This window comes from Hyla sarda, chromosome 3, assembly GCF_029499605.1.
Source record: "Hyla sarda isolate aHylSar1 chromosome 3, aHylSar1.hap1, whole genome shotgun sequence".
Taxonomy (NCBI): Eukaryota; Metazoa; Chordata; class Amphibia; order Anura; family Hylidae; genus Hyla; species Hyla sarda.
Window position 1 is genome coordinate 281,793,659 of NC_079191.1, and position 576,716 is coordinate 282,370,374.

General features: G+C 42.4%; 2 protein-coding genes and 3 long non-coding RNA genes across 12 annotated transcripts in view; 1 reads left to right on the plus strand and 4 right to left on the minus strand.

Annotated features, from left to right (window-relative positions):
* Positions 1–18,707: 18,707 nt before the first annotated feature.
* UST (uronyl 2-sulfotransferase) lies at positions 18,708–423,721 on the plus strand. 2 transcript variants are annotated; one of them, XM_056566761.1, is made up of 8 exons: positions 18,710–19,311; positions 247,637–247,680; positions 301,546–301,701; positions 324,793–324,872; positions 356,964–357,117; positions 402,833–402,930; positions 407,852–408,009; positions 418,037–423,721. In XM_056566761.1, the coding sequence occupies exons 1-8, from the start codon at positions 19,083–19,085 to the stop codon at positions 418,318–418,320; spliced, it is 1,203 nt and encodes a 400-aa protein (XP_056422736.1). In that variant the 5' UTR covers positions 18,710–19,082; the 3' UTR covers positions 418,321–423,721. The 2 variants fall into 2 exon arrangements, with proteins under 2 accessions (XP_056422737.1, XP_056422736.1); XM_056566762.1 differs by lacking the exon at positions 301,546–301,701 and having other exon boundaries at positions 18,708–19,311.
* On the minus strand, positions 74,549–88,759 carry LOC130362385 (uncharacterized). The gene is made up of 2 exons (XR_008891389.1): positions 88,582–88,759; positions 74,549–74,823 (listed from the first exon to the last, which is right to left on the minus strand). It is a non-coding gene; the product is annotated as an uncharacterized LOC130362385 (long non-coding RNA).
* LOC130362386 (uncharacterized) lies at positions 90,602–134,312 on the minus strand. Of its 2 annotated transcripts, none has more exons than XR_008891390.1 (3): positions 134,212–134,312; positions 132,653–132,779; positions 90,602–90,741 (listed from the first exon to the last, which is right to left on the minus strand). It is a non-coding gene; the product is annotated as an uncharacterized LOC130362386 (long non-coding RNA). The 2 variants fall into 2 exon arrangements; XR_008891391.1 differs by lacking the exon at positions 90,602–90,741 and adding an exon at positions 117,070–117,300.
* LOC130362387 (uncharacterized) lies at positions 326,059–334,341 on the minus strand. 3 transcript variants are annotated; one of them, XR_008891395.1, is made up of 3 exons: positions 334,208–334,341; positions 331,775–332,336; positions 326,059–327,337 (listed from the first exon to the last, which is right to left on the minus strand). It is a non-coding gene; the product is annotated as an uncharacterized LOC130362387 (long non-coding RNA). The 3 variants fall into 3 exon arrangements; XR_008891392.1 differs by having other exon boundaries at positions 331,775–331,916; positions 334,124–334,321; XR_008891394.1 differs by having other exon boundaries at positions 334,124–334,321.
* Positions 423,722–546,024: 122,303 nt separating the features above from the next.
* The window catches only part of TAB2 (TGF-beta activated kinase 1 (MAP3K7) binding protein 2), a 115,830-nt gene continuing 85,138 nt past the window's right edge, over positions 546,025–576,716 (minus strand). For 2 of the 4 annotated variants that reach the window (XM_056566763.1, XM_056566764.1), the window contains 6 exons: positions 573,756–573,942; positions 569,244–570,681; positions 561,660–561,820; positions 556,624–556,717; positions 549,524–549,619; positions 546,026–548,553 (listed from right to left, as the gene is read on the minus strand). In XM_056566763.1, coding sequence (XP_056422738.1) covers positions 548,408–548,553; positions 549,524–549,619; positions 556,624–556,717; positions 561,660–561,820; positions 569,244–570,681; positions 573,756–573,857 — 2,037 coding nt within the window. In that variant the 5' untranslated portion in view covers positions 573,858–573,942 and the 3' untranslated portion in view covers positions 546,026–548,407. Of the gene's footprint in view, positions 548,554–549,523; positions 549,620–556,623; positions 556,718–561,659; positions 561,821–569,243; positions 570,682–573,755; positions 573,943–576,716 lie in introns of all 4 variants that reach the window. The other 2 variants (XM_056566765.1, XM_056566766.1) reach the window with 2 other exon arrangements.

A 576,716-nucleotide genomic window follows, 5' to 3' on the forward strand; every position in this document is an offset into this window, starting at 1 on the left:
CCAGGCTTGAGCAATCAACCGCTGATAACACTGATCCATACAAAGCTATAGCTTTGCTTTGCAGTGATCTGTGTAAAAGATCAGTGTGTGCAGTGTTATAGCCCCCTATGGGAGCTATAACACTGCAAAAAAAAAAAAAAGGGAACAAAAAAAAGTTAGTAAAGATCATTTAACCCCTTCCCTAATTAAAATGTAAATCACCCCCCTATTCCCATAAAAAAAAAATAACTGTGGTATCGCCGCGTGCGTAAATGTCCGAACTATAAAAATATATTGTTAATTAAACTGCACGGTCAATGGCGTACGAGCAAAAAAAACGTCCCCGTACATGGAACAATAAAAAAAAGTTATAGGGGTCAGAAGAGGACAATTTTAAACGTATAATTTTTCCTGCATGTAGTTATAGAGAGAAGGTATGTAGAATAAAGATAAGGTGTAATTTTTAATGAAAAGTGTACTGCGTAGAAACAGAGGCCCCTAAAATTTACTAAATGGTGTTTTTTCTTATGTCTGATGTCATTAAAAAGTAGAATTGGTGGTGCAAATAATGAGCCATCATATAGATTTTTAGGTGCAAAATTGAAAGGCTTCTGATTTTTAAAAGGTAAGGAGGAAAAAATGAAAGTGCAAAAATGGAAAAACGCTATGTCCTTAAGGGGTTAAAAAAAGGGAATGAAATATGAAGAGAAAAAAAGGGGAGAAAAATTAGATCATAGTACAGTGAGAAAATGATGTAAAAGAATAGGAAATAGAAAGCAAAAAGATAAAATCGGATAAAGTGAGATGGACGACATGATCCAGGAAAGGGGAACATATATAAGTAGAAATGTGGAACAACAGAATAGTGATGGGGGGGAAGGGTTTGGGGTATTAAGTGAGGGCGGGCAATAAGTAATTAGAGTGCCTTAACTATAACGGAGAAAAAGTGATGGTGGGGATAAGAATATATATTTGGATAAAGGATTGGGATCCTGTTCGAGCACCATTAATCTACAAAGAGAGTGCAATATTTTATTTGCATTGGATTATCCCCTATATGGGCACCTCTTGAGGTATGACCAGCAATACCTTTTTCTATAACGCTGAAGATGCAGCGGACATAGTATTCAGAACCACAATATTGAGTGATTTTCTATCTGTTCCTGCATATGAGTACTGGACACGTGACTTTGAATGAGAAACCAGACATCTCACAAGTCTAGAACTCCACTGTACAACACTAACTGAATATCTCCTGGTCCAGCGGATACCATGAGCTCTGAGAGTCCACCTCTGCCCTACGAATTTCCATAAATATGCAGAATATTGTGAGATTTTCGAAAAAATTTGAAATAAATGTTCTATGGACATCATTACACTTACAGTACAATTCCTACAAAAAGAGATTGAATCCCTCAACACAAAGATTACCACAATCGAAACCCAGTTGGCTGACGGACTCAACCAGGAAGAACTATCCACCCTCAAAGACAAGATTAATACATCACTATCCATCCATCGCAAAGAGTCTCAAAAAATGAAGAGAAAAATTTGTCAGGGACATGGAAGACTACATTAACAAACGCGTTTACAGATGGCAGGACCCATACTACAATCAATCTGGCCAATATGGTGGCAGACCCATGTCACAGGACTCAGCCTCTTCAGGTTCAGAAAGGAGCTACCCTTCCCAAACTGGAGGTCATTTTTTAGGACAAAGACGCAACAGACGAAGAAGACAAGGTGGGGGGGGGGGGGGGAGGGGTTGTTAATGGAGGAGACATCAACAGGGCCACATTGACAACCAGATCCCAGGTAAGGAGAACCCAGCCACACCCCCTCTTGTTGTAAACATTTCCTCCCGCAGTCTTGGTCCAACTGAAATGAATGTCCTACAAAAAGGGTTATCCTTTTGTCCATCACGCTAATAAGACCTCTTTCAGTTGGGCCTTGATCTGCAGAAATTCTTTAGGAACCTTCGTCTGAAAGCATTCTTTGACACACACATTTCAGGAATCCATGATCCATGTCCCATTAGCATCAACAAACTAGGCCTCAAGATTCCAAGCAGATTCTCACCACCCAGAGGTTCCCCGACTCTAGAAACCTTCATTAAAGGGGTATTCCAGGCCAAAACTTTTTTTTTTAAATATATATATATATATATATATATATATATATCAACTGGCTCCGGAAAGTTAAACAGATTTGTAAATTACTTCTATTAAAAAATCTTAAACCTTCCAATAGTTATTAGCTTCTGAAGTTGAGTTGCTGTTTTCTGTCTAACTGCTTTCTGATGACTCACATCCCAGGAGCTGTGCAGCTCCTATGGGGATATTTTCCCATCATGCACAGCTCCCGGGACGTGACATCATCATTGAGCAGTTAGACGGAAAACTTCAGAAGCTAATAACTATTGGAAGGATTAAGATTTTTTAATAGAAGTAATTTACAAATCTGTTTAACGTTCCGATGCCAGTTGATATATAAAAAAGTTTTTGCCTGGAATACCCCTTTAATCTTGTTCACCAGGATGTCACCAAAATTAGGAAGGACATTGAAAAGGGCCATCTCCATTTTCCCAACAATCTCAATGCCACAGACTTCCAAGCACTACAATCCCTGCGAAATGGCAGCACAATTGTCATCAAACCGCTGACAATGGGGGAGCAATAGTCATATAAGATAAACAAGATTATGTCAGGGAAATCATGTCAAACTGAATAGAGACCCCATTAATCATTTCACAGAGAAAATTACCACCACTGTCAATAGATTCTTGGAATCTGGTGCTATAGATCCTAAAACAATTATCAACAATAACCCCATCACCCCAGTTCTTTACACCTTACCAAAAATACACAAAAACCTACATAAACCACCAGGGAGTCCAAAAGTTGCATTTACTGACTCCATTCTATCCCCATTGTCCATCTGTCTTGTATAAATTCTTACCCCTTTGGTCAGAAATACATCATCATTCCTATTGGACACAGGTACATTCCTTCAGCTCATCAGAGATACCCACCAAGTACTCCCCAACACAATTCTAAACCCCTTTGATGTGAACAGTCTGTATACTTCCATCAAACATAATAAAGGTTTTTCCGCTGTCACCCGTTTACTACACAAATCCAACCTCAGCACTGCACATGTTGACTTTTGCAACTCACTATTGGAAATGGTGCTACATAACAATTACTTCATGTTTCAGGATTCATTCTATCTTCATATACAGGGGACCGCTATGGGAATGAATGTGCCCCCCCCCCCCCCGCAAATGCATACACGGCAGACTTTGAGGATCGTTCATCTACACAAACTCCACCTTCAGTGAACATGCAAAAATGTTGATATCTTCTGCATATGGGGAGGACCCATAGAATCCCTATTAGAATTCCATCAATACATCAATCACATATGGCCAGAACTACAATTCACCATGCACCATAGTCAGAGTTCCATTAGTTTTCTAGATACCACCGTCCACATTGACAACCAGGGCCTTCTATCTACCGATCTCTATACTAAACCCACAGACAGGAACAACCTACTTCATTACACCAGCTAACACCCCAAAGCTACACTTAAATCTCTACCCACCTCACAATTTGAAAGAGTCAAAAGAATAGTCACAGATTAAACCAATAAGACCAATAGACAGGTAGAGATGTCCAATAAATTCAAAGAGAGAGGATACCCTGATCACATTCTTAAATCCTGCTCCGAGGAGAGGGGGAGACCCCCTAAAAAAATCTAATTCCAACCGTATTCCGTTCGTACATACTTTCCATCCTTATGCATACAAAGTCCAGGGGGTCATCCGCAGACACTGGCCTTTACTTCAGAGCTTACCCTAACGTTCCTGAATTCAAAGAGCCATTTTTGCCATGTTTCAAAAGACCCCCCCCAATCTCCAAGACCATCTGGTTAAAGCTGACATTGGCAGTACCCGTGCCCCTAGGCAAACTACATTCACATCTCCCAAACAAGGTACCTTCCCATGTCTCCATTGTGTACAATGTAACAGTATCACTAAAGGCAGTAAAGTATACCACCCACTAACAAGCAAACCACATTCCATCAGGGGTTTTTTCACATGTGAGTCAGCATTTGTTGTTTACATTATTAAATGTCCTTGCGGTCTCGGATATGTTGGTGAGACCACATTTCTCAACATAAATCCACAATTAGGAGGAAAAATACACTACTGCCAATTCCCTACCACTTCATCACGGCAGGACACACTATTGCACAACTATGGTTCCAGGTCCTCCAACATATCCCAAAACCACATTGAGTACCCTCAAGAAAAGAGAGGGATACACACTTTACAAACTTTGGAACCTCTGGGTCTCAACAGGGAATACGAGATCACACATATAATGTAGTCTTGTGTTATGTAAACCCTTTTTTTTACCACACTTAATTTTATTATTTCTTCTAGGCCACTTCAGATGCTGTGGAGGCCATCACCACTTTCTGACCACCATATCCTTTGTATTTCCCTATAGTCATTATTTTTCCCACCTCTATTCTCATCCCCACCATCACTTTTTCTCTGTTATAGTTAGGGCACTCTAATTACTTATTGCCCGCCCTCTCTTAATACCCCCAACCCTTTCCCCTCCCCCTACCCCCCATCACTATTCTGTTGTTTCCCATTTCTACTTATATGTTCCCCTTTCCTGGATCATGTTGTCCATCTCCCTTTCTCTGATTTTATCTTCTTGCTTTCTATTTCCTGTTCTATTACATAATTTTCTCACTGTACTATCTAATTTTTCTTCCCTTTTATTCTCTTCATATTTCATTCCCCCTTTTTTTAACATACACATTGTTCCTCCGGCCCTCTCCCCGAATGCAGAGCGCGGGCATACCGGAAGTGGGTCCCCGTTACATCTGGCCGGGACGTTCTTTTAAGACGGACCTCTGTATCTCCTGCCTCACACCACGCGATCATCTTATCACAACACCAGCCTCCTATTCTCCTGGCTATAGGCCATACTGCACCTGCCTCTGCAGCAATCTATGGGTGAGTACTGTTATGTAGACTTTGCTATGACCTCGTATTCCTGTTCACTAAGTGTTACAGATGCCTCCATTTTGTTTCAACATGTCCCACTTGTGGCTGGGTCTCCATGGATAGTCATGTGCATGAGTCTTTTTGTTTTTTCATTGTCATTTTTTGCCAAGTACTATGCCTTACAACATATGGTTCCACTGGCAATGCATACTAATATAGACAATATTCCTCTACCAGTTTCCCTTGTAAATCTGTCTCGTTGTTGAATTTGCCCTATTTCCACACTGTGATCCCAAACTATGATTCTGCTACACACTTTCAGCTTGTTTTACAAATGCATAGCCGATATTACTTTTACTCTATTCAGTCACCTGGCATATTTCATTTAGTACAGATTGTACATATATTATGTTACTACCTCGCATTTGTGTACTATGTTACCAACATTAGGGTAATATATTTTTGACATGATCCCACTGTTCTGCTTACATTTATTATAATATATACTGATAATTATACCTTATGATACCTTACTTTCACATTGTTCCTTGATCCTGACCTTACCCTGGCATATATACATTTATTTCTTTGTTGAATACATTTTTGTCTTGTTCTCATGACCCTATATTGATGGATTACAGATATCTGATGAAGATCCATTGGTCAGATCGAAACGTCATATATTAACTGTTAGATTGCCATAATTGCGGAATAAACTTAAAATTCTGAATTACGAGTGCCGAATTTACTTCTATATTTGGATAAAGGATTGGGATCCTATTCGAGCACCATTAATCTACAGAGAGAGTGACATATTTTATTTGCATAACAAATTTACAAATCACTTTTCATAAATGATAAAACGTCTTTAAACAAAGTCTGCAAACTACAAGGCTCTTATAACAGCGATCTTATAAGTGCTAAACATTGTTACATGATGTGCATTACAGACAGAACTATAGCCAGCTCTTTTTGCTCCTGAGGCGAGAACAGAAAATTGTGCGCTCCCCCCCCCCCCCCCCCCCCATTTAGGCTCGGGACACCCTTACCGAACAATCAGTCATTCTCCTTTTTTTTTGTTCCCCATCTGGCACAGGACATCATGGAACCTGTAAGACAAATATATTAAGATTAGACTCTGCACTTTCCCAGCATTATCCTCCCCTTTTCCCTAGAAATGAATCCAGCCTCCTCCAAACACAATGCCACCAGCCTTCCCACAATGCACAAGGTGGGAGATTTATCAAAATCTGTGCAGAGGAAAAGTTGCCCATAGCAACCAATCGGCTTGCTCCTTTAATTTTTAACAAGGCCTTTGCAAAATGAAATAAGAAATCTGATTGGCTTCAATGGGCAACTAGGCAACTTTTCCTTGGCACAGGTTTTGATAAATTTCCCCCAATGTTTCCAGCCTCGCTCAAATGCCTCCAGACCCCCCCCCCCCCCACACACACACACACACAAGCACACACAATGCCTCCTGCATTAACCCACACAGTGACAGAGGGGTGTACATGGGATACAGGGGTGTAGAGGGGTGTACATGGGTGACAGAGGGGCATACAGGGGTGACAGAAGGGTGTACAGGATAACAGAGAGGTTACGAGGGGTGACAGAGAGGTGCAGAGGAGTGAAAGAAGTGTGGGGGTGCACTACCTGAAGCTGATTAGGCCTATGTCTGTGCTGCCCCTGCTCCTTCCCTCCATCCACATAATTCTGCTGAGGGACCAGGGAGAATTCAGAGTACAGAGCTTCTCCACAGGAGAGGGAGGATGCACGAGGATTGGAGCTGCAGCATCACCCGTCCTGGCACTGCACATAGACTTCCCTCCTGCCTTGCCTGCATGCCTGTGACTTACAGGTGCGCAGGCATGGCCAGAAAAATCAAAAACATGTTAGCGCCACATTTCCCCCCAGAGTGTCCTGGCACCCTAGTTAGGAATCAGTGCCTCAGTGTAATGTGTGCTGGACCCCCCTTGCAACAGCGCACCTGAGGTGATCGCCTTACTTGCCTCATCAGAGCTACAGCCCAGAACATACAAGTGCAAAAAACACAAACTTCAAAAAACACTAAAATCTGTGATAAAAAAAGAGGTAGTATTATATGTGACAAGGTCATGAAGGGTGGATTTAAAAGGGGGACAGTTTAAGTTGTAGAAATTTCTGCAACAATCTGTTCCATAAATCTGAGTGAGGGGAACACTGAGGACAATGCGCTCTAGTACGCTTAAAAAAGTATTTGTGTACAGCACCAGCAGTACACACCAGTGCTGCAGCACACAGTCGCTGTGTACCACACCCAAAATTGCACTCTCTCTCTCTCTCTCTTTCTCAATCTCACTCCCTTCCCTATCAGCGCTTCTAGGCAGGATTCTAGCGCTGCTGTTCTGTGCAACACACTGCTCTCTGTCCCTCTCTGTAATAGAACGCTGTAGTGACTGGGAGGTGAATCGCTGCTGTAAAAATGCTTTTCTGTGCAACACACAATGCTGTCTGTCCCTGTTTCTCTGCAATAAAAGGGTGAAGTGACTGACCACAAGATGGCTGCCGATTATATAGGGCTGTGACATCACAGGGGTGACTGGCTGTTGATAGGCTGCATGCTGCATGTGATTCAGGGTCATCCCGCCTACCCTTGTTCACGCCTTCCCAGGATTCCTTGCCCCATGTCCTCACATGTGGATCTGCAATTTTAGATGCCCTGGTGCCTGGACCTCACTAAATGGAGTTTAATGAAGTGATTTGCAGCGATATTCGCATTTGTTGCCAACAGAATTTTTCCTGAAATTCGTAACAAATTCAGATTTGTCAGATTCAATTCACTCATCCCTAGTTGGCGCCTGTTTTCTTGCCAATTCACTTTTTTGGGGCAGGCTGGAAACAGTTTTGTGTTATGTAGGAGCCCTTATTCTTTATATTTCTGTCCTCAGGTTAGTGGCCCATTGGTGTTTAACCCCTTGACATAATCAGTTATTTATTCAAAATTCAGAAAAGGTTGGCACCTGATTTTTTGCTAATTTACTTTTTGGGCCAGGCTGGATCAGTTGGGTATTATGCAGGGGCCCTAACTCTTTCAATTCTCCCCCTTAGGTTAGTGGCCCAATGTTGTTTAACCCCTTAAATTCCTCATTACTTATTTAACCCCTTAAGGACACATGACGTACTGGAACGTCATGTGTCCACTCCCGATCTATAACGCGTTGTTAGAGGCCGGGACCCGTGGCTAATAGCGCGCGGCATTGATCGCTGTGCCGCGCGCTATTAACCCTTTAGACGCGGCGTTCAAAGTTGAACGCCGCGTCTAAAGTGAAACCGAAACCATGCCGGCTAGCTCAGTGGGCTGTTCGGGATAGCCGCGGTGAAATCGCGGCATCCCGAACAGCTGACAGGACAGCGGGAGGGCCCCTACCTGCCTCCTCGCTGTCCGATCGCCGAATGACTGCTCAGTGCCTGAGATCCAGGCATGAGCAGTCATGCGGCAGAATCATCGATCACTGGTTTCTTATGAGAAACCAGTGATCAATGTAAAAGATCAGTGTGTGCAGTGTTATAGGTCCCTATGGGACCTATAACACTGCAAAAAAAAAGTGCAAAAAAAAAGTGAATAAACATCATTTAACCCCTTCCCTATTAAAAGTTTGAATCACCCCCCTTTTCCCATAAAAGAAAAAACACAGTGTAAATAAAAATAAAAATAAACATAAATGGTATCGCCGCGTGCGGAAATGTCCGAATTATAAAAATATATCATTAATTAAACCGCACGGTCAATGGCGTGCGCGCAAAAAAATTCCAAAGTCCAAAATAGTGCATTTTTGGTCACTTTCTATATCATGAAAAAATGAATAAAAAGCGATCAATAAGTCTGTCACGATGCCGGCTGGCAGGTAGTGGATCCTCTGTGCCAGAGAGGGATTGGCGTGGACCGTGCTAGTGGACCGGTTCTAAGTCACTACTGGTTTTCACCAGAGCCCGCCGCAAAGCGGGATGGACTTGCTGCGGCGGTAGTGACCAGGTCGTATCCACTAGCAACGGCTCAACCTCTCTGGCTGCTGAAGATAGGCGCGGTACAAGGGAGTAGACAGAAGCAAGGTCGGACGTAGCAGAAGGTCGGGGGCAGGCGGCAAGGTTCGTAGTCAGGGTGAATAGCAGAAGTACTGGTACACAGGCTTAGGACACACAAAACGCTTTCACTGGCACAAGGCAACAAGATCCGGCCAGGGAGTGCATGGGAGGAGGTCAGATATAGTCAGGGACCAGGTGGAAGCCAATTAAGCTAATTGGGCCAGGCACCAATCATTGGTGCACTGGCCCTTTAAGTCTCAGGGAGCTGGCGCGCGCGCGCCCTAGAGAGCGGAGCCGCGCGCGCCAGCACATGACAGCAGGGGACGGGAACGGGTAAGTGACCTGGGATGCGATTCGCGAGCGGGCGCGTCCCGCTGTGCGAATCGCATCCCCGACGGCCATGACAGTGCAGCGCTCCCGGTCAGCGGGACCGACCGGGGCGCTGCGGAGAGAGAGACGCCGTACGCGCTCCGGGGAGGAGCGGGGACCCGGAGCGCTAGGCGTAACAAAGTCCTATCAATGCAAAAATCATACCGTTAAAAACTTCAGATCACGGCGCAAAAAATGAGCCCTCATACCGCCCCATACACGGAAAAATAAAAAAGTTATAGGGGTCAGAAGATGACAATTTTAAACGTATAAATTTTTCTGCATGAAGTTATGATTTTTTCCAGAAGTGCGACAAATTCAAACCTGTATAAGTAGGGGATCATTTTAATCATATGGACCTACAGAATAAAGGTAAGGTGTCATTTTTACCGAAAAATGTACTACGTAGAAACGGAAGCCCCCAAAAGTTACAAAATGGCGTTTTTTTTTTCAATTTTGTCTCACAATGATTTTTTTTCCCGTTTCACCGTAGATTTTTGGGCACAATGACTGACGTCATTACAAAGTAGAATTGGTGGCGCAAAAAATAAGCCATCATATGGATTTTTAGGTGCAAAATTGAAAGAGTTATGATTTTTTAAAGGCAAGGAGCAAAAAACGAAAATGCAAAAACGGAAAAACCCCCGGTCCTTAAGGGGTTAAAATGCAGAAAATGCAAGTAGTTAGTAAGGTTGGCACCTGATTTCCTGTTAATTCCCTTTTTGTCCCAGGCTGGAAACAGTTGGATATTATGTTTTTTTTTTTTTTTTTACTCTTTCAATTCCTTTGGATAGGGGATAAGATGTCTAAGCACCGGAGAACCCCTTTAACCCCTTCAAATCATCAGTTACTTATTTGAAATGTATCTAAATTCATTGTTTACTATTGTTTTTTTCTGCAAAAACATAAACAATCTAGATAGGGTTTTCTGAATATGATTGTTCCCACATAATGTTCAACATTTATGTATAAAAAAAAACTGGTTTACTGCAGTTGAGTAAAAGTAGAAAATGTTGTATTTGCCATAGTAATATACACTGCTCAAAAAAAATAAAGGGAACCCTTAAACAACACAACGTAACGCCAAGTCAATCACACTTCTGTGAAATCAGACTGTCCACTCAGGAAGCAACACTGATTGACAATCAATTTCACATGCTGTTGTGTAAATGGAACAGACAACAGTTGGAAATCATAGGCAATTAGCAAGACACCACCAATAAAGGAGTGATTCTGCAGGTGGTGACCACAGACTTCTCAGTTCCTAAGCTTCCTGGCTGATGTAATGGTCACTATTGAATGCTAGTAGTGCTTTCACTCTAGTGGTAGTATGAGATGCAGTCTACAACCCACACAAGTGGCTCAGGTAGTGCAGCTCATCCAGGATGGCACATCAATGCGAGCTGTGGCAAAAAGGCTTGCTGTGTCTGTCAGCGTAGTGTCCAGAGCATGGAGGTGCTACCAGGAGACAGGCCAATACATCAGGAGATGTGGAAGAGGCTGAAGGAGGGCAACAACCCTGCAGCAGGACCGCTACCTCCGCCTTTGTGCAAGGAGGAGCAGGAGGAGCACTGCCAGAGCCCTGCATAATGACCTCCAGCAGGCCACAAATGTGCATGTGTCCACTCAAACGGTCAGAAACAAACTCCATGACGTCCACAGGTGGGGGTTGTGCTTTCAGCTCAACACCATGCAGGACATTTGACATTTGCCAGAGAACACCAAGATTGGCAAATTCACCACTGGCGCCCTATGCTTTTCACAGATGAAAGCAGGTTAACACTGAGCACATGTGAAAGACATTACTGAGTCTGGAGACGCCATGGAGAACGTTCGGCTGCCTGCAACATCCTCCAACATGACCGCTTTGGTGGTGGGTCAGTATTGGTGTGGGGTGGCATTTCTTTGGGGGGCCGCACAGCCCTCCATGTGCTTGCCAGAGGTAGCTTTGATTTACATTAGGCACCAAGATGAGATCCTCAGACCCCTTGTGAGACCATATGCTGGTGCAGTTGGCTCTGGGTTCCTCCTAATGCAAGACAATGCCAGACCTCATGTGGCTGGAGTGTGTAAGCAGTTCCTGCAAGAGGAAGGCATTGATGCTATGGACTGGCCGTTCCCCAGACCTGAATCCGATTGAGCACATCTGGGACATCATGTCTCGCTCCATCCACCAACGTCACTGTTACGCCGAGCGCTCCGGGTCCCCGCTCCTCCCCGGAGCGCTCGCCTCTCTCTCGCTACCGCAGCGCTCCGGGCAGCTCCACTGACCCGGTGCGCTGCGATACCGTCTCCAGCCGGGATGCGATTCGCGATGCGGGTAGCGCCCGCTCGCGATGCGCATCCCGGCTCCCGTACCTGACTCGCTCTCCGTCTGTCCTGTCCCGGCGCGCGCGGCCCCGCTCCCTAGGGCGCGCGCGCGCCGGGTCTCTGCGATTTAAAGGGCCACTGCGCCGCTGATTGGCGCAGTGGTTCCAATTAGTGTGTTCACCTGTGCACTCCCTATTTATACCTCACTTCCCCTTCACTCCCTCGCCGGATCTTGTTGCCATTGTGCCAGTGAAAGCATTTCCTTGTGTGTTCCTAGCCTGTGTTCCAGACCTCCTGCCGTTGCCCCCGACTACGATCCTTGCTGCCTGCCCCGACCTTCTGCTACGTCCGACCTTGCTTCTGTCTACTCCCTTGTACCGCGCCTATCTTCAGCAGTCAGAGAGGTTGAGCCGTTGCTAGTGGATACGACCTGGTCACTACCGCCGCAGCAAGACCATCCCGCTTTGCGGCGGGCTCTGGTGAAAACCAGTAGTGACTTAGAACCGATCCACTAGCACGGTCCACGCCAATCCCTCTCTGGCACAGAGGATCCACTACCTGCCAGCCGGCATCGTGACAGTAGATCCGGCCATGGATCCCGCTGAAGTTCCTCTGCCAGTTGTCGCCGACCTCACCACGGTGGTCGCCCAGCAGTCACAACAGATAGCGCAACAAGGCCAACAGCTGTCTCAACTGACCGTGATGCTACAGCAGCTACTACCACAGCTTCAGCAATCATCTCCTCCGCCAGCTCCTGCACCTCCTCCGCAGCGAGTGGCCGCTTCTGGTCTACGACTATCCTTGCCGGATAAATTTGATGGGGACTCTAAATTCTGCCGTGGCTTTCTTTCCCAATGTTCCCTGCACTTGGAGATGATGTCGGACCAGTTCCCTACTGAAAGGTCTAAGGTGGCTTTCGTAGTCAGCCTTCTGTCTGGAAAAGCTCTGTCATGGGCCACACCGCTCTGGGACCGCAATGACCCCGTCACTGCCTCTATACACTCCTTCTTCTCAGAAATTCGAAGTGTCTTTGAGGAACCTGCCCGAGCCTCTTCTGCTGAGACTGCCCTGTTGAACCTGGTCCAGGGTAATTCTTCCGTTGGCGAGTACGCCGTACAATTCCGTACTCTTGCTTCAGAATTATCCTGGAATAATGAGGCCCTCTGCGCGACCTTTAAAAAAGGCCTATCCAGCAACATTAAAGATGTTCTGGCCGCACGAGAAATCCCTGCTAACCTACATGAACTCATCCATCTTGCCACTCGCATTGACATGCGTTTTTCCGAAAGGCGTCAGGAGCTCCGCCAGGATATGGACTTTGTTCGCACAAGACGTTTTTTCTCCCCGGCTCCTCTCTCCTCTGGTCCCCTGCAATCCGTTCCTGTGCCTCCCGCCGTGGAGGCTATGCAGGTCGACCGGTCTCGCCTGACACCTCAAGAGAGGACACGACGCCGCATGGAGAATCTCTGTCTGTACTGTGCCAGTACCGAACACTTCCTGAAGGATTGTCCTATCCGTCCTCCCCGCCTGGAAAGACGTACGCTGACTCCGCACAAAGGTGAGACAGTCCTTGATGTCTACTCTGCTTCTCCACGTCTTACTGTGCCTGTGCGGATATCTGCCTCTGCCTTCTCCTTCTCTACTATGGCCTTCTTGGATTCCGGATCTGCAGGAAATTTTATTTTGGCCTCTCTCGTCAACAGGTTCAACATCCCAGTGACCAGTCTCGCCAGACCCCTCTACATCAATTGTGTAAACAATGAAAGATTGGATTGTACCATACGTTTCCGCACGGAGCCCCTTCTAATGTGCATCGGACCTCATCACGAGAAGATTGAATTTTTGGTCCTCCCCAATTGCACTTCCGAAATCCTCCTTGGACTACCCTGGCTTCAACTCCATTCCCCAACCCTGGATTGGTCCACTGGGGAGATCAAGAGTTGGGGGCCCTCTTGTTTCAAGGACTGCCTAAAACTGGTTCCCAGTACCCCTTGCCGTGACTCTGTGGTTCCCCCTGTAACCGGTCTCCCTCAGGCCTATATGGACTTTGCGGATGTTTTTTTGCAAAAAACAAGCTGAGACTCTACCTCCTCACAGGCCTTATGATTGTCCTATTGACCTCCTCCCGGGCACTACTCCACCCCGGGGCAGAATCTATCCTCTGTCCGCCCCAGAGACTCTTGCTATGTCGGAGTACATCCAGGAAAATTTAAAAAAAGGCTTTATCCGTAAATCCTCCTCTCCTGCCGGAGCCGGATTTTTCTTTGTGTCCAAAAAAGATGGCTCTCTACGCCCTTGCATTGACTACCGCGGTCTTAATAAAATCACGATAAAGAACCGCTACCCCCTACCCCTCATCTCTGAACTCTTTGATCGCCTCCAAGGTGCCCACATCTTTACCAAACTGGACTTAAGAGGTGCTTATAATCTCATCCGCATCAGAGAGGGGGATGAATGGAAAACGGCATTTAACACTAGAGATGGACACTTTGAGTATCTGGTCATGCCCTTTGGCCTGTGCAACGCCCCTGCCGTCTTCCAAGACTTTGTTAATGAAATTTTTCGTGATCTCTTATACTCCTGTGTTGTTGTATATCTGGACGATATCCTGATTTTTTCTGCCAATCTAGAAGAACACCGCCAGCATGTCCGTATGGTTCTTCAGAGACTTCGTGACAATCAACTTTATGCCAAGATAGAGAAATGTCTGTTTGAATGCCAATCTCTTCCTTTCCTAGGATACTTGGTCTCTGGCCAGGGACTACAAATGGATCCAGACAAACTCTCTGCCGTCTTAGATTGGCCACGCCCCTCCGGACTCCGTGCTATCCAACGTTTTTTGGGGTTCGCCAATTATTACAGGCAATTTATTCCACATTTTTCTACCGTTGTGGCCCCTATCGTGGCTTTAACCAAAAAAAATGCCAATCCCAAGTCTTGGCCTCCTCAAGCGGAAGACGCCTTTAAACGGCTCAAGTCTGCCTTTTCTTCGGCTCCCGTGCTCTCCAGACCTGACCCATCTAAACCCTTCCTATTGGAGGTTGATGCCTCCTCTGTAGGAGCTGGAGCGGTCCTTCTACAAAAAAATTCTTCCGGGCATGCTGTTACTTGTGGTTTTTTTTCTAGGACCTTCTCTCCGGCGGAGAGGAACTACTCCATCGGGGATCGAGAGCTTCTAGCCATTAAATTAGCACTTGAGGAATGGAGGCATCTGCTGGAGGGATCAAGATTTCCTGTTATTATTTACACCGATCACAAGAACCTCTCCTATCTCCAGTCTGCCCAACGGCTGAATCCTCGCCAGGCCAGGTGGTCTCTGTTCTTTGCCCGATTTGATTTTGAAATTCACTTTCGGCCTGCCGATAAGAACATTAGGGCCGATGCTCTCTCTCGTTCCTCGGATGCCTCAGAAGTTGAACTCTCTCCGCAACACATCATTCCTCCTGACTGCCTGATCTCCACTTCTCCAGCCTCCATCAGGCAAACTCCTCCAGGAAAGACCTTCGTCTCTCCACGCCAACGCCTCGGAATCCTCAAATGGGGTCACTCCTCCCATCTCGCAGGTCATACAGGCATCAAGAAATCTGTGCAACTCATCTCTCGCTTCTATTGGTGGCCGACTCTGGAGACGGATGTCGTGGACTTTGTGCGAGCCTGCACTGTCTGTGCTCGGGATAAGACTCCTCGCCAGAAGCCCGCTGGTTTTCTTCATCCTCTGCCTGTCCCCGAACAGCCTTGGTCTCTGATTGGTATGGATTTTATTACAGACCTACCCCCATCCCGTGGCAACACTGTTGTTTGGGTGGTCGTTGATCGATTCTCCAAGATGGCACATTTCATCCCTCTTCCTGGTCTTCCTTCAGCGCCTCAGTTGGCTAAACAATTTTTTGTACACATTTTTCGTCTTCACGGGTTGCCCACACAAATAGTCTCGGATAGAGGCGTCCAATTCGTGTCAAAATTCTGGAGGGCTCTCTGTAAACAACTCAAGATTAAATTAAACTTTTCTTCTGCATATCATCCTCAATCCAATGGACAAGTAGAAAGAATTAACCAGGTCTTGGGTGATTATTTACGACATTTTGTTTCCTCCCGCCAGGATGATTGGGCAGATCTTCTACCATGGGCCGAATTCTCGTATAACTTTAGAGTCTCTGAATCTTCCTCCAAATCCCCATTTTTCGTGGTGTACGGCCGTCACCCTCTTCCCCCCCTCCCTACTCCCTTGCCCTCTGGTTTGCCCGCTGTAGATGAAGTGACTCGTGATCTTTCCACCATATGGAGAGAGACCCAAGTTTCTCTTTTTCAGGCTTCATCTCGCATGAAAAAGTTTGCCGATAAGAAAAGAAGAGCTCCCCCCATTTTTGCTCCCGGAGACAAGGTATGGCTCTCCGCTAAATATGTCCGCTTTCGTGTCCCCAGTTACAAACTGGGTCCACGCTATCTTGGTCCCTTCAAAGTCTTGTGCCAAATTAATCCTGTCTCTTACAAACTTCTTCTTCCTCCTTCTCTCCGTATTCCTAATGCCTTTCATGTCTCTCTTCTTAAACCACTCATCATCAACCGTTTCTCTCCCAAATTAGTTTCTCCCACTCCTGTCTCCGGTTCTTCTGACGTCTTCTCAGTGAAAGAGATACTGGCCTCCAAGACGGTCAGAGGAAAAAAGTTCTTTTTGGTGGATTGGGAGGGCTGTGGACCTGAAGAGAGATCCTGGGAACCTGAGGACAACATCCTAGACAAAAGTCTGCTCCTCAGGTTCTCAGGCTCTAAGAAGAGGGGGAGACCCAAGGGGGGGGGTACTGTTACGCCGAGCGCTCCGGGTCCCCGCTCCTCCCCGGAGCGCTCGCCTCTCTCTCGCTACCGCAGCGCTCCGGGCAGCTCCACTGACCCGGTGCGCTGCGATACCGTCTCCAGCCGGGATGCGATTCGCGATGCGGGTAGCGCCCGCTCGCGATGCGCATCCCGGCTCCCGTATCTGACTCGCTCTCCGTCTGTCCTGTCCCGGCGCGCGCGGCCCCGCTCCCTAGGGCGCGCGCGCGCCGGGTCTCTGCGATTTAAAGGGCCACTGCGCCGCTGATTGGCGCAGTGGTTCCAATTAGTGTGTTCACCTGTGCACTCCCTATTTATACCTCACTTCCCCTTCACTCCCTCGCCGGATCTTGTTGCCATTGTGCCAGTGAAAGCGTTTCCTTGTGTGTTCCTAGCCTGTGTTCCAGACCTCCTGCCGTTGCCCCCGACTACGATCCTTGCTGCCTGCCCCGACCTTCTGCTACGTCCGACCTTGCTTCTGTCTACTCCCTTGTACCGCGCCTATCTTCAGCAGTCAGAGAGGTTGAGCCGTTGCTAGTGGATACGACCTGGTCACTACCGCCGCAGCAAGACCATCCCGCTTTGCGGCGGGCTCTGGTGAAAACCAGTAGTGACTTAGAACCGATCCACTAGCACGGTCCACGCCAATCCCTCTCTGGCACAGAGGATCCACTACCTGCCAGCCGGCATCGTGACAGTCACGTTGTACCACAGATTGTCCAGGAGTTGGTGACCATCTGCCACCTCTTCAGAAGCATGCCCAGGCGTTGTAGGGAGGTCATACGGGCACATGGAGGCCACATACACTACTGAGACTAATTTTGACTTGTTTTAACCCCTTAAGGACGCAGGGTTTTTCAGTTTTTGCATTTTCGTTTTTTCCTCCATACCTTTTAAAAATCATAACCCTTTCAATTTTCCACCTAAAAATCTGGGGGCTTCTGTTTCTACGTAGTGCATATTTCGGTAAAAATTACACCTCATCATTATTCTGTAGGTCCATACTGGTAAAATGGTGCCCTACTTATATAGGTTTAATTTTGTCGTACTTCTGTAAAAAATCATAACTACATGCAGGAAAATTTATACGTTTAAAAATGTCCTCTTCTGACCGCTAATTTTTTGCGCTGTGATTTGAACTCTATATCGGTACCATTTTTGTTTTGATCTGACTTTTTGATCACTTTTTAATGGTATAAAAAGTGACCAAAAATAAGCTTTTTTCGACTTTGGAATTTTTTTTACGTATACGCCATTGACCGTGCGGTTTAATTAACAATATATTTTTATAGTTCGGACATTTACGCATGCGGCGATATCACATGTTTATTTTTATTTACAGTTTAATTTTTTTTTATGGGAAAAGGGCACCCCCTTGCAAACTTTTATTAGGGAAGGGGTTAAATGATCTTTATTAACACTTTTTTTTGCAATGTTATAGCCCCCATAGGGACCTATAACACTGCACACACTGATCTTTTACACAGATCACTGGCATGTATTAACACGCCTGTGATCAGTGTTATCGGCGCTTGACTGCTCCTGCCTGGATCTCAGGCACGGTGCATTCATTCGCCGATCGGACACCGAGGAGGCAGGTAAGGGCCCTCCCGGTGTCCTGTAAGCTGTTCGGGACGCTGCGATTTCACCGGCCGGGATAGTTTCACTTTCGCTTCAGACACGGCAGTCAGCTTTGATTGCCACGTTTGAAGGGTTAATACAAGGCATCATTGCGATCGGTGATGTCCTGTATTAGCCACGGGTCCTGGCCGTTGATGACCGCCGGGACCGACCCGATACGAAGCGGGGTCATCACGTGACCCTGCGGCATATCACGGGAGCCGGCGGAGGACGTAAATATACGTTCTTCGTCATTAAGGACATTACATGAAAGTTGGATCAGCCTGTAGTTTGGTTTTCCACTTTGATTTTGAGTGTGACTCCATATCCAGACCTCCATGGGTTGATAAATTTGATTTCCATTGATAATTCCTGTGTGATTTTGTTGTCAGCACATTCAACTATGTAAAGACGAAAGTATTTCATCCGATTAGTCCATTCATTCAGATCTAGGATGTGTTATCTTAGTGTTCCCTTTATTTTTTGAGCAGTGTATAAGAAAATGCTCGAATAGGAAACCAAGTTGAGTGAATAAGAAGCTGGCTGAATAAGAAACAACTTCAGCCTGGTTGAGGAGGGGGAGGAGGAGGGGCGAGGAGCTGGGCTGCACTGGAAGTCACAGGCACACAGCACAGATAGCAGAGGCGGAGAAGGCTCAGTGCAGCCGTAGACATCACAAGAGGTCACCGCAGCCTGAGGGAAGAAGCCCGGGAGGACGACGAGTCAGCGAGCGGCCCCAGCATTCTGCAGGCTCCGGCCAATGGAAGCCACACAGCAACTAACTTAAGAGGCTTCTCCCAAACTCTGCCGCCAACTTCTCCAATGAGCCAGAAGGCAGCGGCTCTTGTCTTCTTCAGGCGGATGGGTGAGCTCTTCCTGCCGGGCTGTGTAAGGAGGAGATATGATGAAGAAGACCACTAACAAGAACCACATCAGCCACCATGCCCCCAATAACAACGTGCACGGCTCCCCTAATAACAGGGGCTGGCTCCCCAGGTTGTCTCCCCGCTGTTCCCTACGAGACTATGGCTTCTGCATGGCAACTCTGCTGCTCTTCTGCCTGGGCTCCCTGTTCTACCAGCTGAACGGAGGACCCCCCCAAATCCTGCTGGATCTGCGCCTCTACCTGGGTAAGCTGCCTCTTGTGCTGTGAATGCAGGTGCCTTGTCAGGACCCAGAACATGTGCAGGGGGCTGTCCCCTCCCTGGGCTCCTTCACCTGCGGTTCACAAACTTTCCCCATTCTGCTCCATTGTATATATGGGATACACTGTGCTCCTTATCACGTGTTCCCTCCATCTGGTCTGGATTGGGAGCCAGCCTGAGGTAGATCATGGGTGAAGTATGTGAGATGCTCTGTTTCCTGTGCACTGCTTCATATGTGGCAGTGTTATGGAGGGAAGTGGCCAGTGTGTGCTGCATTACATGTACATGTCAGTGGTTGTCACTGAGCAGCATTTTCCTATAGAATCATCACATCTGGCCTGTGCTTCTTCTGGTTCCATAGAAATGAACATATGTGGCTTACTGGATACCACTGCTCTAGCTCATGAAATGGCCATACAAGGCTCGAAATAGCTGTCATCTAGATTTATTTTTTTAAAATGTGTTTGTTATAATGTGAAAGTAGACTTGGCTTATCCCTATTCACTACCACAAACCTTAAGAACAATTTCAAGTAGTGGTTTTAAATTGTGTCCCTCCAGATGTTGCAAAACTTCAAATCCCAGCATGCCCGGACAGCCGTTGGCTGTCCGGGCATGCTGGGAGTTGAAGTTTTGCAACATCTGGAGGGCCACAGTTTGAGACCATTGCTTTTTGCCGAACGGTAGCGAGCGGAGATTCAGCTTGGAAGCTGGTGGCAGCGGTAGGACCGCGCGGCACCGCGCTGTCACCCTTGCAACATCTGGAGGGCCACAGTTTGAGACCATCGCTTTTGAAGGTAATAGGGTATGTTCACAGTGCGGAACGTTGCCCCGTTGTTCCTCTTGACAAAGCTGCGGTAGGAGTGAAACATGTTGAGGGGGGCCGAGGTGTAGCGGTTTTTAACACAGTGACGCATCTACCCAGTTAGAAGCCCAGCAACTGCAGTGCATGAGGCGTTCATATTCTGTGACCAGTGCGGTACAATGATTGGCTGGGAGCAGATGTGCACTTAGTTTTTAAATCTATCATTATGTGCCATTGTGAATAAAGCACTTTTATTGGGTATATGGGAAAAAGGATTTTGTTGGATCACTGTGGTGATCTATAGGTTAAAAATTCACATTGTGGAACAGTAGCGAGCGGAGATTCAGCCTGGCAGCCGGCGGCGGTAGGACTGCGCTGTCACCATTGACGGCTATGCAGTGCTCGCGGACTTCCGCGCAAAGAATGAACATGTTCTTTCTCTGCGCGGAACAATTTCAGTGGCGGAATTGTCCGCCGCTGAAATTCCGCAGTGTGAACTTGTCTCGCGGAAGACCCATTCACACAGATGCTAACGTTCACTGTGCAGAATTTTACTTGCAGAATTCCGCGGGTATTCTGCAGTGTGAACGTACCCATAAACAGAATAAATTGACCATACAACCTATACATCACATGCATCTATTAAAAAAAAACAAAAACAAAAAAACAGCACCATGCAAAGGTTACACTATTATATTACAGTAGGTGTTTTTCAGGGATCAAGTCCTGGGGAAAAAAATGTGTGGGAACTCACCCAAGATTTCCACTTAAAGGGGTACTCCGCCCATAGACATCTTATCCCCTATCCAAAGGATAGGGGATAAGATGTCTGATTGCGGTAATCCTGCCGCTGGGGACCCCCGCAATTCGTATACAGCGTTCGGTGCAGCGCCGGAGGCTCGTGACGTCACGGCCACAGCCCCTCAATGCAAGTCAATCTGAGGGGGCATGACGGCCATCACGCCCCCTCCCATAGACTTGAATTGAGGGGGCATGGCCGTGATGTCACGAGCCTCTGCCCCCCTTCGCCAGTCATTCGGCACGGAGGGAAGTTCACTCCATGCACCGGATGTCTGGGGTGTCACAGCTGAGCTTGCGGGGGTCCCCAGCGGCGGGACCCCCGCGTTCAGACATCTTATCCCCTTCCGATGTTAATGTCTAGGGGCAGAGTACCCCTTTAAGGGCTGGTCCTGCTGGACTCCTGCTAATTCCTGCTGTGGAAAAAGTGCAGGAACTCCGGTTCCATGAGTTCCTGAAGGACTTGAGCCCTGGTGTTTTTCTTTATTAGGAATGCGTGATCCTAACCTAGTGGTTAAATAGATGGCAAAAGGTAAACTGTATGGGGGAGATTTATCAAAACCTGTCCAGAGGAAAAGTGGCCCAGTTGCCCATAGCAACCAATCATATCGCTTTTTTTCATTTTTCAGAGACCTTTTCAAAAATGAAAGAAGTGATCTGATTGGTTGCTATGGGAAACTCAGCAACTTTCCTCTGGACAGGTTTTGATAAATCTCCTATAGGTGTTCTCTAAAATCTTGTTCATGTAGCTGTTGTGCCCCAGAGATGGGACAGACCTCTTTCAAGCCAATAGCATTCGTTGGGACCCAAATTTTTTAGCGAGTTTGTAGTGAACTCTGAGTGCATACGCAGTTTACTAGCAATGTCGCAGCAGCTTTCTGCTCCCTGATACACTGGGCCGCACACACGTCCCGCACACCCTCTTGGCCCAGCTCAGGGGGCAGCGTATTGTAGCGGGAGCAAAGTAGTTGGCATAGGGAGACAAGCGTAGTTTCCGTGGCTAGCTTAGTTTATAGTGTAGTTAGCGTAGTTTGTTTTTACAGTGAACGGACTACAACTCCCAGCATACCAGAGCAGCCAAAGGCTGTCCAGGCAGGATAGAGTTGTAGTTAGCGTAGCTAGCTTAGTTTGTAGCATAGTTAGCGTAGCTTGCTTTAACAGTGAAGGGACTACAACTCCCAGCATTCCCAGACAGAGGCTGTCCAGGCAGGATAGGAGATGTAGTTTTGGAAGAGGAGACAAGTGTAGTTAGCGCAGCGCAGGGTTAGCGTAGTTTCACACAAGTGTAGCGTAGTTAGCTTAGTTTAACAGGCAGATGGAGTGTAGTTTAGGGAGCATAGCGTAGGCTGTAGCCATGGGTAGGGTAGCTTAGTTCTACAGTGAAGTGACTACAACTCCCAGCATGCCTTTGGCTGTCAAGGCAGGATGGGAATTGTAGTTTTGTAACAGTAGCAGAGGAAATTGTGATAGGTTTATGTAGTTGTGCTCTTCTAAGTTAATGTAGCAGAGGCGAGTGTGCTCTTCTAAGTTAATGTAGCTGAGACAATTCAGCTCTGCTATGTTAATGCAGCAGAGGCCATTGTGCTCTGATATGTTAATGTAACAGAGATGACTGTTAGAGATGAGCGAACTTACAGTAAATTTGATTCGTCACGAACTTGTCGGCTCGGCAGTTGATGGCTTTTCCTGCATAAATTAGTTCAGCTTTCAGGTGCTCCCGTGGGCTGGAAAAGGTGGATACAGTCCTAGGAGACCCTTTCCTAGGACTGTATCCACCTTTTCCAGCCCACCGGAGCACCTGAAGGCTGAACTAATTTATGCAGGAAAAGTCAGCAACCGCCGAGCCGAGAAGTTCGTGACGAATTGAATTTACTGTAAGTTCGCTCATCTCTAATGACTGTGCTCTGCTACCGTAATGTAGCAGATGCAAATGCCCTCCGAGCTTTGCTAGTTAATTCATTAGGGGTATACAGCCATCTATATAGATTACTGTATACAATGATTAGAAGGCCACTTACCTACCTTCGTTCCCGCTCCGTCACTAGATGTGGAGATACACAGGAAGATGACAGAGCTGGAACATGGGTGGTAATTTAGGCTTTCCAGCGGAAGAACACCCAAAATATACTAACCCATTTTTTGTGTTTTCCTTCTCTTCTTGTTTAAGATGCGTGAATGCAGAGGACTTAAAAAAATAAAAAATATGTAAGGTTTCCCGCATTTTCATTCTCAGCCAGATACCATCCAAGCAACTACAACCTGACGTTACCAGGGTGGGCGAAGACAATTGTTAATGGCCCTTCCCAGCCTTAATAATGCCAGCTTGTTGTATCATATTTGACGCTCTGGGCCTGTTGGTATTGGCTCTTTCCAGTACCCCTGTGGTGGTGGTAATAATTGGGGGTTAGCATTAGCCATTTTTGGTACTAATGCTAAGCCCTGGCTTAGTAATGGACTTCCACTACTGAGCCTGAAGAAAAGAAAAAACACAAGTTCTGATCACCGTATACAGCCATCTATATAGATGGCTGAAGGCAAGTGAAGAAGCGGCACTCCAGAATGAATTAATGGCTGTGTTTATTCACCCATCTTGTGCAAAATGCGACGTTTCAGCCTCACAATGAGGCTGAAACGTCGCATTTTGCACAAGATAGGTGAATAAACACAGCCATTAATTCATTCTGGAGTGCCGCTTCTTCACTTGTCTTTGGATTTCGTGGTTTGGGGTCAAAACCAGAGGAGCAGAGCACCCACCTGAGAGCTAGAAGCTCATTTTGTACAGTGCCGATTTTCCACCTTGGATGACTGGATATATAGATGGCTGTATACCCCGAATGAAATAACTAGCGCATCTCAGAGTGCAGTTGCCTCTGCTACATTTACGTAGTAGAGCGCAATGGCCTCTCCTGCATTAACATAGCAAAGTGCAGTCTTCTCTGCTAAATAAGCATAGCAGACCATACTCTCCTCTGCTACATTAACATAGCAGAGCTCAATGGTTTCTTCAACATTAACATAGAAAAGTGCAACGGCCTCTGGTACATTACCTAGCAGAGCATACTCGCCTCTGCTACATTAACGTAGCAAAGAACTCTGCTACATTAACAAAGCAGAGTGCAACTACCACTGCTACATTAACATAGCAGTAAAAACTCCGGGGCCGAAGCCCGTAGTAACTAACACCTCTACAATGTGCCCTCCCTAAAAAGTAACTGTTATTATATACTCAGATAAAACCCTCTAGTAATGGTTAAAATGGTACTGTGATGGTGTTTGTATTAGGTATCAGTATGCAGCAGAATCAGTTGTGCCCTGCTATGTTAATGTAGCAGAGGCCATTGTGCTCTGGTATGTTAATATACCTACAAATGACATTAAGTAAGGGGTATATATATATATATATATATATATATATATATATATATATATATATATACACACCAAAAACTCTGGGGCCGAAGCCGGAGTAGCGAACACCTCTACAATGTGCCCTCCCTAAAAAGTAACTTTTATTATATAATCAAATAAAACCCTCTAGTAATGGTTAAAATGGTACTGTGATGGTGTTTGTATTAGGTATCACATACGAATCACAGGGACTTTCCCTGCTGTAAAGATGAGAATGGCGCTGCAGTCCACCGATTATTACACCATCATAGTGTGCTGTGTAAAATGCAATCACTTTGCCACCCTCAACATGTTTCGCCGTTACAACGGCGTTGCCAAGAGGCTAGAACATGGCAAATGGCTGCCTACAATGAGCTGCGCTCATATTTATAATGCTTGGTGATGACCTCATCCATCATCACCCACATCACACACACCAATGTCTGTTATCCTAACAATGAAAGGGGTTTACACGCCAATCAGACAATCTGCTCATAAATTACTTCCGGGTAAACGTGTAGCAATCTGTCAATCATTCCTTAGTTAACTCACCATGTCACTCCAAGATTCCCCAGCACGTCATCTCCGGGAGATCATGACATAATCCTGCTGCGCTACACATGCGTCTCCCTTCCGCTCACTGCATGTATTGACATCCGCTCACATGCGCAGTGAGCGGAAGGGTTCCGACGCGAGCAACAAGTGGAGACACGTGTAGCGCAGCAGGATTATGTCATGATCTCCCGGAGATGACGTGCTGGGGAATCTTGGAGTGACATGGTGAGTTAACTAAGGAATGATTGACAGATTGCTACACGTTTACCCGGAAGTAATTTATGAGCAGATTGTCTGATTGGCGTGTAAACCCCTTTCATTGTTAGGATAACAGACATTGGTGTGTGTGATGTGGGTGATGATGGATGAGGTCATCACCAAGCATTATAAATATGAGCGCAGCTCATTGTAGGCAGCCATTTGCCATGTTCTAGCCTCTTGACAACGCCGTTGTAACGGCGAAACATGTTGAGGGTGGCAAAGTGATTGCATTTTACACAGCACACTATGATGGTGTAATAATCGGTGGACTGCAGCGCCATTCTCATCTTTACAGCAGGGAAAGTCCCTGTGATTCGTATGTGATACCTAATACAAACACCATCACAGTACCATTTTAACCATTACTAGAGGGTTTTATTTGATTATATAATAAAAGTTACTTTTTAGGGAGGGCACATTGTAGAGGTGTTCGCTACTCCGGCTTCGGCCCCAGAGTTTTTGGTGTGTGTGTGTGTGTGTGTATATATATCCCTTACTTAATGTCATTTGTAGGTATATTAACATACCAGAGCACAATGGCCTCTGCTACATTAGCATAGCAGGGCACAACTGATTCTGCTGCATATACGGAGCAGAGTGCAGTCATCTCTGCTACATTACATAGCACAGCATACTCTCCTCTGCTACATTACATAGCACAGCATACTCTCCTCTGCTACATTACATAGCACAGCATACTCTCCTCTGCTACATTAATGTAGCAGAACACAATTTCATCTGCTACATTAACATAACAGAGTGCGACTGCCTCGAATATGACTGGCGAATACAGCTGCCACTCCCCCTCCATTTAGGTCTATGGGAGGAGGCATGACGGCTGTATACTAGCCATTACGCCCCCACCCATAGACATGAATGGCGGGGGTATGACGTCACGATCACGAAAACCCCAGGCTTTCATGACCGTAGCGCCGCAGCGCTGACCCGGAGATCATGGTGGTCCCCACGTGCAAAACCTTGCAATCAGACATGTTATCCTCTATCCTTTGAATAGGGGATGACATGTCTAGGGGCAGAGTACCCCTTTAAATCATAGTAGAGTGACAATTCTGTATTAGTTGCCAGCATGACAAACTGATTCAGAGTGGGTTGAGCTTATTACCAGAGCAATAATAAGGCTGTCATAGAAGTGTATGAGCCCTCCGCTGTACCTTAGTATGCCTCTGGTTGTTTAAGAACAGAGTCTAAGGGGGACATGTATCAAAGATTTTACCCCTGTTTTGTGCGTATTTTTTTGCGCAAAATTTTGCGCAAGCCCTTTTTTTTGCGTATTTTTTTGCGCACGTTTTGGTAGAGCATGTCCTCCAGATGTGGCTGAATCAGGGTACCTTGGAGTGACATATATAGTACACATGGATTTATTACCTGCGTACTTTTCCTTTGTACCAAAAATTTTGACACAAGTGCGTCTTTTTCCCAGCAAATATAAGCCAACTTTAACTGCACATAGCAATCCTTTCTATTTCTGAAGGAAAGTTCTAGAACCACCAGAATGTTTTTACTTTCCTATCTCAATTCCTGATTTGGTTTGCTTTATATTTTTACTCCTTGGTTATTCCAAAGCACTTTTAAAGTAATTTGCATATAGAATATTTGTTTACAGTTCAGTTATTCACTAGATCACTTGTATATTGGTATTGTTATTTTATGATCCAACAATTTACATAGGAAATGTTTGATATCTTACTTATCATTGAACAAGAACCGTCACAGTAAAATAGCTTTGTAATCCACTTAACACTGTAGATCATTCTCCTTTTTATTTTTACAATTTACTGCTTTCCGTTATACTTTTCCCCAGCGCCCGGTAAGATGGAGGCTATCACTGATAGCCAGCCATTTTACCATGTGACCACGGGGGGTTTCATCTCTACATACCGTATTTATCGGGGTATACCACGCACCGGCCTATAACACGCACCCTCATTTTACCAAGGATATTTGGGTAAAAAAAGTTTTTTACCCAAATATCCATGGTAAAATGAGGGTGCGTGTGTGCGCGTGTATACCCCGATACACCCCCAGGAAAGACAGGGGGAGAGAGGCCGTCGCTGCCCGCTTCTCTCCCCCTGCCTTTCCTGGGGTCTAGAGCGCTGCTGTCAGCCCTTCTCACCCCCTGGCTATCGGCGCCGCTGTCCGTTCTGTCCCCCTGACTATCGGCCGACAGCCAGGGGGAGAGAAGGGGCAGCGGCACCCATTGCCGGCGCCGCTGCCCCGTTGCCTCCCCCATGCCCGGTGGCATAATTACCTGAGTCGGGTCCGCGCTGCTGCAGGCCTCCGGCGTGCGTCCCCTGCGTCGTTGCTATGCACGGCGCAGCGCACTGACGTCATGCGCCGTGCCGTTCAGCGCATAGCAACGACGCCGGGGACGCATGCCCCTTCTCTCCCCCTGGCTGTCGGCGCCGCTTCTCTCCCCCTGGCTATCGGCGCCGGCACCGATAGTCAGGGGGACAGAACGGGCAGCGGCGCCGATAACCAGGGGGTGAGAAGGGCCGACAGCAGCGCTCTAGACCCCAGGAAAGGCAGGGGGAGAGAAGCGGGCAGCGATGGCCTCACTCGCCCTGCCTTTCCTGGGGGTGTATCGGCGTATAACACGCACACAGACTTTAGGCTAAAAATTTTAGCCTAAAAAGTGCGTGTTATATGCCGATAAATACGGTAATGAAGAAAAAAAATTCTAAAACTAATAACGAGGACACACTTAATGTTTAGGTGCAGATACGCTGCAGACAAAGCTCCTACTAAATAGAGCTGCGGTGTAAATTTATGCTCTGAGGAGAATTCTAAATTTAAACGCAATTCAAGAAAGTAGCTGCGCAAGAATGATAAATTTAATGCAGCTGCGCCAAATTTAGACAACAGGCAGAGGGGTAAAAAAAACTATTATACACTGGAAATGATACATGTCCCCCTAAGAGTAAAAACATTGTTGTATTTATGCCCCATTTTCTTCTGTTATACCCTCGGATAGCTAGTTTACAACCCCATTATAGCATCCTTATTGCAGCTGGTTTACAGGTTTTTGGTCATGTCATGTACTCAAGGCTATATGACCTCACTTTGAAGCTGTGTGCAAGACTCTTTACTCAAGATCTAGTAATATATGTACATGTTATAGTCTGCCTATTTTATGGCACTTTTCACACTTACACTGTTGTGCAATAAACCTTGTCTAGTCATCTGCATAAAGAAATACTCTAAGGCTAGGTTCACACTACAGAATTTCCGCCTGCAATTCCGCTTTGAAATTGCAGACAGAAATTCCACTTACTAAAACGCACTCGGAATCTCAGGGCGGAAATTCTCTGCCCGGAGATTTTGCAGTGTGAACCTAGCCTAAGGCTATTTTCACACCTGAATTTCTGCTGAATTCAACGGGATTCTGCTGCACTTTGCAAACAGCGGAAATTCCGATTTCTGTGTCCACAGAAAGAATGAACCTGTCCTTTCTTTCTGCGCACTCTGCACCAGATGCATTGCCGTCTATGAGACTGCGCATTCCTGTACCTAGCACACTTAGGGTATGTTCACACAGACTGATTTTTTTTGCGGGTTTTCTGCTGCGTATTTGAAAGGGGGCAGGCTCTTCTCGACTGTCCACAGCAGATTTTTCGTGGCGGAATTTACGCTGTGGAAAATCCGCCGCAAGCCCCATTGAGGTCACTTTCAAATACGCAGTGGAAAACCCGCAAAAAAATCCGCCCGTGTGAACGTACCCTTAGGCTAATTTAACACCTTGTAATGTCCACATGGAAAATCTCAATTAGAGATGAGCGAACTTACAGTAAATTTGATTTGTCACGAACTTCTCAGCTCGGCAGTTGATGACTTATCCTGCATGAATTAGTTCCGCTTTCAGGTGCTCCCGTGGGCTGGAAAAGGTGGATACAGTCCTAGGAGACTCTTTCCTAGGACTGTATCCACCTTTTCCAGACCACCGGAGCACCTGAAAGCTGAACTAATTTATGCAGGATAAGTCATCAACTCCCGAGTCGAGAAGTTCGTGACGAATCGAATTTACTGTAAGTTCGCTCCTCTCTAATCTCCATGTAGACATTCCGAAGACTGCAGGCGCCGGCATGTTATGCCGGCGCCTGCAGTCTTCAGAATGTCTACATGCAGATTTTCTGTGCGGACATTCCAAGGTGTGAACATAGCCCAAGTGTGCTAGGTACTATAGCATTTCTTTATAGATGGGCCAAATGGCTCATGATATTACTGCTGCTTGAATGAGTTGTCAAGTACCAAGGTTCATAAGCTCATATTTGTTTCATGTGCTGGTTGGCAGAATTTGTCTCTCATTGCATAGAATGAAACCTTTCTCTACAGTTCTCCTATTATGGTGGTTATTCAGGTTATCTTTAATCTGTACATAAAAGGTATACATGGCCTGCTTTCCTGCTCTTTATGTCTTCCTAGAGTGATTTTTATTTTTTTGCTGTTTATGTTCATGGTCGTTGTGTGAACGCAGAGCAGGTCAGTGCAGCCAGAACTACAGGCTCACAGAATCGGTATTGCTGAGTTTACATTCTAGTTTTGATGTCTCACAGACGGCGTTACTTACCCATTGCCACAAGAATTTGTACTCGGCTTGTGACCATATCCATTGAGCTGGAGAATATTTCAAGGTTTAGTCTGGGCAGCTCATATTCACAAAACTGTATTTGAATTGAGCTTTTAAATCATGTGTGGAATGCACCATTCCAGTAACACGTTGGTAAATAAAAATGTATGAATATGGAAATGCGGCTTCATATTCTTAACTGCATAATTAAACTGTGCGTTTAGCAACCAGGCATGAAAGCCAACCCTATAAAGAACTATTAAGAGAAAATGAAATAGGACAGCGCCTCGTGTATTACCTAAGGCACCAGTGTCCCAGCAAGGACAGGGCAGAGTTGGCTCTTCAAGATGGCCGCTAACCTGGTTACAGAAGAATTGTGAATGTCACCCCAATGGTGTACCAGTAGTCATGTGGAAGCAAACTGCCAAGCCCAAAGGTCAAAAGGGAGAGAAGGAGGAAACCTTCTCCCATGAAGAAAATAACAGGAAAAACAACCTTGTCTGTGGGCGCTGTTCCTGGTTCCAAAAATTTTCAAGCCAGATGCTGAAGGGTGGTTGAAGGGCTATGCAGCACTATGTTTATTGAGAATAAAAACCAATGACATGTTTTGGAGGTACAGTCCTCCTGCCAATCTGAGGAAGGAGGACTGTACCTCCGAAACACGTAATTGGTTTTTATTATCTTTAAACCTAGTGCTGCATAGCCCTTCAACCAACCTTCAGCATCTGGCTTGAAAATTTTTGGAACTAGGAACAGCGCCCACAGACAAGGTTTTTTTCCTGTTATTTTCTTCAGACGCTATAAAGAAGCTGAAACGCTCTCTTGGTTCCATGTTTGACCTCTACAGAACAGCTGAGATTCATTACCAGCTGCGTTCTTGTTTTAGTACCAAGTATGTCAGCAGTCTGAAGATGCTGCTGTGACATTGCTCATTAGAGCAAGTTTATTCATCTTACTTACAGCAAATCAAGATTTTACTAAATGCTCCTGTATTCCTGGAATACGTATGTATCCTACCAGAAGCTATATAGCTACCTGTTATAAATTCTGTTATAAAGTTTCCCTTTTCAATCTTTATAACAAGGGGGTAACAGATAGCAAGGACTCTTTAGATAGGTGTGTTACAGGTTATAAGTCTAGTTTATATTTCTTCAGGGCATCTTCCCCCTTCTGATCCCAGGTTCACTGTACAAGGTCGGCGGCTACCTCTTGGGCTGAGAGGAGGGGGATCCTCTGTGGATCAGGTTTACATGGCAGCCACTTGGTTGTCTTCTCATGGTTTTTTCCATCACTATAGGGTGGACATTGGGAATTATTGTTCTCTGTACTTTGTTCATAAATTCTTACAGGTCGTAATCCTACCCTAAGTCTATCTCTGATATTTCTCTCGTGGTGCTGGAATGGCAAAAGTAAAAACCAGTAATTTCTGAAAATTCTGTTTTCCCAAGCCACCCCAACCCTCATTTTTACTGGTGTAAAATAAATATATATCATTTTTCCCCCCCATAAAACTGGTGGGGGTTCCCCTCTTTGATGTTTTATTTACCTTGCTTTGTTTTGTAAAGCATATAGAAGGCTGGAGAGGAGGGTACTTCCTTATATCCTCCAGGTTTCCTGTCCCTAGGGGCGGAATCCCTCTCATTATAGAGGTTTGGTTATTACTGGAGAGCAGTGTAGAGGTTTTTGTGTATACCTATTTAAGTTGATGTGGCATGCATGGGTTGTCTGCCATCTTTCTGTTTTCCCGTCTGGTAGGGATCTAGTGTAGCTTACATTTCCCATGGTATATTTGGCATTGCAGTAATAGAGGGGGTAGATACTCATCACTGCGTTGCCTTAGTGTTACTCTTCCCCTCGGAGATCCGTGTCAGGCTTTATCACACAGGACACAGTACCAAATCTGCACACAGAAGAGGCAGTCAATGTCATCAGGGGAGGTGTATAACTCTAATAACTGGATGAACTCCAATATATGACTGCATCCCTTGTCTCGTCGTGCCAATGTAAGCTCTTCAGCAGCAGTCCACACATGAAATAAATGTAGAAATGGAACAAGGTGGGTGGAGCTAGGATCTAATAGGTGGTGATGTCAGTTTACAGGAAGTCAGACCCACAGGACAGATTGAGATCCTATCGACACATTTAGAGTGTGTAATATTCTGGTTGTCACACTGGGAATCACATGAGTGTGGTAATGAAATTTATGGATGCAGCTGAGCTACGATGAACAGATGATACTGCAGCAATACTGGTAGTGCCACAAGGCTGTAACACTGATACCTTGTTGTGTTTCCCTATGATTTTATGGTTTGTCTGACAAAAGTAAATTTTCTATTTCAATGGCTGCTGCAAGCAGGGAAGCTATTGGTACTTTCCATTTATAATATGTCTGCACTATCTATGTGGAAGTCAGACTATAGCAGCATTTCCCAACCTTTTTAATCTCTGGGCACCCCTCGGAATTGTTTTTCACAGAGGGTCACCCCCTAACAAATATATAGGGGACCCCTGAAGATAACTTGCCCCTAGAGAGAAGACCCCCCCCCTGTAGGTGGTTACCCCTATATATAGTCCCCCATAGGTGGTTACTCCCTATATGTAGGCCCCTCTTTGGATGGTAAGACCCTACTGTAGGGACAACCCTGAAAATTAACCACATACTTGCCATTGTGACTCTCCTACAGTCACCAGTGACCTCTCTCTCTTCTACTTCATGCAGCAACTAGAGGAGCTGCTCTACCTATGGGTTGTACACAATTGTATCACACGTGCGCTTCCAAGAAGTGATGTTACCTAAGGACTACAAGCACAGCAAACCTTACAGCCTAGGACTCGCTAGAACCCCTGTGGCAGTACCATCCAGTTGTCACCTTTCCCACTGGACTGCCACAGGCACTCTTGGTACCTCATTTGGGAATCACTGGGCTATAGTTTTACTTGCTGTAATTTACTGAAAGATGGATTGCACTCAGTTTGTACCGTAAGCTGAATTTGTTTTTCATTAAATTCTTCCATTTACTGGCAAATGTTCTAATATGGTTTAAATATCGTTTTGGACGTTCAGTTCAGCCTGTTAAAAATGGAATTTCAGTTCAATATGTAAAATATTCACAGTAAAATACCTTTTATAATAAAAATAAAATGTACTCTCCTCTCCCTAACCTAGTGCTGTACAGTGGAGCAAGAGGATAGACTCCGATAACTAAGGTCCTTATTCCTCTACTTATAACAATATATTGTCCCACCTCCCTTAGAGAGCTGTGTACCACTTGGAGCATACACAATATTAATCTAAAAAGAAGGGGGCTGATTCCTCCAAGCTTTCTAAGCTGTCTAAAAAAACACCTATAAGTAAATACTGTAGTACAATGAAATGTATAAAATTAGTACTGGGCCTCGTTTATGTTCTGTCATGTAGTAAAGGTCTACAGGTAGTTGTGATTCATATAAGCAATGTGTTGTAGTTTGAGTTATACCTACATACATAATAATATGTGGTAGTACCTTGTCATATGCTACATTTATACAATAATATAAAATGCACTCTGAGCCAAATATATAGTTTAAGTCAAGATTAATGTTTTCCCAGCTGCATGGCTACCAATTATAGTGTTATATATACCATAGGTCTTTGTCATGACAGTGTTGCCATTGATTTAATTCATGTAAAAATGTTGCTTAGTCTTAGGGTGCATTCACACCACGTTTTTGCAATACAGTTCCCGTCTGTGTTTTCATTTTGAAAACCGTACGGTACCGTATTGAAAACCGTATGCATTGACTCTCCATTGAAAACCGTATTCCAAACGATGCATCCGTTTCCTTTAGTTTTGCGTCTTGTACGGTTTTGTCAGTTTTTTTTCCCGTACCCAAAACTGTAGCCTACAACGGTTTTTGGTCCGAGACAAAAACCGTATGCGTTTTTTTTTTTACATGGGAGTGAAACTTTATTCACAATGGAGTGAAAGGTTATAAACGTATGTTTTTTTTTTTTTTTTTTTTTTCTTCTTAAAAAACGTATGCAACTGGACATCATTTTAAAAACCGTTTATGGGTTTTTACCCTATACTGGTTAAAAATTGTACACACTTTTTGATACAGTATAGTCCGATTTTGAGGAATCCGTTTTTATCAAAAACCTGATACAGGAACTGTATTGCAAAAGTGTGGTGTGAATGCACCCTTACATGTATTGACCACAATCTCCCAAAGTAAAGTATCCTGCAGGCTTACTTGGCAACACGCTGGGGGACGCACATCTCACTCTAAGGATTGTGTCTGGCTGTTTTTTTTCTTATGAGTCATAGAAGTGGAGTGGGACGAGGGCGTACAGGTACGCCCTTCGTCCTTAACCCCTTAAGGACCAAGCCCATTTTAACCTTAAGGACCAGAGCATTTTTTGCACATCTGACTACTGTCACTTTAAGCATTAATAACTCTGGGATGCTTTTACTTATGAATTTGATTCCATAATTGTTTTTTCGTGAAATAGTGGTACATTTTCGTCAATGCTTGCATCATTTCTTGGTGAAAAATTAAAAGATTTCTTGAAAAAATTGAAAATTTAGCATTTTTCTAACTTTGAAGCTCTCTGCTTATAAGGAAAATAGACACTGACAGACTGTGCATGCTGGGAGTTGTACTTTTGCAACAGCTGGAGGCACACTGGTTGGAAAACCTTCAGTTAGGTTCTGTTACCTAACTCAGTATTTTTCAACCAGTGTGCATCCAGCTGTTGCAAAACTACAACTCCCAGCATGTACTGATTACCGAAGGGCATGCTGGGAGATGTAGTTATGCAATAGCTGGAGGTACGCAACTACAACTCCCAGCATGCCGAGACAGCTGTTTGCTATTTGGGCATGCTGGGAGTTGTAGTTTTGCAAGATCTGAAGGGCCACAGTTTAGGGACCACTGCACAGTGACCTCCATACTGTCTTCAGATGTTGCAAAACTACATATCTCAGCATGCCCAGACAGCAAACTGCTTTGTGGGCATGCTGGGAGTTGTAGTTTTGCAAGATCTAGAGGGCCACAGTTTAGAGACCACTGCACAGTGATCTCCAAACTGTAGCCCTCCAGCTGTTGAAAAAAATGCAAATTCCAGCATGCCCAAACAGCAAACAGCTGTCTGGGCATGCTGGGAGTTGTAGTTTTGCAACATCTGGAGGGCTACAGTTTTATAGACCACTGTATAATGGTCTCCAAACTGTAGCCCTCCAGATGTTGCTAGCCCTCTCCGGCTTCCATAGGATCGCAGCACCAGGGAGCCGCATCGTCGTCCTCTGCCACCCGCCACCAGTAAGTGACCTTCGGCCCCGGTCACATCACAGTTCCCCTGCTCTGCCCGGACTACAATGGGTGGGCAAAGCGGGGAACTGAACTTAAACCCCCGGCGCCCGATCTGCTATTGGTAGGTCGCTTCTGACTGACCAATAGCAGGGATAGAAGGGGTGGACCCCTGCCACCTCACTCCCATCCCTTCAGGGGGATTGTGGGCGTCTTGGAAAGCCCCGATCCCCCTTATTTATCAGGTCACCGGAGACCCGTATGACCCGGAATTGCCGCAGATCGCCGGTCTGAATTGACTGGCAATTTGCAGCGATCGCGGACATGGGGGGTCTCGATAGCCCCCCACCCCCCAGGGGTTTGCATGGGGTGCCTGCTGAATGACTTCAGCAGGCATCCCGGTCAGGTCCCTGCCCGGTGAGCGGCGGGGACCGGAATTCCCATGGGTGTACAGATACGCCATTGGTCCTTAAGTACCAGGGAGCCAGGGTGTACCTGTATGCCCTTGGTCCCTAAGTGGTTAAGGAGCTAGGGCACCATCAGCGTACATTGGGGATATTTATCATTGTGTGTATTTTCAGGCTCTATACAGTTGTTGTTTTTTTATTGTATATTTGGCATATTTGGGTCAAATGTATAAAAAGTCACATGAATTTAGCACGAAAAAAAAAAAAGAACCTCAAAAGCACCTCAGCCACCAGATCTGAAGTCATTTTATAAGTGGAAGTGCTGTTTAGAGTTTATTGTTTCCACATGTTTTGGCCATCATTTTAACTTTTAAGTGAGATATTAACCGCCGTATGAATTTAGTTATAAAAAACAAAAAAAAAAACATTTATATAGAAATATCAAACATTTCTTCACAAAAACATCTATGTTGACATTTAAACAAAGGTAGCTTTATTCAACATTACCCTTACAAACCTTGACCTTGAAAGTATGAACGTGTGTTGGCGTACACTGCTGGAAATTTTTATATATTTTTTTTTTGACAGAAAGTTAAACAGATTTGTAAATTTCTACTATTCAAAAATCTTAACCCCTACAGGACCCATGACGTAACGGTACGTCCCGACACCCTGGGTCTTAAGGACCAGGGACGTACATTTACGTCATGGGCAGTTTTAGTCCCTGCCGTGCGCCGGGCGGGGATCGGAGCGGGATGCCTGCTGAAATCATTCAGCAGGCATCCCGTGCAAATGCCCAGGGGGGTCATCAGACCCCGCCATGTCGGCGATCGCGGCAAATCGCAAGTGAATTCACACTTGCGATTTGCGCAATTCCGGGTCATTACGGGTCTATGGTGACCCGGAATAGAAGGGGGATCGCGGGTGTCTAAGACACCCACGATCCCCCTGAAGCGATAGGAGTGAGGTGGCACGGGTGCCACCCCTCCTATCCCTGCTATTGGTGGTCTAGACGCGACCACCAATAGCAGATCGGGGGCGGGGAGGTTTACTTTCGTTTTCCCCGTCCTGCCCTCCCACAATAGGCGGGGCAGGACGGGGAAATGACGGGGACCGGCGCCGAAGATCCACTTACCGATCCGGGCGGGCGTCGGAGGCTGCAGGCGACGGAGATCGGCGGGCGGCGATGACGTGCGGCTGGATCCGACGGAAGCCGGTGAGTTGCCTAGCAACATCTGGAGGGTACAGTTTAGGGACCATTATACAGTGGTCTCTAACTGTAGCCCTCCAGATGTTGCAAAACTATAACTCCCAGCATGCCCAGACAGCTGTTTGGGCATGCTGGAATATGTAGTTTTGCAACAGCTGGAGGGCTACAGTTTGAGACCACTATATAGTGGTCCCTAAACTGTAGCCCTCCAGATCTTGCAAAACTACAACTCCTAGCATGCTCAAACAACTGTTTGCTGTCAGGGCATGCTGGGAATTGTAGTTTTGCAACAGCTGGAGGACCACAGTTTGGAGATCACTTTGCAGTGGTCTCTAAAACTGTAGCCCTCCAGATGCAAAACTGCAAATCCCAGCATGTCCAAACAGCAATCAGCTGTCTCGGCATGCTGGGAGTTGTAGTTGCGTACCTCCAGCTATTGCATGACTACATCTCCCAGCATGCCCTTCGGCGATCAGTACATGCTGGGAGTTGTAGTTTTGCAACAGCTGGAGGCACACTGGTTAGAAAATACTGAGTTAGGTAACAGAACCTAACTGAAGGTTTTCCAACCAGTGTGCCTCCAGCTGTTGCAAAAGTACAACTCCCAGCATGCACGGTCTGTCAGTACATGCTGGGAGTTGTAGTTTTGAAACAGCTGGAGGTTTGCCCCCCCATGTGAACGTACAGGGTACATTCACACGGGCAGGCTTACAGTAAGTTTCCTGCTTCAAGTTTGGGCTGCGGCAAATTTTTCGCCGTAGCTCAAACTTCTAGCGAGAAACTTACCGTAACCCGCCAGTGTGAATGTACCCTAAAAACACTACACTACCACATAATAAAGGGTAAAACACTACATATACACCCCCTTACACTGTCCCCCCAATAAAAATGAAAAACGTATTGTATGGCAGTGTTTCCAAAACGGAGCCTCCAGCTGTTGCAAAACAACAACTCCCAGCATTTCCGGACAGCCACTGACTGTCCAGGCATGCTGGGAATTTAGCAACAGCTGGAGGCACCCTGTTTGGGAATCAGTGGCATAGAATACCCCTATGTCCACCCCTGTGCAATCCCTAATTTAGTCCTCAAATGCGCATGGCGCTCTCTCACTTCGGAGCCCTGTCGTATTTCAAGGCAACAGTTTAGGGCCACATATGGGGTATCTCCGTACTCGGGAGAAATTGCACTACAAATTTTGGGGGGCTTTTTCTCCTTTTACCCCTTAGGAAAAGGAAAAGTTGGGGCTACACCAGCTTGTTAGTGTAAAAAAAAAAAAATTACTCTAACATGCCGGTGTTGCCCTTTACTTTTTATTTTCACAAGCGTTAAAAGGAAAAAAAGACCCCCAAAATTTGTAACGCAATTTCTCCTGAATACAGAAATACCCCATATGTGGGTGTAAAATGCTCTGTGGGCACATAACAAGGCTCAGGAGTGAGAGTGCACCATGTACATTTGAGGTCTAAATTGGTGATTTGCACAGGGGTGGCTGATTTTACAGCGGTTCTGACATAACCCCCCCAAAAAAAATACCCACATGTGACCCCATTTTGCAAACTACACCCCTCACGGAATGTAATAAGGGGTACAGTGAGCATTTACGCCCCACAGGTGTCTGACAGATTTTTGGAACAGTGGTCTGTGAAAATGAAAAATTTTATTTTTCATTTGCACAGCCCACTGTTCCAAAGATCTGTCAAACGCCAGTGGGGTGTAAATACTCACTGCACCCCTTATTAATTTCTGTGAGGGGTGTAGTTTCCAAAATAGGGTCACATGTGGGGGGTTCCACTGTTCTGGCACCACGGGGGGCTTTGTAAACGCACATGGCCCCTGACTTCCATTACAAAACATTTTTTTGCCAAAAGCTCAATGGCGCTCCTTCTCTTCTGAGCATTGTAGTGCGCCAGCAGAGCACTTGACGTCCACACATGGGGTATTTCCATACTCAGAAGAGATGGGGTTACAAATTTTGGGGGGTCTTTTCTGCTATTAACCCTTACAAAAATGTGAAATTTGGGGGGAAACACACATTTTAGTGAAATTATTATAATTTTTTTTTACATATGCAAAAGTCGTGAAACCCCTGTGGGGTATTAAGGCTCGCTTTATTCCTTGTTACGTTCCTCAAGGGGTCTAGTTTCCAAAATGGTATGCCATGTGTTTTTTTTTTGCTGTTCTGGCACCATAGGGGCTTCCTAAATGCGACATGCCCCCCGAGCAAAATTTGCTCTCAAAAAGCCAAATATGACTCCTTCTCTTCTGAGCATTGTAGTTCACCCGTAGTGCACTTCAGGTCAACTTATGGGGTACCTCCATACTCAGAAGAGATGGGGTTACAAATTTTGGGGGGTCTTTTCTGCTATTAACCCTTGCAAAAATGTGAAATTTGGGGGGAAACACACATTTTAGTGAAAAAAAAATAATTTTTTTTTACATATGCAAAAGTCGTGAAACACCTTTGGGGTATTAAGGCTCACTTAATTCCTTGTTACGTTCCTCAAGGGGTCTAGTTTCCAAAATGGTATGCCATGTGTTTTTTTTTTGCTGTTCTGGCACCATAGGGGCTTCCTAAATGCAACATGCCCCCCAAAAACCATTTCAGAAAAACGTACTCTCCAAAATCCCCTTGTCGCTCCTTCGCTTCTGAGCCCTCTACTGCGCCCGCCGAACAATTTACATAGACATATGAGGTATGTGCTTACTCGAGAGAAATTGGGCTACAAATACAAGTATACATTTTCTCCTTTTACCCCTTGTAAAAATAAAAACATTGGGTCTACAAGAACATGCGAGTGTAAAAAGTGAAGATTGTGAATTTTCTCCTTCACTTTGTTGCTATTCCTGTGAAACACCTAAAGGGTTAAAACGCTGACTGAATGCCATTTTGAATACTTTGGGGGGTGCAGATTTTATAATGGGGTCATTTATGGGGTATTTCTAATATGAAGACCCTTCAAATCCACTTCAAACCTGAACTGGTCCCTGAAAAATAGTGAGTTTGAAAATTTTGTGAAAAATTGGAAAATTGCTGCTGAACTTTGAACCCCTCTGGTGTCTTCCAAAAGTAAAAACACGTCAATTTTATGATGCAAACATAAAGTAGACATATTGTATATGTGAATCAAAATTTTTTTTATTTGGAATATCCATTTTCCTTACAAGCAGAGAGCTTCAAAGTTTGAAAAATGCAAATTTTTCAAATTTTTCATCAAATTTGGGGATTTTTCACCAAGAAAGGATGCAAGTTACCATAAAATTTTACCGCTATGTTAAAGTAGAATATGTCACGAAAAAACAATCTCTGAATCAGAATGATAACTAAAAGCATTCCAGAGTTATTAATGTTTAAAGTGACAGTGGTCAGATGTGCAAAAAACGCTCTGGTCCTGAGGTGTAAAATGGCCTGGTCCTTAAGGGGTTAAAGCGTACCCGTCAGATCCAACAAAAAACATTTTTTTAAATACATCACTCAGTACCTAATGCTGACCATGTACATCTAATTTCTAGGTGTCTAGCATCTTTATTTTTTATTACACTTTTAATTTATCTCACTAGTCTGAATTCCTCTCAAAGGGAGGGGCGTGGCCTCACTGTGCAGGTCTCCGCCCCCTCCCTCAGTATGCTGTCTGCTCACATCTCCCCTAGCATTAGCAAAACTACAACTCTCAGCTTGTCCTTACTGACAGTATAGGGACAAAAGCTGACAGAGGGAGGATTTTTCCTCCAGCTGTGAGCCCTGCCCTCAAAGCTGTCAATCAAGGAAGTGTGTCCATGACATAGGTGATAATGCATGGACACAGCAGGACTAGTATGTGTCCAAGCAGGCAGGGGGTGCAGTTGTTTGACTGGCTTTTTCAGTATGAAATACTGAAAATGTTCTAATAAAAGCAATTGCAAAACCTATTGGTTTTGCATGTTTTACAACATATAAATTTTTTTTGTATCTGACAGTGCCCATTTAATCCTTCCAGTACTCATCAGCTGCTGTATGCTCCGCAGGAAGTTATTTTCCCTTTGAATTTCCTTTTTGTCTGACCACAGTGCTCTCTGCTGACACCTCTGCCCATTTTAGGAACTCTAAAAGAATATGTATGTGTGTTTTTTCATTACAACCCATATACAGAGTTTCACCTAACGCCTCAAAGCACACTCTTTATGTTGTATGGGTATTTGTGTAGGCTCAGTGGCATTCTTTAACATATTTATACAGAAGCACTTACGATTAAATGATACATTTCTTAATCTTTAGGGTGCGTTCACACGCTATTTGTTTTTGCGGGTCTTCCGCTGCGTATTTGAAAGGGGGCGGGCTCTTCTCGGTTGTCCGCAGCAGATTTTCCACGGTGGAAATTACGATACGGAAAATCCGACGCAAGCCCCATTGAAGTCAGTAACGACTGCGGCGGATTTTCCGTAGCGTAAATTCCACCTCGTAAAATCTGCTACGGACAGCTGAGAAGAGCCGTCCCACTTTCAAATACGCAGCGGAAAACCCGCAAGAACAAATAGCGTGTGAACGCACCCTGAATCAAAATTTTTCGTCTGTTTCTCACTGAATTATTCAGAATTAAATGCATCAGTAGATTCAACATTTACATGAGCTGGCAGAGATCTTACACACCAAAAGATCACCAGAAGTCTAATGCAAGGTTACGGGGTACGCATGCGTAAAGGGGCGTACTCCGAAACAGCTGGCCATGAATCAGCTTATCCCATTATTTTTAGTCCCTTAACAAGTGGGAGGCACATATGCAAACTGTTGTCGATGTCCCAATATTTATGAACCTATGTCTGACTATTTAATCCCTTTTTATTACATTTTTTTAAATGTGATGTGACAAAAAAGCAGCATTTTGGATTTTTTTAAATTTAATTTATTTTCATAAAATTTTTTTATTTTACGCCGTTCACCATACGGGATCATTGATATATTTTGTAAGTTCGGACATTTCGGGTGTTTGGACAGTGCGGGTGGTTTTATACTGTCTTTATAACCTGCTGTTTTGTCTTTTATTGCTGATGGTTATAGTCTCTATTTTCACTAGCATTTGTACCCTAAAGATTTGTTACACTGTGACATGTTTATATGATTCTTCTTATTTTCCTTTAGTTGCCCTTCGCAGAAAGCAGAACAGTCTATGGAAGCAAACTTTATAGATGTTAGTTAAATTTAGTATTGACAACTTGCTGAATATGAGAAATTTTAGAATTAGTTTACATACCAAGGAATTCACTGGCCCAATCTGCCATTTCCTTTTAATATAAAGTAAAAGTAATAATTGCCATTACTTATTGTGATCTCTTTCTAGTCTGAAATTCTTTCCTAGGATTATGCTGGTAATTACTTACATTTGTGCAAAAGGAAAGTTTGTACTGTTCAGGGTTTTTCACTTTTAGTTCTTTTTATGTTTGTGTGCCATTTAACTTACATTTTCAGTTATACCGGTAGTCATGTTATGATGGTAGGCATGATGGTGGTATCCAGTAATGTTATGGTAGTACTATCTTGTTACGGTATGATAATGCTATTCAGTCACACTAGAGTCATGTTATCCATTATGGTGATAATTTTTAGTCACTTTATTATAGTTTAAGAACAGCACTATTATCGACAGAATCTAGATTCAGGTATGGTATTTTCTGCTTTTCACATGTCTTGGAGAACACTGGCCACACTACTGGGCAATAGCTGTGTGCTAGCAAAAATAATGTTATTGTGAATGACATTTACCAAGCAAGAAACAGTTAGCAAATCAGAACAATGGGAATTTGGAGAGGTTTGCTGACAGTTTAAAAAAACAAACAAACAGTAAGTGGTAATCATGGGACATATGACCACTGGGTCAATATTGCTGCCAGTTATTTGCTGCAGCAGTCACATGTCCTGAAAGGACCAGGAAGTTGAGACTGAAAGTGGACAACATATATGTCAGAAGGGGAGCAGGGGGGGGATCGGTAAGGCAGTACTTTACTTTACAATATCGACATAAATTAAGACTAGTATAGGGTGCAGTTATGATTGTTGATATGCATAAATATACACACACCCTGGAGTCCTTCCACTCCTCTATGACCTTGTCACGGAGCTGGTGAATGTTAAAGACCTTGCGCTATAGATGATTGTCATTTTGGAGGTGTGTTTGGGGTCATTATCATGTTGGAATACTGCCCTGGGGCTGTTCTCTGAAGGGGGGGGGGGGGTCATACTCTGCTTCAATTTGTCACAGTACATGTTGGCACTCACATTTCCTTCAATAGCTGTAGCTTCCTAGTGTCAGCAGTGCTCATGCAGCCCCAGACCATGACTTTTCCACCACCATGCTTGACTGTAGGAAAGACATACTTGGCTTTGTACTCCTTACCTGGTAGCTGCCACACACACTTTACACCATCTAAACCAAATAAGTTTATTTTGGCCTCGTCTAGTAATCCATGCCCTTGGTCTGTTTGTCTCCAGCAAACTGTTTGCTTTCTAGTGCATCATCTATAGAAAAGGCTTTCTGACCCCCTCACCCTTTAAACCTCTGCAGCAATGCTGGCAGCACTCATAGGTTTATTTCTTAAAGGGGTATTCCAGGCAAAAACATCTTATCCCCTATCAAAACGGTAGGGGATAAGATGTCTGATCCCGGGGGGGCGTGACATCATGCCACGCCCCCTCCATTCATTTCTATGGGAGAGGGCGTAACAGCCGCAACGTCCCCTCCCATAGACATGAATGGAGGGGGCGTGGCGTGATGTCACGTCCCCGTCTCGGAAGCCCAGAGGTTTCTGAAACTTCAGATGCAGCTACGCATAGAATGCAGGCTGCTGCAGGGAGATCGCGGGGGTTCCCAGCGTCGGGCCCTTTCGATAGGGGATAAGATGTTTTTGGCCTAGGACATATTTATGTAGAGCAACAATTCTTTTCTTTAGATCCTCTGAGAGTTCGTCACTGTGAAGGGTCTTGTTGTACTTCTAGTGACCAGTAATAAAGAATGTGAGAGTGCTAATACCAAAGACACGACCGGTTCCCCATTCAGACCTTAGACCTTGAAACAGTAACAAGTCACATGACACTGGATTTCCACTTAGAGGTGGACCCACATTTGTTGCCAAGGATTAGACATTTATAGGAGAAGCCTTGTGCAGAAATATGTTCCATTATCTCCGTTTGGCAGGCTATAAAATAACGGGATGAGAACGGGCTGCCACTCCCTTGGCTTTCCCAACGTCGCTGCTCCAAACCTCTGCTGCAGTCATCTTCATGCAGTGTGGCAGCGTGATGCATTGAGACCAGGCGACCAATGCTGGGGCGCAATGCATCACACTGCCACATCACACAGTGACGTGACGACCATGGGAACCAGGAAGAAGACTGCAGCGGAGGTCTGGAGTGGTGATACTGGGACACCCGGGGAGCGGCATCAGGTACCATTTGTTGTTTTATATTCTGGCAGCCTGAGCACAATGGCTGCACATATTTCTGCATGAGACTTTTCCTTTATTGTCTGTATGTTGTTATTTTGAGGGGAAAGCAACATTAAACACTGGTATATGTTGCCACAGGTCATATATTATAGTTACAAGGGTTGAGGGTTCTCTCTCTTATGCGAGATACTGTGTACTAGGGATATTCCAATACCATTTTTTTAAGACAGAGTACGAGTGCCGATATTTTAATTCTAGTACTCGCCGATACCAAGTACCAGTACTTTTTATTTTAAAGGAAATTTGACACCAGGATGACCCGGTTTCTGGTGCTGCTTACCGTGCTGATATGTGGGTTCCTTGTTGTGTATAATGGAGGCGGCTGCTGTAGAATGAGCCAAGATTTCTTCCCCCTTGTAGATAGCAGGACCCCCCCCTTGTAGATAGCAGGACCCCCCCCTTGTAGATAGCAGGACCCCCCCCCTTGTAGATAGCAGGACCCCCCCCTTGTAGATAGCAGGACCCCCCCCTTGTAGATAGCAGGACCCCCCCCTTGTAGATTGCAGGACCCCCCCCTTGTAGATTGCAGGACCCCCCCCTTGTAGATTGCAGGACCCCCCCCTTGTAGATTGCAGGACCCCCCCCTTGTAGATTGCAGGACCCCCCCCTTGTAGATTGCAGGACCCCCCCCTTGTAGATTGCAGGACCCCCCCCCTTGTAGATTGCAGGACCCCCCCCCTTGTAGATTGCAGGACCCCCCCCTTGTAGATTGCAGGACCCCCCCCTTGTAGATTGCAGGACCCCCCCCTTGTAGATAGCAGGACCCCCCCCTTGTAGATAGCAGGACCCCCCTTTGTAGATAGCACCCCCCCACCCCTTGTAGATAGCAGGCCTCCTCCTTGTAGCCAGCAGGATCCCCCTTGTAGTTTCTCACTTGCACCTGTCCGGTGTCGCCGCTCTGCAGCCCTGTACTCATCACTGATGCATCATGTCGTCTTATGGAGGAGCATGTGACATACACGTCACTCTGCTTCTTCCATAGTGTTACGCTGGGCGCAGTGGAGTGATGTGTGTGTCACATGCTCCTTCATAAGACTCCATGATGCGGACGGAAGAATGGGGCAGCGGCAGTGATGCGGAGCACTTCACCAGGTATCTGATTTGGTATTGGGGACATTAGACAAGTCCTCGATACCATGCAAATACCTGGTATCGGCCCCGATACTGATAATAGTATTGGGACATCCCTACTGTGTATGAATCTGCAACTTCTTTTCTGATTACCTAAAATGGACCATCCATCTGACTAATCACAAAATCCGGAAGAGGCAGCAGTACAAGGCTTAAGGAAGAGTTAAGAGTACAAATCTTAGAGTTTTTATTTTTATTTTATTACAACATTAAACTCAACTATGTATGTGTTTTATTTCCGCAGCCTTAACATTTATTTGGCTTCTTAATATTCCATCTCGGGCAATTTTTTTTAGGTTTGGAGACATGTTTTATATAGTGAGTTGCCTCATAGGGGGCATTCACAAATGTGCAGAAGAATTCATTTTACCAGGCATATGTGTACGTGGCTTGTAAACCAGCTGCATCACATGCAAAAGCAATCAAGTCAGATCATGGCAAAAACCTGGACGCTGTGCTGAATTGTTACTTTATATGTAAACATAAGAAGCGCTGAACTAATGGGGTTAAGAATATAAAAAGTTAGTTAAAAACCCATGTTAATTAGCATTTGGTCATTCAAGCTTACAGTTTTATAGATTTTAGATTCAGAATATTTTAGCAGTGAGTGTCAAAGTGGGGGGGGGGGGTGTATGGTTATTGATATATTTACATTCATATTTTGAACCTGTTGTTCAGCAGCAGGGAGGAGAACTCCAGATACCTTTTCCTTATTTACAGGGCCAGCCATAGAGAAGGTGCAGGATGGAACCTGCACTGATTGTGAGATGATATTTGGGGAGAGTATGATAAAATCACTTAACGTATGCCCTCATTCTTGTGTCAGGGACAGACCGGGGGACAGGGAGAGTGAGCCCTAAACTGACCGAACACCATCTCTCCCTGCTTACTTGCCCATGCACCCTAAACAGTGAATCGACAACTGGGCCCCAGTCCCTCCCTAAACTAAAGTTCTGGGGCCTAATAAAAACACACACTAATAAATAGTTGGTCACCAACCAGAAAACTGACAGGAAAATACAACTCTATAGTATATAAGTTCAGAGGACACCATCAGCGGACATGAAAAGAGGACACTAAAGATCGTCAGACATGAACAGAGGACTCTGTGGTCATGAACAGAGGACTCTATAGATCTGTGGTCATGAACAGAGTACTCTAGATAAGTAGACATGTACAAAACTCTAGAGATCAGAATACAAGAACTAATAAATAGAGTTCAAAACACCAGACAGGAAAACGGATAAGTCAACAGACTTCAGGAACATACAGGAATATAGCATAATTCCCCAGAACGTCCAATAGACTTCAAGTCTATGGACCAGAAACAGGGATCTATAGCTAAACAGGAATTATCGCAATCCCCCAGATAACCTCCAGTAGAAACAGGAATGTCTTGATACTAGAAGGAAATCTCCCAGAGTCCACCTTGGAGCATGAAGATATCTTGTACTAATTCTCAATTCCCCGGATTCCCCATGGACAGGTAACAGGGATATCTAGATACACAGGATATAATTATAGAACACTGTTCATACACAAGACAGGAAACCACAATCCCTCAGGAACGTCCAGTAGACTCCAAGTCCCCATGGACCAGAAACAGGGATGCCAGATGGGACACTTTTCTCACTGAACAGGTAAAAGTACAAAGGACTAAGATCAGATCAACCAAACAGAATATAAATATAGGACGCTGTACACACTGGAACACAGAACCAAAATACCGAACCGGGATAACATACAGAGCATAGGTAACAAGTAAGAGTCAGACATAGTGTGAACAGATACATAACAGAAAGGATAATAAATCCTAAAACAGACTAAACAAACATAGCTTAAAATCTACTAAGAGCATGCCATAACATGGCTAAAACCTGAAACTATATTATGCATGCCAAAACAGATATAGTATATATAAAAGCTCAAACAAGAAGAGTTTCACCCAGTCTCCATTAACTGCATGGCAGCAGCAAGCTAGCAGCCTGTCAGGATATAATGTGGATAATCACCAGCAACCAGAGGCTAGCCTGGGCTGACATTAAATAGACACACACGAAAGGCTATTGGCTAACAGAGGCCTGGGCTAAAAAGGCCAGAAACATTTAACCGTTCCCTGCCCAGGAAACATAAAACTGTTCACACACAAGCAATGGAATAGCTGTGTGTGAACACAGACCAATACAGACATGACATCTTGTTATTAAAATAGGAGACAACTTTACAGGGACAGAAGTCTGCACCAGGTGCTTATGTTATAGGATCAAGAAGGAATTTATATGTTTCAGGTACTGTAATGCTTGTGATCATTGAGCCAAAAGAAATTTTAAATTATTGACATATATGTGTTTAGGATGAATGAGGTCAAGATTGTAAAAAGCAAATCATGAATTTATATTGAAGCAAGCGAGCGAGACACCCTCCACTGGTGTGCAGCAGACCAAGAGACACTCTTCCCCGATGCTCAGCAGACCTAGAGCAGTGTTGCAAGTGGGCTATGTGCTAAAGTTTATTGCTATATAACGTGAGGTATGGACAGTGGTTGGCACAAAAAGATTTAATGTACATTCTGTTAAATGTAATTGTGGACTGTGGCCTGGCTTAACCCCTTAAGGACACATGACGTACTAGAACGTCATGTGTCCACTCCCGATCTATAAAGCAGGGCCACGGAGTCATGCCCGGCCTCTGACAACGGCCGGGACCCGTGACTAATAGCGCGCGGCATTGATCGCTGTGCCACGCGCTATTAACCCTTTAGACGTGGCGTTCAAAGTTGAACGTCGCGTCTAAAGTGAAACTGAAACCATGCCGGTTAGCTCAGTGGGCTGTTCGGGATAGCCGCGGCGAAATCGCTGCATCCCGAACAGCTTACAGGACAGCAGGAGGGCTCCTACCTGCCTCCTCGCTGTCCGATCGCCGAATGACTGCTCAGTGCCTGAGATCCAGGCATGAGCAGTCAAGCGGCAGAATCATCGATCACTGGTTTCTTATGAGAAACCAGTGATCAATGTGAAAGATCAGTGTGTGCAGTGTTATAGGTCCCTATGGGAGCTATAACATTGCAAAAAAAAAGTGGAAAAAAAAAGTGAATAAATATCATTTAACCCCTTCCCTATTAAAAGTTTGAATCGCCCCCCTTTTCCCATTAAAAAAAACCACCGTGTAAATAAAAATAAACATATATGGTATCACCGCGTGCGGAAATGTCCGTATTATAAAAATATATCGTAAATTAAACCACACGGTGAATGGCGTGCGCGCAAAAAAATTCCAAAGTCCAAAATAGTGCATTTTTGGTCACTTTTTATATCATGAAAAAGTGAATAAAAAGCAATCAATAAGTCCTATCAATGCAAAAATTGTACCAGATCACCAGAACTTCAGATCACGGCGCAAAAAATGAGCCCTCATACCGCCCCATACACGGAAAAATAAAAAAGTTCTAGGGGTCAGAAATGACAATTTTAAACGTATTAATTTTACTGCATGAAGTTATGAAGTACGACAAAATCAAACCTATATAAGTAGGGCATAATTTTAACCGTATGGACCTACAGAATAAATATCAGGTGTCATTTTTACCGAAAAATGTACTACGTAGAAACGGAAGCCCCCAAAAGTTACAAAACAGCGTTTTGTTTTTTTTTCAATTTTGTCTCACAATGATTTTTTTTTTTCCGTTTCACCGTAGATTTTTGGGCACAATGACTGAAGTTATTACAAAGTAGAATTGGTTGCGCAAAAAATGAGCCATCATATGGATTTATAGGTGCAAAATTGAAAGAGTTATGATTTTTTAAAGGCAAGGAGCAAAAAACGAAAATGCAAAAACTGAAAAACCCCCGGTAAGCAAAAGACCGAGAAGATGAGCGGGATAAGGTATTTGTAACAGGGTCCAATACAGTGGCATATATATATATATATATATATATATATATATATATATATATATATATATATATTTTTTTTTTTATTACTGGTGTTGGTGGAAAGTTTTTGTAAAATAACAATGGCTGCTAAAAGACTGGGAAAGGTAATTCATAGAAATCAGTAAAAGAACATACTTAATAGGGAGTTAGTGAACTGGTAAAATCTTAGGGCTACAGTCATGGCTGTAATTGTTGGCACCCCTGAAATTGAAGTATTTCTCAAAGAAAAGGATTGCAGTAACACATGTTTTGCTATACACATGTTTATTCCCTTTGTGTGTATTGGAACTAAACCAAAAAAGGCAGGAAAAAAAGCTAATTGGAAATCATGTCACACCAAACTCCCAAAATGGGCTGGATAAAATTATTGGCACCCTTTCAAAATTGTGGTAAAATAAGATTGTTTCAAGCATGTGATTCTCCTTTAAACTCACCTGGGGCAAGTAACAGGTGTGGGCAATATAAAAATCACACCTGAAAGCAGATAAAAATGAAAGAAGTTCACTTAGTCTTTGCATTGTGTGTAACCATGGACAACATAAAGAGGAGAAGAGAACTGTCTGAGGACCTGAGAACCAAAATTGTGGAAAAATATCAACAATCTCAAGGTTACAAGTCCATCTCCAGAGATCTAGATTTGCCTTTGTCCACAGTGCGCAACATTATCAAGAAGTTGACAACTCATGGCACTGTAGCTAATCTTCCTGGGCGTGGACGGAAGAGAAAAATTGATGAAAGGTGTCAATGCAGTATAGTCCAGATGATGGATAAGCAGCCCCAAACAAGTTCCAAAGATATTCAAGCCGTTCTGCAGGCTCAGGGAGCATCAGTGTCAGTGCAAACTATCAGTCAACATTTAAATGAAATGAAACGCTATGGCAGGAGACCCAGGAGGACCCCACTGCTGACACAGAGACATAAAAAAGCAAGACTACATTTTGCCAAAATGAACTTGAGTAAGCCAAATTCCTTCTGGGAAATAGTCTTGTGGACAGATGAGACCAAGATAGAGCTTTTTGGTAAAGCACATCATTCTACTGTTTACCGAAAACGGAATGAGGCCTACAAAGAAAAGAACACAGTACCTACAGTGAAATATGGTGGAGGTTCAATTATGTTTTGGGGTTGTTTTGCTGCATCCGGCACTGGGTGCCTTGAATGTGTTAAAGGCATCATGAAATCTGGATTACCAATGGATTTTGGGTCACATTGTACAGCCAAGTGTCAGAAAGCTGGGCTTGCGTCTGAGATCGTAGGTCTTCCAGCAGGACAATGACCCCAAACATACGTCAAAAAGCACTGAGAAATGGATGGCAGCAAAGCGCTGAGAGTTCTGAAGTGGCCAGCAATGAGTCCAGATCTAAATAAATTGAATACCTGTGGAGAGATCTTAAAATTGCTGTTGGGAAAAGGCGCCCTTCCAATAAGAGAGACCTGGAGCAGTTTGCAAAGGAAGAGTGGTCCAACATTCCGGCTGAGAGGTGCAAGAAGCTTTTTGATGGTTATAGGAAGCGGCTGATTTCAGTTATTTCTTCCAAATAGTGTGCAACCAAGTATTAAGGGTGCCAAAAATGTTGTCAAGCCCATTTTTGGAGATTGGTGTGACATTATGTCCAAATAGCTTTTTTTCCTCCCTTTTTTTTGTTTTATTTCCAATACACACGAGGGGAATAAACATGTGTATAGCAAAACATGTGTTACTGCAATCCTTTTCTGTGAGAAATACTTCATTTTCTTGAAAAATGTCAGGGGTGCCAACAATTACGGCTATGACTGCACATACCTGGCAGTGGAACTTGCCCCTTTTGCAGGACATCTGCCAACTTGCCGATGCCCGGCATTAAAGGACATCTGCAGCGTGATTAACACTTATCCCCTATCCACAGGATGGGGGATAAGTGTTTAACCGTGGGGGGTCCGACCGCTGGGATCCCCTGTGATCTCCTGTACGGGGCCGCGGCTGTCCCGTGCAGGGGGCGTGCTGGCCGCAGCATGACGTTGCAGCCGGCACGCCTCCCCCATACATCTCCATGGGAGAGTCGGGGAGGCAGCGTTCGTGCCTCCCCGTCTCCCCCATAGAACTGTATGGGGACGGGGAGGAGACGTGGCGTCACCGTCGACTTCTAAGTAGACGCTACGTGCCTTAGCGCTCACCATGAGCGCTAATGGCAGCGCCCCGTTAGGGAGATCGCGGTCGGACCCCCTGCAATCAAACACTTATCCCCTATCCTGTGGATAGGGGATAAGTGTCATACCGCTGCAGTTGTCCTTTAAAGGGGTTCTCCGGTGCTTACACATCTTATCCCCTATCCAAAGGAGAGGGGATAAGATGCCTGATCGCGGGAGTCCTGCCGCTGGGTACCCCCGGGATCATGCACGCGGCACCCCGTTTGTAATCAGTCCCCAGAGCGTGTTCGCTCCGGGACTGATTACAAGTGACCACCGGGCCGGCGGCGTGTGACGTCACGCCTCCGCCCCCGTGTGACGTCGCCCATCAATGCAAGCCTACGGGAGGGGGCGTGACAGCTATCACGCCCCCTCCCTTAGGCTTGCATTGAGGGGCGGAGCGTGACGTCACTCCGCCGGCCCGGTGGTCGCCTGTAATCAGTCCCGGAGTGAATACGCTCCGGGGACTGATTATAAACTGGGTGCCGCGTGCATGATCCCGGTGGTCCCCAGCAGAGGGACTCCCGCGATCAGGCATCTTATCCCCTATCCTTTGGATAGGGGATAAGATGTCTAAGCACCGGAGAACCCCTTTAACTTTTCAGATGCTGCCATCAAAGATGATTGTGGCATCGAAAATCATTTGAAATGTATCACTGGTCCCTTTTATGGTGGGTAATTGGGACTTCTGCAGGACAATGGTGGGGTTTCGATTAGCCTGCATGACAGCTGGAGGGTCTCTACCTGCCTCTGTGCTGTCCTGATGGTGCTCTAATTCTCCAGCCTGCTTTGGCAGGCTAGAGAAGCAGAGGACTGATCAATGTTGCGTTATAAATGTGAAAAAGCCCCTACCTTAATAAGTTAAAATCACCCTACATTTATTTATTTTTTTCAAATAAAATAATGTAAGCAAAAATAAACAGATTTGGTATAGCTGTGGAAATGTTTGAACTATTTAAAATAGGACGTAACTGAAACCACATGGTGCCTGGTGTAAACTAAAAGGGGGGAGATTTTTCAAAAATTGCCCATGGCAACCAATCCGATTACTTCTTTTATTTTAAGAGACATGGGAAAAAGGAAAGAAGTCCAGAGTTACAAATTTTTGGTAGTGCCCAGGTGAGGCTTTTTTTTTTACTGTCCACTTTGCCATAAATCCCAGATTGGTTGCACCAATTGGTGCAATTGGAGTATTGCAGTGATTGTTGACCTTATGGACACTTCTCCTATCTGCACACATGCAATACATGTAAGTTAAAGATAGAAGAATAGAAAAAACAATAAAGTGAAGGGAATATGATGAAAATAGGCAAGGAGTTATGTTTGGTTATATGAAGAGAAAAAAATATATAGAAAGAAAGGTATGCAAGCAACCTTAGTGATAGGCAGTCTTGTTGACAACAGAACAGTGCAAATTGACAATGTTTTATGTTTGGATGCAAGTTCCAGCCCAACGGAGGGTCAAATAAGCAAAACTAAAATTATAAAGATCTATAATGCTTTTTGTTTGCCCATCAGACCCATGGTTGGCCTGGGACTTGTATCTGTGTTATGCTCGTAGAAAACTGAAAACATCTGTAGAGCTGGACAAATCATAGGTGCCACATAGAATCAGTCAACACACATTGCAGAAACTTAGGTCATAAAAGGCAGTGTCCTGTGCGTGATGCATTTCTGGGAAATTATTGTATCATTCATCATCTACCGTATATAATCTAGTATAAGCCGGCCCGAATATAAGCCGAGGCCCCTAATTTCACCCCCCAAAAAACAGGAAAAGTTATAGACTCGACTATAAGTCTAGGGTGGGAAATACATCATCCCCCCCCCCCTGTCATCATCCAGACCCCCTTCATCATCACCCCCATCATCCCCCCCATCATCATCCCCCCCCCCTTCATCATCACCGCCTGTCAGTCAGTGGTCTTCAACCTGCGGACCTCGAGATGTTGCAAAACTACAACTCCCAGCATGCCCGGAGAGCCATCGGCAGGTTTAAGACCACTGTGGCCTTCGTCATCATCCAGACCCCCTTTTGTTTTCTACTCACCTCCCCTCGGTGGGAAGGAAGGGTGAGCTGGTCCGGGACGTCCATCTTTGGCCATCTATGCTGCAGGGACCGTCCGGTGGGGAGGGTTAGTCGTTCAAGGCTGGCCATCTTCACCGGGAGGCCCTCTTCTCCGCTCCAGGCCGGCCTTGGACTAGTGACTCTGCCTTGACGCCACCGCACAGGGATGTCACGGACGTCTGCTGCGTATGGACTTCCCTGCGCGTCGTCGTCAAGGCAACGTCACTGGGCCGGAGCGGAGAAGAGGGCCTCGTGGTGACGATGGACAGCCCGGAACGACTAACCCTCCCCACCGGACGGTCCCTGCAGCATAGGAGGTCGAATATGGACGGCCCGGACCAGCTCTCGCTTCCTTCCCTCCAAGGGGAGATGAGTAGAAAACAAAAGGGGGGTCTGGATGATGACGAAGGCCGCAGTGGTCTTCAACCTACGGACCTCCAGATGTTTCAAAACTACAACTCCCAACATGCCCGGACAGCCATGGGCTGTCCGGGCATGCTGGGAGTTGTAGTTTTGAAACATCTGGAGGTCCGCAGGTTGAAGACCACTGAAAGGAATTGACAGGCGGAGATAGACGGCCGGGACCATCCCCTCACAGCTAAAGCCAGAAATGTTTTTTTTGTTCACTCGAGTATAGGCTGAGGGGGGCGTTATCAGCACGAAAAATCGTGCTGAAAAACTTGGCTTATACTCGAGTATATACGGTACTTGCAGCTAAAAGACACGATGCAATGTATTACAACCAGTGGGGTTGTATGGCATTCTGCTAGCATGTTAGCATGGCCCCCATCGCTTCCTGTGGACAAAGTCCAGAAATGCACCGCAGTGTAAGCAATGTACCTCCAAATGTCACATATATTTGTTTGCAGCTGTGCTGCTTTTTTATTTATTGGGTTCCATTAGAGTTATTTTGTATATTCCATCATATTTGCTACAGAAATACTGCTGCATGTTACACTATTCATTGTAATTGCAAATGTGAAGATATCCTTCATTTTCCCATTATACCTTTTTCTGTGCTTAGCTTTTTACTTCTGTTTCTTAGCTGAAATATACTGATACAAATGATTCAGAATACTGCAGAGTGAAAGTATGAGATAAAGTCTGTGTTTTGTTAAAGAATTATGAGGCAGAAATTCCAAATATTAGAAACATTTATAATATGAGCATTCTTGAGACTCTTGTTTATGAGGAGCATTACCAGGGTTCTGCACTTCTTGTGCCCTTAAGCATGTATCCGGAATACTTCTGATTATAGCATATGTATTAGCTTTATTGTCATTCTACAATAAATGACATATCCCATATCTAAACAGGGGTGTGGAAATAAAAAAATAAAAAAAACTACTTGTCCAAGAGACTAAAGGGGAACACAATCTACTTGTCCTGGTAGATAAAACAATTTCAACCAAAATAGTACGATTCCCCCCACTAGACCACCAGGGATGGATATAAGATCCCTTTAGACACTGGTGTCAACTTAGACAGCGGTGATCTAATGGTTTAATAGCGGCCACGGCTATTAGCGGCGGGAGGGCTGTAACTAGCGCCTTTTATACCCGAGGCAACCACAGAAAAGTCTAGATGTAACTTTTTGATCACCTTATAAACAATTTCTCATATGAAGTGACCAAAAATGAGCAATTCTGGACTATTTTTTACATTTACACCGTTCACCGTACAGTTTAATTAACATTATATTTTAATAGTCTGGACATTTCCACATGCAGCGATACCACTTATGTTTATTTTTGTAGATTATTTTTATTTAAAGAAAATTGGAAACTTTTATTAGGAAAGGGGCTTATTCACATATATACGCACTTTCGAAAATATTTTAGTCACTATTTTTCAGTCTTCATAGGGACTTGTATATGGAGTCTTTTGGGGGGGGGGGGGGGGGGGACCTGCTTCTCCAGTTCATGTGGTGCATTTTATTTACTCTTATTTATGTGTCAGAAAATGCTGGATGTTGCATTTAGTTACTAGATAACTACAACTCCCAGCATGCCCTGATACAGCCTATGGTTGTGTGGGTGTTGCAGCATGTTGCACTGTATAGTAGTACAGTTAAGGTTATTGTTTAACATGCTGGGAATTGTAGTTCTGGTTTGTGTCAGCTGCAGAGCCATAGGCTGTGTCAAGGAATACTGGGAATTACAGTTAGTAACTACAACACCCAGCATGCCCTGATGCAGCCTATGGCTCTGCAGCTGGCCCGAACCAAAACTACAACTCCCAGCATGTTGCACTTTATAGTTCTACAGTTTAGGTTATGGTGCTACATGCTGGGAGTTGTAGTTTAGGTTCGGGCGTGTTTGCGTGCATCCGTGGGGCTCTTGGTCGGCAGGCAATTATGAAGGGGCGGGATTCTGGGGGTGCAATTTAGTACGAGTGGCCAGAAACCACTAAAAATAAATAAAATTAGATAGCACAACTGGCGGCAGCACCGACCCCCCCCCCTAATGCCGGACGTGTCAGTCCGCCCCTATACAAAGCATTCATGCATACACACATCATATCATACATGCACCGGCCACTGCCCCATATCATACATTACATACACACATCACAGATACATCATACACACACATCACAGATACATCATACACACACACACACACACACACTCACACCATACATATGCACACATCATACATACACCCGCCACTGCCCACCTCACATCATACATTAAATACACACATCACACATAGACAAACATCATACGCACATCACACATACACAGACATCATACACACATCACACATACACACACACCATACATATGCACACATCATACATACACCCGCCGCTGCCCCCATCATACATTACATACACACATCCACTCACACCATACATATACAACCACCCTTCCTGCTGCCATCGCTCCCGCATTCTCGGCCTCCTCACCTGAGCCGGCCATGAGTGGACATCAGAGCTGTAGTCCCGGTGCCATAGCAGCTAGGCCGCATGAACTCTCTTTTCATCCACAATAAAGATCCGCTGGCCGGTGTGAGGTTGCATGGGTTTGAAAATCTCACCTCACACCGGACATCCTCTCCCAACCCCCCCCCCCCCCCCCCCCGCTCTGTGTTTTCTCTGTGCAAAGTTGCAACCTCCCCGTGGTAGATAAGGTCCTGTGGAGACAGAGCAGGGGGAGGGGGGAGCTGCGTACTGAGCTGTGTACATCCTTTCTCTCCCCCTGCTGTGTCTTCTTATGTAATGTAGAGCTGCGTCCTCCATCCTCCGGGAGGGGTAGATAAGGGGGCGTGGCTTAATTATGTCATGCAAACGTGCAACCTCGGGCTCTGTGGTCAGCTGGGGGCCGCCGCCCCCTCCATACACTCTGAGCGCCGGTGTGAGGTGCAGACTTGCATCGGCTCCTGCGCCTCACACTGGCATTAAAGAAAAATAAGGGGGAAGTTGGTCTGTCCCTGCTAGCTCGATACAGGGCTAAATCCAGGGGTCAAGTCCTGGGAAAAAAAAGTGCAGGAACTCACCCAAGATTTCCACTCAAGGGCTGGTCCTGCAGGACTCCTGCTAATGGGAACTGTATTCCTGCTGTGGAAAAAGTGCAGGAACTCAGTTCTTGAGCCCTGGCTAAGTCTATGAACAATTCACCTGCCCGGTGCCCGGAACTACATGTTCCGGGCGTCGGGCGATAGGATTTCCACATCCCTGTCTAAAGAAAGATACACTAATGGCACTCGCCAGATCAAATACCTTTTATTGAGTTGTCGGTCATAGGGTACAGCAGATAAGGAGACTGCCCACTGCCTCTTCATGATACCCCTTATGATGTTGTTGTAACTTAAAGGGGTACTCCGGGGAACTAAACCCATAGCCCATCCTTTCCCTCTCACCAACCAATGCATTTGTCTAAATATCATTCATTAGCTATATTGATCAGTTTTCCTCTTTCAGCTGTCACTTACATGCAGGGAGTGAGTGAAAGACTTCATTACACGTTTCTCTCAATGCTATAGTATGAAGAGTCAACGTTATCAAAAAATTGTTCTACAAAGTTCAAAATGGATGTCTGACATGTTGGGGATGGTTTATGGAATGACCAGACTACATTTTTTCAAAGTTTGAGCCATGTCTACAACTGTAACTCGAACATGGTGGAGGAACAGTGGAGGATGAAGTTTGAGGTTATATAATGGTATATTTGAGTTGGGGTCACTATAACTTAATCTAGTTTCAGTTCCGTTCTGTAAGAGAAACAGTTGCTCTAGAATAAGCGCCTGAAAATGGGGAAGTGGCCTGAAAACAGCTGTATTCTCAGTATACATATGCCCTGAATGAAGCATGTATGTCCTACTAAATCACAAGATGAAGCTCAGATTCATTGGCTATGTTTGTTTTTATGCATTAAGAAAAAGTCAAAGGCAGGTAAAATTATATTTCCTTAGGACTCTATTATAATAACCTGCCATTCCACCATTTTAGTGCAGTAACTTTGCAGGTGTCCCATGTTCTGAGAACTGCCAATTTCCATTTCTGCAGACAGAATATTCCGGGCAGAAATTCAGCAGTAGCCACATTTAACGGGGGGGTGTTATAGGGTTTCCGATTATGCCAAGTCTAGGTTGGTTGAGGTCTAGGCAAGTTAGATATTGCAGCCCAGCAATTTATTTAAAGTGTACCTGTCATTTGCAAAAAAAAATTAATATAATGTAAATAATAACAGTATATGTATATTTGTAATATAAATTGGTAAAAAAAAAAAAGTGTATATTTTTGGGTGAAAAAAATGATGTCCCTGCAGCTATTGCCTGTGTGTCCCTGTGCAGAGTCAAAATACAGGAAGTGAGGGCAGGACAAGCAGGGATCTGTTTAGGCTCCTGGCTTGTCAATCATCCTGCTGTGTGAGTCGGGGCTGTCACAGAGCCTCATTGCACAGAGCCCTGCATGTCCTCGGTGTACAGAGCCCTGCTTGTCCTCGGTGTACAGAGCCCTGCTTGTCCTCGGTGTACAGAGCCCTGCTTGTCCTCGGTGTACAGAGCCCTGCTTGTCCTCGGTGTACAGAGCCCTGCTTGTCCTCGGTGTACAGAGCCCTGCTTGTCCTCGGTGTACAGAGCCCTGCTTGTCCTCGGTGTACAGACAGAGCCCTGCCTGTCCTCGGTGTACAGACAGAGCCCTGCCTGTCCTCGGTGTACAGACAGAGCCCTGCCTGTCCTCGGTGTACAGACAGAGCCCTGCCTGTCCTCGGTGTACAGACAGAGCCCTGCCTGTCCTCGGTGTACAGACAGAGCCCTGCCTGTCCTCGGTGTACAGACAGAGCCCTGCCTGTCCTCGGTGTACAGACAGAGCCCTGCCTGTCCTCGGTGTACAGACAGAGCCCTGCCTGTCCTCGGTGTACAGACAGAGCCCTGCCTGTCCTCGGTGTACAGACAGAGCCCTGCCTGTCCTCGGTGTACAGACAGAGCCCTGCCTGTCCTCGGTGTACAGACAGAGCCCTGCCTGTCCTCGGTGTACAGACAGAGCCCTGCCTGTCCTCGGTGTACAGACAGAGCCCTGCCTGTCCTCGGTGTACAGACAGAGCCCTGCCTGTCCTCGGTGTACAGACAGAGCCCTGCCTGTCCTCGGTGTACAGACAGAGCCCTGCTTGTCCAGCCACACTTTCTGTATTTTGTTTCTGCACACAGGCAATAGCTGCAGTGGCAAGACAGCATTTTTTTTCACCCAAAAATAAATACTTTTTAACCAATATACATAAATATACATAGATAATCTTATCTACATTATGACAGATTCTTTTTAACATGAACAATTCTAAACTTGTCAGTTTTTGGTTTATGACTTTATAGAGCTAAATCAGTGTAATCCATTTGTTTCCTGTTTTCTGCAGCGCTGGTTCTGTTGGTGCACCCAGTTCTGCTCTCCCTAACGAATATGATGCAATTTGTGATGACCCTCTAAATCGTTTTTTTTTTTTTTAAACTGTGTATCTTCGGCTGTTGCAAAACTACAACTCCCAGCATGCCCGGACAGTCAAAGGCTGTGTGGGCATGCTCGGACACAGTGTGGAAAACACGGCTCTAAATGGAGCCTACAACACAAATGTGAGCAGAATGTTGACTGCTGGATGCATTTTCTGCTTCTCATAATCCAATAAACAGAATTGTGCAAATATATTAAACAGATTACTGAAATTGGGAAAACAGAAAATATCCAGGAAACATTAAAAACCAGTTTAATGATTGGAGACAGGATATGTCAGGATGTAATATTGAATCCGCTGTTACCCTGATGTTTTACAACAGATCTGTTACAGCTCATGATCAGTGCATTGATTTCCATCTCTCAGCTAAATAGATGCTTTGCTGTCCAGTTTGGATAGAAAATAATGTGAGATGCAGAAAACAATCCACATAGTAGTTGAGGTCAAGCCTGTTAGCGTATATTTAAAAGGGACTTTGTTGCAGTGCAGATTTTAAGGTGCATTCTTCCCTGGCTTCTGGCTCTGTATATTGTTATTGCATTTAACCTCTAAAAGAATTCTTGGTATATGTTGTTTTAATTGTCGGTTCAATCTTCTAATTACCTTCATGGCTGATTAATCTCTTAGTAACAACTATTGACTCTATTCCTTACCAGTTTAAGAACCGTAACCTTTATTTTTCCATCCACATGGGCATAGGATGGTTTGTTTTTTTTATTTTTTGCGTGACCAATTGTACTTTGCAATTACACCTTTCCCTTTATCATAAAATGCATGATGCACCATTAAAATATGTTTTTGTTTCAGGAGAGGCATAAGAGAACCCTAATTTTGTCCCTTTTTTGGTTTTTTGGTTTTACACAGTACACTTCACAGTAAAACTGACATGTTCTCTTTATTCTGTGGGGCACTACAATTAAAACAATACCCATTTGTACATGGTTTTCTATTGTACTGCTTTTAAAATGTTGTTTTATTTTTTTTTAAACAAAATAAGTGTGTTTAAAATTGCCCTATTCTAACCCCCTATTTTTCCATACGCGACTGTATGGGGGCTTATTTTTTGCAATGTGATCTTTACCATCTGCGTGTACATGTGACTTTTTGCTCACTTTTTATTCCTTTTTTCTTGGATTTGATGTGAAAGCCACCAGGCCCCCTCCCACAGACTTGCATTAAGGGGCAGGCCGTGACGTCACGGCTCCGGCCCCTGTATCGCCTGTCATTACGCACAGAGCGAGTTTGCTCTCTGTAGTGATGACAGCGGGGTGCCGCAGCCGAGATCACGTGGGACCCCTGCGATCAGACATCTTATCTCCTTTCCTTTGGATAGAGGATAAGATGTCTAGGGGCAGAGTACCCCTTTAACTGCTTTGGGGGTTAACATACAGTAAAGGAGTGCTCTCTTTAGATCTATAAATCTATAGATTTACTGTAACCCCTTGGTGGGCTGAGCACTCTACTTGGGCCCAACAAGGTAAGAGTTAACTAACAGATGTATAGCTTCTGGCACAGCTCTGCCCCGCTAGGAGCAGGGACTCCTGTCAGTGTAGTGACAGGAGTTCGGGCTTTGGTACAGTATATAGGGGTTCTCTATACACTACTGTATACCGTATAGCCGGTGGAGGTAAAAAGTGATGCTATGCATTACCACTTACTTACTTTTTTTCACCCTTATAGACTTCTTTAGGAGAGAGATGCCAAGATTTCTTGACAAAAACGCCATAGTCTCACCACGATGAGATTTGGGAAACTGCCAGTGAGCCCAAAAATGCCCAAAAGCCGTGAATGTATCCTGCCTTATTCTGTTCATTTATGAGCCTATCCATTGAAGAAGCGCCCGGTACTGGTCAAAGTTTTTATGCACTTTGCAGTGCATTTCTGTCCATTGTTTGGCCTGCAGGCAGATGATCATCTTTTAATTGACTATGTGCTTTCTCAGGTGTTACACCCTCAGGGCAACACAATCCGGTAAGGTGCTCTTTTACGTTTAGCTTTACCACTGGAGAGTACTACAGAAGGACGCTGAAGGACCAGGCAAGTTTTAGGACAACAATACGTTTATTCCCAGTATGCAACGCGTTTCGCGCATATGTGCTTCATCAGGCATGCTGTTTTTTTTTCTTGTGCTGATTTTGTGGAGCGGCAGCAGTGGGTCACCATTACACACCCTTATCCATGTTGTGCTGGCCTATTCACAACCTGCTTTGGTAAGCGCTACTTTACATTGAGCGTTTTGTATGATCTGGCGTTATTACACTATGGAGCGCTCCTTCTTTGTCTTTTTCTAACATTTAGGTGTGGCATAGCTATTATAAGCAAACATTGAAACATTGCGTATATATATATATATATAATATATATATAATATAAAATATATATGCAATGTGTATATATATGTATGTGTTACGCCGAGCGCTCCGGGTCCCCGCTCCTCCCCGGAGCGCTCGCTACACTCTCGCTACTGCAGCGCTCCGGTCAGATCCACTGACCTGGGGCGCTGCGATACCACCTCCAGCCGGGATGCGATTCGCGATGCGGGTGGCGCCCGCTCGCGATGCGCACCCCGGCTCCCGTACCTGACTCGATCTCCGTCGGTCCTGTCCCGGCGCGCGCGGCCCCGCTCCCTAGGGCGCGCGCGAGCCGGGTCTCTGCGATTTAAAGGGCCACTGCGCCGCTGATTGGCGCAGTGGTTCTAATTAGTGTGTTCACCTGTGCACTCCCTATTTATCCTCACTTCCCCTGCACTCCCTCGCCGGATCTTGTTGCCATTGTGCCAGTGAAAGCGTTTCCTTGTGTGTTCCTAGCCTGTGTTCCAGACCTCCTGCCGTTGCCCCTGACTACGATCCTTGCTGCCTGCCCCGACCTTCTGCTACGTCCGACCTTGCTTCTGTCTACTCCCTTGTACCGCGCCTATCTTCAGCAGCCAGAGAGGTTGAGCCGTTGCTAGTGGATACGACCTGGTCACTACCGCCGCAGCAAGACCATCCCGCTTTGCGGCGGGCTCTGGTGAAAACCAGTAGTGACTTAGAACCGATCCACTAGCACGGTCCACGCCAATCCCTCTCTGGCACAGAGGATCCACCTCCTGCCAGCCGGCATCGTGACAGTATGTATACACAGTGGGGAAAAAAAGTATTTGGTCAGCCACCAACTGTGCACGTTCTCTCAGTTAAAAAGATGAGAGGCCTGTAATTTTCATCATAGATATACGTCAACTATGAGGGACAAAAGGAGAAAAAAATCAATAAAATCACAGTCTGATTTTTAAAGAATTTATTTGCAAGATATGGTGGAATATAGGGATGTCCCGATACCATTTTTTTAAGACCGAGTACGAGTACCGATACTTTAATTCTAGTACTCGCCGATACCAAGTACAAGTACTTATATTTTAAAGGGAATCTGACAACAGGGTGACCCGGTTTCTGGAGTGGAGTGACGTGTGTGTCACATGCTCCTCCATAGGACAACATGATACGGACCAGAGGACGGGAGAATGGGACAGCAGAGCAGCAGCAGGTATCGAGCATGGTATTGGGGACATTAAACGAGTCCCCGATACCATGCAAATGGCAAGTATCGGCCCCGATACCGATACCAGTATCGGTATCGGGACATCCCTAGTGGAATATAAGTATTTGGTCAATAACAAAAGTTAATCTCAATACTTTGTTATATACCCTTTGTTGGCAATGACAGAGGTCAAACATTTTCTGTAAGTCCTCATAAGGTTTTCACACACTGTTGCTGGTATTTTGGCCCATTCCTCCATGCAGATCTCCTCTAGAGCAGTAATGTTTTGGGGTTGTCGCCGGGCAACACAGAATTTCAACTCCCTCCAAATTTTTTCTATGGGTTTGAGATCTGGAGACTGGCTAGGCCACTCCAGGACATTGAAATGCTTCTTACGGGCGGTGTGTTTGGGATCATGGTCATGCTGAAAGACCCAGCCACGTTTCATCTTGAATGCCCTTGCTGATGGAAGGAGGTTTTCCCTCAAAATCTCACGATACATAGCCCCATTCATTCTTTCCTTTACACGGATCGGTCCTGGTTCCTTAGCAGAAACACAGCCCTAAAGTATGATGTTTCCACCTCCATGCTTCACAGTAGGTATGGTGTTCTTTGGATGAAACACAGCATTCTTTCTCCTCCAAAACATAACCAGTTGAGTTTTTACCACAGAGCTCTACTTTGGTTTCATCTGACCATATGACATTCTCCCAATACTCTTCTGGATCATCCAAATGCTCTCTAGCAAACTTCAGACATGTACTGGCTTAAGCAGGGAACACGTCTGGCACTGCATCATTTGAGTCCCTGGCGGCGTAGTGTGTTACTGATGGTAGCCTTTGTTACTTTAGTCTCAGCCCTCTTCAGGTCATTCACTAGGTCCCCCTGTGTGGTTCTGGTATTTTTGCTCACTGTTTTTGTGATAATTTTGATACCACGGGGTAAGATCTTGCATGGAGCCCCAAGGGAGATTATCAGTGGTCTTGTATGTCTTCCATTTTCTAATAATTGCTCCCACAGCCTATTGCAGATTCAGTCTTCCCAGCAGGTCTACAATTTTGCTTCTGGTGTCCTTCGACAGCTCTTTGGTCTTGGCCATAGTGGAGTTTGGAGTGTGACTGTTTGAGATTGTGGACAGGTGTCTTTTTTTTTTTTTATACTGATAGGTGCCATAAATACAGGCAATGAGTGGAGGACAGAGGAGACTCTCTTAAAGAAGAAGTTACGGGTCTGTGAGAGCCAGAAATCTTGCTTGTTTGTAGGTGACCAAATACTTATTTTCCACCAGAATTTGCAAATAAATTCTTTAAAAATCAGACAATGTTATTTTATGGATTTTTTTTTTCTCATTATGTCTCCCATAGTTGAGGTATACTTATGATGAAAATTACAGGCCTCTCATCGTTTTAAGTGGGAGACTAAATAATTTTTTGCTCCACTGTATATATTGAAGAAATTACAGAAATGACATGCTGCAGAAAGGACATGCTGCAACCCAACCGCAATCTCCTGCACCACGCCCCAGCTCTACTTGTGCACGAAGCGATGGTCTATAAACACCATCTCCATGCATTTCTATAGGAAAGCTGGTGATACACAAGCACACCTGTGTTCACTCCAGCGATCAGCCACTTTTCCCCTATTGTGGTGGGAGTGCGGGTGGCACTGGGGAGTTACAGATCATTTAGGCTCCACTTACGAAGAAAGATACGGAGGCACTCGGGTCTGCTGCGGTGAGTTTATTCAAAGACCGGTATTACAACAGCCTGGTCGACGAATCGTTTCACGCACTTGCGCTTAATCAATTATCTCTAACTACCTTTCACTCCTATTTATACGATACAAATAACTTTATTAACAAGTGAATGACACACACATGTAAAACTTTTAAAATTGTATGGGAATATACACATAACCATACAATAATGCATATCAGAGAGTCACTTTCACTTCATACTTGTTTCTTATATTTATAATACTAATGGCACATCACATTACAAGGGGTAACCTGCTTCACAGTCAGTTATTGCTGGATAGCGAAGAGACAAGTTACTCATGGGGGAATACACTTAAATCGCTCCGTGTGTTCAGGCCCAATGGACCTAGTGCGTCTTTACGGAGAAATAATTCTGTTTCCTTTTGTAACAATAATTTTTGTTTATCACCCCCTCTTGGTGGTAAGTGTTGTACAAATAAACCTATGAATTTCAACTGTTCTTTTTTTATTCTCTGCAACTGTATTTATGGACCTAAAATGTTTTTATTCTGATATGTAAGGGTCTTATTGTCTTCCCGATGTAATATTTTTTGCAACTGCATATCAAAGCATTAACGACAAAACTCTTTTTACAAGTAATAAAATTGTTGATTTTTATAATATATGTACCTAGTTGGATTTCTTTTTGATTACATAACATGTGACTTATATTGCATTGTCCGCAATAAAAATGACCTGACGGCCGTTGTTTTGTAACCAGTTTGATTTTAGACTCTCATCTTCTTTTTCTAATCTATTTTTTACCAGATGTAACACTAACGCTTCAGAAGACAGGAACACCGGTGGATGTGGATCCGCTGGGCCTGTGTGGCAGGTGACTCGGATTGTACCAGGGAGCGGAGTCTAAGGTGCCACTGGTTTTCACCAGAGCCCGCCACAAAGCGGGATGGACTTGCTGCGGCAGGCGGCACCCAGGTCACCAGAGCCCGCCACAAAGTGGGATGGACTTGCTGTGGCAGGCGGCATCCAGGTCGCTACCCCTGGCATAGCTCGACCACACAGGCGGCTGAGTAGATGCGTGGCACAGGAGGCATACGGCAGCTCATAGTCTGGATAGCAGAAGGTCAGGGCAGGCGGCACAGTAGTGTAGTCAAGACGTAGCAGGAGTTCAATAGGAAAGCGCAGAGGAGCAAGGTCAAAGTCAGAAAGCAAGGGATCAGATACATGGCAAGGCAATACTGAGGAACGCTTTCTCTAAGGCACAAGGCAACAAAGTTCCGGCAGGGGAGTGGGGAGGAATTTATAAATGAGCCACAGGTGAATTACACTAATGAGCGTACTGACCCTTTAAATCTTAAAGCTCCGGTGCGCGCGCGCTCTAGGGGATGGGGACACGCGCGCCAGAGTAGAGAGGCAGAGGAGGAGGCAGGAGAAACACCTGGAGAGTGACGGACTGGAGCTCACATGTGGACGCGTCCCGCGATGCGAGTCCCAGCCCCGTCAGCAGCAGGTAAGGGGACCATGCACTCACGGCGTGTGCGGCCAGAGCGCATAACGTAACACCAGAATGCCCTTTTTAAGTTTTTAGTTCTTCTGAATGATACTAATGGTTTTGTGTGTGTGTATATAGTGTCTTTTAGTAGCTCATCAGTGTGTAAAATATGCCAATTTATAAAAATTGTGGTCCGAATAAATTTCTCCATGGGACTAAATTCGAACGAGAACGAAAAAATCTTTTGGTTATTGGTGCCGGTTTTCTTGCGTTGTTTTGTGTAGCATTTGATAGCATCGGATGGCTAGTGCTCTATCATAAGCCTCTTTTAGTAATTGTGGTGGATAACCTCTGTCTTTTAGTCTCTGACAATTCTTTGGCCTGTTGTTTGAATGTACTTTCACTAGTGTTAATCCTACGTAACTGCACCATCTGGCCGTAGGGTAAAGATTTTTTCACATGATAAGGATGAATAACAGAGAATTGGTTGTGGAAGGTTTGCCCCTCAATGTTTAGTTGGTCATCCGGTATTTAGAGTTTTACATCTAAAAATTCAATGCTGGTTTCACTGTATACGCTGGTGAAGTGCATATTAGCTGTGTTATTCATGTATTGCACATAACTCATTGAACCTATCTTGTGTTTTTGACCAAAATACCAAAATATCGTCTACATAATGTACATATAAGGCCAGATGTTGCTTAAAGGGGTTGGACATAGAAAAAAATTATATCATCTTCCAGGGACCCCAAAAATTATTTAGCAAAAGTGGGGACAACATTGGTCCCCATCGTAGTCCCATCTGTCTGCATGTACCAGTCCCCGAAAAATTGGAACACATTGTGACCCAGCACAAACTGAAACAATTAACATATATACTCAATGAAATGCTCTTCATAAGTCTGTAGCATTACCCTTAGATTGAGGGTCAGGGTATATAAGTCATTTTACATCACGCTGTACACATTCCAAAAATGTATGAATACTTGATCCCGCGGACAAAGGGGGGTTAAATATAGATGGCACTCCCCCCAATAAAGGAGAACATTCCTCTATACCCTGTGCATTGCTGTCAGGGATAACCAGCAATTATTGTAGCAACTCCCTATCACTCTCACTGAAATTGGGGTTTAAGCAAAAACCTAAGGCTCCCGTGGTGATCTGTTTTTCACCCAATAATTTATCCTATACTCCCCTGTTAGACTTCTCATTCGAATTTAGTCCCATGGAGAAAGTTATTCGGACGTCAATTTAAAAAAATTGGCATATTTTACACAATGATGAGCTACTAAAAGACATTATACACACAAAACCGTTAGTATCATTCAGAAGAACTAAAAACTTAAGGGACATTCTGGTAAAAATAGATTTGAAAAAAAAAAGATGAGTCTAAAATCAAACTGGTTACCAAAACAACTGCCATCAGGTTATTTTAAATGCGGACAATGCAATATATGTCACATGTAATCAAAAAGAAATCCAACTAGGTACATATATTATAAAAATCAACAATTTTATTACTTCTAAAAAGAGTTTTATCGTTTATGCTTTGATATGCAGTTGCAAAAAATATATTACATCGGAAAGACAATAAGACCCTTACATATCAGAATAAAAGAACACTTTAGGTCCATGATTACAGGTGCGGGATGTCCTAGATTATTAGAACACATGAACAGCGCCCATGAGAATAAAAAAGAACACTTGAAATTCATAGGTTTATTTGTACAACACTTACCACCAAGAGGAGGTGATAAACAAAAATTATTGTTACAAAAGGAAACAGAATTCATTCTCCGTACAGACACACTAGGTCCATTGGGCCTGAACACACGGAGCGATTTAAATGTATTTCCCCCCTGAGTAACTTGTCTCTTCGCTATCCAGCAATAACTGACTGTGAAGCAGGTTACCCCTTGTAATGTGATGTGCCATTAGTATTATAAATATAAGAAACAAGTATGAAGTGAAAGTGACTCTCTGATATGCATTATTGTATGGTTATGTGTATATTCCCATACAATTTTAAAAGTTTTACATGTGTGTCATTCACTTGTTAATAAAGTTATTTGTATCGTATAAATAGGAAGGGGAGTGAAAGGTAGTTAGATCATTGATTAAGCTCTGGTGTGTGAAACGATTCGTCGACCAGGCTGTTGTAATACCTGCATTTTGTTTTTTTTGTTTATTTCTCCTGACCCTGGCGTACGCCACAAGGCGTTTACCTGTGCTGCTTAGCAGTGTGTGTTTCCTTGCTGGCTTGGGGAGTTTAGTTTTTTCTACCTATAGAAGTCTATGGGAAGAAAAACACTACCATTTTTTTTTCAAAGCCACACACAGATCATTCTGCAATATAGAAGATCTTCCACTGAGCCTACAAATTCTACTAATAAAAGAGAAAAGAGTGAGAAAAGGTAAAAGAAAGAGTCGTGTGTATTTCAGTTTTCCCTACTGACTCCTAGTATAGGTTTTTAGCCCCCCCCACCACAAAAAACAAAACACCAAGCGGTGAGTGTCTGTTTTCATCCTTATATATACTTTACAAATAATTGCATAATCTGTAGGGATTTGAAGAGCGGTGTCGATCTATCATTATACATTTGACGTGAACAGAGTACACATCACTCAGCCAGCAGTAATTACTCTGTTGAGGGACTCGGCTGGCCACAGTACATGGTGGAGTCTTACTGTGTATGCTCCCTCAATAAACTAGACTTCCTTAGCTTGATGGACCTGATGTCAGCAATGATGTCTCGTTTGTTGATACTTCCAGCAGCTCAACTACATGTCATTGGAAGAACATGAAATGCATTCGGCCAGGGACACTTATCCGGCTCAGCAATTAAAAAATAAACTCACTGTACATAATGAAAGAGCATGGCATATAAGACCAGTCAACCCTTTTTAGGCTCAGTATCAGGGTATATTTATTTGACTTCACACCTCAAGCCTGAGTCAATAGAATTGTCAATTGCAATTTAGAGAATCCATATTCTGGCCTTAAAAATATATTTTCCCCAATGTGTTTTTAAAAGTCTCCCATATAGTGTCTGCACTCTTGTTTTTTAGGATATTTTCCCAATTTACAGCATAAAGGACCTAGAGGACCTCTCTGAGTTGATCCTAAAGTTCATTGTTTTTGTGGCTCCTCTGAGTTTACTTTATTGAAGGTCAAATTATAATTTATTATCACAAAGTTCAGAGAATCAATGGACGCACTCACATGAAGTTCTTGCTAGCAGAAATCTTTATTCACATGCAGTAAAATGTACAGTGGGTAGATGCAGAGGAGCAGCCTCCCCCACTGTGAGGCTGCTCCTCTGCATCTACCCGCTGTACATTTTACTGCATGTGAATAAAGGTTTCTGCTAGCAAGAACTTCATGTGAGTGCGTCCATTCATTCTCTGAACTTTGTGCTATTGCTTATCTCTTATTTTTTGTGCCATGAGCTGTGCCACTTTTGCATATATATGACTTTATGATCACTTTTAATTTTTTCAAGTTTTTTCTGGGACGGGATGTGACCAAAAAATCAACAATTTTGGCGTTTGGATTTTTTTTTGCATTTACACCTTTTACGGCGCAGCATCAGGTACATCATAATTTAATGGTTCGGACAATTACGCATGTGGCAATACCAAATATGCTCATTATTTTAAGAAAAGAAAAATGAGAAAGGGGGGGGGGGTGCTTTGAACTTTCATTACTTTTTGTTTCTTTACACTTTTTTTGCCCCCCATGGGGGCTATCATTAGATGGCTTACATGATGGCTATTGCATTACATTGATCTATGTTTTTGGCGCTCGATTGCTAAGCGCTACTCCGCCCCTAGACATCTTATCACCTATCCAAAGGATAGGGGATAAGATGTCAGATCGCCGCGGTCCCGCTGCTGGGGACCCCTGGGATTCGCTCTGCACGTAATGATGGGCAGTACAGGGGCCGGAGCATCGTTACATCACGGCTCCGCCCCTCGTGACGTCACAGCCCGCCCCTTTCAATACAAGTCTATGGGAGGGGGCGTGGCGGTCGCCACGCCCCCTCCCATAGACTTGCATTAAGGGGACGGGCCGTGATGTCACAAGGGGCGGCACCATGACGTCACGCTGCTCCGTCCCCCGTATCGCCCGTCATTACGCACAGAGCGAACTCGCTCTGTGCTGTAATGATAGCGCGGTGCCGCAGCGGGGATCCCGGGGGTCCCCAGCAGCGGGACCGCGGCGATCTGACATCTTATCCCCTATCCTTTGGATAGGGGATAAGATGTCTAGGGGTGGAGTACCCCTTTAAGGCTACCTTCGGCAGCCCTTAGCAACCGAGCGCCGAAAACGTAGATCAATGTAATGCAATAGCCATCATGTAAGCCATCTAATGATAGCCCCCTATGGTCCTCTTTACCATGGCTCCAAGGGATCATGCTGTATCAGTACCATCATCTCTCTCCTGATGATCTTGGTCAGAAGAAATGCATCGAGATAATTTTCATTATGATGCATCTTAAACTTGAGTCTCTGTTTTCTGTCTGGTGGCTTCATTATCACTACATATTAATTACCCTTAGGGTGGGTTCACACTACCTTTTCTCCCATATGGGAGCGCATACGGCAGGGGGGAGCTAAAACCTCGTGCTCCCGTATGCCTTCGTATGCGCTCCCGTATGTCATTCATTTCAATGAGCCGACCGGAGTGAAACGTTCGGTCCGGTCGGCTCATTTTTGCGCCGTATGTGCTTTTACAACCGGACCTAAAACTGTGGTCAACCACGGTTTGCGCAAAAATGAGCCGACCGGACCGAACGTTTCACTCCGGTCGGCTCATTGAAATGAATGACATACGGGAGCACATACGAAGGCATACGGGAGCGCGAGGTTTTAGCTCCCCCCTGCCGTATGCGCTCCCGTATGGGAGAAAACGTAGTGTGAACCCAGCCTTATCTTGGTTTCTGTCCCTCTGTATTCTGTTTGTCCCCTATTAGTTACCAGTATAATTGCAGACCCCCTATACTGTTATATAGCTACCAATGGTGCTTAGCCACATATCTGCAGTATATTTGTAACTATGTTTGTAAATAATGTTATAACTAGCATCAGTGTCAAGAAGTGAGGCATGCTTATTTAATTCCGGGATATAGTGTCACAGCTGGTACATAGTATTACTGATATATGTTTACATTTTTGCATCATATGACACTTGATCACCCATTTTGTACTATTGTATCAACATATTTTATCCTAATGTGGGGTCACTGTATTTATTACTATAGTGCATACATACCTGCCATTCTGTTGTGTTGGGGGTTAATCTATCTATTTATCCATTGGTTAACCTAGACTTTGGTTATTTAGTAGCTATTATCTCTGGGCATCCTGTCTATTAATTTTAGGTCTTCCAAGTGTATGTAGTATAGGGGTTTGGACAAGTAGGGAGGTAGTATATCTTACTAGTTAGTGAGTTAGCCTATTATAGGGCTAGAATAGTAGTGTAGGATAGGTTCCTGTGCAAGACCATCCTTATTAGAATTACTATTCCGCCTAGGTTTAGGGCCTAGAGTAGTCTCTATCCTAGGGACTAATAGTTTCACATCCCTCCCCCAATTGTCCCTTTCTGTGACACCAATCAATCACTGGATAGGGCAGACTAGTTATCACCAGATATCTGAGTTGTGTTAGTATGATATATTACTGTGTAATTTTCTTATCAGTGGTAATATCTTGGTTTTTGGAAGTGTTCTTCCTCTGGTGTTGATCTTTTGTGTGCACTGCTCCGTTTGAGCATGTTTTATTTTTTTAAGTGCATGCTTCTTTTAATAGGCTTTAATAAAAGTTATGTTTTAGTCTACCCTCTGTGACCTGTCTACTCCAGCCCCTCCTAGTAATCTGTCCACCCAATCCGTCATGTGCCGAACATGAGCGCCAGGAAGACAACACACTGTTCGACAATCCTGGTCTTTGTGACAGATCGTCCTGTCTGTCCCCCTAATAATAGAGTCCCCCAATACCAGCACCTGTCTGGAGTGCCCTGCGCTCCTCCTTCCTTACTGGAGCAGACCATTCCCCTGGTGGTCAGAGGCAGAGGCAGTATCGTGCTTCAGTACTGCTTGCTATGAAATGGCATCACCCTCATCTGCCAACCGGGCAAACTTGTTGGGTTGTGCCAGTTAAGGACTATCCTTCCTGACACATTTCCCCCTGACACTTTTTCTAACTGTAACCCAGCTAGCTGCCTGACTGTCCTGCACCTCCATTCCGCTATCCGCCCCCACCTCAGTTTTTCTTTTTTTATGGCTATAGAAATAGGGGGGGGGGGGGGGGAAGCTACCACAGCACATTTGCCCAGATTTATTGGTCTGCCTGAAACCAAAACCAGACCGTTTAGGTTTCAGGCAGACCAATAAATCTGGGCAAATGTGTAGCCATTAAAAAAAATAAAAAAAAGCGCATTGGCATCTTGGCTACAGGGATTTGTTCAGCCCTGTCTGTGTAAACCCAGTCAATGGGCTCATGCATGCAGGACTTAGTATGAAGCTGCAGGGCCTCCATGTGATGTTATTGTAGCTTTGTGTATTCTCCAATAGAAGCAATGCTTTTAGGATACAATATCTTTAACATGGAGTCAGATGGCACCTGGCTCAACACAGAGGAAAAAGCTCTTTGTTCTTTAGACCTATACTGTTGTGGTTTAGTGATTGGCCATGTGACTTAACCCCTTAAAGGGAACCCGTCATTAAGTTTTACCATATATAACGAGTGGCAACACGTAATAGAGGTTAATATAATGTGTCCTACCATGTTTGGATGTCTGCTGGCACGTCTGTAAATGTGGCAAAAACAACTTTAATAACTGTCACATGCAGTATGTAAATGAGACTTAAGTAGTCACCAGGCATGCTCAAGTAGTCACCAGGCATGCGGCCTGCTGAAGAAGTCACGGCTTCCCACGCTGTACTCATGCTGATTCAGGCTCTAATCACTCCTATTTAGACATGATTGACAGCCTACCTCTGAGAAATGACAGCAGACCCTGACTGAGCTGCTCAATCATACCTAGATAGGTATCATTTGAGCCTGAATAGACATGATTACTGCTCCGGTAGCCATGACTACTTTAGCAGCCGCACGACCGATTGAGCCTCATTTACATACAGCATGTGACCTTTTATAAAAGTTGTTTACTTCACATTTATAGATGTACCAGCAGACATCCAGACATGGCAGAACACGTGATATTAACCTCTATTATGTGTTGCCACTGATTATATAAGGTAAAACTAGTGATTGGTTCCCTTTAAGGACATTGTGGTGCCCTGGTACTTAACGCTCTAGGACATACATTTATGGTCTGAGCGACATTCCCACCATTTAGCGTGCACCATAGGTGTTCCTGCTTCATAGACAGGAAGTGACTGCTGCCATCTGTCATTAACACTTTAAAGGCCGCAATAACTGCCCCCCCCCCCCCCCCGATCACACCACACTAGATTAAATCCAGTCAATTTAAACACCCGCCAGAGGTATGCTCACCTTCTCTGTGCAGATACCAGGTCTGATCTGCTGATAGAGCCTGACTCAGCAAGCTAACGATTGCATGTAGATGTCCCCTATGGTAACTTAAAAACTGTACATAAAATAATCATGTTTTTTTAAAATACAAATAAGCCCCTTTTCTAATAAAAATTAAAAGATTTTGTGAAAGAGGCAACAAAGCTCATACTATGCTTTCCCGAACTTTGGAAATTCTCTGCTGCTCAGTCTCCCTCAGCATTGGAAGATGGTATTGGTTCTACTTCAGTACCACCCGAAAGACATCATAAACATTTTTCTTGACTACTATTTCAAGCTGTATTTCCTACCTTCTCAACTCCTGTCGGATCTGGGGAACATGACTGGGCCTTGCAATTGTTTTTGCCTAGTTGTACCTTGCTGATTATAGAGATTCCCGAACCATCACTGACAAACACCCAAATTACTTCTGAGGATGTTTTGGAAACAATTAAATCATTGCCATCGAGGAGCTCCCCCATGCCCTATGGGTTCTCTTACTTATATTACAAAATGTTTGTTTACCAACTGCTCTCTAGACTTTATCCTTTGTTAATCTCCTTTTATAGACTATTCCACAATCCCACAATCCTTTCTCCACTCTTACATTACTCATCCCTAAACAAGATAAGGACCCACATGATTGTGCAAACTATAGACCTTTTGCCCTTCTCAACTTGGATCTGAAATGACTTGCCAAGATTTTAGCGACTGAGCTGTGTTTCCATCTCCCAACCCTCATGCATAAGGATCAGGTGGGCTTTGTCCCCTGCCGGGACAATATGAGATGGTTAATAGACCAGATAGATATGGTGAAATGCCGGTCAGAACATGCCCTGATGCTTAGTTTAGATGCCGAAAAGGCTATCGATAGGCTGGAATGGCTCTTTAAATAACGCTAGGTTACGGGAGTTTTGAGCCGTATGGATGACATGGAGAACCACTTGAGGGGCAATAATATTCGTGTTGTGGGCCTTCCTGAAAAGGTGGAAGGGTATAATCATGTTATTCTTTGAAACATGGCTGAAGGAGATTCTTCCGGCGGACACCTTCTCTCCTTATTTCTCCATTGAGCGGGCTCATAGAGTCCCAGCTAGGCCTCCTCCCCCTGGGGGTCCTCCTAGTCTCTTTCTGGCCAAACTTCTACACTTCAAGGCTTGTTTTTTGCAGGGAAGTATACTTTGTAATGACACCTTTTCATTTTTCCATAACTTATGCTCTGAAACAAAAAAATAATTATTTGTCAGGTGAAATTGAAAAACAATGCACATTTTGAGGTTTTCTTTTTTTCGCCATTCACCTTGTGGTCAAACTTGCATATTATTTTGATACTTTATGTCGGCCTCATTACACCGATACCAAATTTTAGTTTCTGTCACGTTTTAATAATTTTTTAATTTAAAAAAGAAAATCCCTGACCCCTATAATATTTTATTTTTCCGTATACTGGGCTGTATGAGGGCAAATTTTTTGGGCTGTAATATACTGTTTGTATCGATACCATTTTGGCATTGATCAGAATTTTTGAACACTTTTTTTTACTTCATTTTTTTCTGGTATATGAAGTTATAAACATAAAAAAGCAATTCTGTGATTTGGTATTCTTTTTTACGTTAACACCATTTACCGTACGGGATATAAAATTTTATTTTTTAATAGTTCAGTCAATTATGCGTGTGCCAATACCAAATATGTTTATTTTTATTATGTTTACATATTTTTATATGGAAAAGGGGGGTGATATGAACTTTTAGGGTACGTTTACACGGGTGGATTTATTTGCTGGTTTCCGGCTGCATATTTGAAAGGGGGCAGGCTCTTCTCAGCTGTCCGCAGCAGATTTTCTGAGGCGGAATTTACGCTGTGGAAAATCCGCCGCAAGCCCCATTGAAGTCAGAAGGGTCTGTGGCGGATTTTCCACAGCGGAAATTCAGCCGCGGAAAATCTGCTGTGGACAGCAGTGAAGAGACCGTCCCCTTTCAAATACGCAGCGGGAAACCTGCAAATCCGCCCGTGTGAACGTACCTCTAATATGGAAGGGGTTAATGGGTGTTTTTAAACTTTTATTAAACTTTTGTTTTTGACACTTTTTTTAGGAGGAATCATTTAGATTCCTCATACAGATAAATGCGGTTCTATTGAACTCCATTTGATCTGTGTTCATTTGGTTGAGCCTGCTCAAGTCAGGCTCAATCAAATGCAGATCTATGGGGGCAGCCACGGATGCAGAGGTAAGCCCTCCGGCTACCTCCACAAGGGATCGCCCCCAAGCCCCCCGCGATCGGGCTGCAGGGGGGGCGATCCACCCCACTAGACCACCAGGGATGGGTAAAAGATCCCTTTAGACACCGATGTCAACTTTGACAGCAGTGATCTAAAGGGTTAATAGCCGGCCACGGCGATCGCCGCATGCCGGGCTATTAGCGGTGGCCCCTGCTACTTAAATCAGCCGGGGGCTGCCGAGTATGGAACGGGTTCGAGTCAGGAGTCCGCTCTGTACACCCTTAGCGCCGGTGTGAGGTACAGACTTGCGTCCCATGCAAGTCTGCATCCGCTCCCGCACCGCACACCAGCATAAAAAAAAGGAGGAAGTCACTCTGGCCCTGCTTGCCTGACACAGGGCTAAAGCTATGAAAAATTCAGCTGCCCGGAACTACATGTCCCGGCGTCGGGCGATAGGATTTCCACATCCCTGGATCATTCTGCAGTATTGGTAGTTCTCAACCTGGGTCCTAGTCCCCTTTCCGTCTTTGGCGCATGCACCCTGGCTGGTTACAGACCGAAGCTGTTGTGGAGGACTGGGAGTATAACGCTTATCCTGACCCGTTAGTTCAATGGTATGCGTACAAGGCCACGATCAGGGGTACCTTAATAGCGGGTGTAGCGGGCCAACAGAAAATTAGGTCAGCTATGGAGCGTAAGTTGTTGCAGGATGTGAGCGTTTTGGAGGCAGCATATATTAGGGATCCCTCTCCTGATAATGAAAGGGCGTGGGCCAGGGCTCAGCAATCTTTGTTGGTAGTTCAGAAGGATAGAGTCCAGTTGAGGTTGGTGGTCAGGGAAGCTGCTCTTTTTGAGTTTGGGGACAAGAATGGGGAGCTGTTGGCCTATTTAGCGAGGGCTAGTCGTCCTGTGGCCTCTATCCCTTACATTAGGGATGGGGATGGTTCTGTGGGATCTGACCCCCAGTTGATTAATGATGTCTTTACGGACTTCTGCTCTTCTACTCGTGAGCTTCCCCATGGGAAAACCCTGGGTCTAGATGGGATGATTGGCGATTTGGTATAGGATGAATGAGGAGTGCCTGGCCCCTGTATTATTAAATTATTCCATTCAATGGCTGTTGAAGAGTCTCTCCCAGATTCAATGAGGGAGGCGTTGATCGTGGTACTTCCCAAGCCTGAAAAAGACCTGTTGCTACCTGACTCTTATAGACCTATCTCCCTTTTAAATGTTGATATTAAAATCTTGGCTAGAGTACTGGCTACTCGCCTACGTGGGGTCATATCCTCTATCATTCATCCTGAACAAACAGGTTTTATGCCGGGTAGAGCTACTGATGTGAATGTGAAGAGCCTCCAACTCAATATTGCAGCGGTGGGCATTTCTAGTGGAGTAGTTGTTAGTCTAGATGTCTATAAGGCATTTGATTCGGGGGGTGGCCATTTTTTTGGGAGGTCTTAGGTGCATTTGGGTTTGGCCCCCGATTCTGTGCTTGGGTTTGGTTGTTATACGATAGCCCTAGGGCCCTTATTCGCACTAACTTAGATATTTCTGCTCCCTTCTTTCTGGGTTGTGGGACGAGTAAGGGGTGCCCACTTTCTCCATTCCTTTTTGCACTTGCGGTGGAGCCTTTGGCGGCGGCCATCCGTAAAGACCCCACTATCTGTGGCATACCCAGGGGTTCTATTGTAGAGAAGGTTTGTCTTTATGTGGATAATACACTAGTGTATTTGGCGGATGCGGAAGGTTCTCTCCTGTCTTTAATTGACCTACTGGACCAGTTGGGTTTAATTTCGGGCTTATGGATAAACTGGGCTAAGTCCTCTTTAATGGCGCTTTTACCCGGGGTTCTTCTCCCTTCCAGGTACCCCACCTGGAAGGGGAGAAGGGAGAAGAACCCCGGGTAAAAGCGCCATTAAAGAGGACTTAACTGGTTTCCCGTTTCAGATATCTGGGGGTGGAGGTTACTCTTTCCCTGACGGACTATCTTTCCCTGAATTTTGGATCAGCTCTTATGCTCAACTGTTCAGAGGTTAACTGCTTGGTCCTCGCTCCCTCTGTCACTAGCTGGTAAGATCAATATCTTCAAAATGATTTAGCTTCCTAAATTTCTGTACCTTTTTCATTTAGCCCTCTGATTCCCCCCAAGAAATATTTTAGTGTTCTATGTGGTGCTCTATGATCCTTCTATTGGCAGGGAAAACCTCCCAGACTTGGTCAGGCTCTACTCCAGGCTCCCAAACGACATGGCGGCTTGGCCGCCCCTGATGTATATAACTATTTTCTTGCCTCCCAACTGGTCTATGCAGCATGGTGGATCGACCTAGATCTGTCGAACTCAGCAACTGCCCTGGCTGGAGCGCTTATGGGGTTCCTAAGAAGCTCTCACTAACTCACGCTACAGGTACCACTTTCACTCCTTTTTTTTCTTCCCCTGTAAACTAAAGCTAAAGTGTAGTCTGTGGTGTCGAACAAATTTCCACAACCTCTGGTATCTCCTAGAGCACCCTTGTGGGAGAAAGTACATTTACCTCACCTACATGGATTTATCTCAGTCAAATTTGTGATCCACTTGTTAGCAGAGGATCAGGTTTTCTTATCATTTTCAGACATGAAGGAGCATTATAGCATCCCTGGGAATGCCTTTTATAGGTATCTTCAGCTTCGGCATGCGGTTTAGGCGCAGTTTGGCTCCCTGACGTTTACCCCTGCTTTTTCTGAAGTGGAGCTTCTCCTGGGCACCACGTTTCTATTTAAACCCCTTAGTCTTATGCTCTCCTCCAGTCGTTGGGGCCTAGCTCTTTCTCACAAGCCTTTCATAAATGGGTGGCTGATGTCCCGGATTTGGCGGAATGCCAGTGTAAGGAGGTTGAAGGTTCCTATTACTCTTCTATAGTTAGTAGCAGAGATATGTTGATCAAATCTAGATATATTTTGAGGTTGTATTATACCCATGTAAACTGAAGCGCATAGGTGTTTCCCAGTCTGATCTGTGTTTTTGTTGTTCCTCAGAGGTTGGTTCTTTTTTACATGCTGTTTGGGAGTGTCCCGTCATCGCCTCCTTTTGGAGGGAGGTGATGGGGTTTCTGTCAGACAATTTGGACTTCCCCTTTCTAGTTATCAATGAAGTTGTCTCTGGTTCACATAGACATCTGCTGATTCGCTTTCTTCTATTCTGTGCCCGTAAGGTGGTAGTGATGTCCTGGAAGGATACTTCTCCTCCCCCTCTGTCTAGATGGCTGAATCTGGTAAACCGATATGTCCCGTTGTACCAGGCATTGTATGTGAGTCACAAGTGTCCTAGGAAATTTTACAGGATGTGGATCCCCGGCTAGATTGACCCAGTAGGTCTCCTACAGTTGTGCTACTGTTCTCTCAGGGAAGGGGGGGGGGGGGGGGGGTTGGGGACACCGGGAAGTGTGCATGAGTCAGTGTGTGTGTGTTTGTTGTACTGGGCTTCCTCCGGATGGGTCTCAGACGCAATTTCATTAGTTGTTTTGGACAACTGGGCAACTTTTCCTCTACACTGGTTTTGATAAATCTCCCCCCCCCCCCCCCCCATAATCTCTCATGAGGTACTTGGTACTTCTCTTGCTACAGTTTTCTCACAATAGGGGGTGGCAGTTTTGCCTTTGCCCCCTCCTACTTCAAAAATATAGTATGTAGAATGATTTTGCAGACCTACAAGGGGTCATATCATCTCCCAGCATCAGAAATGCACAAGAACTTTTCAAAAAAAGTGTGAGGGGAGTGCTACTAAAATATAACTTTTAATATATTAAATTAAAATACACCACTATAGTGATAGTGAACCAACACCATCTAAAAAAAACTAATACACAGGATCCACTCAAGGTTACCACCCGTATGGTGGATTGACATATAAATATATAACGTTCTCTACGCGTTTCTGCCCTAATCTAGAGCGTCATCAGGAGAACTTCATACATATAAAAAGTCTCAACAATGTGGAAATGTGTGAGATAAAGAGATAACAATAGCGTCACTCAATATATTAACATAAGTAAATGCGTGTAGCACCCCGATACTAGGTGCCACTATGCGGGTGTAATTAATCACAGCGGATCCAGAAGGGATAACAGCCCGTGGTCCGACTCCCAGTACAGTCCGCTGATGTAACCGCCAATTACAGGATCCCGGTAGGTGCGCAAACCCGCAATGGCGGGGAGCCAGTAACAGTCCGACCGGCTTCTGTGCGCTACCTCCTACTTCTTTTTTACTTTTACTTTTTACTTCTACTATTTAGGGTAAAATAAAAGATGTCATTAGAAAGTACAACTGGACACACAAAAAACAAGCCCTCATATGTGTCTGTAGAAAAATAAGAAAAATAAGAGTTATAGCTCTCAAAAGGCGAGAAGGAAAAAACACAAAAACTTGCGATTATCTGCTCGGGACGGCTCCCATGTGCTGCTGGGGGGGGGGGGGGTAGCCAGCAGGTAAAAAAAAATTTAAATACTAGAAGTCAGTGTTTCCCAACCAGGGTGCCTCCAGTTGTTGCAAAGGGAGGTGAGGTGAATGTGAGGGGGGAGGGGGGATAATGTGACTGGGGAGGCTGGAATGTGACAGGTAGGGGGGAATGTGGGGGGGGGGAATATGACAGGGGGAGGAAGAATGTGACAGGGGGAGATGTGATATGGGGGAGAATGTGACAGGAGAGGGGGAATGATGTGACGGGGGGAATGTGACAAGGGGGGGGGGATGTGACAAGGTGGGGAGAATGTGACAAGGTTGGGAGAATGTGACAGGTGGAGGGGGAATGTGACGGGGGAAGGTGAGATGTTATATGGGGGAGAATGTGGCATGGGAGGGGGGGGATGTGAAAGGGGGCTAGAATGTGACAGGGGGAGGGAAGAATGTGACATAGGGGGAAAGTGTGATGGGAAAAGATGTGACCATGAGGGGAGATAGAAATTAAATGGGGAGATGTGAAATGGGCGGTGGGCATAAAATGAGTGGATAGTTGTAAAATGGAGGAGATTGAACATGAAATTGCGGGATTTCACCATTTATTTATTATATAGCATCGCATATTGAAATCGCAATATTTAGGGCCATAATCGCAATCGCAATCGCACATTTTCCCCATATTGTGCAGCTTTAGTGAAAATGGAACACTATCTAATCTAGGAGCATATGGTGTCATGTTAGATATTTGTCTAAGAGAAAGCAAGGATTGACATTTACTGCTCCTAAGAATAGTTTGTATGTGCTACAATTCTCAGATAAGTTTGATAACAAAGGTGATAATGAATTTCATTGCACACTCTACTCCTGTCACAAGTCAGGCCCTGTTTCCACTAAGCAAATGGTTGTCTGAGATAATTTACCTGCCTTTTAATTTGATATGTTTTTATGACAAAATGTATAGGTTATATTGCTGAATGACATAAAACATTGTTTATCCTACTACATGGCCACTTTAAAATGATAGAAGGAATGTCTTAAGAATCTGTCAAATGCTGCTGAACATACGCCATATGGTAATTGCCAGTGTTACATAGTCTCCTTATGAATCATACTGTATAGGTGGTCTGGACTGTGATTGGAAAGGACTGTGTGATGATCTCATGATGGTAATTAATGCCATGCTGAGGTACTGGGCATAGCCGCAAGGCTTCAGAGTTCTTCAGTCACAATACCAGCAGGTGGACAGGCTTCAGTATACTAACATGATGAAAGCTAATGGATTGAACAGTTAAACAAAAAAATAAATAAATAATGGAACCATCCATGAAATTTCCATGTGAAATGTAAAAGGAAGCTATGAAAGGCCACAACAGCTATGAGTGATTCGTTTTCCAGCTAATACTATTAAATCCTAAAGGACCACCTTGACATTAAAAGGGTAACTGTGCTTCTATAGTAATAACATTAGGTCCATTAATAGGAGTTTGGTAGTTATATTAACCCCTTAAGGACTCATGACTTACCGGTACATCATGAGTCCGCTCCCGATCTCTAACGCGGGGCCACGGCCGGGACCCGTGGCTAATAGCGCGCGGCATTGATCGCGGTGCCGCGCGCTATTAACCTTTAAGACGTGGCGTTCAAAGCTGAACGCCGCGTCTAAAGTGAAAGTGAAAGCATGCCGGTTAGCTCAGGGAGCTGTTCGTGATAGCTGCGGTGAAATCGCGGCATCCCGAACAGCTTACAAGACAGCTGGAGGGTCCCTACCTGCCTCCTCACTGTCCGATCGCCGAATGACTGCTCAGTGCCTGAGATCCAGGCATGAGCAGTCAAGCGGCAGAATAATCGATCACTGGTTTCCTATGAGAAACCAGTGATCAATGTGAAAGATCAGTGTGTGCAGTGCTATAGGTCCCTATGGGAGCTATTACACTGCAAAAAAAAAAAAAAATCATTTAACCCCTCCCCTATTAAAAGTTTGAATCACCCCCCCTTTTCCCATAAAAAAAAACCAGTGTAAAAAAAAATATATGTTGTATCGCCGCGTGCGTAAATGTCCGAATTATAAAAATATATCATTAATTAAACCGCACGGTCAATGGCGTGTGCGCAAAAAAATTCCAAAGTCCAAAATAGTGCATTTTTGGTCACTTTTTATATCAAGAAAAAATGAATAAAAAGCGATCAATAAGTCGTCTTAAACTTCAGATCACGGCGCAAAAAATGAGCCCTCATACCACCCCATACGCAGAGAAATAAAAAAGTTATAGGGGTCAGAAGATGACAATTTTAAACGTATACATTTTCCTGCATGTAGTTATGATTTTTTCCAGAAGTACGACAAAATCAAACCTATATAAGTAGGGTATCATTTTAATCGTATGGACCTACAGAATAAAGATACAGTGTCATTTTTACCCAAAAATGTACTGTGTAGAAACGGAAGCCCCCAAAATTTACAAAATGGCGTATTTTTTTTCAATTTTGTCTCACAATAATTTTCTTTTCCGTTTCGCCATAGATTTTTGGGTAAAATGACTGATGTAATTACAAAGTAGAATTGGTGGTGCAAAAAATAAGCCAGAATATGGATTTTTAGGTGCAAAATTGAAAGAGTTATGATTTTTTTAAAGGTAAGGAGGAAAAAACGAAAATGCAAAAACGGAAAAACGCTGAGTCCTTAAGCGGTTAACCTGGACATATTACAGTAATTGTATAGTGAAATATATATGATTGGTATGAGATCCCCTTCCCCATGTACTTAAAGCAGATGCACTGTTGGTACCTATATTCATTTTTAGGTTTTGTCACTTATGGGAGGACAGTTACAGCAGAGTTGCATTTAAAGTGGTACTCCGGAGGCAAAAATATATTTTTAAATCAACTTGTGCCAGTGATACAGATTTGTGATTTTTTTTAAAAATACTTTTCACCAATAAAGCAATACAAATAAGTCAGTGAAAAAATGAGCAAATACAAAGAACAACGTGGGAAATTTAATAAAAACCAGTGGAGAGAAAGAGAGGTGCAGTTGCCAATAGCAACCAATCAGATTGCTTCTTTAATTTTTCACAGGCCTCATTGAAAATGAAAGAGGCGATCTTGGTTGCTATTGGCAGGTCAGCAACTTTTTCTCTGGAAAGTTTTTGATAAATTGCCCCCAATATCCTTGATTAGCTGACAATGCCCAGGAGAAACAGTGGTACATTTTCAGTAAACAAACATAATGGGTGTAAATCCCAACAAACACCCCCCTACCCCTGGCATTTGTAAAACCAAACAGAAATTAGAAGGACTCCCCTTCAAGAAAAAGGAATAGGAGAACTGCCCATAAGCAACTCATTCATGTTCAAGTTGGCGCATTGGAAGCAATTATGAAGGGCTGATTAATATCTAGGCAGAGGGAGATGATTATCATTGGTTCATGTGGTGAAGAATCTCTTAGTTTCTATTCATCCATGAGGGTTTCAATCCAGTCAATTTGAGAATAGTAAAGTTGTCCTTTTGATTAAAAAAAAAAAAAAAAAAAAGGGAAAAAATGTAATTCTGTGCCCATAATAGGCAGAATACTCTCCTGTGTGGCTGTCATCCATACACGGAAAATACATTTAGTAGGAAGAGACAGTAAATTAAAACTCAAATCCCCAAATATATGAAAAAAGGACCACTTCAGAGTCTTGGGTAAATGCACTTCATAAGAGATGCAATGCAAGCATAACCCCTATGCCACAAATACAGGGGCAATCGCAAAGACATCGAAAAATATCAGTTTATGACAGAACATTTAGGACAACAGGGGTTACTAGATAAGAAAAAAATGGGCTATCAGTTTAGAAGAAAAATATGCCCTATGAATGATTATAAGGGCTATTGATTTGCAACTATCATAAGGCAGTAGATTATTTATTTAGTTTAACCTTGGATGTCAGCAGGTCATGTACTGAATAGACAGGTACTTGGGATGTCCATCTACCTGGACCATGAAATTAGTTGTCCCAATTAAGTCAGGGTTTAAGTAAATTAAAGAGGAAACTTGAAGAAAATTGATTGTGTTTAGCCATGACTGCCAGAATATAGTAGTGAATCTACATGGTGTCGAAGTCATATATAATAAAAAATGATGACAATCTAGCGGAGAAAACATACAAGAGGCATCAGCAAAAGAAAGTGTAGTAAACCTATTAAACAAGGTTGCACACATAAGCACAATTATTGAGTTCTATAGACCTATAGAAAGAGGATAGCGTACCATTAAAGGGGTACTGGAGGGAACTAAACCAATGCTCATCTTTTCCCATTAAACAACCTATTTTATTGTCTAAATATCATTCATTGGCTATATAGAGTTGTTTCCCCTCATTCAGGTGGCACATACATGCAGAGAGTGAGGAAAAGATGTTTTCTAGCTATGCTCTGTGTCTGTCCAAATCCCTCTCTGAAAGCAGCCCCTACACTCATGAGAGACCTAGTCCAAGTGGTTTCTGCCCTGCACTGATGAGTGCACACTGGTTTCTTCTGCTCACAGAGCAGAAAGGTGGGGGCTGCTCTCAGGGAGCTGTGAAGATCTGGACAACAATGAGAACAGAGCTGCAACAGTTCCTGGGACATATAGTAGTCATGCTGAAGAGGAGAAAAGAATGTCAGTCAGAGAAGACAACAGTGACCACAGGAGCAATGCATATTATCAAGATCATTTACAGGGAATGTATCCAGGTAGTGTGGTGGCTTTGGAATTTTTTTGTTTTTACTTCCCTGGAGCACTTTTTTAAGGAATGAAGGATTTCCCTGAAAAGGAAGTAATAACCAAGTATGTGGATCACGTTTACAAAGTACAGGAGAAAGGCTCTAGCTCTGAATGATGCAAATGAATGGGTAATCTTTGAGAATGGTAGAAGTACCATAGGGAAGGCAATGCTAAGGAAGAAGCAAGAGCACTGTAAAGAGAAAAATTGGCAAATCAGTTCCTCCCACCTATCCAGTCCATAGCAAAGAGAAGATTCGCTGTAGTGTTGTAAAGATTTACATCGGGCAATTCAATATCAACCAAAAATTGTGTCTGTTGTAATTTTAAAGAGGCTGATGTGATTTCCTTAGTTACTGAGTTATAATGATTATGTGGATTAGAAAGAAGGTTGACTCTCAGATAAGTAAGAGTGTCAAACTGCCACTCAAACGGTAACCTTGTGATCCATCTCCTCTGGGCCTATTTATTAAGAGAAAGGGCATGACACTTAGCTTAATTATAAGGAACCCTGAAATTCTATAGAATATATTTATCACAACGAGTATAAACTTCCATGGGTGGGCCATTAAGAATAAAATGTTGTACGCAAAAGTGAGAGTATGAGAATGGTCAACTTTAATGTCCTTGAATGCCGGTAAACTGTCTACTACTCATAGAAGGGGATCTAGGGACAGGTTACATAATAACAGAGACAGAAGACAACCCTGCCTCATAACCCGACTAAGCCCCATTCATCCAGATGGTGGAGTGAGCATTTGCATAAATTGTACGGACTAGCTTGAAGGGAAAGCCAAGAAGGTGCTAATCATGGGTTTGAATGGCCCCAAAAGATATGATCCTTGACCTTACTTAGTCAGCTTTGAAGCATGCCTCCCAAAGCCGTACGAATGTTATAAGTAAAAGTACCACCCCATAAAAATCCTGCTTGATATCCAATCCATTATATTACCTCTCAGAACGGCCTCAGCAGATGCCTAGAAGAGATTGTTATCTAGATGGATAATGTTATCCTCCACAAAAGTCTCCCACTTGTTGATCAGGAATTTTTTTTAATTCATCTGAGGCATATAGGCAGGAAAGTGCCATTTGAACCACATCGATCCTGCTCAAATTATCCAGTGTAACTTACATCGGACAATGATCTTAAATTTCTGAGGGAAGCATGTCTAGAGAAGAAAGAGGAAGAGTGAGAGGACCGCCATCGGAGGGCTTGAGGAAGGTAAGGACCTTTTTAGGAAGGGGTCGTGTACTGTATTAAGGTCACCACCGAAAATAATGTTAGCAGATTGCCAGGAATTAATAACATCTAAAAATTTAGAACAGAAGGTAAGCTTAGGAGCATTAGAATTCAGGGATGTGGAAATCCTATAGCCCGACGCCCGGGACTAGTAGTTTTGGGTGCCGGGCAGGTGAATTGTTTATAGATTTAGCCCTGTATCGGGCTAGCAGGGAGAGACAGACTTCCCCCTTATTTTTCTTTAATGTCGGTGTGAGGCGCAGGAGCCGATGGAAGTCTACACCTCACACCAGCTCTGAGTGTATGGAGGGGGCGGCGGCCTCCAGCTGACTGCAGAGCCCCCTTATCTCCCCTCCCGGAGGATTGAGGACGCAGCTCAGAAGACACAGCAGGGTGAGAGAAAGGATGTTGACAGCTCCGTGCACAGCTCCATCCCCCGCACACAGCTCTATCCCTCCCCTGCTCTGTCTAGACAGGACCTAATCCACCACGGGGCGGTTGCTTGTTTGCACGGGGAAGAGCAGGGGGGAGGGGGAGGACGGAAATCTCACCTCACACCGGCCGGGACTACAGCTCTGATGTCCACTCATGGCGGCTCAGGTGAGGAGGCAGAGAATACGGGCGGCGGCAGGAAGGGTGGTTGTATATGTAGGGTGTGAGTGTATGTGTGATGTGTGTATGTAATGTATGATGGGGGGGCAGCGGCAGGTGTATGTATGATGTGTGCATATGTATGGTGTATGTCAGTGTTTCCCAACCAGGGTGCCTCCAGCTGTTGCAAAACTACAACTCCCAGCATGCTCTGGGCATGCTGGGAGTTGTAGTTTTGCAACAGCTGGATGCACCCTGGTTGGGAAACACTGGTGGATATGTATGGTGTGAGTGTATGTGTGTATGATGTCTATGTGTGATGTGTATGTAATGTATGATGTGTGTATAATGTCTGTGTGATGTGTATGTATGTGATGTATGATGTGGGGGGGGGCAGCGGCAGGTGTATGTATGGTGTGAGTGTATGTGTGTATGTAATGTATGATGTGGGGGGCAGTGGCGTGTGTGTGTGTGTGTGTGTGTGTGTGTGTGTGTGTATATGTATATGGGGGCAGTGGCTGGTGCATGTATGATATGTGTATGCATGAATGTTTTGTATAGGAGCGGACTGTCACATCGGGCATTAGGGCAGTTGTGCCATCTAATTTTATTTATTTTTAGTGGCACCCGCACTAAATTACACCCCCAGAATCCTGCCCCCTTCATACTTACCCGCCAACCAAGAGCCCCACGGATGCAGACAAACACGCCCGAACCAAAACTACAACTCCCAGCATGTTGGACCATAACCTAAACTGTAGAACTATAAAGTGCAACATGCTGGGAGTTGTAGTTTTGGTTCGGGTCAGCTGCAGAGCTATATACTGCATCAGGGCATGCTGGGTGTTGTAGTTACTAACTGCAATTCCCAGTATTCCTTGACATAGACTATGGCTCTGCAGCTGACACAAACCAAAACTACAACTCCCAGCATGTTACACAATAACCTTAACTGTACTACTATACAGTGCAACATGCTGCAACACCCACACAACCATAGGCTGTATCAGGGCATGCTGGGAGTTGTAGTTATCTAGTAACTAAATGCAACTTCCTGCATTTTCTGACACAGAATGCAGCACATAAACTGGAGAAGCAGAACCCCCCCCCCCCCAGTAACACATAAGTCCCTATTGAGACTGAAAAATAGTGATTAAAATATTTTAAAAAGTGCGTATACATGTGAATAAGCCCCTTTCCTAATAAAAGTTTCCAATTTTCTTTAAATAAAAATAATGTACAAAAATAAACATAAGTGATATCGCTACATGTGGAAATGTCCAGACTATTAAAATATGATGTTAATTAAACCGTACGGTGAACGGTATAAATGTAAATAATAGTCCAGAATTGCTCATTTTTGGTCACTTCATATTAGAAATTTTTTATAAGGTGATCAAAAAGTTATATCTAGACTTTTCTGGGCTTGGGTATAAGAGGAGCTACAGCTCTCCCGCCGCTAATATCCTGGCATGCTGCGATCACCTATTAAACCATTTGATCACCGCTGTCAGCAGCGTCTAAAGGAATCTTATATCCATCCCTGGTGGTCTAGTGGGGGGGGATCAGACTATTTTGGTTGAAATTATTTTATCTACCAGGACAAGTGGATTTCCTTGAGGGACAAGTAGATTGTGTTCCGCTTTAGTCCCTTGGACAAGTAGTTTTTTTTTTTATTTCCACACCCCTGTTTAGATGCATAAACATTAATCAAACAATAAGAACAGTCCTCAGTAACAGTCTTTACTTACAAATATCTGCCCGTAATGTCACAAACCTCCTCCTGCACTGAGTAATTTAGAGCTTTATACAACCATCTTGGCCACTCCCCTCTTCTTGCTACATAGGAAGCTTCAAAGCATAATGGGGGAGATTAATCGAAACTTGTCCAGAAGAATAGTTGCTGAGTTGCCCATGGCAACCAATTAGATCACTTCTTTCATTTTCAGGCCTCAGCGATCTGATTGGTTGCTATGGGCAACTTAGCAACTGTCCTCTGGCAGGTTTTGATAAATCTCCCCCAATGTCTGTTGTGATGAGTAGGGTGGTCACACTGCCGCCAATGCATTTATTTCTTTATTTTTTTCGTTTATTTTTTTTTAGGGGGGATTGATCAAAAACTGTGCAGAGGAAAATTGCCCAGTTGCCCATAGCAACCAATCGGATTGCTTCTTTCCCTGTTCAGAGGTCTCTTTAAAAATGAAAGAAACAAGCTGATTGGTTGCTATGGGCAACTTGGCAAGTTTTCTCTGCAAAGGTTTTTATCAATCTCCCCCTTAGTACTTTTCAGATGCTATATGCCCTAGAGGAAGTTGTGTAATTCTTTCCAATCTGACTTGGGTGATCTCTGCAGCCACTTCTGTCTGTCATGAACTGTCTAGAGCAGAAACAAGCCAATGGAGCAAAGCTCTCTGTTTTCCTCCGGTGGAATAGTTTTTTTTTAAATCAACTGTGCCAGAAAGTTAAGCAGATTTGTAAATGCCTTCTATTAAAAAATATTTACCCTTTAAAATTCTTTTCTTTTTGAATTTCTTTTTGGTCTTGTCCACAGTGCTCTCTGCTGACACCTTATGCCAGTATCAGGAACTGTCCAGAGCAGGAGAAAATCCCCATAGCAAACCTATGCTGCTCTGGACAGTTCCTGACACGGACAGAGGTGTCAGCAGAGAGCACTGTGGACAAGACAAAAAAGAAATTCAAAAAGAAAATAATTTCCTCTGTAGCATACAGCTGCTAAAATGTACTGGAAGGGTAAAGATTTTTTTAATGGTAGTCATTTACAAATCTGTTTAACTTTCTGGCACCAGTTGATTTAAAAAAAAAATGTTTTCCACCGGAGTACCCCTTTAATTGTTCTTGACTTGGACAGAAATGGCAGCAGGGAGCACATGGCTTCCTTTAGGGCATACAGAAGCTGATATGGTTTGGAAAGCTTGACGTTTTTGAATAGAAGTGATTTACTAATCTGTATAACTTTCTGGCAAAAGTTAATTTAAAAATATTTTCCTCCTGGAATACTCCTTTAACTGTTTATTTAGCTTCATGTTTTGGGGAGAAGCTTTCCCCTGCTTTAGACTATTTTACAGATCAAATAATTTAAAACTAAAACCCTAACACCCTAAACCTGCATTGTAACATCTTCTACTGTCACACACTGCTAAAGGCCCATATGGTCCATATTTTACTGGATACAAATTTTAGCTCAACCATGGAATTACATTTTGGATTATGTCTATTTTAAACTGCTTTTTATTTTTTATTTTTTTTAAGATCTTTTAACACTTGATTCTGAATCTGCAAAGCTTTATGTTGAAATTTGAAACAAAGATTTCTTTCCCTTGAGGGAATCGGCAATTAATATGTTTAAACACTTTATAGTAAACATGACTTAACACGTATATACGGATGTGTTCTCATTCTGCCTATCTGTTACTTCAAATAGGATCATATTGCTGACCTTAGAAGACTCTGGAAAGCTTCCAGCATTACCAAGTTAGGACTTTAATTTAAAATGCTGTTCATTTTTCATAACATTTGTGTCTATTTTCTCTGTGTTTGATGATAAAAATGCAGAAAATAGTTCCAGCAATCCCCGTTTTTTTCTAAGTTTGATCTATTCACTTTATCATTGTAAATTATGACTCAGAAACCTTATAAAACCATTTTCTTTTATTCCAGCACAGAAGCCAGTCATGACATTAAACTTCTGTATAACAAAGTAAAGCTGCATGAAATGAGCAAGAAAAAGAAGGTAGTTGATTTTCAAAGTCTTTGCTTCCCTAAGGCTTTAAAAGTGAAATCCCTACTTCTTATTAACAGGATGAAACTGTCCTCCAAGCCCTTAGGTTCTTGACATATTTGTGGTCATGTTCTCATATGTATACGCAGCAGTCAAGAGCTTCCCAGAAACCCTGTACAATAATAATAAAAAAAATGTTTTTTGGCGTTCAAGCTAGTTATCCTCTATTATATTTGAAATATTAAAAAGTAATGTTATTTTAGCTCTTTAGACCCACTGAAAAGCAATGTTGAGAGCATAAAACATTATGAGGGAGATTTATTTAAACCTGTCTAGAGGGAAAGTTGCTAAGTTGCCCATAGCAACCAATCAGATCGCTTCTTTCATTTCTGAAAAGGCCTATAAAAATGATAGAAGCAATCTGATTGGTTGCTATGGGCAACTCAGCAACTTTTCTCTCCACAGGTTTTGATAAATATCACCCTATATTTTTTATATTGATGTCTAGACTAGTATTCAGGATAATTTTCAGCTTTCAGTCTTTTCAAAGACTTTTCTTTTTTTTTATTAAACACGTTGTGAAAAAATCAAAACAAAAAGACCTTGAGTATAGTGTAGATGCGATAGTTTGTTTATGTACCATCTGATGTATTGCAGAATTTTTGGTTTTGAAACCGTTCCTTTTGGGAAATAATGCTGGATATTCACCTAAATATAGAGAGCGCCCTTCTGAACACATAAAGATAGATCCTGCTAGATTCAAGTTAATCCCTTTGAATGAAATTTTCACACACAAAAAATAGTGAATCTTGTTTCTGGTTGGTGTGCCCCAGTATTCACCAATTTTATATACAAGTTTGTCTTTTATGTGCTAGTGCATCTAGTCTTAAAAAATCTAGGCATTTTCTTGTTTGCAGTGAAAATATTAACAGTTTAGATCTACAAATATTGAAAAGTAAAATCAAATGTAAATAAAAAGAAGGCATACTCACCCACCCTAATCCCATGCTACTCTGTTTGTTCTTAGTTCCTGTAATGTTTATGCTCATTCATGAAATGCCTCCTCAGCCAGTGATTGGATAAGGGGATAAGATGTCTAGGGGCGGAGTACCCCTTTAACTTTTACTTGCTAGTCTCATATATATATATATATATATATATATATATATATATATATATATATATTTATGTTCTCTTACCAAAATAGGTCCTATGTTGACAACTGAAAACAATTTGGCTTATTCCAGGTTTAAATCTAGCAGGCGAACCCGCAGATTGCGCTGCTACGGAGACTAGACCCGGTGTATTATACCGGTATATCGCACAGTGTTAGAAGTGCATATTAAAACTGATTAAAGTCCCTTTCACACTGCCGGTATGCCCTGTCAAATTCGTCCGTCAAACTCCTTTTTTTTTTTTTTTTGCAGTTTGAAAGCTGGAGAAAAAGATGGTGCAAGCACTATTTTTTTTTCCCGGCTTTTCTCGATCCTAAAATAAAAGGCTTCACACTGCCGGAGACAACCAACAGTGTGAATGTAGCCTTAGACTGCTACTTCCTACATGTTTCGCCACTGTATATGTGACGTTATCAAGGAAAACAATAGAATACTCAGTATATAATAAACGTACATTTTATGTCCTCTGTCTCTGACATCATAGACTCTAACCAGCCAATCATTAAAATCTTGGTGCAGGTTAATGTGTCACACCTATCTCACCTAGCCTAACATCTTAGCCCAGAATAAAGAACCAATAGATAAACTTGTTTCATACCTGGTGTCAGGATAACCCAACATTCTGTAAAACCTGGTCAATCCCCGGACCGCGATCCAAACTGCACAATCTCTGCAGGAACCGGTCAACAGCAGACTCGAATGTCAGCGATCACCATGGCACCAGGTACAGGAATAAATCATCCTGCGCATGTGTCCAGTGTCTACTACTGAATATCTCAGCCTCATTATGCGTATGCGCGTTGCGCGCATCAGTGCTAATATGAAATGACTGTGCATGCGTTCCGGGCATTTCAATACCGATACTTGATTTAGCTGAGATGCTTTACATGTCTCACATTAAACAGTTTGCTAAATGATTATCCTTCTACATTTAGCTAATGGATTCTAAGTATCCTATTCCAGATATACCAAAATAGTATTAGATACATATGACAATGGTAAAGAAAATATAAAAAAAAAATCTGGCTTTTACAGTTAATGATAAATAATTAAATTTTATCAGATACATTTTTGAGACATTATATACAGTCATGGCCGTAAATGTTGGCACCCCTGAAATTTTTCTGGAAAATGAAGTATTCTTCACAGAAAAGGTTTGCAGTAACACATGTTTTGCTATACACATGTTTATTCCTTTTGTGTGTATTGGAACTAAACCAAAAAAGGGAGGACAAAAGCAAATTGGACATAATGTTACACCAAACTCCAAAAATGGGCTGGACAAAATTAATGGCACTCTTTCTAAATTGTGGAAAAATAAGATTGTTTCAAGCATGTGATGCTCCTTTAACCCCTTAAGGACGCAGGACGTAAATGTACGTCCTGGTGAGGTGGTACTTAACGCACCAGGACGTACATTTACGTCCTAAGCATAACCGCGGGCATCGGAGCGATGCCCGTGTCATGCGCGGCTGATCCCGGCTGCTAATCGCAGCCAGGGACCCGCCGGCAATGGCCGACGCCCGCGATCTCGCGGGCGTCCGCCATTAACCCCTCAGGTGCCGGGATCAATACAGATCCCGGCATCTGCGGGAGTTCGCGATTAAAATGAACGATCGGATCGCCCGCAGCGCTGCTGCGGGGATCCGATCATTCATAACGCCGCACGGAGGTCCCCTCTCCTGCCTCCGTGCGGCTCCCGGCGTCTCCTGCTCTGGTCTGTGATCGAGCAGACCAGAGCAGGAGATGACCGATAATACTGATCTGTTCTATGTCCTATACATAGAACAGATCAGTATTAGCAATCATGGTATTGCTATGAATAGTCCCCTATGGGGACTATTCAAGTGTAAAAAAAAATGTAAAAAAATGTAAAAGTAAAAGTAAAAAAAAAGTGAAAAATCCCCTCCCCCAATAAAAAAGTAAAACGTCCGTTTTTCCTATTTTACCACCAAAAAGCGTAAAAAACATTTTTTATAGACATATTTGGTATCGCCGCGTGCGTAAATGTCCGAACTATTAAAATAAAATGTTAATGATCCCGTACGGTGAACGGCGTGAACGAAAAAATTTTTAAAAAGTCCAAAATTCCTACTTTTTTTTAATACATTTTATTAAAAAAAAAATTATAAAAAATGTATTAAAAGTTTTTTATATACAAATGTGGTATCAAAAAAAAGTACAGATCATGGCGCAAAAAATGAGCCCCCATACCGCCGCTTATACGGAAAAATAAAAAAGTTATAGGTCATCAAAATAAAGGGATTATAAACGTACTAATTTGGTTAAAAAGTTTGTGATTTTTTTTAAGCGCAACAATAATATAAAAGTATATAATAATGGGTATCATTTTAATCGTATTGACCCTCAAAATAAAGAACACATGTCATTTTTACCAGAAATTGTACGGCGTGAAAACAAAACCTTCCAAAATTAGCAAAATTGCGTTTTTCGTTTTAATTTCCCCACAAAAATAGTGTTTTTTGGTTGCGCCATACATTTTATGATATAATGAGTGATGTCATTACAAAGGACAACTGGTCACGCAAAAAATAAGCCCTCATACTAGTCTGTGGATGAAAATATAAAAGAGTTATGATTTTTAGAAGGCGAGGAGGAAAAAATGAAAACGTAAAAATTAAATTGGCTGAGTCCTTAAGGCCAAAATGGGCTGAGTCCTTAAGGGGTTAAACTCACCTGGGGCAAGTAACAGATGTGGGCAACATAAAAATCACACCTGAAAGCAGATAAAAAGGAGAGAAGATCACTTAGTCTTTGCATTGTGTGTGCCACACTAAGCATGGACAACAGAAAGAGAAGAGGACTTGAGAACCAAAATTGTGGAAAAATATCAACAATCTCAAGGTTACAAGTCCATCTCCAGAAATTTAGATCTGCCTTTGTCCACAGTGCGCAACATTATCAAGAAGTTTGCAACCCATGGCACTGTAGCTAATCTCCCTGGGAGTGGACAGAAGAGAAAAATTGATGAAAGGTGTCCCGGATAGCCCGGATGGTAGATAAGCAGCCCCAAACAAGTTCCAAAAATATTCAAGCTGTCCTGCACGCTCAGGGAGCATCAGTGTAAGCGCGAACTATCCATCGACATTTAAATGAAATGAAACGCTATGGCAGGAGACCCAGAAGGACCCCTCTGCTGACAAAGAGATCTAAAAAAGCAAGACTACATTTTGCCAAAATGAACTTGAGCTAGCTAAAATCCTTCTGGGAAACTCCTTGTGGACAGATGAGACCAAGATAGAACTTTTTGGTAAAACATATAATTCTACTGTTTACCGGAAACAGAATGAGGCCTACAAAGAAAAAAAACACAGTACCTACAGTGAAATATGGTGGAGGCTCAATGATGTTTTGGGGTTGTTTTGCTGCCTCTGGCACTGGGTGCTTTGAATGTGTGCAAGGCATCATGAAATCTGAGGATTACCAATGGATTTTGGGTGGCACTGTACAGCCCAGTGTCAGAAAGCTGGGTTTGCGTCCGAGATCTTGGGTCTTCCAGCAGGACGATGACCCCAAACATACATCAAAAAGCACCCAGAAATGGATGTCAACAAAGCACTGGAGAGTTCTGAAGTGGCCAGCAATGAGTCCAGATCTTAATCCCATTGAACACCTTTGGAGATCTTTAAAATTTCTGTTCGGAAAAGGCCCCCTGAAATAAGAGATACCTGGAGCAGTTTGCAAAGGAAGAGGGGGTCCAACATTCCAGCTCAGAGATGTAAGAAGCTTATTGATGGTTATAGGAAGAGACTGATTTCAGTAATTTTTCCCCCAAAGGATTTGCAACCCAATATTAAGTTAAAGGGGTATTCCGGGCAAAAACATATTATCCCCTATCGAAAGGATAGGGGATAAGATGTCTGATCGCGCCGGGCTTCCAAGGTGGGGACGTGACGTCACGCCACTCCCCCTCCATTCATGTCTGTGGGAGGGGGCGTTGCAGCCGTTACGCCCCCTCCCATAGAAATGAATGGAGGGGGCGTGGCGTGACGTCACGTCTCCGTTTCGGAAGCCCATCGATTTCCGAAACTGCAGACACAGCTACGCATAGAATGCGGGCTGCTGCAGGGAGATCGCAGGAGTCCCAGCGGTGGGCCCCCTGCGATCAGACATCTTATCCCCTATCCTTTCGATAGGGGATAAGATGTTTTTGCCCAGAATACCCCTTTAAGGGTGCCAATAATTTTTTCCAGACCATTTTTGGGTGTGACATTATGTCCAATGTGTTTTTTTTCCTCCCTTTTTCGTTTAGTTCCAATACACACAAAGGGAATAAAAATGTGTATAGCAAAACGTGTGTTACTGCAATCCTTTTCTGTGAGAAATACTTAATTTTCTTGAAAAATTTCAGGGGTGCCACCATTTACGGCCATGACTGCATGTATATCATAAGCCTCCTCTGGATAACAGTAAGGCCAAAACAGATTATAATATGTAAAATATTAAAGCTATCTTGCAAGCTGCCAGCACTGGTAAGAAATAGCCTGTGAAGGACACTGACAGAAAATCCTCCATGAACGTAATTGAAAGGGTTGCGGATAAGTGACTCTAGAAGACATTTGGAAGTGATTAGATTTTAAGTGTAATCAATCGGCGTGTACTGGAAACACTACCATGATTTAAAGCTGCTGTTTGTATTTGTGCTTCCCCCCCAAATACCAAACTAAAATAAAATATAGGCCATTAAAAAGAATGTTTTCTTAAGCAGAGGCATTGCGATGGGGAGGGGGACCGCACCAGGTTACACCCTCCCAGTGTGGTGACACCACCAAGCGGGAAGTAATCCCCCCCAATGATGTCACCCCAGCAACGCTAGAATGGTGGAGCAGCAGCTGTCTGCTCCCGCTCCACCATACCCTCTTACACGTGGTATGCACTGTATGCTTGCAGCATGTGAGCCGCAAGGATGCGATCCCAGGCAGGCCGGCGTGACATCATCGCGCCTGCTCGAGACGAGGTGAGTATAATTGTTGTTTTTTTTTTTTTTTACTATGTTTGGGGCACTGGGGCATTGTGTGTGAGGAGCACTAGGGGATTTTATGTGAGGGGGCACAGGTGCAATACATGTTAGGTGGCACAGGGGCATTATATATGAGGGGCACTGGGGGATTATATGAGCAGGCATATGACGGGGAGCATAATGTGAGGGGCACATGACGGGACATTATATGTGAGGGGCACAGGACGGCCATTATTATGTGGTGCGAACATGACGGTATTATTATGTGGGGTGCACAGGGCAGGGCATAATTATATGTGGGAGCACAGGACAGTGGGCATTATTATGTGGGGGCACAGGACAGGGGGCACTATTATGTTGCGGCATAGGATGGGGAGAATTATTATATTTTATATGTGGGGCACAGGATGGGAGTGTTTTGCATTTCAGAGGTATGGTGTATATTAAAAGGAATTTCTGGGGGGGGGGGGCATGGTTTTTATGATCTACAATATGTTGTGGTATTGTATTCAGAGGGTGCCCTGTATGGCTAGGTTATATTCAGAGGGCACAGTGTATGGTAGTATATTCAGAGGGTACAGTGTGTGGTAGTATTATATTCAGAGAGCTCAGTGTATGATAGTATTATGTACAGAGGATACAATGTGTGGCAGTATTATATTCAGAGGGTGCACTGTACGGCAAGGTTATATTCAGAGGGCATAGTGTGTGGTAGAATTAAATTTAGAGGGTATGGTGTGTGGCAGGTTTATATTTAGAGAGTTCAGTGTGTGTTCGTATTCAGAATGTACAGTGTGTGGTAATATTATATTCAGAGGGTACAGTGTGTTGTAGTATTCAGAGGGTACAGTTGGTGATAGTGTTATATTTAGAAGGTATAGTAAGTTGCAGATTTATATTCCAAATGTACCGTATGTGGCAGATTTATATTCAGAGGGTATGGTGTGCTTTCCTATTCTGTGGCAATTGGTATATTTGATTATTATAATGGAATTTTTCACAATGCGCTACACCAGTGGCGTCTGTCACAGCAGGCTAAAAAAACTTACTTTGGGGTGACCGCACCAGGTGACACCAACCCTAGCAATGCCACTGGTCTTAAGATTTTTTTTTTTGTATATACTTTCTATTTTTCATTTTAAATTTGTTGCACCATAAATCTATAAGGTATAATTCCTGTACCTATAACAGAAAGTATTCCTGATGCCAATGTGCTTATATTCTAAAGGGTTGGACATTTTATATTGTTCAATCCAGAAATTAGAACTTCATATATCAATTTCATACAGGTTTTAGCAAAGTGCACCTAAACTCTTGAAATTTTGTCTAGGACTGTATCAATACCACAAATTATTTACGTACAACGGATTAGCCATTCAAGTGGTTTCATGCAGGCACTGTTGTGACATCCCTAAACTCACTGAAGTGCTAGTCTTAATCTTTGTTTTACATGCATGGTATAGTGACACCCAGTGACAGCAGCACTCATGCAGGCCCATGACACTGCCACACCATGCTTGTCCATAGTTAAGACACACTTGCCTTTGTTCTTTTCTCCTGGTTGCTGCCACACATCCTTGACACCACCTGAACTGAATGCACTTATCTTGGTCTCATCAGACTACAGGACATGGGTCCAATAATCGATGTCCATAATCGGCTTGTCCTCAGCAAACTGTTGGTAGGCTTGGTGGATTATCCTTAGCACAGTTTCATTCTGGGATGACAGCCTTGCACATGGTTTAATGATGTGTGCAGCATATGGTCTGAGCATCGATAGGCTGACCCCCCCCCCCCCCACCACCACCACCACCACCACCACATCAACCTCTGCAGCAATGCTGGAAGCAGTCATACATCTATTTCCCAAAGACAGCCTAATGATGCTGAGCATGTGTACTCAACTTCTTTGGTTGACCATGACAAGACCTGTTATAAGTGGAACCTGTCCTGAGAAGCCGCTATATGGTCTTGCCCACCAAGCTTAAACTCTGTTTCAGGGTCTTGGACCTCTTTATGTAGAGCAACAATCCTCAGAGTTTACCATGAGATGCTATGAGGTGCCATGTTCCAGTGACCAGTATTGAAGAGTGTGAGAGTGATAAAACCAAATTTAACATATTGGTTCCCCACTCACACCAGAAACCTTGTAATACTAATGAGTTACATGACATAGGGGAGGGAGAATGGCTAATTGGCCCAATGTGGACATTTCCAATTAGGGGTGTACTCGCGTTTGTTGCCAATGTTTAGACATTAATAGTTGTGTGTTTTATCCTCCATCATCAGGGAGTGCCAGACTACTATTTGCTGCAGCTTTGTTGTATGTATGTTTCTCAACATTAAGATAAAATTTAAGGTTGGTAGAAAACTTTAACCAAAACTGTCCACAAGCTGTATGTGATCTTGCAATTAAGCCCCATTCATGTCAGTGGATCTAAAATCAAATGCTTGACACACCCAATGGACAGTTATGATGTTTTTGTATGAAAGCAGATAATTTTCTTAAATTCTGGACAACCCCTTTTAGGGGCTATTTATATGCACAGTATCTTGCGCATATTTGATGCGCAGGATTTGAAGCTGCAGATTTCAGTGTAAACTAATTGACTGAACATAGAATCAAATTTGCAGCTTCAAATCCAGTACAGGATGCTGTATGTGTAAATAGCATGCCACTGGAGAAATACCACATCATAGACAGAAGATTCAAGCTAACTAAAGGAAATGTGTCACCTATTTTTCAGATTAGTGACAAATTCTGAAACATTCTTTTTTTCTAATCTGTTTCTATTTTCTGATTGTAATTTTTTATTTATTTTTTGTGCATTATTATGGGGGCTACCACCTTTAGAGATGTACTTTACGGCAGGACCAATGGACATAGACAACATTGGACAGGACCTGTCCAATTCAAATGAATTGCAGACCTTTACACAGGTCATTCTAAAGGGATGGGTAGGCTGTTTTCTGAGCAAAAGCTATTGTGTGTATCTATCTATGGGTGTCACCTTTCACTGTACTCCTTCTTTGTGCTGTGAAGAAGGGCAACTGGGATAATCAACTGTATAGTAATTATATAGCAACATAGAACAAGTAGGCAGATAAGAACCATTCGGCCCATCTAGTCTGCCTAATATTCTGTATAATTATCCCTATAAGGACAGCTGTAGTGGTACAGTTTTATATATGCCCGGGCCTCAAAAATAAACAAAATAAACTCATACATACCTTCCTACGAGCCCCCGTTGGTCCGGCACAGGGCCAGAGCTTCTTACATGACAGTCGGCTCAGCCTATCACCAGCCGGGGCGGGACATACCTACGGCCGGTGATACACCGACGGCTCTGCGGCGTCCCCGTCCCCAGGAAGTGGAATGACATCAGCGCTGTCGGACCAATGGGGGCTCGTAGGAAGGTATGTATTAATTTATTTTGTTAATTTATGAGGCCTGGGCACGGGCATATATAAAACTGTACCATTACAGTTGTCCTTTGAGTATAGCCCTATGCCTATCTCTATCTTAAATGAAGGATAGTCTTGTGTCTATCCCATGAATGCTTAAACTCCTTCACTGTATTTGCAGCTACCGCTTCTGCAGGAAGGCTATTCCATGCATTCACTACTCTCTCAGTAAAGTAATACTTCCTGATATCACTTTTATATATCCTGATATCACTTTGCCCCTCTAATTTAACCTCTTAAGGACTCAGGGCGTACCTGTACGCCCTGAGCCCCGTCCCGTTGTGAATCACACCGGGTCTGTCCCAGCTGCTAACAATAGCCGGGACCCTGGGCTAACAGCGTGCGGCATCGATCGTTTTGTTGCGCACTGTTAACCCTTCAGACGCGGCGATCAAAGTTGATCGCCTCATCTGAAAATGAAAGTAAATGCTTCCCGGCAGCTCAGTCGGCCTGATCGGGCCATCGCGATCAGCTGGAACGCAGGCGGAGGTCTCCTTACCGCTCTCCGCAGCGTCCGATCAGGGTTTGATTGCTCCAAGCCTGAACTACAGGCTTGAGCAATCGAGCCCCTATCTCGCTGATCCGTGCAAAGCTATGGATTTGCAGGGATCAGCATAAGAGATCAGTGTGTGCAGTGTTATAGCTCCCTAAAAGTTAACAAAGGTCATTTAACCCCTTCCCTAATAAAAATTTGAATCACCCCCCTTTTCCCATAAAAAAACTGTGTAAATAAAAATAAAAATTTACATATGTGGTATCACTGCATGCGTAAATGTCCGAACTATAAAATCATTTATCATTAATTAAACTGCACGGTCAATGGCGTACGCGCCAAAAAAAAATTCAAAAGTCCAAAATGGCGTATTTTTGGTCACTTTTTATATCATAAAGAAATGAATAAAAAGCGATCAAAAAGTCCGATGAACACAATAATGGTTCCGATAAAAACTTCAGAACACGGCGCAAAAAATGAGCCCTCATACCGGCCCGTACACTGAAAAATAAAAAAGTTATAGGGGTCAGAAGATGACAATTTTAAACATATAAATTTTCCAGCATGTAGTTGTGATTTTTTCCGAAGTACGACAATATCCAACCTATATAAGTAGGGTATCATTTTAACCGTATGGACCTACAGAATAAAGAGAAGGTGTCATTTTGACCAAAAAATGCACTGCGTGGAAACGGAAGCCCCCAAAATGTACAAAATTAATTTTTCTCTTCAATTTTGTCGCACAATGATTTTTTTTTTTTCAGTTTCGCCGTGGATTTTTTGGTAAAATGACTGATGTCATTACAAAGTAGAATTTGTGGCGCAAAAAATAAGCCATCATATGGATTTTTAGGTGCAAAATTGAAAGCGTTATGATTTTTGAAGGTGAAAAAATGAAAATGCAAAACGGAAATCCAAGGATAGGGGATAAGATGCCTGATCACAGGGGTCCTGCCACTGGGGAACCCCCGTGATCTTGCACGCGGCGCCCCATTTGTAATCAGTCCACAGCTATCACGCCCCCTCCCATAGGCTTGCATTGAGAGGTGGAGCGTGACGTCACACGCCGTCAGCCCTGTGGTCGCCGGTAATCAGCGAACACGCTCCGGGGACTGATTATAAACGGGGTGCCGCGTGCAAGATTCCGGAGGTCCCCAGCGGCGGGACTCCCGCGATCAGGCATCTTATCCCCTATCCTTTGGATAGGGAATTAGATGTCTAAGCACCGGAGAACCCCTTTAAGGTCCTTTTAAAGTGGGAACTCCAGTGGGAAAAATAAAATTTCAGATCAACTGGTGCCAGATAGTTAAACAGATTTGTAATTTACTTCTATTTAAAATCTTAATCCTTCCAGTACTTATCAGCTGCTGTATACTACAGATAAACTACAGAGAAATGTGTGAAGTTATTTTCAGTCTGACCACAGTGCTCTCTGCTGACACCTCTATCCATGTCAGGAACTGTTCAGAGCAGGAGAGGTTTTCTATGGGAATATTCTTCTAATCTGGAAAATTCCTGACACAGACAGAGGTGTCAGCAGAGAGCACTGTTGTCAGACTGGAAAGAACTGCACAATTTTCTCTGTAGTTTATCTTTATTATACAGCAGCTGAGAAGTACTGGAAGGATTAAGATTTTGAATAGAAGTAATTTACTTTCTGGCACCAGATGATTTGAAAACATTTGTTTTTGCTGTACTTTAGAAATACTACTTAATTTACTTTTAAGCAATAGTATCAAACAGTGACGTTGCTACACTAATCAGCTAAGTAAAAAAAAAACTCAGCCAAACAGTTTGTTGCACATTGGATGCCACTGGATCCTAACGGATCTCATTGACTTTTAATGGGGTCTGTCTGGTGTCTGTTTTTACTAGCTGGATTTGAGGGGAGAAAAAATGACTTCTTACAATATTTTTTTTTTCTCTGCTCATGTCCCATTATTTTGATGCATTCTTCAACGGAGCTCCCTGAACGGTTCCTATAAGGGCTGCTGTGTTTTTAAGAAGTTACATGCATCCTTTATACTTCTGTACTTAGCTGCCATGTAACTTGTCATTTCATGCTGGAACATGTGCTGCACATAAATAGACCAAAGAGAAAAGGAATGTTATCCTATCAGTGTAGAAAAGTGCTCCTTTGTTGACCTTGATGTCAGTTAGCTTTTACTATTCTTGCACAGAAAATATAGACATTTCTTTTTGTTGTATAACAATGTTCTTAAACATCAATATTATTTTTTTTTTCTTAACAAGACCTCAAAATAATCTAATAATGTTAATAAGGAATGTTGGCATAGTTATACTTGAACATTTCTTTAGGGTGTAGAAAGTACCATGTACCTAGGGCGACCCCCTTTTCATTTACAATAAGTTGATTGTAGGGGTTCAGCTGCTGATACTTCTGCAAGTAGGTGTTATTACTGAAAGAATCTCAGCACAGATACATACCTGCCAGCATAGATAGGTGCATCATAAGACCTTCTTCTAATAATATAATAGAGCCCTACTGTAGCTCCTTAGGGTATCTTAGTGTTTGCAGCTACTGCTATAGGTAAAGCCCAAATCTGCCATAATTATGAGGGCTGGCTTGATTTTTTGCACAACCAATTGTAGTGGAATATTTTGTAATGACACCTTTAATTTTACCATGAAATGTACAGCACAATGAAAAAATGATCTATGGTGGGAAATTGAAAAGAAATCCGCAATTTAGCAACTTTTGCGCAATGCATTGTATGTTAAAACTAACATATTATTCTGTGGGTCAGTAGGATTAAAACAATAGCCATATTTACATATTTGGAAAGAAAGCAGAGGAAACCTGAGGAAACGCCTGTGGGCGTGAAACTGCGTGGTCGTCCAGGGGCATAGATTCTGCTGCCCCAGCTCTGCTTGGTCTCGGGGTGTCGGGATATTGGAACCTGTTGGTTTTCGCTGAATAAATCTTCACAAGCAAGATATCCAGGTGTGTGCTTTCTTTCCATTGAAGTCTGCATTACCTTTCTGGACATGAGCACCACTCAGCACCTTTCTCTACATCACATCCCACCCCCACTACTACAGAGACATTTCTTTGCTTTTTTCCATTTATTTTTCCCACTTGCAGTGCACGTTTTTCTGCTCCTTTTTTATTCACATATTTACATATTTGTCTGTTATGGTACAACTTTTAACCCCTTAAATGGGCACTGTCAGATACGCAAACTCCTAGCGGGAAACTCACTGTAAAGTGTGAATGTACCCTAGAAACACCACACTACATTAACACAAAATAAAGGGTAAAGCACTACATAACATTGCATATACACACCCTTACACTGTCTCCCCCTTCCCTCCCAATAAAAATGAAAAACCTCTCGTACGGCAGTGTTTCCAAAACTGATCCTACAGCTGTTGCAAAAAAACAACTCCCAGCATTGCCAGACAGCCACTGACTGTCCAGGCATGCTGGGAGTATAGAAACAGTGCATCCAAATCCCTAATTCAGGCCTCAAATGCTCATGGCGCTCTCTCACTTCGGAGCCCTGTCGGATTTCAAGGCAACAATTTAGGGAGACATACGGGGTATTTCCGTACTCGGGAGAAATTGTACGTCATGGTGCTCTAAGTTCCTAATGGCATACATTTTCGTCTTAGATCCTCTAGGGGTTAATGAAAATATCCCTTTGTAGAATAGAGTCTGCTGTGCAATACACTGGCACATCTTAAAGGGGTTATCCAGGATAAAACTTTTTTTTTTAATATATATCAACTGTCTCCAGAAAGTTAAACAGATTTGTAAATTACTTCTATTAAAAAATCTTAATCCTTTCAGTACTTATGAGCTTCTGAAGTTAAGGTTGTTCTTTTCTGTCTAAGTGCTCTCTGATGACACGTGTCTTGGGAACCGCCCAGTTTATAAGAGGTTTGCTATAGGGATTTGCTTCTAAACTGGGCGGTTCCCAAGACACGTGTCATCAGAGAGCACTTAGACAGAAAAGAACAACCTTAACTTCAGAAGCTCATAAGTACTGAAAGGATTAAGATTTTTTAATAGAAGTAATTTACGAATCTGTTTAACTTTCTTAAGCCAGTTGATATATATATAAAAAAGTTTTATCCTGGAATACCCCTTTAAATATTTACTCACTGATGTGCTTGAATTTGTGATTGCTTTTGCCTGTCTCTTTGCAAGTGGAAGGATTCTTTTATTCAAGGGCACCTGCTATTTGCATGTTTTGGAATTGCTTAACAATATTTCTATGTATCAAGAGTAAGGAGTAAGTAGGTAACCCTGTGAATATCAGAGTTTTGTAGCATGCAATAAATTGTGTCTTTTAGACCAAAAGCAAGCAGGCCCTAGCAATATTAACTCCTTAAGCACGTAGGGCGTACATGTACGGCCTACGCCCGGTCCCAGTGTTTAAAACGGAGTCACGCCGTGACCCTGCATCACACCGGGTCGGTCCTGTCTGCTAATCATAGCCGGGACCCTGGGCTAACAGCGCGGCATCGATCGTTGTGCTGCACGCTGTTAACCCTTCAGACGCGGCGATCAAAGTTGACCGCCGCGTCTGAAAACGAAAGTAAACGCTTTCCGGCAGCTCAGTCGGGCTGATCGGGACATCGCGATAAAATCGCGATTTTCCGATCAGCTGGGACGCAGGCAGAGGTCTCCTTACCTTACTCCGCGGCCTCCGATCGTCGATTGATTGCTCCAAGCCTGAGCTACAGGCTTGAGCAATCAAGCCCCTATCTGACTGATCCGTGCAAAGCTATGGCTTTGCAGGGATCAGCATAGGAGATCAGTGTGTGCAGTGTTATAGCTCCCTATGGGAGCTATAGCAGTGGAAAAAAAAAGTTAACAAAGGTCATTTAACCCCTTCCCTAATAAGTTTTTTCCCATAAAAAAACCTGTTTAAATAAAAATAAACATATGTGGTATCGCCGCGTGCGTAAATGTCCAAACCATAAAAATATATCATTAATTAAATCGCACGGTCAATGGCGTGCGCGCAAAAAAACTCCAAAGTCCAAAAGAGTGTATTTTTGGCCACTTTTTATATCATGAAAAAATGAATAAAAAGCGATCAAAAAGTCCGATCAATACAAAAATTGTACCGATAAAAACTTCATAACACGGCGCAAAAAATGAGCCCTCATACCGGCCCATACGCGGAAAAATAAAAAAGTTATAGGGGTTAGAAGATGAGAATTTTTAACATATAAATTTTCCTGCATGTAGTTATGATTTTTTTCCGAAGTGCGACAATATCCAACCTATATAAGTAGGGGATCATTTTAACAGTATGGACCTACAGAATAAAGATAAGGTGTTACTTTTACCGAAACATGCAATTTTTTTTCCGTTTCGCCGTGGATTTTTGGGTAAAATGTCTAATGTCACTGCAAAGTTGGATTGGTGGCACAAAAAATAAGCCATAATATGGAATTTTATGTGCAAAATTGAAAGCGTTATGATTTTTAGAAGGTGATGAGGAAAAAATGAAAATGCAAAAACGGAAAAACCCTGCGTCCTTAAGGAGTTAAAAGGGGTTTCCTTCCAAAAAGTATGACCTATCCACAGAATATGAATAGTTGTTTGTCGGTGGCTGACTACCATCTGATTAGCATAGACAAACTAGTGTATGGAAGTTGCAAGCCTCTTCTCCGTACATTGTAATGGTGATGCTGGTTTTCCATTTAATTCAATGGATAGGCAATGGTTGGCTTTTGTAGGAAAACACCTTTAAGTAACCAAGACACCAACAAGGTATAAAAGCATGTAGTGTGGATAAAAAAAAATGTGTGTGTTGGCTGTTATACTGTTAAAAGGAAATGGGAGTAGAGGACTCCTGGCTTTTGGAGCCAGTGATTTAAAGATGCAAGTTCCAAATGCTTCCACAGAGCTGATAGGCGGCTTTTATGACATTACATACAGGTATCTCAGGATGGAGATCTGGGATAATTTCATGAAATCTACAATGAAATGAAATCTACATGAAATGAAATCTACAATGAGGCTAAAAGAAGTTGTGATGATTGAAAAGGAGTGGTCAGTAAAAGTAGATGGGACTCGCCAAACCTTCCTCCATTAGGCTTGTAGAGCTGGACAATCTCAGAAGATATGGAGAAACATTACCCTTAGCTTTGTCAATGCCAACAGTAATGGATTTTGGATATTATGCCGTTTATTATATAAATATAATCCAAATATCTGAATTGTAGAAAAGGACAGAAAATACCCTTTTCATGTTTTGCAGTTAAATAGGAAGCTTTGTAGCATATACTAAGGACAACCATTACAGAATCATTCTAGAAGTATACATAGGCAAAGTTCTTTAGTTTGCTAAATACATTTTGACTGTGCATAACCTTGACTGCTGCTTTGGTTGAGCTCAGCTATTTCTTAATTATAAAGAATCCATGATCTTAGATGCTCGCCCTATACAGGTGACAAATCTACTGATGACATTACTTCCCAGCAAAACCAAAATACCAACTCAGATTTATTATGAAGTATTTAGAAAATTTAACAGATAATGCTACAATAATAAGCTAATTCATATAGCATTATGTCTCGCAAGTGTTCAAACAACCCTTAACCCCTTGGGGACGGAGCCCATTATAACCCTAAGGACTGGAGCATTTCTTGCACATCTGACCACTGTCACTTTATGTATTAATAACTCTGGGATGTTTTAACTTTATAAATTTGATTCCGAGATTTTTTCGTGACATACTCTACTTTGTTAGTGGTAAATTTACGTAATTTCTTGGTGAAAAATTCCAAGCACTCTGCTTGTAAGGAAAAGGGACATGTCAATTAAATTACATATTGATTCACATATAGAATATGTATACTTTGTTTGCATCAGAAAGTTGACATGTTTTTACTTTTTGAAGACATCAGAGGGCTTCAAAGTATAGCAGCAATTTTCCAATTTTTACAGAATATTTCAAAATCTGAGTTTTTCCGGGACCAGTTAAGTTTAGAAGTGAATTTGAGGATCTTTATGTTGGAATTCCCCTATAATGGACCCCATTATGAAAGCTGCACCCCTCAAAATATTCAAAATGACATTCAAAAAGTTTGTTAACCCTTTAGGTGTTTCACAGGAATAGCAGGAAAATGGAGGAGAAAAATCTAAATCTCCATTTTTTTTTTTACACTAAAATGTTATTACGATAACAAAAATAGGGCTATGTAAATACAAATCACCACCTGGTTTGTAATTGATTTAGATAAATACCCATAAACACACCAGGACAATAACTACGAATAAATATGATCTTTATTGAACATACATGTTTAAAAACATTTAAAAAGGGACAGCAACAGAACAGACAAATATTGACTACAACACAGATAAGTATGTGAGAATGTGCAGGGGTGTGGAAATGTAAAAAAAAAACTACTTGTCCAAGGGACTAAAGCGGAACACAATCTACTTGTCCCTCAAGAAAATCCACTTGTCCTGGTAGATAAAATAATTTCAACCAAAATAGCATGTTCCCCCCCCCCCCCCCCCCCCCCACACTAGACCACCAGGGATGGATATAAGATCCCTTTAGACACTGCTGTCATCTTTAACAGTGGTGATCTAATGGTTTAATAGCGGCCACGGCGATTGCGGCATGCCAGGCTATTAGCGGCGGGAGAGCTGTAGCTACCCCCCCCCCATCTGACCCCTGTAACGCCAATTTTTCCATATACAGGGATGAGGGTAATCTTATGTGCCGTGATCTGTAGTTTTTATCAGAACCATTTATTATCGGAACTTTTATTAGGAAACGGGCTTATTCACATATATATGCACTTCTTAAAATATTTTAATCACTATTTTTCAGTCTTCATAGGGACTTATGTGTTACTGGGGTGTTCTGCTTCTCCAGTTTATGTGGTGCATTTTGTGTCAGAAAATGCTGGAAGTTGCATTTAGTTACTAGATAACACACATCACACGTACACTCAAACCATACATATACACACATCATACATACACCCGCAGCTGCCCCCCATCATACATTACATACACAGACATCATACACACATCATATATACACAGACAGACATCATACACACATCATGTATACACACAGACCTCATACAGACATCATACACACATCACACACAGACATCATACACACATCATATATACACAGACATCATACACATACAAACATTATACACAGACATCATACACACAGACATACACACATCATATATACACACACACATCACACACAGACATACACACATCATATATACACACACATCATACACATACAGACATCATACACTCACATCATACATATACACCATACATATGCACACATCATACATACACCCGCCACTGATACACCCCCCTAATTGTACATTACATACATATACAACCACCCTTCCCGCCACCTGCATGCTCGGCCTCCTCACCTGAGCTTCACACCCCCCGCTCTACATTACACAAGAAGCAGGGGGAGAGCGAGGACGAACACAGCTCGGTACACAGCTCCTCCCCTCCCCCGCACACAGCTCGGTTCACAGCTCAATCTCCTCCCTGCACACAGCTCCTCCCATTTAGGAAGCCTCCATGATGCCAGGACAGTAAAAAAAAAAAAAACACATGGTATACAATTTTGGAAACTAAACCCCTCAAGGAATGTAGAAAGGGGTATAGTGAGCCTAAACACCCCACAGGTGATTGACGAACTTTCGTTAAAGTGGGATGTGAAAATGAAAAATTAGATTTTTAACCCCTTCCCGCAGAATGGCATATATAAACGCCGGGTTGTGCAGTGCGTTCGCGCATCCCGACGTTTATAAATGACATTCAGTTAACCCGGCGATGCGCAGCATCGCACGGGTTAACTGGCAGAAGTCCCGCTGTTTCCAGCAGGGGACAACTTCTGCTTCACCCCCCAGGACCATCCATTGATGGTCCTGGTCAGCGATCACTGTGGACCAATCACAGTGATCTGGGGTGAAAGTTCAGATCCCCGCACTGCCCGCCCCTGGAAGTCGGGCAGAACGGGGGACGATGGCTGCAGGGGCTCGCGGGGACCTGCGGCATAGGGGGGGAACACGAGGGGACCGGCGGCCTTACCTGGAGCAGCGGCGGGACCGAGGAGCAGCGGCAGGACCGGCCACGTGGACGAGCAGCGACGGAACCGGCAGGTAAGTATGTGGTCCTCAGAGGCAGTAGTGAAGATCTTCACTGCTGCTTCTAGGAGTCTGAAAACTGCAACTCCCAGCATGCCTAGACAGCCTTTGGCTGTCTGGGCATGCTGAGAGTTGTAGTTTTGCAACATCTGGAGGGCCCCAGTTTGGAGACGATTGTATAATGGTCTCCAATCTGTGCTCTTCCAGCTGTTGCAAAACTACAACTCCCAGTATGCACTGACTGTCCAGGCATGCTGTGAGTTTTAGTTCAGCAACATCTGGCCCTTCAGATGTTGCTGAACTACAACTCCCAGCATGCCCTTCAGCTGTCTGGGCATGCTGGGAGTTGTAGTTTTGCAACAACTGGAGACACACTGGTTGGGAAACATTGTCTGTTTCTAACTCAGTGTTTCCTAACCTGCGTGCCTCCAGCTGTTGCAAAACTATAACTCCCAGCATGCACTAACAGACCATACATGCCGGGAGTTGTGGTTTTGCAACAGCTGGTGCACCCCTCCCCCCCCCCCCCCCCCCCCTGTGAATGTACAGGGTACATTCACATGGGCGAGGCTTTTACAGTGGGTTTCTCGCATCTTGAGATGCAGCAAATTTTGCGCTGGGAAACTCGCTGTAATCCCCTGCCCATGTGACTGTACCCTAAAAACACTACACTACACCTACACAAAATAAAAAGTTAAAAACACTACATATACACATACCCCTACACAGCCCCCCTCCCCCAATAAGAATGTCCGGTACACCACTGTTTCCAAAGCAGAGCCTCCAGCTGTTGAAAAACAACAACTCCCAGTATTGCCGGACAGCCGTTGACTGACCACGCATGCTGGGAGTTTTGCAACAGCTGGAGGCACCCTGTTTGGGAATCACTGGCGTAGAATACCCCTAAGTCCACCCCTATGCAAATCCCTAATTTAGGCCTCAAATGCACATGGCGCTTTCACTTTGGAGCCCTGTCTTATTTCAAGGTAACAGTTTAGGGCCACATATGGGGTATCACTGTACTCGGGAGAAATTGCGTTACAAGGTTTGGGGGGCTTTTTCTTCTTTAACCCTTCATGAAAAGGAAATGTTGGGGTCTACACCAGAATGTTAGTGTAAAAAAATTTAATTTTTTACACTAACATGCTGATGTTGCCCTATACTTTACATTTTCACAAGAGGTAAAAGGGAAAAAAGACCCCCAAAATTTGTAACGCAATGTCTCCCAACTACAGAGATACCCCATATGTGAGCGCAAAGTGCTCTGGGGGCGCACAACAAGGCCCAGAAGGGAGAGCGCACCATGTACATTTGAGGTGATTTGCACAGGGGTGGCTGATTGTTACAGCGGTTTTGACAAACGCAAAAAAAACAAAACCCCACATGTGACCCATTTCGGAAACGACACACCTCACGGAATGTAATGAGGGGTGCAGTGAGAATTTACCCCCCACAGGTGTCTGACGGATCTTAAGAACAGTGGTCCGTGAAAATGAAAACTTGTACAGCCCACTGTTCCAAAGATCTGTCAGACACCAGTGGGGGGCAAATGCTCACTGTACCCCTTGTTACGTTCCTCAAGGGGTCTAGTTTCCAAAATGGTATGCCATGTTTTTTTTTTTCTTTTCTTTTGCTGTTCTGGCACCTTAGGGGCTTCCTAAATGCGACATGCCCCCCGAGCAAAATTTGCTCTCAAAAAGCCAAATATGACTCCTTCTCTTCTGAGCATTGTAGTTCGCCCATAGTGCACTTCAGGTCAACTTATGGGGTACCTCCATACTCAGAAGAGATGGGGTTACAAATTTTGGGGGGGTATTTTCTGCTATTAACCCTTGCAAAAATGTGAAATTTGGGAGGAAACACATTTTAGTGGAAATTTTTTTTTTTTTTTTTACATATGCAAAAGTCGTGAAACACCTGTGGGGTAATAAGGCTCACTTTATTCCTTATTACATTCCTCAAGGGGTCTAGTTTCCAAAATGGAATGCCATGTGTTTTTTTTTTTTGCTGTTCTGGCACCATAGGGGCTTCCTAAATGCGACATGCCCCCGAGCAAAATTTGCTCTCAAAAAGCCAAATATGACTCCTTCTCTTCTGAGCATTGTAGTTCGCCCATAGTGCACTTCAGGTCAACTTATGGGGTACCTCCATACTCAGAAGAGAAGGGGTTACAAATATTGGGGGGTATTTCCTGCTATTAACCCTTGGAAAAATGTGAAATTTGGGGGGAAACACACATTTTAGTGAAAAAATATATATTTTTTTTTACATATGCAAAAGTCGTGAAACACCTGTGGGGTATTAAGGCTCACTTTATTCCTTGTTATGTTCCTCAAGGGGTCTAGTTTCCAAAATGGTATGCCATGTGAGGGTTTTTTGCTGTTCTGGCACCATAGGGGCTTCCTAAATGCAACATGCCCCCCAAAAACCATTTCCGAAAAACGTACTCTCCAAAATCCCCTTATCGCTCTTTCCCTTCTGAGCCCTCTACTGCGCCCGCCAAACACTTTACATAGACATATGAGGTATGTGCTTACTCAAGAGAAATTGGGCTACAAATATAAGTATACATTTTCTCCTTTTACCCCTTGTAAAAATTCAAAAATTGGGTCTACAAGGACATGCGAGTGTAAAAAATGAAGATCGTGAATTTTCTCCTTCACTTTGCTTCTATTCCTGTGAAACACCTAAAGGGTTAAAATGATGACTCAATGTCATTTTGAATACTTTGGGGAGTGCAGTTTTTATAATGGGGTCTTTTGTGGGGTATTTCTAATATGAAGACCCTTCAAATCCACTTCAAACCTGAACTGGTCCCTGAAAAATAGTGAGTTTGAAAATTTTGTGAAAAATTGGAAAATTGCTGCTGAACTTTGAAGCCCTCTGGTGTCTTCCAAAAGTAAAAACTTGTCAATTTTATGATGCAAACATAAAGTAGACATATTGTATATGTGAATAAAAATTTTTTTTATTTGTAATATACATTTTCCTTACAAGCAGAGAGCTTCAAAGTTAGAAAAATGCAAAATTTTCTAATTTTTCATCAAATTTTAGGATTTTTCACCAAGAAAGGATGCAAGTTACCACAAAAATTTACCACCATGTTAAAGTAGAATATGTCACGAAAAAACAATCTCTGAATCAGAATGATAACTAAAAGCATCCCAGAGTTATTAATGTTTAAAGTGACAGTGGTCAGATGTGCAAAAAACGCTCTGGTCCTTAAGGCCAAAATGGGCTTGGTCCTGAAGGGGTTAAAGGGGTACTCCGGTGAAAAACTATTTTTTTTTTTTTTTTTTTTTTTAAATCAACTGGTGCCAGAAAGTTAAACAGATTTGTAAATTACTTGTATTAAAAAATCTTAATGTAAAATGTAATTTTTTATTTTTGAGGACGATGTGGGTGTTTGTTTTTTTTGCATTTATGTTAGAACTGCTGCAACGATCAGCCACCTCTGTGCAAATCCCCAATTTAGGCCTCAAATGTACATGGCGCTCTCTCACTCCTGAGCCATGTATTTAATCTGCAGAGCATTTTACGCCAACATATGGGGTATTTCCTTTTACCTCTTGTGAAAATGAAAAGTATTGGGCAACACCTCCATGTTAGTGTAATTTTTTTTTTTTTTTTTTTACAATAACATGCTGGTGTAGCCCCCAACTTTACCTTTTCATAAGGGGTAAAAGGATAAAAAGCCCTCCCAAATTTGTAACGCAATTTCTCCTGAGTACGGAAACACCCCTTATGTGGCCCTAAACTGTTGCCTTGAAATACGACAGGGCTCTGAAGTGAGAGAGCGCCATGTGCATTTGAAGCCTAAATGAGGAATTTGCAATAGGGGCAGACCCAGATACAAGGATGGCGCTTGAAGGTCTCCAAACTGTGCCACTCCAGATGTTGCAAAACTGCAACTCCCAGCATGCCCAGACAGTCAGAACATGATGAAAGTTGTAGTTTTTCAACATCCTGAGGACCACAGTTTGGAGACCACTATAGCCTTTGGCTGTCTGGGTGTGTTGGGAGTTGTAGTTATGCAACTTTTAGAAGGCCACAGTGAAGATCACGATTTTAACTGCAGCCGCCTCCTGCTGCCGCCGCTGATCAGATGCTGCCTGCCATGTCCCCCCTGCTCTGCCAAGACTTCGGTGGGCAGAGCGGGGGAAATTAACTTTAATTCCCCCCGCCCCCAACTGCCATTGGTCAGTCAGTCCTGATCGACCAATGGCAGGGGATAGGAGGAGGTGGCACCTCTGCCACCTCGCTCCTATCTTTTAGAATGGTCAGAGCTGTCTGTTACCAGTGACCCAATTGGCCCGGAATCGCCGCAAATCGCCGGTCTGAATTGACTGACATGGGGGGGGGGGGGGGGGCGCGGTCCGACATGAGCAGTCATCCAAGTCCGATCACCGCCCGGCGAACTGTGGTGATCGGAAATATGGAGGGCGTACAGGTATGCCCTCCGTCCTTAAGTACCAGGACACGAGGGTGTACCTGTATGCCTTCCGTCCCCAACAGGTTAAAGGTATACTCCGATGGAAAACTATTTTTTTTTATATCAACTGGCTTCAAAAAGTTAAACAGATTTGTAATTTACTTCTATTAAAAAATCTCAAACCTTCCAGTACTTATCAGCTGCTGTATACTACAGAGGAAGTGGAGTTGCTCTTTTCAGTCTGACCACAGTGCTCTCTGCTGTCACCTCTTTCCATGTCAGGAACTGTCCAGAGTAGGAGCAAATCCCCATAGCAAACCTAACCTGCTCCTGCTCCAGTTCCTGACATGGACAGAGGTGTCAGCAGAGAGCACTGTGGTCAGACTGAAAAGAACAACTCAACTTCCTCTGTAGTATACAGCAGCTGATAAGTACTGTAGGGTAAAGAATGTTTAATAGAAGTAATTTATAAATCTGTTCAACTTCCTGGCACCAGTTTATTTGAAAAAAAAAATAAAAATGATTTCCACCGGAGTTTCCCTTAAAGATTTAGACCCCTTTTACATGGGAAGATAATTGCCCGTTATGAGCACAGATTGACAATATATCATGTTGAATGGCACTTGTTTAAAGGTGCAGTCAACATACATTTATTTGTTTCCATTATTGTCGGAAGCACATTCCCTGTTTACTCAGAGAGATGTGCTGTTGACAAATTACCGTTTTTACTGCCACATAAAAGATGCGATCAGCCTGGGAACAAGCGTTTGCTTGTTTTTCATCCGATCATAGAGCCTTTTACAGGGGAAATCATCAGGAATGATTCCTATGAATGCTCATTCAGTCGCTAATAGGCTATAAATTCACGTGTTGCTCTTATGTAACTGTGACCCTTTTATTTAACATGTTTAGCATTAAAAAAAAAGAGAGAGGCTATGTGAGCAAACACTGGCACCTCTTCAGAGTAGGACCCTTTGTGAAGGTTACAGTAGTAGGAGAAATAGGGTTGTGGTGTGTGTGTATGTATGTATGTGTAATATATATATATATTTCACATACATACACACACCACAACCCTATTTCTCCTACTACTGTAACCTTCACAAAGGGTCCTACTCTGAAGAGGTGCCAGTGTTTGCTCGAAAAGCCTCTCTTTTTTTATATATAATATATATATATATATATATATATATATATATAATTTTTTTTTCCATTTTTTTTTCAATATAGATAATTTTTTTTTTTAATATATGTAACTTATGGCATCCCCTGCTATAATACACATCAAATGATCTTCTCTCTCAACTACTTGTTCTATTTCTTTAGTATATTTCAGCTACAGCTTTGTGGAGATTGTCATTGTGTGAGACTTTGTTTAAAAGTATATACTACCGTATTTTCCAGAGATGAAAATTAACGAATAAATAAAAATATAGTGTTACTGTCATTTTAAATTAAAGGGGTACTCCACTGGAAAACAATTTTTTAATCAACTGGTGCCAGAAAGTTAAACAGATTTGTAAATTACTTATATTTAAAAATCTTAATCCCTCCAGTACTTATCAGCTGCTGTTTTTTCGAGAGGAAGTTCTTTTTCTTTTTGAATTTCCTTTCTGTCTGACCACAGGGCTCTCTGCTGACACATCTGTCCATTTTAGGAACTATCCAGAGTAGGAGCAAATCCCCATAGGAAACCTAGGCTTCTCCGGACAGTTCCTAAAATGGACAGAGGTGTCAGCAGAGAGCACTGTGGTCAGACAGAAAGGAAATTCAAAAATAAAAGAACTTCCTGTGGAAAATACAACAGCTGATAAGTACTGGAAGGGTTAGGATTTTTAAATAGAAGTAATTTACAAATCTGTTTAACTTTCTGGCACCAGTTGATAAAAAAATAAAAAAAAATGTTTTTCAGGGAAGTACCCGATTAAATTTTGATATGTCGCACAGACATATCAAAAGCTAAAGGGGTTATCCACTGTATTTTCTTATGTTTCCATTCTGCCAGGGATGCAAAACAAAAAATAACAAACTTTAACTTACCTTCCGCTGCTCCCCCGGTGTGCTGATATCATCCTCCCATTTTCTGGGCCTTGGTCTTCTGCATTCTGTTTCTCGTTCATTACACTGCTGCTCAGCCTATCACTGACCAGAACATTGATAAGGCCGGCGATAAGCTCAGTGCAGTCTGTGTCAGCCCCCTCCCCCCCCAGAATGCAGAACATAACCAGGGCCCAGAAAACAGGAGAGCGATATGTGCATCAGGGGAGCGGCAAAAAGTTAGTCTGTTTTTTTTTTTTTTTTTTTTTTTTTTTTTTGCAGCTTTGGCAAAATAGAAACAAAAAATCTGGATCCTTGCTGTTGAATTTCTTTGGAAACCCTTTTCTGTGTCCTTCATTCTGATCCCAGCATGGCAAGGGTCACTGTGGGGTCCTCCACAATCAAATCCGATTTATTTGTGGAATGGTCTGTGTGAATGGTATACCTTTCCATTGTTTCGAGTATTGTTGGACCTCACCAGGAGTATTCACTGTATGTCTTGATCATACCGGAATGTTCCCATAGACATCTTCTATTATCTATAAAGTACCTTGGTATTCATATTAGGTGTACCCATAGTTCCATTTATGCTTTACACATACCTTCCACTTCTCAGGAAAATAATTGCGGAATTGCAGATGATGGACTAATCTGCCTCTACCTTTCTTTTCTCTCTGCCACCTTCTTAAAAGGATGAGCTTTACCCAGACCTAACAACTTTACGCATTGCAAACCATACCACTGCTATTGAAACACCAGGAGATTTCTCCGACCAATCACTTTAGTTAAGGCAGAGTTAATCTAACAAATGCCCCAGGATAGCTCTTCGGAAATTGATGCTCCCTAGGGACAGGGGGAGAAATAATTTTCTGGATCTTTAACATGTTTGCTGTGCCACAGTGTTGACTGGGTTAAAAACTCCAGTACCTATTCCAACTTTGAACAAGAATCAGGGAATGTTCTCCCCTGGTCGTTGTCGGCTCTGCTCCATACCCGTTACTCAGAATTTCTGAAACAAGTGAATTGTAGCTCGTTAATACATAATATAGTAGCTTCCTTTGCTTTACATGTTTATGATTCTTGTTTTCCTGTGAGCTTTGGGGGGTGGGCGCATTATGTAGCATTCTTGGAAAATGTTATATAATATGTAACCTGTGTGTTACTCCACTTATTCATCCCTTGGCATATAACATACTCTTTTGCTTGTCAAATCTCTTTTTTTTATTTTTTTATTATTATTTTAATAGAATTTTTTTTTTTTTTTTTTTTTGTTATATTCTGTGGATAACCCCTTTAAGATCGCTCAGGTTCTTAGTGCTGAAAGCCCCTCTGATTGTTAGAGTTAAGTGAATGTATCACCTATATTTTATTTTTTATTTTAATAACTAGAGGTATACTAGGATACTGAAACATATTTTTTTTCTAATTTGTTTCTAAATTTCGTAGATGTTATTTTTTTGGACATTATTATGGGGTTGGCCATCTTGTCTAATGGTAAAATAGAAAATTATAAACAACCATTTTTAAGTGGTCCCCTCCCCATCTCTGTTCATTCCCTCCAGCCTGCTAACCTCCCAAGTAATATGGTTAGGCCATTACCCATGTGCAACTGACCTTAAAGGGGTACTCCGCTGGAAAACATAAATTTTTTTTTTTTAAATCTACTGATGCCAGAAAGTTAAAAAGATTTGTAAATTACTTATATTTAAAAATCTTAATCCTTCCAGTACTTATCAGCTGCTATACTACAGAAAAATTTATTTTTTAATTTATTTTCTGTTTGACCACAGTGCTCTCTGCTGACACCTCTGTCCATGTCAGGAACTGTCCAGAGCAGTATAGGCTTGCTATGAGGATTTGCTCCTACTCTGGACAGTTCCAGACATGGACAGAGGTGTCAGCAGAGAACACTGTGGTCAGAAAAAAAACAACTCCACTTCCTCTGGAGCACACAGCAACTGATAATTACTGGAAGGATTAATATTTTTAAATATTAGTAATTTACAACACTGCTTAATTTTCTGGCACCGGTTTTTTCCAGTCTGACAACAGTGCTCTCTACTGACACCTCTGTCTGTGTCAGGAATTGTCCAGAGCAGGAGAGATTTCCTATGGGGATATGCTTCTAATCTGGGCAGTACCTGACATGGACAGAGATGTCAGCAGAGAGCACTGTTGTCAGATAGAAAAGATCCTCACAAAGTTCTCTGTAGTATACAGCAGCTGATAAGTATTGGAAGGGTTAAGATTTTTAAATAGAAGTAATTTACAAATCTGTTTATCTTTCTGAAGCCAGTTGATTTGGGGGGAAAAAAAAACCTTTAAGCAAATTCACTGCATGCAGACATCATTTATTGATTTTTAAAAATTAAAATTTATTATGAACCTCTACATAAATAGATAAACAAACCACACAGAATTAAAAGTAAACAAATGAGTCTGTTTAAAAGCACAATCCCTTTAATTCATTCTATTTAGGAATAAGGCAAAAGAGAAATAAAGTTAAAGGATACTCCGCTGGATTTCTGGTGCCAGAAAATTAAACAGATTTGTAAATTACTTCTTTTTAAAAATAATTTTTGTAAATTACTTCTATTTAAAAAAAATATATATTTTTTTCCAAATGAACTGGTGCCAGGAAGTTGAACAAATTTATAAATTACTTCTATTAAACAATCTTTATCCTTGCAGTACTTATCAGCTGCTGTATGCTCCAGAGGAATGTGAGTTGTTCATTTCTGTCTGACCACAGTGCTCTCTGCTGACACCTCTGTCCATGTCAAGAACTGTCCAGAGTAGGAGCAAATCCTCATAGCAAACCTCTCCTGCTCTGGACAGTTCCTGACACGGACAGAGGTGTCAGCAGAGAGCACTGTGGTCAGACAGAAATGAACAACTCAACTTCTTCTGGAGCACACAGTAGCTGATAAGTACTGGAAGGATTAAGATTTTTAAATATAAGTAATTTACAAATCTGTTTAACTTTCTGTCATCAGTTGATTTGAAAACATTTGTTTTCCACTTGTTTCCACCGGAGTTCCCCTTTAACTCCTTATTAGCGCAGGACATAGATTTACGTCCTGTGCTGGCCCCCGCGATATAACGCGGGGCCACGGGGTTGCCACCATGTCATATGGGATCAGTCCCGGCAGCTAAAACCGGACATCACCTATAAGGGGTTATCCACCATAAGGTGATTTTAGTACGTACCTACCAGACAGTAATGGACATGGTTAGAAAGGATCTGTGCTTGTCTTGGGGCTAAATTGCTATGTTGTGAGATTATAACACTGTGGATAGCTTTTTGTGAACTGGTATTTCCTTTTTGAGTTTTCTTCATTGCCTACAAATGCCATAATTCCAGTTTCCTCCCTCCAACACATCAGCAGCATTCAAAAGGCCTGTGGTTTACAATCAGGGTGCCTACAGCTGTTGCATTAGTTGTAGATTGATCTCTTTCCCACCAAGCGATCACTCCACCCATTGAAGCAGACAGGCTCCCTGTCATCGGCTGACTAGTGAGTCAGGTCTCGGCCGCATTGCAACCTGGGAAAAATCTGAGACAACAGTAATTTTGTATGCTGTTAAAAATACATAATAAGAATTGTGAGAAAACCGTCCCACACAGGTACAGACACTATATTATGAACTACACTAACTTTACAGCCCCTGTAGCATAGTCAAATAAAAAAAAATCCTGTAATACCCCTTTAACCCTTCAAACGTGGCGATCAACTTTGATCGCCGTGGCTAAAGTGGAAGTAAAACCTTCCCCCAAGCTCAGTCGGGTGTCCTGATCAGCTGTACAGACACGAGGAGGGTCCCTACCTGCCTCCTCTTTGTCCGATCGTCGACACTGCTCCGTGCCTGAGTTCCAGGCAGGAGCAGTGGAGCGCCGATAACACTGATCAATGCAATGCTATTGCATAGCATTGATCAGTGTATCCAATCAAGGTACAGCAAGGACATGTTATAGTCCCCTATAAGTGTAAAAACAGTTAATAGATTTAACCCCTTTCCTAATAAAAGTTTGAATCACCCTACTTTTCCCATTTAAAAAAAAAAACCTATATAAATAGAAATAAATGTAAAAATTTCAGATCACAGCGCAAAAAATGAGCCCTCATACCGCCCTGTACGCAGAAAAATAAAAAAGTTATAGGGATCAGAAGATGACATTTTTAAACTTATTAATTTTCCTGCATGTAGTTATGATTTTTTCCAGAAGTACGACAAAATGAAACCTATATAAATAGTGTATCGTTTTAATTGTATGGACCTACAGAATAAACATAAGGTGTCCTTTTTACTTAAAAATGTACTACGTAGAAACGGAAGCCCACAAAATTTACAAAATGGCGTTCTTCTATTTTGTCGCACAATGATTTTTTTTTTTTGTTTCACTGTAGATTTTGGGGTAAAATAACTGATGTCATTACAAAGTACAATTGGTGGTGCAAAAAAAAAAAAAAAAAAGCCATCATAGGAGTCTGTAGGTTATGATTTTTTAAAGGTGAGGAGGAAAAAACGAAACTGCAAATACGGAATAACCCTGAGTCCTTAAGGGGTTAAGTGGGTTTTATACTGCATAGTCTGAAGACCGTGGTTAACATATACAAGTAGTGGGATTCACCAAAAGACAGATTGTGTTAATGAAATAGGTTAAAATTGTCTTTTTGCTGCTATACGATGAATCATTACTACTACTTCAGTGTGTGATTGTAAGCCCTCTAACCAATGTGCATCTTTGCTCTCTCTGGACATAAAAGTGCTATTTTAACAAGGCATTTATATACGGATTATGCAAAGATTAAGCTTAATGTTTTTCTATGTATTTGAAATATAGCTGCGTGAAACTATCCAGGTTTAATTTACATAGGACGACTTGCAGGAGAACCACATGTGTGCACCACCTAGTAAGTGTGGTTTTTACATACCATAGAATATGTTGTCAAATTGACAAAAAAATCTAAATCTATTTATCTATCTATCTAAATATATTTAATTTTTTTTTTTTTTTTATATATATATATACACCCATATACTTATACCACACACACACACACACACACACACACACTACTTTTTAGAACCATAAAGGCTTTGAGGTGTGCATTCCTCATTGCTCATTGTGTGCATTGCTCACATTTTGGATTATTATTTTTTTTTTTGCCAATCAGATTTTGGCAGGTTTTAAAGCCATTCCTCTATATAAAAATAAACTTTAGAATTTCAACCCAACTGCTATGACAAACTATTCTTCAAAGCCAAAATATATCCCTTAGCTAGTGTAAACAGTGTAATAGGAAAATGAGGCATCGACAGTACAAGGGCTTTCCTTTTAAAACTTGGCAAACTTCCTTTAGCCATAGTAACAGCTTGAACTATTTTCTGTTTTCAATTAAATATGGCTTATTGGCCAGAGCATCTTCTGAAGATTCAGATCAGGAGCACCACATGTGGGATATGACTGAATGTGGCAAGCTGCTGTGAAAATGTTTTTAAGCAGTACCGCTAGTGGCTAGCTTGAAATATGAAGGTCATTTTGTACCTGAGAAATCACTGTCATCAACCACTAATACACAGTTAATGTAAATACCAGTGGTACAAGTACATCACCGTTTTACCAGGTAACACCTATATTATACGAACACCTATAAATGATATGATATATGTATATAATATACACTGCTCAAAAAAATTAAGGGAATAATAAGATAACACATCCTAGATCTGATTGAATGAACTAATCGTATGAAATACTTACGTCTTTACATAGTTGAATGTGCTGACAACAAAATTACACAAAAAAATATGAAAATCAAATTTATCAACCCATGGAGGTCTGGATATGTAGTCACACTCAAAATCAAAGTGGAAAACCACACTACAGGCTGATCAAACTTTGATGTAATGTCCTTAAAACAAGTCAAAATGAGGCTCAGTAGAGTGTGTGGCCTCCACATGCCCGTATGACCTCCCTACAATGCCTGGGCATGCTCCTGATGAGGTGGCGGATGCTCTCCTGAGGGATATCCTCCCAGACCTGGACTAAAGCATCCGCCAACTCCTGGACAGTCTGTGGTGCAACGTGGTGTTGGTGGATGGAGCAAAACATGATGTCGCAGATGTGCTCAATCGGATTCAGGTCTGGGAAATAGCATCAATGCCTTCCTCTTGCAGGAACTGCTGAAACACTCCAGCCACATAAGGTCTAGCATGGTCTTGCATTAGGTGGAACCCAGGGCCAACCGCACCAGCATATGGCCTCACAAGGGGTCTGAGGATCTCATCTCAGTACCTAATGGCAGTCAGGCAACCTCTGGCAAGCACGTGGAGGGCTGTGCGGCCCCCACAAAGAAATGCCACCCTTACTGACCCACCACCAAACCGGTCATGCTGGAGGATGTTGCAGGCAGCATAACGTTCTCCACGGCATCTCCAGACTCTGTCACATCTATCACATGTGCTCTGTGTGAACCTGCTTTCATCTGTGAAGAGCACAGGGCGCCAGTGGCAAATTTGCCAATCTTGGTTTTCTCTGGCAAATGCCAAAGGTCCTGCACGGTATTGGGCTGTAAGCACAACCCCCACATGTGGATGTCGGGCCCTCAAACCACCCTCATGGAGTCTGTTTCTGACCGTTTGAGTGGACACATGCACATTTGTGGCCTACTGGAGGTAATTTTGCAGGGCTCTGGCAGTGCTCCTCCTGCTCCTCCTTGCACAAGGGTAGAGGTAGCGGTCCTGCTGCTGGGTTGTTACCCTCCTACGGCCTCCTGCACGTCTCCTGATGTACTGGCTTGCCTCCTGGTAGCAACTCCATGCTCTGGACACTACGCTGACAGACACAGCAAACCTTCTTGCCACAGCTCGCATTGATGTGCCATCCTGGATGAGCTGCACTACCTGAGCCACTTGTGTGGGTTGTAGATTCTGTCTCATCTAGCTACCACTAGAGTGAAAGCACCGCCGGCATTCAAAGTGACCAAAACATCAGCCAGGATGCATAGGAACTGAAAAGTTGTCTGGGGTCACTACCTGCAGAACCACTCCTTTATTGGGGGTGTCTTGCTAATTGCCTATAATTTCCACCTGTTGTCTGTTCCATTTACACAACAGCATGTGAAATTGATTGTCAATCACTGTTGCTTCCTGAGTGGACAGTGTGATTTCACAGAAGTGTGATTGACTTGGAGTTACATTGTGTTGTTTAAGTGTTCCCTTTATTTTTTGAGCAGTGTATAAATGCAATGTTTATGATAATGGAAACATTATAGTAACAGGGACTGTTCCTCAGAACTGGTGCATGGCAAATGTGGTGCCAATATTTAAAGGGGACAAAAGGTGACCCCGGAAATTATAGACCTGTTAGTTTAACCTGTGTTGTATGTAAATTGTTTGAGGGTTTTCTAAGGGATGCTATTTTTTAATATCTTAATAAAAATAAATGTATGACACCATATCAGCATGGCTTTATGAGGGATCGGTCCTGTCAAAATAACCTGATCAGCTTTCATGAGGAGGTGAGCTCCAGACTGGACCAGGGGGAAACGCTGGATGTCGTATATCTGGATTTTTCCAAAGCATTTGATACGGTGCCGCATAAAAGGTTTGTGCATAAAATGAGAAGGATTGGGCTGGGGGAGAATGTGTGTAAGTGGGTAAGTAACTGTCTCAATGATAGGAAACAGAGGGTGGTTATTAATGGTACTTATTCTGATTGGGTGACTGTTACTAGTGGGGTACCACAGGGGTCTTGGGTCCTGTCCTATTTAATATATTTATTAATGACCTTGTAGAGGGGTTGAATAGTAAAGTAGTAATCTTTGCAGATGATGCTAAACTCTGTAAAGCGATAAACACTATAGAGGACAGTGCACTATTACAAATGGATCTGGATAGGTTGGAGGTTTGGGCTGGTAAGTGGCAGATGAGGTTCAACACTGATAAATGTAAGGTAATGCACATGGGGAGGAAAAATCCGGGCTGGGATTATGTATTAAATGGGAGCACACTTGGGACGACTTATGTGGAAAAGGACTTCGGTGTCTTAGTTAACAGTAAATGAAGCTGTAGTGACCAGTGTCGGGCAGCTTTGGCCAAGGCAAATAAAATCATGGGGTGAATCAATAGGGGCATAGATGCCCACAACAAGGAAATAATTCTAACGTTGTACAAATCACTAGTCAGACCACACATGGAATACTGTGTACAGTACTGGGCACCAGTGTACAAGAAAGATATAGTGGAGCTGGAGAGGGTTCAAAGAAGGGCAACCAGGGTAATACAGGGAATGGGAGGACTACAGTACCCAGAAAGATTATCAGAATTAGGGTTATTTAGTTTAGAAAAAAGAAGGCTTAGGGGCGACCTAATAACTATGTATAAATATATCAGGGGACAGTACAGAGATCTCTCCCATGATCTATTTATACCCAGGACTGTATCTATAACAAGGGGGCATCCTCTCCGTTTAGAGGAAAGAAGGTTTCTGCACCACCACAGATGGGGGTTCTTTACTGTAAGAGCAGTGAGACTGTGGAATTCTCTGCCTGAGGAGGTGGTCATGGGGAACTCTGTAAAAGAGTTCAAAAGGGGTCTGGATGCATTTTTGGAGAATAATAACATCACTGGTCATGTATACTAGATTTATAGGGACAGAAGGTTGATCCAGGGATTTATTCTGACTGCCATATTTGGAGTCGGGAAGGAATTTTTACCTCTAGTATGAGGGTTTGTTGCCTTCCTCTAGATCAACTGAGTAGGGACTCATTAGGGTTATAGGTTGAACTTGATTTTTTTCAACCTTATGAACTATGTTATTATGGACATAGCTTTTGGATAGTTGCCAATTTGCCGCAATGGAATCTGCAAGGGTAACCAAGGAATCGCTAAGGGCACCCCACCCTTCTTTTTTGCAGGACTGGCCAACTGTCTAATGTGTATGGATGTGTCCTGATAAGCTTAAAGGGGTACTCCGGTGGAAAACCTTTTTTTTTTTTTTTTTTTTTTTTTTTATCAACTGGTGCTAGAAAGTTAAACAGATTTGTTAATTACTTCTATTAAAAAATATTTGTCCCTCAAGTACTTATTAGCAGCTGTATGCTACAGAGGAAATTATTTTCTTTTTTTAATTTCTTTTTTGTCTTTTATTTTTGAATTTCTTTTCTGTCTTGTCCACAGTGCTCTCTGCTGACACCTGATGCCCATGTCAGGAACTGTCGAGAGCAGGAGAAAATCCCCATAGCAAACCTATGCTTCTCTGGACAGTTCCTGACATGGACAGGGGTGTCAGCAGAGAGCACTGTGGACAAGACAGAAAAGAAATTCAAAAATAAAAGAATTTCCTCTGTAGTGTACAGCTGCTAATAAGTACTAGAAGGATTAAGATTTTTAAATATGAGTAATTTACAAATCTGTTTAACTTTCTGGCACCAGTTCATAAAAAAAAAAAAAAATTCCACCGGAGTTCCCCTTTAACCCCTTAAGGACCAGGCCATTTTACACGTTAGGACCAGAGCGTTTTTTTAACATCTGACCACTGTCACTTTAAGCATTAATAACTAAGACGCTTTTACCTATCATTCTGATTCCGAGATAGTTTTTTCGTGACATATTCTACTTTGTTATTGGTAAAATTTTGTCGATACTTGCATCATTTCTTGGCGAAAAATTCCAAAATTTGATGAAAAAATTGAAAATTTTGCATTTTTCGAACTTTGAAGCTCTCTGCTTGTAAGGAAAATTTTTATTCACATATACAATATGTCCACTTTATGTTTGCATCATAAAATTTTTGAGTTTTTACTTTTGGAAGACACCAGAGGGCTTCAAAGTTCAGCATCAATTTTCCAATTTTTCACAAAATTTCCAAAATCACAATTTTTCAGGGACCAGTTCAGGTTTGAAGTGGATTTGAAGGGTCTTCATCTTAGAAATACCCATAAATGACCCCATTATAAAAACTGCACCCCCCAAAGTATTCAAAATGACATTCATTCAGCGTTTTAACCCTTTAGGTGTTTCACAGGAATAGCAGCAAAGTGAAGGAGAAAATTCACAATCTTCATTTTTTACACTTGCATGTTCTTGCAGACCCAATTTTTGAATTTTTACAAGGGGTAAAAGGAGAAAATGTATAACTATATTTGTAGCCCAATTTCTCTCGAGTAAGCACATACCTCATATGTCTATGTAAATTGTTCGGCGGGCGCAGTAGAGGGCTCAGAAGCGAAGGAGCGACGAGAGTAGGATTTTGGAGAGTACGTTTTTCTGAAATGGTTTTTGGGGGGCATGTTGCATTTAGGAAGCCCCTATGGTGCCAGAACAGGAAAAATACCCACATGGCATACCATTTTGGAAACTAGACCCCTTGAGGAACATAACAAGGAATAAAGTGAGCCTTAATACCCCACAGGTGTTTCACGACTTTTGCATATGTAAAAAAATGTTTATAAAATGTCACTAAAATGTGTGTTTCCCCCCAAATTTCACATTTATTCAAGGGTTTATAGCAGAAAATACCCCCCAAAATTTGTATTCCCATCTCTTCTGAGTATGGAGGTACCCCATAAGTTGACCTGAAGTGCACTACGGGCGAACTACAATGCTCAGAAGAGAAGTAGTCATATTTGGCTTTTTGAGAGCAAATTTTGCTCGGGGGCATGTCGCATTTAGGAAGCCCCTATGGTGCCAGGACAGCAAAAAATACCCACATGGCATACCATTTTGGAAACTAGACCCCTTGAGGAACGTAACAAGGAATAAAGTGAGCCTTAATACCCCACAGGGGTTTCACGACTTTTGCATACGTAAAAAAAAAATTATAATTTTCACTAAAATGTGTGTTTCCCCCCCAAATGTCACATTTTTGCAAGGGTTAATAGCAGAAAATACCCCCCAAAATTTGTAACCCCATCTCTTCTGAGTATGGAGGTACCCCATAAGTTGACCTGAAGCGCACTACGGGCGAACTACAATGCTCAGAAGAGAAGGAGTCATATTTGGCTTTTTGAGAGCAAATTTTGCTCGGGGGGCATGTCGCATTTAGGAAGCCCCTATGGTGCCAGGACAGCAAAATAACCCCCACATGGCATACCATTTTGGAAACTAGACCCCTTGAGGAACGTAACAAGGGGTACAGTGAGCATTTACCCCCCACTGGTGTCTGTCAGATCTTTGGAACAGTGGGCTGTACAAAATTTTTAATTTGCACAGCACACTGTTCCTAAGATCTGTCAGACACCAGTGGGGGGTAAATTCTCACTGCACCCCTCATTACATTCCGTGAGGGGTGTAGTTTCCGAAATGGGGTCACATGTGGGGTTTTGTTTTTTTTGCGTTTGTCAAAACCGCTGTAACAATCAGCCAGCCCTGTGCAAATCACCTCAAATGTACATGGCGCACTCTCCCTTCTGGGCCTTGTTGTGCGCCCCCAGAGCACTTTGCGCCCACATATGGGGTATCTCTGTAGTCGGGAAAAATTGCATTACAAATTTTGGGGGGCGTTTTTCCCTTTTACCTCTTGTCAAAATGAAAAGTATGGGGCAACACCAGCATGTTAGTGTAAAAAATTTTTTCTTTTACACTAACATGCTGGTGTAGACCCCAACTTCACCTTTTCATAAGGGGTGAAAGGAGAAAAAGCCCCCCAAAATTTGTTAGGCAATTTCTCCCGAGTACGGCGATACGCCATATGTGACCCTAAACTGTTGCCTTGAAATACGACAGGGCTCCAAAGTGAGAGCGCCATGCGCATTTGAGGCCTGAATTAGGGATTTGCATAGGGGTAGACATAGGGGTATTCTACACCAGTGATTCCCAAACAGGGTGCCTCCAGCTGTTGCAAAACTCCCAGCATGCCTGGACAGTCAACGGCTGTCCGGCAATACTGGGAGTTGTTGTTTTGCAACAGCTGGAGGCTCCATTTTGAAACGGTGGCGTATCAGACGCTTTCATTTTTATTGGGGAGGGGAGGAGGGCTGTGTAGGGGTATGTGTATATGTAGTGTTTTTTTACTTTTTATTTTATTTTGTGGTAGTGTAGTGTTTTTAGGGTACAGTCACACGGGCGGGGGGTTACAGCAAGTTTTAGCTGCCGCGCAAAATTTGCTGCATCGCAAACTTGCAGCCTTATACTCACTGTAAGCCCCCTGCCCATGTGAATGTACCCTGTACATTCACAGGGGGGGGGGACCTCCAGCTGTTGCAAAACCACAACTCCCAGCATGCACAGTCCATCAGTGCATGCTGGTAGTTCTAGTTTTGCAACAGCTGGAGGCACACGGGTTGGAAAACACTGAGTTAGGAAACAGACAATGTTTCCCAACCAGTGTTCCTCCAGATGTTGCAAAACCACAACTCCCAAACATTCTCAGGCATGCTGGGAGTAGTAGTTCGGCAACATCTTTAGAGCCAGATGTTGCCAAACTACAACTCCCAGCATGCTTGGAGTTGTAGTTTTGCAACATCTGGAGGACTACAGTTTGCAGACCACTAACACAGTGGTTCCCAATCTGTGCCCTTCCAGATGTTGCAAAACTACAACTCCCAGTATGCCAAAACTGTCCAGGCATGCTGGGAGTTGTAGTTCTGCAACATCTGAAGGGCCAGATGTTACAGAACTACAACTCCCAGCATACCTGGACAGTAAGGGCATGCTGAGGATGTGTAGTTTTGCAACATCTGGAAGGGCACAGTGGTCTCCAAACTGTGGACCTCCAGATGTTGCAAAACTACAACTCCCAGCATGCCCAGACGCGGAGGGCTGTCTGGGCATGCTGGGAGTTGTAGTATACAGGGTCCCATTACAGCAATGCATGTCGCTTTACGGCGACGTGCATTGCTGTAAAGGGCCCGACCGCGGCTGAAGATCAACTCACCTGTCGCCGCTGCCGCCGTCTGGATCCGGGTCTTCAGGGACGAGGTAAGTACCGGGGCCGGTCCCCAGCACTCCCCCGTCCCCCACCGCGTCATCCGGTCTTCCTCCCGTCCTCTCCGGACTTCAAGGGGCCGGGCAGGACGGGAGGAAGTAACCGCCCCCCCTCCTGCGATTGGTCGGTTAGTTAACCGACGGATCGCAGGGGATCGGAGGAGGTGGCAGGCTTGCCACCTCGCTCCTAGGCTCCAGCATGGTCCTGGCTGTCTGTGACAGCCGGGATCACGCAAAATTACCGGGCGGTCGGGTCCCAGAGACCCGATCAGCCCGGTATCGCCGCAGATCGCAAGGGCGATTTCCCTTGCGATTTGCGGCGATCGCTGACATGGGGGGGCCTACATGGCCCCCCTCTGCGTTTGCCCTGGATGCCTGCTGAAGGATTTCAGCAGGCACCCGGTTCCGATCTCTGCCCGGCGAGCGGCAGAGACCGGAAAAGGCCATGACGTTGTGGAACGTCATTGGTCCTTAAAGCCCAGGGTGCCATGACGTTCCACAACGTCATTGGTCCTTAAGAGGTTAAAGTAGGTTGTCTGGCAGGAATTTTTATCTGAGAAATAGGGCAAAGTAGTTTTAAAGAAAAATGAGTTACTCACTGATGTCACCACCACCATTCTCCCCTTCACCAGGTCCACACTTTTCTCCCTTTACCCATCATATCTGTTACGGAGCCTGTTTAACCTGTGTGGCTGATGACTCGGACCGTATCGGGGAGCGGAGTCTAAGGTGCTGCTGGTCTTCACCAGAGCCCGCCGCAAGGCAGGATGGGCTTGCTGCGGCAGGTGACACCAAGGTCGCTATCGCCGACATGGCTCGGCCACACAGGTAGCTGGGCAAGGCGAGGTACCGAAGGATAAGGCAGTAGCATAGTCAAACAAAGCAGAAGGTCAAGGCATTGAGCAAAGATTCAAAGTCAAATACCGTAGTGGGAAGGTCTGGATACACGGGTAAGGCAAACAGGCAATATGGAACCCTTAATCTCAGGCTAGAGGCACTGAAGATCCAGCAGGGATGTAGTGTCAGGTGCAACAACTAATTATGGGCGCACTGGCCCTTTAAATTTCAGAGCTCTGGCACGCGCGTCCCCGTCTCCTAGGAGTCGGAGCTGAGACACAGAGGGGGAGGTGGCAGCGGAGCTTGGTGAGTGACGGGTTGGGATTCGCATGTGGGCGCGTCCCACGATGCGAATCCCAGCCCCGCTGGCAGACTGGGACACAGGGACACTGCGCTCGCAGCCGGAGCGCAGAGTGTAGCCACATCTTTACGCACAGGATATGCCTGCTAAGCCAAATACTGACTGAGGTGGATAACCCATGTAGCCAGTGAAAAACTGAGCTGACATTTCTTGTTTGTTGAGACAAGACCAATAAGTAAAGAGCTGTGGCCATCTATTGTCAACTGCTTCAGTGGAGGATTGCTGAAGTAACTAACACCTATTATTTGTTTGTTTGTCTCTTTTTCTTTTTTTATTTAACTACATAAGGACTAAGCCCATTTTGGCCTTAGGGACCAGGCCAATTTTTGTTTTTGCCCTTTAGTTTTTTTTCTCCTCCCCTTCTAAAAATCATAACTCTTTAAATTTTGCACCTACAGACCCATATAAGGGCTTGTTTTTACGTCACCAATTGTACTTTATAATTACATCAGTCATTTTATAACAAAATCTACGGCGAAAAAAAAGAATATTTGTGGGGTCAAATTGAAAAAAAAAAAAGCCATTTTGTAACATTGGGGGCTTCCATTTATACGCAGTGCTCTTTTTGGTAAAAATTACACCTTCACTATATTCTGTAGTTCCATACGGTTACAAGGATACCCAATTTTTTAGGTTTTATATTATTTTACTACTTAAAAAATACATAACTAAATGCACCAAAATTAGTATGTTTAAAGTTATCTTATGACCCCTATAACTTTTTTTATTTTTTTATTTCTTGGCTATATGAAGGCGCATTTTTTGGGCCGTGATCTGTAGTTTTTATCGGCACCATTTTTGTTTTGATTTGACTTTATCACTTTTTTCATTATTTTTTTTATGATGTATGAAGTGATCAAAAATACGCAGTTTTGGACTTTGGTGTTTTTTTAAGTGTACGCCAATAATCGTGCGGTTTAATTAATCTTATACTTTAATAGTTCAGACATTTTCGCATGCTGCAGTACCACATATGAATGTTTATTTTGGATTACATTATTTGATTTAAAAAATGGGGAAAAAGGGGGATTCAAACTTTTAATAAGAAGGGGTTAATTCACTTTTTTATAAATTTTTTGTTTTTGTTTGTTTTAGTCTCCATAGGGGGCTAAAACATGCAATCTTATGATTGCATACACTGTTCAATGCCCGCATTTTTAGAAGCTGCAATCAACTTTGATTGCTGCATCTAAAGAGTTAATGCTGGGCATCAGCAATTAACCGTGGGTCCTGGCTGCTGGTAGGAACCAAGACTCTCCGGGTATGAAGCGTGCTCAGCTCGTGAGCCCGGTTCAATCCCCGGTAATGGGACCAGGGCGTATAGGTACGCACTCTGTCCTTAAGTACCAGAACGCAAGGGCGTACCTGTATGCCCTGTGTCCTAAAGGGGTTAAACTCCTTAACCCCTTAAGAACCCAGCTAGATAGGCCTGCACACCCATATCCCTCAAAAGATGCAAAATTGCAGGTTCTTAATCAATCCCCCCCCCACACACACACACACGCAAATATTATTTTTTGCTTCGTTGTAATTTTTATGTTAAAATTATTGATGTCATTACAAAGTACAATTGGTTGTGCAGAAAAGCAAGTTTTTAAATGGGACTGTGGATGGTAAAAATAGGACTTACCGTATATCTCCTAAAAGGTGAGAAAGACCAAAACAAATTAGCAAAAAAGAAAATGAGCTCTGTGTCCTCAATGGCTGTGTTCTTAACCCTTAGAGGACACGTGACATACATTTACGTTGCTGTGCCCTGGTACTCTGGGTACAACGATGCACATGTTAGTTGCAGGGCCAGACACAGCTGGCTTCTATTATCTTTACAATGTAGAAGTGTAGTCTTTGCTGAGCACATACCAGTGGTGTTGCTAGAGTTGGTGTTACCTGTAGCAGTAGAAAATTGTGTCACCCAAATTACCTGCACAACCCGAAGCAATTTTCTAAACTGTTGTGATGAATGCCTATAGTGTAGTGTGTAAGGGGTGGGGGTGGGGGGGGGGGGGGGGGGGGGGAAGAGGAGATACCAATTGCCAAGTAAGTAAACAGTGCTAAAAAAAAGTTTTTAACATGCAGAACTAAAGCTCCCAGCATGACCTAAGCAGTGGTTTTGGTATGCTGGGAGTTTTTTTTTTTTTTTTTTACCTATCATCACTGCAGAACTTACTACAGTAACTACAGGTCTGAAGGGCCACAGTCAGGTATAATGCACAATGATGTCATTACTCACGGGTGACTTCTTCTCTGCGGTCTTTTCTTTTTTAATTCCTGTAATACATAGTGCCGTGACTCTTCTTTGTGTAGAACTTGATGCCCAGATGGCATTGCTACTCACTTGGTCAGTGGATTCTGATCCTCTATATAAAAACAATAATTAATATTACACTGCCAGACACTGTACCCTTGAATATAATACTACCACACAATGCTAAATGCAAAACGAACTGTGTCCCATGAATACATTATAGGCAGTGAAAAAACAGGAAGAAGAAAATAGAGAGTAGTGTTCTATGTGCTGTTACTCCAAAATGCTCATGTATGCAGTGAAAGTATGGTGAAAATGGCATAGTTGCACTGTGGGCACGACACCATTGATATCTTTGACACAACTAACTGGTGTTTCCGCAGGATCACAAAAATCAGCCCAGCGTCCAACTACAATCTCACGGAAGCCAGCGGTGTCCTGCAATATCAAGGATATCCAAGTCAAAACCTCTGGTCCATCCTCCACTTGTGAGATGAGCTCTGGGGGATGATTGGAAGTTAAAAATGACGCATGTAGCAGTCCTTATGTAAAGGACATCAGCGCAGCTCCATCACACTCCTCTCACATGCCGACATCATGGACCCTCATTCTGCAGAGATGCGTTTGATTGTCCTTGTCACTCGCTGTTACTATGAGATCAATCTGCACTGAAGATCGAGCTCACAGAAACGGAGTAACACGTACAGTCGGACGCATCTGGGCCAGGGTGTCACTCCACGAAAGCTACTGCCATGCCCTGTAACACATGATTAAACTTTGTGCATGTACTGCTTCTATAGAATAGTGATCTGCAATATGTGGCTCTGCAGCTGGTACACTACTACAACTTCCAGCATGCCCTAACAGCCTTTGCAGAACCACAGGTTGCAGATCACTGTGGATGAAGAAAGAAGACAAAATGATCCAGCACTTGACGAAATCCACAGCTTTATTCAATCCTCCATAAAAGCAGCATGGCAATACACAATTCACAAGGTATGTGCAATCTACCTTGTACATACCTTGTGAATTGTGTGTTGCCATGCTGCTTTTATGGAGGATTGAATAAAGCTGTGGATATCGTCAAGTGCCGGATCATTTTGTCTTCTTTCTTCATTGTTGGACACACGGAGCCTGGGTGAGGACCCGCGCACGACATTAGGAGGGTGAGCTGGATTTTCCCTACTTTCTTGCAGATCATTGTGGATGCCTTAGTTATGCTTTGGGTTAAACGGAGTAAGACCCCTGTATGTCTACCTACTAGCCACAGCAGGGAGGGGGTGGTAATGAGCTGGAGATCCTCTTCAGAAACAGTGGTGAATCTAGCCCTGTCTCCAGTCCCTGGGGAGCAAATGAGACCCTCAAGTGAGCTGCCAGGCTGAGGATGTACTTCCGGGGCCTCCTGCTTCCTAGTCTCCGCATACAGGATGAGTGCAGCTGCTGTTTCTTACAAACCCCACCCCTCCTATTTTTGCCATTTTTCTTTTTGAAGAAGCTTTTGCTTCTGACTGGGGATGTCAGTGCAGCTCAGACCAAACACTGACCTCGTGTACCACTGACATGAGATGCAACCCAGCACTGCTGTAGTGAAGAAAACTGGGAAACTGTCTTCATTACACCTCTGCAGAGATGCGTCCAACTGTCGATATCAGCCACTGACAGAAACAGCGAGTGACATGGATAGTTGGATGCATATCTGCAGAACGAGGGCCGGTGTAATGACGAAAACTGTTTCTAAGACACACCTGGGTGCACCCTACGCCCCACCCCTAAAACATCATAACCCCCCCCCCCCCATGCACATGGCACATACCACATACCATGTTTCTCTCAACTATCTCCTCCAGACAGGAAGACCAGTAGTTCTAAGCATACATGATGACTGATGGCCACCACTTTACTTTGGAAAGTCACACCCCTTTCTCCTCAGCGCAGAGAGCAGTTCAGTGAGCAGTGTGTGCTTGTCTGTGATTGGCTAAAGCTGCACACACCTCCCTCATCTATATTCACTGTTCTCTAACCATGTGACCTGCTCAGATCTTCTGCCAAGGCTGCCATTGAATCAAACACAGGGGCTGATGGTTTGTTTACTTTTTTTGCAGCTGGATTTTGCAAAGCTTTTTATGTGGGCTATGGGGTCAGATTCCATGTTAGCAGTCAGATTATTACAGTGCAGTAGCAGAACTCTTCATCTAAGAAAGCACCATGGCTTGAGTATATATGTGCTCAGTGTTCTTTCTGCTCATTTTCTACATTAATATTTATTGAGCAATATAACATTCCTCTTTGGGACAGTGTTTTGGCATAAATTTCTTACATAGTGACAACATAAACAAAACAACAAAAAATATGTATGAAAAAAAAATCAATTAAAGGAGTACTCCGAAGCTAAACCTTTAGGGGGCAAAATAAGTATTAAACAAAGTTATATAACATTGCAATATATTTTTCCATATGGTCCTTTTACCGTCGCTCTCTGCACTTTTTCCTCCGACCGGAAGCTGTAAGCCTTTCCCTCTTCTGATGACGCTCGACCGCATATTCTCCTCAATCCGGCGCCATCTTCGCCCGGTGACTCATCGCTCCCATGAGTCTTCGCGGGCTCTGCTGGCCTCCCTGGTCGAAGTCGTCTACTCCCCCTTTTCTGAGTAAATATGTGCAAACACCCCTGGCCAATTACAGTCTTCCGTCCGCGCCTGCGCACTCCCCACAGAGCCGGGACCGGACATGTGACTTTAGCAGGCCAATTATATCCCTGCTAGTAACGCTGCCATAACTAACAGGGATATTCTTGAAGCCATTTAGTAAATACAGAGCAGTTAGAGCAGTGTTTCCCAGCCAATGTGCCTCCAGCTGTTGCCAAACTACAACACCCAGCATGCCCAGACAGCCTTCAGCTGTCTGAGCATGCTTGGAGTAGTAGTCTTGCAACAGCTGGAGGCACCGCTGCAACTCCCAGCATGACCTGACAGCACATAGCTTTCTGGGCATGCTGGGAGTTGTAGTGTTACAATAATTGGACAGGGGATAACCACAAAGGAAGGAGCTGTGGGCGTCACTTTATTATAATTTCCTAGGGGGGAGGGCAGCAGCTTACAGGAAGCAGGGTGCAGGGAGTTATGGGAAATGTAGTCTCTATGACATGGCTGCTTCGGTTTGGACAAATGAGGTATCGTTAGGTCTTTCAAAGGTCTTTCATCAGATTAGCAAAATTTTTTTTTAAGTACCAGCGCTTCGGAGTACTTCTTTAAAAAGTAAAATCACCTCCATAATGGCCCTCATTTACTATTGTAAACCCGACTTGTTTTGTCGGGTTTTTTTGGCGCATCTTTGTCTGCGCCATGTCGCAGACATCGTGCGGCAGTCTGCGACACGATGCAACATTTTTTCCCGACTGACCCGATGTGGATTTTCCCAAACCCGAAAAAGGGGCGTAACCCGACATTTCTGAGCTTTCCCACGTATTTATTAAGGTTTCCAACCCGAATTTGTTGAATTGTTGTGGATTTTTTCCCGACAACTAAGAGGAGTTGGAAACCAAAACCTACAAAACCCACGTGCGACAAACAGGATGCGACATAATAATAAATACCAGGGGAAAAAAGCAGTCGGGTAAGAAAGCAACATAGACTTACAACCCGATTTTCTAAGTAAATGAGGGCCAATGGGATACAAATGTTGTCTAGTAAGTGTACTGACTAGAGATGAGCGAATTTACAGTAAATTCGATTCGTCACGAACTTCTCGGCTTGGCTGTTGATGGCTTTTCCTGCATAAATTAGTTAAGCTTTCAGGTGCTCCCGTGGGCTGGAAAAGGTGGATACAGTCCTAGAAGACTCTTTCCTAGGACTGTATCCACCTTTTCCAGCCCACCGGAACACCTGAAAGCTGAACTAATTCATACAGGATAAGTCATCAACTGCCGAGCCGAGAAGTTCGTGACAAATCGAATTTACTGTAAATTCACTCATCTCTAGTACTGACCCATAGAAAAAAACTACCATGTCAGTTTTACTGTACAGTGAACTCTGAAAAAACTATAGCCTCCCAAAATATGCAGTTAGCAAATAGTGCGGTATCATCGGCCCAGTTGCAATCCTGACCCCTACACACTGTTCTAGATGTCTCTATATGGATCCATTAAGTGTTTTTTTTGACCGCTGACTAGTATAATGAAAAGAAGCCCCCAATTACACAATATCACTTTGAAATGATAGATTATATAAATGTACTTTTAGTATCTCTTTGATAGCAATATCCCTGGAGGTTAATGCCAGCAAGCATGATCAGTGGGTTACTCCACTTTCCAGGCTCCAGTGCAGTCTGTGTTTCAGGTTGACTTTATTCAGTGCAGTAGATAGAGGACTGTGTGTCATTAGAAGCTGCACAGATCTCTCTGTGATCAGGCTCAGTTTACATACCTGGAATGTTTTCGTTGCTAATGTCATCTTGCTTGCTTCGGGGGATCTCATACTGGATAACTTTTTTTTTTTTTTTTTTTTTTTTTTAAACTGTTTTTATTGCAATGTAAGTGCTCAACACAATAAATACAGACGGAGAGTATCAAAAGCTGGCGGTGAGAAATACAGGTATCATCCGACACCGTGCCGGAAAAAGGATGATCATTCATCAGCATGACACGAGCAGATACATCAGCAATGAATCAACTGAAACACAGAAAACATTAAAACCAACCACCGTTTGGTGGGAACGCAAGAACTATGGAAAGGGAAACAAAGACAAACACAAAGACGAGACACTACAAACGCAAAAACACCACACAAATCCGTCCAGGTCAGGGAGGAAGGGGGAAGAGGAAGAGGGAGATGAGAAGGAGAGAGAGAGAAAAAAAAAAGGGGGGGGGGGAAAGAGAAAGTAAGGGGGAAAGGAAGAGAGAGATTGAAAAAGGAGAAAGAGAAACAAAGAAGGGGGGAAATATCAGCCTAGGTCAGACGAGAAAAGAGAAATCAAGTAGCCGGGGAAGAAGACTGTGATAGAATGAGGTCTCTTGCTGCCAAGAACCTGGATACCGTGTATTGAGCATGGGGGGAGGCACACCAGGACGCCCATATTTTATAGAACTTGGCAGGGTTCTTACGATGTTTGTAAACCAGATACTCATAGTTCACTGAGGTGTTCACGAGGGCCTTCCAACCAGCAACCGTGGGTGTCCTAGAGTCCATCCAACGCAATGCTATGGCCTTGCGTGCAAGGAAGAGAACCTCCCTGAGGAAGATGATCTCAGCTGGCGACCACAGTTCCTCATCAAAAAGACCCAAAAGGCAGTGCCTCGGGAGCATCGGCACTGGTCGCCGAGTTAAGGAATTAAGAAACTGTATCACCTCGGACCAGAATGATGCTATATAATGGCAGGACCACATCATGTGCATAAAGTCAGTCAGGATGTCCACAATGGTGGCAAGATGAGTCTGGGCACCTACCCATTTTAGTCAAGCGTATCGGGGTGAGGTACGACTGGTGGAACATGTACAGCTGAATCAGTCTGTTGTTGATAGGTGAGACGTACAGATGTGAGGAGAGGGCATCATCCCACTCCTCATCAGTCATGTCAGCTACACAGCTCCTCCAGCGCGCCTCGACCGACAGCGGCTCCCCCCCCATCTTAGCATTCAAAAGGGCAGTATATAGAGCCGATATAAGTCCCCGGGGCCCCTGAGTGGTGAACACCCCAATAACCGGGAAGTGAGAGAATGGAGCACTAGACCTAGGGAATTGTACTTGAAAGGCGTGTCTGAGCTGAAGGTATCGGTAAAATGATCGTCTGGGGACAGATTTAACGTCAATAAAGTACTGGAAGTCCCTAAAGGCACTACCATCATAGACATCACCAACGGAGATCACACCATAGGACCTCCAAAAGTGCGGATCCAGTTGGTCAGAGAAGTGCGGCAACGTAGGATCATGCCACAGTTGTCTATCCAACAGGTTGTCCGTAAAGACAAATAAACGTTTAGCATAGGTCCAGAGTTTCAGGGCCAGTCTATGCAAAGGAAGCCAAGGGCCCCCCAGGCCAACCCTACCCTCCAAGACGGGCCACAGGTGAGAGGTGTAGACTGTGGGCAAGGTGATGCTCACTATTGGGGAGGGGCTGCAAGGAGACCCAGTGTCTAAGATACCTGAGCTGACCAGCCATGTAGTATAACTGTAGATCGGGTAGTGACATACCTCCCTGAGTTCTAGGTCGTTGCAATGTGGTCAGTTTCAGCTTGGATCTATTACAGCCCCAAATAAACGGGGGAAAGAGAGAATGCAGCTGCCTAAAAGGAGACTGGTACTATGGCTGACGCATGTTCTAACAGATAAAGACACTTGGGGAGGACCACCATTTTGATGAGATTAATGCGGCCCGCAACAGAAAGGGGCAGGGCAGCCCAGGTCCGGAATTTGGCACGGACATAGGATAGAAGAGGTAGAATGTTCGTCTGGTGATCCTCCCCAAACCGCCTGTTGATAATGATGCCTAAATATTTGAACTGATCTACAACCCGTAGGCCATGTAAACAATTCCCTACCGGAGAATCTCTGATAGGCATATACACCGACTTGCTCCAATTGATCCTAAGACCCGAGTAAACCCCAAAGTTGTCAATGAGGTCAATCCCCAAAGCCAGAGTGCACGCAGGATCAGACATGAATAAGATCATGTCGTCAGCATACAGGCCTACCCTATCCTCCCTCGAGCCAATGCTTATACCAGCGTATCCCGGATGCTGACGGATCCGGAGGGCCAAAGGTTCAATAGCAATAGCAAATAATAGGGGAGAGATAGGGCACCCCTGTCGCGTGCCCCTGCCCAGGGAAAAATAAGGAGAAAGAGCACCGTTGATGGACATACGTGCCCTCGGGGATCTATATAAAAGGGAAATCCATTTTATAAAGTTAGGTCCGAAGCCAAATCTCCGAAGAGTTTCCAGCAGGAAGGACCACTCAACGGAGTCGAAAGCCTTAGCCGTGTCTAAAGAGGCCAGCGCCCAATCCCTCCCCCCAGTAGCACCTATTTGGGTGAATGTCTGGACCCTCCTGATGTTATCAGATGTGGACCTCCCAGGCATAAAGCCTGATTGATCTGCATGAATGATTTCCAAAATAACTCGATTCAGCCGAAGGGAGAGTATTTTAGCGAGCAACTTATAATCTAAATTGAGGAGGGAAATGGGCCTGTACGAAGAACATTCTAAGGGGTCCTTATCCGGCTTCAAAATGACCACTATAGTAGCATCATAAAAGGACTCGGGCAACACGTCAGAGGCAAACGCATAGTTATACATGGCCAGCAACACCGGAGCCAGCTGCTCCTTGTATTGCTGGTAAACTTCCACTGGAATGCCATCGGGCCCGGCGACTTACCTCTCGCCAGGGCACCCAAGGCATCCTCCAATTCTTCTATAGTCAGCTCCGACTCCAGAGAGGAGGCACTGACAGCAGACAGTCGAGGGAATGTGATGTCATCCAGGTAGTCAGACAGTTCCCGTGAGGAGTAGGTGGCCTGAGAGGTGTATAAATCAGAGTAGAAAGAGACAAATGTGTCAGATATCTGGGAAGTAGTGGTCAACACAGTCCCATCCACCGAACGGACCTGTAGTACCGTCGGAGACTGGGCGTTCTGGTGTATAAGGTGGGCTAGTAATCTACTGGACTGATTTCCCATCTCAAAGGCCTTCTGTTGGGTAAAAAAAAGCTTACGAGCCGCTTTCTCCTGCAAACAATGTAAGTACTGTCGCCCCGCATGCAGCCATACAGTTTTATTGTCATCGGTCGGGTCAGTGATATAAGTCCTCTCCAGGTCAGCACAACGGTCCCCCAGCTCAGACTCCTCCCTCATCGCCTCCCTTTTAATATAAGATATGGCCGATTGTAAACACCCCCGTAGGAATGCTTTAGTGGTTTCCCATACTAAGATGAGGTCGTCAACCCCATTATGATCTACAAAGAACATGGATAGTTGTACAGGTATACCATCATGAGGGCCAAATAAGGACAACCAATAAAGATTTAATTTCCAGCTTCGGATATTAGAAGGGCCAGGGGTCTGTAGGGTCAGTAGGAGAGGGGAGTGATCGGAGACCCCCCAGTAACATACGCCACAGCCTGGACCATAGGGAGTACAAGTGGGTTACCCAACATCATATCTATGCGCGAAAGGGAGTTGCCGCTAGCGGCCTGACAAGAATATACACGGGCATGGGGATGTAAATGCCGAAAGGTGTCCCTCCAACCTAGTTCCTGAACCAGGGCGCTTAGCGGAGTCGGGGAAGAGGAAGGAACAATGCCAACCCCTCTCCTATCCAAAGCTGGGTCCAACACATTATTGAAGTCACCCATGCAGAGAACTCTAGCCCCTGGAAAAGAGGCAGCGAAAACTGCGGCTTGGTGGAGAACCTCCAGGGCACCAGGAGGAGGGACATAAATACCCAAGAGGACATAGGGGGAATTGTCAATAAGTGAAAAAATAAACACATACCTGCCCTCAGAGTCAACCCGAGTGTGCCTCGCCTCCCACCTCAGGGATTTGTGTATCATAAAAGAGTCTCCCCTGGAATGTGAGGTGTGGCAAGAGTGTAGCGTCCATTTCACCCAGGGCCTAGACAACCACCGAGTGTTAGGGGCAATTAAGTGCGTCTCCTGCAAACAAACCACAGTTGGTTGGTACTTACGTATAGTGGCATACACCAGAGATCGCTTACGAGGACAGCCAAGACCCCTCACATTCCACGAAAGATACCTAACATTCGCCATGTGGAGAGAGTGAAGCTGAAATGAAAGGAATGGTGAGAGAAGAGGAACAGGGGTAAAACGAGTACCCGACGTGAAAGTAGAAGAGGGGCAGGTAGGGGGATGACAGAAGGGAGTGGAAGAGCAGGGAAACCACAGAGAAGGAGCGCAGGGAAGAGGGAAAAAGGGCAGGCAGCCCGACCGGGACGTACACAAAACGAAACAGACACAAAACACTAGACAAAGACAAAACAAGAGGGTCATAAACAGATGCAACATGCATAAGGCCAATGGCCTAAGGCCCAGAGAAGATGTATAATACGGGGGGAACCGTGTTAATCAAGGTCGCAGGGAAACGAGACCTCACAATCTGCCATCAGGGACAAACAGCAGCACCATCAATTAACTAGGGTACATAAACAAGGGGAAATACGGGTGGGCCATAATCCGGGCAATATGCCGCACAGTGTAGAGAGTATGAGTAGTTCAGAGTAACATGCAGTCCTGAGGTATCAACCGGGCTTCAAGTCCCATCAGCAGAGTGGTAGCGGGTCATCAGAACTGTTGCAGTCACGGGTGTATGGCAACATTCACCAGTGTAGTACCAGGTCCCCTGCGGGGAAGTCCAGCATAGGGGAAAGGGTTAAACGGTACAGGGAGGATGCAGGGTCCGTTGGGCACAGGGCAGCATGAGGAAGGGGTCTGCATGGGTCCGGCAGGAGAGGGAGCATACAGTTACTGAGGGGCAGTCCACGGGGGGGGGGTAGGACAGCAAGGTCGGGTGGGGTATCCAGGTGGGGTATGCAGGTACGGAGAGTGGAAGTCCATGGGTGAAGGTGGCAGTTGGGTGCATCCCAGAGTGTATATGCTCAAGGGGGAGTAGGCCATGAGGGGACCGGGAGATGGGTACAGGGGCACACCAGGGGACCCAGAAGCAAGTCACTGTAGACAGCAGTACTCACTCACGCCCAGATGGCGTTCAGGACCTCAGCGCCTCACATTGCGCCTCCTTGAGGCCCACTCGTCAGCCTCCTGCGGGGTAATGAAGAAGATGGCCCTCTCACCGTCCACGACCCTCAGTCGGGCTGGGTACACCATAGAATAAGGTATCGCCATGTCCCTCAGCTTCCGCTTCACCGCTTGGAAGGTGGCACGCTTCTTCTGCAGGTCCTGGGAGAAGTCAGGGAATATCGACACCGGAGATCCATTGAAGGTGAGCTCTGGCAGGCGACGGAGCAGTCGTAAGGCGATGTCCCGGTCATTGCAGTTCAGCATTCTGGCTAGAAGCGGCCTCGGCGGGGCCCCTGGCGGGAGGGGGCGAGTCGGGACCCGGTGTGCCCTCTCCACCGCGAAGGTGGTAGTGAACGGGGCATCAGGCAACAGCTCACGCAGCCATTTTTCAACGAAGGAGCCGGGGTCCTGTCCCTCAGAGTGCTCCGGCAGGCCAACAATCCGGAGGTTGTTCCTCCGCAGCCGGTTCTCCAGATCGTCTGCCTTCTCTTTCCATTGCGACGCAGTGCGCTCAAGGTCTGAAATTGCTGCAGGTAAGGGCGCCACCGAGTCCTCGACTGAGGAGATACGAGCTTCAGCCTGTCTCACCCTGTCTCGGAGGTTGTGCAGGTCCTGCCTGATTAGGCCAATATCAATCTTCACCTCCTCCAGCATACTCGTCAGGGAAGTTTTGCACATGGTAATGGCAGCTAGAAGTTGCGCAGACACCTCACTTAGGGTCATCTCCCCCGGGGCAGCGGCCAGTGTAGAGGGGGTCTCCGGGCAGGAGTCAGCGACCGGCTCAGCAGGAGCGGAGGAAGAAGGCCCGGCGCCATCTTGGTCTTGGCCGCGCGCGAAACCCTGCAACTTCGCGGCTGCCGCCACACCGCTCTTATTAGCTGGCATGATGGACCCCACCGATCCACTGCGGTTCCGAAGTCTCTGAGGCAAAGTTCTGAGGTCCAGGATGAAGACAGGATGCTAAACAACACGGTTCAGAGCGGAGCTAGTTCAGCATGCGTCCGTTCGGCTCAGCGTCTAGGCCACGCCCCCATACTGGATAACATTTGGTCCTCAGAATCCATTTTTTATTGTAGTGCAAATTAGTATGAAATGAATTCATGATATATCCTGGCAATGTTCACACAGCGTGTTTATCATGAGAGGGAAAAATGCTGTGTACTGTGTGCAGAAATTAGAAAGGTAAATTTGTTCAAATATCATCCATTTTGCTGTTATTAGATTCCACTGTGGATTTTACATCTGCAATTTTTTCCTTATTACCATTTAAAAGCCATACCTCTTTCAGTGTACCATCTACAGGGCCATATGAGGGACCAATTGCACTTTCTAATGGCATCACTCATTTTGCAACAATATCTATAGCTAAACAAAGAAATAAATATTTAAGGGGTGAAATAAGTTGCAAAGTTGTATTTTTTTTAGGGGTTTTGTTGCTACACAGTGCACTTTTTGATGTACGTTACATGTTCTTTTTATTCTGTAGGTCAATACAATTACAACAATATCAAATGTATGCAGGTTTTGCTTTTTTTTACTACTTTAAAAAAGTTTAAAATTTTTTTTTTTAAAGAAAATGAATATACCGGTACTTAAACTTGCCCTATTCTGACTCCTGTAACTTTTTATTTATGCAGGGCTGTATGGGACCATTTTTTTGTGCCATTATCTGTAGTTTTTATCAGTATTATTTTTGTTTTGATTGGACTTTTTGAGTGTTTTTTTATTTGTTTCCTGGTATATGAAGTGACCAATAATCAGCAGTTTTGGTATTTTTTTTTTAAAACTCTGTTCACCATGCAGGATCATAGTTACATCGTTTATAGGGTTGAAGAAAGTGTGTTGATGTAGAGGAAAGCAAGAAACCCCTGTGAGGCAGATACCAATTGCCCAATAACACTGTACAAATTATTTCCCGACTCCAATATGGCATCAGAATAAATCCTTGGATCAGCAATCTATTCTTGTAAATCTAATGTCCGTAACTTGTAAAATGTTATATTTTTCAAAAAAAGAAAAATGGTAAAACCTTCTTTCCTCTAATTGTGAAGGATGCCCCCTTGTCATAGTTACTGTCCCAGGTATAAAAAGATCACTAGAAAGATCTCTGTACTGTCCTTTCATATATTTGTACATTGTGATCAAATCTCCCCTAAGATTTTTCCCCAAACTAAATAAGCTTGATAAGCTGTATTGGCATTACAAGCAATTATTTGATTTATACTACAGTAGTCCCTCAAGTTACAATATTAATTGGTTCCAGGATGACCATTGTATGTTGAAACCATTGTATGTTGAGACCATAACTATATGGAAACCTGGTAATTGGTTCTGAAGCCCCAAAATGTCATCCAAAAAAATAGGAAAAAGTGAGGATTAAAGAAAAATAAGTAGATAACTAATACAGATAAAGCAAATCCTTACATATAAGAAAGATCTGCTGGAAGCTGTAAATAACTGTCTATTTCAGCGTTCCCCGACCAGGGTGCCTCCAGATGTTGCAAAACTACAACTCCCAGCATGCCTGGACAGCCGAAGGCTGTCCGGGCATGCTGGGAGTTGTAGTTTTGCAACAGCTGGAGGCACACTCTTTGGGAAACACTGGTCTATGTAGATGACAGAAACTTCTTCAGGGTCCTGTACAGAACACGTAATGTCCTAAAAAAAAATAAATAAAATAAAAATAAAAAAAGGAAAATAGAGCCTCCCTCAACTGACGTACAAAGGAGCAGCTAACCCTGGCAGAGGTAAAGTGTACAGAACATGTAATACCTCCCTGTACTGTTGGGGGCGCTACCAGACACCAGTCAGTGCATGCACTTCAGTAATACAGGGTTTTACCAGTGAACTATCCATTCTGATTGGTCGGTTCTTCCAGCCATTGACGCGTTTCGCAGATTTCATAGCATTGTATGTTGAGTCTGGTTTCAAGTTACGATGGTCCAGAAAAGACTATTGTATGTTGAGGCCATTGTAAGTTGAGGGATCACTGTACTTTTCAGTGTTATGCAATGGGATCATGCCGATGTCCGGCATGAGTGGTGATAGCAGTCAGTATTCACTATGTATGAAATGAGCTCAGTTCGTGTGCTCGCTTCAAAGCCCCTAAGCGCTTACAGAAAGTACAGGTTAATCCTTTGTCATTAAGGGTTTTTTGTTCTTTGATATTTAATAAATTTGGGACTTGTTTTTGGTGTTTTTTATTTTGTGTGTGGCCCAATAATACTTTTCTGGTTTCGTCATACATGAAATGGTGAAATGAACAGTGTCATTTAAAATCACAACTTAACCCACAAAAAAGAAGCGCACTTACAACTAAAAATAAAATATTATGGGTTTTAGAAGGGGAGAGCAAAGAAAATGTAAGCTAAAATTTTAAGGGGTAAATAGTGAGACCCCTAGGATGTTCTGTACATCCAGTTGACATTTGTCATAGATATCAGTGTCTATGGCAGCACTAAAATAAAAATGTCACTTTAAGAAAATTGCAACACACAGTTTTTAGAAGATGACCTCCTTTATTTCTAAGCTGGTTTTCAGCTGAAACTTCTACATTATGTTTTAAAGGGGTACTCTGGCCCTAAGACATCTTATCCTGTTGCATGCAGCACCCCACTATCATCAGCCTCCGTAGTGAACATCGCTCTGGGTCTAATGAATCACAATCACGGGGCCGGAATATCTTTTATTTTTTTTTTAAAGTTTTCTTCAATACAAGAGTAGGGGGGGCCCAACCTCAATATATACTAACATGGGGGCTGCTAACAGCAACAAAAAAAAAATTGCTGCTACACCAAAAGAAAGTAATCACTGTATAAAGCACACACCTAGATTCATATGTAAATCTTTATTTAAATATTCCCATATATACAATACTAAAAGTAAAAAAAGCCATTAAAAACAATTAAAATCGCTCATAAAGAGCAAAGACACAACATGTGAAGAGGCCATGAACCCCCTCTCTCCACTGACCCCGTCCTCCAATGAAACAATAACCTATTGCTATGTTCCCGATTACATGCAGATATATTACAAAAATGACAGTTGTACTTACTATAACAATTGCACTGTAGCATACCAAATGGTGCTGTTACCGCACCATACAATTGATCATCAGCATTGAACTATAATAAACAGATCATGGTTACCACAGACAGGAGAACAGCAAGGTATGATGGAATATCGGACAGGATCAACAAGAAACCCCACACGTTCCGTCACTACTAGTGACTTCCTCAGGAGTGTTGTCTTTTTTTGCTCTTTATGAGCGATTTTAATTGTTTTTAATGCCCTTTTTTTGTCATCGTATTGTATTTATGTGAATGTTTAAATAAAGATTTGTATATGAATCTAGGTGTGCACTTTATACAGTGATAACTTTCTTTTGGAGGCTGATGATAGCGGGGTGCTGCATGAAAGATTGTGGGGGTCCCCAGCGGCGGAGTACCCCTTTAAAGGGTACCTTTCATCAAATAAACTTTTGATATATTTTAGATTAATGAATGTTGAATAACTTTCCAATAGCATGTTAATGAAAAATATGCTTCTTTCTATTGTATTTTTCCCGATCAGTCCTGGCAGCAAGCATTTCTGACTCATGCTGGAGTCCTAAACACTCAGAGCTGCCAGCCTGCTTTGTTCACAGCCAAACAGGCTGTGAACAAAGCAGGCTGGCAGCTCTGAGTGTTCTCCTCTGTGAACAAAGCAGACTGGCAGCTCTGAGTGTTCTCCTTTGTGAACAAAGCAGACTGGCAGCTCGTAGTGTTTAGGACTCCAGCATGAGTCTGAAATGCTTGCTGCCAGGACTGGTAGGGAGACCCCTAGTGGTCATTTCTTCAAAGTGGAAAATTAAATAGAGAGAAGCATATTTTTTAATAACATGCAATTGTAAAGTTATTCTGCATATATTAATCTATAATATATCAAAAGTTTTTTTGATGAGAGGTACACTTTAAGTTTACAGGAGAACATTTTTGTCTGACATTGACAGTTATGTAGTTTATGGATATTTATGGAGCAATTTTTCCAAGTTGTAATTTGCCTTAATCTTGAATCATCTGACAGATAATTTAAAGTTTGCAGTGTGGAAACTATCTGTATAGTTGTAAATAAGGGCTAGAGTAGTAGTAATTGCTAAATTGCTCAAGGGTGGAAAAAGCTGTGTTTATTTTTAGTGAGCATGTAATATCCAAGCTTGTTGGTGTAGTAGAAATTTTTATAATTTCATATTTAGCATAAACTCAAAAACATTTTATTCACAGTTGGATTATTATTAGACTGTATTGACAGAAAGCTAAAGCGGGATCTAAAAATTTGTTTTTGAAAATAATTTTTTAATGATAGTTATTTATAACATTCTTTATATTGCTCTTATAATGTTCTCCTTCCAGTTCCAAAGGGCATTATTAAACCACTTGATGGCCCATTCAAAGTACATTTAACACAACTTTCCCATCTTGTTTTTGTAACAGAAGATGTGCATGATTTCACTGTTTGTCATGATTAAGCCATCAATGTATTTGCTTTTGCTAAGGTATGCAAGGGTAAGTTCACATGCAATAGATTTGTTGCAGAAGTTTCTGATTGAAAATCAGGTCCATACATCTGAATGGGGTAGTTTCCGGAACATTGAGTTTTGCAAGTCTTGAAAAAGATTCTGCAGCAAATTTACTGCATGTGAAGATCTCCTTTGGGCAAGTAAAAAAAAAAAAAAAGGTAAAAAAAAAAAAGCCATGTATGTACTGTTGTAGGAATCCAGACTTGTAATAATTCAGGCTCAGTGTGGTCTTCCAGGATAGCGAATTCGCCATAGTTGAAGAAGCACAAACAACATATTGTGATCCAACAACGCGTTTCTCCCACAAGCATCAGGAAGAATCCCCCTTGCTAGTGTGGGTTATGTTTATTTATACCTAACAAATGGGAGGGTTTACAAAGCCACTCCCACATACAGTACAAAGCCACGCCCATACATACAGTCAGCATTAGGTTACAAGGTAATGATTCAGCCTACAGAAGATATGACACAACTCCATGTGCCATCAATAACCACCACATCTGCAGCTATGGTGACCAGTAAACAACACATGAATATACGCCATATCCCACAACATGAAGGCAATGTGACAACTTAATATTTCCACGACAGTACTAAAGGCAGTTACTGATTTTAGACCCCCAAAACATCACGTATTAACCCCCTTTACTGTAAAAAGCCCTAATAAAGATCTGGTGAACCAATTGCCTTCACATAATTAGTATATAGGGTCCCCCTGTCTGCAATATAATATCAGCACAAACACACGTGTACTGGGACAGCCTCAGAGTTTGTTAGAACATACTAAACATACAGCAGCATAAAGACCAAAAAGCTCACCAAACAGGCCAAGGGTAAAGTTTTCAAGAAGTACAAAGCTAGATTAGGTTATTTAGAAAGAAGAAGAAAAAAAAGGAAACATGAAAAGAATATGGCAAAATTACCAAGACAAGGCTGTCTACCCAAACCGACCGTTTGTAACAGTAGCAAGATGGGCAAAGAGGGGGGTGAATAATTATTCAAGGTGCTGTATTTTTAATTATCACTTATAAACCAAATAAAGAGTGTGACCAAAAAAAAACCTGAAGTACCGTACTTTCCACTCTTATTTATGGTTATAAATTCTGATGTGAAATACTGACCAAAATGGAGCCTTGGAAGAATAGGCCTTAGGCTGCTTTCACGCCTGCATATTTTAGATTTTATGAATATTTTTTTGTATGTATGTTTTTTTTTTTTTTTTAATACTCCAACATGTTGTAGCCTTTAGAGGCTTTTACCATTTATTGGTTGACTGTACTTTCCTACACAAGTCTGAATGAGCATTACATTGGCCCCTCATGCAGGTTGTTTAGTAATTCTGTAGCAATAGTGCTGCACAGGTTTCTTAACTCATTCTGGTAAGCTCTAAATACCTTGCACTAATGGTTTTTAAAGTTAATGAAAATGTAATGGCTTTTAGCTTCTTTAACCCATTAAGGACACAGCCCATTATGACCTTAAGGACCAGAGCATTTTTTTGCACATCTGAACACTGTCACTTTAACCCCTTAAGGACTCAGCCCATTTTGGCCTTAAGTACTCAGACAATTAAATTTTTACGTTTTCATTTTTTCCTCCTCGCCTTCTAAAAATCATAACTCTTTTATATTTTCATCCACAGACTAGTATGAGGGCTTGTTTTTTGCGCGACCAGTTGTTCTTTGTAATGACATAACTCATTATATCATAAAATGTATGGCGCAACCAAAAAACACTTTTTGTGGGGAAATTAAAAAGAAAAACGTAATTTTGCTAATTTTGGAAGGTTTCGTTTTCACGCCGTACAATTTATGGTAAAAATGATGTGTGTTCTTTATTTTGAGGGTCAATACGATTAAAATGATACCCATTATTACATACTTTTATATTATTGTTGTGCTTAAAAAAAAATCACAAACTTTTTAACCAAATTAGTACGTTTATAATCCCTTTATTTTGATGACCTATAACTTTTTTATTTTTGCGTATAAGCGGCGGTGTGAGGGCTAATTTTTTTGCTCCATGATCTGTACTTTTTTTTTGATACCACATTTGCATATAAAAAACTTTTAATAATTTTTTAATATTTTTTTTAAATAAAATGTATTAAAAAACTAGCAATTTTGGACTTTTTTTTTTTTTTACGTTCACGCCGTTCACCGTACGGGATCATTAACATTTTATTTTAATAGTTCGGACATTTACGCACGCGGCGATACCAAATATGTCTATAAAATAATTTTATTACGCTTTTTGGGGGTAAAATAGGAAAAAACGGACGTTTTACTTTTTTATTGGGGGAGGGGATTTTTCACATTTTTTTTTACTTTTACTTTTTTTTTTTTACACTTCAATAGTCCCCATAGGGGACTATTCATAGCAATACCATGATTGCTAATACTGATCTGTTCTATGTATAGAACAGATCAGTGTTATCGGTCATCTTCTGCTCTGGTCTGCTCGATCACAGACCAGAGCAGAAGACGCCGGGAGCCGGAAGCAGGAAGGTGAGGGGACCTCCGTGCGGCGTTCTGAATGATCGGATCCCCGCAGCAGCGCTGCGGGCGATCCGATCGTTCATTTAAATCGCGCACTGCCGCAGATGCCGTAATCTGTATTGATCCCGGCATCTGAGGGGTTAATGGCGGACGCCCGCGAGATCGCGGGCGTCGGCCATTGCCGGCGGTCCCTGGCTGCGATCAGCAGCCGGGATCAGCCGCGCATGACACGGGCATCGCTCCGATGCCCGCGGTTATGCACAGGACGTAAATGTACGTCCTGGTGCGTTAAGTACCACCGCACCAGGACGTACATTTACGTCCTGCGTCCTTAAGGGGTTAAGGACCTAGGACGTATGGATACGCCCTGGCTTCCTGGTACTTAAGGACCCAGGACGTATCCATACACCCGTGGGAATTTCAGGGTGACTGCTGGTATCTATCAGCAGGCACCCTGCGCAAATGCCCGGGGGGGGGTCATCCGACCCCCAATGTCGGCGATCGACTTAAATCGCCGGTGAATTCACATCGGCGATTTGCGCCAATTCCGGGTCATTACGGGTCTATGGTGATCCGATGATCCGGAATATAAGGGGATCGCGGTTGTCCAAGACACCCACGATCCCCCTGAAGGGATAGGAGGGAGGTGGCAGGGGTGCCACACCTCCTATCCTGGCTATTGGTCGTCAAGGAGCGACGACCAATAGCAGATTGAGTGGGGGGGTTAACTTTTGGTTTCCCTGTTCTGCCTACCCACAATAGGCGGGGCAGAACAGGGAAACCAACGGGGAAACCGGCGAGGACCGGCGGCAGAAGATCCACTTACCCATCCGGAGGCTGCAGGCGACGGTGATCGGCGGGCGGCAATGTCGTGCGGCTGGCTCCCTGGATTCTATGGAAACTGGTGAGTTGCCTAGCAACATCTGGAGGTCTACAGTTTGAGACCACTATACAGTGGTCTCTAAACTGTAGCCCTCTAGATGTTGCAAAACTACAACTCCCAGCATGCCCAGACAGCTGTTTGCTGTGTGGGCATGCTGGGATTTGTAGTTTTGCAACAGCTGGAGGGCTGCAGTTTAGAGATCCCTTTGCAGTGATCTCTAAACTGTGGCCCTCTAGATCTTGCAAAAGTGACAACTCCCAGCATGCCCACACAGCAGTTTGCTGTCTGGGCATGCTGGGATTTGTAGTTTTGCAACATCTGGAGGGCCACAGTTTGGAGATCACTGTGCAGTGGTCTCTAAACTGTAGCCCTCCAGATGTTGCAAAACTGCATATCCCAGCATGCCCAGACAGCAAACAGCTGTCTCGGCATGCTGGGAGTTGTAGTTGCGTACCTCCAGCTGTTGCATAACTACATCTCCCAGCATGCCCTTCGGCGATCAGTACATGCTGGGAATTGTAGCTTTGCAACAGCTGGAGGCACACTGTTTGGAAAATACTGAGTTAGGCAATAGAACCGAACTGAAGGTTTTCCAACCAGTGTGCCTCCAGCTGTTGCAAAAGTAACAACTCCCAGCATGCACGGTCTGTCAGTACATGCTGGGAGTTGTAGTTTTGAAACAGCTGGAGGTACGCCCCCCCCCCCCCCCCCCCCATGTGAATGTACAGGTTACATTCACACAAATGAGTTTACAGTGAGTTTTTCTTCAAATCTGGGCTGCGGCAAATTTTTTGCCGCAGCGCAAACTCCTAGCGGGAAACTCACCATAACCTGCCAGTGCAAATGTACCCTAAAAACACTACACTAACACAAAATAAAGGGTAAAACACAACATATACACATCCTTACCCTGTCCTACCCCCCCCCCCCCCCCAAATAAAAATGAAAAACTTATTGTACGGCAGTGTTTCCAAAACGGAGCCTCGAGCTGTTGCAAAACAACAACTCCCAGCATTTCTGGACAGCCACTGACTGTCCAGGCATGCTGGCAGTTTAGCAACAGCTGGAGGCACCCTGTTTGGGAATCACTGGCCTAGAATACCCCTATGTCCACCCCTATGCATTCCCTAATGTAGTCCTCAAATGCGCATGGCACTCTCTCACTTCGGAGCCCTGTCGTATTTCAAGACAACAGTTTAGGGAGACATACGGAGTGTTTCCGTACTCGGGAGAAATTTCACTACAAATTTTGGGGGCTTTTTCTCCTTTTACCCCTTATGAAAGGGAAAAGTTGGGGGCTACACCAGCCTGTTGGTGTAAAAAAAATAAAAATGTTTACACTAACCATGCTGGTGTTGCCCCATACTTTTTATTTTCACACGACGTAAAAGCAAAAAAAAGACCCCCAAGGATTGTAATGCAATTTCTCCTGAGTACGGAAATACCCCATCTGTGGATGTAAACTGCTCTGCTCAGGCTCAGGAGTGAGTGCACCATGTACGTTTGAGGCCTAAATTGGTGATTTTCACAGGAGTTTCTGATTTTACAGCGTTTCTGACATAAACGCAAAAAAATAAATAACCACATGTGAGCCCATTTTGCAAACTACACCCCTCACGGAACATAACAAGGGGTATAGTGAGCCTTAACTCCTCACAGATGTTTGAAGAATTTTCATTAAAGTTGGATGGGAAAATGAAAAAAAAACTTTTTCCACTAAAATGCTGGTGTTACCCTAAATTTTTCATTTTCACAAGGGAAAATAAGAAAAAAGCCCCCCAAAATTTGTAACCCCATTTCTTCTGAGTAAGAAAATACCCCATAAGTGGATGTAAAGTGCTCGGCGGGTGCACTACAATGCTCAGAAGAGAAGGAGCGCCATTGGGATTTTGAAGAGAAAATTTGTCCGGAATTGAAGTCCACGTGTGTTTACAAAGCCCCCATAGTGCCAGAACAATGACCCCATCCCACATGTGACCCCATTTTGGAAACTACACCCCTCACGTAATGTAATAAGGGGTGCAGTAAGCATTCACCTCCCACAGATTTTTGGAACAGTGGTCCATGAAAATGAAAAATTTTATTTTTTATTTGCACAGCCCACTGTTCCAAAGATCTGTCAAACGCCAGTGTGGTGTAAATACTTACTGCACCCCTTATTAAATTCTGTGAGGGGTGTAGTTTCCAAAATTGGGTCACATATGGGGGGGTCCAATGTTCTGGCACCACGGGGGGCTTTGTAAACGCACATGGCCCCTGACTTCTATTCCAAACAAATTCACTCTCCAAAAGTTCAACGGCGCTCCTTCTCTTCTGAGCATTGTAGTGCGCCAGCAGAGCACTTGACGTCCACACATACTCAGAAGAAATGGGGTTACAATTTTTGTGGGTCACTTTCTCCTATTACCCCTTGTAAAAATGTAAAATTTGGGGGAAAAACTGCATTTGTGTGAAAAATCATTTACACATCCAACTTTAACAAAAAGTCGTCAAACTGTATCCCTTGTTACGTTCCTTAAGGGGTGTAGTTTCCTAAATAGTACCCCATGTGTTTTTTTTTTTCTTGCTGGTCTGGCACCACAGGGGCTTCCTAAATGCGACATTCCCCCCAAAAACCATTTCAGCAAAATTAGCTTTCCTAAAGCCAAATGTGGCTCCTTCTCTTCTGAGCTTACAACATACAATGGTCTTCCTGGAACCAATTAATATTGTAACTTGAGGGACCACTGTACAATATGTCTACTTTATGTTTGCATCATAAAGTTGGCATGTTTTACTTTTTGAAGACATCGGAGGGCTTCAAAGTTTAGCAGCAATTTTCCAATTTTTCACGAAAATTTCAAACTCTAAAATTCCCCATAATGGACCCCATTTTGAAAACTGCACCCCTCAAAGTATTCAAAATGACATTCAGAAAGTTTAACCCTTTAGGTGTTTCACAGGAATAGCAGCAAAGTGAAGGAGAAAATTCAAACTCATTTTTTACACTAACATGTTCTTGTAGACCAATTTTTTTTTCATTTTTACAAGGGTTAAATGGAGAAAATGCCCCCCAAAAAATCGTAAAAATGTATCTCGAGTAAGGAAATGCCCCATATATGGATATAAAGTGCTCTGTGGGTGCACTAGAGGGCTCAGAAGGGAATGATTTTGGAGAGCGAATTTTACTGAAATAGTTTTTTGGGGGCATGTCACATTTAGGAAGCCCCCATGGTGCCAGAACAGCAACAAAAACATATGGCACACTATTTGGGAAACTACACCCCTCAAGGAACGTAACAAGGGGTACAGTGAGCCTTTACACCCCACAGGTGTTTGACGAATTCAACTTTAAAAATAAAAATTTGATTTTTTTTTCAATAAAATGCTGGTGTTACCCCAAATTTTTCATTTTCACAAGAAGTAATAGGAGAAAAAGCTCCCAAAATGTGTAACCCCATTTCTTCTGGAAATACTACATAGGTCGATGTAAAGTGCTCTGCGGGCACACAATAGGTCTCAGAAGAGAATTAGTACAGTTGGGCTTTTGGAGAGAGAATTTGGTTGGAATGGAAGTCGGGGGCAATGTGCGTTTACAAAACCACCCATGGTGCCAGAACAGTGGACCCCCCACATGTGACCCCATTTTGGAAACTAAACCCCTCATGGAATGTAATAGGGGTTGCAGTGAACATTTACATAATAACATTTTTCATTTGCACGGACCACTGTTCAAAAAATCTGTCAGACAGCTGTGGGGTGTAAATGCTCATGGCACCCCTTGTTACATTCCGTTAGGGGTGACGTTTCCAAAATGGGGTCACATGTGGGGGGTTCCACTGTTATGGCAGCATGGGGGCTTTGTAAACGAGCATGGTGTTCAATTTCAGCCAAATTCTCCAAAAGTCCAATGGCACCCCTTCTCTTCTGAGCCCTGTAGTGTGCCAGCAGAGCACTTTATATCCACATATGGGGTATTCCCATACTCAGAAGAAATGGGGTTACACATTTTGGGGGGGCTTTTTTTCCTATTTTCCCTTGTAAAAATGAAAAATTTGGGGCAACACCAGCATTTTAGTGAAAATAATCAAATTTTTCATTTTCATGTTCAACTTTAGCCAAAGGGCATACTGGGAGTTGCAGTTGTGCCTCCAGCTTTTGCAAAACTACAATTCCCAGCATGCCCTTTGGCTGTGCATGCTAGGCATTGTTGCTAAGCAACAGCAGGAAGCAAACAGCGCTTACCTCCGGCTGTTGAATCCCTCCATGACAGACCGCTGGGACTGCCGCTCAGGATACCACCGCCGCCGCTCGGGACAGCCGCCACACCGGACCCTGTGTGAGCCTCCCCACACACCCTACCGCTGATCACCCGCTGATGCCACCTCACTCCAGCTGGGCTAGGGTGATTGGTGCGGTCTCGGACTGCACCAATCGCCCTTTTTTTTTCGGTTCACTGGTCGATAATGGGGGGGGGGGTCCTCGGGACGTTGTCACGGGATGCCTGCTGAATGATTTCAGCAGCCATCCCGGTCCGGTCTCCGCCCGACGAGCCGCGGGGACCGGAATTCCCACGGGCGTACAAGTACGCCCTGGGCCCTTAAGTCCCAGGACGTACCTGTACGCCATGTGTCATAGATGGGTTAATACATATATAGCTTGCCACATAGAAATCTTATAATATCTGTGTGGTCTCTTATATAGAAGTATTAAAATTATTATTATTGCAAGTAATTTTATATTGGCCCAATAAATATTACTGTTGAAAATAAAATTAGGTTTTTCTCATTTTAGTCATGTTCAGTACAGTATACTGCATCATTAACCCCTTCCCGCAGAATGTCATATATAAACGCCGGGTTGTTCTGTGCGTTCGCGCAACCCGGCGTTTATAAATAACATTCAGTTAACCCGGCGATGCGCAGCATCGCACGGGTTAACTGGCAGAAGTCCCGCTGTTTCCAGCAGGGGACAACTTCTGCTTCACCCCCAGGACCATCAATTGATGGTCCTGGTCAGCGATCACTGTGGACCAATCACAGTGATCTGGGGTGAAAGTTCAGATCCCCCGCACTGCCCGCCCCTGGAAGTCGGGCAGAACGGGGGACGAAGGCTGCAGGGGCTCGCGGGGACCTGCGGCATTCGGGGGGAACACGTGGGGACCGGCGGACTTACCTGATCCAGCGGCGGGACCGAGGAGCAGCGCGGGACCGGCCACGTGGACGAGCAGCGACGGGTAAGTATGTAGTCCTCAGAGGCAGCAGTGAAGATCTTCACTGCTGCTTCTAGGAGTCTGAAAACTACAACTCCCAGCATGCCTAGACAGCCCTTTGGCTGTCTGGGCATGCTGGGAGTTGTAGTTTTGCAACATCTGGAGGGCCTCAGTTTGGAGACCATTGTATAATGGTCTCCAATCTGTGCTCTTCCAGCTGTTGCAAAACTACAACTCCCAGCATGCACTGACTGTCCAGGCATGCTGGGAGTTTTAGTTAAGCAACATCTGGCCCTTCAGATGTTGCCGAACTTCAACTCCCAGCATGCCCTTCAGCTGTCTGGGCATGCTGGGAGTTGTAGTTTTGCAACAGCTGGAGACACACTGGTTGGGAAACATTGTTTCTAACTCAGTGTTTCCTAACCTGTGTGCCTCCAGCTGTTGCAAAACTATAACTCCCAGCATGCACTAAAAGACCATGCATGCTGGGAGTTGTAGTTTTGCAACATCTGGAGGGCCCCAGTTTGGAGACCATTGTATAATGGTCTCCAATCTGTGCTCTTCCAGCTGTTGCAAAACTACAACTCCCAGTATGCACTGACTGTCCAGGCATGCTGGGAGTTTTAGTTCAGCAACATCTGGCCCTTCAGATGTTGCCGTACTACAACTCCCAGCATGCCCTTCAGCTGTCTGGGCATGCTGGGAGTTGTAGTTTTGCAACAACTGGAGACACACTGGTTGGGAAACATTGTCTGTTTCTAACTCAGTGTTTCCTAACCTGTGTGCCTCCAGCTGTTGCAAAACTATGACTCCCAGCATGCACTAACAGACCATGCATGCTGGGAGTTGTGGTTTTGCAACAGCTGATGCAAGCCCCCCCCCCCCCCGCCACCCCCGTGAATGTACAGGGTACATTCACATGGGCGAGGCTTTTACAGTGGGTTTCTCGCATCTTGAGATGCAGCAAATTTTGCGCTGGGAAACTCGCTGTAATCCCCCGCCCATGTGACTGTACCCTAAAAAACACTACACTAACACAAAATAAAATAAAAAGTTAAAAACACTACATATACACATACCCTTACACAGCCCCCCTCCCCCAATAAGAACGTCCGGTACACCACTGTTTCCAAAGCAGAGCCTCCAGCTGTTGAAAAACAACAACTCCCAGTATTGTCGGACAGCCGTTGACTGTCCAGGCATGCTGGGAGTTTTGCAACAGCTGGAGGCACCCTGTTTGGGAATCACTGGCGTAGAATACCCCTATGTCCACCCCTATGCAAATCCCTAATTTAGGCCTCAAATGCACATGGCGCTCTCACTTTGGAGCCCTGTCGTATTTCAGGGCAACAGTTTAGGGCGACATATGGGGTATCGCTGTACTCGGGAGAAATTGCGTTACAAGGTTTGGGGGGCTTTTTCTTCTTTAACCCTTCATGAAAAGGAAATGTTGGGGTCTACACCAGAATGTTAGTGTAAAAATTTTTTATTTTTTACACTAACATGCTGATGTTGCCCTATACTTTACATTTTCACAAGAGGTAAAAGGGAAAAAAGCCCCCCAAAATTTGTAACGCAATTTCTCCCGACTACAGAGATACCCCATATGTGAGCGTAAAGTGCTCTGGGGGCGCACAACAAGGCCCAGAAGGGAGAGCGCACCATGTACATTTGAGGTGATTTGCGCAGGGGTGGCTGATTGTTACAGCGGTTTTGACAAACGCAAAAAAAACAAAACCCCACAAGTGACCCCATTTCGGAAACGACACCCCTCACGGAATGTAATGAGGGGTGCAGTGAGAATTTACCCCCCACAGGTGTCTGACTGATCTTTGGAACAGTGGTCCATGAAAATGAAAACTTGTACAGCCCACTGTTCCAAAGATCTGTCAGACACCAGTGGGGGGCAAATGCTCACTGTACCCCTTGTTACGTTCCTCAAGGGGTCTAGTTTCCAAAATGGTATGCCATGTGTGTTTTTTTTTGCTGTTCTGGCACCTTAGGGGCTTCCTAAATGCGACATGCTCCCCGAGCAAAATTTGCTCTCAAAAAGCCAAATATGACTCCTTCTCTTCTGAGCATTGTAGTTCGCCCATAGTGCACTTCAGGTCAACTTATGGGGTACCTCCATACTCAGAAGAGATGGGGTTACAAATTTTGGGGAGTATTTTCTGCTATTAACCCTTGAAAAAAGGTGAAATTAGGGGGAAAACACACATTTTAGTGGAAATTATTATTTTTTTTTTTTACATATGCAAAAGTCATGAAACACCTGTGGGGTAATAAGGCTCACTTTATTCCTTATTACATTCCTCAAGGGGTCTAGTTTCCAAAATGGTATGCCATGTGGGTATTTTTTGCTGTTCTGGCACCATAGGGGCTTCCTAAATGCGACATGCCCCCCGAGCAAAATTTGCTCTCAAAAAGCCAAATATGACTCCTTCTCTTCTGAGCATTGTAGTTCACCCATAGTGCACTTCAGGTCAACTTATGGGGTACCTCCATACTCAGAAGAGAAGGGGTTACAAATATTGGGGGGTATTTCCTGCTATTAACCCTTGGAAAAATGTGAAATTTGGGGGGAAACACACATTTTAGTGAAAAAAAATAATTTTTTTTTACATATGCAAAAGTCGTGAAACACCTGTGGGGTATTAAGGCTCACTTTATTCCTTGTTATGTACCTCAAGGGGTCTAGTTTCCAAAATGGTATGCCATGTGAGGGTTTTTTGCTGTTCTGGCACCATAAGGGCTTCCTAAATGCAACATGCCCCCAAAAACCATTTCAGAAAAACGTACTCTCCAAAATCCCCTTATCGCTCTTTCCCTTCTGAGCCCTCTACTGCGCCCGCCGAACACTTTACATAGACATATGAGGTATGTGCTTACTCAAGAGAAATTGGGCTACAAATATAAGTATACATTTTCTCCTTTTACCCCTTGTAAAAATTTAAAAATTGGGTCTACAAGAACATGCGAGTGTAAAAAATGAAGATTGTGAATTTTCTCCTTCACTTTGCTTCTATTCCTGTGAAACACCTAAAGGGTTAAAATGATGACTGAATGTCATTTTGAATACTTTGGGGGGTGCAGTTTTTATAATGGGGTCTTTTGTGGGGTATTTCTAATAAGAAGACCCTTCAAATCCACTTCAAACCTGAACTGGTCCCTGAAAAATAGTGAGTTTGAAAATTTTGTGAAAAATTGGAAAATTGCTGCTGAACTTTGAAGCCCTCTGGTGTCTTCCAAAAGTAAAAACTCGTCACTTTTATGATGCAGACATAAAGTAGACATATTGTATATGTGAATAAATTTTTTTTTTATTTGTAATATACATTTTCCTTACAAGCAGAGAGCTTCAAAGTTAGAAAAATGCTAAATTTTCTAATTTTTCATCAAATTTTAGGATTTTTCACAAGGAAAGGATGCAAGTTACCACAAAAATTTACCACCATGTTAAAGTAGAATATGTCACGAAAAAACAATCTCGGAATCAGAATGATAACTAAAAGCATTCCAGAGTTATTAATGTTTAAAGTGACAGTGGTCAGATGTGCAAAAAACGCTCTGGTCCTTAAGGCCAAAATGGGCTTGGTCCTGAAGGGGTTAGAGGGGTATTCTGGAACAGTTCAATAATGTATTATATTTGGCCTTCTTATTTCTATGTGCAATAGGAATATATTATCTTTATTATTTCATAGCTATGATCTCAGTGCAGGCCATTTGACCTGCTGCCTTAGATTTTAGTGCTTCCTGTGACATCACCTTTGCCGGAACGGATAGTCTCAGACGTTGTTACTGGTAAGGGCAGGAGCAGAGAGAGCAAGCCCTTCCTCTTGTACAGTAATTGTGCTGATACAGCAGTCACTTAGTGTATGTACATGTAGTGTATTCACTGAGCCCAAGGGAACAAAGCTCTAATTGGAAAAATTACATATATATATTATATGCTAGTAGTAAAAATGTTTAAAAAAAATAAAAATTGAGAAAGCTGACAATAAAGAAGATAGGGCAAGAAGTGAATGTGAGATCTGCAACCTACACACCCATTATCCTACCCACCGAGCTATAGAGCATTACTGGTTAGCAAGGCATACTCAAATCTAAATAGTAAATATTCTCTGTATATGATAAATAGAAATGGTAACAAAAACGTAGTGATGTGAGTTCCCAGTTAATACAGTTTTATATTTGTCATCAACTGTTATAGAACCAGCTTTAAATGTCTATCTTGTATATTTCAGTCTGTGAGTTCACTCCCTGTACATAAAATTGTATGTCTACTCTGTCACTTGTATGTCTTCTGTGTCAATTGTATGTCTTTTTCATGCATTACCTGTATTTTTGCTGTCCTTATTTTAATCTAAAGGACACCGAAAATTTTTATTTTTGCGTTTTCGTTTTTCCTCTTGGCCTTCTAAAAGCCATACATTTTTTTTTTATTTTTCCATCCACAGACCCACATAAGTGCTTGTGTTTTGCACAACCAATGGTACTTTGTAATGACAACTTTGTGTACAATAAATCATTGGTATTTTATTTATGACTACAATGACAAGTGTTTCACCCTGACAATTTTCTTGTCACTGTACTCCAGGAGGGCTGTACCGCGAGATATCTCCTATATGTGATTACAAGTTGTTGAGTCCTTCCACACAACACTACAAGGTGAGAAGTACCCCCACTAGGGGTAAATCTCTTCTTTATATGTACATCCTCTCTGGGAAGCCCTACTGCATTTTTTATCTACTAGATTAAACATTGAAGTTACAACACTGTTATAACAATACACTGGCAGCAATTTTTCCATACACTGTCTATTATTGTGCACATTAGTAGATAGAAAATACACCCGTATATTTCCATTTTACGGCCATATTTTGCAATTGGTTTTACTATGTGCTAACATAGCCATAGGCTTTATTGTAACATGAAAACCAATTGAGAAGACAGAAACAAGTGGCACTGCTAGCAACCACAGGGTCTAATTATAAAGGATACACATCGGAGGTTTACAACAGATAGGTACTTGTACAAGGGGTCCCATCGGCGGTGCTAGGTGAAACAGATAGTAGTCAATAGTAGAACAAACAAAGAACAAAATCACACCTGCACTACAGATAGGTACTTGTACAAGGGGTCCCATCGGCGGTGCTAGGTGAAACAGATAGTAGTCAATAGTAGAACAAACAAAGAACAAAATCACACCTGCACTCACCGCAAGGGTACCGCAACTCCGGCCTCACTCGAACGGTGTTTATTGTAACATATGTTCACTCGAGAAAAAAATGCTAAAGTTGAAAAACTGTAAAAACTGTGCAAAAAAACTGTATATAATACTTGCATAACAGATTAGACCTAAAAAGTGAAAATATAATGTTTTGGAAATATGAAATTCTTCATTACGTCATGTGTTTGTGTAAGGCAAACCAAAGTGACATCAGATGTTATGTTACAAGAAAGTCCTGCAGCATTAACCTGACATTCAATGAATGAACAAGTTGTTTAATGTGCTAATGTGTGGTATCATTACTGCTCTGTGCGAGTACCATCTGGTTGTAGGGTGTGAGAGCCAAAGTGACCTGTAATGTATGCAGAAGGAAGTGGTCGATGCATGCAAAACAGCTCTGTCATTTAGAAATTCTGTTGCTGATTGATGGAAAGTATATTAATTATTTAGCTTTTAATTATGTTATAATCATATGGTGCTTTATCCACAAAAATCATTGGGGGAGATTTATCAAAACCTGTCCAGAAGAAAATTTGCTGAGTTGCCCATAGCAACCAATTAGATCGCTTCTTTCATTTTTGAAAATGTCTCTGAAAAATGAAAGAAGCGATATGATTGGTTGCTATGGGCAACTCAGAATCTTTTCCTCTGGACAGGTTTTGATAAATCTCCCCCATTGTGTATTGTGTTAATAGTTACCAATTTTTCCCTGTGTCTTCAGTGAAACAAAATTATTAACCTTAGAAAAACAAGTCACCATCAGAGATGAGAAAGCCGAGCCCTCCTGAACCCACAGAACTTTAGAACAGTGGCATATTCACACTTAGCCCAGCACGGAGTTAAGGCTACAGTATTAAAAAAAAATACATTATTGACATGACAATCAGACATGTCAAAACTTGTTGATCGCTGTGGATATAAGTCCTGAGACCCACTGAGACGGGAACCAATCATAAAGCGTTATATAGGGTAAAATCTTTATTTTCACCATTCCCGGGGGGCGCTCCTGCCCCCAGGGATGGTGAAGATATGAAGTTATAAACTAGTCACCGCCGCCGCCGTAAGTAGTCACCTGGGCGGGGAGCTCTTCTCATCTACTCATCTAGGTGAGAAGAGCTCCCTGCCCAGGTGACTACTTACGGCGGCGGCGGTGGCTAGTTTATAACTTCATATCTTCACCATCCCTGGGGGCAGGAGCGTCCCCCGGGGATGGTGAAAATAAAGATTTTACCCTATATAACGCTTTGCCAAGCGTTATATAGGGTAAAATCTGATGATTGGTTCCCTTTAATGGCAGGCTGGGGAGGTGTGTCACTCATCTCCCTGGCCGTCAGATCTCTCTGCTTCCCCGACTTGTCATTAACAATCGCAGTGGGTCTCAGGATTGACATGTCTGATCCCAGCAGAGTGCGCCTGCATGGTACTCAAACCAGCAAGAAACAACTTTTGCATGTTGTGGTAGCTTGGTGGTGTAGGGTATATGGGGTGTAGCTGTGTGGTAACTAAATGGTGCTTGTTTAACCCTTTCTACTCGTGACACCAGGGTGAGGGTTTTCTCTGTATGCTTGTCCTACCGCCACCCGTCCCAAGAGCGATAGGGAGATAGTAAATAAATGATTGGCCACAACCAGAGATTTTCAGAAAACTGTCGGAACTTTTACTGCAGCTTTTATGCAGACTTAACCCCTTAAGGACCTAGGACGTACTGGTACGTCCTTGGTCCTGCTCCCGTGATATAACGCGGGGTTACACGGTAACCCTGCATCATATCACGGCGGGTCCGGCATCATAGTGAAGCCGGGACCCGCCGCTAATAGCGCACAGCGCCGCACGCGGCACCGCTCGCTATTAACCCTTTAGCCGCGCACTCAGAGCTGAGCCGCGCGGCTAAAAGCGAAAGTGAAACCATGCCACGTGGAGAAATCACGGCATCCCGAACAGCTTACAGGACAGCGGGAGGGCCCCTACCTGCCTCCTCGCTGTCCGATCGCCAAATAACTGCTCAGTGTCCGAGATCGAGGCATGAGCAGTCATGCGGCAGAATCATCGATCACTGGTTTCCTATGAGAAACCAGTGATCAATGATAAAGATCAGTGTGTGCAGTGTTATAGGTCCCTATGGGAGCTATAACACTGCAAAAAAAAGAGGAAAAAAAAGTGAATGAATATCATTTAACCCCTCCCCTATTAAAAGTTTGAATCACCCCCCTTTTCCCATAAAAAAAAACACAGTGTAAATAAAAATAAACATATATGGTATCACCGCGTGCAGAAATGTCCGAATTATAAAAATATATCATTAATTAAACTGCTCGGTCAATGGCGTGCGTGCAAAAAAATTCCAAAGTCCAAAATAGTGAATTTTTGGTCACTTTTTTATCATTTAAAAATGTAATCATATCACAAGTGGAGTATCCCCTTGTACGCATCTTTGGCACAGTTTACATGTAGCTTTGGTGAAGCTGGAAGATCAGAAACCTGAAGAAAAATGCAGGTCTATTGACATATGTGCAAAGCTGCATCAAAACCAGATGTAATTCTGATGTAAACTGTGCCAAAGCAGCATGTAAGATGCATGCAAACTACAGGTGGATAGGTGGGAGTAGGTGCTTAGTTAGGTGATGCACCACCAACCACCAGTGTGTTTTCTTGACTAGAATTGATGTTTTTTCAATAAAAAAAAACAAGTTTGGATCATTGAACTCTGTTGTTGTGTTCTTCTTTTAAAACAAAAGATGTTAAAGGAGTACTCTGGTGCAGAGTAATCCTGCTCCGCCCTGCCCGGGCTGCAAAAAAAATGAAAATGAACCATCCCTCACCTTCCTGGGTTCCCGCGGAGCGCCACTACAGCAGATCGGTCCTCCGGTCCATCTTCTTCATACTTCTGTGTGAACGAAGCGCCCATAATAGGCTGAGCGCCATGTGACGCTTCGATCACACGGAAGTATGAAGAAGATGGACCGGAGGACCGATCAGCTGTAGTGGCGCTCCGCGGGAACCCAGGAAGGTGAGGGATGGTCCATTTTCATTTTTTTTGCAGCCCGGGCAGGACAGAGCAGGATTACTCTGCATCAGAGTACTCCTTTAATTAGTTATGGCAACTGTATGAGTTGTTTTTTCTAAACTTAAACCTCAGTATTCTGATTTAATTGCTGTGCTGGCACTTTGATGGAAAAGAAGTTGGCGTGCATTACGGTTTGGGCACTCGGGCTCAAAAAGTTTGGCCATCACTGGAATAGACCCTTAATGATTTAAAGCTTTCCTAAACTTTAGCTTGATCCTATTGCTGGTCATTAGCTTAGTCCTATTGCTGGTCATTAGCTTGGTCCTATTGCTGGTCATTAGCTTGTTCCTAGTGCTGGTCATTAGCTTGGTCCTATTGCTGGCCATTAACTTGGTCCTATTGCTGGCCATTAACTTGGTTCTATTGCTGGCCATTAGCTTGGTCCTATTGCTGGCCATTAGCTTGGTCCTATTGCTGGCCATTAGCTTGGTCCTATTGCTGGCCATTAGCTTGGTCCTATTGCTGGCCATTAGCTTGGTCCTATTGCTGGCAATTAGCTTGGTCCTATTGCTGGCAATTAGCTTGGTCCTAGTGCTGGCCATTAGCTTGGTCCTAGTGCTGGCCATTAGCTTGGTCCTAGTGCTGGCCATTAGCTTGGTCCTAGTGCTGGCCATTAGCTTGGTCCTAGTGCTGGCCATTAGCTTGGTCCTAGTGCTGGCCATTAGCTTGGTCCTAGTGCTGGCCATTAGCTTGGTCCTAGTGCTGGCCATTAGCTCGGTCCTAGTGCTGGCCATTAGCTGGGTCCTAGTGCTGGCCATTAGCTCGGTCCTAGTGCTGGCCATTAGCTCGGTCCTAGTGCTGGCCATTAGCTTGGTCCTAGTGCTGGCCATTAGCTTGGTCCTAGTGCTGGCCATTAGCTTGGTCCTAGTGCTGGCCATTAGCTTGGTCCTAGTGCTGGCCATTAGCTTGGTCCTAGTGCTGGCCATTAGCTTGGTCCTAGTGCTGGCCATTAGCTTGGTCCTAGTGCTGGTCATTAGCTTGGTCCTCTTGCTGGCCATTAGCTTGGTCCTCTTGCTGGCCATTAGCTTGGTCCTCTTGCTGGCCATTAGCTTGGTAGTATTGCTGGTCATTAGCTTGGTCCTCTTGCTGGCCATTAGCTTGGTCCTCTTGCTGGCCATTAGCTTGGTCCTCTTGCTGGCCATTAGCTTGGTCCCCTTGCTGGCCATTAGCTTGGTCCTCTTGCTGGCCATTAGCTTGGTCCTCTTACTGGCCATTAGCTTGGTAGTATTGCTGGTCATTAGCTTGGTCCTCTTGCTGGCCATTAGCTTGGTCCTCTTGCTGGCCATTAGCTTGGTCCTCTTGCTGGCCATTAGCTTGGTCCTCTTGCTGGCCATTAGCTTGGTAGTATTGCTGGTCATTAGCTTGGTCCTCTTGCTGGCCATTAGCTTGGTCCTCTTGCTGGCCATTAGCTTGGTAGTATTGCTGGTCATTAGCTTGGTCCTCTTGCTGGCCATAAGCTTGGTAGTATTGCCTGTCATTAGACACTTCAAAAGTTTTGATCATCAGGGTCAGTGTTCAGCCCCTGTATGGACAATTCTGTACATGGCGATACCAAATATGTTTAGGTATTTTATTTGAAAAATAATGGGTAAAGGGGGGTGGGGGTGAATTTCATTAATATTATTTGTGTGTGTATGTTGGAAATGGTTATACACTGCTCAAAAACATAAAGGCCGACATTTATCAATGAGTTTACACCTTTTTTTTTTTCTCCGTACAAAAGGTGCTATTTTGGCACACTGTGTGTTATTTTGAGCCTTTTGGTGGTACAATATTTTAGTCATACCAGATGTTTTGGAGTAGCAGTACACGCTTTTCAATTCAGCGTATGCCGTGGACTGAAATTTATGAACTGCGCCTTTTTGTAAAAAGGCGCAAAGTAACTGAAAAGTGTCTAAAACTACACCATCCCAGACCTGGCGTAGCTTTATGGTGTATGTGAAGAGAGAAATTTCAGAAAATTTTTGCCTGCACAAAATTTATCATATGCTCTGCGACCATTTAATACATTTAGTGTTCCTACACATTATCAGCGCACAAGAAAAGGTGTAAAAAAAAAATGCTTCACTTACACCTACAATGATAAATGTGGGCCAAAGGGAACACAAACAGCACAATGTAACTCCAAGTCAATCACACTTCTGTGAAATTACACTGTCCACTCAGGAAGCAACACTGATTGACAATTAATTTCACATGCTGTTGTGTGAATGGAACAGACAACAGGTGGAAATTATAGGCAATTAGCAAGACACCCCCAATAAAGGAGTGGTTCTGCAAGGGGTGAGCACAGACCACTTCTCAGTTCCTATGCTTCCTGGCTGATGTTTTGGTCACTTTTGAATGCTGGCGGTGCTTTCACTCTAGTGATAGCATGATACAGAGTCCACAACCCACACAAGTGGCTCAGGTAGTGCACCTCATCCAGGATGGCACATCAATGCGAGCTGCAGCAGGAAGGTTTGCTGTGTCTGTCAGCTTAGTGTCCAGAGCATGGAGGCGCTACCAGGAGACAGGCCAGTATATCAGGAGACGTGCAGGAGGGCAACAACCCAGCAACAGGACAGCTATCTCTGCCTTTGTGCAAGGAGGAGCAGGAGGAGCACTGACAGAGCCCTGCAAAATGAGGGCTCCAGCAGGCCACAAATGTGCATGTGTCCACTCAAACGGTCAGAAACAGACTCCATGAGGATGGTATGAGGGCCGGCGTCCACAGGTGGGGTTGTGCTTACAGCCCAATACAGTGCAGGACTTTTGGCATCTGCCAGAGAACACAAAGATTGGCAAATTTGCCACTGGCGCCCTGTGCTCTTCACAGATGAAAGCAGATTCACACTGAGCACAGTTCCTGATTCTAGCTTCTCACACCAGCACCACTGGAGGTTAATAATTTTTATATAAGAGACAGGAAAAAAAACTGAAGATTAAAAAACTGAGAAGCTGCTGTGAAACTGGTTCATTACAGTGGCTTTTGAAGCTCCTCATGGCCGAAGATTCAAAAGAAGCACACTTACTCCTTTGACAATCCCTTTACAAGTGAAGGCATGGAAGAAGGAGTTGTATATTCTTGGCCACTCATGAACACTGTGGTGCATTCAAAAGCTTAAAGGAGATCTGCCGCTATAGACTCTTATGCCCTATCCGCAGGATCGGGGATAAGTGTCTGTCTGATCGCAGGGGGTCCCGAACGCTAATAGCCACCGCAATCTCCTGTACGGGCTTCAGCTCTGCCACGGCTCTCATGCACGAGGCGTGGGGGGCACAGCATGATACCATGGCTGACTCTCCCCCTCCATGTATCTCTATGTGAGAGGTGTAAATGCCTCTACCATAGAGCTGTATAGAGGGGACGTGTCATTGACCTCAGTGAAGTTGACGACACGCGTATTAGCTGTGGTAATGCGGGGTCCCCATACGGGAGATCGCTGGGATAAGGGAGAAGTGTCTTAGACTGCAGTACACCTTTAAGCAAAGTAGAAAGTACCTCATGAACTCTCCTGGCCGAGTCGGGACTTCACTGCGGCTGGTGATTGGCAGAGCGCAGTAAGACTCTCCGACCACCGGCAACCAGGAAGAGGATCGTGGCGGAGACCGGAGCCGGTTACTGGAGGCCCTGTGGGAGTGGAGGAAGGTATGTACATCTTTATTTTTTTACTGCCGGCAGTATGGGGGACAATTTTTATACTCCGGAGTTCTCCTTTAAGTGTTCAACTAGTCCTCTGGCAGCACTGACAGCTCTTTCAATGCCTGGATTCCTCAATGCAGTATTAATAACCAGCTGCAAAGTGTGACCAATGCAGTGGATACTGGCCCATCCATGCTTCTCCTCCAGGATGTTTGCAGCAGCCACCATATTTGCAGCATTGTCATGCACAAGGGCAATAATTTTTTTTAGCTGGAATGTCACATTTTATTGCAACCTCCGCCAACCATTCTGCAAAGTATGCAAGTTGTGTGTCTCTCCTCCAGTGGCATGGTTGTGAAACAGATAGAAGTCTGTGGAAGCAGTGAAGAGGACACGGAGGGACAACATTTGGAGGAGGATATACTCAACTACGGAATAAGTCCAGACCTTTTTTGTTATTTTGCATATAAATCCATTTAGTCCATAATCGGTCAACTAATGAGTTTAACAAAAAAAAAATCTCACTGCCTCTTCTGTCTTGCCTGTGAAGGCAGGCTCCATTGTGAGTGTATGGAGTCATTTTCCTTCAATGAGGTGTGCACTTTTCCCAGCTCTATCTATCGATTGGTTGGGGTCTCAATACCCAGAACTCAACCCTTCAACACTTTTACAAATTAACATGAATTTTCGCATAAAGTATAGTTGTTAAACATTCCTGGTTTGAAATTCGCAATTTATTTTCGGTTTTAGTATGATGCTACTATGTGAGAAATAATTTTTTCTTTGTAACTAGGCATCTATGCTATGTATATATTTGTATATATAAGAATGCAAACAGTTATACATTTGTTTATCTTGTTCTCCTCCATGTGGATACTGAAATTGCAAACATCCTCAGTAGGTCAAATAAAGTCAAATATAAAGACATTAAGTGAAAAGCCAAATGCTAATAAATGAAATATTGATTTGTATTGCTACTACTGTGGTGGACCACCGGTGTATGGCAGGACCACTGGTGTAGCGGTGTACCGGAACCATGCGAATGGTATCTCCGCTATTCCAATGGCTAGTTAAGTAAAGGAGAGTCCACAACCAGTTATGGTTTAACAGAGGCTTTACTGAGACAGATGGTATTATCTTCACAGCTAGGCCAGATTCTCAGACAGGTGGCCAGGACCTCGCAGCTTGCTGGTACCAATTATACTTGTAAGAGACTCAATTATCTTGAGGCTTGACTATATGCAGGACTTGACTACTTGTAGTTAGGGATCAACCAATATTGATTTTTTTAGAGCCGATACGGATAACCTGTGAACTTTCAGGCCGATAGCCGATAACTTATACCGATATTCTGTGCATTAAAATTTTTGGGAAAAAGAAAATTTCTAAACAAATCTGCTGTTAAATGAACATGTTTATTGTTAAAGTTTAGCTTTTTTTGTAAATCTTTTTTTCAGTGGTAAATAAACATAAATAATAAAGACACATACCAGTCAGATTGCAGCAAAAAAAATGGTGATATGGTCAAATACAACAAATACACTGAGGACAAGCGGGGCTCTGTACACTGAGGACAAGCGGGGCTCTGTACACTGAGGACAAGCGGGGCTCTGTACACTGAGGACAAGCGGGGCTCTGTACACTGAGGACAAGCGGGGCTCTGTACACTGAGGACAAGCGGGGCTCTGTACACCGAGGACAAGCGGGGCTCTGTACACCGAGGACAAGCGGGGCTCTGTACACCGAGGACAAGCGGGGCTCTGTACACCGAGGACAAGCGGGGCTCTGTACACCGAGGACAAGCGGGGCCCTGTACAAGAGAGAGAGAGCAGGGCGGCGGGCGCACTGATCGGTGGCACAGCGTACTCCGACGTGGCGCTACTGCGCTTAGACGTGAGGTCACGTCACCCCCACGGTGACATGACCTCACATCCAAGTGCAACAGCGCCATGCCGGCGTTCAAAGCTCCTCTCCCAGGCAGTCACTGTGGTTCTACTGCGGTACAGGGCTACCGTGGCTGTGTGGGAGATGTAAAACAGCAACCAGCAGCACCGTTCTCCAGGCCCGGGTGTCGTGGGCAATTAAAAAATAATAATTTTGATTTAATGTGACAGGCGGCGGATAGCATGCCCTTTTCCCGGCCGGGCCTTCGGACGACAGCCGAATGGACCGGCCGGTCAGTCTGCCCCTGGATCCAACTGGGCTGGCACACAAGTGGCAGGGCAGACTTGGTCGGCACATGGAACTGACTGAAGCCACTCCTCCAGACAGCACTACTTCAGGGCTGGGACTTCAGCTCCTCTCCAGAAGTCGCATTATCGGCATGGTTAGATGTAGATACCGCTAACTTACAAAATTATGAATATCGGCCAATCCGATAATCGGTCGATCCCTACTTGTAGTGACAGCAGACATAGACTTTTGACTTACTGGAATGACTGTAGCTTTGCGGCCTTCCAGGTAGCTGGTCACTTGCACTGAGATCTCTGTTGTTAACTGTTCCTCAGCAAAGATCATAAGAAAAATTGTAATGGCCGCCCCTTTATATAATGGGGGGCTGGACTAAGGCCCATAGGTCAAGCTGCAGGTCATAGGTTAAGCTGGTGCTCTCTGGGAGAACATGTGACAACATATCATGTAACTGCATAACATAACGTGTTACAGATCCTTGAGACAACCTCTCACAGGTCCTCTGCTCTATCTATACATTAGGATCCTGTCTATACATTAAAGCAGTATACACAACATTCTGGAAACAGGGGGAGACCCTGCAGGGGAGCCCCCAGTTCACTGAAGGTCTCAACCTGACAGGGCTTAAAGGAGTACTCCGGTGCACACTTTTTTCATGATATCCCGTCCGAGCTGCAAAATAAAAGAAAACGCACTTTATCTTACCTGCCAACGAGCCCCCGGAGCTCCGGTACAGGTGTTCGGTCCCCCGGGCTGTATTCTTCTTACTTCCGGTTAGCCCGGCACGTCACACGGAGCTTCAGCCTATCACTGGCCGAGGCGGGACATCGCTGCGGCCAGTGATAGGCTGAAGCTCCGTGTGACGTGCCGGGCTAACCGGAAGTAAGAAGAATACAGCCCGGGGACCGAACACCTGTACCGGAGCTCCGGGGGCTCGTTGGCAGGTAAGATAAAGTGCGTTTTCTTTTATTTTGCAGCCCGGACGGGATAACATGAAAAAAGTGTGCACCGGAGTACTCCTTTAAGGGTAGTACAGGACCATGTTCTGTACTGGGACATTACACTACCAAGAAAAATATCTGTAAAGTTTTCCTGATTTGTTTCAAATGAACAGACTATGTATTATTCTTTTGGATTGCTACCCTTACGTGTGAACTTACATTTAAAGGGAATGTGATTTTTTTTTTTTTACTTATTATAGCCAAATGTGAGACATGATCTATTTTTTCCTAATCTGTATTTTTTTCTGATTGCACATTTTATTTATTTCTGTGCTTTCTGTACAGCATTCAGAGATTTGCTTTACAGCTCATGGACATAGAAAATAATAGGCTTGGGGGGGCTATTGACTTCTATGGGAGTTTTTTAGGCATGCCCTGTAACTTATACAGAGGTTATTGTGTATAGAGGGGGGGGAGTGGGGGGGGGGGGAGGCAGAGCTCTCACCAACACTTTTTGCGAATGGCCAGACCTGGCTTTTACTGGTGTCACACTTCACTGTTTTCCAGTCTGAGATGATAGTGAGTACACTACTGATAAGGGATGAAATGGAATGAAAAATAAAAAACATTAGAAATATCTCGTATAAAAACTTGATTTCAAGGGGTACTCCGCCCCTAGACACCTTATCCCCTATTCAAAGGATAGAAGGCAAGATGTCTGATCGCGGGAGTCCCGTTGCTGGGACCACATGCAATCTCCCTGCAGCACCCGGAGTTTGTTTAGAATGCCGGTTGTGGCATCGGAGGTTCATGACATCACGGTCACGCCCCCTTGTGACATCATGCCATTCCCCCTCAATGCAAGTCTATGGTACACCACGCCCCCTCCCATAGACTTGCATTGAGAGGTAGGGCGTGACGTCATGAGGGGGCAAGGCCCCACTAGTCATCAGGCACAAAGCGAAGTTCGCTCCATGCACGGCATGACTGCAGAGCCGCAACAGAGATCGCAGGGGGCCCCAGCAGCGGGATCCCCATGATCAGACATCTTCGCCCCTAGACATCTTATCCCCCATCCAGAGGATAGGGGATGAGTACCCTTTTTAGGCAAAAGATCATTTCTTTTTAACACATTTTTCTAATCAACAGACACATAACACATTACTTCTGTGTGCTTCACCCCATCTTTAAGGTTAGCTCCTAGATAACAGCAGCAACTACACATGTGAACTTTGCCATTTTCACAGAGAGTATATAAAGCTCCATAACATAAAAATACCTTTACCATTGCAAACGGCTGTAAAAAGATCCCATTGATCTAAGTGGTATTTTTTTTTTACAGTCCTTTATCATGTGTTTGCATACGTTTTCTTTGTAATCCGTTATTTTTGACGGCCAAAATAATCTTAAATTTAACTTTGAAGTCTATGGCAAACGGATGAACCTTTAATGTCATCCGTTTGCCCACCGGTTTATACTATCCATTATTACTTCTGAGCATGCTCAGAAGAGGTGAAATCAACAGACTCCTGCAGTGTTGTGGGACTATTACTACTCCCATCATGGAACAACTTGTTTCCATGATGGAAGTAGTAGTTCCCCCAGCTGCAAGAGTCTGCGGGTGGCTGGGAAGACTACATTAGTGCTTGTACTACTACCTTCTTCATGAAACAGAGTCTGTTCCATGATGGGGGTTGTAGTACAGGCGCTGAGGGATTGATCGCACAGGGTCTCACTTCTGAAACTCAATGCGATCAGAAGGTATAAAGCAGCAGAACGGGCGGCATGCTCCACTCTTCTGCGATGTATCGTGTGTTTCTACTTTCATTTTTAAATCTCCCGCCGAGAGCCCTGATTGGCCGGTACCAAGGAGCCATTCAGGGCTCCCATCGAGGTTTTTAAAATGAACATTGTGAGTGGCAGCAGGGGCCATATGTATATTAAAAGCACTGTGGGGGGCAAGCTATATATAACTATAATATATATATATATATATATATATATATATATATATATATAAATATCAACCCCCTGCAACATATTTATACATAGTGCTGTGGTGACATATGTATATAGATGCACTTGGGGGGCAGACACATAGCGTTATTTGCCCTCACAGCGCTTCTATATACATATGCAACTGGCCGGCTGCAGGCTCGATGCGCTGCTGATCGAATACTTTTCACATATAGCGCTGCGGTGGCATATTCTGACAAATGCACTGCGGGGAGCACTTTATAAATACGCTGTGGGGGGTATATGTTTATAAATGCGCCGGCGGAGGTCATATCTTTATTAATGCGCTGCGGAGGCATATTATAAATGCTCTGGGTGGCTAGATTTATAGGCTATATGTCTGCCCCCCCCCCCCCCAACGCTATATATCTTGCCCCCCACAGCCCTTTTAATATAGATATGTCCCCTGCTGCCACTCACAATGTTCATTTTAAAAACCTCGCCGGGAGCCCTGAATTGCTCCTCTGTACCGGCCATTCAGAGCTCCCGGCTGGGGGTTTAAAAATGAAAGTTAAAACACACGATACATCGCAGAAGAATGGAGCATGCTGCCCGCTCCCCTGCTTTATAACTTCTGATTGCATCGGGTCTCAGAAGTGAGACCCTGTGCGATCAATCCCTCAGCCCCTGTACTACAACCCCCATCATGGAACAGACTCTGTTCCATGAGAGGGTAGTAATAGAAGCACTAATATAGCCTCCCCAGTCACCTGCAGACTCCTGCAGCCAGGAACTACTACTCCCATCATGGAAACAAGTCTGTTCCATGATGGGAGTAGTAGTAGTCCTGGCTGTGGGAGTCTGTTGGTTTCTAACTTTTAATACTAACGGATGAAAAACTGATGAAAAAGGATGCCACAGAATGTAGTATGTTAGTATGTAGAATAGTAGTATGGTCCGTTTAGGAGGCAGTGACAGGAGAAAAGCGGGACGGAAGTAAATGGGCGTGTGAACGTAGCCTTAGTTCACATTTTAGTATAGTATAAAAAGCTTCTTCTAGAGATCATTCATGTGGGCCACATTTATACTCCATAATCCATTCTATATTTATTGCAAAAAGCGATTAAATGCTATCCAAGGAAGAAAACATAACCTTACCACTCTTGCTAGGCTGCCATCCAAACCTGTTTAGACACTGCCGAGCAATTGTAACACTTGCAAAAATGATTGAGAAACGAATTAGTAACTTTGCTTTTCTCTAATGGCTGCCTATATTTTTACAATAACTATAAGGATTATGTAGACAATGGACACTCAGTGACACAACAGTTTTTTTACTGTAGGAAATCCTTGGGGAGGACATTGATAAATGAGCAGGAAGAGTAAACTTTGCATGGTCATTGAACTGCCTCATAAGAGTTCAGTGACTTACCCTGCACCCAAGAGGACTGTGAGAAATTAGAACTGTATATATATTTGACGCATTAATTAATGTCTTTAACAGTAAAAGTAAAAGACTGCAGCATTTTTTCTGGTTGTCAGAACAGTGGAGCTTACATTTGTATTAGAAAGAACTTCAGACCACTGGGGTAGAGAAAACACAGACGCTATCTTTGTCTTGTTTACAAATCACAGTGTGCATGGGTTAATTTTTATAATTTAATTGCTTTCTTTTGTATGGCTAATTACATTTTTATTTTATTACTATAGTACAGTTACTTTCTGTTCCCAAAGAAAAAAAGGCTTTTCTCTTGTCAAGACAAAAGTTATATTGAAGACTAATACTTCACGAACGCATTCGGTCTGATCCAGATGCCAAAAGATCTTGAAAGGATTACAAATCTCCAAACATGTGTAAACAAGATTTGCACATTTTTTTTATCAGTTGCAATCCAGGGTATTGTCATGATCCTAAAAATGGATTTGAAGGGGGAGGTAGAATTTTAAGTTCAGCAGAACCCTATTATGCTAGGCTATGTTCACACTATGGAATGTCCACACGGAAAATGTCCATGCAGACATTCCGCAAACTGCTAGCGCCGGCATGCTAGGACCGACTATGCATTCTGTGCGAGGTCCACAGAAAGAATGAACGTGTGCAGACACAGAAAGCAAATTACTACCACAGCAAAAAAGAAAGAGCACTTTATAATGATAATAAATATCAATATCAGCATGTGCATGCCATTATAATGACCTAATGTGTACTCCTACACAAAATTAATAATTAAGAAATGAGATTGGAGACACTTGTTACAAGAATAAAATATATCATTTTATTGATGTATGTTAAAATGTTTTTAAAAGTATATATGTATACATAGGGAAAACAAACACTTCCACTGAGTGGAGAGTGAGTGGATGTCACTCCAATACAGACCCACATAAAGTTAGTGCAAAAGATCAAGGTGATTATCCATATTATACATGCTCTATATACAATGGGGACCATGGATTTTTCCCATCATCAATATACAATAAAGTTAGCACCTGGATACACATACATACCGAGTACACGGAACAGTGAATGAAATGAGGGTCTGCTGGAGTGACGCCAATCTTCCAGCAGACCCTCATTTCATTCACTGTTCCGTGTACTCTGTATGTATGTGTATCCAGGTGCTAACTTTATTGTATATTGATGATGGGAAAAATCCATGGTCCCCATTGTATATAGAGCATGTATAATATGGATAATCACCTTGATCTTTTGCACTAACTTTATGTGGGTCTGTATTGGAGTGACGTCCACTCACTCTCCACTCAGTGGAAGTGTTTGTTTTCCCTATGTATACATATATACTTTTAAAAACATTTTAACCTATATCAATAAAATTATATCTTTTATTCTTGTAACAAGTGTCTCCAATCTCATTTCTTAATTGTTAGACACAGAAAGCAGAATGTCAGTGCTGAAAACATCTGGCACGAAAATTCTGCTGTGTACAGGGGAATTTCCGTGTGTACATTCCAAGCAGAATTCCGCACAGAAATTCTGACATATGAACATGGCCTTAGGGAGGTAGTAAACTTTGGTCATTGTCTCACAGTACCCCCCTTGATCCTTCCATCTTGAACAGTTCAAACTACTAATAACAGAAAGAAATCTTTTTGTGTTTTGTAGTTGTCCTTTTTTGTGGTGTGATTTAATCAAGAATGTGAGCTGGCCTTGCTGTGTAATCTACAGTAGTTACTGTTTTGAAATCAGGCCTGCAAGTACTGTGGTGTTTTATAACCCCCTTACTGTGCCTTGTTGTCACTGCTTATTGGCAATCCCTTTTGAACAAAAATGTAACATCATCAGACTGGAATTCAATGAATTAGTCATCTGATTTCAATTTGCTGTTTTCTGAATGGAAAGGGACTTGGTTTTCCACTTTGTAGTTACAAAAGTGATGTATACATGTCATTCATAACACATTATTCAGTGAGGGACAGTTCACGTGTGTATTTTCTGCTGCGGATTTGCTGTAACAGATTTTGCTAACCATTGAAGTGAATAGGCAGAAAAATCTGCAGCACTAAATCTGTAGCAAAAATATGCAAGTTTAAACATACCCTTAAAGAGTACTAAATCATCAACTAAACTTTCGGGAGCTTGCATACATGCTGAGCACTCATACAGGCTGAGTACAGGGCAGGGATGGCAGTCTCCTCCTCTCTGGCTATACACGTGCCATACAGAGAGGAAGAACGTTGGAGTACAGAGCTGCTGTGCCCTGCAGGGATGCGCGCACAGCGCTCGCTCCCGTCTGTCTGACAGGCAGGGTGCTGCGCTTAGTATGCGATTTCCGACTCAGCCGCCAGGCCGGCGTGAGTCCGAAATTACTGAAACAGGGACTTCTAAAGAGAGCCCTAGTGTCCAAAATGTCAATCATAAAAACACATGAAAGGAATTAAATAAATAAAAAATAGAATCCAATGACAAAATTTATATATATATATATATTTATATATATATATATATATATATATATATATAACACTATAAAATATAAAAAAAAAACTTTTGATGAGGTACTCTTTAAACTTATTAATTCCATAATCCAAAGGTAAATAAAAATGCCCTAGTTTTAAGGGCAGTTTTACACACACACACATGGAAACATATCACCTCAGTTTTTCATGCAGTTTCTGAGCCAAAGCCAAAAGTGGATCCAAACAGAAAGTATTCCTTTTATTACTTATTACTTGAGACTCCGTAACTGGAGCTAAAGCTGATGTCCAGGGAAAATGATGAGATGCTTTGCATGTGTGTGTGTGTGTGTGTATATACATATATATTAGCAGAGTACCAGGTGTTGCCTAGTCTTCCTGCATAAACCTTGCAGCAATGATGCTCTTGTCAACCTCATATCCCATCCTTATATCCTGACCTCCTATCTGTCCTCATATTCCTTCCTCTACTCTATTCCCTGCACCTGCCTGCTGGACAAGTCAGCAGGATGTAAAAAAATCCCAGGCAAACCGCCACTTGCTTATCCCTGCTACGGTGATCCTGATGGGGAACAGGACCAAGAAAGCTTAAAAGAAGGTGGCAGAGACACCCCAGGACCCCAAGATGTCCAACCTGGATGCATATTTTACACGGTCCCAGCACCAGCACCCCGAGACCGCGCGCTCCCAAGTGCCGCTGGGCGCCATCTTGCCGCGGCCTTCACCGGAACCGCTGCCTCCTCCGGCCCGCGCTCCTACGGTGGTGAGCGAGTCCCCCCTTCCTCTGCCTCCTACCTCATGCAGGGGGGATACGCCGGAGCTGCCCGCTCCTCGGTCGGAGGCCTCACTTGCCCGGGACGGACTCCTTGCTGCCGCTATGCCCGAGAGGTCTCCTATCCAGGCTGCAGCGCAGCAACTCACCACGGAGGCACAAGCGGAGGATCTTGTGAGTCTACAAGTCCCTGCCTGCTCCCACAACGCTGCCCTGAGCCCGACCTGCCTCCCTCCCCCGGTGTCAGAGCCTGGAAGTAACGGGCAGGGTCCAGCCATCATCCCCGACCTGCTTACTGGGGAGTGCCCTCTTACCCCAGAGCCGTTGCTGCTGCAACCCCCCATGGGCCCCTCACCATCCCCCACTCCGGGTCCGGGCAGCATGTACAGAGACCCTGTGGAGGATATTGCCCCTGGACTCTCTCACGAACCCCTGGACATTCATATGGCCCTGAGACCCCCTCCTTCTCCTCAAGATCTACAGGGGTCGCCATCACCACACTGGTCGGCAGGGTCACCTTGGTCTGGGGTGGCCGCGGGGTCCCCCCTGGGATTGGGAAGCGCATCCCTCCATGACTGCTCTCCATCACCTCCTAGGGGGCTGGTGACAGGCCCCCTGCATCTGGGCTCTGCTCCCCCACGCATGTCTCCTCCTCCCTGCAGCCTGGACTCTATCCCACCCATCTTCCAACCAGGCGTCCAGTCTACTGATGCCCCCGCTCGGGACCAAGTCTTCCAAGCTCATGGTGTGGGGTCCTCTGGCATGCCATATACGCCTGTTCCATCCCCGCCTGTCACACTGGCTGACCTACAACTCCTTGTCCACTCACTTCCATCTAAGACGGATATTGCTGTGCTTGCCAAACAATTGGTGGACGAGTGTAAGCAGGAATTTGCCCAATTCCGTACAGAACTGACTCCGCAGCGGAGATCCTGGTATTTAGAGTAAACTGCCCAAGAGTCTACATCCTCCTCAGTCCAAGCCCTCCAAGCGATGGTCCACAGCTAGCCCGAGCAATTATTCTCCCTGCAACAACACATGGATGACATGGAGAACCGCAGCCGGCGGAACAATATCCGCGTCAGAGGCCTCCCTGAGGCGGTGTCTCCTTCTGAACTGTGGGACGCTCTCACTGTCATTTTCAACGATCTCCTTGATCGCCCACCAGATGCCTATATTGAAATGGATCGGGCTCACAGGGCCCTTCGACCACCTAGCATTACTGACCAGAACCCCAGGGACGTCATCTGTCGGATTCATTTTTATGCACTTAAGGAGGACATTCTACGCAGCGCTAGGCGCAGACAGCGGATCTCTTATAAGGAGGCTCCTATCCAATTGTACTCTGACCTATCCAGACACACACTGGCGCAACGCGCCACCCTCAAACCTCTCCTGAACGCCCTTAGGGAGAAAGGGATGCAGTATCGCTGGGGATTCCCCTTTTCCCTTAATGTCTGTCGTAATGGCAGGAGCTATTCTCTCCACTCCCCTGAGGACTTGCCCAGTTTCCTGCAGGACCTGGACCTGCCCGATGTTGTTCCACCCTCCTGGTCGGCTGTGTTGCCTTTCTCCAACAAACGCCCGCTGCCGACTTCCCCCTCCCCGCCTGCTAAATCCCCCAGAACTGGGGCATCTACTGGTGGACTTCCCCGTAGGGGTCCAAGACCCCCCCTGCCTCGAAGACCCGCTCATTCCGGGCCACTGCAGCGGCCACCACAGACTGGAACGGACTCCCCGCCCCGCTGAGAACTTTCTGTTGTCAACACTTGTGCTCCAATTGTGTGGTTTACTGATTGAACCCCTTCAGAAATGTTAGCCCACAGACGGCCCATTATATGCTGATATTGGGGTATTGCTGCCTGCCTGTTGCCTTTACGCCATGCGGCCCATATTCCTTGGCCTGTTGCCTTTTGGGGGATCTGTTTATATAGCCTATTCTCAGGGTTTGGGATGTAGTAGTTGTTGTTATTATTACTATTGCTGATGTGCCTATTTTGATAGATTACTTTTCCATCTGCTGCTTATTCTATCTTATCCATTGTCTACTCCTATTCTCTTCTGGTCTTGGCTGCCTCTCTCCCTACTCTTGGTCCTCCTCGTTCCCCTAGGACTTGTTCTACTGTGCCCTACCTCTTCTTGTACCATAGGCGGTGGCGGGGGCTTTCCTCCCGCCTCCTGTGTTAGTTTGATTGACCCTTACCCTCTAGTAGGTTGTGAGTCCGTGTGGACCTTGTTCATCGGTCTCCTATGTTGTTGGCTTTTTAGTCCCTTTTAGTCACTGCGGCAGTGGTTTCTCTCTGTCCTCTACTGCCTTTTGAGTTTTTAATTTCTTTGGCTCTTTATCTCTTATCTCTCTCTTCTTGTGTGTGTTGATTATCCTTACGTGTCTCCCTCTTATTACTCCCTCCTTTTTGTATTTGTCCTCCCGACCTTCCACCCATCTTGTACTGTCGCTACTGACTGTGGTTGAAACCGTAACTAATTTGTGCCTTTTCTTTCCCGTTATTCCCTTATGGCTGACCTTAAAGTAGCTTCCTATAACGCAAAAGGCCTGAACACGCCTGAGAAGCGCTCCCAAGTGCTCCATCACTTTCACAAGCAGAAGGTGCAGTTGGTGTGCTTCCAGGAGACCCATTTTAAGGTAGGACATGCCCCTTCCCTCCGACATCCCCATTATCCCACGTGGTTCTGTGCAGACAACCCCCAGTCTAGATCATGTGGTGCGGCGATAGCCATTCACAAATCCCTACCCCACCAGGTTCTGCATAGTGAGGTGGACCCAGACGCTAGGTACGTCCTCTTGTCACTACTGGTCAGTGGACATGAACTCACAATATTGAATGTTTATGCCCCTAATGTGAACCAAGTCCAGTTTTTCCTTACTCTACTTGACAGGGTTCTCCCTCTACTTAAGGGTACGGTGATCCTATGCGGGGATTTTAATCTGACCCTGGACCCCACGCTTGATAATTCTTCAGGTAAATCGTCTCTTTCCTACAATGCCATTAAGCGCTTGAAGAGGTCATTTGCTACGCTGCAATTGTGTGATACTTGGCGCTTGCTCCATCCTGCTGACAGGGACTACAGCTTTTTCTCTCCGTCTCATGGTACCTACAGCAGGATTGACTATATTATGTTGCAGCATAGTGCTTTGCCTTGGCTCGTATCATCCACCATCGGTAATATCCTCTGGTCGGATCATGCGGCTGTCATTTGCACACTGAGGCTTCCTGCCTTTGTTAGAGGGGAGTGGACTTGGCGTTTGAACGACTCTCTTCTGTTAGATCCTGTATGTGTTCCGGACACAACTAGGACTATTTCAGACTTTATCCTTAATCACGCTAATGACTCCACGTCCCCCTTGATAAAGTGGGAGGCTGCCAAATGTGTCCTCAGGGGTACCTTTATCATGCAAGGGTCCAGGCTCAAACGGGAAAGAGCTCAGGCTCTGAAAACGGCGCTTCAAAGGGTAGCCGATCTTGAATTGGCCCACAAACGCGCACTCTCTGCTACGATTCTTGGTGATCTCTTGTTAGCCCGACAAAATGCTCGGCGTCTACTGGACACATCCTCCAAGAGGGCCTTGCAACTCTGTAGGAGCAAATTTTATGAGTTTGGCAATAAGAGTGGGCGTATGTTATCCAAGGCTCTCAGAGAGCGGGTGTCTAGGTCCCATATCCTTTGCATTCAACAGAGCACAGGTAGGAAGGTCCACACCACTCCCGAGATAGCTGAGGCGTTTACTGCATTCTACTCCGATCTCTATAACCTCCCCCCCCCCCCCCCCCCCCCTTGTACTGCCGCGGGCTCTGGCTCTTTCCCCCTTTCGGATCTCCCCAGACTCTCCCATGACTTGGTGAGTGAACTGGATGCCCCGTTCTCCCGGGAACAAATCCTTGGAGTCATCTCATCCTTACCGGGGGGGGGGGAAGAGCCCGGGACCAGACGGATTTACGACGGGCTTTTATAAGAAGTTTGGGGACCTTCTGGTTCCTCTGCTGCTAGAGTCTTTTAACACGGTAGGTCTGAACGCTCCCTTCCCTGTCCAGTCCACACTGGCCCACGTCGCGGTCCTCCCTAATCCGGGCAAAGACCCAATGCTCTGTTCCAATTATAGGCCCATTTCCCTGCTGAATGAGGACCTTAAGATATTCTCCAAATTCATAGCCAATAGACTCAATGTTCACTTGCCACGATTCATTCATCCCGATCAAGTGGGCTTTGTGCCGGGGAGGGAGGCCCGCGACAACACCCTTAAAACGCTAGACATAATGCACCATGCACAGACCAATAATATCCCTCTCATGATCTTGTCGGTGGACGCCGAAAAGGCGTTTGACCGCATCTCCTGGTCATCCCTCCGCAATACTCTTACAGCTATCGGAATTGGCCCGCTCCTCACCAGCAAAATTCTCTCCCTTTACCAATCCCCCTCTGCCCGTCTGCGGATTATTGGCTCCCTTTCCCCCACCTTCTCCATCTCCAACGGCACGCGCCAGGGATGCCCCCTATCCCCCCTGTTGTATGTCCTTATCATGGAACACCTACTGGCTTCCATTCGCCGTAATCCGGACATCACAGGGATCAAAATAGGTGATATGGAATATAAATGTTCGGCCTTTGCCGATGATCTCCTGGTTTATGTCACCAACCCCCACATCTCACTTCCTTCCCTGATGTCTGTGCTGTCCGGATTTGGGGACTGGTCCAATTTCAAAATTAACGTAGCTAAATCAGAGGCATTGAATGTCTCCCTTCCCAGCTCCACGGTGGAACTGCTCAAACGAAATTTCCCATTCTCCTGGCCCACTCAGGGGATAACGTACCTGGGGATTGTGATCCCTCAGGACCTGACCCTCTTGTACCAGAAGAACTTCCTCACTCTTTTGTCCCACTTCTCCACCCATCTGGATAAATGGAGTACTAAGTCGGTGTCGTGGTTTGGTAGGGTGCATGCTCTTAAAATGTCCCTACTCCCCAAGCTGCTGTATATACTCCAGACGGTACCGATTGCCCTCCCTGTCTCTTATTGGCACATCCCTCATAAGAGGTGGGGTTCGTTTGTGTGGGCTGATAGGAGACTGCGCCTCAGTCGGCAGACACTATTCCGCCCTAAAGAGTTTGGCGGGGTCGGTCTTCCCGATTGTCATCTATATTATCTAGCGGCTGTACACGCCAGATTGCTTGATTTGTTACACAGCTCAGAATCTAAGCTCTGGGTACGCATAGCACATGACACCTCGCCTACTAAAATTTCTGGCCTGCCATGGTTGGGACACCCGCCCCCTACTTCTGCATGCCCCCTGTCTTTCACCATGTCACACACCTTCACAGCTCTGTCCAGATGTAACCCTCGGGACTCTCTTGTAGACCTGAAGGGCCCAATGCTGCCCATCACTGGCAACCCCAGGTTCCCACCTGGGCTTCACCCTGGTGGCCCGTTGGGCCGCCTAGGGCACATGCCCCTAAGATTCTCCCATGTTGTCTCCTCCACGGGTTTGAAACCTGAGGCGGAGCTAGGCTGGACCGCAGCTTCTCGGGGTGGTGACTCCTTTTTGTATCTTCAACTGCAGTATTTTTATACTTCAGTTAAGCACTCTATGGACTTGCATAGGGGGTTGACTACCTTCGAGAAGCTGTGCCTGTCCCCCCCCGGTGCCTCATGACGCCCTAGGCTTTTTGTATCGTTTGTTGCTGTCCACTCGCACTTCTTCCCTACCCTCCTTCTGTGCTACTTTGGAACAGGAGCTGGGGATCAGCCTTACCCCGGCCCAATGGTCCAAATGCTTTTTTCTCACTCATAAATCTATCATAGCGACAAAAGCCCAGGAAACAAATTATAAAATGCTTTCTCGTTGGTATCGGGTTCCATCACAGCTCCATCAATGGTACCCTCTGGTCCCGAACACTTGCTGGCGTTGTGGAAGTTCCCCAGGAACCATGGCCCATGTTTGGTGGGGATGCCCGGGCCTCTCATCCTTTTGGGCCTCGGTCATACGCACTATCCATGAGGTTACAAATGTCTCTGTGCCCAATTCCCCTGAGGCGGTGCTTCTCTTTAATTTCTCCGTGTCCGCTACCTCGTTCCGTAAATCCCTCCTCAGCCATATGCTACAAGCGGCCCGCACAGTCATTCCCCGTAGGTGGCGTTCCTCCATACCCCCCTCTTTGTGCGATTGGCTGGAGGAGATTGCTACCACCCAGCGTATGGAGGACTTGCTTGCCCTTACCCCGGAGGAATACGATAGATACTCCCAAACATGGCTGGAATGGCTCATGTTTCAGTCCTCTCCCCGATTTACTTCTCTTTTGGCCTCGTGTCCCCCTACGGCCCCATGATAGGTTGCTTCTACCCCCTCCCCTCCATTGGTTCCCCCCCTCTCACCCCTGTATTCCCCCCTTCCCCGGTCCCCCCTTCTGTTCTGCCCTTCCGTGTACGTCTCGTAGGTGTTGGTCTCTGTCTTCATACCCCTGTACTTCTCTAGTCTGTGTTGTCGAGTCGTCTTCCCCGGTCTGTTACGCTTTGGTCTCCCAGCCTGGCTTCTCTCTTTCTCCCTTTTCGCCTTACTTCTGGCTGGTTACTCCTTGCCCGCTGTTATGTTTATCCCGTTTGCCCCCTTCGGTGGGCTATTCTCCCCCTGCTGGTTTTATCACCTGTATTTATTCCTTCTCCTTATTTTTGACGGTGGATGACTCTCCATTCCTGATACCTTTCAATTCTGTTGATTCTCTACCGATTGCTGCACTTCCTGCTTGATACTTTAGACTCTGCTGCTATTTGATACCATTGATAGGAACGTGTTATTGCATTATCTGTCAGTTTCTTATGTACCTTCGCACAAAATGGTGCGCGTGTTGGTTTGTTATGTTTTTTATTGAAATAAAATAAAACATTGAATAAAAAAAAAAAAAAATCCCAGGCAACCTCTGCTGCCCAAGAGTAATGTGATCAGGAGATGTATTGAAAGACTTGCATGGGACTTCAGACCTAAAACCTCCACCCACAAAATTGGGGTGTGTTAGGGTTGATTTAAAGGAGAACTCCAGAACATAAAAATTGTCCTCCATACTGCCAGCAGTAAAAAAAAAAAAAAAAAAAGGAATAGATACATACCTTCCTTCACTCCCCCGGTGCCTCTGGTAACCCGCTCAGGTCTCCGCCGTGATCCTCTTCCTGGTTGCCTGTGGTCGGCGAGTCATACTGCACTCAGCCAATCACCGGCCGCAGCGAAGTCCTGACTCGGTTGGTGATAGGCTGAGCGGCAGTGTGAGAACGCTTCAAGACACACAATTTTTCACTACACCGGCACCTTCTGCCGGGGCCGAAAACGTCACACTGCCACTCAGCCTATCGCCGGCCGAAGGGGCTTCGCTGCGGCCGGTGATAGGCTCAGTGCAGTATGACTCGCCGACCACCAACAACCAGGAAGAGGATCGCGGCGGAGACCAGAGCGGGTTACCGGAGGCATCGGGGGAGCGAAGGAAGGTATGTATCTCAATTTTTTTTACTTTAACTCTACTAGTGTTGACTTTAATGTTTTGTTGATATAGAGATAAGGCTGGGTACACATCACGTTTTTAGCTGTACGGGACCGTATGTAATGCATTTCAATGGGCCGACTGGAGTCAAACGCTGACTCCGGTTGGCTCATTTTTACCCCATATATGTTCTCTAACCGGATATGTTCTCTAACCGGACCCAAAACCTTTGTATACCATGGTTTTCGGTCCGGTCAGAAAACCAGATATGGGACAAAAATGAGCTGACCGGAGTCAGCATTTGACTCTGGTCGGCTCATTGAAATGCATCACATACAGGCCGGGTCCGGCTGGGATACAGGAGCGCCTGATTTGCTAAATTGCCATATTGCTAAAAACGTGGTGTGAACCGGCCCTAACAGGTGTACCAAGTTTCCACAGAATAACTTCATGGATTTGGAAGGTATACTGAAACACACATATGTTTTATGTAGAAAAAGAATAATCATTTTGTTTGTTTGTTTACAAAATAAAGGGGTATTTGTTTGGCAGCAAGAATAAGATTATGTTTTTCTAAAGTTGGGGTTAAAAAGTAGACAAAAAATTACAAGAACATTTACTAAGGTTTTTAACTCTGATTAAAACGTAAAGGAAAAAGTCATCAGAAAACGATCTGTAAAAGTATTTTATGTACTATTGGAGCACTGATAGGTTGAGTCGGAGGCAGGTAGGGACCCTCTGCCTGTCCTATGAGCTTATCAGGGCATCACGAGGCCCCAGTCAGTTTCCATGAGCTAAATGGCATTTATTTAACATATTTAGATGGTACAATCAACTTTAATTGCATAGTATACAGGGTTAAGGTTGGACTTCACCCTGATCAGGATCCAGCTAAGCTTCTGAGCCACTTCATAGACTTGGAGCGGGTGTAGGGTGTACAGTAAGTGCTGCATCCATAAGGTGTTAATACTACAATACAGGTTTAAAGGCTGTTGTCAGATTACTATATTTACCCACAGTTATGCACTCACTTCAGTGTGAATTGTCTTTAACCACTGCTTCTTCCCAGTAAAACATTTTTCACCTTTCTAATTACAACTATCCACTGTGGTCAGCTTGTTTGTTTTTCAATCTGTCTGGACAGTGACTCTGGGTGATGTCCCAACGGAAGATCTGCACTGATATTCATGCTGGCTTGAGGTTTCAGATTATATTTATATTGGGAAAAGCCCACACACTGTGGTTTTGAACACTGAAGCACATGTGGAAATTGGCATCATTTCGCAAGTACACATTATATAATTGGTACAGATGTAGGCAATAGATTATAGAATATTCATTGCATAATCATGGCAAGCAAAATAGCAAATTATTTAACAGTAAAAGACTGAGTCTTGGATTTGAGTTTATTAACCTTTTAATTTAGTTCTAACACTTTGGCCCAGATTTTCCAAGGCTGTTGTGCCACAAATTATGCTTCAAATTAATCGGAATTATGGCACACAGGAAACTGAAACTGTGCTTAACCTGACAATATAGTGTTATGGCCTAAAGTAGGTCATAATATATGACAGCCATTTTTATCAGCCTAAACCACTTAAAGAAGTCTTGCTTATCTGAAGGTTGTGTTGCGTTCCCACATACCAGTCAACTCGTGGCTGAAATCATGCTGCCTTATGTTCACCAATGGCCACCCAATGTTGCCAGGATTATTGCATGTCGGAAAGTGGCTACGTTTCTTCCATTTTCGAATTAGACGGTATTACTAAATTCTCCCATTGTGCCTCTGATCACAAGCTTCCTCACTTATGGATTCCAAAATTGTTGGAAACGCTGTGTGCATTCCCTGTATGTATTCTAGAGCTATTGCAACCTTATTGTACTAACTTACAATTTTGGTTGTAAAGGGGTGGGATAAATAAGCCATCAAAGAAAGTCAGTCATAGTCACAGGCTGCCGTACTAGGCAGACAGGAGGCCATCAGCTGGCCTGCTGCCATGGCAACCAACAGATCCTGTGATCGCATTGCAGGATCGCCATTGGTGGACCGGGGGAGCCCCCATAGATGCCGTGATCAGGACTAATCACAGCATCTATGGGGTTAATGCAGCAGAGACCTGCGCAATCCCGGCCTTGGCAGCTGCGGTGGGACCCCGGCAGTGATTGACTGCCCCGGCGAACTCTTGCAGCGCATTGCGCTGTAAAGGAGATCGCTATGACATATGCATACATCCAGTTGAGCTAACTAGATAGCAACTTGGACATATGCATACGTCCTAGGGTGGGAAGGAGTTAATTGGGAAAATGGCTTTTATTGTAAAATACAAAAAAGTACTAGTACAAAAAAATTAATATTATATAAAGGTATCTGGACTGTTAGTCTTTATTCCTCTACCAGCTGTTTATGCACTGATGGGCTTTCCTGGTACTTGGCCAGTTGCACAACCATTCTATACTTTTCCGAGGTTCCTGTGAAAGTGCATGTCAGAAGGCTGCAAACTGTTAGGCTAGGTTCACACTACGGAATTTCCACCTGCAATTCCGCTTTGAAATGTCGCCAGAAGTTATCGGCTATCAGCCTTAACCTCCACAGAATATCGGTATCGGCCCTAAAAAAAACGATATCTGTCGATCCCTATTTAAAATGTACAGTAAATCATATATACCTGCACTTCATATTGATATTTTATTCAGAGTTAAAACACAGTATTGGATTAATTTGCTTTATAAAGTGACACTCTGACTAGCCAAACTTAATATTGTGTAGGTCCCCCTCATTCTGGCAAACAGCTCCGATCTAGCATGTGCTTCACATGACAGGCCACTTTTTTTCCATTGCTCCATGTACAAATCTGATACTTATGTATTTTTTGCAGGTGCTTTCAGCAGTGGAAAAAGTCCAGTATACACACTCTGACACAGTCTGTGTCTATTCAGTTATAAACAGAAAGCTGTTATGCACTGTTTTTTGCCATCTTTCTACCATAGCCAGGCTTGGATGTTCATGCCCCTGTTGTCAGTTTACTATTTGTCCTAAGTTGAGCCACTTTTGGTAGGTACTTACATCCTATGAGACCTGCCATTTTAGGGTGCATTCACACCACATTTTGGGTATAAGGCAGCCGAATCCAGAGGGGGGATTTAAAAACTGTCCACTGCTGTATCTCCTCCAGATCCGTGCAGCACCCCTTTCATTTGAATGACGCAGACAGAGTCAGATAATGACACCGATTGGCTAATTTTTTAACTGTATGCCAAACTAAAAACTATGGTATACTATGGTTTTCCATCAAGCAACAAAACTTGATAGGGTCCAAAAATCACCTTCTGACTCCATCTGGCTCATTGAAATTTATAGGGTATGGTGCAGGTCTGGCAAGGATACAACAAAAGTACCTACCAAAAATGGTTGAGTTTAGGACAAATAGTAAACTGACAACAGGGGCATGAACATCTAAGCCAGGTTATGGTGGAAAGATGGCAGAAAACACAGTGCATCACAGCTTTCTGTATTTAGCACTGAAATGACGCAGACTGCGTCAGAGTGTGTAGACATCACTTCCAAAGCGGCTGAAGATATTTCGTTTGATGAAACTTTATATGTCAACTGAAAATAATAGGATAGTTAAATGAACCCTAAACTACCACGATTCATGAGGGTCAGGGTTTTTGAGGGTCAAGACCCATGCAAGTCTATGGGTCTTCCAGTACCTTACTCTACAATCTCCGCTCTGCATCTCCCGGTATGTCCAGTCCAGCATTCAAGTCAAGCCCCACAAGCCATGACCCTCTCTCAAGTCACAGACCTTCTATTTTTGGCCCTTGGCTCAAGGCCAAAAACAAAATTTTACACACATCACAGGTCCTTTTAACCATAATCTCTTCATTACAGCTCAGCCCCACCTTTTCCACAAACTGTGAATCTCTGGGTGAACATGTCGGTCTGGCTTTCAAGCCACACCCCTTCAAGCCACACCTGAGGTTGGGATATGAGGACTGGAAATGAGGTTGGAATATGATAACTGGATATGAGGACAAGAGGGTCATTATTGCTTTTCCTCTTTTACAACCTCTTTAACAAACTCCATTATTGGATCGCAGTGACTCACTCACAGCCAGTCTTCAGGCTTTCCTGATGGAATTCTGAAGTGTTTAAAAGAACCTGCACGAGCTTCTTCCGCTGAAACAGCCTTGATGAGCCTTTCTCAGGGTAACTCCTCTGTGGGCGAATATGCCATCTGATTCTGTACTCTGGCTTCAGAGTTATCCTGGAATAATGAAGCTCTTTCAAAAGAGGACTTTCTAGCCATATTAAAGATGTCCTTGCTGCCTGGGAGTTGCCATCTACCTTAAATGATCTTATACAGCTGGCCTCCCAGATTGATATCAGTTTCTCTGAGTGACGTGAGGAACAGAGAAAATCTGGACTGTACCATGCTATACTCCACAGAACCAATATCAATGCAGGTCGGAGTCTTGCATAAGGAGAACTTGTCCTTCTATGTACTTCCTCACTGTACCTCTCCTCTCCTGCTTGGCCTTCCTTGGTTGCAACTCCATAAGAGTTCTTGCGGTTGATGAGCAAGTACGGAACTTTTTCACCATCTGGCAGAAGACACGTTCTTTTCTTTTGCATGCTATGTGTCGAATGAAGTCTCAAGCGGCCAAGAAAACACGTTCCCCTCTCGAGTTCTCTCCTGGTGACAAAGTCTGGTTGTCTGCCAAGTATATCTGCTTCAGAGTACCCAGTTATAAACTGGGCCCTCGCTATCCTGGTCCCTATAAAATCAAGAAACGTTTAAATCCTGTGGCCTATTCTCTCCATCTACCGTCCTCTCTCTGGATCCCAAATTCCTTCCATGTCTCCCTATTGAAACATGTCATCCTCAACCGCTTCTCTAAAAAAGACATTTAACCTACTCCCATCTCTGGTACCTCTGATGTTTATGTTGTTAAACAGATTTTGGACTCCAAGTTTATCAGAGGAAAACGCTTTTATCTTGTGGATTGGGAAGGATTCGGTCCGGAGGAGAGATCTTGGGAGCCTGAAGAAAATATCCTGGACCGTGAGCTACTCAGTAAATTTCTGAACCGCAAAAGGAGGGGGAGACCAAAGGAGGGGGTACTGGTCACTTTCCCTGGCCGTGAGCGCACTGTCCCCCTCTCCCCTGCTGCTGGCGGGGCTGGGATTCGCATCGTGGGACAGGCCCACATGGGAATCCCAGCCCGTCACTTACCACGCTCATCTGCTGCTTCATCCTCTGCCTCTCAGTTCCGACGTACGCATCTCCGACGGCGCGCGTATGCCGGAGCTTTGAAATTTAAAGGGCCAGTACGCCCATAATTATGTGAAACACCTGACACTATTCTATAAGTCTCTGCACTTCCCACTCTTTCCTGCTGGATCTTCAGTGCCATTTGCCTGAGCTAGCTGTGTGGTCAAGTCATATCGGGGGTAGCGACCTTGGTGTCGCCTGCTGCAGCAAATGCATCCTGCCTTGTGGCAGGCTCTGGTGAAGACCAGCTGCACCTTAGACTCCGCTCCCCGATATGGCCCGTGTCATCAGCCACTCAGGTCAGTGGATCCACATACAGCATCGCTACAACTTGCATATTATCTTCACTCATGTTCTCATGATGTGAGAGTCTATTCCCATGTGAGTGCCTTGCTCTGCTAGCAGAGAACATGTGCATGCAAGAGGGTCTAGATGCAGAGTGGATGTCCACTTTGCTGTTTCCTCGCTTAACCTGACTTACAGGTGTTCGTGTCGATTACGGTCTTTATCTGCCTCATAATTTATATATGATCAGTTTGATTCAATTCCTGTCTGCCATCTTCATCTTTTATTTGTGCCATCATCAGTTCCATCATCATACGGTTTCTGTTCTCTAATCATGAGTAGATCTTCTTGGTTATTTTTTAACCTGTATGCTTCAATACGTATTTTTTGTTTGTTTTTAATTTTGTGTTTTAATGTTTTTTTGTAATTGGTTGTTATACAGTTCAGCCTAATTGTAAGTTCTGGAGGTATCTGAGTATAGGGAGCCACTGTTGGGACTCTAATGACTGCTTTAAAGGTGTACTCCGGTGAAAACCTTTTTTCTTTTAAATCAACTGGTGGCAGAAAGTTAAACATATTTGTAAATTACTTCTATTAAAAAATCTTAATCCTTCCTGTACTTATTAGCTGCTGAATACTACAGAGGAAATTATTTTCTTTTTGAAATGCTCTCTGATGATAGTTCTCTCTGCTGACATTATTATAATAATAACGCTTTATTTATTATAGTCCTTAGTGGGATTTGAACCCAAGTACCCAACACTGCTAGGCAGTAGTGCTAACCACTGAGCCACCATGCTGCCCTTAGCACACATCTGCTATGCATGGTTGCTAAAATGGACAGAGATGTCAGCATAGAGCACTGTGCTAGTGATTTCATCAGTGTTCCAAAAAGAAAGGAATTTCCTCTGTAGCATTCAGCAGCTAATAAGTACTGGAAGGATTAAGATTTTTTAATAGAAGTAATTTACAAATATGTTTAACTTTCTGCCACCAGTTGATTTAAAAGAAAAAAGGTTTTCACCGGAGTACCCCTTTAAGTCCATTTCTGCTGCCTTAGGATCAGTCAGTGTCATTGCACTTATATTACACCTCTACAACACTTCTATACAGATGGAGTTTGATAACAATGATTCATATAATTGAAATAAAGACAGATTAGATCATCCACACCAGACATTGGGGAAAATTTAGGAATCATTTTACCATGCTTTTTTTGGCATTTTTCTTTGGCGCAGTGATATTTGCTGCTTTTCGTTCAGGAGGATTTTCTAAGTCATGTCAGTTGATATCATGCAGTGGTCAGAAATGTATGATGTGCAACTTTTCAGTTTGTCGTAACTCTTAGTGCAGTTGCTATAACTTTTTTTTTTTTTTTTTTTTTTTTTTTCTGGCCAGTTTTTTTTTGTGTTTTTGCCTTTTGAGTGGGAATTGCATTTTTTTTTTTTGCCAACATTTTTTTTTACCATTTGTTGGGGAATGTATATTTTTAGAACAACATTTTTATAAACCAGGACCAATTTATGTGGGCGTTGCAGGGACCTACAAATGTAGCCGACAATAATAAAAATCTATAAAAGGGCAATTTAATTGTAAAAATAATATACTTTTTATAATAAATGTTGTTAAAATGTTTATTAGTAATGTATTTTAATAATGTGTTTAAGTATGTGTGTGTTTTTTTTTTATTTTTTAAACTTTTTTTCTTTCTTTTTTAAATTTACATTCTTTTTTTTAGTACTACTACTCCCAGCATGGAACAGACTGTTTCATGATGGGAGTAGTAGTACCTGTATTAATAGACAGATCGCCCCGGGTGTCACTCCTGATTCTACTGCATAGATGCGGAGCGGCTTTATCCTGCGCTCGCATCTCTGCTCTGTACTTCGGGCCGGCCAGTGATGTGAATAGAAATCCACATCACTGATTCATATTTTCCGCCCAGAATGGTGATTGGCCGGATGGTGGCAGCCAGTCACTACTCTCAGCAGGAAATATGAATTAGTGATGTGAATTTATGTTCACATCACTGGCCGCCCAGAGTATAGTGTATATACTGAGGGCAGGAGAAAGCCATTCTGCATCTCAGAAGGATTAAGGATGATCGCAGCGGGTGTCAGGAGTGACACCCACTGTGATCTGTCTTTAACTGCAGGTACTACTGCTCCCAACATGGAACACACTCTGCTCCATGCTGGGAGCTGTAGTACCTACATTAATAGACATATTGCAACAGGTGTCAATACTGACACCTGTTGAGATTTGTCTGCCAGGTCAGGGTGCCCGTCATCCGCTCCAGCATCTTCCTCATAGCAGCTGCCCAGGTTCCTCTCCCTCCCTCCTCCGAGTGTGCTCTATGTAGCAGATATGATTAAAAGAGACTGTGCCCCCATGGAGGCCTGGCAGGTGGGATCTCCTCCGCCTACTTATTCGCTGCTGCCCACGGCTCTCTGGGGACCACTTCTGACACCTGTCGCAATCTGTCTTTTAATGAAGGTACTACAGCTCCCAGCATGGAGCAGAGCGTGCTCCATGTTGGGAGGAATAGTACCTGCAGTTAAGGACAGATCACAGTGGGTGTCACTCCTGACATTCGCTGGCTGCGATCGTCCTGTACAATGTATAGATGCGTGCGGCATGGCAGCTCTTTTCCACTCCCACTGTAGTATGGTCTATAGTATATGCCGTATATATACCTATTTTTTATATTTCCCGCAGATAGTTGTGATTAGCTGGAACCATCTGTCCAATCACAGCTCTCTGTGGGAAATATGAATCTGTGATGTGAAGAACTTCACATCACAGAACATAGTGCAGGGGAGCGGAGAAGAGCGGCAGTGCTGCCCGCTTCTATACATTTATATAGGAGGATCGCAAAGGGTGTCAGAAGTGGCAACCGGGGCGATCTGTCTATTAGTACAGGTACTACTACTCCCATCCTGAAACAGTCTGTTTCATGCTGGGAGAAGTAGTACTACCTAAAAAAAAAATTTAAATTAAAGAAAATATGTGAAAAAAGTTAAAAACACACACACTTTATTAAATACATTATTAAAATACATCACAAATAAAAAGTTTTACAAAATGTATTTAAAAAAATACTGCATATTATTTTTACATTTAAATGGCCTCTACATTTTTATTGTCTGCTACATTTTTAGTTCCCTTTTTTAGTTCCCTACCCGTCCACATAAAATGATCCCTGTATCAAAAAAAAAAAAAATAAATGTTGTTAAAAAAGTATATGTTTCATTTAAATACAATTTTCACCTTCCCTACTGTATCTTTTTTTTTTTTTAAAGGTACTCTACAAAGTTTTATTAAAAAAGGTATCTCCATCCCTTTTTTTGGAAGTCCAAAAAAGAATAAAAACCACCTGCAAAAAATGCCAAAGTTAAATCCTACATGGCGTTTTTCTTGGCATTTTTTTTAGACATCTATGGGAGAAAAATGCCACGATTTCTGTGAAAAAAACACCATAGGATCAACATGCTGCGATTTTGAGCTTAAAAATGCCAAAAGGATTAAAAACAATGTTAAACTGAAAAACGCAAAGTGGATATGGCATTTTGCGTTTTTCCATTGACTTGCAGCTAACATCTGTCCGCAGCATTTTTTCACTGAAATAGATGCCATGGGGCCGTTTTGGCATTTTTGGGGGAAAAACTCACAAAAATACCCAAGTGGAAACTTAGCCTTAATGAATTCCCTTCATTGTCTTCTGTACTTATCTCAGAGCTATACTTATGCCTGAGCTTGCACACAACACTGCACATGAAAACAAAAAAGCTTTAGAGTGTTTAGAATTGCTGATCCCTCTTTGCATATTCCTGAAAAATAGCATATATATATATATATATATATATATATATATATATATATATATATATAAATATATAAACACACAGTCATAGGCGTAAATGTTGACACCCCTGAAATTTTTCTAGAAAATGAAGTATTTCTCACAGAAAATGATTGCGGTAGCACATGATTTGCTATACACATGTTTATTCCCTTTGTATGTATTGGAACTAAACCAAAAAAGGAGGAAAAAAGCAAATTGGACATAATGTCACACCAAACTCCAAAAATGGGCTGGACAATATTATTGGCACCCTTTCAAAATTGTGGAAAAATAAGCTTGTTTCAAGCATGTGATGCTCTGTTAAACTCACCTGGGGCAAGTAACAGGTATGGGCAATATAAAAATCAACCTGAAAGCAGATAAAAGGAGAGAAGTTCACTTAGTCTTTGCATTGGGTGTGCCACACTAAGCATGGACAACAGAAAGAGGAGAAGAGAACCGTCTGAGGACTAGAGAACCAAAATTGTGGAAAAATATCAACAATCTCAAGGTTACAAGTCCACCTCCAGAGATCTAGATTTGCCTTTGTCCACAGTGCGCAACATTATCAAGAAGTTTGCAACCCATGACACTGTAGCTAATCTCCCTGGGCGTGGATGGGGGAGAAAAATTGATGAAAGGCAAGATAGTTTGGATGGTGGATAAGCAGCCCCAAACAAGTTCCAAAGATATTCAAGCTGTCCTGCAGGCTCAGGGAGCATCAGTGTCAGCACGATCTATCTGTCAACATTTAAATGAAATGAAACGCTATGGCAGGAGACCCAGGAGGACCCCACTGCTGAAACAGAGACATAAAAAAGCAAGACTACATTTTGCCAAAATGAACTTGAGTAAGCCAAAATCCTTCTGGGAAAATGTCTTGTGGATGGATGAGACCAAGATAGAGCTTTTTGGTAAAGCACTTCATTTTACTGTTTACCGAAAACTGAATTAGGCCTACAAAGTAAAGAACAGAGTACCTACAGTGAAATATGGTGGAGGTTCAATTATGTTTTGGGGTTGTTTTGCTGCCCCTGACACTGGGTGCCTTGAATGTGTGCAAGGCATTATGAAATCTGAGGATTACCAATGGATTTTGGGTTGCACTCTACAGCCCAGTGTCAGAAAGCTGAGTTTGCATCCAAAATTTTGGGTCTTCCAGCAAGACAATGACCCCAAACATACATCAAGAAGCACCCAGAAATGGATGGCAACAAAGCGCTGGAGAGTCCAGATCTAAATCCCATTGAACACCTGTGGAGAGATCTTAAAATTGCTGATGGTAAAATGCGCCCTTCCAATAAGAGACCTGGAGCAGTTTGCAAAGAAATAGTGGTCCAGCATTCCGACTGAGAGGTGCAAGAAGCTTATGTCCAATACACACAAATGGAATATACAGGTGTATAGCAAAACATGTGTTACTGCAATCCTTTTCTGTGAGAAATACTACATTTTCTAGAAAAATTTCAGGGGTTCCAACATTTACGGCCATGACTGTGTATGTATGTGTATATATATATATATATATATATATATATATATATATATATATATATATATAATATAATTTTATATATGCACACATTCAGAAGTTAAATCAAGCTTATTGTAAGGTTTATTATGCACATAATAAAGAATAAAAAAAAGTGAAATAAATTTTTTATATAGCATATGTATAATCTTTATCCCTAACTGACCCCCCAATGGTTGATTTAGAAAGTCTCTAGGGAAAATGAACTTGTCAGTTATGCCAAACACATGTAAAAGATGAGGCACATTACACCAGCACTTGGAATTCTGTAGAAATTCTGTAGACCTTTGGTTTAATGTCAGTGTATGCTGGATTTAACTTCTTTCAGAATGACTGAAGTCTCAAATGATTTATGTTTTACCTAGCATGTTATATTATGTACACTTAGCAGCCATACCACGGTTTTCAGTCTACCTACAAAACCAGATACAGTGCAAAAATGAGCCGACCACTATCTTACTCCAATCGGTGCATTTAATGAATGAGATGCAGTGCCAGGTCCGGCAGGGATGCAGTAGAGGCTGGTTTTCAAACTTCGGCGACTTTATCAGCTAAATGTGGTGTGAATGTGCCCTCACTAATGAAATGGCTTCAGTATGTCTCCAGTATTTAACAGTATTGCTTTTAGCATTGTATGTATTTTTATGTACAGTACGTACTCCCGTGGAAAACTTTTTTTTTTTTTTTTAAATCAACTGGTGCCACAAAGTTAAACAGATTTGTAAATGACTTCTGTTAAAAAATCTTAATCCTTCCAGTACTTTTTAGGGTCTGTATACTACAGAGGAAATGCTTTTCTTTTTGGATTTCTCTGATGTCACAACCACAGTGCTCTCTGCTGACCTCTGCTGTCCATTTTTGGAACTGTCCAGAGCAGGAGAAAATCCCCATAGGAAACATATTCTGCTCTGGACAGTTCTTAAAATGGACAGAGATGTCAGCAGAGAGAACTGTGGTCATGCCATCAGAGAAATCCAAAAAGAAAACCATTTCCTCTGTAGTATACAGCCCATAAAATGTATTGGCACCAGTTGATTTAAAAAAAAAAAAAAAGTTTTCCACGGGAGTACCCCTTTAATGGGCTAGCTTCTTTGCAGAAAGATAACCCGTGAAAAACAAATGAAATATACATGGAATACTGATAATAAATAGATGTAATGCAGATCAAATTGCCACATACATTACTATTAGCTAAATGGTGCTTGTGTTATGTGACCTACATAAGAATACTCTTGTTTTCATTCAGAACCTAAAAGACAGTACATGACAAGTCTTGCTTTCACCTAAAAAGTGTATACACTTGTATTCAGTGTAGGCAATGTCCTGTGAGCTAAACAGCTTGGACTCTAGACTAAGACACTGTAAAGAGATATATAGAGGGGTACACACCAGAGAGATTTATCTAGATGCTGCTTATGTACTTTGATCACAGAGTATGGTTTCTGCATGAACAAATATGTTCCTATTTACTATCAGCAAATGTATATATTTAAAACATAATGACTGAATCACCTTCTTGTTCCCCCACCTATCCCTGTCCCTGCTTGATTGACAGTTATCTGGAAGCCCGGGTTCCAAATCTTATTCCTGCACTGTGCATACAAATTGTGTGCACCTGTGAGATTTGGAAACAGGGCTCAATTCCCAGCTTACTGTCAATCAAATAGGGAGGTGGAGCTAGGAGGTATTCCAGCCCTCAGCCCTTTTTAAGGGGTATTCCCAGAAAAAACATCTTATCCCCTATCCAAAGGACAGGGGATAAGATGTCTGATTGCGGGGACCCCACTGCTGGGACCCCCACCCCCCCCCCACCCCCCGCAATCTCCCTGCAGCACCCGCATTCTATACGGGGCTGCATCTCCAGTTTCGGAAACCTCAAAGGTTTCCTCCGGGTTTCCGGTACTGGATACGTGACGTAACTCCACGCCCCCTAGTGATGTCACGTCACGCTCCCTTCATTCATGTCTATGGGAGAGGGAGTGACGGCCATTACGCTCCCTCCCATAGACATGAATGAAGGACATGACGTCACAAGGGGCGTGGCGGTACGTCACGTCTCCAGTTCCGGAAACCTGGAGGTTTACGAAACTGGAGAGAGAGCCCCTCATTGAATGCTGGTGCCAGCGGCGTCCCCCCGTTATGAGACATTTTATCCCCTAGCAATGTTTTTGCACGGAATACCCCTTTAATGTTATGGATTCCCAGACAGAAAGGTACTGTGTGTCTCCTTGCCCTAACAGTTTTAGCAGATTAGACTGTGTATTTCATCTGACAGATTCCCTTTAAGAGTCGCACATAAAGGATATGCTGCGTATTTTACCCTGCAGGAAATCCGCCAGGCATTGGAAAATACACAGAGTATTGTGCTACGGGCAAACATAGGGCTCCCCCACCGCAGCCCTGTGTGCACAGTAAGGTTTGGAGTTGGGCCCAGTGCGCTGGCATGACTGTGATGCATGGGCCCACCTCCAAACCTCACTGCACATATAAGGCTACCGCAATGAAGCCTTGTGGGTCTGCCTGTAGCAAAATACGCTGCAGATTTTCTGCTGCCTGGCGGATTTTCTGCAGCGTGAAATATGCTACATTTACGTTACATGTGACCCTACCCTAAGGGTACATTTACATGTACAGGATCTGCTGAATATTTGTTGCTGCAGATAACAACTGCAAATTTCAATGTAAGCTAAATTAGTCAACAAGCATCAAATATACAGCAGATCCTGTGAACCTACCCTTAAGCTTTATTCAAATAAAACCTGAAGACTTTTTTGGACATTTTCATTTTTGGTTATTATCTAATTTAATCCACAAGCTCCTCACATTGGTTCCTAGTACACATCATATATTTCTGAGGAGATGTTTACACGTGTTTCACAGGCAGACTTCATAAATATGCATGACAAACTATTTTAAAGCTTTATAAGCATCTCCTCTATGATATAACATGCAGCATTATGGAAGAACATCTGGTTTAGGATATTAACATAGTTTCAAGCCCTTAAAACCTGCCTATTTGACAAATGATGAAAAACAGTCTAGTTTTTGCTATCCAAATATGTTGATTCACCATTGAGAGGAAGGCAATAGTCAAACACAATTATATGATCCTTAAATATAGTACTCTTGCTCGTATGAGATTTCCGGCAAAGACATTACAAGCAGAGCTTAATTTCTTTGCATTTCCTATACCGAAGTGGGATGAGATCAGAAATCTTTTCCTGTTTTTGTTTTTTTATTTTTAGTAAATATGCCTAACCACACAGGACGGATCACAATGTGGTGTAAATACTGTGGTTTACAATTGGTTACTTTGGTAGTCTAACCGAGTATTTTGCAGTTGTAACCACACTTTAGATTTAAGCGGATGAGCATCCATAGATAAATTCAGTTATATTTTTTTACAAACATATTTTTTTTCTTGTACGCTTCTTGAAAATTGCCTGTTTTTATGTTAAACATATTAAACATTTTTGATCTAATAAAGCTGTTATATATCTACCGTATTTTTCGCCGTATAAGACTCACTTTTTCTTCCCCAAAACTGGGGGGAAAAAGTCGGTGCGTCTTATACGGCGAATACACCCCATCGCGGCAGTCCCTGCGGCCATCAACGGCCGGGACCCGCGGCTAATACAGGACATCACCGATCGCGGTGATGCCCTGTATTAACCCTTCAGACGCGGCGATCAAAGCTGACCGCTGCATCTGAAGGGAAAGTGACACTAACCCGGCTGTTCAGTCGGGCTGTTCGGGACCGCCGCGATTTCACCGCGGCGGTCCCGAACAGCCCGACTGAATAGCCGGGTTAGTGCTTAAATAGTGCAGCTAAAAATTGGGTGCGTCTTATACGCCGGTGCGTCCTATAGGGCGAAAAATACGGTATCTATCATTCTATGTAGAACCTTTAACAAGTAAAAGATAACTATAGAAATAAATAAATAAACAAATGACACATCCGCTATAGGCAGCATACAATACAACATCTGTTAGCAATAATTTTCTCCGATAGTTCAGTATAGATCACAGGGCAAGGCTATCTTGTTATTATTCCTTCTGCTATGGTATTATTTCTTCCCTATAGTTACTAGGAGTATTTATTATATTTTATACTCAAAGCCTTGATACCTTATCTTATCAGTCTTGATAGCATGATACGTGTTGACAGCATCTGTAGTATCTGATAGACAAACATTTAAGGCTCCTTGCACTTTTCTGGTTGCCCCAATCGGGTAGGAGTGTTCCCACACCCTGATAATGCTCACCTTTTATACCCCCATTACTTTATACCCCCATACAATTAAAGTGCAAATAAAGTTTCCCTTCATTAATAGTGCCTCTTTCCTTTTATGCCCCCATACATTAGTGTTTCCCTTTGTGCCCATGTACAGTTGAAGTCCTTTTTTTGTGGCCCCATACAGTAGGTAGGTAGTCCCCTATTAGGGCCTTCCTTAGTAAGCTGGTACATCCAGAAAAAGTTTCCCCTTGTATGCTGGTATCCTCTGTAAGTACTTTCCTCCATATAGAGTTTCCCCCACTAGGTTGTTTGCCCTGTAGGTAGGACACCATGTAAGTAGTTTGCCTCCCCTGTATGAAGGACCCCTATGAAGGTAATATGCCTCCTTATGTAGGTAGTTCACCCCAGTAGGTAGGAATCTCATGATGATAGTTTGCGCCTCATATATGTAGGATCCCCCTAAAGGTAGTTTGCTCCCACACCCCCTCATAGGCAGGACCCCCTGAAGGTGGCTTGCCCCCAGATGGTAAGTCCCCTGTGAACAAGAATTAAAAAAGCACACCTTCTCAGATTCTCTGCATTCATTACTGCCTTCTGTTCCGGCTTCTATGTCACAGGTATCTTCTTTCTGAGGCCACTAGAGAACACGCGTCTCTACCCTCGAGATGCATACGATTATGTCACTCATTGTGTGCATTTTTAAAAGAAGTGTTGCTGCGTGTGGCTGTATCATGCCTGCAGTCTAAAAGAGACCAAAGCTTAGGATGGACTAGGACATATGTGGCGATAAGCGAATAAGTGACATGTCCTATTCCACACAAAAACACATTGATAGGCATGGTTAGGATTAGCCCAATTGGGCTAACTGCATCCATATGACAAAATATGTGGCAAAAATATTAAAATTTGTGGCAGAAGGTGTATAACTTGATTTCTATTGAATGTATAGGGAGCGCTAGGAAGGCTCTGGTTCTCCCCTCCTTGCTGCTGGCCACTTCTCCACTGTGCTGCCTGTGTCCAAAAATGAAATGCCCTTACATCCTTTATTTTTTATCATTTAAGGCATAGTTAAACATCATATTCTCTATCATATTCTCTGTCAAAAGGATAGGGGAAAGGATGTCTGATTGCTGGGGTTCAGTCTCTGGGACCCCGTGATCTCCGGCGTGGCACCCTAAACAATGAATTCCGCCCCGTGCTTGATGATGGGCTACCACAACTATCACGCCCCCTATCCCATAGACATGAATGAAGGGGCATGGTACATGATGTGGCATTACGAACATGGAAGTTCCAAAACTTCAGTGTTCAGAACGCCATAGTGCCGGCTCTGAGATTTCTGGGGGTCGCTTGAATTTCCATACACCAGAAGTGGTGTCTCTCCCTAAGAGGAATACTTTTCCCTTTTACAAGGAGGAATCTTATTAATGTTACTGACCAAATCCTGTATACTGAGATCAATATTACCAAAAATACCAGTATACGAGGAATATTATCACCATACATATTACCATCATACTGTTACTGACCAAATTCTGTATACTGAATATCTGTATACCATATAAGTTATTAGTTATATCTAGGAACTCACATAAGACATATTTTCTGATTGGCGCCGTCTTCTTTCCTTTTTTCTCTCTGTCCTAATCAGACTGTCATGATGACTTCCAGCGAAAACTTATCTCTTTGGCATCTGTTGAACAAACATGTTAGACTCTGCATTTTTCAGTGCCCTCTACACAATCTCCCTATCTATAGGACCCAAACTGTTATAATGCCCCCCTTGGTGTCTGCACAGAAAAAGTAGGTGGGTAGGTAGGAAGTTAGCAAGTTAGGTAGGTCGCTTTGTAGCTAACTAGGTAATAAGGTAGCCAGGTAGGAAGCTAGCTAGCTACATAGGTAGGTTGCCAGGTAGGTAGCTACCTAGGTAGGATATTACCTAGCTAGGTAGGTAGAATACTAGGCAGGTAGTTGGGAGGACAGATAGCCAGGTAGCTAGCATGGTAAGTAGACAGCCGGGTGGGTAGGTAGACAGCCGTGTGGGTAGCTAGCTATCTCGGTAGACAGGCAGTTAAATAGGTAGGCACTCAGGTGGGTAGTTGGGTAGATAGCCAGTTTGGTAGGTAGGGAGGTAGGTAGGTAGGTAGGCTTCCAGTTAGGTAAGTAGATAGGTAGGGAGGGAGCCAGGTGAGTAGGCAGGTAGCCAGCCATGTGGGTAGCTAGCTATCTCTGTAGACACAGTTAGGAGGGTGGGTGGGTTAGGTAGACAGCCAGTTAGATAGGTAGGCATCCAGGTGGGTAGTTAGGTAGGTAGCCAGTTTGGTAGGTAGGGAGTTAGGTGAGTAAGTAGGCAGCCAGTTGAGTAGGTAGGTAGGCTGCTAGTAAGGTAGGTAGTTAGGTAGAGAGGGAGCCAGGTAATTAGGCAGGTAGGCAGCAACCCCTCTTCGTTAGGTATATAGACAGCCAGATAGTTAGATAAATAGGTAGAGAGGGAGCCAGGTGGGTACTAGACAGCCAGTTAAATAGGTAGGGAGGGAGACAGGTAAGTAGGCAATCAGGTAGGTAGGGTGCAAGCCAGGTGAGTAGGTGGGTAGGTAGATAGACATGGAGGGGGCCAGTTGAATAGGCAAGAAGGTAGCCAGGTCCGCTTAAGCAGCCCCCCAACCACCACCGCTTTATGCCTGGCATAATAAAAAAATATCAAAAAATAGGTACTCCCCTAGTCCCGCGCAGTTCAGCATGGTCACGTCCATCCGCTTACACCAAGCCACGTCCTATCTTCTCCGCAGGCGCCAATGAGTGACGTCATCGTCGCCTGCACCGGGGCAGAGTTCACGGCCTACTTGATTGACAGGCAGCTTTCAACTGTATGCACGTGGGTGTATACAGTTAGAAAGCAGCACTCGCCCATCTGAGGATCGGGGTCCTGCAGCTCCATCCGCACCTATGTTAATACGGCCCTGCATCCAGAGATGCTCCTGACAAAGGGAAGAATTGCTTTAACCAGTTAAATATATTTAATAGCATTGAATAAAGAGACAATTCTTCATACTAATGCACCCAAATGACCAATAAAATTTTATTGCTCAGAATATAGGCTGTCAAATTATAATCTCAAATTTTTTTTTGTGTGTATTTTTTCGGATGTTGATTTATTTTCATCACAACTTCCTGTAACACCATGGACCTGATGCTGTTGAGTAAAGACAGAACATTACACCGAGGTCAAGGAAATTGGAAATTCTAAAACATGTACTTCACAAAATACCAGGATGCTATCCTGATCGAATCTGAGATTAATAAGGAGTCTTAACAACAGTCTGAAGCCACCAAAGATATTTTTTTTATTAATTACAAATAAATATTGTTGGTATATTATAGCATGTGTCCCAGTGCATGTAGTAAGCTGAGTAGATGCTGGTGTTCTTTGTCAGGCTGATGGTGGTTGTAGCAGTGCTAGGCTGCTGGCAGCTTCTGATGGACCTCTAAACCTTGTATTACAGGTAGTTCTAGTGCTGGGCGGTATGACCAAAAATGCATATCACGGTATTTTTGTAAGTTATGGCAGTTCCATGGTATTTAACAGATTGAGATGCCGGCCTCCTGCGCTTTAAATAAATGAGATGCCAGCTGCTGTGCTTTAAATGAATGAGATGCCGGTGTGAGGTTGCAAAATTCCACCTCACACCGGCCGTGGCGCTGGAAATGATTAAGTTGCGAGCCGAAAGCTGTCAGCTCCTCCTGCAAGCGCTAAAAGCCAGGTAAGACATTTTGGGGCCCCTTACACATCTCAAAGTCTGGTCCCCCTATGGCTGGCCCGTCCTAATTTTTATTTTATTTTCTTGGTGTATATTTCTAATTAGAATATAGCAGAGTGAAGTGCATAAAAACAATGTGCCACACAGTGTTTTACTACACTGCTATGATACACGCGATATGTGATTTTTATATATATATATACACACAGGGATGTGGAATTCCTATCGCCCGACGCCCGGGACAAGCAGTTCCGGGTGCCGGGCAGGTGAATTTGTCCTGCCCTTAGCCCGGCTTCGGGCAAGCAGGGCCGGACCTGACAAGCGCGGCGGCGCTCTGCAGACTGTATGGAGCGGGTTCCCGACTCCTGCCCGCTCCATACTCTGCAGCCCCCGGCTGTAAAAACCTGTGGCATCCGAAGCAGAGCAGGGGAGATCAGAAACTTTGTATTTGTCTTCTCTCCCCTGCTCTGCAGACGTCCGGGGTGATGAGGGGGCGTGGCTTGTTGCTCCCCATGCAGACCTGCGTCCTCTGCCTTCACTCCCCCCAGCTGCAGCTGAGGGGAGGAGGCACGTCTGCACGGGGAGACTGCATGCGGCGCTCTGCAGTCTGTATGGAGCGGGCTCCGGACTCCTGCCCACTCCATACTCTGCAGCCCCCGGCTGTTCTCAGTAGCCGGGGGCCGCCGCTAATAGCCAGCATGCGGCGATCGCCACGGCTGGCTATTAACCCTTTAGATCGTCTAAAGGGACATGTGAATGCTCCCTGGTGGGCTAGTGGGGTGGATCGCCCCCCCGCAGCGTGATCGCAGGGGGGCGATCCACTATGGAGGTAGCCGGAGGACTTACCTCTGCTTCCTCCAGTCCCAGCTCTGTCATTGATAGAGCCTGGCTGGACCAGGCTCTATCAATGGATTACAGAGCACACAGATTAATAGAGTTCAATAGAACTCTATTCATCTGTATGAGGAATCTAATGATTCCTCATATAAGTGTAATAAAGTGTTAAAAAAAAAAAAGTTTTAATAAAAGTTTGAAAGACACATTAACCCAGTGGTCTTCAATCTGTGGCCCTCCAGATGATACAAAACTACAATTCCCAGCATGCCAGGACAACCGTTGGCTGTCCGGGCATGCTAGGAGTTGTAGTTTTGCAACATCTGGAGGGCCACAGTTTGAATACGACTGCATTAACCCCTTCCATGTTAAAAGTTCAAATCACCCCCTTTTCCTATATAAAAACATCTAAACATAATAAAAATAAACATATTTGGTATCGCTTCGTGCGTAATTGTACAACCTATTAAAATATAACATTATGTATCCCGTACGGTAAATGTAAAAAAAATACCAAACCACAGAATTGCAATTTTTATAATATCCCAGAAAAAAAAGTTAAAAAGGGATTAAAAAGTCAGATCAATACCAAAATGGTACCGATACAAAAAACAGATTATGGCACAAAAAATGAGCCCTCATACAGCCTGGTATGTGGAAAAAAATTAAGCTACAGGGGTTAGTAAAGTTCAGAATTAGTAAAACAGGACGTAAACGATTCAAATCTGGTATTACTGTAATCAGGCGCCTAGTTAGCTCAACCACAAGATAAATGGCGTAGAAAAGAAAATCACCAAATCTGCAAAATTATCTTTTACTATTTCAATTTCACTTCCCTAAATATATATATATATATATATATATATATATATATATATATATATATATATATTATTATTATTTTTTTTTTTTTTTTGGTTCAGTGAATATGTTATTGAAAAATTAAAAGGTATCCTTATAGTAGGTAGTTATGGCTATTATAGGGCGAGGAGGAAAAAATGAGAGCATAAAAGCGAAAATTGGCCCAACAAGTGGATCGTCATGAGGGACAAGTAGATTTTGCTCCATTTTAGTCCCATGGACAAGTAGTTTTTTATAAAATTTCCACACCCATGAGATATATATATATATATATATATATATATATATATATATATATGCGATTATAATTACATAAAGTGACTCACAGTTAACGTTGTCATTAAGTGAATCACAGGGGGAGTTTTCTCTTACCTGAGTTTTTTTTTTTTTTTTCCTTTTATTCACATTACTTGGCCCTGGCCATCATAAAGACTTCTCCCAGCCAAGACTCATCTCCACAGAACCTGCTAGAGCTGCAAGACTAACATTTTATCCTCGCTTCTTCAGCACAATGCCTTCCTCTTTACAAACTCCTCATGAATATCTCCATACAGTAATAGTGTCCGCTTTGTTCCACTTATGTAGTTGTAGGTCCCCATATTGAGTTATAAGCCCCTTCTGTGCCCCCATAGTTGTAGGCACCCTCTCTGTGCTCCCTGTAGTTGTAGGCCCTATCTGTGCCCCCATAGTTGTATCCCCCTCTGTACCCCCATAGTTGTAGGCCCCATCTTTACCCCCATAGTTGTAGGCCCCATCTTTACCCCCATAGTTGTAGGCCACATCTGTGCTGCCATAGTTGTAGCACCTCTCTATACCCCCATAGTTGTAGGTCCCATCTGTGCCCCCATAGTTGTAACCCCTCTCTGTGCTCCCATAGTTGGAGTCCCCTCTGTACCCCCATAGTTGTAGGCCCCATTTGTACCCCCATTTCTGTTTGCCATCTCTGTGCTCCCATAGTGGCATGCCATCTCTGTGCCCCCATAGTTGTAGCCCCCACTTTTCTCCCTTACTTTTGGCCCCCCTCTGTGCCCCCATAGTGGTAGGCCACCTCTGTTCCCCCATAGATATAGGCCCCCATACAGACCGTGCTCTTCTGTCCCTCCAGTATGGGGTCGGGTGGAACAGGGGGAGCAGAGGAGCACAGAGGCTGACCAAGCCATATAAGTTACCCTCCTGGGGCCGGCCAGCGTTCTCTCCGCTACTCCTCCGGCTTACACGGTCCAAGAAGGCTCTGGCCGGCACCGCTCTCTGGACCCGTGCCGCACGTTAGTGTTTACGTCACTTGTAACTGACGTGACTGCGCAAGGCATGTTCGCTATACTACCTCCTGACAGCCACTATTTCCTTAAAGTGGCAGACCCAGCGGAAATATGGGTTCTGTGTGACTGTACAGAAAACCAACAACTGTACAGTCGTAGTGTATGTCAATTATGGAGTTTATTCTTCATTCTTTAGGTAAACGCCGTTGGCCCGGGCATCAGCCCCAGTGTAGGGCCAAGCTGCCAGGCCCCCTTAGGCCCCAAGCCCCTTACTGTTGTACTGGTTGTACCCCCCTGATGGCGGCCCTGACACTCTGTATATACTGTCTGTATGTATGTGCTGTTTGCATTTGTGTATGCACTGTCTAGGTCTGTATATACAGTTTGTCTGCCTTTAAAGCTGTGATCTCCAACAGCCAGGTCGGAGGGTGGGTGGGTAGGTAGACACAGTTAAATAGGTAGGCAGTCAGGTGGGTAGGTAGGTAGACAGCCAGTTTGGTAGGTAGGTAGGAACTCAGGTGAGTAGGTAGGCAGCATGGTGAGTAGGTAGATAGACAGTCATGTAGGTAGGCAGCCAGGTGGGTAGGTAAATAGACAGCCAGTTAGTTAGGTAGGTAGGTAGGTAGGGAGCCAGGTGATTAGGCAGCCAAGTGGTTAGGTAAATAGACAGACAGATAGGTACGTAGGAAGGGAGGGAGCCAGGTGAGTAGGCAGGTAGGCAGCCAGGTGGGTAATAGACAGACAGTAAGGTAGATAGGTAGGGAAGGAGCCAGGTGAGTAGGCAAACAGGTGGGTGGGTAGGTAGGATGCAAGCAAGGTGAGTAGGCAGGTAGGCAGCCAGGTGGGTAGGTAGGGAGGGGGCCAGGTGACTAGGCAAGAAGGTAGCCAGGTCCCCTTAAGCAGCCCCCCACCACCGCTTTATGCCTGGCATAATCAAAAATAACACAAATAGATTCTCACCACGCAGTTCAGCATGGTCACGTCATCCGCTTTCATGCATTCTCTCTTCTCCTCAGGCACCGATGAGTGATGTCATTGGCGCCGGCATCGGGGCAGAGTTCATAGCTTGCTTGACTGACAAGCAGCTTTCAACTGTGTGCGTACGGGCGTATACAGTTGAAAGTAGCGCTCACTCGTCTGGGGATCTGGGACAAGTATCCAGGATCCCCATAAGGGAACGAGCGCAGGCAAAAAAAAAATAATTTTGTCCGGCTGGGCCTATTTTAACCTAGTGAAACAAAAGACAGACAGCGCTCCATAGTGTGATACCGTTGTTGCACAAAAGGGCAACTCAGGTGGATAACATGCTTACCGCAATGGGTTGCACTAACCAAGTGCAACAATGGATCAAGGCGTAGAATAATAGAGATGAGGGGTCAGCAGCCACTCCACGTCTCGTCAGGTACAAATATGATAAAAACAGAACTCCAAGGTTTGGACGGGATACAAAGGCGCTCGACAGCCAGGTAGTAGGACCAAACGTTCATTCACCTATAATGCAACGCGTTTTACAGCACAGCTGCTTCATCAGGCATGGTTAGGTGAGTTCACAACACACTATATATAGACCTGTTACATTAAAGGGGTATTCCAGGCAAAAACTTTTTTTATATATATCAACTGGCTCCAGAAAGTTAAACAGATTTGTAAATTATGAATTCGGGTAGAAAACAGACATGGTACACATCTACAATCTTCTATAATGATCTGATTGCTTCTCAGCATAATATAAAAAACTAACAGTTTTGTAAATTACTTCTATTAAAAAATCTTAATCCTTTCAATAGTTATTAGCTTCTGAAGTTTTCTGTCTAACTGCTCAATGATGATGTCACGTCCCGGAAGCTGTGCATGCTGGGAGAATATCCCCATAGGAACTGCACAGCTCCCGGGACGTGAGTCATCAGAAAGCAGTTAGACAGAAAAAAACAACTCCACTTCAGAAGCTAATAACTATCGCAAGGATTAAGATTTTTTAATCAAAGTAATTTACAAATCTGTTTAACTTTCCAGAGCCAGTTGATATATAAAAAAAGTTTTGGCCTGGAATACCCCTTTAACCCTTTCAGGGCATATGCGCACTTGAAGAACATATAATATTTATCCAAGATATGAACAAAGATTGTAAAAAAAAAAAAAAAAAAAAAATATATATATATATATATATATATATATATATATATTATTATCATAAAATATTAATTTAAAAATTAAATGAAAGAATGGAATAACCGCAAAAAACAAAAAAGCAGGAGAGGGAAAAAAATTGGTATTCTCCGCTGGGAACCTATCACAAACATTGTAGATAAATTCAGTAAAAATTGCTGACAAAGTGATATTTTCTTGTGTAGCCAACCAAATGACTAGAACCCTCATATATATATAGAAGGATTAGATAAAAAATATAAAGTGGATTTTTATGAAGGGGATTTTATATAATCATACATGAAAATAATAATAATAATTATGGCTGGAAAAATAATAATAATACAAATAAATGAACAATAATGAGAAAAATAAAATATGGAAAAATGAAAAAATGTATATATTATAATAAAATATATATATATAGTTTTTTTAAAATATTTTAATCTTTGCCCATATCTTGGATAAATATATGTTCTTCAAATGCGCATATGCCCTGAAAGGGTTAATGTAACAGGTGTTTATATAGTGTGTTGTGAACTCACCTAACCATGCCTGATGAAGCAGCTGTGCTGTGAAACGCATTGCATTTTGGGCAAATAAACATTTGGTCTTACTACCTGGCTGTCGAGCGCCTTTGTATCCCATCTACACCTTGGAGTTCTGTTTTTGTCATATTTATTTTAACCTAGTGGACTGGAGCTGCAGCTCCATCCACCCCTATGTTAATCTGGCCCTGCAAAAAATATATAAATACCAATGACACAGATAACAAACCCCCACTATAGGAGAGGGGATCTAATCACCCCTATGTACTCCCAGGGCATAGGTAAATGGACTGTGTTGTCTGCATAAGCAGCAGCAAACTACAACTACAGATACCAAAGACAGGCTGTGGCAGACACAAGTAGGAAAAAATAGTGACAATCTTTATAGTTTAAAAACAAACCACATATTTAAAATACATATATAAAATGAAAGGAATGGCAGCTGAAATTTTTTTTTCCAGCTGCCATTCCTTTCATTTTATATATGTATTATAAATCTGTGGTTTGTTTTTAAAACAATAAATATTGTCACAATTTTTTGCTACTTTTGTCTGCCACAGCTTTTCTTTGGTATCGTTAGTTGTAATTCGGCCCTGCCCATAGACAATGAACATCTCCAGACCCTATTCTTTGTATAGGGCAGGTTTGTAAGCATGCTCTGGGACCTGTTTAGAGGACATTCTACAGTGCAGGGATGCTGAGCTCCTGTTAGCTTTTCTATCTAATGCTGTCACCTTTCACTGTAATGCTGATCACATTGTAGCAGTCTTCTCCTTGTCATCACACACATCTCCTCTTAAATGTAGGCTTAGTGGTTAGATTGAGAATGGCAAATATAGATATTAAAAAGGAAAATAAGAAAAAATGGAAAATTAGGAAAAAATAAACATTTTCAAAAATATGTTCAACAAAACAACTCGATATAAACAATAGGTCACATTCCCTTTATTAGGGCTTTGGTGATTTTATGCTTTTTCAAGTGTATTATGATGTGTGTAATCAAGGACTCATTGATGTCAATGGAAGGTCCTGACTTATTTTCTGCTTCAATAATTGGCACATTGATTCTTGCAGAAAATGATCCTCATGAGGACTTTTCATTGACATCAACAGGGCTTTGATTCCACAAGTATTCCAGGCAGAATTTTCAGATGGTTTTTGATTAAAGAAATTCAACAACATAATTCTGACATAGACTTTGGCATTCTTGAAACCTCTCCTCGCCCAAAAATGTATGGGTACATCCTGGGGGCTGGGTAATTGTGTTTGGATGCAGGATCCTGACATGATTCCGCTCTGCACCAAATGGCCCCCAGGGGCCACAACTAATAGCCTGCAGGAGCGATTGCTGCTTCGTGGCTATTCATTCTTAAGATCTCCAAATTCAATTGCAGGATCTAAATATGTTAAAATTTTATGTTCTTGTCCTTTTGTGAAGCTGGTCCTCCGCAGCAATCTCTGGGTCCCAATCAGATCATATGACAGCTGGAGGATTCCTAACTTCCTCCAGCTTCTGCAGACTGGGGAAGCAAAGCACTGATAAAACTGAAAAAATTTGATGGCATAGCATTGAACAGTGTTTGCAATCGATTGCATTTAATAGTTCCTTATAGGCACTAAAAAACTGTGAATTAAAGTATTAATATATGTAAATAAGCCCTGCCCCTTATAAAAGTTTAAATCACCCTCTTTTCCCATTTTTCAAATTCACGAATGTAGACAAAAACAAACAAACATGTGGTATCGCCATGTGCAGAAATGTCTGAACTATCAAAATATAACGTTAATGAAATAGCACAGTAAATGTAATTAACAATGGTACAGATAAAAACTACAAATCATGGGACAAAAACTTTGAGCCTTGTATACAAATAAAAAGTTTTTGGGGGTCAAATGAGAACAATTTAACCATACTAATCTTCTTTCAAAATGTAATAATTTTTATTAAAGTAGTAAAGTAAAACAAAACCTGTATAAATGGAGTAACCTTGTGATTGTATTGACCTCCAGAATAAATATAACATGTCATTTCAACTGTAAAGTGCACTGCATCAAAATGAAACCCCCAAGAGTTGCAAAATAGCTTTTTTGGTCCTGCAAAAACATGCAAATTTTTGCTTGTTTTAGGTATGTAATTATGCTGGCATTTTTCCTACTGTATATTGTTTTATACATGTACAGAATTACACCACCAAAAGTTTATTTTTTCTGGGGTTTTTGTTACTCTTATCTCCGTTGATATTGGTCATAGGGCTGCCTCGTTATTTCTTGCTGGCATCAACCTTCTTAGTTTTATCATTTATTAATAATGTATTTATGTTCAAACTACAAAGGTGTGAAAAACAAAATGTGTTTTCCAAGTTGAGCTTGTGACAGATCGTCTTCAGATGTAAGAAATCTAATTAACAGGCTTGGTTCATCCTACAACAAATAAGATACACACAAGTTTGATTGACTTCAAAAGGCTGGAATGTTTCCAGTTGACACTGATCAGTGTTATGGCATAACGTTGAACAGTGTTTGTAATAGTCCCCTATAGGGACAAAACATTTCTGTAGTCCCTCAAGTTACAATATTAGTTTTAGGATGGCCATTGCATGTTGAAATCATTGTATCTTGAGACCATAACTCTATGGAAAAATAGTTAATCGTTCCAATTTGTCAGCCAAATATAAGTAATAAACAAAGATTGGAGAAAAATGACAAGATGGTTAATACAGATAAAGCCAGTCCTTTCATATGAAAGTCAGAAATAGCTGCTAAAAGGTATAAATCACTTTATACATAGGAGGGTGGGGTGTTCACTTTTGCACGACAAATAAACAAACCCTCATATGACCCTCTAATTGGAAAATGGAAAGATTTATAACTATTAAAAGGCAAGGAAAAAACTAAAATACAAAAATAGGAAACCACTGCATCTTCAGAGGATTAAGAAAACCAATGAATGACAACTAGTAAGATCGAACACTTCAGCACAGACGGAAAACATTTAGACATTGTAAACAGCTACAGCTACCTAGGATCAGTGCACATCCATAAAAAAATCTTAGGTTGAGTAGTCAAAAAATATGCAGAAGTGCTGTAGAGAAAGTAGCTATTCAGAACCTGGACATAATCAGCATATGCCGAGATGTGTGCTTAAATATTAAGCTATGGTGTTCCCATTGGCCACATATTGGTGTAAAGGTTAGTCAGTGAAGAAACAGGAGAGGAAGAAAGAAGATGCTGAATTATGATGCTGATGAAGACTACTGAGGATACCCTAGACTGCTCTTCATTTGGTGATAGAAAAGATCAAACGAAATATGTTGTTGTAGTACAAAGAACAAGCAGTATCCTGCATTCACCACAAGACTTAAAAGCCTGTCAACTCCGCTTCACGTCCTCCACCAGATTCGGCTAATGACTTCCTGCAGAGCGCTCTGCAGGAAGTTGTTAGCCGAATCTGGTGGAGGACGTGAAGCGGAGTTGGCAGGCTTAAGCCTTGTGGCGAGTGCGGGATACTGCTTGTTCTTTGTACTAGAATACTGTAGTGACTTGAATATTTTTCTGGTTCCCAGCACCGCTGGAGCCGCTGACCCAGGACTTTCGTCTCCCTAAGTGTGCTAGTAACAAGGGTTGAAGAATTTCTTCAGTGCTGAGAGAAGTAGTGCCACTTTATCTGTATTTCTGCCTATTGATCAAATATGTTGTTGAATGTTCAGGTGACCAAGCTTTGACTTTTTATTTTTATTTTGGACAAATGACAAGAGATGGATTGTTAGAGAAAGACATCATGCTAGAAAAAAAATGAGGGAAATCACAAAAAAGGAAGAAATGCCATTCAGTGGCATAACAGCTATTGCATAAAAGCTATTAATGCTCAATAATCTATCCTCAGACAGAACACACTTCAGGAACACTATCCATAACGTTATCTTTTTTTTTTTTTTATCAACTGGTGCCAGAAAGTTAAACAGATTTGTAAATTACTTCTATAAAAAAAATCTTAATCCTTCCAGTACTTTTTAGGGGCTATATACTACAGAGGAAATGCTTATCTTTTTAGATTTCTCTGATGTCACGACCACAGTGCTCTCTGCTGACCTCTGCTGTCCATTTTAGGAACTGTCCAGAGCAGCATATGTTTGCTATGGGGATTTTCTCCTGCTCTGGACAGTACCTAATATGGACAGCAGAGGTCAGCAGAGAGCACTGTGGTCATGACATCAGAGAAATCTAAAAATATAAGCATTTCCTCTGTAGTATATAACCCCTAAAAAGTATTGGAAGGATTAAGATTTTTTAATAGAAGTAATTTACGAATCTGATTAACTTTCTGGCACCAGTTAATTTTGAAAAAAAAAAAAAAAGGTTTTCCACGGAGTACCCCTTTAAATAAAAAAATTTAAAAACCTCTACTTACCTCCAGCCATTCCTCCAGTACCTCAGATATCGCTGCCCTTGCCTCTAGTACAATCCTCTTCCCGATGCTTGGGGTGGACATGTCTGACTGCAGCTAATTAATTGTATACAGTTAATTGTATACATTTATGATTGGCTGAGCATCAGTATAATGCTGTCTTCTTTTTGGTTCTGGGTCAATACATCACACCCCTTCTCAGCCAATCACTGGCTGAGGTGGGACTCCACTGCTGCCATTGATTAGCTGAGCTGCAATCTGACGCATCAACTCCCAGTTCCAGGTAGAAGATCGCACTGAAGGCTGGGGGAGTGAGGGGAAGTAAACTAGAGGGGAGAGGGGGGGGGTTTACTTTTTTTTTTTTTTTTTTTTTGGGGGGGGGGGGTATAATTTTGGTTAAAAAAAAAGTCTAACTATGGAGTACCCCTTAAAATACAGTATGCACAGTTGTGTTGTCTTATTAATGTTGTAGATTAGGAAATCAGTTACACAGACTGCCTAGGAACTCCCTGGATCTGACTACAGTAAGGCTAACTAACCAAGTAGCATCACACTTTGGCAGTAATCTGCTTTTTAAAGTATGAAAACAAAAAGAAAATACCAGCCAGGTCAGATACAGTGATATTGCAACATTACATGCCTTCTGGAAAGAACTGAATGAAGGGTTATCGGAAAGTCTTCATGGCTAATCTGATTTATTGCGATTAGCATTCCTTCTTGTGTCCAAGAATATGACTCAGTCTCCTGAATACATATGAAAAAATTCTCATAGTTGAATAATCAACAGCTGCTGAAAATAAAATGTCAAATCAGAACAGTTAAATCCTCACCTGACAATAACTGCATATTTTTATAGTATTTCAAAGTAAAATTGTAGGTCCTTACAGTTGTTAAAAAAAATGTAATGGGTTTGTCCTACAATCCACCTTTTATAGTCATTCACAAGGTAGGTGATCAGCATCTAATTGCTGGGAGCCTATCATGCTCATTTGATGTCATGAACAGTGGGGGACAAAGGGTGGCATTCCTAGCAATCATATGCACTGATAGATTACTCATAGTTCTTTTGTGGAGGTCTTATTTGTAATATAGGGTATTTACTATTCAAAAATAACCTTCAGGCTAAGTTTCCACTTGGTTTTTTTTCTGGCAGTTTTTGGAAAAGCCAGAAGTGTATTCAAAAGGAATAGGACATATAAAGGACGGACTTACACTTCTCCTCCCTTATGGATCCACTTCTGACTTTGGCTCAAAAACTGCAGTGGAAAGTGGAAACTTAGCCTTAAAACATATTTTTTATTTCTTCCTGAGTAAAAATAGTTCTATATTCGAAAAGATGCACAATAATACATTCTAAATTAATTCAGTTGTCACGGTATCAAGGTGTACACAGATAAGTCAGTCCTCCTTAATAGGCCATACCACTAATAATGTGGTGCAGTTTATATGAAAACCACATTTAGCACTTTGTTGCATATTGAAAACTGAATCAGTCCTTCTTAATCAGTTCTGCCACTTATGTCCATAAAACATATTTGCCACTTAAAGGTGCGTTCATACGCTCTTTATTTTTGCGGGTTTTCTGCTGCATATTTGAAAGGGTGCGGGCTCTTCTTGTCTATCCGCAGCAGATTTTCCACGGAGAAATTTACGCTGCAGAAAATCCACCGCAAGCCCCATTGAAGTCAGTAGGGACTGCTGCGGATTTTCCGCAGCGTAAATTCCGCCGCAGACAATCTGCTATGGACAGCCGAGAAGAGCCCGCCCCTTTCAAATACGCAGTGGAAAACCCGCAAAAACAAGTTGAGCCCTCTTCATAGACGGCATTGCTAGTTCCTATCAGTACTCAGCAGTCACAATTTATGACCGACATTAACAATCAGTAGGGATTATGGCCTTATGAAGGCCTCACTGCCTACCATATTAGCTCCACTAATACAACTTGCCTCAGGAAAGCTGCACTTGCCTCAGGAAAGCTGCACTGTATTGATTAGTATCAGCAATCCAATGATTGCTTGTAAAAGTCCTATGTGGGTGCTTAGCAAATGTAAAAAAATTAAATTTTTTTTTTTTTTTTTTTTTTTAAAGGGAACCTGTTATTACCTTTCTGCTGCCTGAACCACAAGTAACTGGGCTCATTCCTGGTGGTTTCTCACCACCCTACCAGTCCTGATTGATCTCTCTCTGATTGGACATAGCAAAAGATCTATCAGTCAATGCCTGTGGGGCAGGGAGAAGCCACCAGGGACTGCCCTGATGACTCATGGTTCAGACAGTAAGAAAGTAATGGCAGGTTCCCTCTAAAAATATTTTAAAAAGCCTCTCCCTTGCGGACACCTCATATATCGAAAGGTCTTATCTAAAAAAAAATTATACCAATCAAAATGACAGATCACTACACAAAAAATTAGCTCTCGCACAGTCCATAGACAGAGAAATCTAAAAGTTCGTCGCTCGATTGCTCCATGTTTGAGATGCAGGCTGGAGCAATGGAGCACCATTGTGCCAGATTTTGAAACAGCCTGAGCCATTGTTAAAAATCTGGCCCAATCTTAGACCGCTTGCCTAAGATAACACTTTCAGAATTGGACAGCTTTTGAAAATCTTCCCCTATATTTAACCCCTTAAGGACCACAGGTTTTTCAATTTTTGCACTTTCGTATTTTCCATCTCACCTTCTAAAAATCATAATGCTTTCAATTTTGCACTTACAGACCCATATGAGGGCTTATGTTTTGCACCACCAATTCTACTTTATAATGACATCAATCATTTCACCACAAAATTTTTAATGGAGTTATTGGTGCTCCATTGCTCCAGCCTGGATCTCAGGCATGGAGCAATCGAGCGACGAACTTTTAGATTTCTCTGTCTATGGACTGTGCGATAGCATAGCATTGATCAGTATATGCAATGAGAAGATTGCATGTGATAGTCTCCTATGGGGGCTATAAATGTGTAAAAGGGAAAAAAAAAGTTAAGAAATGTGATTTAACCCTTTCCCTCATAAAAGTTTGAATCACCCCCCATAAAAAAATAAACAAGAATACATATAAACATATGTGGTATCACCGCGTGCGTGAATGTCCGAACTATAAAAATATAATGTGAAGTCAACTGCACGGTCAATGGCGTACTCGTAAAAAAAATTCTAAAGCCCAAAATTGCGTATTTTTGATAACTTTGTATGCCATATAAAAATTTCTAAAAAGAGATCAAAAAGTCCCATCAAAACAAAAATGGTACTGATAAAAACTCTGGATCACAGCGCAAAAGATGAGCCCCATAACCACCCTGTATGCGGAAAAGTAAGAAAGGTATAGGGGTCAGAAGATGACAATTCTACACACTAATTTTGGTGTGTGTAGTTATAATATTTTTTTAAAGTAGTGAAATAAAATAAAACCTATATAAATTAGGTATCCTTGTAACTGTATGTGTCTACAGAATAAAGATGTGGTGTCATTTTTAATAAAAAGTGCACTGTGTAGAAGCCCCAAATGTTACAAAATGGAATTTTTTTGAAATTTTGCCCCACAAATATTTTTTTCTCTGGTTTCACCTTAAATTTTGTGGTGAAATGATTGATGTCATTATAAAGTAGAATTGGTGGTGCAAAACATAAGCCCTCATACGGGTCTGTAGGTGCAAATTTGAAAGCATTATGATTTTTAGAAGGTGAGATGGAAAATACGAAACTGCAAAAATTGAAAAACCTGTGGTCCTTAAGAGGTTAAATATAGGGGAAGTTTTTCAAAAGCTGGCCAATTCTGAAAGTGTTATCTTAGGCAAGCGGTCTAAGATTGGGCCAGATTTTTAACAATGGCTCAGGCTGTTTCAAAATCTGGCACATCTTACACTGTCTACTCTAAGTTTGCACCACCTATTAGCTTCCTTAGTTAACACCAACATTTTCCTGGCAGATGTCACTTTTTTGGTGCATTTTAAGCCCCACCCCTTTTATCAGGGTCACACTCCTTTTAAAAAGTGGTGCAAGTGATGTAAACATGATAATAAAAAGTAGGTGAAAATCGTTTGAAAAAGTGACCCAACTGACAGGCCCCATTTTTTCATGAACACCCCCCCCCCCCCCCCCAATGGATTTTTATTTTATATTGTGGCATCCTCTTTTAAACACCAACACGATCCTAACACAGCTTTGGGTCCAATGCCAGTAGATGTGGTGGTTTGCTAATTTCACCTGGAATTCCACGTTAGCTGCAAGTCAATAGTAAACTGCAAAATGCCAGATCCACATGGCATTTTTCAGTTTGGCGTTTTTTTAATCCTTTTGGCGTTTTTCAGCTATTTTGGGCTCAGAGGCTGGTTTTCCAAAATGCCCTACAAAACCTAGTTTGGTGTTTTTTACACAGAAATCGTGGCGTTTTCCTCAAATAGAAGTCTAGAAAAACGCCATGTTGATTTTTAACTTTGGCGATTTTGCCGGCAGTTTTTATTCTTTTTTGGACTTAAGTGATCCAAAAAAGTGATGGAGATACCTTTTTTTATAAAAAAAAAAAAAAAAAAAAAATATATATATATATAACATTTTTTTTTTTTTTTACATTTTTTAGGTAGTACTACTACTCCCAGCATGGAACATACTGTTCCATGATGGGAGTAGTAGTACCTGTACTAATTGACAGATCGCCCCAGGTCTGTTGCAATCATCCTGTATAATGTATAGATGCAGCCGGCCGCTCTTCTATGGTCCCCTGCACTGCCGTATATATACACCTATTCATATTTCCCACAGAGAGCTGTGATTGGCCAGATGATTCCTGACAGTCATAACTCTCTATTGGAAATATGAGTAGGAGTATATATACGTCAGTGCAGGGGACCATAGAAGAGCGGCTTTCCTTAACTGCAGGTACTACTACTCCCAACATGAAGCACACTCTGATCCATGCTGGAAGCTGTAGTACTTGCATTTATAGACAGATCGCAACTGGTGTCAGAAGTTTCACTTGCTGCAATCTATTAATGCAGGTACTACAGCTCCCAGCATGGAGCAGAGTGTGCTCCATGTTGGGAGTAGTAGTACCTGTAGTTAAGGACATATCACAGCAGATATCACTCCTGACACCCGATGCAATCGTCCTATCTATTGAAGAGATGCAGAGCAGCTTTCTCCTGTGCTCCGCATCTCTGCACTATACTCCGAACGGTGTGAGGTGGAAACTTGCGCCCCCTGTGCAGACTTGCGTCCGCTCCTCCCCTCAGCTCTCCGAAGATTTCCAAAGCTAGAGCTGGGTGGGAGGGCAGAGCAGGGGGAGAGAGGATGTACACTTCTCCTCATCTTCCCTCCCCCTCCTCTGAGTGTGTTCACTGAAGGGAATGGGAGAATGACAAAGTGCATGGGCTGGGGATTTATAGACTGCAGGGGCTGTGGAATAAATCTCAGACTGGGGATGATTTCTATGTGTGAAGGGGGGGTGGATGGGGGGACGGGACTCCTGAATGACACATGCTGGAAGTTGTAGTCCCTGCTATGTGTGTGTGTGTATCCCAACCAGGGCTGAGTTATATTGGTGTGTATAACGCAGGTTTCCACCTCATACCGGCCAGTGATATGAATAGAAAGAACATCACTCCTGACACCCGATGTGATCATTCTATCTATTGCAGAGATGTGGAGCGGCTCTATACAGCGCTCCGCATCTCTGCACTATACTCCGGCCAGTGATGTGAATAGAACATCACTCATTCATATTTCCTGCTGAGAGCGGTGATTGGTTGCAACCATATGGCCAATCCCCACTCTGGGTGGAAAATATGAATGAGTGATGTGAATTTCTATTCACATCACTGGCCGGCCTGGAGTATAGTGCAGAGATGTGAGCGCTGTATAGAGCCGCTCTGCATCTCTGCTATATTATGGACGATCGCATCGGGTGTCAGGAGTAACACCCGGGGCGATATGTCTATGAGTACAGGTACTACTACTACCATCATGGAACAATATGTTCCATGCTGGGAGTAGTAGTACTACAAAAAAAAATAGAGAATAAAAAGTTAAACACACACACACTTTATAAAAAAATGTATTAAAAATGTGTTATAAAAAGTAAAAATCGTTGACGTTGAATACATTTTTTGCCATCCCTACTGCATCCTTAAATTTTTTTGGTACCCAACAAATTTGGAAAAAAATGCAAAAGGGGCAAAAAAAAGGCAAATTCCACAGTACCCAACAAATTTGGAAAAAAAAAACGCCAAAGGGGCCAAAAAAAGGCAAATTCTACACAAAGGTAAAAACGCCAGAAAAAACGCCAAAAACGCAGGGAAAAACAGTGGCAGTTTTTTCTGGCATTTTTAAGCCTAAAAAAACCCAGTGCAAAAACCTCAGTGGAACCCTAGCCTTCTAGTGATAAACACATTGATAAATCAGCTATTTAGCCCCTTAAGGACGCAGGACGTACTCAAACGTCCCCTTTTCCGAGTCCTTAAGGACTCAGGACGTTTGAGTACGTCCTGTTAAATCCCGGCCCCCCGCCGCTAGCCGGAGGGGAGCCGGTGCCCGATGCCTGCTGAAATCGTTCAGCAGGCATCGGGGCATATCGCCCAGGGGGGTCATTATGCCCCCCCATGTCGGCGATGGCCGCAGATCGCTGGACAATTCAGTCCAGCGATCTGCGGCAGATTCCGGGTCAATCGGGTCTCCAGTGACCCGGTGACCCGGAATTACAGGCTGTTCGGGGCCGTCTCCGACAGCCCCTAACAGCCAGAGCCTGCAGGGGTGAGGTGGCACTGGTGCCACCTCACGATCGCCCTGATTCGTCGGCCGGATTACCGGCCGACCAATCAGGGCGCCTGCTGCGGGTGTCACTCCCGCAACCCGCTCCGCCCCTCTTCCGGAGGACGTGAGCGGGTGCGGGACGTGCACCCCGGGTGCTGGGGACCCCGATCCCCGGCGTCAATGTTGGGATCGGGGCCCCAGGAGCGACGGCCGCGGCGGAGACAACGAGGGACTGACCTGGTGCAGCGAGGATCGTTGGAGGTGAGTGACAGCCTCCTGCTGTTGCTTAGCAACAGCTCCCAGCATGCAAAAAGGGCATGCTGGGAGCTGTAGTTTTGCAACAGCTGGAGGCACATTTTTTCTATGGAAAAGTGTACCTTCAGCTGTTGTGTAACTACAACTCCCAGCTTGCACCAACAGCTAAAGTGCATGCTGGGAGTTGTAGTAGTGCATCTGCTGGTTGCATAACTACAACTCCCAGCATGCCCGTTGGGTGTCGGTGACTGCTGGGAGTTGTAGTTTTGCAACAGCTGAAGGCACACTGAGTTATGTAGCAAACCAGTGTGTCTCCAGCTGTTGCATAACTACAGTCCCCAGCATCCCCAGCCAAAGTAGTATGCCTCCAGCTGTTGCATAACTACAAGACCCAGCATGCCCTTCCGCTGTCCGTACATGCTGGGGGTTGTAGCTTTTGCAACAGCTGAAGGCACACTGGTTGCAAAACACTGAGTTTGTTACCAAACTCTGTGTTTCACAACCAGTGTGCCTCCAGCTGTTGCAAAACTACAACTCCCAGCATGCACTGATAGACCGTACATGCTGGGAGTTGTAGTTTTGCAACAGCTGGATGTTCCCCCCCCCCCCCCAATGTGAACGTACAGGGTACACTCACATGGGCGGAGGATAACAGCAAGTATCCGGCTGCAAGTTTGAGCTGCGGCAAATTTTCTGTCGCAGCTCAAACTGCCAGCGAGAAACTACTGTGAACCCCCGCCCGTGCGACTGTACCCTAAAAACACTACACTAACACACAATAAAAAGTAAAAAACACTACGTATACACATACCCCTACACAGCCCCCCTCCCCAATAAAAATGAAAAACGTCTGGTACGCCACTGTTTCCAAAACGGAGCCTCCAGCGGTTGCAAAACTACAACTCCCAGCATGCACTGATAGACCGTACATGCTGGGAGTTGTAGTTTTGCAACAGCTGGACGTCCCCCCCCCCCAATGTGAACGTACAGGGTACACTCACATGGGCGGAGGATTACAGGAAGTATCCAGCTGCAAGTTTGAGCTGCGGCTCAAACTGCCAGCGTGAAACTACTGTGAACCCCCGCCCATGTGACTGTACCCTAAAAACACTACACTACACTAACACACAATAAAATAAAAAGTAAAAATCACTACAAATACACATACCCCTACACAGCCCCCCTCCCCAATAAAAATGAAAAACGTCTGGTACGCCACTGTTTCCAAAACGGAGCCTCCAGCTGTTGCAAAACAACTACTCCCAGTATTGCCAGATAGCCACTGACTGTCCAGGCATGCTGGGAGTTTTACAACAGCTGGAGGCACCCTGTTTGGGAATCACTGGCGTAGAATACCCCTATATCCTCCCCTATGCAAGTCCCTAATTTAGGCCTCAAATGCGCATGGCGCTCTCACTTTGGAGCCCTGTCGTATTTCAAGGCAACAGTTTAGGGTCACATATGGGGTATCGCCGTACTCGGGAGAAATTGTGTTACAAATTTGGGGGGGTATTTTCTGCTTTTACCCTTTTTAAAAATGTAAAATTTTTGGGAAAAGAGGCATTTTAGGTAAAAAAAAAATATTTTTTTTACATATGCAAAAGTCGTGAAACACCTGTGGGGTATTAAGGTTCACTTAACCCCTTGTTACGTTCCCCGAGGGGTCTAGTTTCCAAAATGGTATGCCATGTTTTTTTTTTTTTTTTTTTGCTGTCCTGGTACCATAGGGGCTTCCTAAATGCGGCATGCCCCCAGAGCAAAATTTGCTTTCAAAAAGCCAAATGTGACTCCTTCTCTTCTGAGACCTGTAGTGCGCCAGCAGAGCACTTTTCACCCCCATATGGGGCGTTTTCTGAATCGGGAGAAATTGGGCTTCAAATTTTGGGGGGTATTTTCTGCTTTAACCCTTTGTAAAAATGTAAATTTTTTGGGAAACCAAGCATTTTAGGTAAATTTTTTTTATTTTTTTTTTACATATGCAAAAGTTGTGAAACCCCTGTGGGGTATTAAGGTTCACTTTACCCCTTGTTACGTTCCCCAAGGGGTCTAGTTTGCAAAATGGTATGCCATCTGGGGTTTTTTGCTGTCCTGGCACCATAGGGGCTTCCTAAATGCGGCATGCCCCCAGAGCAAAATTTCCTTCAAAAAAGCCAAATGTGACTCCTTCTCTTCTGAGACCTGTAGTGCGCCAGCAGAGCACTTTTCACCCCCATATGGGGTGTTTTCTGAATCGGGAGAAATTGGGCTTCAAATTTTGGGGGGTATTTTCTGCTATTACCCTTTTTAAAAATGTAAAACTTTTGGGAAACCAAGCATTTTAGGGAATTTTTTTTTTTTTTTTTTTTTTACGTATGCAAAAGTTGTGAATCACCTGTGGGGTATTAAGGTTTACTTTACCCCTTGTTATGTTCCCCGAGGGGTCTAGTTTCCAAAATGGTATGCCATGTGTTTTTTTTTGCTGTTCTGGCACCATAGGGGCTTCCTAAATGTGACATGCCCCCCAAAAACCATTTGTCGCTCCTTCCCTTCTGAGCCCTCTACTGCGCCCGCCGAACAATTAACATAAACATATGATGTATGTGCTTACTCGAGAGAAATTAGGTTTCAAATACAAGTAAAAATTTTCTCCTTTTTACCCCTTGCAAAAATTCAAAAATTGGGTCTACAAAAACATGCGAGTGTAAAAAATGAAGATTGTGAATTTTCTCCTTCACTTTGCTGCTATTCCTGTGAAACACCTAAAGGGTTAAAACGCTGACTGAATGTCATTTTGAATACTTTGGGGGGTGCAGTTTTTATAATGGGGTCATTTATGGGGTATTTCTAATATGAAGACCCTTCAAATCCACTTCAAACCTGAACTGGTCCCTGAAAAAAAGCGAGTTTCAAAATTTTGTGAAAAATTGGAAAATTGCTGCGGAACTTTGAAGCCCTCTGGTGTCTTCCAAAAGTAAACACTTGTCAATTTTATGATGCAAACATAAAGTAGACATATTGTATATGTGAATAAAAAAAAAAATATTTTGAATATCCATTTTCCTTACAAGCAGAGAGCTTCAAAGTTAGAAAAATGCAAAATTTTCAAATTTTTCATCAAATTTTGGGATTTTTCACCAAGAAAGGATGCAAGTTACCACAAAATTTTACCACTAAGTTAAAGTAGAATATGTCACGAAAAAACAATCTCGGAATCAGATTGATAACTAAAAGCATTCCAGAGTTATAAATGTTTAAAGTGACAGTGGTCAGAATTGCAAAAAATGGCTGAGTCCTTAAGGTGAAAAAGGGCTCAGTCCTTAAGGGGTTAATACCATTATGCTGCCTCTACCGTCTTATTGGAATCTTTGGCTGAAGTGAAATCATAATGCAGTCTGTAGTTACATTTTTAAACTATCTTGTTAAGAAAAAATCCTGAGTACATAATGTCCCAAAACAAACTATTTATGACCTGTGAACTGAAAACATACCATTGAAGAAACATAACCCTCTCTAAAGTTTTCTGTTTCTTTTGATATTTCCAGTAATAACATTGACTTTCTAAACAAACTGCCCACATGATTTCCCCTTTCTTCACATTTGTACTAAATACATCTTATGGAAAAGTAATTAATGCACAGATAAAAAAAAAAGTGTTCACTGTCAGGTAACTAGTGTCACATAATAAGTGGATATTATGAAAATATCTATACCACCCCAACTACTTCCCAATGTGTACTATTGCTGTATTGTTGTAGCTGCTTTCACTGGCTATGTGACAAGAATAGCAAGAATAATAATAATTATGGGTGTATTAATATAGCTGGGACATTGACTTCTATGGTAGAGTTTTAGGAATTCTCTGTGACCTATGCACAGGTCATTATGCAGTGAGGGGATAGAGGAGGAGCTATGACCATCACCTACTGTGAATAACCTGATCCCCTCTTAGCTATATACTAATGTCTGCCTTTATTGCAATCCTCTCTTTAGTGATATTGTGGAGACTGCTGAAAAGTGATCTCTACAGAACAGGAAATGTCAGCTTATTATTAGACTTAGTGGCCAGATTCAAAGCTGTAAGATTTTGAGGATTATTTTTGATTAAGATGATAATATGGAAAAATTTGAACAAAAATCGTCAACATTTTTTAAAAACTATGTTTAGCATAAAAACTTAAACAGGTAATTTTTTAATGACACATTCCTTTAATGGTATGTTCACATGTACAAACTCAGCTACAGATTTCAGCTACTTATACTGATTCATTCTGTAGTGAAATGCACTTATTTACTTCTTAGGCCCCACACATAGGGGAATTTCCTAGTGGAATCTGGCAGAAAATTTTCGCTCAAAAGTTTTGTTGCAGCAGACTCCCAATGCATGGATCACAAAATAGTATTACATCCCCTCTCCTTAATTCATCCATACCCCTTGCCTTCACCTCCTTGGTTAAACTTGATGGACTTGTTTTTTTTTTTTTTTTTTTCCAATCATACTGACTATGTAACTTGCTAGAAGTATACTCTATTGAGTAAAGTATGGATAAGCGAATGGAATCTGACAAATCCGAATTTGTTACGAATTTCAGGAAAAATTTGATTTGTAACAAATGTGAATATCACTGCACAGAATCCCCATTAGGATGGGTAAATGTCAAATTAATCCTAAATCCTTTGACCGTGGGATTCCCAGGATCACAAAAACCCTTTTTTGGCTCCCACCCCTAAAACTTAACTTTTATTATTTTATTAATAGTATTTAGTTAATTAATATATATATATAGTGAGTTGCACACTATTAAAATCACGGGCCCCTATGTGTATTATTGACTGTTATCATGTGATTACAGTGGTCACACTGTTATTTCTAAGTGTGTCCAGTGGGCTGTAGCACCACTATTAATCTACACATGTGGCTTCTGCAGGTAAAATAAGCAAAATGCCCCCTCTACATGTTTCGTCACTTCCGTGATGTCATCAGGAGGGAAAATGGGCATCAACCCAAACTATCAACCATGCAGGTTGATATGTGCAGGGAGAGACCTCCCCACTCCCCCCGCTGCATTGTCAGAACGGTATCCCCCAACAGAGTGTAACACTCAAGTTTCTGAAGACAGGAACTCCGGAGGATCCGCTGTACCTGTGTGGCAGATGACTCTGACCGTACCAGGGAGCAGAGTCTAAGGTGGCGCTGGTTTTCACCAGAGCCCGCTGCAAAGTGGAATGGACTTGCTGCTGCAGGCGACACCCAGGTCGCTACCCCTGGCACGGCTCGACCACACAGGCGGCTGAGGAGATGCGAGGCACAGGAGGGATAAGGCAGCTCATAGTCTGGATAGCAGGTCAGGGCAGGCGGCATAGTAGCGTAGTCTAGACATAGCAGGAGGTCAGTAGGCAGGTAGCAGAAGAGCAAGGTAGAGTCACAAAGCAAGAGATCTGATACATGGCAAGGCAATAACAGGAATGCTTTCTTTCAGGCTCAAGGCAACTAAGATCCGGCAGGAAACTGAGGAGGGTGGAGGGATTTATAAATGAGCCAGAGGTGGATTACACTAATGAGCGTACTGGCCCTTTAAATCTTAAAGCTCCGGAGCGCTCGCGCCCTAGGGGATGGGGACACGCGCACCGAAGCAGAGGCAGGAGAAACACTCGGAGAGTGACGGACTGGGGCTACAGCAGGTAAGGGGACCATGCGCTCATGGCCAGCGTGTACGGCCGGAGCGCATAACATAACACACAGTCTGATTTGCAACGTTTCCACACTTTGGAATTCCACCCTTCATATGTTGGACTTACTATACAAACAAAAAAAAGCCATCACCGATTTCTTGATGATCCAAGTGGATAGGGGGACTCCCCTGTGTAACTTCAATGTCAACCAGTGGCAGCTCATACGTGACACCTGCCATTGTGCTCAGGCCCTTTGAGGAAGCCACATTATTAGTCAGTCGTCAAAATTACGGGATGAACAACGTTATTCCACTGCTTCATTTACTACAACACGTGTTGGAAATGATGGCTGGTCAGGGCACTGGAGACGTGGCGCCTACATCTCACGGCCACATGAGGCCTGTGGGGGCTGAACTGGAGGAGGGGGGGGAGGGGCACAGTGGAGCACAGTTTGGGTTTCGTAAGATGGGGTTTTTTTCTAGTCATCTGACAGGAGAGGAGGAGCTAGAGGGTTATGAGGAAGGCTAGACAGAGGACCCAGACACACTGTGGCAGTATGCAGTGGAGATGAAGACAGGAGTCCCTCCGAGTCACTTGCACAAGTGGCACGATGCATGCTCACTTGCTTGCGTAGTGACCGCTGAATTGTCACCATTCGGCAGCAGGATGGCTTTTGGCTCTCCACCTTATTGGACCCTCGCTACCAGTACAAAGTGGGGGCCTTTTTTACACCCACAGAGAGGGAGGACAAACTGACCTACTACAGAGACCTCCTACGAAGTCATTTGGCCGATGCCTATCTGCGCCATCGTCCAACCTCTCGCAGGTCTGACTCGGGGAGGGGGAGGGCCCTCTGCACTCACTTTCCACAGCCATGGCTGCTTGGTGGGGTGGCAGGAGCATTACCAGCTCCATCAGCAGCAGGCTGAGTCTACAGTCGCTGATGAGTGGTTTTCTTCACTTGCATAGTGAAGCAACTCATCAGCAGCAGGTAGTACTGGAGCAGGACCTGAACCAGCAGGTGGTGGCATACCTTGACATGACCATGCCAACACACCTTGAAGATCCGCTGTACTTCTGGGCAGCCAAACTTGATTTGTGGCCGCAACGAGCAGAGTTTGCCCTGAAAAAGCTGTCCTGCCGGGCCAGTAGTGTGCCATCAGAGCGGGTGTTCAGTGTGGCAGGGGCCATCGTAACCCCAAGGAGAACTCGTCTGTCCACGAAAAATGTGGAGAGACTTGCCTCTGTGAAGATGAATCAGGCATGGATCAGCCAGGATTTCCACCCACCAATGCCTGATGCATCAGAGTAGATTGACCATGGTGCCACACCAACACTTCACAAATTTGGATAGTAAAAAACATTTAAGGTGCTGCTCCCCAGTAACAGACATTCCTCTGCATCTAGTAAGTATTGAGGAAATGCATTAGCTAAAACTTAACTTTTCTTAGGATATAATATATGTACCCCAATTTTTTTTTTTAAATCAAACAAAAGGAAAGGTGTGCAAGAACATCATGTGCAACCTACACCACCAAGTATTGATGTGATGCAAAGACCTCTAAAAAGGTGGAAGGGAACAATGTATGGTCCATTGTAACCAGTGGGGGTAAAAACTTCCCCTGCAAGGCCCTACTCTCGCATAATCCCTTCTTGGCAAGTGTTACTCGCCCTAAAAAGTGCAGCCCCACACAGGAATCTCTCCCTATTTCCACCTACAAACACTGCCATTTCACAGGGATTTTAGATGAAAATAGAGTTTCCTGTGTGGGGTTGCCCTTTTTAGGGCGATAACACTTGCCAAGAAGGGAATTAATAATGCGAGAGTAGGGCCTTACAGGGGAAGTTTTTACCCTTACTGGTTACAATGAACCATGCGTAGTTCCCTTCCACCTTTTAGAGGTTATGCATCACATCAATACTTGGTGGTGTAGGTGGCACATGGTGTTTTTTGCACACCTTTCCTTTTGTTTGATTTCAAAAAATATTTGGGTACATATATTGTATCCTAAGAATATTATTAAAAGTTAAGTTTTATGTAATGCATATCCTCAATACTTTCTTGTGCACACTAACACTTTTTCAAAAGAGACTGTTTTCTTCTGCCTACCTGCCTCAGCTACTATTCTGGTCCTGCCACACGCCTGATGCCACACATCTGATGCCAAGTTCTCCTTTTTTCACCCACCTTCGTCACCAGATGCTGGTATTGCCACCCACCGCCCCACTATGTCACTGGGTCACTTTCAGGACTCCTGATGCTGCTGATGCCACCTCCAGGCTGTCTCATACTGCCACCATATGTTCTCCTCATGCTGCTTTCACCTCCAGTCTGTCTCATTCTGCAACTATATGGTCTCCTCATGCATTCGCCACCTCCAAGCTGTGTCATTAAGCCACTATATGGTCTCCTCATGCTGCCGCCAACTGCAGGCTGTGTCATTCAGCCACTATATTGTCTCCTCATGCTGCCGCCAACTCCAGGCTGTGCCATTCAGCCACTATATGTTCTCCTCATGCTTCTGCTACCTCCAGGCTGTGTCACTGTACCATCATGTGGTCTCCTCATGCTGCTGGCACATTAAATAAAACTTTTTAGGTTCATATATTTGAAAGCTTCAATTTAAATGTTAAAAAATATATTTAATCTTTTCAATTGTGAGGCCCTTTGGTCTCGTCAGGCTGTTGCCACCTCCAGGCTGGGTCATCCAGCCACTATATGGTCTCCTCATGCTGCTGCCACCTCCAGGCTGGGTCATCCAGCCACTATATGGTCTCCTCATGCTGCTGCCACCTCCAGGCTGGGTCATTCACCCACTATATGGTCTCCTCATGCTGCCGGCACCTCCACGCTGTGTCATTCAAGCACTATATGGTCTCCTTATGCGGCCACCACCTCCACGCTTTGTCATGCAGGCAATATATGGTCTCCTCATGCTGCCGCCAACTCCAGGCTGTGTCATTCAGCCACTATATGGTCTTCTCATGCTGTTGCCAACTCCAGCCTGTGTCATTCAGCCACTATATGGTCTCCTCATGCTGTTGCCAACTCCAGGCTGTGTCATTCAGCCACTATATGGTCTCCTCATACTGATGCCACCTCCAGGCGCTGTCATTGTGCCGCTCTGCGACAGGGAGTCTAAAAGTTATGCATCTAATCTGCATGTCATACGGAATAACAGTATTATTTCACTAACCCAGCACACACCCTATGCGTGTTACAGCAAGGCAAAATGTTCAACACCCCTATTGAGGCTCTCTGTAGGCCAGAAATAGCCATTTTTAATACAGATTCGCCGCTAATAAATTCGGACCGAATTGGGCGAATCGAATTTTTAAAAAAATTTGCTCATCTCGTGTGAAGGTTTGAGGTCACTAAAGCTTAAAACGGCAGACATTTATTTTTCAACTATTTATTTTACATTAGTAATTTACTAAACTGTATAATGAATCCAATCACCATTACACTTCCATCATGCTTGTCATTGCTTGGTCCATTTGGGAATAAATAAATAAAAAATTAATGATTACAATTAGTCATAGCTATTTGGAATGTTAGCTATATGTTTATTGTCTTTTTCATCAATATGCTTGTACTTAGGAGATAATTTTCTTTGATTTAAAGAAATGTATATTCTCTTTTTTCTAAGTGGTTCTAAACATTTGCACACATTGCATAGCATATGTAAGATACATTATAAGATTGTACAGTTTTTCACTGGAAATGACAGGTGTTAGGTGTTACTATGCACTGCTGCTATGTACCTAAAGTAATTGGAAAGTAGGAAATCGTGGCTGATAACATTGTTCAAAATTCACCATGCATTGCTGACATTCTTTGATAGTTGCAAGCTTTGTAACTAATGTAATGCTCACATGGGCAGAAAATTGCTCGTACAGGCATCGATCGACAATATAGAAAATCAATTTTGTGAATCATTTCTTGTCAAGAGCAACAGATGTGCTTTTGACAATGAAGATTCACATAAAATATGCTATTAGCTGACAAACCAGTGTTGGCTCATTCGTCGGCTGAAATCTGTGATGTTTACCCTGGCCAGTGGACAGGAACAATCATCAGTAAATGGTAAAAAAAAAACAAAAAAAAAAACACACCATTATTGTTGGTACAGTTCTACACAAAATGTATTTTCTTCTTTTACTTTGTCACTGAAAATGCTCTAATTACTGTTATGAGGGCCGTTCACAACAAGATGAAGACAAGCTACAATGCCATATGGAAAAGTTCTTATAGGTACAATACACTGATAAACAGCCAATCACAAAATTATTCATCAGTATTTGCAGCTGTGCAACATTTCCTTTTTAGCATAGTGGGCCATCTTCCTCTTGTCAGGAATTGCCCTAATATCATTAAATATTTTCATTCCAACCTAATAGTACTAGCAGAGGTGCAGTGCAATGTAGTCTGTTAACATGTAAGAAACATTTACAGTTTATTCAGTGACAGTTGTGTACTGCCAATGTCTGCTATTGTATTTTCTCAGATCTGAAGCTAAATTTACGATAAAGTTTAAGACTAAAGTGGAGAATACAAAAATTTTTGAATCCTAAGGTTTGCACAAAATGTCAGACACTACCAGGTAGTAAAGATACCCTGCCCCTATTTCTAGGGCATAGGCATCTCTCATGACTAAGACATCCAATTTCACTCTTTTTTTTACTCATCAACAGAAAAGATAAAAATTTTTATATTCTGCTATTGGCTCTGCTAAACCCCAGCATCCATGTGTTTTGGCAGTAGATAGTATTATATTTATATGTCGGAATGACTATTACGGTAATCCATTTTTAGACAGAAACATAGAAAATAAAAGCTGTAAACATTCAGGTGACATTCAGATGTGTGGTAAATCTGCTTTAATATTTACATAATATAATAATAATGTATTATGATCTATTTAACCAAACAATTCTTTTAGATTTCAAATAAAAAGATATGAAATGATTTTTTCTCACATCCGATCCCAGGTTATCTCCTTTTTGCTTTACTGAATCACAGATGTAATAAATAAAAAAAAACTAAATATAAGCAAAGAAAGCAAAACAAATCCCAAATATATTTTTAGATATATAAATACAAAAACACTAAACAAAACAGAGCATGTAGGGGCCCTTAATAATGATAAAGGGAAAGTGGTCACTGGCGATCAAGAGAAGGCAGAGTTACTGAATGGGTTCTTTAGTTCTGTATATACGAAGGAAGAGGGAAGAAATTACGCAAGCCGGGCCAGTGCTGGTAACACATCATGTAATGTACTGAACTGGCTTAATGTAGATATGGTCTAAAGTAAATTAAGTAAAGTAAATGTAAGCAAATCTCCAGGACGAGATGGATAACACCCAAGAGTTCTTAGAGAACTAAGCTCAGTAATTTCTGTACCCTTGTTCAAAATATTTATAGATTCTCTGGTGTCTGTTATTGTAAAAAAAAGAAAATGGCAGCAGCACACTTGGTCAACAAAATGGAGGCTCTTAGCGCACTTTTTGATCAAAACGTGTCCCCCATCCACCACGCGGAGGTGGCCTCTTATCGGATGGGTCCCTAAACACTCACCTACCTCAGGCTGGGTGACATGTTGGATCCACTAACGATCCAAACCACCTCCTGTGAAAATAGGGGAGGGGATGCACGGCTACAGAGGGAGCCACTCCCCCCAAATTTGCACAGCAAAGAAAAAAAAAACTGAAAATGTAGCCAGCACCTAAACCCAATACACGGGTGCACGCTGCTGTGGCAAGTACAAAACATGTAAAAAAAAGAAAATGGCAGCAGCACACTTGGTCAACAAAATGGAGGCTCTTAGCGCACTTTTTGATCAAAACGTGTCCCCCATCCACCACGCGGAGGTGGCCTCTTATCGGATGGGTCCCTAAACACTCACCTACCTCAGGCTGGGTGACATGTTGGATCCACTAACGATCCAAACCACCTCCTGTGAAAATAGGGGAGGGGATGCACGGCTACAGAGGGAGCCACTCCCCCCAAATTTGCACAGCAAAGAAAAAAAAAACTGAAAATGTAGCCAGCACCTAAACCCAATACACGGGTGCACGCTGCTGTGGCAAGTACAAAACATGTAAAAAAAAGAAAATGGCAGCAGCACACTTGGTCAACAAAATGGAGGCTCTTAGCGCACTTTTTGATCAAAACGTGTCCCCCATCCACCACGCGGAGGTGGCCTCTTATCGGATGGGTCCCTAAACACTCACCTACCTCAGGCTGGGTGACATGTTGGATCCACTAACGATCCAAACCACCTCCTGTGAAAATAGGGGAGGGGATGCACGGCTACAGAGGGAGCCACTCCCCCCAAATTTGCACAGCAAAGAAAAAAAAAACTGAAAATGTAGCCAGCACCTAAACCCAATACACGGGTGCACGCTGCTGTGGCAAGTACAAAACATGTAAAAAAAAGAAAATGGCAGCAGCACACTTGGTCAACAAAATGGAGGCTCCATTTTGTTGACCAAGTGTGCTGCTGCCATTTTCTTTTTTTTACATGTTTTGTACTTGCCACAGCAGCGTGCACCCATGTATTGGATTTAGGTGCTGGCTACATTTTCAGTTTTTTTTTTTTCTTTGCTGTCTGTTATTGTGCCAAGAAACTGGTGCAATCTTTAAAAAAGGGCTCTAGGTCTTCCCCAGGTAATTATAGACCAGTAAGCTTAACATGCATTGTGGGGAAATTGTTTGAAGGACTCATAAGGGATAATAGTATTATAAGTGATAACTAGCATGGGTTTACAAAGGATGAGTTGTCAAACCAAACTAATTTGCTTTTATGAAGATGTGAGTAGAAGCCTTGACAGAGGGATGGCTGTGGATATACTGTAGTGTTTTTGGATTTTGCAAAAGCGTTTGACACTGCCCCTCATAGACATCTTATCGCCTATCCAAAAGATAGGGGATAAGATGTCTGATTGCGGGAGTCATGCCGCTGGGAACCCCCGTGATCTCTCCTGCAGCACCCCCTATCATCTTGTGCACAGAGCGAGCTTTGCTCCTTGCCTGATGACTGGCGATGCAGGAGCTAGAGGATCCTGATGTCCCTGCCCCACCCCCTATTGATGTCATGCCCACGCCCCCTCAATGCTAGCCTATGGGAGGGGGCGTGAGCCATAGACTAGCATTGAGGTGGCAGGGTGTGACATTACAAGGGGGCAGGGACATGACATCACCATCCTCCGGCCCATGCATCGCCAGTCATCAGGCACAGAACGAAGCTTGCTCTGTGCACCAGATTATAGGGGGTGCTGCAGGAGAGATCAAGGGGTTATCAGCGACAGAAACCCCCCGATGATACATCTTATCCCCTATCCTTAGGATAGGGGATAAGATGTCTAGGAGCGCAGTACCCCTTTAAGGTCTTTGGGTTTGAAAATTTTAGTTTGTAACTAGATTGAAAACTGCCTTAACCCCTTAACAACACAGGAAGTAAATGTACGTCCTGATGCGGTGGTACTTAATGCACCAGGACCATGATCTAGCAGACCAGAGGTGAAGATTGCCGATAATAATGATCAGTGCTATGCCTATGCATAGCACTGTACAGTATTGGCAATCAAATGATTGCTATAAATAGTCCTCTATGGGGACATATAAAGTGTAAAAAAATGTAAAAAGTAAAAAAAATTGAATAATCCCCTCCCCCAATAAAAATTTCAATCATCCCTTTTTCCCATTTTACCACCCAAAAATGTAAATTTTTTTTAAATAATAAACATAATTGGTATAGCCGCATGCATAAATGTCCAAACTATCAAAATATAATGTTAATGATCCCGTACGGTGAACGGAAAACATAAAAATAAAAGGTCCAAAATTGCTACATCACATTTCAATTTTTTTTTATATAAAGTGATTTAAAAGCCTCATATACGCAAATGGGGTATCAATACAAATGTGGCCTTCATACAGCCGCATATAAGGAAAAATGAGAAAGTTATAGGTCGTCAAAATAGAGATTTTTTTAAAGCGGTACATTAATAAAAAAAAAAAAGTACGTAGTCATTGGTATCATTGTAATCGAATTCACCCACAAAATAAAGAAAACATGTCCTTTTTACCTTAAAGTGTACCGTGTGAAAACGAAACCTTCCAAAATTTCCCTACACACACAAATAATATTTTTTGGGTTGCTCCATACATTTTATGGTAAAAGGAGTGATGTCATTACAGAGGAAAATTGGTTGCGCAGAAAAAAAGCCCTCATATTGGTCTGTGGATGAAAATATAAAAGTTATGATTTTTAGAGGAAGAGCAAACTAAAATTCAAAAATAAAATTGTCTGTGTCCTTAAGGCCAAAATGGACTTGGTTCTTAAGGGGTTAAGGACCGTACCCAGAGAGTGGTGGTCAATGATTCGTACTCTGATTGGTCTCCGATTATTAGTGGTATGCATCAAGGTTCAGTACTGGGCCCGCTCTTGTTTAAAGCGGTTATCCAGGGAAAAACTTTTTTTTTTATATATCAACTGGCTCCAGAAAGTTAAACAGATTTGTAAATTACTTATATTAAAAAAAAGTCTTAATCCTTTCAGTACTTATGAGCTGCTGAAGTTGAGTTGTTCTTTTCTGTCTAAGTGCTCTCTTCGGAAATGGCCAGTTTAGAAGCAAATCCCAATAGCAAACCTCTTCGACTATGTGCAGTTCCCGTGACAAGCAGAGATGTCATCAGAGAGCACTGTTGCAAGACAGAAAACAACTCAACTTCAGCAGCTGATAATTATTGAAAGGATTAAGATTTTTTAATAGAAGTAATTTACAAATCTGTTTAACTTTCTGGAGACAGTTGATATATAAAACAAAAAAAAGTTTTTTTTCCCTGGAATACCCCTTTAACTTTTTTATTAATGATATAGAGGATGACATTAAGAGCTCTGTTTCTATCTTTGCAGATGACACCAAGCTTTGTAGCACGGTACAGTCTATAGAGGATGTGTATAGGTTACAAGATGACTTGGATAGACTGTGTTTGGTAGAGAATAATCTTGGTGTACTTGTAGATCATAGACTACAGAATAGCATGCAATGTCAATTTCAAGTATCAAAAGAGTCATGGACTTGAGGGACATAACACTACCACTTATAAAGCATTGGTACGGCCTCACCTGGAATATGCTATTCAGTTATGGGCACCAGTTTATAAAAAGGATGTTGTGGAGCTGGAAAGGGTGCATAGACTAAACTAATAAGGGGCATGGAACATCTTAACTATGAGGAAAGTTTAGTAGAATTACATTTGTTTAGTCTCAAGAAGAGACATTTAATGAGGGATATGATCAACGTGTACCAACATTGTACTAAATATATTGGCAAAAACAGGTAAAAAATTCACATCATGATTTGAGTGTCCGCTGCACCCTTAAGGACTCAGGGTTTTTCAGTTTTTGCACTTTCGTTTTCTCCTCCTTACCTTTTAAAAATCATAACCCTTTCAATTTTCCACCTAAAAATCCATATTATGGCTTATTTTTTGCGTCGCCAATTCTACTTTGCAGTGACATTAGTCATTTTACCCAAAAATGCACGGCGAAACGGAAAAAAAAATCATTGTGCGACAAAATCGAAGAAAAAATGCCATTTTGTAACTTTTGGGGGCAGTGTATATTTCGGTAAAAATTACACCTTATCATTATTCTGTAGGTCCATCCGGTTAAAATGATACCCTACTTATATAGGTTTGATTTTGTCGCACTTCTGGAAAAAATCATAACTACATGCAGGAAAATTTATACGTTTAAAAATGTCATCTTCTGACCCCTATAACTTTTTTTTATTTTTCCACGTACAGGGCGGTATGAGGACTCATTTTTTGCGCCGTGATCTGAAGTTTTTATCGGTATGATTTTTGTTTTGATCTGACTTTTTGATCACTTTTTATTAATTTTTTACTGGTATAAAAGAAGTATGGGAAAAGGGGGGTGATTCAAACTTTCATTAGGGAAGGGGTTAAATGACCTTTATTAACACTTTTTTTTTTAGATTTTTTTTGCAGTGTTACAGGTCCCATAGGGACCTATAACACTGCACACACTGATCTTTTACACAGATCACAGGTGTGTATTGACACGCCTGTGATCAGTGTTATCGGCGCTTGACTGCTCCTGCCTGGATCTCAGGCACGGAGCAGTCATTCGCCGATCGGACAACGAGGAGGCAGGTAAGGGCCCTCTCGGTGTCCTGCCAGCTGTTCGGGACGCCGCGATTTCACCGCGGCGGTCCCGAACAGCCCGACTGAGCAGCCGGGTCACTTTCGCTTTAGACCGCCGCTTCTAAAGGGTTAATACCGCACATCGCCGCGATCGGCGATGAGTGGTATTAGCCGCGGGTCCCGGCCGTTGATGAGCGCCGGGACCGACGCGATATGATGCGGGATCGCGGCGCGATCCCGCTTCATATCACGGGGGCCGGCGCAGGACGTAAATATACGTCCTGCGTCGTTAAGGGGTTAAAAAGGTTAATGAGTAGTTCCGGATGGAAGGTCAGCCGAGACATCTAATAAAAGCCATGGTGTCCACACCTTATCAAATTTTTTCAGGGCACCTACGACTCTTATACAAAGCTTGGTACAACGGGACATATTTATTAACCATATTCAGCCAGCAAGATAAAGGGGGAGGGGACGAATCTTTTCACGTCATCACAACAACCTTACAGGCACAGAATAGCAAGAAACGGATCAGGGTACGTCTATGCGACCCAGTTGCCACCTCATTGAGGACTCCCAACAAGCAAACCACGGGGATAAGCAGGAAGGGGGAATCTAGATTATCCACTAAAAACTCCATCACCTCCCTCCAAAAAGAGGCTATAACAGGACAATCCCAAACCACATGTATAAAAGTACCAGTCTCCGCAGAAGAGCGAAAACGTATATCAGACGAGGACACCCCTATACGATTCAGCTTAACAGGAGTCTAATATAACCTCAAAACATACCTTGACTGAATCAACATGTCCCTACTACTAATCACCGTGGAATAATAGGAGCCTTCCACTTCCTTCCATTGGCACTCAGACAAATCAGGAATATCAGCCACCCACTTATGATAGGCTTGCGAAAACGGGCTAGGCCCCAGCATCTGAAGGAGAGCATAGGACTGTGTAAGAGGTTTAGTGAGATCCGTGGTGCCCAGGAGAATCTCCACATCAGAAAACACAGGAGTAAACGCCAGGGAGCCAAACTGCTTGAACCGCATGCTGAAGCAGAAGGTACCTATAATAGGCACTGCCAGGGATATCACATCTGTCCTTCATCTCCGCAAAGGATAGGAAAACCTGATCCTCCCGGAACAAATGAATCATAAATTTGACTCCATGAGAACCTATGAAACCAGCCTCCTGTAAACCATGTAGGTGAGGTAAGTGAACGTTCCCCCACAAGAGTGCCCTAGGAGAGACCTGCTCGACACCACGGACCTTAGCTATAGTTTGCAGAGGGAGAGGATAAGAGGAACAAGAATGATACCTGTACAGTGAGTTAGTGAGAGCTTCATACGAACCCATCAGTGCTCCAGCCAAGGCAGTCGCCAAGTTCGACAGATCCAGGTCAATCCACCACGCTGCATAGACCAATTGAGAAGCAAGAAAATAGTTAAAGACATCGGAAGCAGCTAAACCACCATGCATTTTAGGGGCTTAAAGGAGAACCCGACCGAGTCTGGGAGACTTTCCCTGCCAATAGAAGGATCCCAGATAACCACACAGTCTATTAAAATATTTATTGGGGGGTACCACAGGAGCCAAATGGAAAACATAAAGGAATAACAATAATGCTTATGCAGAAATATAAAATCACATCCCTTCCCCTTCATCCAACCCCTTCCCTTCAATTCCTCGGTTGAACTGGGTGGACTTGTCTTTTTTCAACCGTACTATGCAATTATGTAAGCCAAGTACTGCTTTACAGAATTCAATGGCCCAGATTTACCAATCGGGGACGAAAACTGGTTCCCCACAGCAACCAATCGCCGCCTATGTTTCATATCTTATGGAGCTCTGGTAAAATAAAAGCTGAGCTATGATTGGTTGCTGTGGGCAAAACCAGACAGTTTTTGTCCTAAGACAGATTGATAAATTTTGGCCAATGTCCTTTTGCTCTTCATAGTATGAAAGACCGATACAGATATTTACGATCATTAACTTTAGCTATTCACATTTCTGAAACTTAATACATTGCCATGTTTAACAGTAAAAATGTATAAAGAATATGAAAATTTCCATCCTAAGGTTTTTAACTCCCTTAAGGTTTTAAGAACTATGGTTAATTTCCAGTATTTCATCTTGTAGAAAAAAGTTGTCATACCACAAAAATTCTCTGTGAAGATTACTCCCATCTGCTGCAGTTTCTCTTCATAAGATGTGGCCATTTCTGAGCTGTAGAATGTTGAGGTTTTAAAGACCAATTTACAATCTTCTTAAAAGAATGTCATTCATTTAAAAAAAGGATCATAGCATTAAAATATTTTTAGATCAGCAGGTCTGTCATTTTACTATTTCAGTATCTCAAGGTTAATTACAGATCCAGAAGAATGTGCTGAGCTGCTGTGATGTAGACGTTCACACCGACCTGTCATTAATTAGTTCTGTATGGATATGCAGAATGAGAATATCCATAGTCATATATATATATATATCATTTACAAGACCATCCTCAGTGCTAAATTATTTTAACCAATGCATCTTCTGTGCCATTGTAAAGAAAGACAATAGAAGGGCAGATATTATGTGGGGGGGATATATCAAGACTGACGCCTCGCTCGCTGGTCGTAAATAATCTCCCATCAGCGCACAGGCACACTGGATTTATTTAGGGGATCAAGCCTCTACATAAATCCCAGCGTACCTCAGTGTGCTCTCACTGGAATTCAGCATGGAGATTCCGCAGCAGCAGAGTCCCATTGATTTCGATGGGATTTTGCTGCACTGACTGTGCACATGGTGGAATCTCCGAGCCAGATGTTTCTGGCATGGTAATTCTGATTTCGGTGTTTGCTAAAAGAATGGACATTCTTTTTCAGAACTCTGAGACGGCGCATTCCCATGCAGTTCTGTCTTGCATTCCCATGCAAGATGTCTGTGTAGACATTCTGACATCTGAACATTAACCTAATTGGTGGAAACCATTCCTTTCAATGACTGATAACTCTTGTGTTAATAAGAATCTTATATATGAGAAACTGAGTGCTATCAGAGAGGGTAACAGACTAAGATCACACAAAATATGGACTCTCTGGTTCAATTTCATGAGAATCTTGAATAATATTTTTTTTTACATTGTTATATACATACTCTTTAAGGGTCTATTCACACGTACAGTATTCTGTGCAGATTTGATGCGCAGGATTTGAAGTTGTTTTTAGTCATTCAGTTTACATTGAAATCTGCAGCAGAAAATTCTGTGCATCAAGTCTGCGCAGGCTACTGTACGTGTGGATAGACCATAAAGGAGTACTTCGGGATAGCAAAACTTATCCCCCTATCCACAGAATATCCGTAGTTTCAGGTGCTGCAGAATGGGCAAAACAAAAATTGGAAGAGGACCCTCAGTTTACGCAGAAGATTTTGTTCAGTGATGAGGCAAACTTTTATGTGAAGTTAACAAACAAAACCACCGCTATTGGTCTGACACCAACCCACATTGGATAGATCCCTCCAGAACTGTTGGAACACAAAAATTGATGGTATGGTGTGGTATATGGGGTACAAAGATAGTGGGGCCATTCTTCATCAATGGAAACCTCAAGGCCACTGAATATGTGAAATTGCTACATGATGATGTGTTTCCCTCTTTATGCACTGAAGCTGGCACCTTCCCTGAGTTTTTCCAGCAAGATGGTGCACCACCACATTATGGGTGTCAGGTCCGAGCATTCCTAGATGAACAGTTTCCTAGAAAGTGGATTGGTCGTCGTGGGCCAGTTGAATGGCCCCCAAGGTCTCCTGATCTGACCCCTTTAGACTTTTATCTTTGAGGTCATCTGAAGGCAATTGTCTATGCTGTGAAGATACGAGATGTGCAGCACCTGAAACTACGGATACTGAAAGCTTGTGCTAGGATTTCTCCTGCAGTGTTGCTATCAGTGTATGAAGAGTGGGAGAAGAGGGCTGCATTGACAATCCAACACAATGGGCAGCACATTGAACACATTTTATAAGTGGTCAGAAACTTGTAAATAACTCATGACAGAATAAAGTTACGTTAAAACTAAGCACATCATCGTTTTTCTTGTGAAATTCCCAATAAGTTTTATGTGCCACATGACCCTCTTCCTATTGAAAAAACAAGTGTGTTTCAAAATGGCCGACTTCAAAATGGCCGCCATGGTCACCACCCATCTTGAAAAGTTTTCCCCCGGCACTCGCCCTAAAAAGGGTGACCAAGTAAACACTGTCCCCGAGTCTCACCCTATTATATATCTTTATTCTGAATTCTCTATAAGACTTTAATATATTTGTGCAGTATTTGCTCTGTACTTTTTTTTTTTTTTTTTTTAATCTTTTGGGTATAACATTTTATATTGATCGATTAATAAATACTATGTTATTGGTATTTTTAGTTTGCCCAATTAGTTTGTAATGTTGGAAAAAATTTTTTTTAAAATAAACTTCTTTATGTTCTATATTTGAATGAATGAATGAATGAATGAATGAATGAATGACTGACTGGTCATAAGGCTTTGTGTTTGCATATACCAGTTATGCAAGGCTAAACACACCCAGGCTACACTTTAAATGAATAATCTCTTTTAAAGAAATGTTGGTTACCAGAGCTAGGTGTTTCCTAAACTTCAGGCTACTTACGCAGATGACACCACAAAATTTGTTTTACTTTAGTTTGAGAAGTAAGAATTGTATTTACACGTGTCATGATAATTACCTTTCACTGTGACAACCATGGTATGTGAGATATGTGTTAATGTTGTCTGAAGTTTTTTGATCAATATTAGAAATAAATGAAAACAGAGCATTCCTTGTTTGCCTGTGGTCTCTTACTATTAGCATGTGGGGAGGATGGCATGTGTACAACAAGGTCATACTGTTGGTGGGGCACAGGTGTGTTTTTTTTCTTTCAGATTAGTATTATTATTACCGTATTTTTCGCCGTATAAGACTCACTTTTTCTTCCCCAAAACTGGGGGGGAAAAGTCGGTGCGTCTTATACGGCGAATACACCCCTATAGCGGAGGTCCCTGCGGCCATCAACGGCTGGGACTCGCGGCTAATACAGGGCATCACCGATCGCGGTGATGCCCTGTATTAACCCTTCAGACGCCGCGATCAAAGCTGACTGCCGCGTCTGAAGGGAAAGTGACACTAACCCGGCTGTTCAGTCGGGCTGTTCGGGGCCGCCGCGATTTCACCGCGGCGGTCCCGGACAGCCCGACTGAATAGCCGGGTTAGTGCTTACAGGACACCGGGAGGGACCTTACCTGCCTCCTCGGTGTCTTCTCCGTTCAGGGATCCCCTGTATGGCCGGCGCTCCTTCCTCGTCATCACGCCGTCGCGTACGTGCGTCGGCGTACGTAACGACGTGATGGCGGCGACGTAGAGCAAGGATACCCGGCCAGCAGCAGAGACGTTCCGGAGCGACGGGGACACGGCGACAGCGATGAAGCGACATCCAGGGCACTGGTGATGGGTCCGGAGTGGCGGGGACACATGAGTATTACCTCCTATGAAGTGGTCTTCAATCTGCGGACCTCCAGATGTTGCAAAACTACAACTCGCAGGCTGTCCGGGCATGCTGGGAGTTGTAGTTTTGCAACATCTGGAGGTCCGCAGGTTGAAGACCACTATTGGGTTCAAAATCTTTTATTTTTTAGATTTTGCACCTACCGTGTTTCCCCGAAAATAGTACCTACCCCGAAAATAGGCCCTAGCCGGATTATCGGGGTGGGCTGCAATATAAGCCCTACCCCGATAATAAGACCTAGACCAGTGGTCTCCAACCTGTGGACCTCCAGATGTTGCAAATGTTTGCAACATCTGGAGGTCCGCAGGTTGAAGACTACTGACCTAGACAATGCCCGGGCTGCAAATATTAAAAAGCAATCTTTAACTTACCTTCGTCCTCTGTTCCCCCGTTGCTAAGGAACCGGCCTCGCTGTCCTCCGCTGTTCTCGCTCGCCGGCCGGCTTATTAAATGACAGTCGGCTCAGTCTATCATCGGCAGAGGCGGGACATCGCTGCGGCCGGTGATAGGCTGAAGGCTCTGAGACGTCACAACACCAGGAAGCAGCAAGAACAGCGGAGGGACCATGAGGCCGGTGCCTTAGCAACGGGGGAACGGAGGGCGAAGGTAAGTTAAAGATTGCTTTTTAATATTTGCAGCCCGGGCACAGGAATAGATGCAGCGCAGCGGCTGATAATTATTTGGCAGGGGGGGGGGGGGAAGAAGCTGCGCTCGCGGGTGAAAAATTATCAGTACCCCGATGTGGGGATTGTGGGGTGCAGCACTGGGCTGATAAACCGGCGAGGGTGGGGGAGTTAGGAACGTTGGGGGGCATTTACACCCCCATTATCATCATGTGATATGCGGAGATCGCGCATATCACATGATGATAATGGGGGGGGGGGGTAAATAATGTGGAACCACCATGTTGTTCAACACCATGTTGTTCAATGTGCATTGAAATAAGCCCTACCCTGAAAATTAGCCCTAGTGTGTTTTTTGACCCGGTCCTATTTTAGGAGAAACACAGTATAAATTGGGTGCGTCTTATACGCCGGTGCGTCCTATAGGACGAAAAATACGTTGTTTTTTTTTTTTATATAGAGGAATCGGCAAAAGTCAAAGAGTCATGTTTTTAGTAAACAATAAATATTGGGCCCTGTTGAGAAGGCACAGGATAGGATGCTATTAGTTAGGGCTTGCAAATTGCCATATCACCACTGTACAAGTGACCTGTAATAACACACATAGGCCTGTACATCGCCATGTTATACTTAAACAATCTCACATCAAATATTGCTTCTAGGCAAAAAATTATAAAAGAAAAAAAAACACTTTCAATACCATAATCAGTCTAGAGGAAGAGTGGTACAGTTGCCCATAGCAACCAATCATATTGCTTATTTTATTTTTAAAAATGCTTTTGAAAAATGAAAGGGGGTAATCTGGTTGCTATGGGCAACTGCATAACACTTTTTGATAAATCTCTTTTTATTGATCAAAATGTATGGTCACTTTTATTAACAAAGATATGGAGCTAAAAAAAAAAAAAAAAAAACACTGTAAAAATTGCATAAGAAAGCTTCTAAGAATAAGCAAATTTCCCAGCAACACATTTTCCTAATGAGGTAGTGGCTAATATAAAGATGTGCAAAGGTAACATGTAGCCAAACTAAAACACAAAAAGCTATTCAGTAGTTGAAAAATACCTTAAAATTGTCCAACATAAAGGCCAATAAATAAATTGTGTTTAGATTGCCATAAACTAAAACAGTTCAAAGTACAATTGAAGATAGTGTATGAGAAGTACTTGCCCATAATGCCTCACACATGCAAATTTTTTTGTGCTGTGATCTTTATTCCATACCATTTTTTATTCATCAGAATAAAAAGGTCTCTATTTAATTTTTTGTTTTGTTTACATGTATTCATTTGAAAATTGGGAAAAGGGTGGGTGATTTAAACTTTTAGTATGGAAGAGGTAAATTTATATTGGTATAAATGTATATTGGTATAGATGTTTTTTTTTCTTTAGCCTGATCTTTTCTTGGGATCAGGAGAGACATTTTTCTAATTTGGCACACATTGGTTTATGTCTTATGCACTTCTTGTTTGCTCGTAGTGGCGGATTGCCGCTTCAAGCAGGCACCTGTAAAGTCAGCATACAGCGGTCCTTCAGCAGATCCTCGAGCGGATCCTCAGCGTGGATTGCGCTGCGGATCCGCTGCTGAAGGACCACTGTATGCTGCCTTTACAGGTGCCTGCTCGGAGCGGCAATCTGCCACTACGAGCAGACACACTGCGATGTGCGAGTTTCCGCGCACATGCGCAGTATACTCACGCATCGTGGCTTCTCTCGGCCTAGCTCAGGGAGCAGGGGGAGTGGCCGCATTGCGTTCGAGTACACAGCGCATGCGCAGCAACTCGCACATCACAGCAGTGTCTGCTCGTAGCGGTGGATTGCTGCTCCAAGCAGGCACATCTAAAGGCACCCTGTAGGGGTCCTTCAGCGGCGGATGTGCAGACTAAAATACGCTGTTGATCCGCTCGTCTGAACGTACACTAAGTCTGGATCAATTGAGGAAAAATACAATGCTAAAATTACACATACCCCTCCCCTTCATTTACACCACCATGGTTGAATGTGATGGACCTTTTGTCTTTTTTCACCTGTACCATGTAATTGTCAAACTGATTACTTGCATAACAGAGAGATTGGCTCTGAATTCAGGACAGGCATCTGATTAGTCAATGGATGGAGGCACATTGCATGACTGTAAATATAGAAAAGGAAGTACCAGCATATATAGTGCTGACAGATGTAATAGACTGTTTACATGCTTCCAGAAATACAGTGGATGACTGAAAGGTGTGCAACTGGTTAGGCACACTCTAAGGGGGAAGGGGGAATGGGGAGGAAGGTATAACAAAAAAAAAAAATAGTTCCTGTAACCTGAATGTTCTGGAATGCCAAATTCAAAAATTGAAAAAAAATCTGTGGTCCTTAAAGGGTAGCTCCCACAATCCTATTTTTATTTTTTGCTAGCCCGTTCCCCCGCCCCCGACCCCCACCCCACTACGGCACTAGCCCGTTCCCTCATTACAATTGCAGTTACTGCAGAGGCCGGCAGCGGGCGTGCAGGGGCAGGGGCGGCGGCGGCGATGTGCGGGAGGAGTGGCCAGGGAGCCAATGCGCTCGCTTCCGCCTGTCTGATTGACAGGCAGGTAGCGAGTGCAGCCTAACTGAAAAAGGACTGATTGCCACTCCAAAATCAGTCCTTTTTCAGTAGCCGGTTTTTAAATGTAAATTAAACCTTTAAAAAAATAATAATAATAATAATAAAAGTATATTAGAGATATGTTGTAGTACATAAGTACTACAACATATCAAAAAATAAAGTTGGTGACAGTGCCCATTTAAGCCTAAAAATGATTTGGTGGTTAATAATTTCAAACTGATCACTGAAGTGGCAAGTAGCCTTATACAGTTTAATAAAATGTATGCTAAAAACCTTATGTTCATTTGTTCAGAAGCAAATCACAGTAAAAAGTGAATGTGTAATCCATGATTTTATTCTGCAATTTTGATACTTTTAATACATATAGATATTAGAGATGAGCGAACTTACAGTAAATTCGATTCGTCACGAACTTCTCGGCTCGGCAGTTGATAACTTTTCCTGCATAAATTAGTTCAGCTTTCCGGTGCTCCGGTGGGCTGGAAAAGGTGGATACGGTCCTAGGAGACTCTTTCCTAGGACAGTATCCACCTTTTCCAGCCCACCGGAGCACCAGAAAGCTGAACTAATTTATGCAGGAAAAGTCAGAAACCGCCGAGCCGAGAAGTTCGTGACGAATCGAATTTACTGTAAGTTTGCTCATCTCTAATAGATATGTATCCTTTTTTTTTTTTTTTTTTTTTTTTTTAATCAACTGGTGCCAGAAAGTTAAAAAGATTTGTAAATGACTTCTATTAAAAATCTTAATCCTTCCAGTACTTATTAGCTGCTGAGTACTACAGCGGAGATTCTTTTCTTTTTGAAACACAGAGCTGTCTGCTGACATCATGAGCACAGTGCTCTCTGCTGACATCTCTGTCCATTTTAGGAACTGTCCAGAGCAGCATATGTTTGCTATGGAGATTTTCTCCTACTCTGGACAGTTCCTAAAATGGACAGAGATGTCAGCAGAGAGCACTGTGCTCGTGATGTCAGCAGAGAGCACTGTGCTCATGATGTCAGAAGACAGCTCTGTGTTTCAAACGGAAAATAATTTCCACTGTAGTATTCAGCAGCTAATAAGTACAGGAAGGATTAAGATTTTTTAATAGAAGTAATTTACAAATCTGTTTAACTTTCTGGCACCAGTTGATATATAAAAAAAAGTTTTTCACTGGAGTACCCCTTTAACTGGAACTGCATGTCCTATCAATGGCATCTTGAATGTGGCATATTTTTTAGTACTTTTTTTATAATTATGCAGACATTCAGAAGAGATATATATTTGCTAGTTAACATGTTACATTTATATTTTTTATAGTATTTCATACATTTTTTTTTTTTATTTCACAGGTAACTCTACTTTCTTGGATGACCATGGTCCCCCTTCCCCAAAGGTAATTTTAATGGAAAATTTTCCAGCTTCCAGATATATTTAGTTTGTTAATCTAGGATTGTATACACTAAAAACTATTAGTTCAAAATTCAAGTTATTTCTGCATGCATACTCTTATAGGGAAGTCTGTCAATCACTGGGTAGGACTGCTTACTGGACTTCTACACCCACATTGAGCATTTTTTCTCTTCTCAGCTTCTCCTGCTCTATAACATGCCTGCAGATTATCCATGTTAGGGAGTTATTCAAAAACTAAAACTTATCACCCCTCCACAGGTCATTTAATAACCATGAGAATGGGGGTCTAATGTTTCCTTAAATAAATCAATCGGTGCTCAACCATTCTTGATGCCACTCCATTCGCGTGGGATTTTCCGCTGGATTCTGCTATCTCTGTTAATATCATATAGAGTAATTGAAGTCACAATTGAATCTCAATGGGACGTCCCATTGATCAGACCACCACTGATCAGATAAGGTTTAATCTTGGAATGTTAATTAAGATAAATAATCCTGAATTGACATTTTCTTATGTCTCTACAATACCTAGCAGTGCTTTTGGCAGAAACATACTTTAAACTGGTGTTTCTTATAAGGTCATGTTCACATGGCCGAAAATGTGCAGAATGTCTGTCTAGAAAGCACCAGTGGACATTCTGCACATTTGAATGTTCCTTTGGGTGTAAGGACCGCTCAGAAATGCTTTGTCTCATAGACAGCAATGCATTTCCGAGCAGAATTTGTGAAATGTGAAATTTGTCAAAAGATGACCCCGGGAATTATAGACCTATTAGTTAGACATTAAGCATTTAGTGCCTCCCCCCACCATAATTTCTCCCTGTCTCATCATCCCCCACCCTGTCTCATCATGTCCCACATCATTCCCCCCTCATCATCCCCCCACCCTGTCTCATCATCCCCCCACCCTGTCTCATCATGTCCCTCATCATTCCCCCCTCATCATCCCCCCACCCTGTCTCATCATGTCCCTCATCATTCCCCCCTCATCATCCCCCCACCCTGTCTCATCATATCCCCCATCATTCCTCCCTCATCATCCCCCCACCCTGTCTCATCATCCTCCACCCTGTCTCATCATGTCCCCCATCATTCCCCCCTCATCATCCCCCCAACCCTTTCTCATCCTCCCCCCACCCTGTCTCATCATGTCCCCCCATCATTCCCCCCCTCATCCTCCCCCCACCCTGTCTCATCATGTCCCCATCATTCCCCCCTTCATCATTTCCCCCTGTCTCATCACCCCATTATCCCCCCCTCATCATTTCCCCCTGTCTCATCCCCCCACCCTGTCTCATCATCCTCCACCATGTCTCATCATTCCCCCCTCATCATCCCCCCACCCTGTCTGATCATCCTCCACCCTGTCTCATCATTCCCCCCTCATCCTCCCCCCACCCTGTCTCATCCTCCCCCCACCCTGTCTCATCATGTCCCCCATCATCCCAACTCATCATTTCCCCCTGTCTCATCCCCCCATCACCCCCCCCCTCATCATTTCCCCCTGTCTTATCCCCCCATCATTCCCCCCCCCCCCTCATCATTTCCCCCTGTCAGAAAACCCAACAGCAGTAGATGCTCTGTCCAAGTCCTGGGAATGGGGACTGAATTGTGCTTTACCCCCTCTGGCTCTCATACCAAGAGTGATAAAGAAGATCAAGGAAGACAGGGCAAGGGTTATTCTCATAGCCCCATTCTGGCCTCGCAGGGCATGGTTTTCTTGTCTCCGGGAAAGTCAGTCTCGGACCCTTGGGTCCTACCAGTGATAGCAGATCTGCTTTTATCAGGGTCCAATTTTTCATCCAGAAGCCCGAAATTTACATCTAACTGCAGGGAATTTGAAAGGATGATTCTTAAGAACAAAGGTCTGTCTGATTTCGTTATATCAACCTTACAATCAAGCAGAAAGTCAATAACATCTTCAATTTATTAAAACATGGAAAGCCTACCTAGGCTTACAGAACCCTCTAGTGTGGACTTTAACAAGCCCATTTTAGCCTCTATCCTAGACTTCCTTCAGAAAGAACTAGAAAAAGCCCTAGAGTTAGCCACCCTTAAAGTGCAGGTGTCAGCGCTAGGTTCTTTATTTACCCAGTCCTTAGCCAGTCACCCTTGGATTATCAGGTTTTTATAGCAGTTAAAAGGTTACAAATTCCTAGTGTTCCTCAAACTCCCCCCTGGGATCTGTCTTTAAAGCGCAACTGTCACCACCGTACAGGTAAGGAGGTGTTACCAGTGCGTAGAGAAGAATGTGCAGTAAATGCGGGTGCTTTTACTCACATTCGCCACGGTCTGAAAAGGAAAATTCTTACTTTATTCTGATGCCGGGCCACAGTCGGATGGGCCGGCCGACTCCCGCAGCGGCACACCCCCTCTCCACCTCTTTTCTGCTCCTAGCATTGAGCACTGCCCATCAATCATGCAGGATCAGCAAGATTGACGTGCAGTGCTCCATGCTAAGAGCAGAGAGGAGGTGGAGAGGGGGCGTGCCACTGTGGGAGTCGGCCGGCCCATCCGACTGTGGCCCGGCATCAGAATAAAGTAAGAATTTTCCTTTACAGAGCGCGGTGAATGTGAGTAAAAGCACCCGCATTTACTGCACATTCTTCTCTATGCAATGGTAACTGCACCTCCTTACCTATACGGTGGTGACAGTTGCGCTTTAATTCTTAAAGGGGTTCTCCGGTGCTTACACATAAGATGCCTTATCGCGGGAGTCCAGCTGCTGGGGACCCACGGGATTTGCACACGGCACCCCGTTTGTAATCAGTCCCCGGAGCGTGTTCGCTCCAGGTCTGATTACGGACGACCACCGGGCCGGTGGCTTGTGATGTCATGCCTCCGCCCCTGTGTGAGGTCACGCTCCGCCTCTCAATTCAAGCCTACAGGAGGGGGTGTGACAGCTCTCACGCCCCCTCCCGTAGGCTTGCATTGAGGGGCGGATCGTGACGTCACACGGGGGCAGAGGCGTGACGTCACACGCCGCCGGCCTGGTGGTCATCCATAATCAGACCCGGAGCAAACAAGCTCCGGGGACTGATTACAAACGGGGTGCCGCGTGGAAGATCCCGGGGGTCCCCAGCGGCGGGACTCCGGCGATCAGGCATCTTATCCCCTATCCTTTGGATAGGGGATAAGATGTGTAAGCACCGGATAACCCCTTTAATGCTCTGTGTAAAGAACCCTTTGAACCTTTTACTTCTGTCTCTATTAGGAACCTCACACTAAAGATCGCTCTACTTGTGCCAGTTACATCCACACGTAGAGTAGGTGAGATCGCTAACTTATCATGCATAGAACCATACACTAGAATTCTTCAAGACAGAATAATTCTCAAAACAGACCCAGCTTTTTCCTCTAATGTAGTTTCAAAATTCCATGTCTCTCAGAAGGTTGTTCTACCTTCATTCTGCAGTAATCCTTCTAATGACCAGGAAAGACTTTTTAATATGCTGGATGTTAGTAGATGTGTCCTAAATTACTTAGAGAGAACCAAAGAATTCAGGAAGTCTAACAGATTGTTTGTTCAGTTCTCAGGTCAAAATAGGGGTAATAGTGTTAGGGGTGACACCATTGCAAGATGGATTAAACATGCCATTTGTTTGTCCTATGTCTCCTCTGGCTTTTCTCCTCCTGTTGGTCCCAAGGCTCACTCTACACATGCAATTGCATCCTCTTGGGCCTAGAGGAGAGGAGCCTCGATAGACCAAATCTGTAAGGCGGCCACCTGGTTGTCTCCTCACCCTTTATTTCCGCCACTATAGGTTGGACGTTGGGAGCTTCTCTGATTTATCCTTTTGGTCGCAAGGTTCTCCAAACTGTCATTCCACCCTAATCTTTATCTCTGGTACTCTCTCAGATGGTGCTGTCATGGCAAGGAGGAAAGCCAGTAATTACTTACTGGTAATTCTGTTTCTGTGAGCCATAACATCACCACTACATTCCTACCCTTTTTTCTTCAAATTAGTTCACTGGTGTGTATATATCACTTGGGTGAAGCAAGAAAAAGAGAAAAAAAATTGTTTTGTATTGTATATTATTCTGTTGTCTTCTAACCAAGTAGGAAGGCCGTTTTTAGGTCTCAGTAATCCACTGAGGTCAGAGAGGAGGGGCCTTCCTTTCATTCTCCAAGGTTTCCTGTCCCTGTGGGCGGAGTCCTGGAAACAAAATTACCGGTTACCACCAGAATTTCACGACAGAGTCCCATTGAAGTTTATGGGACTCTGAAATTCTGCATTCTGGATTCCACAAAATAGAATTAACATGTCAATTCTTTTTTTGCGGAATTTCACGGCAGACTCCCATTGAAGTTAATTTCTTGAATGCAAGAAATTCTGCACACATTACACACACAAAATCTTGCCATGTAAATGGGGCCTAACTGAGAGACTTTCTATGGAAAGCTTTTTCATTTCTGTAATGTTTGAGAGGTCTCATCATTTCAAAAAAATTCCCCAAAGCATCTTTTAGATCTGGGCTTTAAGTTGGTCATTAAAGACTATTTTTTTTTAAATACATAAATAATTTTTTTGTACTTATTATGGTGCACAAATGCTGTATCCATAGGGTTTTTTTTGGTATTTTTTTTCCTGTGTTTGAGAGTATTTTTTTATTACCTTTTTGTTTTGCAGCATCTTCTATCTCCTGTTATCTATGAAGTCCTTCAGAGATTTTCGCATGGGATTTCAGCATTTTTTTTTTCATACTGAAGGAACAGATTCATGGACAAATCAAAGCTCAACTTCCATTCCAATAGAACTTAGACTTTTTTAAACTAAATTAATCAATTTATTTTTGAGCCAGAGAAATGTATGCATCAAATCTGAGTGCTAATATTATCAGATTTTTTTGGCCTGTTTGCCATTAATATATTTATAACATTAATGGGGGACATTTATCAAAGGATTTATGCAATTTTTTTTTACTTATATTTGTCTCACAAAATGCCGCACGTGAGACATTTTGCACTTATGGGACACTTTTTAACAGAGAAGCAAGAAAAACAAAATCAACAAATCTTGCGTTGGTACGCTATTTTCATTTTGGAACATGCAATGTTCCTAAATTTATTGTGTGCGACTTTCGTGCAAAAGTCACTTCACGCTTAAAAAAAACTCCTAAATATAAGCAAAATCAGACCTGGCTCAGGAAAACAGCTTACACAAGCTGTAGATGAAATTTCTCACTCCAGACTTTTGCTTGTATTAGCGCCTGGGATCGGTGAGTCTGGAGGACCACAGTCTTGTAGGGTCATGTTTTTTTACCCTTCTGCACAGGTTTTTTTTTCAAAAATGGTGCCCTCCTTATCTTGCCAAACTACAACTTCCAGCATGCTTATTCAGCCCTTTGCATGATGCGAGTTGTAGTTTTTCATAATCTTTTAATGATCTCTGAACTTTTACCCTCAAAATTTATCCACAGCTACAAATCCCAGCATGCCAAGACAGCAAACTTCTGTCTGGCCATGCTGGAAGTTGTAGTGTAGCAAGATCTTGAGAGCCAGTTGGGAGATCACTGTGCAGTGTTCTCTTCACTTTTACCATCCAAATCTATTCAAACTACAAATCCCAGCATGCTTAGAGAGAAAAGAGCTGTCTGGCCATGCTTTGAGTTGTATTTTGTCAAGAACTTGAGGGCCACATTTTATTGAAAACTGCACATTGATCTGCAAACTCAGGCCCTTCATATCTTGCTTAACTACAAATCCCAGCATTCCCTGACACCAAACGACTGTCTGGCCATGCTAGGAGTTGGACTTTTTCAAGATCTATAGTGCCACTGTTCGAGGAACACGGTACATTGTTCTACAAACTCTGGTCCTCCAGATCTTGCTAAACTACAAATCTCAGCATGCCTAGTCAGCAGCAGTGATCTCAGAACTGTTAATCTCAAAATCAGGGCAAACTACAAATCCCAGCATAGCCAGACAGCACAAGGCCATGTCTGGCTACGTTGGAGGTTGTATTTTTGCACGATCTTGTGGGCAACATTTTGTAGATCACTGTTTGGTGGTCTTTCAACAGTGGTGGTCCAGATTTTGAATTACTTCTACTGCATGCATGCACAGATAGCTAATGTGCATGATTGCAGTTGTAGTAGTGTGCCTATAGCTTTTGTATAACTAAAACTGCCAGCATACCCTTTGGCTGTCATAACATGCAACAGCTGGAGGCACAATGGTGGAGAAACAACAACTTATGGTCTGTTACCTAAGTTTGTGTTTACAAACCAGTGTCTTACCTCTGTTGCAAAACGACAACTCTCAGCATTCGACATTTTCATAACGACGCTTATACACATATCCAGTGGGGTCAAAATCAAGGTGGCTTGGGGGTGAAAGGGACATTGTGTAGACTCTAAATCTGGGTTTTCACAGTCAGAATTCATTTGCAGCAGGATCTGTTCTGCAGCACTTGGCGGGTCAGGGTGGTTTTTCTTTTGAAGTCTCTTCCGTCCCAATTCTGACATTTTAAAAAGAGAACCACGTCTTGACCAGCTTCACAAGTACTGAAAAGTTGCCCCACTGTAAGGGGCAATTTCACAAACTGTAGGTGCTGTAACAACAGACTTCACCTGACTGCAGAGCTAATCCAATCAATCTTGCTTCTTCACGGGCTCATGTGAGTTGTTTTTTTTTTTGGGTGGTTATCAAATTTTTGACTCCTGTGTGACAAAATTATTACTTTTGTGCGACCCAGAAACAAGTTAGAAAGCGATGAGAGAGGTAAACAAAGAAATACGACCACCCAGCCACCTAGAACATCTGCCAGCTATGTTGTGCAACTACAACTTCCAGCATTTCTGCACTGGAAGGGCATGCTGTGAGTTTTACTTGCAATAAATATATATATATAGCACAAAATATTACACTGGTCACCAAGGTTACAGGGGTGCCTGGGGGAGCTGTCCCAAATGGCCTGAAACCTCTCAAATAGCACACAAAGGCCTAGATGATAAATGGAAAGCAAAATTGAGGCTTGCAGGGGAGGGCAGCAACAATGGGCATTGGGCATGAGTTGCTGAGATCCCAAATATTACTAAAAACCCAATTTTATTTGGCAGCAAGAATTGAAAGCTGAATTAAAAACATATGTAGGGCTTCCCATGTTTAAAATCTCAAAAACATAACAATCAGGCAGCCACACACTGACATTAACAAGGTGGGAAAGGAACATTATTTGCCCTCCCTGCCTTAGGATTGCCAAACTGTTCCAAATTAGGCCCGTAAGTGCCATTTTTGAACATACCTACTCTTCCCGGAACCATGGTGTTGCTGGGTACCAGGTTAACAAATGTGAGATACTGATTCATGATTTGGAGGTTTACATTAAGCCCTGGCTTGAAAATGCCCGAAATCTCAAACATTTTTAAAGTACATATATATATACATTTTTAACCCCTCCCCCAATAAATGTATATATTGTACCCTGGCTGCAGGAGTCTACCGGTGGCTGGGGAGGCTACATTAGTGTTTGTACTACAACCCCCATCATGGAACATATTCCATTATGGGGTTTGTAGTACAGGGGCTGAGGATTAGATCACACCGGGTCTCACTTCTGAGACCCGATGCGATTAGAAGTTATTAAACAAGGGGTCAGGTGGCATGCTGTGCTCCCCTGCGATGTACAATGTATTTTACTTTCATTTTTAATTCCCCACCGGGAGCCCTGAATGGCCGGTACTGATGACCATTCAGGGCTCCCGGCAGGGTTTTTAAACTTCAGTGTGCCTTACTGTATAAAAACATTCCCCATTAAGTATGTATGATTTCCCCCCCCCCCCCCCCTGCCTGCTGCCAGGCCAGCTTCTCGTCTTCTAACACTGTTACAGCGCACAGCAGGGGCATGCCATTCCATTCCCTGCTGCTCATCTCCGTATTTGTCAGAGAAGAAGTGTAGAATGGAGGGACTTGTCCCCCCTGTGCGCTTTTATAGCGCTCCATTCCCCACCGCCAATACCTGACCTGTACCCCCAATGCTCTGCCTCATTCATATATTCCCCACTGCCGCCCAACATGTTCCCGCTGCTGCCCTGTTCCAAGCGCAATCAGAGCGCACAGCTGGGACATGTCAGTCTATTCCTCACTGCTCATCTCTGTCGCGTATGTTGTCCCTGCTGTATGTTCTGATTGCGCTTGGAGCAGGGCACCAGCGTGGACATGTTGGGCGGCGGTGGGGAATATATGAATGAGGCAGCACATTGGGGGTACAGGTCAGGTACTGGCGGTGGGGAATGGAGCGCTATAACAGCGCACAGGGGGGGACAGGTCCCTCCATTCTCCGCTGCTCCTCTGTCAGATACGGAGATGAGCAGCAGGGAATGGAATGGCATGTCCCTGCTGTGTGCTGTGACAGCGCTTCAAGATGACTGGGCAGCAGGCAGGGGGAAATAATACATATACACATGGGGGTAATAAAATGAATATACTTAAGGAGGAATGTGATTATACAGTAAGGAACACTGAAGTTTAAAAACCCTGCCGGGAGCCCTGAATGGCTCCTTCGTACAGGCCATTCAGATATTTACATATCTTATAGATATTTACATAATAAAGTCCCCTGACATGGCCCCCATACATAATAAAGTCCCCTGACATGGCCCCCATAAAGACCCTTCACACAGCTCCATGGAAAAACAAAAATGCCACTCACCTCTGCCTCGTTCCCCCGCTGCTCGCTGCTGCATCACAGGAAGCCCAGGAGTCACAGGACTGAGCCGCTGGCTCCTTCCTGTCTTGTCAGCTGTCGCAGCTGAGCACATACTCAATGCTGTGTGCGTCTTAAAGGCGCACTCAGTGTTGAAGGCTGCGGTCACTCAGGGATTTGGGCAGGTGCGATGGGGCCCGCAGGTGAATGGTCTGGTTATGCACATGCAGGGACCATGCCTACACCGGTCCAGGCATGTAGCAGCCCTAAGGCCCCGGGCCCCATACTGGGGTACTGGCTGTACCCTCCTGATGGCGGCCCTGCAGTTTAGCTAGATAGACAGGAGTGTATTGCTGTATTAAGTGTGTGTTTGTCTTCTCTAAGCATTGTCTCCGTATTGTTTTTGTAGTCTATTAGGGAGAGAGATCATATTTCCTTTGGACCCCACAAGTTGTTCGTTGTCAAAATGAAAACTAGAATGTATATTATGTTGCACAACATATAAGATCCATGGTCTCAAACTGTGACCCTCCAGATGTTGCAAAACTTCATCTCCCAGCATGCCCAGACAGCCGTTGGCTGGGAGTTGAAGTTTTGCAACATCTGGAGGGCCACAGTTTGGGCCACAGTCCTAAATTTCTAGACAATAATGTTTAGTAAGTCTGTAAGAAATTTTTATTTGAAATGGGGTCTTGGGTTGAAAACTCTGATTGTGGGTGTATGAGTTGCTTGTACTGTATTATATTCCCCTCTATTGAACAGTCAATTTAAGTCCTGTTACACACAATTCCAATTATGTACCCAATTTAATATATCAGAAAAGCAACAAAACAGAGCAGAGTTAGATATCACAGAAAGTCTCAGTAAATGTGTGCTGGATTCTGGCTTATTAAAAGACTTTAATGAAGCAGATTTGTTTTGGCCTCGAGGTTGCAGCAAATTTTTTACCTACAAGCCCGCATGAGGGCTTGTTTTATGTGGGAGCAATTGTGCTTTACAATGACATAATTTATTTTTTCACAGAATATACAAAAGGTCAATCAGAATTATTTGCGGGGGGTTGGGGGATTTAGTTTCTATGTTATATTTATTCTGTAGGTCAATTCGACTTCAACAATACCAAATTTATATAGGTTGTTTTATTAAATTTTTTTTATTTTACTATAACTTTTTGTTGAAAAATTAGTATGCTTAAAAGTGTCTTCTTCTGACCCCTATAACTTTTATTTTCATATTTGGGTGGGGTATGAGGGCTAATTTTTGCTGATCAGTACCATTATTGTTTTGATGTGAAATTTTCATTGTTTTTATTCCTGTATATATATTTTTCTGGCTATATTTTATAACTTCAGACATTTCTGCATGTGCTGATATCAAATATGTTTGCTTTTTTTTTTTTTTTTTTTTTTTTTTTTTACAAAAATGGGAAAAGAGGGGTGATTTAAACTTGTGTTATGGGGGGGTTTATTCACGTTTATTAAATTATTTTTTATTTTACTTATCACTATTTGAAAGTCTCCATAGGAGACTATTACATGATACAATCTTCTGATTGCTAACACTGTTCAATGCTATACTATAGGCATAATGTCACAGAGGTGTTGCTAAAACACAACTTTTACTGAATTATTAAAATAATACAAAACTGACCAAATCCATACAAAGATGCCCTTTGGGGGACAAACAAAAGAAGAGTTATTCACATTACCATCAAATATATGGTCCTCTATAATTGGCAATACCAGGTGTCCTGGTATATCTCTCACAATAGGCACCTGGTATATAGGTAATGTCTTACAAGTAATATTTATGTATAATTAAATGAAAAAAGACTTGACATGTTTCTCCTACACTTGTGTGGGTTCATCAGGAGACATAGATAAAGACTGTGAACAAATATGGAGCCAAACCATCATTCTCACTCCAGGGCACAGGAACTATGAGTGACCCTAAGGGGTCTTAACTTGTCAGAGTGCATCAGATGTAATGTTCCATATTAATAGTTAATCAAATGAAAAAGACTTATCAACCCAGGTGCAGGATGTAAAGATATTCCCTTGCCTTTTGTTTACAGGTTAATCTTCTGTGTCCAACAATCTTAACTGGCTGATATTCAGGTTTCCACATTTGTTATTATGGCTCTATATTTGTTTGCAGTGTTCATCTATGTCTCCTGATAAACGTGAGAAAAGTGTCAAGTCTTGAAATCGCCAACCTTTCAAACATCTAAATGGCTGTTCTAGGAGCTTTTTAATCTAGAATTATTTTCCATTTGATTACATATATGGTAAATATTAATGTAACATGCAATATACCAGATACCCACTGTAAGTGATATGCAACGACACCTGGTATTGCTTGTTATAAAGAGACATATATTTGATAATGTAAATACATTTATTCTTTAGTCTGTCATATTGTGTGGATTTGGTAAATTTTTTGTACTATTTTAATAATTCAGTAGCAACTCCTCTGTGAAATTATATATGTTTTATATTTCTTGGTCCTACACATGTCCAGTTATTAGAGAAATCACAAACGTGCAAGAATGGGGGCACAAGAGTATAGGCATCAAATTATGTAACAACACAAAATATACAGTCATGGCTGTAAATGTTGGCACCCCTGAAATTTTTCAGAAATGAAGTATTTCTCACAGAAAAGGATTGCAGTAACACATGTTTTGTTATACATGTTTATTCCCTTTGTGTGTATTGGAACTAAACAAGAAAAGGGAGAAAAAAAGCAAATTGGACATAATGTCACACCAAACTCCAAAAATGGGCTGGACAAAATTATTGGCACCCTTAACTTAATATTTGGTTGCACACCCATCAGTCACTTCCTATAACCATCAATAAGCTTCTTACACCTCTCAGCCGGAATGTTGGACCACTCTTCCTTTGCAAACTGCTCCAGGTCTCTCTTATTGGTAGGGTACCTTTTCCCAACAGCAATTTTAAGATCTCTCCACAGGTGTTCAATGGGATTTAGATCTGGACTCATTGCTGGTCACTTCAGAACTGTCCAGTGCTTTGTTGCCATCCATTTCTCGGTGCTTTTTGACGTCTGTTTGGGGTCATTGTCCTGCTGGAAGACCCAAGATCTTGGACGCAAACCCAGCTTTCTGACACTGGGCTGTACAGTTTGACCCAAAATCCATTGGTAATCCTCAGATTTCATGATGCCTTACACACATTCAAGGCACCCAGTGCCAGAGGCAGCAGAACAACCCCCAAACATCATTGAACCTCCACCATATTTCACTGTAGGTACTGTGCTCTTTTCTTTGTAGGCCTCATTCTGTTTTCGGTAAAGAGTAGAATGATGTACTTTACCAAAAAGCTCAAAATCTCATCTGTCTACAAGACATTTTTCCCAGAAGGATTTTGGCTTACTCAAGTTCATTTTGGTAAAATGTAGTCTTGCTTTTTTATGTCTCTGTGTCAACAGTGGCGTCCTCCTGGGTCTCCTGCCATAGAGTATAATTTCATTTAAATGTTGACGGATAGTTCACGTTGACATTGGTCCCCCCTGAGCCTGCAGGACAGCTTGAATATCTTTGGAACTTGTTTGGGGCTGCTTATCCACCACCCGGACCATCGTGTGTTGACACCTTTCATCAATTTTTCTCTTCCGTCCACACCCAGGGAGATTAGCTACAGTGCCATGGGTTGCAAACTTCTTGATAATGCTGTGCACTGTGGACAAAGGGAAATCTAGATCTCTGGAGATGGACTTGTAACCTTGAGATTGTTGATATTTTTCCACAATTTTGGTTCTCAAATCCTCAGACAGTTCTCTTCTCTTCTTTCTGTTGTCCATGCTTAGTGTGGCACACACAGACACACAATACAATGACTAAGTGAACTTCTCTTCTTTTTATCTGCTTTCAGTTGTTTTTATATTACCCACATCTGTTACTTGCCCCAGGTGAGTTCAAAGGAGCATAACATGCTTGAAAAAATCTTATTTTTCCACAATTTTGAAAGGGTGCCAATAATTTTGTCTTGCCCATTTTTGGAGTTTGGTGTGACATTATGTCCAATTAGCTTTTTTTCCTCCTTTTTTGGTTTAGTTCCAATACACAAAAAGGCAATACACATGTGTATAGCAAAGCATGTCTTACTGCAATCCTTTTTTGTGAGAAATACTTCATATTCGTGAAAAATTTCAGGGGTGCTAACATTTACAGCCATGATTGTATATTTACCCCTATATGTATTATTAGCCTATATGTTGGTTCCTATATACATAGAACACAAGAAGAAGAAGGAGCTACAAAAACTTATTGTGCAAAAAATAGCTAAAATGTATTTATTCATGATGAGATACGAGATAAAATTAATTTGTTCTCATTGTCTGAACATTATTAAACAATTTTTTGCATAAATCATTTTTAGTGGCTCTATTTTTTCCTCACGGGTCCAGTTATGTAGTACATGTGAATGTGAGGAGTATGCCATAGCAGACATACTGTAGCATTGATCAGTGTTACAGACTGCTAAGGCTGCCTGTATAACTGGATTACCATTCTGACAGCATGGAAGAAGGTTGGCACCCACCGTCCTTCATCCCAGCTGATCGGGACCCCAAGGTTACCCTGCAAAGGTCTCGTTCAGCTCCCCCAAGCCCAATGACATTAGGAATATAGACTTCCCGCAATCAACTTCACGTATGAGATCTAAAGTGCTTATGTTGGGCATAAGCACGATCTTCACTGCCCGGGATTAGAGGTAAGTCCTGGCTGCTTATATCAGCTATTTCACTCAGTCTATGAAGCAAGGGCAGCTCCTGTGCACACTACAAAGACGGTAAATCCGCACAACTAAAATAAACGTCCTTTCACGTTAAAATATTCCCGTCCATGACATAAATTAAAGTCATCGGTCAGTAAAGGAATAATAGCCTGAAACTTTGCTGCTCTTGCTTAAAGTGGTACTCTGCCTCTAGACATCTTATCCCCTATCCAAAGGTGTCAAGCCCCCTCTCATAGACATGCATTGAGGTGGCATGGCCATGATGTCACAAGCGGGTCGCAACCGTGACGTCACGAGCCTTCGGCACTGCACCCGACGCTCTAAAAGAATGCCGGGTGCAGCAGGGAGATTGCGGGGGTCCCCAGCGGTGGGACACCCACGATTAGACATCATATCCCCTATCCTTTGAACAGGGGATGTCTATGGGCGGAGTACCCCTTTTAATGTTGCCTGAATGCTTCTGTGGATATCAAGCACACAGTCCATAGACAGCATTGTAAAACCAGTTATGTTGTTAGGTTCACTGAAACCTTGAGCTGATATAGATATGTCTATAATAATACACATGTTTTTGCATACATTATTTAATTATTATGCAAGACACATACTGGAAGGTAAAGATTCCTAGAAGAACTTGTATAGTCGTAGCAGACATGAAATGAATTTTTACTGCTTTGCGATTGTTATTGCATGATGATAGTTGTGCTGTGCTCACTTGTTGTCTTATGTTAAACGCATGGCACATTGTGGGATATTTCCTCCTTGACTCATAATGCTGAAAACATAACATTACAGACAAATGACAAACTGATGTTGGGTAAGTCTGTATATACTGTAGCTTTTTGTGGTCCCCAGGTTTACCACATATATTTTAGGCAAAATGGCTGATTCTATTTTAGGACATTTGCAAGGAAACGTGAAAACATTTTTAGTAGCCATCAACAAAAATAGCTATTGAATAAGCTACTTAGTTCTTATGATGTTTTGGCATACATATGCCAGCTAGGACATTCTCTATAACATTATGACTGGTGTGAGTCTCAACACTGGAATCCCAAGAACAAGTAAAAGGGACCTAATACAGGACTGGTTTTTAGAATGTGTGGTCCTGGGCAAAATTACGGTAAATGTGGGGCTTCAAATGCTGAAATATCGTACCAACAACACAGTCACATACTATATACTATGATCAGTCACAAAACAAAGACTATTTCTACCAATAATACTGTTATATAAAGCCCAAGTAATACTGCCACACCAAGATAACTACCATTGCCAACAGTGACTAAGTTATATCATCATACTGTTGCTAAATAAAATCACTATACCAAGATCAACATTACCCCCATACAGTGGCCATATAGTTGTTCACTTTCCCTTTTCTTCTCCTTCCGGCCCAGACAACCATGACTACTACTTCTAGTCATAACTAATCTTTGCTAAATCTGCCAACAAACATCATAGGCCCTGCCATTTTCCTGCAGTTTTCCTGCCTTCTCCCAACTTACACAAATGTCCCATCCATAAAGCTTAAAATGGCAATAATGCCCCCTTGATGCCCCACTCTGATAATACCCCTCTTTGGTGCCCCACAGAGTGAGTGTGTAGGTAGGGAATAGGTAGGTGCCATCCTAGGAAGAAAATCCCCCCATCCCCACCCATTAGGTATTTAGGCAGGGCTCAAGTCCTGCAGAAACGTGTAGGAACTGAGTTTCTGCACTTTTTTCACAGCAGGAACACCATTCCCATTAGCAGGAGTCCTGCAGGAACAGCCCTTGAGTGGGAGAGTTCCCACACTTTTGTTCCTGGGACTTGACCCCTGTATTTAGATAGGTTCTCCACATTTAAGGGGTTGTCTGGGCATAATAAATAAATAAATAAATATATGGCAATAGGGCATCAAAATACCCATGGATCCTATGGGGATGGCCCTGTCTACTACACTGCTCTACATTACTACTCCGTGAAAACCTTTTTTCTTTTAAATCAACTGGTGGCAGAAAGTTAAACATATTTGTAAATTACTTCTATTAAAAAATCTTAATCCTTCCTGTACTTATTAGCTGCTGAATACTACAGAGGAAATTATTTTCTTTTTGGAATGCTCTCTGATGACATCACGACCACAGTTCTCACTGCTGACATTATTATAATAATAATAATAACGCTTTATTTATTGTTGTCCTTAGTGGGATTTGAACCCAAGTCCCCAGCACTGCAAGGCAGCAGTGCTAATCACTGAGCCACCATGCTGCCCTTAGCATACACCTGCTATGCATGGTTGCTAAAATGGACAGAGATGTCAGCAGAGAGCACTGTGTTTGTGATGTCATCAGTGTTCCAAAAAGAAAGGAATTTCCTCTGTAGCATTCAGCAGCTAATAAGTACTGGAAGGATTAAGATTTTTTAATAGAAGTAATTTACAAATATGTTTAACTTTCTGCCACCAGTTAATTTAAAAGAAAGAAGGTTTTCACCGGAGTACCCCTTTAAGAACATGCACCATAAATGTATGACGCTGCAGCGATTAACTTTGCATTACATTTATGGCGCGGCTTTTAAGGCCAAAATGGGCTGTATCGTTAAAGGGGTATTCCATGATTTTTTTTTTATTTGACTATGCTACAGGGGCTGTAAAGTTAGTGTTGTTCATAATATAGTGTCTGTACCTGTGTGTGACAGTTTTCTCACAATTCTTATGTGATTTTCACCCCAATATTTATTTTTGACAGCATACAAAATGACTGTTGTCTCGGATTTTTCCCAGCTTGCAATGCGGCCGAGACCTGACTCACTAGTCAGCTGATGACTCAGGGATCAATCTGCAACTAATGCAACAGCTGGAGGCACCCTGATTGAAAACCACAGGTCTTTTGTTTCAATGGGTGGGGTGGCTGATGTGTGGGAGGGAGGAAAATGGAATTGTGGGATTTGTAGTAAAAAAAAAAAAGAAAAGTCAAGCAGGAAATACAAGTTCACAAAAAGCTAGCCACAGTGTTATGGTAATCTAATGACATAGCCATTTAGTCCCAAGACAAGCGCAGATCCTTTCAAGCATGTCCATTACTGTCTGGCAGGTACGTACTAAAATCACCTTATGGTGAATAACCCCTTTAACCCCTTAAGGACTGAGCCCTTTTTCGCAATTCTGACCACCATCACTTTAAGCGTTAATAACTCTAAAACGCTTTTACTGAATATTCTTATTCTGAGATTGTTTTTTTCGTGACATATTCTGCTTTATTTTGGTGGTAAATTTTGGGCGTTACTTGCATCCTTTCTTGGTGAAAAATCCCAAAATTTCATGAAAATTTTGAATATTTTGCATTTTTCTAACTTTGAAGCTCTCTGCTTGTAAGGAAAATGGATATTCCAAATACATTTTATTTTTATTCACAAATACAATATGTCCACTTTATGTTGGCATCATAAAATGGACATATTTTTACTTTTTGAAAAAATTAGAGGGCTTCAAAGTAGAGCAGCAATTTTCAAAAATGTCATGAAAATTGCAAAATCTGAAGGGACAGATGTTACAGAACTACAACTCCCAGCATGCCTGGGCGGTCTAGGCATGCTGAGAGTTGTAGTTTGGCAACATCTGGAGGGCTACGGTTTGGGCACCACTGTATCAGTGGTCACCAAATTGTGACCCTCCAGATGTTGCAAAACTACAACTCCCAGCATGCCCAGACAGCCTTTTGCAGTCCGGCCTTCCTAGTGGTTGCCACAGTAAAGATCACTTTACTTTCACTTTCATTTTTTCCCCCCACCGTCGATTCCCTACCTGAGCCGTGATCTCCGGTGGATGTCTGCGATGATCGCCGGGCCCCACGCATCTGGTCCTCAGGTAAAGGCCTCCATCTTCTCCCCCCCTGTTCTGCCTGACATCCAGGGGTGGGCAGAATGGGGGGTTTCCATGGCAACTCCCTGTCCTGTGCTGCCATTGGTCAGAATTCTGACTAATGGCAGGGGATAGGAGGAGATCGCAGCACTGCGACCTCACTCCTATCCCTTAGGATGATTGGGGCTGTCACTAACAACTCCGATCATCCCTATTTTCCGGGTGATCGGATCACCAGAGACCCAATCAGCCCGTAATTGGAGAAAATCGCATGTCTGAATTGACATAACATTTTCTCTGATCGCCAACTCAGCAGGCATCCCGATCCTGTCCCCAACCGGCTAGCGGCAGGGACCGGAATTCCCACGGGCGTATCCATACGCCCTCAGTCCTTAAGGACTTTAAAACGGGGGTGTATGTATACGCTCGCCGTCCTTAACAGGTTAAGGGGTTAAAGTAAAAACTATAAAAGAGCTGCAGCCTTCAGATTAAAATCAGTAGGGTCCACAAAGATCAGTAAGTCATGACGTAACCCTGCAATATGACATTACTGTTAATGGTAGTAAAATCACTTTAATTCTAAGGGGAAAAATGCCAGTAAAAATTGTGGTATTAAGATGGTGGTGCTTTAAATAAGGTTTCCCTGAAAGGGGTACTCCACTGTAAAGCATTTTTTTTAAATCAACTGTTGCCAGAAAGTTAAACAGATTTGTAAATTACTTCTATTTAAAAATCTTATTCCTTCAAGTACTTATCAGCTGCTGTATGGAAGTTATTTTCCTTTCTGTCTGACCACAGTACTCTCTGCTGACACCTCTGTCCAATTTAGCAACTGCCCAGAGTAGGGGAAAATCCCCATAGTAAACATATCCTGCTCTGGACAGTTCTTGACACGGACAGAGGTGTCAGCAGAGAGCACTGTGGTCAGACAGAAAGGAAATTCAAAAAGAAGAGAACATCCTCTGGAGCATACAGCAGTTGATAAGTACTAGAAGGGTTAAGATTTTCAAATAGAAATCATTTACAAAACTGTTAAACTTTCTGACATCAGATTTGTAAATTATTCTATTTAAAAATCTAAATCCTTCCATTACTTACCAGCTGCTGTATGCTCCAGAGGAAGTTGTGATGTTCTTTCCAGTCTGACCACAGTGCTCTCTTTGGGGGATATTTATCATTGTTGCTTTGGTAAGTGAGTTCTGTAGGCATTTTCTTCTTGCTTTGGTTTTGCTTATGTATTACACATTTATCATACTATCACAGGGGGTTGATAAATTTGGCTTACATAAGCAAAAACCAATAAAATCACTTTTGAATACCATTTTTTTTAGCACACATAAGCAGGAACCAATAAATCACTTCAGAACACCAATTTGTAACCCCACCTCAAGTCGCAGCTGTGAAAAATGTGTGATACGTGTGTGTGTGTGTGTATTTATAAAAACATTTTACCACTTTTTTTTCCCCCAGATGTAGTTACCCATTTTTTTTTCTTCAGTTCTATGTATCCCGTGGACTATTCCGGATTTGGTGGAGTACGATGTCCAGCGTTTTTTTATTTAATATTAATAAAATGGTTAACGAGGGCTTGTGGGGGGAGTGTTTTTTTTTTTTTTTTAATAAAAGTTTTTAAACGTGTTTTTTATTTTATTTTACTTTACAGGCTTAGTAGTGGAAGTTATATTATAGACAGAGTCCATTACTAAGCCAGGGCTTAGCTTTAGTCCCAAAAACAGCTAGTGCTAACCCTCAATTATTACCCTCCAGTACCCACCACCACAGGAGTGCTAGGAAGAGCCGGTACCAACAGGCCCGGAGTGTCAAAAAGGCGCTCCTGGGCCTAGGCAGTAACAGGCTGACATTATTTAGGCTGCAGAAGGCCAGTAACAATGGCCCTTGCCCACCCTGGTAACGTCAGGCTGTTGCTGCTTGATTGTTATCTGGCTGAAAATAAAAATATGGGGAACCCCACACACATTTTTTCATAAATAATTTAATATTTTAAAAAAACACATAGGATTCCCCCTATTTTTATTCTGTCAGATACCAACCAAGCAGCACCAGCCTAACGTTACCAGGGTGGGCAAGGATCATTGTTACTGGCCCTCCCCAGCCTAAGTAACGCCAGACTGTTACCGCCTAGGCCCAGGAGCACCATTTTTTATGCTACAGGACTGTTGGTACCGGCTCTTCCCGATACCCCTGTGGCGGTGGGTACCAGGGTAATAATTGGGGGTTATCACTAGCTGTTTTTGGGGCTAACGCCAAGTCCCGGTTTAGTAATTAACTCAGTCTATAAGACAGCTTCCACGACAAAGCCTGTAAAGTAACACGTTTAATAAAACTTTTATTCCAAAAAACACTTTCTTGTTAGCCATTTTATTAACCTTAAATAAAAATAAAAATGCTGGTCATTGAGGTAGTCCACAGGATTTATGAATCTGAAATGAGAAGAAAAAAAACATGGAAAATAGGTTAGTACATTTATTGTCACCAGCTCGCACATCTCCCACCTGCGCCGCACGACTACAATTCCCAGCATGCCCTCACTGTAAGGGCATGCTGGCTGGTTGGAGATGTTCAGGCGGGTGACAAGCAAGCCAGAGAAGCTCACACATCTCCTGCCACCTGCGCTGCACAACTACAACTCCCAGCTTGCAGTAAGGACATGCTGGGAGCTGTAGTCGTGCAGCACGGAACAGGAGATGTGCGGGCGGGTGACAAGCTTGTCACCTTCCCCTGCAGCATGAATACAACTCCCAGCATGCCCTTACAGTAAGGACATGCTGGGAGTTGTAGTTGTGTGACACGGCAGGCGGGAGATGTGCTTATCACCTGCCTCCGCCGCATAGCTACAACTCCCAACATGCCCTTACTGCAAGGGCATGCTGGGAGTTGTAGTCGTGCAGTAGGGGCAGGTGAAAAGCTTGTAACCCACCCCTGCTGCAGGACTACACCTCCCAGCATGCTATTACAGTAAGGATATGCTGGGAGTTGTAGTTGTGCTGCGCTGGTGGGTGACAAGCTTGTAACCCGCACGCACATCTTCCACCCGCCCTGCACCACAACTCCCAGCATGCCCTTACAGTAAGGACATGCTGGGAGTTATAGCCATGTGGTGCGGGTGGCAGATGTTCCCGCACATCTTCCTCTTGCCGCACCACTACAACTCCCAGCTTGTCCTTACTGTAAGGGCATGCTGGGAGTTGTAGTAGTGCAGGGCTGACTTAATGAAAGACTATCTTTATGCTTCCCTCTGGATCCACCTCACACTTCACCAAGGAAAAACAGGAAGTGGATCAAACTTAGCTTTTAATCACAATTTAGAATTCACACAATAAACGTGAAGTAAATAGTAACTGGGGCTCCTGGTAGGGAGCCACCAGTTTAGGATATAACCAAAAAAATACCCTCCACCACAGTTAAGATACAAGGGTATGAAAGTCAATGGTCACAGCAATATTATGAATCATGCAATATCTCTCACCACCTATCCCACCTGCAATTCTGCTTAAATTCCGTTCTGCAAAGCTTGCATCAGAATTTTTGTGGAATTGTGGCGGTAAATCCACTGTGTGAATGGGACAGCGAAATCCCATTGAAATCAATGAGCAGTAAATTTTGGCGGTATTTCCAGCAGAATTCTTCTGTGGGATTCTGCACTGAAATTCCATTGTGTGAACATAGCCTAGAACATTACGCATAGTAAAGGAAAATGGAAATACAAAAATTAAATGTAGCTGTGTCCTTAAGTCCAAAATGGGCTGTGCCCTTAAGGGGTTAATAGAGATAGACTAAGTCTAACAATGGGGACATTTTGTAAATGTGAGACCCCTAGTGGCTTTGAAAAAAAGAAGAAAGCACAAAACACTTTAAAGCCAATCAATGAGAGTACTCATACTATCAGACAAGCACCATTTAAATTTGGTGATTCTGTACTACACATCCACAGTCCTCTCAACCACGGTTTTAGGTCCGGTTGTAAAAGCGCATACGGCGCAAAAATGAGCCGACCGGACCGAACGTTTCACTCCGGTCGGCTCATTGAAGTGAATGGCATACGGGAGCGCATACGGTTACATACGGGAGCGCAAGCTTTTAGCTCCCTCCTGCCGTATGCGCTCCCGTATGGGACAAAACGTAGTGTGAACCCACCCTAAGGTGATTCAGTCAGTATTGAGAAGCATTTCTGCAACAAGACTATTTATTAGGTACCTTTTTCTGCATAGACATGCATATGTACATTCGTGTCATAAGTCAGGAGAACAAGTACTGGCAGGTGGCGGCTGCTTTCAGCTGACACCTGCCGGTAAAGATGGGCTCGAAGATCACTCCATTGTACATCATTTATTTGTTTAAGTGCCTCAGTCACATCATTAAAACAGTCAGAGCTGCCATCAGAAATGTTGGGGCCCCTTACACAGTTTGTAGTTGGCACTCCCCCCCCCCTCACTGTGGCACATGCTGGATGTTATCTTAGTATCGGGCTTAGAAAGATCAAATAATATTGCCACTCCAGGACAACATATTAGTTCTGCAACCAACATACTGTAAGGAAATAAAAGCCACTGTACACAGGGCAGTATCACTAATAACACCACTATAAAAGGGACATATAATTCCGCCACACCATGACCACTACCATTACCACTGACAAATACTGCTAAATTCTTATTGAATAAAAACCACTATACAAAAGATCAATAACCCCTATATAGAAGTAGATTTGAGCTGTACACAGGGGCTGCAGACCATATAAGTCATTATAGTTACATACTCACAGGGGCATCTTCTCTGATCAGAGTTGTTTTTTTTTCTCTTTCTTCTCCATCTGTCCTCGGTCATCATGAAGATTTCTCCAAATCACAACTCGTCTTCACCGAATCTGCCAGACAAACATTTTAGGATTCTCGCTACAGCAAAGTCCTCAACTTTATACAAACCCCCTATATGTATTACACTGCTCCATATAGTAGTCCCTTCTGTGCCACATAATAATGCCCCCTCACATTGCCCCCATACATTATAATGCCCCCTCACATTGCCCCTATACATTATAATGCCCCCTCACATTGCCCCTATACATTATAATGCCCCCTCACATTGCCCCTATACATTATAATGCCCCCTCACATTGCCCCTATACATTATAATGTCCACGTACATTGCCCCTATACATTATAATGTCCCCTCACATTGCCACCATACATAATAATGCCCCCTCACATTGCCACCATACATAATAATGCCCCCCCACATTGTCCCTATACATAATAATCCCTCCTCACATTGCCCTCATATATAATAATGCCCCCTTACATTGCCCCTATACATAATAATCCCTCCTCACATTGCCCTCATATATAATAATGCCCCCTCACATTGCCCCTATACACTATAATATCCCTGTACATTGCCCCCATACATTATAGTGCCCTCTGACATGACCCTCCCATGCATTATAATGCCCCCTGACATGGCCACCATACATTATAGTGCCCTCTGACATGACCCCCATACATTATAATGTCCCCTGACATGGCCCCCATACATTATAATGCCTGACATGGCCTCCATACATAATAAAGCCCCTTGACATGGCCCCCATACATAATAAAGCCCCCTGACATGGCCCCCATACATTATAATGCCCCCTGACATGGCCCCCATACATTATAATGCCTGACATGGCCTCCATACATAATAAAGCCCCTTGACATGGCCCCCATACATAATAATGCCCCCTGACATGGCCCCCATACATAATAAAGCCCCCTGACATGGCCTCCATACATAATAAAGCCCCCTGACATGGCCCCCATACATAATAAAGCCCCCTGACATGGCCTCCATACATAATAAAGCCCCCTGACATGGCCCCTGGCTCCTCCCTGTCACGTCAGCCGCCGCAGCTGAGCACATGCTCAATACTGTGTGCTTCTTAAAGGTGCACTCAGTGTTGAAGGCTGCGGTCAAAAAGTCAATAGTATGCAGAAGTAAACTACAGCCAATAGGATTATTTTTTTAATTTAATTTAATTTTATTTTTTTACTTTTTATCACAGTTTTGAATCATTATATCATTCTGACACCTAGAATAAATTTAGCATTTCAGATTTGAGGCGAGTTTAAAGACATGATATAGGAATAATAGCTGTTACAGTATTAAAACAATATTGTAACACTAAATACTGAAAACACAAAGGGGAATGTATTAACAGGTTTAAAGCCTTTTTTTGATGTAGAAAAGTCAAAGAAATGTCTCTGTAGCACAAACTTTGTGTGAATTTTTGCTAAACTGATTTTGACTAAAGTGATTTTGGAACACATTTTTGGTTTTTCACTTTCCAGTGGTTGCTGATTTATGAATTGGAATTTTCATTAAAACGCTGCAAGTTTGTCGCAAATCTACACCAGCCAAGACCTGTCTCAAAAAACTGGCTCCATTTTTTATTTTTTTAAATTACATTTTTTTTTTTTTTTTTTTGCAAAGGGTGAAAAGACACACGAAAATTGTAGAGGAGGAAACAATTTTAGGACGTGCTCTGAAGTGATTTATTGTTTTTTGCTGGAAATGTTATGAAAACGTACTCATTTTTTTCTTCTTTTTTTTAAGCTTAGGTTCTTGCACAATACCTGCTAAACTGTTCACACTGTTGTAGTTGTCTGGATTACTTGTATTAACAGGAGCACACAATAATCTGACCAGATGTGCAATGCTTGTTTATGAGACTTGCATCATTCTAGTGTCCCATTACCATGTCTTTAAAATCAATCAGGACCTCCTGAGGCTGTTATCATTGTGGTGCGCTCACATTATTAATTCTGTTGCCAGCATTTTACTGGAAGCCCAGAATTATTGCAGATATATTAAATGTGTAGCAGTATTTTCTGTAAAGGACAGTATATTCTTGGTTAACAGGCCTGTGACTTGCAATACATTCCAGTGCTTACAAACCCTTACTTGTAAAACTTGTCATATAATTCTAGAGAACGGCAACTTTACACAGCTGTTCTTCTGCCTACTTGGGCTGTAGACAAGCAAGATGAAATGCCTTCTGTACAGCTTGCTGTCTTTGTTTCATCCCAAACTGTTTTGGTCTGCACAAAAGAATTACAAGGTCATTAAATCAGGAAGGAATAAAGGGGTATTCCGGCCAAAAACATGTTATCCCCTATCCAAAGGATAGGGGATAACATGTCTGATCGCAGGGGGCCTGCTTCAGGGGCCCCCGCGATCTCCCTGCAACACCCGCATTCTATGCGGGGCTGCGTCTCCAGTTTCGGAAACCTCCGGAATACCCCTTTAATAATTAATACTCTTTGTATTACAAGTTTTTTTGTAAGATATAAAAGGTTATTCCTTGTCTCCAGTTTGTAAAAGTAAACAAAAATATATTTACAGAGCCGTTTGTTTGTGTACAATTTGTAGTTCTGGTGGAGAAATAACCAGCAGTCACATCAGGTTTTGCCACATGGAAATAGTTATTTGTAAAACAGACACTTATCACAGAGAGCTGGAAATTGTGCTTTTTATTTACTTTACCCTTTTATGATGTAGCCAATTTCAAGGTCCTCTGATCCAATTTTAGCTCATCAGACCTCCTACTGAGTTAGCCGGGATGTATGATCTAATACTCGGCATTGATCACAGTGTCTAAAGGACTGCCGCTGCAGGTCATTAGCGGTAAGTGTCCCGCTACTGACACACCTCCTATGAAGCATGCGCAGCTCTTGCGCTATCTTCAAAGTCACTTAAAGTTCCAGACTTTACAATTACATCCTGATTCATTAAGTCCCAGATGTCAAGGGTGTAAATTTACGCCCTGCATATTAACAGGTTAAGGGACAGGTTTGAGGAGGATTTGAGAGGCCTGGATGCTAGAAACCCCCTTATATCACCCCATTTTAATCCATTTTCTATAACACAGCAGGACATTTTAACTAAATACTTATTACCTTGCCTGCAGTTTTTAGAAATATCCCATGTGTGGCCTTAGTGTCCTGCTTAACTTGTACATGAACATGGCATCAGGCTGCAGCAGAACATGTGCCATAACTGTGTGTCATTATGAACTATGCAGACCCCCATCATCTCTTCCCCTATGTAGTCTGATGGCTGTAACTTTTTGTGTCTCCCACCATCCCCTGCCGAGACCTTGGCTGGCTTGGCAGGCTAAGAGCTGAAATTGGTGCTGGTTCCCATACACTTATGGATGCTTATAAGGGCAATGGAACTACTTCCAGTGTCTTCTTTGAGAGAAGGGGACATAAGGACCAGATCATATTCTGGATTTCGGGATCAGAGGATGTATGGTCCAAATAGAGCTACCCAGTCTGGGTATAAGGGCTCCATTACAACACACAGGCCTCGACGGCCCGAAATTCACAGGAACACACTGTGGATTTTGGGGCCTTCTTATGCAAAATTTGCTTTATTTTATGGGATTCACTGTGTCATAAATTACTTGATCTCTTTCTTCTATAGTAGGATTATGGTGATACTTAATTATATGATATTTTTATGTTTTTGTTCCTTTGCACAATAGGATCATTAAAAAAAATTATATATTCTTTTTTTTTTTTTACATTTTACAAATTTTTTTGGGTTCACTGTGCGGTATAAATGACATGTTATCTTTATTGTTCGGGTCAGTATGATTTTGGTGATACTCTTTGCACAAATGAATAACAAAAACATTCTAAATAATTAGTGTTGCCATATTCTGACAGCCATAACTTTTATTTTTTATTTTTTGGCAGGCAATGTTTTGTGAATGCATCTGTTTTGTGGCAATATCTATTATGTATAGGGTTGTTTTTTTTTTTTTTTATTAGTATAGGGCTTTATTGGTAAAAAGCATTTTTTATCTTGTATATTATACCTGTCAGTATTATACAGAGCCTGTGAGACCTAGCCTGTAGGTGAGCCTCACTGGCTTCTGTACCAGGCAGACCCCCCAGAGGCCATGATCAGGGCATCACAGGGTCACCCATGGGTGACAATGGGAGCCCCCTCCCCCTATCAATAATATAAATGCTGTGGTCAGTACTGATCTGCGCACTGATCTTCTTGGCAGTTGTGTTTGACAGCCAGCTCCCTCTGTCAGTCCTGTTCTGTGTGCTTCTGATCTGAGAGCCACATTGTATATTAACCCCTTAAGGACCAATTTCTTTTGTGTGAGTTTAGTTTTTTCCTTTTAGCCTTCTAATAGCCATAACACTTAACATTTTTCTACAGACCCATATGTATAAATTTTGTTTTAATTTACTACTTTGTAAAAAATAGAACTTTTTGTAAAGGTTTTGTCAAAGCATAGCATTGATCAGTGTTATCTGTGCTCGATTGCTTCAGCCTGTAGAGCCTGGCTGGAGAATCGAAGCACAGATCAGACAGCGAGGAGGCAGGTAAGGGCCCTCCTGCCATCCTCTCAACTGTTCAGGATGCTGCGATATCCCCGCGGCAGTCCCAAACAGCCCGCTGAGCTAACCTGCATGTGTTTTCTCCTGTTTTAAAGGGTTAATACCGGACATCCGCCCGATTGGCGATGGCTGATAGCAACCGGGACCCACGGGTATGAATTGCGCTCAGCTCCTGAGCACGCTTCACATAACGGGAGCGGGCAGTGGACGTAAATATAGGTCCATTGTTGTTAAGGGGTTAAAGAGTTCATGCCGGATATTGGCCCGATTGCTGATATCAGGCATTAACTGATAGCAGCCAGGATCAAACGGCTATGTAGCAAGCTCAGCTTCTCAGCTTGCTTTATAAACCTGACGCACGGTTGCATTGTATATATATCAGTCATTAAGGGGCTAAAGCAAATTTGTGAGTATTCTCACCTATGATGTAAATGTGTTTTTTATTGGGCAGGAAGAGGTTTATAAATTAATTTAAATAGCGATCTGCAATAACATTACAACTGCTGACAGGTGAATTGAGTAACATTGATTACTGTGATGGGATATATTATGCAGCAAGTATACAGCCAGTTCTTAACCTATTGGGGATCAAGGTCATACAGGTATGCCCTTGTGCCCCAGTACTTAACCCCTTAAGGACACACGACGTACTGGAACGTCATGTGTCCGCTCCCGATCTATAACACGGGGCCACAGCCTGGCTCCGCGTCATAGCGGGTCGGGCCCGGCCTCTAACAATGGCTGGGACCCGTGGCTAATAGCACACAGCATTGATCGCGGTGCCGCACACTATTAACCCTTTAGACGCGGCGTTCAAAGTTGAACGCCGCGTCTAAAGTGAAAGTGAAACCATGCCGGTTAGCTCAGTGGGCTGTTCGGGATAGCCGCGGCGAAATCTCGGCATCCCGAACAGCTTACAGGACAGCAGGAGGGTCCCTACCTGCCTCTCCGCTGTCCGATCGCCGAATGACTGCTCGGTGCCTGAGATCCGGGCATGAGCAGTCAAGCGGCAGAATCATCGATCACTGGTTTCCTATGAGAAAACAGTGATCAATGATAAAGATCAGTGTGTGCAGTGTTATAGGTCCCTATGGGAGCTATAACACTGCAAAATAAAAAGTGGAAAAAAAAGTGAATGAATATCATTTAACCCCTCCCCTATTAAAAGTTTGAATCACCCCCCTTTTCCCATAAAAAAACACAGTGTAAATAAAAATAATAATAAACATATATGGTATCGCCGCGTGCGGAAATGTCCGAATTACGGGCGTACGGGCAAAAAAATTCCAAAGTCCAAATTAGTGCATTTTTGGTCACTTTTTATATCATGAAAAAATGAATAAAAAGCGATCAATAAGTCCTATCAATGCAAAGATGGTACCGTTGAAAACGTCAGATCACGGTGCAAAAAATGAGCCCTCATACCGCCCCATACGCGGAAAAATAAAAAGTTATAGGGGTCAGAAGGTGACAATTTTAAACGTATTAATTTTCCTGCATGTAGTTATGATTTTTTCCAGAAGTACGACAAATTCAAACCTATATAAGTAGGGTATCATTTTAATCGTATGAACCTACAGAATAAAGATAAGGTCTCATTTTTACCAAAAAATGTACTACATAGAAACGGAAGCCCCCAAAAGTTACAAAACGGCGTTTGTTTTTTTTCAATTTTGTCTCACAATAATTTTTTTTTCCATTTCACGGTAGATTTTTGGGCAAAATGACTGACGTCATTACAAAGTAGAATTGGTGGCGCAAAAAATAAGCAATCATATGGATTTTTAGGTGCAAAATTGAGAGTTATGTTTTTTAAAGGGAAGGAGCAAAAAACGAAAATGAAAAAACGGAAAAAACCCCGATCCTTAAGGGGTTAAGGACCAAGGGCGTACATGTACGCCCTTGTCCCGTTACCGGGATTTGAAGTGTGCTCACGAGCTGAGCACGCTTCAAACCTGGTGGGTCCCGACTGCTATCAGCAGCCGGTGCACCGGCATTAATCCTTTAGACTGAATTAAAAAGTATCCCGGCAGCTCAGCGGAGCTGATCAGGACCATCACTGTGAAACCGCGATGGCCCAATCAGCTGAGAGGACGGCGGGAGGGCCCTTTCCTGCCTCCTTGCCTGCAGCAGAGCACCGATATCACTGATAAGTGCTATGCTATGGCATAACATTGATCAGTATATGCAATCAAAAGATTGCATGTTGCATGTTATAGCCCCCCCTACGGGGACTATCAAAAAGTGTTAAAAAAAAGTTTATAAAAGTGAATTAACCCCTTCCTAATAAGTTTGAATTCCCCCCCCCCCCCCCCCGCACTTTTCCCTTTTTTTTTTTTTTAAATAAAATAAAAATAATCATATGTGGTACTGCTGTGTGCATAAATGTCCAAACTATTAAAATATCAGGGTAGCTAATAAAACCTACATAAATTGGGTATCCTTGTGACCGTATGGACCTACAGAATAAAGATAGGATGTCATATTTACCGAAAAGTTCACTGCGTAGAAATGGAAACCCCCAAAAGTTACAAAATGGTGAGTTTTTTTAATATTTTATTTCACCCCACAAATACGTTTTTTTTCCCGTTTCACTGCAGATTATATTATAAAATAATTGTTGTCATTACAAAGTACAATTCATGACGCAAAAAACAAAACCCATATATGGGTCTGTAGGTGCAAAATTGAAAGCATTAGGATTTTTAGAAGGGGAGGAGGAAAAAACAAAAGTGCAAAAATGAAAATTGGCCTGATTCTTAACCAGTTAAGGACGCAGGGCATACAGATACAGTGACCCCCCCCCCCCCCCCGACCTACGATGGCCCCGACATATGATCAAATCGACATACGATGGCCTCATCGACATATGATGCTTTCCGGCAGCGCAAAATGCTTAAGCTGCTGCCGGATAGCAGCTTAATGTTCTCCGTGTGGTGCGGTAAGTATTACTTACTCCTCCACGATGCTCCGGGGTGCCCTCCGGGTCCAGCGCTGGTCTTCCGGTGTCTTCTCGGCCCTCTCCAATGACGTCAGTGTTCTCCAAACAAGGTGCCTCCAGCTGTTGCAAAACTCCCGGCATGACAGAAAGTTAAACAGATTTGTAAATTACTTCTATTTAAAAATCTTAATCCTTCCAGTACTTATCAGCTGCTGTATGCTCCACAGGATGTTCTTTTCTTTTTGAATTTCCTTTCTATTAGACCACAGTGCTCTCTGCTGAAACCTCTGATCATCTTAGGAACTGTTCAGAGCAGGATAGGTTTGCTCCTGCTGTGGACAGTTCCTGACATGGACAGAGGTGTCAGCAGAGAGCACATCCTGTGAACACAGCAGTTTCAGTGTGTGAAGTTATCGGGTGTGTCTCTTTTGATCTCCAGACTTCCACACAGAGAGAAGCAGCGTTTTTCATCTGCCTTCCCAGGGGTGTGGCAGGCCCCTGGGGAGAGCTTTCCTGCATGGATCCCCGGGAGTCTCTGGCTACTACCTCTCATTCCCGGCTGGCGAGAGGGGGGAAGAAAGTGTCTACAGCCGGTTCCAAGGTCGGGGTGAGACATTCTAGCAGGGCCCGCAGAAATGTGAAGCCCACTCCCCCATCCAAAGTGGAAAGATGCAAGGCTATTGGCAACAGCAGCGGACCTTCTGCTACTCCAGAACCCCAGCAATGGGGGGTGTGGGGTCCAAGAGAGTCCATGGAAACCCATGGGTCACGGAACCAGGCCAAGATGGCGGAATACAGGGAGCTGGGCAGAAGACTTCAGAGCCTGAGAGAAGAACTAAAGTTCACACGTTACCAGGCTGAACATGCCTCAGGAGGTAAGAGGCAGAAGTTTTCTGCTCAGGCACAGGCACTGAAAATAGAGGTGGCTGAGGTGGAGGAGGCCAGAAAGAACATTGCTGGGGGTACAGGGTTCTTTAAAGAAAAGTTGTATAATGAAGACAAGTTTAAAGTGAGGCAAGAAGGTGCAGAAAGCCATGAAGACAGCAGTGAGGAGGATGATGGAGGGGAGGAAGGTGACGGAGAGTCAGGTAAAGGTGAAGTTGTGGAAAGTGAGGGGGATGTCATCCCTGGTGCAAGTAACCCCCAGCCCCCACAAGATAGCTACCCTGAGCCATATCAGGTGGCGCTACCTTCTAGTGATGGTGAGGATAGCGGTGAAGAGGACCTGGCCAGTGGGGGTTTGCTGAGAGCCATCATACAGCAAGAGTCACCTACCCACTTGGATAATTTCGCCTTCGGTGAGGATCTGGGCAAAGATGATTTAGTGAAGAAAAGGAAGAAAAAGAAACAGAAAGTTCAAGAAACAGTGTCCTTTGTGTTTCGTCCTTTCCAGCAGTCTGGGCCAGCTGCAAAGCTGGTCCAGGCTGCTGGGTCCCCCAGACTGCCAGACCCTGTTTCTATAGTGGAACGGGGCCAGCATGGGGGGTACAACATGGCGTCAAAGATGGCTGCGGACGCAATAGATGTGAAGCCCACCCATCCTGTCAGTAGGGAATGGCAGGATGGGCTCATGCAGGACCGCCCCAGGGTCACGGGGGGTGTGTCCGAGCGCCAGAGGCAAGTTATGCTGCTGTGTGCTCGGGGGCGGTTCCCCGAGTGCAGTGGGCATTACCGGCGTTGCAGGACACTCCCCTGTGAGGGGGGGAGTGTCCAGGCACCGGTGGCAGAGAACGGTGGGTCCAAGTGCTCGGGGGGCGGTCCTCCGAGTACTATATATTCTGTGGAGCCCGTGCGGACGGGCAAAGCTGGCATGGTGGGGATTCCCTGCATGTCAGAGAGTGTGGGTGGAGCTGGGGTATGCCCTGTGGGGCAGCTCCAGACTCCAGAAGGGACATCGCCCATGGAGGAGGATCAGTTAGTGTCAACCCCAGCTGCAGCTAAGTCAGCAAAGAACATTTTAAAACCAGCTATACTACTAGTCCCAGCCAGCCCAGAATCTATTAGGCAGGAAAAGAGTGGAGGATGTGAGAATGCTGAGACTAGTAGTGTTGTGGATGAGAGGAGTGCATGTGGGAGTGTAAGTGAAGTGAATGATAGTGGGAGTAGTAGTGGTAAGAGTGGAAGGTCTGGTATGGATGAGAATAAAGATGGGAGTAGTGGTGTGAGTGGTTGTTCTGATGGTTCTGGGTCTGATCTGGCTGCCCCCCCCGGTAGTGACTGCTCCTAGGAGCTATGCTAATGTCACTGCCGGGGGTTCGGGGGGGTCCCCGTCTCCGTCCGGCTCTGGAGGCCACTTGCAACAGCACCTCCTAGAGGCTCTACGTAGGGGCGACAGGTCGATCCAAGTAGAGGGGAGGGGTGAGGTCGACCCCTATCTTTCTGGATAGAGAGGCACAGTTTGGGGGCTTTACGAGAGCGGAATGGGGAGGTGGTCTGGTCCCTCCCGACACCCGGGCAGGACAATAACCGTAGGAATGGGGTCCGTCTGATTTGGAGGGGCGAGGATGCCTGTCCACCTCCAAAAGTGGTTGAGCTTCTCCTTCAGATGGAATTCAGGGCAAGTGACATCTTTGCCCTGATTCACCCCTACGGTTCATCCGAGTTTGATGTCAGTTTCGTTCGGCCAGAGGGTCGCGAACTCTTCTGGTCAAACTACGAAGTGGCAAAGAACGAGCCCGGCTGGCGGGATTTTGCCGTAAAGGCGATTTCCCGTTTTGACCCGTAACGAGTCACTTTCTTGTTATGACATCATGACCTGGCTCGGACGGTATGGGGATGTGATGGACATGCCCAAGAAAAACTTGGATGAGCACCAGCTAAGGCAGTTCGCCATATTTTTATTTTGTTATTTAAAATATATAATTTTTTTTTTTTATGGTGAGGAAAGCTTTATTTAGGTTTTATAAGGAATGTGTGTGTGTGTGTGGTTTTGGACGATATAGGTAGGTCATTTTTGTTAGATTTCCTGGGCTGGCCTGTTAGAAAAATGTCTGTTGTTATTTTGAGACAGAAAGTCTGTATTTATGTTCAGTTTTGCAAATTTTTGTTACAGTAAATTGGACTTGTTTTTGTGTTTTGTTTTTTAATTTTATAATAAAAGTGTCAGCAGAGAGCACTGTGGTCAGACAGAAAATAAATCCCTGTGGAGCATACAGCAGCTGATAAGTAGTGGAAGGATTAAGATTTTTTAAATAGAAGTAATTTACAAATCTGTTTAACTTTCTGGCACAAGTTGATTTAGATTTTTTTTTCCAGTGGAGTACCCCTTTAATGTATTAGCAATCTATGGTGCCTGTAATATTCAAAAAGGCACAAGTCAAAGACCACATGTAAAGAAAAGTCTCTTCTGCAGAAACAGATTTTAAAATGCAAGGCATAAAATGAAGTCTAGAAAAATAAGGATATATTTCATTCTTCTATCAGGCGCTCTTCGTTATTTCCAAAGTGTCATGACAAATTTGCTTTACTCTTGAGACTTCTAAAATGTATTAAAATGTGACAGATTTAGATCACGGCTACTGCTGTGTTCAAAATACATTACTGATAGATTATAGAACAAAAGGTTGTAGTTATGCAAATATTTTTAGGCTGTCCATCATTAACATCAATTATAGTAATTGTCACTAATGAATACTAAAAGGTATAATATTAATAGACAGGAGTCTCTGTAGCTACATCTAAATTTACCATTATTATTGAGGTCAGTCTTTAAAAATTCAACATAAAATTGCTGCCGAAGAGTTTGGTGCCAGTATGTTAAAACTCAAAAGTAAAGGACTATGTGAGCCTTATGAGATAAAGTGTTCCAAAGTTTTACAGAACAGAAAAAAAAAAAACAGAAAGTAGGGGAAAATCAGAAAGATATCTACTTATTTGTGAATGTTTTATGTCTTCTGAAGAATAATCCAGATGAACAGCGTAACAAAAATAGTGTAATACCATGTTAGCCGGGGGGGGGGGGGGGGGGATCTATATAATGGTAAAGGCTTTTGAGTGAATACTTTCTTATGAAGGAGACTTTGTGCTTTGAAAGCTTGCAAAACTAATTTAGTTATTAACCATTAAAGGGGTATTCCAGGATTTTTTTTTATTTGACTATGCTACAGGGGCTGTAAAGTTAGTGTAGTTCATAATATAGTGTCTGTACCTGTGTGGGACAGTTTTCTTACAATTCTTCTGTGATTTTCACCCCAATATTTATTTTTCACAGCATACAGAATGACTGTTGTCTCAGATTTTTCCCAGTTTGCAATGCGACGGAGACCTGACTCACTAGTCAGCTGATGACAGGGAGCCTGTCTGCTTCAATGGGTGGAGTGATCAATCTGCAACTAATGCAACAGCTGAAGGCACCCTGATTGAAAACCACAGGTCTTTTGAATGGATGCAGCTCACTTATGTTTCAATGGGTGGGGTGGCTGTTGTGTGGCTGGGAGGAAAAATGCAATTCTGGGATTTGTAGGCAAAAGAAGAAAACTCAGAGGAAATGCCAGTTCACAAAAAGCTAGCTACAGTGTTATGGTAATCTCACAACATAGCCATTTAGCCCCAAGACAAGCGCAGATCCTTCCTAAGCATGTCCATTACTGTCTGCCACATACGTACTAAAATCACCTTATGGTGGATAACCCTTTTAACCCCTTAAGGACCGGACCAGTTACAGTTCTCTTTTGTTTTTCCCTTAGCCACAACTCTTTTATTTTTTCATTTACACACCCATATGAGGGCTTGTTGTTTTATTGGATCAATTTTACTTTGTAATGACTTTATTTTCCGGTAACATACGGTATGCTCTGAAACTGGAAAAAAAAATATTTGTGAGGTGAATTAACAAAAAATGCAATTTTGCCTTATTTTTTTTTTTTTGGGGGGGGGGGGGGAGTATTAAAACTAACATGCTATCTTAATTCTTTAAGTTGGTGCAATTAAAACAATACCCAATTTCTATATTTTCTGTAATATTTTACTACTTTTAGAAGTCTAAACTTTTCAGAATTCTTTTTTTTTTATATCCATTTTCTGACCCCTATAATTTTTTCTTTTTCGGTAAAGGGGGCTTTATAATGGCCAATCTTTTGCAGTGTAATCTGTAGTTTTTATTGGTACCCTTTTGGTATTGACTGGACTTTCTGATCACTTTTTACTCCATTTTGATAGGATATGATATCGCCATACATGATGCAGTTGATCAATGCACTCTATCAAGCTCCAGACAGGCTCTATGAATAGAAGAGGCAAGGAAGGGAAAGTAAGCGCCCCTGGTGTTCTCCCTCATCCTGATGATGCTGCCGGGGATGGGGTGTGGTCCATCCACACTACTCCACCATAGAGCATTTCATTGTAACTTTAGATGCCACTGTCAGTGAGCTTTGAAAGCAGCAATCTAAAGGGTTAATAGCTGGCCGTGCTAGCTATTAACGGCAGCCCTAGAAAATGAAATCAGCTGGGAGCTGTCAGATATGGTGGTTACTCAAGTCAGAAGCTGCACCATACCTTTTTAATGGCACCATGACGTCATGGGTCATTAACCCCTTAAGGACGCAGCCCATTTGGGCCTTAAGGACGCAGACTATTTAATTTTTAAGTTTTCGTTTTTTCCTCCTCGCCTTCAAAAAATCATAACTCAGTTGTCCGATGTAATGCCATCACTCACTTTACCATAAAATGTATGGCGCAACCAAAAAAATACTATTTGTGTGGTGAAATTAAAAAAGAAAACCGTAATTTTGCTAATTTTGGAAGCTTTTGTTCACGCCGTACAATTTACGGTAAAAATTACATGTGTTCTTTATTCATTGGGTCAATATGATTAAAATTATACCCATGATAACATACTTTTCTATCACTGTTGCACTTAAAAAAAAAATCGCAAACTTTTTAACCAAATTAGTACGATTAAAATCCCCCTATTTTGAAGACCTATAACTTTTTTATTTCTCCGTATAAGTGGCGGTATGAGGGCACATTTTTTGCGCCGTGATCTGTACTTTTTATTGATACCATATTTGCTTATATAGAACTTTTAATCCATTTTTAAAAAAAGTTTTTGGGAATAAAATGTTATAAAAAAAAAGCATCTATTTTGGACTTTTTTTTATTTTTACGTTCATGCCGTTCACCGTACGGTATCATTAATATTTTATTTTAATAGTTCAGATATTTACGCACGCAGCGATACCAAATATGTATATCAAATATTTTTTAAACACTTTTTGGGTGTGAAATAGGGAAAATGGGACAATTTACGTTTTTATTGGGGGAGGGGTTTTCACATTTTTTTTACTTTTACTTTTATTTTTACACTTTAATAATTCCCATAGGGGACTATTTATAGCAATCATTCGATTGCTAATACTGTTCAGTGCTATCTATAGGACACAGCACTGATCAGCATTATCGGTCATCTTCTGCTCTGGTCTGCGGGAAGGCAGATCAGAGCATAAGACGCCGGGAAGGCAGCGAAGCCAGGTGAGGGGACCTCCGTCTGCCATGCTGGATCATCGGATCGCCGCGGCAGTGCTGCAGGCGATCCGATCATCCATTTTAGTGACTGCGATGCTACAGATGCCGTGATCTGTGTTGATCATGGCATCTGAGGGGTTAATGGCGGACATCCGCGGGATCATTACGGGTGGGTCCCTGGCTGTGATCAGCAGACGGGACCTGCCGCGCATGTCGGGCATCGCTCCGATGCTCGCGGTAATGCTTAGGACGGAAATGTACTTCCTGGTGCGTTAAGTACCACCTCACCAGGACGTACATTTACAGTTAAAGAGGTACTCCAGTGGAAAACAATTTTTTTAATCAACTGGTGCCAGAAAGTTAAACAGATTTGTAAATTACGTCTATTTAAAATTCTTAATCCTTTCAGTTCTTATCTGCTGTATGTTTCAGAAAAAGTTATTTTCTTTTTGAATTTATTTTCTGTATGACCACAGTGCTCTCTGCTGACTCCTCTGTCCATGTCAGGTACTGTCCAGAGCAGGATAGGTTTGCTATGGGGATTTGCTCCTGCTCTGGACAGTTCCTGACATGGACAGAGGTGTCAGTAGAGAACACTGTGGTCAGAAAGAAAAAAGAAATTCAAAAAGAAAATAACTTCCTCTGTAGTATACAGCAGCTGAGAAGTACTGAAAGGATTAAGATTTTTAAATACAAGTAATTTTTTTCCAGCGGAGTGCCCCTTTAACTTCCGCTGGGGTGGTGCTGCTGGGAAACTGAACAGTAATTTCCAGGTCTCCCCACTTGGTCCATCTAGTCTGCTCTTATTTCCTTTTTTTTATTTTATGATAGATATGTTTATCCCGTTACTGTGGATTTTCCAACCACATCTACTGGACATTTGTTCCAAGCATCTACTACCCTTTCAGTTAAATTCTTGGAGGGCATAGTCTATCAAGAAGTGCTATTTGACATAAAGACATTACATCGTTTGGGTTTATTATGCAACTATTCCATGTCATGACTATAAAGAGGTGTAAGAAGTGTTTAAATATTGAGACTCTCATAAAGGATTCATCGGAAAGAGGCAAAATGATATCTTTGATCTGTCTAGTAGGGTTGGCTAGAGCCGTTTATTCCGTTATTTATATTTAACGTCAAGGCCAAAAGTTAACACTTGTAAATACAAATTATTTTTCTTAAATTCTTTAAACATGATCTTTAGTAATTACAATTTCCTTTCCATCTTGGCTAGTTGTGTCATGGCAGATGCAAAGGGAAAATAAGTCTCATAGAAAAATAATGTAATTATCTGTCAGGAAATGCCTAATTCAGAGATTATTATTATGTAAACATGATAGCATATGGAATGTGGTCAGAGGAAATGAGTCTGAAGTAAAGTAGGTACTTGACGTACCAAATAAGTTCGAACAGTATTTGAACTAATCTCCCTAGTTTTAACATGATGATATTATGTTCTATGGGCGAAACAACCCAAGCAGGCTGCTTTGCAGTTGAATTGCAGTTTGTAAATGCATCAAATAAGTTTCCCATAGTAAGTATTGGAAAAATCGCACTGCTGTACTAATGGTGCATTTCAACATCTGTTTAATTGATTGGCCGTATGCTTTTTGTGTGCATTTACATGCAGAGCTTGGCTGCATCATCAATTTTTCTGTTAAACTGTGTGCGATTGAGGCACAATTCAAGCAAAGAAACAGCAAATTAGGAGTAGTCCAGTATAAAAAACCCTGTCTCCTATCCGGAGGATAAGGAGATTAAGTGTCAGATCACTGGGATCCGACTGCTGAGACCCCTGTGATCTCCTGTCCAGGACCCCATCTTACTGCATGAATGAAGTTTGTTGACCATGGCACGAAGCGGTGGCCAACACCCCCTACCCCTCCATGTATTTCTTTGGGAGAGCCAGAGATACAGGAACACTGTTTCTTCGGCTCTCCCATAGAGATGCTTGGAGAAAAACTGAGACAGAACTCAGGAAATGGGGGTGGGATTATATAGCGTTATACACATAAGAAAGCTAGGATTGGGTGAATGCAATCTGAACCTGATATTCCAGAGGGTCCACACTGTACTGTAGATGACCTACACTGGGCCTAAAGGGTAAATTCAAGGCTTCCCTGTCATTTCTTACAACTCATAAAGTTGTAGTCAACTGTCTCTTGTGTATATTCTAAGCTCCCTTGTGATTGCCAGCAAAGTAAGAAAAGGAAGTCCTGGTGTGAATACTGCTGGCAAACAACCCAGCTCTGAACCCATCCTCTGGATTGGAGAGAATGAAAAATAGCTCTGCGCTATGTGGAGAACTTGCAGGGGCTTAGTAACAGCAGTAAGAGCCCCAAAATCATCTTGCCTCCACTTTATAGTTTCAGTGGCATGTGATGTGTTGTAAAGTATCAGTTTACAGTTTTCTACATTAGGATCTGTAACACACAAAATGTTAAGTTAAAGTGTACAACTAGAGGAGAATGAAATATCAGTACTGCAGTCCGAAACCAAATCTGTTTATTCTGAAAAATTATTTTTCACTTTTAATGTTTTCGGATTGCTCCACTTCATAAATATAAAGAGGGAGGTAATATCTGAAGAAGCAGTGTTCCTAAGGCTGGGGACTGCCTCCATTGCTCAGAAAATGAAATATTCATATAAGTAAAGAAAACAAATTACTTAGGAAAGCTGAACTGATTTTTTTCAGGTAAAGTTCATTCTTGAGATATATATCAACTGGCTCCAGAAAGTTAAACAGATTTGTAAATTAAAAAATCTTAATCTTTCCAGTAGTTATCAGCTGCAGTAGTTGAGTTGTTCTTTCCTGTCTGACAACAGTGTTCTCTGCTGACACCTCTGCTTGTCTCAGGAACTGTCCAGAGTAGAAGCAAATCCCCATAGCAAACCTCTAATACTTTGGACAATTCCTGAGACAAGCAGAGATGTCAGCAGAGAGCACTGTTGTCAGAAAAAAAAATCAACTCAACTTCAGCAGCTGATAACTACTGGAAGGATTACGATTTTTTAATAGAAGTAATTAACAAATTTGTTTAACTTTCTGGAGCCAGTTGATATACCCCTTTTAATAGTGTGGGTAAAGCTGTTTATTTTTTTTTCCTGGAATACCCCTTTAACCTGTATATTCAGTTCAAAGATCTTACTAGCTTTTTGGTTATTCAAATAAATGTTGACATTATTTATCTATTGCATTAATTTCAAAATAAAATTTCCAAACATCCAAGAATATCTCATATTTACACATAATGAGAACTTAAAATTGCACTACTCTTCCATATTTAACCATTACTCAAAGTAAGAATTTAGAATGTTTTCCAGTTTTCCTATAACAGAAAAGGAAACTTTCTCCAAAATAGATATTATTCTTTAACAGCTTGTGATTGATGAAAATGGTATAATTGCCAAATGCAGCTAAACCTGTATTTAGCATTTCAGAACAATTTAAGCTTTCAATACACTAAAACTATGTGAAGTGATATTTTATGATTTTCTTATCGTAAAATCCCATCTACTCATTAAATGAAGACTCTAGACTGATGAATGAATGTGTAATCTTTTTTCCTCACTGCAGTAGAGGCTAATGGGCTGTGTATCAAGTCATTTAGCTCCAAATTGTTGCTTTGTTTTTTATTCTTATATAGTGTTTATCATTTACGGTGTATCTGTAGGTAACAAAACCAATTACAAGGAGACTGCTTTATCACCTTATATTACTAGTGAGTGTCTTTAAAGTTCTGCAACATAAAATGTAATTAAACATTAAAATACTGGCAGAAGTTAAATGGGGGTAAAACATTGACTGACCCTTTTCAGCTCTCTAACAAGTTTTCCCTATCCTATTATTTTGATGGATAAATAACAATTGGGGAATTATGCTCAGAGGATTCATGCATTTCACAGACATAAGCTTGTTTTAAAGGTTTGTCAACAATTCGGAATGCAAAACTTCAACATGGCAGTTTAATGGATTATATTATGTATTATATTATCAGGATGTCATTAAAAATTTAATAAAGGGGGAGAAAAGGGAAAGGGCTTCTTGGTGTGATAAAAGAAAGATAATCAGTATAAAAGTGACATAAGACAGAAGCTCACCAGATGTGGTTGTGTAACATCATATACAACAATGGTAAGCGCAACAAGAGGTAGTGTATCCGCAGCCCTCCGGCTAGGCAAGGTATTCAATCGGTCTGGCTTCAAGGAGAACGCTGGCTCCACGTGGCGCAGGATACAAAAGGAATAGAGATCAGATAAAATCGAGGTATTTTATTTCCCAAGATGCAACGCATTTCGCTTCGGGAAAGCAGCTTCATCAGGCATCACTGATGAAGGAATACCTGATGAAGCTTCTTTCCCGCAGTGAAACGCGTTGTACCTTGGGAAATAAAATACCTCGATTTTATCTGATCTCCATTTCTTTTGTATCCTGCGCCACGTGGAGCCGGCGTTCTCCTTGAAGCCAGACCAATTGATTAAAAATGGAAGGCATTTTTAATGACCATAAGGTGATTTTACTACTTACCTGTTAGACAGTAATTGACATGCTTAGGAAGGATCCATGCTTGTCTTGGAGATAAATTGTTGTGTTGTGAGTCTAATAAAGCTGTGGCTTTGTGAAATGGCTATTTCCTGTTGAAGTTCTCTCCCTTCAACTACAAGTCCCAGGATCCATTATTTGTTAGTGTGAGTTCACTTTTCTCCCTCCCACACATCATCCACCCCACCCATTGAAGAACGCCTGAGCTGCTTTCCATGCTATGCTGTAAACAATAGACCAGTGTTTTCTAACCAGGGTGCCATCAGCTGTTGCAAAACTACAATTCCCTGTAGAATGAGGTCCCTCCCACCCATCGGTTGCTCCACCCATTGATGCAGGCAGACTTCCTTTGAACACATGTGATGTAATGTATCGGGCCGCACTGCAACCTGTAAAAACCAGAGAAGACACTCCTTTTGTATGCTTTTAGAAATAAACATTGGGGCAAAAATCACATCTGCCAGACCAGCCATCAAACACAGGTACAGACACTATATTATGAACTACACTACCTTTATGGCCCCTGTAGCATAGTCATGTAATACCCCTTTAATTTTGTGAGTGTGTGTGTGTATATATATATATATATATATATATATATATATATATACATACAGTCATGGCCATAAATGTTGGCACCCCGAAATTTTTCAAGAAATTGAAGTATTTCTCACAGAAAAGGATTGCATATTTTTATTCTCTTTGTGTGTATTGGAACTAAACCAAAAAAGGGAGGAAAAAAAGCTAATTGGACATAATGTCTCCAAACTCCAAACATGGGCTGGACAGAATTATTGGCACCCTTAACTTAATATTTGGTTGCACACCCTTAGTAAAAAATTACTGAAATCAGTCGCTTCCTATAATCAGCAATAAGCTTCTTACACCTCTCAGCCGGAATATTGGACCACTCTTCCTTTGCAAACTGCTCCAGGTCTCTCTCTTTGGAAGGGCGCCTTTTCAACAGCAATTTTAAGATATCTCTACAGGTGTTCAATGGGATTTAGATCTGGACTCATTGCTGGCCACTTCAGAGCTCTCCAGCGCTTTGTTGTAGGGCTGCAACGATTAATCGATGTAATCGATTAAAATCGATAACTGAATTCGTTGTCGACGAATCCCGTTATAGAATAATTGCCCGATTCGCTGTCTGCTGTCAGTGGCGGCGGTGAATGAATGAAGCCTACATGTCTCCGCCGCTGCCCTGCTCCTAGTGCAATCAGCACACCGCCGGTGTAAGGCGAGATTTCCAAACGCGCTAGGAGCAAGGCAGCAGTGGGGACATGTTGGGGGCGGCGGCAGCAGGGCCCCCCTTTAGACCGCTGCCCCGTTCTCCCGTCCGCATCACGTTGTCCTATGGAGGACCATGTGACAAACACGTCACTCCACGTCCTTCCTTGCGCCCAGTGTAACGTTATAAGGGAAGCAGAGTGACGTGTGTGTCACATGGTCCTCCATAGCACAACGTGATGCGGACGGGAGAACTGTGCAGCGGAGCAGCAGCCCCCGACAGAGAACAGCTGCAGGTGAGCTGTCTACAAGGGAGGGGGATGCTGTCTAAAGGAGGGCCTTGTTGTCTGCAAGGGTGGGGGCTGCAGTCTAAAGGGGGGCCCTGCAGTCTAAAGGGGGGCCCTGTGGTCTGAAAAGAGGGCCCTGCGGTCTGAAGGAGGGCCCTGCGGTCTGAAGGAGGGCCCTGCGGTCTAAAGGAGGGCCCTGCGGTCTAAAGTAGGGCCCAGCGGTCTAAAGGAGGGCCCAGCGGTCTAAAGGAGGGCCCAGTGGTCTAAAGGAGGGCCTTGCGGTCTAAAGGGGGGCCCTGCAGTCTAAAGGGGGCCGGATGGCCTTGCTGTCTAAAGGAGGGCCCTGCTGTCTAAAAGGGGACCCTGCAGTCTAAAAGGGGGCCCTGCGGTCTAAAGGGGGGGCCCTGCGGTCTAAAGGGGGAACCCTGCAGTCTAAAGGGGGGGCCCTGCTGTCTAAAGGGGATATGTAAAAGCAGTGGTCTGCAGTCTGCACATACACATGTGTATAGGAGTGCTATATAAAAAAAGTAAAGAAAAAAATTTTTAATTTACTGCTCCCCCAATAAAAATTAGCTCCCCCTTTTCCTATTGCTATGCAAAAACATTTTTTACATATTTGATACTACCGCGTGGCTAACTGTCTGAACTATTAAAATATTAGTGAATCATTAACATTTTCTTTTAATAGTTCAGACAGTTACCCATGCGGCAGTATCAAATTTACGCTGGTTTCTGTACAGGATCATTAATAATGACAGCAACCGGCGTAAACGAAAACATTTTTTTTTTTATAAAATTGCTGCTGCTTGGTCACATCACATGCTAGAAACTTTTAATATGGCCATTGTACTTAGTTTTTCAAGTAGAATCAGCTGAACCCCTTTTTTTGGCATTTTGAAATTTTTTCCGAATAATCGACAACTAATCAATTATTAAAATAATCGTTAGCTGCAGCCCTACTTTGTTGCCATCTATTTCTGGGTGATTTTTGACGTATGTTTGGGGTCATTGTCCTGCTGGAAGACCCAAGATCTCGGACGCAAACCCAGCTTTCTGACACTGGGCTGTACAGTGCGACCCAAAATCCGTTGGTAATCCTTAGATTTCATGATGCCTTGCACACATTCAAAGCACCCAGTTCCAGGGGCAGCAAACAACCCCAAAACATCATTGAACCTCCACCATATTTCACTGTAGGTACTGTGTTCTTTTCTTTTTAGGCCTCATTCCATTTTCGGTAAACAGTAGAATTATGTGCTTTACCAAAAAGCTCTATCTTGGTCTCATCTGTCCACAAGACGTTTTCCCAGAAGTATTTTGGCTTACTCAATTTCATTTTGGCAAAATGTAGACTTGTCTTTGTATGTCTCTGTCAGCAGTGGGGTCCTCCTGGGTCTCCTGCCTTAGCATTTCATATTTTTTAAATGTTGACTGATAGTTGGCGCTGACACTGATGCTCCCTGAGCCTGCAGGACAGCTTGAATATCTTTGGAACTTGTTTGGGGCTGCTTATCCACCATCTGGACTATCCTGCATTGACATCTTTCATCAATTTTTCTCTTCCGTCCACACGCAGGGAGATTAGCTACAGTGCCATGGGTTGCCAACTTCTTGATAATGTTGCACACTGTGGACAAAGGCAAATCTAGATCTCTGGAGATGGACTTGTAACCTTGAGATTGTTGATATTTTTCCATAATTTTGGTTCACAAGTCCTCAGACAGTTCTCTTTTCCTCTTTCAGTTTTCCATGCTTAGTGTGGCACACACAGACACACAATGCAAAGACTAAGTGAACTTCTCTCCTTTTTATCTGATTTCAGGTGTGATTTTTATATTGCCCACACCTGTTACTTGCATCATATGCTTGAAACAATCTTATTTATCCACAGTTTTGAAAGGGTGTCAATAATTTTGTCCAGCCCATTTTTGGAGTTTGGGGTGACATTATGTCCAATTAGCTTTTTTTCCTCCCTTTTTTGTTTTAGTTCCAATTCACACAAAGGGAATAAACATGTGTATAGCAGAACATGTGTTACTGCAATCCTTTTCTGTGAGAAATACTTCATTTTCTTGAAAAATGTCAGGGGTGCCAACATTTACGGCCATTACTATATATATCTATTGTGGCAGTGTGGCAAGGAAAGTGTGTATTTCCCTTGCTAACTCTGGAGAATGCTCCACCTGTGGCCTGATTAATGAGGTATCAGGAAGGGAAAGTGTGTTTAAAAGGAAAGGAAACAGAATAGTTGGGGTTCTCCCTTGGAAACAGTATGCTGGCTGTTAGAGGGGGAGACACACAGACCCTGTTTAGGTAACACGCAGAAGGCGCTGCGAGTGGTCCAAGAAGTGGTGTGAACTGTGAGTAACAGGTTGCAGGAGACACATGTTTAACTGGCTGAGGGAAGCTCACCAGTTCGTAGTCAGGGCATGCTGATATGTGTAGTCAGTGACCAGACGGTCTAGGACTTTATTTTGTTCCTGTTTATGTTTTGTTTTACCTGCAACCTGTGGAAATAAAGCTGGCAAGGAGCCAGACTTGTATGAGGAACTGTGGTCTGCTGTGTTATTGTGAGGAATGTGTCCCATGGCAAGTGACCAGGACGATCCCAGAGCTAATCCCTGAGACGGTTCGTCACTATATATATATATATATATATATATATATATATATATATATATATATACCTCAATGCTATACTCCTGAAATATGGAAACATTTACGGTAAATTTTTAATGTGCTCCCTAGACTTCAATCAGCACTTTACAACTGCAAAACAGAATGCTTTGGATCATATATTATCGGTATATCATCAATACTGAATCTATAGTACAAAACCATGATACAGATGAAGTGTCTTCTAGGGAGGAAAAGTATACTGCCAGCAGGCACTTTAACCCCTTCCCGCAAATGGACGTGTATACACGTCCGTTGGCATGGTGATAAAAACGTCATCTCAGCTGTTCTGGATAGCTGACCGATGACACTATGCAGCTGGGGACCAATCAGACTGGTCAGTGACTCACTAATGACAAGGACTTGCGGGGTTCCGGGCTGATCGGGTCGCTGGTGACCCGATCGCCCGGAAAATAGGGATGTTCGGAGCGGTCAGAGACCGCTCCGATCATCCTGAAGGGATAGGACTGAGGTGGCAGCTACCACCTCGCTCCTAAACCCCTGCCATTGGCCGTTAGGGCTAGCGACCAATGGCAGGAGGGGGGCAGGAGGTTAAAGGTGAAATCCCTGCTCTGCCCGCCCCTGAATGTCGGCGCAGAGCGGGGGGAAGATGGTGGACGTTTTCGGAAATCTCGCCTCACACCAGGACTGACGATTGCAGCAGGACTGGCGGCAGAATCGGGACAGTCAGCGTGGGACTGACGGAGGCAGCGGCGGACGCAGCAGTAAAGATCAGATGTAAGTGAATTTATAAAATTCTGTTTTCACATTTTCATAAAAGGGGAATTCTACAGCAGGATCACCTGCACTAACCTGAATATACAGGTAGATAGTGTGGGTGATGCTGATCCAAACAATTCTTACTGGGTGAAAATTGATGCAGCTGTTCAGGAAATATTCATCTTGTCGTTATAGGTGTAATTCGCTGCCCCAACTTTCGCAACGTTTTGTGCCGAATGCTTGGAGCGGATGGCAGGGTCGTGGCGTCTGCTCCTCGTGACGTCACGCCATGCCCCCTCAATGCAAGTCTATGGGAGGTGGCATGATGGAAACCACGCCTACTCCCATAGACTTGCATTAAAGGGGTGTGGTGTGATGTCACAAGGGATTCTAAATGAATGCCTGGTGCTGCACAGAGATTGCGGGGGTCCCAGGTGCAGGACCCCCGCGATCATACATCTTATCCCCAGTGGGGTAGCGGGGCTGCAGGGGGCCCCTATCTAGGTAGAGGCCTTCAGCCAGCCGGAATATAAAAATCACTTGTGGTAAAGGACCTGTGATGATGTCACCATCACGTGACCAGGCGGAGCTCAGCCATTGGTTGTTGAAGGACCTGATGACTTGTGTGTGCAGAAATCTACACCTATGTATCACCAAAGCAGTAAGGAGATTACATGAGGAGGGGGTTTGTTACACTGTGTCACCCCAGTAGTAAGGAGATTACATGAGGAGGAGGTGTATTACAATGTGTCAACAAAGCAGTAAGGAGATTAAATGAGGAGGGGCTTTGTTTCAGTGTGTCACCCCAGTAGTAATTATTTCATGAGGAGAGGGTTTGTAAGGGTACGCACAGACGAGCGGAACCACAGCGTACTTTACGCTGCGGATCCACCGCTGATGGACAGCTACATGGTGCCTTTAGATGTGCCTGCTTCGAGCGGGAATATGCTTTAGATGTGCCTGCTTCGAGTGGGAATACGCTGTGGGAATACGCAGACACACTGCAAAGTGTAAGACACTGCGCGCATACACAGTATTCTTGCACATTATGGCAGTCTGTCTGCTTGTAGCGGCGTATTGCCGCTCCGAGTAGGCACATCTAAAGGCCCTGCCTGCCGTACATCCATTGACTGTCAAAGCATGCTGGGAGTTTTGCAACAGCTGGGACACCGTGTTTGGGAAACACTGCTGTAGGGTGTTTTGGTAGCGAAGATACAAATCCCCAATTTAGGCCTCAAATGCTCATGGCGTTCTCTCGCTTTGGAGCCCTGTCGTATTTCAAGGCAACAGTTTAGGGCCACATATGAGGTATTTCTATACTCGGGAGAAATTGTGTTACAAATTTTGGGGGGCTTTTTCTCCTTTTACCCCTTATGTAAAGGTAAAGTTGGGGTCTACACCAGCATGTTAGTGTAAAAAAATATATATATTTTTTTTACACGAACATGCTGGTATTGCCCCATACTTTTAATTTTCACAAACGGTAAAAGGAAAAAAAGACCCCCAAAATTTGTAACACAATTTCTCCTGAGTACGGAAATACCCCATATGTGGTCGCAAAGTGCTCTCTGGGTGCACAAAATGGCTCAGAAGTGAGAGCACGCCATGTACATTTGAGGTCTAAATTGGTGATTTGCACAACGGTGGCTGATTTTACAGCGGTTCTGACATAAATGCAAAGCAATGAATACCCACATGTGACCCCATTTTGGAAACTAAACCCCCCATGGCATGTAACAAGGGGTATAGTAAGCTTTATCACCCCACAGGTGTTTGATGATTTTCGTTAAAGTTGAATGTGAAAATGAAAAACATTTTTCACAAAATTGCTGGTGTTACCCTACATTTTTCATTTTCAGAAGGGAAAATAGGAAAAAAAAATGCAAAATGTGTAGCCTCATTTCTTCTGAGTATGGAAATAACACAAATGTGGATGTAAAGTGCTCTGCGGGTGAACTACAATGCTCAGAAGAGAAGGAGTGCCATTGGGCTTTTGGAGAAAGAATGTGTCCAAAATTGAAGGCCATGTGTGTTTACAAAGCCCCCATGGTGCCCGAACAGTGGACTCCCCCCCCCCCCCCCCACACACACACACACGTGACCCCATTTTGAAAACTACACCCCTCACAGAATTTAATAGGGGTGCAGTGAACATTTACACTCTACTGGTGTCTGACAGATTTTTGGAACAGTGGTCCGTGAAAATGAAAAATTGTATTTTTCATTTGCACCGCCCACTGTTCCAAAGATCTGTCAAACGTACACCAGTGTGGTGTAAATGCTCACTGCACCCCTTATTAAATTCTGAGAGGGGTGTAGTTTCCAAAATGGGGTCACATGTGGGGGAGGTCCACTGTTCTGGCACCGCGGGGGGCTTTGTAAACGCACATGGCCCCCGACTTCTATTCCAACCAAATTCTCTCTCCAAAAGCTCAATGGCGCTTCTTCTCTTCTGAGCATTGAAGTTTGCCCGCAGAACACTTTTTACATCCACATATGGGTATTTCCTTACTCAGAAGAAATGGTGCTACAAATTTTGGGAGGCATTTTCTCCTATTAACCCTTGTGAAAAGGAAAATTTGGAATAACACCAGCATTTTAGTGAAAAAAAAATATTTTTCATTTTTACATCCAACTTTAGTGGACATTTATCAAACACCTGTGGGGTGTAAAGGTTCATTGTACCCTTGTTACGTGCCTTGAGGGGTGTAGTTTCCAAAATAGTATGCCATGAGTGGTTTCTTTTTGCTGTTCTGGCATCATAGAGGCTTCCTAAATGTGACGTTCCCCTCAAAAACCATTTCAGCAAAGTTTGCTTTCCAAAAGCCAAATGTGACTGCATTGTAGTGCGCCCACAGTGCCCTTGACGTCCACACATACAGTATTTCCATACTCAACAGAGATTGGGTTACACATTTTTGGGGTTATTTTCTCCTATTACCCCTTGTAAAAAATGTAAAATTTGGGGAAAAACGGCATTTTAGTGAATTTTTTTTATTTATTTACACATCCAGAAGATTTTTGAATTTTCTCCTTCACTGTGCTGCTATTCCTGTGAAACACCTAAAGGGTTAACACACTTTCTGAATGTCATTTTCAATACTTTGAGGGGTGAAGTTTTATAAAGGGGTCTTTTAATGGGATATTTCTAATATAATGCCCTTCAAATCCACTTCAAAACTGAACTGGTTCCTGAAAAATTCTGATTTTGAAAATGTTGTGAAAAATGTCAAAATTGCTGCACTTTGAAGCCCTCTGATGATTGCTGAACTTTGAAGCCCTCTGATGTCTTCCAAAAATAAAAACATGTCAACTTTATGAAGCCAACATAAAGTAGACATATTGTATATGTGAATCAATATATAATTTATTGGGCATGTTAATTTTCCTTATAAGCGCAGAGTTTCAAAGTTAAAAAAAAAATGCAAAATTTTATGATTTTTCATGGAATTTTCCATCAAGAAATGATGCAAGTAGCGACAAAAATTTACCAATAAAATAAAGTAGAATATTTCACGAAAAAACTATCTCTGCATCAGAATGAAAAGTAAAATCATCCCAGAGTTATTAATGCTTAAAGTGACAGTGGTCAGATGTGCAAAAAATGCTGGGGTCCTTAAGGTGAAAATGGGCTGGGTCCTTAAGGGGTTAAAGGGGTACTCCGGCCCTAATACATCTTATTCCCTATCCAAAGGAGGGGGGGGGGGGTCCCGCCGCTGGTGAACCCCGCAATCTGTCATTGCGCACCCACCTTTGTGGAGGCTCCAAGTTTGTTGCGTGACGTTCCGTGACATCACGTCCCTTCCCATAGACTTGCATTGAGAGGCCGGGGTGTGACCTCAAATGGGGCGGAGTCGTGACGTCACATTACTCCGTCCCCATAGTCGTCACACTACACACTCGGAGCCTCCAGCGCTGTGGAGAGCTCACAAAGGTGGGTGCACAATGACTGATTGCGGGGGTCTCCAGTGGCGGGACCTCCGCGATCATACATCTTATCCCCTATCCTTTGGATAGGGAATAAGATGCATAAGGGCAGGAGTACCCCTTTAAGGTCAAAATGGGCTTGGTCCTTAAGGGGTTAAGGACGGTGTGCAGCGGAGCTCCTTGACAACAGGGAAACAACTTCAGTCATGTGGGTCAAGGGTGAAAAGCATAACCTATACAATAATACACAAATAGAGTTCACAAAAGATGCAGATACAGAGCATATTAGAATCATGAAAATGGGGCAACTTCATATCGGTCATTAAGACCCAGTGGACCAGTGGCTTTCAGTGTAATGATCCACCGGGCCTGTCTCTGTAGCAGAAATGAATGGTGATCGCCGACATCTGGGGGATAAGATATATGCTCCAAACCTGCAAAAAAAAGTTTGCTGCTATCACCTACATGGGTCTGATTTGCGTGGGCAATAGGTTTGAGGACCCCTGTGCTAACACATAGGGAGCACACATGCTCACAAAAACAAGCATATAGTTGGCGGATGGTCTTGCCCACATAAAAAAGACCACATGGACAGATTAGGGAGTAAACAACAAAAGGAGTTCCGCAGGTTATGAAGTCATTGACACAATGTGAATAACCTCCTAACTGTATTTCTTGAAGCTATGTTATGAGAACTATATGGGCAATTCCTACAAGGGAAATTGCCTTTAAAGGGGAACTCCGGTGGACAACATTTTTTTCAAATCAACTGGCGCATGCAAGAAAGTTAAACATATTTGTAAATCACTCCTATTAAAAAATCTTAACCCTACTAGTACTTATTAGCTGCTGTATACTACAGATAAACTACAGAAAAATTTGTGAAGTTCTTTTCTGTCTGACAAAAGTGCTCTCTACTGACACCTCTGTCCGTGTGAGGAACTGTCTAGAGCAGGAGAGGTTTTCTATGGGTATATGATTCTAATCTGGACAGTGCCTGACACAGACAGGGGTGTCAGCAGAGAGCACTGTTGTCAGACAGAAAAGAAATTCACAAATTTCTCTGCTTTATACGGCAGCTAATAAGTACTGGAAGGATGTAGATTTTTTAATAGAAGTAATTTACAAATCTGTTTAACATTCAGGCACCAGGTGATAAGGGGTGGATTAGTAGTCACTTCCCTCAGGTCTGCATCCGCCTGAAGGATGTACCAATTACCACGGATGGAATTTGACAGTCTGATTAAGATTCGTATTTTGTAGGGAAAAGGTAAATCGTTAAGTGTTGTCTTGGGACCGAATTTTCTTTCGTAGTAGATCCTGTCTGTTCAGGTTATTCACTCTCTCTAAACTTCCATTTATATTAGAGAGAGGGTAATGTCTCTCAAGCTGTTTTTCAGTTTGTTACCTGAATCTGGAAAATCTTGTTGCCACTGTCAATTCTACGAAGACGTAAAAATTGAGAGTAGGGGATACTCCTCTGTAAATGTTCTTCAACATTGAACATCTGAGAAGAGACCTGAAAATGGCTGTCCACAGACAGTCCCCATCAAACTTGACAAATCAGGCAACAATCTGCAAATTAGACTGGCAGAACAACCCAAAATCCAGGTGTGCAAACCTTTTGGCATCATACCAAAGAAGACTGGAAGCCGTAATCCTTGCCTAAAGTTCTTCAACTAAGTTTTGAGTAAAGGGTCTGAATACTTAAGTCAACGCAATGTTTTAGTTTTTCCTTTTCAATAAACTAGCAAAAGGCTGCAACATAACAAAATGTGAAAAAAGTTAAAGGGTCTGAACACTTTTCAAATGCACCATGAGGAACATTTGTCATTGTTATATTTAGAAAGTGAGTTTTTATTTTTATCTATTTTTGTTCTGGTTTTGCTTATTAGCGATACATTTATCATACTGTCATGGAAGTTGATAAATTTTGCACACATGCTCAAAAAACAATAACTCACTTCAGAAAACCATTTTGTATGTGTCAGGGACAGGGAGAGTGGGCCCTAAACTGACCCTAAAACCGCTCTCCCTGCCTACTTGCCCATCCACCCTAAACGGTGGATCGACAACTGGGCAATGGTCCTTTCCTGCGCTAAAGTGCAGTGGCGTAAAAACACATAATATACATAGTCGGTAACAGGCCAGAAAAGAAACTGAAAACTACTAGACAACCAGAAATAGCAAACAGAATACAAATACTAACAGGGCAGAATATAAACTCACAAACAGAGCAGAATATAGTGAAATAACAAACAGTTCATAAACCGGATATCAGATAAATGGCAGACATGATAATATTAACAAGACTAGGCATGATGTTAGTATACAGCAGAATCCAGGAGATGAAGGGGATAACCAAAACACTAAACTGAACAGGTAACATAGAACACTGTTCACAAACAGGTACAAGTACAAAGGACAAAGATCAGATCAACCAAACAGGATATAAATATAGGACACTGTTCACACTTGGACACAGAACATACAAACTGGACTCCCCACTCCACTATAGTAGTAGCCATTAAAGGGGTTCTCCGGTGCTTACACATCTTATCCCCTATCCAAAGATAGGGGATAAGATGCCTGATCGCGGGAGTCCCACCGCTGGGGACCCCTGTGATCTTGCACGCGGCACCCCGTTTGTAATCAGTCCCCGGAGCGTGAGCGGGTCTGATTGCCGGCAACCACAGGGCGGGTGGCGTGTGACATCACGCCTGCGCCCCTGTGTGACGTCACGCTCTGCCCCTCAATGCAAGCCTATGAGAGGGGGCGTGACAGCTATCACACCCCCTCCCGTAGGCTTGCATTGAGGGGCGGAGCGTGACGTGACAGGGGGGCGCAGGCGTGACATCACATGCCGCCCGCCATGTGGTCGCACGTAATCGGACCCAGAGCGAACACGCTCCGGGGACTGATTACAAACTGGGTGCCGCGTGCAAGATCACGGGGGTCCCTAGCGGCGGGACTCCCACGATCAGGCATCTTATCCCCTATCCTTTGGATAGGAGATAAGATGTGTAAGCACCGGAGTACCCCTTTAATAATAAAGCCAAATAGGCTACTGGCCAGCGGACACACTCCACCGTGTGGACAAAATGCTGACCCAGTAGGAAACGGAAATATAATACATGAAGCACTAGACTAGAACCAGATGAGTCTAAATAGACTCCAGAATACCAAACAGGAATATAACATACAGAGCACAGGGTACAAGCAAGACTCGGACACAGTGTCAACACAGACAGAGCAGAATGAACAAACATAATCCTAAAACCGACTAATGTAACACAGACTAAATTACAAGGAGCATGCTATATAACCGTGGCTAAAAACCCAGATAAAAAGATAAGATAAATACAAGGTAAATGCTCAAGCAGACATAGTCAGAATATAGCACAAACAGACATAGTAGTATTGCACTCAATAACCAGCACCAGAATGCAGGAGAACTCTGGCTAAATAACTCCACCCGAGTTCTCATTCGTTCAGGGCATTAATTATTCCCTATCCAGGTGGAATAGCAAACTGCTCTGAACAAACTAGTGTGTGAATACACACCTAAACAGAAAAATACAAAAACAAATGAACGGACGTTACAGTATGATTCCTTTTTGTGAGGTCTGACCTGGCTTTGATTTGCTACTTTTTTTTTAATGCCTATGTGCGACATTTGCACTTCATAAATTTGCAACCACTACAAAGTGAAATCTGAAATGCATACCTACAAAAGTTGCAAAAAAAGGGCTTATGCACACGTGTGACATTTTTTTTGTGTGCCTGGAGTAAGCAAAAAATAAATAAAAATGCTCTAGCAGAAATGATAAATCTCTCCCTATATGTTTCAGCAAAAGTTTTAAATTATACTTTTCATTTAAATTTCGCTGACCTTTTATGTATAGACACGCAGGCGGAGCACCACATAGGGTAATAACATCTCAAATGGTAATAGAAAATATCAGTTAACAATAAAGCCGCTCACCTGGGTGGGTTGTGGTGTAACCATAACTTCATGAATAGCCTATCAATCTCCTCTGGGGAGAAATAAAATATTGTATGCTGGATTCTATGCAGCAGTGAGTCAATTCAAGTACCCCTTACTTATCAACAGAGGGGTCTGAATAATGTGCCCAGAAAATAACAAAAAAAATAGTGGACACAAGGAGCACTACAGAAAACCAGTTATGGGTAAAAGTTTATTAAGTCCAATACATAAATGCATTTTCGATTGGTATACCGTCCTTCCTCAGATAACAGGGCTGGCCTTTTAGGTAGGTGTTCAAAATACATAGAATCCTGTGTCATACATAATAAATATAATAAATATGTATGTGTTATATATGTTTTGTGTCTTTACAATTGCCATGTCTTTCACATTTCTTTAGGAACTGCCTTTTCCCAGTCAAGTTGTGTATAACAGAGTTGGAAAATGTGGAAGCAGGACTGTTGTTTTACTACTACGAATTCTGTCAGAGAAACATGGATTCAATTTGGTGACTTCTGACATTCATAATAAAACCCGGCTGACCAAAAGCGAACAGGTATGGAAAAAGTTACGCTTTCTGGGACTTGTTAAAGGTCTTAAATGGGTACTCCGGTGGAAAAAAATATTTTCAAATCAACTGATGTTAGAAAGTTAAACATATTTGTAAATTACTAAATCATAAAAAATATGAATCCTTTGAGTACTGCTCCGGAGGAAGTTGTAAAGTTCTTTTCAGTCTGATCAGTGCTCTCTGCTGTCACTTCTGTCTATTTTAGGAACTATCTGGAGTAGGAGCAAATCCCCATAGCAAACCTCTCCTTCTCTGGACAGTTCCTGACACAGAGAGAGGTGGCAGCAGAGAGCACTGTGGTCAGACAGAAAATAAATTCAAAAAGAAAAGAACTTCTTTTCAGACTGAAAAGAACTATACAACTTTCTCTGTAACAAAGTCCAAGTATAAGGCACAGCTCACTCGTACGCCCTTCCTGCGTCTCGAACAAGACTGAACCACGACTCATATAATGATATGAAAATAAAGAGATGTCCAGCGCAGGTTCCAAGCAATGCAGAATTTATTTATTCATTAGTGACACAACATGATGACAGGTAGGTGACGCGTTTCAGCCACAATCTGCGGCCTTAGTCATACAACAATACAATACAAGTGAGTCTCTTTTATAGAGGAGAGGGGCGGGGTTCTATCCCACAGGATGGGTGTATCCGGGGAATGCAATAACTCCCCGGGTTAACCCGCTGCTGGAAATTAACCCGTCCGTCTCCTGTACAATTGTTATATATATAAAAACGCATGGTTCATGTGAACACATACTAATAATATAAAACAAAAAACCCATTTTGGATGGGATTCACAATTATAATAGTTCCCATGTACAGATTAAATAGTGGTGTCTGTAATATGAAAACATAACAACAAACCAGAGTATAATATTCTTTATGTATCTTATAAAAAAGAAACAAATTTTATATACTAATATCTAATTTATATACAATCTGGTCATTTGTCATTGCATACAACAGGCACCAAATGTTAGAAAAGAGAAATGTATGAGATTACTGAAAAAGACTCATATATGTTAACAATATAAATTATCTTATATAAAATATCTCCATATATACAGGACCATATATTTATTTCAATCATTTCATCATATATGATTAACCAAATACTATTTGTTAAATTTATATTATGATAAAAATTTTAAGAAACTTTTGTAGATAATGATATAAAATATAAAATAGCTTCGGTCCAATTTAATTATTATTATGGTCTAGATATTAAATTTACATTATGTATAATAAACTAAGATATATTATACATGATGTAAATTTAATATCTAGACCATATTTGGGACCCACCGCCACCTAAACGCCGCCAACCTAGGAGTCGGCCGAGTCTCCAGGCGACGTTCTCTTTTGCTGAGAGAGGCACCGACGATCTGAACAAAGTGAAAGTAAAAAGACTGCAGGGGAGATCGCAGCATCTCATAAAGAACCTGATACCTGCTTCACACAGATCGATGTCAGAGCAGTGAACCTATCCCTGTCTTAAACGGGTACTCCGCTCCTAGACATCTTATCCCCTATCCAAAGGATAGGGGATAAGATGTCAGATCGCCGCGGTCCTGCTGCTGGGGACCCCCGGGATCCGCGCTGCGGCACTGCGCTATCATTACTGCGCAGAGCGAGTTAGCTCTGCACGTAATGATGGGCAGTACAGGGGCCGGAGCATCGTTAGGTCACGGCTCCGCCCCTTGTGATGTCACGGTCCGCCCCTCTCAATACAAGTCTATGGGAGGGGGCGTGGCGGTCGCCACGCCCCCTCCCATAGACTTGCATTAAGGGGACGGGACGTGATGTCACGAGGGGCGGCGCCATGACGTCACGCTGCTCCGTCCCCTGTATTGCCCGTCATTACGCACAGAGCGAACTCGCTCTGTGCTGTAATGATAGCGCGGTGCCGCAGCAGAGATCCCGGGGGTCCCCAGCAGCGGGACCGCGGCAATCTGACATCTTATCCCCTATCCTTTGGATAGGGGATAAGATGTCTAGGGGCGGAGTACCCCTTTAACCAGCAAAGCGGTGAGCATAAAAGTCTCTCATGTTACACAAGTATCGCTTGCTGCAGGAACTGGCTACAATTAGTAACAACTATTAACCGTTTGAAGATTCACTATTTATGCATGCTGGCGGCTTCTTGTGCCATTCATTCATTTTTTGTCACCCATATTGAAACAAAGTGGCTGATGACTGTCATTTAAAACTTACATGAGACCACACAGAACGCTGTGAGTGGTATCTCTCACTGTTGCTATAGGTGACAGCAGCACAGTTACCAGTGATTACATTAATGACTGTTGGACAATCTTTTTGGATGTTTTCATTGCAGGATTAACTGAATATTGGATTTTTTGCCATTTGCTGCTATAGACTATTTCTTATTTATTTTTATTTACATTGTAGGTGGTCTTATTATTATTATTAATTTTTATATACATATTGTTTGCTTAACCATTTACAGTTATCACCATAATTACACAAGGGCCCTGTGTATTATTGGTATCACTGTATAGCTTTTTATTATATTACAATAAATCAATTAATTATTATATATACACCTGTGTCCTTAAATCCTTGACCTTGAGCCCCAATAATCTTTCTGCTTAATAATCTATTATTGGTACACTGTGGGTAGAGGTGTGCAGTTTGGGCAGCCCAGGTCTATTTTGGTTGTAGTAAGAACAAGAGCCACTCCACTTCTTTCTTTTACATAATTAACAAATCTGTTTAACTTTCTAGCATCAGTTGATTAAAAATAAATAAATGTTTTCCAACGAAGTAGACCTGTAATGCAAACTTTGATGACCCTTTTTAAATTTTCATACACTTGGAAAGCAAATTTGCTGGCATTTCTTGCTGATTTGTGTCACACACAGCAATTCTAGAAATCTATGCACATGCTGCAAAAACAACCACAGTAACTTGTAGTTACAGTAGAACTAATTTACAGTAAAACATATTTCTGCAACAATTAATATTAACATTTATACAGCCCCAACAAATTCTGAAGCACTTTACAATTTTCAGGGTACAAATGAAGACAAATATCAGAAATTATAATATTACATTCTAAGTATTCAAAAAGAGAAATATGGTTGACAAAAGGCAGCAAGTGCTTTGTATATACAATGGTCCAGCCATGGTTTATATGTAGGATAGATCATGTGAAAAGGTAGGTGAATCAGTCACTAAAGAATTTCTGAATGTCTAAAGTGTGTAGAGCATAGGAAGACTACTCAGTGATAGTGGACGGGTATATTGATAGTAAGCAAGATAAATTAGAGAATGTCATAAGCCTGCTTGAAAAGGTGTGTCTTTAGGGCACATCTAAATCTATGCAAGTAAATATACCCTGATACATCAGTGAGCTAGAAAGAAAAATTATTAAGGGAACACTGATAGGATGATTTACTTGCACTATATACAGGATTATAGCGTGTATGACCCTCTTTCTAATAATGCTAACCTCATCCAAATTTGTGCAGCCATTCAGGAGATATCAGCAAAAATATATTTAGCAAAAACTAGCAATGGGGGCGTTACCATTGCTGTATTAGCAATGATAACACCGCAATAGTATTTTCCCCATTGCTAGTTTCTTTAGTATAATTAGTATAAATACATTTTAGCTCATATCTTCTGAAAAAGGCTGGATGGATTTGTATAACCTACACTATAATCCTGTATGTTCAGGTTAGTGTAGGTGATCCTCCTGTTATTTTTCCTTTAACCCCTTAACGACCACAGACATATATTTAGGTCCGTGGCCGGCCGGCTTATGTGAAGCGTGCTCAGTGCGCTTCATACCTGGTGGGTCCCGGTTGCTATTAGCAACCAGGACACACGGCTAATACTGGACACTGCCGATTGGGCTGATGTCCAGTTTTAACCCTTTAGACGCTGCGATGAAAGTTGATCACGGCATCTAAAATGGGAGAAAACATTTGCCGGTAAGCTCAGCGGTCTGTTCGGGTCCCCCGCGGTGAAATTGCGACGTCCCAAACAGCTGAGAGGACAGCGGGAGGATGCTTACCTTCCTCCTCTCTATCCAATCGGTGTTCTATTGCTCCAAGCCTAAAAAAAAAGTAGAAAGTGTAAAATAATTTTTTTCAAATAGTTCATAAATGTGAATAAGCCCCTCCCCTAATAAAAGTTTGAATCCTCCCTCATTTCAGATTTTTTTAATAAAATAATGTAATAAAAATAATCATATATGTGGTACTGCTGCATGCGTAACTGTCCGAACTATTAAAATATAATGTTAAGTAAACTGCACGGTCAATGGTGTACACGTAAAAAAATTCCAATTTCCAAAATTGCGTATTTTTGGTCACTTTGTATACCCTAAAAAAATGTATATAAAGCGATCAAAAAGTCCTATAAAAAAAAAATATATTGATAAAAACTTCAGATCACGGCACAAAAAATGAGCTCCCCATACATCCCTGTATATAGAGAAAAAAAAGTAATAGTGATCAGAAGATTAATTTTTCACATACTAATTTTGGTGCATGTAGTTATAATTTTTTAAGTAGTAAAATAAAATAAAACCTATATAAATTAGGTATCCTTGTTACCGTATGGACCTGCAGAATAAAGATATGGTGTCATTTTTACCTAAAAAGGCAGTGCGTAGAATCGGAAGCCCCCAAAAGTTACAAAATGGTGTGTTTTTTTTCCCCAATTTTGCCCCACAAATATTTTTTTTCTGGTTTTGCCATAAATTTTGTGGTAAAATGATTGATGTCATTACAAAGTACAATTGGTGGTGCAAAAAACAAGCCCTCATGTGGGTCTGTAGGTGCAAAATTTATAGGGGTTAAGATGTCTGATCGCGGGGGTCCTGCCACTGGGAACCCCTGCAATCTCTCCTGCAGCACACACTGTCATCTGGTGCTCGGAGCAAGCGTCTCTCCATGCCTGATGACTGACGATGCAGGGGGACGCCCCTTTCCCATAGACTTGCATTAAGGGGGCGGGGTGTGATGTCAAATGAGGTGGGGCCATGACATCACGATCCTCCAGCCCTATATCACCAGTCATCAGACGCGATCTGACATCTTATCCCCTATCCTTTGGTTAGGGGATAAGATGTCTAGGGGCGGAGAACCCCTTTAAGGGGTTAAGGGTACACATGTAAAGTATCCTGTGCATATTTGATGCTGCAGATTTTAATGTAAACTAAATGAAACTAAATGAACTAAACATAAACAAAATGACTGAACATAAAATATGCGCAGGATATTGTACGTGTAAATACACCCTAAGGGTTTTTGTGGATTTGTTGCCCATTGTCTTCAATAGGTAGCAAAATAAGCATGTGGGAACAGACCCTTAAGCAGATTTTAGAAATAAAGATCTTGAATGGAGTAGATCCCTTGCATAAACTTAATACTCTCTCGTGGAGGGTCCTGTAACTTCCATATATGAGGTAAGTGATATGTTACCTCTTCCTCATTGTCTATCTTCACTGATTACACTCTTATATCCAAGTGAGAGGATTACAGTCATGCATGTCACAGATTCCAGTTATGGCAGTAGCTCTATATGTACTGTATATGCCAGGGCTTCTCAATTTTTTTCTACTGGGGCCATACCCATCAGACTGTAGTAAAGCCTGGGTCTTTGTAGACAGACCAAGGAGGTGTCTGGGCCTCACCATCTGTGATAAAAGCCAATGCAAAAATTTAAAATATTGTACAGTCTACTTTTCATATGTCTCATCTTTTAACATTGAAATATGTTTAAAACAAGTTACAATTTTTGCTAAACTAGAGATTTTACCCAGGGAAAGCACTGTGTAGCTTTTGGGAACTATTGTGAAAACTGCTTATCAACTGTGCCTCACCAGCAACTAAGGGGCACCTCATCACTGAGGCCTGCCTCGCAGTCTGTAAAAAAAAACTGGTGTATGCAATCCTGAAGATCAACCCAAAGATACATAAGAGCTGATTTCTCTTATAATTAATGTTTCTCGGAAAGTTTAGCAATAAACAGTCAGCCAATTGTAGCCAACCAGTGACAGTTGATAGCTGGAAAGATGTCAAACATATCTGAAATGCAAGTTAGTGGGAATGGCACCCTCTCTAGATGTGCACCCCTCCCTGTTCACAGGAGGCTTTTTAAATTGATAGTGGATCCTGCATGTCACCCAGTCAGAGGCCCAGCAGAAGTGAGGGGATTAAGCATGTTAGTGTCCCATCCGAAATGAGGCCACCTCAGCGTGGTGGATGGGGGACACGTTTAGATCAAAAAGTGCGCAAATAGCCTCCATTTTTTGACCAAAATATATTTTGCTTAAAAACAACCTTTCCTTAATGGGGTACTCCAGTGGAAAAAAAAAAATTTAAATTGACTGGTGCCACAGATTTGTAAATTCCTTCTATTAAAAAAATTGTAATCCTTATAGTACTTATCAGCTTCTATTTGCTCCACAGGAAGTTCTTTTCTTTTTGAATTTCCTTTCTGTCTGACCACAGTGCTCTCTGCTGACATCTCTGTTCATTTTAGGAACTGTCCAGAGCAGGAGAAAATCCACACAGCAAACCTCTCCTGCTCTGGACAGTTCCTGACATGGACAGGTGTCAGCAGAGAGCACTGTGGTCAGACAGAAAGATCAGGTCAGCAGAAGGTACAGATATACATGGTGGTGAATGGAAAAGACACACAGGCAAGGTGTAACAGACTGATTGATTGAGGAATATATTTCCAAATGAATGATGCAGCAGCCGCATTCCGCTGCTGCATCATTCATTGGGATATATATTCCTCAATCAGTCTGTTACACCTTGCCTGTGTGTCTTTTCCATGCACCACCATGTATATCTGTACCTTTCTGTTGACCTGATCTGTTGTACCTGACCCTTGCCTGCGACCTGACTATGCCTTTGTCTTATATTCTGTATTTTTACTGACCTCTAGGTTTATGACTCTTGGATTATTTCCAGCCAACCTTTGGACTTGGACTATTCTTGTCCATGCATTTTGTCTAGCATAGGGACTGTCGCCTAGTTGGATCTGCCAAGTAGTAGGGACAGTGGTTTGGGGCTAGCGTTAAAGCTGCACTGCTCTCTACCCCGAACGTGACAGTAACACAGGCCTAAATACAGCATGTGCTACATTCTTGTTAAAATGGATGCCATGTCATCCTTAGTAGAGCAGATGCAGGAACTTAATTAGTCTGGACTCTAGCAGAGGGGGTTCAAGTCCTGGAATCAACTCAAGTTCAGGCCCCTGCTTCCCCTGTTGCTGTTACAGCTGAACCCAAGATTGTTACCAGTTTACTTTTCAGGTGATGGGAAGGTGTTCATTGTTTTCCGTAAAAGTTGCAAGTTTTATTTACGAATGAGGCTGCAATCCACTGGTGTTGATTCCCACAAGGTGGGAATTGTAATGTCTCCACTCCAGGGTGATCCCCCAAGAGTGGGTTTTCTCCCTTCCACCTTCTGGCCCCAAGTTGAAATCTGTGAATATTTTAGTTTTCTTTGCTTGCACAGGTATCTCCTAAATCAAATTCAAAAATTCTGTTGCCAGACAGTGTGTACTTTGCAGTACACGTTGCCACTCATCTCTGATCTTTTCAACCAGGTTCAGGGGGCCTGTAATCTTATACGCATAAGGAAAAGTATGAGTGTAAAACAGTTTTCAATACTCTTGAATGCCATGACGTCTGCTCTGTTCCAAACTTGTCAATTAAATATTTCTGGAGTTTCTAGGAAAGCTTTTAGTGGTGTACCTGGACAATATCCTAATTTATTCCCCCGGATTGATCTTTGCATGTAAAACATGTGTGATATGTATTAGCAGTATTATTGTCAAATTGGAAAAATTTCTTTTTGAGACAGGAGATAAACTTTGGATGTCTGTCCGAAATTTGTGTCTCAAGATACCTTCAAGTAAACTGGCTCCATGTTTTAGAAGGCCACATGAAACAGTTTATCCATTCCATCTGTTATAAACTTAAAGGAATACTCCGCTCCTAGACATCTTATCCGCTATCCAAAGGATAGGGAATAAGATGTCTGATCGCGTGGGGGTACCGATGCTTAGAGCATCGGGTGCAGCGATGGACTCTTGTGACGTCACGGCCGCACCCCACTCGTGACGTCACGGCCATGCCCCCTCAATGCAAGTCTGAGAGGGAGCGTGATGGCCCTCTCCCATAGACTTGTATTGAGGGGGGCATGGCTATGACATCACGAGCATGCATGCACTAATTTTTCCGCCACGATGTCCCGTCACTGTATAATGCCCGTATTGAATTACGGGCATATACGGGTGCAAACTGGCAGTTACAAAACCCCATAGGCTGCAATGCGATTTAGTCACGGCCGTCAGGGGTTTTGTAATGGCCGGGTTTCGCCGATATAGTGACGGAACTGGTGACAGAAGTTCCTAAACGGAACTATTTCATAGTGTGAAAGAGGCCTAACTAGACTTCTGGGGGATCAGGCACATTGGGACCCAGAGGTAACTCTTCTGTCCTTGAGTCTGAAGTCCCAATCTTAGTCTTACTATTATCTTTCACCTCCTCTCGGTTACTAGATCAGCTATAGCAAGGTACTGGAAATCCATTGACCTGCCATCTATCCCTGAGATCCTGGCCCTTCTCAACCATGTTGCCACTATGGAAAAATTGGTATAAGGCAAAATGGGTATTTCTAAATCCTCATTACTACGTCACATGGCAAAGTATCAGAGTGCTACAGACCTCTGATTAAGCTCTTTATCTCCATGTATGCATGTGGTTCCCTAAGTGATAACATACACTGCTCAAAAAAATAAAAATACTAAGATAACATATCCTAGATCTGAATGAATGAACTAATCATATGAAATACTTTCGTCTTTATATAGTTGAATGTGCTGACAACAAAATCACACAAAAATTATCAATGGAAATCAAATTCATCAACCCATGGAGGTCTGCATATGAAGTCACACTTAAAATCAAAGTGGAAAACCACACTACAGGCTCATCCAACTTTGATGTAATGTCCTTAAAACAAGTCAAAATGATTCTCAGTAGTGTGTGTGGCCTCCATGTGCCTGGATTACCTCCCTACAATGCCTAGGCATGCTCCTAATGAGGTGGTGGATGGTTTCCTGAGGGATGTCCTCCCAGACCTGAACTAAAGCATCCGCCAACTACTGGACAGTCTGTGGTGCAGCGTGGCATTGGTGGATGGAGCGAGACATGATGTCCCAGATGTGCTCAATCGGATTCAGGTCTGGGTAACGGGTGGGCCAGTCCATAGCATCAATGCATTCCTCTTGCAGGAACTGCTGACACACTCCAACCACATGAGGTCTAGCATTGTCTTGCATTAGGAGGAACCCAGGGCCAAGCGCACCAGCATATGGTCTCACAAGGGGTCTGAGGATCTCATCTCAGTACTTAATGGCAGTCTGGCTACCTCTGGCAAGCACATGGAGGGCTGTGCAGCCCCCCCCAAAGAAATGCCACCTCACACCATTACTGACCCACCACCAAACCGGTCATGCTGGAGGATGTTGCAGGCAGCCAAACGTTCCCCACAGCGTCTCCAGACTCTGTCACGTCTGTCACATGTGCTCAGAGTGAACCTGCTTTCATCTGTGAAGAGCACAGGGCACCAGTGGCGAATTTGCCAATCTTGGTGTTGTCTGGAAAATGGCAAACGCCCTGCACGGTGTTGGGCTGTAAGCACAACCCCCACCTGGGGATGTTGGGCCCTCATACCACCCTCATGGAGTCTGTTTCTGACCGTTTGAGTGGACACATGCACATTTGTGGCCTGCTGGAAGCCATTTTGCAGGGCTCTGGCAGTGCTCCTCCTGCTCTTTGCACAAAGACAGAGGTAGCGGTCCTGCTGCTATGTTGTTGCCCTCCTATGGCCTCCTCCACGTCTCCTAATGTACTGGCCTGTCTCTGGCAGTGCTCCTCCTGCTCTTTGCACAAAGACAGAGGTAGCGGTCCTGCTGCTATGTTGTTGCCCTCCTATGGCCTCCTCCACGTCTCCTAATGTACTGGCCTGTCTCCTGGTAACACCTCCATGCTCTGGACACTATGCTGACAGACACAGCTCGCATTGATGTGCCATCCTGGATGAGCTGCCTGAGACACTTGTGTGGGTTGTAGACTCAGTCTCATGCTACCACTAGAGTGAAAGCACTGCCAGCATTAAAAAGTGACCAAAACATCAGACAGGAAGCATAGGAACTGAGAAGGGATATGTGGTCACCATCTGCTGAACCACTCCTTTATTGGGGGTGTCTTCCTAAATGCCTATCATTTCCACCTGTTGTCTGTTCCATTTGCACAACAGCATGTGAAATTGATTGTCAATCACTGTTGCTTCCTGAGTGGACAGTGAGATTTCACAGAAGTGTGATTGACTTAAAGTTACATTGTGTTGTTTAAGTGTTCCCTTTTATTTTTTTAAGCAGTGTATATCTTAATAGGATATTAAATTAACCCCTTAAGGACGCAGCCCATTTTCACCTTAAGGACTGAGCCCTTTTTCGCAATTCTGACCACCGTCGCTTTACAAATTAATAACCCGAAAATGCTTTAACGGAATATTCTGATTCTGAGATAGTTTTTTCGTGATATATTCTACTTTATTTTGGAGGTAAATTTTCGGCATTACTTGCATCCTTTTTTGGTGAAAAATCCCAAAAGTTTGAAGCTCTCTACTTGTAAGGAAAATGGATATTCCCATTACATTTTATTTTTATTCACAAATACAATATGTCCACTTTATGTTTGCATCATAAAATGGACATATTTTTGCTTTTTGAAAAAATTAGAGGGGTTCAAAGAAGAGCAGCAATTTTCAAAAATTTCATGAAAATTGCTAAAATCTGAAGGGACAGATGTTACAGAACTACAACTCTCAGCATGTCTGGGCAGTCCATGCATGTTGAGAGTTGTAGTTTGGCAACATCTGGAGGGCTACCGTATGGGCACCACTGTAACAGTGGTCTCTAAACTGTGACCCTCCAGATGTTGCAAAGCTACAACTCCCAGCATCACTTTCACTTACAATTCCCCCCTCCCCCCCACGTCAATTCCCTACCTGATCCAGGATCCATCAGTCTCCAGCGAAGATCGGGGGGTCCCCAGGCATCTTCTCCTGCAGGTACCGGCCTCCATCTTCTGTCCATGTTCCCCTCGACATCCAGGGGTGGGCAGAACGGGGGTTGCCATGGCAACCCACTGTCCTGCTCTGCCATTGGTCAGAATCAGTTCTGACCAATGGCAGGGGGTAGGAGGAGATCGCAGCACTGCGACCTCACTCCTAGCCCTCAGGATGATCGGGGCTGTCCCTGACAGCTCCGATCTTCGCTATTTTCCGAGTGATCGGGTCACCAGAGACCCGATCAGCCCGGAATAGCAGAAAATCGCATGTCTGAATTGACATGCGATTTTCTGCGATCGCCGACATGGGCGATGTGCCAGGATGCCTGCTGAATGATTTCAGCAGGCATTCCGGTCCGGTCCCCAACCGGCTAGCGGCGGGGACCGGAATTCCCATGGGCATATGCATACGCCCCACGTCCTTAAGGACTCGGGATGCAGGGCGTATGCATACGCCCAGCGTCCTGAACAGGTTAATGACTGTATGATATGTACCGTAATAGTATGACCTCATAAAAACCAGGCTTGGGATCCAGTCACTAAATCAGGCGTCATGGTTTCAAACCTAATCACCATAATTTTAGCCAGCAATTTAACGTTAACAATTAAAGAAATGAGGATGGTATGAGGACTGATATGTGAAGTCTTTATTAGGTTTTAGTAGCAATACGAGGCAGGTTTCATTAAAATGGGCTAGAAGTATAGAGGTCTCTAGGACACTTTTAAAAAGAGAAGTGAGATGGGGGACTAGTAATAAGCTGAAGATTTAAAAAAAAAAAATTCCCTGAGTATCAGGGCTCAGGGACTTCAAAATTGACATGGACCAGGAAACTCCCCAGATCTTAATGCAGTTGAGAACCTGTGGTCACTACTTAAAAATAGAGTGTGATGAATTCCAAGCATCCCAGGACGAAGGATATCGCCAAAACGTATGTTGGGGTGGTGTCCCTCCTGCTGCACCTGACACTTTATACTTTTGTTTAGGTTGGTATTGTATACTATTCATGCACTTTGTGATCATTTATATACTTTTGTTAAGACGTTGGTCTGTGTTACTATTTATCTCAGTATACTTACCTATGTAATTGGCACTTTATTATGTTTACAAGTGGGGCAGCAGTGACACCCATTGTTTGTCCCCCCCGTGTGTGTTTCTTCCCTCACCATTTTTTAACTTGTAAATTAATAAAATATATACTTTTTAACATCCCTAACAAAATGACTCCATGCCTTTTTCAGTGTGTATCAAGCACTTCTAAAGAAAGAATGGTTTTCCATCAGTCACTATTTGGTCCAGAAGCTGATATCCAACATGCCAAAGGTCTTGGAAAAGAATGTTAAGCACTGTAAATATAGAGTAGTTACACAAAGTTGCTGTATATGTCAACAAACGTTTAAAATCATATTAAATTATTGTAATTGTACTTCAGTATATCATAGAAACTTTTGACTTAAAGTGGTTATCCAGGAATAGAAAGACAGAGCTAATTTCCCTATCGTCGTGACCGCACTACCTGAGGGACAGGAAACCTGTAGGATAAAAGGAAGAGCCCTCCTCTCTAGCCTCTGTGGTTTCCTGTCCTTTGGAAGCCTGTCTGAGGCAGGAGTCCCTATTTCAGATGGATGTTGAAATGGCTGGAGGAGCAGCGTTATGCCCTGTAGTTGCAGGGCACCATTATCCTCATGGGAGCCTCCTGGTGTGGGGGAATATCCAGTCATACTTCGTTTGTCTTCCCCAGAGTATGGACTTGTAAGGTGAGGTGAGCATTCATGCCGGTCCTCCGCTGTAAAGGGAGTTTATATTCTTTGGCATCTCTCTGGCCCTGCAGTGTGGGAGCCCGGAGATGACGCGTATCACTCAGGAGTCTGTGTCGGGCACGAGTCCTGCTTTATGGCGTCACTCACGGGGTGACCGGAACAGGCATCTGAAGGGTTTTAGTGCAGGGGGCAGCCTAATAGTATTTAGGTAGTATGCTGCAATAGGAATAACACCCAAGTGGATTCAGTAAGCCATTCCATGTACCTGCGCCTGCAGACATCGTCTGAGGAAGAAGCAGGAGCGTGGTATGAGTTCCAAAGAAAACTCCAGGCATGACTTAGCTGAGGTCTCAGCAAAGACCCCAACCATGGTACTGGCTGGATACCTGAGCGAGTGTGCTCTTTCAATGCAATTTTTTTTTTTTTTTTGTCTTATTCGTCATGTCATATCCAATTGGAATGTCGAATGTCATGTCTGCCGGGGTCCTTTTTTTTATGTCCTCCATGCAGGAGATGATCAGGAAGGAGATACAAAATGTATTTAAGCGGCTAACATCTTGCAGCAAAGTTCCACGGTTACCACCCTAGCAGCACCTCTGTTGGCATCAGTTAATCCTGCTATAACTCCAGTTGCCACAGCTACAATATTGTCAGAAGAGGAAGGGGTGGCCAGAGTATAAATCCCCACGTCGGTTCTCCCAGCAGCGGGAGACATATGTGACGTTTTGCGGAATTGGAGGGAGAAGGAGCGGCGGCGCCTGTCTACACCTCGTACGTTTACCCGGGTCCCGAATCCTACCATGCTGCAGGCAGAGCCGGCGGGCAGGAGGCCCGACTTACCTGACCGCCGCCGCTCCTTCTCCCTCCAATTCCGCAAAACGTCACATATGTCACAAGACAGGACACCTGCTGCTGGGAGAACCGACGTGGGTATTTAAGCCCATAATGCCCCTCCCACAAATACATGCTAATTTAGCCTTCACACTTATTAGACAATTAGAAGTAAGCATTTACTTAAATAGGATGGACTAGGTTGAAAAAAAGGGAACGCTAAAGGGCAATATTTAAGGGTCTGAAAAAGTAAGGCCCACGAAAGCTGATTAAATGCCTTGTCAGCATCAAGGCTGACTAGAAAATATTCTTAGGCCTTAGATAGCCTGCCATAAAGGATGCCTCCTAAATCCGTATGAATGTTAGAAGTAAGTACGACCCCATATAAACCCACTCGGGATCCAGTCACTAAATACGGCATCAAGGTTTAAAGCCTATTTTTGTCCTTTTCGCCTTTTTATTGTCATGGTTTTTATCTGACCATGTACAGACCAATATTAAGGCCTTATTTTTGGGGCTCCAATTGTAGTTTGTCAGGATGTGACAATTTGAGGAGGGGTTGGGGGTGGATTGAGGCAGGGAGGTGGTCTCCTTTTTTAAGCTGTTCTCAGAGTGGTCAAACTGACATTTTAACTTGATTCTTCAGGTCAGTGCGATTACAATGGTATCTAGTTTGTATAGTTATAGTTTACGTCATGTTTTACTATATTTTATATTTTTTAACTTCTTAGAACAGAAAATGATATAAATAGCCATTTTATGACCCCTATAATCTGTAGTTTTTACTGGTACCATTTTGGTATAGATTAGAGATGAGCGAACTTACAGTAAATTCGATTCGTCACAAACTTCTCGGCTCGGCAGTTGATGACTTATCCTGCATACATTAGTTCAGCTTTCAGGTGCTCCCGTGGGCTGGAAAAGGTGGATACAGTCCTAGAAGACTCTTTCCTAGGACTGTATCCACCTCTTCCAGCCCACCGGAGCACCTGAAGGCTGAACTAATTTATGCAGGATAAGTAATCAACTGCCGTGCCGAGAAGTTCGTGACGAATCAAATTTACTGTAAGTTCGCTTATCTCTAGTATAGATCAGAGTTTTTGATTGCTTTTTATTTGTTTTTCTAATATGTGATGTAATAAAAAAAAAATCTAATAAAATAAAAAAAAAATCAATTCTGGCATTTGATATTTTTTGTTTTTGTTTCAGCCATTCAGAGTCCAAGATTAATCATGTTTATATTGTAATAGTTTGGACAATTCTGCATGCGGTGATACCAAAGTGTTTATTTTCTTTTTTATGGTTTTATTTTTCTCCTTTTATTATGGAAGGGGTTAATAATTTTTTTTTTTCAATGTCTTAGTCCCAAAAGGAAACTTGTATGAGCCATAATTACATGGCTCATACAAATCAATGCAGGACATTGCGGTCAGGAGATTCGACCTACTGCACTACCAGCGATGATTGAATTAGATGCCGCCGTCATTTAGATGTTGCTGTCAATTTTGACAGTTTCATCTAAAGTGATAATAGCCGTGATAGACATGCCAGCTATTGCCAATGGCCCATGGCTACAGAAATCAGCCAGGGGTCGCTGGGTATGGAGTGGGCTGGAGTCCCAAGCCAACCCCATTTATCCCTTTCAGGCCCATACCTATCATGGATCAGGAAAAGTTTCAAGTGTTTACTTGAACTATTCAATATGGGAAATATCTGATATATTCATCATGCAAATTTTATGTACTGTGTCCTCAATTTGTGTGGCCAAATACCAGGTATATTTCTGTCCCCTCCCATAGGCTTGCATTGAGGGGGCTGCAGCGTGTTGTCACATGGGGGCGGGCCGTGACGTCACTATGCTCCGTCCCCGTGATCGCCAGTAATCAGACCCAGAGCGAACGTGCTCCGGGACTGATTCTAATGGGGTGCTGCGTGCAAGATCACGGGGGTCCCCTTTGGATAGGGGATAAGATGTCTTAGCGCCGGAGTACCCCTTTAAAACATGGTACAAAAACCAAAAATAACAGGGTACATAAAAACATGGCCATGACTAAGGGCTGACCTCTAGCCCAAAACCCGTCGGCGCGTGTGTTTTTATGTACCTCGTTATTTTTGTTTTTTGTACCATGTTTTAAGGACCTATTAAAAGTCAAGTTTTAACTGCCAGGCATGGGATATTAACATCTGCTCATACACATCTGAAATGTCTATTTAAAGATAGAAAAGTTTTAGAACTGTAGACACAAGCATCTGTGCAATGTAAAGTATAGGAAGTTGTACTCACCTGTCCCCGCCGCTCCGGATCCGTCACCGCTGCCCTGGATGTCGCCCTCCACCGTCTCTGCTGACTGGGAACGTCGCTCTCACGTGATGACGACGATGGAGAACGCCGGCGATGCAGGGAATCCTGAAGAGGATGGTCCGGAGCCCCGAGGACAGGTAGGAGACCATCACAGGAGCACACGGGGCACCGTAAACGGCTATCCGGCGGCAGCTGAATCAGTCTGCGCTACTTGATAGCCGTTTATGCGATGGCCCGAGATATAAAAGCATCGTATGTTGATGCTGCCTTCAACATGTTGAAATTATCGTATGTCGGGGCCATCGTAGGTCGGGGGTCACTGTACATAGAAATTAGGTAACTAATCTGATTTAAAATGAACATACAGAGCAATTTTATGTTTAGGCTAGGTTCACACAGTCGTATACATTTAACCTGTTAAGGGTCCGATCGTCTCTCTCTCTTTTTTTCTTTCTTTGAGCCGATCGGGCCCTGAAATGGGTCGGATGCAAAGGTCTACTGCCGGGTCCGACGGCCCCCACTCACTTTCATGGGGTCCGTCGGTGACCCCGTATTTTAACCCCTTAGGAACCCAGCCAATTTTCACTGTAGGACATGGCCATTTTTTGCACATCTGACCACTGTCACTTTAAACATTAATAACTCTGGAATGCTTTTACCTTTCATTCTGATTCCGAGAGAGTTTTTTCGTGACATATTCTACTTTATGTTGGTGGTAAAATTTTGTCGATACTTGCATCATTTCTTGGTGCAAGTATCGCATTTTTTTTTTCACTTTGAAGCTCTCTGCTTATAAGGAAAATGAATATTCCAAATAAATTATATATTGATTCACATATACAATATGTCTACTTTATGTTTCCATCATAAAGTTGATGTCTTCCAAAAGTAAAAAAAAATGTCAGAGGGCTTCAAAGTATAACAGCAATTTTCCGATTTTTCACAAAATTTTCAAAATCAAAATTTTTCAGGGACCAGTTCTGTTTTGAAGTGGATTTGAAGGGCCTTCTTATTAGAAATACCCCACAAATTACCCCATTATAACAACTGCACCCCTCAAAGTATTCAAAATGACATTCAAAAGGTTTGTTAACCCTTTAGGTGTTTCACAGGAATAGCAGCAAATTGAAGGAGAAAATTCTAAATCTTCATTTTCAAAATCTTCATGTTCTTGTAGACCCAGTTATTGAATTTTTACAAGGGGTAAAACGAGATAAATCTTCCTAAAATGTGTAACCCAATTTCTCTCGAGTAAGAAAATACCTCATGTGTATGTCAAGTGTTCGGCGGGCGCAGTAGAGGGCTCAGAAGGGAAGGAGCGACAATGGGATTTTGGAGAGTGAGTTTTTCTAAAATGGTTTTTGGGGGGCATGTCACATTTAGGAAGCCCCTATGGTGCCAGAACAGCAAAAAAAAAAAAAAAACACATGGCATACTATTTTGGAAACTACACCCCTCAAGGCACGTAACAAGGGGTCCAGTGAGCCTTAACACCCCACACGTGTTTGACGACTTTTCGTGAAAGTTGGATGTGTAAATGATTTTTTTTTTCACTAAAATGCTAGTTTTCCCTCAAATTTAAAATTTTTACAAGGGGTAATAGGACAAAATGCCCCCCAAAATGTATAACCCCATCTCTTCTGAGTATGGAAATACCCCATGTGTGGACGTCAAGTGCTCTGCTGGCGCACTACAATGCTCAGAAGAGAGGGAGCGCCATTGAGCTTTTGGGAAAAAAATTTTTGGAATGGAAGTCGGGGGCCATGTGCGTTTACAAAGCCCCCCGTGGTGCCAGAACAGTGGGCCCCCCCACATGTGACCCTATTTTGGAAACTATACCCCTCACAGGATTTAATAAGGGGTGCAGTGAGTATTTACACCCCACTGGCGTTTGACAGATCTTTGGAAAAGTGGGCTGTGCAAATGAAAAATTACATTTTTCATTTTCACGTACCACTGTTCCAAAAATCTGTCAGACACCTGTGGGGCGTAAATGCTCACTGTACCCCTTATTACATTCAGTGAGGGGTGTAGTTTCCAAAATGGGGTCACATGTGGGTATTTATTTTTTTGCGTTTATGTCAGAACCGCTGTAAAATAGGCCACCCCTGTGCAAATCACCAATTTAGGCCTCAAATGTCCATGGTGCGCTCTCACTCCTGAGCCCTGTTGTGCGCCCGCAGAGCATTTTACGCCTACATATGGGGTATTTCCGTTACAAATTTTGGGGTCTTTTTTTCCTTTTAACGCTTGTGAAAATAAAAAGTATGGGGCAACATCAGCATGCTAGTGTAAATTTTTTCATTTTTTTACACTAACAAGCTGGTGTAGCCCCCAACTTTTCCTTTTCACAAGGGGTAAAAGGAGAAAAATCCCCCCAAAATTTGTAGTGCAATTTCTCCCGAGTACAGAGATACCCCATATGTGGCCCTAACCTATTTCCCTGAAATACGACAGGGCTCTGAAGTGAGAGCGCCATGCGCATTTGAGTACTAAATTGGGGATTGCATAGGCGTGGACATAGGGTTATTCTACGCCAATGATTCCCAAACAGGGTGCCTCCAGCTGTTGCTAAACTCCCAGCATGCCTGGACAGTCAGTGACTGTCCAGAAATGCTGGGAGTTGTTGTTTTGCAACAGCTGGAGGCTCCATTTTGGAAACGCTGGCGTACAATACGTTTTTAATTTTTATTGGGGGGACAGTGTAAGTGTTTTACCCTTTATTTTGTGTTAGTGTAGTGTTTTTAGGGTACATTCGCACTGGCGTGTTACAGTAAGTTTCCCGCTAGGAGTTTGCGCTGCGGCAAAAAATTTGCTACAGCCCAAACTTGAAGCAAGAAACTTACTGTAAACCTGCCTGTGTGAATGTACCCTGTACGTTCACCTGGCGGGGGGGGGGGCTGGGGGGTCGGGGGGGGACATCCAGCTGTTTCAAAACTACAACTCCCAGCATGTACTAACAGACCGTGCATGCTGGGAGTTGTAGATTTGCAACAGCTGGAGGCACACTGGTTGGAAAACCTTCAGTTAGGTTCTGTTATCGAACTCAGTATTTTCCAACCAGTGTGCCTCCAGCTGTGGCAAAACTACAACTCCCAGCATGTACTGATCACCAATGGACATGCTGGGAAATGTAGTTATGCAACAGCTGGAGGTACGCAACTACAACTCCCAGCATGCCGAGACAGCTGTTTGGGCATTCTGGGATTTGCAGTTTTGCAACATCTGGAGGGCTACAGTTTTAGAGACCACTGCAAAGTGATCTCCAAACTGTGGTCCTCCAGCTGTTGCAAAACTACAAATCCCAGCATGCCCGGACAGCAAACAGCTGTTTGGGCATGCTAGGAGTTGTAGTTTTGCAAGATCTGGAGGGCTACAGTTAGAGACCACTATCTAGTGGTCTCAGACTGTACCCTCCAGATGTCGCTAGGCAACTCACCGGCTTCCGTAGGATCCAGCCGCACGACGTCGCCGCCCGCCAATCTCCGTCGCCGCCCGCCGATCTCGGTCACCCACAGCCTCCGGATCGGTAAGTGGATCTTCTGCGCCGGTTTCCCCGTCCTGCCCCGCCTATTGTGGGTGGGCAGGACGGGGAAAACTAAAGTAAACCCCCCGCCCCCGATCTGCTATTGGTGGTCGCGTCTAGACCACCAATAGCAGGGATAGGAGGGGTAGCACCCCTGCCACCTCACTCCTATCTCTTCAGGGAGGTTGTGGGTGTCATGGACACCCGCGATCCCCCTTATATTCCGGGTCACCATAGACCTGTAATGACCCGGAATCGCGCTAATCGCAAGTGTGAATTCACTTGCGATTTTCCGCGATCGCCGACATGGGGGGGTCTGATGACCCCCCTGGGCCTTTGCACGGGATGCCTGCTGAATGATTTCAGCAGACATCCCGGTCCGATCCCCACCCGGTGCGCGGCGGGGGCCGGAATTGTCCATGACTTACGCGTACGTCATGGGTCCTTAAGTACCAGGGTGTCATGACGTACGTATACGTCAAGGGTCCTTAAGGGGTTAAAGGATATTAGCGGAGAAAAAAAGTAGAGCTTGCACTATTTTTTTCAGAACTCCAAATAGCGTCCGACAGCAATGTGAACAAGGCCTAAGACCTCTAGAACATGGCAGTTTTATTTTGTCATTTAATTTTAAGGACCTGCTTGGCCTTGTTCAGGTCTGCAGCCAAAAAGATACATATTTTATGTGATATTTATGGGTTACCTTTCTATGTAGAAGATCACATTATGGTCCACATGAAAATCATGTTTTATGTTTGAGTTATGTTTAATAGAATGATGGAAAAAGGATCCTAAAAGAGGATTATGCCCTTGTCCCCAGTTTAGAATAATAGAGAATTTTCTATTTTGCTCGGCACCAATGGGCATTTATATTAAAATATTTCATTATACTATATCTAAGGCCAAAGCCAAGCTTTTACTTATCTGTATATTCAAATACCAAAAATTCCAAAAACTGTTATAGACTTTGGTGCTCATAAGGCTACTGATGTAACAGCTGGCAAGAGGGAGAGTTCACTTCCAAGCTGATTAACCCATACATTCTCTAATTAATGATCCTGGCTTCTATCATAATGGCCAGGCAGACAATTTTATGTCTCACTCTTTTTGAGAGAATGTAGGTATTGGCACTACTCTGTAGGACATATACAGTTTACAGCATGCGATATGGACACGGTTCTGACACAGCCATCTAGTCCAAAATATGGTGGTGCTCGTGTACACAAATTGGTACAACTCTTGGAAGAAATTATGGCACTCGTCCCAATAAGGATGAATCTTCTTAAGCTTTATTTATCTCATAGCAGGACAGGTGAACACAAACATGCAGGAGCGTCTCAGGGCTACAGCTGTTTAGTGACATTCAGGCACTACCTTAGGTCCATGTACGTCATAGGAGATAGAGAGAGATACATTATTCAGCATTTGCAGGGTTAAGATTAGCCACCGGGACTACCCCTTTTTGGCTAGATACCCGGGTCCTGACAATCTTTTTTTTAAGTATGACTTATCAAAATCCCTGTGTGTTTCAAAGTAAATCTTAGTGTTCTGCCCTCAGTTTGTCATAATTTTTATGCTGCCGTAACCATGAGTCATCAGGATGGTCCCCAGTGAATTCTGCCTGCCCCACCAAACTTGATTGATAGAACTCTCACTGTTTGACTGGTACAGTGCATAGTGAAAGTATTCAGCCTCTTGAACTTTTTGACCTTTTGACACATTTCAGGCTTCAAACATAAAGATATAAAACAGTATTTTTTCTGAAGAATCAACAACAAGTGGGACACAATCATGAAGTGGAACAAAATTTATTGGATATTTAAAACTTTTTTAACAAATAAAAAACTGAAAAATTGGGCGTGCAAAATTTTTCAGCCCCCTTAAGTTAATACTTTGTAGCGCCACCTTTTGCTGCGATTACAGCTGTAAGTCGCTTGGGGTATGTCTCTATCAGTTTTGCACATCGAGAGACTGAAATTTTTGCCCATTCCTCCTTGCAAAACAGAGCGTTTGTGAACAGCAGTTTTCAGTTCTTTCCACAGATTCTCGATTGGATTCAGGTCTGGACTTTGACTCTGCCATTCTAACACCTGGATATGTTTATTTGTGAACCATTCCATTGTAGATTTTGCTTTATGTTTTGGATCATTGTCTTGTTGGAAGTCTCAGGTCTTTTGCAGACTCCATCGGGTTTTCTTCCAGAATGGTCCTGTATTTGGCCCCATCCATCTTCCCATCAATTTTAACCATCTTCCCTGTCCCTGCTGAAGAAAAGCAGGCCGAAACCATGATGCTGCCACCACCATGTTTGACAGGCGGGATGGTGTATTCAGGGTGATGAGCTGTGTTGCTTTTACGCCAAACATAACGTTTTGCATTGTTGCCAAAAAGTTCGATTTTGATTTCCTCTGACCAGATCACCTTCTTCCACATGTTTGGTGCATCTCCCAGGTGGCTTGTGGCAAAATTTTAACGACACTTTATATGGATATCTTTAAGAAATGGCTTTCTTCTTGCCACTCTTCCATAAAGGCCAGATTTGTGCAGTATACGACTTATTGTTGTCCTATGGACAGAGTCTCCCACCTCAGCTGTAGATCTCTGCAGTTCATCCAGAGTGATCATGGGCCTCTTGGCTTCATCTCTGATCAGTCTTTTCCTTGTATGAGCTGAAAGTTTAGAGGGACGGCCAGGTCTTCGTAGATTTGCATTGGTCTGATACTCCTTCCATCTCAATATTATCGCTTGCACAGTGCTCCTTGGGATGTTTAAAGCTTGGGAAATCTTTTTGTATCCAAATCCGGCTTTAAACTTCTCCACAACAGTATCTCGGACCTGCCTGGTGTGTTCCTTGTTCTTCATGATGCTCTCTGCGCTTTAAACGGACCTCTGAGACTATCACAATACAGGTGCATTTATACGGAGACTTGATTACACACAGGTGGATTCTATTTATCATCATTAGTCATTTAGGTCAACATTGGATCATTCAGAGATCCTCACTGAACTTCTGGAGAGAGTTTGCTGCACTGAAAGTAAAGGGGCTGAATAATTTTGCACGCCCAATTTTTCAGTTTTTTATTTGTTAACAAAGTTTGAAATATCCAATACATTTTGTTCCCCTTCATGATTGTGTCCCACTTGTTGATTCTTCACAAAAAATTACAGTTTTATATCTTTATGTTTGAAGCCTGAAATGTGGCAAAAGGTCGAAAAGTTCAAGGGGGCCGAATACTTTCACTTTCACATTTGCAAATGTGTAAAACAGTGCAACATGTATAGAAGACTTTCAGTAAGTGTCGACATATAAATATTATTTGTTGAGATTTTCTGTGTCAAAAATGAGCCAATTGTTTATTTTATTCAGGTTCTCTTATTTTATATTCTTTCCTTTGAAAGTAATCTTAAGCTTAAAGTATAGCCTTTAAAATGTGGAAGAACTGTGAAATAACTCTAAAGTCATTAATATAAGCTTACCTTTCTGGATGACAAAATAATAGGAGTATGTTATATACTTTCCTGTTCTTTGCAGATGGAGTTGATAAGAAATGTTAGCACAGCTGAGCAACCCTATTTATTTACCCGACATGTTCACTTCCTTAATTTCTCCAGGTAAGTAGTTTAACTTAACAGTTTGATTTACATAGGAAACATATGGTTAACAAGCAAGTACCTTGGTGCAAAAAGGCTAACGTTTCACTGATATGTATTTTATAAAATCGTGGCAGATCAATCAACATAGCCATCATCCATTTCTATAAGTTTTGTCATGCTCAGTTATTATTCCAAAGCAAGGGTTGTGTGTAGAGATGAGCGAAATTACAGTGATTCAATTAGTCACGAACTGCTCGACAGTTGCTGACTTGAGCCTGCATAAATTAGTTCAGCTTTCAGGTGATCCGGTGGGCTGGAAAAGGTGGATACAGTCCTAGGACTGTATCCACCTTTTCCAGCCCACCGGAGCACCTGAAAGCTGAACTAATTTATGTAGGCTAAAGTCAGCAACTGCCGAGCCGAGAAGTTCGTGACGAATCGAATCACTGTAACTTCGCTCATCTCTTGTTGTGTCTTTGGAGCCTTTAAAATAGCAATCATGTTTTCTTTAATAGGTAAAAAAAAAAAAGTGGTGGGATGGCTATCTGTCCAAAAGTTCAATTGATTAGATCGAGCTAGCCTGAGATGCACCTGTACCCCAGGTGTGGAAAAGAGAACAACAAAACAAAAAGCAGGATATTGTTACTCAAAATCTATTGGATATATAGAAAAAACATAAAATTATGCTGCAAATAGTTTATTAAAAATCCAGTATAAAATATCTGTTTTACTTCACCGACAGGGCCCTTGCAGGTGAGGAGAGAACACTATTAATCAATAGTCCTGTAAATTACATCCACTGTGGTTTAGATCCTGCAAATGGTTATAGACAGATATTATGAACTTTACAATCCTTGTATGGAAAATAAGAGTCAATTGCAATAATCCCAGATCCAACTTAGTAGTATAGCATTTATATAAGAATTTTTTTGGGCAGATCACTCAAGAGGTAATACCAATTCAGCTGTATATAAAACTCATTGGTGGAGATTTATCATTGTTGTCTTTGAAAAGTGTTTTAAAGTAAAAAAAATTCAAATCTGCGCAGGACCCTGTACGTGTGAAGTCGCAGTTGTGAAAAAAATGTGCAAATTTAATAAGTTAATATACACACACAAATCTCTCTCTCTATCTGTCTATCCAGACAAAAACAAAACGGCTGCAACACTCTGGATAAGTGAAAAAATAGGATGGTAGCTTTATTCCATAGTGTAATACAGATGCAATGTTTCGGCTGCCATGCAGCCTTTATCAAGCATGAATAGTGACTAACAGCAATGGTATATATAAGGCAGCCCATGTGATTAATAAAAATACAGTGCAATAAACAATTCATGTACAATATAAAGCAAACATCATATATTAATTGTGTAAAACAAATCGGAGTGCATAATATCAGAGGCAAAATCAATTGCCAAAATATTTAAGTATACAGTGTAACTGTGTATATAAGATGTGGGTTAAAATCACAAGAAAATGCTTGATTACATCCAATAAAAACGTATTAAAAATCAAAAGGGCACAGGTTAATGAAGAACACTCACCAAGGCATACTGGAGAAAATGGAGCCGCCACGCCAAACCGGTGTGTAAGTGACGGAGCCTGCGCCGCAGCGCAATGCTGGCATAGGTGTCAACCAATGAAAACCGTGTGTATCGGTCACATGGACTGCCGCAGGTCCGGTTATGGATGCATGCGTGTTAAAGTGTGTAATGTGAATAATTATGTGCGTTGCAGCAATCCCAGTAATGGGTGCATGCGCACTAGGTGACCGAGCATATATGGCCATGTTAACTAAGGGAAACATGCTCATATGTCTCGGAACAAGTATTATTGTTCTTTAAAACATAAGATCAATAATTGAAATGAAAAGACTCGTGTGTGTGAATAAAACTAAATAGCTATGTTAAAAAGTGAGTGTGTGTGGAGATAATAAAAGAAAGCAATTGACAAAATAATTAAAAGAAAAAGAGAACAAGAAGAAACATGCTGACAGTTCGGAATCCATGTGACTGTGAGTCACAGTAATCCGAATAACTGGGGGCACAAAGTGCAACATGGTGCGACCAGAGATACCGCCGGTGACTTAAGGCTAAATATTAAGGGGGTCGCTAGGGGTCCTAAAATAGAGACGCTGTAAGTGCCATATCAATAATATGTCATATAACGGAAATTATGAAAATACAAATATAAAAATAAGAAAAAGGTAAAAAGATAAAAGCAAAAAATGAGAATAAAAAATATTTGATGACATAGTATCAACAAAATACAGTATAACAACTAATAAAGTAAAAATAAAAATAGATATAATGGTAAGAAAAAAATAAAGAGTGTAATATAGTGTAGAGGTGTATATACGATGTAAAAAGACAAATTCACAGTGTTGTCGTATTGGGAGACACCAATATTAAAACACAATTCTATAGAAATTGATATAAAAAAAAATTGTAGTGAGGTTCTCTTCCATCAGCCATATTGCCACCCTATAAAGACAAAAAAATTGTATTAATAGACAGTTAATCACCATATCCATAATACACTAGGGACACAACACAGATTATAATCAGGCATTGTAAATTTGTGAGGCCACTGTGAAATCTACATTCAGTCCATTAGGACAAAGGGCCGGAAGGTCAAATATCCACTTTAATTCTCTACATTTGAGGATGCTAACTCGATCTCCCTCTTTTAAGTGGGGCTATGGGGTCAATGGGGACATGAATCATTATTTGTGTATGGTAAAAGTAGTTTACCCTTTTGCTAAATTTATCAATCTTGCGCAATGAGTTTCATAAATTGTGGGCAAATATATTAACCCCTTAAGGACCGAAGGTTTTTCCGTTTTTGCATTTTCGTTTTTTGCTCCTTGCCTTTAAAAAATCATAACTCTTTCAAATTTACACCTAAAAATCCATATGATGGCTTATTTTTTGCGCCACCAATTCTACTTTGTAATGACGTCAGTCATTTTGCCCAAAAATCTATGGTGAAGCGGGAAAAAAAATCATTGTGCGACAAAATTTAAAAAAAAACGCTGATTTGTAACTTTTGGGGGCTTCCGTTTCTACGTAGTACATTTTTCGGTAAAAATGACACCTGATATGTATTCTGTAGGTCCATACGATTAAAATGATACCCTACTTATATAGGTTTGATTTTGTCGGACTTGTGGAAAAAATCATAACTACATGCAGGAAAATTAATACGTTTAAAATTGTCATCTTCTGACCCCTATAACTTTTTTATTTTTCCGTGTATGGGGCGGTATGAGGGCTCATTTTTTGCGCCGTGATCTGAAGTTTTTAACGGTACCATTTTTGCATTGATAGGACTTATTGATCGCTTTTTATTCATTTTTTCATGATATAAAAAGTGACCAAAAATGCACTATTTTGGACTTTGGAATTTTTTTGCGCGCACGCCATTGACCGTGCGGTTTAATTAACGATATATTTTTATAATTCGGACATTTCCGCACGCGGCGATACCATTTATGTTTATTTTTATTTTTATTTACACTGTGTTTTTTCTTTTATGGGAAAAGGGGGGTGATTCAAACTTTTAATAGGGAAGGGGTTAAATGATGTTTATTCACTTTTTTTTTGCACTTTTTTTTTGCAGTGTTATAGGTCCCATAGGGACCTATAACACTGCACACACTGATCTTTTACATTGATCACTGGTTTCTCATAAGAAACCAGTGATCGATGATTCTGCCGCATGACTGCTCATGCCTGGATCTCAGGCACTGAGCAGTCATTCGGCGATCGGACAGCGAGGAGGCAGGTAGGGGCCCTCCCGCTGTCCTGTCAGCTGTTCGGGATGCCGCGATTTCACCGCGGCTATCCCGAACAGCCCACTGAGCTAGCCGGCATGCTTTCGGTTTCACTTTAGACGCGGCGTTCAACTTTGAACGCCGCGTCTAAAGGGTTAATAGCGCGCGGCACAGCGATCAATGCCGCGCGCTATTAGCCACGGGTCCCGGCCGTTGTTAGAGGCCGGGCCCGACCCGCTATGACGTGGGGCCACGCCGTGGCCCCGCGTTATAGATCGGGAGTGGACACATGACGTTCCAGTACGTCATGTGTCCTTAAGGGGTTAAAGGGGTTATCCAGGCAAAAACTTTTTTTATATATATCAACTGTCTCCGGAAAGTTAAACAGATTTGTAAATTACTTCTATTAAAAAATCTTAATCCTTCCAATAGTTATTAGCTTCTGAAGTTTTCTGTCTAACTGCTCAATGATGATGTCACGTCCCTGGAGCTGTGCATGATGGGAGAATATCCCTTGCATGATCGGAGAATATCCCCATAGGAATTGCACAGCTCCCGGGACGTGAGTCATCAGAAAGCAGTTAGACAGAAAACAGCAACTCAACATCAGAAGCTAATAACTATTGGAAGGATTAAGATTTTTTTATATTTTGTATATGATTTGTCTGTAGCATATCGGAACATATTTAAATCGTAATTGTGGTCCTATTTTCAAAATGTTAAGGTCCAGTGTTTCCTGTTGTCCTATAGAGAAGTAACCAACATTCTTTTTTAGGTAGATGTCTAATAACAACCTTAATGGATCTGGCCTGCAGGAGATGATACCTTTATTTTCTTTGCACTTTGAGAAGATCATGATCAATATCCAATATATAGGAAACATTACAGACAATCATAAAAGTATTTAAACTAATAAAGAATGGCAAGAAAATTGATTGCAGTTACACTTAAGAACATAATTACAATTATCAATTTGAAGAGCATAAGATAGAGAGGAAAGGTTGAACATTATGGATGCTTATTATTCCTTTCTTTGAAAAATGAAATCGATGATTTAGAGCATTTTGCTACATGCAGTCCAAGATGGCTTATATTTGTGTTCAAAATACGGTCATTGCGGAAGTTTTCTGCCAGTAAATTAAATGTATGCAGTTAATAAATTTGTGCATACTGAATATATCATTTCAAGGTACACCGAAACATACACATCTGGAGGAAATGCTCCACCAGAATGTACGCAAAAAAAAAAAAAAAATAGCACAAAAAAAGGGTCAAATCTTTGATACATGTCCCCTAATGAGTACAAATTTAAGATCTCTCTCGTGATGTTTGGCCTCTACAAAATGTTTTGATGGGGGAAAGTCCATACGACACTTCTGTTTTGTATAGCGGTGTTGATTAAACCAGTACATAAACAACAAAATCAGAAGTACATGTGAGATAATGTTTAAGGTGATATATCTTGCCTGTTTTTGGATGAGTAAAAGTGGAGCCTTTGATCATATAGTTACAATTTACACACTGTCGACACGGGAAAGAGCCCTTATTGATCACTGTGAGATACTGTTGGGAGCTCATTTTAAGTGACACATCCGATTAACCAATTTATCTCTAAAGTTGATATTTCTGCGATAGGATAATCGGGAATCTTGGGGAAACTAGTTTTAAGAATTCCCCAGTGTCTGTTCAAAATGGAGGCAACCTGATTGGAGTGGTCACCGAAAGTAGAGATAAAGCGAATACGTGGGGCCGGAGGTCCAATACAGGGTTTTATTAACAAGTGTATCCCTATTCATACCTAATACTTTTATTTTACATTGATCTAGTAATTTTTTAGGATAGCACCTTCTGCAAAATGAATTTGACATGCGTGTAAGAGCTGGATCTTCTTCTTCCTCCAGACCGATGATGCATCTGGCCCTCATCATTTGACTGGTGGGGAGAGAACGCACCATCGGCCTTGGGTGGCAACTACTATAATGTAGTAATGAATTACAATCTGTAGGTTTGGTATATAAATTGGTGACAAGTTTATGATCGTTAATAGTCACAGTGGTATCAAGAAAATTAACTGATGAACGTGAAGAAGTAAGTGTAAATTGAATGTTTGGATCCACTGAATTTAAATACTCATGGAAAAGTGAAAGGTCAGAATCTGAGCCTGTCCAGGTCAAAAAAATATCAATATAGCGACACCACCCCAGCACATGGTGCCAGAGGTTTGTAAATAAAAAAATCATTAAATAAAAAATAGTTATTGTGCAAAATTAATTCAAGAAGTGATATAATGAACTCAACTTTGGAGGTGTACAGGCTGACGATGTCAAAAGTAGCTTTGAAGGAAATCGGAAGTGTCACGTAAATATGATCTGGTATTGGTTGCATACGGGCGGAGATTCTGATCAACAAAAATGGATAAGTGACTGGTAGCATAGCCTCGGCCAGACACTGTGTCTGCCGGGGGGGGGGGGGGGTTTCCAGTGACGTATGTGTCTTAGGCAATAAGTACAAGAGCGGTATGATGGAATGTGTCACATATAAGTACTTGTACAATATTTTGTCAATTACATTACACTCTAAAGCATTGTCAAGAATTGTCTTGATTTTAAAATTAATATCTTTGGTTGGATCAGCCCATAATTTGATATACGTGGTTTTGTCTTGGAGTTGATGCTCTGCCTCCTTGATGTATGCACTTCTGTCCATGACCACAACCCCGCCACCTTTGATGGCTGGCTTGACAATGAGATTGTGGTCATGGACAAGTGCATCCATTGCTACCACCTCTGCATGGGTCAAATTAGGGTGTTGTAGATATGTACCTTGGCCCCTAAGGTGTTGTATGTCACACTGTACAAGCTCACAAAAGGTATCAAAAGCACAAGAATCACTATTCAGATTAAAAGTGCTAGGGATGTTAAGATAAAAGTCTGAAAAATAAAAATTGTCACTGATAACAGAATTTGCTGGTTTAAATACAGTATCAGAAGTAGGGTGTAGACTGAACCAAATCTTCAGTCGCAAGTGCCTGAAGAATTGGTACAAAATCTAGCTCCATTTGGAACCAGTCAGTGTGTGATGATGGACAAAATGATAAACCTTTAGTCAACTGAGCATCAGTCGATGTGGCAGACAAGATATTTACCATATTAGGTTTCTCTATCTCTTCCTAAAGGAAAGCTTCTGTTGGGTGGCTTTTGGTCCCTTCTGTGCTCTTGTCTTTACAGTATCGTTGATGGCGATGGCCCCCGCGTCTGGTTGATCTGAAGGGGGACATATCCCCGTGTCTAAATAAACAGTGTAATTAGTGACATCAGGGTCCACAATAGCAGCATTATTAGAGCCAACATAATTAGTATTCCACGAATATACACGAATAGGGGCATAGTCATTCATGTCTCTATACCACTTATGGCGCTTGGTATTTTCCTGATCACTCCTAAATTTTTGAAGTAAGACAGTCTGTTTCTGGGTAGGAATCCTCAGTTGCAGAAATACGGGCTTTAGTAGACAAAATATCTTTTGTAAGAATTAAATATTGAGCATAATTAGATCAAATGAGCACTTATTGGAGAGGAGTTCAAACCTTGTGCATACAAATTGTCCTTCGGTTGAGTGCGGAGTACCCTTGGAATGTGTTGCGCACAATAGTAGATGTAAGGAGAGTAGTCGTTTAGTATCATTCTCGTATTGACGTTGTAGATCCACTATTGAGGGAGCAAGTAAGAAGGAAGCATCTGGTCAATGTCCCCAGGTGAATATGAAAAAAGTATTAGATGGAGCTACTGAAGAAAGGCAAGGTGTATCCTTGCCTTTCTTCAGTATATTAATTTTTTTTTTAGTTTAGACATGGGTAGGTGCCAATGTGAACTTGACAGGTGTGGCACCTGTCAAATCACCCTCTGCATGCTGCCATCAATAGTGATGTAGAGGGTTAAACTCCCATAAATCTGAAAGTCCAATCCCTGCAGTGACAGGCAAGTGTCGGCTGTAAATGCAACCAAAACATGCTGGATATAAAGCAAACTCAGTGCCAGAGCCGGCACTGTATTCAGTGACTTGCAAGATGCCATAAAAAAGGTGTAATGCTGATCATTAAAGTGATATATTTTGAAATCTGCTAATATGTCATAATGAAACATCCTCTATAAAATAATATAAATTAACATCCTGTATATCAATTGAGTACACCTTGTATAACAGTGTTTAATGTTACTGTCACCTCAAAATATAAACGTTGGAAACAAAAGTGAGCACACACCTACGTGGAAATGTCCAAATTGAGCCCGATTTGCCATTTTTCCTCCCTGGTGTCCTGTGACTTAATATTGTTACAAGGTATCAGGTGTAAATGGGGAGAAAGTGTCTTAAATGTGGTGTAATCTCTCTAACATTCTTTAATACTGGTCACTGGAACATGGCACTGGAACCATATTCTGTAGTCTGATGAGACCAAAATAAACGTTTTTGGTTTAGATGGTGCCAAGCGTATGTGATGACAACCAGGTGAGGAGTACAAAGGCAAGTGGGTCTGGGGCATTTGTATAACATGAGTATAACATGAGTGCTGCTGGCACTGGGGAGCTACAGTTCATTGAGGGAAGCATGAATGCAAACATGAATTGTGACATACTGAAGCAGAGCATGATCTCCTCCATTCCCCAACTGTGCTGCAGGGCAGTATTCAAACATAATAATGACCATAAACACCTCCAAGACAACCACTGCCTTGCTTAAAAAAAAATGATGCTCTGTGATGTTGTCATGGAGGGGTGGAAGAGGACTAGAGTGGCAATCTGTGAAGCTCTGGTGAACTTCATGCTCAATAGGCTTAAGGCAATGCTGGAAAATAATGGTGGCCACACAAAATATTGACATTTTGGGCCCAATTTGTACATTTCTACTTAGGGATGTACTCACTTTTGTTGCCAAAATGTAGACAATAATGGCTGTGTGTTGAGTTATTTTGAGAGAACACAACATGAAACACTGTTGTACACTCACTACTTTACATTGTAGCAGTGTCTTTTTCATTGCTTTCACTTAAAAATATATAATTAAATATTTACAAAAATATGTACTCACTTATTTAAGATACTGTATATTCAAACCTATGAAATCTGCAAATCTGTTAGTATGAAACTACCTCTATTTTATATAGTACTTTGTTTTTACAAAGTATAATTTATTGTACTGCCTATTACGGTGAAGCAGTTTTAAGTTAATTTGTCATGTGTATTCATCCAAGTTAAGCAATTAATAAGCCACCAAGCACAGACAGTTTATAAATGTTATTAAATGTATTATTTTCTTTTCCAAACGAAGTGCTATTTATTGGTTTAAATACTGCAATGATTTATATCATTCCAGCATTAATCAGCAAATTAAGGCCACCCACCCTGGTGTGATAAGTATATCAAAATGGAGAGCTACTTCTTAATACTCTTATTATATCCATGAATGTCATCACATGGCAGTCTTTTAATATTATTACCTTACGTGTGTGAAAATACAGATGTGCTCTTCTATTTCAGAGCATAACAGACTTCAGAGAAAGAGATCCAGAAGCAGGTCATACCCTTTTATATATAATTTGGTTAAACCTGATGGGCTCTGTCCAGTTGGCATGGTAGATTTCAGCAAGCCCAGTCCTTTGTTTCTGTGGGGGATTAATTGCTGCCCGAGATGTCTGTCTTATTTCTCCTTAACAACTAAAATAAAAACATATACTCTGTTACATAGTTGATAAGGTTGATTAAAGTAAACTGTTACATAGTTGATAAGGTTGATTGTGTTCAATCTAAAATCTTACTGTGTTGATCCAGAGGGAGATAAAAAAATAAAAAATAAAAAAAACCTTATGAGACAGATGCCAGTTGCTCCATACTTGGGAAAAAATCCTCCTGATTCCAAATATGACAATAAAAATATATTGCTGGATGACAGTCCTATCTCGACAAATCTAATACCTATAGCAATATTCTATTGAGCTTACTGTCCATCAGTATCCCCAAGTACTTTTTGGTAGTAATTTTAGATAATGTTTTATTATTTAAATGTGCAATTTTTTTTTACAACTCAAGTGCGCCTTACATTTATCCACATTAAACTAAATTTGCCATTTCTCTGTCTAAGCCTCTAACTAGCTCAGATCCCACTGTAATATGTCATATTCCTCTATGGTAATTATCTTTCTCAGTTTAATGTCATGTGCAAATATTGAAATTCTACTGTGTAATCCCTCTACAAGGTCATTTTTAGTGAAAAGAAGTGGACCTAGTACTGACCCTTGATGTACCCCACTTGTAATTGTCACCCAACCAGGACCCGCAGCTAGTACCAGACATAGTCTTTCAGGCTGATGTTCGGTATTAACACTTTAGACAACGCAATCAATGTTGATTGCGGTGTCTAAAACAGGAGAAAACACATGCTGGTTAGCTCAGCCGGCTGTTCGCGACTGCTGCGGTGAAATCGTGACATCCCGAACAGCTGAGAGGATGGCGGGAGGGTCCTTACCTGCCTCCTCGCTGTCCGATCTGTCCCTCAATGCCCCTGCCAGGCTCTGCAGGCTGAAGCAAGCGAGTACGAATAACACTGATCAATGCTATGCTATGACATAACATTGTTCAGTGTATGCAATCTAAGGATTGCATGTAATAGTCCTTTGTGGGGACTAAAAAAAGTGTAAAAAAAAAAAAAAAGTTAATAAATCTATTTATATGCTCAGACTTCCCTAATAAAAGTTTGAATCACCTCCCTTTTCCCATTTAAAAAAAATATATATATATGTAAACAAAAATAAACACATGTGGTACCGTCGCGTGCGTAAACGTCCTAACTATATAAATATAACATTAATTAAACCGCGCGGTCAATGGTGTACACATACAAAAAATCCAAAGTCCAAAACTGTGTATTTTTGGTCACTTTGTATACCCTAAAAAATGTATAAAAAGCGATCAAAAAGTTATAGGGGTCAGAAAATGAAAATTTTTAACATACAGTCATGGCCGTAAATGTTGGCACTCCCGAAATTTTTCAAGAAAATGAAGTATTTCTCACAGAAAAGGATTGCAGTAACACGTTTTGCTATACACATGTTAATTCCCTTTGTGTGTATTGGAAATAAACCAAAAAAGGAGGAAAAAAAGCTAATTGGACATAATGTCACATCAAACTCCAAAAATGGGTTGGACAAAATTATTGGCACCCTTAACTTAATATTTACCTTGTATAGAAAGAAGCCACGGCACTCGATCCGGAGGCAATTAAAAGGCTTTATTCCCACTGGAGGTACAAGGACATGTCAGGAGGGGGAGAAGAGACGGGACTACGTCGGTTTCACAGATCGCTCTGCTTTTACCGGTCACCCTATGTCACTTCTCCTTCCTTCACACATTTAATACAATTTGGAAGTACACCTGGACAGGTTGGGCGTTAACCCATTCACAACTGAGCGGTGTTTGTATACAACATGCAACTGCCTGTTCACACATAGCGTTTAAGAACAAACAACAATAGTAGAACATACTTATACAAAAATTACTAGAAACTTGTATATAAAACATCAGTGCTATTATACAGGTATAGAACTAGTTACGAGCCCAACTAGTAGATGCATGAATATTATAAATTGAACACATTATTATCATTACGATCATTGAGACCTAACTGACCTAGGGCTTTTGTTTTTATATGATAGAAATTTATTTCTTTAATAACATCATATTAATATCCCCCCCCCTCCCGGGGTGTTTGTTATTTGAACTAAACCCATAAATGACATAGCTGAGGTGTTCCCTGCATGAGTTTCTTGTATATGTTTTATCAATCTAGGAGCCCCTTTTCCCGTGGTAATGGACCTAACATGCTCGGAGAATCTTATATTTAAAGGTTTAATCGTCTTGCCAACATAGAACTTGCCGCAGTCACGTTTGGTTGCATAGACAACCGACTTAGTACGGCAAGTTATATGCTGTTCAATTTTTTAAACACTCTCCTCCCAATTGTACTACCTTGGGCACATATATTTGCACCAGTTGCAGGACCCGCATCGAAAATTTCCCAGAGGAATGCTTTGTTTTAACCAGTTATCTGGGGCTGAGTTCACACGGCCTCTAATTAATTTATCACGTAGATTGACTGTCCTGCGGAATGTGATGAGAGATTTTTTTTCTCACCACATCCCGGAGGATCTCATCCTGTGCCAGCAGGAACCAATGCATCCGGATCAAGTGCCGTGGCTTCTTTCTATACAAGGTATTTACTGTGAACTATGATTTCATACCACTGAGCACCGACAGGAGAAAGAATTTACGAGCACTGGCTAGTCCGCGTCCATTTTAAGTGTTATAGTGAAGGAGAGGCAGTGCCGACTGTAATTCTCGTTTGGACTTTGCAATTGTCTTTGCTCTTGTGCTGCTTCAGTCTGAGCACGCCAGATTAACTTTCTGACACACCTGCAACAATGAGCCACACGGACGAAGCTATGCCGGATGAAGCTAGTGCTCAACCTATACCCGAAATCAGAGGATTGTCTCTAGGTCGGGAGGGGGCTGACAAATTCTTCATACAGTGCAACGCAAAAGAAGAATTACAGGTCCTGAGTGTCCAGGCCCTGGAACACAAAATTTCTACGCTTTCAGAGAAAGAGACCAAACTTTTTTGGACAGTAAATTCTTTACAATTATACAGCCAGAGTGAGAGAGCCCCGAGAGGGCTGAGAGCATACAAGGAGATCTCACAATTTTTTGATGACACGGAGTTCTTGCATGAGTGGAATGCAATCCATAAAGATCATGCCCTAAGATTAACCCATTTGATTCTGACCAGAACGGAAAAAGAACACTCTATGATTACTGAAGAGCTGTTAAGAGACAAAATGGAATTAAAAACACGATTATCCCACACTCAATATACCAACCTGGTGAAGCGGATTGAAAATCGATTGATCCCGATACAAGCAGACCTTAAGGAAAAGAAAAAAAGATACATTTCTTTGGGATAAAATCGACTATGACTCGGGAAAAATCTTTGATTGGCAGCAGAGACAACCCAGAAGAAGACGACAAAAGCCAGTGCAGAGACGAAAGGAGTACTGGACCATGGACTCTGGGTCCGACTCGAGTGGAGGAGGAGATCGGGACGGAATCCCAACAACAGCCTCATCCAGTCAAGTGACTGAAGGTGAGGGTGCCCCTTTAGGAGGCGCACGCGGCGGGGCAGGCCATCACCCCAAAAAAACAGGTGTGAAAAGGAAGCAGGTCACCTGGCGCCAGTAGGTGATACTGTCCATATCACCACCTCAAATGTAAGTACCGACCTTTCAAACAGTCAATTTAACATCCATTCCCCTCAGTGATGAATGTGTAGCCATGTTGAATCGGGGGTTGAATTTTTGTCTTAACTACACAATTTGATCCTGTCCTGTTCGAAATAGACCTTAGGAAGGCCATTCGAAAAATCAATCTGTTCCGCTTCTTCAGGTCCTCAGTTACAGGTACCGGAGGGAGCCGAACAGAAGAAGGGGAGACCCGTCCAAAAATAGGCCCGTTAGGTTTCAGCCTTAGCCCTAATTTCACCGAGCAGGACCTAGTCATTTTAACCACACTTTGTGATTTAACGGGACCCTTAGAACAGGATAATGACATCCTCCAAGAGATTTTTTCAGGGGGTAATCCCTCAAAATTCAATCCCCCCTTGCCGGCCGGTAGTGCGTTAGATAAATTTATGGAAGCAGTTATAAGGGATGTTTTATCCCTTATTTATCCGAAAGATAAACCAAATGTATCCAGTGATGAATTAAAAGCCTTAAAATGGCTTCAATCTCATGAAGACATTATACCCAAACCAGCAGACAAGGGGGGTAACATTGTGTTACTTCCTCGTAAGTATTTTATTGAGGAAGCTATGCATCAATTGCAGGATCCTAATACGTACATCCCATTAACTAAAGATCCAACCAGTGGCTATGCGGACAAAATTAAGTCAGCCCTAAGACGTGGAGTGGAACAAGGTCTAATAACCAACAAATTTGCAGAAAGGTTAATTGTAGAATACCCCATCCGTCCTTACTGGTACTGGCTGCCGAAAATTCATAACTCACTGGACTGCACGCCCTGGAGACCGATAGTGGCGGGTCGGGGTTCAGTGACTGAATCGGTATCCAAGTACCTGGACTGGTATCTGAGGCCATTATTGGAAAATGTCCCCTCATACTTACAAGATACGGGGGACCTCCTTCGACAGCTGGAGGGCTTTTCCTTGGAGGACACATTTCACCTAGCCAGTATAGATGTGGAGAGCCTGTACACCCGCATCCCGCTGGATGCGGGTGTGCAGGCCATCTGCAGGCAATTAAGATTTGTCCCAGGGATGGGAACTTCTCTCCTTAGTGTTAAAATGCAATGCGTTCCAATTTGATCGAAGGTGGTACAGGCAATCGTCGGGGACGGCGATGGGGACTTCGGTCGCCCCGACATTTGCACATTTATATCTGGCCGACTTTGAAGAAGATAAGATCTACAAAAACCCTTTCATCTGGAAGTTGAAATTATATTATCGATGCATCGATGATGTAATTATAGTCTGGGATGGTACACAGGAGGAGTTTACTGACTTCGTGGGCTACCTAAATACAAATGACCATAACATGCGGTTCACAAGTGTTTTTGGGGAAGATAAACTCACTTTTTGGATGTGGAATTGCAAGTTTCAGCAGGACAACTGCATACTAAGGGGTTCCGTGGCTTCTTTCTATACAAGGTATTTACTGTGAACTATGATTTCATACCACTGAGCACCGACAGGAGCAAGAATTTACGAGCACTGGTTAGTCCGCATCCATTTTAAGTGTCATAGTGAAGGAGAGGCAGTGCAGACTGTAATTCTCGTTTGGACTTAACTTAATATATGGTTGCACACTCTTTGGAAAAAATTATATATAAATTCGTATAACCATCAATAAGCTTCTTACACCTCAGCCAGAATGTCGGACCACTCTTCCTTTGCAAACTGCTCCAGGTCTCTCTTATTGGAAGGGCACCTTTTCCCAAAAGCAATTATAAGATCTCTCCACAGGTGTTCAATGAAATTTACATCTTGACTCATTGCTGGCCACTTCAGAACTCTCCAGCACTTTGTTGCCATCCATTTCTGGGTGCTTTTTGACGTATGTTTGGGGTCATTGTCCTGCTGGAAGACCCAAGATCTCAGACGCAAACCCAGCTTTCTGACACTGGGCTGTACAATGCAACCCAAAATCCATTGGTAATCCTCAGATTTCATGATGCCTTGCACACATTCATGGCACCCAGTGCCAGAGGCAGCAAAACAACCCCAAAACATCATTGAACACCCACCATATTTCACTGTAGGTACTGTGTTCTTTTCTTTGTAGGCCTCATTCCGTTTTCCGTAAACAGTAGAATTATGTGCTTTACCAAAAAGCTCTATCTTGGTCTCATCTGTCCACAAGACGTTTTCCCAGAAGGATTCTGGCTTACAACTTTTTTATGTCTCTGTGTCAGCAGTGGTCTCCTCCTGGGCCTCCTGCAATAGCGTTTTATTTCATTTAAATGTCGATGGATAGTTTGCGCTGACACTGATGCTCCCTGAGCCTGCAGGACAGCTTGAATATCTTTGGAACTTGTTTGGGGCTGCTTATCCACCATCCAGACTATCCTTTGTTGACATTAATTTTTCTGTTCCGTCCATGCCCAGGGAGATTAGCTACAGTGCCATGGGTTGCAAACTACTTGATAATGTTGCACTCTGTGGACAAAGGCAAATCTAGATGTCTGGAGATGGACTTTTGTTGATATTGTTGATATTTTTCCACAATTTTGGTTCTCAAGTCCACAGACAGTGGATTTTTATATTGCCCACACCTGTTACTTGCCCCAGATGAGTTTAAAGAGCATCACATGCTTTAACCCCTTCCTGACCCATGACATACATGTACGTCATGGGTCGGCTCCCATTCTATAACGCGGGGCCACGGCGTGTCGTCATAGTGGGTTGGGCCCGGCACCTAGCAACGGCCGGGACCCGTGGCTAATAGCGCTCGGCACTGATCGCGGTGTCGGGCACTATTAACCCTTTAGATAGATGCGGTGTTCAAAGATGATCGCCACGTCTGAAGTGAAAGTTAATAAATGCTGGTTAGGTCAGGGAGCTGTTCGGGATCGCTGCAGTGAAATTGCGGCATCCCGAACAGCTATAGGACATGAGGAGGGTCCCCTTACCTGCCTCCTGGTGCCCGATCGCCGAATGACTGCTCAGTGCCTGAGATCCAAGCATGAGCAAACAAGCGGCAGAATTATTGAGCAATGTTATCCTATGGGATAACAATGCTCAATTTAAAAGATCAGTGTGTGCAGTGTTATAGCCCATATTGGAGCCATTAATAAAGATAATCTAACCCCTTCCCTAATTTAAAAAAAAAAACTGTGTAAGTAAAAATTAAACATATGTGGTATCGCCGCGTGCGGAAATGTCAGAGTTATAAAAATATATAATTAATTAAACCACACGGTTAATGGCGTACGCGAAATAAAAATCCAGAGTCCAAAATATTTTTTTTATGTCACTTTTTATATCATGAAAAAAGGAGTAAAAAGCAATCAAAAAGTCAAATCAATACCAGGAAGCAGCAAGAACAGTGGAGGACAGTGAGGCCGGTTCCTTAGCAGCGGAGGACGAAGGTAAGTTAAAGTTTGTTCTTAAATATTTGCAGCCCGGGCACAGGAATACAAAGTACAGCGCAGCAGCTGATAATTATTTGGCGGGGGGGGGAGAGAAGCTGCGCTCGCGGGTGACATACGATTAGTCCCCCGATGTGGGGTGCAGTGCTGGGCTGATAAACTGGCGGGGGGCGACATTGGGGGCCAGAGCTGCGCCCATCACATGATGATGGGGGGGGGAGGGGGGTAAATACCGTTAAATACCGTGGAACCGCCATTTGCCCCACAAATATTTTCTGGTTTTGCCGTAGATTTTGTTGTAAAATGATTGATGTCATTACCATGAACAATTGGTGCCGCAAAACACAAGCCCTCACATGGGTCCGTAGGTGCAAAATTGAAAGCGTTCAGATTTTTAGAAGGTAAGGTGGAAAATACAAAAGTGCAAAAAATGAAAAAACCTGTGATCCTTAATCCCTTAACAACATAGGACATAAATATATGTCCTGGTGCCCTGGTACTTAACACACCAGGACGTACATTTACATCCTATACATGACACAAGCACCAGACCGATGCTTGCATCATGCGTGGCAGGTCCCGGCTGCTGTCAACAGCCAGTAATGTCCGCCTTTAACCCCTCAGATACCATGATCATCCAGCTGCCGCGGGGATCTGATAATCCAAAATGGCGGACGGAGGTCCCCTGACCTGCCTTTGTCCGTCTCCTGGGGTCTTCTGCGCTGGTCTAAGATAGACCAGAGCAGAAGATAGCCGATAACACTGATCAGTGCTATGCCCTATGCATAGCACTGAACAGTATTAGCAATCAAATGATTGCTATAAATAGTCCCCTATGGGGACATATAAAGTGTAAAAAAAAATGTGAAAAATCCCCTCTCTTAATAAAAATGTAAATCGTCCTTTTTTTCCCCAGAAAAATCTTCCCCATATGCCCAAACTCACTATATTTACACACACGGGGACATTTATCATTGGTTATACACCTTTTTTCTTGCTTATTTTAGGCGCAAATTATTTTTGCGCAGTTGCGGTGGATGCTATTTTTTTGGGTGCGTTCTTCTTTGTGGAGCATTCCTAATCAAGTGTATTGTTTGGGGCACGGTGGAGCATTTTATGCAGTGGACACTAAGGCCCAAATTTATTCAACTGTGTAAGAGAAAAAATTTAGTGATTTTCCCACAGTAACCAATCACAGCTTTCACTTTACCAGAGCTCGTTAGCTGAGCTGTGATTGGTTGCTGTGGGAAAATCACTCCATTATTTTCTCACACTGTTAGATAAATCTGGGCCTAAGTTGTACAGGTTTTTTTTTTGCGCAAACCAACACCACCTAATAAGATATGTACAAATGTGGCAGATACAAGAGCAAAAAGCTTAAACAGAGGGGGCAGGTAGAAGTGAGCTCAAAGCTGTCCCTCGAAACCACTCTCCCTGCCTACTTGCCCATCCACCCTAAATGAGGAATTAACAACTTGGAGCCAGTCCTTTCCTTCGCTAGTGCATTGGCGTCAAAGTCAACAAAACGGAACTGTACAAAGTTGGGGAACAAGTCAGGAACATAACAAGAGTACAATAACCAAAACAGATATCTAAACACAAACTGGGCAGGATATAGCATACTGACATAAAACGGGTCAGGAAATCAAGAGCACTGTTCACACTGGACACAGAAGAAAGAACACACTAGACACCCCACTCCAAACATGGAGGAACATCAATACCAAAGCCAAATAGACTCCTAGTCAGTCGGGCACTCTGACTAGGGATTAAGATACTTGGCTAGGAGGAAACAGAAATACTAAATACAAGCACAAGACTAACTCACTCCTAGATAGACTGATGAGCACATGGCTCAGAGCAGGATTCTATACTCGGAGAAGCAGGAATGAACAAGGTAAAAACAAGACTGACATAACGCACAGTGTGAACATGGACTAAGATATATTAAGGTAAATGCAAAACGAACATACACAAATACTAAAACCCGAAAATATACTAAAACAAAGCAGGCTAAAATCTATATATCAAACAGGACAAGTAACCATGGTTAAAACTCAGGATATGTGCTCAGACAAAGCTAAGGTGTATAATAAACAAGACATGGTTAGAGTACAAATCTAATAATTACCACCAGAAAGCAGCACCTGATGAGGCCTTAAAGGGGTACTCCGGTGGAAAACATTTATTTTAAATCAACCGGTGCCAGAAATTCTTTTAGTTTTGCATTTCTTTTTTTTGTCTTGTCCACAGTGCTCTCTGCTGACACCTGATACCCGTATCAGGAACTGTCTAGAGCAGGAGAAAATCCCCATTGCAAACCAATGCTGCTCTGGACAGTTCCTGACATGGACAGAGGTGTCAGCAGAGAGCATTGTGGACGAGACAAAAAAAAAATAAATTCAAAAAGAAAAGGATTTCCTCTGTAGCATACAGCTGCTAAAAAGTACTGGAAGGGTAAAGATTTTTAATAGAAGTCATTTACAAATCAGTTTAACTTTCTGAAACCAGTTTATTAAAAAAAAAAGTATACCCCTTTAACCCCTTAAGGACCCAGCCAATTTTCACTGGAGGACACGGCCATTTTTTGCACATCTGACCACTGTCACTTTAAACATTAATAGCTCTGGGATGCTTTTACCTTTCATTCTGATTCCGAGATTCCGAGTAGACATATTCTACTTTATGTTAGTGGTAAAATTTTGTCGATACTTGCATCATTTCTTGGTGAAAAATTCTAAAATTTGATGAAAAAATAGAAAATTTTGAATTTTTTTTAACTTTGAAGCTCTCTGCTTATAAGGAAAATGAATATTCCAAATAAATTATATATTGATTCACATATACAATATGTCTACTTTATGTTTCCATCATAAAGTTGACATGTTTTTACTTTTGGAAGACATCAGAGGGCTTCAAAGTATAGCAGCAATTTTCCAATTTTTCACAAAATTTTCAAAATCAATATTTTTCAGGGACCAGTTCTGTTTTAAAGTGAATTTGAAGGGCCTTCTTATTAGAAATACCCCACAAATTACCCCATTATAAAAACTGCACCCCTCAAAGTATTCTAAATGACATTAAAAAGGTTTGTTAACCCTTTAGGTGTTTCACAGGAATAGCAGCAAATTGAAGGAGAAAATTCATTTTTTACACTCGAATGTTCTTGTAGACCCAGTTATTGAATTTTTACAAGGGGTAAAAGGAGAGAAATCTTCCTAAAATGTGTAAACCGATTTCTCTCGACTAAGAAAATACCTCATATGTGTATATCAAGTGTTCGGCGGGCGCAGTAGAGGGCTCAAAAGGGAAGGAGCGACAGTGGGATTTTGGAGAGTGAGTTTTTCTGAAATGTTTTTTGGGCGACATGTCACATTTCGGAAACCCCTACGGTGCCAGAACAGCAAAAAAAAAAGCCCACATGGCATACTATTTTGGAAACTACACCCCTCAAGGCACGTAACAAGGGGTCCAGTGAGCCTTAACACCCCACAGGTGTTTGACGACTGTTCGTTAAAGTTGGATGTGAAAATGATTTTTATTTTTTTTTCACTAAAATGCTAGTTTTCCCTCAAATTTAAAATTTTTACAAGGGATAATAGGACACAATGACCCCCAAAATTTGTAATCCCATCTCTTTTGAGTATGGAAATACCCCATGTTAGGACGTAAAATGCTTTGCGGGCAAACTACAATGCTCAGAAGAGAAGGAGCGCCATTGAGCTTTTGGGAAAAAAATTGTTTGGAATGGAAGTCAGGGGCCATGTGTGTTTACAAAGCCCCCCGTGGTGCCAGAACAGTGGACCCCCCCACATGTGACCCCATTTTGGAAACTACACCCCTCACAGAATTTAATAAGGGGTGCAGTGAGTATTTACACCCCACTGGCGTTTGACAGATCTTTGGAACAGTGGGCTGTGCAAATGAAAAATACAATTTTTCATTTTCACGGACCACTGTTCCAAAAATCTGCCAGCCCACTTTGGGGCGCAAATGCTCACTGTACCCCTTATTACATTCCGTGAGGGGTGCATTTTCCAAAATGGGGTCACATGTGGGTATTTATTTTTTTGCGTTTATGTCAGAACCGCTGTAAAATCGGCCACCCCTGTGCAAATCACCAATTTAGGCCTCAAATGTACATAGTGCGCTCTCACTCCTGAGCCTTGTTGTGCGCCCGCAGAGCATTTTACCCCCACATCTGGGGTATTTCCGTACTCAGGAGAAATTGTGTTACAAATTTTGGGGGTCTTTTTTTCCTTTTAACGCTTGTGAAAATAAAAAGTATGGGGCAACTCCAGCATGTTAGTGTACTTTTTTTTTTTTTTTTTTACACTAACAAGCTGGTGTAGACCCCAGCTTATCCTTTTCATAAGGGGTAAAAGGAGAAAAAGCCCCCCAAATTTTGTAGTGCAATTTATCCTGAGTACGGAGATACCCCATATGTGGCCCTAAACTGTTTCCTTGAAATACGACAGGGCTCCGAAGTGAGAGAGCTCCATGCGCATTAGGGGACTAAATTAGGGATTGCATAGGGGTGGACATAGGGGTATTCTACGCCAGTGATTCCCAAACAGGGTGCCTCCAGCTGTTGTTAAATTCCCAGCATGCCTGGACAGTCAGTGGCTGTCCGGAAATGCTGGGAGTTGTTGTTTTGCAACAGCTGGAGGCTCCGTTTTGGAAACACTGCCATACAATACGTTTTCATTTTTATTGGGGGGGACAGTGAAAGGGGGTGTAGATGTTGTGTTTTACTCTTTATTATGTGGTAGTGTAGTGTAGTGTTTTTAGGGTACATTTACACTGGCGTGTTACAGTGAGTTTCCCGCTAGGAGTTTGCGCTGCGGTGAAAAATTTGACGCAGCCCAAACTTGAAGCAGGAAACTTACTGTAAGCCTGCCCGTGTGAATGTACCCTGTACGTTCACATGGGGGGCAAACCTCCAGCTGTTTCAAAACTACAATTCCCAGCATGTACTGACAGACCGTGCATGCTGGGAGTTGTACTTTTGCACTGGAGACACACTGGTTGGAAAACCTTCAGTTAGGTTCTGTTACCTAACTCAGTATTTTCCAACCAGTGTGCCTCCAGCTGTTGCAAAACTACAACTCCCAGCATGTACTGATCGCCGAAGGGCATGCTGGGAGATGTAGTTATGCAGTAGCTGGAGGTACGCAACTACAACTCCCAGCATGCTGTTTGCTGTTTGGACATGCTGGGATTTGCAGTTTTGCAACATCTGGAGGGCTACAGTTTTAGAGAACACTGCAAGGTGATCTCCAAACTGTGGTCCTCCAGCTGTTACAAAACTACAAATTCCAGCATGCCCTGACAGCAAACAGTTGTTTGGGCATGCTGGGAGTTGTAGTTTTGCAACATCTGGAGGGCTACAGTTAGAGACCACTGTATAATGGTCTCAAACTGTACCCTCCAGATGTTGCTAGGCAACTCACCGGCCTCTGTCGGATCCAGCCGCATGTCATCGCCGCCCGCCGATCTCCGTCGCCCGCAGCCTCCGTCGCCCGCCTGGATCGGTAAGTGGATCTTCGGCGCCGGTCCCCGTCGTTTCCCCGTCCTGCCCCGCCTATTGTGGGTGGGCAGGATGGGGAAAACGAAAGTTAACCCCCCCCCCCCCCCCCGCCCCGATCTGCTATTGGTGGTCGCGTCTAGACCACCAATAGCAGGGATAGGAGGGGTGGCACCCCTGCCACCTCTCTCCTATGCCTTCAGGGGGATCGTGGGTGTCTTAGACAACCGCGATCCCCCTTATATTCCTGAGTCCCCCCCCTCCATGTCGTTGATCGCCGCAAATCGCCGGTCAATTTAGACAGGCGATCTGGGGCGATTCCAGGTCATAGGAGTCTCTGGTGACCCAGAAAATAAGGGGCATCAGGAGTGTCCAAGACACCCACGTTCCTCCTGAAGGGATAGGAGTGAGGTGGCAGGGGTGCTATTGGTCGTAGGCGGGGAGGATAAAGTTCGATTCCCCTGTTCTGCCCACCCACAGCAGTCTGGACCGAACGGGGGAACTGTCCTGTGACCGGCAACGGAGGTCACTTACCATCAGCGGCAGCGGGCGGCAATGACGTACGGCTGGCTTCCTGGTGAAGACTACGGAAGCCGGTGAGTTGCCTAGCAACACCTGGAGGGCTACAGTTTGGAGACCACTATACAGTGGTCTCTAAACTGTAGTCCTCCAGATGTTGCAAAACTACAACTCTCAGCATGCCCAGACAGCTGTTTGCTGTTTGGGCATGCTGGGATTTGTAGTTTTGCACCAGCTGGAGGGCTACAGTTTGGAGATCACTGTGCAGTGGTCTCTAAACTTTGGCCCCCTAGATCTTGAAAAGCTACAACTCCCACCATGCACAAACAGCAAACTGCTGTCTCGCCATGCTGAGAGTTGAAGTTGAAGTGATCTCTCACTTTGGAGCCCTGTAGTATTTCAAGGAAACAGTTTAGGGCCACATATGGGGTATTTCCGTACTCTGGAGAAATTGCGTTACAAATTTTGTTTTATTTTTTCTCCTTTTACCCCTTATGAAAATGAAAAGTTGGGGTCTACACCAACCTGTTTGTGTAATTTTTTTTTTTATACTAACATGGTGTTGACCCATACTTTTTATTTTCACAAAAGGTAAAAGGAAAAAAAAGACCCCCAAAATTTGTAACGCAATTTCTCCCGAGTACAGAAATACCCTATATGTGGACGTAAAATGCTCTGCGGATGCACAACAAGGCTCAGGAGTGAGAGCGCACTATGTACATTTGTGGCTGAATTTACAGTGGTTCTGACATAAACGCAAAAAATTTAATACCCACATGTGACCCCATTTTGGAAACTACACCCCTAACGAAGTTAACAAGGGGCATAGTGAGCCTTAAATTTGACACAGGTGTTTGACGAATTTTCGTTAAAGTTGGATGGGAAAACGAAAACAAATTGTTTTGTTTTTTACTAAAATGCTGGTGTTACGCTATATTTTTCATTTTCACAAGGGAAAATAGGAAAAAAAGCCTCCCAAAATTTGTAACCCCATTTCTTCTAAATAAGAACATACCCCATATGTGGATGTAAAGTCCTGTGCGGGCGAAATACAATGCTCAGAACAGAGGGAGTGCCATTGGGATTTTGGTGAGAAAATTTCTCCGGAATTGAAGGCCACGTGTAATTTTTCATTTGCTCGGCCCACTGTTCCAAAGATCTGTCAAACGCCAGTGGGGTGTAAATGCTCACTGCACCCCTTATTAAATTCTGTGAGGGCTGTAGTTTCCAAAATGGGGTCACGTGGGGGGGGAGGGGGTCCACTGTTCTGGCACCACGGAGGACTTTGTAAACTCACAAGGCCCCCGACTTCTATTCCAACCAAGTTCTCTCTCCAAAAGCTCAATTGCACTCCTTCTCTTCTGAGCATTGTAGTGCGCCAACAGAGCACTTAAAGGGGTATTCCAGACCAAAACTTTTTTTTATATATCAACTGGCTCCGGAAAGTTAAACAGATTTGTAAATTACTTTGATTAAAAAATCTTATTCCCTGCAATAGTTATTAGCTTCTGAAGTTGAGTTGTTTTTTTCTGTCTAACTGCTTTCTGATGACTCACGTCCCGGGAGCTGTGCAGTTCCTATGGGGATATTCTCCCATCATGCACAGCTCCCGGGACGTGACATCATCATTGAGCAGTTAGACAGAAAACTTCAGAAGCGAATTACTATTGAAAGGATTAAGATTTTTTAATAGAAGTAATTTACAAATCTGTTTAATTTTCCGGAGCCAGGTGATATATAAAAAAAAAGTTTTTGCCTGGAATACCCCTTTTACGTCCACACATGGTATATTTCCATACTCAAATGGGAAATGGGGTTCCAAATTTTGAGGGGCATTTTCTCCTATTGCCCCCTGTAAAAATGTTAAAGGGGTATTCCAGGCCAAAACTTTTTTTATATATATATATTAACTGGCTCCAGAAAGTTAAACAGATTTGTAAATTACTTCTATTAAAAAATCTTAATCCTTCCTATAGTTATTAGCTTCTGAAGTTGAGTTGCTGTTTTCTGTCTAACTGCTTTCTAATGACTCAAGTCCCGGGAGCTGTCCAGCTCCTATGGGGATAGTTTCCCATCATGCACAGATCCCGGGACGTGACAACATCATTGAGCAGTTAGACAGAAAACTTCAGAAGCTAATAACTATTGGAAGGATTAAGATTTTTTAATAGAAGTAATTTACAAATCTGTTTAACTTTCCGGAGCCAGTTGATGTATAAAAAAAAGTTTTTGCCTGGAATACCCCTTTAAATTTGGGGAAAAAACTGCATTTTTTCATTTACACATCCGACTCAAAAAGTCGTCAAACACCTGTGGGGTGTTAAGGCTCACTGTACACCTTGTTACGTTCCTTGAGGGGTGAAGTTTCCAAAATAGTAAGCCATGTGTTTTATTTTTATTATTTTTTTTTTTTTTGCTGTTCTGACACCATAGGGGCTTCCTAAATGTGACATGCCCCCCAAAAACCATTTCAGAAAAATTTGCTTTCCAAAAGCCAAATGTGACTCCTTCTCTTCTGAGCATTGTAGTACACTTGCAGTGCACTTGATGTCCACACATGGGGTATTTCCATACTCACAAGAGATGTGGTTACGAATTTTGGGGGACATTTTCTCCTATTACCCCTTGTAAAAATGTAAAATTTGAGGAAAAATATGCATTTTAGTGGGAAAAACAATTATTTACACATCCAACTTTAACGGAAAATCATCAAACACCTGTGGGGGGGTGTAAAGACTCATTGGCTTTTTTTATGTTCCCTGAGGGGTGTAGTTTCCAAAATAGTATGCCATGTGTTTTTTTTTTTTTTTTTTTTTTTGCTGTTCTGGCACCATAGGGGCTTCCTAAATGTGACATGCCCCACAAAAACAATTTCAGAAAAACTCACTCTTCAAAATCCCATTGTCGCTCCTTCCCTTTTGAGCCCTCTAGTGCACCCACAGAGCATTTGGCATACACATATGAGATATTTCCTTACTCAAGAGAAATTGGGTTACACATTTTAGGGTGATTTCTCTCCTTTTACCCCTTGTAAAAATTCAAAAACTGGGTCTACAAGAACATGCAAGTGTAAAAAATTAAGATTTTGAATTTTCTCCTTCACTTTGCTGCTATTCCTGTGAAACACCTAAAGGGTTAACACACTTACTGAATGTCATTTTGAATACTTTGAGGGGTGCAGTTTTTATAATGGGGTCATTTATGGGGTATTCAAACCTGCACTGGTCCCTGAAAAATTCTGATTTAGAAAATTTTGTGAAAAATCTGAAAATTGCTGCTTAACTTAGAAGCCCTCTGATGTCTTCCAAAAGTAAAAACATGTCAACTTTATGATGCCAACATAAAGTAGACATATTGTATATGTGAATCAATATATAATTTATTTGGGATGTCAATTTTCCTTATAAGCAGAGGGTTTCAAAGTTAAAAAACAAATGCAAAATTTTAAAATTTTTCATTACATTTTGGAATTTTTCACCAAGAAATTATGCAAGTATCGACAAAATTTTACCACTAACATAAAGTTGAATATGTCACGAAAAAACTTTCCCAGAATCAGAATGAAAAGTAAAAGCCTCTAAGAGTTATTAATGCTTAGAATGACAGTGGTCAGATGTGCAAAACAATTTTACTTTGTAATGAAATCACTTATTTTACCATAAAATGTACGGTGCAACCAAAAAAATATTATTTATGTGGGAAAAGTTAAAAGAAAACAGCAATTTAGCAAATTTTGGAAGGTTTTGTTTTCACTCTGTACACTTTACAGTAAAAATGACATGTTTTCTTTATTCTGTGACCCCTTGAGAAAGGCTTCGGTCCCGAAACGCAGCATTGGGGTGGTGTCCCCTCAGGTTCCTTGTGGAGCAGTTTATAAGTTTGCTTCGATTCCTTTGCTTATTTGTAGTCCTTTTGGACACTATTTGTTTCTATGTGTATTGGTGTTTGTCACTATGTTCATGCTTATTTTGCTGTATTAGCTCCCCTAGCGACCTGAGGGGTCACCCTTGCTGTTTTTTGTCCCCCATCCTTGGGTGAGAGTCCTCAGCTTTTATGTAATTGTGTATTTTCTTTAATAAAGTATATTTTGTATATCATTTTTTTCTAATGGCTCAAATCTTTCTTTGTGCTATATCATATGGTTATGGGAGCTCTTTAGCAATTCTTACTGATAGGTATCATTAATACTTGAGGATTTTTTATCCCACTATTGTTCCTATTCTGACATTGGGTCACACCTATTTTTATTTATGTCTGCATTATTCTAATTTATTCTGTGCGTCAATACCCACTGAAATGATATGAAAGGAAGTATTAAAATTATACCCATGTTATATGCCTTTTTATAACTGTACCGCTTTAAAAAAAAAAATCCCAAACAATTTTAACAAAATTTGTATGTTTGAAATTGCCCTATTATGACCACCTATAACTTTCAAATTTTTCCGTATACGGGGTGGTATGAGGGCAAATTTTTTGTGCCGTGATCTGTAGTATTTATCGGTACCACTTTTGCATATATTTTACTTATTAATTTTTTATAAATTTTTTGGGAATAAAATGTGACAAAAAAGCAGAAACTTTGGACTTCTTTTCTTTTACGTTTACAACCTGCACCGTATGGGATAATGAACAATATATTTAGACAGTTCAGACTTTTATGCACACGGCAGTACCAAAAATGTTATGCTTTTTTGGGGGTGTCAAATGGGAAAAACGGATGATTTACATTTTAATCGGGGGGGGGGTATTTTTCAATTTTCTTTTTACTTTTTACACTTTTTTACACTATATATAGCAATCACTTGATCAGTGTTATCGGCTATCTTCTGCTCTGGTCTGCTCGATCTCAGACTAGAGCAGAAGATGCCTGGTGATGGCCGGAGGCAGGTGTGGGGACCTCCGTCCGCCATTATGGATGATCGGATCCCTTCGGCAGTGCTGCAGGCGATCCGATCATCCATTTCAAGTACCGCACTGCCGCAGATGCTGTATTGATCACGGCATCTGTGGGGTTTATAGTGGACATCTGCGCGATTGCAGCCATTTATTCACAGGCTTTTCTGTGAATTCAATAGTAAATAGGTCGGATTGTGAAACCACGCCCCTTTTTGGCCATCCACGTCCCCTTTGTGGCAGACCACGCCCCTTTTCGGTTTTTCACAATGCAATGTCGGGTTAGACTGGGTTCACATCACGTTTTTGATGAAAAACAGATTCATCAAAACCGGACTAAACTGTATCAAAACGTGTGTACAAATTTTAATCCGTATACGGTTGAAAACCATATACGATTTTAAAAAACAATGCGTGGTTGCATCAGTTTTTAAGAAGAAAAAGGATATGTTTTTAACTTTTTACTTCATTATGAATAAAGTTTTACTTGTTTGATAGAAATTCTAATAAAAAACTGTGCAAAACCAGATGGAACCGTACGCACATACAGTTCTGAACAGTTCCCATTGACTCCCATGTTTAAAAAAAAAATACATATATGTTTAAATACTGTTTTTCACCCGGACCAAAAACTGTGGTAGACTACGGTTTTGGGTATAGGAAAAAAAAACTGTCAAAACAGTACAGGATGCAAAATGGACACAACCTGATACATCGTTTGGCATACGGTTTTCAATGGAGAGTCAATGCATACAATTTTCAATATGGTTCTGTACGGTTTTCAAATTGAAAACCTATACGGGAACTGTATTGCAAAAACATGGTGTGAATCCAGCCTTTAATTGGATTTTCCTGGTGCACACTGTCTGAGACAGTCTGACACTATGCACCAAAATAACTTGGAAAAACCCAACAAAAACTAGTGGGTTTTAGCTTAGTAAATGAGGGCCATTATATAGTTTTTGTGTAAAATGCAGACATAATATTTATTCTCACAAAACCACATTTAGTAATTGCTGTTGCTATAACACATGATGATAAGCTAGCAGTTGTTAATTCTCACTGATGGTGTTTCCTGCCCTAGTCTATCCCCGCAATCCCTTTTACTTATTCATCTCTCTGTTGTTTTTCATATTAAGAGGTTAATCTTGCACTCACAGAGAAAGATTCACTTACAGTGAGAAAGATACCAAATGGCTTTGTAGGCCACCTAAGCAGCTAACGTGGATTAGTGTTATATGAGAAAGCTTAGAATCATATAGATTAATACAAGGAAAATATTAACATTTACGTTCAGACTTATCCTGGATGCTAATAGCAAATGTTTAGATTTTGGAAAACAGCTTACTTACTCAATTCAAACAAATAGACTTTTCTGGAGGAAATCCAAAAATAAATTATTTTTTCAATAAACTTAAAAATAAAAAAATAAACCCTTTTTCCATTAAAAATATGTTATCAGGCACAAGTATATATTTATATTAAAAAAACATTGACAAACAAATAATGACCCGTCCGATAAAGCTGCCATATATGTTGTATTCTTTTGTAAACAGTAAAAATAAAACTGCCACACAATAAACTAATAATAATTATTAAATCAAAAAGTGTACCTAGTCCAAAATTAAGCTATTAAAAAATACAAATCATTCAATAAAAAAAAGAAATATAAAAGGTCACTGAGCTCAGTTTCCAATTAAGTGTCCTGCTCTATTATTACAGTGCAAGAGGTTAACAGTCTTCTATTAAATTGCTTGCTTTTCTGACAGGCAGACTTGATTGTAAGTTCCTTCTAGTATGAAGAGCTGTTTATTGTTTATAAAACACTATGTATGCTGGTGTTTTGTAGATTTGAAATGTATAACCAGGGAATTGTATTGGACTGTAAGAGATAAGAATGTCCTTGAATGTACTATTGTAGGCAGAGGATGCTGCACATACTGTACATTTGACTGTAATGTACAGGATACTAAATGTACCAGAGCCTCTACATATGTCCATATGCCTCTTTAAGACAAAGTGGTGTTCCATATTCAGCCTTGAGTCGTCTTATATTACATGGACTGATATTGATCTGAATGGCTGCCATAAAAACACCAACACTAGTACAATTATTTATAAAAAAAAAAATAAACACCCCCAGTGTTCTAAAGGAATTAAATGATGTAATAGACAGACCCCTATTTTTAATATTCAGGGACTCTATAGTAACAGGACTGTTCCCCAGGACTGGCGCATGGCAAATGTGGTGGCAATATTTAAAAAGGGGACAAAAGGTGCCCCAGGGAATTATAGACCTGTTAGTTTAACCTGTTGTATGTAAATTGTTTGAGGGTTTTCGAAGAGATGCTATTTTGGAGTATATTGATAAAAATAAATGTATGACCCCATATCAGCATGGGTTTATGAGGGATCTAACCTGATCAGCTTTTATGAGGAGGTGAGCTTCAGATTGGACCAGGGGGAATCGCTGGATGTCGCATATCTGGATTTTTACAAAGTATTTTTTATACGGTGCCACATAAAAGATTGGTGCATAAAATGAGAAGGATGGGGCTGGGGGAGAATGTGTGTAAGTAACTGACTCAATGATGAGAAACAGAGGGGGGTTATTAATGGTACTTATTCTGATTGGGTGACTGTTACTAGTGGGGTACCACAGGGGTCAGTCTTGGGTGCTGTTCTATTTAATATATTTATTATTGACCTTGTAGAGGGGTTGAATAGTAAAGTAGTAAGTGAACCGTCCAGAGAAGGATAGGTTTACTTTGGGCTCCTACTCTGAACAGTTCCTTAAATGTACTGAGGTGTCAGCAGAGAGCACTGTGGTCAGACAGAAAGGAAACTCAAAAAGAAAAGAGCTTCCTGTGGAGCATACAGCAGTTGCTAAGTACTGGAAGAATTAAGATTTTTTTAATAGAAGTATTTTACAAATCTGTTTAACATTCTGGCAGCAGTTGATAGAAAAAAGGAGTACCCCTTTAAAGGACCTTAAGATATATACCTTGGAAAAAAGACTAAACATAGATAAAAACTTTTAAATACATGAAGGGAATCAATACAGTAAAGGAGGAGAGGATATTTTAAACAAGAACAACTACCACAAGTGGTCATAGTTTTAATTTAAAGAGGCAAAGATTAAAAAGTAATTTCAAGTAATATACTTCCAGACAAATCTTATTGAAGACCTGGGGGAGCCCCAAAGGGTAGAGCCTGAAACGGTAGGTACAAGTTGGTAAGCCTCATGCAGAATCCAGTGTCGCCATGAAGTAACAGTTCGCCATGTGTCGCCATGGGGACTTTTTTGAAACAGTGGATTGATTCAATAGGCACACATTTATGATCATACGGAATGAGCTAAGCGGTTTTCTCACTGGGAAAAGTACAGAGTAAAAACCTTGCCTTAACAATGAGCCTCTAAGGTTTCATGCTTTAACGGATCTGTGCGCAGGTCTGTATTGACAAATCTTAAATGGCACCTGTCACCATTAATGCAATTTAATATATTATAGATAGCCTATTTGAATTACTTTTTTAATATACTTCTTCATAAAATGTTGTAATTTTGTGTTAAATTAACCCCTAAAAGTTTGGCAACCAGGGTCCTCCTCCTGGTCCTGCCTGCAGTCCTGCTGGCAGAGACAAAAGTCAGGAAATGCAGGTGGAACCTCAGCTCAGCACCGTGTATAGAGATGAATAGTTCAGCTCCTTTTCCCTTTGAGCTGAGCTACACTGTAGAGAAGGTTTCCTCAGCCCGGGTGCCTCCTGTTGCCAAAACTACCCTAACTCTCAGTATGCCCAGACAGCCAAATTAAAATTAAGGCAGGTGGATGTTTATCATGATGGTGGTAGTGAACTAGGGGGAATTAAAAATAATGAAATTAATAAATAAAAATTAAAAAGCACACAGGTCCTTGCCCCCTCTTGCTGCTGTTTAATGGCTCTCGGTTCCTGATGTTTACGTTTACTTCCTCTGACTTGTCGACACTGCATGAAATTCCTGCTCAGCCAGTCACTGGCTGCAGCGGTAATCCATCAGAGGAAGTGTGAGGCAGCGCTGAGCTGCAGGGACCAGGAGTTTCTCAAAATCAGAACAGGAGCTGTTCTGAAAGTTACCTGGGCACTTTGTCTTGTTTTTTTGTTTTCTTTTTTAAAACATCCCAACTCCATTTTGAAAAAAGGTTACTGTTAGGCCCAAGGCCTGTATGGGAATTCACTCTATGTATTTTATGAGTGTATTTGTGTATTGTAGAGTTTTATTGGGGCCTTATGACCTGACAGGATACCTCTGTTCAGGACCTAGGATACCACCCGTCATAACCATAGTCATAAAAATCTAAGGATGAGATTAAGAAACCCAGACTTGGACCGGTCATGCTTTTGTGGTGATTTGGAGGTCAAGGCCAGTCACCTTGGCCTGAAACTGGAGAACATGTAATAGTCCAACCTCCACCTGATCAACCTGGGGGGTTAAATGATGAGTGAATAACTCATTTTGACTTGAAATTTGATAAATGACAGGGTGGCCTCTGACATTTGCACATTAGTGTATACATGTGTTACATATGTGTTTTTTTGGCTGCAAGAATAGGGTCATTAAGTGTCACACAGGTGTTTGTTCTATTATTTCTGTATAGTATTGTAAAATAGAATAAAACACCTTTATATAATATTCATTTTTACAGATTCGGCGCAGAGCAGCCAGTGTATATCAACATAATTAGAGATCCTGTGAATAGATTTCTTTCCAATTACTTTTTTCGCCGGTTTGGAGACTGGAGAGGAGAACAAAATCACATGATCCGTACCCCAGGCATGAAAGAAGAGGAAAGGTACTTGGTAAGTCTTGCAAAACGTTACATACAAATTGACTTGTGTATGTTTAAAAGGAATATATCACCTGTGTTTATTTTTACTGGTTGTAGATAATTTTTGTACATGATTATGGGTGCAGCTATATTGTTGGAGCTGCTGTTAACAGAGATATACTTTTAAGTAGCCATATGGACCATATAAACCCTTATTCCGTAGAAGACTCATTGATTTTTATGAAACAGTGTCTTAGATATGCTCTATGCAAAAGTCAATTTGGGAGATTCATCAAGATATAAAATCCCATCCCTTCCCCAATATCGCGCCACACCCCTACCCCTTAATTCCCTGGTTGAACTTGATGTACATATGTCTTTTTTCGACCGTATTAACTATGTAACTATGTAAGACCTGTGCTGAGGAAAAGTTGACCAGTTGCCCATAGCAACCAATCAGATCGCTTCTTTTATTTTTCAGAGACCTTTTCAAAAATGAAAGAAGCGATCTGATTGGTTTCTATGGGCAACTGGTTTTGATGAATCTCCCTCATTGTCTTGCAGAAATGTCCACCCTCGTTTGCCAGTACCATGATGTTCCTACCTCCAAACTGTACTGTTGGTATGATGTTTTTAGGGTGATGTGCAGTGCCATTTCTCTTTCAAACATGGTGTGTATTATGGCATCCAAACAGCTTAATTTTGCTCTCTTCTGACTACATTATATTCTCCAATTATTTCACTGGCTTTTCCAAACTTCAAATGCTTTTTAGTCAGCAATGAAGTCTTACATGGTGGGCGTGCATACAGACCATGGCGCTGGAGTGCATTGATTAGTTTTTTTTTTTTTAGACAACAGTACCTGCTAATTCCAGGTCATTTTGAAGCTTCACAAGTAGTCTGTGGCTCTTGGACAACTCCTCTGGTTATTCTTTTCACTCTTCTGAAAAGGAGCACATGGTCAAAGCAAATTCATAGTGAAATAATTGCTGTTTCACTTCAGTATTATGGCCCCAGCAGTGCTCACTGGAACATTCAGAAGCTTAGAAATGTGCCTGTGACTAATGGCATTGCTATGTTTTGCAACAATTAGGTTGAGCTATCTCTTTGCTGTTACCTATTATGAGATCTGTCTCGTGTGACGTGTGGCTATAAGACCTTTTTGTGGGCCATCGGTTGGGACTTAACCAACTGATAATAATTTACACTGACAGAGGGTTGAATTGTTTTTTTTAAATACTGATAGATTTCAGGTGTTGTCTTGGCCATCCATGCTTTTTTTTTGCTTTTCCCTTACTTCATGTGTTCAATATTTTTTCCCTGTAAAATTTCACATTATTGCACAACTTAATTTCTAAGCCTATTATTATTATTATTTTTTGTGTGGGATGCATAGATTATGCGGGTTGTTATCAAAATCAGGTGAAAATTTCACGGCAAATTCACCTTTGTAAAGATTAGATGAATGAATATATATATATATATATATATATATATATATATATATATATAGTAGGGTCACACATACTGTATCCACAGTGTTAAATACGCTGCAGTTCAGCCTCAAAACCTTAAAGGACATCTATAGTGCACAATAACTAGATAAGTTATAGATCGCGGGGGGTCCGAGCGCTGGGGGCCCCCGCGATCTTCTGGGGGGCCGCGGCAATGTACAGGAAAGGTGGTGTTCCGTACCCGCTTGACGCGGCGGCCAACACGCCCCCTCCATGAATCCCATAGAGATACATGGAGGGGGAGTGTCTGCCGCGGCTTTCTGCTGGGGACGTAGCTTCACTTCCGGCAGACTGCCGCGGCCCCGTCCAGGAGATCACGGGGGGCCCCAGCGCTCGGACCCCACGTGATCTATAACTTATCCCCTATCCTATGGATAGGGGATAAGTTATTTTGCGCTGGAGTACTCCTTTAATGCACTCACAGGGTTGTGACTGAGTAGCCCTGCATGTCTGCTCGTAGCAGATCCGCAGCGTAGTTCCTGCTGCATGAAATATGCTGCAGATGTAGTATGTGTGCACCTACCGTACTAATTTTACTTGCTGTATCTGCTAATCTTTATTTATGCTAGATTTGCCAGTGCTAATTGCAGTATACAAAGTAATTTTTATTCTGTTAACTGTGTCTTGGGGTTTAACAGTACTGAGATAGAGGTATTAACCATATTCCTCTGGCTTTTTCTGCTTTAAAGTGTATATGTGCAAATAAATGTATCTGTGCTGCAAGTATCTGTGCAGCTAGTATATATCTGTTTAGCAAATGCTTATCCGGACTGATATTATTTTGAGTATTTCTTAGTCCAGTAGTATTTTCTGAAATACTACCAGTACCACGTACCACACCAGAGGCGCAGAGGGATATTAGAAATCTAAACAAGTGGCTCAGAAGCTGGCGTAGGTTTGGGTTCATGGAGAACTTTGCCTACTTCGCAGTGGGATACAGGCTCTAAAGGAGGGACAGTCTGCAACCCCAATGGGGAGAGTGTGCCCGAGGAGAAGATGGCCAGAAGGGTGGAGGAGTATTTAACCCCTTAACAACAATGGACGTAAATGTGGTGCCGTAGTACTTTAGCGCACCATGATGTACATTTACGCTCTCTACACTACGCTATCAGCAGCCAGGGACCCGCCGGTAATCACGGACATTAGCGATCGCCCTGATGTCCGCCATTAACACCTCAGATGCCGTGATCAATACAGATCAAGGCATCTGCGGCAGTGCGGCACTTAAAATGGATGATCGGATCGCCCGCAGTGCTTCCGCAGGGATCCGATCATCCAGCATGGCTGCCGGAGGTCCCGTCACCTGCCTCCGGCCATCTCCTGAGGTCTTCTGCTCCGGTCTGAGATCGAGCATACCAGAGCAGAAGATTGCCGATAATACTGATCAATGCTATGCCCTATGCATAGCACTAAACAGTATTAGCAATCAACTGATTGCTATAAATAGTCCCCCTATGGACATAAAAAGAGTAAAAAAAATAAATAAATACAAATTTGAAAAATCCCCTCCCCCAATAAAAATGTAAATTATCCCTTTTTCCCATTTTACCCCCAAAAAGCATGGAAAAAATAATTAATAAACATTCGGTATTGTCATGTGCGTAAATGTCCAAACTAGAGATGAGCAAAGTTACAGTACTTCGATTCTACAAGAACCTCGCGGCTCAGCGGTTGCTGACTGTAGCCTGTATAAATTAGTTCAGCTTTCAGGTGCTCCAGGGGGCTGGAAAAAGATGGATACAGTCCTAGGAGAGTCTAGATGAAGAGCGTTGGCAAGACAAAGTGCTCTTGCCGCACGAAACACCGCCCCACAGAGGCGCCCCCCCGCATCTGAGTCATCTATACCTGCTGTACATGCTTCAGTAAAGAATCTTGGGCATTTGTGGTGAGTGCGACCTTCTATAGTCCACTCTTCCTTTTACAACGTGATAAGTAAACAAAAACTACAGAACACAAAAATTAGCCCTCATACCGCCCCGCATTCGGAAAAATTAGAAAGTTATAGGTGGTCAAAATAGGGCAATTTTAAACATACTAATTTTGTTAAAATTTTTTTTTTTTTTTTTTTTTTTACAGCAGTATAATAATAGAAAAGTATGTAATCATGGGTATCATTTTAATCGCATTGAGCCATGGAATAAAGAAAACATGTAATTTTTACCGTTAAGTGTACAGCGTGAGAACAAAACCTACCAAAATTTCATTTTTCTTTTTTTGGGTCAATTTTTTTGGGTTGCTCCGTACATTTCATGGTAAAATGAGTGATATCATTACAAAGTTAAATTGATTACGCAAAAAACAAGCCCTCATATGGGTCTGTGAATGGTATTATAAAAGAGTTGTGATTTTTCGAAGGTAAGGAGGAAAAAACTAAAATGCAAGGGGTACTCCACTGGAAAATATATATTTTTTAAATCAACTGGTGCCAGAAAGTTAAACAGATTTGTAAATTGCTTCTATTAAAAAATCTTAATCCTTCAAGTACTTAGCTGACACCTGTGCCCATTTTAGTAACTGTCCAGAGCAGGATAGGTAGGATTTGCTCCTACAGTTCCTAAAATGGACAGAGGTATCAGCATAGAGCACTGTGGTCAGGCAGAAAGGAAATTGTAAAAGAAATGAACTTTATACGGATCATACAGCAAGTACATACAGCAAGTAGCTAAGTACTGGAAGGAATAAGATTTTTTAATAGAAGTCATTTACAAATCTGTTTGATTTTCTGGCACCAGTTGATTTAAAAAAAAGTTTTCCAGTGGAGTACCCCTTTAAGGCAAAAATGGGCTTGGTCCTTAACCTCTTGGGGACGAAGGGCGCACAGGTACGCCCTTACTCCCTGGTACTTAAGGACCAAAGGCATACCTGCACGCGGGGATCGGGATTGCCTGCTGAAATCATTCAGCAGGCATCCCGTGCACATGCCCCCCTTGTCGGCAATCGATTCAGATCGGCGATTTGCAAAAATAGCAATGATTGGAGCTGGATGTCGAGGCAGAGCATGGGAAGATGGCGGTGTTGGTGTGGGGGCCGTGGATGCGGTGCGGACCGGCGGCAGTTACCTGCGAATCACGCAAGGACCAGGAACCGGCGGCAGGCAAGTGGATGCAGGGGCGACGGTGTCAGATGCAACAGTGAAGATCACCGTAAAGTGATCTTCATTGCTGCTTCTAGGAGTTTCAACACTACAACTCCCAGCATGCCCAGACAGCCTTTGGCTGTCTGGGCATTCTAGGAGTTGTAGTTTTGCACCATCTGGAGGGCCACAGTTTGGAGACCACTGTGCAGTGGTCTCCAAAGGTGTCCTTCCAGATGTTGCAAAACTACAACTATCAGCATGCTGAGACTTTCCAAACATGCTGGGAGTTGTCCAGGCATGCTGGCCCTTCAGATGTTGCAGAATTACAACTCCCAGCATGCCTGGACAGTTTCAGAATGCTGGGAGTTGTAGTTTTGCAACATCTGGAAGGGCACTGTTTGAAGACCACTATACAGACTGTCCAGGCATGCTGGGAGTTGTAGTTTGGCAACATCTGGCCCTTCAGATGTTGCCAAACTAAAACTCCCAGCATGCCTAGGCAGTCTGGGCATGCTTGGAGTTTAGGTTTTGCAACATCTGGAGGGCTACAGTTTGGAGATCACTACACAGTGGTATCCAAACTATTCTCCTCTGGTTATTGTATAACTACAACTCCCAACATGCTCGTTGGCTGTCTGGGCATGCTGGGAGTTGTAGTATTGCAACAACTGGAGGCACACTGGTTGGGAAACATTGTCTGTTTCCTAACTCAGTGTTTCCCAACCCACGTGCCTTCTGTTGCAAAACTATAACTCCCAGCATGCACTGACAGACTTTGCATGCTGGGAGTTGTAGTTTTGCAACAGCTGGAGGCACATGGGTTGGGAAACACTGAGTTAGGAAACAGACAGTGGTGCAGAAACACTGCGGTAGTCTGCTACCTAACTCAGTGTTTCCTAATCCCAACCAGTGTGCCTCTAGCTGTTGCATAACTACAACTCCCAGCATGCACGGTCTGTCAGTGCATGCTGGGAGTTGTAGTTTTGCTACAAGTTTGAGATGTGGCAATGTAAATCCCCGCCCGTGTGAATGGCACCCTAAAAACACTATACTACACTACACTAACCCTCAATAAAGAGGGACAACTGACGTGCAGTATTTTTGGTGGAGGAGGAAAGTGTAACACTTGCATCCTGGTACACCCCTATGAAAATCCCTAATTTAGTCCTCAAATGCACATGGCGCTCTCTCACTTCAGAGCCCTGTTGTATTTCAAGGCAACAGTTTAGTGCCACATATGGTTTATCTCCTTAATCGGGAGAAATTGTGCTACAAATTTTGGGGGGCTTTTTCTCCTTTTACCCCTTATGAAACGGTAAAGTTGGGGTCTACACCAAAAATGTTTTTATTTTTTACACTAACATGCTGGTGTTGCCCCATACTTTTCATTTTCATAAGAGGTGAAAGGAAAAAAAGACCCACAAAATCTGTAAAAAAATTTCTCCCAACTACGGAAATACCCCATATGTGGATGTAAAATGCTCTGCGGGCGCACAACAAGGCTCAGAAGTGAGAGCGCACTATGTACATTTGAGGCCTAAACTGGTGATTTGCACAGGAGTGGCTGCTGGTTACAGCGGTCTGACATAAACGCAAAAAAATAAATACCCACATGTGACCCTATTTCGGAAACTACACCCCTCACAGAACCTAACAAGGGGTATAGTGATCCTTATCACCCCACAGGTGACTGACCGATCTTTGGAACAGTGGTCCGTGAAAATGAAAAATTTTATTTTTCATTTGCAGAGCCCTCTGTTACAAAGATCTGTCAAACGCCAGTGGGGTGTAAATGCTCACTGCACCCCTTGTTACGTTCCTTGAGGGGTGTATTTTCCCAAATAGTGTGCCATGTGGGGTGTGTTTCGCTGTTCTGGTACCATGGGGGCTTCCTAAATTAGACATTCCCCCCAAAAACAATTTCAGCAAAATTCGCTTTCCAAAAGCCCAATGTCGCTCCTTCCCTTCTGAGCCCTCTAGTGCACCCGCAGATCACTTTACATCCACATATGAGGTATTTCCTCACTCGAGAGAAATGGGGTTTCAAAGTTTGGGGGGGTTTCACCTATTACCCCTTGTGAAAATTAACAATTTGGGGTAACCAGCATTTTTGTGAAAAAAATAAAATCTTTAATTTTCACGTCCAAATTTATTGAAAATTTGTCAAACATCTGTAGGGTGTTAAGGCTCACTGTACCCCTTGTTACGTTCCTTGAGGGGTGTAGTTTCCCAAATAGTATGCCATATGTGGTGTTTATTCGCTGTTCTGGCACCATGGGCACTTCCTAAATGCAACATGCCCCGCAAATACCATTTCAGCAAAATTCCCTCTCCAAAATCCCATTGTCGCTCCTCCCCTTCTGAGCCCTCTACTGCGCCCACAAAGCACTTTACATCCATATATGAGGTATTTCCTTACTCGGGAGAAATTGGGTTCCAAATTTTTGGGGGCTTTTTTGCCTTTTACCCCTTGTAAAAATAAAAAATATGGGTCTACAAGAATATGTTAGTGTAAAAAATGAAGATTTAGAATTTTCGCCTCCACTCCTCCTGCTGCTATTCCTGTGAAACACCTAAAGGGTTAACAAACTTTCTGAATGTCATTTTTAATACGTTGAGGGGTGCAGTTTTCATAATGGGGTCCATTATGGGGTATTTCTAACATAAAGACCCTCAAATTCATTTCACAACTGAAAAATTCAGATTTTGAAATGTACTTGAAAAATTGGAAAATTGCTGCTAAACTTTGAAGCCCTCTGATTGCATGATAAAGTTGACATGTTTTTACTTTTTGAAGACATCAGAGGGCTTCAAAGTTTAGCAGCAATTTTTCAAGTAAATTTCACAATCTGAATTTTTCAGGGATAGTTCAGGTTGAAGTGGATTTGAGGGGCCTTTATATTAGAAATACCCCATAAATGACCCCATTATAAAAACTGCTCCTCTCAAAGAATACAAAATGATATTCAGAATGTTTGTTAACCCTTTAGGTGTTTCACAAGAATAGCAGCAAAGTGAAGGAAAAAATTCAAAATTAAAATTTTTTACACTAACATGTTCTTGTAGACCCAGTTTTTGAATTTTTACAAGGGGTAAAAGTAGGAAATGCCCCCCAAAATGGGTAACCCAATTTCTCTCGAGTAAGGAAATACTTCATATGTGAACGTAAAGTACTCTGTGGGTGCACTTGAGGGCTCAGAAGCGAAGGAGCGACAATGGGATTTTGGAGAGTGAATTTAGCTGAAATGGTTTTTAGGGGGCATGTCACATTTAGGAAGCTCCTATGGTTCCATAACAGCAAAAAAAAAAAAAACACATGGTATACTATTTTGGAAACTACACCCCTTAAAGGGGTTGTGCGCTGCCCTGACTTTCGGAGCTCTGCTCACAGCATCCGGAAGTTCATTACTCCGAACGCTGTGTGCGGGCTTCCGTGTTCGCGGCCGCCGGGTGTGATGTCTCGCCCCCCCCCCCCTCGTGATGTCTTGCCCCCCCCCCCTCGTGACGTCTCGCCCGCCCCCTCAACGAAAGGGCCCCCTTCCCATAGACTTTGGTAGAGGGGGCGGGCGTGACGTAATGAGGGGGCGGGCGAGACGTCACGAGGGGCCGGACGTGACGTCACGCCCGGCGGCCGCGAATACGGAAGCCCGCACACAGCGTTCGGAGTAATGAACTTCCGGACGCTGAGAGCGGAGCTCCGAAAGTCAGGGCAGCGCACAACCCCTTTAAGGCGTGTAACAAGGGGTACAGTGAGCCTTAACACCCCACAGGTGTTTGACGACTTTTCGTTAAATTTGTATGTGTAAATGAAATTTTTTTTTTCAATAAAATGCAGTTTTTTCCCCAAATTTACCATTTAACAAGAGGTAATAAGAGAAAATGCCCCCCAAAATTTGGAACCCCATCTCTTCTGAGTATGGAAATACCTCATGTGTGGACGTTAAGTGCTCTGCTGGCCCACTACAATCCTCAGAAGAGGAGGAGTCACATTTGGCTATTTGAAAGCAAATTTTGCTGAAATGTTTTTGGGGGGCATGTCGCATTTAGGAAGCCCCTATGGTTCCAAAAATCTGTTCCAAACCTGTGGGGTGTAAATGCACACTGAACCCCTTATTACATTACTTGAGGGGTGTAGTTAAAAAATGGGGTCACATGTTGGGGGGTTCCACCGTTCTGGCACCATGGGGGCTTTGTAAATGCACATCGCCTTCAATTCCAGCCAAATTCTCTCTCCAAAAGCCCTTTACATCCACATATGGGGTATTTAAATTAGGGATCGACCGATATCAGTTTTCTAGGGCCGATACCGATAATCGGTGCAGGTTAGGGCCGATAGCCGATAACTTATACCGATATTCCGGTATAAGTTATCGGCTATTTAACCCCCTGCAACACCGCTGCAGATCATTGATTTAAAGCGGGCGCTTTAAATCAATGATCTGCAGTGGCTTTTGCAGGGCCATAGGCATCCACGCCGCTGCCACCACCCGCTTCTCTACCCCTACCTTTCAGGGTGGTCCGGGCCATCCATCCATCGTTCCTGTAGTGTCCGGGGGCGTTCCGGGTGAAGAGTGAACCGATCCGGGCTGTCCTTCTTCTCCGGGGGTCATCTTCTCCACTCCGGGCAGGCTCCGGCCTAGTACGCTGCATAGACGCCGCTGCGCAGCGACGCACCTGACATCACGGCGTAGCGGCGTCTATGCAGCGGAGTGGAGAAGATGACCGCCGGAGAAGGACAGCCCGGACCGGTTCACTCTTCACCCGGAACGCTCCCGGACACTACAGGAACGATGGATGGCCCGGACCACCCTCATTACGGGTAAGTTTAATTTTTTTATTGACTCGGAGGGTGGGGGAGGGGCCCGACCGGTATAGCGGTATGGGCAAAAACCAATCCGGTATACCGCCCAGCATCACGGTGGGGGGTGCGACGCGGTGCGGTGGGTTGGGGGTGCGGTGCGGCGGGTCGGGGGGGGTGGCGGTCGCGATGGGGGCAGTGCGGGGGGCGGGGCATTATCGGCTGATCGGCAAGATAATTGCCGATACCGATAATGCCCAAAATCGTGATTATCAGCCGATAATATCGGCCATACCGATAATCGGTCGATCCCTAATTTATATACTCAGAAGAAATAGTGTTACAATTTTTTTTTTTTTTGGGTAGGGGGGGGGGGGGGTCCTATTACCACTTGTGAAAATGAAAGATTTGGGATAACACCAGCATTTTAGTGGAAAAAAAAAAAAATCATTTTCAAGAAATATTCTTCAAACACCTGTGGGTAGTTAAGGCTCACTATACCCCTTGTTACGTACCCTAAGAGGTTTAGTTTCCAAAATGGGGTCACATGTGGGTGTTTTTTGTTTTTTTTTTAGTTTATGTCCGGATCGCTGTAACAATCAGCCACCCCTGTGCAAATCACCTCAAATGTAAATGGCGCTCTCACTCCTGAGCACTGCTGTGCGCCGCAGAGAATTTTACGCCCACATATGGGGTATTTTTCTCCTTTTACCTCTTGTGAAAATAAAAAGGATGTGGCAACGCCAGCAAGTTAGTGTAAAAAAAATTTTTTTTTCTTACAATAACATGCTGGAGTAGACCCCAACTTTACCTTTTCATAAGGAATAAAAGGAGAAAAAGCCCCCCCCAAATTTTTTTTGTCAATTTCTCCCAAGTACGAAAATACCCCATATGTGGCCCTAAACTGTTGCTTTGAAATACGACAGGGCTCCGAAGTGAGAGAGCGCCATGCTCATTTGAGGCCTAAGTTAGGGATTTGCAAAGGGTATTCTACGCCAGTGATTCTCAAACAGGGTGCCTCCAGCTGTTGCAAAACTCCCAGCATGCCTTTTTTTGTTTTGCAACAGCTGGAGGATCCATTTTGGAAACAGTGCCGTACCAGATGTTTTTCATTTTTATTGGTAGTGTTTTTAGGGTACATTCACACGGGCAGGGGTTCACAGCGAGTTTCCCGTTGGGAGTTTGGGCTGTAGCTTAAAATTTGCTGCATCTAACACTTTCAGCGGGAAACTCACTGTAAACCCCGCCCGTGTGACTGTAACCTCCAGCTGTTGCAAAACTACAACTCCCAGCATGCAGTGACAGCAGAATGGCATGCTTGGACTTGTAGTTATGCAACAGATGGAGGCAACTACCACTACAACTTCCAGCATGCCCTTTGGCTGTCCGTGCATGCTGGGGGTTGTAGTTATGCAACAGCTGGAGGCACACTGGTTGCAAATCACAGAGTTTACTTAACTGAGTGTTTCCCAACCCATGTGCCTCAAGCTGTTGCAAAACTACAACTCCCAGTCTGTCAGTGCATGCTGGGAGTTATAGTTTTGCAACAGCTGGAGGCACACGGGTTGGGAAACACTGAGTTAGGAAACAGACAATGTTTCCCAACCAGTGTGCCTCCAGTTGTTGCAAAACTACAACTCCCAGCATGCCCAAACAGCCAGAAGGCATGCTGGGAGTTGTAGTTTTGCAACAACTGGAAGAGAAAATTTTGAAGACCACTGGGTAGTGGTGTCCAAACTGTAGCCCTCCAGATGTTGCAAAACTTCAACTCCAAGCATGTCCAGACTGCCCATGCATGCTGGGAGTTGTAGTTTGGCAACATCTGAGGGGTCAGATGTAACAGAACTACAACTCCCATCATTCCTGGACTGTCTGGGCATCCTGGGAGTTGTAGTTTTGTAACATCTGGAAGAGAATTGATTGGAGACCACTGCACAGTGGTCTCTAAACTGTGGCCCTCCAGTTGCTAAACTACAACTCCCAGCATGCCTGGACAGCCAAAGGCTGTCTGGGCATGCTGGGAGTTGTAGTTTTCAAACTCCTAGAAGCAGCAGTGAAGATCACTTTACAACGATCTTCACTGCTGCCTCTGCATCCTCCACTTGCCTGACGCTGCTTCCTCCTCCACCTGCCTGCTGTTGCTGCCTCCTCCACCTGTCTGCAGCCGATCCCCGCTGCCATCTCCGGACCTGCGGTATGTCCCCACCGCAGCTCTCATCTTCCCCTGCTCTTCCCAGACTTCTAGGGGCGGGCAGAGTGGGGTAAATGAACTTTAACCCCCTCCAGTCAACTAAGACACTATGATTGGTCCACAGGAACCAATCACAGTGATCGCTGACCAGGACCATCCACAGATGGTCCTGAGGGGGCCTTGCAGAAGTTGTCTCCTGCTGGTAACAGCGCATCGCTGGGTTAACTGAATGACTTATATAAACGTCATGATGCGAACTACCAGCATAACATGATGTTTATATAGGTCATTCTGCGGGAAGGGATTAATGCTTAAAGTGACAGTGGTCAGAATTGCAAAAAAATGCACTGGTCCTTAAGGTCAAAATGGACTCTGTCCCCAAGGGGTTAAGGGGTTAATAAACAAGGGACTGGGGGGGATGGAAACTACAATATAGAATGGGAAGATTGCGAGGTATTAAAACTGGGGGTGGAGCGGCTAGAGGGGTTAAAACAGTCATAAGCGATAAGAGGAAAGAAAATAGGAAAGAAAACCTTAAGAAGGAGATTTATCAAGCTTCATAGTAGCACGTGCGACTTTCTATACATGCTGTGACTTTTAGATTTTTGCATAAAGCGGCGGTACACTTTCCTCAAGTCTGGGCTTGATTGTCACCAATAAATGGGTGTATATAAAATATATGTAAAAATTGATGTAGATCCAGTGAATTCATTTAAAACAATTTATTATTACAATGATAGTGCTTGTGGTGTCCTTTGTAGGGCCCTTACATAGTAACATAGTTCATAAGGTTGAAAAAAGACCAGAGTCCATCAAGTTCAACCTATAACCCTAATGAGTCCCTACTGAGTTACATCGGACTCACCACGATAAGCAAGGTAGTGGATGTATAAAATATACCCTTTAAAATAGACATATAATATAAAGGGTAAAAAAGTGCTGGTATCCCAGTGTGGCAAATAATCTGTAGCGCTTATAGATGTATGCACGGAGATCGTGCCTTGTATGGTTGATTACAAATAGTCTGAGTAGCAATGTCTCTGTATAGCTCGTATCTGGTCAGGATACTGCATGAGGCAGCGTGTTGGTAAGGGGTTAAAATCAATGCGCTCTGCGGCGCTGGGGTTTCCTTGTGTGTATCCCACTCTACCCTGGCGGCACAGGGATAGAGATTGGTGAGTGGGATACGTAATGTCATAAGGGGTGCGGTGAGCATTTACACCCCACAGGTGTCTGACAGATTTTTGGAAAAGTGGTCCTGAAAATAAAAAAATTTATTTTTCATTTTCACGGCCCACTGTTCCAAAGATCTGTCAAACGCCAGCGGGGTGTAAATGCTCACCGCACCCCTTATTAATTTTGTAAGGGGTGTAGTTTCCAAAATGGGGTCACATGTGGGGGGACAGGTCCACTGTTCTGTCACCACGGGGGGCTTTGTAAATGCACATGGCCACTGACTTCCATTCTAAACAAATTCTCTCTCCAAAAGTTCAATGGCGCTCCTCCCCTTCTGAGCATTGTAGTGCGCCAGCAGAGCACTTGACGTCCACACATGGGGTATTTCTATACTCAAATGGGAAATGGGGTTACAAATTTTGGGGGGCATTTTCTCCTATTACCCCATGTAAAAATGTAAAATTTTGTAAATGTAAAAAAACTACATTTTAGTGAAAACATTTTTTTTCATTTACACATACGACTTTAACGAAACGTTGTCAAACATCTGTGGGGTGTTAAGGCTCACTGTAATCCCTTGTTGTTGTTGTTGTTTGTTTGGTTTTTTTTTGTTATTTTTTTAGGGGCTTCCTAAATACGACATGCCCCCCAAAAACCATTTCAGCAAAATTCACTCTCCAAAATCCCATTGTCGCTCCTTCTTTCTGAGCCCTCTAGTGCACCCACAGAGCACATTACATCCAAGAATATTGATGAGCTGGGTGGCGCTGCGGCCAGAAACGCTGACTTCAGAGTGCCAGTTAGCCCGGCTGGTACAAGTTACCAGCTAATTAGCATATACCGAAAATAGAAGATTACGGCCGATCGGCGGGGCAGATCCGGGCCCTGCCTTTCCTCAGTGTAAAGAGCTCTGCTTTTCCTCACGGCACAGAGCTCCGCTTGTCCTCGTTGTATAAAGCCCTGCGGGGTATGCATGTGAGCACAGCACTCCCGCCTGTCTGATTGACAGGCGGGGAGCTGCACTGAGCTTGTCACATGCTTAGGCAGTGCTTTGATTTCGGACTCACTGCCTAGCCGGCGTGAGTCCGAAATAATTGAAAAAGCTTGCGGCCAGGGACTCCTAGGAAGACCCCTAGTGGCCACATTCAAAATGAAAATACACATAAAAGGAAACATTTTGCATTTGCAGAGCCCTGCTTGTCCTCAGTGTAAAGAGCTCCGCTTGTCCTCACAGCACAGAGTGCCGCTTGTCCTCACAGCACAGAGTGCCGCTTGTTCTCGCTGCGCAGAATGCCGCTTGTTCTCGCTGCGCAGAGTGCCGCTTGTCCTCGCTGCGCAGAGTGCCGCTTGTCCTCGCTGCGCAGAGTGCCGCTTGTCCTCGCTGCGCAGAGTGCCGCTTGTCCTCGCTGCGCAGAGTGCCGCTTGTCCTCGCTGCGCAGAGTGCCGCTTGTCCTCGCTGCGCAGAGTGCCGCTTGTCCTCGCTGCGCAGAGTGCCGCTTGTCCTCGCTGCGCAGAGTGCCGCTTGTCCTCGCTGCGCAGAGTGCCGCTTGTCCTCGCTGCGCAGAGTGCCGCTTGTCCTCGCTGCGCAGAGTGCCGCTTGTCCTCGCTGCGCAGAGTGCCGCTTGTCCTCGCTGCGCAGAGTGCCGCTTGTCCTCGCTGCGCAGAGTGCCGCTTGTCCTCGCTGCGCAGAGTGCCGCTTGTCCTCGCTGCGCAGAGTGCCGCTTGTCCTCGCTGCGCAGAGTGCCGCTTGTCCTCGCTGCGCAGAGTGCCGCTTGTCCTCGCTGCGCAGAGTGCCGCTTGTCCTCGCTGCGCAGAGTGCCGCTTGTCCTCGCTGCGCAGAGTGCCGCTTGTCCTCGCTGCGCAGAGTGCCGCTTGTCCTCGCTGCGCAGAGTGCCGCTTGTCCTCGCTGCGCAGAGTGCCGCTTGTCCTCGCTGCGCAGAGTGCCGCTTGTCCTCGCTGCGCAGAGTGCCGCTTGTCCTCGCTGCGCAGAGTGCCGCTTGTCCTCGCTGCGCAGAGCGCCGCTTGTCCTTGCTGCGCAGAGCGCCGCTTGTCCTCAGTGTATATAGCCCTGTGGGGTATGCATGTGAGCACAGCGCTCCCGCCTGTCTGATTTTTTAAATAAAATTTGTTTTTTAAATTAAAGTTGTTCTATATACAATCAACTCTAACATAGAGTCACTCTTTAATGAAGCACTTCAGTATTTTTGTTGCCTATATAATGCTAGCTCATCCCAGCTTAGCTGCATCCACACATTTCAAATCTTAAGACAGGTCATATGACCACCACTGTGACAGTAAATTACATGCTCTAAACTGTAGACAAGATGTCAGTCTCCTTTGTGTAGATGACTTCCTGCGCACTTTACAAGATCCCTTTAGCATCTTTCAGGCCTCTCCCCATTCAGCTCTGCCTTATTTGTCCCTCTGTATGTCCCTCCATTTATAGAATGCTGCTGAAGATATATTTGCTGCCCTACATATGGGAAGAGCAGTGCAGTGATATAGTAGGTGAGACCATATGCTAATGAGCTGTAGAGTTATACATTCCCCCTGACTTACACTCAAGGACACCCTAGGTTTGATGGTATGTAGCATCTAAACTCAATACATGTAACCAGGGGTCAAATCCTCGGAAAAAAGCGTGGGAACTCTTCCACATAAGGGTTGGTCCTGCAGGACTTGAGCCCTGCATGTAACCTAGAGAATGTTAAGAGGCGCTTTACCTCCACACATAGGATTTGTAACAAGCTGAGCTTTGCCGCCAGCTCAGCTGTCAGCATCAACTATTGTTATCTGATGCTGACGAAAGACACATGTCCTCCTTGTAGGATGATACCGAGCTGGAGGAGATGCTTAGCTTATTATGAATCTGTCCTATGTGTGATGGTAAGGCAGGTCTGTATTGCTGTAGGGCAGTACTTCTCCGGAAAGGGGATGGCTTTATTGCATCAGGTGGCTGTCACAGTGTCACTATGTACGCTAGATATAACTGATGCCAATAAGTGGCATCCATCATAGGTATATGTCAGTGAGTCCCTCCACACATAACTATTGGACATTGCAAAAAGTTGTGTGATAGGAGCACAGTTTTCTCTGCTGACGTTATTATAATAATAATAATAACACTTTATTTATTGTTGTCCGTAGTGGGATTTGAACCCAAGTCCCCAGCACTGCAAGGCAGCAGTGCTAACCACTGAGCCACCATGCTGCCCTTAGCATACATCTGCTATGCATGGTTACTAAAATGGACAGAGATGTCAGCAGAGAGCACTGTGCTCGTGATGTCATCAGTGTTCCAAAAAGAAAGGACTTTCCTCTGTAGCATTCAGCAGCTAATAAGTACTGGAAGGATTAAGATTTTTTAATAGAAGTAATTTACAAGTATGTTTAACTTTCTGCCACCAGTTGATTTAAAAGAAAAAAGTTTTCACTGGAGTACCCCTTTAATAGGTCTTTACATTTGTTGAGATTTGTGTTTTAAAAATGTTATTTTTCTAGAGCTCTGAATCTTGTTCTGTAACCTTGTTAATAGACTGTATGAGAACATTAATAAATATTCATGTTTATTGTTGTGGATATTTTGAAAGTCCAGTTAACAAGATGTTAGAGCAATTATCTAAATTGGCATAAAATTGCCTGGCATTGCAGATAAGGCAGCTGGTCTTGAGATGTTAGTAAACAGATGGCAAATTTGGATAAATGTTCTCAAAGTGCTTTTGAAAATTACTAATGGATATTTATACTTTTAGCAACCACAAATTCTCATAAATTTCTGCATACACGTGACAAGAAAATTATTAGTTTAGGATTTTTGGATGATTTTTAAACAAGATATGCAGTGACCTTAGGAAAAAGGAATGAAAACATGATTAAAGCATTAAATACAAAAATATTCATCTCAAAGCCAACCAACATAATTATTGGAGAGTTTAAAATAAGCATGAGACACTTTTTGTCTTTTTTTTTTATTTGCACTATGTAACTATGTATATGCAAACCGTGTATACATAGTTTAACTGAACTCATAATTCCTACAACAACAGAGTAATAAAGTTTTTGGTGGTAATGACTACACTTAAACGGGCACTCTCATTAAAAAATATTTTTGCAATTGCACTCCTTATGGTGAATAAAAAATCTTTTTAATGTACTTTGTTTAAAAAAAATGAAGCTGCCACTAGGTGTTTCCCTGCTTGTCCAGAGCACATTTCCCCCTATCTCTTGCACAGACTTCGGTCTCCTGCTGGCCTGGCAGTCTGGAGTTGGTGGTTGGGGGGGCAGTGGTGCAGCCTTAGCCAATCATAGCTCATCTCACACACGGAGCTGCTATGGGCTGTGTGTAGCAGAGTGAGGGGGGAACTTCTCCCCTGTATGGCTTCAGATGATGTCACGCCTGCTGGGTAACACCCCTTCCCAGTCTATGAATCTGACAGAGACTGAGCAGAAAATACAGAGCAATATGAAGGTATAAAACTAACAAATAATAAAAATAAAATCAGGGGGTGGTTTATCACGATGGGGGCAGTGAACTGGAAGGATTATAAAATTTAGCAAGATCATGAAAGGTACTCTTTAAAATCAATTCATACATGGCAAATGTGTGGCAGAAACCTTAGTTACATCAATCTGCAGGCAATAAATCTGCTATGTGTGTATAGTCTTACAGGTTACAACTTATCAGAGCAAGCTCTGAGCAGATATGCTGTCTGATTTTAGCTTCAATACTGTAGAACTGTGAATGCAGTTCTGGAATATCATACAAACTATAACTATGTGTAAGATATGTAAAGCATGGTAGATTAGTTAACTCATAAACCTAAATATTAAGTCTAATGGCTAGTTTTTCTGGCCTCTATTAACCATTTTATATTGAAAACATTTTATTGGGTCTAATAGAAAACACATACTTCACACAATACTTTGCAGTAAATATATTTTACTCTGTGCCAATTTCTGCTTCACTTCAATTACTATAATCTTGTAATTGTTGGAATTGTATTTTTTTCTACAGCTTCTGTTTATTCTTATTTGAGCAAAACAAAAACATTGTTCTGATACATTAGATGAGTAAACTACATTACATGCGTAAAGCAAAGACAAATTTACTGTAAAATTCAGCAGAAATATTCCTTTCATTGTAACGGAAATAAAAAACTGAAATAAATAATCCTGTAATGCTTAGAAATAACCAAGTATGATTTTAGGAATGCAGTTGAAGCTGTCTTGTATACTAAAATAAAGATTTTTTTTTTATTTAGCAATCTGGAGCTGAGCTTTTATCATTTACAAGCCTCATATGTAGCAAGAAAGAAACAAATAATTGGATTTTTTTTTTTTATAAACACAAGGCTCTCTTCATAAATGCATTGTGGCTTCTATTAATAATAGCAGCTGGATCGATGATGTGTGAAAGAAATATATATATATTTTTAATAAACATTACTAAATGAAGCTGAATATACAGTATTTGATATCCCAATGGCACCATCATTTTTCTCAGATTGTACCTGCATTTTGGCTTCCATATAGCTTCCAGCTCAAATAGGTAGTTCCACTGACTTTATTGTGGTCCATTAAGGATATGATCTTTATGACACAACAACAGTACTATAGAAAGCTAATCCTGCCATCAAAATTACCAGAAAGGCCAATGAATACCCTAACAGAGGCTCCCAAAGCAAGTGAAAACAGGAATTATATTGCATATGCCATTGTTACTGAAACTCCATTCTTCTCCCTGTAGATGATATAAGGCTACTGCCAGTCTTCTCTGCAATGGGTTAGAGTTTACACACTGGCAATGATATGCATGCTACAACACAAAGAACAGGTTACAGCCTCTCCTGTACCTAAACCCCTTCAGGACGGAGCCCATTTTGGCCTTAAGGACCGGAGCGTTTTTTGCACATCTGACCACTGTCACTTTAAACATTAATAACTCTGGAATGCTTTTAGTTATCATTCTGATTCCGAGATTGTTTTTTCGTGACATATTCTACTTTAACATAGTGGTAAATTTTTGTCGATACTTGCATCCTTTCTTGGTGAAAAATCCGTAAATTTGATGAAAAATTTGAAAATTTAGCATTTTTCTAACTTTGAAGCTCTCTGCTTGTAAGGAAAATGGATATTACGAATACATTTTTTTTTTTGGTTCACATATACAATATGTCTACTTTATGTTTGCATCATAAAATTGACGTGTTTTTACTTTTGGAAGACACCAGAGGGCTTCAACGGTCAGCAGCAATTTTCCGATTTTTCACAAAATTTTCAAACTCAGTATTTTTCAGGGACCAGTTCAGGTTTGAAGTGGATTTGAAGGGTCTTCATATTAGAAATACCCCATAAATGACCCCATTATAAAAACTGCACCCCCCAAAGTATTCAAAATGACATTCAGTCAGCGTTTTAACCCTTTAGGTGTTTCACACGAATAGCAGCAAAGTGAAGGAGAAAATTCACAATCTTCATTTTTTACACTTACATGTTCTTGTAGACCCAATTTTTGAATTTTTACAAGGGGTAAAAGGACAAAATTGTGTAGCCCAATTTCTCTCGAGTAAGCACATACATCATATGTCTATGTAAAGTGTTCGGCGGGCGCAGTAGAGGGCTCAGAAGGGAAGGAGCGACAAGGGGATTTTGGAGAGTACGTTTTTCTGAAATGGTTTTTGGGGGGCATGTTACCTTTAGGAAGCCCTTATGGTGCCAGAACAGTAAAAAAAAAACACATGGCATACCATTTTGGAAACTAGACCCCTCGGGGAATGTAACATGGGATAAAGTGAACCTTAATACCCCACAGGTGTTTCACGACTTTTGCAAATGTAAAAAAAAATAATAATTTTTTACCTAAAATGCTTGTTTTCCCAAAACATTTTTATTTTTAAAAAGGGTAATAGCAGAAAATACCCCTAAAAATTTGAAGCCCAATTTCTCCCGATTCAGAAAACACCCCATATGGGGGTGAAAAGTGCTCTGCTGGCGCACTACAGGTATCGGAAGAGAAGGAGTCACATTTGGCTTTTTGAAAGCAAATTTTGCTCTGGGGGCATGCCGCATTTAGGAAGCCCCTATGGCGCCAGGACAGCAAAAAAAAAAACCACATGGCATACCATTTTGGAAACTAGACCCCTCGGGGAACGTAAGGGTTAAGTGAACCTTTATACCCAACAGGTGTTTCACGACTTTTGCATATGTAAAAAAAAAAATTTTTGTTTACCTAAAATGCTTGTTTTCCCAAAAATTTTACATTTTTAAAAAGGGTAAAAGCAGAAAATACCCCCCAAAATTTGTAACACAATTTCTCCCGAGTACGGCGATACCCCATATGTGTCCCTAAACTGTTGCCTTGAAATACGACAGGGCTCCAAAGTGAGAGCGCCATGTGCATTTGTGGCCTAAATTAGGGACTTGCATAGGGGTGGACATAGGGGAATTCTACGCCAGTGATTCCCAAACAGGGTGCCTCCAGCTGTTGCAAAACTCCCAGCATGCCTGGACAGTCAATGGCTGTCCGACAATACTGGGAGTTGTTTTGCAAGAGCTGGAGGCTCTGTTCTGGAAACAGTGGCGTACCAGACGTTTTTCATTTTTATTGGGGAGGGGAGGGGGGCTGTGTAGGGGTATGTGTATACGTAGTGTTTTTTACTTTTTATTTTATTTTTTGTGTTAGTGTAGTGTAGTGTTTTTAGGGTACAGTCGCACGGGCGGGGGTTCACAGTAGTTTCTCGCTGGCAATTTGAGCTGCAGCAGAAAGTTTGCGGCAGCTCAAATTTGCAGCCAGATACTTACTGTAATCCTCCGCCCATGTGAGTGTACCCTGTACGTTCACATTGGGGGGGGACATCCAGCTGTTGCATAACTACAACTCCCAGCATGCCCGTTGGCTGTCGGTGACTGCTGAGAGTTGCAGTTTTGCAACAACTGTAGGCACACTGGTTATGTATCACGGAGTTTGTGACCTAACTCAGTGTTTCACAACCAGTGTGCCTCCAGCTGTTGCAAAACTACAACTCCCAGCATGTACGGTGCATGGTGTACGGTGACTGCTGAGAGTTGTAGTTTGCAACAGCTGGAGGCACACCGGTCGTGAAACACTGAGTTAGGTAAAAAAAAACTCTGAGTTTCACAACCAGTGTGCCTTCAGCTGTTGCAAAACTACAACTCTCAGCAGTCACCGACAGCCAACGGGCATGCTGGGAGTTGTAGTTATGCAACCAGCAGATGCACCACTACAACTCCCAGCATGCACTTTAGCTGTTTGTGCAAGCTGGGAGTTGTAGTTATACAACAGCTGAAGGTACACTTTTCCATAGAAAGAATGTGCCTCCAGCTGTTGCAAAACCATAAGTCCCAGCATGCCCATAAGGGAATGCTGGGAGTTGTGGTGGTCTGCCTCCTGCTGTTGCATAACTACAGCTCCCAGCATGCCCTTTTTGCATGCTGGGAGCTGTTGCTAAGCAACAGCAGGAGGCTGTCACTCACCTCCAACGATCCAGACGCTGCAGGTCAGTCCCGCCGCCGCCGCTGCTCCTGGGGCCCCGATCCCAACATTAACGCCGGGGATCGGGGTCCCCAGCACCCGGGGTGCACGTCCCGCACCCGCTCACGTCCTCCAGAAGAGGGGCGGAGCGGGTGCGGGAGTGACACCCGCAGCAGGCGCCCTGATTTGTCGGCCGGTAATCTGGCCAACGAATCAGGGCGATCGTGAGGTGGCACCAGTGCCACCTCACCCCTGCAGGCTCTGGCTGTTCGGGGCCCGAACAGCCAGTAATTCTGGGTCATCGGGTCACTGGAGACCCGATTGACCCGGAATCGCCGCAGATCGCTGGACTGAATTGTCCAGCGATCTGCGGCGATCGCCGACATGGGGGGGCATAATGACCCCCCTGGGCGATATGCCGGGATGCCTGCTGAAAGATTTTAGCAGGCATCCGGCTCCGGTCCCCAACCGGCTAGCGGTGGGGGCCGGAATTCCCACGGGCGTATGGATACGCCCTCGGTCCTTAAGGACTCGGGATGCAGGGCGTATCCATACGCCCTATGTCCTGAAGAGGTTAAGGTGACACAACATAGATCCAAATTGGTTGATGGTTAAACAACCACTAAACAATCACCTGGTGAATGGTCATTTTAAAAAACAGGCATGCACATTTTACTTCATATTGGCCCTTACAGTTGTTAAAACTGGCCGTACATGATCAGTGAGAATGGACAAAACAAACAGTCTTTCTAGGAAAGTTCTGGGGACATTCTGAGGAGAATATTCATACTTACAAGGTCATTCATGAATATTTCCTGAATAAAAGATCTTGTGGTAATGCTGCAAGGATGTTTCCCTATATATGCTGCACCCCCAGTAGATCGTTGCCTTCAGTATGCCAGTATACTTGTGTGTCCTGTAAGTATTTTCCCCAGTTTGCAGTTAGTTTGCCCTTGAAGGTATCTTTTCTGTAGTATGTATGCCCCTCTTTAGCTAGTTTGCACCCTCTAGACTTTCTGTATGTAGTTTGCTCCCCCTGTAGGTAATTTGCCCCCTGTAAGTAGGACTCTCTGTAAGAAGTTTGCCACCTGTAGGTAGGACCACCCATAGCTAGTGTGCCCCCTTAAGGTAGGATTCTCTGTAGGAAGATTTCCACATGTAGGTAAGACCCCCAAGTATGTAGTTTGTCCGATGTAGGGCCCCTCCTGAAGGTTTCCCATTAAAGGTAGGACCCCTTGTTGGTAATTTGCCCCTCCTGTAGGTAGTTTGCCCTGTTTTTAATAGGACCCCCTGTATGTAGTTTTACTCCGGTTGGTAGGACCCCATGTAGGAAGTTTTCCACCTGTAGGTAGGACCTCCTTCTAGGTAATTCGCCCTTCTGTAGGTAGTATTCCCTCTGTAGGTAGAACTAAAAGGTTATATTTATGCAATATTTATATAAATACGTAAGTGTGGCAAGGAAAGGGTGTATTTCCCTTGCTAACTCTGGAGAATGCTCCACCTGTGGCCTGATTAATGAAGTATCAGGAAGGGGAAGTGTGTTTAAAAGGAAAGGAAACAGAATAGTTGGGGCTCTCCCTGGGAAACAGCATGTCGCTGTAGGGGGAGACACTCGGGCCCTGTTGAGGAAGCACACAGCTGGAATCTGTGAGTGGCCCCAAGTGAAAGTGTGAACTGTGAGTAAAACAGGTTGCAGGGACACATGTTTTATGCTGGCTGAGGGTAGCTCACCAGTTAGTAGTCAGGGCATGCTTACGTGTGTAGTCAGTGACCAGACGGTCTAGGACTTATGTTTTGTTTTACCTGCAACCTGTGTAAATAAAGTTGGTGAGGTGCCTGACTTGTATGCAGAACGGTTGTCTGGCGAGTTATTGCGAGGGAACGTGTCCTGTGGCAAGTAACCAGGACGATCCCAGAGCTAATCCCCGAGATGGAATGTCACATTTGGTGGAGGATGCAGGCATCGATCCCGCTACCTCTCGCACGCCAAGCAAGTGGGCGCTCTTTCTCAAGTAAGGAGACAGGTGAACGGGCCACCTGCAGAGTGCAAATGAAGTTTTGAGACTGTGTAAAAAGGCATTGCTAGGGGCAACGGAAAATTTTGTTGGCAAGCGGCTGACGTTTTGGAGGACTGTGCTGTGTTTGCAAGGTTTAAAGTGTTGCAAGATGGATGTCCTGATAAGTGCTTCGTTGCAGACTGCTGCAGCGCAAGAGGAAGCAACCTTTGCAGAGTTTGAAAGGATTGCTACGCATGAGGCATGGCCCAAGACATACTGGGGAAACTTGGTGTTTGGATTCATTGAAGGAGAGGCCCAAAAAGTTAATTGTGAACTGGATCCAAAGATCTTACGCGACTATGAGAAAGTCAAGACAGAGATCCTGATCCAAGTGGGAGTAAGCCAAGCTGCAAGACTACAGTGTGCACTGCAGCCTAACAGTGATGCTGGATTTAAAGTTGCAGAGCTACTTTAAGAGCAAGTGGAGCGATGTTCTGCAGGAGAGAAGCTGGTGAGAGATGTCCAGCGCCAGCCCTTAACTGACTGGACGGCAAGAGATTCTGATAAGACTGTTCCAGGGGTTATGGGGGCTATGTATAGAGACTGTGAGACTGTACTCAAGAATGATGGGACTGTACATAAGAATGATGGGACTGTGCATAAAAATGCTGAATCTGAGGGTGGTGTTTCCCTAGTTGACTGTGTGAACCATGTTCAAGGGGGTTCCAACCTATGTCCAGTTGCAAAATCATGTGAGGGTGGGGGACCCCTCGTGAAGACTGATTAGACTGTTTACACTCTGCAGATTGGATTAAAAAAATCCGGTGAACAGGAAATGTTGCGTGAAGGACTGGGAGAAAATTTTACAAAACACACTTTGCATGAGTTAGGTCCTAGTGCTATGAACTGTCCTGTAAATTCTGAACCTGCGAAATGTGACAATGTTTTTTGTGAAAAACCCATGCCTATGTCTTCTGGAGTAATGTGTACTGCTGCCAAATCTGACAGGGCAAAAGAAAACCTGAGTGAGTTGGTGGTAGATGGTAAAAAGATGATTGCTTTGCTAGAGCCTAGGGGTATAATAAGTCTGGTTAAGACCATTTGCAGAAAGCCAGACCCTGTCATAGTGTCTATGCAGGCCGATAGTTGGGGTAATAAAACCGTTAATGTTTTTTTCTACTCCCTATGGTACCGCGAGTCACCAGGTCGCAATAGAGCCCTCCTTGGAGTATGATGTAGCACTGGGGATGGATTTTCCATTTTTTCAGCAATTATGGGAAGATTTTCAGGTGACTAGAGCAGGTACACCTGATAGGGCCACAACACTTGACTTGCACCACACACTAGTGGAGAGATACTCAGCAGAGGCTGAGGATGAGGAGTGTCAGCAGTTACTAGATATGTCAGATAGGGGTCTGCCAGACTGCTGGGGGAGCTGAAGACCAGGAAGGTCAAACCACTGGACCAGATTTTGTTGCAGACCTAGGAGCCCTAGACCTTTCTGCTGGGCAGCAGAGAGACTGTGTTAAAGTGAAAGAGAAGTCTGCCAGTGAGCAGAGAGACAGTCCAGAGAGACTGTCCAGGAACTACCCTGAAGCCCAAGTGGCCAAGACCATTGAAAAGGGGGAGACTTCTCCTAAAGGTGGAGAAGAGCCGGAACAAGTTGGCTTGAAGGAAGAGACAGGCCAAGGATAGGTGACTGTTAGAGGACAAGAGAATGTCTCAATGTCCAGCAGCGAGAGTAAGGAGACTGCTGTAAGTAAGAGATCTCGGAAAAAACGAACTGATCTTGGTAAGAAAAGGGAGCAGATACAGAACCTTGAAGAAACCTTACAGATGGTTTCTGCTAAATTGTTGCAAAAGGAAGAAGAGGTTCATCACCTGACAGAGGAGAAAGAAAAAATGTTTGCAGACTTGAATAAAGAGCAGGAAGTGAAGCTTCACCTGCAGAAAGATATGGAGCGCCACAAAAGTGAGTTTGCGGCTTTGCAGGATGAACTGTCCCGCTCCAAGGGTCTTGTGACCAGCAAGGAGAGCGAATTGGCGCAGAACAAAACGCACCTTAAGTCTCACGCAGCTACCTTGGATTCACTGGGTACTCAGCTCTCTGAACAAGAGGCTCAGATAAAAGTCTATGAACAGAAAGTGTCCAAGATGGCGCAGCTTAATAAAGACAATGAGCAGATGAGAGAACAACTGCTGTCCCTGGAGGATACTGTCAAAAACTTGACAGAATTGCTGGAAAGTGAAAGGGGGAATTCTGCTAAGCTAATGAGTAAGTAGCAGAAACATTTAAAGCTGGAAGTGGACATGAAGGTCCTAAAAGAAAGCAGAGACCAAGCTGTAGTAGAACTGGCTAACAAGAGGTTAAAAGTGTCTCAGATGGAAACTGAGGCCAAAACCACAACCGTCCGTGTAAAAGAACTGCTTGTGGGGCAAAAGCTACTGGAGACAGGGATGCTTTCTCTAAAAGTGGCGGAGTCTGAACAATGGACGCAAGAAACAGTAGAGCCTGAAGACTATGAGAAGAAGCCATATGAGAGGTCATCTAAAGCTGAGACTGAGGTGAAACCATATGGAAAGTCCTCTGAAGCTGCAGAGATATTGACATTGGATGGTGAAAATGCTGAGGCAGAGAAATTCTCTGAGGCAGAAGTTAAACCAGAGATAACTGCAGAAGCTGCAAGTAAAGTCAGTGACACATCTGAAGGTGCAGGTGAAAAAAGGCCTAAAGGAGCCAAGAGTTCTCAGCCTGAAGATGAGCCTTTGAAGGTCGGTGTCCCTAAAGAAAGGGCTAATAAGAAAGCAGAACCCTTAAAAAGAGGTCACTGTGATAAAAGACTGGATCGTGGTAGAAACCCTGAGAGGCGCTGGATTAGTTTCAGAAAACACTGGAAGAAAGTCTGCAGAAGTAGAATTTGGAGAAGAGTCCGTCTCAAGGAGAAGATGGACAGGTGCATTAAAGGGAAGCCTCCAGAAATTGTGGAGGATGTCTTAGAAGTCCTGCAAATGGGTGATACAGGCTCGGTTGGTCACCAGCAAAATTCGGGCATTGGCCGTACCGTTGACAGAAGAAGACAAAGGCCTGGAGCATCTGCCTTGTCCACACCTAGAGGGACATTTATCAATGTTTGCTTATGTATTCTTTTTTTAAAATAATTTTTTCCTTCCTTTGTTTTGTTTATGTGTGACTTATTTATCAACTGGTTTCAGACTGTTGATAATTTTCTTTCACGTAAGCAATTTTTCCTTTTTTATTTTGGTAGTAGCTTTTCCTGCTCCATGTTTGAGCTGGAGTAATTTAGTAAATTTTTAACCTTGTTGCGACTTTTTTTTTGCGCAATTGCGACTGTCGCAGTTGATAAATACCCGACTATAGCAAATCCATTTTGAAAAATTTACTACATAAGCAAGTTTGAATTTTCTTGCTTTTCTTGTTCTTCATGCAAATTGTCGCACGAAAACACACGTAGTCGCAGTTGCAACAATTTTGCGACAGTTATAGTAAAGAAAACCTGACTAAACCCGTTGATAAATGTCCATCCTAGTGTCCAGAGCACTGCACAGACCAAGATGAAGAACCTGGTGTTGGAAAGGGGTGACATGAATGGAGCTTTTTTAAAAGGAATTTGTCAACGGTGACCCAAAGTCTTTTGCTCAGTGGCTAATAAAAGTGCGAATGAAAGAAGGGTGCACCATTGAAGTAGTGCAGATAAAATCTGCTGATAAAGGAAGCCAAGTGCCTCAAAACCTGTTGGACGGAGTTGTTCAAGGAAAAGGAAAGGCAGTTGCCTTTTGAATACAAGTGCTCCTTCCCAGTGGTCTGAGCAGAGAGGGGGGATATGTGGCAGTGTGGCAAGGAAAAGGTGTATTTCCCTTGCTAACTCTGGAGAATGCTCCACCTGTGGCCTGATTAATGAGGTATCAGGAAGGGGAAGTGTGTTTAAAAGGAAAGGAAACAGAATAGTTGGGTCTCTCCCTGGGTAACAGCATGTCGCTGTAGGGGGAGACACTCGGGCCCTGTTGAGGAAGCACACAACTGGAATCTGTGAGTGGCCCCAAGTGACAGTGTGAACTGTGAGTAAAACAGGTTGCAGGGACACATGTTTTATGCTGGCTGAGGGTAGCTCACCAGTTAGTAGTCAGGGCATGCTTACATGTGTAGTCAGTGACCAGACGGTCTAGGACTTTGGTTTGTTCCTGAGTTATGTTTTGTTTTACCTGCAACCTGTGTAAATAAAGCTGGTGAGGTGCCAGACTTGTATGCAGAACGGTGGTCTGGCAAGTTATTGCGAGGAAACGTGTCCTGTGGCAAGTAACCAGGACGATCCCAGAGCTAATCGCCGAGATGGAATGTCACACTGCCTACAGGAGGGGCAGTTTTCCCCCCCTCATATAGGGAAACCCCAATTGAAGGTAGTTTTCTGCCTGTAGGCAGGACTTCCTGAAGGTAGTTTGCACTTCCTGTAGGTAGGACGTCCTTGAAAGTAGTTTGCCCCTTTCTGTAGGTAGGAACCACCTAAAAAATGTATGCCTCCTGTAGGTAGGACTCCCGTAAAGGTAGTTTGCTCCTTATAGGACCCACCTGAAAATAGTTTGCCTCCTGTATGTAGGACTCCCTTCTGAAGGTAGCTTACTTTCCTGCTGGTTGAAACCCCTCTTAAGGTAGAACCCTATTGCCAATGATATAAAAAAAAGAGGGCACTTTAAATGCAGGCTTAGTTAGGAACAGGTGAAAATAATACTTGCATGTGTCAGCTAGAGTTGCTTCTGCACTATCGTTTTATTATTTACATTAATAGTGGCATTTAGTCCATTGCATCGTACATATAGCAATGTGGGTTTAAGTGCATAATAAGCATACAGTAAATAAGTGACAATTAGGTGCAAATGTGGGGACAACTGCCTGTGAGGCCTTACAGTCTACAACATTTGAGGGGAGGAGGCCTTGCCAGTCTGTTTACCAGGGCGTGACCTATCCAGCCAGTCACTGGCCGCTCACATCATGTGCCATATATACTGACACATACAGATTAATAGCCTGTTACAAGTAGTATGGAAACTGTTGGTAATTACCAGGGCAGGTACATATCATTTTGTACATTACTTTATGAATTATAGAAGTCAATAATTATTAAAATTACTGTATAATATTATTAAGCTGCCAGTTGCTTTTTCATACGGACTTCCAAGAGTTCTTGAACTCTGCATGTCTGTCTGTATGTCTTGCCTTTAAACTATTTCCTAATGTATTTTATAAGCAGTGAAAGAAACGAAAATGTTAATAATTTTAAATAACTACTTACTGACCTCTTGTGGTAGCTTCTATGAACAGTCGTTCAGTAACATTTTATATCTGTCTTTGTTAAGTAAGACACAAACTTGTGATACTTGATACTTTATTGAAGTTCTTATGTTAAACATAAGTTCCCCCCCCCCCCCAACCCCCAAATTATTATGGTATATCTTTAATGGTGATTGACAAATGTAGGTCAGTTGGTAATTAAGAAAGCCTTTGAACCGTGGGAACTAAGTCAATTGGCAATTAACCGTGTGTTTGAACCGTGGGAACTAGGTTAATGGGGTACCAAAAATGGGTATTTGGGTTTATTGAAACTTGAAACTGGATGTAATGTGTAAGGCTGGGTATGAATGAATGGGAGGTTTAGGAACATAGGGGGAGATTTATCAAAACCTGTGCAAAGGAAAAGTTGTCCAGTTGCCCATAGCAACCTATCAGATCGCTTCTTTCATTTTTCACAAGGCCTCTGCAAAATGAAAGAAGCGATCTGATTGGTTGCTATGGGCAACTGGACAACTTTTCCTTTGCACAGGTTTTGATAAATCTCCCCCTATGTTCCTTAACCTCCCATTCATTCATTCATACCCAGCCTTACACATTACATCCAGTTTCAATTACCCCAATACCCATATTTGGTACCCCATTAACCTAGTTCCCATGGTTCAAACACTCAGTTAATTGCCAATTGACCTAGTTTCCACGGTTCAAAGGCTTTCTTAATTACTAATTGACCTACATTTGTCAATCTCGAGTAAAGTTTAATCACTGTAACACTCCGTCCCAACCCGGGACTCAAACCACCTCAAGGGTCTCCCATCTGCTGTACTGCTGAGATCCACCTGCTTATCTTAGTTTTACATACTGTGAGATCCCCATAGACCACAATGGGCCTATTGGTTTCAACGGGCAAAAAAATCACAGAGTTAATGCCCTAGCCCATTAGTTCCCTATACCATACACTTACCCTGGAGGCTGACCACACACTCAGCCTCCAATAGCATTCAGACACGCCAAAATTCTAAAGTTTAATGTAATAATGTATTCATGCTTCTTTGTATACATCAAACACTGTATCGGCACACTAACTTGGACCTGAGGAAGGAGGGAGCCCCTCCGAAACGCGTAGTCCTTATGTAGTACCACTTTTTATGGTATTAATAAAAAGTTTGATACAAGCTACTCCTACCACCAGTGTAGCGCTCACAGTGCCGAAGTCGGTTTTCGCTGGAAGAACAAGGGAACCCCTGCCAGGACTCCCGTCCTCCACATCTGTATCCCTGCAATACAATTAAAATGATACCCATGTCTAGATACTTTTTATATTTTTGTACCGCTTAAAAAAAATCTAAAAGTTTTTGTACAAAATCAGTAATCTAAAATTGCCCTATTTTGACCACCTATAACTTTTTCATTTTTCTTTATATAGGGCGGTATGAGGGGTAATTTTTGCACGTCATCTGTACTTTTTATCGATACCACATTTGCATATTTAAAACTTTTAGAACAGTTTTTTATTAATTTTTTGGGGAATAAAATGTGACTAAAAAGCAGCATTTTTGGATTTTTTTATTTTTTATGTTTACGCTGTTCACTGTACGGGATCATTAACATTATATTTTGATCGTTTGGACATTTACGCACGCGTTGATACCAAATATGTTTATAAAAAAAAAATTAAGTTTTTTTGGGTAATACTTTTTATTTTTACATTTTTCAGCTTTTTTTTTTTCTTTAACCCTTTTTATCTATAGCAATCATTTGATTGCTAATACTGTTCAGTGCTATGCATAGAGCATAGCCCTGATCAGTATTATCAGTCATCTTCTGCTCTGGTCTGTTCGATCTCAGAGCAGAGCAGGAGACGGACAGAGGCAGGTGAGGGGACCTCCGTCCGCCATTACAGATGATCGGATCACCGCGGCAGCGATGCGGGCAATCCGATCATCTACTTAACATGTGCACTGCCACAGATGCCGTGATCTTTACTGATCACGGCATCTGAGGGGTTAATGGCGGACATCCACGTGGTCGCGAATTTCGGCCATTACCGGCGGGTCCAGCTGTGTATGACGTGATCACCGCTCCGATGCTCACGGTCATACACAGGAGTCCACGGACAGTATTCTAGCTCCTATCACAGTGGTCTTCAACCTGCGGACCTCCAGATGTTACAAAACTACAACTCCCAGCATTCCCAGACAGCCTATCACATTATCCACCACAAGAAACTGCAGGGAGGAATCTTATATAGTGAAGGGGTGTGATACTTTCCTATAATGGTTGCTGTGGATGTTGCTAACCTCTGAAAGCTGTATCTGCATAATTCTCATTGGCCCACCAGCTTCGCGAATATTCGCATATGTGAATATTCGCACGCCAGTCTCGCACAGTAGTATTAGAGCCTTCTTTGAACCAAAACACAAGCTGGAAACAGAGAGGGATTATCAATGATCACTTTGATGTGTACTGTAAAAAAAAAAAAAAAGCAAATATTCGTCATTGCGAATATATAGTGCTATATTCGTAATATTCACGAATATGCGATATTCGCGATTAAAATTCGCATTGGGAATATTCGCAAGCAACACATAATCAGGGGAAGAGAATTGCAGGTTGCCCGTGAGGCAGCAGCTGAGCGAGCAAGGTGGTAGCATGGTTGGCAGTCAGCATTGTGGCAGAAGTGGAAATTCTGGAGCCAAACGTGCCCTGGAGAGACCACCTGCTTCACAGTAGCCTACCTTCCCAGGAGTTAGTGGAACAGGGGTTCCTGGAGACGGCGGCAGTAGCAGTCAATTAGTGCGGACTGTAGGTGGGAAAATCAACTACTCGGCGGTGTGGCAATTTTTCATTAAGCATCCAGTGGAGGTTATGCAAGATGTGTCGGTAGAAGGTGAAGCGTGGCCAGGGTCCCAGTGTTGGCACCACGGCCCTGCGTTAACATATGCTGTGCCACCATAAAGCGGCCTGGGAGAACCGTGGCTCCGATATGGTGGTCCAGCCTGCTGCATCACCCAGTGGCCATCCGCTCCCTCCTTCATCCAGCCAAGGCTCCACTACCTCAGCCAAAGGGAACGGTGTGTCATACCCTCCTTCTGTCGCTCCAGATGCTCCTGCTCCTCCTACTTTGAGTCAGTCATTCCGCCAGCAATCCATCGTCGAAGCCAGGTCCAAGACAGAACAGTACGTGCCCACTCATCTAACAGCGCAGAAGCTGAATGTGCTCCTGTCCAAGTTGCTGGTGCTGCAGTCCCTCCCTTTTCAAGTGGTGGACTCTGCACCTTTCAGAGAACTGATGGCTTGTGTCAAGCCGAGGTGGAGAGTCCCAAGCCGTCATTTCTTTGCATAGAAGGCAGTACCAGCCCTGCACAATTTTGTGGAAGAGAAGGTGAGCCAGTCCTTGAGCCTGTCTGTGATGATTAGTAAGTCGCCAGGATTACAGGATGAACAACGTCATTCCACTGCTTCATTTCCTACAACATGGGTTAGAAATGATGGCTGGTCAGGGCACTGGAGACGTGGCTCCTACATCTTCCGGCCACATGAGCCCTTTAGGGGCTGAACTGGAGGAGGAGGGGGAGGGGCACAGTGGAACACAGTTTAGATTTTGCGAAATGGGCATTTTTTCTAGTCATCTGACAGTAGAGGAGGAGCCAGACGAGCTAGAGGAGCTAGAGGGTTATGAGGAAGGTGAGACAGAGGACCCAGAAACACTGGCAGTATGCAATGGAGATGGTCACTTTCAGGACTCCTGATGCTGCCTCCACCTCCAAGCTGTCTCATTCTGCCACCATATGTTCTCCTCATGCTGCCGCCACCTCCACGCTGTATCATTCAGCCACTATATGTTCTCCTTATGCTGCCGCCACCTTCACGCTGTGTCATTCAGCCACTATATGGTCTCCTCATGCTGCCCCCAACTCCAGGCTGTGTCATTCAGCCACTATATGGTCTCTTTTTGCTGCTGCCAACTCCAGGCTGTGCCATTCAGCTACTTTATGGTCTCTTTTTGCTGCTGCCAACTCCAGGCTGTGCCATTCAGCCACGTTATAGTCAACTCAAGCTTCCGCCACCTCCACGCTGTGTCATTCAGCCACTATAATGGTCTCCTCATGCTGCTGCCAACTCCAGGCCGTGGCATTCAGCCACTATATGGTCTCCTTTTGCTGCTGCCAACTCCAGGTTGTGCCATTGAGCAACTATATGGTCTACTCATGTTGCTGCCAACTCTAGGCTGTGTCATTCAGCCACTATGTGGTTTCCTCATGCTGCCGTCACCTCCACGCTGTGTCATTCAGCCACTATATGGTCTCCTCATGCTGCCCCCAACTCCAGGCTGTGTCATTCAGCCACTATATATGGTCTCCTTTTGCTGCCGCCAACTCCAGGCTGTGCCATTCAGCCACTATATGGTCTACTCATGCTTCCGCCACCTCCAGGCTGTCATTCAGTCACTATGTGGTCTCCTCATGCTGCCTCCAACTCCAGGCTGTGTCATTCAGCCACTATATGGTCTCCTCATGCTGCTGGGACATTACCTTAACGTTTTTATGGTAGCACTATCTACCATAAATCTTCAATTTAAATCTTAGGGATTGTGAGGCCCTATAGTCTCCTCATGCTGCCGCCAACTCCAGGCTTTGTCATTCAGCCACTGTATGGTCTCCTCTTGCTGCTGCCAATTCCTGGCCATATCTTTCTACCAGATTATGGTCTCCTCATGCTGCTGCCACCTCTAGGCTCTGTCATTGTGCCGACATGTGACTCCTTGTTGGATTTGGTCTTTTGTAACCACACATTTTATTATTAAATTTCAATAAAAAAAATCAATAGAGCGATAACAATGAACCATAACAGATTAAATTAAACAGTTGCACTTTTACAGTCAGGGGCTGGAACAGGTAGTATCTTGCCTGGTGGAGGACCGGCAGCTCGGTTTTAAGGTACAAATATGAGCTTTTTCACTGCAGCCACTTCTAGCTTTATGCGCCCACATCCAATGGCACAGAAGGTGAATGTGCTCCTGTCCAAGTTGCTGGTACTGCAGTCCCTCCCTTTTCAAGTGGACACTCAGAGTATGGGGGTGCGCTGAGAAGCAGGGGCTGGAACAGGTGGTAGCTCGCCTTGCGGCTGACCACCAGCTCGATGCTCACAAGAATGGGTAATCAAAAAGTTAAAATAGATTAAAATTAAATAAAATAAAAATTACATAAAAAATCGGCCACATCCAAACACTCTAGGGCAGTGATTCTAAAATGTATGCCTGTAATTTGCATGTCATACTGAATAACAGTAATATTTCACTAACACAGCACACTCCCTATTCGTGTTAGGACAAGGCAAAGTGTTCTACACCCCTATTGAGCCTCTCTGTAGGCCAGAAATAGCCGTTTTTAATAGCAATGTGCCGCAAATAAATTCGGAACAAACCAATTTTTTTAGGAAATTTTGTCGAATCCGCCAAATCGAATTTTTCAAAAATTCACTCATCTCTATATAACTCCATCACCACCAACAAGGATGAGTATGGAGTATATAGCAGAAATCAGACCCTTAGCTGAAAAACCTGGCCAGCAGAGCTGCTTAGACTAAGGCTGGGTTCACACCACGTTTTGTTAACTACGATTCCCGTATACGGCTGGGAGGACGTGGGGCGGGGCTTAATTATGGCGCCCGCACTCAGTCGTATAGGGGAACCGTATTTAATGCATGTCTATGAGCCGACCGGAGTGAACCGCAGCCTCTGGTCGGCTGCGTTTTCGGCCGTATGCGGTTTCCCGACCGCAGGCAAAAACATGGTCGACCGCGTTAAATACGGTTCCCGAATACGGCTGAGTGCGGGAGCCGTAATTAAGCCCCGCCCCCTCCTCCCAGCCGTATACGGGAACCGTAGTTACAAAACGTGGTGTGAACCCAGCCTAACAAGGTTTCGAAACAGCTATGGAACCGCACTTAAAGGTCACAAAGCAAATAATTTAGCCAGAGGAAAGAAGGCCATACTTACTAACCAGATAATTTAACCCCTTAACGACCACGGACGTAAATGTACGTCCTGGTTTGGTGGGACTTCCCACTCCAGGACGTACATTTACATCCTGTGTATGACCACGAGCATCGGAACGGTGCTCGCGTCATACACGGTAGGTTACGGCTGCTAGTAGCAGCCGGGGACCCGCCCTTAATGGCCGACATCCGCGATCGCGCGGATGTCCGCCATTAACGCCCTCAGATGCCGTGAAGAATACAGATCAATACCGCAATACAGAGCAGTACTTTGAATGGATGATCGGATCGCCCGCAGTGCTGCCGTTGCGATCCGATCATCCAGCATGGCGGCCGGAGGTCCCCTCACCTTGCTTCGGTCGTCTCCCGGGGTCTTCTGCTCTGGTCTGCGATCGAGCAGAAGATGACCGATAATACTGAGCAGTGCTTTGTCCTATACATAGCACTGAACAGTATTAGCAATCAAAGGATTGCTATAGATAGTCCCCTATGGGGACATAAAAAGTGTAAAATAATAGTTGAAAAATGTAAAAACAAAAAGTAAAAAAAAAAGTGAAAAATCCCCTCCCCCAATAAAAATGAAAATTGTATGTTTTTCCCATTTTACCCCCAAAAAGCGTAAATCTTTTTTTAATAAACATATTTGGTATCGCCGCGTGCGTAAATGTCCGTACTATCAAAATATCCTGTTAATTATCCCGTACGGTGAATGGCGTAAACGTAAAAAATTTAAAAAGTCCAAAAATGTATTACCTCGGAGGAACTCCATAGAATTTTTGGTCTACCGTACTTGTTATCCAAGCGAATGCCATTCAGAGGTCACCCTGAATTCTCTCAAGGGACTTTGTCTGCCTGGCTTGCTCTCTGGGAGAAGGAGAGGGTTTTGAGAGCTAGAGACTTGTGGGATGGTGATTTGAGGTCATGGCTTTCTCCTGCAGAGATGGTAACAACATTTTCTTTGCCCCAGACTCAATTGATCTATGCAAATCAATTGTACTCCTTTTGTTCGACCCGACTTAGGAACCTGACTGCTGAGGCCCTTATCCACTCTTTTGATGACATAGTGGGGGATGGTCCGAGGAAGGCTTCCATTTCCCAACTATATCTAGCTTTCAGGGGGAGACTTTTAAAATTCGACCCAAAAAAACCATTTACCACCTGGTAGAGATGGACTGGGGATCCGGACATCCATGAGACCTTATTGACAGGATGGGAGGCGGTTTGTAAACAGGTTATTAACGAACGGTGGAGGGAGACCTATGTCAAAGTTTCCCACGCAGCCTTGTATGGCTTTAATATCCCACCGTCGCCTTCTTTCCCCGAGCGCATAACACATTGCCCAAAATGTCTTACCCCTATGACAAATCTTTATCACGGGATCTGGGACTGTGCTCACTCGGCTGGCTACTGGTGCTCGATCTGCTCTTACATCAGGGACCACGGGCGGGTAAGTCTTCCTTTTAAGATTCAGACCCTTATATTTCACCAACTTCGTCCTCCGGAGGAGGATCAGTCGGGGATCCAGAGGATCCCCAAAATCATACATGTGGTCTTGCTGGTTGCTCTCCGATGCTTGTTTCTCCGTTGGTTGGAGGACCAGGTACCGGACCTGCAATTATTGGTAGCTCAATTGAAGTTTTTCTTAGGGGTGGACAGATTGGATGCCGAACGCCATTGCAACACCGGCACGGCACGTTTTTTCGGAAAGTGGACGTCGTTCATTGTTACACACTATAATTCCCAGGAGATAGCAGACATAGTATATCCCTTTAGGCATACCACATGGTACCTTACGGAATCACTGAAAGGGACGCTAGGCGCATTACAACTACCAGATTCGGTTTAGACTGTAGGGGTTGGGCTTATTGAATCCTTGGGGCGGGGTGGTGTTTTACATCACTTCACTGCAGCACCTCTGTATTTGCTATGTTTGCGACCGTTGTAGGATTTTATGTTGGTCCATGCTCCATTATTTTCCCCGGATGGGGATCTTGCTATTTCTGCTATGTTTATGTACTGTTAAGAAAATGTTGAATAAAAATTTATAGCAAAAAAAAAAAAAAAAAGTCCAAAAATGCAGCTTTTTTGTCACATTTTATAAAAAAAATTAATAAAAAATGATCTAGAAGTTTTATATATGCAAATGTGGTATCAATAAAATGTACAGATGACAGCACAAAAAATGATCCCTCATACCACCCTATGTATGGAACAATGAAAAAGTTATAGGTGGTCAAAATAGGGCGATTTTAGATTACTGTTTTTGTACAAAAAGTTTTAGATGTTTTTTTTTTTTTTTTTTTTTTTTTTTTTAAAGTGGTGCAAAAATAAAAAAAAGTATCTAGCCATGGATATCATTTTAATCGTATTGACCCACATAATAAAGAACACGTCCTTTTTACTGTAAAGTGTGAAATCAAAACCCTCCAAAATGTGCAAAATTGTGGTTTTCATTTAAATTTTCTCCTGTTCGCCGTACATTCTATGGTAAAATGGGAGGTTTCATTACAGAGTACAAATGGTCACGCAAAAAACAAGCCCTTATATGGGTCTGTAGATAGAAATATAAAGGAGTTATGGATTTTAGAAGGCTAGGAGGAAAAAACGAAAACGCAAAAATGAAATTGGCCTGGTCCTTAAGGTGAAAATGGGCTTGGTCCTTAAGGGGTTAATGGCAATAACTGCTGTCTGAAAAGATTTGATACATTTTAAATAACTTATCTCTCTTCCAAGAGACCTGTAAGATATCTGGGTGATCCCGAATCAGAGAAGCCAGGAGCTCAATACATTCATTAGGCAAAAGTAAAAGGGTGCCATTATGCACTGGGGATTTATTCTAGGTATAGTAAGGGACTTTAATAAAGGCTGTGGGGCTGGTATAGAAACCATGAGGGGGCTGAATTTGCACAAGGTGGAAAACATAACTAAAGTGTTTTTAAGTTGATTAAATGATTTAAGGGGGTGTACTGCAGCAAAGTCCTTGGTTGAACTTTAGGGACATGTGTATTTATTCAACCATGCTATGCAACTATATCAAAGAAGGTTAATGGGACCTTTCACTTTATCCCTTCAAAACCCATAACAAACATGTTGAAAGGGTTTTAACACCAGTTTTTCTTTTTGTTAACTTAAAAAGTCAGCTGAGTGGCCAATATCAACAATTTGGCAGGAATATCCAGAAGCTGTTTAATATAGGTGATCAGTGTCTTTAGAAGGAAATAAAGATTGGAGCAGTGGGACAATGAAGAATGTACTAAGGCAGCTCCTTATAATAGCAGAGAAGAGCAGAAGTGACTGATAAAGTGTCTTATAGAGGCCTCAGGATGCAAACATTTAAAAGAAGCTTTCTGATGGGAGGGTTGCTGCCTTTTTCATTTTAAACTTTCTCCAAGAAATTGTGTGTAGGAATTAACATTTTTCCTATCTGAAAAAAACATCTTTAAATCACTATTGATAAATCTTTGGTTAAAGGGGTACTGCACTGGAAAAAGAAAAAAAAAATTTTATCAACTGGTGCAAGAAAGTTAAACAGATTTGTAAATTACTTCTATTAAAAAATCTTAACCCTTCCAGTACTTATCAGCTGCTGTATGTTCCAGAGGAAGTTCTTTTCTGTTTGAATTGATTTTCTGTCTGACCAGAGTGCTCTCTGCTGACACCTCTGTCCATTTTAGGAACTGTCCAGAATAGGAGCAAATCTCCATAGCAAACCTATCCTGTTCCGGACAGTTCCTAAAATGGACAGAGGTGTCAGCAGAGAGCACTTGGTAAGACAGAAAGGAAATTCAAAAGTAAAAAAAAAAATTTTTACCAATGGAACTCTGAGTGTTTTTATTTTTTGCAGAGTGAGTTGATGTTTGTACTGGTACCATTTTTGGGTACTCACAAAATTTTCATATAGAAGAAAGCAATATAGGAATACAAACCCCAAGAATATATGTATGTTTTAATACAACTAGCAATTTAATTAAATCGTAATTGTATATAAGCAAGTCAAAGCAGGGCCCTTGCTATGGACTACATTAGGTAAAACACTTTCTATGCATAAATAAGATAAATAAAATTGAATGAATAGCAGCAGTTACAGCCACCCACAGTCCTGTATAATGAGGTAATATTATATCCAATGTGCGTTACAAATATCAGATGCTGGAGATAGTATGTAAGAAGTTTGTAAGAAGCTGAGTGAAGATCTCCGGAAAGTGAAAGTGTCAAGGCAGACTTTGCTTCTATGGACTGGTACGGCTAGGCGGCCGACCTGAGGTGATGTAGGAAGTCCGTATGAAGGTCTCACTGTGTGTCCGGAGTGGCACAAATCTGTGTCCGGCCAGATGATTGCAGTGGAAGACTTGCAGCGGTCCGGTGGTAAGTGTGAGCGACGTCCTCGTGTATCAAGCGCGCGTCTGAGCGGTGGGCCTCAAACTGGGGGGTTCCAGCAATGGCAAAAGCTGGATGTTTGTTCTGGATGAAGTTCTTTTGGTGGGTGGTCTATGTTGCTGGGGTATATATCAATGCTAGACGCGTTTCAGAGTAACTCCTTCCTCAGTAGCAGTGTAATGATATTATATATTTTATATGTGAGCCCCCCTAATCCTTGTGTTTTTACTGATGAAATTTTGATACAGTTATCCCTCAACTTACAAAGGCCTCAACATACAATAGTTTCAACATACAGTGGTCTTTTCTGGACCATTTTAACTTGAAACCAGACTCAACATACAATGCTTTGGAATCTGTGAAATGTGTCAATGGCTGGACAATCAGAATGGATATTTCACTGGTAAAACCCCTGTGCATGCACTGACTGGTGTCTGGTAGAGCCCCCTACAGTACAGGGAGGTATTACATGTTCTGAACTCTTTACCTGTGCCAGGGTTAGCTGCTCCTTTGGGCATTAGGTGAGGGCGGCTCCATTTTCCTTTTTTTTTTTTTTAGTACATTGCGTGTTCTGTACAGGACCCTGAAGAAGCTTCTGTCCTCTACATAGACCAGTGTTTCCCAAAGAGGTTGCCTCCAGCTGTTGCAAAACTACAACTCCCAGCATGCTGGGAGTTGTAGTTTTGCAACAGCTGGAGGCAACCTGGTTAGGAAACACTGAAATAGTCAGTGATTTACAGCTACCAGCAGATCTTTATTACTTTTTATTTGTAAGGATTTGCTTTATCTGTATTAGCTATTTACTTATTTTTCTTTAATCCTCACTTTTTCCTATTTTTGGATGATATTTTTAGGGCTTCAGAACCAATTACCAGGTTTCCATAGAGTTATGATCTCAACATACGATGGTTTCAACATACTATGGTCGTCCTGGAACCAATTAATATTGTAACTTGAGGGACCACTGTATATATTTTTTTATTTTAATTTAACTTTTAGGGCACTAGCAATAATAATATATGCAAATAATTTATGAAAAGTCAGCAACTGCCGAGCCGAGAGGTTCATGACGAATCGAATCACTAACTTCGCTCATCTCTAGTGTTTCAGAGTGGAGCCTTCTGCTGCTCTTTTGCACTAACTGGTGATTCAGAAACTGCAAAATTGAAAGAATTTAGCAAAATCGCAGATTTCTTTAGAATTCCTTTGGCTGTTTTGGGACACTGTACCTAAGGGAAGGGGCATTAACTGAGTATTATTACTAGGTAGGGGTAGTAAGAGAAAACATTTGTAGTGGACACCATATCTAAGAGGGCACTTTTTTTTGTATAGAGTATGTTTGCACTAGAGGGGGCACTTTTACTTTGCATGGGAGCAATGATACTGTAAGGGGAATTAAAGGAGTACTCCGGCGCGCACTTTTTCCTTTTATCCCGTCCGGGCTGCAAAATAAAAGAAAACACACTTTCTCTTACCTGCCAACGAGCCCCCGGAGCTCCGGTACAGGTGTTCGGTCCCTGGGCTGTATTCTTCTTCCTGTTAGGCTGAAGCTCCGTGTGACGTGCCGGGCTATCACCGGCTGCAGCGATGTCCAGCCTTGGCTGGTGATAGGCTGAAGCTCCGTGTCACGTGCCGGGCTAACAGGAAGTAAGAAGAATACAGCCTGGGGACCGAACACCTGTACCAGAGTGTACCGGCACTCCGGGGGCTCGTTGGCAGGTAAGAGAAAGTGTGTTTTCTTTTCTTTTGCAGCCCGGACGGGATAAAAGGAAAAAAGTGCGCGCCGGAGTACTCCTTTAAGCAAGGATGTCACAGTTGGCCCTTTTTTTTACCACCATGATGTTGTTGTGAAAGAGGTGGGACCCATACCTTTTAGATATTTGTGGAATTAATATTTATGACATATTTTCCTTCTGCAGGCTCTTTTTGTGAGTATTCACTTACTGCACCGTCTCCTAACCTTATCCCTCAGTCAGCTGATAATATCTCATCTCTAAAGACAGATGCAAGTTCCCACCTTTCAGTAGGGCTAAGCCAAATATGGCTACCTAAAGTAGTTTTCATTTGGAAACTGCATTGATAAATGGTGTAATTTATTTTTATTAAATTTTTTTCAAATCTGTGGCAGAATCTGTGCCCTATATCTTATAGCATAAATTCCCATAAAAAACAACGGGACGCCAATTTCATATGGTTCTCATGTGGGGATTGAGTAAAGAAAAACTGTGATTGAGCCTAATTGAAAAAAGAGCCTTTTCCTATAATAAGATGTTGTGTATGTATGCATTTATTTATTTATTGTATTGATAATATAAACTGCACTGAAACAAGAAAATTTCAACTAAAAAATTATACAGAAATAAAGATAAACCTTATAATAAAAATAAAACCTTAATAGGCTTCCAAGAGACAAAATATTGCCCTTAAAAAACAAAACTCTATTTTCTCCTCCATGATGCAGTTTTTGTGGATTTTCTTTTACACAAACAGTTTGTATTAATATAGGCATTTCCCCTGTCTTTTTTCTTATTACAATTTGTGTCATTCTTTCATTATCTGACCATAGAATAGGGGGGAGAGATGCAGAAAATACATACATGTCCACATAAATTTTTTCCACTTATAAGAAAAACACAACATCATTTTTTTTTTTTTTTTGGGGGGGGGGGGGGGGACACCAAAGCCCAAGCATGCTGCCATTTTGAAAAACTACCATTGACCCCAAAATACCCCTAAAAAGTGAGAGAGAAAAATTCACCAAAAAAGCAATGTAGTTATGGCCTTTTTCTTAAAGGGGAACTCCGGCGGAAACAAGTGGAAAAGAAATGTTTTCAAATCAACTGGTGCCATAAAGTTAAACAGATTTGTAAATTACTTCTATTTCAAAATCTGAAGCCTTCCAGTACTTATCAGTTACTGTATACTGCAGAGAAATTTGTGAAGTTCTTTCCAGTCTGACAACAGGGCTCTCTGCTGACACCTCTGTCTGTATCAGAAACTGTCCAGATTAGAAGCAAATCCCCAAAGAAAACCTCTCCTGCTCTGAACAGTTCCTGACATGGACAGAGATGTCAGCAGAGAGCCCTGTTATCAGACTGGAAAGAACTGTACAAATTTTTCTGTAGTATACAAAAACTGATAAGTACTGGAATGCTTCAGATTTTGAAATAGAAGTCATTTACAAATCCAAAATATACTTGTGTATCGGCGCACATAAAAGGAACACCCATATGGGAATACACTTACTTAGTATGGTTGATTTATTAATTTGCGAGCTAAATGCCTCACTATTTCATAGTTTCACGTTTGCATCTATTACACCATAGCTGTATAGCTCTCCATGTTTTAACTGCATATTCATGTTTCACCTATATCCTTGTGCTGGCAGTGTGCTGCTGCATTCTTCTGTTGCTGTATATCTAGCCTAGTAGCGTGCACCTGCAGGCCAGGTCCATATAATAGTTTGGTATCAACTAAAGTGCTGGCTGACTTATTCTTTGTCTGTATTGCACATACGGGGGAGTGGCTACCTCCATGTTGGCCTTGCACCCCACCCACCTCTATCAGGTGTGTATATAAGGTGTCTTGGATGTTCTAGACCCTGCCATGCTTATTGAACTGTTCACACAGAGGCATATTCAAAGAGTAGGGTCCGTCCCAATGAGGCCACCTTATCGCGGTGGGACGGTCCGAGCTATTTGACCGCCGGCGGAGACAAATTTGCGAGCTAAGTGCCTCACTATTTCATAGTTTCACATTTGCATCTATTACACCATAGCTGTATAGCTCTCCATGTTTTAACTGCATATTCATGTTTCACCTATATCCTTGTGCTGGCATGACAAATACAGGAGTATATCGGGAACGCCCTCCAGTGCGGTGGGAAGTCGGCATCCAGTTTCACTATAGATTTATTCCAACAGAGGCACCTGAGTAAGTTTCTCTGTAACAGTACAAAGCCGATACATGTTGCAAAAATATATCACAATATAGACACAGTATCTGGATCGTTTATTTTAAAAAAAAATAATTAAAATTTTTTCTTCAGTTTTTTGCCCAGTGAACGGAACCACTATCAGCACTTTTTCATAATTTGTCTTTCATGCAGAAACTAATAAATCAACCATACTAAGTAAGTGTATTCCCATATCTGTGTTCCTTTTATGTGCGCCGATACACAAGTATATTTTACCTTTTAGTTTATTCATTTTTGGGCCCCAGCCAGGACCCATATAGTTGTATCTTGGCTGCCTAAAAGGGAACCATCCCTGCACCAGTGATTATATATTCCTTCTTTCCTAATTTACAAATCCGTTTAACTTTATGGCACCAGTTGATTTGAAAACTTTTTTTCCACCGGAATTCCCCTTTAATTCCATTTTGGCCCCAGAAAATGTCATGCAGTGAATATGATTTATTTTGAATGTTTTTGGACAAAACCAGCATGTCTATTTTCTCAGCTTTAACATATTTGGTAATACCAATTTAACAACATAGTGGTGGGAAGAGATTCATAATCTGAATTTATGCTTCAGACTGCAACCACTAAACTTCTAAATTCTGTTGTATACAGCAAATAAGTGATTATCTGGAGTTTTAATTCTTTTTTAAGTGGCATAAGTTATTTATTTATTTATTTATTTTTTGAGCATTTCCTTGTGTTGAGACAGCAGGGACTAGGCAGCAGATAACCCATTTAATTTTCATATACCGTATATACTCGAGTATAAGCCGACCCGAGTATAAGCCGAGACCCCTAATTTCAACCCAAAATCCCAGGAAAAGTTATTGACTCGAGTATAAGCCTAGGGTGGGAAATACCTCATCCCCCCCCTGTCATCATCCAGACCCGTCATTAACATCCTCATCATCATCCCCTTGTCATCATCCCACACATCCCCCCTTCATCATCCCCTTATCATCCCACACATCCCCCCTTCATCATTCCCTTGTCATCATCCCACACATCCCCCCTTCATCATCCCCTTATCATCCCGCACATCCCCCCTTCATCATCCCCTTGTCATCATCCCGCACATCCCCCCTTCATCATCCCCTTGTCATCATCCCGCACATCCCCCCTTCATCATCCCCTTGTCATCATCCCACACATCCCCCCTTCATCATCCTCTTGTCATCATCCCACCCCCCCCTTCATCATCCTCTTGTCATCATCCCACACCCCCCCCCCCCTTCATCATCCTCTTCTCATCATTCGCCCTCAGTGGTCTTCAACCTGCGGACCTCCAGAGGTTTCAAATCTACAACTCCCAGCAAGCCCGGGCTTGCTGGGAGTTGTAGTTTTGAAACCTCCGGAGGTCCGCAGGTTGAAGACCACTGCGGCCTTCAACATCATCCAGCCCCCTCTCACCCCCTTTAGTTCTGAGTACTCACCTCCGCTCGGTGCTGGTCCGGTACCGCAGGGCTGTCCGGAGAGGAGGTGGTCCGGTGGGATAGTGGTTCCGGGCTGCTATCTTCACCGGGGGCCCCTCTTCTCCGCGCTTCCGGCCCGGAATAGAGGCGTTGCCTTGACAACGACGCAGAAGTACGTTGGCAATGAACACACCTCTGCGTCGTTGTCAAGGCAACATGACTATTCTGAGGCCGGGCCCGAAGCACTTAGAAGAGGCCTCCCCGGTGAAGATAGCAGCCCGGAACCACTATTCCACCGGACCACCTCCTCACCGGACAGTCCTGCAGGACCGGACCAGCGCCGAGGTGAGTACTGTACAGAACTAAAGGGGGGTGAGAGGGGGCTGGATGATGTCGAAGGCCGCAGTGGTCTTCAACCTGCGGACCTCCGGAGGTTTCAAAACTACAACTCCCAGCAAGCCCGGAGAGCCGATGGCTGCCCGGGCTTCCTGGGAGTTGTAGTTTTGAAACCTCTGGAGGTCCGCAGGTTGAAGACCACTGCGGGTGGGGGAGTTCACTCGAGTATAAGCCGAGGGGGGTGTTTTCAGCACGAAAAATCGTGCTGAAAAACTCGGCTTATACTCGAGTATATACGGTACTTATTGCAATTCTTTTGTTACAATTATTATTTTTTTTTAATGTATTGTGTATTTTTATTGTGGTGAATCATATCTGAAATGGGTCATGATTGTTATTTAATATGGAATATAAATAAGAAATGAAATGTAATACATAGCTTGGTCCCTTGTTTAAGTTTCAATTCTAGCAACTGATCTTTGTAATGTAGTGTTACAAGCTTGACGAAGGCCTAAGAAGGTCCAAAAACTCACTTGTTATGCTGTAATGTGAATTAATTTATCAACAAAGCAGAAGATTGTACCGTTACAGCTAGGTCTTTTCTAGATTCACACACACACACACACACACACTAAAGTTGATTTAAATTGATGACTTAAAACAATAATGAAACACTACACTTACAATGTTCCTATATCCTATGGTCAAAGCACTGTCCTCCAGTTCCCCAATATTCTTAATTGCTATGCATTCTTCTCCTTTCTCCACAGTGAAAGCTCTCACTCTTCCCTTATACGCTTTAATGCTTTCATTGGCACCTTTTGGCAAGAAGATTCATGTGACACAAAATTTCTGGCTACATGTACCAGCTTTCTGCAATTACAAAAACATTTGCTAACAAAGACTTGTCCAGAAGTAGCACAGTCTCAGCCATAAAACATAGAGCTGGATAACTTCAGTGACAGCCTGGCACCTTGCATGTGCCACAGTTCTTTCTTAGTTTTTTTTTTCATGCAAATTTAGGTATGATCAACCATTAAGTTTACTATGATAGCATGCATTTTTATGCTATTCATGTGATTGTTTTCACACTTTTATCCACCTTACTTTTTCAGGATATCAATGAGTGTATTTTGGAAAATTATGCTGAGTGTTCCAATCCAAGATTATTTTACATTATTCCGTATTTTTGTGGACAACATCCCAAATGCAGGTAAATTTATTTCTACTAAGTCAGAAAGAACAATTGAAAAAGTATTTTATTATATAACGATCTTTTTTTTTTTTTTTTTTTTGAGATACATAATTGTTGTCTAGTGATGGTTTTTAATTCATTCACAGTTTGAACAGGTCACAGAGCAAGCCTAAAATACTCTTCGAAGTCATTGAACATGCTCCAGTTTACTATGTCCATGGAGCTGCTGTATGGAAAATAGAAACAGATTTATATAAAAGAACATTCTTTTACCAGAATGATATAGTATTATTTTAACTACTAATTCAAATGATTGTTGGCTCTCCAGTCCAGATTGCACATGGAACTAAAGATAAAAATCATACACCTTACAACAATACTACATTTCGTTTGCAGCAGCTTATGCAGTGAGAAAAAGCCACCACACACAGATTTCACTGGCAGTGACAACTGATCACCTAGACGTACTCTAGCTGTGTTGAAAAAATATGTATTGGTCTTGGCAGCTGGGGTGGGATCCTGGCTGTGATGACAGCCGGATCCCGCCATCGATCTTCTGCACTTTGCGCTGCAGCACAGTAGATATATCGGACGTATGCATACGTCCTGTTGTGCGAATGTGTTGGTAGCAAGGACATATTGCTATGTTCTGAGGAGGGAAAGGGTTAAAGTAGAAAAGTTTCTAAGTCAGCTATCTAAAGTTAAGACAAGTAAGTCAAAAGGCTTGATTGTATACACCCAAAGTTACTGAAAGAGCTTAGCAACAATCGCCTTTGGTTACCGACTTGCACCTTTCTGCTGAGTTATGAACCATATGTGTCACTCTATGCCAGGGGATTGTCTTGGCTTTCATGCTACCTTGTTTTCTAAATATTGTTCTTGAAAACTGCAATAAAAATTATTTTTTTTTAAAAGCTTAGCGGTGTACTAGCAAAGCTGTTAACAGGTTTATTTATCCAATCACTTGTAACAGAAGTCAACCCAGAAGATTGGAAATTAGCAAATGTTGTGCCCACTCACAAGAAAGGTAGTGGGGAGTAATTGGGCAACTATAGGCCAGTAAGCCTGACATCAGTAGTGGAGAAATCAATGGAAACCATACTAAAGTATACGATTGTTGAACATCTAAAATAAAAAATAATAGATGGGGAAAGTGCAGTAGACATGGCTTTTCTAGACTTTAATAAAGGTTTTTGACACACTCACACATAAAAAGACTTATGTATAAACTGCAGTCTTTGAGCTTGGAATCCCACATTGTTGAATGGATTACACAGTGGCTGAGGGACAGACAACAGAGGGATGTAGTGAATGGAATATAGTGGGGCAAAAAAGTATTTAGTCAGCCGCCAATTGTGCAAGTTCTCCCAGTTAAAAAGATGAGAGAGGCCTGTAATTTTCATCATAGATATACCTCAACTATGAGAGACATAATGAGAAAAAAAATCCATAAAATCACATTGTCTGATTTTTTAAGAATTTATTAGCAAATTATGGTGAAAAATAAGTATTTGGTCAATAACAACAGTTCATCTCAATACTTTTATATACCCTTTGTTGGCAATGACAGAGGTGAAATGTTTTATGTAAGTCTTCACAAGGTTTTCACACACTGTTGCTGGTATTTTGGACCATTTGTCCATGCAGATCTCCTCTAGAGCAGTGAGGTTTTGGTGCTGTCGCTGGGCAGCACGGACTTTCAAAGGTTTTCTTTGGGATTGAGATCTGGAGACTGGCAATTGTAGTTTTAGATCTTATGTTTTAACAAACAAACATATACAAATACACACACAACTTAATACAGCTTGATGTCCTATCTCCCCCACCCTCAACCACGGGGGGAAAGAAAGGCAAAAAAAATACATATATTTTCTTTTCCAAAACTTCTTACAAAACCTACCTAGCTGTGCGATTATAGTATTTCCCCCATGATTTCATATATTTACGCATACCATTCTTTGACCCTTGAGCTTTAATATATTCAAATTGATTAATCCTTTACACAAAATGTATCCAATTTTCAAAAGCAAACTCTATCGGAGAGCCAAACTCTTAAAATCAAGGTTTTTGCACACATCAGAAGTGTTGTAACCAAACCTCCAAACGAACTGCTCCCTTGCCAATCCCCCAAAACAACCTGGGGGAAAGCTAGAGAGGAGGGTTGGTCCAGCACACCTCTTCTAAACATTTCTCGGAAGATTTTCTCCCAAAATTCTTGAATAGCCACACAATCCCGAAAGATGTGGGCCTCTGCGTCAATTATTCCACACCGAGGGTACCCCGGGCCTGAGCCCTTTTTTGAACCTAGCAAGGTCTTTTGGAGAACCATAGGTTTTATGCAGAATTCTAAAGTGAGTGAGTTTAAAATTCGTGTTAGAAAAATTTTGAGTGTTGAAAAATACCCCCCACTGTTCTGTGCTCAAGTGATTACCCTCTTTATCCCATTTATTCTTAACCTTAGGGATAATATTTTCCCACTTTCTTGCCTACGTAATTTATAAACTCGAACCATCATACCCTTATCAACGTTACAATTTATTATATAATCAATCAAAAAGTGATCTTCAATTTTCAAAAAATTCCTATTCAATGTGTATCTGTCTGTCTCTATCAACTGGATGTAACAAAAAAAGGTGTTTATTTTCTAATTTAAATTCTTGTTTTAGTTCCAAGAAAGTCTTAACAACCCCATCATAAAAAAAAGTGATTAATTAGTGTAGCACCTCGTGATCTCCAGAACCCGAGACCCAAATTTAGAAAATTTGCACGTTCTCGTTTCCCCATAATGCTGAAAAAGGTAGGCTACCCTTAATCTGACAAGCCTTAATAAATGTATGCCAAGATTTCATAAACCATTCGCCATATGAAAATTCTTTACAAAAATCTGGCTGGGGAAAACCAGCTTCTAGCGCTTGCCAGAAGCTGGAAAATTGGCAATTCAGCCTGTCAAAACAGTATTTCGCAATGGTAAGCTCCTGATTCCCTATTAAGAGCTTAATTACGCTGGCCAAAAAGTACAACCCAAAGTTGTGAAGTTCCAATCCCCCATCTTCCTCACTTAGGGAAAAGAACCTGTACTTTAATATTGACCTTTTCCGGCCCCAGATAAATTTGTTTAGTATTCGTTCATGAGAATCAAACCATTTAGCAGTTTTCCAAACTGGCGAGGCATTTAAAATATACAGAGCCTGTGGTAGAACAATAATTTTTATAATCGATATACGATCGGTCATTGTTAATGGAAGTTTAGACCAGACCTTTAGTTTTTTTTCTTTAAGATAATTATTCAGGGGTACCAGATTAACTTCATGGTACTTTGGGACTGATGGAATTTTGACTCCTAAATATTGTAAAGCATCGCCAGGTTCGACAACCTGAAAAAGAAATTGATTGGTGTATAACCAAGGGTTAACATATATGATTCATTCCAATTAATACTTAACCCGGAGATTTTGCCAAAGTTATTAATTATAGACATAATCGCGGGGATACAATGCGTAGGATTTTTAAAGAAGAGAAGGATGTCATCCGCATATAATGCGATTCAATCCATCCCTCCCTTAAGGCCAAATCCCTCTTACTCCTGGCTGCTTCTTATAGCTGTGGCGAGTGGTTCTATATACAATGCAAATAGCAGGGGTGAGAGGTGGCAACCCCGGTAGACAGGTCCCTACATGTAGTTTCCCCCATTACACAGGTGGCCCAAGTAGGTAGGTGCCACCTTTAGGTATGTCCCAGGTAGGAAGATCCCCATAGTAGCAGCAGCCCCTCTTCCCAAAAATTGAAAAAAAAAACAACAACAAATAAACACGTACCTGTTTCCTACACAGTCAATAGAGTGGCCTTTTTTCTCCTACTGTCTGTGTGATGAAGTCACTTGTCTGTTTGACCTCTTGTGGCTGCCTGCATATAGTTGAAGCACATTGTTTATCTAGACTTTACAAAAGTTTTTGAAAACGGTCCCACATAAAAGACTTATTAATAAAAGGCATTATGAAAAGGCATTATGCAGTCAGCAAATACAATGCACAGGAAAACAGGGACAAGAATATGGAAGAATTTAATATGAAAAGTGAGAGAAGGATTAAAAAAGTGTGATACTACTTCAGTCACTTTAAACAAAAGCAAGAGAACCAATGACCATGCAGGCACAGCATATAGCACCAAATGAATGAGAACCTGGGTACAGACGCTAATGAATGGAGGAGGTCTGTGCATGAGGTGCTAGCACAAAAAAGTAATAGAGTCCACAATGCAAAAAATAGAAAAAGAAGAATAAGGGTTCAAGTGATGGACCTCGGGATAATTCCATGAAGGATCAATCAAGGCATATGAAGACAATCCATGAAGCGGGGAGCAGAGAGACACTGCTATCTTCGGCTGGGGGCGTACCACTGAGACTAGTTTTGTGTCAAATGATGCTTCTTCCTGTCAGGTATACCTTAACCATAAAAATTGTACTGAAAAAAAAAATGTAGTAGAAAAACTAAGTAGGTCAGAACCTTTATCATCCTAGGAACATTCGGGGAGATTTATCAAAAATTTACCAGTTTCCTATAGTAACCAATTAGATCACTTCTTTTGTTTTTAACAAGGCTTCTGCAAAATGAAAGAAGCGATCTGGGCAACTGGACAACTTTTCCTCTGCACAGGTTTTGATAAATCTCCCCCATTGTGTTTGTGTTTTCTGCATATGATCTTCATAATTTCCCAAAAAAAGAAGCTGATACATCTCTTGTGCAGTGATGGCACAGTCCTCCTCATATCCTCTTTTTCATGGTCCTGTTTTGTAAATGTTGCACTTATTATAAACTATATTTTCACAGAATAACTACAGTGTGTCATATAAAATTGCTAAATGTACATGACACACTGTAGTTATTATTCTTCGAAAATATAGTTTATATTATATAATTGCTTATAAATTTATTCCCAATAGGGATCCTGGGGAGTGGGCCTTGGAGCGTGCAAAGCAGAATGTTAAGGAAAACTTTCTTCTTGTTGGAATTCTGGAGGAGCTTGAAGATGTGCTGCTTTTGTTGGAAAGATTTTTACCTCATTACTTCAAGGATGTCATGAGCATTTACAAAAATCCAGGTATTTAGAAGTACATTTTCATAACCTGTGAAAATTATAATTGGAAAATTACTGCTTGTGGACATTCCAATGTATAGCAGCCTAATCAGGATCAGGCCAATTTTGGTCTTAAAGGGGTATTCCCCCATTGGACATCTTCTTCCTCATCCAAAGGATGCCCGGCATTCTGAACATTTATGTTAAGAATGCCTGGTTTGGGCGGCCGTGACATCACACCCACTCCCCTTTCGTTCATGTCTATGGGAGGGCATGTGACAGCTATGGTCACCCGTGAAGGGGGCATGGCGCGGCATGATGTCATGACCACGGCTGCTCGAACCCGGCATTCTTAACATAAATGTTAATAACGCCGGGGTGAAGGCCTGATTGCGGGGCACCCGGTGGGGTCCCAGCAGCCGGGCGCCCCGCAATCAGACATCTTATTCCCAATCCTTTGGGGATAAAATGTTCAGGGGTGGAGTACTCCTTTAAGGACCAAAGCTAATTTTTCAAATCTACATAGTAGAAATGAAGTCTCAGCACTCACGAGTAACTTGCAAAATCTTTCAGTGTTTATTCACACATGGGGCGACACACAGGACGCGTTTCGGCCACAAGCAGTTATCAACCGTACAGTTGATAACGGCTTTTGGCCGAAACGCATCCTGTTGTGTCGCCTCATGTGTGAATAAACACTGAAAGATTTTGTAAGGTACTCGTGAGTGCCGAGACTTCATTTCTACTATTTGGATCTACTCTTTGGTCTGCGAGCCCCACATAAATTGCACGAGTGCCGACTCCACCTGTTCCATTTTTCAAATCTGACCTGTCCCACTTTATGTTGTGATAACTTCTGTACACTTTAACATATCCAAGTGATTATGAGATTGTGAATTTTGGAAAAGTTAGTATTTTTTTCTGAATTCCAAATTCTCTACTTGTAAGAAAGATAATCATGCCACATAAGTTATTAACCCCTTGAGGATTTAGGAATTTTTTTTCTTTCACTTTCATTTTTTCCTCCTTGCCTTCTAAGAGTCATAATACTTTCAATTTTCCATCTATAGACCCATATGAAAGCTTGTTTTTTGTGCCACCGTTTTTACTTAGTAATGACATCAATCATTTCACCAAAATTAGAAAAAAAATGCCATTTTGTAATTTAGGGGGCTTCCACGCAGTAAACTTTTTGTAAAATTTTTATTCTGTAAGTCCATACGATTAAAGCGATACTCAAATTATATATGTTTTATTTTGTATTACTACTTTAAAAAATATTATAACTTATAACTTTGTTTCAAAATAAGTATGTTTAAAATTGTCCTCTTCTGACCCTATAACTTTATTTTTCCATATATGTGTTGGAGCAAATTTTTTGCACTGTGGTCTGTAGTTTTTATCGCTGCCATTTTTGTTGTGATGGAACTTTTTGATCACTTTTTTTTATGGTATACAAAGTGACCAAAACTATGCAACTCTGAACTTTGGTATTTTTTTTTACGTATACGCCATTGTCCATGTGGTTTAACATATATTTTAGTTCAGACATTTAAACACGTGGTGATACCACATGTTTATTTTTGTTTACATTATTATATTTTTACTTTTTTAAAGGGGGTGATTCAAACTATTAGGGAAGTTTTTTAAACTATTTTTTAGTCCCTACAGGGTACTACTACATGCAATCTTCTGATTGTATATACTGTTCATTGCTGCTCCATAGAACAGCATTGATCAGTGTTATTGGTGCTCCATGGTGCCATGCCTAAATGGAGCGCTAATCGGATGGAGCTCCTCCTGCCCTCCTTTTAGCTGATCGGGACACCGCAATTTCACCGCGGTGGTCCTGATCAGCCGAATTGAGCAGCCAGGATTTTTTTTTTTTTTTTTTTTACATTTTAGATGCCGCGATAAACTTTGATTGCAGCATCTAAAGAGTTAATGCTAGGCATCACCCGGATTGGTGACGTTCGCGGTGAAATTGTGGTTTCCCGATCAGGATGGCAGGAGGAGCACCATCCGATCAGCGCTCCAATGCTCCAGTCAGCCATGGCAGCCTGGAGCAATGGAGCATAGAGGGGGAGCGTTCGCAGAGTGTTCCTGTCATAGTGCAAAAAAAAAAGTGATATGTTACTCAGTACCTAATCCTGGTCATGTACATATATTATTTATGGGTCTAGGACCTATATATCAAGAGCAATTAGCATTTATCTGCTGCTCAGTTACTTTTTCATCTTGCTGGCTGGAGAGGCGTGTCTGTCTGTCTCCTCCACAGTGATGACTCATCTGCTCTGAGTCTGGGGAGCAAGCCTGGGCAATCAGCCAATCACTCTACTCTACTCTGTAACCCTTTCCTCTCTGGTTTTCTGATGTACATGTTACGCAGAAGATGATTGGAGCTTGCCTACAGTATTCCTAAGACATTATGGTGAATTCATAACAGGATAAAATGTATAAATATAAGAATAGATTTTTATAAAATTAGCACAAGGATTTTATAGATAAAAGTACAGCATTTTATGAATATATTTTCTATCTGTATGTTTTTTTCCTAGTAAAGCTGGATGTTAATCAACATTGCTGTCACTATGTGTGTCATTCATCTTTCACAGACTCCTGAATGTCTGATCAGCTTCTTTGTCATTCAGGAGTTAGCGAAAGCTTTGACTATTTCAGCATGCTGGGAGTTGTAGTTTTGTAACAACTAAAGCTGCAGTGTTTGTAAAGCACTGTGTTAAAGCAGTGTTGCCTCCAGCTGTTGCAAAACTAAAAGTCCCAGCATGCCCACACATCCTTTCTCTGTAGTTTTGCAAGAGATGGAGGCACACAGCTGGATAATACACAGCTCTAAAACAGAGTTTTACAAAGATTGTACCCCTAGCTGTTGAAAAACTATAACTCCCAGCATGCCCGCACAACCTTTGGCTGTCCTGGCATTCTGGGAGTTGTGGTTTTGCAACAGATTTGGCATGCAGTTCTAATACAGAGTTTTACAAACTTTGTGCCTCCAGCTGTTGCAAAATTACAACTCCCATCATGCTTTCATGACCTGTGGCTGTCCCAGCATGCTGGTAGTTGTAGTGTGAATCACCCTGTTACAGCAGTGTTGCCTCCAGCTGTTGCAAAACTACAACATCTAGCACGCCCACACAATGTTTTGCTGTCCTGCCATAGTGGGTTGTAGTTTTGAAACAGCACCTAAGTTCCCCCACAGTAGCTACCACAGGCATCAGAGTTCCCCCACAGTAGCTCCCACAGGCATCAGAGTTCCCCGACAGTAGTTGGTACAGGCATCAGAGTTCCCCCATAGTAGATACCAAAAGGCATCAGAGTTCCCCCACAGTAGCTACCACAGGCATCAAAGTTTCCCCACAGTATTTACCACAGGCATCAGAGTTCCCCCACAGTAGGTGCAGGCATCACTTTGGACCCTCCAGCTAGCCCTCCAGCTTCTGTAATGCCCAAGAAATCTGTAGATGCAAGATGGGACTTATAGTTCTGCAGCTGCTGGAGTGCCCAAATTAGGGGAGACAATGTCTGCAGTCCCTGGAGAACTATCCACCTTATTCATGCCACTCTGTACTATACAGAGCTCTATAGTGCACAAGGGACTTTCCAGCTACCTAGCTTGGCTGCAGACTCCTCCGTGCCTCACAGCGAGGTAAGGCTCTCTCACTGCTCTGCAGGGGCAGAATTATTATGCAACATTTACCTTGGTGTCCCGGAGGCAGAGTGGGGGGTTAGCCTAATTCTGTAGGGCCCATGTAGTGGTTTAGTGGCTCCCTCTCTATGTTTACAGTGCGGGATTACTCTGCACTGCCTGTGTGTGCGTGCTCACTGTGCTCATTCACAGGCAGTGCATGCCCGCGCATACCCTTTAGCTCATACAGTGGTGATTTCCTATACTGGATACCAGCACACTTTACGGCCAGTATCCAGTATGTTGCAAAATCCAGACAAGTCTGTCTGGTTAAAGACAATTGATCCCTAGTGGCGGCTATGTTCAGTTTAAATTTCTGGCGAAAATAGACAGTTTTTTTAATGGGTTATATTGTGGAAAGGCATATTATGATTACCGTATTTCTCACTGACCATAAGACGCACCTAGGCTTTAGAGGAGGAGAACAAGAAAAAAAATATTCTGAACAAACCCCCCCCCCCCCCTTGTAGTTGCTTACCAGTATATCACTACTGCTGCCCTGTTCTGCCGTCCGCATAATGGAGTCTATGGAGGAGCATGTGACACACACGTCACTCCCCTGCGCCCAGCGTAATGTTACGCTGGGTACAGGGGAGTGACGTGTGTGTAACATGCTCCTCCATAAGACTCCTTTATGCGGACAGGAGAACGGGACAGTGGCGTGAATCAGAGGCAGCGGGGCAGCGGAGCACTACAGACCCAGGAGCAGTTAAGCTTAGCAGCCTCCCCTGCACTTCATTCGCACACACATTCGCTCCATAAGACGCACAGGCATTTCAATCCCACTTTTGGCGGAGAAAAAGTGGGTCTTATGGAGCGAAAAATACGGTAGCTCTGTAACATATAAAAAGTTTTTAACAATGACAGTGCCTCTTTAAAGGGGTAGTCTGGTGGAAAACAATTTCTTGTTGGTGCCAGAAAGTTAAACAGATTTGTAAATTACTCTTTAAAAATCTTAATCCTTCCAGTACTTATCAGCTGCTGTATACTACAGAGGAAGTTCTTTTCTTTTTGAATTTCTTTTCTGTATGACCACAGTGTTCTCTGCTGACACCTTTGTCCATGTCAGGTACTGTCCAGAGAAGTAACAAATCCCCATAGCAAACCTCTCCTGCTCTGGACAGTTCCTGACAAAGTTTTTTTTTTTTTTTTTTACTGTAATTCCCTATGCAGTATAAATTAAATGTTATCTTTATTCTGCGGGTCAGTATGATTATGAGAATACCTAATTTGTATACTGTACCTTTTTGTTATGGTTTATCCCATTTACATGAGTGAGTGTCATCATATTCTGAGAGCTGTACTGTTTAAATTTTTTCACCAAAGGAGCTGTGTGAGGGCTTGTTTTTTGTGGTATAAGTTGTGGTTTTTAATGATACTATTTTGGAATACAAACAAAAGAATTAGAGCAGCACACTGCTAGTGCTAATATATACATGTAATATAACACTTTTTTTCATTACAATACTGCTATAGAGAAAAATGGAGGTTTCACTTTTGCATTTTTGTTTCTTCCTCTGCATCTTTTATGATCCATAATTCTTATTTTTTCCTACCCATATGAGGGCTTGTGTTTTGCATGACCATTTGTGCTTTCTTTTACCTGCGGCAAAACAATTATATTTTGTGGTGGGAAATTGATAAGAAAACAGAGTTTTTATGTTAAAAGTGACATGTTTTAATTTTATTGACCTACAGGATAAAGAGAATAATGCACAATTTATATTGTTTTTTGAATACTTTACTACTTAAAAAAAAAAAAGCTTGACTTTTCTTTCAAACAAAATCAGTATGCCAAAAATTGACCTTTTCCGACCCCTATAACTTTTTATTTTTCATATGAGCTGTATGCGGGCTAATTTTTTCCCCACCATGATCTGTAGTTAGTATTACCATTCTTGTTTTGATGGGACTTTAGAATTGCTTTTATTCAATTTTTTTTATATACAATAAGATCAAAAATATACTTTTCTATTATTGTACTGCTTTTAAAAAATCTCACTTTTTTTTTTTTTTAACAAAATTAGTATGTTTAAAATCACCCTATTTTGACCAGCTTTAACTTTTTTAATTTTCTCTATACAGGGATGTATGAGAGCAAATTTTTTGACATGTAGTGTTTTTTAGTACCACTTTTGTGTACATGTGACTATTCTTTTTGTGAATGTGGTGACCAAAAAGCAGCAATTTTGGACTTTATTATTTTGGATAACTATGCACGTAACAATTAGACCCCTGAGCTAGCCGGAATTAATCATTTATTCCTTTAGAGGCTGTGATCAGCAATGATCATGCCGTCTAAAGGGTTAATGACGGGCATTGGTGGGATATCCGCTACCTGTCCTTAGTGGTGAGTGTTCAACTACTGATAGTAGCCAACACTCGCTTAAAAGTTAATTAACGCTCCAGGGCATACATGTACACCCTTGTGCATTAAGTCCCGGGCAGCAGGGGTGCACCTGTACCCCTGATGTTTGCAACATGTTAAAGGGGTTGTCTAGTGAAATCAATCCATCCTATCCACAGGAGAGGGTATAAGTGTCTAATCGCTGGGTCTTTTCCATCTGGGAGTCAGGCCCCTGACGATCAGATACTTATTTCCTATTTAGTTGTTTTTCACACCCATCTAGGACACAGGGCGTACAGGTACGCTCTGGCTCCATGGGACTTGAAGGGGTACTCCGCTGCTTAGCGTTTGGAGCAAACTGTTCCGAACGCTGGAGCAGGGAGCTTGTGATGTCATAGCCCGGCCCCCTCATGATGTCACACTATGATGTCATGAGGGGGCAGGGCTATGACGTCACAAGCTCCCGCCGTGGGCTCCAGAGTTCAGAACAGTTTGTTCCAAACTCTGAGCAGCGGAGTACCCCTTTAAGGACCCAGGGCGTACCTGTATGCCTGGTGGAATTCTGGGGACCGGACCGACCAATAACAGGGTGGGGGGGGGGTGCTGGGACCGGCGCCGGAGGTCACTTACCGGCGGTTAGCGACGGCAGGCGGCGATCCTCTCCCTGGTGCGGCAAACCTGATGACTACGGAAGCCGGTGAGTTGTTGCCTTGCAACATCTGGGGGACTACAGTTTGGAGACCACTATACAGCGATCTCTAAACTGTAGCCCTCCAGATGTTGCAAAACTATAACTCCCAGCATACCCAGACAACTGTTTGGGCATGCTGGGATTTGTAGTTTTGCAACATCTGGAGGGCCACAGTTTGGAGATCACTGTGCGGTGGTTTCTAAACCGTGCCCCTTTAAATCTTGCAAAACTAAAACTCTGAGCAAGCACGAACAGTAAACGGCTGTCTCGGCATGCTGGGAGTTGTAGTTACGTGCCTCCAGTTGCTGCACAACTACATCTCTACAGTTTTGCAACAGCTGGAGGCACACTGGTTGGAAAATACTGAGTTAGGTAACAGAACGTAACTCAAGGTTTTCCAACCAGTGTGCCTCCAGCTGTTGTGAAAGTACATCTTCCAGCATGCATGGTCTGTCAGTGCATGCTGGGAGTTGTAGTTTTGCAACAGCTGGAGGTTTGCCCTTGCGTTACACAGTTTGATGTGATTTTTCTCCTTTTACCCCCTATGAAAAGGATAAGTTAGGGTCTACACGAGCCTGTTAGTATAAAAATAAAAAAATTTACACTAACATGCTGGTGTTGCCCCATACTTTTCATTTTCAAAAGAAATAAAAGGAAAAAAAAGCCCCCCAAAATTTGTAAAGCTCACTGGACCCCTTGTTATGTGCCTTGAGGGGTGTAGTTTCCAAAATAGTATGTCATGTGTTTTTTTTTTTTTTTTTTTTTTGTTATGGCACCATAGGGGCTTCCTAAATGCGACATGCCCCCCAAAAACCATTTCAGCAAAATTCACTCTCCAAAATCCCATTGTCGTTCCTTCCCTTCTGAGCCCTCTAGTGCACCCACAGAACACTTAACATCCACATATGAGGTATTTTCTTACTTGAGAGAAATTGGGTTACAAATTTTGGGGGGCTTCTCCTATTAAGATTTTGAATTTTCTCCTTCACTTTGCTGCTATTCCTGAGAAACATATAAAGGGTTAACAAACTTTTTGAATGTCATTTTGAATATTTTGAGGGGTGCGGTTTTTATAATGGGTGATTTATGGGGTATTTCTAATATGAAGGTCCTTCAAATCCATTTCAACTGAAGTGGTCCCTGAAAAATTCAGATTTTAAAAATTTCATGGAAATTAGAAAATTGCTGCTGAACTTTGAAGCCCTCTGATGTCGTCCAAAAGTAAAAACATGTAACTTTATCATGCCAACATAAAGTAGACATATTGTACAGTGAGGCAAAAATGTTTTTAGTCAGCCACCAATTGTGCAAGTTCTCCCACTTAAAAAGGTGAGAGAGGCCTGTAACATCATAGGTATACCTCAACTATGAGACATAATGAGAAAAAAAAATCCATAAAATCACTGTGTGATTTTTTAAAGAATTTATTTGCAAATTATGATGGAAAAATAAGTATTTGGTCACCAACAAACAAGCAAGATTTCTGGCTCTCACAGAACTTCTTTAAGAGTCTCCTCTGTCCTCCACTCGTTAACCTCTATGAATGGCACCTGTTTGACTTGTCATCAGTATAAAAAACACCTGTCCACAACCTCAGTCACACTGCACACTATGGCCAAGACCAAAGAGCTGTCAAAGGACACCAGAAACAAAATTGTAGACCTGCACCAGGCTGGGAAGACTGAATCTGCAATAGGCAAGCAGATGGTGTGAAGAAATCCACTGTGGGAGCAATTATTAGAAAATGGAAGACATACAAGACCACTGATAACCTCCCTCGATCTGGGGCTCCACGCAAGATCTCGACCCGTAGTGTCAAAATGATCACAAGAACATGAGCAAAAATCCCAGAACCACACGGGGGGACCTAGTGAATGACCTGCAGAGAACTGGGACCAAAGTAACAAAGGCTACCATCAGTAACACACTACGCCGAAAGGGACTCAAATCATGCAGTGCCAGACATGTCCCCCTGCTTAACCCAGTACATGTCCGGGCCTGTCTGCAGTTTGCTAGAGAGCATTCGGATGATCCAGAAGAGTATTGTGAGAATGTCATATGGTAAGATGAAACCAAAGTAGAATTTTTTGGTAAAAACTCGTCGTGTTTGGAGGAGAAAGAATGCTGAGTTGCATTAAAAGAACACCATAGCTACTTTGAAGCATGGGGGTGGAAACATCATGCTTTGTGGCTGTTTTTATGCTACGGGACCAAGACGACTGCTCCATGTAAAGGAAAGAATTAATGGGGCCATGTACCGTGAGATTTTGAGTGAAAAACTCCTTCCATCATCAACTCATTGAAGATGAAACGTAGCTGGGTCTTTGAGCATGAAAATGATCCCAAACACACCACCCGGGCAATGAAGGAGTTGCTTCATAAGAAGCATTTTAACGTCCTGGAGTGGCCTAGCCAGTCTCCAGATCTCAACCCCATAAAAAATCTTTGGAGGGAGTTGAAAGTCCATGTCGTCCAGCAACAGCCCCAAAACATCACTGCTCTAGAAGAGATCTGCATGGAGGAATGGGCCAAAATACCAGCAACAGTGTATGAAAACCTTGTGAAGACTTACAGAAAATGTTTGACCTCTGTCATTATATAGGGTATATAAGGTATATAGGGTATATAACAAAGTATTGAGATTAACTTTTTTTATTGACCAAATACTTATTTTCCACCATAATTTGCAAATAAATTCTTAAAAAATCAGACAATGGGATTTTATGGAATTTTTTTCTCTCATTATGTCTCATAGTTGAGGTATACCTATGATGAAAATTTCAGGCCCCTCTCAACTGGGAGAACTTGCACAATTGGTGGCTGACCAAATACTTTTTTTGACCCACTGTATATGTGAATCAATATGAAATTTATTTGGAATGTCTATTTTCCTTAAAAGCAGAGAGCTTCAAAGTTAGAAAAATGCTACATTTTCAAATTATTCATGAAATTTTGGAATTTTTCACCAAGAAAGGATGCAAGTATCGACAAAAATTTACCACTAACAAAGTAGAATATGTCACGAAAAAAATCTCTGAATCAAAATAATTAGGAAAAGTATCCCAAAGTTATTAATGCTTAAAGTGACAGTGGTCAGATGTGGAAAAAATGCTCTGCTCCTTAAGGTCATAATGGGCTGTGTCCTTAAGGGGTTAAGCTAAGTTCTTATGTCTGATGTGACTACCTACAGTAGGTAACTTGGTCTGTGCTTTGTTCTTGTTTACTGCATGCTAACTTTCTCATGATCTATTCTATATAATCAATTAAATATGTATCATTTTATTCATCCTTGTATTGCTTTGTTCCTCAGAACACAGAAAGCTTGGAAATCTGACAGTAACGGTGAAGAAAACGTTTCCATCCCCCAACGCTCTACAAGTTCTCTACCAGCGCATGAAATATGAATATGATTTTTATCACTATGTCAAAGAACAGTTCCACTTGCTGAAGCGAAAATTTGGGCTTAAATCACATGTTAAAGCCATACCCAGTCAAGAAATGTCTGTCCCAGTACCCATCCCTATGGAAACAGAGGAACCTATAGAAGATGAGGAGGAGCAAGATAAGTGGTTAGAGGACATTTACAAAAGATGATACCCCGGCGGTAGCCTCACAGCTATAAATCTAGATCAATTTCTTAAGCTTTTTTTTGTTATTAAAAAAAATTCTTAAGGAACATTGTTAATGCTGAACTGCATTAACTCTTTCCCACATGTTGGGTATTAGGGGAATACTTCTGCCCGATTTTGCGGGTTGTGTTTACTTTGATTTTTATGTTAATTGAGATTAATAGGAGCATTGAGAAATAACAGCACAAGGACTTCAGCTTTTGCCAGTATTTGCAGGAAAGTTTACTAGTTAAATCAGCAGAATCATGAATGTGTCAAAAAGGTACATTGTGACTTATTCAGCATGATGTTGCACTTACAGTGAATGTGTTGCCTAGTATTTCTGTTACCGATTAGACTAAGATACTGGAACATGTTATTTTTTTCTACGCTGTTTCTATTTTCTGATTGTAATTATTTTTATTTTTGGTACACTATTATGGGGACAGCCATTTTTCCTGAGGTGTTTTTAACAGCATTTAGAGATTTGGTTTACAACAAGCCCATGGACAATTAACATATCCATACCCTATTCTTTGTATGGGGCAGGTTTGTAAGCATACCTTGTTCATGCATAGGTCATTCTACAAGGGAGGAGAGGCTGAGCTCCTATTGTCTTCTCTATATATTAGTGTCATATTTCACTGTAATGCTGTACAGATCACTTTGCAGCAGCTTCCTTCTGATCACAGACAAGACAGAACAGGAAATCTCAGCTTAGTCACTTTCTTATGACATATTCGCCTTTGTTACACAACATTGAGGTCACTTTCTCATGACACATTCCCTTATGTTACACAGCATTTGTAGCCAATGCAAACCAGGAGTTCAGAGAAGAGATCTCTTATGCTTTTATATTTCCTTTCAGTTAAGGCCAGAGGAACACCTGTACAGAAGATTCCTTACATGTATAACTAAATATGGCTTCCAAATTAAACAAGCGCTTTCCATTATCTGCTAAAAGTTTGGTGCAATTTAGACTGTCTTAAAGTCAAACTAAAATATCTACAGTTGTAGATTTGACTTTCCTGGTAATAAATCTGTATTGTATTTTGAGACCACACTCACTCTATGGAATCCGTGCACGTCTCAAATTTGCCCTTTTGTCCTTTTCAAATTTGCACTGAAAAGTTGTATCAGTAGTCATGACTTGTGACTCTCTTGGGGTAGTTTACTCTAAATCTTGGCATAAGCTGCATAGCAAATGTCTGAGGGTGTTAGTTTGCCACTTAGAAGAGGGTTGTTGTTTTTTTAATCACTATTTTAACATAACCATAAAAACATTATAAAAATTACATATCAAACCAGTATTCAAGTAGAAGGTTTTCATAAGGTGATATAGAAAACTTGTTGATCCAAAGGTGACAATATGTATGCTTGATGCACAGTGGACTGACTTTTTATTTAACCACATGTTTAAACATTGGGGGCTAAATACGTCATTTTTACTAATTACTACTAAGCACTTAATTAGAGACGAGCAAAGTTAGTGATTCGATTTGTCACGAACTTCTCGGCTCGGCGGTCGCTGACTTTAGCCTACATGAATTAGTTCAGCTTTCAGGTGCTCCGGTGGGCTGGAAAAGGTGGATACAGTCCTAGGAGAGAGCTGAGAGGTTCGTGACGAATCAAATCACTGTAACTTCGCTCATCTCTACACTTAATTAATATTCCCCTTTTCTCCAGGTGGAACTAAACCTGGATTTACTATGATGCTTTACAGTAGAAGGCCTCACCTTTAGATATTTATTATAACCCAGTCTAATTCTGAACTATTCTGTATTGTCTTATATTGGTAACACCATCCCATAAGCCATTATCATCTATTGCCATCAAGCAATGCCTACAATGAGATTTGTTTTTGTTAGATACATGTTCGCTAGTAAAGGAATGTAATGTCCTGAGTGGATAAAGAGCACTTATTAGTATAGTAGTCAAGGTGTTGTGACATAAAACAAGTACCATTATTACTATTGTGTTACCATTATTGCACGCTATTCACTATTTAAAGAGACAGCAGAATGTATACTTTACATCAAGGGACTAGTTATTATTTGGTGCTTATGAAGCCTATTTGGGGGACTATTTTCAGCTGTCTTATCTACCTTGACAGATTGACATTTCCTTGTAAATGACTCTCAAAGTATGTAATGTTACAGTATTATGTTGTGAATTTGAGGCACAAATTAGTTCAAGCTTCTTGTATATTTACACAGTAAAGGAAATATTGCCACATAAATTAAACTGTGACAAATGTTGAATAGGTGTAAAAAAGAGGGTAAAAATGATATTCTTCGCTGCACCCCAATATTGGCAGAGCAGTTTTATATAGGACTGCAAAGAGCTTTCCTATGTTATTAGTTAAAAAAGAAAAAAAAACTCTGCATTATCCTTCCTTTGGGATATGTGCACATACAATTTTTTGGTCTATATCAGTGTTTCTCAAGTGCTGTCCTCAAGACCCACCAACAGGTCATGTTTTCAGGATTTCCTTAGTCTTTCACAAGTGATATAATTTTTGTCGGTGAATCAGGCATCACCACAGGTAAATAACCTATGAAAGACTAAGGAAATCTTGGAAACATGACCTGTTGGGGGGTCTTGAGGACAGCGCTTGAGAAATACTGGTCTATAGTTTGAGGCTGAATCTTTTTTTGCTTTTGGACTGTTTTTTAGCTCCAACAAAAGCAGCTTTATAACAACATACACATGTACATATTTTGGCATGCAAACGGTTATAACAATTATATGACATTGTGGACATGTTTTGAGAATAAATATGCACATTTTTGAGTGTGCACATAGCCTCAGGCTCTATTGAGTAGGCACATGGCTAGACATGTTTGTGTCTTCGATTTGAGGAATATGTTGAGATTTCCTAAAATATACTTCTGAATAGGCATAAAGCATTTATCATCAATAGGCTCAAGTTACAAAAAAAAAATATTTCACATAGTATAGGTTTTTTGTGTTTTGTTTTTAAGATGTGTCTGCATAGAATATTGTGATCTACTATTCTATTGTGTACAGCAAAATGCATTAATATGTTTGACTTAGGGTATGTTCACACAGAGGACTCTCCGCTCATGAAATTCTGATCAGGAATTCCGCTTAGAGATCCATCTGTAGCCGCCACCTAAATCCGGTAGCATTGAATGAACCGACGCTGTCACTATTGATGGGAATGCAGTGCACAAGTTATTCTGCCGAAAGAAGTAACAGGTTAATTCTTTTAGTGGGAGATTCTCCAGTGCTGAAATTCCATAGTGTGAACGGGTCCGCCAAAGGCCCTTTCTCACCAATGTTATGGTTTACACAGCGGAATTCCTGAGCCCAATTCAGCGCGTAGAAATTCCACAGTGTGAACATACCCTTATACAGTATGCCAGTAGTTTTCCTGGCACATACAGCAAACATAGGGCTTTCATATGTAAACCAATCCTAAGATCTCCTGCAGTGTTTCTTCATTACATAAAAGAAAGATACAACTAGGATTGATCGACTATTATAATAGCATCTCATAACCAAATTAGCTAAACTTACAAAAAAAACTAAACAAAATAACAACATTGTAATAATACTAAAATAATGGATCTATGCCTTTGTCTATGTTAAATTTTTTTGCTGTGGTAAACAGAATAATGCTTGGGTGTTACACACTTTTTGGCAGACACTTATCTGTAGGCTGCGTACCTTTCAGATCCTACAAAAAAATAATAATTTATAATAATAATATTTTACTCAGTACCTAATCCTGACCATGTACATCTAATTTTAATGCCGCTATCTATATTTAGAAATATAAATAAATATATAATATTTATTTATAACAATATCTCTTTCATTAGCTCACAGTGTTAGAAATCCTCTCAGGGGAAGGGGGCATGTCCCTTCCTTGTGGTGGTGGGAGGTGATTGGTGCACCTGCTCATGCAGCCTTGTCCATGAGTCATCTCTTGTCCATGACACATGGACAAGCCTGATGCTGCTGCAGGATTGGTTAGTGTCCCAGTAGGTATTGGGACCCCTAGTGGTTGGATTTTCAGTAGCAGTTTTCTTTATTAAATATTCAAAAAGTCTTTAATTTTCATCAGTAACAATATAATTATATTTATTTTTTGATCGGACAGTGCCCATTTAAAGTCCCTTTCACACGACTCAATTACTCCGTTTTCAAAGTTCCTCCAGAAATTCGACAGTAAACAGCAGTTACAAAATCCTATACGGCTGTTAGAAAATCCCATTATAATCTATGGGATTTTTCTAATAGCTGTTTTAACCCGTTATAGCCCGTTATTAATAACGGCCGTTATCTTTGACGTTTGTGACGGAAGATAGTAATGGGAGAAATAGTTAATGAACTAATGGGTTAAAATGGCTATTAGAAAAATCCCATAGACTATAATGGGATTGTTTAACGGCCATATAGGACTTTGTAACTGCCGTTTTACTGCCGATTTTCTAACGGAACTTCCAAAACTGAGTAATTATGTAGTGTGAAAGGGGCCTTAGGCCACAGGAAAGAAGGACTTTACTGCATCTGCTTCAGATGTTGACTAGTTGCCCAAAGCAACCAGATAGTTTAGTTTATTTTATTTTTTTTGTCCTTTAGAGGCCTTTTTAAAAATGAAAGAAGCAATCTGATTGGTTGCTATGGGCAACTGGTCATCTTTTCCTCTGCACAGATTTTTATAACTTTCCCCTAGTGTGCTGAGTAAACAAACATTAACCAACATTGTGGCCCTAGTCATATCCTCACAGAAGGCACTGTAAGTAGTCCTATCACGTTTGGATACACTTAGCTAAGCCTCTGAGATTTCTCTTCAAGTCCCTGTGCTAAGAGCTAATTCTCAGATGTAACATTTTTAAAAAATATTTTATCACACAACGCAGTACATGTACATGTTTTTAATACCTAGAGGACCCAGGACATACCAGGAGCTGCACTCGTTTGATAGACTGCGGGTCCAGGCGGTTATCAGTGATCATACTGATGCCTGCCATTAACCTTTTATATGCCGTGATCAATACTGATCAAGGCATCCTAAGTATAAGGGACTCTGCAGACCACCCATGGCATGATCACAGGGTGGTCAGAGCTCCACTTAACAGCCCCACAGTGGGCTCCTGGATCTTCTCCTCTAGTCTGCTTTCTGGTAGACCAGAGAAGTAGACTGCAGATAACTGATCAGTGGTATGCCAATGCATGGCACTGAACACTATAAGCAATTAAAGATTGCAATTAATAGTCCTAAAAAAAGTGATCAAAAAGGAACATATACGCAAATATGGTTCTAATAAAAAGCAGTACAATAATAAAAAGTATGAAACCATGGGGGAGATTTATCAAAACCTATGCGAAGAAAAAGTTGCTTAGTTGCCCCCCCCCCCCCAACAAAAACCATTTGCAAAATTGTTGTTTTCTCTTCAATTTCTTGCCACAAATATATATTTTTCCTTTTTGGTTGCACCATATATTTTATGGTAAAATGAAAGGTGTCATTACAAATTGCAATTTTGTCGCACAAAAACAATCCTTTTTAAGGATCTGTGAAAACCATGTGCAAGTTTTGCTATGGGATTATCAGCTGCACAGCACACAGCTACTGATACAGGAAACCTTAGCTGGGGAGATGCTTAAAGGGGTTATCCAGGAATAGAAAAACATAGCAGATTTTTTCCAAAAACGTCTCCACGTTTGTCTCAGTTCCATTCAAATCAATGGAACTGAGCTGCCGAACCACACCAAACCTGGAGACAGATGGGGAGCCTTTTTGTTAATAGGAAGTAGCTTTGTTTTTCTATTCCTGGATAACCATTTTAGGGTGCGTTCACACGCTATTACTAGCAGCGGGTTTCGCGCTGCGGGAAACCTGCTGCGAGTTACGATACCATTGATTTGAATGGGTCCACAGACAGTCCGCAATAGTGTCAGATTTGCGGACTGCCTGCGGACCCATTTAAATCAATGGTAGCGTAACTCGTAGCGGGTTTCCCACAGCGGGAAACTCGCTACTAGCATGTGAACGCACCCTTAAAGAGGAACTCTGGTCCATAGGGGAAGGTCCGATCAATGGAACCCTCCACAATCTCCTGCTGGTACCCCAGCTCTCCTCATGCACAAAGAGACCTCTGCTCTGTGCACGGATTACTGTTGACCATGGCACGAAGCAGTAGCCAACATGCATCCTCCATATATCTTTATAGGAAAGACAAAGATGCACGGGTGTGGCTTGTTAGGCAGGGGATCGCGGGGCGGGGGGGGGGGGGGATCCTGTGGATAGGGGATGAGAATTTATGTACCAAAGTTTACCTTTAAAATGCAGTTGCAAGGAGGTCTGTAATATTGGATATTGCTTGGCAATAAGATGCTTCCACAAAGGTCATTTGGGGAGATTTATCAAAACCTGTGCAGAGAAGAAGTGCAGCAGTTGGCCATAGTAACCAATCAGATCGCTTCTTTTATTATCCAGAGGCTTTTTTAATAATTGAAAAAGCAATCTGGTTGCTATAGGCAACTGGTAGACTTTTCATTTACACAGGTTTTGATATATCTCCCCAATTGACTTTAAATGGGTCTGTCAGGTTTTAGGTTCTATTCTACTGACTATATTACACAAAAAGAGCAAAGGAAACCTGACCGAAAATGAATGCTAATGCAAGCAGGCTTTACTATGATTTTTTTCTTAGCTTTTTTGCCCCAAAACAGCCTCATTTTACTCCTTATGAACTTGATGGGCATGTTTTAGTGGTCAGAATTATTTTTCGTGGATCATAGACTATTAGAATTCTTGATTATGTTTTATGAAATACGATTGTTTCAGATATTAAAGGGGTATTCCGTTTGAAACATCTTATCCCTCCTCCCATAGACGTGAATGGATGGGGCGTGGAGGCACACATCTCCAGTCATTGTGCACAGAGCGGAGTACACTTCGTGCCCCGAATGACAGGGGTGCCGCTGGCGACTCCCGTGATCTAACATCTCATCCCCTATCCTTTGGATAGGGAATAAGATGTTTCCAGCAGAGTACCCCTTTAAGTATCACAGAATGACCAATGAGTTATATGAAGTAACGTTATCAATACCGGCAGAGGTTGCTGATTATACTACATAGAATGCTCAGATCACTTGAATGAATGTAATGGCTGCAAACATGCTGTGAATTGGTAATTATGTAAATTGATTCACTCACTGTAAGCAATGGGCATGTCACAAGTGAGTATGGGTTATTTTTATTATATTACAATCATTAGCACTGGCAGCAATTTTAGATTACTTGGACAACCCCCTTTAAAGTGACGAGCCAAGTCATGCACTTGCTGACACTGTCCATTAGGATGGATATAAATGACATGATTAGAAAAACTACTAAAATAGTAATTATATTATATAAAGAGTTTATATAATAGTTAATAATTTCTCAGAAATTCAGAATGCTTTGTACACTTTTATCCATGATAAATTCAAGCTAAGAACCTGCAAAATCATCATAAATGCGTATGTAAAAATTGACCAAAAATAAAATATTTTATAAGTAGGTTTTCCACTGAAATAACCTCATTCAGGAGATGCTTATGTGCTTCTATAGAAGCATTAAAGGAACATAAATGTTCATAGAAAAATACAATGGGTAATATAATGAAAATAATTTTATTTGGAGAATATTTTTGTTTTTGTAAATGACTATGTAGATGTACCCTAATTCTGCTTGTTGTTCCTTTGTTGTAAGGAGTTAAACGTTTTACTTTCTTACATTTACACTGTCATTTAATAGTATAAGTGTTAACAGTCTGTGGCATCATCAAGGTACTTTTTTCTTTTAATAACATGGCACATATTCATCTTTCACCCTATTGTCCTTTAGAGTTGTTTATCTTGATATATATTTTACCATTCAATATAATTTAAGAGAGAAATGTAATAAACAAAAAACTAAAAACTGAAGTTTTGTATATTTGATATTCTGGTATGCTCACTCACCGTGCTTAATACAGTGAAACCTCTTTGAAAAGACCGCCCACAATTGCACTGACAAGTGGTGTCAATGGGCGCGGACTTCTCCAAGAAAACGATCACTGTGCATAATGTGTGGCGGACTGAAAATCTGTCACAGTAATTCTAGTCCAGATTAGGAGATGGTCTTCTCAAAGAGGTGGTCTTTGAAAGAGGTTTCACTGTATATGGTATTGATCCGTCAGATATTATTATGTGGGGATACTGTGTTTGTATGTATGCTTGTTGTTATAGGTTCTATGGATGTGTGTTCATTCTACCATGGTATTTTTCACTAAAATGTACAGAAAAAACTGCTACTATTACTATATTTGGGCTCTTTAATGAATGAAATTGGCTGTTTTGATATTTGGAGAAAACTATATGGAAATAGAAGAGCATACTCATGCTTTATCTCATCTTATAATACTGCATCTAGAATGAATTTAGTTTTTGGGAACACCTTGGCAGTGTATAATTGTAGAGCCTTAAAATATGAAGCCAGAAACTATTTTAAGCTAACAAGTGAGATGCAGGAACTTAATAGATTGTTGGAATATAATTGGAGATTTTCCTAGTAATTATGACGGAAAATATGGATTTTATTAAAGACAGGAGGCGAGTAATATATGCAACTCTTTCTTTATTTGCTCCAGCAGCGAGATAGTTAAATGATTTGAAAGAGAAAAAACTTTAGGACAACCAAACATGAGGGACCATTAGCCAATCAAATTAGAGCCAAGTCCATATATTGTGTGGCCAACAGGAATCTTCCTTCTTTCTCGGAATATGAAGTATAACAGTCTAAATCTTGAAGAATAAGGAGAATAATCTAAGAACTGAAGAACAATGAAGAACTTGAAGAGTTTCAGACGAATCTTTGTAATAAATGAAGATGAAGTCAGGAAATTCAGTCTATAAACTGCTTCTTGTCGTCTGGATCATTCTGTCAATATGCTGCAATAACAAAGACAAATGATAATATGGGTATGGGAAGAGGTGGGATATTACTCGCCTCCTTTCTTTAATAAAATCCATATTTTCCATCATAAATACTAGGAAAATCTCCAATTTTATTAAGACAGGAGGCTCCTAATATATGCAAGTTTAAAGCTATACAATTGTTCATTATAAATTAGAGAACTGACATAGAAACATGGGATTCAGGTCTAAAGTAAAAAGATCTAAACGCAGACTCTGATGACCAGTCAGCTGCTTTAAGGACATCAGAAAGAGAGCCACCTGACTGTACAGCTTTGGTAGATATTGCACTTCTTAAGGAATGTGCACCAAAAAGGGAAACATCTATACCAACTAAAGACATATGGGGGAGATTTATCAAAACCTGTGCAGAGGAAAAGTTGCCTAGTTGCCCATAGCAACCAATCAGATTGCTTCTTTCATTTTTAACAAGGCCTGTGCAAAATGAAAGAAGCAATCTGATTGGTTGCTATGGGCAACTAGGCAACTTTTCCTTGCACAGGTTTTGATAAATCTCCCCCATAGTATTCCTAACCCATCTAGCTAGGGTAGTAGAAGATACAGGAAGATGGGGTTTACAGAAGAAAATAAGTAACTGAGAAGCGTGCGGAGATCTGAGAGGAGAAGTTATAGCTTCGTAGGCTTTGAGGCATCTAACTAAACACAACTTAGGGTGTTGAAGAAAAGCCAGATAGAAGACAGATTGGATATTAGTTTTTGTTCTAGGAAAGATAGAAAAAACAACTCGTTGAGGAGAAAACGATCTGTGAGATATGTCTAAAGCTCTGACATCAGAAACACGTTTGATAGAGATTAAACATAGGAGGACCGTAAGTTTGTAGGATAATAATTTTAAAGGAAGGCTATCATTATTCTCCCAAGAGGAAAAAAGGTTAAGAATAAGAGATACATCCCAAGTGGATCTATACTTGGGAAGCGGAGGTCTTTTGAATTGAATACCTTGTAGAAGTCTACAAATTAAAGGATGTCTTCCCACGGGAACAGAATCTATGACTTCGTGTTCGGAAGATATGGCAGATCTATAAAGATTAATGGTCCTGTAGGCTTTACCTGCTTCGGATACATCATTTATTATGTGTGGGATAGGTGCTTGAATGGGATCCAGATGTCTGAGAGCACCAATGAACTCTTAATTGCCAGGCCGATCTGTAAGCTTGCCTGGTACCCGGAGCCCAGGCTTCTGCCATGATGTCTCTAGCAGATTGTGAAATTTCGATATCAGAGGGGAATGACCTGAAATGAGACATGCTATCAATTGTAGGCCTCCCAATAGAATGAGAGGGTGATGATTCCCCGAAGGGTTAGATTGGAAACAAGGAGAAGTGGGAAATCTATTAGCAGGGATAGTAGTTGAGGGAACCATACTTGAGCAGGCCACCATGGGACAATGAGAATCAGAGTTACTCGTTGGCTGATGGTTTGTGAAAGAACTCTCGGGATCGTTGCAAAGGGAGGAAAAGCATAAAAAGTCTTCTGTGGCCAAATTTGGAGGAAAGCATCTACTCCCAAGGCTTCTGGATATGGACGCCAGCTGAAAAAGAGGGGCAATTGTTTGTTCAGGCATGAAGCAAAAAGATCCATGTAAATTGGACCCCAAAGAGAGGCAAGTGAAGAAAATATTGATGGATCTAACATCCAATCGCTGTGGTCTGCTAGGAATCGGGAGTTCCAGTCCGCCACATCGTTGGATAGGCCAGGTAAGTATTCTGCTTTCACGACTATGTTCTTGGATAAACAAAAGTTCCAAATCTCTGAAGTGATGTCTGATAAAATTTTTGAGGTAGTGCCACCAAGTTTGTTTATATATTGGACAGCTGAGATATTGTCCATACGAAGTAAGATACAATAATGTGATCTGAACTTTGCAAAGCTCTTGATGGCGAAGAAACCTGACAATAGTTCCAGAGCATTGATGTGAAAAGATGTTTCTTTCTCTGACCATTTTCCTCCTGTGGAGAGATGGCCGCATCTGGCACCCAAGCCGTTCAGGCTGGCATCGGATTCTATAATGAGATCCGGTTTGCAATAGAAAATTGTCTTGCCATTCCAGAGCTGCATTTGGTGAAGCCACCATAGAAGCTCTTCTTTGGCGTCTGTAGAAAGGGGAACTTTGTGCGAATATGACAGACCTTGTCTGAGGTGTTGTATTTTTAAATGTTGTAAGGCTGTTGTGAGGCTGATAATAATCCCACAATGCGGGCAATTGTCTTTAAAGAGAGAGTCTGTTTGTTCAGGGTTGAACATATTTCTTTCTGAATAAGTTGTAACTTTTTAAAGGTAGACTTAGAGTAGTAGTTCGAGTATTTATGGTGAAGCCTAAGAATTCTACTTAACTTGAGGGGGTCAAGATTGACTTTTTTATGTTTATGGTAAAACCCAGATTGGTTAAAAGGGATAATGTCCATTGTAGATGACGTTGGATCAGAATTAACGATTGAGCCATGATGAGGATGTCGTCTAGATATATAATCAGACTAACTCCTCTGCTTCTCAGAAGGGCAACAACGGGTTGCAGGATCTTGGTGAAACACCAAGGAGCTGAAGACAGTCCAAAGGGAAGGCAAGTGAATTGCCATTTCAGTTTTTTCCAGAGAAATTGCAGGAGTGGTTGGTGCAAAGGATGAATGGGGACCGTAAGAAATCTTTTAAATCCACCTTCACTAACCAATCGTTTTGGACTAACAAGTCTCTTAGAAGGTGAATGCCCTCCATTTTGAAGTGATGGTAAACAATAAAATTGTTGAGATCGCAGAGATTGATCACAGGTCTGTGACCTCCGTCTTTTTGCTTTACCAAGAAGATATTGCTGATGAAGCCTGGATTTTGAATAGGAACTTGGATAATAGCTTTTTTGGAGTAAAGATCCTTTATTTCCTGATCTATTAAACTCTCATCTTGATGAGAGAAGAGAATTGGACGAGGGAAAGAAGTTTGAATGGGAGGGGACATAAATTCTATCATGTATCCTGAAATCGTATTCAGTATCCATGAATCTGAGGTTGATTCCCATGCTTGAGAAAAGTGTTGGAGTTTTCTGCCTAGAGGAAGGAGGGAAGAAAACAGAGGGATGGGACTTACCTGAAGATGGTCTGGATCTCTGGTAACCTCTGGATCTAAATGGGCGAGCTTTTGATGGGAAGAATGGTGTGGTGTGATAAGAGTGGGTATTATATTGGAATCTATCCTGGTTAAATGAGCCTCTAGAAATTCCTTTTGAGGAGGATGCACTGCCGGAAAATCGGCTCCGTCCTTTTCCGGCCCTGCCAAAAGCCCTACTCTGGAATACTTTGCGCAGGTTGGTCTGAGCCTTATCAAGGGAAGTAAAAATTCCCACAAATTTTCCTATCTCTTTTAGGAAGTTTTCGCCAAAAAGTAGACCTTCGGTAGTAGGTCCAAATTCTGATGTGGCAAAATTAGCCAGTTGGGGGTCAAGATTAATCAAAATGGTTCTTTGCCTTTCGGCTGTCAAAGCTGCGTTGGCATTGCCTAACATGCAAACAGTTCTTTGTAGCCATCCTCTCATGACTTCAGTGTCTAAAGACTGATTTGCTGAAATAGCCTCTTCAGTGATGTCTAACATTTTTGTGAGTGGTCCTAAAGTATCCAATAATTTATCCTGGACACTCCTGAGAGATCTGTCTAAACCTTTTTTAGGATTTTTTCCCGTTTTGAGTTTATATTTTACAAGGACAGGGTCCAATTCAGGAGTGACTGCCGCTTTGTCGGATAGACTGGGTCTAGGGAACTCTGCTCGCATTTTACTTCGGGAGGCATTGTCCATAGATTTTTTGGCTTTGGCTGAAATATATTTACAAACTTGAGGATGGGGAGTCCACTCTGAGGATCTGGGGGGAGAAATAGAATCCGGCTCAAAATAGGGATTACCTTGGCTATCCAGTATAGCCGATGTGGTAGATGAGTCAGTAGACTGATCCAAAGGTACATCAAATACCTCTCCTTCCTCAAATTCATTGTCAATAGAAATATAATCGTCAGATTTATTGTAATCTGAATCGGATGACTCTGATACATTGTATGAATCTGGTTTTGCCCTTTTAAGGGTATGTTTAGTCCGACTAATATTTTGCTCCTCTCGGACAGAGGGTTGGGCTGCATGGTTAATGCAGGCAATTCTGAACCACTGGGTTTAAGTGGTAATCCATAAATGTCTTGACCAACCCTGACTTTAGATGACTTAAGTTTTTGGGATTTACGGTCGTCTACACAAAAGCGTTGCTTTTTTGTTCTTTTACCAGATATTTTGTGCCCCTTGGCAAGTTGAGCAGTAGACTCCTCTGCTGACCAAAAATGGAGAAATAGAGTTATTAAGATTAAGAATGGCTTTATTCACAGATTTGTCTATCATGGCTTGTAAATGCTCATTTTGACTGGGGGAATCTTTAGAGGTGGAAAGGTTAATGTCCAGAGAGGAATTTTTATTTTCCATATTATGGCCAAAGAATTTCCTAATAATATGAGGTAAGTACAAGTATAAATATATAATATATATATATTATGGGTAGAGAATAATATATCCTGGAGGTTCACTAAGAGTTAATAGTTGGTGGTACAAGTAGTGAACTTTAGCTTAATTAATAAGAATAATTACACACTAATTAGGTGGTGGTACAAGTCGTGAACACTAGCTAATTAAGCACAGTAATATTACACTAATTAGGTGGTGGTACAAGCGGTGAGCAAACACAGGTAATGAAAGCAGCGAGCCGAAGACGTGTCTGACAAGATTCTCCTGACAAACACTGTGAGGAGAAATCGCTAGAGCGCGAAACCTAAGGTGAAGCGAAGTCTCGCGAGACGCGAGATTAAAGTCTAATTGAGTATAAGGAAGTGCGGGAGGCCGAATAACGCCGCCGGAGAGCAGTAAAAACGGCCAGAGGTAAGGAAATATAATGGACAAAGGGGGGAAAGGGAAAAGGGGACAAGGGGGGAAAAAAGGGGTATGAATGGGGGCTATAACAAACAGAATGTGATAACACAAACCCGGTGAAGCAGGAGGAGCGCTGTAACCGGGAGAAATAATAATAGGATGGAAGAGAGTAATGAAATAAAATATTGTAATGAATTAGCTAATTAACAGAGCAATATGAATATATAATTAACACACTAATAATGAATAATACGTATCTGTCCTGCGGAGCAGCGAGAAAGAAGGAAGATTCCTGTTGGCCACACAATATATGGACTAGGCTCTAATATGATTGGCTAATGGTCCCTCATGTTTGGTTGTCCTAAAGTTTTTTCTCTTTCAAATCATTTAACTATCTCGCTGCTGGAGCAAATAAATGAGAAAGAGTTGCATATATTTAGGAGCCTCCTGTCTTCTGCTCCCGAGATACTACTACAGTTAGAAGGAAAAAAAAGTTATTGCTTTAACAATTTTTACTAATAAAAATTCAAAATAAACTTTTTTGATGGTTCAAAATTTTTTTTTTATTCAGGAAGTTGGTAAAACCAATACATTTCTCGCCAATCTAATTGCTAATCAAAGGGATTGCTCCAAGATAAAATATATCCTTCTAGTTGGTGTATACAACCCCTATATAGGTAGTGCATAAGAAAAGGAACCAGGTGGCACTCACGGTACAGTAATCAGAATCTTCTTTATTTCCATTAAAACAAACAGCTGGGCGCTGGACCTGCAGTGCATTAGGACGACAGCTATTTCACGCTGCTCCCAGCGCTTCTTCAGGTCTCGCCTCCTCTGACACGAGAGGGCAGGTAAATACCTCCTTACACCTGTCACGTCAGAGAGGGGGTTTAACAGAACTGCATCAGCATTAAAACAGCAAATAACATATTCGAGTCTGTAGAAACAATAAAATCAATTGCTACAAAGACGAGCCTTTTTAACAAGAACATTTACAGTGAATAGCTCTGCAATATTTTTAGGAACGTACAGATGATAAGAAACGCATTCATGTCTAAGCGATCATTCAGCCCTAGGTTCCCCGTGCTCCGGTCGAATGATCCACTTCGCCTCACACTGAAGGAGCGCTCTGCGTCTGTCTACACTTTCTTTTACTGGTACCAATTCAATACCTAGAAATGTCATACAGGTATATATGGTAATGTCAGTGCTGCTTCATGGTTCTAAACAACAAAAAGACATTGTAGGTAAATTCATCCTAATGCCCCTAATTTCTCCTGATAGTGGCGGGGCTACGCTAAAACATGTAGAGGGGCACATTCATGTGTTTTTAAATTAATCATTGTTGCTAGCAAATTTTCTGAGGACTGCAGCCTCAGATGTACTGGCTATTGCTTATTAACTGTGAATTGCATAACCACTAACTTTCATTCAATAAGTGTGCAGCAACGCATTTTTTTAAATAATTATTAGCTTGTATTATATTAACATAAAATGTTACACTAAGTTTAAGGGGAGTTTCTTTCAAAGGGTTCTTGTGCCCTGGGCTGCGGTCTCGAGTTATTGGGATTCATTGTTATCGGGAATCCTGGCTCATCCCTTTTGGGTATTTTTTTTAATTCTTAGCTGTTATGTGCTAACTTACTCATGAGCTTTGTAGGTCAGGGTGAGTTAGGCCAGGTTTATACCATTTGAGAAGAAAAGACAGCCCAAGTTTAGTGCTACCACAATGTTATAAAGACTTCAGATTTATATTTTAGGTAATTTTTTTAAGGACTACAAGCTTTTCCTCAGCTTTTGTTACGTACGTACTGTACATATTGGGTTTAAATATGCTCCAAATTATTGGGGCATGGTTACATTGGACACAAATCAAATACATAAGTAGAAACATTACAAATTAATCATAAAAACTTTGATAAAATTCCCATATATGTAAAAAAATATCCAAAAATAGTGTAAAATGATCAGGATATACACTTGTGACTTTATTAGGTACACCTTTTGAATAGCTTGTTAACACAAATAGCTAATCAGCTAATCACAGCAACTTAATGCATTTAGGCATGCAGCTGTGGTCAAGTCAACTTGCTGAAGGTCAAACAGAGCTTCAAAAAGGAGATTTAAGTGACTTTGAATGTGGCATGGAGGTTTGGGCCAGACGGCTTGTCTGAGTTTTTTTGGAAACTACTGGGATTTTCACCCAAAACCATCTCTAGCTTTAATAAAGAATAGTCTAAAAAAAAATTTTTAAAGAAAGGAAAATATCCAGTGAGGGGACAAAAATGCCTTGTTGAGGTCATAGGGCAGTGGATATACTGGTTTGACATGACAGAAAGGCAACGGTAACTCAAATAACCACTCATTATAGCCAAGGTCTAACACTCACAGTTCAGTAGACAGGAACACTTGTGGTAGTGGATCCGCTGGACCTGTGTGGCAGATGACTTAGACCGTATCAGGGAGCGGAGTCTAAGGTGCCGCTGGTTTTCACCAGGACCCACCGCAAAGCGGGACGGACTTACGGCAGGCGGCTGAGAAGATTCGAGCATGGCCTGCAAGTCATTCATTTAAAGCGCCGTGGCCCGCATTTCATTCTTTTAAAGCATCGCGGCCGCAAACTCATTCATTTAAAGCACCACCACAACTTATCTGCGGCTGATAATTCATTCATTCAAGGGGGGGGGGATTGGGCCCAACCGGTATTTCGGTATGGGAAAAATTCATATTATGCAGGGAAAAAATTTCGGTATTCGGTATGAACCGGTATACCGCCCAGCCCTGGCTCGCCAATTCCAGTATCAAATGTATACATTTTATTATGGAATTAAGAGATTGCATGGGAATAACACAGTTCGGGACGCAACCTGAATCATAAACAGAAGATAAGGAACAAAATAACAAATTGTGGGCGTATATTTTATAGTTATAGTTAGTATGGTTGAAAAAAGACATACGTCCATCAAGTCCAACCAGGGGATTGAAGGGAAGGATGTAAGGGGATAAGGGAAAGGGATGTAGTTTTATAATTCTGCATAAGCATTAATGTTATTTTGTTCCAGGAATGTATCTAACCCTGCTTTAAAGCTGTTAATTGTTCCTGCTGTGACCAGTTCCTGAGGTAGACCGTTCCATAAATTCACAGTCCTCACGGTAAAGAAGGCGTGCCGCCCCTTTAGACTAAACCTTTTCTTCTCCAGACGGAGGGAGTGCCCCCTCGTCCTTTGGGGGGGTTTAACCTGGAACAGTTTTTCTCCATATTTTTTGTATGGGCCATTTATATACTTATTTACGTTTATCATATCCCCCCTTAAACGTCTCTTCTCAAGACTAAACAATTGTAACTCCTTTAATCGCTCCTCATAGCTAAGATGGTCCATGCCCCATATTAGTTTAGTCGCGCGTCTCTGCACCCTTTCCAACTCCGCAGTGTCCCTTTTATGAACAGGCGACCAAAACTGAACAGCATATTCCAAGTGAGGCCGTACCAATGCTTTATAAAGGGGGAGTATTATGTCCCTGCCCCTCGAGTCCATGCCTCTTTTTATACATGACAATATCCTGCCGGCTTTGGAAGCAGCAGCCTGACATTGCATGCTATTTTGTAGTCTGTGATCTACAAGTACACCCAGATCTTTCTCTACCAGTGACACTGCCAGTTTAATCCCCCCTAAGACATACGACGCATGCAGGTTATTAGTACCCAGATGCATAACTTTACATTTATCCACATTGAACCTCATTTGCCAAGTGGATGCCCAGACACTTAGTCTATCCAAGTCATCTTGCAACCTATACACATCCTCTATAGACTGTACCGTGCTACAAAGCTTGGTGTCATCTGGAAAGATAGAAACAGAGCTGTTAATACCATCCTCTATATCATTGATAAATAAATTAAACAGCAGCGGGCCCAGTACTGAACCTTGGGGTACACCACTAATAACCGGGGACCAATCAGAGTACGAATCATTTACCACCACTCTCTGGGTACGATCCATGAGCCAGTGTTCAATCCAGTTACAAACTAAAGTTTCCAAGCCCAAGGACCTTAACTTACCTGTCAGACGTCTGTGAGGAACAGTATCAAACGCTTTGGCAAAATCCAGAAACACTATATCCACAGCCATTCCTCTGTCAAGGCTTCTACTCACCTCTTCATAAAAGCAAATTAGATTGGTTTGACAACTTCTATCCTTAGTAAACCCATGCTGGCTATCACTTATAATACAATTATCCCCTATGTATTCCTGTATATTGGCAGCACCAAAACAATACAAAGGGTGTACATGCAATAGGCCAATGTTGTCAGTACATAGAATACTAATACAGAGTCAGGGTATAGCTAACATCTGGGCAATAGGATGAAGACATCCAGGGAGACCAGAGACGATCAAAATGAGCAACCACATCGTCCCTCATAGCGTTAAGTTTCTCAGAGAGCATGATAGTTGACACAATCACTTACCCTATCCAGAGACAACAAAGGGGACTTCCAATTCCCCACCATGTGGATTCTGGCAGCCATTAGGATGAATTGTGCTAAACGGAATAGTTTATGGGGCATACGGGTAGGCTTCCTACTCAGGAGGCAAAAAGTAGGATGTAGTGGGCATGTGAATCCAGTAACTTCCCTAAGAGAGATTACAGAAGACCAAAATCGCTTAATCAATGGACACGACCACCAAAAATGATGCATTGTACCAAGGTGGGAGCAACCCCGAAAGCACAGTGGCGAGGAAGTGAGAAAGATTCTGTGTAGTCTCGTGGGAACATAGTAGGCTCTGTGTAGAATTTTGAGAGAGGTCTCTGTATGGGAGACCTGCCAGCTACCCCTACTGAGAGAGGTACAGCAAGAATGCCACACAGTGAGTGGTAGGGTTGTACCCAGCGTAACATAAATGGCAATTTAACATCAGACAGAGGCGCATTTAAATGGCCATATATGAAAGAGAGTAAGCCCTTACAGGTAGGAGAGTATAGCATTAAACGTTAAAATCTAGAGAGAGTAGATGACGGGTGAGGAGAAGGTAAAGAGCAAAGAAAAGAAAAAACCTGGTGGATCCTAAGGCATTCTGACCCTGGAGGGTTATAGCGAATCTGAAACTCATCTAGTGTCAGAAGGCGCCCCCTAAGAAGGAAAGCATAATAAGTTAAGAGCTTCTGGGATATCCACCAGGAAAAGTTACAGGAGCTAAGACCAGGAGGAAAAACTTGGATTACCCAAGAGAGGAGTCAGAGGTGAAGAAGGAGAATGAAGGCGAAAGCGGAAACGTACTAACCGCCACAGAGACAGAGAGCACAAGGTGAGGAAAGCAGACAAAGGAACGTAGCAAGAGACGGGGAGCAAGGACCACATAAGAGCAGGGAAAGAATAGGGTAGCATCAGTGATGATTCGAAGTGGACCCTGTTGTGGAAATATTTTTCTGGTTTGCCACATTGCCTTCATGGTGAGCATCATATTGTGCAATGTAATGGGGTTTGTTGTTATTGACTATTAGCACAGCTGCAGATGTGGTGGTGGTCAGTGACATTTAAACCTCAATGCACAAGTGTAGTCTGAATTACCATATTGTAATTTGTCTGTGTCCACTGTGGGTGTGACCCCAGATACAGTGGCTGTAGGTGTGACATTTGATACTGTACTATAGGAGTGGCTATTGAAAACCCTCCTTTTGTTGTCTGAATAAATAAACTGGACACTGACCTCCAGGGAGGTATTTCTTTCTAGGCTGGTGGAGGAATCAGTTGCAGGATCACTGAATCTTTCTGTGTTTTTCCAACTATTGCGAATAACATTTTGGCAAGCCAGGTAGGAGGCAACTGTGTTTCAGTAGCTGCATTTAATGGATACATCTGTATGTTTTGAAGCCATAACTCTGACCGGTCTTTTAACCCCTTAAGGACGCAGGACATAAATGTACGTCCTGGTGCGGTGGTACTTAACGCACCAGGACGTAGATTTACGTCCTGTACATAACTGCGGGCATCGGAGCGATGCCCGTGTCATGCGCGGCTGATCCCAGCTGCTGATCGCAGCCAGGGACCCGCCGGCAATGGCCAACGCCCGCGATCTCGCGGGCGTCCGCCATTAACCCCTCAGATGCCGGGATCAATACAGATCCCGGCATCTGCGGCAGCACGCGATTTCAATGAATGATCTGATCGCCCGCAGCGCTGCTGCAGAGATCCGATCATTCATAACGCCGCACGGAGGTCCCCTCACCTGCCTCTGTCCGGCCTCCCGGCGTCTTCTGCTCTGGTCTGAGATCGAGCAGACCAGAGCAGAAGATGACCGATAACACTGATCTGTTCTATGTCCTATACATAGAACAGATCAGTATTAGCAATCATGGTATTGCTGTGAATAGTCCCCTATGGGGACTATTCAAGTGTAAAAAAAAAATTTTTAAATTAAAAGTAAAAAAAAAAAGGTGAAAAATCCCCTCCCCCAATAAAAAAGTAAAACGTTAGTTTTTTCCTATTTTACCCCAAAAAGCGTAAAAAATTAATTTAATAGACATATTTGGTATCGCCACGTGCGTAAATGTCCGAACTATTAAAATAAAATGTTAATGATCCCGTATGGTGAACGGCGTGAACGTAAAAAAAAAAAGTCCAAAATTGCAACTTTTTAAATAAATTTTATCAAAAAAAATTATTACAAATTTTTGTTTTTTTATATGCAAATTAGCAAAATTGCTTTTTTCTTTTTAATTTCCCCACAAAAATAGTGTTTTTTGGTTGCGCCATACATTTTATGATATAATGAGTGATGCCATTACAAAGGACAACTGGTCATGCAAAAAACAAGCCCCCATACTAGTCTAGCGATGAAAATATAAAAGAGTTCTGATTTTTAGAAGGCGAGGAGGAAAAAACAAAAACGTAAAAATTAAAGTCCTTAAGGCCAAAATGGGCTGAGTCCTTAAGGGGTTAAAGTAATAAACATTGTATTTCTTTTTGTGATTTTTAAATTTGACTTATGGTTCAACTCATACGGCCTATCTGGCCAGCTATTGGGACAAAGGCTGCCTTAGTTTACAGCCAGTGATTGTGTCTGCCATTAAGGGAAATGACCAGCATTGTGGCCCATGTTTGTATATAGGATTGTGTTGTCTGTGTTTGAAGAGTTATAAGTGATAAGTACTGTGTGTTGTAAGTGTGTTTTTAGAGTATTTCTGAGTGTTCACATTGACCATATTGTTGGAGTATTAGAATTGTGTATAGGTGTTTGGTTGTGTGGAGTCACATTGTGCTGGTGGGGAGGTGATTTGAGCAAAGTGTGCACAAACCCATTGAAGTGGTGTATTCTCTTTGTTCAAATTGTAATTCTCTTTTTTGTATTTTCTTTGTTTAAACTTTTTTTTAACTGTTTTTCCCGCACTTTCTTTATTATCTTCGTTTAAATTATTTCTCCCGTTCTTTTTCCATTCACTTTGTTAAACGTAGTTTCCAGCCCTCCTCTCTGTCTCCTTTGTTTGTGCTCATGTGATTGACAGCCATTTTAAATGAGTGTAAACAATTTCTGTAACCGAATATTTATACAAAGAATTTGTTGCACATTTGAGCTCAGTACTTTGAGCCCTCTCCCTATTTTGTTAGTCCATAAGTTTTAAATTGAATAAGTACTCCACTACCATACCCATGCGACTAGTTTTCGCCTCTGTGGCTGGTCCCAGAGGTAAGGCCGAACCCAAGAGTGGTTACTGGCAACAGAACCTGTTATCATACACAGTAGGGGGGTATCACTGATAGGCTTGAAGATAACCTGTTATCATACCCAGTAGAGAGGTATCACTGATAGGATTGGAGAGGTATCCCTGGTGGAGTGCAGATTCAAAGTTGTGGGATCCCTGGGTCTTTGGTTTTGGCTTAGAGTTAAATAAACAGGATATTCGGCAAATGGTCAATGTGAAACAAAGAACCCATATTGGAGGGTTGCAGAAGATAGAAATGTTTGGTTTTAAAAGTGTCAGTAACATGTATGTTTTTGTAGAGAAAGAGATGAGTGTATAGATATTGCATTGTGCCCAGTTTGTGCCATATCTGTATTTCTACCTATTTAGGGATGTAGATGAGTTTAAACTGCAATGTTTTTGTTAGTGAAAATTCTTTGTTTGAATTTGACTATGTAAGGAGCACATAGTGTGAATTTAGGCCTAGAATAATTGACATAGGAATAGGTCTTTTCATCAGTTAATAATCGGAAAGACGGGGGAGGAGCATTTCTTTGTGTTGGAGACAATTGATTTTACCTGTAAGAATTTCAATGCGTTTATCTAACCATTCATATTTAGCATATCTTTCAGGAATCACAATGCATGTGGACATGGATATTGGTAACTGGTAACCCCAAACACCAAGTATAGCCATAAAATGTATGCTGCTTTCAGATGATGTCCCTATATACTTTTTAAGAGCAGACATTTTAGCAGAGATCCAGGCCTCATCAGAGGCACTCCAACGGGTATTGTGGTAGCCAGTGCACTCATGGATGAGAGGATAGACACCAGTGTTGTCATACCTTACATCCAGGAACCAGACGACCTGATCCCACTGGAGTTTATAGTGGAAGTAAACCTGAAACTTTGGGCAGTAGATGAATATGACGTAGATTTGCGCTCTGTGTCTCTGGTGAAGGTCGGGACAAAACCTGGTTCTACACTCACTTGGCTACCATAATATCCCCTTAGTATAGTGCAGATAGACTGTTATATTAAAGGTGTAGATTAACCTAGGTCCAGTCCCTTGCAACACATCCCTTTTTCCCAGGAGGTCACTGATCGGCCTGTACATATCAATGAGATTATCGTGAACTACACCCATTGGTCCCTAATCGATACACATTGCTGGCCTCTCTACCCCCTTATTCATCCTGTCCTGGTGTGACTGACCTCACTAATGTATTTTTCTTTGTCTTATTGGACTCACAATGTCAATACTTTTTTTGCTTTCTCATTACAGGGTCAGCAGTAGAGATGGACACGTTTACCGCAGCGCTTGATGACCATCCCATCTGAGTATAGTGACTGAAGCTGGTATTAGACCAGTGGATGTCTGACAATAGTGATGTCTTCTTCCCACAGTGTGTCAATAATTTGTTGATCTGTTTTCCAGACTGATCGACTAAAAAATGTCATGGCCCAGAGGGTACAAACTTTAAAAAGATTTTTCTAGGCTGTAAAACTCCCATAAATTTAGAGCTATTCTGGGGTAAATAAATTATTGTAGAGATCGGGTTCCAAACATTGCCACAACCATGGATCCTCTTTTTTTAGAAAGCCTCCACAACACCTTTTACTTTGACAGATGATGACTGGCTGACACTACAAACACTGGTTCAGTGTTAGGCCTTCCCATTCTGAGCTGTCCTTAATCCTTTTCTGCAACGAGAACGAAGGGCATGCCACAGGGGTCTTGACTCAACGCCATGGGGCTAGATACAGACCGATTATGTATCCTTCTAAGGCAGGGGATCCCCAGGATGTGTCCGTCCCATAGGAATCTGTCCACTTTTTACTATGAAAGGTCATAGACACTGTTTACGCCCCACTCAGTACAAGAGATCTTGAACCAGGTAAAAACTAAACATCTTTCACCATCTGGTCTGACAAAGTATGAGGTAGCGCTCCTCACCCCACCAATTTTACCACTAAAAGATTTACAGTTTTAAACCTAGCATCTCTTCTTCCTTTTGAGGAGGAAGAAAAGGGGGAGAAGGTAAGATAGTGACATAAGACCTCAGGCGGATGATTGGCATGACTGTCTGACAATAAATCTCGTAAAGGAAGCTCCCATCCCTTCTTTGCTGGCCAGGTTTTTGCAGAAGTGTGCACTGTACTTAACATTAACCAGGGTTTACACCCTATACCACCCCAAGAATAATGACAAGGTTGAAAAGTTAAATGGGACATTTTAAAAACAAAATAGTTAAGATCATATCAAACACGAGTCAGTTTTGGCCAGAATACCTTCAAAATACTCTTAATCCAGTAAGAAATGCTCCTTAATGTCCCCACAGTTAATCCCTTTTGCAAAATGTTGTTTGTTTGTGAATAAGCATAAGACATAGTTCATAAGGTTGAAAATAAAAATCCAAATTTAGTATCAGATTAAATCCCTGGATGAACTTCTGTTCCAATACATCTAGTATCTATAAAGTATATTATCTCCAGCCAGTAATGTATTCAGGCCCCTCCTCCTGAACTCTGTTATTGTGCTCACATGATACTTCCTCAGGCAGAGAGTTCCATAGTCTCACTGCTCTTACAGTAAAGAACCCCTGTCTGTGCTGGAGTAGAAATCTTATTTCTTCTAAATGTAGAGAATGCTCCCTTGTTATAGATATAGCCCTGCATACAAATAGGTCATGGGGGAGATCTCTGTACTGTCCCCTGATATATTTATACATAGTTATTAAGTTGGCCCTAAGACAGGACTGTACTGCTGACTGAGTATATACAGTCCCTACAACACAAGTTTTCCATGAAACACCATTATGTCCATGTATCTACCACTGACCTAGATTCAATAACTTGTTTACATTCCATCCAACCAGGTTATTGGGTCATCATTATAAAGTTCCAACAGAAAATAATAGAAGCTACACTGGTCCTTTCCAAGTGCTGATACAACACCGACAACTCTAAAGCTTCAGGACAAGGACACCTGGATCCACGCCGGCCATTGCCAGAAGCTGCTGAAATACACAAAAAAATTAGTCTAAGTATCAGTGTCGGCTACTGTCTGGCCTTTTTACCCTAGGTTTGTGTATGAGTTGCCATCCTAATCTGTTATTCAGAATACATGTGCAGTTGGCTAAAGCCGCCAATCATACCAACTGTTGGGTGTGCTCCATCCCGCCCCCATAGTCAGAGCACATCGGCCATGACCGCCATCTATGCTGTATATAGTTTTGGGTTGTTCATGGGAGGTGGTAGGGATCTAACAATTGAACTCAGCAGCACATTTCTGGATGACAGAATGGGAAGGGAGGGTCTGTATAATTTAACCTCTTAAGGATGGAGGGCGTATCCATATGCCCCCGTTTTAAAGTCCTTAAGGACTGAGGGCGTATGGATACGCCCGTAGGAATTCCGGACCGGGATGCCTGCTAATATCGTTCAGCAGGCGTCCCGGCATATCGCCCAGGGGGGTCCTGAGACACCCCCCCATGTCGGCGATCGCGGCAAATCGCAGATCAATTCAATTCAGATGAACCTCCTCCTATCCCCTGCCATTAGTCAGCAATGACTACTGACCAATGGCAGTTGAAGACTGGGGGGTTAACATGGAAACCCTCCGTTCTGCCCGCCCCTGGATGCTACTAAGTCCGATGAAGCATGGGCATGGTTTCCTGCATGGAGGGGGTGAGGGATGGAGCTTATGAACAGATTATTAATTTCTCATCTATAGTGGATCAAATGTTTAATACAACTGTGGAGGCTTTAAAGGAGATTTCTGAGGAACAGAAACAGATAAAAATTCTCCTGAAACAGGCTTTGGAGTATTTGTTGGCAGCTAAGGTTGGGTTTTGTGAATTCATAGGAAGAGATTGCTGCACCTGGATCGCACACACCAAGGCTCAAGTTCAGGCTCATCTGGACAAGATAAAGGATCTACAGGGGAGGGCACGGGTGGTTGCAGAGGAAGGATGGAATCCGTTTAAAGTCTTAGGCATTTTTGGAGATTTCATTTGGTCCATTGGTAACTCGTTGAAGCGGATTGGAGTATATATATTAATGCTATTCTTTTCTCTCCTGATTATAAATGCATTCACCCGATGTTGCTGCTGTCTAATGGAGAGAATCGCCAGAGATCGAGCAACAAATCACATCATGATATCAAGACCAATCTACTATGAAGATCAAGCCGCCACATCGCAAGTTTGAAGCTGGAAGTTCAAAGCAGGAAGATCAAATACCTTCGATTTGGACTATTTTATTACATCTCTTTTTTGGGACTATTTTATTACATCTCTTTTTGGACTATTTTATTACATCTCTTTTTGGACTATTTTATAAAAATGTTTTGGACATCCTGGTGGGAATGGCCTTTGGGTTGGCTTTCATTGGGGGAGCTGATTTGGCCTATCTAGTTCTTCTTCCCTCTAGGTAATATACCACTAGGAAGGAATATGACAAAAGGGGGGGGGGGGGGACTGTTGTGGAAATATTTTTCTGGTTTGCCACATTGCCTTCATGGTGAGCATCATATTGTGCAATGTAATGTGGTTTGTTGTTATTGACTGTTAGCACAGCTGCAGATGTGGTGGTGGTCAGTGCCATTTAAACCTCAATGCACAAGTGTAGTCTGAATTACCATATTGTAATTTGTCTGTGTCCACTGTGAGTGTGATATAGTGGCTGTAGATGTACTATAGGAGTGGCTTTTGAAAACCCTCCTTTTGTTGTCTGAATAAATAAACTGGACACTGACCTCCATGGAGGTATTTCTCTCTAGGCTTGTGGAGGAATCAGTTGCAGGATCACTGACTCTGTCTGTGTTTTTCCAACTATTGCGAATTCGCTATCCCGGGCAGGCACCACTGAAGCTGAATCTTATTACAAGTCTGGTTTTCTACAACAACCCATATGTGAGCTTCAGATGGTGCTAAAAACCATGCTAGTTGACTCAATCGGGCAGCATAATAGTATTTGAGAAAGTTAGGGACAATTTCCTAAGGTCAGCTGACGGGACCGGGACCGGCAGGGTCAGAAACAGGTATAGAAGCTTCGGCAAAATAACCATTTTCACCGTAGTGACCCTGCCGATCCAGGATAGACAGGGAACATCCCAGGAGTGCAGATCTGAGCGCAGGTAATTTGTGGAATAGAGTTGGGGAATGGATGGAGTAAGAGATAAGCCAAGATAGGAAAGTGTGGGAGTAGGGTAAGGAAAGGCAAAGCTAAGACAGATCAGCTTCTGAGAATGTTGAGAGATGTTGCAGAAAAGGGTTTCTGATTTCAAGGCATTAACTTCAATCCAGAAAATTCAGAGAAATCAGAAAGTAGATGGAAGAGGTTAGGAAGGGAGGTTAAGGGGCGGGTAAGAGAGAAGGATAGTATCAGCAAATAAACATACTTTATAGCTCAAGTAACCAAGCATAGCCCCGGAGAAGTCAGGGGAAGATTGGATGAGAGTCGCCAGGGGCTCCATAGCTAGAGTAAATAAAGCAGGTGAGAGAGGGCACCCCTGGCGAGCCCCCTAGATATCGGTATAGGGCGAGGATTAGTAGTAGATAGTTTAAGGTAGGCAGAAGGGCGGGAGTATAATAAATGAAAGATGAACAAGTGAACCCCCAAATCTATCAAGAACCCCGTGGAAAAATGTCCATGAGACACTGTCAAAAGCTTTGTTTATGTCTAGTGCTAATAACAAGGGGTGTAGAGGAAGCGTTAGCCCAATGTACAACATTAAGGACCCTTCTGATGTTGTCAGATGCCGGAAGGATCTTTGTGGGGCTTGGGAATGACAGTGATAAGGGCCTATAGAAATACAGGGGGAAGGGTAGGTGCATGAGAGATGTGGTTGAAGAGAGAAACTAAATGGGGAGTGAGAACGGCAGAGTACTTTTTGTAATATTGGACAGAGAGTCCATCAGGCCCCAGAGCTTTCCCCAGCTTCAAGGCAGCAATGGTAGAGGAGACCTCCTCAAATGAAATGGGGGCATTAAAGAAATCTCTGTTTTCAGGTGTAAGGGAGGGTAGAGCAATAGACCGGAGAAAGGATGAGAGACGAGAGGGAAAGTGAGGCGGTTGGTCCAGAGCAGAATAGAGAGAGGAGAAAAAAAAAAGAGTGAAAAACATCATAGATACAGCCAGAGTGGGAGGTGCGAGAGTCAGGGTGCAGCCAGATAATATGCACATAATTTAGGCGTTGTTTCTGCTTAAGCATGCTAGCTAAGAGTCTATCCAGCTTGTTGGCAAAGCGGTAATATGTGGCCTTAGACCAACGTATAGCCTTTTCCACTTTCTGTGAGAGAATGGCATCCAACTGCACCCTAACATCCCGCAGTGCCCTTGACAGATAGAGAGAAGGGTTCTGTTGATGTGCTATGGAGAGACGTGCCAGTTTGTGTTTCGGTCCCTTTTAAGACCAGTGGCCACCGAGATGACGCGGCCGCTGATGTAGGCCTTGTGCGCGGACCAAACCCATATAGGGTCAGAAGATGGGGTAGTATTATAGCTAAAATATAACTGAAGATCATCTGTGACAGTAGATTTTACTATAGGGTTTGTCAATAGAGACTCATTCAGTCTCCAACGAAGGAGAGGACGATCCCGCCCACTAGGTCCAGCTCAGCTTTCACCATATAATGATCCGACTATACAGACAAAGCATGGCGAGCATATAGTAACATAGGGAGAGTAGAAGAGTTAACAAGTAACCAATTTATGGGAGAATAATGGTTCTGCGAGGGGGAGAAATAGGTATAGCAGAGCGCACAACCATTATGTTCACACCACACATGAGCTAACTGTAAATTAGAAAAGTCAGAGTGTAACGACTGTTGTTGTGAACGAGACCTTCCTAATGGTATGGAGGAGGATCTATCAAGAGTAGTATTGAATACAAAGTTAAAGTCACCTGCCCATATTAATACATAAGTGAGGGGAGATCTCTTCTGACACATATCATGAAAAAAAATGGAATGGCAGTAGTATTGGGGCATACGAATTAACAAGGCAGAGTTTGCAACCATAAAGGGAACCCAATAGAATAATATAACGACCTTCTGTATCAATGTGAGAGTGATCAACCTCCATGGGTAATGTGTTACCAATACATATAAATGGAAAAAAGGTGTGTGTGTAGCTCACTTAGAGTTAAGAGAGGACATACCCGAGGTTAACGGTGATGCCTTCACCCAAAAAAGGACAAAAATATGTATAGAAAATGGAGATAAAATGGATCAGTCCTCAAAGTACCGTATTTAACACATTTTTTAGGCAAAATTTTTTAGCCTAAAGTCTATCTGCATGTTGTACGCCGATAAGCCGCTGCAGTTCAATGATTTAAAGTGGGCGCTTTAAATCAATGAACTACAGCGGCTTTTGCAGGTGCAGAGACCTGCCATCGCTGCCAACTTCACTGCCCCTGCCTGTCCTGGGGTCTAGAGCCCTGCTGCCACCGCTTCTCTCCCCCTGGCTATCCGCGCCCCTGCCCCTTCTCTCCCCCTGGCTATCGGCGCCGCTGCCCCATTGCCAGCGTCGATAGCCAGGGGGAGAGAAGCAGCGCCGGCAATGGGGCAGCAGCGCCGATAGCCAGGGGGAGAGAAGGGGCAGCGGCACCCATTGAGGGGCGCCGCTGCCCCGTTGCCTCCCCCATCCCCGGTTGTATAATTACCTGTTGCCAGGGTCGGGTCCGCGCTGCTTCTGGCCTCCAATGTGGCGTCCCCTGCGTCGTTGCTATGCGCTGTGCGGTGCAATGACGAATGATGTCCCTCGTCATTGCGTCTCGCAGCGCATAGCAGGGGTAGAGAAGCGGTGGCAGCAGGGCTCTAGAACCCAGGAAAGACAGGGGGAGAGAAGCGGGCAGCGACGGCCTCTCTCCCCCTGCCTTTCCTGGGGGCTTCTGCGGGGTCAGAAACAGTGTATCGGGGTATACACATTCACACACACGCACCCTCATTTTACCAAGGATTTTTGGGTAAAAATCTTTTAGGCTGGTGCGTGGTATACCCTGATAAATACAGTACATTAAAAGAGAGAAATGAGAGGGGATAGAGAATGGATCCAGATAATGACAATTTATTATGATAAATAAAATACATAAAATCAAATGAACTACTTATCACCTTCGCAGGGCCCTTGCATTGGCCAAAGGGGTTCAATTAAAATATAAATTCACAATGATCGTAGATGTAAAAATAACAAAAGTATATACTTGTCATTCAAATGAGTAAACCAACTGGGGTAAAAAACGGCTGAAAAATTATGGTAAAGTGCACTTAATAGTAAATAGTTCGTTAGTGGTATAATGCACAGTTCAGTAATAATGTGGCGATGTTAAGCTAAATAACGGTACTGCTTAACATCGCTACATTATTACTGAAATGTGCATTATACCACCAACAAACTATCATTGCTGAATATGGCTATATCATACTGAACTGTTGCCAAGGGACTGGCGCAAGGCTAATGTGGTACCAATCTTCAAGAAGGGCTCTAGGTCTTCGCCAGGCAATTATAGACCGGTAAGTCTAACGTGCATTGTGGGTAAATTGTTTGAAGGACTTATAAGGGATTACATACAGGAATACATAGGGGATAATAGTATTATAAGTGATAGCCAGCATGGGTTTACTAAGGATAGAAGTTGTCAAACCAATCTAATTTGCTTTTATGAAGAGGTGAGTAGAAGCCTTGACAGAGGAATGGCTGTGGATATAGTGTTTCTGGATTTTGCCAAAGCGTTTGATACTGTCCCTCATAGACGTCTGACAGGTAAGTTAAGGTCTTTGGGTTTGGAAACTTTAGTTTGTAACTGGATTGAACACTGGCTCATGGATCGTACCCAGAGAGTGGTGGTCAATGATTCGTACTCTGATTGGTCCCCGGTTATTAGTGGTGTACCCCAAGGTTCAGTACTGGGCCTGCTGCTGTTTAATTTATTTATCAATGATATAGAGGATGGTATTAACAGCTCTGTTTCTATCTTTGCAGATGACACCAAGCTTTGTAGCACGGTACAGTCTATAGAGGATGTGCATAAGTTACAAGATGACTTGGATAGACTAAGTGTCTGGGCATCCACTTGGCAAATGAGGTTCAATGTGGATAAATGTAAAATTATGCATCTGGGTACTAATAACCTGCATGCGTCGTATGTCTTAGGGGGGATTAAACTGGCAGAGTCACTGGTAGAGAAGGATCTGGGTGTACTTGTAAATCACAGACTACAGAATAGCATGCAATGTCAGGCTGCTGCTTCCAAAGCCGGCAGGATATTGTCATGTATCAAAAGAGGCATGGACTCAAGGGACAGGGACATAATACTCCCCCTTTATAAAGCATTGGTACAGCCTCACCTGGAATATGCTGTTCAGTTTTGGTCGCCTGTTCATAAAAGGGACACTGCGGAGTTGGAAAGGGTGCAGAGACGCGCGACTAAACTAATATGGGGCATGGAACATCTTAGCTATGAGGAGCGATTAAAGGAGTTACAATTGTTTAGTCTTGAGAAGAGACGTTTAAGGGGGGATATGATTAACGTATATAAGTATATAAATGGCCCATACAAAAAATATGGACAAAAACTGTTCCAGGTTAAACCCCCCCAAAGGACGAGGGGGCACTCCCTCCGTCTGGAGAAGAAAAGGTTTAGTCTAAAGGGGCGACACACCTTCTTTACCGTGAGGACTGTGAATTTATGGAACGGTCTACCTCAGGAACTGGTCATAGCAGGAACAATTAACAGCTTTAAAACAGGGTTAGATACATTCCTGGAACAAAATAACATTAATGCTTATGCAGAATTATAAAACTATATCCCTTTCCCTTATCCCCTTACACCCTTCCCTTCAATTCCCTGGTTGGACTTGATGGACGTATGTCTTTTTTCAACCATACTAACTATGTAATTATACTATCTACCATCATTGTGAATTTATATTTTAATTGAACTCCTTCGCCCGATGCAAGCACCCTGCTAAGGCGATAGGTAGTTCATTTGATTTTATGTATTTTATTTATCATAATAAATTGTCATTATATGGATCCATTCTCTATCCCCTCTCATTTCTCTCTTTTAATGTACCTTTAAGGACTGGTCCATTTTATCTCCATTTTCTTACCAATACAACTCCCCTACATTTAGACTGAAAAACAGACTTATACACTCTAGAATATCGGGTATGTAAAAACCTGGGAAAGGAAGAGGGTGTAAAATGGGATTCCTGATGGTAGATGAGGTCCGGACGATGTTTCAGATAGTGCCTGAAGGCTTTCCTTCTTTTCGCCGGGGAATTGAATTATGAGATAGGATCTTGCACATTTACAGACCAGAAAGACAATAAACAAGAGGGAGACTGACAAACAGCACAGACATTGGATACAGAGGGGGATGGGAGACAATAAAGCCCACGAACAAGAAAACTAGAAGAAAAAAAAAAAGAACAAAAGAAAACAATAATACATGAACAAAAGCAAAAAAAACAAAGGAACAAACAAAGTGTCGGAAAGCCAGAACAAATATTAAAGCAATCTGGCATACTTCCAGGTCCAATTCCTGAGCACAGTAATCCGGTCACACCCAGCTTCTGTGTATAATAGTGGACAAAGCAATGTCAATCTCCGTCAGGAAATACTGAAAGAGCAATCAGTCCCTTTGAGGTCCTTTCTTATCTGAAGGCAGGGGCCGATGAGAAGAGGGTACCCGGGTCCAAGCATGGGTTGGGCGAGAGTCTCCCCGTAGTGGTGCAGAGGTGGTAGAACAAGCAATGTTCTCCTTAGAGAGGGTCTCCAGCCCTTCAGAAAGTGATCTGGCTGTATAAAAGTGGCCATTTACTTGAAAGCTTTACTTGAAGCTGGCGTCTCCGCTCAAAAGTAGGGGGGGAGAGATCTACAAACAGTCTCACTTCGGGTGGCATGCCCGGGAGAGCAGGTAAATTGGGGCAGCAAAAAGAAGTTGGTCTAGCTTTATAACAACGTCCCGTGGCGGCGAGGACGGGCCAAGGCTCTGTGTACCCGGTCCATGCACAGCAGCTCCGGTTCTAGTTGTGGCATAAGGGCCTGGAACATGGAATGGACAATGGCTCGGAGGTTGGTTTCACCTTCCGGGAGGCCTCTGATGCGAATGTCACGCGCCGCGATTGATTCTCGAGGTTCTACAACTTAAGTTATAGGGCCTCTAGTTTAGCTGAGTGAGAGTCCATGTCCCTGCGGTCTGTCTCCACATCGTCTGCTTGGTCGTCAAGCTTATATTCATTCTCCGAGACTCACTGGCCCAACTCTTGAATCTGAGTAGTGAAGTCCGCCACGGCTTTCTGCAGTTCAGCCTTAAATAGCTGTTGAATGTTGTGGAACATATCAGCCGAGGACATGTGCGCTTGTCCTGCCCCGTCTTCTTCATCGGACGCCATCTCGGAGCGTTGTTGGGAAGTGGCCACCATATTGGGCCCAGGGGAGGCTCTGAAAAAGTCCAGAATGGACTGCGATAGACTTGAGGTAAGCTTCTTATTTTTTCTTCCTGGCAGATCTAGATATGAATGGATGAATCCTTCCTGTCTTGCATTAGCAGTTCAGGCTGGTGGTGTAGTAATGGTGTGGGGGACATTTTCTTGTGGAAACCAACAAGAGAAAAAGCTAGCAACCATATAAGTATGCACACCAAAAAATTATATATATAAGACCACATGTATATATAAAGTATCTTTATTCACAAATTAGAACACACACAAAGAGAGTACACATACATTTAAAACCATTTAAAATATAATATATCCTGGGTGGAGGAAGATAATCCTACTACGCCCACCCCATGCTGGGTATAGTAACCCACAACAAAAGTTGAGGTTATCCTGGCCAAAATACAATGCAGATATAGCGACCAGAGGCACTGCAGTGACTAGATAACAGTTCTCAGAGCTTACATGTATCCACTGCTCTCACACAAAAATAACAACTAGCTACTGGATAACAAATCCCATATATCAAAATATGTAGATAGCAATAAATACCAATAAATGTCATCACATAAAGTGCTAGTCCTGAAGCCATGAAAAGTGCATATAGTGTGGAAGGTGCCTCTGTCTCTCAAGTTGTTACTGTGTGGTTGCCAGGACTTCCTCATCCAAACACGGGGACAGCAAACCCCACGTGTTCCGCCTCCAGCAACAGAGGCTTCCTCAGGAGTGATCTGTTACTCTGTGTCCTTATTTTATATCCTAATAATCAAGAAGAACACCTGTGTCTAATCATCATTTCATGTAGCGTGGTATTGCCCGCTCAACTGGAAGTAGGCAGCCGGAAGCTGCTCTGTCATGTGATAAGGGATGACGATGAATCATAATGAACGCCTAATGCGCACTATGTAAATAAATGTAACAACGTAACAATGTAAACAACTTACTAGATGCGGGGGGTGAAAACGAGGCTCCGTGCAAGCGGAAATCAAAACGAGGCTCCGGCATCTATGCAGGGATGAAAACGAGGCTCCATTCATAAACAGAACTGACTATATAGGGGCGGGCCCTCATCACAGGCTATTAATGTCTATAAGAGTGAGACCTGACACGCTCCTATATTGTAAGTAGATCTTAGAATTACTGATCGAGGCCATTCATCAATCGGGACTGTTTATTCTCACTATTTGGGCATGAGAGTGGGCAATACTTAAAATACAGATGAAAGAACATATTTAATCTCATCAAACACAAACTAACTACTTGTATGTGAAAGTAATCATTATCACCATGTAGATGGTGCATGAATAACCAAATAATAAAAATTGAAAGAAAAAAAAAATGTTATATATAAATTAAAGATAAGTCATCAACTGCCGAGCCGAGAAGTTGGTGACGAATGGAATTTACTGTAAGTTCGCTCATCTATAAATAATGAAAAATGAGAGAAAACAAAAAGAAAACCAAAAGTGTTAGCATATATACAACAAATCATGCAAGCGATAACACTAGATACCTATTATATTAAATACATAAAGATTATATGAGCCTCAATAGTGCATACTCTCCAATCTCACCGACATCCCTCTCCAATATTGTTTCTTAACCCAGTTCACATTAGATCTATCTAAATTGATGATGCATCTCCAGAAAATGTCAAATAGACATAATCAGCCCTATAGCTAAAACCCTGAAGTGAACATATAAACCATACCCATTGCAAGAAAAATTAATAATACATAACACATAAGTTCCATACCATAATGTCCAATCTGTGTGTTCTTGCCCAAATATGTCTGGAATTTGAGAAAATAAATAAATGACACATCAGTTCCATATCGAGATGCTCAATCTGTGTGTTTTTGCCATTATATATATATACATATATCCGTAATTAGACAGAATATAACTCCTAATAAGGGTGTACGCTAGCATCTCCCTTTATTGGTGTAGTATAATTTGTACTCCAAATAGGTATATATATCGATCTTTACGGCCCATGTCCTGCAATAATATACATAGTTAAAATCATAATTATGAAAAAAAAAGTGGGGGGGGGGAAGGTGATGGTAATAAACCAAATCAATCCACAAATAGGTGTAATCTCAACCACTCAGTGAGGGGGAAAAAAAAGGGGGGGGGGAGAAGAAAAAAAGAAAAAAAAGGGGGACTGTGTTTGTGAAAAATTGTGACGTGTGAGTAGGTGAGTAAGTGTATGGATGAATGAATGTGTGAAAATATGTGAAAAAATATATAAATGAAGTGTCTGATAAAAAATAAAAAAAGTCTAGTGACTAATGCATGTAATCTAAATATAACATGTATATGAAAAAGGGGAAAAGCGAGAATAAAAGGGGGGACTCTGTTTATGAAAAATTGTGATCTGTTAAATATATTGACACAGAGAGAACTCGCCACAGGGAAAGGAACAGACATAATCCTTCCTCTTCCTCTGTGTGCCGCCTTGTCTCGAGAAGTGACTCCGTGTCAGGATGTCTTTATGATTACGCTTTGCTGTCAATAACGGAGTAGAGGGTATCAAGAAGTCAATCATTGAATCCAATTTGAGGATATTCCAGTGTTGGTTCTTTAATCTGATTCCATTTATTGTTGAATGGCGTGGTCAAGCGTAGAGCCGTATCCACCTGTCTAGTTCTTGGTTGTAATAATTCATTTTGATCCGCATGTAGCGCCTTTTGGAATGCCCTGGAAATCACCTTTTTGGGATATCCCCTAATTCTCAAGTGGTCCGTCAGATCTCTTGCATGTCTCTTGAAGTCCTCAATCTGTGTACAATTTCGCCTTATCCTCAAAAATTGGCCCGTGGGTATTCCTTTACATGTATGTCCCAGGTGGAAACTTCCAAAATGAAGATTATTGGTATTATTTCGATGCAGAGAGGTCACTATCTGATTACCAGTATGCGTTAACTTCAGGTCCAAGAATTCCACCATGGTACTTGAAATTTGGGATGTTAAATGTATTTGTAGGTTGTTTCTGTTCAATCCATCAATAAATTCCTGGCATTGTTCCAGTGTACCTGTCCAAATGAAAAAAAAAAAAACGTTGTCTATAAAACGATACCAGCCATAGACAAACTGTTGATAGGACGAGGATGGGTTGGCATAGGAGGGGGCACAGCACGCACCCATTGCCGTCCCTTAGATCTGCCTGTAATAGTTCCCATGAAAAAGAAAATAATTGTGCCTTAAAATAAAGTTCAATAGGTCAATGACAAATGAATCATGCATCCTATTACGGTTACCTTTTCAAATTAAGGGTTTCTGAGGCTGCTCTGATCCCATTGTCATGTTTGATGTTCGAATATAAGGACTCCACGTCACAAGTGACCAGCAAAAATTCCTCCGGTAATGTAATCTCTTGTAGTTGTTCCATCAGGTGCATTGAATCCCTCACATGTGAAGGCAGCTCCCTCACCATTGGCTGTAAGAAAAAGTCCACATAGGTACATACCCTTTCTGTTAAACTCCCTATGCCTGCCACGATGGGCCTGCCAGGGGGGTTGGTCAAGTCCTTATGTACCTTTGGTAACATATAGTATGTCGGCACTACTGGTGTTGTCACATTCATATAGCAATGTTCTTTCTCTGTGATGATTCCAAAGAGTCGTGCTGAATCTAATAATCCTTCAAATTTCCTCTTGAAGACAGTTGTAGGATCCGAGGGTATTTCCAAGTAGAATGAGGTATTACCAAGATGTTGTCTGGCTTCTGCAAGATAAAGATCAGTTGGCCACAGAACAATATTGCCCCCTTTATCTGCTTCTTTAACAATAAAGGATGATTGCTGGCTCAGGGATTTTAATGCTTTTGACTCCACATGAGTCAAATTCCGTCCTCCTGGCCCCTCACTTGGTAAATTCTTAATATCCCGCACCATGACGTTAAAAAAGACCTGAATACCAGGAAAATTCACAAATGGGGGTATATTTAGATGGTAATCTATCCGGAAATTGTTGCAGTTTACCTTGTGGATCGTCGTTCTCTGATAGTAGGTCCAAGAGACCTTGTAAGACTTGTTGGTCCAATTCCAAGGTTTCACGTGCATAGCCAGGTTGTGAATGGATGATCTTTAAAGCCAATTTCCTACAAAACAAATAAACATCTTTAACTAATGTAAATTTATCCAGCTGTGCCATGGGAGAAAAAGATAATCCCCTTTGTAACACAGACCTCTTTGTAAGAAGACAGATTAATAATCTGCAGTAACTGTGAGGAGTCATCTAATAATTCCTCCTGTGTCGATGACTGTATACTGGTGGTTGGTTGTGATTCACATTGCGCCATCATGGGCTTCTTTTTCTGAGTTGTGGGGCGCCTGCCCCGTCGTGTCCTGTGTCTGTATCGCTTGACCCTAAAAAAAATCACTTGAACCTGATGTAGTGGCCCCTTGATCCCTTGCTCCCTGTTTGTACTCGAAATTGTCCCTCGTGTTACCGTTGTGTTTCCATTTATACACTGTTCCTCTCTCATAGTCATTTTTATCCCGTGCAAATTTAGATTTTTTACCAGCAATAATGTCCTTTTCATATTTGTTCAATAAGTCACTTAATCTTTTCTGGAATGGTTCAACCTCCGCCATTTTATCAAACTGATTTAGTCTGGCCTCCAATGTCTGTATATGTTGCTTGGTCTGGGTTAGTAGGTCCTTATGTTCCAACAGCATGTTTTTAATAATTCTAGAGCACTGGGCCAATCCTATTTCCCAAGTGCTCTTGAATTCATCTGTGACCTCCCATGATGGAAATACTTGTACCCGGAGGCCCCTAGGATACATAGATAACTTGAAATATTCCTCCAGACTCTTCACATTCCACCAAACCCCAGTCATGAGTTTATGAGCCTCAGTAATCTCCTTCGTCAAGTATGAGAAATCTGCATTACTTGTACTATCCTGAGCCTCTCTTGCTTCCAAATTCACTGCCATAATGCAAAAGTATCTGAGACAGTGGTGCTATGTAATAAGCTACCCGGAGCAATAACAACAAAATGATACCTGTATTTAATTATAGCGGCGTGCCTCCATCAAAGAACTTGCCATAACAGTTTTTTTGGGTTGCTGAACGCATATAGTGATGGGCATGGCTAGCGGCACATACCTCTGTGGTCAATAATATTCTGTGTCCCCCCCCCCCCACCCCCTTTTTTTTTAATCACACTCTTCATTTATATTTTTTTCACATATTTTCACACATTCCCTCGTCCATACACTTACTCACCACTCACACATCACAATTTTTTTTTCTCACTGAGTGGCTGAGATTACACCTATTTGTGGATTGATTCGGTTTATCATATCACCTTCCCCCCCCCCTTTTTTTTTTCTTCATAATTATAAGTTTAACTATGTAAATTATTGCAGGACATGGGCCGTAAAGATCGATATATATATATACCTATTTGGAGCATGAATCATACCACACCAATAAAGGGAGATGCTGGTGTATACCCTTATTAACAGTTATATTCTGTCTTATTCCGGATAAATGTATATATGATGGCAAGAACACACAGATTGGGCATCTTGATATGGAACGGATGTGTCATTTATTTATTTTCTCGAGTTCCGGACATATTTGGGCAAGAACACATAGATTGGACATTACGATATGGAACTTATGTGTTATGTATTATTAGTTTTTCTTGCAATGGGTATGGTTTATTTGCTTACGTAAGGATTTTCAAGTTCAGTCAGACAATGCGACAGCCGTTGCAGATATCAATCGCCAGGGCGGCACCTGGAGTTGCTCGGTGATGGAGGAGGTCTCCAAGATTCTCCTCTGGGCCGAGGCTCGGGTCCCTGCTCTGTCGGCAATCCACATCTTGGGCTTGGAAAATTGGAAAGCGGACTTTCTAAGCCGTTCCTCGGCGGATCCGGGGGAGTGGTCTCTCCACCCGAAGGTGTTTTCTCAGATTTGCGATCGTTGGGGGATCCCGGATGTGGATCTCTTTGCATCTCGCCTCAACAGGAAGGTTCCCCTCTTTGTACAAAATCGAGGGATCCCCTGGCCCTGGCGACAGATGCTCTGGTCATCCCGTGGATGTCCTTTCGACTCCCTTATCTGTTTCCGCCTCTTCCCCTCCTGCCCAGGGTTCTGAGGAAACTTAAGGCGGAGGGAGTCTCCGCCATTCTAGTGGCCCCTGACGCGCGTGGTCCGACTGGCAGACGACGTGCGCCTACCTCTTCGTCCCAATCTTCTCTTTCAAGGTCCCCTTTGCCACCCCAATTTACTGTCGCTGCATATGATGGAGTAGCGGTTGAAACCGCGGTTTTGAAGGCCCGCAGGTTTTCTGAGAGGGTTATCCATACTATGCTTCGGGTACGCAAACCTTCCTCGGCCAGGAACTACCACCGCACTTGGAAAGCTTATTTTCGGTGGTGCGAGGCGCAAGGCCTCCTTTTCGATCTCCCACGCCTCCGTGGGATCTCAATCTGGTGCTTGGAGCCTTGGGGAGGCTCCTTTCGAGCCCCTTAGGGATGCCTCCCTTCGTATCCTCTCGTGGAAGGTCGCCTTTCTCATTGCTATCACACTATCCGGAGGGTCTCGGAACTGGCGTCACTTTCCTGCCGTTCCCCCCTTTTGGTGCTTCATCAGGATAAGGTGGTTTTCCATGTAAACGAGGAGATCGTTCTACCTTCCTTTTGGCCCTCTCCTTCCAATGCCAAAGAGCATTCTCTTCACAACCTTGATGTGGTCCGGGCAGTCCGGATTTATTTGTCGGTCACCTCCTCTTTTCGTCAAGGGGACTCCTTCTTCGTGATTCCTGAGGGTAGTCGTAAGGGTCTTCCGGCCTCCAAGGCGACCATTGCTCGGTGGATTCGCTCGGCCATTTCGGAATCGTACCGCCGCAAGGCAAAAGTGCCACCCTTTCGGGTGACAGTGCATTCCACGCGTTCTGTTGGGGCTTCTTGGACTCTCCGTAATAGGGCTTCGGCCCTGCAAGTCTGTAAGGAGGCCACCTGGTCGTCCTTGCATACATTCTCAAAGTTTTATCAAGTGCATACTTTTGCATCTGCTGATGCTAGTTTGGGCCGCAAGGTGTTGCAGGCGGCAGTAGCATCCTCCACTGCTTGATTTGGGTTGAATGTTTTTTCTCCCCACCCGGGGGACTGCTTTGGTAAGTCCCACGGTCTGTGTCCCCCAATGGTTTCCGACCGAGAAAAGTAGATTTTTTTTATGCTTTACGTAAAATCTCTTTCTCGGAGGATCCATTGGGGGACACAGCGCCCACCCACAGTTTGGGTAGAGTTTTTTGTTTGTTCTGTCCGAGAGGTGGTTCTGGGTTTTTTCTTTCCTCTGGTTCTCTCTGACTTTTTGCTGGTGTTTTCTCCTTTTTTGTCGGTTGCCTCCTATTGCTTTGAGACTAAACTGATAAGCTCAGGGCCAGTAGGCGGGGTATAGCCTGCCGGGAGGAGCCGACACTTTTTTTATTGGTTTGTCTAGTGTCAGCGCCTCCTAGCGGCATGAGCATATACCCACGGTCTGTGTCCCCCAATGGATCCTCCTTGAAAGAGATTTTACAGTAAGCATAAAAAATCTACTTTTTCGTCCCTGCATATATGCCGGTGCCTCGTTTCCACCCCCGCATCTAGTAAGTTGTTTACAGAGTTACATTGTTAAATTTATTTACATAGTGTGCATTGGGCCTTCGTTATATGATTCATCGTCATCCCTATATCTAGTAAGTTATTCATATATAACCTTGCCTTTTTACATTGTACGCATTATGCACTTATCACATCTCTAAAATCACTATTTGTCTACACTAGACCGAAAATAATGATAAAAAATGCCTCTTAAACCATCCAATTTAAAAGGTATCGCTGCCACCACCTGTCAATTTCAAGCCGACAGGAAGCTATCAATCCAATCTGGATATGCTACAATTCCCAAATATAATCTACTATCCCCAGTAGTGTATAAAAACAGGAAAAAGATTAATCCGAATCTATAATGTAGCCGAACAGGTAAGTAAATTTAAGACTATAACTTCAATCTCTTCAAGGACAATGTACGTCCGTTTTACCAGACATAAGGCGGTACTTAATAAATAAATGATTTATTATGCAAGAAAAAATATTCATAGTACATGTAAAAATAGATGTTAACAAAACAAAGTTTCACCACACAGAAAATAAAATAAATGGGAAAAACATAGAATCCTTACTTACAAAAAGTTACAGAGTTCTATCCCATGGGGTCTGGTAGGAAATGGCGTCTGGCATCCAAAATTAGATCTTGTCCCCCATGCAAGCCCCTAGTCCCCCCCAGGTCTGCAGTTTTATATCCTGCTATGGACAGGAGACACCTCTATGTTCAGCCCCTGGGCAGGACAAGGAGGAGAGATAGATGTTGCCACTCCCTTATGATACCTTTATGCCCAAAGAATAGGAAATGTCTTCTATCTTCTATCATGGGCCAGGTACCCACATCATTTTCTAATATTTGGGTTCTCCATCAAATCCTCTTTCTAGGGGTACCTGACATGACCCCCTTATTGTGTATGATTTACCCAGTGCATACAGTTCGGGCAGGGATCAATACACAAGGGTCATGTGAGGACTCATTTTAAAGGTAGTATGATGGAGAATCTAACCGTACAAGATAGGGGCTGCGGACATACTTCCCTGACCCCCATATCTAATATTTAGAAGATATGGCATTTACACAGGGGGAATATGTCCCAAACATTTCTTTGATCTACTTGGAGTCTATTCGCCTGGTGTAGGCATCACATTTACCACCCAGGCAAGCAGTGTCCCTTAAGTGTTACAGGTATGTTAATTGCCCCCCCCCCCCCCCCCTGGCCACTGGATGCTATCGCTCAGATTGTCGTCTCCTGGCAGTTAGACCAAACAGAAGGGATTCTTTGAAATGTTAAGCAATGCAGATAGGTGTGTAATGGAATTAACAGTTGTGCATACCGATAGAAATTTTGCAGAACATGTATCACCAGTAATGAATGACAAGCAATCACAATGCAACATGAATACATATTTTGCCATGGTATATGACTATCTGCATTGCATTTTGGCCAGGATAGCCTCATCTTGTGTTGTGGGTTACTATACCCAGTATGGGGTGGGCGTAGTAGGATTATAATCCTCCGCCCAGGATATATTATATTTTAAAAGGTTTTAAATGTATGTGTACTCTGTGTGTGTTCTAATTTGTGAATAAAGATAATTTATATTTACATGTGGTCTTATATACATTTTTGGTGTGCATACTTATATGGTTGCCAGCTTTTTCTCTTGTTGGTTTCCATATGTATTTTTGGCAGCCAGTTTGCACCCAGCAATGGTGAATTGGGTGGTGCCTGTCTTACCATTTATTGGGGACGTTTTCTTGGCACACTTTGGGCCCTTTAATACCAATTGAGTATAGTTTAAACAGGATAGTCTGCGTATTGTTGCTGACAATGTCCATTTGTTTATGGATAGGGGATAATCTGTCTGATCGCGGGGTCCGGCTGCTGGGAACCCCCACGATCTCTCCTGCAGAACTGTGTTATCTGCTCCACGGAGCGAACTTTGCTCTGTGCCTGATGACTGGTGATACAGGGGCCAGAGTATCGTGACGTCACCTCCCGCCCCCTCAATGCAAGTCTATTGGAGGGGCATGGCAACAGTCACACCCACTCCCATAGACTTGCATTGAGGGGGCGAGGCCGTGATGTCACCATACTTCGGCTCCTGTCTTCAGGCACGGAGTGACATACGCTCCGTGCAGCAGATGACACAGGGTGCTGCAGGAGAGATCGCGGCGATTCCCAGTGCCAGGACCCTCATGATCAGACATCTTATCCCCTATCCTTTGGATGGGGGATAAGATGTCTAGGGGCGGAGTAACCCTTTAAACATGGCAAATCTGGAGAAACTGCATGATCCAACATGTCCATGTAGCCCAAAATTTCAGAGGATGCTTTCAGCACCTTGTAGAAAGTCAGCAGCACGGCCCTCTCTTTTCACTCCCCTGCTGTATATACCACTGTATACAGCTCTGCAGTAGGGCAGAGTTGTTGGGGCTGCAGGTTGCACAGTGTCCGGGCTTAGCAGGAAAATTGTGCTAAATACTTTATGTAAGGTGCACCCCTGGAGCTTTGCAATCTATCCTAAAATTTACGTGTGCTTGTGTGTGTGTGTATTTGTGCATGTAATGTGTGTATGAGTGGGTTCACATTATGATTTTACTAAGTTACTTTTTCTCACTACTTTTTACCTTCAAATCATACAAAACTGTATGCCAAGTTGTATCCATTGACTTCCACTGATTGTTGCACAAAGCGGGTAGGGGTTAATGGTGTGGGTTTGCCTTTCTTATGTTTTTTTTCCCCTACTGTGTAAAACCCTTTACATTTATTAATGTGTCTCACACTAGCCAGAATTTGGACAGATCTTAAACTTTGACACATTAGGGGAGATTCATGAAACGATTTAGACTGGTCTTTCCTGTCTAAATTTGTCGCACAGAAAGTCGCAGTCTAAATATGTGCGACTTTTCTGCGACTTTTGCTGTAGAGAATTTTTAGAACATGATTGGAAAATGCATTGGTGCTGAATTTATCAAGTGCGACTTTTGTGTGACAAGTCGCATCTGCCCAAAATACACTGAAATGTCAGACCATGTTGGAGCAGGTCTAAATGCAGTTTAAGCTGTAGACCCTGAAGTCTGAGCACAGAATTTATCAAGGGCTGTGAGACCTTTGATAAATTAGGAGCACAATAGACAGGAGACTACCACATACGCTGGTCTATAGGCTTACCCAGAATAGACTAGATTAGTAAATGTCCCCCATTGTACCTAAATATCTCACGTACATCACATGGTGCATCTTTAGTAACTTACAATATGGGATCAAGAAAAGATTGAAGCTGGTGTCAGTAGGTGTAGAGACTCCAGAGGCCATATCAATCTCCAGCAACCAAGATGGGACCCACATCTCCATCTACAAGCAAAGCCATATTAACTAAGGCAACCATGGGGGCTATGGGGAATCCAACTTAAAATTCAGCGTATGGTAATGTAGAAGATGGAGAAATGACAAGTGTTCGTTTAACCCCTTAAAAGGGGTACTCCAGGGGAACTAAACCCATAGCCCATCCTTTCCCTCTCACCAACCTATTTATTTATATAAATATTTATTAGCTATATAGAGCAGTTTCCCTCTTTCAGCTGTCACTTACATGCATGGAGTGAGAGAAAGACATCATTATCAGATCGTCCTAGTCTTTGTGCAAACCCCTCACTGAGACTAGCCCCCACCCTCCTGGAAGACAAACACCACGTGATTTCTGGCATCACAGCCACAAGAGAATGAGAATCTTGCCGGAAGAAAAACAGCCCAGTCTGCTCAGCACATAATGCTGCTATTTGCCTGATCTAGATCGTATTACTGACTGCTGCCATTGAGAGAATATCATGCTTTATTGCTGGGAGGAGGGATAACAACAAAGACGTGGTCTCAAATTGCAGGAGGTGCTTAACCCCAAATGCAATTGTGCATATATGCTAAGGGGCAGCAGATCCTGCGCTTGTGGTCCGTCCCCAGGATAAAATGCATACAATGGGGGATGACTGCAGCAGACTACGAGTGCCACAATGGCATCCTACACCAGAAGAAAGGTGTGGATGTGTAACATATAGAATAATACAGGAATTTAGGTGCACTACTGTGGCAGATGTAAACAATGACATATGGCTAACCCTCAAAACTTATGTTAAAATTGAGACATTAGCCAGTATATCTTTATATGAAGGACATACCTGAGCCCGCACACCAATGCCAAGGCTTCTCAAGTGGCATGGACCTAACACACTAAACCTACCTGTGCCGTATGGGCAAAACCAGGGGACAGTGGGCAATTACAGCAGCATTAGTTCCAATTCACAGCCTGCTCCCAGGTTACCTCCAGTGTGGCTGGACACACATACAATGGGAGGAGGGAGGCAGACTATAAGCCCCACCCAAGTTGGTTGATATGCTGCCTATAATATTTATCAAGGCGCATTATATGTGGAGTTTATATACCTCTTATACTTGGAGGTGTATAAACTCCACATATAATGCACCTTGATCACTATTATACGTAGCATTAAGGTTCACCTGTGAGTCTGGCAACATATCAACCAACTTGGGTGGGGCTTATAGTCTGCCTCCCTCCTCCCATTGTATGTGTGCCCAGCCACACTGGAGGTAACCTGCTGTAATTGCCCACTGGCCCCTGGTTTTGCCCATATATCACAGGTAGGTTTAGTGATAGGTCCTGTGCCACTTGAGAAACCTTGGCATTGGTGTGCGGGCTCAGGTATGTCCTTCATATAAGGATATACTTGCTAATGTCTCAATTTTAACATCAGTGTTGAGGGTTAGCCAATGTCATTGTTTACTTCTACCACAGTAGTGCACCTAAACTCCTGTATCATAGGGGGAGGGATATTTTGAAAGAAAAAACATGTACAGTGTGTTTACAACAACACAGCATGCACACAAATAGCTAAATCAATTGGCTGGCAGCCATTACACAGAGCTGCACTGACTTCTGGGAGTTGCAAGCAAGAAAATAAAAAGAATATTCAGGAGACAAGAGGAGCCACAGGAGCTGGCAAAATCACATGGATAAGTACAGGGGACATAGAACAGGTATTGTGGTGGCTTTGCAGTATTTTTATTTTTCCTAACTTCCCGGAAAACCACTTGAAGGACTCAGCCCATTTTGGCCTTAAGGACACCACATTTTATATATCTGACCTGTGTTACTTTAGGCATTAAACGTTTTATGGTAAGTAGGCTCAGTGTAATATCCCAACTCTATTCAACAGGGGTGCTATTCAATGCATCAATATATACACACTATACCAAAAGGAAAAGATACACAATCCAGCACACACCCAAATACTTATGTATCAAAGTTTATTAAACACACAATGCACAAAACACAGATAAAACATTTATCAGATAACACAGTTAAAACAGGCCAAAGGCCACTGCACAAAACAGGGGGGGGGGGGGCTTCCCAACAAGACCCCCACCTGTCTCTCACAATATCATAAACCTGTTACTCTAATCTGTACAAATAAACAGTGTAGCATCACTGAACAAATATAATCAATACAACCTGTGTCCAAGAAACAATGATAGGTACAGAGAAGGACAGTGGATGGAGGAGTTTACCAGGCAGGTGCCCACCCTAGACCCCACGCATTCCGTTGCCCCGCGGTAACTTCCTCAGACATTACCCAGATGGAAATATGGAGTGAGTAAAATGTTCTGCGCACAACAAGGCTCAGGAGTGAGAGCGTACTATGTACATTTGAGGCCTAAATTGGTGATTTGTACAGGGGTGGCCGATTTTGCAGCGGTTCTGACATAAACGCAAAAAATAAATACCTACGTGTGACCCCATTTTGGAAACTACACCCCTCACGGAACGTAACAAAGGGTATAGTGAACCTTAACATCCCACTGGTGTTTGATAAATTTTCATTAAAATTGGATGGGAAAATAAAAAAATAATTTTCAAAAAAAGCCCCCGTCTCCCCCCCCCCCCCCCCAAAAAAAAGTAAGAACATGCCCCATAAGTGGATGTAAAGTGCTCTGCGTGCGAACTACAATGCTCAGAAGAGGAGTGCCATTGGGCTTTTGTAGAGAAAATTTATCCGGAATTCAAGGCCACGTGTGTTAATCCCATTTTGGAAACTACACCCCTCACTTAATGTAATAAGGGGTACAGTGAGCATTCACGCCCAATAGGTGTGACAGATTTTTGGAATAGTGGACCGTGAAAATGAAAAATTTAATTTTTTATTTGCACAGCCCACTGTTCCAAAGATCTGTCAAATGCTAGTGGGGTGTAAATGCTCACTGCACCCCTTATTAAATTCTGTGAGGGGTGTAGTTTGCAAAATAAGATCACATGGGGGGGGTCCACTGTTCTGGCACCATGGTGGCTTTGTAAACACACATGGCCCCCGACTTCCATTCCAAACAAATTCTCACTCCAAAAGCTCAATGGCACTCCTTCTCTTCCAAGCATTGTAGTTCGCCCGAAGAGCACTTTACATTCACATATGTGGTATTTCCATACTCAGGAGAAAAAGCCCCCCAAAATTTTATACACCATTTCTTCTATTTCCCCTTGTAGAAATGTAAAATTTGCAGGAAAACCAGCATTTCAGTGGAAAATTGTTTTTTTATTTACACATCCAACTTTAACAAAAAGTCATCAAACACCAGTGGGGTGTTAAGGCTCACTGTACTTCTTGTTGTGTTCCTTGAGGGGTGTAGCTTCCAAAATAGTATGCCATGTGTTTTTTTTTTTTTTGCTGTTCTGGCACCATAGGGGCTTCCTAAATTTGATATGCCCCCCCAAAACAATTTCAGCAAGATTCACTCTCCAAAATCCTATTGTCGCTCCTTCCCTTCTGAGCCCTCTAGTACACCCACAGAGCACTTGACATACACATGAGGTATTGAAATGCTCAAGAGATATTGGGTTACAAATTTTATGGGGATCTCTCTCCTTTTTACCCCTTGTAAAAAAAAAATGGCTCTACATGAACATGCAAGTGTAAAAAATGAAGATTTTGAATTTTCTCCTTCACTTTGCTGCTATTCCTGTGAAACACCTAAAGGGTTAAAAACTTTCTGAATGTAATTTTATATACTTTGAGGGGTGCAGTTTTTATAATGGGGTATTTCTAACATAGAAGCCCCCTCAAATCCACTTCAAACTGAACTGGTCGCTGAAAAATTCAGATTTTGAAATCTACGTGAAAAATTGAAAAAACTGCTGCAATACTTTGAAGCCCTCTGATGTCTTCAAAAAGTTAAAACATGTCAACTTTATGATGTCAACATAAAGTAGACATATTGTATATGTGAATCAATATATAATTTATTTGGGATGTCTATTTTCCTTACAATCAGAGATTTTGAAAGTAAAAAAAAATGCATCGCCGAAAAGTTACCACTAACAAAGTAGAATATGTCACAAAAAAATCTCGGAATCAGAAAAGTAAAAGCATCCCAGAGTTATTAATGCATAAAGTGACAGTGGTCAGAAAATCCCTAAGGGGTGAAGAGTACAATTCAAAATTTATTGAACAAAACTAATAACAGTATTTTTTTTTTTTTACATAAACTTACAATGCACTGTTCCAAATTACACACAGTAAGTTTCAAAACACTTTATAGGTTGTAAAGAACTGAAAATTGTCATTTGTTGTGTTTGCAGAATATTTACTGAAATCAAAAGCTATTTCAAACTTTTAACAATGTTTTAAACATTTTAACAGTTCACATTACATTTTAACATAGGACCCCTTATTTTATAGCAGCTTCAAAAGTCTTGCATCCACTGAACTTGTGAGTTTTTGGACAGTTTCTGCTTGAATTTGTTTGCAAGATTTCAGAATGGCCTCCCAGAGCTGCTGTTTGGATGTAAACTGCCTCAAACCTTAATAGATCTTTTGCTTGAGGATGCTCCAAAGGTTCTCAATAGGATTGAGGTCAGGGGAGGGTGGAGGTCACACCATGACTTTCCTTTTAACCCCATAGCAGCCATTAATGCAGAGGTATTCTTTGCAGCATGAGATGGTGCATTATCATGCAGGAAGATCATTTTATTACGGTAAGCCTAGTTCTTCCTTCTGTACCAGGGAAGAAAGGGGTCAGTCAGAAACTCCACATACTTCGTAGAGGTCATCTTTATGCCTTCGGGGACCCTAAAGCGGCCGACCAGTTCTCTTCCCATGATTAAGGCCCAAAACATGACTCCACCATTAGTCTTCATGTATTTTTCTGCCCAATTCAGCAGTTTCTGCTTGTGAACATTGGTTAGTGGTGGCCGAATAGAAGGTTTATGCACAGTTGCAAGACTCTGGAGGACTCTACACCTTGATGTCCGTGGGACTCCAGAGGCACCAGCAGCTTCAAATATCTGTTTGCTGCTATGTAATGGTATTTGATCCATGGGTCTAGCAGAAATATTCCTCAATGTGCCTTTATCTGCACAAATCCGTTTGTGCCCTGAATCAGCCACAAATCTCTTAATAGTGCGATGATCACGCTTACATTTTCGTGAAATATCTAATGTTTTCATAGAAACATAGAATGTGTGGCAGATAAGAACCATTTGGCCCATCTAGTCGGCCCAATAATCTGAATCCTATCAATAGTCCCTGGCCCTATCCTTTATGGAGGATAGCCTTATGCTTATCCCATGCATATTTAAACTCCTTCACTATATTTGCAGCGACCACTTCTGAAGGAAGGCTATCCCATGCATCCACTACTCTCTCAGTAAAGTAATACTTCCTCATATTACAGTGACCCCCCGACCTACGATGGCCCCGACATATGATAATTTCAACATGCGATGGCCTCTCAGATGCTTTTGTATGTCAGGGCCATCGCATAAACAGCTATCCGGCAGCGCAGACTCCTTCAGCTGCCGCCGGATAGCCGTTTACGGTTCCCGATGTGCTCCAGTGATGGTCTCTTACCTGTCCTCAGGGTTCCGGAGCATCCTCCTCAGGATCCCCTGCATCGCCGGCACTCTCCTTAGTCATCATCACGTCGCCGCGCACGCCGTCCCGTCATCCAATAGGAGCGGCGTGCGTAGTGACGTGATGGCGGCAACAAAGAGCGAGGATCTCGGGGAAGCAGAGACGTCCGGATCGCCGGGGACGCGGCGACAGCGATGGAGGGCGACATCCAGGGCAGCGGGGACGAGCGGTGACGGTCCAGAGCGGCGTGGACATGTGAGTATAACATCCTATACTTTACATTGCACGGATCCCTCAACATACAATGGTTTCAACAAACAATGGTTCATTTGGAACGGATTACCATCGTATGTTGAGGGACCACTATACTTTTAAACCTTTGCCCATCTAATTACTCTTGTGGTAGTTTTTCTTCTTTTAAATATGCTCTCCTCCTCCTTTACCGTGTTGATTCCCTTTATGTATTTAATAGTTTCTATCATATCATCTCTGTCTCTTCTTTCTTCCTTCTAACCTTTTCTGGTAAGTGTTATCCTGCAATCCATGTACTAGTTTAGTAGCTCTTTTCTGAACTCTCTCTAGAGTATCTATATCCTTTTGGAGATACGGCCTCCAGTACTGCGCACAAAACTCCAAGTGAGGTCTCAGCAGTGTTCTGTACAGCGGCATGAGCACTTCTCTCTTTCTACTGCTTATACCTCTCCCTATACATCCAAGCATTCTGCTAGCATTTCCTGCTGCTCTATTACATAGTCTTTCTACCTTTAAGTCTTCTGAAATAATTACTCCTAAATCCCTCTCCTCAGGAGGTCAGGACTGTGTCAAAATATTCTATGTTCTGCCCGAGGATTTTTACGCCCCAGGTGCATTATCTTGCACTTGTCCACATAAAATTTCAGTTGCCAGAGTTCTGACCATTCTTCTAGTTTTCCTAAATTCTTTTCCATTTGGCATATCCCTCCAGGAACATCAACCCTGTTACATATCTTTGTGTCATAAGCAAAAAGACACACTTTACCATCGAGACTTTTGCGATATCATTAATGAAGATATTAAACAATATTGGTCCCACTACAGATCCCTGAGGTACCCCACTGGTAGCAAGACTTTGCTCTAAATATACGCCATTGACTACAACCCTCTGTTGTTTGTCATTCAGCCACTGCCTAATCCACTCAACAATATGGGAGTCCAAGCTCAATGACTGTAGTTTATTGATAAGTCTTCTATGTGGGACAGTGTCAAAAGCCTTACTAAAATCTAGATATGCGATGTCTACTACCCCTATAAGATTTGTTTGACATGATCTCTCTGAAGTAAACACATGTTTTTCATCTTGCGATGCATGGGATTTTAGATGTTCCACAATCCTATCCTTTAGTAGGGTTTCCATTAATTTCCCTACTATTGATGTCAGACTTACTGGCCTATAGTTGCTTGATTCCTCCCTACTACCTTTCTTGTGAATGGGCACGACATTTGCTAATTTCCAATCTTAAAGGACGACTCCTGTTTCCAGTGATTGGTTAAATAAATCTGTTAACGGTTTTGCTAGCTCACCACTAAGCTTTTTTAAATAATTTTGGGTGTATCCCATCAGGCCCCTGTGACTTATTTGTCTTCACTTTAGATAGCAAACGTAGAACCTCTTCCTCTGTAAAGACACATGCATCAAACAATTCATTAGTCTTCCTCCCTAATAGAGGTCCTTTTCCTTCTTTTTCTTCTGTAAAAACTGAACAGAAGTATTAATTAAAGCAGTCAGCTAGCCCTTTATTCTCTTCTACCTTGTTTTAATTCCCTGTTATCATTTATATATCTGAAGAATGTCTTATCCCCTTTTTTCACAGACTGAGCTAGTTTTTCTTCTGCCTGTGCTTTAGAAGTTCTTATAGCTTGCTTGGCCTCTTTCTGCCTAGTCTTGTAGATTTCCAGATCTTCATTGCTCTGGTTGTTTTATAATTACTAAATGCTAGCTTTTTGTTTTTTATGATTTTGATATGAGTACCACAGTGGTCTCTTCCTTTTTCTGCTTTTACTGACAAGTCTAATGGAATTTTCTGTTGACTTCAATAATGCATCTTTTTAAGTAGTCACATTTCTCCGGGACTCCATGTAATCCGTTCCAGTCTGATAGGGACTCATTTATGACTAAACTCATTTTTGAAAAGTCGTTTTATCTAAAACTTTTGTTTTTGTGTGGTGTGACTCCTTCTCTGTTCTTATATTAAACCACACTGGTGATTACTAGATCCCAAGCTTTCGCCTACAATATCATATACCAAATCCCCATTTGTGAATACCAAATTCAATTTCATACCTCGTCCAAGGCATTGAACTATTTCACTCTTTTCAGCAGCAGAGTGATCCTTTTTCTTCCTCTTATTGCTTGAAAATGGTGCTCTGCTTAATAATGTGGAACACCCACCTTTAGTAGTTTTTCCTTAAATTGGGCTCACCTGGCAATCGAAGTATAACAGGTGTCCGAGATTGTTTTTAGTGATCAAAAGAGCCCTGAGACACAATGCCATCCATGAGTTAAACTGAAAAACAAAATATTTAATCTTTGTGACACTTAAATAGAATTTGCATAAAAATCTGGAGTAGGGTGTATGTTAGAAATCCCCAATAAATGACCCCATTATAAAAACTGCACCTCTCAAATTATTTAAAATGACATTAAGAATGTTATTTTACCCTTTAGGTGTTTCACAGGAATAGCAGCAAACTGGATGAGAAAAGTTAACATCTCCATTTTTCCCACTAACATGTTCTTGTAGCCTCACATTTTTCATTTTCACAAGGGGTAAAAGGAGAAAGAGCCAACCAAATTTGTAACACTGTGATAAGAAAACAGCGGCCGGCACTGCCGTAGTTCCCAATATCATTTCTCCAGGTGGGTATTCGCTACAGCAGCAGATCTTATAAGCGGGTCCACTGGTGTAAATCTTTCCATGCTCAACCCCTTAGTGAAGGCCGTTCATCTTGTGCAATAAAATCTGTGTTCTCTTGGCATCCCGCATCTATTGAGTCTATGCACCGCACCGTTATATAAAGAATAAATACACCACTTGAAGTTATCTCCTTACCGTGAGTGCTCCCTCTGTTTTTCTTCCTTTTATTGCATAAAATTTGTAACACAATTTCTCCTGAGTATGGAACTATTCCATATGTGGACGTAAAGTGCTGTCCGTGTGCACAACAGGGCTCAGAAGAAGAGTGGCATATGCGGTCCGTGCCACCTGTGACGTTTATGTGGCAGAACGGGGTGGGTGCCCGCACCAACGTCTGTGACAATCAGCTGAAGTCATCTGTCACAGCATGATTACACTGTGACAGTATGGCTTCAGAATGAGCCAGCTTGTCCTAATGCAGCATATACCTACTAATAAAGGACGAGACGGCACACGGTAAAAAAATACAAAGGGTGTATGTAGGATGTATGTATGACAGTCCCTATAGACTGCAATGTGTTCCACGCAGTATTCCACAGAAAGAATGAACATGTTCATTCATTACATTAGCTTATGCTAGGCGCCTAGGTGGGCCCACAAAACAAAGAAGAAAAATACCATAATAAAAATTAAAATCACCCCCTTTTCCCATTTTTGAAATAAAACACTAAGGGTATGGTCCCCTGTACCACTTGTGAAATACACTATTTCAGGAAATACACTGCGTATTCTTAGATGATCATTCACACAGAGCTAACAGGCAGCAGCCCTGCTTTTTCAGTGAAGATTGGTGGCGGAGCCGCACGTCACGCCAGCACGTGGCTCCGCCTCCAATCTTTACTGAAAATGCAGGACTGCCGTCGGCTAGCCGTGTGTATGATCATGTGAGAATATGCAGCGTATTTCCCGCTGCTGCAGATGATTTTGCGCAGCGTGAAATACACTGCGTAAGCGGTACGTTTCCTTTTCAAGTTTTCAAATTTTTTTGCAATAAAATGAAAACATATATATATATATATATATATATATATATATATTTATATATATATACACACACACACACGTACGGACCCATAGAATAAAGTTAGCATGTCATATTTACCATATTGTGAAAGTCCCAAAAAAAAATCACTGGGTCATGAAGGTTTTTTTTATTTTATTTTTTTTATTATTATTCATAATGCAGCTAGTTGCTCAATATATCTATTTCAGCTAGTACCACATTTATTTGTTCCTTTTTATCTGAAAATTCCCAGAATCTTATGCTTCAGTTGGGCCATATGATCTTATGGTGACCCCCAGGAAATGACTTGTCTCCGTGCTTTAAATGGAGTCACTGTCACCTGTATGAGAAGCTGCATGGAATGCTCCACATGAGGAAGACAGGTTCCCATTAGAGTTACTCATGCAAATTTTTCTGCTCCTGTAACACAGTTATAATGCATATAATGACAGTTCAGCCTGACTGTATACAGTGGTCATTCAAGTTACAATATTAATCAGTTACAGGACGACCATGGTATATTGAAACCATTGTATGTTGAGACCATAACTGTATGGAAACCTGGTAATTTGTTCTGAAGCCCCCAAAATGTCATCCAAAAAATAGGAAAAAGTGAGGATTAAAAAAAAATAAGTATATAACATACAGATAAAGCAAGTCCTTACATATTTCTTCAGGGTCCTGTACAGTACACGCAGCGTCCCAAAAAATGTAACATGGAGCTGCCCTTACCTGGAGCAGCTATCCCTGGCACAGGTAAAGAGTAGTACAGAACATGTAGTACCTTCCTGTACTGTAGGGGGCACTACCAGACAGCCATTAAGTGCATACGCTTCAGTAATACAGGGGTTTTACCAGTGAATGCCCATTCTGATTGGTCAGTTCTTCCGGCCATTGACCGTTTTGCAGATCTTGGCTGTCCATAGCATTGTATGTTGAGTCTGGTTTCAAGTTACAATGGTCCAGAAAAGACCATTGTAAGATGAAAATATTAGATATTGTAAATTTGAGGGATCACTGTATTTTTATTAGTCTTAATTTATTTAGGAGAAAACAGATGAGGATTATTACACTGTCCTTTCAGCAGGCAGAGATGGTACTGGTTCTGGCTGCCCATGTGATGCTGTGCCGATGCATGATGGGATTTTCTCTAGTTTGGATTATTTAAATCATTTTTTCACAAGGAATATGTTCTTTTATTATTCTGCTTAGAACATGATTATTGCTTTTACAACCAATAACCAGGTGGTAATAGTCCTCAAAAGTATACAGTATGTATCATTATTAAAAAAAGGATATAATAAGCCCAGTCCCGGTTTATGCCCTAGGGAAGATGAACTTATTAAATCTGATAGGCATTGTGGGATATTGCATATGGAATTGTTATATTTTTTTCAAATATGGGGCAAGTTTATCATAAGTGTGTTTTTCAGATTCAGGTAAATTAAAGATGTCCTGTAGTTGGCGGAAAGTTCTAATGAAGGGACCTTCAAAAGCGTCTCCTATATATGTCACACCTAAATTAGTCCATAGGTCTATAGAAATATCTTTTATATAATAGGATAAGGACTTAAAGGGAATTTTTTGTTGCACGTATATCAGATTTTTATCTTTTGCATTTAGCGCACCATGCCAAACCTGTAAAGAGTATTTTGTAGCCGGTAGGAGGGGTTTGATCAAGGAATTAGCTTTGTCAGGATTAAGCCAAAGGTCATTCCAGTCAGTAATATCTGAATAGGAGGATTCAATATCCACCCTTATGGGTCTAACGGAGGCTTCTTCAATCAATTTCAAAGATTGTTTGACAACAATAGCTGATCTATATGCCATTAAGTTGGGGACTCCTGAACCTCCGTTAGCTGCCAATTTTTGGAGAACGCCAGCAGCCATTCTGGGGCGATTCCCTCCCCAAATGAACCTAGAGAGTAATGATTGCAGTTTGATGATTAATTTATTCGGGATATTTAATGGGATGGTTCTAAACAAGTATAACATTTTAGGTAAGTAAAGCATTTTGAACAACACTCTGCGACCCAGCCAACTCCTATATTTTTGAGACGTTATGTTCAATTCTAATTGTAATGAATGGGTGAATGAAGGGATATTAGCCTCGATTAAGGTGGAGTGGGAGCTAGTAATGTTTACACCTAAATAAGGGATGTTAGACTCAGCCCATTTATATGGAAATAAAGAGGAGATCTGTGTGACTGTTTGAATGGGAAGGTTTATGTTTAAGATATTAGATTTCGATTAATTGATTTTGTAATATGTAAGGATGCCGAAAACTTGAATTTGGGATCCAACTGCAGTTAAAGATTTCAAGGGGTTCGATAATAAAAGTAAAACATCATCTGCATATAAACTAATTTTATGTTGGATATCCCCCACGGAGATGCCTTCTATGCATGGATCTGCTCTGATTTCCATGACCATGCATTGTTTCCATGACCATGATGAAAATCAGAGGGGACAATGGGCATCCCTGTCTGGTTCAATTGGTGATCCTAAATGGAGTTGACAGTATACCGTTAACATACACAGAAGCTGAAGGGTCTCCATATAGAGCCCAAACAGCATGGATGAACGTATCAGGAAGATTAAATCTGCGAAGGGTCTCCCTGGCAAAGAGCCAGTGCACCCGGTCGAACGCCTTCTCCGCGTCCAAAGAGAGGAGCAGAGAAGGCTTCTGACCCCTTCCTGCAACCGATATCAAATCTACGTCCCTTCACGAAGCCCACCTGATCCTTGTTAATAACATCCGGGAGATTATAGAATCCAATTCCAGATTTGCCACATTCTGCTCAATTTCAGGTTGCTGATTGCCAGAAAATGGAGGTCATCTGAAATCCCAACTATTGCAGAGATTATTCATATGGTGAACTATAACTTACTTTTTGAAGAGGTGATCGCTAGACAAGAACTCAAAATAGATGCTTTTAAGAAATACTGGGATTTGTGGACTCGCCAATTTGACAGCTCATAAACATTTTCCTATTGTTGGGCTACTACTCTTATTAACATGCGTAAATATGTGATGGTCTCTTCTCTTTGCAATATTTGACCACATTCATTCATTTTCGGAGTAAGGCTGGGTCCGTAGAAATCCACGGCTTTAGACTAAGGTGGGTAAGATACATTCTTATTTGTTTATTAATACTATAATGTTCCCATTTCTGGAGCTGTGGTTGTTTTTATACTGATATTTCATACTAAGTGTCATTGGCGATATATATGCCTCTTAAAAGATATGCTCCTCTTAGTTCTGTTTAGTTCTGTATATTTCTATATAGTACTACATAATTATTATTCTTAGAGTTAAACTCTAACTTAGTTTATGATCCCAAATGCCGACTATCAGTTTTATTGTATTCATTTATATATACCACTTGCAGTGATGTAACCATTTTGTCCGCATGTTTGTTATTTCCTGAAAATGTTCAATAAAATCTTATTGAAAAGAAAGAAAAGTATACAGTATGACACAGGAAATAAGTGGTACAATTGTATAGTATACATTTAAAATATTTATTTGGAAAAAATATGAATGAAAATAGGGGAGGTTATTGGTTTGATCTAATTCCCCACTTAGCCTCTGGATCAACTCACAGGGACTCATTAAAGGATATAGGTTGAACTTGATGGACTCTGGTCTTTTTTCAACTATGTTACTATGGTATTCAAGTATACAACATTTAGACCTTCATGAAAGACACCTGAGAATCTTTGCTCCCCAGTCTTACCAGAAGACCAGCAATTGAAATACTGAAAATGCTATTTTTTTAACAAGATCAATATGCATTTCTCACTCTAGGGGCAGTGCAGGGAAAAATGTTTCAGTTTAGTTTGGTTGTGCGTGGTCTCTATCTTGTTGGTATACGTAAACCGATTGTTTCTGACCTCTCAGATCGGCCTTTACTGACACCTATCTGATTCCTATTAATGTTCTCCCCTATTACAGATATTGTTTGCCTATCTGGCAATGAGTTTTAATTTGTAAAACTATTCTACTCTGCATTTTTTCAATTTTGCCAACAATTTCCATTTTTACCAGAAATTTTTTTTTCCATGGCTTCAAAATGTCCTTAAATTTTACATCTCTATTGTGATATCTGGGATAAATGTAACCCTAACTGGATTCCTGGTGTGATAAAAAGTTTACTTATTGCAACAGGTATTTCTAATATATCGCACCAGGCTTTGGATACCTATAATTCATATCTTCGCCAGCAGGTGGCATTAGAACTGAAGAAAAGTTTCACTGTTGCATGCTTTTACAACCAATAACCAGGTGGTAACAGTCCTCAAAGCTATACAGTATGACAAAGGAAATAAGTGGTACAATTGTATAGTAGAAGTTAACATTTATTTGGAAACACTATAATAAAGGGAAAAAAAGAGATGTATATAAAAAAAGGGGTGGTTATTGGTTTGATTAGTTTGATCTTTGTATTCACAATCTAATTCCTCATTCATTAACAACAACAACAAAACTCGTGGAAAAACAAGCTCAGTGGCAAATAGATAACTAAATTTAATATACAAAAAGCCAATATATAACCTTAAACTGCCAGAGCAGTATTCCTTTAGCACATCAACACAAAGAAGGTCCGGTATAGTACATTATAGCACTGCAACTGTATAACGCTAAATATTTAATGTTTACAGCGCTACAAATGTTGTGGATAATGCTACATATTTACTGTATATAGCACTACAACTTTTGTGAATAGCACTGGAATAGTAACTAGTATTAGAAGGCTTCCATTTCAACTGTATATTAGTCCAATTATTAATGTTAAAGTCAGGAATATATGCCTATATGTCTCCTCTAATCGCCTTGACTGGTGTATGCGCCTGAGTAAGGTATGCCTGCCATACTGAGGAAGTTGCTTTTACTAGAGGGTTAGTTAGGGGGGGGGGGGGGGGGGGAGTTAAGTTCCACAGATGGATATATAATAAATCATGTAATGTAAAAAGGGAAATTGATAAGCTCTCTATACCAGCCCAAGGTAGAGAATCGTCGCCCTTCATCCACTCTCTCATAGATGCTACCATAGTTGCTGTGTAGCAGCCTCGTAGATTTGGTGAGCCTAGGCCACCTGCCAGTCTCATCTTGGAGAGAAGAGCGAACGAGATTCTGTTTTTTTCCCCTGCCCAGATAAAGCGAGTTAGTATACGTTGTATGGTTACAAAGAAGGAATTGGGGAGGGCAATAGGGACTGTCCTAAAGAAATAATAATTTCGGTAGCAGAAACATTTTAAAAGTCACCACTCTGCCAACTCAGGAGATCATAGCCCTGGAGAGGGACTCTGTCTCTGAAACAAGGGATGTCAGTAATGGTGTATAATTAGAATGGTACAGTGTAGAATGTGGATATGATAATTTAATTCCCAGGTATTGTATATTTGTCTCCCGCCAGTCCATATCATAAACAGCATGCAAATGTGAAATAGTCTGTGATGACAAGTTGAGTGGGAGAGCTTGCGTTTTAGTGCTATTTTATTTATAGTAGGACAAAAGGCTGTATTCAGTTAGAGAGTCCATTAATGCGACCAATGATTTCGTAGGATCAGTCAAGGTCAATATGACATCATCCGCGTACAGCGTAAGTGTGGTGGTGTGTCCCAATCAGTATCCCAATTATGTTTGGCTGGAGTCGGATTGCCTGGGCTAAGGGCTCCATAGATAGGATATATATAAGGGGTGATAATAGGCACCCCTGCCTGGACCCATTAGTGAGAACAAAAGTGCAGACAGATTGGAGTATAAAGAGGTAATGGCTCCCCCGAATCTCATCGACCTTAGAGCCGAGAAGGCAAACAACCACCGGAGGCGATTGAACGGCTTCTCCGCATCCAATGCGACAACCAGTGCTGGCATGGAAGATTTTTCAATGTGGTATAAGATATTGATAAGGCGTCGTGTATTGTCAGAGGTTTGTCGACCCGCCACAAATCCCGCCTGATCCGAATAAATCAATGATGGGAGGTAAGGGGCTAGTCTGGAAGCTATTAGTTTAGCATACATTTTTATACCTTGGTTTAAGAGAGATATCGGACGATAATTTTGTGGGGAATCCAAAAGTTTACCTGGTTTGGGAATGGTCATTATAAGGGCTTTTAAGTTCTCCAATGGCAAGGAGCTAGTAGACATAGCCTCTCGGCAGAAGTTATGGAGGGGAAGTGCGAGGACATCCTGGAACGTCTTGTAATAATTGCTAGCGAACCCATCCGGACCAGGGGCCTTACCCAGGACCAGGGGAGGGATTGAATAGTTTTAAATATTTCGTCTTCAGAAATTTCGCTATTCAATTGTTGTAGTTGGGAGATCGGTAAGTCTGGGAAGGTGTAATTTTTCTAGATAGCTTTGTATAGCAGCTGAAATGTAAGGTCTATCCTGGACCGACTCACTAAGGTTATACAGCTGAGCGTAGTACAGTCAGAAGCCATTGGCTATACTAAGAGGTGTGCAGAGCATTTCCTTGGACATAGGGTGAATCAAAATAGGGACCTGTGTCTTAAGTTGGAGTGATTGAAGGCGTTTGGCCAATAGTTTACCGGATTTGTTGTCCTGAGAATAGTATGTTGCACACAGATTTCTATGTGCTTTCTCGTATGATGTCAGCAGACAGCATCGGAGGTCACGTCTCAGAGAAGCTATTTGGGTAGCTAGGTTAGCAGAGGGCGACCGTTGATAGGTCGATTAGACTACTTTCAATTGTTGTAAGATAGTGTTCATTTGTTGTTCCCTTTGTTTCTTAAAGGGGTACTCCGGTGAAAACCTTTTTTCTTTTAAATCAACTGGTGGCAGAAAGTTAAACATATTTGTAAATTACTTCTATTAAAAAATCTTAATCCTTCCAGTACTTATCAGCTGCTGAATGCTAAAGAGGAAATTCCTTTCTTTTTGGAACACTGATGACATCACGAGCACAGTGCTCTCTGCTGACATCTCTGTCAATTTTAGCAACCATGCATAGCAGATGTATGCTAAGGGTAGCATGGTGGCTCAGTGGTTAGCACTGCTGCCTTGCAGCACTGGGGACTTGGGTTCAAATCCCACTAAGGACAACAATAAATAAAGCCTTATTATTATTATAATAACGTCAGCAGAGAGAACTGTGCTCGTGATGTCATCAGAGAGCATTCCATAAAGAAAAGAATTTCCTCTTTAGTATTCAGCAGCTAATAAGTACAGGAAGGATTAAGATTTTTTAATAGAAGTAATTTACAAATATATTTAACTTTCTGCCACCAGTTGATTTAAAAGAAAAAAGGTTTTCACCGGAGTACCCCTTTAAGGTAGGAGCTTTATTTGATGCACATACCTCTAATCACTGCTTTATGGCAGTTCCAAATATAGACCACACTGGTTACTGACTCATCATTCAAGCAAAAATAATGCCCGAATTTCAGAAAGTAAGGACTTAGACATGTGAGGATGCGATAGCAAAAATTGACATACGCCACATGTGAGCAAGTGGGGAGGAGACCCGATCAGTGAATGTGATAGTAACTGTGGCGTGATCTGACGATTTTATCAGATCAATGGAGGAGTCAGAGAGGGTAGGCAGTAGTGAGCTATGTACTAAGATCATATCTATCCTAGAATAAGAATTGTGAACCCCCGAGTGAAAAGGTAAATTGTAGACGCCAGGCATCATATAGATCTGATTCCTAGGCCCACTGGGCGAGGGAGAGGTACGGGAGTCTAGATGTGGATGCAGTATCTATTGTTGCATCCATGACAGTGTTGAAATCTCCACACATAACTAAAGAACCCCACGTACAAGTGTTAGCTTTCCGTAACACTGAATTTAAAAAGCTGGGCTGTCTTGAATTAGGGGCATATAGCGAGACCAATGTGAGCGGGACATTGTTGACAGTGCGCCTTAAAATATAAAACAAAAAAAGAAACAGAAAAAGTGGGCTCTGAGATGTAGAGCCGTCAGAGTGTGGGGAGTAACAGTACATCTGGAGGCCAAAGGCTTGTGACCTCACCAAACCCGTTCAATGAAGTGGGGACCAGACAGAGTCTCGGCAAGGTCCAAATCAAGTCAAGTGGGGGGTCCATTCTCTAGGGATTCGAGAAGCAGGTGGTTTAGTGGTACGGTCCCTTGTCTCCAAGTGGATGTTCCAAGATGTGAGCAGATCTCGACCTTCCGTCAGGGAGCAGATTATGTGGGTGGAGTCTCCTCGACGGATCAGGAGTTGGACCAGGAATCCCCACCTGTAAGGGATATTAGCCAATCTCAGGGCCTGAGTGATGGGCAACAGGTTTCTCTGTGCCTGTAGAATCACTGCAGATAAATTTGCGTAGATGGAGACATGGTGATAAGGCGTGCTTGCAGGAGTACTTGCAGGAGTACTACATTAACTGCTCCGTGATGTTAAAAAGATGGATCCGGGCCAACACATCCCTAGGAACAGAGTCGTCCAAGTGTTTAGGTCGTGGCACTCTGTGCGCCCTATCCACTTCAAGGTCCCGTGCAGTGGATGCAGGTAGTACCGCCTTGATGAGAGAATGAACATACGCTGGTAGGTCAGCTGGGTGAACAGATTCTGGGACCCCCCTCAACTTCACGTTATTTCGGCAGCTGCGGTCCTCTAGATCCGCCTACTTGAGCTCTAAGGGAAGTCACCTCCTCCTCCAAATCATTATGAGAGTCTAGAATGGTAGACTGCATAGGAGTCATCATGGCTGCCATAGGTTTCTGGAAAGACTGACTTAGTATAAGCAGTATCGCTTTCATGGAGGTGTCTGTCAATGATTCCCCAGACACAGGCATATTGCACAGCTGATCCCCACTGTCCTCTATGCATTCATCTTTATCTCCCCATACACGTACATCATTGCTTCCTTTGTCAGAGGAGCGACGCTGGGGCTGTGAGCGTTCAGGCTCAGGAGGTCTGAACCCAGCAGTGGAGGGGGACGGAGGAAGGCTGTGGGCTGCGGCTAGAAAAAGTGAGGCCCTTGGGGAGGACGTCGCTCCAGGAGGGGACAAGCTGTACCGGTGCTGAGGTGCGGTATGTCTGGAGAGCGCTGGTTCTAACATGGACCTATTAGCCGTGATGATTCTGGGTGGAGAGTCCTCTTGGTGGCTTGCATGCAGAGAGAGAGGAGGGCTGGAGGAGAGATCACGGCCGGCTCCATCTTGCAGCGGAGGCGCGCAGCGAATGAAGCTAAATTTAGCCAGAGTTTCTTGCCTGCTCGTCGTCTCCCGTCTAGCCGACATGACTAGACAATAAGAGCCACTGCTAGGTGAGATAGGGACTCATTCCAAAATCTGTATATGCTTGTTGTGGTAGCTGAAGCAGGCAGTAAGAACGGCGCTCTCACTTCGGGCGGCCATTCACCTCGGCAGCCAGGACACGCTTCAACTCTATATTAGTAATACAACAGTCAGAAAGGGCTACATGACAAAATCCAATGGGCATATGTATGCGTAAATTGACAAGCATAAATAGAAATATATATTTATGTTGATAGCTTTTATTGTATCCATCTATAAACCTACTTTTCCATTTAAGGATTTGAACATTGAGTATATTAAAAAGAAATAAATGTAAAACATATTTGTAAAGGAGTATTCATCAGATATTACAATAACTGCATGAGCAATAAACATGGATGCTCACTTACCTCGCAATGAAACGATATATGAGAATTGCATAAAAATCTACGGACAGAGGACCCTGTAATAAGATGCAGAATATATTTAAGAGTGTATTCACACACAGTATATTCTGCACATACTTAATATGCAGGATTTGAAGTTGCAGATATTATGCTGCATGTAAACTAAATAACTGAACAAAAGTATCAAATATGTGCAGGATACTATGCTTCTGAATACACCCATAGGGTACATTCCCAGGTACAGGATCTGCTACATATTTTTGCAGTATATTTTGTGCAGCTGATTTTGCTACCCATTAACTTCAATTGCATTGAAGTTAATGAATAGCAAAATCAGCTGCACAAAATATGCAGCAGACCCTGTACATGTGAATGTACCCTTATAGATTTACTTGTATAAATGAACTTAAAGGGGTTATCCAGCATAAGGTGATTTTAGTATGTACCTGGCAGACAGTAATGGACATGCTTAGAAAGGATCTGCACTTGTCTTTTGGCTCAATGGCTATATTGTGAGATTACCATAACACTGTGGCTAGCTTTTTGTGAACTGGCATTTCCTTTTTGAGTTTTCTTCTTTGCCTACAAATCCCATACTTCCATTTTCCTCCCTCCCACACATCAGCCACCCCACCCATTGAAACATAAATGAACTGCATCCATTCAAAAGACCTGTGGTTTTCAATCAGGGTGCCTACAGCTGTTGCATTAGTTGCAGATTGAAGCAGACAGGCTCCCTGTCATCAGCTGACTAGGGAGGTTAGGTCTTGGCCGCATTGCAGCCTGGGAAAAATCTGAGACAACAGTCATTTTGTATGCTGTTAAAAATAAATATTGGGGTAAAAATCACACAAGAATTGTGAGAAAACTGTCACACACAGGTACAGACACTATATTATGAACTACACTAACCTTACAGCCCCTGTAGCATAGTAAAACATTTTTTCCCTGGAATACCCCTTTTACCCCTTATGAAATCATAGCGCTTTCAATTTTGCACCTACAGACAGATGTGAGGGTTTCTTTTTTTGTGCCACCAATTGTACTTTGTAATGATATCAATCATGTCACCATACAATTTAGAGTGAAACAAGAAAAAAAATGTTTGTGAGGCAAAATTGGAAAAAAAAAACAACATTTTGTAAGTTTTGGGGGGCTTCCAATTCTACGCAGTGTACTTTTTGGTAAAAATGACACCATATCGTTATTCTGTATTTCCATACAGTTACAAGGATACCTAATTTATATAGGTTTTATTTTATTTTACTACTGTATTTATCGGTGTATAACACGCACTTTTAGAACTTAAATTTAAGGCAAAAAGTCTGCCTGCGTGTTATACGCCGATAAGTCTTCTGGTCACTGATTTAAAGCGGCTGCTTGTTAAGTATTAACAGCATGGCCGTGGCCACTTTAAATCAGTGACCAGCGGCGTCTCCTCCCCGCACTGTCACTTGTTTTCTCCCGCACGATCCACAGGTACTGGTGTGGTGAATAGTGCGGGAGACGCTGATTAAAATGAGCCCTACCTTGTCCGAATCTGCCCTACCTTTTAATCAGCGTCTCCCGCACTATCCACCAGTACCTGTGGATAGTGCGGGAGAAAATAAGTGAGTTTCACTTTTCATTCCCCTTTTCCCTATCTCCCCCCTCCCTCATCATTCCCCCTTTTGCCTGCTTTTTATAGATTTGTTTATTTTCCTTACCTGTCTGCGCTTCGGCAGGTCAGGTCAGGTCAGGTGGGGGGGGGGGGGTCTTGCGGGCTGCGGTCAGTGAAGCTGATGAGTGACTTCCTCTGCCGGCTTCTCTGCGCGGCATCACGGATCTCACTTTTCATTTCCTGTATCGCCGCCGAAAAGTGAGATCCGTGATGGCGCACAGAGAAGCCGGCAGAGGAAGTCACTCATCAGCATGGAAGAGTGGTCTTCAACCTGTGGACCTCCAGGTGTTGCAAAACTACAACTCCCAGCATGCCCGGACAGCAGTTGGCTGTCCGGGCATGCTGGGAGTTGTAGTTTTGCAACATCTGGAGGTCCGCAGGTTGAAGACCACTGGGGGGGATGATGAGACGGTAAATGATGAGGGTGGGGGAAATGATGGGAGGATGAGACAGGGGGAAATCATGAGGGGGGGAATGATGGGTGGCATGATGAGACAGGGTGGGGGATGAGAAGGGGGGAATGATGGGGGGACATGATGAGACAGGGTGGGGGATGATGAGACAGGGGGAATAATGGGGGGACATGATGAGACAGGGGGGGAATGATAAGGGGGGGAATGATGGGGAGCATGATGAGACAGGGTGGGGGATGATGAGACTTAAATTTCCCTGTTAAAATGGGGGTGCATGTTATACGCCAGTGCGTGTTATATGCCGATAAATATGGTACTTAAAAATGGCACCAAAATTAGTATGTGTACAATTGTCATCTTTTGACCCCTTTATTTTTCCATATACAGGGATGTATGAGGGCTAATTTTTTGCGCCATGATCTGAAGTTTTTATCTCTACCATTTTTGTTTTAATGTGACTTTATAGCTTTTTATACATTTTTTGGGGTATACAAAGTGACCAAAATTTTTGGATTTTTTTTTTTGTGTGTACGTTATTGACCATGCGGTTTAATTAACATATTTTTATAGTTCAGATATTTATGCACACGGCGATACCACATATGTTTATTTTTGTATATATATATATATATATATATATATATATATATATATATATAGATTTTTTTAACCTCTTGGGGACACAGGTCATACAGGTACGCCCTGCATCCCCAGTCCTTGAGGACACAGGGCTTACCTGTACACCCTGGTCCCGTTTAGCTGGTTTAAACCGTTCTCACCAGTGGAGAACGGGTTAAACCTGGTGGGTCCTGGTTGCTACGGGCAGCCAGTACCCACAGCTAATGCCAGGCATGACGGATCGGGCCGATGCCTGGGAGCTCAGCAGAGCTGATCGGGACTATTGCGATGTCCCGATCAGCTTACTGGCCTCTCTGTCATCTGATCGGCGATCTACTGCTCCAAGCCTGCTCAGCAGGCAGGAGCATCAGAGCGCCGAGAACACTGATCAATGCTATGCAATGGATTAGCAATGATCGGTGTAAGCAATCAGAAGCAATGTAAAAAAATGTCATAAAAAGTTCATTAACCCCTTCCCTATTAAGTTTAAATCACCCCCTTTTCCCATTTTTTAAAAATAAAATAATGTAATAAAAAAAAACAAATGTGATATAGCCGCATGCGTAAATGTCCACAGTTAAATTATAAGGTAACAAAAATGGTACCGATTAAAACTACAGAGGATGGCACCAAAAATGAGCCCTATACCGCTCCATATGTGGGAGAAAAAAAAACGTTATAGGGGTCAGAAGATGCCAATTTAAAACATAACAAAATTAGAAAATACATGCACAAAAATTTGTAAGTATTAAAATAAAACCTACAGAAATTGGTTATCCCTGTAACCATATGGACCTACAGGATAAAGATAAGGTGTCATTTTTACCGAAAAGTGCACTGCGTAGAAAGGTACAAAATTGCATTTTTTTTCATTTCACCCCACAAATAATTATTTTTTTGTTTTGCTGCAGGTTATATTATGAAATAAGTGATGTCATTACAAAGTGCAATTGGTGATGCAAAAAACAAGCCCTTATATGGGTCTGTAGGTGCAAAATTGAAAGCATTATGATGTTTAGAAGAGAAGGAGGAAAAATGAAAATGCGAAAATGGGCTGAGTCCCTAGGGGGTTAAATTGGAAAAGGGGAGAGGACTCAAACTTTTATTCAAGAAGGGGTTAAATCCCATTCACTCTTTTTTCACACCTTTTTTTATTTATTTTTTTAGTCCCCATAGGGGACTATTACATGCAATCCTTTGATTGTATAAACTGAACAATGTTATGCCATAGCATAGCATTGATCAGTGTAATCTGTGCTCGATAGCTCCAGCCTGGATCTCAGACTTGGAGCAATCAAACGCCGATTGAACAGCGAGGAGCAAGGTAAGGCACCTCCTGCTGTCCTCTCTGCTGTTTGAGTTGCCGCGATTTCACCGCGGCGGTCCCGAACAGCTCCGCTGAGCTAACCAGGAGTATTTTCTCTCAGTTTAAATGCTGCAATCAACTTTGATCGCGGCATCTAAAGGGTGAATACCGGACATCAGCCCGATTGACAATTTTCGGTATTGGCCGCAGGACCTTCCGGGTATGAAGCGCACTCTACTCCTGACCGTGCTTCACATAACGGGAGCTGGCGCAGAACGTAAATATACATCCTGCATTGTTAAGGGGTATTCCAGAATTTTTTTAATTTTATTTGACTGTGCTACCGAGGCTGTAAAGTTAGTGTAGTTCATAATATAGTGCCTGTACCAGTCTCTGATGGCTGGTCTCACATTCTTATGTGATCTTTGTTCTGGATGTTCATTTTTAACAGCATATGAAATTACTCTTGTCTTAGGTATTCCCAGGATGCAGTGTGGCTGAGACACTACCTCACTAGTCAGGTGATAACAGGGAGCCTGTTCTGCTTCAATGGGTGGAGGGATCGCACAGAATTTGCAACAGGTGGAGGCACTGGTCTTTTGCATGGAATTCAGCTCCTTTGCGGTTCAATGGGTGGGGTGGCTGATGTGTGGGAGGGAAAAATTGGAATTATGGGAATTGTAGTAAAAGAAAACTGCAACAGGAAATACCCAGTTCACAAAAAGAAAGCCACAGCTTTATGGTAATCTCACAACACAGCCATTTAACCCATAAACATGTGCAGATCCTTTCTAAGCACGGCCATTACTGTCTGGCAGGTAAGTGCTAAAATCATCTTATGGTGGATAACCCCTTTAATTTAGATGTATTTGAACTAAGATCCTAAGCCATGAATGGCCATTGAACATGCAAAATCTGGTCGGCAGTAAAACCCAATCTAACATCTGGACATTATCTTAGCAGGTGAGGAAATTACAGTATGTACAATATATTGGTATAATATTTGACTGTACAGTGGTCCCTCAACATTTGAAACCATTGTTGAGTACATATGTCTATGGAAAACTGGTAATTGGTTCTGGAGCCCTGGAACCATTATATGTTGAGTACATGTCTCTATGGAAAACTGGTAATTGGTTCCGTGACGACCATTGTATGTTGTGCATGTGTAGGTTCATACAAATAAAAGGATACCCAACTTATATAGGTTTGATTTTGTTTTACTTCTGTTAAAAAATTATTACTGTTTGCACGAAAATTAGTATGTTTAAAAATGTCCTTTTGACACAGTGGTCTGTATATTTTATCAGTCTATCATTTTTGTTTTAAAGTGACTTTCTGATCGCTTTTTATAGATTATTTTAGGGTATACAAAGTGACCAAAAATACACAATTTTAAAAAAATAAATTTTTTATGTATACGCCATTGACTGTGCGGTTTAACTGTTAGATTTTTGCGGACATTTGCGCACGCGGCATTACCACATACATTTATTTCTATTATGTTTACATATTTTTTTTATACAGAATTTGGGAAAAGGGGGGGATTTAAACTTTTAATATGGAAGGGGTTAATGTGTGTTTTTTAAACTTATTAAACTTTTTTGTACACGATTTTATTTTATACTTAGGGGACTTTTAGGAGGAATCATTAGATCATAGTTTCATAGAACTCCATCGATCTATGGGGTTAACAGAGTTCTCATGTGAAGTTTGGTGGCAAGCATTATTTCAGTGCATAATAACTTGTGCATTTGATATTTTTTATTGTTCATGAAGCAGAATAGCTTATAAATTCTGTTGTGGACTCAGGTTTGTAAACGGTACTTTAGGAAACTTTTGTGGTGGAGTGGTTTGCTGTCTCTGGTACAGTATATAGATTGTGCTTTGAACTGCACATACAGTACAGCATTGTGTGAAATGACCTGGTGTAAAAGGAGCAGTGTTGTGATGAGAGGACGACAATGCAAAGTTCATTATATCAGCAAAAAAAATGCAGCATGCCTGGATACACCTAAACTCTGCAAAGTGGCTTACACAATAGAGGACAGCGAACTGTTACAAATGGATCAGGATAGGTAGAAGTTTAGGCTGGGAAGTGGCAGATGAGGTTCAACACTGATAAATATAAGGTAATGCACATGGGGATGAAAAATACAGGCAGGAAGTATGTATTAAATGGGAAAACCCTGGGGACAACCGACATGGAAAAGCACTTTTAGTCATCAATAAATTTAAATTTTAGCAGCCAGCAATCATGGAATACTGTGTACAGTACTGGGCACCAGTGTACTAGAAAGATATAGTGGAGCTGGAGAGGGTTCAAAGACGAGCAACAAGTAATAAGGGGAATGGGCGGACTACAGTACCCAGAAAGATTATCAGAATTAGGGTCACTTAACTTTGAATAAACATATCAGGGGGCAGTACAGAGATCTCTCCCATGATCTATTTATACCCAGGACTGTATCTATAACAAGGGGGCATCCTCTACATCTAGAGGAAAGAAGGTTTCTACACCAGCAGGGATTAGTGTAAGAACAGTGAAACTATAAAACTTTCTGCCATAGGAAGTGGTCATGGTGAGCTGAAAAAAATAAAAAACTCAAAATAAACCTTTAAAAAGGGGCCTAGTTTATCTCTATATACAACAAAAACTGGATTCAAGTTCAAATAAGGGTCAACAGTCGCCAATCTTCACACAGGATTTTCCCCAGCAGGACAGACATGCTCACATTGATTGAGTGCTACAGCACCATATCAAGAACATCGGAGCAATAAACGATGCATAGTACCAACATTCTTTCCCTAAAGACTAGATATAAGTGCACAGCACGAATATGGCACAGGTGGTGGGATGGTGACAGTGAACTGTGTTTTTCCTGGGGCGTAGGAGAAAAGAGGGCAATTGGGGTTATAAAATATGTTCATAAAAATAATAGTAAAATAATCACAGTAACCTGGACCAGTATATAAATGGAGATCAAGGGCTTCTTGGATGCTTGGGAGGAGGCTGTTTAGTGTTCAGCTATGGCTAGTGTTTAAAGGTGTACTCCACTGCCCCAGCGTTCATAACATTTTGCTCCGAATGTTGGGTACAGGCTGCAGGGGTCATGATGTCCCGACCATGCCCCTGTGATGTCACACCATGCCCCCTCAATGCAAGTCTATGGGAGGGGGTGTGGCAGCCACCACGCCCCCTCCCATAGACTTGCATTGAGGGGGTGTGATGTGACTTCACGACCCCAGCAGCCCGCACCCAGTGTTCAGGACAAAATGTTCAGAACAATGGGGCAGTGGAGTACCCCTTTAACTATACTGAGACTTTCCCATTGGCATACATCCGTACTGGCAGAGGTCTTAGATTGCACTAGACGGGAGCCATCAGGGTCTGACGCAACGTTTCGGGGGAACGCCCCCTTACTCATGCGTACTAGATCCTGGAATTCCAGGATATTTTAAGGAGAGTGCACACGTACTCAATTAGAGAAATTTTTCTTCTTCTTAAAGTAACATACATAGTTATTTACTAAAAATATATTTATATTTAGCGTGCATTTTCCTCAACATCCTGGATTACATATTTGTTCATAAAAAAAGCCTTTAACCTCTTAAGGACCAATGACGTTGTGGAACGTCATGGCACCCTGGGCTTTAAGGACCAATGATGTTCCACAACGTCATGGCATTTTCCGGTCTCTGCCGCTCGCCAGGCAGAGATCGGAACTGGATGCCTGCTGAAATCCTTCAGCAGGCATCCAGGGCAAACGCCGAGGGGGGCCATGTAGGCCCCCCCATGTCGGCGATCGCCGCAAATCGCAAGGGAAATCGCCCTTGCGATCTGCGGCGATACCGGGCTGATCGGGTCTCTGGGACCCGACCGCCCGGTAATTTCGCATGATCCCGGCTGTCACAGACAGCGAGGACCATGCTGAAGCCGAGGAGCGAGGTGGCAAGCCTGCCACCTCCTCCGATCCCCCTGCGATCTGTCGGTTAGTTAACCGACCAATCGCAGGGGGGGGGGGCGGTTACTTCCTCCCGTCCTGCCCGGCCCCTTGAAGTCCGGAGAGGACGGGAGGAAGACCAGAGGACGCTGCGGGGGACGGGGGAGTGCTGGGGACCAGCCCCGGTACTTATCTCATCCCTGAAGACCCGGATCCTGGCGGCGACAGGTGAGTTGATCTTCAGCCGTGGTCGGGCCCTTTACAGCAATGCACGTCGCCGTAAAGCGACATGCATTGCTGTAATGGGACCCTGTAAACTACAACTCCCAGCATGCCCAGACAGCCCTTGGCGTCTGGGCATGCTGGGAGTTGCAGTTTTGCAACATCTGGAGGTCCACAGTTTGGAGACCACTGTGCCCTTCCAGATGTTGCAAAACTACACATCTTCAGCATGCCCTTACTGTCCAGGCATGCTGGGAGTTGTAGTTCTGTAACATCTGGCCCTTCAGATGTTGCAGAACTACAACTCCCAGCATGCCTGGACAGTTTTGGCATACTGGGAGTTGTAGTTTTGCAACATCTGGAAGGGCACAGATTGGGAACCACTGTATTAGTGGTCTGCAAACTAGTCCTCCAGATGTTGCAAAACTACAACTCCAAGCATGCTGGGAGTTGTAGTTCGGCAACATCTAGCTCTAAAGATGTTGCCGAACTACTACTCCCAGCATGCCTGAGAATGCTGGGAGTTGTGGTTTTGCAACAACTGGAGGCACACTGGTTGGGAAACATTGTCTGTTTCCTAACTCAGTGTTTCCCAACCCGTGTGCCTCCAGCTGTTGCAAAACTATTAACTACCAGCATGCACTGATGGACTGTGCATGCTGGGAGTTGTAGTTTTGCAACAGCTGGAGGTCCCCCCCACTGTGAATGTACAGGATACATTCACATGGGCAGGGGGCTTACAGTGAGTATCAGGCTGCAAGTTTGCGATGCAGCAAATTTTGCGCGGCAGCTCAAACTCGCTGTAATCCCCCGCCCATGTGACTGTACCCTAAAAACACTACACTATACAACCACAAAATAAAATAAAAAATAAAAAAAACACTACATATACACATACCCCTACACAGCCCCCCTCCCCAATAAAAATGAAAGCGTCTGGTACGCCACTGTTTCCAAAATGGAGCCTCCAGCTGTTGCAAAACAACAACTCCCAGTATTGCCGGACAGCCGTTGACTGTCCAGGCATGCTGGGAGTTTTGCAACAGCTGGAGGCACCCTGTTTGGGAATCACTGGCGTAGAATACCCCTATGTCCACCCCTATGCAAGTCCCTAATTTAGGCCTCAAATGCGCATGGCGCTCTCACTTTGGAGCCCTGTCGTATTTCAAGGCAACAGTTTAGGGCCACATATGGGGTATCGCCGTACTCGGGAGAAATTTCTTAACAAATTTTGGGGGGCTTTTTCTCCTTTCACCCCTCATGAAAGGTGAAGTTGGGGTCTACTCCAGCATGTTAGTGTAAAAAAAAAATTTTTTTACACTAACATGCTGGTGTTGCCCCATACTTTTCATTTTGACAAGAGGTAAAAGGGAAAAACGCCCCCCAAAATTTGTAATGCAATTTCTCCCGACTACGGAGATACCCCATATGTGGGCGCAAAGTGCTCTGGGGGCGCACAACAAGGCCCAGAAGGGAGAGTGCACCATGTACATTTGAGGTGATTTGCACAGGGGTGGCTGATTGTTACAGCGGTTTTGACAAACGCAAAAAAAACAAAACCTCACATGTGACCCCATTTCGGAAACTACACCCCTCACGGAATGTAATGAGGGGTGCAGTGAGAATTTACCCCCCACTGGTGTCTGACAGATCTTTGGAACAGTGGGCTGCGCAAATTAAAAATTTTGTACAGCCCACTGTTCCAAAGATCTGACAGACACCAGTGGGGGGTAAATGCTCACTGTACCCCTTGTTACGTTCCTCAAGGGGTTTAGTTTCCAAAATGGTATGCCATGTGGGGGTTATTTTGCTGTCCTGGCACCATAGGGGCTTCCTAAATGCGACATGCCCCCCGAGCAAAATTTGCTCTCAAAAAGCCAAATATGACTCCCTCTCTTCTGAGCATTGTAGTTTGCCCGTAGTGCGCTTCAGGTCAATTTATGGGGTACCTCCATACTCAGAAGAGATGGAGTTACAAATTTTGGGGGGTATTTTCTGCTATGAACCCTTGCAAAAATGTGAAATTTGGGGGGGAAACACACATTTTAGTGAATTTTTTTTTTTTTTTTTTAACGTATGCAAAAGTCGTGAAACCCCTGTGGGGTATTAAGGCTCACTTTATTTCTTGTTACGTTCCTCAAGGGGTCTAGTTTCCAAAATGGTATGCCATGTGGGTATTTTTTGCTGTCCTGGTACCATAGGGGCTTCCTAAATGCGACATGCCCCCGAGCAAAATTTGCTCTCAAAAAGCCAAATATGACTCCTTCTCTTCTGAGCATTGTAGTTCGCCCATAGTACACTTCAGGTCAACTTATGGGGTACCTCCATACTCAGAAGAGATGGGGTTACAAATTTTGGGGGGTATTTTCTGCTATTAACCCTTGCATACATGTGAAATTTGGGTGGAAACACACATTTTAGTGAAATTTTTTAAACATTTTTTTGCATATGCAAAAGTCGTGAAACCCCTGTGGGGTATTAATGCTCACTTTATTCTTTGTTACGTTCCTCAAGGGGTCTAGTTTCCAAAATGGTATGCCATGTGGGTATTTTTTTCCTGTTCTGGCACCATAGGGGCTTCCTAAATGCAACATGCCCCCCAAAAACCATTTCAGAAAAACGTACTCTCCAAAATCCCCTCGTCGCTCCTTCGCTTCTGAGCCCTCTACTGTGCTCGCCGAACACTTTACATAGACATATGAGGTATGTGCTTACTCGAGAGAAATTGGGCTACAAATATAAGTATACATTTTCTCCTTTTACCCCTTGTAAAAATTCAAAAATTGGGTCTACAAGAACATGCAAGTGTAAAAAATGAAGATTGTGAATTTTCTCCTTCACTTTGCTGCTATTCCTGTGAAACACCTAAAGGGTTAAAACGCTGACTGAATGTCATTTTGAATACTTTGGGGGGTGCAGTTTTTATAATGGGGTCATTTATGGGGTATTTCTAATATGAAGACCCTTCAAATCCACTTCAAACCTGAACTGGTCCCTGAAAAATTGTGATTTTGGAAATTTTGTGAAAAATTTGAAAATTGCTGCTGAACTTTGAAGCCCTCTGGTGTCTTCCAAAAGTAAAAAATCGTAAATTTTATGATGCCAACATAAAGTGGACATATTGTATATGTGAATAAAAAAAAAATTATTTGGAATATCCATTTTCCTTACAAGCAGGGAGCTTCAAAGTTAGAAAAATGCAAAATTTACAATTTTTTCATCAAATTTTGGAATTTTTCACTAAGAAACGATGCAAGATACCACAAAATTTTACCAATAACATAAAGTAGAATATGTCACGAAAAAACAATCTTGGAATCAGAATGATAGGTAAAAGCGTCTTAGAGTTATTAATGCTTAAAGTGACAGTGGTCAGATGTTCAAAAAACGCTCTGGTCCTAAGGTGTAAAATGGCCTGGTCCTTAAGGGGTTAAACTACAGACTTCATTCAAGCCTGATGGGGAAATCGTTTCCAGGTAAGTATATCCAATATGCTACCCTCTGCAGGAGACGCATGCGGTTCACGTTTTCATTCTCGTCCATGTGAATTTGTTTCAAGATTTGCCACCTTAATTCGTTCACATTGTTTTGTCTCTAAAAAATGTTTTGGTAGTCTCACAAAATTTTGTTGATTCACCAACAGATCTAGTACTTGAAGCTTTTTTTTAAAAATGTTTTTATGCTCCCTTAATCTCACTTTCATTTTTCTGTTAGTCTGCCCAATGTGATGTTTGCCGTAAGGGCATTTCAACGTATGTATGATGTTCTCTGTATTAAATGTATAAAAACCTTAACTGTGGATCTTAAAACCACTTTTTGGGTGATAAACATTTTCACCCTTTATTATATTACTGTAGTGTGAACATGCTAGATATGGAAATGTCCCTTTACGTCTAAAACTCAAAAAGGTTTGATGATCTTTTTTTCTTATTACTGATGTCTCCTCTTATAAGTATATTTGCTATGGAGTGCCTCGGCTATATGCAAACATGGGAGGTTCTTTAAACAGTTTGCCATACTTGGAATATGATCTAATTAATGTCCAATATTTATTGTTTTTTAAATTAAATTAGTATGTCTATCATAGGTTCTGATATACAGGGTGGGCCATTTATATTGATACACCTTAATAAAAGTGGAATGGTTGGTGATATTAACTTCCTGTTTGTGGCACATTAGTATATGTGAGGGGGGAAACTTTTTAAGATGGGTGGTGACCATGACGGCCATTTTGAAGTCAGCCATTTTTAATCCAACTTTAGTTTTTTCAATAGGAAGAGGGTCATGTGACATCAAACTTATTGGGAATTTCAAAAGAAAAACAATGATGTGCTTGGTTTTAATGTAACTTTATTCTTTCATTAGTTATTTACAAGTTTCTGACCACTTATACAATGTGTTCAATGTGCTGCCCATTGTGTTGGATTGTCAATGCAACCCTCTTCTCCCACTCTTCACACACAGATAGCAACACCGCAGGAGAAATGCTTGTACAGGTTTCCAGTATCCATGGTTTTAGGTTCTGCAGAATGGGCAAAACAAAAATTGGAACAGGACCCTCAGTTTACGCAGAAGATTTTGCTCAGTGATGAGGCAAACTTTTATGTGAATGGTGAAGTTAACAAACAAAACCACCGCTATTGGTCTGACACTAACCCACATTGGATAGATCCCTCCAAAACTGTTGGAACACAAAAATTTATGGTATGGTGTGGTATATGGGGTACAAAGATAGTGGGGCCATTCTTCATCAATGGAAACCTCAAGGCCACTGGATATGCAAAATTGTTACATGATGATGTGTTTCCCTCTTTATGCACTGAAGCTGGCACCTTCCCTGAGTTTTTCCAGCAAGATGGTGCACCACCACATTATGGGTGTCAGGTCCGAGCGTTCCTAGATGAACAGTTTCCTAGGAAGTGGATTGGTCATCATGGGCCAGTTGAATGGACCCCAAGGTCTCCCGATCTGACCCCCTTAGACTTTTAGTTTTGGGGTCATCTGAAGGCAATTGTCTATGCTGTGAAGATACTTGATGTGCAGCACCTGAAACTACGGATACTGGAAGCCTGTGCTAGCATTTCTCCTGCGGTGTTGCTACCAGTGTGTGAAGAGTGGGAGAAGAGGGTTGCATTGACAATCCAACACAATGGGCAGCACATTGAACACATTTTATAAGTGGTCAGAAACTTGTAAATAACTCATGAGAGAATAAAGTTACATTAAAACCAAGCACATCGTTGTTTTTCTTGTGAAATTCCAAATAAGTTTGATGTGTCACATTACCCTCTTCCTATTGAAAAAACAAAAGTTGGATTCAAAATGGCCGACTTCAAAATGGCCGCCATGGTTACCGCCCATCTTGAAAAGTTCCCTCCCCCTCACATATACTAATGTGCCACAAACAGGAAGTTAATATCACCAACCATTCCCATTTTATTAAGGTGTATCCATATAAATGGCCCACCCTGTACATTGTCCTTTCCAGTTTTTTCTTAGTTCCTTCTTTTTCCTTCAAAAAATCTATTCTGTCTACATGTGCTACTTCATGTTCTATTTTTTCTAATTCCCTTTTAGAATAACCTCTATTTTTAAATTTTTCAGTAATGATATTTTTATTTCTCTCGTATTCTTCTTCCTTATTAATAATTCGTTTAGCTCTGATGTATTTGCTTTTGGGTAGGCCCGAAAAATATTCGGGTTATGAAAACTGTTCTTATGTAAGATATTATTTTTGTCAGTTTTTTTTTAGGAAATAATGTAGTGTCAAAACTGTTTTCATTTTTAGTTACTTTAACATCAAGAAATTGTATTTTTTGAATATCATATGTGAGGGTAAATTTAATAGTCGGATGTACTGTGTTCAAAATCGAGGAGAGACTTTTCTGTACCCCCCCCCCCCCAGAGCATGAAAATATCCTCCGCATAACGTAACCACGTTAGTGGAACTTCCATGCTACTGGGGGGGGGCGGGAAAGGAGTCTGTCCTTGAAATCGTGCATAAAAAAAATTTAGCAAGGCTTGGGGCAACTGGAGACCCCCATCGAAGTCCCATCTACTTGAAGGAAAAATTGAGTGTCAAAACGGAAAAAAAATTTATGTAGCACAAAATCCAATAAACCCATGATAAATCATATCATCTGAATACTTAGCAATTTGTTTTTACATAGGACTTCATGAATACATTCTCCTTCTGATTGGGGAATATTGGTATATAAACTTTGAACATCTAAAGTGCAAAGGAATTTAACATTAGTTGCATCTATCTCGTTCAGAGATTGAAGAAAATTAGTACTATCTTGCAGACATCGTTCCAATTTTTTTATAGGTACTCCGGCGGTACTCCTCCAAAGGATAGGGGATAAGATGTCTCCCATAGGCTTGCATTGAGGGGGGCTGAGCGTGACGTGACACGGGGGTGGGGCCATGACTTCACAATACTCCGGCACCCGAGATCGCCAGTAATCAGACCCGGAACGAACATGCTCCGGGGACTGATTATAACAGGGTGCTGCGTGCAAGATCACGGGGGTCCCCAGCGGCGGGACCCTCGCGATCAGGCAGCTTATCCCCTATGTTTTGGATAGGGGATAAGATGTCTTAGTGCTGGAGTACTCCGTTAACTTCAGGTCCCGGGGGCCGGTTGCGATCCTTGTGGATTTTAGGAAGGAGGTATAGGATGGGAACTCGGGGGAATTCAACATTCAGACTGTTATATATTCTTTTTGAAATTATTTCTTCATCTGCGGCATGTTTAACCAATGTATCAATATCTAATTTGAGTTTAGCTGTTGGATCTTCTTTTAACAGTGTATATACATTTCTATCACTTCGCTGTTTCTGCGCTTCTTGTATATAATCCTCTCTGTGGATCAGCACGATGGCCCCTCCCTTGTCGGCCCTCTTTATCACAAGGGAGGAGTCATCGCGCAAATTTTTAAGGGCACTCCATTCGTCTTTAGATATATTATATTATAATTATTTAGTGAAATGTAATTCATTTACTTCCTTGACAACAATCCCTGATGAGGAGACATGGTAAGACTTCGAAACTTGTGAGAGATGGAATGATAAAAGTAAACAATTAAGTAATACTTACTGTTCTTATTAAAAGACAAAGAGAGAAGAAAAGATAAAATAAAATGATTAACATCAACACTTACCTGGTTTATCCAAAAAATTGATTACACTCACTTGTTTCTTTCAAGAAATGGTCCAGCACTTATCATAGGAGTTCTTGTTGTATGGTTGTCCCCGTGTGGTACAATATATTAAACGTTATATCACATGTGTGTATATATGTTTTGTTAGGGAACATCATAACCAATTGGATGATAATGCCTCCCCAGTTATAATTCGTGGGACTCACAGTGAAGGAATGAGGGGGATACCCTCTATGATGAGAATGGTCTTAGTAATGATATGATGGGGCACTTTAAAAGGTACACAGGAAAAGGGCCAACACTAATGTGGAGCAATATTTACCTTTTATAATCATTTAATATATACAGTATATAAAGAATATGCCTAGATTAATACCATTTTATGTGTCCAATACACTATGGAATAAAATACCTATTTTATTAATTGTTGTCAAGGAAGTGTATAAAATCTATGGAATCAAAGAATTAAATAGAGTATGGTCCCCTTTATTTCCATGTGTTGATTGTAACATGGATTCAAATAGTGCAATAGATTGTGGTACCCTTAATTTCAAACTCTCCTCCGACCCCATTCATTCCACTGCCTCAATCTTGAAGTTTTTCCGCATGTGCGGGAGCTCGAATATGCGCAATTATGTTTCTGCTATTAAAACGAAATATAAAGTTCTCGCGCATGTTGGTACTCGCGAGATTAGGCGCGAGCGGGGGAGGAGCGCTAGACATGCAGGAAGTATGCGCAGATATACCGGGACACAGGTAAATGACAGAGGTTCCGGTACTTGCACCAATGAGGTTTAATTGCAGATTGACAAAGATGTGAACCAACTGGAGAACCAATTATAAAATAAGGGGGAGTAGCTGAAAATGAGTGGACATTGTGAAATACTCTATGATAGGTTGGAGATGATGTCATGCTAAAGAACAAGAACGGATAGGGAAAACCTGGAGGATTGGCCCAGGCATTAACAGGGGAGGTTATAAAAAAAAAAAAAAACCCTAGTGGCGTTTTTCAATGTCATTTGCCCCATAACCTCTGAAGACGTGACATCTGTGACGAAACATGTTAGGGGGGAGCGATGTGAAAGATTTTTAATAACAGCATCAGCACTAGTGACAGCACACACTGCAGGTGTGCTGTTTTATAAGTACAATAACAGTCCTGGTGGACGTTTTTGCAATATTTTCAGAACAGTGCTTGTGATGCTGGGTTTTTAAATCATGTTTAGCTTAGAGTTATTAATGATGATTCAATAAAAGTTAGGTATTATCGTTTACAGTGAGGGACAACAAGTGGCCTTTTCACCCAGTCCTATTGACTGAGTTGCTAGTAAATTAACGTATGTTATTTCCACCCCTCACTTGGGTCATTGATCCTTGTGGTCAAAAAATGTTTTGTAGATATATTGGAATGCACCCAAGAAGCATTATCCCATTTTTTTTTTACAGACCTCTGAAATTACTGTTTGAGAAAATATTTCAACGCTATTGCATATTACTTCTGGTACAAAAGTAGATTTCTTTCTCAGTGTGTCAGGGACAGTATGTAACGGTCTCTCTGCACACTAAGAAGTTCTTTATCATGAAGGTACATTTTCATTTTAATATTACGACAGAATTTAAACATGTCAACTTTGAAATCAAAAATGTCTGTCATGAAAGGGAACAAATCCCAAACCTTTATTGAGCACTGTCCTTTCTGAATCGGTAAGGACATGATTAGAAATATTCACAGTTAAGTCTTCTATTATTATTTGTTTCATTTAATTTTTTCTGTCTTTTTTTTTTTCTTGTCAATGTACCTTCTTCTGTAGTGACTGAACTTTTGCTTTCTCCCGACTTCTCTTTCAAACCAGTTTTTTTCTTTTGTTTTTCCTAAAAAAACAAAACGTGGTTTTCTTCTTGTCTGTTCAGACCTGTCTGTGTCCGGAGGTATCAGATGTTGTAGATTGATTGAATTTTCCTCACCTCCATTGTCGTCTCTCCTCTGCCCATGTATAGACTGTTTTGCATATAGTCCCTCATGTCAAGAGAGAATATAGTTAACAGGGACCAGCGTGACTTAAAAGATGACAAAAAATATCTGCCAGTAGATATACAATAATGTGGTTTAGGATCTGATCCCGTGGCTGCCCACAGGGTAATTGTTGTAGACAGCCAGCAATGGGGTCCCAATATCTATGAGGATCACATAAATCATAGCTAAGGACATAATGTATACATTTTTAGGATGTTCTCATTGTGTGTAATTGTGCTTTGGCAGCATATTCAGCCAGAGTAGCATCCTACAGCATACAGATTTGACAAGTTTCTGCATGGCAGCCACTATAACACACATGTAGAGCAATGCTCTGCATTACTTTCCAATGTATTTTTCTTCCTTCTGTATCAGGAATATGGGTATCAAGATATTTATAACGGGTAAATTAATTAATTTTGATCAATTAATTGTAATTTCATTATATTTTGTGTACATTATGTGACCATGTCACACAATCTTATTTATTTCTATTTATTTTTTATATTTTGTCTCCCGAAATTGGGTGGGCACGATTCACCCCTCATGCAGAGAAGACAATTATTACATCATATTTTATTCTTCACTAATTGCTACATGGACCACTATGTTTAGCTGTACACAGCAACTAATGTATACAGCAACTAATGTATATACTATGTTCTATGCTATGTTGGGCAACTATATAACACTTCAGGGGAGATTTATCAAAACCTGTCCAAAGAAAAAGTTGCTGAGTTGCCCATAGCAATCAGATAGCTTTATAAATTTTTCAGCAAGCAATCTGGTTGCTATGGGCAACTCCGCAACTTTTCCTCTGGACAGGTTTTGATAAATATCCCTCTTCCTGTCCATTTGTATGGTTGGCGTTGTATATTTTATTTTTGGCAACCTTTTATCGGATGATGGGGCTCTAATACCCTTAAATGCGCATTGCATTAAATGGAAATAAAAATGGTAGTTACTACTAAGACTTGTAAGAGAAAATAAATCCTGGCTATTCAGTGCAGACCATCTGACTTTATGGCAAAATGGTACTGATAAAAAACTACAGATCACGGTGCAAAAAAAATGTGTTCACATTCAATCCCAAAGACTAGGGGGAGGAGGAAGTAAATGATCAGAAAATCGCAATTCAAATGGCATATTTTTCTACAATTTTCTAAAGTAAATTATCTTTAGATGGTTAGTGTAGTGGTTACTGCAGTGAAGCTGCCCCCCCCCCCCCCCGCCATTTGAAATTTTTATTTCACTCCACAATTTTTTCTTTTGTTTTCCCTCACTTTATGGTAAAATAAACAGAAGCAATTAAAACCAGAGCTGGTCCTGCAAAAACACAAGCCCTTATATGGATCTGCAGATAAATATGAAAAATAAAAGTTCAGGCTCCGAGAAGAAAATGCTAAAACTATGGTTAATGATTGGATTCAGTACCTTTAGAAGAAAAGAAAAAAGTCACAGAAAGCCTTTAAACTGCTTTAGTCATGGATGTGCAAATTGTAAATTCTTTGTATTCTATTACTTGCTGTTGCGATGTAGAGGCATGTAACCCAGGTTATCATTATACAAATTTGAGTAGAAAATTTAAATACCAGCTCCAGTTAACTGCTTTTTTCTACAAAGCACTCAGTTAACAGAATAACATAAAAGCCCCAGTGACAGGGAAAACAACTCTAATAATGTCAAGTAATTAAAAAGTTAAATACTGGAACCTGGCATTAAAAGTTCTTCCTCTCTGGAAGGATATAGGGTTCTTCCTGTGCCAACTTCTACAGGAGGCAGAAACGCCTTCTGAGTCAGGAGGTTATTAAATTATTTTTGCGCAGTCTGTACATCCCATTAGATGTTAGGAGCAGCAATAGATGAAAAGGGTACACAGCATCAAAATTTCAGCTGTGAGCTAGGGCATACATTGTTTTGCTATAAAATATAACAGATGGTATACCACGGTTTTAGGTCCGTGGGAAAACCACACACTGTTTTTTAGGCTTATTCCCACCAATATAAAGTGCCATAAAGTATCCCTGGTTGTCCGATGCCTGCCGGATGCTATGCACACTGAGGAATGGAAAGACGCTGTGGCTTTATCCCAGCGTGCTAAAAATTATAAATTTTTTGGGAGTAGTAACAGAATTGGCATTCTAAAATACTGAAGACTAAAGAAGAAATAGCTTGTATAAAAAGCCGAAAAAAATTATCCCTTTTCTGGGAATTATGGGCTGTGTATGTGTAGGCCTGAGTGGAAGTAGGGTGATGGTGGATTGGTGCTATTAGTAGTAGTCCACGTACAGCAGGTGATGGAAGGCAGATGTTAATAGCGTACGGCACGAGATGGCGGACTAGTGTACAGCATGAGATGGTGGACTAATGTCACTAGCATCCAGCAGGCGTGGTGGTAGTACTGCCTAATCAGTGGCATCTGGCACAGGAGATTTAAATTCCTCACTGATCCGTGCCTGATATAATTTAGTAAAAGGTCAGTTTTTTTCATGCAGCTGGCTGACAATCTTGTTTGCCTCGGGGTGACCACGCCGCCTGCTGCGCTGAATCTCTCCGAAGCTACACTAGGGGGTGGACAAGACAGAAAATTCATGGCAAACTGGTCAAGTTCCAGCCAATGGTCTAATCTGGTGAACCAGAAGTCCATGGGGTCTGGCTTCATGGTGTCTGTCAGAGAAAAAGCACTTACAAGACTGGATATAGCCCTCTAAGTATGGCTATTCTACTAGACTGCTAGTCCAGATCTGATCTTGCTGCAGGATGGCACGGATGTGCATCCGGCCATGATGGAAGTGGCTGTAGTTGGTAGCAGTGGTTGGTGGTGGCCTCCTTCTGAGGATTGTGCGCGTGGTACACAAGTAGTGAGGTTCCAGCAGTTGCGAGTGAAATAAATGAAATTTGGGTTGGTGAACATATCTGAAAGTTCATATGCAGGTGGTCTATCAGTATTGGGGTATACAGCAATGACAATTGCGTTTCGGGGGGAGGGGGTCCCCTTCCTCAGTAGCAGTGTATAGAATAGAGTATTATAGAACTATACACCACTACTGAGGAAGGGGGACCCCCCCTCCCCCCAAAACACCTTTGGCATTGCTGTATACCCCAGTACTGATAGACCACCTGCATATGAACTTTCAGATATATTCACCAACCCAACTTTTTTTTATTTCTTCTCAACTGCTGGAACCTCACTACTTCGGAACCACTGTACTACGCTTGCATTGCTCAGCACGAGGATGCCACCACTGCCTGCTGCACCCACCATAAACCACTGCTACCAACTACAGCCACTGCCACTACGGCCGGAAGCATGTCCGTGCCATCCTACAAGCAAGGTCAGATTGCAACAAGCAGTACTCTCCAGAGCCGCAGACTAACATTATGGGTCGTATGCATGTCCGTGCCAGTTTGCAAGCATTAGAAAGAACGACTCTTCACATGGCTGTACCAGATCGCATATCTCCTCTGAAAGTGGCTGGGACCTCGCTCTGTTTGCTGGCTGTCGGGTGGGGAGTGGTGCAGCGTGCCAACTGTCTCATATGTTTATATATGCTTCTATATGCTTAACCTACCTATCTGATTACATCATAGACTGTATCCAACGAGTGACTATATATACATTTTTATGCAGGCGGTCTTTCATTTGACTAAATACAGATTTCTATCTTTTTACTCATCATTTATTGCTAATTCATATGTATGTATCATCTGTGGCAAGGGCCCTGCTATAGATGTGACTTTCAATTAATAGTTTGAAATTTTTTTAAGTAAAACTAGCCATATCAGTTATTTATTTTTATCTAAGTAGTACATCTTGTAGTATATACATACTAAGAGGGCTGTATCCAGTCGTGTAAACTCTCTGTTTTTTGGCACAAAGGGTATCGTGCAACACAGTGACCTCAGTATACATTTTATTTTATAGTGTAAGCCACCCACAACCCTTTGTATCAGAGAAAAAGCACTGCTGAGGTAGGCCTCAACTTGGTTGTTAAAGCAGTGGCAGCATCTTGAGGTTTGAGCACATGAAGGTGAAGGTTACTCCATCCTGTATGCTCCCCTGACATCATAAAGTGGATGTAAACCACCATCTTAAAGGGGTTATCCAGGAAAAACTTTTTTTTATATATCAACTGGCTCCTGAAAGTTAAACAGATTTGTAAATTACTTATCCTTAATCCTTTCAGTACTTATGAGCTTCTGAAGTTAAGGTTGTTCTTTTCTGTCTAAGTAATCTCTGATGACACGTGTCTCGGCAAACCGCCCAGTTTAGAAGCAAATTCCCATAGCAAACCTCTTCTAAACTGGGCGGTTCCCGAGACACGTGTCATCAGAGATTACTTAGAAAAGAACAACCTAAACTTCAGAAGCTCATAAGTACTGAAAGGATTAAGATTTTTTAATAGAAGTAATTTACAAATCTGTTTAACTTTCTGGAGCCAGTTGATTTTACATATTATATATACACACACACACAATAACCCCCCGACATGCGATGGCCCCGACATATGATAAAATCGACATACGATGGCCTCTCAGAGGCCATCGCATGTCGATATCGACATACGATGCTTTTATATGTCGAAGCCATCGCATTAACTGCTATCCGACAGCGCAAAATGCTTAAGCTGCTGTTGGATAGCAGTTTAAGCATCCCTGGCAGGTTCGCTTACCTATTCCCGCTGCTCTGGGTCCACTTCGCGATCCTCCGGTGTCTTCCGCATCTTCTCGAGGGTCCGGGCCTCGCTTTCCGGCGCCGTTATTACGTCACTATGCACAGCAGCGTAATAACATCCCCAGAAAGCAAGGCCCGGACCCTGCAGAAGATGCGGAAGAAGCCGGAGGATCGCGAAGAAGACACCGGAGCAGCGGGACAGCATCGGGAGCGGTGAGGACCTGGTCCGGAGCGGCGGGGACAGGTGAGTACAGCTTCCTATACTTTACATTGCACGGATCCCTCAACATACGATGGATTCGACAAACGATGGGTCGTTTGGAACGAATTACCATCGTATGTTGAGGGAACACTGTATGTATATGTATATATATATGTGTATATATATATATATATATATATATATATATATATACATACACACACACACAAGTTTTTTCCTAGATATCCCCTTAAGGACCCAGCCATTTTACACCTTAGGACCCGGCCATTTTTTGAACATCTGACCACTGTCACTTTAAACATTAATAACTCTGGAATGCTTTTAGTCATCATTCTGATTCTGAGATAGTTTTTTCGTGACATATTCTACTTTAACAAAGTGGTAACATTTTATGGTAACTTGCATCCTTTCTTGGTGAAAAATCCCCAAATTTGATGAAAAATTTGAAAATGTTGCCTTTTTCTAACTTTGAAGCTCTCTGCTTGTAAGGAAAATGGATATTCCAAATAATTTTTTTAATTCACATTTCCAATATGTCTACTTTATGTTTGCAGCATAAAGTTGACATGTTTTTACTTTTGGAAGACACCAGAGGGCTTCAAAGTTCAGCAGCAATTTTCAGGGACCAGTTCGATATTTTTCAGGGACCAGTTCTGTTTCGAAGTGGATTTGAAGGGTCTTCATATTAGAAATACCACACAAATGACCCCATTACCCTTTAGGTGTTTTACAGGAATAGCAGCAAAGTGAAGGAGAAAATTCACAATCTTAATTTTTTACACTCGCATGTTCTTGTAGACCCAATTTTTGAATTTTTACAAGGGGTAAAAGGAGAAAATGTATACTTATATTTGTAGCCCGATTTCTCTCGAGTAAGGACACACCTAATATGTCTATGTAAAGTGTTTGGCGGGCGCAGTAGAGGGCTCAGAAGCGAAGGAGCGGCAAGGGCATTTTAGAGAGTACGTTTTTCTGAAATTGTTTTTGGGGGGGCATGTTTCATTTAAGAAGCCCCTATGGTGCCAGAACAGCAAAGAAAAACCACATGGCATACCATTTTGGAAACTAGACCCCTTGAGGAACATAACAAGGAATTAAGTGAGCCTTAATACCCCACAGGTGTTTCACGACTTTTGCATATGTAAAAAAAAATTTTTTTTTTCACTAAAATGTGTGTTTCCCCCCAAATGTCAAATTTTTGCAAGGGTTATTAGCAGAAAAGACCCCCCCAAAATTTGTAACCCCATCTCTTCTGAGTATGGAGGTACCCCATAAGTTGACCTGAAGTACACTACGGGCGAACTACAATGCTCAGAAGAGGAGTCATATTTGGCTTTTTGAGAGCAAATTTTGCTCGGGGGGGGGGGGGGGGGGGGGGGTGTGTCATGTCGCATTTAGGAAGCCCCTATGGTGCCAGGACAGCAATAAAAAAAAAAAAAAAACACATGGCATACCATTTTGGAAACTAGACCCCTTGAGGAACGTAACAAGGGGTACAGTGAGCATTTACCCCCCCCCCCCACTGGTGTCTGTCAGATCTTTGGAACAGTGGGCAGTACAAAATTTTTAATTTGCACAGCCCACTGTTCCAAAGATCTGACAGACACTTGTGGGTTGTAGATTCTCACTGCACCCCTTATTACATTCTGTGAGGGGTGTAGTTTCCAAAATGGAGTCACATGTGTTGTTTTTTTTTTTTTTTTTGCGTTTGTCAAAACCGCTGTAACAATCAGCCACCCCTGTGCAAATCACCTCAAATGTACATGGTGCACTCTCCCTTTTGTGCCTTGTTGTGCGCCCGCAGAGCACTTTGCGCCCACATATGGGGTATCTCCGTACTCGGGAGAAATTGCATTACAAATTTTGGGGGGCTTTTTTGCCTTTTACCTCTTGTCAAAATGAAAAGTATAGGGCAACACCAGCATGTTAGTGTAAAAAAAATTTCTTTTTTACACTAACATGCTGGTGTAGACCCCAACGTCATCTTTTCATAAGGGGTTAAAGGAGAAAAAGCCCCCAAAATTTGTTAGGCAATTTCTCCCGAGTACGGCGATACCCCATATGTGGCCCTAAACTGTTGCCTTAAAGTACAACAGGGCTCCAAAGTGAGAGCGCCATGCGCATTTGAGGCCTAAATTAGGGATTTGCATAGGGGTGGACATAGGGGTATTCTACGCCAGTGATTCCCAAACAGGGTGCCTCCAGCTGTTGCAAAACTCTCAGAATGCTTGGACAATCAACGGCTGTCCGGCAATACTGGGAGTTGTTTTGCAACCGCTGGAGGCTCCGTTTTGGAAACAGTGACGTACCAGACGTTTTTCATTTTTATTAAGGAGGGGGGCTGTGTAGGGGTATGTGTATATGTGGTGTTTTTTACTTTTTATTTTATTTTGTGTTAGTGTAGTGTAGTGTAGTGTTTTTAGGGTACAGTCACACGGGCAGGGGATTACAGCGAGTTTCCCGCTGCGAGTTTGAGCTGCCGCGCAAAATTTGCTGCATCGCAAACTTGCATCCTGATACTCACTGTAAGCCCCTGCCCATGTGAATGTACCCTGTATCCAGCTGTTGCAAAACTACAACTCCTAGCATGCACGGTCTATCAGTCTAGTTATAGTTTTGCAACAGCTGGAGGCACACGGCTTGGGAAACACTGAGCTAGGAAACAGACAATGTTTCCCAACCAGTGTGCCTCCAGTTGTTGCAAAACCACAACTCCCAGCATGCCCAGACAGCCGAAGGGCATATTGGGAGTAGTAGTTACGCAACAGCTGGAGGAGAACAGTTTGGGGACCACTGTGTAGTGGTGTCCAAGCTGTAGCCCTCCAGATGTTGCAAAACTACAACTCCAAGCATTCTTTGGCATGCTGGAAGTAGTAGTTCGGCAACATCTTTAGAGCCAGATGTTGCCGAACTACAACTCCCAGCATGCCTGGACAGTCTGAGCATGCTTGGAGTTTTAGTTTTGCAACATCTGGAGGACTACAGTTTGCAGACCACTAATACAGTGGTTCCCAATCTGTGCCCTTCCAGATGTGGCAAAACTACAACTCCCAGTATGCCAAGACTGTCCAGGCATGCTGGGAGTTGTAGTTCTGCAACGTCTGAAGGGCCAGTGGTCCCAAAACTGCGGACCTCCAGATGTTGCAAAACTGCAACTCCCAGCATGCCCGGATGCCAAGGGCTGTCTGGGCATGCTGGGAGTTGTAGTATAAGGGGACCAGATGGAGCAGTCCAGATCGCTTTACGGCGGTCTGGACTGCTGCAAAGGTCCCGCGACGCCGCTGAAGATCCATTCACCTGTCGTCGCTGCTGCCGCTGTCTCCGCCACCGGGTCTTCAGGGATGAGGTAAGTACCGGGGCCGGTCCCCAGCACTCCCCTGTCCCCCGGTCTTCCTCACGTTCTCTCCAGACTTCCAGGGGCCGGGCAGGGCGGGAGGAAGTAACTGCCCCCCCTGCGATTGGTCGGTTAGTTTGAACCGAGGAATCGCAGGGGATAGGAGGAGGTGGCAGGCTTGCCACCTTGCTCCTATACTTCAGCATGGTCCGTGGCTGGAGCAGCAGCAGTGGCAGCATCTTGAGGTTTGAGCACATGATGGTGAAGTTTCTCCATCCTGTATGCTCCCCTGACATCATAAAGTGGATGTAAACCACCACCTTAAATGGTAACTCCTTATGGTAAATAAAAAATATTTCTAATATACATTGTTTAAAAAAAAATCCTCATCCAATCATAGCTTAATCTTAATCTCCCACTTAACTGCCATATGCTGTTGGTTGGACCCCCCCCCCCCCCCCCCCCCCCCACTTCAGCACTCCAGGCTGCACTTCCTATGTTTGGGCTTCGGTCCAAAGTCTGTATGAGATGGGGGAAAATGTGCTCAAGCTTTTTTAAAAGCACAGATAAAACATTTTTTTTAACAAAGTATATTAGAAATATTTTTTATTTACCGTAAGGACTACAATAGCAAAAATTTGTTTTAATGAGAGTTACCATTTAAGGTGGTGGTTTACATCCACTTTATGATGTCAGGGGAGCATACAGGATGGATAAATTTCACCATCATGTGCTCAAACCTCAAGATGCTGCCACTGCTGCTGCTGCTGAAGGTCCTGCCTCTTGCTGGGGTAGTGCTGGCAGAGGTAGGGGAGCATTGACTTTGCGGAGAGTGGAGACTGGACCCCTGGTCAGCAGGGCTTTGTTGCTGGAAACCAATGGCAAGCTAATTTAACCTCCTTCTCAGAAGGTGGGAAAAATTCCCCTATTTTGAGTTTATACTGAGGGTCTAAGAATGTGGCTATCCAGTATGCTTCTCTTCCCTTCAAGCCCACAATCTGCTTGTTATTGTGCAAGCAGAAAAGCATACACCTAGCCATCCTTGCCAGATTTTCTGAGTGTCCAGCTTTTTCCACCTCTGTCCCATACTGCCAAGGTTGGTCATGCTCCTCCTCATCAGTGTTACCTTGAGTAAGGTCCTCGTCCCCTCTCTTCCATAGAGTCCATGTCCAAATCCTTATTCTCAGGTCCCAAAAACCTCCTCATCCAACCTCTCCTCCACAAGGAGAACATCCGTACTGCTGCCATCAAGATGTGAAGTCTCCTCCATACCTCCTCCTTCCATTATCGCCATCAGCATCTGCTCCAAAAGGAATTTAATTTTGAATAAAAATTAAATTATATGGTTCCTGGACTGGTGATGCTGACATACATGGGTTGTGTATGCGTAGACTTGGCTGAAACTACTAGCAGAACATGTCATAGCGGCATACTGGAGGAAGTGTAGTGGCCTGCATACAGCAGCTGGTTGGGAAACCTTCAAAGTCAATTAGAATTTTGCTCCAGCCAGGTGGCCCAGGCCTGGCTGGAAGTAGCAGGTTTGCCAAAAAGTCCATTTCATTTTGGACAGCAGCTTTGGCTGGCTGCAGGGTGGTTGCAAATGCAGCAAATTTGAATTTGGCCAGCAGCCCTGGCTGGCCGCAGGGTAGTTGCAAAAGCAACCGCAATAAATTTGTTGAATTTCTCCCCAGCCAAGTGACAAAGATGGCATTTTTTTTTCAAGCATTCCAAAAAATTTTCCTTTTTTGGGAATAGCAACAAATTTCTTAGTCTAGCAAGTGAAGAAGACGACATGGATTTTTCCAAGCCTCCCAAAAATTCTCTCTTATCGTGTATGATGGTTGTGTACGTGGAAGTAGGGTGATGGTGGACTGCTGTTACTAGTACAGAAGACAATAGTAAGGTTGAGTCATCTGTAGCAAGCCGAGAGCAGGCATTGTTGAACTAGGTTTACTTCTATCCAGGCTTTTTGATACTCGAGGTGCTGATGTAGAGGCCTAATTTCTAAATTTGGACCCTGCTTGTGCCTCACTTTCTCTCTGCAGAGACTGCACCATGCCCGCTTCCCTGCATCTTGAAACATTACCAGATGAATAATAAATTTCCGCATGGCAGGATACCATAAATAGGTACATCAACACCCGACTGTGCCCCTGTTCTAGAATGTCTCAATTTTAACATCAGTGTTGAGGGATTAGCCAATGTCACTGTATACATCTACCACAGTAGTGCACCTAAATTTCTGTATTGTATTACCCTGTTCTAGAATGCTTTCTTCTTAAGCATTCAGATCCAGCACCAGTGTCACTGTCACTTGCTCCTGAGCTGCTCGGACCAGAAGGCCAGCTGACATCCTCCTCTTTAAACTCCTCTTCATCACCCCCACCACTTCTCTCAGTTAGCACTTCTGCTGTGTCATCGTGGCCTCCTCGTTCCCCCGCACCACATCCATCATAATGCCTTTCAGAATCCTCACCACAACTAACACCAGTCCCTCTAGTGCTATGCTCAGCCACTACAGCCCCTTCCCCCACCTCAGCAGTACTCTCTAATAGGCTGTTCATGATCAAATTCCTCCGGGTGGCTAGTGCCATCCTTCAGCGTAGCAGTAGGGGAGGGTTTGAAGCAAAGACAGAGACAGACCCTCTAGGATGGACAATTCCTTTACCAGACATTTTTTTTTTAAAGGGAAAGTGCCACCAAAAGTTTTTCCTTTTTTTTCTTTTTAGAGGTTAAATAATTTTAAATATATTGTTGGAAATATTTTTAAAAAAATTACTTGTCACTAAGTATGAAAAATTTAATAATACCTTGTCATATCTCCTACTGTTGACCAGCAGATGGAGCTAACATGAAGAATCTGGTGAAAGCAAGCAACTTGTCTGGCTGCAAATTAAACCTCGCCTGTCTACCTTCCTCCTCTGTTCCTCCCACCATTTAGTCGGTGTCTGAAGAGCAGAAAAAAAACACACTAGATGTCTCTTGATAGGTCACTGTTCCTCAGGGACTTCAAGAAAATGGTGCTGGCTCCCCCTTTCATTTCACCTTGCCTGTGCTATACACATGTGATGTAAGCAGCCCATGCTTTTCTATGAGACACTCAGTGGCAACTTTCTTATGCCCTGTGCCATAAAACAACTGTGTAGGTATTTTTATTTTTTTATTTTTTTTATTGTGTATATTATCAATTAATATACAAATAAAAGAGTCAAGTGAAGAAACTGTCAAATGAGACAGGCAGAAGTAACAATTAACAAGTAACAGTTTTACAATGTCAAATATGGACAATCAAGAGAGGTACCATAGGTGAAAAAAAATCGAATATCCTGACTACATTCAATATACAAAGGGAGATGAATAACTACATTGCTGCATTAGGTCTGTTGGGTTGCAGAGAGACAAGAGAGGAAGGGATGGTCGCTATTAGAGATGAGCGAACTTACAGTAAATTCGATTCGTCACAAACTTCTCGGCTCGGCAGTTGATGACTTATCCTGCATAAATTAGTTCAGCTTTCAGGTGCTCCCGTGGGCTGGAAAAGGTGGATACATTCCTAGGAGACTCTTTCCTAGGACTGTATCCACCTTTTCCAGCCCACCGGAGCACCTGAAAGCTGAACTCTTTTATGCAGGATAAGTCATCAACTGCCGAGCCGAGAAGTTTGTGACAAATCAAATTTACTGTAAGTTCGCTCATTTCTATTCGCTATGGTATGCCAACTTATATATATATATATATATATATATATATTTCTATGTACATGTCATATTCATCCACTAAGGCAATCCTAGAATGATGGTAGTAGCTCTTTAGGAGAGAACAATCCGAACATTTATAAAAAATCGGGTCATAAGAGATCAATACTAAGAGCGGCCTAGGAAACAATTAAGGAAAGGTACCCTTAGTTTGTCATTTTTTTTGGGTGTACACATTAATTGTACAGCTACCGCACAGACCCCAACAGGACAGACAGAAAGAGAAATAAAGCGGACACGTACGGGTGAGTCCATCCCAGATTTAACCCCTTAAGGACCAAGCATTTTTCTGTTTTTACACTTTCGTTTTTTCCTCCTCACCTTTTAAAAATCATAACCCTTTCAATTTTGCACCTAAAAATCCATATGAGGGCTTATTTTTTGCGCCACCAATTCTACTTTGGAATGACATGAGTCATTTTACACAAACATTTATGGCGAAACGGAAAAAAAAATCATTGTGCGACAAAATTGAAGAAAAAACACCATTTTGTAAATTATGGGGGCTTCTGTTTCTAGGCAGTACATTTTTCGGTAAAAATTACACTTTATCTTTATTCTGTAGGTCCATACGATTAAAATGATCCCCTACTTATATACGTTTGATTTTGTCGCACTTCTGGAAAAAATCATAACTACATGCAGGAAAATTTATACATTTAAAATTGTCCTTTTCTGACCCCTATAACTTTTTTATTTCTCCACGTACAGGGCGGTTTGAGGGCTCATTTTTTGCGCCGTGATCTGAAGTTTTAATCGGTACCATTTTTATTTTGATTGGACTTCTTGATCGCTTTTTATTCCTTTTATTATGGTATGAAAAGTGACCAAAAATACGCTATTTTGGACTTTGGAATTTTTTTGCGTGTACGCCATTGACCGTGCCGTTTAATTAATGATATATTTTTATAGTTCAGACATTTATGCACGCGACGATACTACATATGTTTATTTTTATTATGGTTACATATTTTTAATATGGAATTTGGGAAAAGGGGGTGATTTAAACTTTTAATAAAGAAGGGGTTAATGTGTGTGTTTTTAAACTTTTTTTTTTTTTTACACTTTTAGCCCCCTTAGGGGACTTTTAGGAGGAATCATTTGATTCCCTCATACAGATGAATGGGATTGCATACAATCCCATTCATCTGTGTGCTCTGCGCTCGATTGATAAAGCCTGGTCCTGCCAGGCTTTATCATTCAGAGAGCCGGAGCTGACACAGGAGGAGAGGTAAGCCCTCAGGCTACCTCAGCAGTGGATCGCTCCCCCGCGATCGCGCTGCGGGAGAGTGATCCACCCCACTAGACCACCAGGGACTGTATACAGGCACCTTTAGACGCCGCTGTCAACTTTGACAGCGGCGATCTAAAGGGTTAATAGCCGGCCACGGCGATCGCCGCATGTCGGCTATTAACGCCAGCCCCCAGCTACAGGAATCAGCTGGGGGCTGGCCGGTATGACACGAGCTCGAGTCGGGAGCCCGCGTCACACCCCGGTAACGGCCATTGGACGAGTATAGACGTCCATGGTCGTTATCAGGTTAAGGTACTTTTAAGGCCCCCAATGACCCTGCTAGTGAGGCCATGGTATACCACTGTGTAGATGTAAAGGGACACATAATGGAAGAAATTTCCATTGGGGTGAAATAGTGGGTCACAAAGAGTTTCCATTTTGCGAAAAACTTTTTGGCCATACGATGCAACTGTTGTGAAGTGACACACCACAAAGAAGCTACAGCAATGGCAGCCCCCAGTACACATTTTATTAACAAACAATATTAAAACTACATTGTCCTAAAACCAAATAAATAAATGAATTGCTTTATCTTGATAATTTTATTAAATAAAAAATGGTGACATTCCCTTTAACCTATTAACTACCATGGACGTGTATACTTGTGCATGTGCCGTCCATGTGCCGCGTCATATCGGCTGGCACCCAGGTGATTCCTGTAGCTGGGGGCAGGCGTTAATAGCAGACATGCGGCGATCACCGCGGACAGCTATTAACCCTTTAGATTGCCGCTGTCAAAGCTCACAGCCTTTATCCCGTCCCTGTTGGTCCAGTGGGGTGGATCGCGCCCCCCCCCCCCCACAGCACGATCGTGGGGTTGTTGATCCACTGCTGAGGTAGCCTCTCCTTCCATGCCGGCTCCTGCGCGGAGAATGATAAATCCTGGCAGTACCAGAGCAGAGAAAGATCAACATGGTTTTATGGAACCACATTGATCTGTATGAGGAATCAAATGATTCCTCATAAAAGTCCCCTAAGAGGGCTAAAAGTGTAAAATAAAAAGTTTAAAAAACACACATTAACCACTTATTAAAAGTTTTAATTAACGCCCTTTTCCCAAATTCCATATAAAAAAATGTGTAAACATAATAAAAATAAACATTTTTACTCCAAACTACAAAAAAAAAAAAAAACAGATTTTTTGTACTCACCATAAAATCTTTCTCGTAGCCTTCAATATATCGTTAATTAAACCGCACGGTCAATGGCTTAGGCGCAAAAAAAAATCCAAAGTCCAAAATAGTGTATTTTTGGTAACTTTTTATACCAAAAAAAAAATATAAACGAATAAAAAGCCATCAAAACAAAAATGGTACCGATAGAAACTTCAGATCACGGCACAAAATATGAGCCCTTAAATCGCCCCATTGGCGAAAAAAAAAAAAAAAGTTATAGGGGTCATGCATGTAGTTTTGATTTGGTCGTACTTCGGGAAAAAATCATACCTATATAAGTAGGGTATCAATTTAATCGTATGGACCTACAGAATATAAAGTGTCATTTTTACTGAAAAATGTACTGCGTTGAAACGGAAGCCCCCAAAATTTACAAAATTGCATTTTTTCTTCAATGTTGTCGTACAAGGTTTTTTTTTTCTGTTACGTCCTAGATTTTAGGGTAAAAAAAATTTGGTGGCACAAAAAAAATAGCCCTCATGTTTTTTTTTGGTGTAAAATTTAAAGGGTTATGATTTTTTAAAATGGTAAGGAGGAAAAAACAAAAGTGCAGAAAAACGCTTGGTCCTTAAGGGGTTAAGGATCATTTTATCATTTTTGGGGGCATTTTTCACCAACCTATTTGTCAACTTTAAGTTTCAATGCTTTTAACGGTGTTTATCTTACAACAAGGTACGTATAAGCCAAGTAAAAAAAAAAAAAAAACATTTTAAAAATAGTCGCTTGAGAAGCCTACTGTGTTTGGAATGCAAAGGCTTTTTAGTATCATGCGTATGTTGCATAAATAAAAATATGAAAGTCAACAAAACATACATGTCAGAGGAACACGCTTTTGCATGCCAGAGATGACAGCACAATGAGTACGGACGGCGTTTGCAGAACTACATGAAATGCAACAGACTTCTAACACTACAGGCTAGATACGTATAACTTCAAAACACGCTTTTTAATTGGTAGGGATAACTACACAATGCGTACTGTTTGCGGAAACATAAAATATGCACCAGAACTTTAGTCTACAGATCACAGCAATGGCTACTGTAGCTGGTTGAGGAACACTATTCAATTAAGATATTTGCAGGCATGAGAAAAAGGCTTTGCATTTGTGGTAGTGAGAGAGGTGTCCTTCAGAGTCCGTAAAGGATGTCCCCTTATCTGCTGTATAGGAGCCCCTATAGATTTTTTTGTATGGGGATTGACTCCTGTTCACACACATACACAAGGTCTCTCTTTCTAATCTGTATTGCTATCTTTCTAAACACTGACTGTCCCTATGCTCTCTCCCTCTCTCTGTCTGCTCTTTGCAGAACTTCCGAACACTCTGAACGCTGTGGGTGACGTCAGTGCCCTTTTATCTGTGTCCCTGGCTGTGTCCTATTGGCCTTTGTGCTTGATTGACACAGTAAGCAGACGATCACATGATATACCTGGGTTATCATGTAATCTGCTGCTTTCCCTATGTCATCTCACCGGCCCCTGCCCACCCTGCTTGTTCTGCCTGCCAAAAAAATATGCTTTCTGTATTTTTTTTTTTTGAACTATTTATCAGTTGGTACAAGCTGAATCGGTAAAAGCTTGAGTGTTTATCGAGCCAGAAAAATGCAAAAGTTCATGCTCCAGCGAACCCAGATCCAACTTGCTCATCTCCAGAGCATAAGCATATGACCATAGCAAACCTTTCCTGCTCTGGACAGTTCCTGACACAGACAGAAGTAAATAGAAGTAATTTACAAATCTGTATGAAACTTTCTGGCACCATTTGATATGAAAAAATTTTTTTTCCCAGTATTTAAATATTTATTATTTCTTCATAGTGTAACTAAATTTAAAATGTATTCCTATGGGATTTTATGTAAATGGACCAACATAAAATAATCCATCATTTGGAAGTTAAGGGCAATTACACAAATTCGAAAATTATGGTATTTACCAGCTTTACTGTAAAACCCAAACAAAAAGATATTGTGCACCCAAATGCCTTTACAAGTCACAATTATTAACTCCTTAAGGCGTACCTGTATGCCCTGAGTCCGCTCCTGTTCTATAACACGGGGCCACAGCGTCTCTAATAACGGCCAGGATCTGTGTCTAATAGCAAGCACCACTGATCGCGGTGATGCCCTCTATTAACCATTTAGATGCAGCATTCAAAGTTGATCGCCGCGTCTAAAGTGAAACTAAAACATTGCTGGTTAGCTCAGGGGGCTGTTCGGTATTGCCGCGACGAAATCGTGGCATCCCAAATAGCTGAAGGACAGCAGGAGGGTCCCCTGCCTTCCTCCTCGCTGTCCGATCGCCGAATGACTGCTCAGTGCTTGAGATTCAGGCATGAGCAGTCAAGCGGCAGAATCATTGATCAATGTAAAAGATCAGTGTGTGCAGGGTTATATCCCCCTATGGGAGCTATAACATTGCAAAAAAAAAAAAAGGGAATAAAGATCATTTAACCCCTTCCCTAATAAAAGTTTGAATCACCCCCCTTTTCCCATAAAAAAAAGTGTAAATAAAAATAAACATATGTGGTATCGCTGCGTGTGGAAATGTTCGAATTATAAAAATATATCGTTAATTAAACCGCACGGTCAATGGTGTACACGCAAAAAAAAATTCCAAATTCCAAAATAGCGTATTTTTGGTCCCTTTTTAAATAATGAAAAAAGTTAATAAAAAGCAATGAAAAAGTCAGATCAATACAAAAATGGTACCGCTAAAAACTTCAGATCACGGCGCAAAAAATTAGCCCTCATATTGCCCCGTACATGGAAAAATAAAAAAAGTTATAGGGGTCAGAAGATGACAATTTTAAATGTATACATTTACCTGCATGTAGTTATGATTTTTTCCCGAAGTACGACAAAACAGAATAAAGATAATGGTGAAATAAAATTGCGTTTTTTCAATTTTGTTGCACAATGATTTTTTCCATTTCGCCGTAGATTTTGGGGTAAAATGACTGATGTCATTACAAAGTAGAATTGGTGGCGCAAAAAATAAGCCATCATATGTATTTTTAGGAGCAAAATTGAAAGGGTTATGATTTTTTAAAGGTAAGGAGGAAAAAACAAAATTGCAAAAACGGAAAAACGCTCAGTCCTTAAGGGGTTAAATTGGGTCCACCTGTCTGCTTAGCACAACTAGACCTATTCCGTGAAGACCTCAGAGTTTGTTAGAGCATTACTGAACAAACGGCAGCATGAAGATCAAGAAGTCACCTAACCGGTTTGGGATGAAGTTGTGAAGACATGAAAAGCAGGGTTAGGTTATTCCAAAACAAAAAAATTAATCTCCAAGCTTTCAACATTTCATGGACCACCTTAAAATGAATCAGAAAATAGAAAGACTATGGAACCACAAACTTACCAGTAGAAGACTGTCCACCCAAATTGACAGCCCAGGCAAGGAGAAAAGCCTACTTCAAAGTGAACCCAATACCCCACCTCATCCCAAACTTGCTTTGAGAATAAAATACCAATTTGTAAATAACCCCCGCCCAGGCACATAATGAAACAACAGTAGCCAGTGAAAAGGTAGGCCTAAGTAAGGCCCACAGTTAAAAATGGAGGTCACGAGTCACTTGGGCTCCAAACCACCTGAAAATGGAGCAATGTATATGGTCTAGCTCAATGGAAGCCGAGCTATCAGAGCCCAGGAGGGTAGCAAATATATGTTGTGCCACTGACTCCAGGGCAGAGAAAGCCACAAACTCAGGGATGGGGCAGAGCTGGATATTATTGCATCGATTGCCGTTCTCTAGATCCTCCTGTTGTGAGAACAGCTCAGATATCTTAAGGGAATGTTACTGTAGAACTTGGGAGTGAAAGTCCAGGCATTCATGGATATGCTCCTGCTGCTGGTCCAATTCACCTATGAGCTAAAAATTGGGTTTTGCTGCATGTGAAAGTTTAAAAACGGTTAACATATAATAATCTAGCATGATGAAATGCATGAACAGAATAAAATACTGAATACCAAAATTGCAGATTTTTAGTTATATTCTAGATTAGAAAACACAAAAATGTTATCAAGTCATCCCATCTAATTCATATGCAAACAAAATGTGTCCTGCAATAACTGTAATATGCAAGGAGCTTATATCTATTTAAAATGTAACTTTAATCACAAATCATAAGTTCCTAAACCTCATGCAAGGCATTAACTAAAACCACTTGGTAAGTGAGCTTTTACACCTGTTCACACTGATGCTGCGCTGCGGCGTCCATTGCTGCCATGTCTGTGGCCCAGGGACTGGTTCAGGCGGCATTATGGCTGCTCTGCTAGTGGGTCATTCCCCCTGTGGGCACTGGTGTTGCAGCGGTGGTGGTAGCTGCTCAGTGCGGCACCATTTTATGCTAGGGATGTTAGGGACCCGCTACTTACAGGTGGCTGTGACGTAGCTAGAGGACTTGCACTTTATGGTAATAAAGTACACTAACGATCTGTTCATTTAATATATTTTGCTGAGAAGCATTATATCAAGGTGCATGTTGTGGATGTGCGACCATGTCTGTTTTTTTTTCTCTACCTGAATCCTCATTAAAGGAAAACGGTCAGATATTTTCTCCCGCACTATCCACAGTACTGGTGGATAGTGTGGGAGACTGATTAAAATGAGACCTACCTTACCCGGATCCGCCCGGCCATTCACCCGCAATTGTAGTTTTATTCTATGTGTATATCTTGTTGTAACTGGCATGGGCGGGGCTTCTGCACTGACGTCAGCGCCGCTTATGAATATTCATTCCCCTCCCTCCAGTTCTCCCTCTCTTCGGCGTTCCTAACTGAATTGAGGGGGAATGAATATTCATAAGTAGCGCCGACGTCAATGCAGAAGCCCCGCCCATGCCAGTTACAGCAATATATACACATAGAAGAACTACAATTGCAGGCAAGGTAGGGCTCGTTTTAATCAGCATCTCCCGCACTATCCACCAGTACTGTGGATAGTGCGGGAGAAAATATCTGGACAGTTTTCCTTTTAACTAAAACTACTTTCAGGCAGGCGTAAAGTTGGTGCCTCATTGCTCCTGTATCTGAAAAAGCCCCCATATTTTGTCAACCTGAAAATGACCAAATATTTAAAACGATCTTTTATGACAATCTGTGGGTAAAAATGTATTTTCTGTTTGATGGAAACCTTTTCTATCAATCAGAAATATTTAAAGGGGTACGACCGCCACGCCCCCTCCCATAGACTTGTATTGAAAGGGGCGGGCCATGACATCACGAGGGGCGGAGCCGTGATGTAACGATGCTCCAGCCCCTGTATTGCGTGTCATTACGTGCAGAGCGAACTCGCTCTGTGCTGTAATGATAGCGCATTGCCGCAGCGGCACCGTGGCAATCTGACATCTTATCCCCTATCCTTTAGATAGGGGATAAGATGTCTAGGGGCGGAGTACCCCTTTAAGTTGTACCTAACACACATATATATATATATATATATATATATATATATATATAAAAAAAAAAACTTTTGGTATGTCACAGAAACAATTCAAAATCTTTGATCAGTTGGTGGGTCTAAAATTGGAAATCCTTACTTAAAAAAAAATAAAATTTAAATATTCTTTACTGATATTTAGAATCATTACAAATAACTATTTAATACAATATTTTTTCTATTGATCTATCATTCTTTAAGAAATGGAGGTGGAAGGATTGCTTAGTTGCTGTACTTTGTTAGAACTCTGTTGTATCCAACGGTACGATATCTGTTAAAGTTTTTCAATATTTCTTTTCTCTTTCTATATATCTCCCTCTCCCAACTTATTGTAGTGTCCACTTTAGTTTAAAATTCTTGACAAGTTCGGACCTCATTCTGAATCCAGAATGAGGCAATTCATTTTTGGGCAATAAATATTCTACCAATTGCTACCTTTACATCTTCTATCCCTAATGTCTGTGGGTATATTACCTATCCAGTCTAACAGTTTGCCAGAAATTCTGTATTTTATGACAATCGCAAATCATATGTACTAGATCAGCTTTTTCTTGTGCACACTTAAGGCCCCCTTACACTGGAGTTCTAAACACCATTCTTTGCACAGAAAAAGGATAAAGATATTATGGCCTTTCCCCAGTGAATTAGAGGGAACAGATTTAAAAAAAAGTTAAACTATGACATTTGGCCTACATCTATTTCCCAACCATATATCCTACTCAGTGGATACAACTTCATAAATGTATCCATCAGATAGATTTGTTCCGTTTATGGATTTTTGATATTTTGAACCTTCATTTTTCCTAGAGGAAAAAATTATTTAGATTTCTACTGGATATATCTTATTTTGTACTTTGGAGATATTTACAGAAATTTGTATGTGGAATTTTATATTCTTTTGGCAACAATTTAAAACATTTTTAAACCATACACTTATTAAAACAGATTTTTGTTATACCAGATCTTTTTTCCATATTTCAAAAAAACCTGTAACAGGGTTTGGCATTATCGGAAAGGGGTGAATATCCTTCACCCCTCTTGTTTGTTAATTTCCACCCTAAACTCTATGAATCAAATTAAATAGTTTGCATATTATTAGATTTTTTTAATTTCCCGATTTCTAAAGTCACTATTAAACCCTTCAAGATAATATTGTAACATTTTTGAGGACATATAGGGGGAGATTTATCAACACCTGTCCAGAAGAAAAGTTACCCAGTTGCCCATAGCAACCAATAAGATCGCTTCTTTCATTTTGCAGAGGCCTTGTTAAAAATAAAAAAAGGGATATGATTGGTTGCTATGGGCAACAGGGCAACTTTTCCTCTGCACAGGTTTTGATACATCTCCCCCATTGAGATTTTCCTTTTTCTGCTCAATATTTAAATGCTGGCCTTGTGCCGAATAAATATTAATGTTCATATAGACATGGCAATTTTTTTTTTTTAAATATTCCTGAAGTTTCCCAGTAAACTTTCCCTCTTTATCAATTAGATACAACCAAGCAGGGTTACATTTCCGTAATGTATTATTTCTTTGATTTTGGGATATAAGAAAAACCCACTTTACAGGGGAGTGATCCAAAAGACATCTCAGGAGGTACTCCACACTTTCCAGCTACAGCTCCCTGTGCACCTGTCTTTCAAGCCTGTGCAGTACGCTCTGAATAAAAGAAATCGCTTCCTGGTGAGTGCGTTTTCCATCTCGTCTTTTTCTACTATTGGTAAATACTCCACACTTTGATGTAGTGATAATGTCTAAGTGTTGCCTGAGGCTAAATCTATATGTGACGATAGATTACACAACATGAACATTGTTGATCAAAAGGGTGTTGGTATCTCCACAAAGATTACTCCTTTAAAAGATCGCTAAAACGAGTGCTTAAGGCAACTTACCTTTGATTCCCTACTACTATATATTAAATGCCAGAAAGGACACTAAGTCAAAACCCTACCAGTATATTTCCATTTTACCTATAAAAGTATACAATATACACACATAGTTTCACTCCAAATCAATTTTCTGGTGTATCATTTCTGAAACTGCACCCCTGAGTGTACCAGTATACTTACTCTTAACCCCTTAAAGACCACGGACGTAAATGTACGTCCTGGGTTGGCTGGACTTCCCGCACCAGGACGTACATTTACGTCCTGTGTATGACCACGAGCATCGGAAGGGTGCTCGCGTCATGCACGGCAGGTTCCGCCTGCTAGCAGCAGCCGGGGACCTGCCCGTAATGGCAGACATCCGCAATCCCGCGGATGTTCGCCATTAACCCCTCCGATGCCGTGATCAATACAGATCACGGCATTTGCGGCATTGCGGCACTTTGATTGGATGATCGGATCGCCCGCAGCGCTGCCGCAGGGATCCGATCATCCAGCATGACAGCTGGAGGTCCCCTTACCTAGCTCCGGCCGTCTCCCGGGGTCTTCTGCTCTGGTCTGCGATCGAGCAGACCAGAGCAGAAGATCACCGATAATACTGAGCAGTGCTATGTCCTATGCATAGCACTGCACAGTATTAGCAATCAAAGGATTGCTATAGATAGCCCCATAGGGACATAAAAAGTGTAAAAAAAAAAGTTTAAAAATGTAAAAAAAAAAGTTTAAAAAAAATGTTTAAAAAAAAAAAGTGAAAAATTCCCTCCCCCAATAAAAATGAAAATTGTCAGTTTTTCCCATTTTGCCTTCAAAAAGCGTAAACTTTTTTAAAAAAAATAAACATATTTGGTATCGTCGCATGCGTAAATGTCCGAACTATCAAAATATAATGTTAATGATCCCGTATGGTGAATGGCGTAAACGTAAAAAATTTTAAGAAGTCCAAAAATGCTGCTTTGTCACATTTTATTTAAAAAAAATTAATAAAAAATTATCTAAAAGTTTTATATATGCAAATGTGGTATTGAAAAAAAGTACAGATGAGCCCTCATACCGCCCTATATACGGAAAAATTTAAAAAAGTTATAGGTGGTCAAAATAGGGCGATTTTAGATTACTGATTTTATACAAAAAGTTTTAGATTTTTTTTAAGCGATACAAAAATATAAAAGTATCTAGCCATGGGTATCATTTTAATCATATTGACCCACAGAATAAAGAACACGTCATTTTTACCGTAAAGTGTACAGTGTTCAAACAAAACCCTCCAAAATGCGCAAAATTTTGGTTCTCATTAAAATTTCCTCCCTTAAAAAATTTTTTTGGGGGGTTTGCGGTACATTTTATGGTAAAATGAGAGGTTTCATTACAAAGTACAATTGGTCACGCAAAATACAAGCCCTTATATGGGTCTGTAGATGGAAAAATAAAAGAGTTATGGATTTTAGAAGGCGAGGAGGCAAAAACGAAAACAAAAATAAAATTGGCCTGGTCCTGAAAATGGGCTTGGTCATTAAGGGGTTAAATATATTGATAAAAAAAAAAAAAAAATTACATCCTTGGCTAATCCAAGATTTTTTTTAAATGCAACTTCGTTTTAACCCCTTAACCCCTAGGGGACGAAGGGCGTATGCACATGCCCTCGCGTCCCGTCACTTAAGGACGCCCTCCGTCCTTACGCCCTCGGCCTTTCCGATCACTGCCGCTCGCCGGGCGGTGATCGGACCAGGATGACTGCTGATATCTAAGAGCAGGCATCCCGTGGCAATGCCTAGGGGGGTCATGAGACCCCCCCATATCGGCGACCGCAGCAAATCGCAGGTCAATTCAGACCTGCGATTTGCCGCGATCCGGGCAAATCGGGTCACTGGTGACCCAATCTCACGGAAAATAAGACTGATCGGCGCTGTCAGAGCCAGCTCCGACCAGCCTAAAGGATAGGAGCGAGGTGGCAGTGTTGCCACCCCCTCCTATCCCCTGCCATTGGTTGGTCAGGCTGACCACCAATGGCAGGAGGGGGGCGGGGGGGGTTAGAGTTCATTTCCCCCGCTCTGGCCACCGATCGGAAGTCGGTACAGAGCGGGGGAACACAGGCGGAGAGGGGGGAGCATGGCCCGGCTTACCCGGACCTTCGGAGGCAGCGTTCCGGAGCAGCGGTGCAAGCAGGAGGAGCAGCGGCCGGAAAGTGCGGCTGAGAAGGCTGCAGTGAAGATTGCGGTAAGTGATCTTCACTGTGGCCTTCTAAAAGCTGCAAAACTTCAACTCCCAGCATGCCCAGAAAGCAAAAGGCTGTCTGGGCATGCTGGGAGTTGTAGTTTTGCAACATCTGGAGGGTCACAGTTTGGAGACCAATGTGTAGTGGTCTCTAAACTGTGGTCCTCCAGATGTTGCAAAACTACAACTTTCAGCATGCACTGACTGTCTGGGCATGCTGGGAGTTGTAGTTTTACAACATCTGAAGTGGCACAGTTTGGAGACAACTATATGGTGGTCTCCAAACTGTAGCCCTCCAGATGTTGCAAAACTACAACTCCCAGCATGCCCAGACAGTGAGGGATGCAAGGCGTGTAGTTCTGCAATATCTGGCCCTTCAGATGTTGCAGAACTACAACTCCCAGCATGCCTGGACAGTCTGGGCATGCTTGGAGTTGTAGTTTTGCAACATCTGAAGGGCCAGATATTGCAGAACTACATGCCCAGCATCCCTGACTGTCTGGCCGTGCTGGGAATTGTAGTTTTGCAACAGTTGTAGGCACACTGGTTGAGAAACACTGAGCTAGAGTCTGTTTCCTAACTCAGTGATTCCAACCCGTGTGCCTCCAGCTGTTGCAAAACTACAACTCCCAGAGTGCACTGACAGACTGTACATGCTGGGAGTTGTAGTCTTGCAACAGCTGGAGGCACATGGGTTGGAATCACTGAGCTAGAGTCTGTTTTCTAACTCAGTGGTTCCCCACCAGTGTGCCTACAGCTGTTGTAAAACTACAACTCCCAGCATGTACGGTCCGTCAGTGCCTTCTGGGAGTTGTCATTTTGCCACAGCTGAAGGTTTGGGGCGCCCCCCATGTGAATGTACAGGGTACATTAACACAGGCGGGTTTACAGTGGGTTTCCTTCAAGGAAACTTACTGTGAACCCCTGCCTGTGTGAATGTACCCTAAAAACACTACACTAACAAATAATGAAAAGTAAAACTCTACACATACACCCCCTTACACGTCGCCCCCCCCCCCCAATAAAAATGAAAAACGTCTCATACGGCAGTGTTTCCTAAACTGGAGGCACCCTGCTTGGGAAACACTGCTGTAGGGTTTTGGTGGAGACAAGCCCCATCCTTGTAACCGGGTCCACCCCTATTGCAAATTCCTTATTCAAGCCTCAAATGCGCATGGACCTCTCTCACTTCAGAGCCCTGTCGTATTTGAAGGCAACAGTTTAGGGCCACATATGGGGTATCTCCGTACTCGGGAGAAATTGCGTTACAAATTTTGGGGGGGATTTTTCTCCCATTACCCTTTGTAGAAATGGTAAATTTGGGGAAAAAACTGCACTTTAGTGAAATTTTTTTTCTTCATTTACACATCCGAATTTAACGAAAAGTCGTCAAACACCTGTGGGGTGTTAAGGCTCACTGGACCCCTTGTTACATGCCTTGAGGGGTGTAGTTTTCAAAATAGTATGCCATGTGTTTTTTTTTTTTTTCTGTTCTGGCACCATAGGGGCTTCCTAAGTGTGACATGCCCCCAAAAACCATTTCAGCAAAATTCACTCTCCAAAATTCCATTGTCGCTCCTTCCCTTCTGAGCCCTCTACTGCGCCCGCCGAACACTTGACATACACATGAGGTATTTTCATACTCGCGATAAATTGGGTTACAAATTTTGGGGGGCTTTTTCTCCCATTACCCCTTGTACAATTTCTAAAACTGGGTCTACAAGAACATGCAAGTGTAAAAAATTAATATTTTGAATTTTCTCCTTCACTTTGCTGCTATTCCTGTGAAACACCTAAAGGGTTAACAAACTTACTGAATGTCATTTTGAATACTTTGAGGGGTGCAGTTTTTATAATGGGGTAATTTATGGGGTATTTCTAATATGAAGGCCCTTCAAATCCACTTCAAAACTGAACTGGCCCCTGAAAAATTCCGATTTTGAAAATTTTGTGAAAAATTGGAAAATTGCTTCTGAACTTTTAAGCCCTCTGGTGTCTTCCAAAAGTAAAAACATGTCAACTTTATGAAGCAAACATAAAGTAGACATTGTATATGTGAATCAAAATATAATTTATTTAGAATGTTTATTTTGCTTACAAGCAGAGAGCTTCAAAGTTAGAAAAATGCAAAATTTTGCAAAAGAAATGATGCAAGTATCGACAAAAATGTACCTCTAACATAAAGTAGAATATGTCACGAAAAAACAACCTCGGAATCAGAATGAAAAGTAAAAGCATTCCAGAGTTATTAATGCTTAAAGTGAAAGTGGTCAGAATTGCAAAAAATGCTTTCGTCCTTAGGGTTATAATGGGCTCCGTCCCCAAGGAGTTAAGGATGCAGGGTTTTTGCATTTTCGTTTTTTTCCTCCTTACCTTTTAAAAATCATAACCCTTTCAATTGTCCACCTAAAAATACATATTATGGCTTATTTTTTGCATCACCAATTCTACTTTGCAGTGACAGTCATTTTACCCAAAAATCCATGGCGAAACGGAAAAAAATCATTGTGCGACAAAATCGAAGAAAAAAAACAACATTTTTAACTTTTGGGGGCTTCCGTTCCTACGCAGTGCATATTTTGGTAAAAATGACATTCTGTAGGTCCATACGGAAAAAATCATAACTACATGCAGGAAAATTTATACATTTAAAAATGTCCTCTTCTGACCCCTATAACTTTTTTATTTTTCCACGTACAGGGTTGTATTGATCTGACTTTTTGATCACTTTTGAATGGTATAAAAAGTGACAAAAAATATGCTTTTTTGGACTTTGGAATTTTTTTACGTGTACGCCATTGACCGTGCTGTTTAATTAATGATATATTTTTATAGTTTGGACATTTACGCACGCGGCGATACCACATATGTTGATTCAAACTTTTATTAGGGAAGGGGTTAAATGATCTTTATGAACACTTTTTTTTTGCCATGTTATAGCTCCCATAGGGACCTATAACACTGCACACACTGATCTTTTACATTGATCACTGGTTTCTCATAAGAAACCACTGATCGATGATTCTGCAGCTTGACTGCTCATGCCTGGAACTCAGGCACTGAGCAGTCATTCGGCGATCGGACAGCGAGGAGGCAGGTAGGGACCCTCCGGCTGTCATGTAAGCTGTTTGGGATGCCGCGATTGTGCCGCGGCGATCCCGAACAGCTTCCTGAGCTAACCGGCATGGCTTTACTTTCACTTTAGACATGGCGTTCAATGACAGACCATACATGCTGGGAGTTGTAGTTATGCAACAGCTGGAGGCACATTGGTTCCGCAACACAGAGTTTGTTACTTAACTCAGTGTTTTGATACCAGTGTGCCTCCAGCTGTTGCAAAACTAGAACTCCCAGCATGTACAGTCTCTCTGTGCATGCTGGGAGTTGTATTTTTGACACAGCTGGAGGCACACTGGTTGTGAAACACTGATTTAGGACACAAACTGTTTCACAACCAATGTGTCTCCAGCTGTTTCAAAACGGCAACACTCAGCATGCATTGACAGTCGAAGGGCATGATGAGAGTTGTAGTTTTGCAACAGCTGGAGGCACACTGCTACAACTCCCAGCATGCCCTTTGGTAGTCTGTGCATGCTGGGGGTTGTAGTTATGCAACAGCTGGAGGCACACTTTTTCATAGAAAAAGTGTGCCTCCAGCTGTTGCATAACTACAACCCCCAGCATGCACAGACTACCAAAGGGCATGCTGGGAGTTGTAGCAGTGTGCCTCCAGCTGTTGCAAAACTACAACTCCCAGCATGCCCTTTGGCTGTGCATGCTGAGAGTTGTTGCTAAGCAACAGCAGGAGGTGAGGCCTGTTCACCTGCCGCCTGTATCCTGCCACCTGCACCATCGCCGCTGCTACCACTGGGACCGCTGTCGCTTCTGAGGGGACCCTCGCGGGACCAGGGAAAGGTAGGAGACCCCCGCTGGCCCTGATCATCGCCCAGCAGGACAGTGACCAGTGCCACCTCACTCTTGCTGGGTAAGAGACAGCCCCCTTTTTTCCGGGTCACCAGAGACCCGACTGACCCGGAATTGGCTCAAATCGCCGGTCTGAATTGTCTCAGGACCCCCTTGGGTATATGCACGATATGTCTGCTGATAGATATCAGCAGTTATCCCGGTCCAGTCCCCGGCGGGGACTGAAATACCCACGTGCGTACAGGTATGCCCTGGGTCCTTAAGTACCACGAAGCCAGGGCGTACCCTTACACCCTGGGTCCTTAACCCCTTAAGGACGCAGGACGTAAATGTACGTCCTGGTGAGGTGGTACTTAACGCACCAGGACATACATTTACGTCCTAAGCATAACCGCGGGCATCGGAGCGATGCCCGTGTCATGCGCGGCTGATCCCGGCTGCTGATCGCAGCCAGGGACCCGCCGCCAATGGCCGACGCCCGCGATCTCGCGGGCGTCCGCCATTAACCCCTCAGGTGCCGGGATCAATACAGATCCCGGCATCTGCGGCAGTTTGCGATTTAAATGAACGATCGGATCGCCCGCAGCACTGCTGCGGGGATCCGATCATTCAGAACGCCGGACGGAGGTCCCCTCTCCTTCCTCCGTCCGGCTCCCGGCGTCTCCTGCTCTGGTCTGTGATCGAGCAGACCAGAGCAGAAGATGACCGATAATACTGATCTGTTCTATGTCCTATACATAGAACAGATCAGTATTAGCAATCATGGTATTGCTATGAATAGTCCCCTATGGGGACTATTCAAGTGTAAAAAAAAAAAATGTAAAAAAATGTAAAAGTAAAAGTAAAAAAAAAAGTGAAAAATCCCCAATAAAAAAGTAAAATGTCCGTTTTTCCCTATTTTACCCCCAAAAAGCGTAAAACATTTTTTATAGACATATTTGGTATCGCCGCATGCGTAAATGTCCGAACTATTAAAATAAAATGTTAATGATCCCGTACGGTGAACGGCGTGAACGAAAAAAAAAAAAGTCCAAAATTCCTACTTTTTTAATACATTTTATTAAAAAAAATTATAAAAAATTTATTAAAAGTTTTTTATATGCAAATGTAGTATCAAAAAAAAGTACAGATCATGGCGCAAAAAATTAGCCCCCATAACGCCACTTATACGGAAAAATAAAAAAGTTAGAGGTCATCAAAATAAAGGGATTATAAACGTACTAATTTGGTTAAAAAGTTTGTGATTTTTTTTAAGCGCAACAATAATATAAAAGTATATAGTAATGGGTATCATTTTAATCGTATTGACCCTCAGAATAAAGAATTTTCAGCATGAAATACTGAAAATGTTCTAATGAAAGCAATTGCAAAACCTATTGGTTATACATGCTTTACAACATATCAAAAGTTTTTGTATCAGACAGTGCCCATTTAATATCCCTGGCTTTGCGCATTGTAGTCTCCCGATCCTGAATATCAAGCAGCTTACTCCGTATGGGTCTGGGTGGGTGACCTGGTTGTTATGGTCTCAGAGGTACCCTATGTGCTCTCTCCATCGCAAACATTGCTGATAAACAGTCCTTTCCAAACTTTTGTAGAAACCATTCCTCAACATAGTTGACCTGTGACTTGGTGTGACTGGTTTGGGTAAAATGGCGTCTAACTGGAGTGCAATAGTCATTTTCCTTCTGGTGGTTGATGAAAAACCTGTGTAGATTCATCCGTTCATGGAGTATCTGGCTGGTTTCACCAATGTAACATGTGTAACACTTGGTGCATTGTAACATGTATACCACATTCTCAGTTCTGCAGGAGTGCAGCCCCATAATTTTGTATGTCCTGTTTTGGGTGTCCTCAGACTTTGTGCAAATGTGTTGGCAGCGTTTTCAGCGAGATTTGGTGCATGGATTGGTCCCATTAACTGTGTGTGTTTCTGTAGGTAATTTCCTTTAACCAGCTTTTGTTTTAAATCGGGTGGTTGTCTGAAGGTTTAGGGAATATTTCTTTTAGTACTTCTGTAAAATATTGGCCGCAAGTCTTCCATGGTTTTGCGTATTTCCTCAAGGGCAGGATTGTATGCAGATACCAGTGGTATGTGTGGATTTTCTTATCCATGGTCCTTTGTTTGAATTTCTCAGATAGCATTTGTAGATACATGTCAGTGTTGGAGCCGGTGCAGATGTTGGTAACTGGTGACTTAGCTGTAATGCCTTTCTTGGTGTGTCAAGGATGGAAACTTAAATTGTGTAGATAGTTGGATCGGTCTGTGAGTTTTCTGTATACAGATGCCTGTAGTTTGTCTTTGTTTAGGCTAAGTTTCCACTTTTTTTTTCTGGCAGTTTTTGAGCCAAAGCCAGAAGTGTATTCAAAAGGAATAGGACATATAAAGGAAGGACTTGCACTTCTCCTCCCTTATGGATCCACTTCTGACTTTGGCTCAAAAACTGCAGTGGTAGTTTTCCAAAAACTGCCAGGAAAAAAAAGAAGTGGAAACTTAGCCTTATGGTTACCGTAGTGTCCAGGAAGTACATACTTTCTGTAGAGAACTACATTTGAACTAGACAGAAATTTTTATGATGCCTTTAACACATTTAATTTATCTGAGTTTTAATTTTGCATTGGTCGACAATGTGATCTATATTTTACAAGCTGCATGTCTACTTGGCGTCAAAAGGAAAACAAAAGGATTAGTATCCTACAGTCTTCTAGCTGACAATCCAGAAATGTCCTGTCTTAAAAAAAAAACACAAGGTAGCACAAGGAGCACAGGAAACCCCCAGGGGACAGATGGAAGGTGAAAGGAGAAAAATAAATCCCACACCTACTAATATAAACATATAAAGAGCTCAAGAGCATTTGTAGTGCAACAAGCAGACAACCTAGACCTCCTCCGCCCAAAAGAGTATTATTCTAGTAGTATGATCTGCATTCAGATGAATAATGAAATGCCAGCAAACAGTGTTATTTTTTAAATGGGTACTCTCATTAAAACTAATGGTTGCTATTACACTCCTTATGGTAAATAAAAAAATCTTTCTAATATACTTTGTTTAAAAAAATATGTTTTCTATGTTATGTGTTGAAAAAAGCTGCCACTAGGTGTCTCCCTACTTGACCAGAGCACATTTCCACCAATCTTTTGCACAGATTTTGGAGTCCTGCCGGCCTGGCAGAAGTCCAAACACAGTAAATGCAGTCTGGAGTGGTGAAGGGGGGGGTTCAGCCTTACCCAATCATAGCTCCTCTCAGACTTAACTGCTGTTTGCAGAGTAAGGGAGGAAGTTCTCCCCTGTATGGCTTGAGATAATGTCACACCTGCTGGGTAACGTCCCTTCCCAGCCTGTGAACCCGAGGCTGAGCAGAAAATACAGAGCAATATCAAGGTAGAAAACTAACAAATAATAAAATAAAGGCAGGGGGTGGTTTATCATGATAGGTGCAGTGACCTGGGAGGATTATAAAATTTATCAAGAGAGCACTGTGGACAAGACAAAAATTCCAAAAGAAAAGAATTTCCTCTGTAGCATTCAGCTGCTAAAAAGTACTGGAAGGGTAAATATTTTTTAATAGAAGTCATTCACACATCTGTTTACCTTTCTGACACCAGTTGATATTTAAAAAAATAAAATAAAAAATAAAATTAAGTACCCCCTTAACTCCTTGCCACAGAATGCCGGGTTTTTACGGCGCTGCGGCATAGGAGGGTTATGAAGCGAGCTTAGCTCGCATCATACCCGCACGGTCCCAACTGCCATCAGCAGCCAGGGCCCGTGGCTAATGCCGGACTTCGCCGTTCCGGCAGATGTCCGGCATTAACTCTTTAGACGCGGTGATCAAAGTTGATCGGCGCATCTAAAAGTGAAAGTAAAAGCATCCCGGCAGCTCAGTCGGGCTGATCGGGACATAGCAAAATAAAATTGCGATGTCCCGATCAGCTAGGAGGCAGAAGGAGGGTGCCTCCTGCGTGTCCGAACAGCCATTGATTGCTGCAAGCCTGAAATCCAAAAGAAAAATGGTACCGATAAAAACTACAGATCAGGGCGCAAAATATGACCCTCATCCATCCCCGTATACGGAAAAATTAGTTATAGGAGACAGAAGAGGACATTTCTAAACATGCTAATTTTCGTACATCATTTTAAATCGTATGGACCTATGGTCATTTTTACCATAAAGTGCACTGCATGGAATTGAAAGCGCCCAAAAGTTACAAAATAGCATTTTTTTGTTTGAAATGATTGATGTCATTACAAAGTAAAGTTGGTGGCGCAAAAAAACAAGCCCTCATATGGGTCTGTAGGGGGGAAATTGAAAGCATTGTGATTTTTTTTTTTAAAGGGGGAGGAGGAATAAAATTAGTGCAAAAATGAAGAATGGCCCGGTCCTCAAAGGGTTAAGGACCTTGCCAATTTTCGTTTTTGTACTTTGCTTCTTTCCTACTCACCATAACACTTATTTGTTCATGAGGGAGTTTTCTATTTGGGACTAATTGAACTTTATTTCTCCTTAACCTGTTAAGGACACAGGGGATACTTGTATGCCCTGGTCCCGTTACCGGAGTTTAAAACATACTCACAGACTGGGAGTGGGTTAAACCCAGTGGGTTCCGACTGCTATCAGCAGCCAGGACCTGAGGTGAATGCCAGGCATCACCAATCGGGCCGATGCCCAGCATTAACCCTTTAGATGCCACAAACAAAGTTGATTGCAGCGACTAAAATGAAAGTGAAAGCTGATCGGGACTATTGCGGAGCTGGAGCAGCAGAGCACCAATAACACTGATCAATGCTATGCTATGGCACAGCATTGAACAGTGTATGCAATCAAAAGATTGCATGGTATATAGCCCCTATGGGTGCTAAAAAGAAAAAAAAAATCTAGAAAGTGTAAAAAAAAATAAAAAGTTAGTGACTAAGCCCCTCTCCTAATAAAGTTTGAATCCCCCCCCATTTCCCATTTAAAAAAAAACTAATGTAATAAAAATAATCATGTGGTACCGCCGCATGCATAAATGTCTGAACTATTAAAATATAAGGTTAGCTAAACTAGACGGTCGATGGCGTACACGTAAAAAAAAAATTTTTGGGCAAAGTTGAACAAGTTATTGAACAAGGGGAGGAGGAAAAAACTAAAGTGCAAAAACAAAAGTTGGTCCTTAAGTTGTTAATATGCTCTGAAATTTTTTATTTTATTTCTGTATGGTCAAACTAAAGTTTTCTTAATTCTTTAGGTCTGCGTAATTACAATACCCAATTTGTATAGTTTGCATAATGTTTTCCTGCCGTATTTATCAGCGTATAATACACCCTCATTTTAACAGGGAAATTTGAGTAAAAAAAAATGTAATAAATGACTTAGAAGCTCTGAACTTAATGCCTCATCATGTCCCTCCACCCCGATACCCCATGTGCCTCATCATTTCCCCCACCCTCCAATTCTCACTGTGCCTCATCATGTCAACCCCCCCTCCCGAACTCCCCTGAGCCTCATGACTTTCCTCATGCCTTATCATCCGCCCCATCATGATTTTAGATTTGTTGGTGCATAACATGAAGGTAGGGTTTTTGCCTTATATTTTAGTTTTAAAAGCGTGTGTTATACGCCGATAAATATTTTAAACTTCTTAGAAATTAAATTTTAACTGCAATTTTCTAATGATATTTACACAAGTACTGTATTTATCGGCGTATAACACGTACCGGCCTAATTTTTCAAAGGAAATTTGGGTAAAAAAGTTTTTTTTTACCCAAATACCCTTGTTAAAATGAGGGTGCGTGTACATGCGTGTATACACCAATAAATCTGTCTGGCCCCGCAGAAGCCTCTGCGGTTCAATGATTTAAAGCGGAGTGACACGTGGTTCTGTAAGTGCGGAGTCTGTGTATTATTGTTTTTGTACACACTTATCAGGCTCCCTCCCCACCCCTCCCAGTCTGTGACCCTCGAGCAGACACACAGAAAACATCAGAGGGCTTCAAAGTTCAGCAGCAATTTTCCAATTTTTCACAAAATTTTCAAAATCGGAATTTTTCAGGGACCAGTTCAGGTTTGAAGTGGATTTGAAGGGCTTTCTTATTAGAAATACCCCCACAAATGACCCCATTATAAAAACTGCACCCCTCAAAGTATTCAAAATTACATTCAGTAAGTGTGTTAACCCTTTAGGTGTTTCACAGCTATAGCAGCAAAGTGAAGGAGAAAATTCAAAATCTTAATTTTTTTACACTCACATTTTCTTGTAGACCCAGTTTTTGAATTTTTACAAGGGGTAAAAGGAGAAAAACAGTCTAAAAATTTGTAACCCAATTTCTCTCGAGTAAGGAAATACCTCATGTGTGTTTGTCAAGTGTTTGGCGGGTGCAGTAGAGGGCTCAGAAGGGAAGGAGCGACAATGGGATTTTGGAGAGCGAGTTTTTCTGAAATGGTTTTTGGAGGGCATGTCGCATTTAGGAAGCCCCTATGGTGCCAGAACAGCAAAAAAAAACGCCGCATGGCATACCATTTTGGAAACTACACCCCTCAAGGCATGTAACAAGGGGTCCAGTGAGCATTAACACCCCACTGGTGTTTGACGACTTTTTCGTTAATGTCAGATGTGCAAATGAAAAAAAATTTCACTAAAGTGCAGTTTTTTCCCAAATTTACATTTTTATAAAGGGTAATGGGAGAAAATGCCCCCCAAAATTTGTAACCCCTTCTCTTCGGAGTATGGAAATACCCCATGTTAGGATGTTAAATGCTCTGCGGGCGAACTACAAAGCTCAGAAGAGAAGGAGTCACATTTGGCTTTTGGAAAACAAATTTTGCTGAGATGGTTCTTGGGGGGCATGTCGCATTTAGGAAGCCCCTATGTGCCAGAACAGCAAATAAAACCGAAATGGCATACTATTTTGGAAACTACACCCCTCAAGAAACGTAACAAGGGGTACAGTGAGCCTTAACAGCTCACAGGTATTTCACAACTTTGTTTAAGTTGGATGTGTAAATGAAAAAAATTTTTTTCACTAAAATGCTGTTTTTTCCCCAAATTTAACATTTTTACAAGGGGTAATAGGAGACAATTACCCCCAAAACTTGTAACCCCATTTCTTCTGAGTATGGAAATACCCCATATGTGGACGTCAAGTGCTCTGCGGGTGAACTACAATGCTCAGAAGAGGAGCAGCGCCATTGGGCTTTTGAAAAGAGAATTTGTTTGGAATGGAAGCCAGGGGCCTCCAGCGGTTTAGAAACTACAACTCCCAGCATGTACTGACAGACCGTACATGCTGGGAGTTGTACTTTTGCAACAGCTGGAGGCACACTGGTTGGAAAACCTTCAGTTAGGTTCTGTTACCTAACTCAGTATTTTCCAACCAGTGTGCCTCCAGCTGTTGCAAAACTACAACTCCCAGCATGTACTGATCGCCAAATGGCATGCTTGGAGATGTACCATATTTTAAAGTTGGTGCGTCTTATATGGCGAATACCTGCGGCCATCAATGGCTGGGACCCGCCGCTAATACAGGACATCACCGATCGCGGTGATGCCCTGTATTAACCCTTCAGACGCGGCGATCAAAGCTGACCACCGCATCTGAAGCGAAAACAACAACACTAACCCGGCTGCTCAGTCGGGCTGTTCGGGACCGCCGCGGTGAAATCGCGGCGCCCCGAACAGCTTACAGGACACCGGGAGTGACCTTACCTGCCTCCTCGGCGTCTTCTACGTGCCGGGATCCCCTGCACTCTCCGACGTCATCACGTCGTCATCCAATAGGAGCGGCGTGATGACAGCGACGGAGAGCTTGGATCCCGGGGAAGAAGAAGTCCGGAGCGTCGGGGACACCACGGGGATGCTGCAACAGCGATGGAGTGACATCCAGGGCACCGGTGACGGATCCGGAGCGGCGGGGACACGAGTACTACTTCCTATACCAGTGGTCTTCAACCTGCGGACCTCCAGATGTTGCAAAACTACAACTCCCAGCATGCCCGGACAGCCAACGGCTGTCCGGGCATGCTGGGAGTTGTAGTTTTGCAACATCTGGAGGTCCGCAGGTTGAAGACCACTGGTGGGTTCAGAATCTTTATTTTTTTAGATTTGGCACCTATAAATTGGGTGCGTCTTATACGCCGGTGCTTCCTATAGGGCGAAAAATATGGTAGTTATTTTATTTAGTTATTAACAGCTGGAGGTACGCAATTTAAAAAAAAGCATGCCGAGACAGCTGTTTGGGCATTCTGGGATTTGCAGTTTTGCAACATCTGGAGGGCTAGAGTTTAGAGACCACTGCACAGTGATCTCCAAACTCAGGCCCTCCAGATATTGCAAAACTACAAATCCCAGCATGCCCAGACAGCAAACTGCTATGTGGGCATGCAGATCACTGCACAGTGATCTCCAAACTGGCCCTCCAGATGTTGCAAAACTTCAAATCCCAGCATGCCCAAACAGCACTCTGGGCATGCTGGGAGTTGTAGTTTTGCAACATCTGGTGGGCTACAGTACAGAGACCACTGTATAGTGGTCTCAGACTGTAGTCCTCCAGATGTTGCTAGGCAACTCACTGGCTTCCGTACGATCCAGTGAGCCAGTCGCACGACATCGCCGCCCACCGATCACCGTCGCCCGCTGGCTCCGGAAGGGTAAGTGGATCTTCTGCCGTCTGTCCCTCTTGGTTTCCCCGTTCTGCCCCACCAATTGTGGGTGGGCAGAACGGGGAAATCGAAAGTTAACCCCCCGCCCCTGATCTGCTATTGGTTGTCGCTTCTAGACAACCAATAGCAGGGATAGGAGTGGTGGCACCCCTGCCTCACTCCTATCCCTTCAGGGGGATCGTGGGTGTCTTAGACCAGTGTTTCCCAACCCAGTCCTCAAGGCACACCAACTTTCCGGGTTTTTCAGTTAATCCATTGGAATAGAACAGGGAAAAATTTAAATCCTGGACTGTTGGTGTGCCTTGACGACTGGGTTGGGAAACACTGTCTTAGACAACCCCAATCCCCCTTATTTTCCAGGTCACCGGGTCACCATAGACCTGTATGACTCGGAATTGGCGCAAATCGCAAGTGTGAATTTACCTGTGATTTGCGCCGATTGCCGACATGGGTGGGTCTGATGACCCTCCTGGGCATTTGCGCGGGGTGCCTGCTGACAGATATCAGCAATCACCCCAGTCCAGTCCCTACCCGGCATGGACCGAAATGCCTATGGATGCATGCGTACGTCCTTGGTCCTTAACTACCAGGGTGCTTAGACGTACGTGTACGTCCGTGGTCCTTAAGGGGTTAAAACAAAAATGGTACCAATGAAAACTACAGACCATGGTGCAAAAAATTAGCCCTCATACATCCCTATAGACCAGGTATGTGCAGAGCATTGCACATAACGTCCAATTTTTTTTTTCTAAAAAGCGATCAAAAAGTCCCATCAAAACAGATAAAAACTTCAGATCACGGCGCAAAACATCAGCCCTCATACCTGCCTCCTCGCCATCCGATTGTTGCTAGGTTGCTCCAGCCAGGCTCTAAGTTGGTGTAAAAAAAGAGTAAATAAATGAATTAACCCCCTTCTCTAATAAAAGAATGAATCCCATTTAAAAAAAAATAATTAAATACGTAAACAAAAATATGTGGAATTGCCGCGTGCGTAACTGTCCGAACGAACTATAAAAATAATGTTAATTACGTACATTAGCCCTACACTATTTGCGTAGTAAACTTGAAAGAAGAGATCGCAGACGGCACTCACGGAAACAGCAAGACGTTTTATTCGGGATCGCTGGTCCACGCAACAAGAACGCCAGGTAAGTCGACCGGTTTCGCGCTACGCAGAGCGCTTACACGTGACCTCTGACATCAATTAACCCTTCCCCCTTAAATACATACACCAGGTAATACAAAAATAGAAAAATAGACATTACAGGGTTAAAAGCACAAATATTGTGTATGGTGTGGAGAGACTAGCATTAGTATTTACTAACTAGCTATAACAGCGCCTAAAACTATGTAACACTAACGGAGGTTATGCATTGTATTTAAAACGCTAGGTGTGAACATAGGTCCTATGCTAACAACATCCACCTGCACTATGGAAATACATTAAGATCCTCCCGTAGGTTTAATCCTAGTGGTCCTATTGTCTCCACCAAATTTTAAGGGTGCAACGGTTTTTAATCCTAGGAATTTTAAATCTTCAATTTTGTTATTGTGTTTATATTTCATATGTTCTATTACTTTTGGGCAGCCTTTTCCAGTAGTGAGTGAACGAAAGTGTTCCCTAATTCTTTTATGCAGTGGTCTTATGGTCTTCCCAATATAATATAAACCGCATGTACAGACTAATGCATAAACGATATAGGTAGATTTGCATGTGACAAAATCATGGATAACGAGATTCTGTGACCCTAATTGTATACTTTTAGTTTGTATCATGTGAGAACATAAATTGCACTGTCCACATTTAAAACATCCTTGTGGTTTTGATTTTTCTATCCAATTTTTGGACGTATCATCTTGTAATCTTCCTCGTACAATGTGATCTCTAATATTCTTATTTCTGCGAAAAGAGATTAATGGTTTATTCAACTGTGTTTTACTTAAGATGTCATCCTGCTGCAGAATATGCCAATTTTTATATATGGCTGACCTAATTTTATTTTCCATAGGGCTGTACATGAAGGAAAACGTAAAATTTTTTGTTTGATTTTCTATATTTAATTTAGTATGATCATTATCATACTTTTTATGCAACAATTAACTACGAGGTATTCTCCTGACTTTAAATAGTGCCTCACTCAGGATCGATGTAGGGTAACCCCTCTCTATTAGTCTGTCCCACAATTGTTTCGCCTGTGTTTCAAATGTTTCCGTAGTGGTGTTTATCCGTTTCAATCGGACAAATTGTCCGAAAGGAAGAGACTTTTTGACATGTTGGGAATGAAAGCTGTCATATCTAAGTAAGGAGTTAGTAGCCGTAATTTTTCTAAATCCCTCGATCTCCAAAGAATCATTTTTAGCAACAAGTTTAGTGTCAAGGAATTCTATATTATTGATGCCCACCACGCTAGTAAAATGCATATTATAATTATTGTCATTCATGTAGGCGACGAACTGGTAAAACTGGGCCGTACTACCCGACCAAATAACCAGCACGTCGTCGACATATCTAACATAGAGAGCCAGATATTCAAGGAAAGGATTATTAGAAGAGAAGACCTTATCTTCCTCTAGGACCCCCCAAAAAATATTTGCGAGAGTAGGTGCCACGGGGGTCCCCATCGCAGTCCCAGATCGCTGGTTAAACCAGCGATTATTGAACTGAAAAGCATTATGGGATAATACAAACTGTAACATCTCACAAATATAATTAATGTAAACAAGGCTATGATTTTCCGTTTGGTCCAGTCGACGCCGGACAGCCTCCACACCCGCACCCTGAGGGATGTGGGTGTAGAGGCTCTCCACGTCGATACTAGCCAAAATAAAATGCTCCTGCCACCCAAAATTTTCCAAAATTTGCAGTAAGTGTTGAGTATCTTTTAAGTAAGCTGGTATAGTGAGTAGTAATGGGCGCAGGACCCAATCAAGGTATTGGGACAGGGGCTCAGTAACTGAGCCCCTGCCCGCAACAATCGGCCGACCTGGCGGCAATTGAGCATTTTTGTGAATTTTGGGTGTCCAGTACCAGTATGGTTTTTGTGGGTGAGTAATAATATTTTTTCGGAGAGATTTGCTAACAAACTTTTTGCTTTCCACTCCCCTCCTAAGTAGTGATCTAGCACTCTCCTGGTAATGTGTGGTGGGGTCTTTTAATAATGCTGTATAGGTATTTTGATCACTTAACTGGCGATTTGCCTCTTGTAGGTAATAATCTTTGGTCAAGAGTACAACATTGCCTCCCTTATCCGCAGGCTTCACTACTATTTCTGTGTTTTCAGATAGCCATTTTAAAAGCACTCCTTTCTCCCACCGTAAGGTTCGGGGTAGATTTAGGGTAAATTAGTGCTTTAACGTCTTGAATGACGCTTTCCATAAAATTCTGGATATTGGAGCCTGCGGGCAAGGGCGGATTAAATGTGGATGGAACACCTCCTGTAAAAGGTCTGTAAGTTGTAACTTTGTCTGGATCGTGAATTATTTCATCACCTGCAATTTCCATTAATAACGATACAACATCTCTATCTTGTTCTGACCAGGATGGGTTAACCATAAAGCCCAACGGGCTAATAGATGTTGGAACTTCCCCTTCTAACTGATCAGACTCTTTACCAGGGGTGTAACCACTAAGGAAAAACCTGTGTAAATTAATTTTCCTAATAGATTTATACAAATCTATAGTAAAATCCGTAAAATTGAATTCGTTATTAATACAGTAGTTTAACCCCTTCCTTAACAAAGATAGACATTCTTCAGAGAGAACATGCTGTGTCAAATTAATAATGTTGGACTGACCTGTAGGATCTGGAGAGGCAAGAGCACCTATTGTTGCCAGGTGACTTGCTTTCTCTTCATCCCACCTCTTCTTGAAAATCTTTTTGCACCTGCCCCGCCGTATCCTCCTCTTGCGGGTAGGTGCAGTTGTTGGTCCCCCAAAACGACAGGGTTAGAGGGGTCTTTAGGAAGAGTGGTATCGCCAGTCCCACTTGAGTCGGACCCAACATTATTAATTTGACACAGCATGTTCTCTCTGAAGAATGTCTATCTTTGTTAAGGAAGGGGTTAAACTACAGTATTAATAACAAATTCAATTTTACGGATTTTACTATAGATTTGTATAAATCTATTAGGAAAATTAATTTACACAGGTTTTTCCTTAGTGGTTACACCCCTGGTAAAGAGTCTGATCAGTTAGAAGGGGAAGTTCCAACATCTATTAGCCCGTTGGGCTTTATGGTTAACCCATCCTGGTCAGAACAAGATAGAGATGTTGTATCGTTATTAATGGAAATTGCAGGTGATGAAATAATTCACGATCCAGACAAAGTTACAACTTACAGACCTTTTACAGGAGGTGTTCCATCCACATTTAATTCGCCCTTGCCCGCAGGCTCCAATATCCAGAATTTTATGGAAAGCGTCATTCAAGACGTTAAAGCACTAATTTACCCTAAATCTACCCCGAACCTTACGGTGGGAGAAAGGAGTGCTTTAAAATGGCTATCTGAAAACACAGAAATAGTAGTGAAGCCTGCGGATAAGGGAGGCAATGTTGTACTCTTGACCAAAGATTATTACCTACAAGAGGCAAATCGCCAGTTAAGTGATCAAAATACCTATACAGCATTATTAAAAGACCCCACCACACATTACCAGGAGAGTGCTAGATCACTACTTAGGAGGGGAGTGGAAAGCAATATTTTTTCGGAGAGATTTGCTAACAAACTTTTTATTACTCACCCACAAAAACCATACTGGTACTGGACACCCAAAATTCACAAAAATGCTCAATTGCCGCCAGGTCGGCCGATTGTTGCGGGCAGGGGCTCAGTTACTGAGCCCCTGTCCCAATACCTTGATTGGGTCCTGCGCCCATTACTACTCACTATACCAGCTTACTTAAAAGATACTCAACACTTACTGCAAATTTTGGAAAATTTTGGGTGGCAGGAGCATTTTATTTTGGCTAGTATCGACGTGGAGAGCCTCTACACCCACATCCCTCAGGGTGCGGGTGTGGAGGCTGTCCGGCGTCGACTGGACCAAACGGAAAATCATAGCCCTGTTTACATTAATTATATTTGTGAGATGTTACAGTTTGTATTATCCCATAATGCTTTTCAGTTCAATAATCGCTGGTTTAACCAGCGATCTGGGACTGCGATGGGGACCCCCGTGGCACCTACTCTCGCAAATATTTTTTGGGGGGTCCTAGAGGAAGATAAGGTCTTCTCTTCTAATAATCCTTCCCTTGAATATCTGGCTCTCTATGTTAGATATGTCGACGACGTGCTGGTTATTTGGTCGGGTAGTACGGCCCAGTTTTACCAGTTCGTCGCCTACATGAATGACAATAATTATAATATGCATTTTACTAGCGTGGTGGGCATCAATAATATAGAATTCCTTGACACTAAACTTGTTGCTAAAAATGATTCTTTGGAGATCGAGGGATTTAGAAAAATTACGGCTACTAACTCCTTACTTAGATATGACAGCTTTCATTCCCAACATGTCAAAAAGTCTCTTCCTTTCGGACAATTTGTCCGATTGAAACGGATAAACACCACTACGGAAACATTTGAAACACAGGCGAAACAATTGTGGGACAGACTAATAGAGAGGGGTTACCCTACATCGATCCTGAGTGAGGCACTATTTAAAGTCAGGAGAATACCTCGTAGTTAATTGTTGCATAAAAAGTATGATAATGATCATACTAAATTAAATATAGAAAATCAAACAAAAAATTTTACGTTTTCCTTCATGTACAGCCCTATGGAAAATAAAATTAGGTCAGCCATATATAAAAATTGGCATATTCTGCAGCAGGATGACATCTTAAGTAAAACACAGTTGAATAAACCATTAATCTCTTTTCGCAGAACTAAGAATATTAGAGATCACATTGTACGAGGAAGATTACAAGATGATACGTCCAAAAATTGGATAGAAAAATCAAAACCACAAGGATGTTTTAAATGTGGACAGTGCAATTTATGTTCTCACATGATACAAACTAAAAGTATACAATTAGGGTCACAGAATCTCGTTATCCATGATTTTGTCACATGCAAATCTACCTATATCGTTTATGCATTAGTCTGTACATGCGGTTTATATTATATTGGGAAGACCATAAGACCACTGCATAAAAGAATTAGGGAACACTTTCGTTCACTCACTACTGGAAAAGGCTGCCCAAAAGTAATAGAACATATGAAATATAAACACAATAACAAAATTGAAGATTTAAAATTCCTAGGATTAAAAACCGTTGCACCCTTAAAATTTGGTGGAGACAGACATAAATTATTGTTACAAAAAGAATCTGAAATGATTATACTTACAGACGCCATAGGACCACTAGGATTAAACCTACGGGAGGATCTTAATGTATTTCCATAGTGCAGGTGGATGTTGTTAGCATAGGACCTATGTTCACACCTAGCGTTTTAAATACAATGCATAACCTCCGTTAGTGTTACATAGTTTTAGGCGCTGTTATAGCTAGTTAGTAAATACTAATGCTAGTCTCTCCACACCATACACAATATTTGTGCTTTTAACCCTGTAATGTCTATTTTTCTATTTTTGTATTACCTGGTGTATGTATTTAAGGGGGGAAGGGTTAATTGATGTCAGAGGTCACGTGTAAGCGCTCTGCGTAGCGCGAAACCGGTCGACTTACCTGGCGTTCTTGTTGCGTGGACCAGCGATCCCGAATAAAACTTCTTGCTGTTTCCGTGAGTGCCGTCTGCGATCTCTTCTTTCAAGTTTTCTACGCTTATGCTTATGGCGGACTGAGCACCGGATTTGTGGCATTTGGATCTGAAGGTGCAGTAATCCAGTATACTCCGGCAGAATCGTGAGTGCGGCAGTGCACGCAGCTAACGTAGGCTTTTAAATCTCAGGGTACGGGAATAGATTTAAAAGCCTTGCGCGCGGCTAACGTAGTACTGCGCAGGCGCAGCACTACGCAAATGGCGTAGGGCTAACGTAGGCAGCGCTAGGAGCCTGGCGTTAGCCCTACGCTATTTGCGTACTACTGCGCATGCGCAGTACTACGTTAGCTGCGTGCGAGGCTTTTAAATCTGTTCCCGTACCCTGACAGCTGACAGGGAACAGAGCCCCATTCGGCATTCTTGTGACACCGCTAGGGGGCACAGGGACCCCGCTAGCGATCGCGCTCGTGGGGGGCACATGTGACACTAGTGGGCACAGGGACAGGGTAAAGGGGGTGGGCGGGGCCGTGCGCGAGGCCAGTGGAGCTGGCCAATGCGCGCAGCCCCAGCTATCAGCGTGCTCGCTCTCGCTTGTTTGATTGACAGGCGGGAGCGAGCACCGCAGTGCCTGAATTTCGACTCATTGCCACTCTACAAGGAGTCGAAATTCAGTAGTGACGTCACTGCCGAATGCATTCGGCCACTAGGAGGGCGACACCTAGTGGCCGAATTTAAAAGTGATTTTAAACTTGTTTAAAATCACTTTTTTTATTAAAGTATACTAGAGATATGTTGTAGTACTTAAGTACTACAACATATCAATTTTTGTACTTCATGACAGTGCCCATTTAAACAATAATGTCCCAATTTTTTTTTCTAAAAAGCGATCAACAAGTCCCATCAAAACAAAAATGGTACATATAAAAACTTCAGATCATGGTGCAAAACTTTAGCCCTCATATAGCCCGGTATACGGAAAGATAAAAAGTTATGAGGTCCGAAGAGGACCATTTTAAAGTGTACCTATCAACAAAAACTTTTTATATAATGTAGATAATACAATTATATATTTATAATATACATTGGTTACAGTATATGTATGCATATTTTTGTCCCTGCAGCTGTTGCCTGTGTGTCTCAATGAGGAGTCCAAATACAGGAAGTAAGGGTGGACAAGCAGGGATCTGTGCAGTGAGGCTCTGTGACATGCTATGGACTCACACATAAGGATGACTGACAAGCCAGGAGCCTGCACAGAGCACTGCTTGTCCTGCCCTCACTTCCGGTATTTGGATTCCACAGAGACACACATGCAATAGCTGCAAAGGCAGCATTTTTTTCACCCAAATACACACATTTTTAACCAATATTACAAATATACATAAGTTCTTATCTACATTAAAGGTTTTTGTTGACGACAGGTACACTTAATTTTGGTGCATGTAGTTCTTTTTTCTAAGTAGCAAAATTAAATCTATATAAAAATATGGCGTCAATATGGAGTGCTTTTTACCCAATTTTGCCCCACAAATTATTTTTTTCGGGTTTCGCCATAGAGTTTGTGGTGAAATAATTGATGGTATTACAAAGTAAAATTACTGGTGCAAAAAAACAAGCCCTCATATGGGTCTGTAGGTGAAAAATAGAAAGTTTTACCCAAAAATCTACGGCAAAACGGAAAAGAAAATCATTGTGCGACAAAATTTACGAAAAAATGCCATTTTGTAACTTTTGGGGGCTTCCGTTTCTACGCAGTACATTTTTCGGTAAAAATGACACCTTCTCTTTATTCTGTAGGTCCATACGGTTAAAATGATATTCTAATTATATAGGTTTGATTTTGTCGTACTTCTGGGAAAAAAAAATCATAACTACATGCAGGAAAATGTATATGTTTAAAATTGTCATTTCTGACCCCTATAACATTTTCTGCATATGGGGTGGTATGAGGGCTCATTTTTTGCGACATGATCTGAAGTTTTTATCGGTACCATTTTTGTATTGATCGGACTTACGCTATTTTGGACTTTGGAATTTTTTGGCGCGTACGCCATTGACCATGCGGTTTAATTAATGATATATTTTTATAGCTCGGACATTTACGTATGCGCCGATACCACATGTTTATTTTTATTATGTTTATATATTATTTATATGGAATTTGGGAAAAGGATTTAAACTTTTAATAAGGAAGGGGTTAAGGTGTGTGTTAAACTTTTTTTTTACCTTTTTTTCTTTTACACTTTTAGTCCCCTTAGGAGGAATCATTTGATTCCTCATACAGATGAATGGGATTACATACAATCCCATTCATCTGTGTGCTCGATTGATAAAGCCTGGTCCTCCCAGGCTGTATCATTCAGAGAGCCGGAGCCGACACAGGAGGATAGGTAAGCCCTCAGGCTACCTCAGTAGTGGATTGCTCCACCGCGATCGCGCTGCGGGGGAGCGATCCACCCCACTGAACCACGAGGGACTGGATACAGGCACCTTTAGACGCCGCTGTCAGCTTTGACAGCGGCGATCTAAAGGGTTAATAGCCAGCCGCGGCGATCGCCGCATGTTGGCTATTAACGCCGGCCCCCAGCTGCAAGAATCAGCTGGGGATCGGCCGGTATGACGCGGGCTCGAGTCGGGAGCCCGCGTCATACCTCGGTAACGGCCATTGGACGTGTATACACGTCCATGGTCGTTAAGGGGTTAAAGTAAAAACGGAATTACTCTGCACAAGGTTTTCGCTAAAATTTTGCATGTGAACCCAGCCTTACAAGCAAGGCTGTGGAGTCTGTAGATAAATGTAACGACACAGACTCCGCAGTTTTTTGTACTTCCGACCCTGACTCCTCTGTATTAATATGCAAATGTATTTATAAACACTTACAGTTGAATCCAAGAAGCTGTTCCACCAAGTTCTTCTAAGCTCTTCTAGTAGAGAGGTGTAGTTGGGCAGAAGCTGCTGCCTTCTTTTTGTGTGATGATCTGCTACTGAAGATAGGGCAGTGGGAGGATCCAGGAGGGGGCAATTATTATAAAACATGATTTCCCTAGTAGAATCCCATAGTCATGTTTAAAGTTTAAGCTAACAATCAGAGTTTACAAGTTTTTATAGCCTTAGCTGAATGGCAGCAGTTTTTCCAATGGTTTACATCTTGAGTCTTGAACTATTGACCCTCCATTCCCTTCACTTATACAAGTGTCTCTAGTCCTGCAAAAAACATTTACTTAATCCCTTATCAGTGAGAGGCTAGGTTACCATGGGTTCCCTGTAACAGCAGAACACAATACTATGGAACGTATAAGTATTGCCGCTCCTGATTGTGCGTTGCGTGCCATATAGTGAAGCACATGAAAAAGCATGCTTCTTCAAGGTCACTTAACGTGCTTTGCGGTTACGTGAGGCACTGCATTCATTGGTCTTTATTCTTACAGTAGAGAAGTCATTAATTATAACTTTTTGTGAATTGGGGCATTTAAACTTGCTTTAGTCTGAGTCTGTGCATTGTTTGCCGATTTCAGGTACCCAAAATTTCGTCCGACTGCTCGACAGACTCCACAGCACTGCTTACAAGCAGGGTTTGCAGATTTTTTTAATGCAGCAATTGAAACATTTACTGTACAAAGTCAACGTGATTATCAGAAGCATTAAATAAAAAAAATGTATTCTTCCACCATGTGATTAGTAATCTTATCCCGTCACCTCACTATAAATGTACACTTGCAGATTTCCACCAAAACTTGACACTTGTGAATTTACCCTTGGAGACTTGATCCACTTCAGCAGTCAATGTTTGCATGAACACAATCTGTGGCATTTAAAAAAAATTCTTCTAATGCTCTTTCAAACTTCTATTTACTGAAGGGCTAAATTATTGTTTCTTGTTAAAAAGAAAAGAAAAAAAAATAGACAAACAAAAAGGTTTAGAATATATAATTTTTTTAATTTTTATAAATAACTTATCTGTTACAAAGACTGTTTACCCAGCTAAATCACAAAACCATCAGCTCAAGATATCCAAATTGGGTTTTATTATTAAAACAAGTAGAAATTTGCCAATCTTCACAGAAAACTGCAGATGAAGCTGAAAATGGTCTTTTTTATTTAACAAAAAAGCATTGCTTGCAAGTGCTTTGGTTCTGCTGTTTAGCCCAATTACAGTGCTGGAAGGCCAAAAACATAACAAGCCTTCGCAACACAACCTAGAAATGTATTCTGCAACACAATGAATAGCCTTAACTAATAAGGCTCATCACATTTTAGTTTCTGGTACAAAAAAGAATGCATGATGTTTAGTCATTTACAGTGGATGACTTTACTAAACCAATGGCTACTTAAATATCAAAGCCTGAAAGAAAAGGTGAGCCACTGATTGTCGATTATTTTATCTTTTAATACTTAAATAAAAGCAGCAATAATGCACATTTCTTTGAGATGCCAAGCAGTGTATCTGTAAATGTATTTAAGAGTGATTTGCTTATGAAATGCGTGGGACTTCTTCCCTAAGCTTTACAATGCTCAACAGATCATTGCTTCAAGCCAGTGATTTTCAAAATGGCCAAAACCTACAACTCAAATTTGTTGGAAATAAAAACTGCCCAGATCAATAGACATAGGAGCGCCTGTTTTAAGATACAAGTGTCTCAAACAGGAATGTCACAGTACTGAGACCACTGTAACAAAGAACATGGACCCATGTGCACACAAACATTTTAACAAAACAGGGCTTCCTATGCAATATCTGAGCATTTTAAAAGGTTGTTTAATTCTTAACAAAACTAGTTATGCAGACAATGTTAATACAGTACTTAAAAGTATTACTGAACATAAAAGAGGGTGCAACATGGGCAAGTTAGAACCTGTATTTGCAGATCACCTTGGGATTACCAGGACTGCCTAGCGTACATTGATTGGGTTGTTTTGGGTTTTTATTTTGCCATAAGCATACCACTTGTTCTAAGACTTATAACCGGCATGAGACATTTGGCACACATGCATATAAAGGAAGTATTTTTAAGCTCACCCTATTTATCCCGAGTCCCCCATGCCCACACTGGCTAATGTGCGCATCAGACTGAAGAAGAAACAATTGTTGAATCAGGACTTTCGTTATTAACCAATCCTACTTATGTAGTTCTGCTTCGATTAAGAGTGCATAAATTCTCACCACCGGTCAGCCTTGTAGGTGTGTGTTGCACTGTTAATTTATTTATTTATTTATTTATTTTTTACTGGATTTGTAAATATAGGATTGCTTTTTATCTTCAAATGCTGGATCAACCATTGTTTCTTCTACAATGAGACATGGCACAGTTTGGAATAAAATATTCAAAGGCAGATTTTTAAGGTCAATATGAGAGTCACCCACTGTAAAGTTCAATGTGTACAGAAAAAGATGGTAAAACATTGTGCCTTTTTCGTGTTTTTTCACAGGACATCAGGATATAAAAGTAAAATAAGTTCTGTGGTGGAGAGATGACCAACAAAATCAAAACTATGCACAATGCTTTACTCCCTCCCACCACCCAGTTAAAAGGCACCAATTTTTGGATAAAAGATCTAAAAAGGACTGACTGTGCCAAAAAATAAAAGAAAAACACTAACAAAAACCTATTACACTATACATACAGAAGAAAGATGAAATTAATAAACGGTGAGAAGGAAAAAAAAGGGTCACTTGAAGCAGGCTTCAGAGCTATGTACAACTGGAAAAAAGCTTTAGGTAATTTCACTTTATCGTACAGAGACAACACATGCAGTTTTTCATCTTTGTTGCACTTGATTGTACTGATGCTGGTTTCACAAGTCATGGGAGGTTCCCGAGAGGCACTTAAACACATGAACTGCACAGTACTTCCTCTGTTCATGTGATGGCAACAGCCGGCAGCTAGCTGCAAATCCTTAGTTTTTAGTGTTTGTTTTTGGGGTTGCCTTTTTTTATTTTTATTTTTTTATAAAGAAAAGCCAATAACATTTCTTGCTTTGCTTCTCTTCTGCATATCCAAAAACGATCCAGTAACTTACTGAGAAAAAGTAGTAAGGGCCCAAACACTGGGCACAGTGAGAAATCTTTAAGGGCTTTTAATACTGTACATGGTACAGGTGGTCAGCTGGGAACCAGGTGTATAAGTCTTCTACTGATCAGAGAATTTAAGAAAAGGGTAAAAACCCAACTGCGCACAATACAACACTGAGGTATTATTCTGTGGTCTAATGTTTACAATTCGTAAACCACCACAAGGCCATTCCTTCTTCTATCATTTATAAAGGTTGTTTGAAGATTTTCTATATCCAAAACTGACCTACTGGCTCAGTAATTTCTGGGCATATCGCACTGTTCACATCGGTTTAAGGCAGGGTGGTTCAGAAAAGTACATGCAGTGCAATTCCACTGAGCTCCCTCATCATCTTCTGTGTCAGGAACCTTTGTTGGCGTTTTGATAGTGGATCTTTGCTCTAAAGGAAACACAATATTGATTCATACAGTAAAATTAATGTGACAAATCTAAAAAATACAAAATAAAAAGTTACTAATTATTTATGAAGTAAAAGCAGCCAGCTCCCTGCCCCCAGGTTAAAAGGAAAAGATCCCTCAAAAAGATCATCTATTAAATCATTTTTTCTTATAGTATTCTCCACCTCTACCATCTCAACAACTGACTGAGGTAGGGCAGGTTCTGCAGGGTTGGTATGTCATTGAAAGCAGAAAGAAGCAGGGAGAATCAGGGCAGCAGCGATAGATTAGGGATGGTGAGGAATTATTTATTTTGCCAGGAGTCAGACAACAACCCCCCCCCCCCCCCTTAAACAATCCATTACTAAAACATCAGTCATGTGAGAATAGATCATGTACAATGCATTTGGAAAGTTTTCAGACCCTTTCATTTTTTTATTTTTGTTATGGTTTTTTTTAATCAAATTTCTACTCTGCAGTCCCCAACGTTAACTTTAATGTTAATTTGTCCCTTAGTGGGTTAGTGTTTGCTACAAAGGCTCCCATACACTGCCCACAGAAGACACAAGAGAGGATCCTGCTCCCCTATATCTCTACAACATACCCTCAGAAGCAGCAGCACAGTGAACATTACAGAGCACTATTGCGCAGTGTAAGCTGTGAATACACAAATGTGATGAGCGTGACCTGTCTGCCTCTCCAGCTACTCCCCCATCATAGATTTGTATTGGCAGTTGTAACTAGATCCCTCAAGTGAGCTAATGTTATGAGGCAGATTAGAGGATTTCTGAGTGAATAAAGAGTTCAGGGAAGCGGTAAAATAGCCATATAAAAGATTCCTACATTCACATTTACTACAGATATAAGCAAAGCTTGTTAAAACAGTGACCACATAGGTCTGTATACTAAAAGTGGGTTTTACATATAAAAATGCAGTTTTAGTTTTCTCTTTTTATTTTCCCATTAACTTACCAACAGACTGTGTACCTTTTGGCTTTGGTGGCACGGGTCCTAAAAATCCAATGTTATCATAGAAATTATGAATGGCACTGGGATCAAAATGCGGCCCTAGAAACAGATTTAAAAAAAAAAAAAAAAAAATGAATGTTCATTAAACCTTTTAACTGGACAAAAATCCTTTAAAATATGTATCCAAAAAAATTATCAAACCTTTAAAAATTTATGTCACTGTGAATTTTCTTACAGTCGCTAAGGTGGCAGTGGCGTCTAAGTGGAAGAGTGTGGAACTACCAGATCTTCAGCAGCTTATCAATATAACCCACCTCAACTACACTATGGAGCAATCCATTGCTTCTGCCTGTAATCTAATATCAAAGTTTACCATCATATGGGCAAAATGTCTTGAATTTAGATGATAAATGTATCCCCCTCCCCTACCTTTTCTTCTTCCCTCCCCCCCCTCTTATTTCAGCCCTCTGTTTTTACCCTTTTTTCATTCCTTCTGAATGTTTCTATGTTTCATGTATGTAATATAAAATAATTCTTCAAAATAAAGAGTAAAAAAAAAAAATGAAAAAATTATAGGATATCAACATTAACCCCTTAAAGGAGTAGTCCAGTGGTGACTCAGTGGTGAGCAACTTATCCCCTATCCTAAGGATAGGGGATAAGTTTGAGATTGCGGGGGGTCCGACCGCTGGGGCCCCCTGCGATCTCCTGTACGGAGCCCCGACAGCCCGCGGGAAGGGGGCGTGTCGACCTCCGCACGAGGCGGCGGCCGACACGCCCCCTCAATACAACTCTATGACAGAGCCGAAGCGCTGCCTTCGGCAATCTCCGGCTCTGCCATAGAGATGTATTGAGGGGGCGTGTCGGCCGCCGCTTGGTGCGGGGGTCGACACCCGCTATCTGGGCCGAGAGCTGGGGCCCCGAACAGAGAGATCGCAGGGGGCCCCAGCGGTCGGACCCCACGCGATCTCAAACTTATCCCCTATCCTTAGGATAGGGGATAGTTTTTCACCACTGGACTACCCCTTTAAGGACCAAGCCCATTTTCACCTTAAAGGGGTATTCCAGGCAAAAAAAATTTTTTATATGTCAACTGGCTCCAGAAAGTTAAACAGATTCGTAAATTATTTCTATTAAAAAATCTTAATCCTTCCAATAGTTATTAGCTTCTGAAGTTTTCTGTCTAACTGCTCAGTGATGATGTCACATCCCGGGAGCTGTGCATGATGGGAAAATATCCCCATAAGAGCTGCACAGCTCCTGGGACGTGAGTCATCAGAAAGCAGTTAGACAGAAAACGACTCAACTTCAGAAGCTAATAACTATTGGAAGGATTAAGATTATTTAATAGAAGTCATTTACAAATCTGTTTAACTTTCCGAAGCCAGTTGATATATCTAAAAAAGTTTTTTGCCTGGAATACCCCTTTAAGAACCAGGCCAATTTTATTTTTGCATTTTTGTTTTTTCCTCCTCGCCTTCTAAAATCCATAACTTTCATATTTCCATCTACAGACCCATATAAGGGCTTGTTTTTTGTGTGACCAATTGTACTTTGTAATGAAACATCTGATTTTACCATAAAATGTGCTGCAAACCCAAAAAAATATTTTTTGAGAGAGGAAATTTAAATGGAAAAAAAACAAAACACAATTTTGCACATTTTGGAGGGTTTCGTTTTCACACTGTACAATTTACGGTAAAAATTACAAGTGTTCTTTATTCTGTGGGTCAATACGATTAAAATGATACCCATGGCTAGATACTTTTTATTTTTTTTGAAGCGGTACAAAAATATAAATCAAACTTTTTGTACAAAGTCAGTAATCTAAAATCGCCCTATTTTGACCTCCTATAACTTTTTCATTTTTCCGTATATAGGGCAGAATGAGGGCTCATTTTTTGCACCGTCATCTGAACTTTTTATCGATACCACATTTGCATATATAAAACTTTTATTTCATTTTTTAATAAAAAAAAATTTGAATAAAATGTGACAAAAAAAGCAGCATTTTTAGACTTTTAAATTTTTTACGTTTACGCCGTTTACCGTACGGGATGATTAACATTATATTTTGATAGTTCAGACATTTACGCACGTGGCGATACAAAATAGGTTTATAAAAAAAAAAATACGCATTTTGGGGGTAAAATGGGAAAAATTGACAATTTTTATTTTTCTTGGGGAAGGGATTTTTCCCTTTTTATTTTTAAATTTAAATATTTTTATTTTTTACACTTTTGATGTCCCCACAGGGGACTATCTATAGCAATCCTTTGATTGCTAATACTGTTCAGTGCTATGTATAGGACATAGCACGGATCAGTATTATCGGCCATCTCCTGCTCTGGTCTGCTCGATCTCAGACCGGAGCAGGAGATGCCGGGAGACGGCCGGAGCCAGGTGAGGGGACCTCCGGCCGTCATTACAGATTATTGGATCGCCGCCTGTACAGATCACGACATCTGAGGGGTTAATGGCGGACATCCGCGCAATCGTGGATGTCGGCCATTACCGGCGGGTCCCCGGCTGCTGATAGCAGCTGGAACCTGCCGTGTATGACACAAGCACCGTTCTGATGCTCGCGGTCATACACAGGACGTAAATGTACATCCTGGTGCGCGAAGTACTGCCAAACCAGGACGTACATTTACGTCCGTGGTCGTTAAGGGGTTAAATAGGCATTGGTCCAACTCCCAGCTACCCAACTGCTTGAAGAGCAGGACAGATTGTTTACTTTAGCTCATAGATGCAACAGCATGACCTGTGAGAGTGTGTCAGGAGTTGGACCCAAACTGTTCTAATAATGATGGTCATTAATTTTATGGCTGAATATCACCTTTACAACTTGTTCGTTAGAATTATTATTGTTAAAGGAAAAAAAAAAGAAAAAAAAAAAAAACACATACAAAAAGGGAGACCAGCTCCATAACTCTAATTATACATTGCAGCTGTACTGCAGATTACAATTAGTGTATAACATTAAACTGTTTATTAAGACAAGTGGTATCTCAGCTCACCTTCTTAGCCAGAGTAAGGCTGGGTTCACACTACGTTTTTCAACTACGGCTCCTGCATACGTTTTCTATCAAAAACCGTTTGGAAAAAAACGGATGGAACAGTATGGGAAAAAGTAAACCGTATGCGTTTTTAAAAAGTATACTGTTTTTAAAAGTGCATACTGTTCCGTCAGTTTTTATGGAAAAAAAACCCATAAGTTTTTGAAAATTTTGCCCATTTTTAATGGGAGGGGTCTTGGGTGGCGACTTTAGGATTCAAATGCGCATGTGCAAAGTAAAAACGTATACGTTTTTCCCGTATGGAACCGTATACATGTGCGTTTCCCATTGACGTCCATGTTAAAAAAACGTATGCGGTTGCAGTACGGTTTTTAAACCGGAGACAAAATCGTGGTCAACCACGGTTTTGACTCCGGTTTAAAAACCGTACTGCAACCGCATACGTTTTTTTTAAAAAACATGGACGTCATGTATACGGTTCCATACGGGAAAAACGTATACGTTTTTACTTTGCACATGCGCATTTAAATCCTAAAGTCCCCACCCAAGACCCCTCCCATTAAAAATGGACAACATTTTCAAAAACGTATGGTTTTTTTTTTCCATAAAAACTGACGGAACAGTATGTACTTTTAAAAACAGTATACTGTTTAAAACCGCATACGGTTTACTTTTTCCCCATACGGTTTTTGATAGAAAACGTATGCGGGAACCGTAGTTGAAAAACGTAGTGTGAACCCAGCCTTTGGCTGGTAAAACCGGCTGAAACAGGTCACTTGTATCCTGCTCTGTAGTGGTGAAAATAAAGATTTTGTTTTTATTGCACAAAAACCTGCTCTGGACTCCTATATTCTTCTATTTGCCTTCCGGGGTTGGTTCACACCGTCCCGTGTGCAGGTTTCTGGCTAAGGGTGGGTTCACACTACGTTTTCTCCCATACGGGAGCGCATACGGCAGGGGGGAGCTAAAATCTCGCGCTCCCGTATGTCACCGTATGCGCTCCCGTATGTCATTCATTTCAATGAGCCGGCCAGAGTGAAACGTTCGGTCCGGTCGGCTCTTTTTTGCGCCGTATGCGCTTTTACAACCGGACCTAAAACCGTGGTAGACCACAGTTTTAGGTCCGGTTGTAAAAGCGCATACGGCGCAAAAATGAGCCGACCGAACGTTTCACTCCGGCCAGCTCATTGAAATGAATGACATACAGGAGCGCATACGGTGACATACGGGAGCGCGAGATTTTAGCTCCCCCCTGCCGTATGCGCTCCCGTATGGGAGAAAACGTAGTGTGAACCCAGCCTAAGAAGGTGAGCTGAGATACCACTTGTCTTAATAAACAGTTCAATGTTATACACTAATTGTAATCTGCAGTCCAGCTGCAATGTATAATTAGAGTTATGGAGCTGGTCTCCCTTCTGCATGTTTTTTTTTCTTCCTTCTTTTAAGATCATACAGTAAGAGAAATATGAGAGCTTGGTAACCAGGTGTCTCAAATAAGGCTTCTAAAAGTTAAATCTAAAAAGTTTAGCCTCTTAATGACAATGGATGTAAATGTCCGTCCTGATGCATTGGTACTTAAAGCACCAGGGCGTACATTTACATGACACGAGCACCGGAACGTCAGCAGCCAAGGACCCGCCGGTAATGGCGGACATCAACAATCGTGCTGATGTCCACCATTAACTCCTCAGATACTGTGATCAATAGAATGGATAATAAATGGATAATCTGATCGCCCACTGCACTGCCAAGGACCCCTTACCTACTGCGGCCATCATCCCGGGGGTCTTTTTCCCTGGTCTGACATCGAGCAGACCAGAGAAGATAGCTGATAATAGTGATCAGTGCTATGCCTGTATATAGCACTGTTCAGCATATGCAATCTAATGATAGTCTATAGGGACTATAAAAGTGTAAAGAAAAAAAAAGTTGCTGCTTTTTTGTCACATCTTAACCCCTTAAGGACATGCGTCGTAAATGTACGGTGCTGCATAGTGTCACTTAGCACACAGCACCGTACATTTACGGCGCGGCTGTGATGCAAGCGCAGGAGATGCGCTCACTTCGTTCCTGGCGGGTTCCGGTGGCTGTCAGCAGCCGCGGACCTGCCGGTAATGGCGGACATCAGCGATCACGCTGATGTCTGCCATTAACCCCTTAGATGCCATGATCAACACAGATCACAGCATCTGCAGCAGTGCGGCACTTAGGCTGCTTTCACACTATGAAATTGATTCCTTTTTAAAGATTCGTCTGATGTTCCGTCATGAAAACCCTGCAAATCGGCTGTTAAAAAATCCCATTATAGTCTATGGGGTTTTTACATTATCCGTTTTAATCCGTTATAGTCAGTTATTAATAACGGACATTATTTTGTGACGGGAGAATGAACGGAAGAAATAGTGCATGCACTATTTCTCCCGTTATTAATAACAGACTATAACGGATTAAAAAGGATAATGTAAAAATCCCATAGACTATAATGGGATTTTCTAACGGACGATTTGCAGGGTTTTCATGACAAAACATCAGACGGATCTTTAAAACGGATGAATTTTATAGTGTGAAAGCAGCCTTATAATGGCTGATCTGATCGCCCACGGGGATCAGATCAGCCAAGATGGCAGACAGAGGTGCCCTCACCTGCCTCCGTCCGTCTCCCGGGGTCTTCTGCACTGATCTGCCTTTCAGCAGACCAGAGCAAAGATCACTGATAATACTGATCAGTGGTATGCCCTAAGCATAGCACTGAACAGTATTATCAATCTAATGATTGCTATAAGGAGTCCCCTATGGGGACAAAAAAAAAAGTTAAATAAATGTAAAAAAAAGTTTAAAAAAAGATTTTTTTTTTAAAAAAGTCCCTCCCCCAATAAAGTTTTAAATCATAAATCACGCTTTTCCCCATAATACAAAAAAAGCATTAAAAAAAAATAAACACATTTGGTATCGCCGCGTGTGTAAATGTCCGAACTATAAATATATAATGTTAATGATCCCGTACAGCGTTAACGTAAAAAAAAAAGAAAGTTAAGAAAGTTAAAGGTGGTCAAAATAGGGCAATTTTAAACATACTGATTTTGTAAAAAAAAAATAAAAAGTTTGAGTTTTTTTTTTTTAACAATAGTGCAATAATAGAAAAGTATTTAATCATAGGTATCATTTTTATCGTATTGACCCAAAGAATTAAGAAAACATGTAATTTTTACCGCAAAGTGTACTGTGCGAAAATGAAACCCCCCCCAAATTTGCTAAATTATGATTTTCGTTTAAGTTTCCTTACACAAAAAATTTTTTTGGGGGTTTACCATACATTTTTGGGTAAAATGAGTGATGTCATTACAAAGTACATCTGGTCACGCAAAAAACAAGCCCTCATATGGGTCTTAGAATGGAAATATAAAAGTTATGAATTTTAGAAGGCAAGGAGGAAAAAAAAATAAAACGCTATAATAAAAGTGGCTATGTCCTTAAGGTCAAAATTGGCTGTGTCCTTAAGGGGTTAATTTTTTTTTTAATATATATAAAAAGCGAGAATAAGAAGTTGTATACAAGAAAAAGTCATACCGATAAAAACTACAGATCACGGCACAAAAAAATGAATACAGCCTCATATACAAAAAAAAAAAAGAGTTATAGGTGGTCAAAATAGAGTGATTTTAAAACATACTAATTTTGTTTAAAAAAAGTTTGAGATTTTTTTAAAGCAGTACATTAATAGAAAAGCATATATCAATTTAATCGTATTGACACACAGAATGAAGAAAATAGGTCACTTTTAGCATTAAGTGTACAGAGTGAAAACGAAACCTTCCAAAATTTGCCAACTTGCGGTTTTCCTTTTAATTTCCCAACACAAATAATATTTTTTGGTTGCACCATACATTTAATGGTAAAATGAGTGATGTCATTAAAAAGGACAATTGGTCAGGCCAAAAAAATAAGAAAAGTACTCATATGGGTCTGTGGATGGAAATATAAGAGTGATTTTTATAAGGCAGAGGAGGAAAAAAAACAATTCAAAAATAAAATTGGCCTGGTCCACACAAACACAACACACAAGACAATATAGCATAAACTTACCTCTTGCCTGAAAAAGATCTATTTCTTTGGTGAGACAGTCTATATCAATTTGCAGCTGCCGGTTACAACTTCTTAACTGCTGCATTTCTTCCAGCTTAAAAAGGCAAAGGAAAAGGATTAGCACATTCAGAAAAGCTTCAGACTCTCACCATTTCCACATTGTTATGCTGCAGCGCTGTGCTAAAACAAATTTCAAGTCCTCCCCCCCCACCCCAAATCTGTACACCCTTCCCCATATTTGCAAAAAGGAAAAAAAAATTAAGCTTTGCAAAGACATAGGTATTCAGACATTATACCTGGTACATAGTTTCATTGCATTTGGCAGTGATTACAGTCTTTAGTCATCTTGGGTATGATACAAGGTTTGCACACTAAAGAGCTCAAGAGGATCTGCAGAGAAGATGGTGAAATCCCCGTCAGGTTGGATGGGGACAGCCATTTTCAGGTCTTTCCAGAGATGTATTACTAGGTTTAAGTCAAGTCTCTGACAGTCAAAGTTGTCCCTAAACCCCTCTTATGTTTTTCTGACTGAGTGCTTGAGGTTTTCATTAAAGGGTTACTCCGCCCCTAGACATCTTATCCCCGATCACAGGGGTCCCGCCACTGGGGATCCCCGCAATCTCTTCTGCAACACCCCCATAATTCAGCTGCACCGAGCAAAGATCGATCTGTGGCTGATGATGGGCCCCGCTGCCTCAATGCAAGCCTATGGGAGGGGGTGTCGCGGCAGTCATAAGATGTCTAGGGACGGAGTAACCCTTTAAGAATATCTCTACTTTGCTCTATTCACCTTTCTCTTAGCCCTAACTAGTATCCATCCCCCACAGCACAATGCTGCCCCAATATGCTTCACTATAGAAGTGTTTTTGGACAGGTGACGAGCAGTGCTTAGTTTCTTCCTTACCAAGGCTCTTTTCCCACAATTGTGTGTAATGGGTTGGCCAGCTCTAAGAACAGTCCTGATTCATCCAAACTTTTTCCATTTAAGAATTATGGAGGCAACTGTGCTCTGTAGCATACTTTCGTATCCTTCTACAATTCTGGGCCTCCACACAGAGCTCCTGACTGAGCTCTTCAGGCAGTTCTTTCCACCTCATGGCTTTGTTTTTGCCCTGATAAGCATTGTCGGCTGTGAGACCATATATAGACATGGCTTTGACATGGCAAATCATGATGAATTTACCACAGCTGACTCCAATAAAGGTGTAGAAAAATCAAATATCATCAAGAAATGGAAGGCCCTCAGGGCAGTGTTTAACCCCTTGGGGACAGAGCCCATTTTGATCCTAAGGACCAGAGTATTTTTTTTGCAATTCTGACCACTGTCACTTTAAACATTAATAACTCTGGGACCCTTTTACTTATGAATTTGATTCAGAGACTTTTTTCGCGACACATTCTACTTTATGTTAGTGTAAAATTTTCGTCAATATTTGCATCATTTCTTGGTGAAAAATTCATAAATTTCATGAAAAATTAGAAAATTTCGCATTTTTATATCTTTGAAGCCCAGCAAAAAAAAAAAACCCACATGGTATACTCCTTGGGAAACTACACCCCTCAAGGAACGTAACAAGGGGTGCAGTGAGCATTTACACCATACTGGCGTTTGACAGATCTTTGTAAAAATGGGCTGTGCAAATGAAAAATTTTATTTTTCATTTTCACGGACCACTGTATAAAAAAATCTGTCAGGAGCGACATTATACCCCTTGTTACGTTCCCTGAGGGGTGTAGTTTCCAAAATGGGGTCACACAAGGGTATTTATTTTCGTGTTTAGGTCAGAACCGCTGTAATCAGCAGCCACTCCTGTGCAAATCCCCAGTTTAGGCCTCAAATGTACATAGTGCGCTCTCACTTCTGAGCCTTCTTGTCCACCCACAGAGCATTTCACGCCCACATAAGTTGTATTTCCGTACTTGGGAGAAATTGTGTTACAAATTTTGGGGGTCTATTTCCTTTTATCTCTTATGAAAATGAAAAGTATGGGGCAACACCAGCATGTTAGTGTAAACTAATTTTTTTTTTTACACTAACATGCTGGTGTAGACCCCAACTTTACCTTTTCATAAGGGGTAAAAGGAGAAAAAGTCCCCCAAAATTTGTAGTGCAATTTCTCCCGAGTATGGAGATACCCCATGTGTGGCTCTTAACTGTTGCCTTGAAATACGACAGGGCCTCGAAGTGAGAGAGCACCATGCGCATTTAAGGCCTTAATTGCCTCCTCCACCAAAAATACTATGTCAGTTTTCCCCAAACAGAGTGCCTCCAGCTGTTGCAGAACTCCCAACATACCTGGTCAGTCAATAGCTGTCCGTCAATACTGGGAGTTGTTATTTTGCAACAGTTGGAGGCTCCGTTTTAGAAAAACTGACGTACAAAACGTTTTAATTTTTATTGGGAGGGGAGAGACAGTGTAAGGGTGTAGTGTATATGTAGTGTTTTACTCTTTATTTAGGGTTAGTGTTGTGTAGTATAGTATAGTGTTTTTAGGGTACATTCAAACGGGCGGGGGTTTACAGTGAGTTTCCCGCTGCAGTGGAAACTTGAAGCAGGAAGCTTGCTGTAAACCCCCCGCCCATGTGAATTTACCATGTAGACCGTGCATGCTGGGAGTTAGAGTTATGCAACAACTAGCGCCACACTGGTTGGGACTGGGAAACACTGAGTTAGGTAACAGACTACCGCAGTGTTTTTGCACCACTGTCTGTTTCCTAACTCAGTGTTTCCCAACCCATGTGCCTCCAGCTGTTGCAAAACTACAACTCCCAGCATGGTCTGTCAGTGCATGCTGGGAGTTATAGTTTTGCAAAATCAGGAGGCACCCAGGTTGGGAAACACTGAGTTAGGAAACAGACAATGTTTCCCAACCAGTGTGCCTCCAGTTGTTGCTATACTACAAATCCCAGCATGCCCAGACAAGGGCATGTTGGGAGTTGTAGTTATGCAACAACTGGAGGAGAACAGCTTGGAAACCACTGTGTAGTGGTCTCCAAACTGTAGCCCTCCACATGTTGCAAGACTTCAACTCCAAGCATGCCCAGGCATGCTGGGAGTTTTAGTTCGGCAACATCTCAAGGGCCAGATTTTGCTGAACCACAACTCCCAGCATGCCTGCACAGTCTCGGCATGCTCTGAATTGACATCTGGAGCACTACAGTTTGGACACCACTGTATAGTGGTCTCCAAACAGTGCCCTTCCAGATGTTGCAAAACTACAACTCCTAGCATGCTGAGACTTGTCCAGGTATGCTGGGAGTTGTAGTTCTGCAACATCTGAAGGGCCAGATGTTACAGAACTACAACTCCCAGCATGCCTGGACTGTGTCTGAGAGGTGTAGTTTTGCAACATCTGGAAGGACAGTGGTCTCCAAACTTTGGCCCTCCAGATGGTGCAAAACTGGGCATGCTGGTAGTTGTAGATTTGATACTCCTAGAAGCAGCAGTGAAGATCACTTTACGGTAATCTTCACAGCTGCATCTGGTACAACTCCGCCGCTGCCTCCACTTGCCTACTACCTCCTTTCAGCCGCGGGTCCCTGGTCACCGCGTGAACCCAGGCATCTGCCGCCGGCAGTCTCCGCTGCATCCACTGCCCCCGCACAGACGCCATCTTCCCTTGCTCTGCCCTGACATCCAGGGGAGGGCAGAGCGGGGGAAATGAATGTTCACCCCCCCGCTCTGTGATTCACCGGTCAGTCCTGATCGGCCAATCGCAGGGGAAAGGAGGAGGTGGATCAGCTCATCCCTATTTTCTGGGCTATCGGTTCATCAGGGACCTGATCAGCCCTGAATCGCCGCGAATAGCCGATCTGAATTGATCAGCAATCCCAGACATGAGGGGGGGAGGGATGTTTGAGTCTTCAGGACCCCCTCAGGCATTCCAGCAGGCATCCTGTCCCAATCCCTGTCTGGCTAGCGGTGGGGATCGCCCTTGGTCTTTAAGACGCCTGTGGTACCCAACAGGTTAAGTGTTACAGGAAAAAGGTTCAGAATTTTTTCCCTTTTTAATATATTTCCTAAAATTCTGTTTTCATGTTTTTATTATGGTGATTTGAGTCAGAATAATGGGGGAAATTTAAAGGTTTTTAAAAAGAAAGTCTGAAAACTTTCTGAATACATTGTATATTTGTATTATGTATATTGCCCTGAGCAGGAGCTATACAGTTAGGCTGGGTTCACAGCATGTTTTTGCAATACAGTTCCCGTATACGTTTTCAAATTGAAAACCGTACGGAACCGTATTGAAAACCGTATGCATTGACTTTCCATTGAAAACCATATGCCAAAAGATGCATCAGGTTGTGTCCGTTTTTCATCCTGTAGTTTTGTCAGTTTTTTCCCATACCCAAAACCGTACCCTACCACGGTTTTTTGACCCGGGTGAAAAACCGTATTGAAACAGCCTGGCAGCAAATTTTTTGCAATTTTGAGGATTCTGTGTGGAATCTGTGCTGAATTTATGCAGAATTTCTTGAGCTCAACACAGATTTCAGAAGGAATTCAAAGTCATATTGACTTCAATGAGACTGCTGTAGAATTCCAGAAAAATAATTGACCTGTTCATTTTTTCTGCAGAATCTGGAATGCAAGTTTCTGCAGCATGTAAATGGGACAAAGGAAAATACATTCACCACAATGGTAACTTCATGTAGTAGAATTTCCAAGCGGAATTTTTCCTCTGGATTCTGCATGGAAATTGTGCCATTTGAACATACCCCAACTCCAAATTAAAAGGGATAATCCCAATTTGACAGCCCCTTGCTACAGGGTAGAATGACATTTAAAACAGGTTTTCTACATAGATCTTATCTACATTCCAGAGTCATCCCTCTAAAACTACACATTGTTTCATATAAAGTGTGAATCTCGTTACATAAAAGTTTGCCATAGTATGATCACTTTGCAGTTAAAGATAATTGTTACATAGAAATATTATACCCATCACATCTGCAATGTTTAAGTCTCACATCTATATTAAATTATTAAGCATGCAAGAGCCAAGCAAAAAAGCTAAGGTACAGTGTAAACTTACTGATGGAATTTGTGAAACTGAATTTGACCTATTTAAGCGCCTCTGGGTGAGATTATTTTCCATTTCATTAACCTCTGTTTTAAGTTTGTCCAGCTTTTTCTTTTGTACTTCTAGTTCTCGATGAAGTCGTTCCATTCGCGCCTTCTGATGTATCAACAAAGCTGAAAAAACAGGTTTATAAAAGGATTTTAACATATAATTTTTTTTAATTTCAAATACTTTAATTATATTTTCCCAATTTCCATTACAATATATATTCCCAACAAAAAAGCGTTTATACATATATCCCATACATATCTCTTCATCTTCTCCTTCCCAAACCTACCCCACAACAACTGGTACATTTATTTTTGCACTATTCTCAGTACAGGCCATACCTATATTCTCATCTACAGAAGGAATAACTCCTACCTCAGTTATCTGAAGTCTATCAAAAAGACCCCCCCCTTTTGTACCCAGTAATGTCATTTGTTAAAAATTTCCAGGGTTCTCTCTTTTCCTGTATATCTCCCTCTCCCAATTTGGGAATAAGGTAAAAGTTACAATGACTGGCTCGGACCTCTTTTTGGATCCATTGTAGAGCAATTAGTCTACGTGAAATAAACCATATTCTCCCAATTGCTACCCTCCCACTTTTCTCTATACATATTCTTAACACATTACAGTATGCATATCTTGGGGTCTGCAGGAATATCTACTGAATACACAAGTTATTTCTTTTATTTTTATTGGTTTATTTTTTCCCCATTATATACAATTAAGCGTACATATTCCATGTACATAAATTCATCACATACATTTATACTATACCCTTCCACCCATCAATTATATCTATCTCCCACTCCGTACCTCCCTATATCCTTCTCTCTTTTGTTTCCTTAATGTGTTTCCTTGTATATTAACTCTTTTTATATCTTCTTCCAATATTTCCTGTCTATTGGTGACTTCCCATTTCTCCCCTAAATATCTTCCATAATTCCCATTTTTTTATGAAAGGGTATACTCTGTTTCCAATCGCTATTTCCTCTAATTTATAACAGTGTTTTATCGTGTCTATTATTTCGTTCACTTCAGGAATCTGCGCCTGCCTCCAGTATCTGCAGAGAACTAGCATTGTCACCACTAGAATCTTACATACCATAAAATCACATCTTTACCGGATAGATTTGCATTTGTAATAGTAACAGTGCTTTATGTGGTGTCAATTTACTTGTGATGCGGGTGATGTTTGCTAATCCTAGTTCTACTTTATGACAGAAAACGTGTGTCATCGGGCATTGCCATAAAATATGTATAAGGAATCCTGTCCCCCTGCAATTTCGCCAACATTATTTAGAGTTCACAGGGGATATCTTATGGAGCCTATCAGGGGAATAATACCACCTTAGATTAGTTTCAACTATAGCCTCTATATGTGGATCTGCTGTCAGTGATAAGTGGGCTAACTTGAACGCATAGGTCCATTCCTGTTCTGTGTATATTTGTGACAGATCTTTCCCATGCCTACATGTTGGAACTTAGAACGGTTATCAATTACGTCATAAATTTGCTATATTCCTTTTGATGTTATGTTATTTAAAAATGAGATCAGAATCGGTGAGCAGTAGCATGGGGTAGGTTTTTTAGTTTCCATAAAAATTTTAAATTCTAAGATACCCAAATATCTCCCCTGACTGCAAACCATATTTACAAACCAAAGAATACTGTAATTCTGGAAATGGCATTCTTATCCTTTGTGTATAATTGTTTAGTTTGTGTTATACCCCCATAAATCCAAATCAGCAATATTGCATGAGGAAATTGCAAGGGAGTGAAGTCCCTATACTCCATTGATATGTTTCCTACTAATTCATGACTTTTCTCCCAACAGCGTATACCGTTGACCATCAATGGGGTCACATCTTTCGCTTTTTCCTGTCTCCAAAACGATTTTTTTTTTAAATAAATAAAAATAAGCAGCGTGTCTCTGCTCTCAATATAAAATTTGCTCAATCCGCACCCAGTGGATATCGTATGAACACATCCACCAGGCTTTAATTTGCTTCACTACTGTTGCTATGTAGTAGTGAAAGACATTGGGTAGGCCAAGGCCCCCTGCTGCCCTATTCTTGGTCATCATAAAAGTATTTTACTCTGGGTTTATGGTTTAGCCAAATGTACCTAGATATTTTAACTTTTCTAAAAAAGGATGCTGGAATCCTGATTGGGAAAACCTATATACAACAGTTCTCTAATCTCTAACCATTTACCACAACTCCAATATTTTGTATACAGCATATGCCCCATGTAGAATGTAGCCAATGTACCATTGTTGATATAGTTGAAGAAATTTAAACGGGCGCTGATTCAAAATGTTTTATATGTTGTACATATTGGCAAAACTAACTTTTTTTACATGCTTAATATGTTATATTTTTTTATAGAAATCATGGGTTATATATTTAAACAAAAAAACACAGAAAATATGGGGACATTATATCCTGTGCACAGGAAAAGTTGACCAGTTGCTCATGGCAACCAATCAGATTGCTTCTTTTAATTTTCAGAGGTCTTAAAAATTATAGACGCAATCTGGTTGCTTTGGGCAACTGGTCATCTTTTTCTGTGCACAGGTTTTGATAAACAGTCCCCATAATCCTGTCCGGCTGCATGGTCATCTTTGTCCAAGCTGAAGCACAGGCTGGGACAAAGTTCAGTAAGTGCAGTTGGGATAAGCACTCCTCTGTGCTCACCTCTCTGCTATCAGACTGCAGCATGAAAACAGAGAGGAGGGGGTTACAGTGCAGTCTGGATAGAGAGACACCACAGCAGAACGAAGATGATGAGTCAAGTAGAGTGAGGATTAGAGGAGTAACTATTTATTTTGTGGGATATGAAAGTTACTCTTGCAAAAAAATTTTAAACACCCTCTATCTAAATTATTATTAGGCATCTTTTATTCTGTACTTCATAAGCATGCCACATTTGAAGATGTATGTAAGCACAGCTTCTAATCTGCAGTTACAGGATCCTGCGCAGATTTGATGCGCAGGATCCTGTATGTGTGAATGCACCAGGAAGCTGTTAAAATGTTTTTAGGCTATATGAAGTTATTAAATTGTTTACTTTAGTTATACCACAGTTCTTCCATATTTCAAAAGCCTGTAATTTAGAAAATTCTGGTATTCTTAGATTATCCCATATAGGTGATAAGAGTCTTAATTTTTCCCCCAGACTTTATAGATCAGACTCTGCCTCCATCCTACCTTTATCCTAATTCAAATTTACCGGTTTATAAGGCTGCTACTAGCTAAAATGGCGTACTAAAACAATACAATTATGTGTCTGGTGTATTTTTATTTGTATTTTGGCACATTGCCAGAGTAGTTTTTAACAAATTACTGTTGTCACATTACAAGGGCCATAGCTTTTTTTTATGGGAATTTTTTTCCCCTTTATTCGAAACATTTTGAAATATGTATATTCTGTACCTTTTTTGTTGGGGGGGGGGGGGGGACTTACCGCAATCAGAAGTTCACTGGTATAAACTAGTGTAGTGTATTTTGCCTGTCAGGATAATGCTGACAGACATTGTGTCCAGCCATGCTGCACCGCACAGTCTGATACAGGGAAACCCATGACATAATCCCCAGCTGTTAAGGAAACTATCAGTGGAGAAGGTAAGCAGGGATGAGGGTAAATGACATGCAGTGGTCATGATTTGACTGCGGCATACAAATAGGGGTTATAATACACGAAGCATAGCTCACTCTGTTCCTGGTAGTTGCTGCAGAAGCCCAGCTATCATACCTACAGTTTAGCTCCCATAATCCCTGCACAGTAGAGCAATACTGCCTTATTCTAGCCTTGTTGTGGAAACAGAGGGCTAGAATAAGGACGGCTCATTAAGGGGTTACATGCAGAATTCGGGTTGTTACTAAAAAAAAAAAAATACAAATAGGAGAAGCCCTGTTTAAATGTTACTTTCATGTCTCTGACTGCTACTTTGCAGCTTCTACCAAGCTAGCCTTCCACTAAAGTTATGCCACAGGACAGGGAATAACTCTCCAAGATGGGAAAACACCTTTTAATCACCCTAGCAAATTAATTTTACCATTTGAAACACTTTTCTTTAAAAAAAAAAACCTAAACATAAAAAACTCAATATGGTAAAGACATATCAAAAGTTTTGATTGGTCAGGGACTAAAGTTTTCAGACCACAACTGATTAGGAATCGACAGATAGCGATTTTTTAGGGCCAATGCCCATAATCTGTGACCTTTCAGGCCGATAGCCGATAACTTATACCGATATTCCGGTATAAGTTATCGGCTATTTCCCCCCCACCCTGCCCCACAGAAGCCGCTGCAGATCAATGATTTAAAGAAAGTGCTTTAAATCAATGTACTGCAGCGGCTTTTGCGAGGCCAGAGACCGCCGCCCGCTTCTCTCCCCCTGCCTGTCCTGGGGTCCTCCCTAGTCCAACCACCACCGCCGCTGCCCCCCCTGCATATCCTCTGGCCAGAGACCGCCGCCACCCGCTTCTCTCCCCCTGCCTGTCCTGGGGTCCTCCCTAGTCCAACCACCACCGCCGCTGCCCCATTGCTTCCCCCATCCCATCCGGTTTTATAATTACCTGTTCCCGCGGTCCGCGCTACTTCTGGCTCCGCCGGTGTCCTGAGCTGTCACTGTGCGCATTGACTGTGACGTCGCGTTGAGGACGTCACTTGTCATTGCGCTGTGCAGCGCAGCACGTCGCAAGAGCCAGAAGTAGCACAGACTCCGGGAACAGGTAATTATAAAACTGGGGATGGGGGAGGCAATGGGACAGCGGTGGTGGTCTCCGGCTGGGGAGGCAGGGCATTATCGGCAAGGTAATTGCCGATACCTATAATGTCCAAAATCATGAATATCGGTCGATAATATCGGCCAAACCGATAATCGGTCAATCCCTACAACTGATCACAAGACAGACGGAAGTGCACACTATGGACGGACTCCTAATGTAAGTCTATGGGGCCATCCAGGATATGTCAAAAGTTTTTCTATTGACAGGCACTTATTAAATGTATATATAACTAATGGGCAGTGATAAAATAAGTATAGCTCCAGTGTACTTGTTTACAGCCATAGTGGTGTTACTAATAATCTATCATCAGATAATTGGTACCACCACAGAGTCTCCAGAGCAAAATTTTGCGGCATATGCTCAGGCTGGCTAAAAATGAAAAAACAAAACAAAAAAATTCCACAAAACCCAAACATTCCTGCAAAACAATCAGGAAATGGATGCTGAGCCAATTTCTAGCCATAGTGGCTAGCCAGTGACTGGCTGATTTCTGCAGTTTCCTGCAAGTCAAGCTGAAAAGCAGAAAGCCCTGGGAAAGAAGCAGTGTGGATCGGAGCAGATAAGTATATTTATTTATTTTTCTTAAAAACCAGATGGCAAAGTTTTGTGGTGTCACACAACACAATTAACATTTACTTGATTTTAGACTCTACAATAGGGCTCTTTGTTAATATTATTTTTTTAATTTTGTAAGTTATCAGTGTGTACTGCAGGACAACCTGGGACAACCAATAGCAAACTTTTAGGCTTTCAAAAACCCTGTTGATACAGAACAATGAGACATAATTTCCCCATACTGAATGGTGAAGACAGTGTCTATGTGGGTGCCCACACCCCCGTTCTTTGCCCATGGGGCCCCAAAGAGAATGAAGCATAGATTGAGCAGTGACATTGTGTCCATTTGCAGGCTTGCTGCCTTCAGGAAAAGCAGCATTAAAAACCATATTAAAAAACAAAAATGTATATTTTCCAAAGACAATCCTACCCACTTACAAAAGGATAAAAGGTTCATTGTTTTTAGTGGTACTGCTTTGAACTTAAAGGGGTATTCCAGGATTTTTTTTTTTATTTGACTATGCTTCAAAGGCTGTAAAGTTAGTGTAGTTCATAATATAGTGTCTGTACATGTGTGTGAATGTGGTCTCGCAATTCTTCTGTGATTTTTACCCTAATATTTATTTTAACAGCATACAAAATTACTTAGGTCTCAGTTTTCCTAGGTTGCAGTGCAGCAAAGACATGACATCACTATTCCGACGTGCAAAGGGAGCCTGTCCTGCTTCACTGGCTGGAGCGACAGCTGGGTGGGAGAGAGATCATTCTGCAACCAACTGTATTTTTGCAAAAGCCGAAGGCACCCTCATTGGAAAACACTGGTCTTTTAAAGGGAATGCAGCTCATTTGTGTTTCAGTGGGTGGGGTGGTTGATGTGTGGGAGAAAAGAAAGTGACCTTACACTTTCAAACAAGGAAATATGGTATTCATAGTTTGAGAGTATGAACTCCCATAGGAAATACCCAGTTCACAAAAAGATAGCCGCAGCATTATGGTAATCTCACAACACAGCCATTTAGCCCCAAGACAGATCCTTTCTAAGCATGTCCATTACTGTCTGGCAGGTACGTACTAAAATCACCTTATGGTGGATAACCCCTTTAAATTTGACTATAAAAAAAAGTGTTTGTTTGTTCTTTGCCCGACAAAAATACATAACTTAAAGAATATGAATGAAGAAGCATACTACCCCTGGCCCCATCCCTGGTACTGTACCACCTTGATGTTTTTTTCCAGATTAGAGGCAGATATATGTTTTTTTCTGATTGTAATGTTTTTGTTTTCTTCTATAAATTATTATGAGGGCTGTCCTCTTACCTGAGCTCTAGCATTAAGTGATATGCTTTATGACAGGACCTGTCCCTTTCAGATGAATTGGAGATATTAATGGGCATTCTCCAATGACCTTTTCAGAGGAATTTCTACAGAGAGGGGGAAGGCGGACAGCAATTCTGTGTACCTCTGTTCCCTATCCCACTAATGTCACCTTTCACTATACTCCTATCCGTTTTGAGAAGAAAGGCACTGCTGGGAAATAATCTTTGCAGAACAGGAAATATCAGATTATGCAGAGTGCTGATCAAATCAGCAGCAAAGAGCATATAAAGAAAAAAGTCGCAGGTACTTTAATTATACAATGGCCATGTTAAGTTTTTATCTACAATCTGTTGCTTTAATTCTTCTTGCATAAATAGCTTCTTGCGCTAATGGAATTCACACAATCAAAAACAAAAAGGAATGGTACAGGCAACAAAAGGTCTCATCCATTACACCTTATAAGCAGCATAGTTACCCAACATGAGCTGTATGAAAAATCTCCTGTATAAGATGCAATATACTGCATAGAACATTACCAGGGTCTTGGCTGTAAAATTGTGAGGTACACAGCTGATATCTGTAAAAATAGCTATGGTTTTTGTCCATGTGGCCAATACAGGTGAAGCACACAAAAACCGTATGCGTTTCACCAATGGAAGCCACAAGGTCAAAAACCATGGCACGTTAAGGAACTGGGTACAGCAGCATTTCTCCACATGCAGAATTTTCAAACTGCAAAATCATGTAAAACTTTCAAAATGTTTTAGAAATAGACAAAAATGTTCTCTGGAAAACCGATAACTATTTGCAACTTTTCAAAGTGTTAAACATTGAGAAATATGTGCACTAACTTGAAATAATAAATTCTAACAATCATATTTACCTTGTGTATAAGCTGCATCATCTGAACCCACGCTTAGCTTCCTTACATCATTTATTCTATCATGTGCTAAAATAGGGTCCGTTATATGGATACCTTCAGGCTCTGCAAATGGAAGAAGATTTGTGGGCTCAAAGGTTGGGGACACAACACCAGGGGAAACTGAAGGAGGTTTGTTTGGGGACACAGTTATTTTAAAAGTATATTTTGTATTGGGCTGAGTCACTACAACACGAGGTGATGTCCCAGAGATGTTGTTTCCAAGTGCACGGCTTTTGGGTGGGTGATGATGAATAAAAGCAGGTCCCATGCTTACTTGCCCAGAGACATTTCTGGCTGTACTGGCTGCACCAGGATTAGCGGAAATAAAAAGTGTTGGCTGATTTCTAACAATCTGTTCATCACCACCAGGAGCTGAAATATAGACCTTAGGCTGGCTACGGCCTAAATTGTCATCTGTGTTTTGAGGACCTGCAATGTAAACAGTAGGCTGGTTCCTAGACTGGTTGTTTAAAGCAGAAGGATTAGTGGAACTTCGAGAACTTGTGGTACGTAGCATTGAGTTGCTTCTTTGGGGCGGTTCAAGTTTAATTTCTATTTGGTTTTTCCTGGGACCAGTTGAGATATTCTGAATGTTGTATTGGGTTGAAGGCTGGGAACCACCTGATGAATGAAGCACTGGGGCTTGAGGATTGGTGGGCGAACTAATAGGCATGTACACATGAGAGGTCTGATGACCCTGCTGGTTAGGTTGTGCTGAGGTATGTGACTGAGTGTAAGAAGAAGGAAGGGTTGTCCAAGGATTTTGCTGTGCGGCATGATAAGCTTGCTGTTGTGTAAGATTTGGAGACATCCAGCCTGATTGCTGTGGAGTTTGTCTCGATGTACCACCTTGAGAAGTGATATAAGGTCTAATATATATAGAATTTCCATGCGGACTGTTAAGTACAGGCGGCTGTCCACCACGTATGTGCAAAGATGTAGGGGTGTTACGATTAGACTGGATATTTGGAGCCAATGTAACCATAATAGGATTGAACCTGGTTGTCTGCATGCCTGATGAGCTTTTGCTGCCCAACTGAAGTCCAAATTGATGACCTGGGTTTGAAGCATTAATTGTATTTGTCATCCCAAAGACATTATAGCTAGAAGGCATAACAGGTGCAGTCTGTGGTTCTTGCTGATACAGTTCATTGTTGGACTGCCCTCCCTGTAGGTGTCCATCACTTATGCTGTGACTTAAAGTCCTGCTGTTTCCATTTATTCTGCTTCCATCCCTGCCCTCATGATACTGCGACTGCAAATCCAAGTTAAGGGATGTCATGTGATTCCTTAAACCAGCAATGCTTGACTCTTCAGGGGACACGTCACCTTCACCGTACAGATACTTTGTACTCTCTTGAGAAAGGACTGCACAGCAAGCATCCAGATTGTTGTTATTCTGGAAAAGAAAGAATATATAGTAATTAGTAATTAAAGAGGTAATTTTTACTGTAACACATTCTTTGCTTTATACACACACACACACACACCACTGAATTTTAAATGACATTTATATATAAACAAAAAAATGCTATACCAAAAAAAAAACAAAAAAAAAAACACTTTCACTGTCTATTGGGGAGCCTACAGAAAAAACAAGGGAGAGAAAAAAAAAAAAAAAAAAAAAAAAAAAAAAAAAAAAAAAAACATCCCATAACTAGAGAATGCTGCTCTGTTGTGGTGAGTACGTAGAGATTTTTTATATTTTACTTTAGACCTGAAAATACATGTGACAAAAGACAACAGCCGTGTGAAACTGGACATGAAACAAAATCCAGGCCTGGTTACAAACATATGGGGCACACCGGTTTGTAGCGTTTTGTGTATAGGTTCTATGAGGGAGAGTTCCAAAACCTGTGCAGAGGTTGCCTATAGCAACCAGATAGCTGCTTTCATTTATAAAAAGACCTCTGAAAAATGAAAGAAGTGATCTGATTGGTTGCTATGAGCAACTAGTCAACTTTTCCTCTGCACAAGTTTTGTTAAATCTAGAGCTGGCAGGAGCAACATAGAATATATAGGGGGGAGATTTAACTAGATTTACCGAGTTGACTTAATTAGGTCATGCAGAATCCTTTTTCAAACATCCTACCAAGTCATTTCTATTTTACTGTGGTCTATGCATTTGAGAAATTTTGTAGTGTAGAAGATTCTGCATGTGCTATGAGTATATAAACAGTATAAACAGCTGAAAATCTAAAATATATATATATATCTATATCTATCTATCTATCTATCTATCTATCTATCTATCTATCTATCTATCTATCTATCTATCTATCTATCTATCTATCTATCTATCTATCTATCTATCTATCTATCTATCTATCTATCTATCTATCTATCTATCTATCTATCTATCTATCTATCTATCTATCTATCTATCTATCTATCTATCTATCTAAACACACACACCCACACAGAGCTCCAAAGCGCATTTGGTCATCTACCAATTATATGCCAGTTGTGTTAACTTATTGTAACCTGTCCAAGCCAGTGCCTCTCCTAGCAGAACACGTTGAACTGGCATCAAAACACACAGCCGGACTGACTGATTCGCATAAGAACATCTTCTACACTGAGCGCGGGCAGTACAAACGCCAAATGTAGCTCCCGCTAGTGCTGCAAACTGCTGCGACTTACTAGCTCCCCCTTCCTACTGCCGAAGAGGAAGAAGGATCACTCTGGTGAGCAGTGCACCATTTACTCTAACTTGCATTCTTTTTAAAAGAAACTTTTTAAGGAAGAACAATTACAACTACTATCATACAAACATAACCACTATTACCACAACGACTACTACTATGGTATGAATCATTTTATAAAAGAACCATAACTACCATACAAGTACTAGCTATGCAAAATACATGAATTTAGTGAAAATTAAGGACACTGTGCATACTTGAAATATCATGGTTAAAAACGTATCCCCTATGCAAAGGATAGGGGATAAGTTTTAGATTGCGGGCGGGGGGGGGGGGGGGGTTTCCGAGCGCTGGGTCCCCTGTGATTGCCGTTTTGGAGCCCCAGCTCTCCTTCAAAGCGGTGCACCACAACTCCCTGCTAAAGCGGGGAACGCCACGCCCCTTCTATATAGTTCTATAAAGGGACGAAGATTGCCGAACGCTTCGGGCGGGGGTCGTAACCCGCCACTGTGAAGGAGATCCGTGGCTACAAACAGGAGATCACGTGGGGCCCAAGCACTCTGACCCCCGCGATCTAAAACCTATCCATGATACCTCTCCTCTAATTATGTGTTCTATTTATTTATATGAATTGGATTTGATGGACTTTATTTTATGCAGTTATACATGAACTTGAACAAATTAATTGATTTTAAACAGACATCTCTATAGGTGTTTTGTGCAATTATTATACACAATCAACTTTGTATGATCTATTCTACATGGATTGTTATGACCTACATGAACTACTCCATAGGAAATTATATTGCATGAGCTGAAATTCACTATGTACTAAATGGTGTATTTTATTATGGATATATTTATTTATGGACAAACTAATTTATTACATATGCCTTTATTTTTTCAATGGAATGATCCATTGCTTTATGCACTGCTAGCCACTAATGTGGGATTTGTTTAAATAATACACCAAAAAGTGAGTTATTTTTCTTGTCTGTGAAGCAATACCTCAGAAAAAAAAAAAAAAAAAACTTAATAGTGTAGACTTAAATTAGCCTTACTGTAAGCCTTACATGCTGGGACAGTTTTTTTCTTCAACTTAAAAGGTATGCTTATCGCCCCTTTACAGGGACACAGTAAGCAGGATTATGTTACCCCCACAACAAGCAACATCAAATCATCAAATCCTGGCAGGCTCCATCATCACTTACCACTAACTTACTCTGAAAAATACTGTGGTAAATAGACTTATTAAGTCAGGGAGATTGCCTCCTGGGCACCACCCCAGTAACTTCTTAAAATGATATACCCCTAGTGCAGTACTGCAAAACAATGTAGTAGTACAATTAAAATTGCACTATGGGCGGAAAACCCTAATGTAGGCCTTAAAAAAAATCACTATGGGTAAGCAGACTCTGATCTACCCAAGTCTTTGTTCCTCTGGAACAGTTCAGATGCATTATCTTCAAATCGCTCACAAATTATGGTAACAACTTCTCTTCTACCATGCATTATCACGAGTGCAGATGGTAACAAAAAAAAAAAAACACAATTTGTTTCAAGCCTGTGCTACACTCTTCCACAGAAAGTGCTGAGGAGGAGGAGCCTAGTACAGCCTTGAAACGCATTATATGTGCTACTGATAAAAGTTACATTTTAACAGCTGTACTTGTGGTAATGCATTTGAAAAATGGCAGAGGCTGCTGGGATTTGATGTTGCGTCATTATTTTGCTGACAGACTCCCTTCAAAAATGAGGAGGTGAAAGTCAAAGACTACTAATCAAAGAAGTAAATATTATACATATAAATGTAGTGTAATGCACCAACCTGTTGCATGCATCGGGAAACAACACCTTCAGGCACCTCTGGGAATTTTTGCCGCAGGTCATTTAAAACCTGAAAGTCTACTTGCGAGCTTCCTTGGGCCATTCGTGTATTGCCTGTGCAGAACTGTTCTTAACAGTACAGTTCTAGGCCTTGGTGGAACCCAACCTCATCTCTTTGTAAGCATTTTCTGCAAGTAAATAAGGTGAAAGTAAAAAAAAGTAAATTTAAGTGACTGACAATACTTGACATTTTTGCTTGAAACTGAGCTTTCCTGCTAACATTTGAAGATGTTCACAAGAAGCCTTACTCTACTACACTGTGTAAACCAAGGCTCATGTGCACACAGGCATATTCTGCACCCATATGCTTAAATGCGACATGGCTCTCCCTGAGCTGCGGGCTGCACACAGAAGGGTGGGACCGCCCAATATTTCTGGGAGAACTGCAAAATAGTGATTGAGACAGCAAAGCAGAAATCTGCTTAAAATTACCATAGATCTATTGAACTGCATTGGTCTGTATGAGGAATCAAATATTATATAGTGTTACAGTTAAAACTAGTTTTTAGTTAAAACTGCTTTTCCCCACTGAAAACTAGTTTTGACTGCACTTTGTGAAAACTAGAATTGACTGCTCTTCCCCAGTTTTCACTGAATGCCTTTGTGAAAGCTAGAAATGACTTCCTAGTTAAAACCAGTTTTTAACTGAACGACTGTTGAAACACCAGTATTTACTAAACTCCTTTGTACAAACTAGAATATTTACTGAACGCCTTCGTACAAACTAGAATTTACTGCTAATCAAAAACCAAATGTCAACTGAAACTGGTTTAAAGTAGAGCAAACAAGTTTTAACAAAATGACTCAGTTCAAACAGTTTCCACAGAAATCAAAGTTCATCTAGCTCACACATGGTGCTGAAGAATGATTCTTAGTTGTGCGACGTTGCCTGACTTGTTGCGAGTTGACCATGCCGCCTCCGCATACCCGTGTACCCCTGTTAGGCTCGCTCGGGGGTTGACCACGCTGCCTCCACATAACCAAGTACCCCCTCCGCTAAGCACGCTCATGGGGGCTGACCACGTCGCCCTTGCATACCCATGTACCCTCCTGCAAGCACCAAAATACTTGATACGCTATACATCTTGGCAAAACAATAGTTTTTCTAATATTCTATTTTAAAACAAAAAAAAATTCACATTTTAGAAAACAAGAAAACTGTCTCTTAAAATCATGTCACTAGGGGTCCCCATACCTCCTGGGGCACTGACTAGTCCAGCAGGAACATCAGCTTGTCCACGAGTCATGGACACGAGATGGCTGACAAAGTTACTGGGACTAGCGTTCTGCTGTGCTCGCTTCCCTCCTGTCACTTTCCCTGGGAGAGCGTGCATGAATTTCCAGCATCAGTGCTAGGAGCCTCTGAGGATCGCAGCACAAGACCAAGAGTTCATAAACTTTTATGGAGTTTCACTTCAAGGGACACCATTATATTTTTCTGTAAATATTTATACTTTGCCACCACAGTCAAAAAAAAAAACAAAAAAAAAAAACAGTAACAAAGTTCGGCACAGGGGGGAAAACAGCCGATCAGATGTGGGATGTTACGGAGCTACGGGCAGTGCAGGACTTTACAAGATATGTGACTGACTTCTGTAATATGCTGACAGGCAGGGGTGTCACTAAATTAAAACATTCGGGGCCTGTTCCTTAAATAAAAAGACAAGTGGCCCAAATGTCAGCTGCTGAGTGAGTCTATCAGTTTTTCCCAAGTTTGTTGTCTCCGGTTGTTGCAAAACTACTACTCCCAGCATTCTTAGATAGCCAAAGGCTGACCAGGCATGCGGGGAGTTGTAGTTTTGAAACATCTGCTTGGGAAACACTGCCATACACTCAGCAATCATGGCCTGTCTGCACAGTGACATCACTACATATTTACTCTATACTTTAACATCACTGTGTGCATTATCTTCGTACTGTGACATCATTGGGGTTATCCCTGTAATATGACATCACTCATCACTCTGTATTATCCCTGTAATGTGACACTGACCCCAGCAGGCCTCTGTGTGAGGAGAGGAACGATTTGAGACATTTCAATCAAACAGGTTTGCCTAGGTAAAACTAGTTTTAACCCCTTCTCAACGCATGACATACATGTACGTCATGCAGACACTGGCCAGTGTTGAACGTGTAGCTGGGAGCAGATTTGCAGACTTGCGCTGCGCAGGCATGCACAAGTCTGCTCTTAGCCCCTGAAGTGCCGGCTGGGGGGTCTTTGTTGCGGGTAAAGAGTTCATGCGGCCTAGCTGCAAGCGGCCGTGCACCGCCCCCGACGCTGTTGCGCCAGGACTACAGTTCTGATGTCCACTCGTGGCCGGCTCAGGTGAGGAGGCCGAGCATGCAGGGGGGTGTATCAGCGGCAGGTGTATGTATGATGTGTGCATATGTATGGTGTGAGTGTATGTAATATATGATGTAGGGTGGGGCAGTGGCATGAGTATGTATGATGTGTCAGGGATGTGGAAATCCTATCGCCCGACGCCCGGGACAAGTAGTTTTGGGCACCGGGCAAGTGAATTTTTCATAGATTTAGCCCTGTATCGGGCTAGCAGGGACAGACTGACTTCCCCCCTTATTTTTCTTTAATGCCGGTGTGAGCGAGGGGTGTGAAGTGAGATTTCCGAACCTAAGGGCGTGGCTTAATTATGTCCTGCAGACGTGCGATCTCTGTGTGAGACATCGGCCTCTGCCCTCGCTCCTCCCCGCTGTAGCTTCGGAAAGCGAAGAGGAGGAGTGAAAGGGCTGAGGGAGGAGCGGTTCGATTTCTGCATGGGTTTGGAAATCTCACCTCACACCGGTGTGAGGCGCAGGAGCCGATGCAAGCCTGCACCTCACACCGGCACTCAGAGTGTATGGAGGGGACGGCAACCCCCTGCTGATTTCAGTACGCGGGGGCCGC

Bases quoted from the DNA above. Each gene is read 5' to 3' on its own strand.
- UST (XM_056566761.1), top strand. From the start codon at position 19,083: ATGATGAAGAAGACCACTAACAAGAACCACATCAGCCACCATGCCCCC. The intron at 247,681-301,545 runs GTAATTTTAATG...ACATTTCTTTAG, and splicing joins ATGGTCCCCCTTCCCCAAAG to GAACTGCCTTTTCCCAGTCA. The intron at 357,118-402,832 runs GTAAGTCTTGCA...TTACTTTTTCAG, and splicing joins AAGAAGAGGAAAGGTACTTG to GATATCAATGAGTGTATTTT.